Below are 576,716 nucleotides of genomic sequence, written 5' to 3' on the forward strand. Positions count from 1 at the left end.
AGGGCCGGACCGGAGCCGGACCGGAGCCGGGACCAGGAGCGGGACCGGAGCCGGGACCAGAGCCGGGACCAGGGCCGGGACCAGGGCCGGGATCAGAGCCGGGACCAGGGCCGGACCAGAGCCGGGACCAGAGGCGGGACCAGGGCCGGGACCAGGGCCGGGATCAGAGCCGGGACCAGAACCGGGACCAGGGCCGGACCAGAGCCGGGACCAGAGCCGGGACCAGAGCCGGGCCAGAGGCGGGCCAGGGCCGGACCCGAGGCGGGACCAGGGCCTGGACCAGAGGCGGGGAGCAGGGCGGGGCCGGGACCGGGGCCGGGGGGCGGGGCCGGGGCCGGGGGCGGGGAGGTCAGCGCTGGGCGGGCGGTCCGGGAATCCGGAGCTGCCCTGGCCGGGGGCAGCAGGGGCTGGCCCAGCAGCGGCAGCAACAGCAGCGGCGGCAGCGGCGGCGGCAGCGGCAGGACCCGGGCAGGAGCGGCGGCAGGACCGGCCGCAGGACCATCCCGGGAGCGCCGCGGCCGGACCCGCCGTCCATCCCGAGGTCCGTCCACCCCGAGGTCCGTGCATCCCTCCCGCCGGCGGCCGCTGCCTTTCCCATGCAACAAAGAGCGCCCTGAGCGTCGAGCGTGTTGGGCAGCGGGGCCTCCGCGGCGCCGGCCCGGGCCCAGGGCCCCACCGACCCACCGACCGACCGACGGACCGGCCGAGGACCAGCCATGGCGAGGAAGAGGGAGCCCCCCAGCCTCTACGGTGAGTCTGCCCCCTGCCCCCTCGGCACCCCCCCCCCCCTCGCCCCCCTCGCCCACCCGCCGGCCCGGGCCTGTCGAAGCGCGGCTGGGCCCGGGGGCCGCGGCACAGACACTTCGCTGCCTCGTTGCGCTCCCGGAGGACGGAGAAAGAGAGAGACCTTGTGACTGCTGCGACGCCCTCCCTCCCTCCTTCCCTCTCTCCCTCCTTTCGGCCGGGCCTCGGTGGGGCTGGGGACCTCGGACTCCCTGAGGGAGGAGCCCACCTGCACCCACCGAGCCCCTGCGGGGGGTCGCGGGGAGGACCCCTCCACCCCCACCCTTGTTCCTATCCCGGGGTCAAAGGGTCAGAGGGGGTGATCAGCCACCGGCTCCCCCACATACACACACCGGAATGAGCCATCCTTCCCTCGCCTCTTTCCCCCCCGTCCCCTCTCTCTCCTCCCGCAGCCTCTCTGGTCTCGCCTTCTTTCATTCGATCGTATTTGTTGAGCGCCTGGTGTGGGCAGAGCACTGTACTAAGCTCTTGGGGAAGTCCAAGACAGCCATAAAGAGAGACGATCTCTGCCCCCAAAGAGCTCTTCCCTCCCCTTTGTCCTCCCCCGGCCCTCCCAGCCTTTCTAGTCTCGCCTTCTCCCTTCTTTCATTCAATCGTATTTGTTGAGCGCTTACTGTGGGCAGAGCGCTGTACTAAGCGCTTGGGAAAGTCCAAGACAGCCATGAAGAGAGACAATCTGTCCCCAGAGAGCTCTTTCCTCCCCCCCCCCCCAACCCCGATCTCTCCTCCCCCTCTCCACCCGCCCCCCAGCCTTTCTAGTCTCGCCTTCTCCCTTCTTTCATTCAATCGTATTTCTTGAGCTCTTATTGATGATGATGATGGTATTTGTTAAGCGCTTACTATGTGCAAAGCACTGTTCTAAGCGCTGGGGGGGGTGGTCAAGGTGATCAGGTTGTCCCGCGTGGGGCTCACAGTCTTAATCCCCATTTTACAGATGAGAGAACTGAGGCACAGAGAAGTGAAGTGACTTGCCCAAAGTCACACAGCTGACAAGTGTCAATCTGTCCCAAAAGAGCTCTTTCCTCCCCTCCCATCTCTCCTCCCCCTCTCGCCCCCCGCCCCAAGCCTTTCTAGTCTCACCTTCTTTCTTGAGCTCTTACCGTGTGCAGAGCACTGTACTAAACGCGTGGGAAAGTCCAAGACGGCCATAAAGAGAGACAACCTCTGCCCACGACGAGGTCACAGTCTGGAGGGGCTCACGGTCTCCCCCCGAGGCCCGGAGACAGGACGATTTGAACTGGCTGCCGTTCGCCCCCGGCCTTGAGGAACAGGGTCGTGATCCCGGCCGAAGTCCCCCCGTCCCCCGGGGCAGCCGCGTTTGGCCTCCCTCCACCCCACCCCCCCTCCCCATCCTCGCCTTTCCAAAGTTCGGGGAGGGGGCGGGGGCGGGGGCGGGGGCAGGAACAGGTCCTTTCATTCAGTAGTATGTATTGAGCTCTTACTATGTGCAGAGCACTGTACTAAGCTCTTAAGCGTTTACTATGTGCCAAGCCCTGTCCTAAGCGCTGGGGGAGGGGGAGTACAAGGTGATCAGGTTGTCCCGCGTTCACAGTCTTCACCCCCATTTTCCAGATGAGGTAACTGAGGTCCAGAGAAGTGAAGTGACTTGCCCAGAGTCACCCAGCTGACAAGTGGTAGAGCGGGGATTAGAACCCATAACCTCTGACTCCCCAGCCCGGGCTCTTTCCACTGAGCCACGCTGCTTCCCTTTCACCCCCTCCTCCTCCTCCTCCTCTCCCTCCTCCTCCTCCCTCCTTCCTCCTCCTCCACCACCGCTCCTGCTGCTCCCGCCGCCTCCGTCTGCTGTGCGGTAGCCCACCCGGTTCAGCCGAGGCTCCTCCGAGGATCCACCCGGTTCAGCCGAGGCTCCTCCGTGGATCCACCGGGCTCAGCCGAGGCTCCTCGGAGGATTCCCCCCGGCTCAGCCGAGGCTACTCCGAGGATCCACCGGGCTGAGTCGAGGCTCCTCCGAGGATTCCCCCCCCCCCCCCCCCCCCACGGCTCAGCCGAGGCTCGTCCGAGGATTCCCCCGGGCTGAGCCGAGGCTCCCCCGGCCTCGTCCGGAGGGTCTCGGGCCGGAGAAGGAGGAGAGCGTTGGGCTGCAGCACTGCGGAGAGGCTCCGCCGGCCGGCCGGGCACCATGCGGGGTAAGGGAACAACGATGCCGGAGCCGGGAATGCCGGAGCCGGGAATGCCGGAGCCGGGAATGCCCGAGCCGGGAGGGGCTGCGGCCCGGGCCGGGGGGCGAGGGGGCCGGGGCGAGGGCGGGCATCTGCAACCTCTTGCCCTCCTCCCCAAGCTCCGCTTAGCTGCACTCCAAAGGTCACCGCGGGGCACGACTTGATCTTGAGGCTTCGGCGCTGCTTTTTAATCGCTCCCAATTTCTTGATGGGAAAGGGCTTTAGCTTGGCGCCTTCATCCTGTTGTAAGGGTTGTTTTGCTTTTTTTTTTAACCAAAGCAACGGGGATTTTGTTTCTGAAGTACAGCGAGTGTCTGACGTCTCCGCCGGGAAGTATTCGCTTTTTTTGTTGGTTTGTTTTTCAATTCTGCCGGGGTAAAAAAGAAGGGGCCCGGAAGATGATTAAAGACCCGCTTTACCTCCCGCACCGCAACTTGGTTTTGCGTGGGAGGTGATTTAAAAAAAATGCAAAGGAAAAAAACAGGCAAAGGTGTAACTTTAAGGCTTTTATTGCCTCCCAGGACCGAGAATTAGCCTAGATCCAGGTTAACAAGGTGCACTAGCTGGCGGCACTTTGGTTTGGAAAGAGGCTGCTTTTTTTTTCTTCTCTCTCTCTCTCTCTCTCTCTCTCCAAGGAACCATATGGCATGATGAGAAAAACAGAAAGATTGGTTTACAGCAATGCTGATGTGGCTACCCCCCTTGACCGCGACACATTCTTGCCCTCCCGGAACCACAGCGGTTAGAATGTTCAACCAGAGTGGAAGAAATCTGTTAGAACTTTAGGGGCTCGGTGGATGCCTGAGCCTTTACTCTCGGAAATTATTAATATTCAAGGAGAAAACAGTTAACTTGGAAAATACACTAGTGTGCTAGTTGGGGAGGGCAAGTGAAAAACGGGAAGGAGGCTTTTGTCGGGGGAGGCGTTTTAATGTGGAAATCCTTTCTTTGAAGTGTCAGTGAAATGGATCTTCGAAGAATTTGATTACGGGTTTGTCGTTTGAAGGTTAAATAATTCATCCGAACGAGTTACTACCATTCAAGAGTTAGAATGAAATGCATTTCACCGAGCTGCTGTCGCGGTACCTTTCAACCGACACTCTTTTAAGCTACCTGTCTTTCAAGTATTATTTAGCGCACATCAACCCGTGTTCCCTTCTAACCTCTGGCAGAGGCGAATGGTTGGATTTTTTCATCAGCCCCCTTAACTTTTCCAGAAGAATCCGCGTCCTCCGTCTCTCCTCGGATTCCCCACTCTGCCAGGGCAGAAGCGGGGTTCTGTGGTGTTTCGCGAAGGATAGACGCAAACTTCAGAAGTTTCAGCCCATTTGACTGCTTGCCTCGATGGAGCGCTTTAAAAGAGAGATGGCAAGTCATTTCTATGGCTGACAGCTCACTGCAGGCTCCTCGCCTGCTTCTCAGCTGACTCTGTCTCAACTGATGCTTCTGTTGACTAGTTACAAGATAGGAACTGGCTGGGGGAAGCTGCAGAGTGCCGAATGTTGCTTGGTTGTTTGTCTGAATGAGCCCAGCCGGATAAAGAGCTGGTCGGTTTAGCAATACGGCACGCTGTTTGGGTTAGCCTCTTATGTGAGCTGCATCTCTGCTTAGCTACACTGCACAAGGGGCGAGATCATTCGTCGGAGCCGGTGACAGGCAAGTTGCTCATTGGCTCCCTAAGTCCTAGCAATAGAAAGCACATATCTAGACTAGAAATTGGCGAAAGTGAGATGCAGCGTCTCAACCCCGACAGTAAAATAAGGGGAGTTGGCGGAATCGATCAGGGGAATAATAATATTAATTCAGGTCACCTCGTCGATAGTTTAACGTTCAGGGTTGCAAATTAAACGTCTATCGTTTCAGCGTTTACGGCGCCTTCATTTGAAAAGACCTTGGGTCCACGGACACGTTAAAAGACCGATAGTTCGGAGGTAGAAGACGTCAATAATTAAGGCTTTAATTTTCCAATGCCAGTAGCATAGTTAGTACTCAAGCAATTAACCTTATTTAAAGGATGAGTAGAATCCCATACTTTGATGCTCATCGAACCTGGCCCACTCGAAGCAAAAGGGGAACGGGAATCCAAGGACACCAACAATCCAGTCCCCTTATTGAAATTTCTTGATGGTTACACCCCGGACTCCCTAAGAGATGGGCTTTGGCACCCCTTCGATGTCGAGAACAATCGATCATCTATAATTAAGCACTTACTGCGTTCAGAGCACTGTATTAAGCTCTTAGAAGAGTGCAGTATAATAATAATAATAATGATATTGGTATTTGCGAAGTGCTTACTATGTGCCAAGCACTGTTCTAAGTGCTAAGTTCTAAGTATAGCGGAGCTATCGGTCCCGTTCCCCGCCGTCAACGGGCTGACAGTATAGAGAATTCATAAGGAGAGGACTCCTAATTGGGGAAGGAGAATTGTGTTGTAACCAGGAGCGTAAACATTCAGCATTCCAGATTGAGTGAAATCCTTCGCTTTTACGTGGTAGGGAATAAGTAACCGCAGGAGATTGTTGCAGTAGAGTTAATTCAAAGAGCTGACATCTGTGAGGGGAGGAGGTAGGTAGTTGACAGCTGGGGAAATGAACCCACATGGGCCTCACAGCTTATTGTAGACCTGTCTGTCAGCTGGGACAGAAAATGGGCTCTGTTGGAAGACTTTTCTCCCCGCCTGGCATTTGCGGTGAGGAACACGGGGAAGGAATACAAGGTATCTGGAGTGAATCAAAATGCGAATGCGATTACCCTCTTCCTCCAACTTTCCTCTGCTGGGATGGTGCAAAGCTACATTCCGTGGGAATACGGGCCATATCGGTGTTCTCTACCATCCTCCCCGTACCTCCTTTCTTGTTGCTTTCTCGGATTCCTCGTTACAGGGTTTAGTGGAGCTCAGAGCTCCCCGGAGAGATGTGTAACCAACTATGGGACCTGGATCTTAGTGATACCGTACCCACTGGATCTATGACATCAGGTTTTTCCATAAAAGTGACTCCTCATATGACAGGTCCCTAGAGGAATGGCACGGCAGGTGACTGATTTTCACCTGCTCAAATCTTTGCCTCAAGAAGTCCAGTTCTTAAAGAAAGTACAATAAGGTCAAATCAGAACTTAATCTGGCATATTAGCTCTGGTGATGGCTGGTTATAAGAAGCTCTTGGGCCTATGCCAGGATTTCCTTCCTAACCAGTATCCAGTCCGACTAAGGACGAGGGAGAGAGCCGGCCCACAGAAGCTTTGGGGGCGAGGTGGGGAATGGAGAGGGGCAGATCTGGACTCTCCCTGATATCTGCTACTCTCCAGTCATTTGTGGGGATTATCGATCTAGTACATTAAAACAGTCCGGAGATTCCAAACTGCACAAACAATGAAGACACAAATTCATATGCTGGTTGGGCCACATCAACTTCTTTGTAAATGTGAGGATACTGAGGCATAAAGAATGCCTATCAGCTAATCAATGGCATTTATTGAGGACCTGGGGGATACTAGGGACTGTACTAAGTGTTTGGGAGAGTACAACAGCAGTAAGATGCAGGTTTCCTGTCCTCAAGGGGTTTATAATAATAATAATAATAATAATCATTATTATGGTATCTGTTAAGTGCTTACTATGTGCCAAGCACTGTTCTAAGCTCTGGGGTAGATATAAGGTAGTCAGGTTGTCCCACGTGGGGCTCGCAGTTTCAACTCCCAATTTGCAAATGAGATAACTGAGGCACAGAGAAGTGAAGTGGCTTGCCCACTTATGGCCACACAGCAGACAAGTGGCAGACCGGGGTTAAAACCCATGTCCTTCTGACTCCCAGGCCCGGCTCTACCCACTGTGCCATCTGATGGAAGAAGCAGACAAAAATTATTTATAGACTACGGAAGCTGGAGGAAGAACAAATGTGAAGCAGGAAACAGTACAAACACATTAAGATGAAAGAGCTGCACAAACATTTGAATGTGCAGATAAATCTATGCATCATATATACATATCTATATACGTAGAGAGAGCAGAGGATAGAATTAAAGTAGCAATAATACCGCTAAAGTGCTTATTGTGTTCAAAGCACTATACTAAGTGGTGGGAGAGAGAGTACACGGGGGAGAATTAGAATGAGCCCCTCAAGGGGCTCACAGTTTAAGAATGAAAGGGGTTTTATGACAGACATCTAAAGAAAAAAATTATGACGAGAAGAACACACAATCAACATAAAAAAGAACGAGAGGACAAGGATAAAAACTGAAATGTAATGAAGGCCACCGGGTGCTGGGACTTGAAAAGTTGGGTTTTGGGCTTCTCGTGGCTCAGAATCTAATATTCACAGCCGCAGCCCCATTGCCACTGTGGTAGGGCCTTCCCATTGTTCTACATTTTGTGGTGATTACCTGCTGCTGCTGCTTCTGTCCTCCTCACTGGGTTGGTTCTCCTTGGCATAGAGATCCCAGGATGGCCCGGTGAGGTGGCACAAGTTACATTACCGGAGGAGTGGTTCATCTACCTGGAGGGTTCGGGGGCTATGATGGCATCAATCCATCAGTGGTATTTATCGAGCGGTCACTGGGTGCAGAGCACTGGACTAAGTGCTTGGGAGAGTACAATACAATAGAGAAGGGAGAGATGATCCCTGCCCACAAGGAATTTACAGATTAGGCGGTGAGGTGGACGTTAAAAGAAATTACAGATGGATATGCACCTAGATGGTGTGGGGCTGGGGGGAGAGGTGAATATCACAGAGCTTAAAGGGGAACAGTACCAAGCGCAGAGGTGACACAGAAGGGAGAGCTAAGGCAGAGAAGTGAGGTCTTAGTTGGGGAAGGCCTCTTGGAGGAGGGATGTTATTTTAGTAAGGCTTTAAAGGCGGAGGAGAGTGGTGGTCAGTCATATACGAAGGGGGAGGGAATTCCAGATCCGAGAGAGGATGTAATAATAATAATAATAGTGTTGGTATTTGTTAGGCGTTTACTATGTGCAGAGCACTGTTCTAAGCGCTGGGGTATACAGGGTAATCAGGTTGTCCCACATGAGGCTCACAGTCTTAATCCCCATTTTACAGATGAGGTAACTGAGGCACAGAGAAGTGAAATGACTTGCCCACAGTCACACAGCTGCCAAGTGGAAGAGCCGGGATTTGAACTCATGACCTCTGACTCCCAAGCCCGGGCTCTTTCCACTGAGCCACGCTGCTTCTCATGTAGACAGTGGATGTAGACAGTGGGTCGGCGTGAAGACAAACAAGATCGAGGCAGAGTGAGAAAGTTGGTGTTAGAAGTGCAAAGTGTATGGGTTGGGTTGTAGTAGGAGGTCAGCAAGGTGAGGTAGGAAGGGGAGAGCTGATGGAGTAGTAAGGAGTTTCTGTTTGATGCAGAGTTGGATGGGCAACCGCTGGAGGTTTTTGAGGAGAGAGGAGTTGTGGACTGAGCAGCTTTAGGGGAAATGATCCCGACAGCAGAGTGAAGAATGGCTGGGAGAGCGGAGAGGCAAGGAGGTCAGCTAGGAGGCCGATGCAGTAGTCAGGCCTGAGACTTGGATGATAACAGCTTGGATCGGCATGGCAGCAGGTAGGGTGGAGAGAAAAGGGCAGGTTTCAGGGATCCCGAGAGGTAGAGCTGACGGGCTTTGGGGACGGGCCGAGTATGCAGGTTGAATGAGAGAGGTGAGTTGAGGGTAATGCCATGGTAGTGGGCTTGTGAGATGGAGAATGTTGGTGTTGTCTAAGGTACTGGGAAAGTCTGGGAGGGGTCAGGGTTCGGGTTGGAAGATAAAGAGATGTGGTTTCAGACATGGTAGTTTGAGGTGATAGTGGGTCATCCTCATAGAGATTCCTGAAGGCAGGACAAAATGCAAGAAACGAATGGCTGCTGTTCTATCCTTCTGGCCAAGGGGACACAAATGCCAAGAACAGGTGTCGGCCCAATGTAATTTCTTATATGTTGTCATCTCCAACGCTATGGGTTGAACACATCACTCCCAGAACGCCCCTCCTCCACCTGCCCTCGTTCTGGTAGGTGTATCCGTCTGCTCGGCTCATCTTCCTGCAGAAACGCTCTGGGCATGTCACTCCCCTTCTTAAAAGCCTCCAGTGGTTGCCTATCAACTTCCGCTCAAAACAAAAACTCCTCACTCTAGGCTTCAAGGCTGTCCATCACCTCGCCTCTTCCCACCTCTCCCCCCTTCTCTCTTTCTACCGCCCACCCCGCACGCTCCACTCCTCTGCCGCCCACCTCCTCACCATCCCTCGGTCTCGCCTATCCCGCCGTCGACCCCTGGGCCACGCCCTCCCTCCTCACCTCAGACAATCTAATTCTCTTCCCCTCTTCAAATCCCTAATTAAAGCTCACCTCCTCCACGAGATCTTCCCAGACTGAGCTCCCCCCTTTTTTCCCTCTGCTCCCTCTACCCCTGCCTTCACCTCTCCGCAGCTAAACCCTCTTCTCCCTTTCCCTCTCCTCCTCCCCCTCCCCCATCCCACCCCCTCAGCACTGTAATTGCCCGCTCAACTGTATATATCTTCATCACCTTATTTATTTTGTTTAATGAGATGTACATCACCCAGATTCTATTTATTTGATATTGTTTTTATGAGATGTTCTTCCCCTTGACTCTATTTATTGCCATTGTTCTTGTCTGCCCGTCTCCCCCGATTAGACTGTAAGCCCGTCAAAGGGCAGGGACCGTGTCTATCTGTTGCCGATTTGTACATTCCAAGTGCTTAGTACAGTGCTCTGCACGTAGTAAGTGCTCAATAAATATTATTGAATGAATGAATAAAAATACAGAAGTGGTTTACCATTGCCTCCTTCTGTGCAGTAAACTTGAGTCTCCACCCTCGACTCTCTCCCGTGCCACTGTTGCCCAGCACAGATGAATTTTGACTTGTAGAAGGTTGCCTTCCACTCGCTAGCCACTGGCCAAATTACAAATGGAATGGGTATGCCTCTGCTTGACTCTCCCTCCCGTAGTCGAGACTGGGAGAGTACTGGAAACTCTCCAGGTGCGATCCTTAGAGAGGCCATCATAATTTAGCTGCTATAAATTAACTAGTCAAGGCCCCTGGAGGAGTGGGGGACTTTATTTATATTAATGTCTGTCTACCCCTCTAGACTCTAGGCTCGTTATGAGCAGGCAAATGTGTCTATAACAATGTTGTACTCTCCTAAGCACTCAGTACAGTGCTCTGCAAACAGTAAACACTCAATAAATACAATGGACTGCCTGACAAATTAGTTGAAGGGACAATACTAATAATACTACTACTAATCATAATAATAATGTTGATATTGTTAAGTGCTATGTGCAGAGCACTGTTCTAAGCGCTGGGGTAGATACTGGATAATCAGGTTGTCCCACATGAGGCTCACAGTTAATCCCCATTTTACAGATGAGGTAACTGAGGCACCGAGAAGTTAAGAGGCTTGCCCACAGTCACACAGCTGCCAAGTGGCAGAGGCGGGATTCGAACCCATGACCTCTGACTCCCAAGCTCGGGGGTCTTTCCAATGAGCCACGCTGCTTCTCTAAAAATCCTCTTAAGAGTGAGAAGAAAGGGAGAAGTTGGTGAAAGAATGGGTAAAAATGTGGAGAAATGTAAGGGAGTATCATTGCTGATACTCAAAATTGCTGCTGCTGTTTTCTATTGCTAAATTGACCTGTGGAAGAGATAAAGGTGACCAAAGCACTTAAGTACTCACCCCCAACCCCCACCCTCACTCTCCTGCACATATGAACACTAAGGTACATGTATTTATACTCAGTTGCCGCTTCTAATTTATTGTTACCAGATTCCTCCCCTAGACTGTAAGCCCCTTGAGGGCAGGGATAGTGTCTACTTACTCTACTTTACTCTCCCAAGCATCTGTAAGGTCCTTATGGACATCCATTCATTCAATCGTATTTATTGAGCGCTAACTATGTGCAGAGCACTGTATTTAAGCGCTTGGAAAGTACAATTCAGCAACAGAGAGAGACAATCCCTGCCCACAACGGGCTCACAGTCTAGAAAGGGCGAGGCAGACATCTAAACAAGTAAACAGCCATCAATAGCATCAATATAAATAAATGAATAGAATTAGATATTTATATATATAAAAATCAGAACAAGTAAAACAGGCATTTATAGATTTGTACAAGTGCTGTGGGGTGGGGAGAGAGGTAGAGCAAAGGGAACTTGTCGGGGCGAGGTTGGGGAGGAGCTGAGGAAAAGGGGGCTTATTTGGGGAAGGCCTCCTGGAGGAGGTGAACCTTCAGTAGGGCTTTGAAGAGGGGAAGTGTGATTGTTTGGTGGATGTGAGGAGGAGGGCATTCCAGGCCACAGGTAGGACGTGGGCCAGGGGTCGACGGCAGGGCAGGCGAGAACGAGGCACAGTGAGGAGGTCAGCGGCAGAGGTGTGGAGTTTATGCGGGCTGGGCTGTAGATGGAGAGAAGGGAGGTGAGGTAGGAGGGGGCCAGGTGATGGACAGCTTTGAAGCCAAGAGTGAGGAGTTTTTGCTTCATGCAAAGGTTAATAGGCAAACACTGGAGGTTTTTGAGAAGGGGAGTGACATGCTCAGAATGTTTCTGTAGAAAGAAACGCAGGGACCGTGCTTACTAATTCTCTTGTACTGTACTCTCCCAAGCTCTTAGTACAGCGCTCTGCACGTAGTAGGTGCTCAATAAATACTATCGATTGATTGATCACTCTGCACAGAGCACCCAACGAATGCTACTGATGGATTTAAATTGAGTGAACTGAGCCTCATGGGAAGGGGACATTGGGTTTCTGTGGTTATCCTCTAGACTCTAAGTTCCTTTTGGGCAGGGAACGTGTCTACCAACTCTCTTGTATTCCATTCGTTCATTCATTCAGTCGTATTTATTGAGTGCTTACTGTGTGCAGAGCACTATACTAAGCGCTTGGAAAGTACAATTTGGCAAAGATAGAGACAATCCCTGCACCATAATGGGCTCACAGGCTAGAAGGGGGAGACAGACGACAAAACAAAACAAGTAGACAGGCACCAATAGCACCAAAATAGATACAAAGAATTACGATTCACTCATTCAGTCGTATATATTGAGCACTTACTGTGTGCAAGGCACTGTACTAAACGCTTGGAAAGTACAATTTGGCAACAGATAGAAACAATCCCAAGTACAGTTCGGCAACAGATAGAGACAATCCCTACCCGACAACAGGCTCACAGAAGGAGAGACAGACAACAAAACAAAACAAGTAGGCAGGCATCAATGGCATCAAAATAAATAGAATCATAGGTATATATTCACATCATTAATAAAATAGAGTAATAAATATGTACAAATATATACAAGTGCTGTGGGGAGGGGAAGGGGGTAGAGCAGAGGGAGGGAGTCGGGGCAATGGGGAGGGGAGGAGGAGCCGAGGAAAAGAGGGGCTCAGTCTGAGAAGGCCTCGTGGAGGAGGTGAGCTCTCAGGAGGGCTTTAAAGGGGGGAAGAGAGCTAGTTTGGCGGATGTGAGGAGGGAGGGCAATCCAGGCCAGGGGTAGGACGTGGGCCAAAGGTCGACGGCAGGACAGATGAGAACGAAGCACGGTGAGGAGGTTAGCGGCAGAGGAGTGGAGTGTGTGGGCTGGACTGTAGAAGGAGAGAAGGGAGGTGAGGTAGGAGGGGACAAGGTAATGGAGCGCTTTGAAGCCAAGAGTGAGGGGTTTTTGCTTCATGTGAAGGTTGATAGGCAACCGCTGGAGAATTTTGAGGAGGGGGGTGACATGCCCAGAAGGTTTTTGTAGAAAGATAATCCAAGCAGCAGAATGAAATGTAGACTGAAATGGGGAGAGATAGGTTGAGAGGTTGAGAGATCAGAAAAGATGCCGATGCAGTCATCCAGTCGAGATATGATGAGAGATTGTACCAACAAGGTAGCAGTTTGGATGGAGAGGAAAGGACGGATCTTGGTGATGTTGTGAAGGTGAGACCGGCAGATTTTGGTGATTCATTCATTCATTCAATAGTATTTATTGAGCGCTGTCCTAAGCGCTTGGAATATATAATTCGGCACCAGTTAGAGACCATCCCTACCCAATGATGGGCTTACAGTCTAATCGCGGGAGATAGACGGACAAAAACAAGGCAACGTAATCACGATAAATAGAATCGAGGGGATGTACACCTCATTAATAAAATATAGAGAGTAATAAAAATCTATGAAAATGAGCACAGTGCTGAGGGGAGGGGAAGGGAGGGGGGAGGAGCAGAGGGAAAGGGGGTTTAGCTGAGGGGAGGTGAAGGGGGGAAGCTGTACCAGTACGATAGCCTTTTGGATGGAGAGGAAAGGGCGGATCTTGGCGATATTGTAAAGGTGAGACCGGCAGGCCTTGGTGACGGATTGGATATGTGGGGTGAATGAGAGAGCAGAGTCAAGGATGACACCAAGGTTGTGAGACGGGAAGGATGGTCATACCATCCACAGTGACAGGGAAGTCAGGAAGAGGACAGGGCTTGGGAGGGGATTGGATGTGTGGGGTGAATGAGAGAGCAGAGTCAGGATGACACCAAGGTTTTGAGCTTGTGAGACAGGAAGGATGGTAATGCCGTTCATAGTGATGGGAAAGTCAGGGAGGGGACAGGGTTTGGGACTTAGTACAGTGCTCCACACTGAGGGAGCACTCAATAAATACCAAGGATTGATCCCCACTTTTGGGTCCCCAAACTGAATGACATTGCTTTTAAAGATTTCTCCACTGTCCCTGGCTACTAGTGCCCAACTCTATTTTTCCCTGCTACATCCACAGCAGAACTACTCTTTTACTGCTTGAGCAGTTGAAGAATAATTTTTGGACACTACATCTATTTTCAAAACCAAAGTCACCACCAGAACTATTGCATAACTGTTTTGGACTCAGTAGTGAATGTGCAGGCTACTTCCTGATACATTTAGTGATGTTTCAAGTTTCATTTATTACAGCAGTTATTTCAGTGTGAATGAGTTTTCACTCTCCTCTCCACAGAGTTCCCTTCAGTTAGCTTAACTCCTTCACCTCCAAACCTGCTGTAGCTTTTGTTCGGATTCAAAAGAAAATCCTTTCCAAAACACTCTTTGGCCATGCCAGGAACCGTGATGATGCCAATCCATCATTTTGATTTCAGTGAAAGAGAACCAGATGGATATGAGGGAGGTAATCTATGCTTATAAAATGTCTTTGGAAAATTATTACATAGGGCCAGAAAAGTGACAGCCAAATGGAATGGACTAGATCCCAAGTTTTAAATGCATTCGAGAGTGTTTTCCCCTCTTAAGATCTCTTCAATTATGTGTTCTGTGTAGACGTCTCATAGTATTGTATAATGAATAGAGAAAATTTATTCACATTAAAACTTTGTCAACTTCTAGAGAAAAGCCAAAGGAAGGAAAATGAAGGGCGGCGATGGGAATCAAAGCAAGTGAACAGACATCAATATAAATAAATAGAATTGTAGCTATATACACATCATTAATAAAAACATATAGATATATACACAAGTGCTGTGGGGTGGGGGATACAGCAAAGGGAGCGAGTCGGGAGGATGACGGGGAGAGGGGGAGCAGAGGAAAAGGGGGCTTAGTCTGGGAAGGCCTCCTGGAGGAGGTGAGCTTTTAGTGGGCCTTTGAAGGGGGAAGCGTGATTGTTCGGCAGATGTGAGGAGGGAGGGCATTCCTGGCCAGGGTAGGACGTGGGCCAGGGGTCGATGGCAGGACAGGCGAGAAAGAGCCACAGTGAGGAGATTAGCGGCAGAGGAGCGGAGTGTGTGGGCTAGGCTGCAGAAGGAGAGAAGGGAGGTGAGGTAGGAGGGGTCAAGGTGATAGAGAGCTTTGAAGCCAAGAGTGAGGAGATTTTGCTTGATACTTGAGTTCTGTTAATTCTCATCTCCTAGCCACAGCTTGCAGCGGTAGAGTTGGTGGTTTTTTATCACTATAAATTTTGGTCTCCCTTCTAGGGAAATCAAAATTTTATGCTTTTAGGCATTTTAGAGCCACTTCTATTGTTTAGAGGAGTAAGTTTATTTTTCCATATGGCATTGCAGTCTGGTGGGAAAAATGTTATTAGGAAATCAGGTGACTAGGAATGTGTCCCGGGTGGATCTGTTAGGGAGAGGGGTGTTGAGCTTCAGAACTCAAGAAGCAGCATGGCCTAGTGGAGACAACACAGGCCTGGGAGACAGAAGGACCTGGATTCTAATCCCTATCCCTGCTCTGCTAATTGCTTACTGTGTGTCCTTGGGCAAGTCACTTAACTTCTCTGAGTCTCAGTGTCGCAAACTGTAAAATGGGGATTCCTGTAAAATGGGGATCCTCCTTAGACTGTGAGCCCCACGCGGTCCGACCTAATTGACTTGTACCTACCCCGACGCTTAGAACAGTGTTTGACACGTAGCAAGCACTTAACAAGTACAAGAACCAGCCTCCTGGGAACTCTTGAGCTCATGGATTGGAGGGTTAGAAATGGATTCACAGACTCAAGGGGCATGGATAATGGCAGTAGGTTTATTAAGATGATAGCACAAAGTACCTGCGATAGGTAGCCTTCAGGAGCAAAGCTATTCCTAGGCTACTAGGCAATAAGTACACCCGTTAGCAGGGTATCCCGCTTATAGCGGCTGGCAAAACTGGGAAGGAGACGCAGGTTGTTTCCTCGGGCTACCGCTCAAATCACCCCAAATGGGCTACCTCTCCAGCCGCCCCAATGGGCTTTCTTTCAAGTAACTCCAAATGGGCTACCTCTCAAACCGGCCCAAATAAACTTCCTTTCAAGGTCCAAGTTCCTAGAATACTCACTCCCCTCAGCTCCAGCGAGGAGGTCTGATCGGTCTCTCGGCTCCACACAAGGTCTAATAGAGTAGGCGTCCTCGACTCTGGGTAGAGACGACTAGCCACATTGGTGTGACAGAGTGCCAACCTATTACAGAGAGATTGTGGAGACTCCTTCTCAGATGTACCTTGCTACTTACTTCCCAGTGCCCAATTCCCTTCTTTTGGCCATATTTGGGGTAAAAAGGGATCGTGGGACGAGACCCATCACAGGTTTCTCATTCCGGGCCTAATTGTTTGGTCTTATTGCTCACTCAGCCCCTCCGGGTCAGTAGCGCTGGGAGCTATGGGAAGTGTTAACGCTTCCCATCACTCCCTGCCAGTCCCTTTGTTAACCTGGTCAAAGTATGACCTGCCACGACCCTAAAGAAATCGGTTCCTATTTTCCTTTCGACTTTCTGTGGACGGTCTCAAGCCTTGTCTGCCCTGAGGAGTCCTTGCCGGTGGAATTCTGTGGCGTTGGTACCGCGCCGAGTGCTGCTGGGAGGGTGGGAGCGGTTGGATGTCCGAGGCTTTGGCTGTCTTCTTGTTCCTGCTTGTCTCCAGTCCACCACCCTGCCGTTCATTAGGAGCAGCATGGCTTAATGGAAAGAGCCCGGGCTTGGGAGTCAGAGGTCATGGGGTCTACTCCCGGCTCTGCCACTTGTCAACTGTGTGACTTTGGGCAAGTCACTTGACTTTTCTGTGCCTCAATTACCTCATCTGTAAAATGGGGATTAAGATTGTAAGACCCATGAGGGACAACCTGATAACCTTGTATCTATCCCAGAGCATAGAACCGTGCCTGGCACATGGTAAATGCTTGACAAATACCATCAACATCCACACTAACAGGGTCAAGTGATGGGAAGAGGGACAGGAGTGGCATGGAAACAGGGGCAATGGCAGAGAATAATAATAATAATGTTGGTATTTGTTAAGCGCTTACTATGTGCAGAGCACTGTTCTAAGCGCTGGGGTAGACATAGGGGAATCAGGTTGTCCCACATGGGGCTCACAGTCTTAATCCCCATTTTACAGATGAGGTAACTGAGGCCCAGAGAAGTTAAGTGACTTGCCCACAGTCACACAGCTGATAAGTGGCAGAGCCGGGATTCGAACTCATGACCTCTGACTCCAAAGCCCGTGCTCTTTCCAAGAGAGAAGCAGCATGGCCTAGGGAAAGAGCATAGGCCTGAGAGTCAGAGGATCTGAGTTCTAATCCTGACTCCACCACTTGTCTACTGTGTGACCCTGGGCAAGTCACTTCTCTTTGCCTCAGTCACCTCATCTGGAAAAGGGGGCTTAAGAGTGTGAGCCCCATGAGGGACATGGGCTGTGTCCAATCTGATTGTCTGATTACCTACCCCAGTATTCAGTACAGCACTTCCATTTAAAAAACCAAACCACCACCACCAACAAAAACAACAGCTAGGCATAGATTGGGCATTTCTCGTGGTGGATACTAAATGGTGTAATAATGGCAACCTATCTCAGAGAGCTGTTGCAAAGAAGAATGAAGAAAATGTATTAAAGCACTGCGAGATAAACAAGTACTGCTTGAGTATAAAGTATTATTATTACTGTCTTTTAGTGATCACAAGTAGAGAAATTCTCAGTACAGTACGCTTTTCATTTTAGCGGCATTCCTGATTTTTCAGGAAATAAATAATCTGGATCTTTAGTCTAGGATGCTTGGGTAGAGTTTTATTTTTAAAATCTAAAATCAAGACAATTAGAAAATGATCCATTTTGGAAACACTGCCTTCATAGGGAATTTTGTATCTTTTACTCAGGACTCATTACTGGCCAGCGTACTAGAGGGTAGTTCAGCTGGGCCCTTATGGATAATTTTTCTGAATTTTGGCAGTTCTAATTCCCACTGCTTGGAATTATTCTTTAATAGCGGGATATCTTCCCTTTAAAATGAAAGCGGTACCTATTGCTTTCACATTCTAAGTGAGTTTTATGTGAATTTAAAAATACATTCAACAGAAACAGTAGCATTTCTGAAACACCGGGGATCATATTAAGGATGGTCAAATCCGATTCATTATTTCTTGTGCAGAGTTTGTAAATTACACTTAAAGCTTGGGGCTAAAAATTATCTCTCAAATGTCAATCTGGTTATTTTCTCTTATCCTTAAGCATTTTGGGTTTGATATTTGGATTTGTTTTAGGTGAAATGAGCTTGAATACTATCGATGAAAGCTTCCTTCCAAGAGCTCAAAGTACTTTACGAAAGTATGTCCTTAATCCTCACAATAAGAGGTGAGGAAGGGGAAGTGATTATTGTTCTCTATTCTTTACTTGAGGAAATGGAGTGGGGCCGGCCTGACTGAAATTGTACTCTGAAATCCTGGTTGGATGTCTAAGGACAAAGCATGGGGTGGTGTTTGTGGAGCAGAAACACTTCTACTAGAGGAGCAGTGTGGCTTAGTGGAAAGAGCATGGGAATCAGAGGTCCTGGATTCTAATTCTGGCTCCGTCACAGGCCTGCTCTGTGCCTTTTGGCAAGTCACAACTTTCCTGTGCCTCGTGGCTTCATATGTAAAATGGGGATTCAATCTAGTTAGATCTAGTTCAATCTCCCTTCTAGTTAGATTGTGAGCCAGTCAGTCAATTGTATTTGTGGAGCGCTTACGGTGTGCCGAGCACTGTATTGAGCATTTGGAAGAGTACTACAATAAACAGACACATTCCTTGCCCACCACGAGCTTACACTCTAGAGGTGGAGTGGGCCAGTACCATCCTGAGTTGGAGACATAGTTTACTGTTAGTCATGGTTTCTCAGATTAATTCGTTTGTGAGGTGGTCCTTGAGAATTGAGAAGTATTGAGAAGTATTTGAGTTTATTCCTTGTATTTAGAGATTCAGAATCCTGTGTGGGACAGGGGCTATGTCTAACTCATCATCTTGTAGTTTCCCCGGCACTCAGAACAGTGCTTGATATGTAGCAAGTGCTTAATAAATACCACAGTTATTATTGTTAATATTAGTATTCTACTTCCATCTACTGGCTCCATTCAGCTCCTCGCTCACTCAGAGTACATGCAAGCTCTTGGTTGCTTTCAGTTAGATGAGGCTGACGTGGACCACATGAGACCCCCATTTCGTTGGGATTTTCCAAGTTACCTAATGGGCCGGCACCATCCTGAGATGGAGGCAGAGTTTACTGTTTGTCATGGTTTCTCGGATTTATTTGTTTGTGAGGTGGCCTTGTGAGTTTATCCCTTGCATTTAGAGGTTCATAGATGGCATTCCATCCCTCCATTCAATCAATCATATTTATTGAGTGCTTACTGTGTGCAGAGCACTGTATTAAGAGCTTAGGAGAGTAGAGTATAACAGTCTTGGCAGACATATTCCCTGCCTACAAGGAGCTTACAGTCTAGAGGGCACTTGTCCAGAATTACCCAGTGGTTAATGGTGGAGCTAATAGTAGAACTCAGATCTTTGGAATCCTACTCCTGTACTCTGTTCATTAGGTTAGGTCATACCATATCTCACCACCATAATTAGCAAATGGTCACAATTTCCAGCTTGAAAAAGCCCGTTTTCCTTTCTTCCTTGTTTAGAGGGGCCCGGGGGTGGGTCATTTAGAAAGAGCAGAGAAGGAGAGTGATTGATGGGAAGGGTTTAGGGGAAAAAAGGGGATCAGTACTAAACCGGTGCTCAATAAATACCGTAATGATTACTAGTTTGCTACTCAGCTGTTCCCTACCCCAAATGAGTCACGAACCTGGTTCGTCAGACATAAGCGGAAGGCCTGTTGCACAACTGTCAGAGGCCCCTGTTGTCAGAATGTGCAGTACAACTGTTAGAGGCCCCTCCATTCCTTACGTGAGTCATCCCAAATAGGGTGCACCTCAACTATAAACTTAGTTAAAACTTATAAAACCTGTGGACAAGGAATGTGTGTTTTGCTCTGGTCATTCTTTCCTAAGTGCTCAGTACTGTGCCTTGTACTCATTAGGTGCTCAATAAACCATTACTAGGACTAATGCTATCGGACACACACTTGTCAGACTTTCAACCAAGGGTGAATATTCATTCATTCAATAGTATTTATTGAGAGCTTACTATGTGCAGAGCACTGTATTAAGCGCTTGGGATGAACAAGTCGGCAACAGATAGAGACAGTCCCTGCCCTTTGACGGGCTTACAGTCTAATCGGGGGAGAGGGACAGACAAGAACAATGGCAATAAATAGAGTCAAGGGGAAGAACATCTCGTAAAAAAAATGGCAACTAAATAGAATCGAGGCGATGTATATTTCATTAACAAAATAAATGGGGTAATGAAAATATATACAGTTGAGTGGACGAGTACAGTGCTGAGGGGATGGGAAGGGAGCGGGGGAGGAGCAGAGGGAGATGGGGGAAAAGAGGGTTAAGCTGTGGAGAGGTGAAGGGGGCGGTAGAGGGAGTAGAGGGAGAAGGGGAGCTCAGTCTGGGAAGGCCTCTTGGAGGAGGTGAGTTTTCAGTAGGGTTTTGAAGAGGGGAAGAGAATCAGTTTGGCGGAGGTGAGGAGGGAGGGCATTCCAGGACCGCGGGAGGACGTGGCCCGGGGGTCGACGGCGGGATAGGCGAGACCGAGGGACGGTGAGGAGGTGGGCGGCAGAGGAGCGGAGCGTGCGGGGTGGGCGGTAGAAAGAGAGAAGGGAGGAGTACAAGACAGATATGCTGGACCCCATAAACCTCTCTGCTGAAGTTTAAGAGAATAAATCAAAACTAAAATTGCTCGGTTCCCACTAGATATCATTGGCTTGCAGGTTGGCCTGTCTTATAGAGGTTGCCCTTCCCTCTCACTCCCCAATGCCCTCTTTGTTTCAGTGAGACAGTGCTCTGCACCCAAAAAGAGTTCAATAAGTGCCATTGATTAATCATTGACTGCAGAACCATTACCAGCCCACCGTTTTGTGTTTCCTGCTCAATCTCTCCCATTTGTCTAGCAGAGTTTTACCGATTGGCTATTGTGATAGGAAAGGTATTCTTAGGCTGATCCTCCCTACAGTACTTCTGCCCTCAGATGACCTCTCCAAATGTCATCCAGCCAGTCATTTATGGGTTTTTTTCATTGAGCATAGCTTCCTGGATTTCCACAATCTGCAACTGTGGTAATCGGGGACGTCTAGGTTTAGTGATCAAGTTGGGTAGCACTTGCTGACTGAAGCTCCCCGGGTTAAAGTGTGCAAAACGTATCTGATTCAATTCATGTTCCAAGGCAAAAAAAACCCCACCCAAATTTGCCTGCCATCGGATTGCTGTGTGACCTTGGGAGATCTACTGAACTTTGTCCCTCAGTATCCTCATCCTTAAAATAGGGATTCGGTACCTGTTCTCCTTCCTATTTTGACTGTGAGTATTCTGTGGGATAAGGAATTATGTCCAACCTGATTATCTTATATCTGCCCCAGCACTTAGAACAGTGCATGCCACATAGTAAGCCTTGAACAAACACCATAATTATTATTTTCATTTCAAAATGATAACCAGTTCTTGTGTGTCCCAGAAATGTGCAAAGAGCACTTGAATTGGTTATGTGTGGGCAGGGGAGCCAGTTAATAATAATAATGGTATATAATAATAATAATAATAATGGCATTTGTTAAGCACTTACTATGTGCCAAGTACTGTACTAAGCATGGGGGAGATATGACGTAATCAGGTTGTTCCACGTGAAGCTCACAGTCTTGATCCCCATTTTACAGATGAGGTAACTGAGGCACAGAGAAGTCAAGTGGCTTGCCCAAAGTCACACAGCAGATAAGCGGTGGAGCCGGGATTAGAACCCATGACCTCTGACTTGCAAGCCAGTGTTCTTTCCACTGAGCCACACTCCTCATTGGTAAACACTTACTAAGTGCTGGGGTGGATATAAGCGAATTGAGCTGGACACAGACCCTGTTCCATGTGGTGCTCAGTCTCAACCCCTATTTTACAGATGAGGTAACTGAGGTCCAGAAAAGTGAAGTGATTTGCCCAAGGCCACACAATAAACAAGTAGCAGAGCTGAGATTAGAACCCATGACCTTCTGACTCCCAGGCCCATGCTCCACCCATTACACTATGCCGGTTCTCTGGGGAGAGATGAAGCCAGGAGGGGTTCTGGTGTAGTCTGATTTCCCAGACATCAACTAATTATCAGTATTTCTACCAGATTCTTCACCTCTGTTGACAGTAATAGAGTAATGGTGCAAAGGATTAAGCATGGGCTTGGGAGTCAGAGGTCATGGGTTCTAATCCCGGCTCCGCCTCTTGTCTGCTGTGTGACTTTGGGCAAGTCACTTCACTTCTCTGTGCCTCAGTTACCTCAGCTGAAAAATGGGGATTGAGACTGTGAATCCCACATTGGACAGGGGAGTGTCCAACCCGATTTGCTGGTATCCACTCCAGTGCTTAGTACAGTGCCTGGAACAGAGTACGCATTTAACAAATACCATCATTATTATTCTAGTTATTATTATTATTATTATTATTATTATTAACAATAATGATAAAATGAATGGTGAAAGCTGTCTTACATTTGAATCGGATTTTGGTTGGTATTCCAAATATTTTTGCACTGATTGGCAAGGAAAATATGGTCTTATCCATATTGCCGGCTTAAGGGGTCCTAAGTACAGTGCTCTGCACACAGTAAGCGCTCAATAAACACGATTGAATGAATGAATGAATGAATGAATGTTAAGAAGGCCCTTATTAATGTCACCTTGGGGGGTCGATGCCGAGGGCTGGGTCACAAGGATCAACGTCAGTACTGACAACCTGGGAATCTAGAAGGAGCTCATCGAATTTTCAATGCTGCAGTAGGTTACTCACATTTTGGAAGATGGGAGTGAAATGCAGAGTGACCTGGACAGAAAATTGGGCCCCCACAAACAGGATGAAGGGCAACAGGGACAGAAAACAAACACAGCCTGGGGAAATTCTGGTTAAGCATAAGTACAGCAGAAGAGACTTGCTGAATAGCAGTTATTGACGCAGTGGCTGGTATGAAAAAAGCCAATGTGTTAGCAGGATGAATCAGCAGGAGAACAGCACCCAAGTGTTGAGAAGAATTCATTTTGCTCTCCACGACATTGATCTACCCGCTTTTAGAGGATTGAGTTCTGTTTCAGTTAATTGCACTTCAAAAATGATATGGAGAAATAAGAAAGGCAGTCAATTGTATTTATTCAGCGCTTACTGTGTGCGGAACACTGTACTAAGTGCTTGGGAGAGTACAATATAATAATAAACACATTCCTTGCCCTCCAGGAACTTACAGATATGTACATAAACGCAGTGGGACTGGATGAAGGAGATGAATAAAGGGAGCAAATCACCTTGATGAAGAAGGGAGTATGAAAAGCGGAAAGGAGGATTTAGTCAGGGAAGGCCTCTTGGAGGAGATGTACCTTCAATAAGGCTTTGAAGCGGGGGGGAGTCATTGTCGGATAAGAGACGGGCGGGCGTTCCAAAGCCAGAGGCAGGATGTGGGCGATAGGTTAGAGGTGAGATAGACAAAATCGAGGTACAGTGAAAAAGCTAGCATTAGAGGAGTGAAGTGCAGCTAAAATGGGGTGGAATATAGGTATCGCAAAGAAAGGTTAAAAGAATTGGGGTCATTTAGCCTGAGGGGAAGCCAGTAAACTGTCTGCAAGGATTTCGTGGATAGGACTCCGACCACTTATTTGCAACATCATCCACGGACCCAGTGACCAAGAGGAAATGGATTTTGGCTAGTCGAGATGTTTTTCCCTATGTCTATCATGATGCCAAAACCCAGAAACAAATTACTCAAGGAGACTGTGGCGTGACTCTCCTGGGAATCTTTAAAAAAAGAATGGACAGATGCATATACAAATATTGACTTCCTCCAGGAGGTTTGCCCTGATTAATGATTCCTCTTTCCAGGTCATAACCTGCCAATTACCATCTCAACATTTAAGCACACATCAACTTGCATATACCATACTTACGCACTTACATATCACATCTTTGTATTCACTTCTTCCTCCTTTTGGTAAATTATTTCGTGTCTTTCTCTTTAGGTTGTAAATTCACAGGCGGCAGAGATCTTCTAACAATTGTACTCTCTCAAGCACTTAGTACTGGGCTTTGCACAAAGAGGGTACTCACTAATAACAGATTATCAATTAATGCTAGTAATTAACACTAGAATATTCATATGATAGTAATATAAATATGTAATACAATAAAATTAGTGTAGTGCCATGTTTAATAATAACTGTCACGTGATACTTTCGACTGATTGATTCCTTGGTTTTGTCATTTCCCTTTCTGAGGGTGGGTGTGAGTAAGGCGATCTTTCGAGAAGTGTAGCTTGAGGATTCTTTGATTCTGTGACTAATAGCCAGGTTGGGTTACTACATTTTAAGATGCACTGAGGATGCCTGGTGTATTTAAAACTTCATCAATCAGGGTAGCAAATGATGATAATAAGATGAGAGGCAGCATGTCTTCCTGGAAGGAGCAAGGACCTGCGAGTCAGAGGACCCATTATTATTATTATTAATATTATTATTGTGGTATTTGTTAAGTGCTTTCTATGTTTCAGGCACTGTACTAAGCCCTGGGGTAGATACAAGCTAATCGGGTTGGACACAGTCCTTGTCCCACATAGGGCTCCCAGTCTTAATCCCCATTATACAGATGAGGCAACTGAGACACAGAGAAGTGAAGTGACTTGCCCAAAGTCACACAGCAGACATGGGTTCTAATCCCTGCTTCACCATGTGCCTGCTGTGTGACCTTGGACAGGTCAATTCACTTCCCTGTGTCTCAGTTTTCTCATCTGAAAAATGGGTGTTCAGTATCTGTTCTCCTTCCTCCTTAGATTGGGAGCCTTGTGCGGGATAGGGACTGTGTCTGAACTGATTATCTCCTATCTTCTCCAGTGCTTAGAATAGTGTTTGACACATAGTAAGCCCTTGACAAGTCACTTCAATGTTCTCATCTGTAGAATGGGGATTAATACTGTGAGTCCCATATGTGACATGGACTATGTCCAACTCACTTAGCTTCTATCTACCGCAGCAATTAATACAGTGCCTGGTACATAGTAAGCACTTTAAAAAAAAACAACCCTTATTATTATTCTATATGACTCTGGAAATCATTGTTAACTGTTTCCTAAAATCATTAGCTCGTATAGTGACAATCTACATGCTGGGCCTCTGTGCAAGGGGCTGGAAACAAAACAAAAAGCATAGTTTTGCCCCTATATAAAGCCATTCACTGGAATAGTGTGTGAAGTTTCAGAAATGATATAAAACTGAGTTATGAAAAGTATGTAGAAGGTCATAAAAAGTGTTTGGCATCTAAACGCTTAGTACAGTGCTCTGTACATAGTAAGCGCTCAATAAATACTATCGAATGAATATATAAGGGTAGAACAGATGGCGGGGGGTATTAGGAATCTTCAGTCTGGAAAGGTGAAGAATGAGAGGAGGCATGATTGAAGCCTATGAAATCATGAAAATGTTAGCGAAAATGCGGAACTGTTGTTCCACAAAATTCTCTGATGTCAAGATTAGGGAGGCTTAGTACTCATCAAAGCTTGGAGTTGGCATGTTCAAGATAACAAAATGAGAGTATTACTAGTAGAACTACTAGTAGTAATAGTAATAGTTTCAAGCATTTTCTGTGTGCAGAACACTGTGCTAAGTATTGGGAGAAAATGCGCAGGTGGGATTTAGACACCATCCCTTCCCCTTAAGGGGGGGTGGACGGGGGGTCGGAAACTAATAATAAAAAGGTGGAGAGGGGTTAGGTGAAGGATAGACAAAGAGGGATGAAACAAAAACTCAGTTCAGTAGGATACTGAGGCTAGAGGAGTAGAATTCCAGGCTCTTTGTGGTTTGGGGTCCACAGTTACAACTGTCACTACAGTGACCTCTACGACGGCAACTGCTACAGTCTTCTCGAGCTCTGACGACGGGGGTGGTGCCGGCCTGTGGCTGCTTTTCTCTGTCTCACAGGGTGGTGTGAAGGCGGGTCGGGATGGAGGTTCCTCGGAGACCTGGAGGAAAGCTGGTGCAGGGTGTCAGGGAGGCAGGGTGAAGGATAGCCCACTAGAGGAGAACTGAGGGCCTTGGGGGCGACAGGTACGGACGGGAGAAGTCACACAGCCGCCTGGTGTAGAGCGTTCCGCGTAACTGACAGTGCCCGATAATAATAATAATAATGGCAATTGTTAAGCACTTAATAATGTTGGTATTTGTTAAGCGCTTACTATGTGCCGAGCACTGTTCTAAGCGCTGGGGTAGATTCAGGGTAATCAGGTTGTCCCACGTGGGGCTCACAGTCTTAATCCCCATTTTACAGATGAGGTAACTGAGGCACAGAGAAGGTAAGTGACTTGCCCACAATCACAGACCTGACAAGTGGTGGAGCCGTGATTCGAACCCATTGCTTACTATGTGCAACGCACTGTACTATGCCCAAGCATCCTGGGAACAGAAAGTGGTGGTGTGGAGATGGTAGGCACCCAGAGGACTCATGTGTCGACTGGAAAATCTTGTGTACACCACAGGCGAAAAACATGGAATTCATTACGATGAAAAGTTGGGTATTGAATAGCAATGTCTTCAAGAAGGGTGTGAAGCTCCCTCCAGTCTATTGGAGGGGAAGTTGGTCGGCTGTGTGGCTTGGGCAAGTCACTTCACTTCTCTGAGTCTCAGTAACCTCACCTGTAAAATGGGGGTTGAGACTGTGAGCGCCATTTGGGACAGGGACAGTATCCAACCCAATTTGTTTGTTTCGACCCCAGCGCTCAGTACAGTGCCTGGAGCCTAGTAAGCGGTTATCAAATTTCGCAATTATTATTATTATGGTGCGATTCGATTAGCTCATATCTACCCCAGTGCTCATGACAGTGCCTGGCACATAGTAACAATAATAATAATAATAATAGAGGATTCAAAAATATTTAGGTAGGCACATGGATGATAGATCTATGATAAATGATTAGGGGGAAAACTCAGGGGTTAGAAGAAACAGTTCTAACCTTAATTAGCACTTAGAACAGTGCTTGACACATAGTAAGCGCTTGACAAATGCCATAGGCTCCACCTCCCCGCAGAGGAAAACAACAACCCCCTTCCTCCCTACTCCCCTCTGCCCCACCCTGCGACCCTTCTCACCCCAAAGACCAATGTCAAGCTGGGAAGTTGTTACACTCTCCAAAGTATCCTTTGGTGTTATTATCACAGATAAAATTCTGGCCTGGGCTGGTCACGGGGCTGACCTAGAAGGGAATTGTCCTGCTTTTTTTCCTCCCTTATATTCCTACCAAACAAAGATCATTTGGTGTGTGCCATTATTAGCTAATCTGAAGCTTCTACAGAATCTGGCTGGAAAAAAAAAATGATGAAAAATAGGAGGTTGGGTCAAGGGAAGGGAGAAAGTTAGGGAGTGAGGTTATGGAACTAAAGACTGGAATTCTAGGCTTTCTTGCCTTTCCCTCTCTGATTACTCAATTTAGATGTCATACATTTGGTAGAAGCCTTTAAAAATTACTTTTTGAAATAAAAACAAGAACCAAAGGGAAATAGATGAGAAATTACATACTGGCTAGAGTTTCTACTGTGAGCTGTTTGTTTATATATTAAGTCTATGTAATGTTGTTTAACATTGTTGCTCATAATGGGAAATCATTAAATGAATGTACTTGAAGTTTGGGTTAAATTACTACATTAATATCTAGGAATTTTAAAAAGTACACATCAGAGACTCTACAGATTTTATGACAACTCACCAGCCTTTAAGGTAAATACATATTGAGGGCCTTTTAGAGCTGAAAATAACTCTGAAAAAGGATCCTTTATGAATAGGTCTAGGACATAACAAAAGCTCTTTATTATGATCTTGTTGAATTGCATAATCATAGGAATGAAGAAAAGCTGACTATTTAGTACAATACTTGTGGCATAAGGTAGATCGTAACAAAGATGGCTTGAGTTGTAAAGAAACCCCAGGAATAGCTAACCTCCATTGTCCCTTTAGCATACATCAAGTTGAGTGCATTCACTCAATCGTATTTCTTGAGCGCTTACTGTGTATAGAGCGCTATACTAAGCGCTTGGAAACTACAATTCGGCAACAGAGACAATGGGCTCACAGTTTCAGCGTACCTAAACCGATCACTTAAAAGCAGTCCTCTTGCTTTAACTAGGAATGCATCAAAGTGGATCATTCTCTGTAACCTTCCTGAATAACAGTGGGATTTGTTTATGAAGAAATATCATTGACCCGAGTTTCACGTAGGAACTTCAATCAATCAATCGATCGTAGAGAGCACTTACTGTGAGCAGGGCGCTGTACTAAGCAATCGGGAGAGTTCGCCACAACACTAAAACAGACAAATTCCCTGCTCACAGAGAGCTCACAGTCTTGAAGGGCAGACGGACATTTATATAAATAAATAAATTACAGGTACGGACATAAATGCTGTGGGGCTGGGCAGGAGGGTGAATAAAGGGAGAAAGTCAAGGCGACCCAGAAGGGAGTTGGAAAAACTTTCAGCTCAAACTGTTTTTAGAGCAGAAGCAGCTACACTTGAAAATCTCCGACATCCCTGAATATATTGTCATACGTTCATTAAATCAATGCAAATGCCAAGCACAGTCAGTTGGTGTGATTCATTTATCATTTATGATTGGCCCCTCCAGAGGAGATACTCTATGATAAAAGCTATCTCCTTTCTTTATTACACTGTGATCTGGATTATTCTGGGATTAAACCAAAGCGTTTAAATATGAACTCGTTATATTTGGGGGTTTACGGATAATAATGCCTATGATTAGAAACATTTAGTGGAACAAAACAATTTGTTGAGGGAATTTAATCTTCACCGTGGTGAAGAAATGTGTTACCAAAAGTTTGAAAGCTTGATTGCTGTTGAGGAACAATATAACATTCAGAAATTAAGGAAGTGATTCCAGAAAGGGAAATTGATGACTGGATTTCCTAGTCTTGTCTAAATCCTTTAACGTGATCTGAGAGGCCAGAACAGAAATGACCAAATCTGCTATAAAATTTCCTTAGAAAACTATGAGAGGTAGCGCGCCTCCTCCTACTCTGTCTTCCCATTCAGGAAACCAGACATCTTCACATTTTTTCTTGAAGGTTTCTTGCAAGAGTCAGGGTCATTAGGCAACTTTCTCTCAGCAGCTGGATCCTTGGGTTTCCAGTTGGTTGTTTTAATGTCCATCTCCCCCACTCTAGACTGTAAGCTTGTTGTGGGCAGGGAATGTGTCTGTTTATTGTTATATTGTAATAATAATAATAATAATAATAATGGTATTTGTTAAGCGCTTACTAAGTGCCAAGCACTCTTCTAAGTGCTGAGGTAGATACAGGGTGATCAGGTTGTCCCACGTAGGGTTCACAGTCTAAACCCCCATTTTTATAGATGAGGTATCTGAGTCACAGAGAAGTTAAGTGACTTGCCCAAGGTCTCACAGCAGAGAAGTGGTGAAGCCAGGATTTGAACCCATGTCCTTTGACTCTCAAGACCGTGCTCTTTCCACTAAGCCAAGCTGCGTCATACTCTCCCAAGCACTTAATACAGTGCTCTGCACACAGTGAGCGCCCAATAAATACTATTGACTGACTGACTTTCCCTTGCCTATTAAAATTCTATAACCTAGAAAAATACTAGAAAGTTTTATTAGAGTTTGGAGTTTCATTTCCCAGCCACTTCAGCTACCTAAAGAGGATTTTCTTGGCTGAATTTGGCAAGGATTCATAAAAGAGGATCGATAGCCACAATCAGACTATCCAGACTTTGTTCTATATAAAAATTGGACTTATCAGCAGCGCTGCGTTGTGGTTAAGGATCAGTTAAATATATTGTTTTCAAACATTTCAGCAAGATTTATATCTTCATTTTTTTAAAATTGCATTAAACCAAAGATATGGCGAAAGTTGAAAGCTATGTGTGGCCAGATTCTAGTGACAGATGATGATTTCCCAATATGAAATACTATCCACTTTAGCGTGAGCTAGACTCAAGAACCTTCTTATTTCATTTCTTAGAATCAACGGGCGTTTTCTGCCTTCTAACTTAAGATTGGATTCCTCATTGCACACACTACCTGGGGCAGCCCTTGAAGGCACCTTAGAAAGGAAAGTGAAAACTCAATGTTTGGCTTGACTACGTAATGGGATTAGCCAGGGGAAAGAAATTATATTTTTGAGTCTGAGTTTGCCCTGGCTATCTTTTTCTTTCCAGGTGCAATTCAAGGTGTTAACTCTGATTTATTTCGCCCTTTATTATTAGCTGTCCCTCTCCCAATTTCACCTCATGTAAGATGAACCCAACTGAGACCGAGATGAGCTGAGACTCTTTTTGACAGCCCTGAGATTTACCATATTTGCTGATACATTGAATGCATCAATGCACAGAAAACATAATCACCTTCCCATAATTATTATACCTGAGCATAAGATTCAGCACATTTTCAACCTCAGCACTGGCTAAAGCTCCATTTTTTAAAAGTCTGTAAATGCAGTTGCTGGAAGTGGGGCAGGGAGAGTGTTTAACAACAAGATGTTTTGAGTTCAAAGCCTTAAATTCTGTGTCAGAACAGGATTTCTGCCTCCTTAAACTCCTGCATCACTTGCAATGTGATTTTGGCAGGTGTGGGATGTTGATGAAGAATATGCAGATGGCTGATGTTGAGTTCATACACCCTCCTTCTACACTCCTACACCATGGGTTGTGTGTGTGTTGTAGGGGGACATGGCAGGGCGGAGAGAAGAAGGGGGATTGCTGTGCAGGGAAGGGATTCTCTAGACTGTAAGCTCACTGCAAGCAGAGAACGTGTCTACCAAATACGTTGTACTTGCCCAAGCACTTAGTACAGTGCTCTGCACAGAATAAGTGCTCATTAAATACCACTGATTGATTAATTGAAGGGATTGAGAGATAGGAAGAGCAACGATGCTTTATAATAATAATAATTGGGGTACTTGTGAAGTGCCTATTGTGTGCCAGGCACTGTACTAAGTGTTGGGGTGGATACAAGGAAATCAGTTTGGACACAGTCCCTGTCCCACAGGGGACTCTCAGTCTTATAATTCCCATTGATGAGGTAACTGAGGCACAAAGAAGTGAAGTGACTTGCTCAAGGCCACACAGCAGACAAGTGGCAGAGCCGGGATTAGAATCTGTATCTTCTGACTCCCAGGCCTGTACCTTATCCATTACGCCATGCTGCTTCCCTCTCTCCTTGCCTTATCCCCACCTGTCGTGGACTACTGATGGTTCATGTAACTCTTGGTAATTCATGAGAGAGAGGACAGAGGTAAGGGAGAAGCAAGAAGTTAGGGGAAACAAATAAAGAAAAGGCGGGAGATTGGAAGGGGAGGGTGACAAGAAAGAGGTGTCCAGTCCTTGTGCTTGGGGACCTCTAGATAATATGGGAAGGAGGAAGTGGGCTCAACTCGGTGGCAGATTTCCCCGTAGACTCCAGTCAAGAGGAGAAAATCTGGGGGAAGGAAGAGGAGATGACAACTTCTGAAGGAAAAAAAACCCCAACTTTTAAATGAATAATACAAGATACATGCAGGTATTCAGGAAGCAGAATGTCCTAGAAGAAAGAGCATAGGCTTGGGAGTCGGAGGATCTCGGTTCTAAATCTGACTCCCTGGTTTGCCTTTTCAATCTGTAAAATGGGGATTGAATACCCATTCTCCCTCCTACTCAGACTGTGAGCCCCATTTGGGTAAGGGACCATGTCTGATTTGAATGTGTTGTTTCTACTGCAGCGCTTAGTATGGTGCTTGGCATATTCATTCATTCATTCAATTGCATTTATTGAGCACCTACTGTGCAGAGCACTCTACTAAGCACTTGGAAAGTACAATTCAGCAACAAATAAAGACAATTCCTACCCAACAACGGGCCCACAGTCTTGAAGATAAGAAGTGATTTACAAATGCCACAGTTATTATTATTAAATTTATTATTATTACGTGAAGCTTGGGCCCTGTGAACTGAGTTCATTTCCACATAAGAGGCAACATGCCGGGTATCTCGTAAGTATGACCATAGCAGATTGGACTTGAGTTTACTTCATGAACCTTGTGATCAGGTATGCAAGGAAACTTTTTTTTTTAAACAAAGCTGCTGTAATAATATTATTGTCTATGGGCAGCCCCAGTGACAAATCTATCCCTGGCTGAGCAGCAGCCTGGCTTGACACCTTCCCCAAGTTCTGTCCTCTTTGTTTCCTTTGAATCCTTTGGGCCACCAAAAGCCCATTTGTGGTGAAAGGAGGTACACGAGAAAGATGCACCTTGCCAAGGTGCAAAGGACTTCAAAATGATTGGACCTCTTGGATCATATTTTTCCAGTTATAAATATTTCTTTATGTATTTTTACGGGTCAGTTCCTCACATTCATTTCCCCAGACAGGATCTGACTGGGGAGGAAAGAAAATGGTGGTGATTGCCAGGAATTTAATGTTTCATAATTAAAAATGCCCTAGAATCCCCGAAGAAAATAAAACCAAGGTTTTCTTTTAAAATGTGCAAGTAAAACTTTTGGCCCAACTAGGTGCAGATTGGGAAAGTGGGTGAGGAAGGGGAGGCGGGAGCTCCCCCACCACTGTTTGGATTCACAGTTCACTCCCGGAGGCGGTCACGCCACTGCGGATGAAGGGTCAGAAATATTTGCTGAGAATTTAATATTTTGTAATTAAACGTGACCTAGAAACTCTGAAGAGAACAAAATCATGTTTTTGTTTTAAAACATGCAAAGAGAAAATTTTGCAGTTGAGGTGGGGAATGCAAGGTGGGGGTTCTCTAGCCCAGTTCGGATTCAGAGCTCGCTCCTGGAGGGTGACGTAGCCTTAGTTGCCAGGCAGAAGATGGAGCAGAGGAGAGGAGGCACGCTGACTTCGGGGAGGCAAGAAGGATGTCCTGGCCGCGCCTACTGCCGTGCCCCGCCCCATCTTTGCTAGTACAGGCAAAAGCGACGCTTAAGTAAAGGACTTGGCAAAGTGTTATAAATTGGCCTCATGACCACCAATCTCTGAGGGATTCGCCAAATAGCAGCATTGCCATCCATAAAGATGCAATTCCGGTCTCAGACTCCTTTGAAGGCTCCTCCTCTGTCTCCCATCCTCTAAATTCACTCATTCAATTGTATTTATTGAGCACTTACTGTGTACAGGGCACTGTACTAGAGAAGCAGCGAGGCTTAATGGTAAGAGCACTGGCTTGCAAGTCAGAGGACATGGGTTGTAATCCCGCCTCTGCCACTTGTCTCCTGTGTGACCTTGGGCAAGCCACTTCACTTCTCTGGGCCTCAGTTCCCTAATCTTTAAATGGGGATTCAGACTGTGAGGCCTATGGGGGACAACCTGATTAGTCTGTATCTACCCCAGTGCTTAGAACAGTGTTTGGCACATGGTAAGCACTTAACAAATACCATTACAAGAAGCAGCGTGGCTTAATGGAAAGAGCACGGGCTTAGGAGTCGGAGGTTGTGGGTTCTAATTCCAGCTTCACCACTTGTCAGCTGGGTGACTTTGGGCAAGTCACTTAGCTTCTCTGTGCCTCAGTTACCATATCTGTAAAATGGGTATTAAGACTGTGATCTCCACGTGGGACAACCCGATGACGTTGTATCTATCCCAGCACTTAGTGCTTGGCATATAATAAGCACTTAAAAATACCATCATTATTATTACTACACATTTGGGAGAGTACAATATAATAATAAAAGCATTCCCTGCCCACAACAAGCTTACAGTCAAGATGGGGAAACAGAGATTAATATAAATAAATGAATTACAGCTATGTACATTAGTGCTGTGGGGCTGGGAGGGGGGAATGAATAAAGGGAGTAAGTCAGACTGAAGCAGAAGGGAGTTGGAGAAGAGGAAAGGAGGGCTTAGGGAAGGCCTCTTGGAGGACACGTGCCTTTAATAAGGCTTTAAAAGGGAGGGTGTAATTGTCTGTGGGATTTGAGGAGGGAGGACATTCTAAGCCTGAGACAGGATGAGGATGAGGGGTGGGCGGTGAGATCGACGAGATGGAGGTACAGTGAGAAGGTTAGCATTATTCATTCATTCATTCAATTGTTTTTATTGAGCGCTTACTACATGCAAAGCACTGTACTAAGCACTTGGGAAAGTACAGTATAATAACAGACAGGCACATTCCCTGCTCACAGCAAACTCACAGTTTTAATGGCAAGACAGACATCAATATAAATATAATAAATGAATTGCAGATATATACATATGTGCTGTGGGGCTGGGAGGAAGGATAAATGAAGGGAGCAAGTCAGGGCGATGCAGAGGGAGTGGAAGAAGAGGAGAGGAGGGTTTAGTCAGGGAAGGCTTCTTGGAGGAGATGTGCCTTCAATAAAACTTTGAAAAGGGGGAAGGCAATTATCTGTCTGATATGAGAAGGGAGGACATTCCAGGCCAGAGACAGCATTAGAAGTGAGTAGGCTGTGGGAATACCTTAAGGTTCAGTTCTGTTTTCCTTTTTATTCTCCATCTACACCCACTCACTTCACTCATTCACTCCCATGGTTACACCTTCCACCTCTCTACCCAGATGATTCCCAAATCTGCTTCTCCAGCCTTTCCCTCACTCCTCCTCTGCTGCTCTGCATTTCTTCCTGCTTTCAGGACATCTCTACTTGGATGTGCCATCAGCACATTAAATATAACATGTTCAGTACGGAACTCTTCATCTTCCCGCCTGAACCTTCTCCTTCCACTGACTTTCCCATCACAGTAGATAACACCACCGGGATATCCTTCTCTTCTCAAAAGCCTCTTACCGTGGCATTATCCTCGACTCGTCGCTCTTCTTCAACCCACATATTCAGTCTGTCACCCAATCTTGTCAGTTCTACCTTCTCGACATTTCTAGACTTCACCCTTTCTCCTCCACCCAATCCACACCAAGTCAAACACTTGTCATATCCCGCCTGATCACCTCCTTGCTGACCTCCCTCCTTTTGTCTCTCCCCTCCCCAGTCCTTACTTCACTCAAATGCCTGGAACAAAAACTTAGAAGAGTTGACCATCTACCTCCACATCAAACGGAAACTCCTTATCATTGACTTGAAGACATTCAATCAGCTCTACCCCTCCTACCTTACCTGCTGATCTTCCACTATATTTCACTCTAACACCAACCCACTCACTGTACCTAGGTATCGCGCCACTGACCCCTTGCCCATATCCTCCCTCTGGCCTGGAACCCCCTCCCATTTCATATCAAACAGACCCTCACACTTCCTGCTTTCAAAGCTCTACTAAAATCATGTCCACCCAAAGAAGCCTTCTTTGACTAAGCCCTTGCTTCTCCCACTTTCTCTCTCTTCTGCAAAGTCTATGCACTTGGTTCTGTTCCCCCAAGTGTTTGACAGCCACCCCCACCCTTTAAGCACTTGATATTCACCCTTCCTTCAGCAATGCAGGATTTATGATCGTGTCCTTATAATCTGCTATTTTTCCTAGCTATAATTTATTCTTTCAGTAGTATTTATTGAGTGCTTACTATGTGCAGAGCACTGTACTAAGCGTTTGGAATGTACAATTTGGCAACAGATAGAGACAATCCCTGCCCACTGATGGGCTTACAGTCTAATCGGGGGAGACAGACGGACAAAAACAATAGCAATAACTAGTAATTTATTTTTAATGTCTGTCTCCCTCTCCAGACTGTAAACTCTTGGTGGACATCGATCGTGTCTGTCAGCTCCTTTGTATTGTGCTTTCCAAAGTGCTTAGTAGCGTGTTCTGCGCAAAGTAATTGTTCAGTAAGTACCATTTATTGATTACAATCCCCTAGATTGTAATCTCATTGAGGGAAGAGAATGTGTCTGCTTATTGTTATAACGTATTCTCCCAAGCACTTAGTACTCTTCCAAGCTCTGCACACAGTAAGCACTCAGTAAATATGATTGGCTGACTGATGATTCCTTCATGGAACCGTGAAAGGATCAGGGGCGGAGCCTAGAAAGCTTTTCTTGTAAAAAGAAGTGATGGTGTGTGCTGTGGCTCTGATGGGGGTCAGTTTATTATAGTTTTTTTTTTCTTTTTTTGTAGCTGTGCCCTGAAGGCGGCTGCAATGAGAGCAGTTTCTGAAAATTGAAAGTAATGAATAGAACTTCACTGATAACAAGGAGGGAGTGTGGTCTAATGGAAAGAGCATGGGTCTGGGAGATGGAAGACCTGGGTTCTGGGCCAAGCTCTCCCTCTGGCCTGCCTTGTGATCTCAGGCAAGACCCTTAACCTCTCGGGTCCTCTGTTTCCCTCTGCAAAATGCTTTCCTGTCTCTACCTCACAGGGGTGATGTAAGGTTAAAATGTGATCAATTATGTGAAAGCATTTTGGAAAAATAAAAGTATTCTACAAATTTAAGGTATGATTATTAAAACTTGAAGCATAAATAAGAGGGTCTTCAAGTGACTAAACTGTGCATTAGCATTTCTATTCGAAGGGATTCAGAGCTCTAGTCCTATCAGTTATTTTGTTGATTTCAGTAAGAAGGCAACTGCCTTGATGGAGAAAATGTACCCAATGGATTTTTTTTCCCCTTGTTGTCAGCTCCTAGGCATCATTCAATACATTAACATTATTAGCGGGAAGGGCACCCTACAGTGAACTCTGCATCCTAAACTGCAGGAGAAGACTCCGCTCATTACCTCAGCTATGACGGAACAGTGGCTTCGCATCAATAAGTTATGAGTCACTAAGATAGAGAAATTGTGTGATCACTAATGAGTTGATGAGATTTGATTCCTCCTCTTCCTTGGATCTCAGAATGGAATAAAATCTGTAGCGAAAACAGCAGTTTCAGAGATGGGCCCTGGCTCAAATCATCCTTTATCTTTTTTTTTCTTTTCTCGCATTTAAACCCACCTTAAATGATTTTTGGAAATCTGCTAGGTTATTAGAGCCAGACTGAGTCTCTGAGGCCCAGACAGAGTCTCTGAGGCCTTAAAACTCATCCCCCAGTGTTTCCCACAGTCGCCGACCACTTGCGGCCTTTTCAGTTAGCCACTGGCATATGTGGCATCACACTCTACTGGATCCCTGAAATTTTATTTGTCAGCAATCTGAAGACTCTCATTTACTGAAATCTGAACTCTGAAAATCCCTCATTTTCCCTCCCTGTTTTCTCATAAGATGGGAGTTGCCTGTCTCTCTAGGAACCTTTACTGTCTCCTTGGTGATGTTGAATGATAGACCTGTGTTGAAGGGGAAAGCTGGTTTTCCAAATGTTGGGTACATCTCTTCTGGACTGTAAGCTCGTTGTGAGCAGAGAATGTGTCTGTTTACTGTTATATCGTACTCTCCCAAGTGCTTAGTACAGTGCTCTGCACACAATAAGTGCTCAATAAATACAGCTGACATGTCAGAGAAGCAGCGTGGCTCAGTGGAAAGTGCGCGGTCTCGGGAGTCAGAGGTCATGGGTTCTAATTCAGGCTTCGCCGCTCGTCAACTGTGTGACCTTGGGCAAGTCACTTAACTTCTCTGTGCCTCAGTTACCTCATCTGTCAAATAGGGATTAAAACTACTGTGAGCCTCACATGGGACAACCTGATCACCTTGTATCCCCCAGCGCTTAGAACAGTGCTTTGCACATAGTAAGCGCTTAACAAATACCACAATTTATTTATTTTATTTATTTATGTGAACACAGGTGAAATCAGAAAATCAAGCCCAACTGGATAAAAGAACATAATGAGGGACTACCCATCCCAGATAGTCTTAGTCAACTTTGTTGTTCTCTGAATTAGCTGGACCAATTAGCTTTCTTTTCTGGAAAGACAAAACCCTCATAGGCAACTCACTAGTTTTAACTGAGTTCCAACTGTGTGCAGAGCATGGTACTAAGCACTTAGGAGAGCATGATAGAATTACTACACATGATCCTTATCGGATTCACATGTTTTGTGAGGCAGGGGCCACCTTGCTAAAATACATGGAGTGAGAAACTAAAAGAGCTCTTGGCCAATGCAGTTGAAAAGAGTGAAAGAGCTGTGGAATCTGACCAGAAGAAAAAGGGAAGTCTACCTGAGGCTTTATATGAAACTCTGATTACACATCTTGTCTCGTCTTATGCTGTCGGCTCTGACCCTCAGCGATACCGTGGACACATCTCTCCCAGACTGTCCCACTTCCATCTGCAATCATTCTGGTAGTGTAGCCATAGAGTTTTCTTGGTAAAAATTCAGAAGTGGTTTACCATTGCCTCCTTCCGTTCAATAAAAACTAGAGTCTCCACCCTCGACTCTCTCCCATGCCGCTGCTGCCCAGCACGGGTGAGTTTTGGCTTGTAGCAGATGGCCTGCCACTCGTTAGCCACTGGCCAAACTAGGAATGGAATGGGTAGGCCTCTGCTTGACTCTACCTCCTGTAGTCGAGACTGGTAGGGTCCTGGAAACTCTCCAAGTGCGACTCTGAGAGGGGGATTACATGGCAGCTAAGAAATAATATTTTAATCAGAGATACAATTGAAAATAATGCAAGAAAGCCCACTCAAATAGAGATTTAAAACCACAAACTAGATTTACACCAGAAAACTCCAAAAATAGATCATCAGCCCTTACTTCCCCCTGCCTACCTTCCCATCAGCTTAATTAGGGGATAGGGGCTTTTTACCTCATGTGGAGCCAGCTCTACAGAGCTGAATTAAGCCCTGGACTAGCATCAGGAGAAAAAAGAAAGGGATTTTTTTTCTCCCCCACCTCCCAGCAAGAGAACTCAAGGGTCATGACTCTGTCCAAGACAATCCTTTATTGTGGTGCAAAAAGGTCAGAAGGTTGCTCCTTTGTTTCCTGGAAATTGTAGTTTCTCCTTTCGTTTCCTGAAATGCTCTTGCTAACCTTCTACAGGATCTCTGGATGTTTTGATTACTTGCAACTGTCCTCTAAGATTGATTGAAATAATAATGATATTAATTGTTGTATTTGTTAAAATCTTAGTATGTGCCAAGCAATAAACAAAGCACTGGGGTAGATGATCAAGCTGAATATTGGTCTCTATCCCACAGAGGGGCTTGCAGTCAAAACAGGAGGGATCGTCTTTTTACAGATGAGGAAATCGGGGCCCAGAGAAGTTAAGTGACCTGCCCAAGATCACACAGCAGGTCTTCTGCCTCTCGGGCCTTCTGGCTTTTCACCAGACCATGTTGCCTTCAAGAACCTAAAACACTAGCAGCGGAGACAGACCCTAAAAGAAGGAAGAGGGAATATGTGCAGGAGCTAGTGTTTAAATACGAGTGGGAAAGAAAGATACTCAGGAAAGTACTATGGGAGGTTGTGAGTATTTAAGGGTTTAGGTAATGTAGATGAGCTGAAAAGGCAGTAGGGGGGGCTACAGACAGAAGATTAGAAATTATTTATGAAAGGCTTCCTGTTAGAGAGTGGAAGGGGACAGTCAAGGAAAGAAGAGTGAGCGCCAGTGTTTTTCGAAGGTGAGAAGGAAGGGGCTCAGGGGCTCAGGTGAAAAGCATAGATTTTGACAGTGTTAGGTTTTTTTAAATGGTATCTGTTAAGTGCTTACTATGTGCCAAGCACTGTTCTAAGTGCTGGGGTAGATACAAGGTTGTCCCACGTGGGCTCACAATCTTAGTTTCCATTTTACAGATGAGGTAACTGAGGCACAGAGAAGTGAAGTGACTTGCTCAAAGTCAGAGTTGACAAGTGGTAGATTCAAACACACGATAGTGTTGTCATTACTGTATTTGTTAAGCACTTGCCATCTGTCAAGCACTATTCTAAATCCTAGAGTAGATTGAAATTAATCAAGTTGGACACAATCCCTGTCCTGTGTGGGGCTCACAGTCTAAGTATGAGGGAGAACATGCACTGAATCCCCATTTTACAGATGAGGAAACTGACACTTGCCCAAGGTCACAGAGCAGGCAATTGGCAGAGCTGGGATTAGCATCTAGGTCTTCTGATTCCCAGGCCCACGCGCTTGCCACTAGACTACAAGTTCCTTAGTAGATGGAGCAGCAGTGTGGCTCAATGGAAAGAGCACGGGCTGGGGAGTCGGAGGTCATGGCTTCAACTCCCAGCTCTGCCACTTGTCAGCTGTGTGACTGTGGGCAAGTTACTTAACTTCTCTGGGCCTCAGTTGCCTCATCTATAAAATGGGGATTAAGACTGTGAGCCTCGCGTGAGACAATCTGATTACCCTGTATCTACCCCAGCGCTTAGAACAGTGCTCTGCACATAGTAAGTGCTTAACAAATGTTATTATTATTATTATTACTTGGTCCTGTTTTTTCCAGGCCTCTCTTTCCATATGAAGATTTGGCTCAGAGAGCCACTCTGTTCTTGACGATATAGCACCTTGCAATCTTGTTCTTAGCAGTCGACTCCCAGTTTTCAGTGAGGATTACCGTATTCTTGTCTGAGGCTTTGCTCTAGGATGACCTTAAACTATTTTCTTTGCCTTCCTTGCTTTCCCTTTCCCAGTTTCAGCTCTGCAAGCAGCAGCTGTTTGAGCATTTGGTTGTCGCACATTCTCTTCACATGACCCACCCATCGTAACTGTGTTAAGCTGAGCATGGCTGTGATGCTAAGAAACTATGTTCAAGAACGTACTTGTGAACTTATCTTCCCTTATAATAATAATAATAATGATAGTAATAATTTGGTGTTTGTTAAGCACTTACCATGTGCCAGGCACTGTACTAAGCACTGGGGTGGATACAAGCAAATCAGGTTGGACAGAGTCCCTGTTCCATGTAGTGCCCACAGTCTCAATCTCCATTTTACAGGTGAGGTAACTAAGCCACAGAAGTGACTGGTCCAAGGTCACACAACAGACAAGCGGAAGAGCCAGGATTAGAACCCATATCCTTCTGACTCCCAGGGCCGTGCTCTATCCACTAGACCACGCTGCTTCTCTATCTGATATCGAGTGTGGCTAATAAGTGTTCAATAAAACCACTGATGATGAGGATGATGATGTTGTGCTGGTGTTTGGCCTGGGTTTCAAAGCCGTAGAGAAAGTTGGTCAAACTACAGCTCTATAGGCTTTGAGTTTGGTCTGGAGCCCTATCCAACACTGTCACCATTCTCTGACCGCCTCCCATGGGATGTGCTGGTCCTCTTGCTTCTGTTTTCTATTTCCCTTTGTCTCACTGTATCATTGGTGTGGGTGCTGCCAACATAGCAGAATTTTGTCCCGATATAGGGCACAGTCTTCTGCATACTATAATTTTTGAATGACGGTTTCCAGGACTTTGGATGATACTCCAAGTCTGTGGAGATAATTTCCCAATGGTCTGGAAGCATAGTCTTTAACACCTGCATCTACATCTCTCGTTTCATCCTCCAGCCTGGATACATAGAGCAAGGTGAAACGACACTGGATCATTCATTCATTCAATTCAGCCAGTCGTATTCATTGAGCGCTTACTGTGTGCAGAGTATTGTTCTAAGAACTTGGAATGTACAGTTTGGCAACAAATAGAGACAATCCCTGCCCAACAATGGGCTCAGCCTAAAAGGGGGAGACAGACAGCAAAACAAAACAAGTAGTCAGGCATCAATACCATCAAGATAAATAGAATCATGATATATACACATCATTAATAAAATAGAGTAATAAATAATATATACAAATACACACAAGTGCTGTGGGGAGGGGAAGGGGGTAGAGCAGAGGGAGGGAGTAGGGGGAATGGGGAGGGGAGGATCAGAGGAAAAGGGGGGCTTAGTCTGGGAAGGCCACCTGGAGGAAGTGAGCTCTCAGTAGGGCTTTGAAGAGGGAAAGAGAGTTAGTTTGGTGGATGTGAGGAGGGAGAGCATTCCAGGTCAGAGGTAGGATGTGGGCCAAGGGTCAACGGCGGGACGGGCGAGAACGAGGTACCGTGAGGAGGTGAGTGGCAGAGGAGCGGAGTGTGTGGGCTGGGATAGGCTGTAGAAGAAGAGAAGGGAGGTGAGGTAGGAGGAGGCCAGGTGATGGAGAGCTTTGAAGCCAAGAGTGAGGAGTTTTTGTTTCATGCGAAGGTTGATAGGCAACCACTGGAAGTTTTTGAGGAGGGGAGTGACATGCCCAGAGTGTTTCTGTAGAAAAATGATCTGGGCAGTGGAATGAAGTGTAGACTGGAGTGGGGAGAGACAGGAGAATGGGAGATCAGAAAGGAGACTGATGTAATAATCCAGCCAGGATATTACGAGAGCTTGTACTAGCAAGATAGCAGTTTGGATGGAGAGAAAAGGGCGGATCTTGGCGATATTGTAAAGGTGAGACCGGCAGGTGTTGGTGGCGGATTGGATGTGTGGGGTGAATGAGAGAGCAAAGTCCACTAGACATCCCTGTTTATTTGTTTTAAATGGCATTTTTAAGCACTTACTATATGCCAAGCATTGTACTAAATGCTAGGGTAGATACAAGATAATCACATTGAACACATTAGGCTCACAGTCTTAATCCTCATTTTACAGATGACAAAACTAGGGCACAGAGAATAATAATAATAATGATAATTGTACTTGTTAAGTGGTTACTATGTGCCAAACACTGTTCTAAGCACTGGGGTAGATGCAAAATCGCTTGGACACAGTCGCTGTCCCACATAGGGCTCACATTTACTCTCCATTCTACAGATGAGGTAACTGAGTCCCAAAGAATTGAAGCGACTTGCCTAAGGTCACATAGCAGACATGTGGTGGAGCCTGGATTAGAACACATAACCTTCTGAATCCCAGACCCGTCACTATCCACTAAGGCACATTGCTTCTCCAAAGTGAAGTGACTTGGCCACAGTCACACAGCAGACAAATGGCAGATCAGGATTAGAACCCAGGTCCTTTTGACTCCCAGGCCCATGCTGAATCCATTAAGCAACACTGCTCCTCTATTCTATGGGGAATGGCTCAGACGGGGCACCCTTAGCTCTGACCTGGCTAGCCATAGTGTTGTCCTTTTCCAAGAAGTTAGCACAGTGCTTTGAACGTAGTAGGCACTAACTAAATACCACTGATTGATTGATTGATTGAAACAGTCACAGGATTGCCTAGTACTCTCCAGAGACGAGAGCTGCTCGTCGTATCAGAGGTTTAGAAAAGCTGTATTCATTCATTCAATCATATTTAATGAGCACTTACTATGTGCAGAGCACTGTACTAAGAGCTTGGAATGTACAATTCGGCAACACATAGAGACAATCCCTGCCAACAACAGGCTCACAGTATAGCAGTCCTGTATAGAAGTGGCGTGGCCTAGTAGATAGAGCACAGTCCTGGAAGTCAGAAAGATCTGGGTTCTAATCCTGGATTTGCCACTTGTCTGCTATGCGACTTTGGGCAAAGTCACTTAACTATTCTATGCCTCAGTTACCTCATTGGTAAAATGGGGATTACAGCCAAACGGAATCACTCAAAGTATTCAAAGTTCGTTCCCCAAATCCAATCAGGAAGAGGAAAGCACCGAAGGAATGTAAAGGATGGCGAAAAAGGAAGCAGGGACAAGGGCCTGAATTCTCAACTTCTCGACCCGATAAGGATAGAGGAAAGAGAGTTGAGGGGGTGGGAGATGGGGGGCTACTGGGCCATTCAACAAGTTATAGGATCTCAGTCCTACAAAGATCAGATTTCAAAAGAGCCCTGAACCTATTGTCAGACATAAATCCCATCACATATTCAATACCTTCTCTCCTTGGGACATCCAGTCCTAGAGCCATATCGATTTTACGATTCCACCATATATTTTTGTATATAATCCAGACCATAATTGCAGTTGCTACTAAAGTGACTTGTTATTTTCAATGCAATTTTGTGAGGTTAGGTGAGTCTTTCTGTTTCAGCAAGGGTCTGATTGTTCTCTCTAGACTTTCCTTAATCTCCTGCTGAGACATTAAACATTTTCAAGATGAACTAATCAGTGTTTTGCATGTTTTCAATAATATAAATGCTTCTGCACCATAATTTAGCACAAGCAAATATTCAGACAATTGGCTGGAAAAACTTCCTTACCATGACGTGCCAAAGTGGCCATCATGGAGATGAATGGAAAGGAATAATTTGTTTGAGTCCTTGTTGTTTATGGTTTATGGTAAAACTGGGAAATGGGGTCCAGAACTTCAGGTATTGTGGGTAGCAGCAGGAAAGCAAGCCCCTTGACTAGGAAAAACTAAGTGGAGGGAAGACCGTTTTTAATAAAATTGCCCTATTACCTCCCTATCCCTATCCCAAGTCAATCCATCAATCAAGTACTGGGTACAGACCACTTACTAACTGCTTGGGAAATTACAATATAATAGAATAGATAGACCTGATCCCTGCTCATAAAGGAGTTTCCAGTCTAGAGGGATGGACATTATTGAGGAATTCCCCTCTTACTTAGATTGTGAGCCTCACGTGAGACAGGGACTGTGTCCAACCTGTAAAAACTTGTATCTACCCCAGCATTTAGAACAGTGCTTGAAATGTAGTAAACACTTAACAAATATCATATAAAAATTCTCCTTCCATTTCCTGTCTCAAATTAGTCTTGGGCCAAGTGTCAACAATTCTTGAACCCAATGCCCTGGCATCGGCTATCCATTTCTGGGCCTACATGAAATGACAAGTTATTTGTTTTTTTCTTGGTAAGTGGATACCAGTATTACTGCCACTTGTGTCTGTTTTTGTTGCTGTAGATACAACTATTTGGTTTCTGATGAGATGAAGTTGATTAATTTATAGAGAACTCTAAATGAAATTCATAAACTCCCAACCCCAACTATTGCAGCTTGAAAACACTTTTTTTTAAAAGTGACTGGATTGCTCCAGCAAGAGTTCAGACTGATGAGTTTAAATTTCTCTTTCCTTGGAGGAGAAAGTCTCTTCTTCCTATAGGAGATGAATTGCTTGTTTGTCTTCGGGAGGTAAAGCTACAGGCTTAGGTCAGGATATTTTTCATAATAATAATGATGGCATTTATTAAGCAGTTACTTTGTGCAAAGCACTGTTCTAAGTGCTGGGGGGGATACAAGGTGACCAGGTTGTCCCACGTGAGGCTCACAGTTTTAATCCCCATTTTACAGATGAGGTAACTGAGGCACAGAGAAGTTAAGTGACTTGCCCAAAGTCACACAGCTGACAAGTGGTGGAGCCATAGAACCCATGACCTTTGACTCCCAAGTCCATGCTCTTTTCACTGAGCCATGCTGACGTGAGGGAATTATCATCATTATTATTAAATGATAATAATAACTATGGTATTTGTTAATTACTTACCATGTTACAGTCTTAGCATTGGGGTAGTTACAAGATAATCAGGTTGGACATAATCCCTGTCCCACATGGGACTCAGAGTCTAAATAGGCAGGAGAATAGGTACTGAATTCCCATATATAGATGAGGAAATGGAGGCACAGAGCAGTGAAGTGACTTACCTAAGGTCACACATCAGACAAGTGGCAGAACTGGAATTAGAATTCAAGTCCTCTAGCTTCCAGTCCCTTTCTCTTCCACAAGGCCATGCTACTCGCTACTCCCGTAATTCATTCCAAATTATTCAGAATTTTGACATATTGGAATGAAAGACCAGATTTAAATAGTGTCTTCTCATCTCTCAGGAAAGAGTCTTTCTTTGCTCCTAAATAACCATATGTGAATCCTTTAATCAATTAATAAATCATATTCATCGAGCACTTATTTTAACCAAACCGCTGTCCAAAGAGCTTGGGAGAGTGCAACAGAAGCAAAATACATGTATCCTGCACTCAGGGAGGTCATAGTATAATGGGGGAGGCAGATAAACATAATTTCCAAATAGTAGGAGCATGGGAAAGAACAAGGGTAGTAATACAACTCAGCTGTGCTGTCAGAGTCTTCTTTCAATCAATTGTATTTATTGAGCGTTTACTGTTTGCAGAGCACAGTACTAAATGCTTGGGAGAATACCATATAACAGAGGTGGTAGACAAGTTTCCTGCCCACAACGAGCTTCCAGTCTAGACATTCATAGAGGAATTGATTATAGTTCTAGTGTCTTGAGCACCACCACTCACCCACTCTGGCCACTGCAAAAACAGGTAAAGGGGAAAAGGTGCAATAAATTGCACAGCGTACACAAGTAAGTGCATATACAAAGAATTAAGGGTGGCCCTTCTTTTACAAATGCTCAGTTGGTAGGAGGTGAATTAGTAAATGACACCTAGCCACTCTGTTGTAGAAGATGGCCGAGAGGGAGTCATGGCCGTATAATAAATAACCATCACTATGATATTTGTTCATTCATTCATTCAGTCATATTTATTGAGCGCTTACTGTGTGCAGAGCACTGGTCCTAAGTGCTTGGAAAGTACAATTCGGCATCCCTATCCAACCATCCCTATCCAACAACGGGCTCACAGTCTAGAAGGGGGAGACAGACAACAAAACAAAGCAAGTAGACTGGCATCACTACCATCAAAATAGATAAATAAAACCATAGATAAATGCGCATAAAAATCATGAATAAAATAAATAGAGCATTAAATATGTACAAATATATACATGTGCTGTGGGGAGGGGAAGGGAGTAGAGCAGAGAGAGGGAGTCAGGGCGATGGGGAGGGGAGGAGGAGCAGAGGGAAAGGGAGTGTTCAGTCTGGGAAGGCCTCCCGGAGGAGGTGAGCTCTCAGTAGGGCTTTGAAGAGGGGAAGAGAGTTAGTTTGGCAGCGGTGAGGAGGGAGGGCGTTCCAGGCCAGGGGTAGGACGTGGGCCAGGGGTCGACGGAGGGACGGGGGGAACGAGGCACAGTGAAGAGGTTAGCAGCAGAGGAGCGGAGTGTGCAGGGCGGGCTGTAGACGGACAGAAGGGAGGTGAGGTAGGAGAGGGGGGTTAAGTGCTTACGATGTGCTAGGCACTGAACTAAGCACTGATGTATATACGAGTTAATTAGGTTGGTCACCGTCCTTTTAATAATGTTGGTATTTGTTAAGCGCTTACTATGTGCAGAGCACTGTTCTAAGCGCTGGGGTAGACCCAAGGGAATCAGCTTGTCCCACGTGGGACTCACAGTCTTAACCCCCATTTTACAGATGAGGTAACTGAGGCACAGAGAAGTGAAGTGACTTGCCCACAGTCACACAGCTGACAAGTGGTGGAGCCGGAATTCGAACCCATGACCTCTGACTCCAAAGCCCGTGCTCTTTCCACTGAACCACGCTGCTTCTCATCCTTTTGCCACATAAGGCTTACAGTCATTTCTCTGAGCCACAGAGAAGTTAAATGACTTGCCTAAGGTCACACAACAGACAAGTGGTGAAGCTGGGATTAGTACCCTGGTCCTTCTGATTTCCAGGCGTATGCTCAATCCACTCGGCCATACTACTTGGCCATTTATCCTATTTCATATGGACAATCTAGTTTTTGGCTGGTCTGTCTCCCGCATGGAACTCTGTTTTTTGCGGGGAGGGCAGCAAGGAATAGTCAGCAAGGGGTATTTGGGGTTCTTGGTGCTGTCAGTGAACACCCTAGTGTGGGGTATTTCTCAAGAGTGTTTCACTAAAATTGATAACTGGAACAAAAAAATCGGTTTTAATGCCATGAACAGATAAACATGAACTAGAAAAGCAGTTGGAGCTTTCATATTGAAATGAACCTAGTCAGGACAAAGCCATTCTTTCTCCTTCCATTCTGCTCTTGGGCTGCCCTCAGCCTTTTGGTGTAGAATTGGTGTAGGCCAGAGGCTGCAAGCGGACAATGCTCATTGCTTCAGGTCAAGAGATCCAAATTCTAATAGAGGTACTGAAAGATAGATTTTTTTTTCCCCCTCGCATGTGATTTCTTTTGTCAGTCTGGATGTTCTCCAATTTCCCTCTTGGAAGGCAGCGTGAACACTTTTGTAGGAAACAAAGGGTTTGTAGGCACACCTGTTTCAACTCTTCCTGTGCCATTCTAGTCTGACTTTTCTAAAAGCACCTTGAACACTTTATTCAGAAAGTGAAAATGTTTGTTTCTTATCTGCATTAGTACAGACGGAGGGATTTTGAAGACTAGCAATGTAAGATCTCTCTGTAAATACTCCCTTTGAAGAGCTTGTTTTATGTGATCAAATCAGTTTTCTCAGGTTCTTTTATTCCTCACATTTTTCTTATTTTCACTTACTATTGTACACTTTTCTATTAATTCCTAGATATTTTCCTCTTTGAAAACAAAACAGCAGTCAGATGCCATACAACTTTCTAGGTTTCCGTCTGAGACGGGTTCTGGGAGAAAGGAAAAAACCTAGACCTACTAATGGAATAGTTTTATGAATCTGTTTTTCCATGGTTTTTGAGAAGCAGTATGACCTGGTGGATAAAATGTGGACCTGGGAGTCAGAAGGTTCTGGGTTCTAGTCCCAGCTCTGCCACTTGTCTCCTATGTGACATTGGGTAAGTAAAAACTGAATAGCTTTTATCTACCCTGGTGCTTAGAACAGAGCCTGGCACATAGTAAGCACTTAACAAATACCACAGTTATTATTTGTAATAGCTTTCCAGACCCTTTAAATTTCCTCCTCCTTAGGATAGGCATCCCCTTCTATTTTCTCAGTTTTCTGTGTAATGAATGACACCACCCACCTCTCTCAGTTATTTTCTGTGCATTCCTACTCCTACTGCATGTTCCAGTTGAACAGATTCTGGTGTCATATTCACCCCAGTGCTCTAAACAGCTCAAAGAACACATTAAAGGAAAATGGTGTGAAGCTTTTCCAACTAAAATTAGGTACATTTCATTCTTTGGAATTGCCTCTATTTGAAGTTTGTTTTATTTTGGGTCTGTTGAATTTGCGAAACCATTTTTAATGCTTTCTGTGTGCTAGGTTTAGAAATCTTTCTACTTTCTGTGGGATGGGGCTAGGGCCAGAACTCTGGGGTGGAGAGGGGAAAGAGGCAAAAGGGAGAGACATAAAAGAAGGAAAGGGAAAGAGGGAAAAATGAGAAAAGGAGAAGTTGAGGAGAAAGGAGGAGAGGGAGAAGGGTAAATTGACCAGGGGCAGTATGGCCCAATGGCAAGACTGAGGGCCTGGGAATCAGAGGAACTGGTTTTAATCCTGACCCTGCCACTTGTCTGCCGGTGTGACCTTAAGCAATTCACTCATCTTCTCTGTGTCTCAGTTTCCTCATTTGTAAAACGGGTATTCAGTACCCGTTCTTCCTTGCACTTAAACTATGAGCCCCATGTGGGACAGAGACTGTGCCCAACCTGATTGTCTTGCATCTCTCCCAGTGCTTAGTTCAATGCTTGGCACAAAGTGAGCCGTTCTTCCTTGAACTTAGACTATGAGCCCCATGTGGGACAGGGACTGTGTCCAACCTGATTGTCTTGCATGTCTCCCAGCGCTTAGTTCAGTGCTTGGCACAAAGTGAGCACTAAACAAAAACCATCATCATTATTCATCTGTTGCTAACTCCACTCTACCCTCTTCCTCCTTCACTGCCTTTTCTTCCTCCTCTGATGTGCTTCTGTGGTGAAGATGCTACTTCAATCAATCAGTCAATAGAATATGATAATAATAGTGGTATTTATAAAGCTCTTACTGTGTGCCAAGCATTGTACTAAGTGCTGGGGTAGAGACAAGATAATCGGGTTGGACACAGCCGTGTCCCAGATGGAGCCCACAGTCTAAGTCGGAGGGAGAACGGGTATTCACTCATTCATTCATTCATCCGTTGTGGGCAGGGATTGTCTCTATTTGTTGCTGAATTGTACTCTCCCTGATGCTTAGTACAGTGCTCTGCACACAGTAAGCACTCAATAAATATGATCGAATGAGTATTTACTGGGTGCTTACTTCCTGAGGAGCACTATATTAAGTGTTTGGGAAAGAACCATAAACAATAAACAGTGACAGTCCCTGCCCACAACAGATTGAATCCCCATTTTACAGGTGAGGAAATTGAAGCACAGAGAAGTTCAGTGACTTGCTTAAGGTCACACAGCAGGCAAGCGGCGGAGCTGGGTTTAGAACTCGGGTTCCCTGACTCCCAGGCCATGATCCTTTTTTTTTCCCTGTTATTTGTTAAGCATTTACTATGTGTCGAACACTGTTCTAAATGCTGGGGAAGATACAAGTTCATTAGATTGGACACAGCCCCTGTCCTGCATGGGACTCTCAGGGAGAACAGGAGAACTGAGACACAGAGAAGACAAGTAGCTCGCCCGAGGTCACGCAAGAAGCAATCGGCAGAGCCGGGAGTAAAACCCAGGTCCTCTGCCTCCCAGGCCCGTGCAGGTCTATCCACTAGGTTCTGCTGCTTCTCTCTTCCCTAGATCACACTATACAGAGTACTGTAGCACGGGGGAGAGAGAACAATAGAGTTAGGAGACAGAATCCTCTTCCTCTTCTACCTCATCTTCCCCCCACTATCACCTTCTCTAATGCTCTCTCCTGGCAAAGACCCTGCCCAGGATGGGTGAATTTAGTCAGGGCCTTGCAGGTGCTTCTGCCTAGGTTCCGGAGCGAAGGTCGGGGTGGCCACACCTAGCAGATGGATCATGTCCTCTAAGGCCCCAGCTGTGATGTGGGTAACAGTGGCAGCCGGCCGCCACTCTGTCCATTTCTTCCCTTGTTGGGGCCAAAACTGAATGAATTTCCAGCGCGGAGGGAAATGGTAAGAGTCGTGGCCACCATGGTGGTGATGGGAGTGGCAGCAGAAGTAATTACTGCTCGCGTCATTATTGCTCAAGTCATTAGTGGGACGCAGCATGGCCTAGCGATAGAGCATGGGCCTGGGAGTCAGAAGGACATGGGTTCTAATCCTGGCTCTGCCACTTCTCTGCTGTGTGACCTTGGGCAAGTCACTTCATTTCTCTGGGCCTCTGTGACCTCATTTGTAAAATAGGGATTAAGAATGTGAGCCTTCTGGGGGACAGGGACCGTGTCCCACCTGACTACCTTGTATCTACCCCAGTGCTTAGAACAGTGTTTGGTATGTAATAAGGGGCTAAGAGCAGAGGGAGGGAGAAAGGGCGATGCGGAGGGAAGGAAGAGCAGAGGGAAAGGGAGGGTTCAGCCTGGAACAGTGTTTGGTACATAATAAGCACTTAACAAGTACCATAATAATTATTATTGTTATTTTTATTATCATATCTCACTGAGTTCCTACACAGCCTTGCCCCGACACTGTCCTCCCCTAGTGCCAGCTGTGCCTTGGATTTGTCTATCTTGCCACCAGCACCTTTCCCACTTCTTCCCTCTGGTCTGAAACTTCCTCCCCCTCCCTGTAATAATAACCGTAGTATTTGTTATGTGTTTACTGTCCGCCAGGCATTGTGCTAATCTCTGGGTGGGAAGACAAGCAAAGCGGGTTGGACACAATCTCTTGTCCCATCTCCTTCCGAGAGGCCTCCCTGACTAAGCCCTCATTTCCTCTTCTCCCACTCCCTTCTGCATCACCCTGACTTGCTTCCTTTTATTCGCCCCCTCTTTAGCCCCACAGCGCTTATGTACATATCTGTCATTTATTTATTTATATTAATGTCTGTCTCCCCCTCTAGATTGAAAGCTCTCTGTGGGCAGGGAATATGTCTGTTTATTGATAAACTGTACCAAATGCTTAGTACGGTGCTCTGCACACAATAAGTGCTCAATAAATCTGATTAAATGAATGAATGAGCCAACTGATTAGCTTGTATCTACCCTAGCACTTAGAACATTGCTTGATATTTAATAAGCACTTAATAAATACTATTTTTATTATTATTATTACCCTGGGGCTTAGCATAGTGTGCCGCACATAGCATAAGTGCTTAACAAATATCACATTTATTATTATTATATAGAGGTATTTCTGTGTGCCAAGCACTTACTAAGTTCTAGGATAGATTTAATGTAATAGGTCAGACATGTTACCTGCCCCAGATGAGGCTCACAGTCTGAGAGAAGACATTTTACAAATGAGGAAACTGAGGCCCAGAGAAATCAAGTGACTTGCCCAAGGTCACCCAGCAGGCAAGTAGCAGACCTAGGAGTAGACCCAACTTCTCTCACTCCCAGACCAGTTCAAGGGTAGATAACTTTTCTAGTTCCTTCATATGTAGACTAGGCAGATAACCTCTGCTCTGCCTTATTGTATTCTACATAATTCCAGTCTTGCCTTTATGACTGGAAAAAGGAATTCGATAAACATCAACATGGAGACGGTGCATTGTGAGACTCAGAAGAATGAAAGGCTCCAATTTTCTGGTGTTTTACAACAGGCAAATAACAGTTTGGGGAATTATAGGCCCTCTGTAGAAAGGATTTGGGCTAAGCGCGATCTATTGTAATATATCCAGATATATCCAGATATACTGTTTGTTGTCTTGTCCTATGCCGGTCCTAAATAATTAGCACAGTGCTACATTAGAAGAGTGACAGATGAGAGGTAGTTTTGCTGATCTTGGAAGGAAGTCGTTCTAATCGAATGTGCTTTTAACCTCATTAAAGATTTGAGGTCAAATGTAACGAGACAGCGATGAATCCATGTATCTTCTAACTTACTTTTCACTGAAGTGTTGTCAATTATCAACACTCCATTAAAAAGGCTGTCCGGTAGTTGTAGTAGTAGGTGCCTGCTTGAAGAGTTGAATTAGTTTATCCTGATTGACTTGGCTCTCTTTGGTTACTTATGACTCCAATCCTTAATTTTCATTTTATTCATTCAATGCATTCATTCAATAGTATTTATTGAGCGCTTACTATGTGCAGAGCACTGTACTAAGCACTTGGAATGAACAAGTCGGCAACAGATACAGTCCCTGCCGTTTGACGGGCTTACAGTCTAATCGGGGAGACGGACAGAGAAGAACAATGGCAATAAATAGAGTCAAGGGGAAGAACATCTCTTAAAAACAATGGCAACTAAATAGAATCAAGGCGATGTACAATTCATTAACAAAATAAATAGGGTAATGGAAATATATACACTTGAGCGGGCGAGTACAGTGCCGAGGGGATGGGAAGGGAGAGGGGGAGGAGCAGAGGGAAAGGGGGAAAAGAGGGTTTAGCTGCGGAGAGGTGAAGGGGGGGTGGTAGAGGGAGTAGAGGGAGAAGAGGAGCTCAGTCTGGGAAGGCCTCTTGGAGGAGGTGAGTTTTAAGTAGGGTTTTGAAGAGGGGAAGAGAATCAGTTTGGCGGAGGTGAGGAGGGAGGAGGTTCCAGGACCGCAGGAGGACGTGGCCCAGGGGTCGACGGCGGGATAGGCGAGACCGAGGGACGGCGAGGAGGTGGGCGGCGGAGGAGCGGAGCGTGCGGGATAGGCGGTAGAAAGAGAGAAGGGAGGAGAGGTAGGAAGGGGCAAGGTGATGTAGAGCCCTGAAGCCTAGATTGAGGAGTTTTTGTTTGGAGCGGAGGTCGATAGGCAACCACTGGAGTTGTTTAAGAAGGGGAGTGACATGCCCAGATCGTTTCTGCAGGAAGATGAGCCGGGCAGCGGAGTGAAGAATAGACCGGAGCGGGGCGAGAGAGGAGGAAGGGAGGTCAGAGAGAAGGCTGACACAGTAGTCTAGCCGGGATATAACGAGAGCCCGTAGCAGTAAGGTAGCCGTTTGGGTGGAGAGGAAATTGAGCACTTTCCACCTGGGCATTCAGTGTCCGATTCTGGAGGAAGCAAAGTAGATTGGTGAAGGTAAATTTGCGTAGTTTAACAGAGAAGCAGATGAGGCATAGCCCAGTGGAAAGAGCACGGTCCTGGGGGTTAGAGGTCGTGGATTCTAATCCCGGCTCTACCACTTGTCTGCGGTGTGACCTTGGCCTCAGTTACCTCATCTGTAAAAAAGAGATTGTGACTGTGAGCCCCATGTCGGACGGGGCTTTGTTCAACCTGATTACCTGGTATCTACCCCAGAGCTTAGTATAGTGCCTGGCACAAAGTGAGCACTTAAAAAATTCCATTCAAAAAAGTCAGAAAATTCTCTTCCCCTGAGCCGCTACTACTTTGGCCCCTGACAGGAGATACCCAGGGTATTTCTGGCTGCCACTGTGTCTTCTTCTTCTTGTAGGTTTGCCTCACCTCTTTCCCATTGCTGGCTACTGCCTCTTCCCCTCTGGCTAGTTCCATTTACTCATGGCATTCCCCCTCTGATGTGAGAGGGCTATTCCTGCTAGACTACAAGCTCTCTGTGGGCAGGAATCATGTCTTTTTCTATTGGACACTCCCAAATGCCTGGTGTAGTGCTTTGCACACACAGTGATAATAATAATAATAATAATAATAATGGTATTTGTTAAGCACTTACTATGTGCCAAGTACTGTTCAAAGTGCTGACAGTAGGCATTCAGTGAAGCAGCATGGCCTAGTGGTAAGACCATGGGCTTAGGAGTCAGAGGTCGTGAGTTCTAATCCCGGATCTGCCACCTGTCTGCTGTGTGACCTTGCACAAGTCACTTCACTTCTCTAAGCCTCAGTTATCTCATCTGTCAAAAGGAGATTGAGACTGTGAGCCCCATGTGTGACAGGGACTTTGTCCAACCTGATTACCTTGTAACTACCTTAGTGCTTGAACAGTGCTTGGTACATAGTAAGTGCTTAGCAAATACCATAGTTATTATTATTATTACTTTGCCCCTTCCCTTTATCGTGGGCCGGCGGGGATGGAACAGGGCTCTCCAGATTGTCTTTGTTCAGGCTCCAAACACAGCCAAGGCCAGCATGAACCTGGCTCAGTGGAAAGAGCACGGGCTTTGGAGTCAGGGCTCATGAGTTCGAATCCCAGCTCTGCCACTTGTCGGCTGTGTGACTGTGGGCAAGTCACTTAACTTCTCTGTGCCTCAGTTCCCTCATCTGTAAAATGGGGATGAAAACTGTGAGCCCCACGTGGGACAACCTGATTCCCCTATGTCTACCCCAGTGCTTAGAACAGTGCTCGGCACATAGTAAGCGCTTAACAAATACCAACATTATTATTATTATGAACCATTCCAAACTTGCTGATTCTGGCCTCATTGGAAGAATTCTACTGGTCAAATACTAAGGTCCTTTTTGACTTTTTGTACTTTACTTCTTTTGGCTGGAGAGTAACTGCAAGTGATATTTGCCTTACATGGCATTTGAGCGATAGGAGGAACTCTTGGGCACTGGAGAGACTTTTCTTTATCCCATCCTGTGCCTCTACGATCTTTCTGTGGCATGTGGGCTTTCTCAGCTGACCAGCCTACCTGCTCTCTGAGGCCAGCTTAGAAAGCTTCTAACTTGAGTTTAAATTTCCTCGGTGTTTATAAATTTTACATTTAAGCACGACCAAAGGTGTTGGAACTTTGCTCCTGAATTACTTCCACTAATTTATTGTAGTGCATTTGTATTTTTAAGCCAGGTTCTGTAGATTTCATGTAATCACAATAAATATTTTTTATTGAGCTACTCATCTGGCCCCTAAACCCACTCAGCGTGGCTCAGTGGAAAGAGCCTGGGCTTCGGAGTCAGAGGTCACGGGTTCGACTCCCGGCTCTGCCACTTAGCTGTGTGACTGTGGGCAAGTCACTTAACTTCTCTGTGCCTCAGTTACCTCATCTGTAAAATGGGGATTAACTGTGAGCCTCACATGGGACGACCTGATTACCCTGTATCTACCCCAGGGCTTAGAACAGTGCTCTGCACATAGTAAGCGCTTAACAAATATCACACTCACTATTAAGAACAGGCAGAATTTAATAGTAGGTTGAACATGAGTGTTACAGGATAATAAAGAGTTGAGGATGTCACTGAGGTTGTGAGCAACTGGTTCCGGGAGGATGATGGTGCAAATGACGAAGATGGGAATAATAATGTTGTTATTTGTTAAGTGCTTACTAGGTGCCCAGCACTGTTCTAAATGCTAGGGAAGATCCAAGAAAATCAGGTCAGACACACTCACTGTCCCACACAGGGCTCACAATCTATAAGTAGGAATAATAATAGCAATAATAATTATAATAGTCTTGGTTAAGCATTACCATGTGCAGGTGCAGGTGCTGCACTAAGCACTAGAGTTGGGTACAAGCAAATCGGGATGGACACAGTCCCTCCCCAGTGTGGGTCTCACAGTCTCGATCCCCATTTTACAGATGAGGCAACTGAGGCATAGGGAAGTGAAGTGACTTGCCCAAGGTCACACAGCAGACAAGTGTCAGAGCCGGGATTAGCACTGATGACTTCTGACTCCTAGGCCTGTGCTCTATTCACTATGCCACGCTGAGGACAGGTATTGAAGCCCCATTTTACAGATGAGGTAATTGAGGTACAGGGGAAGTTAAATGACTTTCTTCAGGTGTCACAGCAGTCATGTGGCAGAATTGGGATTAGAACCCAGGTCCTGTGACTTCCAGGCCCATACTCTTTCCACTAGGACCTGATGCTCCTCAAGGTTCTTCCTAGACAACATCTTCTTGGGCCACCCCTTTCTCTACCTAAACTGCTACGACCCTGCTCCAATTTAGTGCTTGTCATACTGTGGTTAGGCTATTGTGCCACAGCCTTCTCGCTTGTCTTTCTGCTTCCAACCTCTCCTTTTTCCACCCAACCTACACACTGCTGCACAGATCAGCTTTTTGAAGTGATACTCGGCTCACATCTCTCATCACCTCTACCCTCCCCTGGCTTCCTCTTCATTCGGCTCCAAGGCTCTCCATCAAAAATCCCCATCTGACATATCTCCTCTCTTCACCTGCTGTTACACACCTCGCTCTCTTTGTTCCTCCCAAGCTAACCTTTTGTCTGTACCTCAATCTCAACTGTCCTGCCCTATTCCCCTTTCTCATTCTGTTCCCCCAGTCTGGAGCTCTCTCCCTCCCCGAACCTTTCATATCTCAGTTCTTTCCAAAGACAATGCCCTCCTAAAATTCTGCCTCCTCCAACAAACCTGTTCCACTGGACCCTTAGCACTCCAAGCTGAACTACCCTCACCAGCCATTTTTAGCATGTGTGTATTTATACCCGCCCTAAGCACTCACTTTCTTTTTTCAATGGTATTTAAGTGCTTACAATGAGCCAGGGGCTGTGCTAAACAGTGGGGTCGATACAAGTTAATCAGGTTGGACACAGTCCATTTCCCATATGGGGCTCATAGTCTCAGACCCTATTTTACAGATGAGGTAACTGAGGCACAGAGAAGTGAAGCGACTTGCCCGAGGTCATATAGTAGGCACCTCAATGAGTGTATTCAATTGTACATTAATAGTTTATTATTTAATTTAATGACTCCAGTTGTAAACACTGTTACATCTGTCTCCCCAGCGAGAGTGTGAGCTGTACCATGACACTTCCTTATTTTCTACTTCCCAAGTGCATAGTATAGTGAGCTCTATGAAACCGATATGATTTTGTGGACAGCCTTCTTCACGTTTGGCAAATTCCCCAAGGATTGATCGTTTCAGAAGCGGCTTTACAAAACAATTATTCTCTTTCTCAAGGCTGTGGGGATCGATTTTGGCATTCCTAGTGAAGAGGTATGGGGCAGGGGCAAAAAGCAGGGGGCTAATCAGAGTCCTTTCTGGGTTGTTCCATGGGGATTCATGGGCAATCATTCAATCGGTCAGTAGTTTTTATAGAGTGCTTACTGTGTGCAGAGTACTGTACTTAGCACTTGGGAAAGTAGAATACAATAGAGTTGGTAGACACCATCCCCACCCATAGAAATCTTGCAGTTTAAGAGGATTTTACAGTCTATAGACAAGTACTATCACTTATCCAAGCACTTATCCTAACTTGCCTTAAAATTATGGCATTTGTTAAGTGCTTATTATGTGCTAGGCACTGTACTAAGCGCTGGGGTGGATATAAGCAAATTGGGTTGTAGACAGTCCCTGTTCCACGGGAGGCTCACAGTTTCAATCCCCATTTTACAGATGTGATAACTGAGGCACGGATGAAGTAACCGAGGTACAGAGAAGTTAAGGGACTTTCCCAAGGTCACACAACAGACAAGTGGCAGAGCCACTACCCACTCCTCAAAAGCTTCCAATCATTGCCCGTTCTTCTTCACATCAAGCAGTATCTCCCAGCAATTAGATTTAAGCTACTCGATCAGCTCTTTTTCCCTCCTACTTAATCACTCTCTTCCACCACAAGACCCCAGCTCATATTCTTTATTCTCTCAGGCTCAGCTACTCACTGTTTCTCCTTTTCATCTCTCTTGCCGCCGATATCTGGCTCATACTCTCCCCCCAGCTGAGAAGTCCCTCATAACATAACAAACATAACAAATGCCAATAAACCTTCAAATATCTTCCAAACTCTACACAGGTTACGTACACTTTTATTTAACCCTATCATCAAACATTGGTTGTAATTCCAAAAGGGCAACTCTAGTCCTCTTTTAATGAAAGTATATATCACACAATTTGCTTCTTTTCATTAAACTGTGCAAGTACATTGAAAGAATTCATGATTAGAATTCCATTTCCAGGATTATTCTGAATATTAGCTCTGGAAATATGGTAACATTGGCATAATTTTAAATCACTATCACTTTGACAGGAAGATGTAATAAACACCCCTAACTTGCAAATTTTCAGCATCAGTTTTGCGTAGTATGCACTTTCTCCTCCTGTCGGCTCTATGACATTCTTTCTCATACCTCCTTTCATTATGCCTCATTTTAAAAAACAAGAGTTGTCTTTTTCCTTTTTCTCAACATAAGTGACTCACATAAACATATTTGTTTAGAATTGATCAAACATTTTGCTGCTTTTTATTCTTGTATTACTTTTGCTATTTCAAACTAATTCAAAGTTATTTTACCAATTGCAGCAGGAGTACATTCATTTTCTAAATGCAGAACAACTTTGCAGTTGATGATTCGGATAGATTAAAGCGATTAAATAATGAGACAGCACCTTACCCTGCTAAGTTTAGGAATGCTGCAAACGTCTGAGGATCCACTTGCTTTAAAGGAATAAATCAAACTCTCGAGAAAACATTTCCAAATATGAACAGCATCCACTGTGAATTCAAAATGGTAACTTCTTAGCTGTTCCAAGTCTAACTAGGCATCTTTCTTCACTCAGTGATCTGTAGTCTGTCTTCAATTCCCTCCTGGACTTTGGCTTTGTTGCTTCTCTGATAGTTGAGCCAGGTACTGCAGATTTTCTAGAACAAATAGTTGTTTTCTGTGAGAAGACTGAAGCTGTTTTAAAGTCAGCTTCAGATTCAAGCCAGGAATGGGGAATGCTAGCTATGTGTCCCTTCTCTTGAGCTTTCCTTTGATCTGTCCAGCTCCATCTCCCTCATCTTGCTCCCACTCCCAGTCTCATACAGCAAGGATTTCTTGGGTGGAATTTTTGCCCCTCCAGGCTTATATCATAATTCCACTACTGTACTGAGTAAAAGACAGAAACAAAGTCCATGGGTTTGAACTGAATTTCCCAAGTACCCCAAAACCCCAAATTGAGTTTACAACATCAGTTTGGTACACCTCCTGAAGGTGAGCCTGGTTTTAGTGCCAAATTCAAGGAATGATTTCTCCTCTCCCTTCAAATGTGATGAATGTTTGTGGCTGTCCCCAGGGGAAAGCAGTCCTAAGAGAATGTGGGTACCAGTGCAATTGACCTTGTCTGAAATCCTTTTGGTTTGGAGTAGAGGGTGGGAGTTTTAAGGGTGGAAAATCTGCCTTTAACTATTCTCCCAGTATTCCTGTCCAGACCAACACTCCCTTGGTTGGTCCCTGTCCTTCCTGGCTGGTTGTCTGACAGGATAGACACCATGCTATAGAGACATGTGGAGAGTGAGAATCACTGATGCCATTTACTGCCACTGCCATTACTGCTCAGCCTGTTCATGGAATGACCAGATGGCTGTACTGAGCACTGTACTAATATAACAATTAACAGACAATATATTTCAATAGAACAACACACAGACACATTTCTTACCCACAGTGAGCTTGCAGCCTAGAGGAGGCCGGCCATTACCACCGACTCATATAATCCTCAGCTCTAAACAGAATGGTAAAATCAGTTGCTCTCCCCATCCTAATCAATCAGTCAATCAATTGTATTTATCAAGTGCCTACTGTCGGCAGAGCACTGTACTAAGCACTTGAGAGTACAGTGACTGGCACATAGTAAGTGCTTAACAAATACAATAATTACTATTACTACAATATAACAGATACAACACCTGCCCTCAGTGAGCTTTTACAGTCTAGAGGGGGAGATCGGCATTTATTTGTATTAATAAATTACAGACAGGAACATAAGTGCCATAGGGCTGAGGAGGGGAAGGATAAAGGAAGCAAGTCAGGACAATGCAGAAGGGAGTGGAAGAAGAGGGGGAAATGAGGGCTTTGTCAGGGAAGGCCTCTTGGAGGAGATTGCCTTAGATAAGGCTTTGAAGGTGGAGAGAGTAATTATCTGTTGGATATGAAGAGGGAGGGCGTTCCAGGCCAGAGGCAGGATGTGGGCGAGAGGATAGATGAGATCAAGGTCCATGTTTCTTCATGACAGCTTGGGATTTCTTTGGACATGATCAGGCTGTGAAAAAAGCAGCTGACTAACCCAAAACACAGCAATAATACAGTATTTATACTTAGGGTTTTTTTTTTCCCACTAGAATGATAAGTAGTTACTGGCCTGGCTGGTAACCGTCAAAGGGCAGTGAACTGGGCTTGCAGTCTGAATACCGCCTTCTGTTGAATCCCACACAATGTGATATCTGTGCTAGTTTCTCTGTCACTGGTAGAAATAGCAAGAAGATAATAACTGTTATGTCCCCATGGTCAACACACTTGATCTTTTGCAGTGTTTATCCCAGTTAGTAATTTGAAAATATGCGTTACATTTTTGGCAGATGATAGCGTTCTGGGATTGTTCTTTTTTTTATTTCTTAAGTGCAAACTTTCCACCGTACTTGTGGCGTTCCATCAATTCTAACGGGAATCACACTTACGCATCTGAGGGAAGAGATGCGGCTGAATCACATAAGGGATGTTGTGTTTGGCAAATGGAACCGTGTAGCACAATCCCTTTACAGGGGAATTCAATAAATTGAACTGATGAACCGAAAATATGATTTTCTAAATGAATGACAGAGATCCCAATTGACTAACAGTGGCCATAATAGTGCAAGATGGGTGAATAGACCATCCTTTAGATTGGGCATTCTTCTACTGGGAAACATTGGAGGCCCAAATATAAGTGCTTCTCAATTTTCCTCTCCATTATCCTCTCTTCACTACCCCTCTCAACCAATGCTCTGTCCTCTAGTCAGAAACCCCTATAGGAACCTTATTCTTTTATTCTTTTCAGAAAATGTCCTTTAGAGTCATTGAGTTTACCTCCTTGAAGGTAAGGAAATACTTGTCTTTATTCTACCTAGAATTCAGATGGGATGGGGCAGAGCCAAGTTGAAAAGCCTCCAGAGGGGATGGGATGAAAAGGCAGGAAATTCAGAAAACGTATAGCCTCCGAGGGGAAAAGAGAGACTGGCAAAAGAACAGAGATAAAAGAAGAGACAGAGAAGAGGGACAAAGATGATAACAGGGTTAGAGAAAGGTATCGCACACACAGAGAATGATTTGTTGCTTGAATAATGATATAGCCCTTGAATCTAAACATTTTCTTCTTAATGATATTTATTGATCACATACTGAGGAGAGCGCTGTACTAAACACTTGGGAAGAGTACATCATTCCACACTCAGTACATGCTCAGTCAGTCATATTTATTGAGTGCTCGCTGAGTCTTGAGCACTGTCCTAAGTGCTTTAGAGAGTGCAGTATAACTCAATAAATACCACTGATTGATTACAACACAGTAGAGTTGGAAGACACAGTCCTTGACCACAAGGAGCTTACAGTCTAGAGGGGGATAATCAATGATCAATCAGTGGTATTTATTGTGTGTTTACTGTATGCAGGACACTGTATTAAGTGCTTGGGAAAGTACAATACAACAGAGCTGGTATTATTATTATTATTATGGTATTTGGTAAGCACTTACTATGTGCCAAGCACTGTTCTAAGCGTAGATGCAAGGTAATCAAGTTGTCCTAATCACAGTCTTAATCCCCATTTTACAGATGAAGTAACTAAGGCACAGAGAAGTTAAGTGACTTGCCCAAGGACACACAGCAGAAAAGTGGCAGAGGTGGAATTAGAACCCACATCCTCTGATTCCCAAGTCCATTCTCTATGTGATCCCTTCCCTTAGGAGCATATATTCTTCAAGGGGAGACAGACATTATATTCATTCATTCAATCGTATTTATTGAGCGCTTACTGTGTGCAGAGCACTGTATTAAGCGCTTAGCACTGTACTAAGCACTTAGTACTGTACTCAGCGCTTAGCACTGTACATGAAAGTACAGAAAGGGGAATTGGTAGAGTGTCAGGATATATCCAAAAGTGCTGTGGAACGGATGGCAGGATGACTGTCAAGGGCTACTGAAGATTCACAACACTTCGTAAGCATCATCCTCATCATGTTCCTTTTGGGTGGTAATCCTTTTGGGAGAAGAAAATTAAGTCCAGAAAAGCCAACAGGATATGTCTGAGGTCATGCTGAGAAGGAGGTGTACGGAGGAAGTGGGGAAGGACATTCTTTCATTCATTCAATCAGTTGTATTTATTGAGCACTTACTGTGTCCAGAACACTGTACTGAGCACTTGGAAGACTACAATACTACAATAAGCAGATTCATTCCATGCCCACAGTGCGCTAATGTCAATGTCAAGGCCAATGTCAAGCTGCAAAGCTCTTTACCATGAAATCCCCAGGCCTTCCTGGCCTGGACATGAGGTTTAGGGGAAGTGACTAGGGAAGTCCTACAGCAAATGCAAGTTTTCCTGTCCCACCCTCATGCCTTTCAGACCATTTGACCTGCCATTCATGTGCTAGAGATGATGCATTTGGTTACATTTCTTTTTCGCAATAATGTCAATGTCTTAAATTGTATACTAATAAAATTGAAGGGAACAGGAAAATAAATTATCACTTTAAAATATGTTTATCTTCATAATATATTACCAGGGAGATTTGATAGGAGCTACAGATAAATAGTAAACAGATGCCTCTGCAAACCCAACAGCTACATAATGGAAACTCTTCTTCATTAGGTATCATGATTACAATCAGCATTAGAGAGCTTCTTCATTTTCTCAAAAACGAAAAGAAACTTAGATTGATTCTTGGATTGACAGTCATGACCATGACTTGCTGAACGGAACTTCTCTGGGAATTTGTAGACAGTGGGAGATTCCCAAGTGCTTTTCTCAAAGGGAAAATTGCTCATCAAGAAATGTGAGCTGCTCATTACTGGAATCTATTTTAGCTCCGAGTGTATATGATGGGGCAAAAAAGTGGTTGTCATTGTATTTAGCACTCCACCACCTTGCCCCCTTCTACCTCACCTCGCTTTTGTCTCTTTCGACAGCCCAGCGTACAACCCAGCTTCTCTCTTTCTACAACACTTCACTCCTCTGGTTTTAACCTTCTCACTGTGCCCCATCTCCCCTGTCTTGCCACCAATCCTAGCCCAAGCCCTGCCTCTGTCTTGGAACACCTTCCCTCCTAGAATCCGACAGTTACTCTACCCTTTTTCAAAGTCTTACTGAAGGCACATCTCCTCCAAGAGGCCTTCCCAGACTAAGCTCCCCCTCTCCTCATCTCTCACTCCCATCTGCGTTTCCCTCATTTGTTCCCTCTACCCATCTCTACAGCATTTATGTACATATCTGTTTATTTTATTTATCTGTATTCCTGTCAGTCTTCACCACTCTAGACTGTAAGCTCATTGTGGGCAGAGAATGTGTCTATTTATTGTTGTATTGTACTCTGCTGCACAGTAAGCGCCCAATAAATACCATTGATGATTGATAGATTGATGGATTGAGGAGTGAGACTCGAGTTAAGGAGGTAGCCTTGCTAATTGATACATGAGATGATGAGGACTGAATTTTAAGGGGATGGTAGTAAGAGTGGAGAAGAATGTGGATCTTTGGAATATTCCTGATGAAAATAGGTGGGATTTGTAGTTACATACTTTTTCTCCTCATCCAATATAACCAAAGTCTGGATTCCTCAGAATATTTGGGCCTAGTTATAATTGCTATATTAGTTGTTTAAATTAGTTTAAAACTCATTTGCTTTGTGGGAAATATGATTGAAAACAAGCATGAATCCTTCAATGTATAACTGCTTCAGAAATATTAGGATTCATACTGTCGTGAGATAAATAAGAGACAGATTTATTTAATTGGTCACCACACACAACAGAAATTTGGCTTGTTTGAAAAAGGTCAACACTTCTAAATTGACAAGAGAACTCCCCCTTCTCCACTTTCCCATTTCTTCTGCAAATCAACCAAGAATTAGAAGCATCGATGATAATAGCTGATCAATGATTTGGAGATGAAATTGGTTGAATATGCTACTGGGGAAAAATCGATTTGATGAGGAACTGTCCATCAGTAATATCTCTTGGACACTGACTACGCGGGAAGCATCGTGCCAAGGAATTGAAATAATTAAATCATTGACCTCTTTGGCAGAAAGATGCTGACCATTAGGAAAAATGGCTCAGGAATGAGCATTGTTTTGACTTCTTTCCATCTTCTACATCAAAATCTCGTTAAAGGGAAGTTGAGTCCTGAGCCAAAGGTAGATTTTGAAAAATAAAGTGAAAATAAAGTGTGAGTAGAAAACAGGGCTTATGTTAATCAACCCTTGGGGCCCTGGGGCTATGTTTTGAGGGGACCCTAGGTAAAATATGGACACATCTGTCACAGTGTATAGGATGACATTTGGAGCAATTTCCCTGGCTCCTCTGATGCAGATCCTTTGAGGGGGCTCTCTTCAGGGCGCACCCTGGCTCCCCTGCACCTCTCTCCAAGCCCAGGGAGGACCACCATGTATGCCCCAAGGCATCACTACCATTAACAATCACTAATCCCCTATGAATTAGCAAGTGTAAGCAAGCAATTAGCAATTAGTAAGCATTGCTAATTGATGGAGCTATTAGCTAGTGCTAATGGGGCTATTAGCTCTGTGGCTTCCAGGGTCAGGGTTAGGGCATTTTGGGGGCCAGAGGTGTTGCATCTCCACTCCTTTTGGCTCCTTTGAACCCAGAGGGGTGTTTGGGGTAGGGAAAAGGGAGGAGGGGGACAAGTGAGGGGGTGACCTTCTGTCCCTGTTTCTCCCCCTGCAGGTCTGGTGGCTCTATCCTCCCCTTCCTGATTTACCAGAGCCGAGCCAGGATCTGCTGAGCTGGGAGCTCTTAAATAATAATAACAGTGGTATTTATTAAGTGCTTACTATGTGCCAGACACTGTACTGAGCACTTGGGTGGATACAAACAATGTTGGACACAGTCCCTGTCCCACGTGAGGTTCACACTCTCAATCCACATTTTACAGATAAGGTAACTGAGGCCCAGAGAAGTGAAGTGACTTTTCCAAGGCCACTCAGTAGACAAGTGGTGGAGCCGGGATTAGAACCCATGACCTTCTGACTCCCAGGGTCATGCTCTATTCACTCTGCTGTGCTCTTCTAAGCAGGGTTGGGTGGGGCCTGTGTCCCTCCTCCATTCTGTTCTGAGCAGCAGGTCAGAGTTGCAGGGAGGAAAGAGGGTTCAGGCACTGGAGGGGTGTGGTTATAGCAATAGGGGTGCTTTGGCTTTGCTTGAGAATGGAGTTTGTATTAGGGATTACATTACAGGGTACGCTTCCTCCAAGGCCCCTCACTTGGTGGAGGCAGAGTGGGAATCCCAAATTGGGGACAGAGGTAACCGTATTCAGCTGCTGCAAGCCTTGACCTGCCACCCAGAAGGTCAGAGGCTTCGGGTATTTAGTACCTGTGCCCCAAGCCTGTTCCAGCTTCTGGCTTCAGCTTTTCCAATCTCCTCCCTTCCCCCTCCTTCATACCTTATTTGGTTGGCACTGGGGCAAGGGACACCCGTGGCCTGCGTTGCCAATCTAGTGGCTTTGCTTGCGGGGAATCGCCCGTGTTTCCGAGTTCTGTTTTTCTGGCTCGGACAGTCACGGGGTAGCGTTTGACCTTGAAGTGGTGGGTACCCCAGTTCACCTTGGGACAACAGACCTGTAATTTATTTGTTTCTATGAATGTCTGTCTCCCTCTCTAGACTGTAAGCTCATTGTGGGCAGGAAATGTGTCTGCGTATTGTTATATTGTACCCTCCCGAGTGTTTAGTGCAATGGTCTGCACAAAGTCAGCGTTCAATAAATACGATGGACTGACTGACTTGTTAATGAAGGCTTCCAGAGTTCCAGAGTGGAGTTCACCTTCTGCTCTCTGGAGCCACTACACCGGATTCTCCCTATCCAGTTAAGTAGTTTCCTCCCTTTACACGGGGTACTCACAACATTTTGAAAACCAGTGTCTCTCTTAGTTTCTGTCTTGGCAGTCCATCTGGTGTGAGGTTGAGGCTGGATCTTCTCTCCCACTCTATCTTGCTTTCTTCAAATCCCCCACATACTTAATGTCATATTTGAGCTGTAGTGAGCTGTGGTGCAAAATTTTTCTGCTCTTCACTTGGTGGGTGGATATTTTCCCTCCTGAGTTCCTGATTGGGTTGGGAAATCTCATGCTATGTCAGTGGCAGTTCACAGACTCAGGTACAGGCTAAGACGGCAGATCGGCACACATGCCCCCCTCCCCCCGAACCTCAACTCTTCAGCTGAAGTTGAGGTACACATGCAGTGGCATTGAGTAATTCCCACAGCCAGTTTATTCTGTTTATTCCTTCATAGTGTGATTGGGAGCATGATGCTTGCCAGATCACTCCAGGTAATTGGGAAACTGTGGTCGTGCTGCTTATACAGCCTGCCATCTGTGGGACTTTGTATTTTATATGAAAAAAAATTCCTGAGTGGCTGTGGTTGCTCAGGACAGTCAGGGAATGTCAGAAAATGACATGACATTAGTTACTACAGCACAAAAACAAAGAACAAGATAAGGATGGAAGAGCAAAGCCGAGGAATGCAAATATATTTTCAAAAGTGCAATTTGACTGGGTTAATACCTGTTCTGCCCTATTTATAATTAATTTTCCTGCAGAAGGGTATGAGAAGAATTCCAAGCATATATTTTCACAGGCTACAAATGAGATGTAGGTTAGAAAATAATTAAAATGGACTAAGTAAATCTGAGTGTCAGAATGTGTCAACCTTAAAAAGAGAATGCTGTGAGGGAGGATATTTGATTCTGTCAGTCAGCTTAATGAGTGAGGCCAAATATTTGGTTTCATGGGTCACTGGGATGACCCTTTTACAAATGAGGAAACTGAGGTAGTTTGCTTAGATTAAATAACTTGGCTGAGGTCACAAAGTTAATCAGTAGCTGAGTCGAAATCAGGTTTCCATGCACCGAGAGTACCTAAAGCACACCACGCCACATGGTCACAAATGTTTGGGGACATTCTCGAAACAATAAAAAGTGTCAGGTAAATGGTGACCTGTACTGGTTTCCAAAACAGAGGGATCTGTAATGAGGTTTGCCTGAAATCAAACATGCCCTAATGATACTGGTTCAGAATTTTCATTTTCAGTTGCTTCCCGGGGCTCGATACTCTTCTCCAGAAACTATTTATTTTCCCTCAAAATAAAAGGTGGATGATTATACCTGCTGATTAATGAGGAAAAACCAGCTTCTTAGAAGGCATTAAAACAAAAGTATTAAAAAAAGTGAAATAGCCTCTTGGGGAAAAGAAAAAATTGATAGTGCCTTTTACGTTTCACTCTCGCTTAGAAAACAACATACGTTACTTTCCAGAAAACATATAGAGAGCCTCTTTATTTTTTAGCAATCCAAAGTAGATGTCTTACTCTCTGTGGGGAAATTCTTATGTGCATTTCGTGTGCTTTTGTATGCATTTAGCAGGAAAGATTAGAAGGCACAGCATGGCCTAGTGGATAGACCACAGGCCTGGGAGTCAGAAGGACCTGGGTTCTAATCCCCCCTCTGCCACTTGTCTACTGTGTGACCTTGGGCAAGTCACTCCACTTCTCTGTGCTTCAGTTATCTCATCTGTAAAATGGGGATTAAGACTGAGTCACATATGGAACATGGACTGTGTCCAACCTGATTAGCTTGTATATAACTCTGCGCTTAATAAGCGCTAAACTAATGCCACTGGAAACAAAGAAAAAAAAAAACCCAGCAAAAAACAAAGTAGGGCACCATTTATCTTATTCCTCCAAACATACTGGTGCCATTTTCAGTGTCAGACCATTGGCCTGTATGGACTCGGTCTGACACGGTGATGATGTTTTCTGCATGCTTCATCTTTCTTTTTTTACGATATTTGTTAAGCACTTAATATGTGCCAGACACGGTAGTCAGCGCTCAAATAGATACAAGTAAATAGGGTTGGTCCCAGTCTACGTCCCACATGGGGTTCACAGTCTTCCCATTTTACAGCTGAGGTAATTGAGGTACAGAGAAGTTAAGTGTCTTGCCCAAGGTCACACAGTAGCCAGGTGATGGAGCTGGAATTAGAACCCAGGTCCTTCTGACTCCCAGGGTGTTTCCTTGGACTCAAGCAGGGAGAGGAGGGAGAGGAGAGAGAGGTTGGGTTGCCAATAGGATTCCTCTGGCACTATCCCAACACTATCTCAAAACCTGAAGAGACCCAGAACTTCCATATCCTTTGGAGATCCCATAAGTAGGGAGCTGCCAGACTTACGGAAAGAATAAAGGGCTGGCAGGGCCATTCGGTATTGAGTTGGGACATCTGTAAAACTTTTACTTTCTACTAAGTTTTGGAGAAGGACACTGAATCAGGCCACATCCCTGCCCAAAGAGATTCACATCTGAGAGACAATCCCGGCTCCACCACTCAACTGCTGCATGGGTTTGGGTGTCACTTCTCTTCTCGGTACTTCAGTTTCCTCATTGGTAAAATGGGAATGAAAAACTCTTTAGACTGTGAGCTCCATGTGAGAAAGGGGCTGCGTCCGATTCATTGCTATTGTTCTTGTCCGTCCGTCTCCCCCGATTAGACTGTAAGCCCGTCAAAGGGCGGGGACTGTCTCTATCTGTTACCGATTTGTACATTCCAAGCGCTTAGTACAGTGCTCTGCACATAGTAAGTGCTCAATAAATACTATTGAATGAATGAATGAATGAATGAATCTGCATGTCCTATATTCACCCTACTGCTTAGCACAATGCTCGCCACATAGTTAGTACTTAAACTAATAATAATAATAATAATAACTTAATAATAATTCTATATAATCATAAATTTCTCATTTATTTTTTTCTGTGTGTCCATCCTTCCACCTACTTCGATTCAGTCCCTTGGTGACATTTATTGTAATGAATAATATGAATGATATAATATTTATTATTTATTTAGAGAAGAAGCATGGCTTAGTGCCAACAACACAGGCTTGGGAGTCAGAGGATGTGGGTTCTAATCCCGGCTCCACCACTTGTCTGCTGTGTGATCTTGGGCAAGCCACTTCACTTCTCTGTGCCTCAGTTACCTCATCTGGAAAATGGAGATTAAGACTGTGAGCCCCACGTGGGACAACTTGATTACCTTGTATCTACCCCAGTGCTTAGAACAGTACTTGGCACATAGAAAGCACATAACAAATACCATAATAATAATAATGATAAATAATAGTTTATTTTATAACAATAATTCTAATAAATGTCACTGATGGACCGAATAAAGGTAGGTGGCAGGACAGACACATTGGGAAAGAATAAATGGGAAAATCTGGTGAAAACCAACACCTCCTGTGAGGGAAATGTTTTCAGATTTCCAGCTGTTTCAGAAAGGGCTGTGATGGGTCTAATCACTCTCAGCCCTCCCAACCATATGACTGCTGTTACTAGGGCTGGTGTCTGCTCAGTCCCAGCGGGACAAGGCTTGTTCCCACTGCTGGAGGTGAGGGAGTGTCAAGGACTCATAACCCCCTCTGCGGACCCTCATGCCAACCTGGGCCCGGTACGCACTCAGGGAATCATCCTGGGGGGGCGGTCACCAAAGACACTGCGGACTAAGGCCCTCCTGAACCCGGGAGCTTCAGTAGCCATGTCTGCGGAGTGACTTGCAAACACCCGTTTCACTTAGGCCGCTGCCAGGGATGCCGGGAATAAAAGCACCGGTGGGGCATTGAGCTGGAGCCTCGAGTATGCCCTTCGGCTTTTGGCATTTGGTGCGGAACTGGGACGAGCTAGCGTCAATGTAACAGATACGGTATCTGCAGAACCCGGACTTCAACAAAGCCACATCCGCACCCCACACAGCCACTGATTCAAAAAAAAAAATCCTTATTTGACATTGTCAGCACTGCGTTTATATTAGATAAAAAAAGAATGGCAAGATTTAGTCTTTAGAATACCTTCGGGCGTGCTAACAAGACTACTGGGCTTCAGTTATTCATTTTCCAGGAGCGATTAGATATTAGAAAAGGGAACTGGCAGAGCTAGAGGAATAATTAGGATTTTGAGACTAGATTGCGAAGATTCAACTGAAAGAAAAGGAAATAAGTATGGGAAGAAAAGCTAAATGGCATGGTCGCCTTGTGTTTGCCTGCCGTAAGCATTTGGATTGTAGAAATAGCAGTGAAATATTGATCTCAAAATTGTGACTTTATGAAATTACCCAAGTATTGAAAACAAAAGTCACAGGCATATAAGTGACCATCTTTGGAAGGGGTCATTATTAAAAACTATATTCAACTGAGGCATGTGCTTCTCTTTGAAACCCTCATTCCTCATTTTCAGAGAAGCAGTGTGGCCTAGTGGAAAGAGCATGGGCCTGGGAGTCAGAGAACTTGGGTGCTGATCCGGGCCCCACCGCTAACCTGCTGTGGGACCTTGGGCATGTCACTTCACTTCTCTGTGTCTCGGTTTCCTCAACTGTAAGGTATTGAATTCCAATACATTTTCTCCCTCTTACTCCCTCTAACTGTGAGCCCCACGTGGGGCAGAGACTATGTCCAACCTAATTTGTGTCTACCTCAGAATTTGGATTAGCGCTTGACGAATAGCAAGTGTTTAACAAATACCACCCCCCTCCCTAAAAAAAAAAAGGAACTGAGTTCTAATCGCAGCTCTGCACTCGCCTGCTGTGTGACCTTGGGTAAGTCACTAAACTTCTCTGTACCTCAGTTACCTCTTATGTAAAATGGAGATTTAGACCATGAGCCCTATGTGGGTTAGGGATTGTGCCCAACCTGATGATCCCTAGTAACCTCACAGTCAGTTTTCAGTCAAATGTATTTATTGAGTGCTTACTGTGTGTAGATCATTGTACTAAGAGCTTGGGAGAGTACAAGCAGCATGGTTGAGTGGAAAGAGCACGGGCTTGGGAGTCAGAGGTCTTGAGTTCTAATCCTGGCTCCACCACTTGTCTGCTGTGCGATTTTGGGTAAGTCACTTCACTTCTCTGTGCCTCAGTTACCTCCTCGGTAAAATGGGGATTAAGACTGTGAGCCTCACGTGGGGCAACATGATTACCTTGTATCTACTCCAGTGCTTGGCACAAAGTAAGCTTTTAACAAATACCATCATCATTATTATAATTGTTATTACAATATAACAGACACATTCCTGGTCCACAACGATCTTATAGTGTAGAGCCCTTTCCTGGCACATAGTGAACATGTAATGAATACCAATAAAAATTCCACAATGAATGATGACTCAAATCTAACCTAGAATAATGCTGTAAAGGAGCAGAAATTATGCTGGGAGGGGACCAGAGACAATGACAGTCTCAGTTAAATCAATCAATCAGTGTTATTTATCGAGCGCTTACTGTGTGCAACCTCTCTCAGGGTCACACCTGGAAAGTTCCCAGTCCTCTACCAGTCTTGACTACAGGAGGGAGAGTCAGGCAGAGACCAACCCATTCCATTCCTAGCTGGGGCAGTGACTAAGGAGTGGAAGGTAATCTGGTATAAATCAAAACTCACCTGGGCTGGGCAGCAGCGACTTGGGAGAGAATCAAGGGCAAAGACTCAAATTTACTGTGTGGAAGGAGGCAGTGGAAAACCACTTCCACATTTTCATCAAGAAAATTCTACAGATCCACTACCAGAACAATTGTAGAGGGAGGTGGGGCATTCTGGGAGAGATGTGTCCATGACGTTGCTATGGGTCGAAGATGACTCAACGACATAAGACAAGACTGTGTGCAGAGCACGGTAATAATAATAATAATAATTATGGCTTTAGTTAAGCACTTAGTATGTGCCAATCACTGTTCTAAGTGCTGGGGCAGATACAAGGTCATCAGGAGGTCCCAAGTGGGGCTCACAGTCTTAATCTCCCTTTTACAATGAGGAAACTGAGGCACAATGAAGTTAATAATGTTAATAATAATGTTGGTATTTGTTAAGCGCTTACTATGTGCCGAGCACTGTTCTAAGCGCTGGGGTAGACACAGGGGAATCAGGTTGTCCCACGTGGGGGTCACAGTCTTAATCCCCATTTTACAGATGAGGTAACTGAGGCACCGAGAAGTTAAGTGACTTGCCCACAGTCACAAAGCTGACAAGTGGCTGAGCCGGGATTCGAACCCATGACCTCTGAGTCCAAAGCCCGTGCTCTTTCCACTGAGCCACGCTGCTTCTCAAGTTAAGTGACTTGCCCAAGGTCACACAGCTAAGTGGCAGAGCCAGGATTAGAACCCTCGACCTCTGCCTCCCAAGCCTGTGCTCTTTACACAAAGCCATGCTGCTTCTCATACTAAGGGTTTGGGAGAGGACAAAACAAAAGAGTTGGTAGATTCAATTCCTACCTAAAAGAATCTTACAGTCTACGGAGGCAGGAGGCAGACATTTAAATAAATTACAGATAATGGAAATAGAGTATAAGGATGTGCTGTGGAGTTGAAATGAGCATCGGATTGCTTAAGGAGTATAAAACCAAGAATGTATTGATGCTGAGGGGAGGGGAAAAAGGGAAAATGAGGACTTAGGGAAGAGCTCTTGGAGGCAGTGTGATTTTAAGAGAATTTATGCATCAGATGGTATCCAGAAAGGGATGGAATAGTTCTAGCAACTAACATAAGGTGCATCTGCTCTAAAGTAACGGCAAACTCAATCTATTCACTAGCCTTAGTTTTGTAATACAGTTTTTAACTAAATGTGGGAAATGATTTCTATTAGTTCAGTTACTCATGATGATTGAAACTCATGATGCTTTAAGTTTCCTTTCCAGAATTATTGACAGTAAAGAGATAAGGTACTATATTAGTTCTCAACTCCTTAATGTTTATCCCAAGGCAGACCTGTTATTTTTAGGCTGACTTTCATTTGGTCACTCTGAGTTCTGTGGGATTTGGCCACTTAAAAGTGCATATTGAAAATGCATTTTAAAAATGGTGGCTACTCATTAGCTCTTATTTGTTACAAACCTTTCCATTTCCTGGAGTTTTCTTCACACTGAGCCCAATATTCGTAGTGTATTACTACTCCCACACACTGTGAGAATCACTAAATTGCAATTATGTCATCCCACAATATTCACGTAGTTCAGTGCAAAAAGTACCGAATAGTGGCAGCATAAAGCCCACGCTTAGATGTCTGTGAATGGAAGAAAGAAAAGACAATCACACACAAAAAAAAATCTGGAGTTCTATCTAGTTGGAATTTTTAGCAATGGGAAATTTTGGTCCTTTCAATTCCATCTAACTCTAATTTCTACCTCTGTGAATTGAGAATCGTATGTGTTTTCGCCTTGTTTTTGTGCACAGGTTTTTTTTTTTTTTGGTTCTCTTTCTTGAAGGTGGATTCCACTTACTGCTTCCTGTTGTCTTTTTCGATTTTTATCTTAGAAAACCTTTCCCTTTTAAGGATTGTCTCTCTGATTACTGCTCACTCGGGAAGACAATATGACCAAGTGGAAAGATCTTGGGACTTAGAGTTCAGGACACCTGGGTTTTAGCTCCAGCCCTGCCACTGGCCCTAATGTGTGACCTTGGGTGAGTCACTTAATCTCACTGGACTTCAGCTTTCCCTTCTGTAAAATGGTAATAAGATAGATTGTGAGCCCTTATGGGATAGGGACTGTGTCCAAAGTGGTAGAATTACACGTTCCAACAACTAGCATATGTGAAGTGCTTTTTTATGGTATTTACTAAGCGCTTCTTATGTGTCAAGCACTGTTTTTTGTTGGTATTTGTTAAGCGCTTACTATGTGCCGAGTAATGTTCTAAGCACTGGAGTAGATACAAGTTAGTCACGCCAGACAAAGTCCCTGTCCCACACGGGGCTCACAGTCAAGTAGGAAGTAAAACAGATAGTGAACCACAATTTGCAGTTGAGGAAACAGAGGCACAGAGAAGTTAAGTGAATTGGTCAAGGTCTCACCCAGAAGGCAACTGGTTGAACTGGGATTCACAGCAGGCAAATGGTGGAGCTGGGATTAGAACTCATGTCCTCTGTCTCCCAGGCCCAGGCCTTAACCACTAAGCCAAGCTGCTTCTCATACTTAATGCATGTCATTTTTAATTATTTCTCTGAGGTAAAATCTCATTAAACTCAGAAAAGAAAACCTGCATTTTTTTCAGAGGCCAAGCCCAAGGAGAAAAGGCCATCTCATCTTAGAACTCAGGAAGGGCTCAGAACATAAAAAACAAACAAACAAAAAACAAACAAAAAACTACTTCTGAGCTTTCCCAAGTCTAGTGGGAAACAGTGTGGCCTAGTGGAAAGAGCACGGGCCTACAAGTCAGAGGACCCTAAGCGGCGTGGCTCAGTGGAAAGAGCCTGGGCTTGGGAGTCAGAGGTCATGGGTTTGAATCCCTCCTCTGCCACTTGTCAGCTGTGTGACTGTGGGCAAGTCACTTCACTTCTCTGTGCCTCAGTTCCCTCATCTGTAAAATGGGTAAGACTGTGAGCCTCACGTGGGACAACCTGATTACCCTGTATCTACCCCAGCGCTTAGAACAGTGCTCTGCACATAGTAAGCGCTTAACAAATACCAACATTATTATTATTATTAATCCCAGCTCCACCCATTGCCTGCTGTGTGAGACCTTGAGCTTGTCACTTATCTTCTTTGTGTTCGGTATCCTCATCTGTAAAATGGGGATTAAATGCATTCTCCTTCTACTTCTGCTGTGAGCCCCATGTGGGACAGGGGCTATGTCTGACTGATGAGATTGTCTTCTAACTGCCCCAGGGCAAGTACAGAGCTTGGCACATACCAATCACTTAACAAGGACAACAATATAATTGATTAAACGAACGAATTATCATTATTATCATCTTCTTAATAGGGTTTTTCAGCATTTCAGTATTACGGTGTGACAAACATTGCACTTTCCTCCCCCTGGTGGCCACCCTGGGAAATATTACCAGAATCTCATGTTTCCATGCAGGGAGAAGCTGCTCCTGACCTATTTTTCCCGTCTAGTGATGTCAAGAGGAAGGAAGAGCTCCCAGTGATGTTGCCAAGGGAAGCACTTGTCCAGAATAGACTTCAGTCTAAACTTCAGTCAGCTGCCCGGATTATCTTTCTATAGAAACGTTCTGGGCATGTCACCCCCTTCCTCAAAAATCTCCAGTGGTTGCCCATCAACCTTTGTATCAAGCAAAAACTCCTCACCGTCGGCTTCATAGCTTTCCATCACCTTGCCTCCTCCTACCTCACCTCCATTTTCTCCTTCTACAGACCAGCCCGCACACTCAGCTCCTCCGCCGCTAACCTCCTTACTGTGCCTCGTTCTCGCCTGTCCCGCCGTCGACCCCTGGCCCACGTCCTACCTCTGTCCTGGAATGCCCTCCCTCCTCATATCCACCAAACTAGCTCTCTTTCCCCCTTTAAAGCCCTACTGACAGCTCACCTCCTCCAGGAGGCCTTCCTAGTACGAACCCCTCTTTTCCTCTGCTCCTCCTCCCCTTCCCATTGCCCCTACTCCCTCCCTCTGCTCTATCCACCTCCCCGCCCCACAGCACTTGTGTATATATGTACATATTTATTATTCTATTCATTTTATTAATGATGTGTATATATCTATAATTCTATTTATTTTAATGCTATTGATGCCTCTCTCCTTATTTTGTTTTGTGGTCTGTCTCCCCCCTTCTAGATCTGTCTCCCCCCTTCTAGACTGTGAGCCCGTTATTGGGTAAGAATTGTCTCTATCTGTTGGCAAATTGTACTTTCCAAGTGCTTAGTACAGTGCTCTGCACACAGCGTTCAATGAATATGATTGAATATATCCAGTGCTAGGGTAGGAAAAGCATTCTTTGCCACAGTTTATTCATGAGATAATGTGTTGAGTACTCTAGTTAGCAATCCTATGATTTTATTTTCCCTCAGTATGTATCTAAACTTTTAGAGGGGGGTCCTAAACTGTGGGTGGAACCTGGAGTTTCCATTAAATGAGTCCATTTGAAGCCTGGAAAAAGAACTTGAATGAGTACTGGGGCTAAGCTTCTTGCAGTCCAACAGTTTTTGACACAGATAAATGAATCAGGACCTAAAGTTCCGGTGATTATATACTCAGAGTTAAAGGTTAAAGAAAAAAACAGCTTAATGAAACTTGCTTTGAAATCCCAAGAATTAGAAAACTGGAGGGAGTGACTTGGCAAACCAAAAATGGGTCAAGCTGGTTTAATTCCAAGGGTGGTGCTACTTACGTCTGAAACTACAAATCCAGTTCCGCCCAAGCTGATGGAAGAGTTTGCTTGCGTAAATATTTGCATCAGGGATAGTGCGTCTTGTTTTCCGCATGTGTTCCACTTTGCTGCACTTGGATGCTGGTTTGCGTATCTGTGTGTGTGTGTGGAGGTGGGGGTGGTGGCGGGAGCAGCTTTCCAGTCTCTTTTCCTTCCTATAGGTAATTTATCTTGGTTATCTCACTCATTAGATGAATAACTGTGGGATTAGTTAAATGCTTACTACATGACAAGCACTGGGATAGATACATAACAATCAGATCAGACCCAATTCCTGTCTCACATGGGGCTCACAGTCTAAGAAGGAGAGAGGTTGTGCAGATGTATATATTAACGGCTCTGCATAATCCGCATTAGACCCCACTGATGGTGACATTCACCTGCGATCAATCGATCAGTGGTATTTATTGAGTTCTTACTGTGTCCAGGACACTTACTTATATTAACATCTGTCTCCCCCTCTAGACTGTAAGCTTGCTATGGGCAGGGAACATGTCTGTTAACTCTTGTATTGTACTTTCACAAGCTCTTAATACGGTGCTCTGTACATAGTACGCACTCAATAAATGCCATTGATTGATTAACTAGGTACTTGGGAGAGTATAATAGAGTTGGCAGACATGATCCCTGCCCACAGTGAGCTTACAGTCTTCGGGGAAGGCCCAAACATTAAAATAGATTAGAGAGAGAGTGTGTTTGTGTGTGTGTGTGTGTGTGTGTGTGTGTGTGAATGTGTTTGTGTATGTGGCTGAAAAGGCCAATGAAGGATAACATGGTCCCAACCATATCGTGTGTACAAAAAGATCATTCCTTATTGTGTTGTTAGGCTGAATGTGTGCTTTGCTTGGAGCCTTTTTTCTTTGTCCCCCTTGTCTCTCATTCCTTATGAAGGTTTTCCTTGAACAGACCTCCTCCTTTCTTGATAGGTTAGATTACGCTTAGTACACTGCTTCGTGCATAGTAGACCCCCCTCTCCCCGGCCCCAGTCACTGATCGATTGTAGTCCTGGTTCTGATTCTGATTCCTCAGTTGGGTGATCCTGGAGCCAGGGTCAGAATGAGGGAGAGAAGAGTGCTGAATAGAACGGGGGGTGTTTGCTGCTCCTATGAACAACCCCTTAACCTCCCCCGCTGATGTGTGTGGCTGTTCCTATGAGTGGTGGGGCATGGGAGCAGCCTTTCTGCTAGTCACTAGGTAGAGCAGTCCGTGCGGCTCCAGGAGCAAGCTGGCCTTTTGTCTCCCTACCAGGCAAAATTGTTGAGATGTCAGGCTGCTTTCAGAGGAAAGTAGTCATGGGATGCTTGAAGTTGCTGTAGATGGTGAAGGCAATGGGAGAAAGGCATCCGTGAAGAACAGGTAATGAATCCACTGAGACGGGACCATGTTCAGATCATGTGCGATTCTGATGACGCGAACTGAATATGACATTAGTGTTTCAAAACTCAGAGAGGAACATGCCTGTAAGAGGCAAAGTGAGATGGCTTTCAATTCTGCTTGTGGAGCTGCTTCCCCAGTCAAAGCTATTCTCCGCTAAATTCCAGGAACAAAGGCAATAAGGATGATAAATCAGGTCCAAGACAGGGGCATCTCAGCTCTAGTGAGCCCAGCATTACGGAGTGTGATGTACAGCAGTCATTATTAGGAAAGGCAACACAAATGTTTTAGACATTGGGGAACACTTCATGTAATGAGCAATACGCCGGGATTTTTTGAGAAACTTGCCTAAAGAAAAGAAAATATAGTGCAAGAAGTTTGGAAGATAGCCTCTGGGAGCTTGATTTGGATCCATAGAATTGACATTGAACCAATGGTATTGTACTGTATTGATTGTTACTTCCTGTCTGTCTCCCCCTCTAGACTATAAGTGCGTTATGGGTATGGAACGTGTCTACCGACTCCAATGTACCCTCCCAAACTCTTAGTACAGTTCTCTGCACACAGTAAGTGCTCAGTAAATACCATTGTTCAATTGATTTGACTGTCTACTGCTTGGGGGTAGTGAAAGGGATACCAAAAAAAGTCAATTGGCTATTTTTTTAACTGACATTCAAGCCTAATAAAAAGAAAGATGCTGACCTCCTCTGTCGTTCTTGTTCTACACTCTAAAGCACGTACAGGACCCTTAAAACTCTTGCCGGTATTTTTCTCTCTATCAAATGCCCAAATCAATAATAAAACTGCCTTCAGTCACGATCAATTTGATTAAAATAAAAACCCAATAGCATGACACACGGGTTCAAAAAGGGCTCATTTTAACAGGGGCTTGGGAAAGGCATGGAAAAAGCTAACAGTCAAGAAAAGACAGAAGACCAATAGAGCTGTTTGAAGGATGAGTGGCAGAGTGTGGCAACAACGTGTTATCAAATGTCCAGCCAAAACTGAAGATGTAAAAAGCTGAAATAAGCACTATGGTAAAATTAGCATTTAAGGAGCACATACTGAGTGCAAGTACGAGAGATTCACAAGGCACATTCCCTGCCAACAAGGAGTTTATACTCTAATGGTTGCAAGATGGGGTCAGAAATGCACAAGGGGTTTCTCAAGCTGTTACTTAAATCTTCCGCTGGAGATGGGGGATGGTTCTATAGAATCTGTAAAAATAAGCACACCCAGCCCTCCTATAATATAAGGATTGCACTCTTGCCAAACCCCGCCCTGGGAAAAAAATGCACATTAATACTTCCCTGTTGTGATTGGAGAGCGTGTGAACTGTATCACCCTTCTACTTGGTGATAGAAGGTCACCTTTTATTCACCCCTCCCTTAGCCCCACAGCCCTTATGTACATATCCGTAATAAATTTTCTTATGTTAATGTTGGTATTTATTAAGCGCTTACTATGTGCAGAACACTGTTCTAAGCACTGGGGTATACAGGGTAATTAGGTTGTCCCACATGAGGCTCACAGTCTTAATCCCCATTTTACAGATGAGGGAACTGAGGCACAGAGAAGTTAAGTGACTTGCCCACAGTCACACAGCTGACAAGTGGCAGAGTGCGGATTCGAACCCATGACCGCTGACTCCCAAGCCCGTGCTCTTTCCACTAAGCTATGCTGCTTCTCTAATGTGCTTAAAACTAAAGCGCTTAAAACTAAAGTCCTTAAACTAAGCACTTAGTTAATGTCCGTTTCTCCTTCTAGACTATAAGCTTATTTAGGACAGGGGACGTGTTTACCAACTCTGTTCTAGTGTGCTCTCCCAATAGAAGCAGCGTGATTTAGTGGAAAGAGCATGGGTTTAGGAGTCAGAGGTCATGGGTTCTAATCCGGGCTCCGCCACTTGTCAGCTGAGTGACTTTGGTCAAGTCACTTAACTTCTCGGTGCCTCAGTTACCTCATCTGAAAAATGGGGATTAAGACTGTGAACCCCACCTGGGACAACCTGATTCCCCTGTATCTACCTCAGCACTTAGAACAGTCCTCGGCACATAGTAAGCGCTTAACAAATACCAAAATTATTATTATTATTATTAAGCACTTAGTACAGTGTTCTGCACACAATAAGCGCTCAGTAAGTATGGTTGATTTGTTGGTTGATTGATGTGGCCAAGCCATTTCGGTTGCTATCACTACGATTGGCCGAAACCAACCAGACTTGCTCTGTTATATGAAAGTTCCCTAAGAGCTCATCCTCTAGATTGTAAACTCATTGTGGGCAGAGAATGTGTCTTCTAACTCTGTTATATTGTACTCTCCCGAGCACTTAGTACAGGGCCCTGCACAGAGTAAACCCTCAATAAATGTGACTGATTGACATCCACGGGCAAAACGTGAGGTTAAAACAGGGTTTGGTAGAGCTGAGTGGGGTTGAACTATTAAAACTGTTACCCAACCCTGGCTGAGAAGGGATCCCTCCTCTTCCTGAACAGCATCCTCTCCCTCGATCCACTCGGCTGCTCTGAGCACATTGTCTCCCATGCTGACCTGCTAGTGACCCCGGAATTTCAGCTCTCACTTTGTTTGGGTCATGAGGGTAGTTGTGGTCAGACACTTCACTCCCGAGTGGAGTGGAGAAGCAGCATGGCGTAGTGGAAAGAGCATGGGTCTGGCAGTCAAAGAGGACCTGGGTTCTAATCCCGGCTCTGCCGCTTGTCTGCTGTGTGACCTTGGGCAAATTATTTTACTTCTTTATGCCTCAGTTACCTCATCTGGAAAATGGGGATTAAGCCGTGAGCCCCATGTGAGAAAGGGACTCTGCCTAACATGATTCTCTTGAATCTACCCCAGTGCTTAGTACAGCGCTTATAATAAGCGCCTAATAAGTACCATTATCATTAGGCGCTTTAACTTTTCTGCAGTTCGGCCATGACCCTGCTTCACGTGATTTCTTCAGGGGATTCATTTCCCAGTCTGCCTTGGAAAGAGGCAGAGCACAGTCTTCCAGGGAATGGACTCAGAATAACCCTCTCCCTTGCTCAGTGAACAAGGACAAATAGGTCTCTCCGCTTTGGCAGTGCACTATAGTCTTTAAGAGATGCCTCGGAGAAACCCAAAGAACATTACAGAGAAAGATGTTTATCGTTCTCGTGGTTATGCCCAGAGGAACACTGCTTCCGCTCCAGCTCTGTCATGGGTGGAGTGACAGACTGACTCTTGGCATCTCTGTGAACTGTACGTTGCACAGGGAGGAAGGAGATCTGGATTCCCTCATACCTCTCCTCTCTTCTCTCTTTCTACTGTCCACCCTGCACGCTCCGCTCCTCTGCCGCCCACCTCCTCACCGTCCCCTGTTCTCGCCTATCCCGCCGTTGACCCTTGGGCCATGTCCTCCTGCGGTCCTGGATTGCCCTCTCTCCTCACCTCCACCAAACTAATTCTCTTCCCCTCTTCAAAACCCTACTTAAAACTCACCTCCTCCAAGAGGCCTTCCCAGACTGAGCTCCCCCTTTTCCCTCTGCTCCCTCTGCTCCCCCTCTACCCCCCCTTCACCTCTCCTCAGCTAAGCCTTCTTTTCCCCCCTTTCCCTCTGCTCCTCCCCCTCTCCCTCCTCCTCCCCTCAGCACTGTACTCGTCCGCTCAACTGTATGTATTTTCATTACCCTATTTATTTTGTTAATGAGATGTACATCACCTTGATTGTATTTATTTGCTATTGTTTTAATGAGATGTTCATCCCCTCGATTCTATTTATTGCTATTGTTCTTGGCTGTCCGTCTCACCCGATTAGACTGTAAGCCCGTCAAAGAGCAGGGACTGTCTCTATCTGTTACCGATTTGTACATTCCAAGCGCTTAGTACAGTGCTCTGCACATAGTAAGCGCTCAATAAATACTATTGAATGAATGAATGAATGATTCCTTTCCCAGTCCTTCCCCTGGATTATGGGATCACTGTAAACAGGTTGCTTGACTAATGGGCCTTCAGTTTCCTCACCTTTCAGATCCTGACTCCCCTATCATGCCTTGGATTAGGACACCTATGGAAATACACTTAGTTCTGCCATAAAGTGTGTTTTCCCTACACAGTTTGACTAGAATGCTGTGCGGGATTTGTGGGAAAGTTCTTCTGACAGTGTGAGCTTGGTTTGAATCCAGTGCTCTGTGGGAGGAGATGACCTAGTGGAAAGAGTGTGAGACTGGCGTTAAGGAGAGCCGAACTTGTGCCCCTGACCTGCTGCGTGACCTTGGGCAAATCACTTCACCTTTCTGGACCTCGGTTTCCTCATCTGTAAAATGGGGCTTGGTTCTTGCCCTCCCTACCTTTTAGACTGTGAACCTTATGTGAGACAGAGATTGCGTCCAATTTGATTATCCTGTACTCACCCACATGCTTTGGTACTAAGCACTTAATAAATACTATAATAATGATAGCAGCTATTGCATATGAGTGCCGTGCATATATAATTATGGTACTTGTTAAGTGCCTCCTATGTTCCAGTCACTGTACGAGGCGCTGCACACTGATATAACCTCAGAGAGATGGAAACCACGATGCGAGACTTCCATAGTGCAGAATTTTATAAGAATATAACCCCCAAGTTACAGGTAAGGAGGTGGTAACTGTTACCACTGATTTCCCTTTCAAAGGACAGCATCAATCAATCAATCGTATTTCCTGAGTACCTACCATGTGCAGAGCACTGTACTAAGCACCTGGGGAGTACAATAGGACAGGTTTGGTTGACGTGTTCCCCAGCCACAGAGAGCTTACGGTCTAGGGTGACAGCATGTCACTCTTTGCTAAGAAGGTAAATCCTTCCATAGATAATAATAATAATAATTATGGTCCTTGTTAAGTGCTTACTATGTGCCAAGCACTGTTTTAAGCGCAGGAAGCAGCGTGACCTAGTGGTAACAGCACCGGCCTGGGAGTCAGAGAATCTGGGTTGTAACACAGCTTTACCACTTGATTCGGAGAAGCAGCGTGGCTCAGTGGAAAGAGCATGGGCTTTGGAGTCAGGGCTCATGAGTTCGAATCCCAGCTCTGCCACTTGTCGGCTGTGTGACTGTGGGCAAGTCACTTAACTTCTCTTTGCCTCAGTTCCCTCATCTGTAAAATGGGGATCAAGACTGTGAGCCCCACATGGGACAACCTGATTCCCCTATGTCTACCCCAGCGCTTAGAACAGTGCTCGGCACATAGTAAGCGCTTAACAAATACCAACATTATTATTATTAACTTGTCTGCTTTGTAATCTTGGGCAAGTCACTTAACTTCTCTGTGCCTCATTTATGTCATCTGGAAAATAGGGGTGGACTACCGGTTCTCCCCCCTTGTCCTTTGAGCCCCAGATGGGATAGGCACCATTTCCAACCTGATTATCGTGTATCTACCCCAGTACTTAGTACAGTGCCTGGCACATAGTAAGTGCTTAACAAATATCATAGAAACAAAAAGTGCAGAGCCTGGAAATTTGGATGGGTTGTTGAGTTATGAGAGAAAAGTCAGTTAAAATCAACACTATTTGGAGGCTAACACCAACCTCAACTCAACTTCTTGGCAGCTAGCCAGTCCGGGGGCCCTCTTCTCATGCAGCATTGTTTTCTGGGCTTTAAATACACAGTGGTCCAGGGGCCGGTCTCCTCTGTGAGCCAGTTGTACATGTCTCTTTTTTCAATCAAATGCCCATTCCATGCCTAAGGCAGTGACATCATCCAACTCCATCAAATCACTTTTTAATTTTGAGCTCGTGAGAGAAATCGGCCTTTTTCTTCTCAATAAGGCCCAGATTTATTTACAGTTAAGGAAGGGTCTCTCGTTCCTTATTTAATGTCAAGTAGCTTGCTGGGGCCTGACCTTAAGTTAATGAATGACTTTCTTTGTAGCTTTTGAGGCCCAAATTCCCCTCAGCCTAAACCATTGTTCAAGCTCCCATTGTTTCCACATGTTCCTTTTGCTCCCAGTTTTCCTTGGAAGTTTTTACCCAAAGAATTTTAGACCAAAATTCCAACTAAATTTTTGGAGAATAGTGAAAAACTCAGGAGATTCTTAACTCTGTTCGTGCTACCACACACACCCCCTTAATATCTGGATAATTCAGTCCTCAAGACAAATGTTGGCATTTTAGGTTTAAAGGTGTTTATGGTTGAGATTATCCGGACCGAAGTGAATATTTGCCTTTAATCATCTGGATACTTAGCATGTGCAGATCCCATTTTTTTATGCATGGTATTTGTTAAGTGCTTATTCTGGTCAAGCTGCCTAGAGAGTTGGAGGGAAAGCTTACATTGTGAGGTGTCGGGATGGTCTTTGCAAAGAGACGGAGCACACGTCAAATAAAGGCATGGATCGGTGGGCACTAAAGGAATTTGAATATTTTTTTCTTTTTAGTGGTATTTGTTAAGTGTTTACTATGTGCTAGGAACTATACTAAGCCCTGGGGGAGATATCAAGTTGGACACAGTCCACGTCCCACGTGCGCTCATAGTCTATGGCACAGTGGATAGAGCATGGGGCTGGGAGTCAGAAAGATGTTGGTTTTAATCCCGGTTCCACCACTTGTCTGCTGTGTGACCTTGGACAAGTCACTTCACTTCTCTGGGCCTCAGTGACCTCACCTGCAAAATGGGGATTGGACTGTGAGCCCCACGTGGGACAGAGACTGTGTCCAACATGATTTGCTTGCATCCACCTAAGCGGTTAGTACAGTGCCTGGCACATAGCGCTTAATAAATGCTACAATTATTATAATTATTATTAGGGAGGGGGATTTAATCCCCATTTTACAGATGAGGTAACCGAGGCTCAGAGGTAACTGAGGCTCAGAGAAGTGAAGTGACTTGCCTAAGGTCACACAACAGACAACTGGTGGAGCTGGGATTAGAACCCAAGCCTGGGCTTTTCCCACTAGGCCACGCTGCTTCTCCACTAACTTTTCACCTAACTCAGTGACAGAAAACAGTAATTTGTTGGTGGTGCTGCCCCGTTTCCCTGCTGCACCCTCTAATAATAATGTTGGTATTTGTTAAGCGCTTACTATGTGCCAAGCACTGTTCTAAGCGCCGGGGTAGATAAAGGTAATCAAGTTGTCCCTCTAAGTGGAAGAAGTTGAGATGGCTCTCCCCCACCAGGAAAAACTCCAATTTCTGCTACCCCTGGCCCAGGAAAGAACCAGCCCTGTGATTGGCCAGTGGCAGCAGCAGAGGTAGGTAAACCTAATGAAGCAGTGTGGCTCAGTGGAAAGAGCCCTGACTTGGGAGTCAGAGGTCATGGGTTAGAATCCCAGCTCCTCCACTTGTCAGCTGGGTGACTTTGGGCAAGTCACTTCACTTCTCTGGGCCTCAGTTACCCCATCTGTAAAATGGAGATGAAGCCCGTGAGTCCCACATGGGACAATCTGATCACCTTGTATCCCGCCAGCACTTAGAACAGTGCTTTGCACATAGTAAGCGCTTAACAAATACCATCATTATTATTATTAATGAGGGTTCACAGGGAAGCAGCATGGTGTAGTAGATAGAACGTGGACCTAGGAGTCAGGAGGTCATGGGTTCTACTTGGGTCTGCCACTTCTCTGCTCTGTGACCTTAGGCAAGTTACTTCACATCTCTGTGCCTCAGTTACCTCATCTGTAAAATGGGGATTGAAACCGTGAGTCCCACATGGGACAGGAACTGTGTTTAAACCAATTTGTTTGTATCCACCCCAGCGCTTAGTATGGTGTCTGGCACATATTAAGCACTTAACTAATACCATAATTATTTATAATTACTATGTAGTGAAAGAGTGCTAGTCCGGAAGCTGGAATACACGGGCTTTAGGTTGAGCCATGTGACCTTGGGCAAGTCACCTAATGGCTCTAGGCTTTAGTTTCCTAAGCTTTGAAATGGGGATCAATCATTCAGTCAATCAATGGTATTTATTGAGCACATATTATGTGCAGAGCACTGTATAAGCACTTGGGAGAGTGCAAGACAACAAAATTGGCGGACATGTTCCCTGCCCATAACGAGCTTACAGTTTAGAGGAGGAGACAGACATTCATATGGCTAAATATGTAATTTATATTATATGATTGAAAGATAAGTCCGTAAATGCTGTGGGGTTGGGGTGGAGCAAATATCAGCTGTCTAAAGGTCACAGATCCAAGTGCATAGATGACGGGAGGAGAGTTAGCCAGAGAAAAGAGGACTTGGTGGTGAGCCGACGACAAGCTGCCTTATTACTGACTGTTTGTGATCCCGCAAGCAACACCAAGGAAGAGACTGGCGAAAGCACTGATGGGTTCTACTTGAGGACAGGTGGTTGCCGGCCTGTGGGGGCAGAGGGTGGAGGGAAGCGTGGCCTCCTCTCCCTGTTCTACCTGGTAACTGGCCTGGACCAATCAGTGGCTGCCACAGAGAGCCACAGTTGTGATGCCAAAGGCAGATAAAAGGCCCATCACGGGGAAGCTTGCAAAGGAGGGTCAAGCTCCTGGAGAGGAAGTATGCAGAGACAAGCACTGAGGAAGAAGCAAGGCAGGAGAGCAGCAGAAGTAAAGCACGCAGAGAGAAGGAAGAAGAAGCATGAGCACGCAGAGGCAAGCTTTTGAGGGAGAAGCACATGGAGAGAGCAGCACACAAAGGAAACCGGAGAGGCAGCAGAAGGCAGCAGTACTTGGAGACAGAGAGGAAGCAGCGTTTGGGGGAAGCGGCGTGCAGAGGAGGCTTGCAGCATCAGTGTCTGTATTGCCAGGAACTTCTCCCGACCTTCTGCCATGGGATTGACAAAATGGACAGACCGGGCTCCCCTGAGCAGCAGACTGGTATTGGACTCTTGGTGGAGGGGAACAACTGAGGGTGTGTATGGGTCACTCCCTTGCATCTTGGTGAAACAAAGTAAAAAAAACTTCCACAGTAACCTTGGTGGTTTGGTTTGACTCTCTATGTATCCCTGAGGCTAACCGGATCCAAAAAAGTCCTGTTGGTATTAGGTGGGGGCTTGTAGTGATAATAATAATAATATTAATATTGGTATTTAAGTGCTTACTATGTGCAGAGCACTAAGCCCTTGGGGAGATACAGGGTAATCAGGTTGTCCCACGTGAGGCTCACAGTCTTAATCCCCATTTTACAGATGTGGTAACTGAGGCACAGAGAAGTGAAGTGACTTGCCCACAGTCACACAGCTGACAAGTGGCAGATCTGGGATTCGAACTCATGACCAGACTTTAGCAGACTTAATCAAGGAAGTCCTCTTGGAGGAGCTTTTACCCTAATAATGATGCCATTTGTTAAGTGCTTACTATGTGCCAAGCACTGTTCTAAGCACTGGGAGAGACATAAGGTAATCAGGTTGTCCCTTGTGGGGCTCATAGTCTCAGTCCTTATTTTACAGATGAGGTAATTGAGGCACAGAGAAGTGATGTGACTTGCCCAAGGCCACACAGCAGACAAGTGGTGGAGCCTGGATTAGAATTCATGACCTTATGACACTTAGGCCTGTGCTCTATCCACTAAGCTATGCTACTTCCCACATGCAAGGTGATTGGATTGAACACAGTTCCTGTGCCACATGGGGCTCACAGTCTTAATCCCAATTTTACAGATGAGGTATTGAAGCACAGAGAAGTGAAGTGACTTCCCCAAGGTCACCCAGCAGACAAGTGGTGGAGTCGGGTTTAGAATCCAGGTCCTTCAGATTCCAAGGCCCGTGCTCTGTCCACTAAGCCACAGGGTTGTTGTGAGAGGAAAAATGAGATGAGTAATCTGAGAGTGCTTTTGGAATAGGAAAATTGAGGTATTTTCTTGTAGGAGGGATAATTGAAACCAGAGGACTGTCATCCTGGTTGTCTCCACCATGCTCCCTACAGGCCCTAGCCCTAACTTGGCATTGCTGGCACAAAATGGCAAAAGAAACACTTGAGGGCAACCGGAAAGAGCTATCCCTGGAGAGGATGAGGCCACAGGCTTCCAAATACCATCCCTTTTCTCCCACCCACTACACACCAAAGTAGAGAAGCAGCGTGGCTCAGTGGAAAGAGCCCAGGCTTGGGAGTCAGAGGTAATGGGTTTGAATCCCGGCTCTGCCACTTGTCAGCTGGGTGACTGTGGGTAAGTCACTTAACTTCTCTGTGCCTCAGTTCCCTCATCTGTAAAATGGGGATTGACTGTGAGCCTCACATGGGACAACCTGATTACCTTGTATCTACCCCAACGCTTAGAACAGTGCTCTGCACATAGTAAGCGCTTAACAAATACCAACATTATTATTATTATTATGAGGTTGGGGAGCAGAAGAGGAGATCGTGGTTATCTGCTATGGGGCACAGGGAAAGGGAAAGAAGTTTCCTGAAGTCCCCATACTAAACTCCCCAGGCCCCTCTTCTTCTTCTCTGAGGTTTCTGATTGATAGCTCAGCACAGTCATGAAACCAAACATGCTGTGACCATCCTAGTCCTCTGTGCAAGTCAGAGTTCAATTTCTCCACTGGCCAGGCTTGCAGTGTCATTGCACTAAAAGTACCTTTGTGGGAAGCACCTGTGCCTCTCCAGAGCCAACCTCACAGCGGTTTTCTGTCTCAGGGGCCCTGTTCTAAAGACAGCAACTGCTCAGTAAATACTATTGGTTGATATTTGTGTGAATATTTAATTGTTTCCACTGTTTATAAAGTTTCCTGTGCCTACCTTCTACATATGTGTAATCTTTCTGCAGGCAGTGAATGTCTTGCACTTCTGTTGTACCTCTCCGAGTGCTTAGTTCAGCATGTTGTCCTCAGTAAGGAGCATCAATCAATGAATGGTATTTTTTGAGTGCTTACTGGGTACAGAGCACTGTACTCAGCACTTGGGAGAATATAGTACAATAGAGCTAGTAGACACGCTCCCTCCCCACAGGGAGCTTACAGTCTAGAGGGGGAAACATCTCTTAGTCCTCAAGTTGTGGCAATTTGTTGTGTCCAGTAACAGTGGCCCCTGATGCGGGCCATCCGCTACACCACTGTCTCCAGTTCCTCTCCTCCAACTCTCACCTCTACCCCATCCGATCTGGCTGCCGTCCCCTTAACTCCACAGAAACTGTCCTCTTAAAGGTCACAGATGACCTCCTTCTTGTCTTAATCCAACGGCCTCTACTCTAACCGAGTCCTCCTCGACCGCTCAGCTGCCTTCGACACTGTCAAAACTCCCCTTCTCCTGGAAACGTTATCCACCCCTTGGTTTCACTGTCACTGCCCTCTCCTGGTTCTCCTCCTGTCTGGCTGGCTGCTCATTCTGTCTCTTTCTCAGGCTCCTCTTCTGCCTCCCACCCTCTAACTGTGGGGGTCCCCTCAAGGTTAAGTTCTGGGTCCCAGTCTATTCTCCGCCTACAACCACTCTCTTGGAGAACTCATTCACTCCCATGGCTTCAACTACCATCTCTGAGCAGCTGATTCCCAAATCCACATCTCCAGCCCTGATCTCTCTCCTTCTCCGCAGTCTTGTATTTCCTTCTGCCTTGATGAAACCTCTATTCGGATATCCCTCTTACACCTCAAACTTAACGTGTCCAAAATCGGACTCCTTATTTTCCCACCTCAACACTGCTCTCCCCGTGACTTTCCCATCACTGTAGATGGCACCACCATCCTTCCTGCCTCATGAGCCTGTAATATTGGTGTTATTCTCAACTCATCTCTCATTCAACCTACATATTCAGTTTGTCACCAAGTCCTGTCAGTTCAATCTTCAGAACTTCACTAAAATCTACCCATTCCTCTCCATCCAAATTGCTAACATGTTTATCCTAGCACTTACCATATCCCACATTGATTACTGTATCGGCTTCCTTGTTGACCTCCCTGCCTTCTGTCTCTCCCCACTCCAGTTCATACTTTGCTGCTCAGATCATTTTTCTACAAAACTGTTCAGTCCATGTTTCCCCACTCTTCAAGAATTGTCAATGGTTGCCCATCTACCTCCACATCAAACAGACACTCCTAACCATTGGCTTCAAAGCACTCAATCACCTCGGCCCTTCCTACCTTACCTCGCTGCTTCCCTACTAGAAAAGCAGGATGGCTCAGTGGAAAGAGCCCGGGTTTGGGAGTCAGAGGTCATGGGTTCGAATCCCTGCTCTGCCACTTGGCAGCTGTGTGACTGTGGGCAAGTCACTTAACTTCTCTGTGCCTCAGTTACCTCATCTGTAAAATGGGGATTAAGACTGTGTGCCCCACATGGGACAACCTGATTACCCTGTATCTCCCCCAGCGCTTAGAACAGTGCTCTGCACATAGTAAGCACTTAACGAATACCAACATTATTATTATTACTACTACAACTCAATCCTCACACTTCCTCTAATGCCAACCTGTTCACTATAGCTCAATATCATCTATCTTGCCGCCGACCTCTTGTCCAAGTCCTGCCTCTGGCCTGGAATGTGCTCCCTCATCATATCCGACAGACAATCATTCTCCCCACCTTCAAAGCATTAGTAAAGTCTCATTCCCTCCAAGAGGCCTTCCCTGCCTAAGCCCTCATTTCCTTTTCTCCCACTCCCCCTACTGTCACCCTTTCACTTGGATTTGCTCCTTTTATTCCTCCTTCCCTCAGTCCCATAGCACTTATGTGCATATCCCTAATTTTGCATCAGCTTCTCTTCTGACCTCCCAACCTCCTGTCTCTCCCACTCCAGTCCATATTTCACTCCAATGCCCAGATTATCTTTCTACAGAAACGTTCAGGGCATGTCAACCCCCTCCTCAAAAATCTTCAGTGATTGTCTATCCACTCCCATAGCAATAAAAACTCCTCACTGTCACTGTCCCCTCCTACCTCACCTCCCTTCTCTCCTTCTACAATCCAACCTACACACTTCGTTCTTCTGGTGCTAACCTTCTTACTGTGCCTCAATCTCACTTGTCTCGCTGCTGACCCCTGGCCCATGTCCTACCTCTCGCCTGGAATGCCCTCCCTCCTCAAATCCCCCAGACATTTACTCCCCCCCCAATTTCAAAGACTTACTGAAGGCACATCTCATCCAAGAGGCCTTCCCAGACTAAGCCCCACTTTTACTTCATTCATTCATTCATTCAATAGTATTTATTGAGCGCTTACTATGTGCAGAGCACTGTACTAAGCGCTTGGAATGAACAAGTCGGCAACAGATAGAGACAGTCCCTGCCGTTTGACGGGCTTACGGTCTAATCGGGGGAGGCAGAAAGACAAGAACAATGGCAATAAATAGACTCAAGGGGAAGAACATCTCGTAAAAACAATGGCAACTAAATAGAATCAAGGCGATGTACATTTCATTAACGAAATAAATAGGGTAATGAAAATATATACAGTTGAGCAGATGAGTACAGTGCTGAAGGGATGGGAAAGGAGAGGGGGAGGAGCAGAGGGAAATGGGGGGAAAAGAGGGTTAAGCTGCGGAGAGGTGAGGGGGGCGGTAGAGGGAGTAGAGGGAGAAGGGGAGCTCAGTCTGGGAAGGCCTCTTGGAGGAGGTGAGTTTTAAGTAGGGTTTTGAAGAGGGGAAGAGAATCAGTTTGGCGGAGGTGAGGAGGGAGGGCATTCCAGGACCGCAGGAGGACGTGGCCCAGGGGTCGATGGCGGGATAGGTGAGACCGAGGGATGGTGAGGAGGTGGGGGGCAGAGGAGCGGAGTGTACGGGGTGGGCGGTAGAAAGAGAGAAGGGAGGAGAGGTAGGAAGGGGCAAGGTATTGGAGAGCCTTGAAGCCTAGAGTGAGGAGTTTTTGTTTGGAGCGGAGGTTGATAGGCAACCACTGGAGGTGTTTAAGAAGGGGAGTGACATGCCCAGATTGTTTCTGCAGGAAGATGAGCCGGGCAGTGGAGTGAAGAATAGACTGGAGTGGGGCGAGAGAGAAGGAAGGGAGATCAGAGAGAAGGCTGACACAGTAGTCCAGCCGGGATATAACGAGAGCCCGTAGCAGTAAGATAGCCGTTAGGGTAGAGAGGAAAGGGCGGATCTTGGCGATATTGTAAAGGTGAGACCGGCAGGTCTCGGTAACGGATAGGATGTGTGGGGTGAATGAGAGAGACGAGTCAAAGATGACACCAAGATTGCGGCCCCGAGAGACGGGAAGGATGGTCGTGCCATCCATGGTGATAGGGAAGTTTGGGAGAGGACCGGGCTTGGGAGGGAAGATGAGGAGCTCAGTCTTGCTCATGTTGAGTTTTAGGTGGCGGGCCGACATCCAGGTAGAGACATCCTGGAGGCAGGAGGAGATGTGAGCCCGAAGGGAAGGGGAGAGGACGGGGCAGAGATGTAGATCTGCGTGTCATCTGCGTAGAGATGGTAGTCAAAGCCGTGAGAGCGGATGAGTTCACCAAGGGAGTGAGTGTAAATGGAGAACAGAAGAGGGCCAAGAACTGACCCTTGAGGAACTCCAACAGTTAAAGGATGGGAGGGGGAGGAGGCGCCTGCGAAGGAGACCGAGAATGACCGGCCAGAGAGATAAGAGGAGAACCAGGAGAGGACAGAGTCTGTGCAGAGGACGGAGTCTGTGAAGCCAAGGTGAGATAAGGTATGGAGGAGGAGGGGACGGTCGACAGTGTCAAAGGCAGCAGAGAGGTCAAGGAGGATTAGAATGGAGAAGGAGCCATTGGATTTGGCAAGAAGGAGGTCATGGGTGACCTTAGAGAGAGCAGTCTCGGTAGAGTGGAGGGAACAGAAGCCAGGGGACTTCATCTCCCACTCGCTTCCATGATATCCTGATTCACTCCCTTTGCTCTGCCCCCCCACAGCAATTATGTATATACCTGTAATTTTATTTATCTAATATTGAAGTCTGTTTACTTATGTCTCTCTCCCCCCTCCCAGACTGTGAGCTTGTTGTGGGCAGGTATTGTTTCTCTTTATTGCTGTATTATACTTCCCAAGCACTTAATACAGTGCTTTACACACAGTAAGCACTCAATAAATATGATTGAATAACTTATTTATATGAATGTCTGTCTCCCCCTTTAGAGTCTAAGCTTATTGCAGGAAGGAAACATGTCTACCAAATCTGTTATACTGTACCCTCCCAAGCGCTTAGGACAGTGATCTGCACATGGTAAAAGCTCAATAAATTTCATCAATTGATTGATTAATTGGACATTGCTGACATTATCTTCAGGCCCTGCAGGGGCCACAGGGTGTAGAGGCAAATGCTACAGGACTAACAGTTCGGACTCCAAAATCCTGAAATACCACCAGGAGTCTCAAAACTGTTTCCATTTTTACCCAATTTTAGCACAAAATGTTTGTCCAGGAAAGCAATGACAAATTAGACTGGAAGTAGATTTTTTTTTGAGTTGGTGTTAGTAACAAAGCCAATTAAAAAAGAAATTTAAATAGGATTTTCAAGATGACAGCATTACCCAGATCTTGTTACTTTAGGCTTAAATGAGAGTTCTTCAGTTCACTTGTTATTCATTTCTGTGACTGAAAGAAAATCTTTATTGGGTTTCTTAAAGTACACTGAGGATTTAGTTGCATTAACATCTTAATTCTGCTGAGTGCCTATGAATACTATTCCTTATCTTCAAAGTCCTGTTAGAAAATTACCTAAAGGATAATTTGTTTCTTTGCAAGCATTTAGGAATTATATCAGCAGTTTATATTTCCAGAAGCAAAGACAAAGTAATTATATATTGTCACAACAGTCACATTTTCGAAAGTACTGAATTTACCAAGGTTATAATCTAACATACTTGGATTTGGCTGATGAGAGTATAAAGATTATATATAAAAATGAAGGCAATGACAGATATTTACAAATGCAGATATTTATAAAGGCAAAGATTATTGCAATTATTCCTCCACTTTAAAAATGACACAGCTCATCAAGACCCATCTGTTCACTAGTGGATTTTAGATTTTAATTTTTGGGTTATATATAGCTGTCCTTTGAATTCAAAGAAGACACTGCTGATGGTAAATTCTGCTATGAGTGTGTGTGTGTGTGTGTGTGTGTGTGTATGAGTGAGTGTGTTGGGAACAGGAATCTCAGTCCTGGCCATGTTGTATGCACAGAAAGATTGTCCCTGTTGTGCTGTCACATCTAACTTTGCTCTTTTGCCTCCTTGTCTCTTATTTCATTAAGTAATTATAAGTAGTATCTATTAAGGGCTCACTGTGTGCAGAGCACCGTACTATGTGCTTGGGAGAGTACAGTATAACAATATAACAGAGTTGGTAGACACATTCCCTGCCCACGATTTGTACTTTAAAAGCGTTTCTCATTTCTTGGCATAGCCTCTGCGATTCACTCCCCATTTGATTTCTACCATGCAGAGGAAAAATGTAGCACTTTGGCCCACAAAGTGTTAATCCTGAAATGGATTTAGAACATTTGGAGCCTCTTTTCCATCTATTTATGTTTGCCATCCTGATGGCAGAAAGCCTATTTTAGCTTTATGCCCACATGGCCACCCACTGCTGGTAAGTAGTGGGCATGGTGGGCAACTCATTCTTGTGATGGACAGATGGACAGGCCTGCTGTCGTTATTGGCCACAGGAACGATCCCTCCCTCCCACCCCCCGCCCCCTCCAGCCCCCGCCAATACCGCTGCTTGGAAATGGGATGCTTATGGGTGCAGGAAATGTGCCTTATGTAAGGAGGTCCCCAACTCCACCCTTTGTCTTTCCACTGAACAACAACACCTCCGATTGTGAGGTTAAATGCCATCTTGCCGAGAATGGCAGCAGCAGCCGGTCTAGACCTGGAAGCAGCGTGGCTCAGTGCAAAGAGCCCGGGCTTGGGAGTCGGGGTCATGAGTTCGAATCCCAGCTCTGCCACTTGTCAGCTGTGTGACTGTGGGCAAGTCACTTAACTTCTCTGTGCCTCAGTTCCCTCATCTGTAAAATGGGGATTAAGACTGTGAGCCTCGTGTGGGACGATGTGATTACCTTGTATCTACCCCAGCACTTAGAACAGTGCTCTGCACATAGTAAGCACTTAACAAATACCAACATTATTACTATTATTAGACTATAAGCTTGTTGTGGGCCAGGAATGTGTCTGTTTATTGTTGTATTGTACTCTCCCAAGGACTTAGAACAGTGCTCTGCACACAGATTGACTGACTGACTAAATGTCATTGCCCTGGGAGTGGCAGCAGCAGCCGCTGCCGGCACGGGAGAGGAAGGAGCTGGAGAAAAAAGAAGGGGTCAACCTAACCCAAAGAAAGTGAGTGATGAGGAAATAAAAGAAAAATCTTGATAATGATCATAGTTATGGTACTTAATATGTGCCAAGCACTGTTTAAGGTGGTGGGGTAGATACAAATTAATCAGGTTGGACACAGTCCCTGTTCCACATGGGGCTCACACTCTTATCCTCATTTTAGAGATGAGAGGCCCATAGAAATGAAGTGACTTACCCAACGTTACACAGCAGACATGTGGCAGAGCCAGAATTAGAACCCGGGTCTTTCTGACTCCCAAGCCCCTGCTCCAGCCACTAAGCCGCGTGGTTTCTCCATGCAAAGATATATTCAAATTGGATTAAAAAAACCTTGAAAATATTCCCTTCCTCCCATCGGCCCCCTACGCCAGCCCGGGAAGCCCTCGAAAGGCTTCGGGCAGTGGCATGAGGCCGTCTCGGTTAAGGCCCGGGGAGCAGAACCCCGTCGTACCCACAGCTGTAACTTGTGGAATTAATACTGGTCTGAGCCTCCAGGAGCCCAGAATCCTACCGCTCCTTTCATCTTCGTCTTGGATTTTTTGTCATCTTTTCCTTCTGTGCATGTGGCCAAACCCTCCCCAACCTAAGTATTAGATGGTGAGCCCACCCAGGGTATTTCTTCCCCGACGCTTAGCACAGTGCACATAGTAACTGGGCTTCCTAAATCCTGCTATCACTAGTATTGCCATCATTACTTCTTCCTTTCTCCACTCCAGAGTAAACAGTTCAAGGTAGAAGTAAAGGACTCATTACTCAGAGTTAGGACTTCAGAGTTACTCAAAGAAGCTGCAGGGGTTGTAGAGGCTGAAAGTTAGGTAGGCCAAATGTACATAGAGAGCAGGACAGCTCAGGCAACTGCTTGGGTACCTGAAAACCCAGTGACGCTTGCTGCGATGTGGCGGGAATCATGCCGAACACAATGTGCTTCCTGAGTGAGGTAAATCCTGCCCTTTCTCGTCCCCTCTGGCATCACCCTCTGCACTCTTCTGAGTCACCCGTGACTTATTTTTCAATTCAATCATATTTATTGACCGCTTCCTGGGTGCAGAGCTTAAGTCTGTGTGCAGATTTATTTGCTTCTTCACCGGGCGGTGCGAGTGCTCCTCCCTTCCCTGGTTCCCGCTGTCTTTCTCAGTCCTTCCTCTTGGCTTGGCTGGCTCAGCACCTCCTAATGGTAGTAATAAAAAGAAGAAGAATTATGGTATTTGTTAAGCGCTTACTGTGTGCCAGGTAAGTGAGGGGGTGGAAACAAGCAAATTGGGTTGAATACAGTCCCTGTCCTATATTAACAATGATGGCATTTGTTAAGCGTTTACTATGTGCCAAGCACTGTTCTAAGCGCTGGGGTAGATATAAGGTCATCAGGTTGGACACAGTCTCTGTCCCTTTTGGGGTTCACAGTCTTAATCCCCATTTTCCAGATGAGGCAACTGAGGCACAGAGGAGTTAAGTGACTTGCCCAAAGTCTAACAGCTGACAAGTGATGGAGCCAGAATTAGAACCCATGACCTCTGACTCCCAAGCCCATGCTCTTTCTACTAAGTCACACTGCTTCTCTGTGTGCCAGGCACTCTACTAAGTGGTGCGGTAGATACAAGGCTGGACACTGTCCATGTCCCATGGGAGGCTCACATTCCAGCGCTTAGAACAGTGCTCGGCACATAGTAAGCGCTTAATAAATACCATTCTTAATCCCCATTTTACAGAAGAGGTATCTGAGGCACAGAGAAGTTAAGCGACTTGCCCAGGGTCACATAGCAGACAAGCGGTGGAGCTGGGATTAGGACCCAGGTCCTTGTGACTTCCAGGTCCGTGCTCTATCCACTAGCTAGGCCATGCTGCTTCTAACTGTGAGATCTGCCCGAGAACTCACAGGGCTGCCCCTGTTCACACCTCCCAGACTAGACCTGGCCAAGCTCGAGGCTTTCCATCTCCAACTAATTCCATCAGGACATTCCTCACCCTTCTGTGATCTGGACTCCTCCACCCTGCCCAGCAGCTGAATCTGGCAGCCAGAGGCAGCCTTGTATGGGCTGGAGTCCAAGGCCTCAGATGTGTGCACATAGTGGAAATGTGAGAATATGACCCCTCTCTGAATGGAGGGGATCAAAGCAGGGAGTCTCCAGTGTCCAACCAGAGGAGGAATTAAAAAGGAATCCAGAGCCCTGACCCATCCCTCTAGACTGCAAACTCATTTATGGGCAGGGGATGTGTCTATTTATCGTTATTTTGTTGTCTCCCAAGTGCTTAGTACAGTGCTCTGCAACCTGTAAGTGCTCGATAAATACAACTGACTGACTGACCCTGGGAGCCTGCAGCCGTGGCTTGCTGTCGGCCAAGACCGGGATGTGCAAGGGGTAGGAAAGGGGAAGTGTTAAGTGGCAATGTCCTCCAGAAGGTCCTGGTTCCAGGATGGGGAATGGCAGCATAGTCCACTGGAAAGAGCACGGGTGTGGGGCTCAGAGGACATTCATTCATTCAGCTGCATTTATTGAGTGCTTACTGTGTGCAGAAGACGGTACTAAGCGCTTAGGAAGTACAATTCAGCAACAAATAGAGACAATCCCTGCCCACAATGGGCTCATAGTCTAGAATAGGGGAGACAGACATCAAAACAAGTAAACAGGCATCAGTAGCATCATTATAAATAGAATTATAGATATATACACATCATTAATAAAAATAAATAGAATTATAATTATAAAATGTACACATGTACACAATTGCTATGGGGAGGGGTAGAGCAAAGGGAGTGAGTCGGGGTGATGGGGAGGGGAGGGGGAGCTGAGGAAAAGGGGAGCTTAGTCTAGGACACCACTTTCCTGTGTGTGACCTTGGGCAAGTCATTAAACTTCTCTGTGCTTCAGTTTCCTCAACTGTAAAATAGGGATTCTGTTCTCTCCCTCCTACTTAGACTGTGAGCCCCATGTGGGGCAGAACCTGTCTCTGACCTTATTAATTTGCATCTACCTAGTGTTTAGAGCAGTGCTCGACGCATAGTATACTGTTAACAAATACCATTAAGGAAAACAAAAATGGAGAGAAGGTCTGGACCCTGGGCTGAAGTTGTCTTAGTTCTTGCTCTGTGTCCCTGCTGGTCCGGGGGCTTTTGGGTCAGTGCAGTTTGGTTGCCCTGAGAGGCATGAGGAGCTGTGAGCCCCTCTCCACTTGCCCCCCACAATACGTGAGAAGGATTGTGAGCCCCAAATGGGAGAAGGATTGTGAGCCTCATATGGGAGAGGGCCTGGGTCTGACTTGATTAACTTAGAATGTGCTTGAGAAATATAATAATAATAATAATAATAATAAAGTACAACAGGAATCTTTAGCCTCATCTTTCCATAAATCTTGTGCGCTAATGGTACAGTGAATTGCACCCTGTGGGCCCTAAATAAATGCTATTACTACCACTACTGTGGACAATCCCTTTCGATGGCAGAGAAGAAGATATTCTTTTCTTTACTCTAAGGTTTCCTATTTCCTTATAGATGCCACTTGAGCTAATGACCCTCAGAAATTGCCAGCTGACTTCCTGGAAAGAGCTAATCCAACCAAAGTAATATCTGAATGCATGATTTTAAAGTGAAAGACTCCATCTAGTTCACTGAATCACAAAGTTTACCTTAAGAGTATAAAGCTATTCTCTCCTTATTTGAAGTGGATTAGAGTGTCTCTTCATGCAAAAATAGTGTTTGCGCATTAAATGATTCACACCTATTCACTTGTAAAATTGTGAGTGGCAGAGTTTTGCTTCCTTTTTCTTTTGATTCCAGGTAGTTTCTCACCCCAGCACTTATGTACATAAGAAAGAGTACGGGCTTGGGAGTCAGAGGTCATGGGTTCTAATGATGACTTGGACACTTGTCAGCTGTGTGACCTTGGGCAAGTCACTTAGCTTCTCTGTGCCTGTTACCTCACCTGTTAAATGGGGATTAAGACTGTGAGCCCCTTGTGGGACAACTTGATTACCTTGTATCTACCCGAGAGCTTAGAAGATGCTTGGCACATAGTAAGCACTTAACAGATACCATTATTATTATTGTTGTTATTATTATTATTATGTCCATCTATGTCTGTTTCCCTCTCTAGTCTGTCAGCTCCTTGTGGGCAGGTTTTGTGTCTGCCATCTCTATTGTAGTGTGCTCTCCTAAGTGCTTAGTACAGTACCCTGCACTTGTTAGGCATTAAATAAATATGATAGATAAACTGGGCTGTGTGAAGCTCTAACTTAGCAGAGAAAAATGTTTTTCCCTATTTTCTTTAAGGAAACTTCTTGTTAGGCATTTTTTGGTTTGCCATTTTGGGGTACTGATTACACTCACAGTCACTATAGGAAAAGTTCAAAACTTGTGTAGATTTTGATTGTGATATGGACAAAGGTCAACAATGCAACTGCATAGACTAATTTATTCTGTCATAGCATCCAAGGGCCATTTATGCAGTTCTTCATATCAGGATGAGCTTATCCCTCTTGCAGGATAATAAACACATGGTTAAGTTGACTTTTTTCTGTAACTTCTAACATCAGTAATCAACCAGTTGATGGTATTTCCTGAGTCTACTGTGTGCAGAGCACTGTTCTAAGAGTTTGGGAAAAGTACAGTGGGGTTAGTAGACATTATGACTATCCTCCAGGAACTCACAGCCTGGTGGAGAAGGCAGTCCTAAAATAATTAATAGATAGAAAAAAGAAGTAGAGTGGAAGTGGCCTGGCACAATATTCGTGTCTGTGAACAGCCATAGAATGAATCTTTATTTATTCCAAGGATCCTTTAGAATTCCTATTTAATTAGCTTAGAATTTTTACTGTGATTAAGAAATTAGTCGTTCAAAGACAGCATTCAAAACAAATAATATTGGAGAAATTCTTGGGAACTCAAGTCGTGAGAGATCTAGCATATTTATATTTATGGCATAAAGGTAAGAAGTCAGGTGGCCTAATGGACAGAACACTGGCTAGGGGGTCAGAAGGATCTGGGTTTTAATCTTGGCTCTGTATTTTGCCTGCTGTATGACCTTGAGTAAGTCACTCAACTTTTCTCAGTTGCCTCATCTGTGAAATGGAGATTAAGATTGTGATCCCCGTTTAGGATATGAACTGTGTCCAACCTGAGTATCTCGTATCTACCCCAATACTTAGTATAGTGCCTGACATGTAGTAAGCACTCAACAAATACCATTAAAAAAGTACAAGGGTGATTAGATTACCAAATACACTATATTCTACAGGACATATAAAAGACATTCTTCCTCCCTTCATAAAAGTCACAAAAAATTGGAATAATAGTTCTAAACAAAATAATTAAAGTTCACAGCACCCTTGTGAGATGTGTCAGTGAATATTATTACTTCCATTAAACAGATGGGGAAACTAAAGTAGAAGTGCTAAGGGTCATTTTCAGCAAATTGCTGTTCCGCTTTTGGGCCTGCAAAGTAGTGTATCGAACAATAAGAGCACATGTGAAATATGCTGACAAGAGGATACAAATCTGGAGTATAAAGTCCCCAGACGCAAGCAATTTTCCTCTCCATAAAAGATATAAATGCTCAATGTTATCCTATATTCAGTTGTTATTATTCACAGGATAGGTTAGTAGTCCTTAGGTTGCCCCAACTTGTAGATGGGGAAACTGAGGCAAAGAGTGATTTGACCACCTTGCAAGCAATATGTATGCTAGAGCTCTCTAATTCACCAACTAGCAATTGATGGAGTTTATTTGCCCAGAAAATGAACTTCACAATAAGATGCTTATTTTATTTGTTTATCCATTTTTATTAAAGTCCCTCTCTTGATTCTGAGCTCATCGTGGGTAGGAATGTGTCTGTTGTTTTATTTTGCTCTCCCAAGAACTTAGTATAATGCTTTGCATACAGTAAGCGCTCAAAAATACTATTGAATAAATGAATGAATGAAAAGATGTCTAGCCCTAAGTAGAGATTGTGCTTGATCTAATTATCTTGTATTTACCAGAGTGCTTAGCCTATTGTAAGTGCTTCATAAATACCATTACAATTAGAGTATCAGATTAGGTATACAACAGCGAGGAGGAGCACAAGCCATTAGCAAACTGATATGAGGAGAGGGAGATAAGAGAGTTTGAAAAGACTTAATATTAATAATAATCACATTATTTACAAAGTGCTTAAAGTGTGAAAGGAACTGTTTTTTCAAATGTGGGGTGATTACATAAAAATTATGCTAAAAGTCCCTGGCTAGTGAGGGTCTTGTTGCCCTTTGAACTTGAAAAAGATGTTTTAAAGTAACAATCCTTGGTGAGCAGTGGCACCAACCTTCCTGACGTTCTAGACTTTGGACAAATCGGGGCATCCTGATGTCCAACCCAATTATCTTGAATCTACTCCAGTGCTCAGTACAGTTCCTGGCACATAGTAAGTGTTTAACAAATACCTATATATTATTATTATTATTACCTGCCTGAATATTACTCCTGCTCTTGCTCCCATGGTATCAGGTAGGAGGAGCAAGGGGTTCTCTGTGCCTAATAATAGGAAAAATTGTGGTATTTGCAAAATGCTCACTATGTGCCAAGCACTGGGATAGATGCAAGATCACCAGGTTGAACAAAGAGCCAGTCCCACTTGAGGCTCACGGGCTATCGTGACTGCCTTGATTTATTTTTTAATCTTGCTGGTTCAAAAGGCTATTAACTAGATAATAGTAAAGGTATTTATTGAACACCAGTTGGGTGTAAGACACTGTACTATGTGCTTCGAAAAGTGCAATAGAAGACACAAGGCACATTCCCTGGTCACAAGAACCTTGCTCTAGAAATTCACTTTGTCAAGGGCTGTTGTTCTGCTATGGAATCCCACTTCCTTCAAAGTGGAACCCAGAGAGGTCCTTCTGTCAGAATGCATCTTTATTCCTTTTGGAGCCTAATGTTGTAGTTGGATGTCCACTGTCTGCACCCAATCACCTAGTTGTGTTAAGCCATCTCTTCGAGGCATGGGCCCAGTGTGCTAGAGTTGCTTTTTTTTTCCCTCACTTAGACAGCAGATCCCCCGCTCAGGGTTACACCTGGAGAGTTTCCAGGACTCTACCAGTCTAGACTATGGGAGGGAGAGTCAAACAGAGGCCTACCCAATCCATTCCTAGCTTGGGCAGTGACTAGCGAGTGGAAGGCGATCTGCTACAAGTCAAATCAAAACTCACCTGTGCTGGGCAGTAACGGCATGGGAGAGAGTCGAGGGCGGAGACTCAAGTTGATTACCCGGAAGGCGTCAATGATAAACCACTTATGTATTTTTACCAAGAAAACTCTATGGCTACAATACCAGAACAATTGCAGATGGAGGTGGGGCCTTTTGGGAGAGATGTGTCCATGGCATCCCTAAGGGTCGGAGATGACTCAACAGCATAAGACATGAAAAGGAGCAGATGCCCCCATTCCAAATGTCTTGAGCCTCACTGCCTCGCCATTCAAATGGCAGATCTTCCTGGGACCCCACTTAGGAATTTGCAACCTGCTCAATATTACCTTCAATTTTACTATTGATTGAATAGAAAGAGCCCAGCTTTGGTAAAGGAATATCTGCTGGGGGTTGGTCACTGATGGTGAAGCACTGTGGCCTAGTGGAGAATGCAATGACCTGGGATTCATAAGGTCCTGGGTTCTAATCCTGCCCCTGCCAGTTGCTTGCTGTGTGACCTTAGGTCAGTCACTAAATATGTCTGTGCCTCAGTTCCTCAACTGTATAATGGAGATACCTGTTCTCCCTTCTATTTAGACTGTGACCTCCATGTGGGACAGGGACTGTGTTTGACCTACTTAATTTTTACTTACCCCAGGGCTTAGAAGAGTGTTTGACACATAATAATAATAATGGTGGTATTTGTTAAGTGCTTACTATGTGCAGATCACTGTTCTAAGCGCTGGGGTAGATACAGGGTAATCAGGTTGTCCCATGGGAGGTTCACAGTTAATTCCCATTTTCCAGATGAGGGAACTGAGGCACAGAGAAGTTAAGTGATTTGCCCGCATAGTAAGTGCTTAACAAATACCATAAAAATATGGTGAAGGTTTGGGAATGAGGACCTACCTTGGGCACTCCATGATGTGGACAGGCCCAGCAGAAATCCTTCAGAATAGCTGGCTTAGGTGGACGGTGAAGACTACATTGACTTTTAGCTTGCTGCCGGGTCACGGCTCTACACAACAGGGTTGGCACTGCCATGGTCACTTTAGGCTTCGAAGGGTCTTGACTGCAAAAACCTTCATGTTCACAATGTGTTGTGCCTTTGACTGCCAACTCTTTTGTCGCAACCCATGCCCTTATGGATACCCAACCGGCAGGGGCAAATGAGTAAGATTGGCGCTGCACAACTGACTCATTACTCTCCCCCTTGTCAAAGCCTTATTGAAGGCAAATCTCCTCCAACAGACCTTCACTGACTAAGCCCTTATTTCTTCTTCTCCCACTCCCTTTTATATCACCCTGACTTGTTCCTTTTATTCACCACCCCTGCCCCCAGTCCCATTCATTTGGTCATCTTTATTAAGTGCTTACTGCATGCAGAGCACTATACTAAGCACTTGGGAAAGTACAATATAACAAGAAACAGTGACATTCCCTCCCCACAACAAGCTCACAGTCAGCCCTTATGTACATATCTGGAATTTATTTATTCATTTATATTAATGTCTCTCTCCCCTTCTAGACTGTAAGCTCGTTGTGGGCAGGGAATATATTATATTGTACTCTCCCAAGCACTTAGAACAGTGTTCTTCACACAGTAAGCATTCAATAAATATGTTTAACAGACTGACTCATGACAATCAGTTTCTTGGTGCGGGTTCTCGCCTCTAGAGTCTCAGGCCTGGGGCTTAGCCATTGTTCTCTATCGGATACTCCATCATCATCATCATCATCCTACCTCACCTCGCTACTCTCCTACTGCAACCAAGCATGAACGTTTTGCCCTTCTAATGCCAACTTTCTCACTGTGCCTCCATCTTGACTATATTTCCTCCACCTGATAGGCCATATTCTGCCTCTGGCCTGGAACATCCTCCTGCCTCTGGCCTAGAACCTCATCCCTCCTCAAATCCTGCAGACAATTACTCTCCCCCATTTCAAAGCCTGATAGAAGGCACATCTCCTCCAAGAAGCCTTCCCAGACTAAGCCCCCCCCCCCCCATTTCCCACTCCCTTATGCATTGCCCTGACTTGCTCCCTTTGTTCTTCACCTGTCCCAGCCCCACGGCATTTATGTACATATCTGTAATTTATTTATTTCTAGTGATGTCTGTCTCCCCGTTTCTAGATTGCAAGCTTGTTGTGGGCAGGGAATCTGTTTATTGTTGTATTGTACTCTCCCAAGTGCTTAGTACAGTGCCCTACAGACAGTAAGCACTCAATAAATATAATTGAATGAGTGAATCACCATTACGCTCATCACATCTCTTTCCAGGTGCCCACCTTTCCTCAAACTGCATGGGAATTTCAGGTGTCTGTGCTTAGCCCACAGCTAGGTGGGCACTTGTCTTACCCTACCCCCGAAGGCTAAATTCCCCATTTTCTTTGGTGCTCTCCTTGGCCTTGCTCTTGCCAGCCCTTAGTTCCATCACTGGCCTAGTCTGACTCCCACAAGACCCCATGTGGCTCAGTCTATCATAACTATTCATGATTGCATAGCTCCATAGCCCAGCAATCTATCATTGTAGGTATTCCACTGCATATTTGTTCCTTAAATCTAGGAGACCCCTGACAGTCATAAATTGTTCCTTAGATTTGCGGCTCTGTGGTCTGGAAGTGTCATATTACAGAGACAAAAAGCCATCAGAGTGGCTAAATGACTTTCTAAGGGCTGTACGGTAACTTGGTGGCCAAGTCGATAGAGCACGGGCCTGGGAGTTAGAAGGTTGTGGGTTCTGATTCCGTCTCCTCCACTTGTCTGCTGTGTGTCCTTGGGCAAGTCACTTCACTTCTCTGTGCCTCAGTTTCCTCATTTGTAAAAGGGGGATTGAGACTGTGAGTCCCACATGGGACAGGGACTGTGTCCAACCTCGTTTGCTTATATCCACCCCAGTGCTTAGCACAGTGCCTGGCATATAGTAAGCACTTAACAAATATCAGAATTATTATTATTATTATTATCATCATCCTGGGTCTTGAAACCACACTGCTTCTCCTTTTTGAGAGAGGAGGGTTTCAGAGTAGGCTGCTGCTCCTCATCACCTCCTTTCTCACCATGATTCATTCCCCCTCCCCAAGATTCAGTGGTTTCTGAAGTAGCATGGCCTAGTGAATAGAGCACAAGCCAGGGAGTAGTGTTCTCTCCTAAGTGCTTAGTATAGTGCTCTGCGCACAGTAAGTGCTCAATAAATATGATTCTCTCTGACCTCCCTTCCTTGTCTCTGACCTCCCTTCCTTCTCTCTGACCTCCCTTCCTCCTCTCTCGCCCCGCTCCGGTCTATTCTTCACTCCGCTGCCCGGCTCATCTTCCTGCAGAAACGATCTGGGCATGTCACTCCCCTTCTTAAACAACTCCAGTGGTTGCCTATCGACCTCCGCTCCAAACAAAAACTCCTCACTCTAGGCTTCAAGGCTCTCCATCACCTTGCCCCTTCCTACCTCTCCTCCCTTCTCTCTTTCTACCGCCCACCCCGCACGCTCCGCTCCTCTGCCGCCCACCTCCTCACCGTCCCTCGGTCTCGCCTATCCCGCCGTCGACCCCCGGGTCACGTCCTCCCGCGGTCCTGGAACGCCCTCCCTCCTCACCTCCGCCAAACTGATTCTCTTTCCCTCTTCAAAAACCCTACTTAAAAATCACCTCCTCCAAGAGGCATTCCCAGACTGAGCTCCTCTTCCCCCTCTACTCCCTCTGCCATCCCCCCTTTACCTCTCCGCAGCTAAAGCCTCACTTTCCCCTTTTCCCTCTGCTCCTCCACCTCTCCCTTCCCATCCCCACAGCACTGTACTCGTCCGCTCAACTGTTTATATTTTCGTTACCCTATTTATTTTGTTAATGAATTGTACATCGCCTCGATTCTATTTAGTTGCCATTGTTTTTACGAGATGTTCTTCCCCTTGACGCTGTTTATTGCCATTGTTCTTGTCTGTCCGTCTCCCCCGATTAGACTGTAAGCCCGTCAAATGGCAGGGACTGTCTCTATCTGTTGCTGACTTGTTCATCCCAAGCGCTTAGTACAGTGCTCTGCACATAGTAAGCGCTCAATAAATACTATTGAATGAATGAATGAATGAATGATGTAATCAGAAAGAAGAATGGGGGAAGCAGACAATGTGGGAAATCTCTGACTCTTTTAAGAAGACAATAGGAAAAGGGGCAAGGAAGTAGGGGAGAAGTGAAGGGGCAGAAAGGGGAGTGGATGGAATGGGAGCCTAGTGGATAGAACAAGGACCTGGGAGTCAGAAGGTCATGGGTTTTAATCCTGGCTCTGCCAGTTGTCTGCTGGGGGACCTTGGGTAAGTCACTTCACTTCTCTGTGCCTCACTTCCCTCATCTGTAAAATGGGGATTAAGACTGTGAGCCCTGGGTGGGATAGGGACTGTGTCTAAACGGATTACCCTGTATCTACAGTGGTGCCTGGCAAATACTAAGCCCTTAACAAATACCATAATGATTATTATAAACTCAATGGAACCTGTGAATTTCACTCCCTCGGCTTTTTCTATCTGTGGGGCAAATTAGGGTCCTCCTGGAGACAGTGGGAATCAAGGAGGAAGGTCTAGTGTGAGCTGTTGATCTGTGTGTTTTCTACCCTACACCTCACTGGGGATGGTAGCAAGGAGTAGTAGTTGTATTTGAGTGCCCACTGAGTGCAACACACTGAACAAAACACTTGGGCAAGTACAGTCATCATCATCATCAATGGTGTTTATTGAGTGCTTACTTTATGCAGGCCTAAAAAAGCCTTGAAACTCTAATGGAAGGGTCAGACATTCAAACCATTTACAAATAATGGGAGCAATAGGACGAAGAATCAGCTAGAGAGCCGAACAAATGTACCAGGATGAAATAGAATAAATCAGGGTAAATAGGTGGAGGAAAGATGTCAGCTTGGCTCAGAGATAGGAAAATAAAAATATTCAAGTCTGATATTTGAAGAATTCTCTGTATGAGGTAATGGGAACCTTTAGATTTCAAATTCATCATGTAGGGACAGGATTGGATTCCCATCCCAACTCTGACACTGGGATTTCTGAGAAACCATGGGTAAGTCACTTAACCTCACTGGGCCTCAGCTTTTTAACTGTGAAGTGCAGATAGCACCTGCCTCTCCTACCTCATAAGGACTTTGTGAGAAGCAGCGTGGCCCAGTGGATAGCACACGGGCCTGGGAGTCAGAAGGACCTGGATTCTAATAATAATAATGTTGGTGTTTGTTAAGCGCTTACTATGTGCAGAGCACTGTTCTAAGCACTGGGGTAGATACAGGGTCATCAGGTTGTCCCACATGAGGCTCACAGTCTTAATCCCCATTTTACAGATGAGGTAACTGAGGCACAGAGAAGTTAAGTGACTTGCCCACAGTCACACAGCTGACAAATGGCAGAGCCGGGATTCAAACCCATGAACTCTGACTCCCAAGCCCGGGCTCTTTCCACTGAGCCATGCTGCTTCTCATCCTGGCTCGGCCTCATGTCTGCGGTGTGACTGTGGGCAAATCACTTCACTTCTCAGTTCCTTCATCTGCATAATGGAGAATCTGTTCTCCCTTCTACTTAGCCTATCTCTTTTTAGATGGGACCTGATTTTCTTGTATTTACCCCAGAGCTTAGTACAGAGCCTGGCAAATAATAAGCATTAGGAAATACTATTATTATTGTTATGAAAGAAAATAATTGATGACACCTAAAACCAAAAGTGTGCTGTGCAAATTCAAGATATCACTCATTTTATAGTTTTTGTCAAGAGGTTGTTTCCTCTTGCATGTCTTTCAAAGTGTTGCCAGCTTAAGCTCGCAACTCTGGAATGTTCTTGAAATGTTTTAATTTCTAATGCAGTCACCATCCCCAGATGTTTGGGGAGGGGAGTAACAGTGATACTGTGCCCTTGCTTTTTTTTTCTTATAAATTCTTGGGTAAAATTGTGAAATATCAAACTCCTTGGGAAAAATTAATAAAATAAAAATAATAAAATTTTTTTAAAAATAAAGTAAAATAAAAGCAAAATAAAAATTAAAAAATGGCACCAGCAGAGTTGGAGGGAAAAGCGTTCAAAGCCAAATGAATATGTTCCCCGAGGACATGCTAGCCTACAGAAATCAATACATCAGGATTAAAAAAGGCCATATAAGTGAACTAAAAAGTGCAAAAAGTTATTAAGGGCACAAAAAGCACATAATGTATGTCACATCCAGAAGAAAATCTGAGAAATTATGGAATGAAGTTCCCAGTGTAAAAATGACAGGAAGAGCAAAGGTGGAGAATGACAAAAAATCACTCGTAAGATGAAGTTTAAAATGCTGTAATATTACAAGTACATGAGGCACAAAAGGTCAGTGAACACCCGAGAAAGGTCTCTAATGGATAGCCAGGGTAATTTACTGACTGAAGGGGTCCTGTGGACATTGATTTAAAAAAAATTCCTTTGCCATCATACTCACAAAAGGGGTAGGAAATCTAGAAAGAGAAATCACCTTCAAAGGGATGAAGAAAAGCTGTTCAAAGAGGTTATACCGCAACTTCTATCTAGCTCCATCTCAATCTCCCTCTATCTCAATCTTTTTTTCCCTCAATCTTCCTCTATTTCAATCTTTTTTTCTCTCTTTCTCTGTAATCCACATATTTGTTCTCCATTTCTGAAGAAGTCACAGTTGAAGGCCAGAGCCCATCACTGTGTGTAAGGACAGGTGGAGGCCTCCCTACTCTCAGCAGGACCTGAGAGTGGTTAGGTTTGCTCGGCGGTCTCTCCATTTTCTCATCCAGCTGCCCATGATGAGCACTAGCATAGAGGCAAACAGCCAGGGGATGGTTTGTGGCCGAGGAACATAGTATCCCCGTGAGCCATTTTCTCTTCGTACACTCCTCCTGTTGGCCTTAAAACACTCCCGTCGGAGGAATCGTTGGAACAGGGTGGATTTCACTGTCCACATGGTAGTGATTCCGTCATTCTACAAAAGATGGCCATTCTATTGGTGGCAGAAAAAATGGAAGTTGCAGAATTGGGGAAAGAAGCCTTTCCTCTTGCACTCAGATACCTGAGACTGTAATTTATTTATGTTAATGGATGCTTCCCCCTCTAAACTGTAAGCTCGCTGTGTGCACAGAATGTGTTTGTTTACTGTTGTACTCTCCCAAGTGCTTAGTGAAGTGCTTTGCACACAGTAAGCACTCAATAAGTACGATTGAAAGAATGAATGAATGACTGCCCTCTTTGAGGCAATGGTTTACTGGCAGAGATTCTTGAGAAGAAAGTTTATGTTTAGAAATAATCTGCAAAGAGCTGTTGATCCCAAACCCCTCCCCGACACTTGTCTGGAGCCTAACTTCTTCATGCTTTTCTTGATCTTTCCCCACATTCCCTTGCCCTTCCCTCTTTCCCTTCCCTCTCCATCTTTCTTGCTTTGGCCCTCCCTGTAATAAAGGAATACAAGAGGAGTCACTAGGAATCCTTGCCCATCTCTAGACTAGTCTAATAATTCACTTCTAGAGTCCTGAAATTGCTTGTTTGGCTCTATTTGTTTGTGTAAAAGTCATAGAAGGATAAATGATTCACCATGGCTTCCCTGCTAGTCCTGCTAAGTCAGGCTGGAAAGCAAGCACATAAAATTTACCAGCCCTCAAACTTTCCTTTCTTTAAACCAGCCCACCCTGTCAGCCGGGAGCTATAACTAAACAGCCTAGCATTCATCTTGCCAGCCAGCAAGAAAAAAATAAACAATGTATCATCATGCTATTTCCCTTGATTGAATGGAGATTAGTTGAGAAGCAGCTTGGCATAGTGGAAAGAGATCAGTCTTGAGAGTCAAGGGACCTGTATTCTAAACCCAACTCCACTATTTGCCTGCTGTGTGACTTTGGGGAAGTCATCTAACTTCTCTGGGCTTCAGTTTCTTTGTCTGCAAAATGGGAATTAAATGACTATTCTGTTATCTATGTTCAATCTGATTTTTCATTATCTAACAATCAGTGGTGACAGCCCTCTTCTGCTTTTCTTCAACTCCCTTCTGCCTCACCCTGACTTGCTCCCTTTATTCATCCTCACTCCCAGTCCCACAGCATGTACATATATGTAATTTATTTATTTATAGTAATGTCTGTCGGCCCCTCTAGACTGTAGGCTCATTGTGGGCATGAAATGTCTGGTTTTTTTTGTTATGGTGTACTCTCCCAAGTGCTTAGTACACTGCTTTGCACACAGTAAGTGCTCAATAAATAGAATTGATTGACTGTGTGCAGAGCACCATACTAAGTGTTCCCGGCCAATGGCAGGTGAAAAACTGGAGAGGAAGGAAGGCAGAGAAGGAAGAGGGCACCAGGAGGTGAAGCAGCTGGTGAAGTAGCGTGGTCTAGTGGCTAGAGCACGGGCCTGGGAGTCAGAAGGGCTTGTGGTCTAATCCCGGATATGCCACTCGTCTGCTGTATGACCTTGGCAAGTCCCAATACTTCTCTTTGCCTGTTACCTCATCTTTAAAATGGGGATTAAGGCTGTGAGCCCAGTGTGGGACGTGAACTTGTGTCTAACCCAATTAGTTTCTATCTACTCCAGTGCTTAATAAAGTGCCTGGCACACAGTAAGCACTTAAAAAATACCATTAAAAAAGGAGTCGGAAGAAAGAAATGGGTAGGAGAGTCTGTCCTGGGCTGCGGCCCTCTGAGGGGTCAAATGTTCTCTGAAATCTTGGATCTTTTGAAGGAAGACAGGGAGCTGCCTTCAGGGTGGGGAATGGGAGTTGACTTGTCCCAAGTTGTTAATAATAATAATAATAATAATAATAAAATTGAGGTATTAAGCACTGTGTCAAGCACTCTTCTAAATGCTGGCATAGATACTCATTCAGTTATATTTATTGACTATAAATATACTATTTACATTAGTATATAGTATATAGTGTCTGACTGTGGGCAAGTCACTTAACTTCTCTGTGCCTCAGTTACCTTATCTGTAAAATGGGGATTAACTGTGAGCCTCACGTGGGACAACCTGATTACCCTGTATCTACCCCAGCGCTTAGAACAGTGCTCTGCACATAGTAAGCACTTTACAAATACCAACATTATTAGTATATAAATATAGTAAATATACTATTAAGTATAATGCTTACCATGTGCAGAGCACTATACTAAGGGCTTGGGAGAGTACAATATAACAATAAACAGACACATTCCCTACCTACATCAAGCTTATAGTCTAGAGATAAGATCATCAGGTCCTACCTACAAGGGGCTCACGTTGTAAGTAGGAAGGAGAACAGGTATTGAACCCCCATTTTACAGGTAAGGGAACTAAGGCACAGAGAAGTGATTTGCCCAAGGTCACACATCAGATAAGTGGCAGAGGTGGGATTAGAAGCCAGGTCCTCTGGCTCTCCCAGGCCTATACTCTTTCCAATAGCCCACAGTGCTTCTCCAACTCATTCCTGGGGATAGATTGCTTTTGCAGAATCTGCTCTTTACCAAAAGCTACAAATGAGAAGCCTTTGTAAATTTAACAACTTAATGTATAATCCTTAAATAGAACAAAGGGAAGGATATGGATGAAGAGAACTCACTCATTTTCTTGCTCCTACTGAGTTAGTGGTCAGAACATCCGTGGGGACAAGCATGGTACTCCAGGATATATGGGGTAGAAATAAGCTAGAAGGGGAGAGTTGTGCACACACAGAGAGAGGGATGGAGAGGCTAAGAAAGAGAGAGAGAGAGACAGAGAAGGATAAAGAGACAGAATCAGAAACATGGGCAGATCCCCCACCGCACACATTCCTATTCACTCACTTTGATGATGCTCTTCTTAGATTTCTGGCTGCTGGAAGAAAAACTCCTCACTATTGGCTTCAAAGCTCTCCATCACTTTGCCCCCTCCTACCTCACCTCTCTTCTCTCCTTCTACAGCCCAGCTGGCACATTCCGCTCCTCTGCCGCTAACCTCCTCACTGTGCTTCGTTCTCTCCTGTCCCGCCATAGGCCCCTGGCCCACATCCTACCTCTTGCCTGGAATGCCCTCCCTCCTCAAATCTGCCAAACAATCACACGTCTCCACTTAAAAGTCCTACCTCCTCCAGGAGGCCTTCCCAGACGAAGCCCCCCTTTTTCTCAGCTTCCCCTACCCTTGCTATCTCCCTGACTTGCTCCCTTTGCTCTACCTCCCCTCCCCGCAGCACTTGTGTATATATGTACATATCTATAATTCTATTTGTATTAATGCCTGTTTACTTGTTCTGATGTGTATATATATCTCTAATTCTATTTATTTATATTGATGCTATTGATGCCTGTCTACTTGTTTTGATGTCTGTCTGTCTCCTTCTAGACTATGAGCCCATTGCGGGTAGGGATTGTCCCTCTTTGTTGCTGAATTGTACTTTCCAACGTTTAGTACTATGCTCTGCACACAGTAAGTGCTCAATAAATACGACTGAATGAATGAATAAGGTGAGAGAGGAAGAGAGAGAGTTGAGGTTCCTTTTCACCCGCCTTGGCCAGCAGACCATTTCCTCCTCGCCATCTTCCTCTTGCTCTAGGCTGGAAGGGGCGCTACCTCCACTGCATGTGTTGGAGGGGCTGCGGCCAGTGCCGCACGTGCTGACTGTTCATCTCCCAGGTTCCATCATGAGAAAACTGCAATGCAGGGGTGATCAATGCAAGTCTCAAATCTCCAGAAAGTAGCCCCCCAGGAGTGGCAGCGGTCCCTTTAGATTGGATTCAGGCTGGCAGCAGAGGTAGGAGAGGTGCAGCCCTAGTAGAGTCTCCTTTTCTTTGTCTCTCTCTGCATTCCTGCTATAGCTGTCTTCTGCAGGGCACAGTCAGCACTAGGTAGAGAGGGGAAGTCACTCTGAAGGAAGGAGGGAGCAAGTCCTTATGGGAACCCCAAAAGGCTGTCATCGTCATTATTGACGGCATTTGTCATGGGCAGAGCAGTAAATTCCCTGCTTGGGAGAGTACCAAAGAGTTAAGGAGACGTGATCCCTGCCCCCTAGGAACTTTCATTGAAACAGGATAAACAAGACACTTAATTATGATAATAATGTTGGTATTTGTTAAGTGCTTACTATGTGCCAAACACTGTTCTAAGCTCTGGGGTAGATACAAGGTAAGCAGGTTGTCCCACGTGGGGCTCACAGTCTTCATCCCCATTTTCTAGATGAGGTAACTGAGGCAAAGAGCAGCTAAGTGACTTGCCTAAGGTCGCACAGCTGACTAGCGGCGGAGCCAGGATTAGAACCCATGACCTTTGACTCCCAAGCCCATGCTCTTTCCACTAAGACTGCAGAGTTCCCTAAACTCTAACCAGGGATAATGAAGTAGGTTTCCTTTTTATAGATATCAGGCCAAAATTAGAACCCGCTTTAACAATGAGGATCCTTGGGGAGCATCTCAGGACCTGGCTCCAGTTCAATGTGACAGAGCCCAGGTCTGTTTGCAGAGGAAGAAGCACCAGACTCAGGCCTCTGTCCATCTGGCATGGCGTAGTAGATAGAACACCGGCCTGGGTGTCAGAAGGTCATGGGTTCTAATCTCGGCTCTGCCACTTGTCTGCTGTGACCTGGGGCAAGTCACTTCACGTCTCTGGGCCTCAATTATCTCATCTGTAAAATGGGGATCGAGACTGTGAGCCCCATGTGGAACAGGGACTGTGTCCAACCCGATCTGCTTGTATTCACCCCAACGCTTGGGGTGTCTGGCAGCTAGTTGAGGACTGAACTGTAATAATAATAATGATAATAAATAGTAATCTGGATGAATCGTCTCACAGGACAGTGACCACCAGGCTGCATTTCCAGATGGGACAGGCTGGAATCTTCCTGGAATGAGAAAAAAGGGTCCATCATATACCAGGTGATTCTGGGTGGAGGGTGGATAATTAGTGCCTCAGTGCTTAGAACAGCGTGCCTCAGCACTTAGTATGGTGCCTGGGACATAGTCAGTGCTTAACAAATAGCATCATTATTATTTTTTGTCTGTTTTTATAGCTGGTTTTCAGCTGGTCTTTCCAAGGCCGATATGGCTATAGCAGTGGGTGCCTTTACATTTGATATATTTATTTGCAGTGCCCAGCATTTCCATTGCCAAGTCCTGGTTTGGGAGCAGCACCCGCGTTTCCAGGGACCTGGAGAGGAAACAGGATGTCTCTGGAGCAAAGTGGGAGAAGGGAGGGTGGGGTCAGGGGTCGTGTGGAGAAACTCACTAGGTTCAGGTAGGTTTGGTTGGACTTTGCTTAAAATGTTGTGACAGCTTTATTTTACTTTGCACATCCAGCCTAAGTCTCATAACGTCATAGGCAGTGTAGGTGACTGGTAGTGGATAGAGACTGGCCTGGGAGTCAGAAGATCATGCGTTCTAATCCCAGCTCTGCCGCTTGTCTGCCTTGTGGACAAATCACTTCACTTCTCTGGGCTTCAGTTACCTCATCTGTAAAATGGGGATTAAGTCTGTGAGCCCCATGCCGGATAGGGACTGCGTCTAAACAGATTTGCTTGTATCCACCCCAGCGCTTAGTACCGTGCCTGGCACATAGCTAATGCTTAACAAATACCACGCTTACTATTATTATTATGGTATCTGCAGGTGCTGTCCTGGGTTGGCTGCAGAAGGGAAAGGTGCAAGGAGAACCTTAGCCTGGGGCCAACTTGGGGAATGTCCCTAACCCCCAGCCAACCTGAGGGACCCCTCACCCACTGTCTGCCTTGTGATCAGCCAGGTGGGGTAATGGATGGCTGCCTTTTTTTTTGCTTTATGGTATTTGTTAAATGCTTACCACGTTCTAGGCACTGTACTCAATGCTGGGTAGATAAAAGCTTATCGTTTTGGTCACAGTCCCTGTCCCACTTGGGCCTCACAGTCTTAATCCCCATTTTACAGGGGGCGTAACTGAGGCACAGAGATTTGCCCAAGGTCACAAAGAAGACAAGTGGCAGAGGTGGATTAGGACCCAAGTCCTTCTGACTCTCAGGTCCATGCTCTATCCACTAAGGCCACATTGCTGCTGCATTTATAGGTAACTCACACCTGTTGCCTTAGAAGTGAAAAGTAGGACTGGCAAAAGCCAGACAGACAGAATCTCAAGGGCCTACTAGATTCTGCAATTGTGTGGCCTGCCTTCAAAGAGTATATCTGTGTTTTCTTCATCCTGGAGATTTGTGAGGGACTTTGTGTATGGTGAAGGGGAAGAGTATGTTCATTTATAAGGATTAACATTAGTGGACAAGTCCTCATTACCTAAGGTACCCAAATTCAATTTTAAGGGTATTTTTTGAGGAAACAAACCAATAAATTAAACAAAAAACCCTCCAGATTTTCCTCCCCTCTGAATCAGGGTAAATCACAATCTTCAGATTTTTTTTTTCCTTCACAATCCATAAACATCCTCAATCTAAAGTCTAAGGTGATCCTACCAGTTTATGGGGACATAAATTTAAGACGATTTTTATTTTTCATTCAAATACTTTCTTTAAAGCTCATTTTTCAAGTCAATCTTTAGTTTAAAATGCAAACCTCCTCAAATTGTCAGACCATAAAGTGTAGAAGGAAAAGGATGAAAAGGCAGTCATTCTCCCCGGACTTCGGGTTTCTCTGAAATGTAAAAGTCTGTCCCCTCCCCATCTCCTCCCTCATTCTTAGATCAGTACTGTTCACATAAATGCATCAATTTTAAATTTACAGTCGTTTTCCCAGTAATGGGGTGGTTGGATATTATTGTCAGCTGCTCCTGCTCTGAAAGCTCGACCCTGGGAGATATCTGCTGAGTCATAATTTGCAGGAGCCCTTAGCGTTTCAGTCAAAGCAATCTCAGATATGCAGCCGCCTGGTCTTGAATAGAATCCGTTAGGAGATTTTAAAACGTTAGAGGTATTTGAGAAACTGTTAATGCCGGAAATGTCTCCCCCTTCGCACCCCCACCTTTTTTTGGTTATGGGGTGCCGATCTCTGTTCAGAAGCTCCTTGGCCGTGATTCTGCCAGGCAGCCTCATGGCTTCGTAGCTGTTCCTCATTTGTAAGCGTATCATTCATCCGAGATCCAAATTTGCTTCCATCAAACAGACCTCCTGGGGCTTATCCCCATCCACCCAGGGCCTTAGAAGCCAGGCTTGTTAAGCGAAAGGTAAACAATAAAATCCATCTGAGCGGGTTCAAGAATCGAATTTCACGGCCATTGCTGTTTTAGGGGTGATAGCTTCAATGTCTGACCATGAGTTTTTCTCCAACTCAAAAACATCATCATGATCGTTGCCATTTCCTTTAATCCAAGCTTCCATGGTAACCAGACTCCAGTCACAGGTGAAGAAGATCATTTGAAAATTAGTCAATTAACTTGATCACCGTCGACAGCCCAACCAGATTATTCAGGCCAATATACTCTCTTTGGGGTTTGAATGATCTGTTTTGGCTGCCTACAGCGATCAAATTAGCCAGATATCTGTCACAAAATCATTTCAATTGATTCCAGGGAGGTGCAGCTGGCTCTCAACAAATCTCTTAAAGTAAGAGAGAACACAAAGATGTCCTTGCTGTCTCCTGTACTGTCCTTGCTGCCCTTTGTTCCTCAATAAAGAGGGTGACCAGAAGAATTTGTAGTTTCAGCCCACCTACAAGTAAGTAGTAATAATGTTTATAGTGGATCTACAAGGTGCAGTGCATTGCACTAAGCACTTGGGAAAATACAGGATACTTAAAGTATGTTCTCTGTCCACCAGAAACTTGAATTCTAATGGGGGAGAAAGAAATATTTACAGAGCAAGCAATCAGAATAGACTGTACAATCGACTATAAGCTCGTTGCCGGCAGGGATCATTTCAGCAACTGTATTATATTGCACTTTCCCAGGTGCGTGTTTCCGTGCTCTGCAGGCAGTAAGGGTTCAATAAATCCTATTGGTTGATTAATTGATCAAAAACACTTTTATACACAAGTGCAGCTGAAGAAGGGTTTAAATAAATATTGTGGACCTGCTGCCCTTCCCCCGTGGGGTGATGGGGAGAGGGACCCCAACCTGAGTTATGCCGAAGTCCCATATAGCGTCATTCTGAGTTTCTCTGAACACCCCTGACATTTGTGATATGGAGAAGAAATTTGAGGCAGTCACAGTGTGGTTTGCAAACTCAAAGATTCCTTTCTCGGAGAGAGGTTGCCAACTTCCCACATTTCCAACAGGCTCTGTCTTTCAGCAGTCACCAAGTGAATAAAAAGAGATGGCAGTGGGACAAGTCATCGAAGACCATAGACAGAGACGTGATTGCAGGGAAAGGAAAGGAGGAGGAACGGTTGGTAGAAGAAATGAGAGGAAAATGGGTAGGAAGTAAGAGAAAATGAATTGTTCCATTAAATTAAAATAATACTTAGTTAAGCACTTACTATGTGCCAAGCACTGTACTAAGCTTGGGGGTAGATACAAGATATTCAGACTGGCATTTGGGGCACCCAGTCTAAGAAGGAGGAAGAACAGATATTGAACCCCCATTTTACAGATGAGGAAAGTGAGGCACAGAGAAGTTAAGTGACTTGCTCAAGGTCACAGAGCAGGCTTGAAAACCCCAGGCATTTCTAGAATGTTGCACTGTATCTGGTTGCTTTCCTTGGGGATATTTTGGGTGATTGAGACCTTACCTATACTGGGAGTGAGGTTCAGTTTTCTATGGTTAGAAAACCCATTCAATAAGGAAGATTCAGTGAATTTGGGTCATATTCTTGGTACTAACGCAGATCAGTCTGTTCTACTTTTTAGGGTTTATGAGGAATGCTGTTGTTTTCATGGGTCAGAGCACCATACTGAGAAGCAGAATGGCTGGTGGAAAGAGCATGGTCCCGGGAGTCAGAGGACCTGGGTTCTAATCCCAGCTATGCCACAGACCTGCTATGGAACCATGAACAAATCCCTTAACTTCTCTGTGTCTCAGTTCCCTCATCTGAAAAATGGGAATTCAATACCTGTTCTCTCTCCTACTATGAGCCTCATGTGGGACTTGATCTTGTATCTTTTCCTGCAGAATCTGGGGCTTAGGGGAAGCCAGAGATGTCATTTAGAGTAGTGGCTGTAGCTGCACCTGTTGCCTCTTACCAGGGTATCTTGGAAATTTGGAGAATGTGATGATCGTGAACTTCACTCTGCAATTAGCATATGATATTGTGGCTCCAGAGAGCCCCCTCCCACCCCACCCTTCCCCACCAATGGTCTGGATGCTTGTATCCACTGGATACGACGGTTCCCTCCATGCATTGATGCTGCTGGGGGTGGGACGATGGAGCAGAGAAGGAGAGAGAGATATTTCTTTAAAATAGAAGAGCTCATTGAAATGGCTAGGAGCATGTTGAAAGACTGAGTTCTTGGTTTTAGATTCTCCCTGATATTTTAATTTTCTAATCCTTGATTCAGCTTGCTTTTGTATAGTTTTTTAAATTTTCTTCTAGCCTCTTGCATTTGCCCTGTATTGAACTTCCTCCCTTCTCCCGAGGTAATTTGATTCTCCTTCAGGCCCGAGCACATTGTCTCCCCCGCTGAGGGCCGAGTTATGCCAACAAAGGGCGTTCTTGTTTGTGTCTCTGGGTTTTCCTCCTGCCCTCGGCTGCTGCATTCTCCTCCTCTCTCATTTATACTTGTCATACCCAGTTTTGTCCCCTATTTTTTCATCTGACGATTTGCTTTCTGTCCCATTCGTCCTGGGTCACAGGGATCATGTTCTCACACCGGGGTCATGTGGTTAGTCCATTTCTTCTTTCTGAAGGGATTCTGAATTCTCCCTTCTAATGACCTCTCCCTACTTTCTCTTCTGCACTCCTTGCGATTTTCCCTGGCCACTTTACTACACCCTTCATTCTGTGCCTGGGGACCCCTGAAATTCCTGCTTCTCATTGCAATGAAAGGTGAGTGGACTGGTAGAGTGGGGAGAGGTAGGAGGGAAAGGAAGAGCAGTTGTTGAAGAAGCAACAGCCACAGCAGCTCTAGATAAAAATTAATTTAACGGGCTCTATTACCCAATTGAAAATCAAGAGTCTTTTGTTTGACAATCTGCTTCTGAGCAACATTTCAACATTTGTGATCCTTAAAATTTCATCTCATTTTGGCTTGGAAGAGCCTGATGTCAAATCCCTAATCTGACTAAATTCTGGGAGTCACAGGACCTGAGTTCTAATCCTGTCTCTGCCACTTGACTAAACTTGACAGTGGGCAAGTCATTTAATTTTCCTGTGCCTCTATTTCGTTATCTGTGAAGTGGGGATTCCTTCCCTCCACTTTAGACTGTGAGCTCTAGGTAGGTCAGAGTCAGACTATTTCTGATTATTTTGTTTCTACCCCATTGTTTAGTACAGTCTTTGGCACACAGAACTTGCACCTTAATTCGACTGTACAGCGAGGGGATCATTTCGGACCACTAGGTTTCCACTTCATACTTTGTATGTAATTTTCATTCATCCTTTTGGATGGCAAGAACCATGACACTAATCACAGTCCAGCTCCAGCACTATCCCTTCTCAGATATTCCTCCATCCCAAATCCTTCTCTTCTCCCCCTGCAGCCACCCTATGTTCCACCTCTGCCCCCTCCCAGCATGTTTTGGTCCGCTACTTTTGTGGGCTGTCCATGGCTTACCTAGTTCCAACCTTTACCTCATGGGCTTTCCTCCCCTAGGCCCTTGAAATCTTGCTTCACCCTCCTCACCCTGAAACGGGGCTCGCTTCTGGATAGCGGCACTACTCTATAACAAAGCCTCAGGGAAGAGTCCAGTCAGCTCGGGTGATTGATTCCATTACATGGATGGATGATGGTATGACTCATGGCACTCGCTGCATTTCGGGTCTCTAGACATGAGGCGGCTGATCTGAAATCACTGGGGAGGCACCGAGGATACACATGACATTGTTCTAATAGCACCCCTTGCCTTATGGTAATAGTGTTGTTTTTCACTTTTTATTAGTTCTATCCTTCCTTTTTATTGTTGCCAGCCTCTGTTCTTACATTGTTTGGGGGCCAAGGGTCATGGTTAATTCTCAGACTTGCATTTTTTCCCAGCTTTGTTCACAGTAGACACACCAAAAATAATCTTGAAAGAATGGAGGTTGGTGCTTTCATTTAGCCCTTGGACTTTTATGTTACTTACCTCATTTTACCCCTGAGAGAGAGAGGTAGGTAATAGTATTATCCTCATTTTATAGACAAGGAAACAGAGACACAGAGAGCTGTGACTTGAACAAGGTCACACATAGTAGGCAAGAGGCAGAATTGGGGCTAGAACCCAGATCTACCGATCGCTGACCTACTCTGCATTTTCCAATAGACTGTACTGACTCCCACATAATTCTTTGCCAACTCCTGAGCATTATTTCAACCCATTCATATCTGTGGAAATTGAGGTCAGAGTCACTGGATGACTTGTTCAGGGTCAAACTGAAATCAGTCAAGTACTGTATTAAGTTTTCGCGATAGTACAATATTATAGAGTCGCAGACAACATTCCCTGCCCACAAGGAATTTACAGTTTAGAGGAAAGTCACTGAAAGTCACCGAGGGACCCAGTCACAAAACCCAGGGCCTCCATTGAATGGGAAGTGTTTGCTGCTTAAATATGTGTTTGTTTTCCCTGTTATTAGCCACGAGTATTCCCAAGAGAAGCATTTTATGGTTTGAGTAAACAATTTGGTTTGAGGTAATATCATCGTTTGGATCCACTGTCAACAAACCCATGTGGGGTTACATTGGCATTTAATAGTCCCAAATGACCCGGAAGATTTTTCTGGCTCTCTCCTTGTAGATCAGTGCATCTTATTTGGCCTTGAATTAATTACATGGAAACAATTAGTCTTTATTCATAATCAGAAATTTAAATCAAAAGTCTGTTGTTCCCCTTGCACAGGCAGAAACCAACTGCTTAGTTATTGCAATCAGTATGTTTTCTGCTGATGGGTGAGCGTTGGAAAATACTAATTACCTAATTAGGTACCGTAAAAATGATCCCGCTTGAAATCAAGATCATGTTGGGAGAGGAGGGAGTTAACATGATTATCTCAGATTAGAGGGGAGAGAGGCTCTGAGCGAGAGGGGCAGAGATTTCAGAGTGCCTTGTTTTTCTCTTATTTGGAAGCTGTGCACAGATATTCCTTTTGGCACATGTTAAATATCTAAGCTTTTCCTATGGCAGCTGCACTGACGCAGACCGAAATATAACACATCCACCGAGATTGTTGTCACCCTCTAAATCTTGGTGTGACAGGCAGCTGCTGTCTGGAAGGCAAGCATGTAAAAAGCTTAATCTGCCCCCAAGAGGATGGAGGTCACTTCCTAGACAGCTCAGGGATAATACGCCATGCCCTGAAGAAGTCTGACTGTAGACCGTCAGTCCTGAAGGTGTGGAAATGAAAAAAACTACTTCAGAACAGGGAAATCCCCTCATTCACTTTCCTCTATCTATTAATGTGTGTCATTTGCATTGAAAGAACATTGGTTTCTTTCTGAAATATCTTACTGTCTTGTCTTTCTGGACTTTAAAATGAGCAGAAATCTCCAGAAAATCTAAAGATTTTCTAGATAGGGAACATCTTCCTTGGAAATCAGCTGACCACCTAGTACGAAAGATGCAAAAGTCGCTTTTCAGACCCTCCTTTTTTTATTGGCTTGTGAGTAATTCCAAACCTCTACCTGTAGTAGGGGACTTTGGTAAATGCCATTTAACGATAAGCAAGATTGACACAATATTGCTGAAATTTAGATTGCTGCTTTGCTGTTGGCAAGAAAGTTTATGTTGTACAGATTATCAGATCAAATGTAATAGCACTTTTTATTATTATTAAGTATTTATTAAGTACTTACTGTCTAAAGAGCACTGTATTAAGCTTTGGAAAAGAGGATGCAGGTGAAAATTAGGCACGGACCTTGTCCCTCCAAGGGAAATGACTTAGATTTATATTGAGCCCAGTTGTCCCAGCCCTAAATATACAATCAGTAGTAAATTAGACATGTTGTAAGGGACATTAACTCTATTAGACCTCTGGGGACCATTTAGGTAACACCATTTCTGCTATACCAAGTGTTTTCATTGCACAATTTGGATAGATCATGATGGAAGAATTAGGGAAAGATCTTCCTAACCACAAATCTGCCCTGATGCAAGTAGATTGGTGCAGGAAGGAATAGCTACATTTATTTGACCAAGTTGGTCATGGTGTTCTCCAGTCTGAGCCATAGGTTTCTCTATGAGTTTGCATCTTTACAGATACATCTTTACCATGCTGAAATGACATTTTTCTTATGGTATTTAAGTGTTTACTCTGTACCAGACACTGTTCTGGTTCATTCATTCATTCAATAGTATTTATTGAGCGCTTACTATGTACAGAGTACTGTACTAAGTGCTTGGAATATACAATTCAGCAACAGATAGACACAATCCCTGCCCATTGACGGGCTTACAGTCTAACTGGGGGAGACAAACGGACAAAAACAAGACAACTTAACTGGACATAGTTTATGTCCCAAGAGGCCTCACAGTCATAATCGCCATTTTACAGGTGAGATGATTGAGACACAGAGATGTGAAGTGACTTGCCTAAGGTCCCACAGCAGACAAGTGGCAGAGCTGGGACTATAATCCAGATCCTTCTGATTTTTAGGCCTGGGTTCAATCCACTATGCCGTGAGGATGCAAAGTATTTTGGGCATAGCATTAATCCGGTTGTCCCCAAATCTTAACCTATTTGTTCTCACTGAATCATTGGTTACTATAATATGATTTTCCCATGAGATAAAGTTCTTCAAGAATACAATCTTCATATGAAATGAGAGTGTCTGGTAGTGAGTCTTTGTGTAAACTTCTACTTCAGCAATGAACTGTAGAACCGCATCCCTTAATGGTCTGACAGAGTTAATACTCCTCCCAAAGTGTCTCTAGGAGGCTTTAAGAGAATTGGATTCTATTTGTTTACTCTGCCTTTTCCTTCCCGGATGCTGAAATAAATAATTTCACATTTATTTCATACATTTATATAAATTCATACTTCGCTTAATGAGTTTGTTGAAATTCAGGATCTTCTCTTTTTAATGATTTTAATGATATTTATGAACATCCTATGCTGTCATAATGTGCAAAAAAATGGAGTTCATCATAAGCAGCAGCATTTATTGAGTGCCTACAGGTCAATACAAGCGAAAGACATGGATGCCGATCTCAGTGAACTTACAATCTAGTGGGGGAAATGAATAATTCAGTGGGAGAGCGTGAACACTTATTTGGGAACTTGGCCAGAGAGATCATACAATCTGGATAATTCAGGTGGAATTTTTTGCTTTAAATTATTTTGGAGTCTTTTTTGTGATTCTATTTGATTAACTTTAAGAAAAAAGTCTCTAAATCATAAGACATTATTCTCTGTAAAAGACTAGATCAAGGAAATCAAGAAACAATATTTTCAATATAGAGCACAACAAAGAGGAAGAACAATTTATCCTCTCTCTGCTTTATCCCCTTTCCGCATCATATTTTGTTAAATCTCTCCCTTCACTCCCAGATACTAGATATGAGAAGCTAATGAAATTTCACCCAATTTAAGCCACAATCTTTTTGAAATAACTAAGCTTCTAATTTATTATAGTGTGCTATCTTTATCGTTCTCAGTATCATCAACGATAGCCATTAAGTGCCTATTTTGTGCAAAGCATTATGTGGCAAAAGCATTATTTTGAATGAGTTAACATACTCTTCAGGGTGCAGCAAAACAATAACTGGTCTGTGCTATTTGGTGGTGTTGTTTACCTCCTCCAGAAAGCCTTCCCTGATTAACTCCCACCACACAAGCCTTACCAACCCAACAGCTTGTTAGCATTTTTATATTTCTATCCATCCTCCTCATGTAGATCAGTGGCATACATATCCATCTACTGAGGCTACTTATTATTTCATCTATTTCAGCCAACCATACTAATGCTGTATTCTTGTTCTCTTCCTGTTCCTTCTATTTGAAAACAAATTTGGTGGGGATTCTGTCTCTTGTTTCTTTTGTGCTCTCCCCAGTGTTCAGCATTGTGCTCTGTATAGTATAGGTACTCAATACATTTGATTCATTGAGCAAACAGATTAGCACTCATTATAAAATTACATTGTCAAAGCAATGGCATGAAGATGACTATGATTAAAGCACAAAATTGTTTTCTTCCAATTCAAAATAAATTGCATGGATATAACTGACTTTCAACCCCATCCTATTGCTCTGTTAATGCTTTCACTGTCTTTACTCTCATTACTGCCTCTACCACATAATTGTCTCACTCTGATTTTTGAGGAAGAAAGTTTTTTTTTTTTGTGCCTTGAAATTGTAGGCAGTGATAGCTGTGAGTTAGGGGAAGAGAAGGGGCAGGAGGGTGAGTATTATTATTATTATTATTGTATTTGTTAGATACTTACTAGGTGTCTAGCACTCTCCTGAGCTCTGGAGTAGTTACATGAGGCTTACCGTCTAAGTAGGAGAGAGAACAGGTTTTGAATTTCCATTTAACAGGTAAGGAAACCGAGGTGCAGAGGAATTAAGTAATTTGGCCAAGGTCACACTGTAAACAAGTGGCAGAGATGGGACTAGAACTTAGGTCCTCTGACTCCCAGGCACACTCTCTAGACCTCATATTTATTACAACACTTAATAATTGTGGCATTTGTTAAGCACTTGCTATGTTCCAAAGCACTTTTCCAAGTCCTAGAGTAGATACAAGGCAATCTGGTTGGACACCATCCCTGTCCCACATAGGGCTCACAGTCTTAATCCCCATTTTACAGAGAAATGAAGTGTCTTTCCCCAGGTCACCACAGCAGACACGTGGTGGATTTGGAATTAGAACCCACATCCCCTGATTCCCAGGCTCTTGCTCTTTCCAGTATGTCTACTGTCAGCAGTGACAAGTTCTCATGGAGGTGGTTGGGGGGATCCTAGGCCAAGGAATGGAATCAACTGGAGAGATGGGAATATAAACACCACAGCTTGGATGGGAGGAAGCTGAATGTCTGGTATATACAGGACTTAGGAAAGTGCAATAGAGTAAAAGATGCAGTCTCAAGTGTCTGTTTACCTTCCGCTCCTCCCCTCCTTTCTTCTTCATTTTTTCCTCTCTTTTTTCTTTTACCTTTTTACTAAACTTAATTACCTACATAATAGACTTCCCTCATTTTAGGGTTGTAAAAATTATGTAAAAAAGTGGGACAGTTTTATCAATACCTTTGGCATTTAGATTTGCTTTGACATTAGGAGAGTCAAATATGTGCAGCAAAACCCCTAAAATGAACAAAATGATTAAAAAAAAATTCCATGACTTTCCATCACTCTCTGCCCATGAAAGAATGGCAGACTACACCCAGTAGCCCCTGCTTCAAAATGGATCCAGGTTTTGTCTTTAATGCTTAGTGGGAAGGGATTTTAGTGCTTGTTATTGAACTGTAGTAATCTTGGGTTGTAAATAAATCTTTAGTGTATGTTTAAAGAGTCCTTTTTCCTCCCTAACATTCAATGCAGCTGTAATTTCTTCTTTAAAAAAACACACACACACAGGCAGGGGATGACTTGTCATGATTCTTTAAAGGAGGATTACATTTTCTGAGTGAAAAATTTCTTATCTATGTGCTTATGTTTTCAGCTTGAGCTTTGCTTATTTGTAGGAGCACATGTGTTTATTTATGGGAGCTGTAGGTAGGATAGCAATGGAGCCCAGTGTAGTAACCCCAAATTTTGAAGTTGACTGTTGACCGTAAAGTAGACTGTAAATTCCTTGAGGGCAGCAATCATGTCTACTAACTCTATTGTACTCTCCCAAGTGCTTAGTACAGTGATCTACATACATAGGGCTTCATGAATACTTTTGATTGATTGGTGAATCCTATAACTTCTATAAATCTATAACTTCTCTGTGGCCTTGGGAAAGTCACTTGAGCCTTGCTAAATACTAGTTTATAGGGATTCAAATGTTTATTATCCTTCTGCACCACTATGCACCACTCTTCAAAAACTATGGGTTTGGGGAATTCATGAGAGGAGGGGCTTGATTTGCTTTTGGCTTAGTGCTCTACACATAGAAGGCACTCAGTAAATACTGAGATTGATTGCTGATGACAGGAATAAAGTGCATAAGTACCGTAAGGAGCTGTTGGATTGAGGTAAGTAGGGTGTCGTTGGAATAGCACTACTGAATTTCAAGGTTGACATCCTTTACAGAACTCTCTTACACTGTCATAATGCCACAAAGTTCCCCTTGGTTTAAGCACCTCACTTCCACTCTTTAATGTTGGTATTTGTTAAGCACTTACTCTGTGCAGAGCACTGTTCTAGTAACTCCACTCCCTTCTCAGACATCCAAGGAATGGAAATAGATCAATTGAGATTAAGAGATTTTAAAATATTTTATTTATTCTTAATAAAAGATTATTGTTTTTGAAAGACATTAACTCCTTAGGGCTGGTTTCCACTTAGTGCCCGGAAGAGGGAATTTCTTAACTCTGCTCTGCCAGCCTCATTAGGGTGGGAGCTACTTGTGGGCAGGGAATGTGTCAATTGATTGTTTTGCACTTCCTTAGGATTTAATTCAGTGCACTGGACCCAGGGGATGCCTAATAAGTGTTATTGCTGTTACTCTTCATTGAATTTCCTAAATTGGAGTAAATGCTTCTTACCCACAGATTCAGGCCTCTAAACTCTAAATGCCTTGACCAGAGTAGATTCCGTTAACTGTAGTATAATGAGTAGTGCCTAAAGGATGCTAAGTACTGTACTAAGCATTTGGGAGAGTACATCAGAGGTAAGATATATATTCCCTGACCTTGAGGCATTTCCAACATAATGGGGGAGACTGAACAATAAAAATTACCTACAAATAGTGGGGACAAGGAAAAGAACAAAGTTGTAACAGGTAAAGCTACGGTGCAGAATAATAACTGCATGAAAATAATTGAACATACAGATATGTTAGTGGCAAGAACCCAGGCTTGGGAGTCAGAGGTCATGGGTTCTAATCCCTGCTCTACCACTTGTCTGCTTTGTGACCTTGGGCAAGTCACTTAACTTCTCTGGGCCTCAGTTACCTCATCTGTAAAATGGGGATTAAGACAGTGAGCCATATGTGGGACAACCTGCTTACCTTGTATCTTCCCCAGCATTTAGAACAGTGCTTGGCACGTAGTAAGCACTTAACAAATACGGTAATTATTAATTATCATATGTGTACATAATTGCCACAGTCCACTACTATCTACATCCTTAAAGCCCTCTGAAAATCATATCTCTTCCTAGAGGTCTTTCTTCATTAAGCCCCCTTTTCCCCTACTCCCTCTCCTTTCTGTATCACCTATACAGTTGGATTTGTATCCCACCCTCACAACTACAGACCTTATTCATATTCTAATTTATTTTAATGATCATCCACCCTCTAGACTATAAACTCCTTATGGGCAGGGAACATAACTGCCAAAGCTCGTTGTCGGCAGGGAACATGTCTGCCAACTCTGTTGTGCTCTCCCAGCTGCCTAGTACAGTGTTCTGCATGTAGAAAAATCTCAATAAATGTCATTGATGTTGATGATAATGTATTGTAGTATGCTCTCCCAAGTGCTTAGCTCAGTGGTCTGCACACAGTAACCACTCAATAAATAGCTTCAATTAATTGCTGATGATAGTAATAAAATATATAACTACTATGTATTAGTAGCATGGACTAGTGGAAAGAGCATGAGTCTGGGCGTCAGAGGACCTGGGTTCTATTCCCGGCTATGCCAGTTGCTCTGCCACTTACTAGCTGTGTGACCTTGGGCAAATCACGACTTCTCTATTCTTCCGTTTCCTCAACTGTAAAATGGGAATTCAATACCTGTCCTCCCTCCCACTTAAAACTGTGAGCCTATGTGGGACAGGGATTGTGTCTGACCTAATTGGCTTTTACCTACCCGTGCTCAGAACAGTGTTTGTCACATAATAAGCATTTAACAAGTACCATCAAACAAACTATAAGGGTGTTGTTGGACTAGCACTATGAATTTCAAAGTTAATATCCTTTACAGCACTCTCATGTTGACGTAATGCTGCAAAGTTTTCCTTGGTTAGAGGACCTCCTTTCCTCTCTCTCTTTAAGAACTCCACTCCCTCCTCAGACATCCAAGGAATTGGAATCAACCAGTCAATCCCGGCTCTGCCACTTGTCAGCTGTGTGACTGTGGGCAAGTCACTTAACTTCTTTGTGCCTCAGTTCCCTCATCTGGAAAATGGGGATTAAAACTGTAAGCCCCACATGGGACAACCTGATTACCTTGTATTCCTCCCAGAGCTTAGAACAGTGCATTGCACATAGTAAGCGCTTAACAAATACCAACATTATGATGATGATTATTATTATTATGTGCAGTAAGACTACAAGATAGTTGGTAGACATGCTCCCTGCCCAGAATGAGCTTACAGTCTAGAGGACTTCAAATAAGCATAATTCCAGCCTGCAGTTATACTAAGGATCGACATATGATTCTAAAATTCCTGAGAGTTTCCCCAAGTCAATCAACTGATGGTATTTACTGAGCACATACTGTGTGCAGAGCACTGTACTGAGCACTTGGGAGAGAACAATAGGAGTTGGTAGATGTGGTCCCTGCTATCCGGGAGATTGTATTCCATTTGTAGTTCCAAGTAATAGAAATTGTTGGGCATCCACTGGATACTATCCATCACACCAAGTTCTTGGGAAGAACAGACATGCTGCCTACCCACAAGAAGTTTAGATTCCAGCGTGAGATGGACATAAGCACATTTACAAATTGCATACATACAGTAACTCATTTTATCCTCACAATATCCTCTTAAGGTCAGTACTGTTAGCCCAATTTTACAAATGGGGAAACTGAGACTCAGAGCATTACACAATTTACCCAAGGTCATATACAGCAGGGCAGTGACAAAGTTGAGTGTAGCTTAGGTCTTGTGACTTCCAGATCCCATGCTTTTTTCACAAAACCACACTGCCTATACACTGACCTTTGACCATCTGTCAGTCTCTCACAAATGTTTCCAATTTACATCACGCTGGCTAGCCACTTTTTCCCCGTGACCTTAAAAGAGCTGCAATAGCACTAAGGAGGGAGGGAAGAGGCTGCAAGGTGAGGAGGAGATATGGACTTCCCATCCAGCAGAAAATAAGAGCATTCGCTATTCTGCTGCATCCCCCGAACATTTTGCCGGATTACGCCTCTCTGAAACGGAACTCCTTCCGGTTAATAAGGTCCCAGGACTAGAGTTGGAAGGGACCACACGATGTGATATTTGATAAGTGCTACGTTCCAAGCATTATACTAAGCACTGGGATGGATACAATTTATGCAACTGATATCTATCTACTTGTTTTGTTTTGTTGTGTCTCCCCCTTCTAGACTGTGAGCCCGTTGTTAGGTAGAAATTGTGTCTATCTGTTGCTGAATTGTACTTTCTAAGCACTTAGTCCAATGCTCTGCACACATCGCAATAAATACGTTTGAATGAATGAATGAATGGTAATCAGGTTGGGCATAGTCCCTGTCCCAGATTGGGCTCACAGTCTAAGTAAGAAGGTGTAGGATTTAATTCCCCTTCTGCAGGTGAGGAAACTGAGGCACTGAGAAATCAAGTGAATTGCCAAGGTTGCACAGTAGACAACTGGTGAAATGGGATTAGAACCCAGATCCCCTGATTCCCAGGCCCAAGCTCTTTTCCACTAGGCTGCGCTGTTCCTGGTCTTTCTAGAGATTTCTCCTCAGCAAAATGTACCGCTCATAGAAATTCAAAGTAACACTAATGGAGTAAGAAAATATTTTCAAATAACAACTTGGCAAGTCTTTTGATCAGAAAACTCCTTTACATAGCCAATGAGATTACCTTGGAAGTTATATATGAAGGTTAACTTTTATATCCATGTATGATATTCACCAAACAAGGGATTTGCACACAGACATCTGCACGTTTGGTTTGAGAGTTATACTTGAAATTTCAACTCAGTGGTTCTTTGCTCCAGGGTGATTATTTTTGTTTAAATGTATTGAAGTATATTTTCTTTGACACTACAGTTAGAGAAGCAAACCACTGCTGACATTTAGAAATGTGTGGGTTAGGAAGAAAGATCTGCTTTGGATATTCTGAAATGGACTATCCTGTCAAGAAGATCTCAACTGTGGTACAGAATCATCTGGGAAAAATTGGACACCAAAGCTTGAGTGCTTTTTTCTTTTTTTCATGAACCAAGTTAGACAGCTACCCTATCAAAGCCCTTCTGAAATCACACCTCCTCCAGGAAGCCTTTTCTGATAAATTTATAATCTCTTCATTTAATAATTGGTTGGGAACTCCCTCCCCTTCTGTAAACTCCAGACCACCACTCTCCCCACCTTCAAAACATCATTAAGGTCACATCTCTCCAAGAGGCCTTCCGGATTAAGCCCTATTTTCTCCGGTTCCCTCTCCTGTGTGACTTTTGGGTATTGGGTATTCGGTCTCTCCTCAGATCTACAGCACTTATGAACATATTTATAAATTATATGTTATAAATTATTTATTTTATATTAATGTCTGTCTCCCCTTCTAGACTGCAAGCTTGTTGTGGGCAGGGAACATATCTACCAACTCTGTTGTATTCTCCCAAACTCAGTACACTGCTCTGCACACAGTAAGCACTCAGTAAATACTACTGCTTGATTAGACAGATTCTTACTTAAGGGTTTTATAAAAATGAAAACCTTTTTGCAGACTGAAAATCTGATCTTATTTGAGGATCACAGATCATTCTATGAATCTTTGAGGTCAATGAGCTCTGATGTTAATCCAGTGGAAAGAGCCCTGTTCTGGGAATCAGGAAACCTGGATTCTTAATCTTGCTTTGGCCACTAACAGGCTAAGATAAGGGAAGGTTGCATGTGCACTTTGCAGTGGGGAATGCTCTTGCTGCCTTCTCACTCATTGCACCCTATACCTTAGTGGAAACCTAACATAGAGGGACAAATGCTCCAAGTGGTTAGCACAGTGCTTTGCACATAATAATCCCTCAATAAATATGGTTGAATGAAGTGGCGTGGACCAAACCACTAGCACCTTAGTCAATTTGACTGTGCAGATCTAGAAGCGTCAGGTTTGAGACTCGTCCCTTGTCATCATCAGTGGTATTTGTTGAGCACTTCCTGTGTGCAGAGCACTGTGTTAAGTGCTTGAGAGAGTAAATATAACAGGCTTTCCCTGCCTACAACAAGCTTACAGTCTGGAGGATAACACAGACTCCTTCAAAGGTCAATTGATAACCACAACAGTGCAATGACCGAAATTAATTTTATAGGTGAAGAGATATGCTTTTGTCTCCATGTAACAGGTGTTTGTTTCATTAAAACATCAACACCGGCAAGTCCGGAGTTTGTTTTCTTAAATGTTCTAGTTAACACCACCCCGATTAAAATTAGGTCACTCAGGAACTGAACTCTTTTAGGTTAATAATATTCCAGAATTAGAATTGGAAGGGTCCACGAGAAGTTATCTGGTCTTTCTAGTGATTTCTCATACGTTTCTCCTCAACCATTCCTCCTCCCAGATTGCCACATGGTAGGCCATGCGCCTTCCGGAGATGGTCCAGATTGCCCTAAAGGAATAGTCAGCGCTCTGGTGAATCTAAGTCAGTGAATTCTAAATCAGCACAACCTAAGCCACCAGAAAACAGTAATGCACATCTTATAGATGGGAATACCTGGATTGTTTATTACAGGCATCACATTAGGCTATGTAATGCCTGCAACCTTGACATTATCCTAGACTCATGGCTCTCATTCAACCCGCATATTAGTCTGTCACTAAATCCTGGTGATTTTACAATCCACCCTTTCTTCTCCCTCCAAATTGCTGCCACTCTGATCCAAACACCTATGCTATCATTCATTCATTCATTCAGTTGTATTTATTGAGTGCTTAATGTGTGCGGAGCACTGTACTCAGCTCACGGGAGAGTACCTGCTTTGACTACTGCATCAACCTCCTTGCTGACCTCCCTGTGTCCTGTCTTTCCCCATTCCAGTCCACATTTCTATCCATACTTTTCTCAGCTGCTGCGCTCATTTTCCTAAAAAAGTTCAGTCCAGATCTCCCCACTCCTCAAAGACCTCCAGTGGCTATCAACTCCCCTCTCCCCATAGAACAGAAACTTCTTACAGTTGGCTTTGAAGCACTCAATCAGCTTGCCCCCTCCAACATACCTCACTAATATCCCCCTACAACCCAACTGACACATCACCCCTTTAATCCCCACCTACTCACTGTGACTCAATCTTGCCTATCTCATCGCCAGCTCCATTTCCTACGCCCTCCCTCTCGCCTGGATGTAGTGGATAGAGCATGGGCCTGGGAGTCAGAAGGTCATAGGTTCTAATCCTAGCTCCCTTACTTGTCTTCTGAGTGACCTTGGGCAAGTCATTTCTCTTCTCTGCCCCTCAGTTACCTCATCTGTAAAATGGGGATTGAGACTGTGAGCTCCATGTTGGGTCAAGGGACTGTATCCAACCCAATTTGCTTGTACTGCCCCCTGCTCTTAAGACGATGCCTGGCACATAGTAAGAGCTTAACAAGTTCCATTATTATTATTATTATTATATCCTTCAGCCAACATCTCTCCCCACCTTCAAAAACCTGTCAAAATCACACCTTCTCCTAGAGACCTTCCGTGAGTAGGCCCTCATTTCCCCCATTTGCACTCCCTTAAATGTTACCTATCAATCAATGGTATTTACTAAGCATTTACTGTATCTAGAACACTGTACTAAGTGCTTGGAAGAGTAAAATAGAGATGATAGACACTTTCCCTGACCACAAGGAGTTTACAGTCTAGAAGGGGAAACAGACATTAAAATAAATTATGGATATGTTCATATGCACCTGCGTCTGTAACTCTGAAGAGCTTGATAATCACTTCACCCCCAGCCCCACAGCACTCAAGTATATAACTTAACTATATACTTATATAACTATACTCTTCCATTCTACTAAGCCCTGGGATAGGTACAAGATAATCAGTTAATCAGTTTGATCAGAGTCCCTGTCCCACATGGAGCTCACAGTTTAGGAAGGAGGGACTAGGATTTAGTTCTCATTTTACAGATGAGGAAATGAGGCATAGAGAAGCTAAGTGACATGTCCAAGGTCTCACACACACATAGCAGTAAAGGTGTGAAGCTGAAATTAGAACCCAAGTCCTCTGACTCCGAGGTCTATGTTTCCAGCAGACCATGCTGTTTCTATATCCTATATCCTTAGGCACATACTTGTATAGAGTAGAAGAAAGGTTTTTCTTGAAAAATAGGAGTTATCTCATTTTTCCCCACAGTGTAATTTTTGTTAAGTATTCTATGTAACATTTTTTCTTGGCATCTGTCATTTCTCTAAGACAGGGACCTCTGATTTAGATACAAATTCACCAGAGAAAGCAAAATTATTCAACACAGGTCCGATGCTGAGAAATATTTGTTGCATATTGTTTCCATGGGGGATTGTAATAATGTAACAGCTTCTTGGTGACAAAACAAGGTCAAGGCCACTTCCTGTCTGATGCCTGGATTCAGAGTTGTGATGTTGGGAATTTTCTAACTGGATACACCTGGTTTTCCTAGAATTATTATTATTATTACTGTGATGGTATTTGTTAAGTACTTACTATGTGCCAAGCACTGTTCTAAGTGCTGGGGTAGATACAAAGTAATCAGGTTGTCCCACATGGGGCTCACAGTCTTAATCCCCATTTTAGGGATGAGGTAACTGAGGCTCAGAGAAGTTAAGTGACTTGCCCAAGGTCACACAGCAGACAAATGGTGGATCCAGGATTAGAACCCACATCCTCTGACTCCCAAACCTGTGCTCTTTCCAATAAGCCACGCTGCTTCTCTAACATAAATTCAAACGTTACGTTCTTATGGAACCCGCACTGAGAAAATCCATTGCTGTGGTCCTCAGCCATACAAGTATAGCAGCAGTTCCTTAAATAATGTGACAACCAGAGCCCAAATAGCTTTTGGTTTTAGGAAGAATGTGTCTAATTGCATTCTAGCCAAAATGCTCATGCACTATGACAGACTGTATATCTCCGTCAATTAGTTATTTCTTCACTAACAGTGCTTTTGAAAAAGATAAGCTGCTGTTCTCAACTCTTCCACCTTCTGACCCTTTGCTCACATTCACTAACCGGGCAATCCATTTAATTGATTGACTTATTGATTGATTAATTGATGAGGTCTGGAGTGGGGGAGTAAGAATTTAAGTGGTGTAGCACTGCAGATTTGGTATTTGTTTTGGGTAGGGTTAGAGAGAAAGGAATGGGCAGGCCTCCTTAGTGGGCAGGGAAAAAGCCTGTGATTCCAATCTTGCTATGGACATTTATGCCTTAAAGATGTGGCAGAATAGGGAGGCTTAGGGAGGAGCAGAAACCTCAAGTGAAAAGGGTATAATGAAATCCAGCTTCCATTGATTGATGACCACATTGTTAAGATATGCTTCAAAGACTTACTCTCCTCTTCTACTCATCTCCTGTGTTTACTGATTTATCATTCCACTGGCCAGATGATCATGTCATGGCTCTAAATCTGATATGGCATTACTCAAACTAATTATTGGCAAGGGGCAGAAGGAGAAGGCCTAAGAGAAATCAGAATAGAGGATTGCCAGGGAACTGGTCCATTTTGGACTGTTTCCTGATGGGAATAGAGTGAATATGTGTCAGGAAGGATGAAGGGAAGATTCCTACCTTCTTGCCCCATGCCTGTACGTAGCAAGGGCAGTAATGGTACTTGCAGATACAATTCACCCAGGCACATGTGACATTGCGTGTAGGCCGGGCGCATGGTATAACGTAATGATTTCACAAGCACCATTCTGTAGAAGTCCGCATGAACCCAGGAAATTTCTCTGGGGGTCTCTTGCTCTCCCCCTTGTTCCAAAGACTTGTAACTTCCTCCAGAAAGGAATGAACATCGACAGGGCTTCCGAGCCACAAATCTTGGCAGCTGGAATTGACCAGGAGGGAGACTGAGCACTGAAAGGGAAAATATTGGATTTAAGGGTATCTGTTTTTGCAGCCTTACCTGTCAGCTAACAGACCAGCTGAAAACTGGACTGTCTGGTGTGAAACTAGATCAACTTGGAACAATTCCACGTCATTATGGTTACTGAAAAACAAAACCCCTGGGAAGAAAAGTTGAGAACTGGAGAGATAATCTGCAGCAATCATCTTGGCTATAAAATCTCTCCAAAATAAATTAGGACCCCAACATCGTGGATCAGGGTACCCTTATGTAAAATGAACTTTTTCTTTCCTCTCTTCATTGGACTTGCTCCTCGTATTCCAAATGCTAGTGGGAACAAAGTTGGAAGGAATGAGACACTGTGAGTGAGATTGCGCTAACTGCCACCACTATAATCAATCCCTCCTTGGAAGTTCTTGGTTCTGAAGTCTCTGGACTGAGGTAAGCCGTCGCTTTGGACTCAGAGCAAAAAACTGGGAGTCAGGAGACCGGGCTCTGGTCCCAGTTCTGCCACTGGCCTGTTATGCGTGTGACCTTGGGTGAGAAGCTTAACCTCTCTGGTCCTCAGTTTCCTCATCCGTACAATAGGCATAAGGCGTCTGCTCTGTCCTTCTTAGATCTAGTGTTCAGGTGGGAAAAAGATCGTCTGATCTGATTGTCTTCTGTCTACCCCAGTACTTAGCACCTAGGAAGGACTTAATATATGCCATTATTCTAATTTTTTGACAGTGGATGTGTTCCATTTTAAACTGCATCAATCAATCAATCAATTAGTGAGTGCTTACTGTGTGCCTAGCACAGTACTAAGTGCTTGGGAGAGAGCTCGATAAATACAGTTGGATTATTGACTGATACGAAACAGCAGAGTTGGTAAACACATTCCCTGCCTACAAGGAGCTTCAAGTCCACAGTCAAGAGGGATAGAAAAAACCCTCTCAACTGAAATCTCCCTCTAGCCTTTCCTCTCCAAACTCCTCCCTACTACTACAACCCGGCCCACATGTTTCATTCTCTACTGCCAACCTACTCACTGTACCTCAATCTCATCTATCTCACTGCGGATCCCTCATCCATGTCCTATCCCTGGTCTGGAACACCCTCCCTCTTCATATCAGAAAGATACTTACCCTCCCTGCCTTCAAAGCCTTATTGAAGACAGACCTCCTCCAAGAGGCCTTCCCTGACTAGGCCTTCATTTCCTCTTCTCCCACTCCCTTCTATATTGCCCTTACACTTGGATTTACAACCTTAATTCACCCTCAGCCTCACAGCACTTATTTACATATTCATACAGGTCTGTTTCCCCATAAGACTGTAAACTCACTATAGGTAGGGAATGTGCCTATCAACTATGTAATATTGTACTCTTCCAAGCTCTTAGTACAGTACTCTGTTCATAGTAAGCACTCAATAAATAGGATTGATTGACTGAGTTAATTTCACCTGCTGTCTCAACTTCCTCTCCTCGATCCACTCCAATCTGATTTCCGTCCCCTTCACTTCAGTGAAGCTGCCTTTTCTTCTTGCCAAATCCGATAACCTCTACTCCATCCTAATCCTTCTAGACCTCTCAGCTGCCTTCGACATTGTGGGGCACCCCCTTCCTTCTTCTTGAAACATTATCCAAACTTGACTTCACTGCCACTATCCTCTCCTGGTTTTTCTATCTCACTGACCACTGCTTCTCAGTGTCTTGCAGGCTCATCTTCTGTCTTCCACTCCCTGACAGCGGGGGTGCTTCAAGGTTCACTTCTCCATCCCCTTCTATTCTCCATCTGCACCTATTCCCTTGGTGTACTCATTCGCTCTCTTGGCTTCAACAACCATCTTTGTGAAGATGATTCCCCAGTTTACCTCCCCACTTCTGACCTCACGTCTTCTCCGCAATCTCACATTTCCTCCTTCCTTCAAGACATCTCTGTCCAGATGTCCCGCTGACACTTCAAACTAAATGTGTATAAAACAGGATGCCTTATCTTCCCACCCAAACCATGTTCTCCCCATCTTTTTCATCACTATAGACAATACCACTATCCACACTGTCATTTCTTAAGTGCTTACTATATGTCAAGCCCTGTTCTAAGCATGGGCATACATACAAGTTAATTAGGTTAGACACAGTTCCTCTCCCTCATAGAGCTCATATCGGGCTCACAATCTAAGTAGAAAGGAGAACAGGTATTTAATCCCCACTTTACAGATAAGGAAACTGAGCCCACAAGCCTGTAATCTTGGCATTAGCCTTGACTCATCTCTCTCATACAACCCACACATTCGATTTGTCACCAAATCCTGTCATGTCTGCTTTCACCGTGTCGCTAAAATCTGCCCTTTCTTCTCATTCATTCCTTTATTCAGTAGTATTTATTGAGTGCTTACTATGTGCAGAGCACTGTACTAAGCGCTTGGAATGGACAAGTCGGCAACAGATAGAGACGGTCCCTGCCCTCTGACGGGCTTACAGTCGAATCGGGGGAGAGGACAGACAAGAACAATAGCAATAAATAGAATCGAGGGGATGAACATCTCATTAAAACAACCGAAACCACTACTACCACTCTGATCCAACCACTTAATCCTAACATGCATCGACCTCTTTGTTGACTTCCCCACTTCCTCTCTCTCCCCACTCCAGTTCCTACTTCACTCTGCGGCTGGGTCATTTGCCTAAAAAACAGTTGATTTCACGTCTCCCCACGCCTCAAGATCCTCCATTGGTTACCCATCCACCTCCACATCCCACAGAAATTTCATATCATTGGCTTTAAAACACTCAAACAGCTTGTCTAATCCTACCATATGTCACTGATCTCCTACCTCACCTCACTACAACCCAGCCCACACACTTCATTCCTCCGATGCTAACCTTCTCACTGTACCTTGATCTCATCTACCTCAGCGCCGACCTCTCGCCCACATCATATCACTGGCCTGGAATGCTCTCCCTCCTCATATCAGACAAATAATTGCTCTCCCCCACTTCAGAGCCTTATTGAAGGCGGGGCCCAGAGAGCCTAGGTAGAAGGGAATTTGAAGAGATATGGAAGGGTTGGGGGCTAACTTCTCCCCACCCGTCTAACGCAAAATGACCTGCCCAGTACCACCCAGCAGACAGGTGGCAGAGCCGAGATGTAAACTCAGGTTCTTCCGACTCCCAGGCCCACCCTATATCCACCAGGCCACACTGCTTCCCTTTGCTTACTATGCGTCAACTGCTGTAATAATGTTGGTATTTGTTAAGCGCTTACTATGTGCAGAGCACTGTTCTAAGCGCTGGGGTAGACACAGGGGAATCAGGCTGTCCCACGTGGGGCTCACAGTCTTAATCCCCATTTTACAGATGAGGTAACTGAGGCACAGAGAAGTTAAGTGACTTGCCACAGTCACACAGCTGACAAGTGGCAAAACCGGGAGCATTGAGTTGATACACTGTAAGCTCATTGGACACAATCCCTGTCCCACGTGGGACCTTTTCTTCCCCTTTGGACTCACCACTTTTCCCGCCAGCTGACCAGTGCAGTTTGCACCTTGCCTAAGCAGCACGTTAAACTTAATGCCCTTGGGCATATTACTTCCTGTAACTGCAGCCAGCCAGACAGATGTGCTCCAAGCAATGACCAAAAGATAGTACATATTGTTTTATTCCTTGCATTTGGCTATTGATTCACTTAACACTCTGCTGTTTGCCTCTATGTAAGGGATGTCAGGCTTGTAGCCCCCATCGGGCTACTCACAGCCAGGAAGTGATCCAGGGCCATGCTCCTGCTGAGGTCGAGGTGCAAAAACTCCTCATTATTGGCTTCAAAGCTCTCCATCATCTTGCCTCTTTGTACCTCACCTCCCTTCTCTCCTTCCACATCCCAGCCCGCACTCTCCACTTCTCTGGTACAAACCTCCTCACTGTGCCTCGTTCTCGCCTGTCCCATCATCAACTCCTGGCCCACATCCTACCTCTGGCCTGGAATGCCCTCCCTCCTCAAATCTGCCAAACTAGCACACTTCCCTCCTTCAAAGCCCTACTGAAAGCTCACCTCCTGCAACAGGCCTTCCCAGACTAAGACCTCCTGTTCCTCTGTTTCCCCTCCTCCTCCAATGCCCCGACCCACTCCCTTTGCTCTACTCCCCCGCCCCACAGCACTTGTAAATATTTATAATTATAATTCTATATATTTTTATTAATGATGTTTATATATCTATAGTTCTATTTAATTATAATGATGCTATGAATGCCTGTTAACTTGTTTCAATGTCTGTCTCTCCCCTTCTAGACTGTGAGCCCACTGTGGGTAGGGATTGTTTCTATTTGTTGCTGAATTGTATTTCCCAAGCGCTTAGTACAGTGTTCTGCGCACAGTAAGCGCTCAATAAATCCAATTGAATGAATGAATGAATGCATGAAGGCTTCCCTGACCGAGCCCTCCTCTCCTCTTCTCCTCTCCCACTCCCTTCTGTGCCTCATACTTGCTCCTTCATTCATCCTCTCTCCCTTACCCACAGCACAAATGTATATATCTGTAATTTATTTATTTATTCATTCAGTATTTAGAAGAGTGCTTGGCACATAGTAAGCACTTAACAAATACCATTATTATTATTGCTTATTTATTTAAAAAAACAGGGACTGATGTGTTTATATATATGCCTATGTGTATATATATATATATATATTTACAAATGACAATTTCATCTCTTTCATAAATTCCCTTCATTTAAAAGGGAAAGGAGCTTTCAGGGAACAGGATGAAAAATGTTTCTTCTGCAATAGCAACTCTTTCAGAAATTCACCCCAACAAAGTTCAAGCTTAAGGAAAGCCAACCCAAGTGTCAAGTCTATAGTAATCAACTATTACTAACAGCTCACTTGTAGTCACTTCACTGAACAGCTTGGACTTTTTTTTTACTTGTTAAGCACTATGTCAGGCACTGTTCTAAGTACTGGGGTAGGTTCAAGCTAATCAGTCCCTATACCATGTAGGGCTCACAGTCTTAATCCCCATTTTACAGATGAGGTAACGGAGGCCCAGAGAAGTGAAGTGACTTTCTAAGGTCACCCAGCAGACAAGTTGCAGAGTTGGGATTAGAACCCAGGTTCTTCAGACTCCCAGGCCCGTGTTCTACCCAGTAGACAATGCTGCTTTGCTTGCTTTGCTTTTCACTAGTGTTGCACCATTAGTCTATTGCTTTCATTACTTCATTTTCCCCTTCACATCAGGGGCAAAAATTTTGAAGGAAAAGAAACAAAACTGTTCCTACCCCCATCTACAAATTAGTGGTAACTATGGTCACACGTGGTAACAACAGTAGAGCAGGATCTTACATACCAAATCATATTAATGCAACGGAATCTCCTACCACTTATGTCCATCCTCAACATTTGCATATACCTGTATATTCAATTGTATATTGTTATTCATTCTGGTGTATTTGAATATTTCACCCCAACTTAATTATTCTACTACTTACCTGAGGTTCTTCTCACTCTCAATTTATTTTTTGAATGTACTTTTATTTCTGTCTCTCTCAATAGATTCTGACCTCCTTTGGGGAAAAAAGCATATCTTTTGCTTCTTTTGCAGTTTCCTAATCACTTAGTACAGAGCATCCTACTCAAGATTTGCTCAAACAACATCATTCTTGCTAATATCTGCAGAACATGCGGTACAGGAGACAGGAGCCACGTGAAGTTTGCTGGCAGGCACCAAATGCAGGGTTGATCTTCTAGTCATTGCAGAAATCTGAGTGTGAACAATAACTCTGATAGAAAGATTGCAATAACTGTGGTACTTGTTAAGCACTTACTATGTGCCAAGCACTGTTTTAAGTGCTGGGGGACATAAAGTCAATCAGATTAGACACAGTGCCTGTTCCACATGAGGCTCACAGACTAAGTGTGAGGGAGTAGGATTTAATTCTCATTTTACAAATGAGGTAATTGAGGCACAGGGAAGTTAAGTGACATGCCCAATATCACACAGAACCCCTCCTCAACTCCGCCAAACTAACTCTCTTCCCCTCTTCAAAGCCCTACTGAAAGCGCACCTCCTCCAAGAGGCCTTCCCAGACTGAGCTTCCCCTTTTCCCTCTGCTCCCTCTGCTGCCTCTCTGCCCCCCCTTTACCTCCCCTCAGCTAAGCCCCCTTTCCCTCTTCTCCTCCCCCTCTCCCTTCCCCTCTCCTCGGCACTGTGCTCATCTGCTCATTTGTATATCTTTTTATTACCCTATTTATTTAGTTAATGAGATGTACATCCCCTTGATTCTATTTATTGCTATTGCTTTTGTCTGTCTTCCCCGATTAGACTGTAAGCCCGTCAGTGGGCAGGGATTGTCTCTCTCTGTTGCCAAATTGTACATTCCAAGCGCTTAGTACAGTGCTCTGCACATAGTAAGCGCTCAATAAATACTATTGAATTGAATGAACAGCAGACTCAAGGCAGAGCTGGGAATAGTATCCACTGCTCTAACTCCCAGGCCCATGCTCTTTTGACTAGGCTACACCACTTCTGTATCTCAGTGATTCCCTTTTCCAGTTGACTAGAGAAGATAAATAAATGGATATCTAGAAACGTCGGTGGGGCTGGTATCAAATACATGATTCCTAATTCACCATCCCATACACAGACTCCCCCGGTCAATGGTATTTGCTGATCAATTATTGTGGGCTGTATATTAAATGCTTGGGAAAGGAAATGGTATTTGCTGATCAATTATTGTGGGCTGTATATTAAATGCTTGGGAAAGGATAATAGCTTTAGAAGATATGATCCCAGACCATGAGGAACTCACAGCCTAATGAGGGACCTACATAAAACAATTTAGAGATAAGTAAGTGTTAAACTAGTAAGTCTATTCTTCCATCCATCAATCAATGGTATTTATTGAGCACTTATAATAATCATTTTTTTGGTATTTGTTAAATGCTTTCTGTGTGCTCAGTACTGTTCTAATGGAAAGAGCACAGACCTGGAAGTCAGAGGATATGGTTTCTAATCATGGCTCTGTTGTGTGACCTTGGGCAAGTCACTTCACTTCTCTGTGCTTCAGTTACCTCATCTGTGAAATGAGGATTAAGACTGCAAGCCCCATGTGGGACAGGGACTGTATCCAACCTGATTACCTTGTATCTACCCCATCACTTAGAACAGTGCTTGGCACATAATAAGCACTTAACAAGTGCTATTATTATTTTTATTATTGCTAAACTGTACTAATGGGGTAGATACAAGGTAATCAGGTCAGATACAGTTCCAGTCCTATATGGAGCTCATAGTTTAAATAAGAACAGGTATTGAAACCCCGTTTTACAGCTGAGAAAAATGAGGCACAGAAAAATTAAGTGACTTGGTCTAGGTCACACAGCAGGTAGGTGGCAAAGCTGGGATTTGAATGCAGGTCTTCCAGCTTCCATGCTTGTGTTCTTTCTATTAGGTCACACTGCTTTCTTTAGTATACTGTGCTAAGCACTTGGGAGAGTACAGAAGAGTAGGTTTTCAAAATCCCTGCTCTCAAGGAGCTTACAATCTAGTGGGGGAGACAGACATTAAAAAAATTACAGGGAGGGTGAAGCAACAGAGTATAAGGATATTTCCATAAACACTTATTACAGTGCTCTGCACATAGTAAATCGTGCAATAAATACCACTGAATGACTGATAAGAGTTTATAAATCTGTATATACAAAAGTGATGGTAGCCTCAGGATTTTGAATGTTCAGATGCTAGCAATGGACTAGTTTAACCTCTCACTTCTTGCATAAAGAATATCTTGCTTTGTTTCCATAGATACAGGCAGGGAAGGCAATTGTTATAATTAGCCTGCTGCAGACACAGTTGTTTCTCCAGGAAAAAAAAAAAGGAACTTCATAAGGAGAGCTAGATTGAAAGCTAGACACAAACAAAGATTGAAACCATTTTTTTCCAAAATCTGGAAGGCTTGCCAAAAATGGCTTAGGCCAAGCATTTGGGAAAGCATCAAACAAATGAGATAGTCTACTGCCTGACTTCAGCTGTTTGCTGAACTTGATAGAGGAAAAATCATTTTGCTGTTTGGTGGGCTAACCTTCCAAAGAAAGCTTTTTTCTCTGTCCTTATTTCTCTGTTCTAAACTCTTTCTGGCAGGAATTAACCCTCTTTGGGGCCTTATTCTTCAGAAACAGAGCATTTAAAATTCTGCAATACTGAATTATATTTATAGAACCATCTGCATTGACTATGATGCTACATGCTTTCAGAATGCAAAGATTAACTCATGCTATTGAAGTTTCAGTCTTTCAATTGATCTATGAGGGTTGACTGAGTGCTTACCATATGAGGAGCACTGTATTATGTTCTTGGGCCAGGACAATACAGTAGAGTTGGTAGACATGTCCCACAACCTTAGTGGGAGAGACAGATGTTTAAATTAAACTACAGCTGGGGGAAGCAGCAAGAATATATGGATATGTACAGAAATGCTTTGGGGCAGGAAGTGGGGTGAGTGTCAAAGTCAAAGTCAGGGTTACAGATGCAAGAAGCAGCGTGGCTCAGTGGAAAGAGCATGGGCTTTGGAGTCAGAGGTCATGGATTCAAATCCCGGCTCGGCCACTTGTCACCTGTGTGACTTTGGGCAAGTCACTTAACTTCTCGGTGCCTCAGTTACCTCATCTGTAAAATGGGGATTAAGACTGTGAGCCCCATGTGGGACACCCTGATTCCCCTGTGTCTACCCCAGCGCTTAGAACTGTGCTCGGCACATAGTAAGTGCTTAACAAATACCAACATTATTATTATTATTATTACGAAGAGAGATAAAGCAGAAGGGTAAAGAAATGAGAGGTTAGTCAGGGAAGGCTTCTTGGAGGATATGTGATTTTAGGAGGGCTTTGAAGATGGAGTGAGTACTGGCCTGTCAGATATGAAATGGGAGGGGATTCTAGGCCAGATAATAATAATAATAATGTTGGTACTTGTTAAGCGATTACTATGTACAGAGCACTGTTCTAAGCGCTGGGGTAGATACAGGGAAATCAGTTTGTCCCATGTGGGGCTCACAGTTTTAATCCCCATTTTACAGATGAGGAAACTGAGGCACAAAGAAGTTAAGTGACTTGCCCACAGTCACACAGCTGACAAGTGGCAGAGCTGGGATTCGATCCCGTGACCTCTGACTCCCAAGCCCGGGCTCTTTCCACTGAGCCACGCTGCTTCTCTAAAATGAAGCAGATGAAGGCCAGATGAAGGGCGTAGGCAAGGGGTTGACAGCGAGAGAGATGAGATCGAGGTATGGTGAAAAAGTGGGGCTCGAGAAGTGAAGTGTGCGGGCTGGGTTGGAATGGTTATCTCCAAGAAGTGATACTAAGTAGGAGAGGGAGAGCAGATGCAAAATAGAATTTTACAAATTGTCCTACTCTATAATCCAGATGAGTTGATAATGAAACTGGAATTGGGAGAGGTTTGCCCACCAATAGCATAGTCTAGTGGAAAAAGCACGGGCCTGGAGGACCTGGGTTCTTGTTCAGGGTCCACCACTTGTCTGCTGTGTGACCTTAAGGAAGTCATTTCACTCTCTGGACCTCAGTTACCTTCTCTGTAAAATGGGGATTAAGACTGTGAGCCCAAGTGAGACTGGGACTGTGTCCAACCTGATTATCTTCTATCTACCCCAGTGCTTAGAGCAGTACCTGGCATATAGTAAGTGCTTAACAAATGCCCTTAATAAAAAAATTCCCCTCAGTGGAAAAGAGAGACAATTTCTACCTTTACGTGGCTAGGCCCAAAGCTAAAGGATTTGTTCTGTGCAGGTAACCAGAAAAATGAAACCTAACCAACAGACAAATGAAGATTTAGAACCTCAAAGAGTCATCCTGTTAGACTCAATCCTCTCCTGTCCCTGTCCTGCTTTAGTTGGCAAGGGGGCGGGTCGCCACCCAAAGCCAGACACCCAAGGGGAAGAGCGTGGCCAAAGTGATGGTTGTTGTGGCTGCCAGTAAGATTTCAATTTGAGTTACACAAAAGAACAGCAATATTGTACAATGTTCTTCAGTTGGAAGTGAGCAAGGAGACTTCATTCATTCATTCAATAGTATTTATTGAGCGCTTACTATGTGCAGAGCACTGTACTAAGCGCTTGGGATGAACAAGTCGGCAACAGATAGAGACATTCCCTGCCGTTTGACGGGCTTACAGTCTAATCGGGGGAGACGGACAGATAAGAACAATGGCACTAAACAGCGTCAAGGGGAAGAACATCTCGTAAAAACAATGGCAAGTAAATAGAATCAAGGCGATGTACAATTCATTAACAAAATAAATAGGGTAACGAAAATATATACAGTTGAGCAGACAAGTACAGTGCTGTGGGGATGGGAAGGGAGAGGTGGAGGAGCAGAGGGAAAAGGGGAAAATGAGGCTTTAGCTGCGGAGACGTAAAGGGGGGATGGCAGAGGGAGTAGAGGGGGAAGAGGAGCTCAGTCTGGGAACGCCTCTTGGAGGAGGTGATTTTTAAGTAAGACAACCAGAGACATGGCGGGGTGGTTTTGGGGTACGAGGGACGGGACAAGAAATAGAGGGGTGGGGGAATGAGGTGAGAGAGGAGGGGAAAGGTAGGGAGTTGACTACCTTTGGCAGCTGGATATAACCTCAGGACTAGTTGTTCCTGAGTTCTAATCCCGGCTCCGCCACTTGTCTGCTGTGTGACCTTGGGCAAGTCACTTCACTTCTCTGGAACTCAGTTACCTCATCTGTAAAATGGGGATGAAGATTGTGAGTTCTGTGTGGGACAGGTACTGTGTCCATCCTGATTATCTTGTGTCTACTTCAGTGCTTAGAACAGTGCCTGGCACATAGTAAGCACTCAACAAATATCATAATTATTATTAATCATAATTATTTTTACCTCATCTGTAAAATGGGATTTAAGACTGTGAGCCCCATGTGTGCAATCTGATTACCTCTATGTCTACCCCAGCACATAGAACAGTGCTTGACACATAGTAAGCACTTAATATTATTATTATTTTTCTCTGTGCTGTGGTAATCCGGCAGTGTAGGTCAGTATCCCAGCACTGAGGGACAGTCATTAAGCCAGGGTGCACTCAGTTCTGAAATTTAAAATTGTTTTTTGGTTCAGTCCTCTTTGGGCAGTAGCCACACATGGTGTAAGAAATCCACTCCCTGTAGGCAACAAATACGGGTCTTGTTGTTCCCTGATAAGAAGTCTCATTTTATTGTTTCAGCCTGCCAGGTGAAGCCACTTTCACTTCATTTTACATTTACTGGGATTCAGAAACATGAAGACTGGAGAGTGACCTTTCAAAAGATTCACATGAAACACATTCCAAAGGAAATAATTGGGTTGGCCCACCTTCCTCCTTGCAGTGTGTTGAAATGTGATCCTTTGGGGCTGAGGCAAGAGAGCAACAAGCAGCTCAAAACCTTATCCAAGGAGAAATATATAGAGGCCTATGACATTCTGGCATCCATTCAAGGGTACCATGCACATGATATTAAGAAAGCCAAAGGTTTTTTCAGAATTATATTCAAGACTAAATTAGAAAAACAAATTTCATCTTCCAGGTGAGCCCAAGCTCAAAAAATAAAATAAAAATCTAAAAAAATCCCACTAAAATACAAGATAATGTTGGTTGAAAGCACAATTTTCCTTTAATGTCAGGAATATAACTGAAACTGAGGTCCTTTGTCCCAAGGCAGAAACATATGTTCCCCCCAGATTCTGCATTTAACTGGAAAATGGTTTCAAGATTATGCAGAGTTGGGATGTGGTTTGGGGTTCCCAAAAAAACTCATTAAAATAATGTGTATCACAGAACAGATTGAACCCAGTTGGTATCACAGTTGGTGCGTTTTCTGTTGTGAATTGGGGAGGATTTCAAGAAAGGAGACTCAGTAACAAAAAGTCAGAAATTCCTTGATAACTCTTTGCCACTGGAATGTCTTCAATATATTGAGAGTGTCTTCAAGGGATGGAGCTTCAAAGGTCAAGAATTTTTCCAGGAATGGACAAAATATGCCTCCAAGTCAGGCTCTGACCTTTGTTTTGATCAGTTTGTTGCAATTGAGAAATTCTGCAGAATCAATAATCATACAAATGCAAAGCTGATATCATTATCATCATAATCAATGGTATTCATTGATCGATTGATAAATTCATTCATTCGATGGTATTTATTGAGCACTTACTGTGTGCAGAGCACTATACTAACTGCTTGGTAGAGTACAATATAACAAGAAAAATGGAGATTAAGACTGTGAGACCCACATGGGACAACCCGAATACCTTGTATCTACCCCAGTGCTTAGAATAGTGCTTGGCACATAGTAAGCATTTAACAAATACCTTCATCATCCTCAATAAACAGACATTCCCTGCCCACAATGAGCTTACAGTTTAGAGGAGGAGACAGACATTGATATAAATAAATAAATGACAGATATGCACATAAGTGTTATGGGACTGGGACGGGGGATGAATAAGAAGAACAAGTCAGGGCGACGCAGAAGGGAGTAGGAGAAGAGGAAAGAAGGGCTCAGTCAGGGAAGGCCCCTTGGAGGAGATGCGCCTTCGATAAGGCTTATAGCAGGGGAGAGTAATTGTCAGATATGAAGACGGAGGCTTTTCCAGTTTAAAGGCACAACATATATATATAAATAATATATATATTTTTTCATTTGTATATATTTTTATTATCCTATTTATTTTGTTAATGAGATGTACATCACCTTGATTCTATTTATTGCTATTGTTTTAATGAGATGTACATCCCCTTCATTCTATTTATTGCTATTGTTTTTGTCTGTCTGTCTCCCCCGATTAGACTGTAAGACCATCAGTGGGCAGGGACTGTCTCTATCTCTTGCCGATTTGTACATTCCAAGCACTTAGTACAATGCTCTGCACATAGTAAGCGCTCAATAAATACTATTGAATGAATGAATGAATGACATGGGCGAATGGTCGGTGGTGAAATATATGACATCAAGGCAGTGAGAAGGTTAGCATTAGAGGAGTAAAGTGTGAGGGTAGGGTTGTCATAGGAGAGTAGCGAGGTGAGGTAGGAGGGGGCAAGGTGATTGAATGCTCCAAAGTGCTTACTATGTGCCGAGCATTGTACTAAGCACCTGGGAAAGTACAACAGAATTAGCAGACATGCTTACTGCCCCTAATGAGCTTATAGTCTCTAGGTCATCATCATCACATCATCATCTGTGCTAATCATCACTAGATTGGTCATTTTATTTATTTATATTGATGTCTGTTTATTTGTATTGTTGTCTGTCTCTCCCCCTCTGACTGTGAGCTCATTGTGGGCAGCGGTTGTCTCACTTTATTGCTGTATTGTACTTTCCCTAGTGCTTAGTAGAGTGCTCTGCACACAGTAAGCACTCAATAAATACCAATGAATGAATAAATGAATGAATGAATCATCATCAACAACAGCATCAGTATTATGAGACAATCTGCTCTCCCTGCCTCTTAGATTGTGTGTCAAGCTGTCAATCAATGCAGAGTAATCTACTAAGTGCTTGGGAGGGTACCCTACAAGTCCCAAGTGAGACAGGGACTATATAATCTAATTATTCATTAATAATAATGATAATAATAATAATAATAATTGTGGTATTTGTTTAGTGCTTCCTGTGTGCCAGCTACTGTACTAAGTGTTGGTATGGATAGAAAGCAAATCAGGTTAGACACAGTGCATGTCCCTTTTGGGGCTCCCGGTCTTGATTCCCATTTTACGGATGAGGTAACTGAGATACAGAGAAGTGAAGTGGTTTGCCTAAGGTCACACAGCAGACAAGTGGCAGAGGCAGGATTATGTATTTGCCTCAGCACTTAGTCCAGTGCTTTGACACATGGCAAGAACTTAATAAATACCATATTTAACAATAATAACAATAATAGCAATAATAGGTCTTTAATGATATTTGTGAAACACTATGTGCCAAGCCCTGTACTAACCACTGGGGTAGATACAAGGTTGGAAACAGGCCATCTCCCACATGGGGATCACAGTCTTAATCTCCATTTTCCTCAGTTTCCTCCTTTGTAGAATGAGGATTCAGTACTTGTTTTCCCTCTCATCTAAACTGTGAGTCTCACTTGGGACCGGGACTGTGTCTAACCTGATTACCTTGTATCTACATTCTAGGCAGTAAACTCACAATGGGTGGGGAACGTGTTGGCTAATTCTATTCTATCGCATTCTCCCAAGCACTCAGTAGAGTGTTCTGCACATAGTAAGCACTTAATAAATATCATTTATTGATCTACCCCATGCTTAGTATGGTGCTTAGCACATAGTATGTACTTAAGAAAAGCAGCATAGCCTAGTGGGCAGAGCACAGGCCTGGGAGTCAGGCCCTGGGTTCTAATCCTGGTTCCTCTACTTGTCTGCTTGGTGACCTTGGGCAAGTCACTTAACTTCTCTGTGCCTCAGTTACCTCATCTGTAAAATGGGAATTAAGACTGTGAGGCCTTCATGGGACAGGGACTGTGTCCAACCCGATTATCTTGTATCTACCCCAGTACTCCAGGCACATAGTAAGTGCTTAATAAATACCATTAATTATAACTGAAAATGAAAACATAAGCAGGTTCAGCCCCTGTCTTTGTTGTCACCATCACAACACTAGACCAGAGTAACACATTCAGGTCTTCTAGATCTAATTTCTTTAGTGTGTGACTACATCATCCTCATCCTCATCATCCTCAACAACAGTATTTACTGAGCACCAATTGTGTTTAGAAACTAGGGAACCCTTACAGAAGAAATAAAAGCTGTGATCCCTGCTTTCTAGAACTTGACAATCTAATGGATCAGAAGATCTCATCCATATTAAACAGATGAAGGAATTACTCTTAGAACCTTTAGGGCAATCAGTCAATAGATAGCATTTATTGAACACTTACTGTGTGCAGAGCGCTTAAAGTGCTTGGGAGAATACAATACAACAGAGTTGGAAGACATTCCCTGCCCACAATGACCGTACAGTCCAAGAGGATATGACAGTCTTTGAAGGGACCCTTCCACCTGGCTTGAGAAGCAGTGTGGCTTAGTGGTGAGAGCATGGCCCTGGGAGTCAGAAGGACCTGGGTTCTAATCCCAGCTCCTCCACACATCTGCTGTGTGACCTCAGTCAAGTCACTTAACTTCTCTGGACCTCAGTTATCTCCATCTGTAAAATGGAGATTAAAAGTGTGAGCCCTCTGTGGGACAGGGACAGTCTCCTGACTGATTAACTTGTATCTACCCTAGTGTTTAGAAGAGTGCTTGGCACATAGTAAGTACTTAACAAGTACCTTAATTATATTGTTATTATTATTGAGACGCCATTAGCTCCTGGTCATTGAGCTGCCCTGTCCCCAGTCCATCTGCCTTCACTCTCAGGTAAAAACCTACTTGTTAATGAAGTTTGGCCAGAAGTTTGGTCCTGGTTGGTCTCCAGCAGTCAGGACATATGTTCTTTGAAAGAGAAGAGCCGGGATTCTTGTTCCTCATTCTTCTTGGACTCCCTCCTGGGGTGGCTTTTTTTTTCCCTGGTGTTTGTTAAGTGCCAGAGTCTCTACTAAGCACTGGGATAAATGATGGCATCTGAATACAAGCTAATCAGGTTGGACACAGTCCATGTCCCACAGTAGGCTCACAATCTCAATCCCCATTTTACAGATGAGGTAACCGAGGCACAGAGAAGTGAAATGACTTGCCCGAAGTCACACAGCAGGCATGAGATAAGGCAGCATGGCAGAGTGGAAAAAACACGGGTCTGGGAGTCAGAAGGCCATAGGTCCTATTTCCGGCTCCTCCACATGACTGCTGTGTGACCTTGGGCAAGTCACTTCACGTCTCTGGGCCTCAGTGACCTCATCTGTAAAATGGGGAGTGAGATGTGAGCCCCACGTGGGGGAGGGACTGTGCCCAACCTGATTTGCTTGCATCCACCCCAGCACTTAGTACAGCACCTGGTACACAGTAAGCGCTTAACAAATACTACAATTATTATTATTTGTTTTCCATCAAGGAAGGCGTGGATATCTTCAAGCAAAAGCTTGGTAAGAAGTAGCAGGCAGAGGTAAAAGAGAAAAAACAGCACTGGGTTAGTACAGACAGGCCTTTTCACTGTGCCTTGATCTCACCTGTCTTGCTGCCAAGCCATCGCCCACATCCTGCCTCTGGCCTGGAATGCCCTCCCTCCTCAAATCCGGCAGACAACTACTCTCCCCATTTTCAAAGCCTTATTGAAGGCACATCTCCTCCAAGAGGCCTTTCCAGACTAAGCACCTCTTTTTCTTTTCTCCCACTCCCTTCAGCATCTCCCTGACTTGCTCCTTTTGCTCTTCCCCCCACCCCCAGCACATATGTACATATCTGTAATTTTATTTATTTGTATTGATTTCTGTCTCCCCTCTCCCCCATCCCCCATACTGTAAGCTCTTTGTGGGCAGGGAATGGCACCCTTTATGGTTGTATTCTTCTTTTCCAAACAGTACAGTGCTCTGCACACAACAAGCACTCAGTAAATACAATTGAATTGAATGAATAAATGAACACACACATGAAACATGACAACACAATGGAGGGAGACCATTTTATCTACACAATGTGGCCAGGACTGTGGCTCTTACGATGGCTTGTTCAGCCACTGACACACTCAGGGAAGAAGCTCACCATCAGTAGCGTCTTCTTTGACTCTGAAAGATAATTATACCCATCCGTTTCATCTTTCACTGGCAAAAATCTCAGTGTGTGTGTGTGTGTGTGTGTGTGTGTCTGAATTCCCTTTCCTCCATGGGTGCGGTGGCTCTTAGAAACTGTTCTCATTAAGAAAGCGCTGCAGATGTGTTCTTGTAATTCCCACTGCCTGGGAGAAGGCTGGAAACCCTGTCAGTGGTTGAACAAAACCACAAAGGAATCTCTCTCTTGCAGTGAGACTGACAAAAGGAAAGCTGCAGGACCAAGCTCTAGCCCCTCGGGCAGGCTATGCTTTTTAGAAAGATGAGCCAAGAATTGAGCCTGTCTACCATACAGATGTTTCTGCTCATCTACAGAGGGGACCATTCTCAGAATTTTGGCTCTTGTGATAGGAATCTTTGGCTTCTGGTGCCAGACATACACAGTCATTGACTTGAAATTGCATGCGTTACCCTTATTACCCTCTAGTTCGCATCTTCTAGGCCGCGCATTGGAGATTTTCATAGCTTTATTCTATAGAAGGTCTATATTATAGGCAGAGGAGAGCTTTCATTTAGACAATATCTGGTCTCAGTGTTTCTGAAGTGGGATCTGTAAGTCTTTCCGAAATCCTCCAAACCTCAGAAAGTCACTGTCACATCTCCTGATTCGCTCCTTCGGCTGTTTCCTCAGTTCTATTGTGTTTTGCAGTTCATTCTTTCTGTTACAGCCCATAAAGTTGTCCTTCAGTGAAGTGCACAATCATGGTCTAGTAGGGGATTTTCCAGCTCCTTAAATTCGACTTTCATCTTGATTTAACCGTAGATTTATTGCTTTTTTACTACCATCCATTGCAGGAAGCATTTATGGACCCTTAACTCTTACATACATCTTCCTGTGTAAAGCAATCACAAATTACAGAAGTTAGATCTTGAAGACCTGAATGTAAGTTCTCTTCCTGTGTCACTCTGTGGTTTAGTGTTGTTTTGGCGACAGCACATACAGCGGCTGAGCCTATTGGTTCATTTCAGGCTAACTTTCGCAAAAGGCACGTTTCAGAAGGGATTAGCTGGTGTTGGAAATTATCCCACTTTGCACAACTTAAGGTCAGTTTCCAACTTCCAGCTTTGTTGTCCTCACTGAAGAATAGAGGAAACAACAGAGGAGTGAAAGCAAACCACCATGAAGCTAGGTTTGAGGGACCATTTCTCAATAATTCCAATTTAATTGTTCTCCTCTGAGGTATCAAGAAGCAGGTTTGGTGAAACGTTTCTTCCATGTGAAATGTACCTCTCCCAAGTTGGATTTCTGAGGATTCAGTGCTCCACTCAGGGTTGTTAGATTTCTGAGGAGTCAGTGCTCCAATCAGGATTATCAAAACTGAACCAGGCTGTGATTTTTAGAGTGAAATTGGCTTGCAGGTGTAATTTGGTAATCTATCCTGAAAAACAGACAGCTGGTGAGACCCAGACAAAAGCATAGATCACTTTCACATGGAGATTTAAGATGCTCTTGACTGGAATGATAAATTCCAGCAGTGTTGGTGGGATCGGCTGAGTCAGATTCGTCTGTTAACAGGATACCCAAATCCTTAACCTAGAGTTTAGCATTATATGTCGTGTTTGTTGCTATTGGTAAAATGGATTTGAGATATCTAATAAGAACTCCTATGTATCTGTAATGGTGGATGTATGCTTGCATGGGAATTCCATAACTTAAGGCTTAAATTTACCACAAGGACAAAAGTAAACTGCCTTACGGGATTGAAGGGTCCTCGTGGACCGGGATGGTGTCTACCAAGTCTGTTGTACTGTGCTCTCCCAAGTGCTTAGTATAGTGCTCTGCACAGAGTATGTACTCTGTAAATTCCATTGATTGAGTCCAGATTTACAACTTAAGAAGAAATCAGTATCGACTTTACAATGCCTATGTCAGGACCTTCAGGACATGGGCAGTGGATGGGGTGGGGCAGGGGAGCCATGGGGAAATAAGGAACAATTTTAAAAACTGGAAGGAGGGGAGAAAAAAGGGAGAAATTTTAAAGAGGAAAAAGATGGTGGAGGGGAGAGGCCAGGGACCCCTCTAGACTGGAAGCTCCTTTTGGGCAGGGAACATATTTACCAACTCTCTTGTACTGTACTCTTCCAAGTGCTTAATAATAATAATGTTAACATTTGTTAAGTGCTTACTGTATGCAAAGCGCTGTTCTAAGCGCTGGAGAGGATACAACGTGATCATGTTGTCCCTTGTGGGGCTTACACTCTTAATGCCCATTTTACAGATGAGGTAACTGAGGCTCAGAAAAGTTAAGTGACTTACCCAAAGTCACACAACTGACAAGTGGCGGAGTCAGGATTTGAACCCATGATCTCTGGCTCCCCAGCCCGTGCTCTTTCCACTGAGCTACACTGTCTGCACACAGTGAGTGGATCAATAAATGTGATGGATTGATTGGTTGATTGAGGGACCTGGGTTAGGAGGTGGTTAATTGGTGACCAAGTGGAATCACCAGGGAGGATCAACGAGGACATTTTACTTCCTTCCGATAAAGCAAAATTTGCTTAACCTATTGTGGAACCACTCTGACTCAACAAAAATGCAAGAATGTCCCTGAATTACTCATATATAACTGATCGAGTACACAATTCTGGGTAATTTTAATACATATTTTGTCAAGAGGAAATTTCCCATTTATAAAATTATGCCTGTGAGAGAATTGGTTCCAATTTAAGGCTCAGTTTTGAGATTTCGGCAGTTGTAAGAACGAGGATTTTCTGTATGTATCTATCCCAATTGATTGGAAGGGAGACTAGTTCAGATAATTAAACAGTACATTTATATGTACATGAATAAAAATATTTAATTTGGATTCATTGAACAGGAACACATTATTAGATATTTTAAAATCCAACCTCAACTCAGGTAACTAGTCAGTTCCGATAAACAACTTTTGCATAAACTCAGTATTCAAGTATGTGTGTTTATGATGTATTATTTTGACTTTTGGTGACTTTTCCTATGTGTTGTTGACAGCTTTGTTTCCTGTGCTTGATTTCTTACTGGCAGATGCATATTTTGCCTTAGTAAATCACAAGTACACCAGGCCACAATCCTGAGGCCCAGCATCTTGCAAAACAAGATGTCTGACCTGATTTGCTGATTGATCTGACTTGACCTGGCCTACTTTAAGGTGGTCCTGGTCTGAGTCCAGTGAACATTGCACCTTTGCTATTTCAGACTCAAATTATCTTTTGAATTAGCCCATGCCAGGCCCGCCTCTTTAACCACCTGCTGGGTGAATGGGGGTTGCTGCTCCCTGGGCTCGGACTTTATATCCCTGAATGCCGATGATCTGCCAGTGTCATTCACCTGTCAGTGGCGAGACCCTAGCAGAAATCCAGGAGAGAGTATGTAGAATAATATTAAACAAAGACATGGTCAGAGAATCTTTCCTAGACAGGTTGGGTATCATCTCAAATCAGTAACAGATAGAGTGAGCAGAGCTTGTTCAGTTTCTTATATCTATATGATGTAGTTGTAATAGAAATAGGGGAATGCCTGCTGTGGCTTTGTCATCTGTGGAGGAGGGTCCTGACCAAATAACTAGCCAAGGCATCTGATCAGGAATCCTGAAAATAGTTGGCTAATATAAGACTGCAGAAGTGGTGAGGTGGTTACCCTGGCAACCATCTGCAGCCTCTCGGTGCTACGGCAAAGCATTGGCATTTGCGTTTTGGTAAATGGATTTTGTATGTACAATTCTTGCAACGGACCGCAATCCTCCTTGTCCCAGCTCCGCCACTTGTCTGCTGTGTGACCTTGGGCAAATCACTTCATTTCTCTGGGCCTCAGTTACCTCATCTGTAAAATGGGGATTAAGACTGTGTGAACACCATGTGGCCCGGGGACGGTGTCCAGCCTGATTAGTTTATATTTACTACAGTGTTTCGTGCAATGCCTAATACATAGTAAGCGCTTAACAAATACCCTAAAAAATTCCCACAAGCCCAAACCAGAAAAATCAAGGGAAGTGCTTCCAGAATAAGGGAGTGGTCCAAAGTGTCAAAGGCAACTGAGAGGTCAAGGGGGATAAAGGAGAGTAGAATTTGTTAGATTTGATGTGGAGGAGCACACTGGGGAATTTAGGGAGTTGTCTCAGTGGAGGGAAGAAGGTGAAAGCCAGATTATAGAAGGTCAAAGAGGCAGTTGGAGTAGAGGAAGGGGAGACAGCGAGTGTAACCCCTGTTGTCCCCCCTAGGCCCAGCAGGAATATTATTGGCAGAGAAAAAAGAGAGCAAGTCCTACTGCAGAAACCACAAATCCGATAACCAATCCCTTGGCAAAAGTTCTCGGCTCTCAAGTCTTTTTGTCTGGGTTGGGGTTCTTCCAGCGTCTGTGACAGGACACTGCATCATCATCAGTAACAATGGGCAAAGATTTCTTAATAATTTAAGTAAAATATCACAGATGTTATCATGACTGACAGAAAAAATCTTTAGGTCATATAATTCCTATAGGTAGACTCTCAAAGACAGCAAAGCAATATATCATGCAAATCCTATATTGTTAACATACCACAGGTGTTTCAGCAAACTGTAAAATGATATATCACAGATTTAATAGGTAAAATGTCACTGATAGTATAATGAAAATAAGACAATATATTATACAGACTCAGTAATAGGACTGTGTTGGAAGGCCTGACAGGTCTCGCAGTTGTAGTTTAGATAGAGGAGACACCATTTTTCCTTCATAGTAGAGCTCTCTCGATCTAATAATAATAATAATGATTATGGTATTTATTAAGCACTTGCTATGTGCCAAGCACTATTCTAAGCCCTGGGGTACTTACAGGGTAATCAAATTGTTGCATGTGGGTCTCACACTTTTATTCCCTGTTTTACAGATGAGGTAACTGAGGCTCAGAGAAGTTAAGTGACTTCCCAAGTTCACACAGCAGATAAGTGGTGGAGCCGGGAATAGTACCCACATCCTCTGACTCCCAAGCCCGTGGTTTTTCCACCGTGAGCTCTTTGTGGGCAGGAAACATGTCCACCAACTCTTATGTTGTACTCTTCCAACCACTTTGTACATGCTCTTCACACAATAAGCACTCAAATACAATTGATTGGTTGATCTCTTTTCTCTCCTTCACTCTCCCTCTCTCTCCTGCCCCCCCCCCCCACCACTTATTCCTGTATACTTCATCAATTTTACCCCCCAAATAGACTAGCCATGACCCTGTTTTCATCCCATAAAAATGCTTACCTTTTCTATGTGTCAACCTAAAGTAATACCTTTTTACATAAATTGTAGGTAATTACCAGTTATTATTATTATTCCTGGAGAGGGACCACAAAAATGGAAGAGCGTTTTGTTTTCGTAATTACTGGACTTGCTCTGAAAACTTTCTGTGAAAGCTGTTTTTTCTGGGATTAAGACTTGAGGTGGAAGGAAAGAGTGGAAACAGCACTGGGAGTCAGGAGACCTGGGTTCAAATCCCCGCTCAGCCACCTACCTTCTTTTGACACCAGGCAGAAGTCATTTAACTTCTCTTTGCCTCAGTTTCCTCATTTGTGAAGGTGATATCTATTTTCTCTCACTCCTTCACTGTGAGTCTCATATGAGCCAGGAACTGTGTCTGATCTGATTATCCCGTATCTACCGCAGGGTGTAGCACGGTGTCTGGCACATAGTAAGGGCTTAATAATCACTATCATTAAGGAGTAGCAGCTCATTTACCGCCAGTTGCTCTGGTTAGCTTCACTGCCTTACAGGGTAGATGAGGACCAGATAGGTCACACTGGATACCCAGAATTCCACTGAACCAGTCATAATAATAGTAATGCTAAAAGCTAAAAGCAGTGTTTGTAGTTAGCACTGCAGTGTCATTATTATGATGGATTTTGTTAGGCGGTTACTATATGTCAAGTGCTATTCTAAGTTCTGGAATAGATTCAAGTTAATCATGTTGGACACATTCCCTGTGCCACATGGGGCTAATAATCTATGTAGGAGGGAGAGCAGGTATTGAATCCCCATTTTCTGAATAAGGAAACTGAGGCTCAGAGAAGTTAAGTCACTTGCCTGAGGTCACACAGGAGGCAACTAGCATAGTTGAGAACAGAACCCACGTCTTCTGACTCCCATGCTCGTGCTCTTCCCACTAGGCCATGTTGCTTCTCTGACATAACATAGCTCTTCCACAACATTGACGTTTTAAGATCGTCTTTGTCATTCACTTCTGTACTCATTCAGTCATTCATTCAATCGTATTGGACACTTACTGTGTGCGGAGCACTGTACTAAATGGTTGGAATGTACAGTTCGGCAACAGAGAGATCTTACGGAGGTTGAGGACATTGTAGAAGCAAGTGATCAGCTTTACAACTTAATGGACTCAGTGGCCTGCTATTTTCTCTCAAACCTTTAGCAATCAATCAAATCAATCAATGATATTTATTGAACACTTGGGATATAAAGAACACTATACTAAGCACTTGGGAGAGTACAGTAGAGATGGTAGATGTGTAGATGGTAGATATATACCCTACCCACAAGGAGCTTCAATTCACAGTTCAATTCACAAGGAGCGGCTCTGCCACTTGTCAGCTGTGTGACTGTGGGCAAGTCACTTAACATATCTGTGCCTCAGTTACCTCATCTGCAAAATGGGGATGAAGACTGTGAGCCTCACGTGGGACAACCTGATGACCTTGTATCTACCCCAGAGCTTAGAATAGTGCTCTGCCCATAGTAAGCGCTTAACAAATACCAACATTATTATTCAATTTAGAGTGGGGAGCCAGACATTAAAATAAGTTATGGCTATAGTAATGATATTTGATAGGGGCATCTTAAGTGTTAAGCACTGGGCTAAGCGTTGGGGTAGATGCAAGTTAATCACATTGGTCACAGGCCCTGTCCCATATGGGGTACCGAGGTGCTTTAAGGCTGAGGGTGGGGTGAATATCTAGTGATTAAAGGGTACATTTCCAAGTGCTTAGCCGATGTAGTAGGAAGAGGGAGTAGGGGAAATAGCTTAGTGGAGGAAGGTCTATTGGAGGAGATATGATTTTAATAAGGCTTTGAAGGTAGGGAAAAGGGGTCGTCTGTCTTATATGAAAGGGGTCGAAGTTCCAGACCAGAGGGAGGACGTAGGCAAGGGGTCGGAGTAGAAATAGATGAGGTGGGTGTTAGAGGGGAGTGAAGCTTGCAGGCTGGATTACAGAAGGAAAACAATGAGGTAAGATGAGAGGGGGCCAGCTGATTGAGTGTTTTAAAGCCCATGATAAAGCCTGTGGTAGAGAGAGACTAATCAGATCAGACACATTCCCCGTCCCACAAGAGGACCATAGTCTCAGTGGTAGGGTGAGCTTTATCTTATCTTCATTATTTAGCTGAAAAAACAGGGACCTAGAGAGGTTAGTGACTTGTGACGGTCATACAGTAAGTCAGTGGTAGATCTAATAATAATTATAATTGTGGTATTTGTTAAACACTTACTTTGTGCCAGGCACCGTACTAAGTGCTGGGTTAGAGCAGCGTGGCACAGTAGAAAGAGCACGGGCTTGGGAGTCAGAGGTAGTGGGTTCTAATCCCAGCTCCACCACTTGTCAGATGTGTGACAAGTCACTTAGCTTCTCTGTGCCTCAGTTACCTCATCTGTAAAATGGGGATGAAGACTGTAAGCCCCACATGGGACAATGTGATGACCTTGTATCTACCCCAGCGCTTAGAACAGTGCCTGGCACATAGTAAGCACTTAACAAATACCAACATTATTACATAAGCAAATCAGATTGGAAACAGCTCGTGTCCTTCATGGGGCTCACAGTCTTAATCCTCATTTTCCAGATGAGGTAACTGAGGCACAGAGAAGTCAAGTGATTTACCCAAGGTCACACAGCAGACAAGTGGGATTAGAACCCAGGTCCTTCTGATTCCCAGGCCCATGCTCTATACACTAGGCCATTTTGGAGTAGAACCTGAGTGTTTTGACCTCCATTCCTGAGACCCCCCCCCAACCCCCCTGTTCTTTCCATTAAGCCCCCAGATATGATTAACAGTTATATTAGAAACCCATGGTGATAGCAGACTCATTACTTAGTACAGTGCTTCGCACATAGTTAATTCTTAACAACTACTGCAATTACAAATAAGGTGAATGTGGGAATGGAGGTATGGTTAATGTTTGTATATACCTAAATGTAGTTTTCAGAGAAGCAGAGTGGTTTCATGGAAAGAACACAGGCTTGGTAATCAGAGGTTGTGGGTTCTAATTCCCGCTCCACCACTTGTCTGCTGTGTGACCTTGGGAAAGTCACTTAACTTCTCTGTGCCTCACTTACCTCATCTGTAAAAAAGGGATTAAAAAAAAGTGAGCCCCACGTGGGACAATCTGATTACCCTGTATCTATCCCAGCACTTAACAAATACCATAATAATAATAATTATTATTATCCTTCATTTTTAAAAATGGCTCTACTGCCAGTGAGAGCCCATCCATGTTTGCAAGTATGGTTTAAAAAGACTGTTGGAGGGCTAACAGCTCTGTTTCAAGCCTGGTTGTTCTTTTAGAGAAGGCCAGCCAGGGCAGAGAAAAGGTAAGAGTAGGGAATGAATGTGCGACTATACATTGATCAATCAGTGATATTTACTGAGTGCCTATTGTGTGCTAAGTACGGTGCTCTGCACATGGTAAATGCTCAATTAATACCATTGATTGATTGAATGATCGCAGAGCACTATAATAAGCACTTGGAACTAATGGAACTAGGAACCCAACGTTCTGCTGTGAACATGTACCAAAAAAACAAAGCCTTATACACAATGCTGCATCCCGGCTGAAAACTAGAGGTCAGTGATAATAATAATAATAATAATGTTGGTATTTGTTAAGCGCTTACTATGTGCCGAGCACTGTTCTAAGCGCTGGGGTAGACACAGGGGAATCAGGTTGTCCCACATGGGGCTCACAGTCTTAATCTCCATTTTACAGATGAGGTAACTGAGGCACCGAGAAGTTAAGTGACTTGCCCAAAGTCACACAGCTGACATGTGGCCGAGCAGGCATTTGAACCCATGACCTCTGACTCCAAAGCCCGTGCTCTTTCCACTGAGCCACGCTGCTTCTCAAGGCTAGACAGGAATGGCAGACAGCCATGAGGGAAGGATCGGCTCTTTTTGAACAAAGCTCCGTGGGGAATCTGAGACCAGGGGCAGGAATGAAAACAATGCCAGGCATTGCAAACAAGAAACGTGCCCACAGAAACAAAGGATATTCTTTTCATGCAATAATATGCCTTGAGACTCTTGGTCTCACTCACACTCATGTGAATTTCACTGTTAATGGTGTCTTCAAATACAGGAGTCAGAGAAGCAGCGTGGCTCAGTGGAAAGAGCCCGGGCTTGGGAGCCAGAGGTCATGGGTTTGAATCCTGGCTCTGCCACCTGTCAGCTGTGTGACTGTGGGCAGGTCACTTTACTTCTCTGTGCCTCAGTTCCCTCATCTGTAAAATGGGGATGAAGACTGTGAGCCCTAAGTGGGACAACCTAATCACCCTGTATCTACCCCAGCGCTTAGAACAGTGCTCTGCACATAGTAAGCACTTAACCAATACCAACATTATTATTATTATAGAAGACCAGTGAATTGGTGCTTCTAGGAAATTATGTCCACCATAACTGCCTATAGAAAGAAGATGTAATCATTGCCAGCAGGGAGCTTGACTACCAACTCTGTTATATTGAACACTTTCAATAATAATAATAATGATAGCACTTGTTAAGCATTTACTATGTGTTAAGCCCTGTTCTAAGCACTGAGATAGATATAAATTAATGCGGTTGGACACAGTCCCTGTCCCACAGGGGGCTCATAGTCTTCATCCCCATTTTACAGATGAGGTAACTGTGGCACAGAGTAGTCAAATGACTTGCCCAAGGTCACACAGTAGACATGTGGTTGAGCTGGGTTTAAAACCCAGGTCCTTCTGATTCCCAGGTCCTTGCTCTAGTAATAATAATAATTATGGTATTTGTTCAGCGCTTACTATGAGCCAAGCACTGTTCTAAGCGCTGGGGTAAACACAAGGTAATCAGGTTGTCCCACATAGGGCTCACAGTCTCAATCCTCATTTTACAGATGAGGTAACTGAGGCACAGAAGTTAAGTGACCTGCCCAAGGTCACATAGCAGACAAGTGGCAGAGCTGGGATTAGAACCCACGACCTCTGACTCCCAAGCCCATGCTCTTGTCACTAGGCCATGCTGTCTATCCATTAAACCATTCTGCTTCTCTTAATATAGTGCTCAGTAAATACCACTGATTGATTATCAGAAGTGGTACAATGATGATAAATAGGAAAAGAAATAAACAACTTGCAATAAGGCAAGAAATGAGTCAACAGCATCTGGCATTTCCTCATGATTGTAACCAAAAGAAGCCTCCAGATTTTGCAGAGTAGTTCTAAAGAAGTAAGCTTGGCACAGAGTAAACACTGGGTTAACTACAAAATAATCAGGTCATATATGTTCCCTGTGAGACATGGGTCTCACAGTCTAAGAAGGAGGGAGAGTAGATATTGAATGCCCATTTTACAGATGAGGAAATTTAGGTATATAGATGCAAAGAAGGATGAGCAAACACTGCTGGGATGCCTAAGATAAAGATGTGTGGTCAACCACAAAACAATGGGAAGCAGTGTGGCCTAATGGATAGAGCACAGGCTTGGGAATCAGGGGACCTGGATTCTAATCCCAGCTCTGACACATGTCTACTGTATGACCTTGGGTAAGTCACTTAACTTCTCAGTGCCTCAGGTACCTAGGGATCAAGACCGTGACCCCCACATGGGGCCTGGATTTTGTCTAACCTGATCAGCTTGTATCTGCCCCAGTGGTTAGATCAGTTCTGAGTCCCCTTCTCTTATCCAGTTGCAAACACTTCCTTGGAGAGCTCATTCTGTCCCTCAGCTTCAGTGACCATTTCTACATGGACGATTCCTAATCTCCAGTTCCATTATCTCCCTCTGTCTACAATCTTGTATTTCCTCCTGCCTTCAGAACAATTCAACTTATCCAAAAGTGAATTTACCATCTTCCAACCCAAACTCTGCTCCCCTCAACTTCCCCAAAACCGTGGATATCACCACCATCTTCCGTAGCTCACAAGCTCACAACTTTGGCAGTATTCTTGATTCATCTTTCTCCTTCATCCCTAAATCAGCCACTAAACCTTGTTGATTCTTTGTCCATGATATCTACAGATTTGGCTCCTATCTCTCCATCCAGACTAATTCAAGGACTTGTCATATCCCACCTCAACTGTTCCATCATCCTCCTTTCTGACCTCCTTGCCTCCTGTCTCTCCCCTCTTCATTCTGCTGCCCAGATCATTTTTCTTAAATATTATTCTTTGCATAACTCCCCACTCCTCAAGTACTTTCAATGGTTGCCCATCCATCTTCGCATCAAGCAGAAATTCCTTACTATCGGATTCAAGGCATTTAGTCAGCTCTTTCTCCATTTATCCTTGCTCCTTTCCCACCGTAATCCCAGCCCACATTCTTCTTTCCTCTAAACTAACCTACTTATTTCACTCACTCCATCTCTCCCTCTGTCAACCCCTTGCTCATACCCTTTCACCTTCCTGGAGCTCCCTCCCCCTACATATCTGACAGAAGAGCAGGCTTCCCATCTTCAAAGCCTATAATATCTTATCTCTTTCAGAGAGCTCTCCCTACAGTCTCATCTGGGCATGTAGTCCCAGGCCCTAAACATCTATGTCATCATCCCTCCCAACCCCTGCCACATACTCATATATACAATCCTTATACTCAGTTGCTCCCTTTACCTCTAAGTTATTTTAATGTCCGTCTCCCCTTTTTCTGGGAATCAGAGCCTTAGGGTGGCAGGAGAGTTTGCATACATCAATGAAGTTATGCCATTCATAGATATCCTCTCATCAGGGTTCCCATAACGGAAAGGTTTAAACCGAAGTGTAGAACAAAATTGATTCACCTGTGCTAGGCAGCAGAGGCATGGGAAAGAGTCAAAGGCAGATGAAAAAGCAATCAAAATGTTGGTCAAAGACAATGGCAGAGACTTAAGTTTTTATTTTGCAGAAGAAGGAACCAGTGAACCACTTCTGTATTTTTTACCAAGAGAACTACATGGATAAAAATCCATAAAGTTGCTATGCGTCAGAAATGACTCGACAGTATTTGATCATCATCATCTCCCTGCTTAGGCTAAGTCCTTGAGGGAAGGGATCCTGTCTTGTGTTACATTCAACACAGGATTGTGTTGCTTTTTCCCAATTGTGTTGCGTTCTCCCAAACATTTAGTACAGTCCTCTGTATGAACTAAATAAATCCACTAAATTCCTTTGATTGATAGGTCAATTACCTATTACTGTTACTACGTCTTCCATCACTGAGGAAAGTTATTAGCCCAAATAGGAAGTCATGGCCTTAGCTCCAACTTTTGAGAAAGTTGTTTCCTCAGTTAAAACTATGAAAATTTAAAGCATCCGCATCTTATGGCATTCTGGTCAAAAACTGAATCCAGAAGACCAACGCGTCTTTTGGGAGCCCATCAGGCAGGCTGGGAGAAGTTCTGTCTTCTAGTATATCAGTCTCCTAGCACTGAAGCTCTGACCACCTTAACAGAGCTCTGCTGGGTGGCATGTGTGAGGAGAATGAGCTACAGCGGGGTACTTAAACAGCTGCTGTAGAGAAAGCTGAAATTGTGGAAGTGAAAGCTTAAGTGGGTGTTGTATCCAGCTGAAAACTGGGAGTCAGTTGCTGAGACCAGATCTGCAATGGTGTACTCCTATCAATATGTGAGTAGCTCTTTTTCAGAAAAAGTGACTTAAGGAAGAGATAAAGGAACAGAAAACAGTGCCAGGTACTGCTGACATTTAACATCAAACAAGAGCCTGCCTTTTTGTGTGCATAATCGCTGGGATTGTGGGGCTTTCAGTGGCCTTTCCTATCACACCCGCTCAGGTAAATTTCAAGCTCGGTGGTGTCTTCTTTCAGTAGGAAGGATCTAACTATTTCTCTGTATACACACATTCTGTACTAAGTACTTGGGAAAGTACAATAGCATTTGTAGACATGATCCCTACCCTCAAGGAGTTTCATTAATTTGCTTTAATACTTTCTCTTTAGTATTTGTATACAGTTTACAATTTTTTTATTTAGTTCTGCTTTCAATGTCTGAGTTTTAGAATGCTCATTTGAAATTAAACACCCTTAAGGGGAGTTTGATGTTTAACAATTTGTTTAATGTTGTTCCTCCACCTAAAATTACATATGGGTTATTACATAATGAAAGCCATTAAAAAATTAATCTTCCTGATTTAGTTGCTTAAAGTGATTTGCTACCTTAATAGATGTGTACCTTTTCTACATCAGAGGCTAAAGTCATTGGTTATCCAATGTTCCTCCTTGAATTTTGAAGTCTCTATACTGCATCAGTTCTTTTTAGAGTATGGTGTTACTTCATCTCAGACCTGTTAGTAATGATATTTTTATTGCTTTTTGTGTCCTTTATATCAGGAAATCAAATATATTCTAAGAAGCAGCGTGGCTCAGTGGAAAGAGCCCGGGCTTGGGAGTCAGAGGTCGTGGGTTTGAATTCCGACTCTGCCACTTGTCTGCTGTGTGACTGTGGGCAAGTCACTTAACTTCTCTGTGCCTCAGTTATCTCATCTGTAAAATGGGAATTAGCTGTGAGCCTCACATGGGACAACCTGATTACCCTGTATCTACCCCAGTGCTTGGAACAGTGCTCTGCACATAGTAAGCACTTAACAAATACCAAATACCAATATATTTGCTTTTACACTCCCTTCAACTCACCAGAATGGTGATTGGAACACCCGGAATCCACTGCTGTGGTTCAGTCTCGCTCCATTTTAAGCTTTCATCCACTAGCTCAGAAATTCCCTGTTGCATTTCCAAGTTATTTACTAAAGCCATATCCCACTCTGTCCCTAGGAAAGAAATAACCACAACCCATCATTCTGAAACCCCACAGCTACTTTCAGGAAGACTAGATTTACACAGCAGATATGAAAGGAGTTGGGTTGAGACAGATGTCTTAGCTTGACTGTTTACAGAAGATTGACTAAGTCTAGAACAATGTATTCTTTGAATCTAAATGAACAGTTGTCACTGCATAAACTCACCAGATAAGAATGAACATCAATCAATCATACTTACTCTGCACAGCATTGTATTAAGCATGTAGGAGCAACAATTTGAGTTGGGATACGTGTTCCCTGCCCACAGTTAACTTATAGTCTAGAGGGGGAGACAGACATTGATGTAAATACATTATGGATGTGTACGTAAGTGCTAAGGGGCTGTGGGAGGGGTGAATAAAGGGAGCAAATCCAAGTGCAAGGGTGACTCAGAAGGGAGTGGGAGAAGAGGAAATGAGGGCTTAGTTAGAAAAAGCTTCTTGGAGATGTGCCTTCTATAAGACTTTGAAAGTGGGGAGAGTGATTGCCTGTCAGTCATGAAGAGGGAGGGCGCCCAGGCCAGATACGGGACACGGGCGAGACGTTGGTGACAAGATAGGCGAGATTGAGATATGTGTGTGGGCTGAGGTGTAGTAGGAGAGCAGTGAGGTAAGGGAGGGATGGACGAGATGATGGAGTGTTTTAAAACCAATGGTAAGCAGTTTCCATTTGATGTGGAGGTGGATGGGCAACCACTGAAGGTTCTTGAGGAGTGGGGAAACATGAACTGAATGTTTTTGTAGAAAAATGATCCAGGCAACAGAATTAGAATTAGAGAAGCAGCGTGGCTCAGTGGAAAGAGCCCGGGCTTGGGAGTCAGAGGTCATGGGTTCGAATCCCTGGTCTGCCACTTGGCAGCTGTGTGACTGTGGGCAAGTCACTTCACTTCTCTGTGCCTCAGTTACCTCATCTGTAAAATGGGGATCAACTGTGAGCCTCATGTGGGACAACCTGATTACCCTGTATCTACCCCAGCGCTTAGAACAGTGCTCTGCACATAGTAAGCACTTAGCAAATACCAACAATATTATTATTATTATTATTATTATTAATTAGGTATGGACTGAAGTGGGGAAAGACAGGAGGCATTCATTCATTTGTAAGTACTGAGAGCTTTACTGTGTGCAGAGCACTGTACTAAGCGCTTGGGAGTCAGAGGTCATAGGTTCTAATCCCAGCTTCTCCCTGTCAGCTGTGTGACTTTGGGCAACTTAACTTCACATTAAGTTCCATTTAACTTAATGGAATTTAACTTCTCTGTGCCTCATTTACCTCATCTGTAAAATGGGGATTAAGACTGTGAACCCCATGTAGGATAACCTTGTATCTATCCCAGTGCTTAGAACTGGGCACATAGTAAGTGCTTAACAAGTGCTTAGAGAGGAAGTAAGTGCTTAGAGAAGCAGCATGGCTCAGTGGAAAGAGCACCGGCTTGGGAGTCAGAGATCATGGGTTCTAATCCGAGCTCTGCTGCTTGTCAGCTGTGACTTTGGGCTTGGGAGTCAGAGGTCATGAGTTTGAATCCCAGTTCTGCCACTTGTCAGCTGTGTGACTGTGGGCAAGTCACTTAACTTCTCTGTGCCTCAGTTCCCTCATCTATAATATGGGGATTAAGACCGTGAGCCTCACGTGGGACAACCTGATTACCTTGTATCTACCCCAGTGCTTAGAACAGTGCTCTGCACATAGTAAGCGCTTAAATGCCAACATTATTACTAACTTCTCTGGACCTCAGTTACCTCATCTGTAAAATGGGGATGAAGACTGTGAGCCCCATGTGGGACAACCTGATCACCTTAAATCCCCCAGCTCTTAGAACAGTGCTTTGCACATAGTAAGTGCTTACAAACACTATCATTATTGTTATTATTAACAAATATGATTATTATTATTACAATTCAGCATTTAAAAGAGACAATCCCTGCCCACAATGGGCTTAAAGTTTGGAAGGCAGGTAAGTCAATATGGAGGCTGATAAAGTAATCAATTTGGGATAGGAAAAGTGCTTGGATTATTGTAGTAACAGTTTAGTCGGAGAGGAAAGGGAAGATTTTAGCAATGTTAGAAGGTTAAACTGAGTGGAGTTGCTGACATTGAGAAGCAGCGTGGCTCAGTGGAAAGAGCACGGGCTTTGGAGTCAGGGCTCATGAGTTCGAATCCCAGCTCTGCCACTTGTCGGCTGTGTGACTGTGGGCAAGTCACTTAACTTCTCTGTGCCTCAGTTCCCTCATCTGTAAAATGGGGATGAAAACTGTGAGCCCCACGTGGGACAACCTGATTCCCCTATGTCTACCCCAGCGCTTAGAACAGTGCTCGGCACATAGTAAGCGCTTAACAAATACCAACATTATTATTATTATTACATTGAATACGTGGGTCAAATAAGAATGGTGATTCAAGAATAACCCCAAAGTTACCGGCTTGTGAGATAAGGATGGTGGTGCTGTCTACAGTGATGGGAAAGTCAAGGCGAGGATAGGGTTTTGGTGGAAGGATAAAGAGTTTTCTTTTGGATTTGGTAAATTTTAGGTGTCTGTAGGACATTAAAATGGAGATGTCTTTAAGGCAAAAGGAAATGTGAGGCCAGAGAAGGAGACTGTAAGCTTGTTGTGGGCAGGGAGCATGGTCTGTTTATTGTTACACTGTACTCTCCCTTGCACTTAATATAGTGCTTTGCACACAGTAAGCACTCAATACAATTGAATGTATAAATGGATGAATGAGAGATTTGGGAGCTTCTGTCTTTCAGTCGGGTACCTCTAGCCTCAAGGAGAACTGTTCTGGGCTCATGTAAAAGAAACACCTTCAAGGCTTTTTGAAACTTCCTAAATCGTTTGATGTGCACACTCATTTAGATAGATTGCTCTTTTTAGTCATCTCTCTACATTTGGACTATCAGAGATATTCAGTGGTATGCAGGATTTCCCCTAAAGGAAATCAGAGCAGTCACTGGTGTGGGGTCTGAATAATTGCAGGCTGGGGTCAAAGGGAGAAATGAAAGACAGAAGTTCAGTCCTTACACTGCTATTTTAATACTGCCAAAATAACGAATCTTTTCTCCCAAAAGAAGGAAAGCATTTTACTGTGCTCTGTCACCCAAGATTTTAATGAATAGTAATGACTGTGGTCTGGGAAGTGTGGAAGCATGAAAATCTACAGTGAGGTTTTTCAACTGTCTTACCCTGATTGACCCTTGGAACTGCCTCAGTTCAGCAGAAACTTGCTCAACCTATTACTTTGCTGCAGTTGTGGAGATCTGGATAGAAGGGAACAAATGGATGTTAAAGAATTTTTTTTTATTTTGTTTTTAGGCTGTCATTTCTAAATCAGCTTCATTTAGAAATATATTCTAACATTCAGGGAATATTGCATTTATAATGAGACATCAACTGCTTATCATAATTGAATCAATTTGGCACTTGGGTTTAAGATTTCCAAGAGGGAATTCTGAATTAGCAATTGCTAACCTTACTGTGATTGCTAGACAGTGGGGAAAAAAATATATTTTTTTTGGTTGCAGTTTTGACATTTGACTTAGTTCCACAATTTAATTAAAAATTTGACCCCATTTCTTCTTGGAGAAATTATACCTTTGAATTATTATTCGAAGCATTTGCTAATGCTTAGTTTACTGTTGCAACATTTTTCTGAGCAGAGTTGCAAGACACATGATATGTGCTTTTGAAATTCAAGTTACTCTGGTTAAATATTTTAACAAGTTTATGGCCCCTCTTCTTCTGAAGCAAAGCATTAAGACCAGTTGATTTTGAGACGTGTCTGAATTGTTAATGAGAGAACTTGGGACTTCATAAAATTTCAGGGATAGAACTGAATCTCTAACTACCAGAGTACTGATTACTTCACACCAGAGTGTCTGTAGTTACAGAGTAGCTTGGGACCTTGAGTCTCCAAACTGCTTTGGGCCAAGAGTGATCCAGAGTTAAAAATCCATTTAATTTGGGGATGCTACCTAGAGGTAGAAGAGAGAGTTATCCTTTTAGAGTATAAACTTCTTGTGGCTGAGAACCTATCATATTTTTGCTGAAATTTCCCGAGTATTTATTATACTGAATTGCACTTTATTGAAGCTCAAAAAATATCATTCCTAATGGTGCTGGTATTTGATGATGATGATGGTATTTAAGCTCTTACTATGTGCCAAGCACTTTTCTAAGCACCGGGGTAGATACAAGGTAATCAGGTTGTCCCATGTGGGGCTCACAGTCTTAATCCCCATTTTACAGAGGAGGTAACTAGACACAGAAAAGTTAAGTGACTTGCCCAAAGTCACACAGCTGATAAGTGGCGGAGCTGGGATTAGAACCCACGACCTGTATTTGTCAAGTACTTATAATATGCCAAGCACTAGGAGCCTGGGAATCAGGACTTGGTTTCTAATCCCGACCAGCATTTTTCTGATGTATGACTTCTGGTAAGTCACTTAACTTCTCTGTGCCTCAGTTACTTCATCTGTGGAATGGGGATTAAGAGTGTGAGCCCTATGTGGGACAACCTGATTATCTTGTATCTACCCCTTAGTGCTTAGTATAGTGCCTGGCACATAATAAGTGCTTAACAAATATCATAAAAAATCAGCTTTGACATAATTCCTGTTTCATATAGGGCTCACAGTCTAAGCAGGAGGAAGAGCAGCTAATGAATTTGCATTTTACAGCTGGGCAAATGGAGGTAAAATCAATCAATAGTATTGATTTGAGCACTAGGGAGAGGTCAACAGAATTAGCAGGCACTTTCCCTGCACATAAGGCTCACAGTCTAGAGGCCCTGAGAAGTTAAGCGATCTGCGAAGGATCACACAGCAGGCAGGTGATAGAGCAGGGATTTGAACCCAACTGTCCTTTTTTTTTTTTTAACCAGACTAGTTCTCTTTCCACTAGGCCAAGCTTTTTCTATTATTACTACTATTACTTTGAGAACTTGGGATAAATGTGTCTATTTTTCACCTTTGTATCTACAGTGGGAAAGCTCCAGCCCCCTGGAATGAACATCAGATATCACAGAGTTCAAGAGCCCATAGCACAACTAAGTACCCAGAATCAGTGTGGTTTAATGGAAAGAACCTGGGCTTGGGAGCTAGAGGACATGGGTTCTAATCCCGCCTCCAACACTTGTCTGCTGTGTGGTCTTGGGCAAGCCACTTAACTTCTCTGAGCTTGTTACCTCATCTCTAAAATGTAGATTGACTGTGAACCCCAAGAAGGACAACCTGATTACCTAGTATTTACAACAGTGCTTGGCACATAGTAAGCGCTTAAATACCATCATTATTATTGCAGCAACTCATGCTGTATGTATAAGTTCCACTGAACAATTAATTTTATTTACTCCATTGCCTCTGATTGTGAATACCTCTACCCCTGTCTCTTCCATTAGAGTTTAAGCTCTCTATGGGCAAGAAGCACGTCTCATACTGTCCCTCAGCTCCCACTCCTTTCTGCGTCACCCTGACTTGCTTCCTCGGCTTTTCTCCCCAACTTGCAGCCCCACAGCATTTATGTACATATCTAACTTTATTTGTGTTGATGTCTGTCTCCCCGTCTCTAGACTGCAAGCTCGTTGTGGGCAGGAAACGTCATTGTTTATTGTTGTACTTTCCCAAGCCCTTAATACAGTGCTCTGCACTCAAGTGCTCAATAAATATGATTTAATGAATGTTAGTCTTCCCAAGTGCACAATATAGTGTACTGCATTCCATATGCTTTAAATAAATACTTTTACTAATACTAGTACCGTGCCTTCCAGCCCCAGCGAGCCCTTAGAATTTGAGCACGACCCAGCCATTGCTTTGTAAGCAAAATTCAGTGACTAGCTAACTTCCGTGGGGTGCCCTGGGTAACAGAAAAAAAGTGGATCATTAAGCCCTGCTTGAGGTTATTATTGAAGCAATACAATATCAAGGACAGTAGCACTCAGAACAGAAAATAACCTCTTGTGACACTTAAAAATCATCATCTTTTCCCAAATGACTATTCTGCTCGAAAGCCAGAAACTACTTCCTTCAAGGCTAGCCCATTTTGCTTTCATATTACAGTATATTACCTCCTCCTGAAAGCTTAAATGGTAAAAAAGCAGAGCATGGACTTCTTCCAAGCCAACTGGGGTCATGTTTACCAGTCCCTTTTCTCTGGAGCGAACCGCCCACTCCCCTCCCCCCAGAAACAAAAAACTATTCCCCAAATCAGAGACGGAGTGAATTCCTGTCTGATTTAGGCTCTACTTTCCCCTCCATTAAAGCAAACAAACAAATGAAAAATCTTTTGGGCACAGCTGAGCTTGATTGGCTGATCACAGCTGGGAAATAATAGCTAATTCTTATCTAATGCAAGAACAGATGCTTCAGATTTCATCAGATTCGTTTACTCAGCAGACTTTGGTGTGCTTTTCCATCATTCTTTGGGCCATACCATTGTTGGGAGAGATCACACAGCCAAGAACTCAAGCATAGCAGTAAAACACACAGGGTTATGGTAAAAGAATAATAATAATATGATATTATGAGGCACTGTAATAAGCAGTAGGGTGGATAGAAGCAAATTGGGTTGGACACAGTCCCTTTCCCATGTGGGGTTCACAGTCTCAATTCTCATTTTACAGATGAGGAAACTGAGGCACAGTGAAGTGACTTGCTTAAGGTAACAGCAGACAAGTGGCAGAGGCGGGATTAGAACCCAGGACCCTCTGACTCCCAGGCCCATGCTGCTCCTGGCTGGCAGCTTAGAAAATTCCCGTTAGAACTTGGAGTTGTAGAACATCTTCTGTGTTCAGAGCACTGTGCTGGGCACTTGGGAGAATCCAGTGCAGTAGAGGTGGTAGGCATGATCACCACCGATGAAGAACTTGCAGTCTAGAGAGACAGGTAGACATTCAAATAGAATACAGAAGCAGCATGGCCTAATGATAGAGCATGGGCCTTGCCCTCAAATGGACCTGGGTTCTAATTCCGACTTGCCACTTGTCTGCTGTGTGACCTTGAGCAAATCACTTAACTTCTCTGTACCTAAGTTCCCTCATCTGTAAAATGGGAATTAAGACTGTGAGCCATATGTGGGATGGGGGACTGTGTCCAACCTGATTATTGTATATCTACCCCAGCTCTTAGAATAGTATCTGGCACATAGTGCTTAACAAATGCCATTATTATTATTTTTAATAGTATTTATTGAGCACCCATTGGATGTATTATGTATGGTCCATGTTTGGTACAACTCATGTAGAATCTCATGCAACTCAGAGAGCAACAGGTTTTTTTTTTCCTGCCTCAATGTGGAAAATGACTGAGAAGCAACATGACCTAATGGAAAGAGCACAGGCCTGGGAGTCAGAAAATCTGGATTTTAATCTTGGCTCTACCACTTGCCTGCTGGGTGACCCTAGGCAAGTCAATTCATTTCTCAATGCCTCAGTTTGCCCCATCTGCAAAATGGGGATTAATAAGAATAATGATGATGGTATTTGTTAAGCATTTACTATGTGCCAAGCATTGTTCTAAGCACAAGGATAGATAGAAGGTAATCGGGTTGTGCTACATAGGGCTCACAGTCTCATTCCCCATTTTACAGATGAGACAACTGAAGCACAGAGGAGTTAAGTGACTTGCCTAAGGTCACATAGCAGACAAGTGGCAGAGGTGGGATTAGAAACCATGTCTTCTGACTCCCAAGCCTATGCTCTTTCCTCTAAGCCACATTGCTTAAGGAGTCTAAGATTAAGACTGTGAGTCCCTCGTGGGACAGGGACTATGACCAACCCAATTTGCTTGTATACACCCCAGCGCTTAGTACAGTCCCTGGCATATAGAAAGCATTTAGAGAAGCAGCGTGTCTCAGTGGAAAGAGCCTGGGCTTCGGAGTCAGAGGTCATGGGTTCGACTCCCGGCTCTGCCACTTGTCAGCTGTGTGACTGTGGGCAAGTCACTTGACTTCTCTGTGCCTCAGTTACCTCATCTGTAAAATGGGGATTAACTGTGAGCCTCACGTGGGACAACCTGATGATCTACCCCAGTGCTTAAAACAGTGCTCTGCACATAGTAAGTGCTTAACAAATACCAATATTATTGAAAAAATACCATTAATAATAAAAGGGCACTGTTGGCATAGACAGCCATGAATGTTTATCCCCTGAAGAAGAACCAAGGTCTATTTCCCTCTTTTCCTGGTCTTCATCTGTTCTCTCCAAGCTTTTCATTCATTCATTCAATCATATTTATTGAGTGCTTACAGTGTGCAGAGCACTGTACTAATTATTGGAAAGTACAATTCAGCAATAAAGAGACAATCCCTGCCCACAATGGGTTTACAGCCTGGAAGAGGGGAGACAGACATCAAAACAAGTAAACAGGCATCAATAGTAACAATATAAATAAATAGAATTATAGATGTATACACATCAAAACAAGTAAACAGGCATTAGTCTAAATAAATAGAATTATAGATATGTACATATCCTCCAGTACCCACCAGCTAGTCAGTTACTTCCCCTAGCTTGCTTCTGGATCCCATTTTTAACTCCTCACCTTAGGTTTTAAAGCACTCAGTCAGCTCTTCCCTCTCTACTTCTCCCCCTGATTTCCTACTACAGCCCAGACTGTACACCTCACTCCTCTAACATCAATGTCCTGACTGTGCCCTGATCTCTTCTATCTCTCCCCCCTTCCTCCCACTTCATATCTAAGGGACAATTGCTCTCCCCACCTTCAAAGCCTTATTAAAGCCACATTACCCCCAAAAGGCCTTCCCCAACTAAGCCCTCAACTCCTCTGCTCCCTTTCCCTTCTGCTGCCTTTACAGTTGGATCTGTACTCTTTAAACACTTGATATCCACCCCCACCCTCAATCCCACAGGATTTATGTTCTTCTCTGTAGTTTATTTTAAAGTCTGTCTTTGTTTAGAAAGCTCCTTGTGGGCAGGGAACGTGTCTACTAATTTTGTTGTATTTGTACTCTTTCAAGCAAAAGTCAATCATATTTACTGAGCACTTAGCATGTGTATAAGACTATACTAAGTGCTATACACATGCTAAGTGCTCAATAAATATGATTGACTTTTCAGCTGAAAATTTCAGAGTATTTCTGCATATGTCATTTATCCTGAGATTTGTTTTTGTAAACTTTTTCTAGGCTGCCTCTTTTCTCCTCACGCCACCAATTTGTGATAGCCCATTTTATTAAGAGAGTAAATACTAATGGATTAGAGAGGGAGTGCGGTCTAATGAAAAGGGCACCAATTTGGCCGGCAATCTGGGTTCTAGTCCCAGACAAGTCACTGAACCTCTCTGCACCTCAATCCTTCATCTGTACAATCAGGAGAGTTACAACTACCTGTCTCTGCCTTTTAGGGATGTTATGACCATGAAAACCAGAGAAGTAATGTGAAAGTGCCACTTGTCTGCTGTTTGATCTTGAGCAAGTTACTTAACTTCACTGTGCTTCAATTAACTCATCTGTAAAATGAGGATTCAGACTTTGAGCCCCATGTGGGACATGGACTCAGTTCAACCTGATTTGCTTGTATCTTACCAGTACTTACTACAGTGCCTAGCATACAGTGCTTAACCAAAAATAGTGCTATCAGAAAATAACCATCTAATATAGATTCAAGATATTGTTAAAGCACAAAAAGGTGATTCATCAAAATCAGCCCAGCTGGTTATTGGAGGAGTTTCAATAAAACCTGGGAAAGGATTATTGCAGTTTCCATTCATTCACACAGCTGTTCCTTCCTCCCAGCCCATAGAAATCTGGTGGAATTTGGCCCACTGAAAATGAGAGGCCAGTACACTGTAATTTGGATTAAACGTTTTATGTCTCTAACCTACTTCTGCCTTGCATCAGCTTCCTCCCTGATCACCCTGCCTCTAGTCTCCTCTTGGCCTTCCAGTTTGTAAGCTACATACATCATTTGTCTAAAGAAGTATTCCATATCTGTCTCCCACTCCTCAAAAACCTCCAGGGATTGCCATTTCCCCTTCTCACCAAGCAGAATCAATCAATCAATCAATCAATGATATTTACTTAGTGCTTTCTGTGTGCCGGGCACCGAACTAAACCCTTGGGAAAGTCTGCATGGAGCGGCCCGAGCTGACGGTCGGAGGCCCCGGCGGCTGACAGAATCCAGTCTTCCAAACTGGGAGAAAATGGTGAAGGTCCTGAAAGGAGTGTTTATTGAATGGCTCGCATCTCCTCCTGCCTCCGGGACGTCTCCACCTGGATGTCGGCCCGCCACCTAAAACTCAACATGAGCAAGACTGAGCTCCTCATCTTCCCTCCCAAGCCCGGTCCGCTCCCAGACTTCTCCATCACCGTGGATGGCACGACCATCCTTCCCGTCCCGCAGGCCCGCAATCTCAGTGTCATCCTTGACTCGTCCCTCTCGTTCACCCCATACATCCTATCCGTTACCAAGACCTGCCGGTTTCACCTCTACAATATCGCCAAGATCCGCCCTTTCCTCTCCACCCAAACGGCTACCTTACTATTACGGGCTCTCGTTATATCCCGGCTAGACTACTGTGTCAGCCTTCTCTCTGACCTCCCTTCCTCCTCTCTCGCCCCGCTCCGGTCTATTCTTCACTCCGCTGCCCGGCTCATCTTCCTGCAGAAACGATCTGGGCATGTCACTCCCCTTCTTAAACAACTCCAGTGGTTGCCTATCGACCTCCGCTCCAAACAAAAACTCCTCACTCTAGGCTTATTCTCTTTCCCTCTTCAAAACCTTACTTAAAAATCACCTCCTCCTAGAGGCGTTCCCAGACTGAGCTCCTCTTCCCCCTCTACTCCCTCTGCCATCCCCCCTTTACCTCTCCGCAGCTAAAGCCTCATTTTCCCCTTTTCCCTCTGCTCCTCCACCTCTCCCTTCCCATCCCCACAGCACTGTACTCGTCCGCTCAACTGTATATATTTTCGTTAGCCTATTTATTTTGTTAATGAATTGTACATCTCCTTGATTCTATTTATTTGCCATTGTTTTTACGAGATGTTCTTCCCCTTGACGCTGTTTAGTGCCATTGTTCTTGTCTGTCCGTCTCCCCCGATTAGACTGTAAGCCCGTCAAACGGCAGGGACTGTCTCTATCTGTTGCCGACTTGTTCATCCCAAGCGCTTAGTACAGTGCTCTGCACATAGTAAGCGCTCAATAAATACTATTGAATGAATGAATGAATACCACGAGAGTTGGTAGATGTGTTTTCCATATATGAGGATCTTACAGTCTAGAGGTCAAGAGGCCAGAAAGGAAAGTAAATTATGGATATGTGCGTAAATGCTGTAGAACTGAAGGTGGGGTGAATATCAAGTGCTTAAAAGGTGCAAATTCAAGTCCAAGGGAGAGGGAGAAGAGACAATGAGGACTTAGTTGGGAAAGGCCTATTGGAGGAGGGTGAGGGGTTGGGATGGATGAGATTAAGCTTCAGTCAGTAAGCATTAGAGGAGCAAAGTGTGTGGGCTGGGTTGTAGTAGGAAATCAGCAAGGAAAGATAGGAGGGGGCAAGGTGATTGCCATTTAAAGACAATGGTAAAGAGTTTCTATTTGCAGAGGTGGATGGGCAACCACTGGAGGTTCTTGAGGAGTGGGGAGACATGGACTAAATGCTTTTTTTTTTTTCCCAGAAAAATGATCTGGGTGATCAATAGAGTGAACTATGGACTGGAATGGGAAGAGACGGGCGGCAGGGAGGTCAGCAAGGAGAATGAAGCTGTAGTCAGGTGGGATACAAGTGCCTGGATCAGTGTAGTAGCAATTTGGACTCATTCATTCATTCAATATGAGAAGCAGCATGGCTCAGTGGAAAGAGCACGGGCTTTGGAGTCAGAGGTCATGGGTTTGAAATCCGGCTCTGCCACCTGTCAGCTGTGTGACTGAGGGCAAGTCACTTAACTTTTCTGTGCCTCAGTTACCTCATCTGTAAAATGGGGATTAAAACTGTGAGCCCCACGTGGGACAACTTGTTTCCCTTGTGTCTACCTCAACGCTTAGAACAGTGCTCTGCACTTAGTAAGTGCTTAACAAATACTAACATTATTATTTGAGCGCTTACTATGTGCAGAGCACTGTACTAGGCACTTGGAATGTACAATTCGGTAACAGATAGAGACAATCCCTGTCTATTGATGGGCTTACAGTCTAATCGGGGGAGTGAAGATGAAAGGGTGGATTTTAGCAGAGTCTTGAAGGTAGAACCAACAGGATATGGGAACAAATTGAACATGTGGTTTGAGAGAGATGAGTCAAAGAAAATGCCAAGGTTATGGGCTTGTGAGAGAGACAGGGAGGAAGGTTGTGTTGTCTACAGAGATAGGAAAGTCAAGGGTTGGGCAAGGTTTGGGTGGGAAAATGAGGAATTCTGTTTTTTTAAGGGACTCAATCCACTCTCCTCTCCCACTACACTTCAGTTTACACACTTTGTATCTGTCAAAGGTAAACTACTTACTATGCTTCATTCTCATTCCTCCCACGGCTGACATCTTGCTCATGCCTTCCAAATGCTCAGTATAATATAGTGCTCTGCTCACAGTAGGCCTGCAGCAAATCCTATTGATTCATCTTAGAATTTGTTTTCACTTTCAAATTTCCCAAAGGGAGAACAGGGAATTTGATGTTTTTTAGTGATTTTTCTATGTTGGCCTAAATCTTTGGAGGAGTTTACCAAACCAATTCTCTACTTTCCACCCAACTCATGGAATAAAACTGCTAGTATTGAGGTTATTTTTCTTTATGGAAGCTTCCCTCACAAACGACATTTAGAGGACATAGCAACAGAGGACTTATTGGCCACTCTCTTCATTTAATTTCTTGCTGAGGTGTGAATATATCAGAGGTGAGGCATAAAATTGTCATTATTGATGTTATTTTGTCTTTATGAGGGTTTCCTTCACAAATGACATACAGAGGACATGCAGATATATGACATAGTTTATTGGTGAGGTGTTAATAATTCAAGGATGATACACAGTCATTTTCCTTTTGATCTCCTGGTGATTTAATGTGGTAAATTGAACTGTGTAGATTTCTAATTGCGATAGAAGGATACTGAATTTTTTTTTAACAGATTACTGACCCAGTTGTGGGTAATCAGCATTACTGGTTTTCTAAGAGGCTGTTTATGAGGCTATAAAGCAATATTTATATGAATGGTCCAGGGAACTGAACCTCCAAGGAATGTTTGCCTGAGGGGGAGGCTAGTTTGCCTGAGGGGGAGGCTGGATTAATGTGGGGATCACGGGGGCTGAAACCCAATCTCTGGGTGGGCCTCCCTCCCAGAGGGCTCTGGGAACTGTAATGCCCAGTCAAGTGGGAACCGCAGCCATAGTTAACTTAGCTCAGAAGTCCCTGACTTAGTTTTGGTAAGTTGGGAAAGGTGAAGGTCTTTTGTGGATATTGTATTGAGCACTTGCTGTATGCAGAGCACTGTACTAAGTGCTTGGGGGAGTCAAATACAACAATATAGCAGACACAGTCCTTGCCCACAATGACTTTAGAGACGAGATCACCCTCTTCACTGTCCTGTCCGCTCCCTCATCTATCTCCCCCTCCACCACCAGCCCTTGGCTTTGAAGGGAGATCTGGGTGAAATCACACCAGCTGCTGCTACAGGAAAGTGCCTGTCTCATGGGTTGAGCAGGCCTATGAACCAGTCAATTGATAGGGATAAGGAAATTGCCATATTCATTCATTGAATCATTTATTCAGTGCTTACTGTGTGCAAATCACTGTATTAAGTTCCTGGGAGAGTACAATATAACAATAAACAGACACATTCCCCGCCCACAATGAGCTTATAGTCAAGAAGGGATATATTCATTCAGTCCCCACTGGGCTGGGAAAGTGGCATGTGAGAGAAGGGTGTATATGGGAGTGGTTTCCTCACTGGGTGATAATTATTTAAGTTGCTGAGATGGTTGTTATATGCAGTGTGACCTAATGACATCACATGTCATGAAGGGACCCTGCAAAATCCATTAGCCTAGGGCCCATAAGTGGATTAATGTGGCCCTGACTGAGGAAAATGAGATAGTATTCCATCTAAAGATTGCTAAAGGCTTTCTACAGTCTCTTATTAAAATATTCTCCACAATCAGGAACTAAATGTCAATTTAAATTGGTGGAATTAGAGAGGTAAATATCTTTTCCATTAGACCAGATCTCCTTTCTGAATATCTTTTACATACCAGTGTCAGAGACTTCCAGTAAGAGAAAAGGTTGAGTCAGTGCAATAAGGGCTAAAGGATGAGATCATCAGTGTGAAATTGTGATCAGAATTCAAAGTATCATTAGTATTAAAGTATTAAAGGAACAAATTTATATATGTGCTACATATTAGCCTATACAATGAGAGTTACCTCACACCTTGGCAGCTATGTGCATCTCGCAAAACATCACAATTGACAAGACTGGGGTTTATCTTCCAGTTATGATGGGGATTCCTTTTTATCATTAATATTTATTGATCAGTCAGTGATATTTATTGAGCACTAACTGTATGGCACTGTATGCAGAGCAAGTAAATGCTTGGGAGAGTACAACATAACATAGTTGGAAGCAGGGTGGTATAGTAGTGAGAGACAGAGAACCCTTATTATAGTCCTGACTTTAGCACTTTTGTTACTGTGTGCAGAGCACTGTACTCAACTCTGGGAAGAGTACAGTATAAGAGAGTTGGAAGACAGATTCTCTGCCCACAATAAGTTTACAGTCTAGAGGGGGAGACAGACATTAACATAAATTACAGATGTATATAAGTGCTGTGGGGCTTAGGGAGGGGTGAATAAAGGGAGCAAATCCAAGTGCAAGAGTGATGCAGAAGAGAATGGGAGAAGAAGAAATGAGGACATGTGCCTTCGATAAGGCTTGGAAGTGGGGGAGAGAGTAATTGTCTGTTGTATGTGAGGAGGGAGAGCCCTCAAGGCCAGAGGCAAGAGGTAAGCAGCAAGGTAAATGAGATCGGAATAAAGTAGGTTGACATTAGAGGAGTGATGTGTTTGGGCTGGGTTGTAGTAGAAAAGCAGCGAGGTAAGATAGGAGGGGAGCAGTGATTCAGTGGTTTAAAGCCTATAGTAAGCAATTTCTGCTTGATGCGGAGGTGGATGGACAACCCCTGGAGGAGTTGGGAAACATAGCTGAATATTTTCCCATATTTCTGCAGATGTCTCTCTTATCCAGAGATTTGTTTTTGTAAACTTTTTCTAGGCTGCCTCATTTCTCCTCACACCACCAATTTGTGATAGCCCATTTTATTAAGAGAGTAAATACTAATGGATTAGAGAGGGAGTGCGGTCTAATGAAAAGGGCACCAATTTGGCTGGCAGTCTGGGTTCTAGTCTCAGACAAGTCACTGAACCTCTCTGCACCTCAATTTCTTCATCTGTACAATCGGAATAGTTACAACTACCTCTCCCTGCATTATAGGGATGTTATGACCGTGAAAACCAGATAAGCAATGTGAAAGTGCCACTTGAAAGTGCTGTGTGATCTTGGATGGGATTAGAACCCATGTCCTCTAACTCCACTAAACCACTTGGCTTAAGCAGTCTAAGATTAAGACTGTGACCCCCATGTTGGAAAGGGACTGTGACCAACCCAATTTGCTTGTATACACCCCAGCGCTTAGTACAGTGCCTAGCATATAGAAAGAATTTAAAAAATACCATTAATAATAAAATGGCACTGTTGGCATAGGCAGCCATGAATGTTTATCCCCTGAAGAGGAACCAAGGTATATTTCCCTCTTGGGAGGAGCCTACGAAAGAGACTGAGAATGAGCAGAGAGGAGAACTAGGAGAGGACAGTGTCCCTGAAGCCAAGGTAGGATAATCTTTTCAGAAAGGAGTGGTCGACAGTCTCAAAGGCAGCTGAGAGGTCGAGGAGGATTAGAAGGGAGTTACAGGCCACTGTATATGGTAAAGTTATGAAAGAAATCTATAGTTAAAGGGTAGACATTGTCCCCGATCAGGGGTAGAGGGACAGGAGTCAATGCTGACATCTGGGTTTTGTGTTGAAGCTGCATGGCTTAATGGAAAGACCATGGACATGGGAATCAGAGGACCTGGGTTCTAATCCTAGCTACTTTGTGATCTCAGGCAGGTCACTTCTCTGTGACTCAGTCTGTAAAATGGGGATTCAATACCCGTCCTCTTCCTATCTTGCAAGCCTCAGGTGGGTCAGGGACTGTGTCTGACCTGATGATCTGGTGTCTATCCCAGCACTTACCTCTGTGCTTGCCACATAGTAAGCATTAGCAAATACCACAATAATAATAATATTATTAATTATAATTCTTAATATTATTGAGTTGTTAAGAAATGAAGGATTGGGAGTCAGGAAGCATGGTCATCAAAGGAAGAAACTAATCTCGAGTTTTAGTACTTGGGATGGTGGAAATAAGAGTCAGAAAGACTCACATCAAGGTTAGAAATACTAGATACATACACTCCTCACCAGGAAAGTTGGATTGCCTCTTTAGTTTCTTCCTCTTTTGCCTCTTCGGGAAGGTGTCAGCATATTTCCTTTGCAGCAGAGATTGCTTTTAGGACAGGTTCAGAAAACTTCATCCAATTTTTAAATTTTGAATGGCATCGAAGGGCTATTTTCTTCAGATTTATGCAAAATTCTGTTCTCTTTGGACACCGCCCCCCCGTCCCCACCCCCCCGCCAACTCCCTGGTTGTGCTAGAAAAGGCTTGTGGGTAATTTTCACATGGAATAAAAAGACATCCAGTTGAATGGTAAATGGTCATTCAATCAAAGAGTTCCGATGGCATTCTCAAGCTGAAAAGTACAGTTTGAATGCATTATGAATAGCACCACATTGCCGTCATTGAATTACAGCCCTTATTTCCACAGGAAGACTTGGAATACTAGATACATAAAACAATTTTATAGCCAGTTACCTTTTGAGGTTGAGGAAAATGAAAATTTATCAAGCCAAAGGAGATCTTTAATGCATACCACAGAGCAGTTTTACAGTATGTGTGAAAAGAAGACAGCTTGCTTTTCGTTAGTCTTGTGTGGACAAGATTTGTTTACATGTGACACCAGGAGAGTGAAGAGGATTAGAGGACATATACCAGAGGGAAAGATTACAGTGCATGTGACCAAAAGATCCAGTTGACCAGGGACATAAGTGATAAATTCTCACATAAATTTCCAACATGCGTTATTCACGAGAATCCTATTGAGATCAGCTTTCCACAAGGGAACATTATCTTAACAAAACATTAAGATTTTAGCAGTTAGATGAGAAACTTGTATCTGACTAGATAAGCTGAACCAAGTACTGTCTGAAATAGCTCACAGTCATATGATACCCTCAGGGGGTTTTTATCTGATATCCCAGCTTAATTTTTTTTTAAATGCCCTTCATGTTGACTGTCAAAGTTACTTTAATTTTGACCACAAAACAATTATTTATGGAAAACAGAACTGGAAAAATTCACTCTAGGGAAGAAGATGAAAATCTGTTTCTTTAGAAGGTGGGTAGAGTTGGACAAACCTTATTAGCTTCTGTTCAAAAATACATATTTTATATATATATATGATATACATATCTACCTCTATATGGCTGTTTTCATTTCACTCCTGAATAATGTGTTCATATATATATATATATGTACTTTCATAAAAATCTACCTCCATATTGCTGGTTTCACTCCTGAAGCTGGAGACTGTAAATATGTAGCCTGAGGGAGGAAGATGAGGAAAGGGTTTAGGATCTTTGATCATGTTGAGCCATCAATTGTAGTAATTAAAGGCTATTTGGATGCTCTGTCTGACAGTGAGGATGATGAGGGGACAGGAAGACAGAGTGGGGAAAGGGAGAGGAATGGGCAATTCTCAATATTATTTACTGGATCCATTCATGAAGGGAGAAATGGTCACAGATTTTTTAAATGTCAGGATTCTGGGATTTTAGTCAGTGTTTGTTTTTTTTAAAGAGGGATCAGAAAAAAAAGTTGTATTTCATTTTTAATAACCAGAAACCCTCTCTCAGGTGTCTCGTTGAAAATATAGAGGATCAAGAACATTATGCAATTTTGTCTAAAGCCAAAAATAGAGGTGGAGGTGCTTTGCACCTATTCAAGAGCTCATGTACAAAGACAGTCTTATTTATGAAGCCACATGAGAATTTGTTTAAATTTGTGCTCTCAGTTTGAGACAACTGTTTATTTGTGTTTCCAAATGGGGGAAAGAAAAAAAAAACCTTAAAAACTTTGAGATGGTAAAGTAAGTCTTTCAGTAAGTAGAAAATAACTCTGAAAGGATTCCTTTTGCCCAGGACTCTGTGTTCATAAAAATTTTATTTTATTGAGCAGATGTTTAAAACCCCAGAAGCTGCATTTACATTTGGTGAATATATTCACTGTCTTAATCATACAGAGTTTCTGTTAATGTTAGGCTAGAACATGCATCTTCTCAGTGATTTTTCTCTCTGCTCAGTGCTAACTGAAATTAAAGCAGTGTCCTTTAATAATGCTGCCTTTTAAAATACTACTTTCCATTTGTGTACTGTGGCAAACTACATGGATGACTAGTTCCACAGTTCGAGAAACCATTCAGACCTTGTGCTCTACTGTTCATTCCACTCAGATGGAGAGCACTGTGCAGAACTATAGTTTCAGTGGGACTGATTCATGCAGTTTATGCTCTGTGTATATATAGTGGTTAATTTTAATATAGTTGCTCTTCCTTTAAAGAACATCTGTTAAAGGAACAGTCCAGTTATTAAACCAATCCTCCCAGGAATGATTGATCATATATTATCTGGAAGGTTTTCCATTTTCAAGGCTAATACCTACAAGTATTCTGTTATAATTCAGTAATTGTTTAATGTTTACTTAACCCTTCAAAGTTCTAGTGGCGATATTTAGACGTCCAAAATGGGGCCCTTGTTTTCTGCATTCCGGCCATTCTGAATGATTTGGTGGATATGAAAAGATGGATGTGGAAATAGTATATGTGTATATTGAGCTCTCATCAGGTGTGGTGCACTATACTAAGCAGAAAGTACAACAGACAAACACCCAAAAGAGGTTTATACTCTAGCAGGGTAGACAGGCATGTCTTTGACTATGTCAACCACCCTCTTCTTCTGGAAACATTATCCAACCTTGGCTTCATTGACACCGTTCTCTCCTGGTTTTTTCTTTCAGGCTCATTCTCAGTCTTTTTCACTGGCTCCACCTCTGCTTCCCACCCACTAACTCTGGGAGTCTCTCGGGGTTTAGTTCTGGATCCCCTTCTAATCTCCATCTACACCCACTCCCTTGGAGAACTCATTTGTTCCCACGACTTCTACTATCATCTTTATACAGATGATTCCCAAATCTACATTTCCAGCCCCGATCACTCTCCATCTCTGCAGTTTTACATTTCCTCCTGCCTTCAGGACATCTCTACTTGGATGTCCCGCTGAAACTTCAAAATTAACATATCCAACCTCCCCTTGACTTTTTCATTACTGAAGACAGCAGAAGACACCACCACCCTCTCTGTCACATAAGCCTGAAACCTTGGTGTTATCCTTGACTCATCTTTCAACCCCCATATTCAGTCGTATTTACTGAGCACTTACTGTGCACCAAGCTCTGTACTAAGCACTTGGGAGAGTACAGTATAACAGACAGACACATTCCTGCCCACAGTGAGCTCAGTCTAGGGGAGAGACAGACATTAATATAAATAAGTGGGTAGATAGATTACAGGTATATACTTATGAGCTATGGAGATGGAAATAGTGGCCCAGAGGGGAGTGAGAGGAAGGCTTAGTCAGGGAAGCCTTCTTGGGGGGAGATATGCCTTCAATAATAATGATGGCATTTGTTAAGTGTTTACTATGTGCCAAGCACAGTTTTAAGCACTGGGGCAGATAGAAGGTAAACAGGTTGTCCCACGTGGGGCTTATAGTCTTAATCCCCATTTTACAGATGAGGGAACTGAAGCACAGAGGAAGGGAAGTGACTTGCCCAAGGTCACACAGCAGATAAGTGGTGAATCTGGGATTAGAAGCCACAATGCCTGACTCCCCAACCTGTGCTCTTTCCACTAACCCACATTCTCTTAACACTTCAATAAGGCTTTGAAGTGGGAGAGAGAAATTATCTGTCTGATAACCCCCAAATTCAATCTAACAAATCCTGTCAGTTCAACCTTCATAACATTAGTAAAATCCACCCTTCTCTCTCCATCCAAACCGCTACCCCATTAATCCCAAGCACCTTCCTTGATTGCTGCATCTCTCTCCTTGCCAACCTCCCTAGATCCTATCTCTCCTCACTCCAGTCGATATTTCACTCTTCTGTCTGGATTGTTTTTCTAAAGAAGTTCAGTACACGTTTTCCAACTCCTCAAGAGCCTCCAGGAGTTGACCATTCAACTCTGCATCCAACAGAAACTCCTTATTGTAAGCTTTAAAGCATTCAATCGATTTCCCCCTCTCCAACCATACCGCCCTGATTTTTGTCTACAATCCAGCCTGCACACTTCACCCCTCAAATGCCAACCTATTCACTGTAATTCCATCTCATCTATCTCACTGCCAACCTCTCATGCAAGTCCTGTCTCTGGCCTGGCAGGCCCTCCTTCTTCATATCTGACAAACGATCACTCTCCCCACCTTCAAAGCCTTATTGAAAAATCACATCTTCTCCAAAAAGCTTTCCCAAATAAACCCTCATTTTTTCTTCTCTCACTCCCTTCTATGTTATTCTTGCTGGTAGATTTGCACCCTTTATTCACCCTTCCCTCAGCCCTTCAGCACATATGTACAAATCTGTAATATATTGATTATCTTAATGTCTGAATTTCCCCTAGACCATAAGTTCATTGTGGGCAGGGAATGTGTCTACCAACTGTATTATATTGTACTCCCCCAAGTGTTTAGCACAGTGCTCTTTACACAGTAAATGCTCAATAGTTATGATTGATCAAACAGTAATATTCATTAAGCATTTAGTGTGTGAGAGCACTGTACTTAGCAGATAATACACAATAGGCATTCAGTGAGTAGCTTTATTAAGCACTTGGGAGAGTACAAAAGTTAATAGACTTTTAGCCATGCCCTGCCCTGCCCACAGTGAGTTTATATTCTAGAGAAGTGAAGTGATTTGCCCAAGATCAACAGCAGATAACTGGCAGAGCTGGGATCAGAATGCCAGTCCTCTGACTCCCAGGACTGCACTCTTTCTGCTAGGCCAAAGCCACTTCATAATTTAACACAGAACATCAACATTCAGTGTTTGCAAATGGGTGGGTCACTGCAATTTCATATTTGGATTGGGAGTGGAGCTTTCAGCTTCAGAAAGCTCTGGGAGTTTAGCTCTCACTTTGCCCCAGAAATGTGCCCAGAGAGCCTGAAAGGAGCCACTTGGAGTAGAAATACGACTGCTACTTCATCTTTAGGCCTTCATCCTCCTCCCCACCTTCTCCCTAACTCCCTGCCTCTATAATGCCAGCTGGGGGGAATTTCTATGACTGGCAGCCCCAGAGCTCAGCAACAAAGTTACTTTTGAACTCTTTACGCCAAATCTCAAATGATTGGCCAGTCAATCAATCCACAGCATTTATTGAGCTCTCATTGTGTGCAGCACACTGTACTAACCACTTGGGAGAGTAAACCAGAATTGGCAGACATGTTTTCTGCCCACAAAGTGTTTGCAGTCTAGAGAAGGAGAGAGACATTAAAGCAAGTTATGAATGTGTACATAAGTGCTCTGGGGCCGAGGATGGGAGAATAAAGGGAACACATACAAGTACACAGAGGATGCAGAAGGGAGTAAATGAGGTCATAGTTGGGGAAGGCCTCTTGGAGGAGATTTATTCTTTCAATCATATTGAGCGCTTACCGTGTGCAAAGCACTGTACTATGCGCTTGGGAGAGTACAATACAACTGGAAGGAGATGTGATTTGAATAAGAACTTGAGGGTGGGGAGAGTGGTGGTCTGATGGATATGAAAGAGGAAGAGAGCTCCAGGCCAGAGGATGGAAGTGGGAGAGGGATCAGTGACAAAAAGGACAAGACTGAGGTACAGTGAGTAGGTTGGCATTAGAGGAACTAAGGTTGAGGACTGAATTGTAGTAGGAAATCAGCAAGTTATAGTAGGGAGTGAGCTGATTGAATGCTTTAAAATAACCAAAATATTAAATGAACTAAAATTTCTTGAAATCTTCAGGTATATTGAACTCACGGTTTTTAAATTTTGAAATCTCTCCAATTGCCTTTTTTCAAATGTGGATCCAGATTTTCAAATGAGTGTAAACTAGTTTCTAGGGGTAAGTTGAACCCCAGGCGAAGTAGCTTACCTTTCAAGGTCAGAAGGGGCTAAGGCAGTTAATGGAGCACCCCATTATTTTTTAAAGGCATCTGTTAATTGCTTATTATTATGTGCCAGGCACTATATTAAATGGTAGGGTAGATACAAGATAATGAGGTTAGATCCAGTCACTGTCCCACATGGGGCTCACAGTTTTAATCCCCATTTTACAAATGAGGTAACAGAGGCACAGAGAAGTTAAGTGACTTGCCCAAGGTCACACAACAGACAAGTGGTGGAGTCAGGATTAGATCCTGGGCCCTTTGACTCCCAGGCCTCGGCTTTTTCCATTAAGCCACACTGCTTCCCACCAAGAAGTAGTTTTAGACACTGGAAACTCGGCTCAGAAATTGTTTATCATCTTGCATTTTCCCAAATTCTCAGAAAAGATATTCTCCTCATGTTGTTGCTATTTTTAGTATTTTCAAATTTTCCCTGCATTGAAACTTTACTGGGTATTTTTTTTCACTTATATTGTCATGTAGTCACTACTTTTAGTTATCCTCTCTTTCCCTCCCCTCCAAAAAGGGAAAAAAGCAATTTCTGTTGAGAAATTATCTTGAGAAGGAAGTCTGTCGAAATAAATGAACATTAGAGCAAAATTATAACCACTTTCATTTCATAAAGGGACATGAGGCAAGGAGGAGTTTAAAGCATGTGGAAAGGTAGTAGGTTTGAAAATCATGTGGTTGATTGACAGATATTGTCTTTCAATCGTATTTATTGAGCATTTACTTTGTGCAGAGCACTGTACTAAGCACCTGGAAAGTACAATTCAGCAATACAGTCCCTGCCCACTCTGAGCTTACAGTCTAGAAGGGGGAAGACAGACATCAAAATAAGCAAACAGGCATCAATATAAATAAATAGAATTATAGATACATACATATACACATAAGTGCTCTGGGGTTGGGGGGAGGGAAGAACAAAGGGAGCGAATTGAGGTGACAGGGGAGGGAGGGGGAGCTGAGGAATAGAGGGGCTTAGTTTTGGTCCTTAATACCTAAATTTTATTTACAGTAGATTTTTATATCTTCTGAGTATATTATAGATTAAAATCCACAAAACTATAAACTTTAATATTATTTAGTGCTTTTACTCCCAAAACATTTCCAGTGTTTATCTCAATTTTGTCTACACAAGACCCCTGTATGGTAGGTAGAGGCTGACATTATTATCCCCACTTGACAGTTGGAGAAACTGGGGCACAGAGAGATTGTGATTCTTTGCTCAAGATCGCACAGTGGTCTTGGAGGAACCAAGCAGCAGACCATAGATCCTCCAATTTCTAGAACCTTCTCTTTCCTCTACATGTCACTGCCGCCCCAGTTTTGGAGCTGTGTACTTATATTCCTGGGTAAAGATGTCTGGATTTCTGTCTGTTTTGGGCAGGGAATGTGAGTGTGTATTGTTGTATCGTGCTCTCCCAAGCATTTAGAACAGTATTCTGCATACAGTAAGTGCTCAATAAATACGATTGACTGATTAAGGAAGGATTAATCTAAAACCTACAGGTTTTGATTTTAAGGGACTCTGTGGTCCAAACCTAAAATCTGCAACAATTTCAAGGGGTTTCCAAGCACTGACAGAATCCCTGGTGAAAGCCTTTACTGAGCTCCGAATGAAGATCCATGGCAGAGAGGTGATGATGTTCTGAGGTAGAAAGAGACTTCAGTAATCGGTCACAAAAGACGGTTGTAATTGTGACACTTAGAGAAGTTGTGAAACCTAAAATAGAAGCTCTCTCAAACAGAAGACACTGCATTGCTAAGACTTAAATTCATCACGCTGACTTTTAATGGGCTGTCACCCTATTTGAGCTACCAAGGTGATAAATTGTTACGTGGATAATTAGCTGATTTCATTGGAGCCGAGATGGGTATGTTGAATTTTTCTTTTAACACATTTACTATTTTAGTGTGATAGACAGGATTTTGCAATTTGGAAATATATGAAATCTCAATGCCTTGTTCAAGAATAAGCTTATAAAATATATTGCGTCTCCATTGATGTTATTGAGATTGGTGCATGATTAACAGGCAGTGAATAAATCATAGGAACATCACTCATTTTTTTTTAACCTGATTGAACTTAGGAAGTTTACAGTTCTCCAGTTTTAAAAAAAACCTTGCTATATTAGTTTGACTGACATTGACTCAGTTCATATCAAGTTTTGGTTGATTTAATTTAGGTGCATCTGAATGCAAAATGCTATCACAAGAACCTCCCTGGGAAAAGTGCTGAATAATTTTAGTGAGCTCTTTGATTTTGAGTTGTAATATGTGGAATGAAAAAACATTTTCTCTTGGATTTAGTCCTCAAAGTTGGGGGGAAAGAATAAGGCAGAATTTGGACTTGGGAGTTTCCAGTACTCTACCATTTTCAGCTATGGGAGGGAGAGTCAATCAGAGGAATATCCATTCCATTCCTAGCTTGGGCAGTGGCTAGCGAGTGGAAGGCCATCTGCTATGAGTCAAAGCTCACCTGTGCTGGGCAGCAGTGGCACGGGAAAGAATCGAGAGTGGAGACTCAATTTCCTGCGTGGAAGGAGGCAATGGTAAGCCAGTTCCGTATTTTTACCAAGAAAACTCTATGGATCCACTGCCAGAACAATTGCAAATGAAGCTGGGGTGTTCTGGGAGAGATACATCCATGGTGTTGCTATGGGTCGGAGACGACTCGACAGCTTAAGACCAGACCTACCTCTATATACTTGAACCAATAAATACTGTGTGTGGAACAATGCATTAAATGCTTAGGCGAGTACATTAGTAAACAAGATCTTTGTCCTCAAGGAGCTTACTGGTAAAATAACTTTTACTTTTTTCTTAGACTGTGGGCTCCCCAAAAGAAAAGAGGCCATATCTAATTCTCACCTGTGGATTCTCTCCCAGCACATAATACAGTGCTCTCCTCACAGTAAACATTTAACAAATACTATTGCTAACACTATTTTCTGCCCCTTATAATCTTTTAAACACTCTTTTTGTAATGTATTTTTGTCTGTAATCCCTTTTTGATTATGAGTACTTTTTGCGGGTGGGGTGCATGTTGCTTCTTTTGGACTCCTTCGGGTGCTTAATATAGTGTTCTGTAATCAGTAGGTGTTCAATAAATAACCCCGATTGATTGATTGTGCTTCCTTTGGTAGTCCACTGTTCACCCAGCTGAGACATTTGGGGCTGCCTCATGGTATTTGCTTTGAGGTAGGGTTTTCCAAAATTCTCAGGTGACAAGAACTATGTAAATCAAACAATCAAATATTCTTTGGTGGGGTGCGGGAAACAGTATCCAGGACCCATGAAACAGATTTGCAAACAATTCTTAGCAGTAAACCAGTAGCACAGGAATGTTACCTCTAAAGCAGGACATTTTTTATCCATCATTTCTTTGGGCAGAACTCCTTAGGACTCAGTTGGTGATCATGTGGAACCATCATGATGTCAGGCTCTGATGTATAATGGTACATGCCACATTATTTTTTATTTCCTCTGGGAGAACAAGGAATAATCCTTGGGTTCTTGAATAATAACATAGGAGTGATTTGCAGACTCTAATGTCATTCTTGAAGGGGAAAAAAAACAGTGATGATAGCCCATCTTCACTTATATTTTTGTGCTTGTTTTTGATCTATGTCTTTTGCTGACTGTTTCCTGCTGTGAGCCATACGATGAATTTGTTGCAAAATATGTGCAGTAGAGATAGTATCATCATCGGATGCAATGAATAGGGTTTATGGTGAACAATCTCACTTCCATTCAATTTGTTTGCAAGTGCTTTTGCTGCCATGGTATTGCTTAATAGAGATTCATTTTAGGAGCTGGCACCAATCAGCCTGGGAAATGTGTTTCTGAGAAGGTCTAGAGCAATTGAAGAGAGATCAATGTTGACAAGAAAACTTAACCTTGATGTAGTATGGTATGCAAATTACTTGCTAAGATGAAGTTGGGAAGATCCTGTATTTTATCATTGAATTGAACTGCCACTACATTCAAATTTCCCCAATAATAATTGAATTCAATGTATAGACAGAGACAGCAATCCTGTTCCTATTGTTGCCTTGAATTAGACAGACATTCACATGTCCTCAAAACTTATGGAGTACAGTGTAAAGCTAAGAACAGAATGGGAAAAAAAATACTAAAAAGATCCCTGATGTGAATCAACTTCAAAAAAAAAATCACAAGAAAGACTGAGAAATGTCTTCCAGAATACTAGGAAGCAAACAACCTATTCTTTGGAACATTCATTTGAAATATGCCTTTTCATCTAAAGAACTGGCCTGTTCAGCACCTTCCCTTCAGATGACTCTTTTTATTGTATTTTTTCTCTACATCAACAAAAATCTTGTATTTCTCTCATTGGGCATGAATTAATAATGCTTTACCTGTAACATAGAGGACTACTAAAGCCATAAAAAGACAATGAAGGTATTTCAGTTCCTTATTAAAAAATAAAAACAACTCCTTATTCTTTTCCAGACGAGTGCTTTTGACCATTTGAGTGCTGAAAAATCTATACTCTGCTTGTGTGTGTGTGTGTGTGTGTGTTGTGTGGGTTACAAGGCTTACAGTACAAATAAGTTAATTAAACCATACAGTATGGCCCGAAACAAATCTGAAAAGGTTCCAATTAATTTTTAAACAATATTGAAATTATAACTGCTTATCACATTCTGTTTTAAATATGTCTGTCCTAAACTGCATTGCACAGTAGGCTGTTAATGAATGTTGATTTGCTAACGGTTAGGAAAGAAGTTCACAGCTCTGGATATGAACGATTATGGCATGGAATAATATTATGGCAGTGCTTTGAAGATAACATTTTAGTAAGAAAATCTGTTTTCAGCCCACATCTCAGGGGGCAAGCTTAATGCTCAAGGTAGTGTAAGCAGGGATTGGGCCATGTAGACAAGAAACAGCATTTTTTTTTGGTTTTTTAAAGTGAATCCCAAGTCCTCGATCTTGATGTCAACTCAGCTACATTCCGGGGGCTGACGGCTTCCCCAAGGCATTAGCTGTCAATCAAAATATCTTCTAAGCCAATTAGGAAGACGCATTCTGACAGCAAAAATGCCCTGTCTTCATGAGTCCAAACTATTGTTTTTCAGCCCTGCAAAGCTACAGTGTGACAGAACATACACTTGGTTGTCCTGTAACACAAGGGTGGACATTCTTGACAGACCTTGCTCTGAAGAAAACTCATGTTCTAGAATAAGCTCCAGGACCAGTACCGTAAGAAAGGCGCACAACCATTTATTCTGATACGGCAGTCACATTCGATCCAGATGGTTGTACTCTTACTGTTTCTTAATGAAACCTCCGATCTTTTGACCCCATCCAGTTTTCTCAAGTCATCATGCCCCATTTAACCTCTATGCCCAAACTCCCTTCCCTTGATGACCAAATGGGCATCCTCAACACCACCGTCTCAACTGAACTCAACTCCCTCGCTCCCTACGTGCCACTAATAGACAGTCCTGAATCAACTCCCCAGCATCTTTCCATTTCTCTGCCGCTATTCCTTGCTTCTTGTAGAAATGGAGTGAGGGTTTGCAAAACCTGGTAAGGGTTTGGAAATATCTACCTGCCAAGCCATCAGTATTGCCTAGTAAATAATGATGATATTTGTTATGCACTGTTCTAAGCACTGGGGTAGGTAGAAGGTAATCTGATTGTCCCACGTGGGGCTCACAGTCATAATCCCCATTTTACAGATGAGGTAACTGAGGCACAGAGAAGTTAAGTGACTTGCCAAAAATCACACAGCAGGCAAGTGGTGGAGCTGGGATTAGAATCCATGACATCTGACTCCCAAGCCCATGCTCTTTCCAATAAGCCATGCTGCTTCTACTTCTGCTTACCTTTTCTTCTTCCCTCTTGCACTGTGAGCCCTATGTGGGACAGGGACTTTTTCTGATCTGTTTCTTCCTCTTATCTGTAATTTATTTAAATATCTATCCTTCCTGCTAGATTGTAAGCAGCCTGGAGCCAGGGAATATGTACAGTATTCCTATTATGCTCTTCCACATGCTTAATATACTTGGTACTGTGCTGTGTACCTAGTCAGTGGTTAATAAATTATCTTGATTGATTGATGGTTTAAAACTCACACTGGGCTTTTCAAATTAACTGCCATTTATTCTCCCTAAACGAATTTATTCTAATTAGTATCCCTTGAGGAAATGCCCTGAATTCTCCTATAATGTGGGGGTTTCATTCTTGAACATCATAGTATGTGATAGTACCATATCATAATATGTGATGGCACAATGTCATAATTAGTTGTAGTACATGGAAAACTGTTCCTTCCAACACCGCATCATGATCTTTTTGGTTAGAAGGTCATTGCTAGAAAAATGTTTCTTAATTCCCTAATAGCATTCATTTCAGAAGGCATGGAGAAAGCGTGCACGATCAAAAGAACTGTGTGAACTGTTCTCAAACATCAAATGTTTCAACTCAGAAAGAAATCAATAGATTTCAGGTTACTACTCTTCATTATATAAAAAAAAAACTTTAAAGGATATTTTACCCATAGGATATGGTATTATCTGTATGATCTTGAATACTCAATAAGCGGAGGAAAAAGAATCGGCAAATACAATGGTGAAACATCAGTCAGTGGTATTTGTGTGTCCATTTATGGTTGTACTCTCCCAAGTGTTTAGTACAGTGCTCTGCACGCAGTGAGTGCTCAATAAATACGATTGAATGAATTTACTGAGTGCTTATGGATGTAGAGCACTGAACTAAGTGCTTGGGAGAGTACAATATAGTAATTATCATGGTATTTGTTAAGCACTTACTAGGAGCTAAGCACTGTTCTAAGCACTGGGGTAGATACAAGTTAATCAGGTTGGACACAGTCCCTGCCCCACATGGGGTTTACAGTCTTAATCTCCATTTTACAGATGAGGTAACTGAGGCCTGGGGAAGTGAAGTGACTTGTCCAAGGTCACATAGCAGACAAGTGGCAGAGCTGGGATTAGAACTCAGGTCCTTCTGACTTCCAAGCCCATACCCTAACCACTAAGCCAAGTGGACAGCAGGGTAGATAGACACAATCCCTGCCCAAAAGGAGTTTTAAATCTAGTGGGATGAGACTTTACAATAAATTACAGATAGGGGAAGCTGCAGAGAATAAGAATATGGACATGAGTACCGTGGGGCTGGAAGTGATTAAGTACTACAGACCTAAGTGTACAGGCTTCATAGAAGTGAGAGTGAATCGGTGGGTAAATTTGTCTTTGCACTAGATCAGAAACCAAAAGGTGTCTTGGGGAACGGAATTTTTTAGAGATCATTAACAGAAGTAGTATTGTTTTTCTTCTGATAGTCTCAGAAAATTTTGCTTCTAGAAGAATATCCATAAGAAACCAACACCTACAAAATTTCGGGCTACAGACTTCCTCATATCTCAAAGGAGTTTTTACAAAGCGGACCTCCGTTAAGAAGGAAATGTATGCTTCCTTGGAAACACTTGATATTTTTAGAACATGCAGGACAAAATATGCACACACACACTCAGTCATGTGGAGAGCACATAACTAAGCCCTTGAGAGAGGACAGTATAACAGATTTAGTAGGCATGTTCCCTGACCACACTGAGCTTACATTCTCTCTCACGTTCCTTCCCCTCACTTCATCAAGAGAAATTACCCTCACCTGGACCAGATGCCACTGTTTGTCCCTGTAAACTTGGAGCAATAACCAAGTCGCCTCGTTCATGCTTGGATTCTCTCCTTGGAGCGACCAACCCTTGGCAAGGCTTTAGGTGACAGACATTGCTTCTAGTTCACTTATCACGTCCTTGTTCTCTATCTCACTCACCCAAATTCTCCTACTCATAAATCATTTTGGTCCCTAATTCCCTGAAAGATTCCCAGCCAAAGTGGATGGCATTCTGGGAGTGGAGTTTGCAGGGAGGACAGTAGGAGCTAACTGGAGGATTGTTCTGGTCTGTGACAGGGCTGGGAAGACATAGGAAGCCCAGAGGCCCGAGTTGGTGTAGGTTGATGCAGTCTGTCCCAGGTCAGATTCTGGACTGGAACCAGGTTTCCCGTCTCCCAGTCAGATCTTCAGGACCCAGTGGGGCCAGTTGTTTTTATCTGTGTGCAAAAAGACTGAAATTGACAAATCACATAAAATCTACACCCTAATGTTGTTCCTTTAAAACCCAGCGCCTCTGCAGTGCTCTCATACTTTAATATGATTTGTTTTGCCCTTCTCGGATTCCATTTATTCCACTTTATATTGTCTTTTCCTGTTTCAGATTGTGAAGTAGATGCTTGGTTATTTAGAAACAATCCTTATTTTCAACAAGTCTTAATCATTTTGTGCATGGTATCTGATAGTTTAGGATGTTTAAATTCACTTCTGTAGCTTCTCCACTTGTAACCGAACAGTGTTTCTTATTTGGCATGAAAGAAAAATAGTCCTTAATCTTCTGGAAGAGAAGCACAAATGTGCTAAGGAAGTTAACTGAAAGGAAAGTATGTAAGTAAAAGTGCCTGCTGGCATAAGTAGGTGTCTGGTATTAATTGATAAATTCATTCAGTATTTATTTGGATTCATCTTGGTTTCCAGCAGAGTTGTCTTTTATGTTACTTACCATCTGCATGAGTTAATGGGGACCTTTATTCTATATATCCTTCCTTTTGCATATTCACTGGGGATACCTAGCTGCAATAGTCCTCCATGACTGAACTGTATCCTCTACAAATTCAGTTGCAGAGAACTGAATTCTTCTACTTTAAAACTCAGATGAGAAGATAATTTCCCCCAAGATTTTTTAGGATTTTCTCTTTCTGGTTAACCAGAAAAACCCCAAAATGGTATTTTTAATGTGGTTGCATTTCCACAGTCAATCATTACTCAAAAATGCACCTAAAATACACTGATTCTCTTCACACATCGGTAAGTTCTTGATGATTGCCATGTTAAGAAAAATTTGTGCTGTGGTATGTGTACCTTGATGTGCCCCATATATAAACACTTGTCAGCTGTGTGACTGTGGGCAAGTCACTTAACTTCTCTGTGCCCCAGTTACCTCATCTGTAAAATGGGGATTAACTGTGAGCCTCATGTGGGACAACCTGATTACCCTGTATCTACCCCAGTGCTTAGAACAGTGCTTTGCACATAGTAAGCGCTTAACAAATACCAACATTATTATAAACACACGTACATGCCTCCTGTTTGTTTTTTGTTCTATCTGTACAGCAGCGTGTGTAAAAAGAAAGTTCCCCAAGACCCTAATAACATTATACCCAAAATGTATAATAAAAACACAAATTATCAGAGAACTGAGCACATTTTAAAAAATGTGGGTAAAATATACTTCCAAAAATTATTAAAATATGGAGCAGTGTTTAATCCATTATCTAACATTTGGACACATATATTGTCTGTCTCCCCATCTGTATCTAAGCTCATTGTGGGCAGGGAACATGTCTGCTAATTCTATTATACTGTGCTCATCCAAGCTCTTAGTACAGTACTCTACACATAGTAAGTGGTCAATAAGTACAATTGATTGACTGATTGGACCATAAGCTCGTTGTGGGCACAGAATGTGAATGTGTCTGTTGTACTCTCCCAAGAGCTTAGCATAGTGCTCTGCACACAGTAAGTGCTCAATCAGTACAATTGAATGAATATTTGTTGAGCAATTGTATATTTCAGTTTTGGGAATACTGATCTTTCACAAAGAAATTCTCCTTGGTCTTCTAAGTAAAGAGAGATTCTCTGTAGCATTGGGGACAGACTTATGGGGAAGGAAGGACAAAATCAGGAATAGAATAGTGCTGGAGAAGCCGTATGGTGTAGTGGATAGAGCCCGGGTCTGGGAGGCAGAAGGTCATGGGTTCTAATCCCCACTCCACCACTTGTCTGCTGTGTGACCTTGGGCAAGTAACTTCACTTATCTGTGTCTGTTACCTCACCTGTAAAATGGAGATTAAGACTGTGAGCTTCACATGGGACAACCTAATTACATTGTATCTACCCCAGTGCTTAGAACAGTGTTTGGCACATAGAAAGCGCTTAACAAATACCATCATTATTATTATTACAAAATGTAGTCAAGGAGATGGTCATAAATGTTTGGTATTATTTTATTTTATCCAGATGCACAGGACCCCACACTTAACATTAATGTCAAGAAGGTAGGCTCTTTATTCTCCAAAGATAGGGTGATTCTCCAAAGGAAACTTACCAGTTAGTGATATCTTTGCAGTTCTAACCTTTAGAAACTGATGGTGTTTCAAATGGGAAGGAAGGGTGCCTTACGATTAGCTAATAGGTGGCTGTCCGAATTTCAAGTGTATCTCTGTGTGCTCAGCAAGGCCTCTCCTAAGCTTTCTAATAATTCCACGCGGCACGCTAAATTTACTTTGACAGCTGGTAAACAGATGAACGTGCCATGGCAGCCATGAGTGTAGAACTTGCAGCATTATTTAAATAGGGTAGGGCAAACAGAAGGCAGGTCCATGTTAGTTCTGCAAAAATTGCCTTTACTGCTTCCATGTTTTTTAGCCAAATGACATGACTGCAGAGAATGTTGTGGGTTCATGTCCCATAACATTGGCTTCTAGGGAGTAGGTGAGAGTTTAGAGAAGAGAGAATTTTAAAACGGATGGTTTTTACAAATTACGGTGTTCTTGGGTGACATTAGATCAAAACTTTTATTGCATATCACAGATAAATGTTTAATGGTTTCAAATAATATGCAGACTGAAGCTAATTCAATTCATCCAGCCATGGTGAATATCACATAGAGTGCACTGTTTGCTCGTCATTGTTTACCGCAGATGGTTGACCTTACTAAACAGGCTACTAGGTTTATTGCTCTGGGTGTTTTATGGCCCTTCTATGTGGAATTATTTTGAGAATGACACTATGAAATGGGGCATTCTCACTCCAAAACCAACCCAAGCAGTGTAAACTCACCTCAGGGAAAGTTCAGGTAAAAAGCAGCATGACTTAGGGAAAAGAGCATAGACCTGGGATCCAGGGGACCTGAGTTCTAATTCCAGATCTTCTACTTGCCTGCTGGATGACTTAACTTTTCTGTGCCTCAGCTCTCTCATCTGCAAAATGGGGATTCAATATCAGTTGTCCCTCCTACTTAGATGGTGAACCCCCTGTGGAAATCAATTATTCTGTATAATAATAATTATGGTATTTAAGTGCTTACTACATGCCAGGCACTGTACTAAGCACTGGATCTACTCTAGCACTTACTACAGTGCTTAATTATGGTTTTTTGTAAAGTGTTTACTATGTGCCAGGCACTGTACTAGGCTCTGGGGTGGATACAAGTAAATACAAATACTGTTATTATTATTATTTTTAAGCTGTCAGCCCTTCAAGAGATATCTCCCCCATTAGAGCATAAGCTCCTTGTGAACAAAAACCCTGTCACTTCTCTGTTTTGTATTTCATAAGCACATAGGATAGTTCATTATATCAAATTTTCGATAAATACTATTGCTACTTGGTGCAAGGATGTGAAGGCAGGAAATGGCATGAAAGAGTTGAAACTGGAGATTGGCTTCAACTAGAATTGGATCTTAAAAGGTCACCCACAAGCTCATTAGAAAAAGGTACTTAGTGCTCTGAATGTCATAGAAATGGAACAAGTGGAAGTATAATTGTTCAGCTTGTTTATGAAGACCCTGTTTTGGGGTAGAATTTTACCGAGACTCTTAAGATCCAGAGTGATTGCACTTGGTCTTAAGCCTGATATAAATAAAGGATCAAATTGGGTCATCAGAGTAGATGACACATTAAGTGCCAAAATGAATGCTTTTAATCATATGATGATGTAATCCACCCTCAAATGATCATGGTTAATGTGACTAGATTTTCTCATTCAGAATTGGATTGCAGGTGGAGCTTCCAGTGGGGATAAGTAGAGCTTTCAGATTCCAAAAATGTGTAGAGATAGAGAAAGGCAGAGGAGGCAGATGTTAAAGTGGGAGAGATAAACTGATGCAGAGACAAACACAGAGGGGGTGTGTGTGTGTGTGAGAGAGAGAGAGAGAGAGATGGACAAACATAGGCTTGGATGAAAGATACACAATTCAGGCAGGTCAACAAAACTTAGAAACCTGCAGTTGGAAGTGACTGATTATCAAGTGGACTCATTAGGTACACATGACCCTAACGGCAGTAGTCACAGACAGCTAAACCAAGGGGAGATTCACCCAGTAGGGAGGTAGACACACATTTACAAAGGCAATTATACTCAGTAAGAAGAAAGAGGAAACAGTAGCAGAGAAATGAGGCAGCTACCTCTTGTGGCTCCTAGAATTTCCAGTGATGTTGTCAGGTGGGAAGATGGTAGGGTGACCTTCTCTGGGAACAGCAAATGCTGAAAAGAGTATTGGGAATTCCAGGGATCCAGCAGCCAAGGAGCCGTGTTCATTGGTAATAATATTACTGTAACTTACCTGCTCCTGCAGTCTTGCTCAGCTCCAGATTTCCTCTGGTACCTTTGCAGAGAGAAGTGAATGAATCAATCGATGGTATTGATTGAGTCCTTACTGGGTGCAGAGCACTGCACTAAACACGTGGGAGAGTTCGAAGACCTGATCCCTGCCCTCAAGGAGCTTACAGTCTCCTGGGGGAACAGTCATAAAAGGAAATTACAGAGAGGGGAAATAGAAGAGTATAAGGATAGGTGCGTTAGTGCTGTGGGCCTGGGGCGAGAATCAAATGCTTAAGCAGTGCACAGCAATAATCAGGCTGAATGCTAGGACCAAGTGGAGTTGTATGTCAGCGCTTAGACCAGTGCTTGGCACATAGTAAGTGCTTAACAATTACCATCATTATTATCATTACCTGTGCAAATGAAAGTGAAAGCTATGGTCTCGTTTTCCTTGGGGATTTAGAAATTATAATAGCAATAGTTTAGAGCAAACTGTTGGGGGTGGTTGCACTGCAGGCTTTCGGATCAGTGGGGCCCAAGTGGGTAACAGATTGTGAGCCAAAGGGGACAGGATTGAAGAGTACAAAGGCAAAAATAGCTGGAGATTGTCCCCATGAACAGGAAATACGGCAGGAAGGGGTAAAAATAGCTGGAGATTGTCTTAAAGGGCAGCAGAAAAAGATTATCTTCAGAAACAGGACAGAAACACCAGATTGTTAAGAGTGACAAGAAAGAAGCAAGCAAATAGGGTGAGGAAAGAGTGGTATAAAGGGGGTTCCTGGACATGAAAGGGGGCCATAAAGGCAATAATGAATAAAATGAATGAATAATACTAAAACTACTAATAATAATTGTGGTATTTGTTAAAAGCTTACTATGGGCTAGGCACTGTACTCAGCACTGGGCACACACCAGCCTCAAAGTCTCCCAAGCACTTAGTACAGTGCTCTGCAAACAGTAAGTACTCAGTAAATACGATTGAATGAGTAAAAGAATCTGTATGTGACCAAAAAATCCCCAAACCCCAGGAGATGTCAGAGGTGAGGAGAACAATCCTGGAGGAAGAAGGGAATTACCAGGTTGTTAGAGGGGAGAGAGAGGCTTGTACTAATGTGACTTTAGCTCCACTGTGGTCGTTGGACCCATGTGGGATGGCCAAGTACATCTGTATTCAGCAAACTGCCTGGCTTTGACCTCCTGGAGTGTTGGTTCATTCTCTTGGTAACTAGATTGGGGTGCTGGACCGGTGTGGGTTCTCTTTCAGGGGCCTGTGTGGGGGAATAGTGTCGGTGGAGGGCAGTTTTCAACACGGATACGTGTTGCCTCAGAGAAGCCTTTGTGAGAGTCTATGTGGCCATCAGCACAGCCAGCTGCAGAGGGGAAACAAGGGCTAGACACAACTTGATGGACATGCCCCCACCTCTGATAACTTGACTCCTGGCAGTAGATTACAGTTGCTGCCTCCGGCTAGTTGGGTGGAACTCCATCATCAGGGGGTCGGGGCGGAGGGACACTCTGCAGGGCCCATGCCCAGAACCGGGGAGATGGATGGCAGCTGGCCAGCCCCTTCTGCCTTGAGTGTGGAGCTGTCCTGAGCCTCCACCTGCTACTGTTTATATTAATGTCTGTCTCCCTCCCTAGACTGTGAGCTCACCGTGGGCAGGGAATGTGTCTGTTTATTGCTATATTGTTCTCTCCCAAGCATTTAGTACAGCTCTGCTACTTACCTGTTGCGTGACTTTGGATAAATCACTTAAGTTATCACTCAATAACTATGATTAAATGAATGAATACTGTTGTCATCTGCGGGGAAAATCATCAGAAAGCATGTTAGAACCTCAAGAACCTCCAGGGGTTGCCCATCCACCTCCACATCAAAGAGAAACTCCTCAGCATTGGCTTTAAAACACTCAGTCACCTTGCTCCCTCCTATTATACCTCAGTGATTTCCTGCTATAACACAGTACAATGACTTTGCTCCTCTAACACCAGCCTCTGTACCTCAATCTCATCTATATTTTTTTTTATGGTATTTGTTAGATGTTTAAACTGTGCCAAACACTGTACCAAGTGCTGGGGTAGATACAAGCTAAACGGGTTGGACACGGATTATGTCCCACAAAAAAAAATGTTGGCATTTAAGCGCTTACTATATGCAAAGCACTGTTCTAAGTGCTGGGGAGATGCAAGCTGATCAAATTGTCCTACGTGGGACTCACAGTTTTAATCCCCATTTTACAGATAGGAAACTGAGGCCAAGAGAAGTAGAGTGACTTGCCCAAAATCACACAGCTGACAAGGGGCAGAGCCGGGATTAGAACCCATGACCTATGATTCCTAAACCCGGGCTCTTTCCACTAAGCCACACTGCTTCTCACAAGGGGTGCACAGTATTAATCCGTGTTTTACAGATGAGGGAATTGAAGCACAGATAATTTAAGTGATTTATCCAAGGTCATGCAGCAGGTAAGTGGTAGAGCTGGGATTAGAATCCAGGTCCTTTTGACTCCCAGGGTTATGTTCTATCCTCTAGGCTATGCTCCTTCTTGCTTCTGACCCTTAGACCATATTCTGCCTCTGGCCTGGAACTCTCTCCCCCTTCATAACCAACAGACAATAACTCTCCCCAGCTTCAGAAGCTTCTTAAAATTACATCTCCTCCAAGAGGTCTTCCCTGACTAAGCCTTCATTTCTCCTATTTCCTCTCACTTGCAGCAACATCACTGCACTTGAATTAATCTCCTTTATTCATTCTAATCTCAGATCCACAACACATAAATATATGTTTGCCCTACCCGTCATTTATTTAAATGTCTGCCTCTACCTCTGGAGTGTTAGCTTCTTGTGGGCAAGGGAACATGTCTACCAACTCTGTTATGTTGTACTCTCCCAAGCACTTAGTACAGTGCTCTGCACACACTAAGCACCCAATAAATACAATTTATTGATGGATTGGTCTGTAAACATGTACATATACAAATGAATCCAATCCACGGGAAGGGATTTATAGCATCTTGTCTTAAGATCTTTATTATTTGGTTTAACTAAAGTAAGGATAGCTCCTTCTCTTTCCTAATAATCCATCTACACAGAAGTTGAGATTGGAATGAAGATAGAAAGCTTGTTCAATTGGCTCAGAAAGATAATATTTCAAATCCAGCTCCAGTGTTACCGGGAACAGGTAGTTACATGAAAATAGATAAACAATAGCAAATTTGTGTAGGGCAGCTCATTTAAAACTGCATCCGTTATCATTTGTACATTTTAAATGTGTCATGTCCTAAAAAAATACACAGTATTTTGATGAATGATTTTGAGAGAAAAACATGTCATTTTTTTCTCATCTACATTTCATATTAGTCTCAGAGGGAGCCATGACTTTAGATATTGGGCAAACTAGTATTTGTTATTTTCCTTCTATCTTTTTGCAGAAATGATTCTACAGTCTATATCAACCGCAGTTTTGTATATGAAAGCTTTAGAAAAGGGAGGCTCAGAACCTCAGTGTTCTGTGAAATGATATTTCGAGGGGAGTGAGAGTGATGCATGAAAGGATGCATTGAAAAAATAATTTTAACCTTGGACAACTGTGAATTATGAATACCATTTTTCTGGCAGACTGTCCATTATAACTGCTGAAACAGTTATTTTTGCAATTTTTTTAACTCTTCAAGTTGCTAATCATTTAGTTTTCCATTTTACCAGGTTGAGATTTCGGTGTACTAAGATGAGCCTAAACCATCTAGATTTTCCTCAGAGTATATCAGGCTAGTGTTCCTGGGTATTCTACAAAGTTAAGTTGGGATATTCAGACCTCCACTTCACCGACATTATTATGTTTTCTCTTAGGAAGTGTAATGTCTGAAAAAAAAATTAGATCTGGACATATTATAAGAAAATTGCTGAAAAACAAAATTAGATCTGGACATATTATAAGCAAATTGGAATGTTTTGCAAGTTTATTCGTGTGTGGACCCATTAATGGTGTCTAACTCACAGTCCTTGGTGGTTAAGCTTTGGGGACAACCTCAAAACTCAAGGTCAACTTGGACCACATCAAATTTCCACTTTTTTTAATAGTATATGTAAAACACTATAAATCAATCTGTCATTGGTATTTATTGAGCACTTACTATGTTCAGAAGACTGTACTAAGCAATTGAGGTAATACAATACAACAATTAGTGGACACATTTCTATGTGCCAGGCACTGTACTAAGCAGTGGGGTAGATGCAAGATCATCAGGTTGGACACAGCACCTGTCCCACGTGGGGCTTACAGTCTCAGTACCCATTTTATATATGAGGTAACTGAGGCCCAGAGAAGCAAAGTGACCATGGTCACCCAGCAGACAAGTAGTGGATCTGGGATTAGAACCCAGGACCTGTGACTCCCAGTCCTGTGCTCTTTCCACTAGACCAAGTTGCTTCTCAAAGTGGGGTGACCAGCTTTCACACCTCAGCTGGGAGTATTTTGCCAAGCAGTTTTGCATTTTCCATAGATAGTAAAAAGAGTGCTTTTGTGTTCATTTTAATTCCAAGAACATAGTCTCATTTAAATATCAGTTGCATAAAATGTGCAGTAACACAAGAAAGGATGTCTTTACACCCTGACATCTTAATTTAAAGTGAGAAATCTCTGATGATCCACTATTCCGTTGGTTTAAACAGGGCTATGTTTGCATAGGCTTGCTTCACCGAAGTAGTAGAACTAAATATTTCATGTTAATATTGGGCCATTTTAGTTGAAAAGACTTTATATAGTGCACCGTATTTTATGTTAATCAATATGGCTTGGAAAATAAGAACTTGTATTATTGGATGCATGAATTTAGTGGATGCACAATGTGTCAGGCTTTCTTAAGCGACATTACCAAGTTGCCTCAAGGATTCTTTGGGTGAAAAGGGCTTAATTTTAATTTCAACTCCAAAGATATGACCCTCATGGACAAGGTAGTCATCAAAGAGGAACTCCTTACCATTAGCTTTAAAGCACTCAATCAGCACCTAACCTCACTTTCCTTCTATCCTCGCTCATCTCCTACTACAACCTAAATCACAGATTCTACTCATCTAACACCAATCTACTCTCTGTACCTCAATCTCATCTATCCCATCACTGACCTCTTGGGCACATTGTGATGATGTTGGTATTTGTTAGTATTTGTTAAGCGCTTACTATGTGCCGAGCACTGTTCTAAGCGCTGGGGGAGATACAAGGTAATTAGGTTGTCCCACGTGAGGCTCACAGTCTTCATCCCCATTTTACAGATGAGGGAACTGAGGCCCAGAGAAGTCAAGTGACTTGCCCACGGTCACACAGCTGACAATTGGTAGAGCGGGGATTCGAACCCATGACCTCTGACTCCAAAGCCCGTGTTCTTTCCACTGAGCCATGTTACTTTTCCCTCCTGCTTCATATAAGGCAATCCACCACTCTCCCCACCTTCAAAAACCCTCCTAAAATCTCATCTCCACCAAAAGGCCCTCCCAGACTAATCCCCTTATTTCCTCTATCCACCCTCCCCTCTGCGTCGACTGTACACTTAGCTGGGTACCCCTTAAGCACTTTGATACTCACCCCAGCCCCACAGTGCTTATGTAAACAATCTCATACTTTGCTATCAATAACCAGTATCTATTGAGAGCTTACTGTGGGCAGAGCCCTGTACGAAGAGTTTGGGAGGGTACAGTACAACAGAGTTGATAGACATGTTTCCTGCCCACAACAAATTTACCATCAGGAGGTTTTAGTCTTGAGCTTACAGTCTAGAGGATACATTCAAGCACTTCATACAGTGATCTGCATATAGTAAGTGCTCAGTAAATACAATTGAATGAATTCTAGAGTTTACAGTGTGCAGTCTAGCTTTCAGTCTACAGCCTGCTATTTCCTGTAGCCCTAATCTATTTTAATGTGTACCGCCCACCTAAGACTGTAAACTCCCTGGGGGGGGGGGGGGTGGGGATCATGTCTACCAACTCTGTAAATGCTCAGTAAATACCATCGTTTGGATTTGATAGCCTGTAGGACATCTGCACTTAGATGTCTCACTGGCATGTCAAATGCAACATATATTAAAGTTAGCTACTCATCTTCCCCTGTAAACTCACTCCTCCTCCTAACTTTCACATCTCTGCTGATAACACCACCATCTACTACCAATCCCAACTGTCCTTCTAATGTGATTTTATTCCCAATACTGCATCTTCTCAGTTATACTGATGGTCAAGTTGTATCAATCCAAGTGAGACAAATATTCTCATCCATTAACAGACGACTGTGCAGTTAAAACAATATTTGAAGTAACCATTTATCTTATTTTTAAACTTAACATGACCCTGTGATTTTTGTCTCACTAGTTTTTAGAAAGGAGGAGGATTTCTTTTTCTCTTTTTTTTGGTTGCCAGAAGGTTTATTTGATGTGGAAGGTGGATCTAATTATTTTCTATCTGTTTGGTACCACTTATAGAGACTAATGTTTATATTTAGAAAGCTGACTGTAAGATATGTAATTCTAGGGAAAATGAACCTTAATGATTTATCTTTCAGCAAGGCACTTGAGGCACTGTACAATTACACACTCTCATCCTGGTGGAAAAAAATGAGAGATTAAAAACATATATCATGGGAATCCCTCTGCAATGTACTGTCCCTGTAAATCTTGCACAATCTTGTACTTTAAGCATCAAAGAATTATACATCTGGGCCTGATCCCCAGTCTGAGATTTAACCTTTCTTATCTACATGATTTAACAGATAAATTAGGAGTTTATTATGCACGTGTGCTCTGTCCAGTGCTCTCCTTTCCTTTATAAGATCCCATAAGTATATTTTCTACAATTTCTGGATAAATCTCCCCGCTGAACATACTGGCATTAATCTGAAGTATGTCGTTTTTTGCTCGGAATTTATTGAGCCGTCACAGTTTGTTAGATTCAGATTGTGATGAAATTCACAAGTAGTGACTTTTATAGGACCAAACATTGCAGTTTCCTTGCCATTATGAAGATTGCCAAGAGATTAAAGTAAGGAAGGAGCTGTGAGACTTTGTTGCTCTAATATAGATGACTTCCAGCGTTTGTAAATGAAGTCCTGCTCTGCAGTGTGGCTAAGAAAGGTTTAAACTAGGTAAGTGCCATTTAGAAATGTTCCAAATTCTGCTTTGAATAGTCATCAGAATGAATTATTTCGCTGTCTGAGAGAAGTAGAAAGCCAGTCTGAGAGGATGGGGATGATCAGTTCACAATCAGAATTAGCAGGAGCAGCAGTGACTCCTGTACTTTAGGTATGTCTCGCACCTTTAGCTCACACAAAATAATATTCTAGTGAATGGACAGACCAGCTTGCTGCTTACACATTGAACTCATAGTAGCTAAGAAATGTCACTCCGTGACTGTGGACACTGTAAGCTCTCAAATAGCTCTTTAATCTAGCCAATTGGTCATATTTATTGAACTCTTATTGGGTGCAGAGTATTATACTAAGTTCTTAGAATACAATGCAATAGAGTTGATAGACATGATTCTTGCCCACAAGAGACTTACACTCTAGAAAGGATATTTTATATATCTGCTGTTGTGTGCAAAAGCACTACTGCTGCTGGTTACATATACATGATGAAGTGCAACAGGGCTTTTGAACACAAAATCAGTAGCTAAAGTGGATATTTGAGGACCTAATCAGAATGGCTAGCCTTATGTGTGGCCTCAAAAGATAAAGCTATCAATGGTGAAATTTTAATTGGTGTTCATCGGCGGGACTGACAGGAGTGATGTGTGCCCAGTAATCTTTTAATCATTATGTGATAGACTTCCATTTGCTACACTAAGTCCAGTGTCCAGGGCCATTTTTGTTTTTCTTCTTGTTCATTCATTGTCATATTTATTAAGCACTTATGGTGTGGGGGGAACTTTACTAAGCACTTGGAATCACGGTCTTCTGCAGTTTTCTGTACCAAGACATTTAAGTATTTAGTAAAGTGCTCTGCACATAGTAAGAGTGCAATAGGATTGAATGAATGAATATGACTGATTCACCTACTTTAATGGAGTGCTGTGCATTACACTGAACTATCAATCAATTAGTATTTATTGAGCACTTACTGTGTGCAGAACACTGTACTAATTTCTTCAGTGAGTACAGTAGATTTAACAGGCATAATAATAATAATAATAATAATTATGGTATTTAAGTGCTTACTAAGTGCCAAGAACTGTTCTAAGAGCTGGGGTAAGGTAATCGGGTTGTCCCACATGAGTCTCACACCATTTGTCTGCTGTGTGACCTTGGGCAAGTCACTTAACTTCGCTGGGCCTCAGTTACCTCACCTGTAAAATGGGGATTAAGACTGTGAGCCCCATGTGGAACAACCTGATTACCCTGTATCTACCCCAGCACTTAGAACAGTGCTTGGCACATAGTAAGTGCTTAACAAATACCATTATTATTATCATTAATCTCTATTTTACACATGAGGTAACTGAGGCACAGAAAAGTTAAGTGGCTTGCCCAAGGTCACACAGCTGACAAGTGGCAGAGGCAGGATTAGAACCCACATCACCTGACTCCCAAGCCTGTGCTCTTGCCTCCAAGCCATGCCGCATCTGTACTTTCAAATATTTTAATATCTACTAGGGGAGCCAATATGTAAATAATTTGCAGATAGTAGAAGGAAAAAGGAATATATATGAGCATATGCTTAAGAAATAGGCTATGTAAGATGTTCACAGGAATGCTACAGGGGATTTTGAGGATGTAAGGATTGAGTTGGCAGAGAAGAGCTGAAGTTGTAGTAGAGGGAAGTATCTGGAGAGGTTAGCAACATTACTTCAAAACTGGAGAATTGACTGTGTTCTGAATCTCATTATGTTTGATCCTACCTATGCTGATATATCAATCAATCAATGGTATTTATTGATAATAATAATAATAATGTTGGTATTTGTTAAGCGCTTACTATGTGCCGAGCACTGTTCTAAGCGCTGGGGTAGACATAGGGGAATCAGGTTGTCCCACGTGGGGCTCACAGTCTTAATCCCCATTTTACAGATGAGGGAACTGAGGCCCAGAGAAGTTAAGTGACTTGCCCACAGTCACACAGCCGACAAGTGGCAGAGCTGGGATTCGAACTCATGAGCCCTGACTCCAAAGCCCGTGCTCTTTCCACTGAGCCACGCTGTATTGAGCATTTACAGTACTAAGTGTTTGGGAGAATACAACATACAACACAGTGGGTAGACATATTCCCTGCCTGCAGTGAGTTTATAGTCCAGTGTGGGAGACAGACAATATAAATAAACAAATTATGGATATGTACAAAAATGCTGTGGGGCTGAGTGTGGGTGAATATCAAGTGTTTAAAGGAGAAAGCTCCAAGGCATAGACAACACAGAAAGGAGAAGGAATGAGGGAAAAATGGGTTTAATTGGTGAAGGTCTCTTCTTCATCCTTAATGGCATTTGTTGAGTACTTGGAGGAGTTGTGATTTTAATAAGGCCCTGAAGGCTTTGAGTCAGAGGCTGTGGGTTCTAATCCCAGCTCCTCCAATTATCTGCTGTGTGATCTTGAGCAAGTCACTTAATTCTCTGTGCCACAGTTTCCTCATCTGTAAAATGGAGATTCAGATTTGTAAAACTTGGGACATGGACTGTGTCCAACCTTGTATCTACCCCAGCGCTTATTACATTGTCTTGCATGTAATAAATGCTTAACAAATGCCATTAAAGAAAAAAAGTGTAGGAAGAGTGGTGTTCTGGTATATATGGAGGGTGAGGGAGTTTCAGGCCAGAGAGAGCAAGAGGGAAGGGAGCTGGTGGCGAGATAGATGAGATCAAGGCAGAGGGAGCAAACTCATGCTGGAGGAAAAAAGTGTGTGTAACGGACATGTCTACACAGGACGTGTACTGTATAGGAGATCAGTGAGGTAAGGTAGGAGGGAGCAAACTGATGAATTATTTTAAAAACAACGGTAAGAGTTTCTGTTTGTTGTGAAGGTGGATGAGCAACCACTGGAGGTTCTTAAGGAGTGGGAAAATGTGTACTGAATGATGTTTTAGGAAATGATCTGGGCAGCAGAGTGAAATATGAACTGGAGTGGGGAGAATCAGGAAGCAAGAAGGCCAGCAAGGAGGCTGATGCAATAGTCAAGGTGGAATAGGATCAGTGTAGAAGCAGTTTGAATGGAGGGGAAAGGGCAGGTTTTAGCGATGTTGTGAAGGTAAAACCAACAGTGTTTGGTGATGGATTGAATATATGGATTATACCAGAGAGATGAGTGGAGTATAATGCCAAATTATGGGCTAGTGAGACAAGGAGGGTAGTGAAATTTTCTCCAGTGAAAGGAAAGACAAAGGGAGGAAAGGTGGGAAGATGTATAAAAACAAATATAGAGTGTAGACATATAAATAGGATATATTTATACCCTACCCTACTTAAAACTCACCTCCTCCAAGAGGCCTTCCCAGACTGAGCTCCCCTTCTCCCTCTACTCCCTCTACCACCCCCCCTTCACCTCTCCGCAGCTTAACCCTCTTTTCCCCTCATCTCCCTCTTCTCCTCCCCCTCTCCCTTCCCATCCCCTCAGCACTGTACTCGTCTGCTCAACTGTATATATTTGCATTACCCTATTTATTTTGTTAATGAAATGTACATCGCCTTGACTTTATTTAGTTGCCATTGTTTTTATGAGATGTTCTTCCCCTTGACTCTATTTATTGCCATTGTTCTTGTCTGTCCGTCTCCCCCGATTAGACTGTAAGCCCATCAAACAGCAGGGACTGTCTCTATCTGTTGCCGACTTGTTCATTCCAAGCGCTTAGTACAGTGCTCTGCACATAGTAAGTGCTAAATAAATACTATTGAATGAATGAATATTTATATTTATAAATATTTAGGTTCATATATGCATATGAACATATATGTATCTTTACACAAATATTTATATATGAATGTAAATATACAGTGTAGACACATGTTCCATTTTAAATGTCTAGTGCTTACAGCAGATGCTGTCTTCATACAGATCTTTGGGTTGCTTGATGTTGTGCACTGAAGCAAGGATTAGAGTGATATATTAGAAGAAATGTTTTCCTTTTAATTGTGTTCATAAATCTGCTGGCAGATTTGTACAAATACAATTTTTTAAACAAACTGCTTTATGTATTTATGTACTGCAATTGCTACCATTAATTTTATGAGCATTTATTGGTATCAAACCCATTTTAGATACGACCCAAAACGCACAATGATTTGAAATTCCTGTCTATATTATAACAATATTAATGTGAACTTAGTTCTATTTGGGAAATATGCTGTTTTTCTGCATTTTGTGGGGGTGATTCACCAAAACGATGGAGTCTTCAAGCCTGCTGCAAAATGCTACTTCATCCCACTTTGATAATTCTATCTTTGTTGATCTCAACTTCTGGCCACTGCCCCCTTCATATTTATGTATCTGTATTCCTTTGATAATCAATAATAAAGGAACTAGTTACCAAATAATATGACAAAGATTAAAGTTAGGAAGACTTGCTATGACGAGCCCGGAAAAAGTCACGAAATGTGCTGATGTAACAATTGCCACAAAAATACCATTTCTCAACTCTGGTGTTTCCAGTAACAAATATGGATCCAAAAGCTGGACATTGAAAAAGCAGGGTAGAAAGAACATAGATTCTTTTGAAATGTGTTGGAGAAGGCTTTTGTGAGTACCATGGACTGCCTGAAAGACAAACAAATGGATTTTGGAGCAAATTAAATCAAAGCGGTCTTTGGAAGGCCCAGTGACTCGATTTAGATTAGCATATTTTGGGCACCTAATCAGGAGGATTAATTCTCTGGAGAAGACACTAGTACTAGGAAAAGTCCAAGGAAAATGTGGAAGAGGCAGGCTGGCAGCTAGATGGATAAAGACCATAATAAGGATAACGGAAGAAGTATTAGAAAGGTTGCGGATTATGACAGAGGACAGGACGTTCTAGAGAAAGCATATATGTAGAATTGCTATGAATCAGAAACGACTCGATGGCACTGAATAATAATAATTTCTGTCATGGGGTTTTAAGGTAATTTCGTAGTTTTGACACACAATTTTGCTAACTTTGTTTTCCCAGTTTTGTAATTGGGATAACTTGGGCTCAAAAAAGTCCTCTTTTTTTTTATTGGCCCTGTCCATGCAGAAGCGTAGGGACAGAAGTGCTGCTTTTGCTGGTGGTGGTAAGAGTAATAGTAGTGTTTTCTTATGCTGCTGAGTCATCTCCGACCCATAGCGATACCATGGATACATCTCCCCCAGAATGACCCACCTCAACTTACAATCGTTCCGTAGCGTATCCAAAGAGTTTTCTTGGTAAAAAAAAATATGGAAGTGGTTTACCATCGCCTCCTTCCACGCAATAAACTTGAGTCTTTGCCCTCTACTCTCTCCTGTGCTACTGCTGCCCGGCAAGGGTGGATTTTGACTTGTAGCAGATTCCCTTCCACTTGCTAGCCACTGCCCAAGCTAGGAATGGAATGGATAGGCCTCTGCTTGACTCTCCCTCCAATAGTTGAGACTCGTAGAGAACTGGAAACTCTCCAGGTGTGACTCTGAGAGGGAAGTAGTAGTGTTTATTAAGTGCTTACTGTGTGCAAAGCACTAGATGTTGGGAAAAAGGACATTAATTAAAAGCAGAGAAAATCCCTGGCCCTAAATGGGCTCACAGTCTTAAAAGAAGAGTATTGGGGGTGGGGCGGGGGGTTGTAAACATCAAAGAAGATCAGAAAATAACATGAGAAGGCAAAGACAAGAATAAATATACTAGTTGAAAAATAACAGGGATAACCTCTGGGAGTCAGAAACATAGGGCTCATCAAGAATTGCGACTTGCAAGTGAATGAAATCCTAGCCTAGGAGCAGTGTTTAATTTGCAATGAAAGAAATGCCTGGGCTCCAGCCATATATGCCATTTTATATTTTGAACATGTAGTGACTTCGAATATGCAGCAGGATTATTGCCATTATTGTCAATGACAATAATATTGCCACGCAGTCATAGCCAGTTAATTGAAAGAGCAACTTGCTAGAACACTGCTGCATGATGCCTACAAATCTAAAAGAGAGATTGCATTTTTGCCTTCGTTAATTGAAATGGCACAGCCCAAGGTTCGGAACTATGGATTCCTACCCGGCTCCCGATGCCCACCCGGGGTGGACCCCTAACCCCATGGCTAGACTTGTTAAAACCTAAATGCTGGGTATGATTCAGGAAATTTTGGTTGGATTCTAGATTGACTCACTCTGTATGTAGCACTTGGAAGTCTCAGTCATCTTATTTCCCTTTGCCTGAGTAATTTTAGAAAATTGGAGGATAATTCACGTCTGCCTATTGCTGCACTGTGAATGGGTCAGGACTAGGAAACTTTTGGAAAGTGAGGCTATGGATAGTCACACAAATTATTCTGTAAGGATGAAATGGAATTATTATTCTCCCCCTCTCATGTCCCCAAATCCTCCTGAAATTGAGAGATGAAAGACAAAACGTGGAAGTTTACTCAAATAGGCAGAGACTTTTTTTTCAGGACAGTTCAATGAACATAGAAACCCTTTCACCACTTTTTCAGGCTTAAATCTTATTTTAGGACTCCAAACCATTTGTAAATGGAGTTCTGTACCAGTCCTCTATCATCAGTTGCTTTTCAATCCAAAGAAGATGTTTTCTGGTTAGAAGCTGAAAATAGCAAATCCCTGAGAGACCTGGGGTTATTTATTGGGATGCAAGATTATTTTCTTACAAAATACAGTGTTTTTCTGTAGTAAAGGAATTTGAGTAATCTAATAAAATATGGTCCTGTTTTTAAAATATCGCACCATTGGGTAAAAACGGTCTCCTCCTAAAATCTGAACTGATTTTTATCTTCCATGCGTTTTAAATCTTTGAAGCTCCAGACCCAACACTATATCCCCTTCGATATAGTGCATATATTTTTCAAGAATCAAATCAGAAAAATGAAAACATGACCTTTATGAATTTTGGAGAGTGATCAGGTAGTTCTGAAAGATTACTAAGGTAAAGTTTGTAAACTCCTCATAGGCAGGGATAGGGTATACCAACTCTTGTATGGTAGTAATAACAATAATAATAATTATGGCATTTAAGTGCTTGCTATGTGCCAGGCACTGTACTAAGTGCTGGGGTGGTAAAAGCAAATCGGATTGGACACCGTCCCTGTCCCACATGGGGCTCACAGTCTCAATCCCCATTTTGCAGATGAGGTGACTGGGGCACAGAGAAGTGCAGAGACTTGGCCAAGGTCACGCAGCAGGCAAGTGGCGGAGCTAGGATCAGAACACATGACTGTCTGACTCCCAGGCCCCATGCTCTATCCACTACGTCATGGTACTCTTCCAAGTGTTTAGTAGCATGCTCTGCACACAGGAAGCACTCAATAAATACCATGGATTGATTCACTGAGACTCGAAATATCCCCAGTGGTTCTATCTAGTTCATAACACCTTGGGTCCATCTAGTCCTCTATATCATCTCTGATTGCAATTCCACTGAACTTCCTATAGGAAAATCCTGGATAAAAATAGTGAAGTGGCCCTCACTGATGCACACCTTCGCTGAATGGAGTATGTGAAGTGGTTAGAGGGTGAGTCAAGCATCTGATTTAGGGGAGGTAACTAATAATAATAATTATTATTATGAAACTCGTAAGCACTTACTATGTGCCAAGCACTGTTCTAAGCGCTGGGGTAGATATGTTATATTGGATGCAGTCCCTGTCACACATCAAGCTCAAAGTCTTAATCCCTATTTTACAGATGAAATAACTGAGGCCTGGAGAAGTGAAGTGACTTGCCCAAGGTCACACAGCAGACAAGTGGTGGAGCCAGGATTAGAACCCAGGTCCTTCTGACTCCCAGACTCGTGCTCTATCCACTAAACCATACTGTTTCTAAAACAGAATCTGAAAGCAATAAGGCAGGAGAGAGATTTTAACAAAAATGCCAAACACAGCCTTAGGAGATGGAGCACAGATGAGAACTATGCCGGACAGTCTAGCAGATTCTGATCATAAACGTAGGGTCTCTTTTACAGCTAACGTATTAGGAGGATTACAGTAAGAGGCAGTGGAAAGAACACAGGACAGACATCAAGAGATCTGGCTTCTAGTCCTGGCTGTGCTGTTTGCCTGCTATGTATCCTGGGGGAAATCACTTAATTTATCTGGGCCTCAGGTCCTCTGAAAAATAGGGACAAAATATCTGCTCTCCCTCTCTCTTAGACTGTGATCCCCGTGTGAAAAAAGATCGTGTCTGATCTGATTGCACTGTAGCTGCCCCAGTGCATAGTAGGGTGGTTGGCACAAACAAAGTGCTTAACAAAATCACAATTATTCTTATTGTTTTTAATATCATTATTATTCAGCTCCCCTTTTCCATCTCCCAGGGTCATTGCTGACCTTACTACTAAACAGTAATATACTCAGTAGATAAATTCCCTGTCAGCAGTTTCATTTTTAGATATGAAGGTTAATTGAATGTACACATTTATTTATATAATCAATTAAAACGTATGCTTTAGATCCCTCCCACCCCCAACCCCGCATAGTAAGAACTGCATTGTCCAGGGCCTTGAGAGACTTTAGGAATCTCTTGAAGGTGTCTAACATTCTAGAAGTTACTTTTTTATTTTTAATTTTGTGTGGTATCTATTATATAAGCAACCTTCATTATCATGATACTACCCTACTAGCAGAAAGTGAAGAAAATTTGAAGGGCTTATTATTAAAAGTTAAAGAACAGAGCAAAAAGATGGGCCTCTATTTGAATATTAAGAAAACAAAGATCACAACACCTGGAAGTTTTAACACATTGGTAGTGCATGGAGAGAAGATTGAAATAGTTGACAATTTTTCTCTTCTGGGATCAATAATCAATAATAAAGTAGTCAAGAAATACCCCAAAGATTAATGTTAGGAAGGCTTGCTATGAAGAGCCTGGAAAAAGTCATGAAATGTGCTGATATAACAATTGCCTACAAAAATACAAATTGTCAAGTTGCTTCCAGTGACAGTGTACGGATCTGAAATCTGAATGGTGAATAAACAGGATAGAAAGAGCATGGATTCTTTTGAAATGTGGTGTTAGAGAAGGCTTTTCCAAATACCATGGACTGCCTGAAAAAGAAACAAATGGATTTTGGAGCAAAAAAAGCCTAAGTGGCCTTTGGAAGGCCAAATGACTCGATTTAGATTAGCATATTTTAGGCACCTAATCAGGAGGACCGATTCTCTGGAGAAGACACTAATGCTAGGAAAAGTCCAGGGAAAATGTGAAGGAGGCAGACAGGCAGCTAGATGGATAGAGACCATAACAATGAAAACGGAAGAACCGTTAGAAAGGTTATAGATTATGATAGAAGACAGGACGTTCTGGAGAAAATATATCCATAGAATCGCTATCAATAGGAAATGACTCAACAGCACTTGATAATAATGGTATCCATTAAGCACTTACTATGTGTCAAGTACTATACTAAGCACTGGGGTAGATACAAGATGATCAGGTTGGACACCATCCCTGACCCACATAGGGCTCAGAGTCTTTAGTAGGTGGGAGTAGGATTTAGTTCCCATTTTATCGATGAGGAAACAGGCAGAGAAGTGAATTAACGTGCCCAAGGTCACACAGTAGACAAGTGACGGAGCTGGAATTAGAACCCAGGTCCTCTGACTCTCAAGCCCATGCTCTTTCCACTAGGCCATACTGCTTCTCCATAAACTTAGAAATGTGGACAATTTAAATCACTAGAAACTAAAGCAAGCTTCTGGCAGCAATATACTCAAAGTATCAGTGTAGCATCACATCTGATCTGTGGTGCTAAGTGTTTTGTTTTGTTTTACCAGCCTACCATCTAAACTTGGGAATCCCTTTTTATGGTGCCATGACTCACAGATATGCTCAGTGATCCTCATTAGAAAATTGTCCTGAAACTCATTCAAGTGCAGGAGACTTTGGGAAGACCTCGATAGCATTTGCATCAAAATTGTGAGAAATTTGCTGAAGTCGATGCTTTTAAGTGTTTATTTTTCCTTTCTCACAAAACTAAAAAGACTTTGTGGAGACGAGCATTAAGAGATGTCTAGAAACAGACATAAGGATGGAGGGATGTTTAAGTCAGTAGGGAGAATTTAAGTGAGTATAACGGGGAGGATGGGTTACATTGAAGTCTGAGAAGAGGAGGATGGGTAACAATGAGAGGTAAACCTATGGAATGTGTTAGAACTGGAAGTGAACAGGCAAATACAACAACCCGTATTCCAGGAGGGTTTGGGTTAATTCATGTATAAGAAGTTTAGATTATGTTCCTAAAAAAAAAGTGTGTAGTGGAAATATTTAGTGTTGTTCGATCCTAATCTAATCATTAGGATGGCTGTCAAGACAGGTAAACGTTCTATCACTCCTCTAAACATTACACTGACTTGAATTATCTCTGTTTTACTGAACATCTGCCCATTTCATTCTAACTCCTGAAGTCGGTTTCTAGACATCTTAATATTCTAGTATATTCATGCATTCTCGCCTCTTTGAGAAACACCATTACTAAGAGCCAAAATGGACTATTGGTCTGACCTGGTCAAAGAGACTTAGGGGCTAAATAACAGTTCTGGAGACCTCACAATAGGGGAAGATAACTTCGCCAAGATCCGCCCTTTCCTCTCCATCCTAACCGCTACCACGTTAGTACAGTCACTCATCATAACCTGACTGGATGACTGCATCAGCCTCTTTTCTGACCTCCCAAACTCCTCTCTCTCCCACTTCAGTCTATACTTCACTCTGCTGCCTGGATTATCTTTCTACAGAAACATTCTAGGCATGTCACCCCCAGCCTCAAAAATCTCCAGGGGTTGCCTATCAACCTCCGTGTCAAGCGGAAACTCCTCACTATTGGCTTCAAAGCTCTCCATCACCTTGCCCCTTCTCACCTCACCTCCCTTCTCTCCTTCTATATCCCAGCCCACACACTCCGCTCCTCTGGTGCTAACCTTCTCACTGTGCCTTGTTCTTGCCTGTCCTGCCGTCGACCCCTGGCCCACATCCTACCTCTGCCCTGGAATGCCCTCCCTCCTCAAATCTGCCAAACTAGCACTCTGTCCCCCTTCAAAGCCCTACTGAAAGCTCACCTCTTCCAGGAGACCCTCCCAGACTAAGCCCCCTTTTTCCTCGGCTCCGCCTCCCCGCCCCACAGCACCAGTCTATGTATGTATGTATTTATAATTATAATTCTATTTATTTTTATTAATGATGTGTATATATCTATAATTCTACTTATAGTGATGCTACTGATGCCTGTTTACTTGTCTCCCCCGCTTCTAGATTGTGAGCCCGTTGTGGGCAGGGATTGTCTCTATTTGTTACTGAATGGTACTTCTCAAGCTCTTAGTGCAGAGCACAGTATAGAGCACAGAGTACGGTCCTCTGCACACATCAGCACTTAGAACAGTGCTTGGCACATAGTAAGCGCTTAAATACCATCATCATAAGTAAGCGTTCAATAAATACAATTGAATGAATGAATATCATGGTTCTGATTCTACTCTGTAGTAGAACAGATGTGTTATTGCATTGAAAAAATGGTACATTTTTATTTACTACAGACTTTAGTGAGGGAACTTTAGTGGAATTAATTATTCACAGTAAGCTGTATACCAACTCTTTCGACTCTCTTCGAGTCTGATGAAGATATCCTAAAAGCCACATATCAAATGAAATTGTCATTTTCTGCATGCAATTTTCGACTCAGGGTATGGGCCCTGCTGAAGTAACAATTGTATTTTGGCACATATTCCAAAATCCCTAGCAACCAAAAAGGCATCATTATGGAATGGCAGCTGCTCCAGAATAAAAATAGAAATATATTCTTGAAAAAAAATACATGTCCTATTAAGAGAATATATCTTGCTCTTCCTAACTCTCCCTGGCTCACCCTCCCCTTACTTAGTCTCACTGTCTCTCCAGATCACTCTGTTTTTATTTACCTCCCTTAGTATTTCCCTTCTTTCCTCCTCTTTCAACCAGTGGTCCTCATTGTCTTATATTATGATTTTGGGTTTTTTTTGCCTTTTTCCCTTTTCCAGATTACTCTTGAGAGAGAGAGAGAAAAGAACAAGATTCGTTTGCTCTTTTGATGGTGCCCTCATGGGTTTCTCATCATTCTTGATTTTTGCATCTTATTTGTCTCCGGATTGTCCTCCCTTATCAAACTTACTTTTCTTCTGTCGGGGCAATTATTCCTCTAGCCTTCTTTGGAGTATTCTGTAGTTTGGTGGTGGGCTGGACATAGGGCACTGCAGCAACCCATTGCATTCTTCTGATGGTCCACTGGAGAAGCCGAGCAGCTGTTTGTGTTGCTTTGTCTGTTTGACTCTCAAACGGCTGAAGGAGCCTTTCTTGACCTTGCCTGGGAGAGGGGAAAGGGGGAGGAAACCAGCTTCTCACAAAAAAACTCCTATTGCCAGTGCTGATGTCCTGAGAAACTTCACCTGATTTCTTCAATTTTCAATGGCCATCTATTTTTCTTCATTATTATTATGATTAATAATAATGATGATACTTGTTAAGTGCCTACTTTGTCCCAAGCACCATTCTAAGTACTAGCAAAGATACAAGTTAATCATGTTGGACACAGTGCTTGTCCCACAAGGGGCTCACATTTTTAATCCCCATTATACAGTTGAGCTAACTGAGGCCCAGAGAAGTTAAGTGACTTGGCAAGGTCACAGAGAAGACATGTGGTAGATCTGGGATTAGAACTCAGTGTCTTCTGACTCCCAGGCCCATTCTGTATCCATTAAGCCATATTGCTTCTTTTCATTCTTTTCAAAACTAGGAGTGTTTACCAAAGTCAAGATGGCCTACACACAGCTCATTAGCTCCTACTCCCGGGAGTGATGGAGTGAGCTCTTTAGCTGGGGCCCTCTGCTAGTGAGCTCTTAAAATAAATTTAAATTAGGAAGTCATTAAAGAGAAAGTTCGATGTTACTAACTAAAAGGTATATGTGGTGTGTGAATGCACTTATGCTATCCTTTTAAAGCATTGACACCCGTGTTTTCATCACGCAACTTCCTGGAGGATACTAGGATCCACCCTCCCCATTAGTCCACCGTCCTCTTTCCAAAAGCACAGTAACAAACAAACAGCATCTCTGCCTGCTTGCTGAGGTGGGACTGGAAGTGAGAGATGGAAGGTAATATTCCCCTTTCCCCTGTGCTTTCTAGTTGTGAAGAACCCTGCTCCCACTCCATGCCCTTCCATTGCCTCCCTTTCCCTTTTGTGTTGCTTCTCGGGCAGCAGCATCCTCAGAGCACCTTGGTGGGTTGAGAGAAACGAAGTTAAGATAGTGGGATCTGGGCCCCATATATTCAAAAGTCCACCTTCCTCCCCTGGACCTCCTTTCTCCCTTCTCCCTGTCTTCTGTTCCATTGCATCGGCACAGGGGCATCCCACCTGAGAAGGTCGCAAGAAACCTTGTGGCAGTTTTGACCATCCCCCCGAAGACGTCTCACCTCTAAAAGCCCCTCCACATGCCCCCAAAGCTCCCAGGGGTAGGGGAGGTTAAATTCCTACTCAAAAACTGTAATTAAGGCCTCCCCGTTAAGCCCACCCTCCTCAAAAAGGACAGAAAGTCTTTAATTGTGGTGGAATTCCTTGTTCCAGTAACACTCTTCATTTTTCTTTTCCTCTCATAATATGTAAAATCAGTGTTAATTTGGGATCCATTTATTCCTTGCCAGGAGAGCCAGACCCGCCGGGTTTGAAGGAAGAGGGTGGGGCAGTGGGTGATATCATTTTTCTATTAGTAGACAGCTCTGTCGTTCATCAGATTCCACTCCTACTGGAGAAGGCCATGCTCCTCAAACAGTTTATTTTTAAACCCAGATAAATGGTGGCTGGAAGTGGCTTGTACATCTGCTGGGGAGATGGTAGTTCTTGCATGAGAAGCTCCAGTTATTTCCTATAGAACTATTTTTTTCTAATGTGCTGGAAACTGTAATATGGCGAAGCAAGAAGAAAACAGCAAGAGGAAACCTGGTAATTTACTGACCTGCTTTAGTTCTTAGTTTTTATTTTTAAAGTTAGACTTTCGCTTGACAAACTTAATCTCCTCAGTTATTGAAAGAGTTATTTGTTTTATGATGCACTGAAAATAAGAGCTGTGTTTAATTGGAAATGTGAAATTGGGGGAAAAGTCTGAGTTTATATTGGACAAACAATAATTTAACTGTTCACTAAACTTATTTTTATGAAATTAAGAATGGCAGGGCTAATTTTATACACTTTATTCAGTCTCTGACTTGAAATGTTTTTCCTAATGATGTGGTACTATAAAGTGCAAATAAAAGATCTTATTATGACGATTCTATGGAATGGATTTCTCTCTCTTCATATAACAGTTTTCATCTCAATTTTTAATCATAGCAAGGCAATAGATCAGTAATTATTTGACACCTGTTTCTCTATACCTTATGGACTTTAATCATTCTCAAAATTAAATGCTTTTAACATTTGAAAAAAGTTCTGATATGACCCAAGTATTCTGTGTTACAAAAATCTCTTGAGTTTAAACAGTTGAAGAGAGAACTACATTTTAGTTGGTCTTTCTTTAAGCTGCTGCAGGTTGGAAAATATTTGAAATCAAATTTAAAATTTGAAAGGGGAAAGTGGGCAGCACACCGATATTAAACTATTCCCTGAAACCATAACACAGTCAAAGGCATATTTCTGCAAAGGAAATTTCCAGGGGTACTGTAACTTACTTTTGTCAATGCATTCTAATGTGTGCTTGACTCAGAATATGTTTGGTGTTTCTTATGTAAACCACTCTGTTCTGTAATAGATTTGTGGTAGGGCTTGGAAGCAGTGTTAGGCAGGATTGCTGCATGCCTTTAAAAACAGAGTTTTACCTTTGGCATTAAATATTTCTTAAGAAGAATTTTCATAAATGGTTTGCTGCTGCAATAAATTCCAGCTCTTCAAATCCAAATGTACTTATTTTCTTTGTAACTGAATGAGAACTGATTTTGTTGTTGTTCTATAGGATTTACTTTTTAAAATTATTTCAGAAATACTTAGTATTTTAGAATTCAGCTGATTTTACCCAAGCCAAACCTTTTATGGAAAAGTTTACAGCTGACACTCCTGGCAATGATGGTTACTATGCCTTTTTAGTTGGGCTGCTCTCATTAACTTTTCTGAAAAACAGTTTTTTTTGTCCCTTTAGCTGCCCTGTCGACTTATCCTGATGAAAGTGGATTTCACGATAATACCGATATTTCCCCCAGTAAATGGCTTGGCCATGTGATTCATGTTAAATAAATAAGGGCAAAAATCAATCTTGGCCAACAACTGGTAAAACTCCTGAAATTCTTAGCTAAATGTAAGTTTCCAAGAGGTCGAAGAGGTCTTAAAAGACAGATGTTGGAAACCTTAAAGGTGATTTTTCATGGTATTTGTTAGGTGCTTACTTGGTGCCAAGTACCATCATGTTAGAAAATCATGTTAAAATACATATCTAAATGCACATCTCTGTTAATGTCACTATTGGTTAAATTAAACTCTTGGTACAGTGATTTCATTTGGCTGACATGCTATGTCATAAGACTGTTTTTTTTTTCCCATTTGCCATATTATAAAATAGGATTTTCCTTATGTGAATAAATGCTACATGGAATGAATGGTTTTCATGTTGGCTACATAGCTCATGCTGAAATTAACTGAGAGAAACTTTATTGTCAGATGTATGTTGGCATTTTCTGTGGTCACCCTACAAATTATTTTCATTGTTTTAATAATAATAATGATGTTGGCATTTGTTAAGCACTTACTATGTGCAGAGCACTGTTCTAAGCGCTGGGGGAGATACAGGGTAATCAGGTTGTCCCACGTGAGGCTCAGAGTTAATCCCCATTTTGCAGATGAGGTAACTGAGGCACAGAGAAGTTAAGTGACTTGCCCACAGTCACACAGCTGACAGGTGGCAGAGCTGGGATTTGAACCCATGACCTCTGACTCCGAAGCCTGGGCTCTTTCCACTGAGCCATGCTGCTTCTCTTGTCATCCTCATTTACCACCTATAATGTACATGTATGAAGTCCTGTACCCAGATCTCATTTTTTAAACATGCAATCAAAAAGAAGCACAGATTCTAAAATAGAAAAATGCAACAAAAAAAATTTTTTTAGGGGAGATTTTGTGACTTTTAAAAAAAATATGCATTCATCTCTTCTACGATACATCTATTCACATGTAATCAGGTATGCATGTACACATAATCAAGGCCAGGTTTGAGGTTGGTGTGGAGTCTGGGTGATTAGACTGTGAGCCCGTCATTAGGCAGGGATTGTCTCTATCAATTCCTGAACTGTACATTACAAGCGCTTAGTACAGTGCTCTGCACATAGTAAGCGCTCAATAAATACTGTTGAATGAATGAATGAATGAATAGGTGGGTTGTTGCTACCAGATCTCCCTCCCTCCCCACTTTTATATTCCTTGTCCAATCAGTTAATCTATCAGTCAAGCAGTCTAAAAATGCCTGGAACAGTGTGATAGCCATCTGGACGGGGAGGAAAGGGTGGATCCTGGAAATGTTTTGGATGAAAAAATCCACAGGATTTGCTGACAGACTTAATATGCGGGTTGAAATAGAGGGAGCAGTCAAGGACAGTACTGGCAAGATTACGGGCTTGAGAGATGGGGAAGATGGTGATAGTAGCTGCAATGGAAAGTTAGATGAAACCAATCAGTCTTTCAGTTGTGTTTATTGAGCACTTACTGTGGGCAGAGCACTCTACTAAGCATGTGGGAGAATAAAGTAGAGCAGAGTTGGTAGACAGTTGAAGGAGAACAGTTTGGGGTATATTAAGCTTCAGAGGAGAGCAAAATATCAATCAGTAGTGGATTGTATGTAATAATGGATCAGTAGTATTAATTGAGCACCTCCAACAGAATTAGTAGATGTCATCCCTACCCTCTGGAAGTTTACAAGGAGCTCAAGATAGGGGAAAGGAAATAGAATGTAAAGGAATGTACATAAGTGCTAAGGGGTGGGGAGGAAGTGCATGAGTACTTAAGAGTTTGGGTTATGTGGAATGCAAAATTGACAATAGCAGGGGATATACCTGGGGAGATGAGAGAAGACTTCCTGAAGAAGATATTGATTGTAGTAGGGCAATGGAGACGAAGAAAGTGGTGGTCAGGTGAATGTGAAAGGGGAGGGACTTCGAAGCAGAAGGAAAGGGTGAGTGCAAGAGGTCATTCATTCACTGTCAGATTTATGAGCACTTACTGTGTGCAGAGCAATATACTAAGAGCTTGGGAAGTACACTTCATTGGTGGAGAGACAAGAACAAAGTGGGAAGCGGCATGACCTGGTGGAAAGAACACAGGCCTGGGAATCAGAGGGCCTGGGTTCTAATCTTAATACTGCCATTTTTCTGCCGGGTGACCTCGGGAAAGTCACTTAACTTCTCTGTGACTCAGTTACCTCATCTGTAAAAGGGGGATCAAATCCTCCTCCTTTCTAGTGGGACAAGTACTGTGTCCAACCTGATCAATTTGTATCTACCCCCAGCACTTAGTTCAGTGCCTGGTACATAGTAAGCGTTTAACAAGTATCATTGAAAATAACAACCAAAAAAGAAAAGCACAGCGACTAAGTTGGCTTGCAAAGAGTGAAGCAGACAATCCATGTAGAGCTGTCCTGAAGGCAGGAGGGGAAAGTGAGATTGTAGGAGAGGAGAGAGATTGGAGCTAATGATGTAGATATAGGACTCATCTGCATGAAGGTGGGCTTAAGTTGAAGCTGTGGGAACCTAGAACCTGTATTGAAATACCCCACATTCAGGGTGACCAAAGAGGAGGCCAAAAAGATGGCTGTGATGACCAGGCAACGATCAATGACCTGGTAATGATGGCATGGGCCCCGCTTGCTATTTCAGCTTCCCCAAGGGCACTTTGTCAGGTGAGGATCAATCAATCACTGCTATTTATTGAGCAATTCCTGAGTGCAAAGGACTGTACCAAGCACTTGGAAGAGTATGATGTAGCAGAATTGGTAGACACGTTCCCTGTCCCCATGAGCTTCCAGTCTAGAGGGAAGGGCAAAGGGAGAGGGAAGAGAGCTGTAGTAGTCATCCACCTAAAGAAACGATAGCTTCCTTGTCCTTACCGGCCTGGGCCTCCCCTTGCTAGTCTCCCCACCCCTGGGACCACCACATTCCCACCCTTAAGGTGTCGCTGAACACCAAACCGAGGTATCGGTTTCTAGAATGTCCTAGAAAACACCATGTAGGAGGCACTCCAGCCAGAACAGCTACAGTAGAGAAGTTGTGTTTTTGAAAAACTTCCACTGACCCAAATCAACTATTGTTTCTACCTTATCTCTATGTAGGCTATTGAAACAATAGTTGACAGTTTTGTTTGTCAAGTAGGGGATTTCAAGCCGTTCTTGACTCTCCATCCCTGAATTTTCGGGCATTATCAACAGACGTTCAGAGCTAACAATACCAAAGCCTCAGTACAGTGCCCTGAACACAGCAAGCGCTCAGTAAATATGATTGATTGCTTTATTTATTGAGTGCCCTCTGTGTGCAGAACACCATTTCTTGGGAGACTGCAGTGAAAGTAATAGATACAGACTCTTATGTCAGAGAACTTACAATCTGCTGAAGGGCACGTTGTGGGCAGGGAATGTCTCTCTTTATTGCTGTATTGTCCTTTCCCAGCGCTCAGTACAGCGCTCTGCCCACAGTAAGCACTCAATAAATACAATTGAATGAACGAAGATACAAAATAATTTACGGATAGGACCAAGAGGAGAATGGAAAATGGGTAGATAAATGATTGCTCAAATAGAGTATGTAAAATAATGGGTAGAGACATAACTGTAGACTGCAAGTTCCTTGTGTGAAGGGATCAGGTCTGCCGACTCTCTTGTATTGTACTCTCCCAAGCCCTGGTACAGTGCTCTGCCCACAGGAGAGCTCAATAAATACCACTGATTATGGCTGTGGGTGCATAAGTGCTGAAATGGAAATGCTGAAGAGGAAATGCTAAAGTGCTGAAGAGGATATGATCAGGGGAAAAGAAAAATTATTCCGGGAAAGCATCTTGGAATTGGGATTTCAGGAACACTTAGCAGATGGGGAGAGCTGTGGTCTGGTGGATTTGAAGAGGGATGGTATTCTAGGCAGGAGTGGGTTGGGAATGAGGCACAGGGCGTAGAGAAATGAAGAGTGCTAGTTGGTGGGGGATGGGGGGGAGAGGGAGAATAGAATAGAGAAGTAGAAGGTAGGAAGCTGATGTGTGGGCAGGAGGCTCTACTTGATGCAGAATGAAATGGGCAACAATTGGAGGTTTTAGAGGAGTGAAGCGGTAAGTGCAGAACAGTATTTTAGAATAATGATGCGAGCAACAGAGTTCGCATGGACTGAAGAGGGGAGAGACTAGGAAAAGAGAGGCAATTCTCTGAAACAGAGATGCTGATTGACAATTGGAGGTGATGGATAAGGGGAGGGACCAGAAAGGATCCCTATTATGTGTTCCCTCGACCAATCCCATAACTAGAAAAGTAAAGGCAAAGGAGGAGGGAAGAAACTCTAAGCCCAGGATTTATCCCAGGTGCTTTGAGGATGTGATCTTTTTTTCTTTGAAGGGGAGGGAACAGCTCTGGTTGTAGTTCAACCAATCAGGCAGTAATATTTTTGAGTCCCTATGATGTCAGAGTGCTGTACCAAGCACTTGAGAGTACAACCTTCTCACTGTGCTAACTTTCTCACTGTGCCTCTATTTTGCCTGTTTCGCTGTCGACCCCAGGCCGAAGTCCTACCTCTGGCCTGGAACACTCTCCCTCAAATCTGCCAGACAATTACTCTCCCCTACTTCAAAGTCTTATTGAAGGCACATCTCCTCCAAGAGGCCTTCCCAGACTAAGCCCCATTTTTCCTCATCTCCCACTCCCTTCTGTGTCGCCCTGTCTTGCTCCCTTTGTTCTTTCCCCCTCCCCAGCCCCACAGCACTTATGTGTATATCTGTAATTTTATTTATTTGTATTAATGTCTGTTTATTTGTACTGCTGTCCGTCTCCCCACCTCTAGACTGTGAGTCACTGTGGGCAGGGATTGTCACTCTCTATTGTTGTACTGCACTTTCCACAGCACTTAATACAGTGCTCTGCAACACAGTAAGCACTTAATAAATATGAATGAATGAATATAATAGAGTTGATAAACACAAACTCTACCCTTAAAGAGCTTAAAGTCTAATGGGGAAGACAGATGCTAAAATAAGTTATGGATAGGAGAGGGATATATTTGTGAGTTTGCACTTGAATAATAGGATATGTAAGATGTATACAGAAGTGCTTTGGGAGTTTGTAAGTACTTAAGTGATTGTTTCCTGCAGCACTGTCTCACTTTCAGGAGAAATCATTTTATGTTTAGTAGAAATTGGGTCAAAGTGCCAGATTATTTTTTGTAACAGCTCTTGGTTAGCAGGTTAGAGTAGGAGCATGGCCTAGTGGAAAGAGCATGGGCAGGGAAGTTAGAAGACCTGGCTACTAATCCCAATATACCAGTTGCCTGCTGTGTGACCTTGGGCAGATTGCTTAACTTCTCAATGTTTGTTTCCTCATCTGTAAAATGGGAATTCAGTGCATGTTTTCCTTCCTAGTTACTGTCCTGTGATAGGGACGGGACTGTGTCCAACCTGATTAACTTGTATCTTCTCCAGCGCTTAGGACAGTCCTTCACAAATAAATGCTTTAAAATATAATTATAACAACAATATTCAGTAAGCAGCATGGTCTAATGGATAAAGCACAGACCTGAGTTCTAATCCTGGCTACTTCACTTGCCTGCTGTGGGACCTTGGGCAAGTCATTTAATTTCTCTGTGCCCCAGTTTCTTCAACTGCAAAATGGAGATTCATTGCCTGTTCTCCCTCCTATTTTGACTGCCAGCCTCATATGGAACAGGGACTGTCTCTAGACTGATAAACTTGTATCTCTCCAAGCACTTAGAGCAGTACTTGACACATAGCTTAAAAAATAGCATTAAAAAACAAAACAAAACAAATTCACACATGGAAAAGATATAGCGCCAGATCTTTACTTAGAATTGATAAAACTGGTTGGCTTCATTCAGGATAGGCAATTTATCATCATCGATGGTATTTATAGAGTGCATATTATGTGCTTGACCTTTTTTTCTGCTGGGACTCTTTGGAAGAGGAATTGGACAGACAAATATTCGCTGCTGAGCATTTGTTGATTTGTTTGATACCTTAGCCCCCAAATCTTCCCTCCAGCATCATGTGTTGAGAATTGGGTAAATTAATAGGAAAGTCCTATTTCTCTGTTTATTCCACGTCAGGCTCCATCGTGCTCTCTCTACCCCTGCAAGGTAAGGATGAAGCAGCCACATAGACCTTCTGAACTTTGAAAGCAGTGGGATTGGGGGTGTTTGCGTTAGGGACTGTTGTGAATATTGGATTCTGAACACCCCTGCCTAGGAGGTGAGGAGCATGAAACAATTTCCTGCACCCTAGATTGTTCCTGAGTTCCTTTGGTATTAATCCTTGTCCATGTCTTTTTCTGAGGTTTTGCTGCTTTCAGTTGTTTCACTTATCCTTATGTCTCCATCTTCTCCCCCTTAATTTTTGATTGTGAATCTCCTGGGAGCAGGGAACCATTTCTAATTCTCATCTCTGGATTTTTTTTTTGCAGTGCTGATTATACTTGTTTATGCAGAGTAGATGTTTAATAAATAATATTACTATGGCTATTAGTACTTCTAAATCTCGTAGTACCTATTCCCATCTAGTGGTGAATGAAAGCTCCAAATAAAGGAACTGAAAGCAGACACCATGTCTACCCTCAGGAGGGACTGGGTTAACCAAGGAATGAAGAGAACTATGCTCCTAGTCTTGTCCCAAATAAGCATCCGCCATTCTGTCAAGTAGTACTATTTATTGAGCACCTACTGTGTATACAGCACTGTCCTTACCACTAAGAAATACTAAGTGTAGCCTAGAGAATGGAGCACAGGCCTGGGAGTCGAAGGACCTGGGTTCTAATCCTGGCTCCACCACCTTTCTGCACCACTCGTCTATGTGACCTTGGGCAAGTCATTTAACTGCTCTGCACCTCAGTTACCTCATCTGTAAAATGGGGATTAAGACTCTGAGCCCCATGTGGAACAGGGACTGTGTCCAACCTGATTAGCTTGTATCTACCCCAGTGCTTAGTACAATGCCTTGCACATAGTAAGTGCTTAACAAATGCCATTAGAAAAACCCAATACAATTAGTAATAATAATGATTATTATAGTAATTCATTCATTCAATTCAATAGTATTTATTGAGCACTTACTATCTGCAGAGCACTGTACTAAGCGCTTGGAATGAACAAGTCGGCAACAGATAGAGACAGTCCCTGCCATTTGACGGGTTTACAGTCTAATCCGGGGAGACAGACAGACAAGACAGTAATTATGGATAGTAGACATGATCCCCACTCTCAATGAGCTTATCTTCAAGGGAAGATAGACTCTATAATAAATTGCTGTAAGGAAAAGCATAACAAGTGACATGGGGAATTGTTAGTATTAATGTCCTATGTGGGGAGATTAGAACTCAATCAAGAAAACCTCCTTGGAGGAGATAGACTTTCGAAGATGGGGAGATCCGGACTCTGCTGGATGGGAGTCTGCTGAATGTAAAGGGGCAGGGATTGACAGACAAGAGAGAGGGTGGTTTATACTTGAGGTTTGGGGCTTAAAACAGCTTTTGTAATCTTCTTTGTAGATAAGTGATATGTGTGGCTTTCTCAGAGTTTTATGGTTATAAAAAAAAAAAAAGAAGAAAATTGCTGTCCCTGGAAAAGAACTGGTAACAAATTCTAACTTGAACACATTTTATTGGTGCATTAAAGACCCTACAGATGCGCAGGCTGGGTAGAGAGACAGCTTCACTCCTAACGGCCCTGACATTAGTGGGAGGCGCACTGATAGGAACATTACTGACGCAACCCTAATGAACCTTAAGTGCTGTGGAAGTATATAATATGTTTCCAATTTATCTTTATTATTTACCTTTAGAAGGGAAGTTGGAAGTCCAAGGTTTTGAAATGTAAATGCAGTTCAGTTTTTCAGTAGGTGTAATTTGTTTTTGGAGAGTGAGAAGTCAATAAGCACAAATGTATTTGGGAATAAACAAAGAAGGGCGAGAGTGAAGAATGGCCCTCTGATCTCCAAAGTGTGAACAACAGCTCTAAATATGCATTTTTTCTTCCCAGAGACTAAAATGATATCAAGAGTGAGATGGAGCCTGTATTGGGAGTTAGTTTCCCAGTTTTGCTCATGGTAGCAGACAACCTATCTTCATGAAAATCTACTTCATGAAAACCTTCTAACTGGCAAGATTCACTTGAAGATTTATTTTCATGGTCTGTGGCAATATAGCCCCTCATCTTATTATAATGGATACCTGCCTTAATCATATTTATTGAGCGCTTACTATGTGCAGAGCACTGTACTGAGCAGTTGGAAGAGTGCAGTACAACAGAATTAGCAGATGCGTTCCCTGTCCGTAACGAGCTTACAGTCTAGACCGGGAGAAAGACATTACTATGAATAAATAATTTATAATATATAACCAAGGATACTCTGTGGCTTGTTACAACATTGCCTGAAGTGATGTTCTCAGAAGTAATGCTTTCCAGGAGGTGGTAGAGATAAACAATAAAGTCCATTTGAAGTGTTCGTTTGCAGGAACCATGGGGCATTATGGTTGGAAGATGCCAACCAAAGTAAGAATCCTTACTGCGGTTTTGAGCAGAGAAGTGGGGGACATTTCCAGAAGTCTTCAATCTAAATCTCTTTCAGGGATGGCAAAAGGCAAAAGTGATAAGGTGGTTTAATTTAGCTCTCATCAGTAACTTGTAGGAGATATGAGAGAGCTGGAAAGATCCTATCAGTGGTTCCAGGAACGATTTCTGCACTAGTGATAAGAGGGCAAATCCTTGGGGTTTTTTTTTTAGTGGTTTTAATGCTTAAGTGCAACTGATAGACTTTTTACTCAAATGCACTTTTACAACTTGCTTTCTCAAAAAAGATAATGATATTTATTTAACTAGCAAGCACCTTCATTCTCCTACCTACCACAATTTCTTTTTAGTTACTGCCAATTTACTCTAGATGGAGAAGTCTTTGTTTATGTTTAACTTGAATGAATCTGCTGTTCACTTACTGGTTGTATTTGTGCTGTTTTCTCATTCTTTGAAAGATTTGCCTCAGTCAGAGATAAATATAATAGTAGACAACCAGAGAAATAGCCAAAATCTAGTGGAAGGACAATGTGCTTCCTGTTTTAATTAAAAGCTATCTCAGTAATTTCTCTGTGAATGCACTATATAGAGCTATAAAACAAGGAAATCAATGTGAGAAGTAGATTAGAAAACCAGTACTTGTCATCTCCAACTATCATTTCATATAGTCATTTCTCTTTTATTTCTCTAACACTTTATTTCCTCTATAGGAGACATGCAGATATTGATTCTAAATCCAGTAAAAAGTAGTAGTAACTGAGAGGCAATCCATGCTTTTTTCTGCTGTAAAGTTTATTTTCTCTGTGACACAAAGGATTGCTGTGAATATAGATGTCAGTAACAGTCATATCTTCACTCAAATATTTTAAAAATTAAAATTTTATGAAAATTATAATATTAAATCCTTTGCTTTGGGCTTAGATAACAACTTCAGAGAAAATTTTCAAACTATAACAAAGAATAATCTAATGCCAGGAATATCTGAGAATTTATCCCCATGAAAGGAACAGGTCAGGTTAGAACCGTAAGTGTCAATTTCACATTTTTTAATGGTACTTGTTAAGTGCTTACTATGTGCCAGGCACTGTTGTAAGCACTGAGGTGGCTATAAAGTAATCAGGTTGGTCACAGTCCCTGTTCCTCATGAGGCTCATAGTCTTAATCCCCATTTTACAAATGAGGTAACTGAGGCATAGAGAAGCTAACCGAGTTGCCCAAGGTCACACAGCAGTTAAGTGGCGGAGTCATATTAGAACCCACGTCCTTCTGACTCCCAGGCCTCTGCTCTATCCACTTATCCATGCTGCTCCTCATTTTGAGTCACTGAGGGGGGGTAAGATGAGAGGTTAGGGTAGAAGAAGAGGTTTTTGGCGGGACTGTGGGGTGAGTCTAATATGGGACCAATGTGTCTGATCTGATTGTAAGCTATCTGAGAACAGGGATCCTGTTAATCTTCTCTGCAGTCAAGCAGTGGTATTCATTGAGTAGTTACTGTATGTGGAACACTGTACTAAACCCTTGGTAGAATTACAACAACAGAGTTGGTAGACCAGGACAATCTAGTGGGAGAGACAGATATTAAAATAAATTACAGATAAGAGAAGGGGCAGAGTAGAGGGTTACATATGGAAGTGCATAAGTGTCTGCACAGGAGACATGCAAGGCAAATAAGGTGGGAAATGAGCGAAAGGAACAGTTCTTGGAGATGTGATTTTAGGAGGGTTTTGAAGATGAGAAGAGTGACAGTCTCTGAGACATGAAGCGAGGGAATGATGGAATTCCAGGCCAGCGAGAAGGTGTGAGGAGGGAGTTGAAGGCTAGAGATACAAGGTCCAAGTTCAGTAAATAGGCTGGCGTTAAAGGAATAAAGCGTGAAGTTTGTGTAGCAAAAAGGGAGAAGAACAGTCCGAGTAGGAGGGGGAGAGCTGTTGGAGCTTTTTGGCGTGTACTAGTTCATAGTAGCTCCTCTCCCTTTTTGTTTGCCTGTCAACACATCAAATATCTTCATATTAGGAAAAAAATGTAATATTCCTGAATGAATGAATTAAAGATTATATAGGTCCCTGTGGTTGACCAATAATGTTTATGCTGTCATCACACAGTAAAAAAGAAAGAAATCCATTCAGTCATATTTATTGAGTGCTGACTGTGTGCAGAGCACTGTACTAAGCCCTTGGGAAGTACTTTTCAGCAACAGAGACAGTCCCTGCCCATGACGGGCTCACAGTCTAGAAGGGGGGAGACAGACATCAAAACAAGAAGTGGTTTTCAAAACCCTGAGATTCTGTTCCCAAGTTTGACTGCCGCATCACACCTTCTGTTTAGCAATGTTCCTTAGACACCTCCCATGAAAGACATGAATTAAAGGCCAATGCAACTGTAAGATCTCTTGACTTTATTAAGTCAGATCTTTGGAATAGTGTGCAGGATTGCTTCAGCAATGTGGGAATTGTTTATGTACGGAATCAGCCAGGTGCTTTAGGATGACATGTTTGCAGGGTTCTGTATTTTGGGTGTTACCTGCCTAATCCCGTCTCTTTAAACAGATCATCCCATTAGCCATCCTTAGTGTAGGGTCGGCTTGAGACTGGTCAGGGAGCGAGGCAGCTTTCTCTGGGCACCCATAAGAGAAGTGGTTGGGGACGGCTCTGCGGCACCATGTTGAAAGTTTCCCTCAGGAGTCAGAAGAGGCATCTGTGTTAACAGAGAGCTAGCAAGGCAGCACAATGGATCTGGAGCAAGGGGGGGTGGGGGGCGAGGCGGAAGGGGGTGATTGGGGGAAATTGGGGTGAAAGTCGGAGTAGAGTTGACCCAGAAAACCATTTGAGGTTTGGTGGTCAGTGCCAGTGCTGAGGTTAAAAAAAAAATAATTTCATCTGAAACACTAGCGGCCCACAGTGCCCAGGAGTGAGTGGACTTTCTCAGGGAGGTGGGCGGGTGGACAGCGGTGACAGCTATGGTGGTGAAGGATTGGACTTCCTAGGGTGGAGGGAGGGAGCAACCAGTCACTGAAGGAGACAGTGAATGTACATACCAGAGCTTTGGGGCAGTGTAAAATAAGAGAGGCAGGGCTGTGGCTTCTAGCCACCTAAAAGACTGCAGAGAATGAATGAGGTTGGGGGTGGTGCGGGCCCTCCTGACTGACCCCACCACCACCATCACATCTGCCCACTCATCCCACCTCACAGAACACCCAATCTGGGACTTTGTCTTTCACCAGATAATAGCAACAACAATAATAACAATCAGTGTGGTATTTGTTGAGCACTTCCTATCTGTCAGGTACTGTATTAAGCGCTGGGGTAGATACAAGCAAATTAGGTTAGACGCAGTCCCTGTCCCACGTGATGCTCCCATGCTGAATACCCATTTTACAGATGAGGTAACTGAGGCACAGAGAAGGTAAGTCCTTTTCAATAGTATTTATTGAGTGGTTACTATGTGCAGAGCACTGTACTAAGCGCTTGGACTATACAAATCGGTAACAGATACAGTCCCTGCCCTTCGACGGGCTTACAGTCTAATGGGGGGAGACGGACAGACAAGAACAACAGCAATAAATAGAATCAAGGGGATGAGCATCTCATTAAAAAAATAGCAAATAAATAGAATCAAGGCGATGTACATCTCATTAACAAAATAAGTAAGTGACTTGACCAAAGTCACACAGTAGATAAGTGGTGGAGCTGGAATTAGAACCCAGGTCCTTCTGACTCCCAGGCGCATGCTTTATCCATTAGACCATGCTGCCTCTCTTTAGAGAAGCAGCGTGGCTCAGTGGAAAGAGCACGGGCTTTGGAGTCAGGACTCATGAGTTCGAATCCCAGCTCTGCCACTTGTCGGCTGTGTGACTGTGGGCAAGTCACTTAACTTCTCTGTGCCTCAGTTCCCTCATCTGTAAAATGGGGATTAAGACTGTGAGCCCCACGTGGGACAACCTGATTTCCCTATGTCTACCCCAGCGCTTAGAACAGTGCTCGGCACATAGTAAGCGCTTAACAAATACCAACATTATTATTATTATTAGTTGTGGCCAGTTCCTGTTTAGTTTGGGCAGACTTCTATATGAAATCTTCCTGCTTCACTGCAAACATCTGCAGCGTAATGTAATAATGACGTATGGTACAGTAGAGGTAGCCAGATGTATCTATCAATCAGTGGTATTTATTGAGCACTTATTATATGCAGAACACTCTACTAAGTGCTTGGGAGAGTACAGAACAGCAGAATAAAGCTGCCCCTGGCTCAGCATCTATGTGTATGTTGGTGTATTTGTTTCATTTGTTTATTTATTACTTTTATTAGTTGTAATCTATTAATCGATTGTGTTTATTGAGATTAATATGTGCAGAACACTGTATTAAGTCCTTTGGAGAGCACAGTACCAGAAAATCAGCATTAGTTCCCTGCTTATAGTCTTACAGTCATAGCTTACAGTCTAGAGGAGGAGACAGATGTTAATATGAAGAAAGTTGTCTCTGATTTCCCTTTCATTTCATTCATTCATTCATTCATTCATTCAAAAGTATTTATTGAGCGCTTACTATGTGCAGAGCACTGGACTAAATGCTTGGAATGTACAATTCGGCAATAGATAGAAACAATCCCTGCCCAATGACGGGCTTACAGTGTAACTGGGGGAGACAGATGGACAAAAACCAGACAACATAATCACAATAAATAGAATCAAGGGGATGTACACCTCATTAGCAAAATAAATAGGGTAATAAAAATATATACAAATGAGCACAGTGCTGGGGCTAGGGGAAGGGAGAGGGGGAGGAGCAGAGGGAAAGGGTGCTTAGCTGAGGGGAGGTGAAGGGGGAAGGGGGAGGAGCTGAAGGCAGAGCAGAGGGAGCAAAGGGAAAAGAGGAAGCTCCATCTGGGAAGGCCTCCTGGAGGAGGTGAGCTCTCAGTAGGGCTTTGAAGAGGGGAAGGGAGTTAATTTGGTGGAGGTGAGGAGGGAGGGCGTTCCAGGACAGCAGGAGGACATAGGCCGGGTTCGATGGCGGGATAGACGAGAATGGGTGATGGTGAGGAGGTGAGCGTTAGAAGAGTGGAGTGTATGGGTTGGGCAGTAGAAAGAGAGAAGGGAGGTGAGGTAGGAGGAGGCAAGGTGATGGAGAGCCTTGAAGCCCAGAGTGAGGAGTTTTTGTTCCGTATGGAGGTTGATAGGCAACTGTACTATCCACTGTACTATTTCACTGTACGTATGTTGTTGGTGCCTGCCAGGATCCCCCCGCCCCCTCCCTGCCCTGCCAGATTGTAAACCTCTTGCAGGCAGGAGCCCTCTTAATATGGTACTTATTATTGTAGTCATATTAAAGTCCTTTCTCTGTGCCAAGCACTGTTCTAATTAAAGGCAAGATAATTAGGTAGAACCCAGTCCCTATCCCACATGGTAGAGAAGCAGCGTGACGTAGTGGCAAGGGCCCAGGCTTGGGAGTCAGAGGTCGTGGGTTCTAATCCTGGATCTGCCACTTGTCAGCTGTGTGACTTTGGGTGAGTCACTTAATTTCTCTGTGCCTCAGTTCTCTCATCTGTAAAATGGGGATTAAGACTGTGAGCCCCACCTGGTACAACCTGTTAACCCTGTATCTCCCCTGGCACTTAGAACAGAGCTTGGCACATAGTAAGTGCTTAACAAATACCATCATCCTCATAATTGGGCTCACAGTCTAAGTGGGAGTGAGAACAAGAAATAAATTTCCATTTTAAAGATGAGGAACCTGAGGAACAGAGAAGTTAAGTGACTTACTCAAGGTGACACAGGAGGCAAGTGGGAGGATTAGAGCTCTTGTCCTGTGATTCCCAGGCCCATACTTTTTCCATTAGACCACATTGCTCTCAAGCTCCTAGGGAAGTGCTCTGCTCACAAAAGATGCTCAATAAATACCATTGATGATGATGATGATGTTTACCTGAAATATAGATTTTTTGATGGCTATTGCCATAAGCACATAAAAATGTCTAAAGGTAAGTGAATAAATATAAGGATTAGAGTCTATTAATTTAATTAGGGGTCCCAATGTAATCCCAAAAAGAATCTCATTAAAATGGAAATTTCCACACAATTTTGGGAGGTTTTTTTTTTTCCCTATAAATAAGAAAAGTGTACAGTGCCTATCTAGTTAGACTAGTTGACATAAAGAAGGGTGGATTTTTTTTTAGGTAGATGGTTCCAGTAGAGAGCCAATTAAAACATGCTAGTGCCCCTGGTAAACTCTGCTTTCTATTGATTTTCAGGGAATAAAAAAAATTTGCATTACAATACAAATGCTTTCTGCATAGTGGAATAAAAGTGGGGGGAAATATTACTTTCCAGCTGTCATCACTATATGGAACCAACTAAATTTTATTTTTTGACTGTGGTTTCAGGATATTTTGGAATGAAAAATAAGGCAGTCAGGATTGAAAATCAGACAACGTCAACTTGTCAGGGAGATCAGACAATGACATTCATTTAAGCTCCTCCTGGGTTTCACTAGGACAGAAGCAGAAAGCGTGTCAAAATTGGGAGCTGGGGTACCAAATGCTTTTACAATATTATGATTTAGTTGTGAAGGAAATGGTTGAAATAAATTTTGCATCATTCTCTAGCTGTGAAAAAAGCTCTGACATGGATTGTGTTTGAAATGAATTTGATCCTTGATTTATAGGAAGAGCATTCTCTCCTCTGTGTGTACTCCCCACCCCCATCCCTTCTCCACACCATCTTTCTCCTTCTCAAATCTCCAAGATTCTGGCAGAACTGATCCTCCTGCCTTGGCCCAGAAACTCAGTTTAGCATCACAGCCCAGCCGAGCAGCGATGCCTAAGGTTCTGGTAGAACTGATTGTCATGTCTTGGCCCAGGTCCTCAGTTTACCATCACGAGCAGAGGTTCCCAAGGTTCAGAGTGATGTGTTCAAGAGCTTGAACTGGGATGTGAGTGAGGGCATGACTGGGGACGAGGGCAGTGCCACGATTTTTTTCTGGGTAGGGGCCCCAAAAGGCCAGGAAAGACAGAAAGAAAGAGTACCAGAGTTGTACGGGGACTGAGAGGGGAAGGGAATGAAGAAGAAAGAGACAGGTAGGAGGAATGGGCAGTGGCCAAGACGGGGGGCAATAGAGGGTGGATGGACAAAGGGAAAAGAGGGGCAGTGATGACTATTATCTCTCAGAAACATACACACACACAAAAATCATAAGCGCTCACACATGCAGGCACATGGAAACGTAAGCACACACCCTCATAAACGTTTGGATATGTACAAACACCCATGTGCAAGAAACACAGAAACTTATCAACTCACACAGACACACAGAAGCAGAGACATATGGAGAAACAGAAACATACCAGTGTGCGTGCGCACACACACATATATAAATATTACAGAAGCAGCACGGCATAGTGGATAGAGCATGGGCCTGGAAGTCAGAAGGTCATGGGTTCTAATCCTAGCTCTGCCACTTGTCTGCTGTGTGTTCTTGGGCAAGGCACTTCACTTCTCTGTGCCTCAGTTTCCTTATCTGTAAAACGGGGGACAATGTCCAACCCGATTTCTATGTGTCCACAGCAGCGCTCAGTAGAGTATCTGGCACATACTAAGCCCTTAACAAATACCATAATTATTATCATTATTAATTATTATTGCGTAAGGTGCCCCTGAGGCTATGGGACACGGCCCATAAAAACTGGAAACTATAGAGATATTTCCTGTTCTTAATTTCCTCTCTTTCCCACTCAACTCTTCCCATCACTGTCCTTCCTCTCCTTCCTTCTGAATCGTCAGCACCTTCTGTGCCATATTGGCATTGACTCAAAGAGCCAAGGCTGTTCATGAGCCTTGGACCCTCTGAGGAGCAAGGGATATGTACTGCCCATCCCACAAATGTTTAAACTGTTCTCTGTTCCATTTTGATGGCCCAGTCTCCAGCACCAGAGGGCCCTGGAGGTGAGCTAGTGAGATCGTTAAGCATCAAGTTGGAATCCTGTTGATGTAAAATAATAAAAGTTTACCTGTTCACAATCCAGATGCAACTTCAGTTGTAAGGAGTAGTCATAATTTGGGGGCAAGGGGGTGAAAGCACATTTTTAGATTAGATGGAATTCAAATAGGTGGGCCCTCCATTGGTTCGGTTCCAAAACCTCCTCTCCCATTTTCTGAAATACAGTTCATGTTTTGGTTCTGTGAGTGAAGAAGGGGCCATTACTGTTCTCATGTCTCTTCCATCTTCAGTAATGTGTGAATCTAGAGAGAAGAGTGTGAGATGCAGCTAGGCAATGGGAAAATCCAAATGTGATTTAAAGGATGATTTAGTCACATAGAGCCCAACTGGGAAAACATGCCATGGTTACACTTCCCCTCTTAAAGTTGTAGTATAGGTGTCTCCTTACCCACATTTAATGAAGCCCTTAAAATTCAGGTGATCAAAGCAACCTAGGCTGAGAACATGGAATTGGCTATACAAGTACATTGTGTTAACTGAGGATTTAATTTAAGTGGGCTGCTATAACATTGGTGACACCGGCAATTTATGCCTAGTAGAAGTGAGCCTAAGTAAAAAGAATATATATATAATTTTGTGTTCCATAATGGAGCAAAGTTCTAGGGAATGTGTCACTGTCCTTTAGTTGGGATTTGGTCTGAATGATTTTTTTTCTATTATTCCATGTTTGCCTATTTTATAATTGGTATAATTGTTTAACAAGGCTTTTATTTTAAATACAGGTGAACCAAGGAAATTTGATCCGAAGTTCAGAGGTCCTATTCACAACAGGTAAGCCTTTCGGTTTTCAGTAGCATATTTCTTTGGATCTCTGCATGCTTTTAAATCATTTACTATGAATGGCATATTATGGCCTCTGCTATTGGAAAAATGATGAAAATTTCTGCCCAAATGTCACCGTATTTACATAAAAAAAGCACAGAGGATAATTCTTTGGGAGTTCCAGGAATGCTCTCCCCTGTTCAGGAAATTACCTTCCCCAAGTTAATAGGGGGTAGAGTTATTATTTCAGGCCAACAAGGAATCCAGAAAAAACATGCTTTAACCACTTGGTGAGCCGAAAAACAAGTTACAGTAGTTGTTTTATGCACCTGTTTACTCAGTGACTCACTATTGCAAATGCATAGTCTCCATGACAACTTCTGTAACACTGGTTTTTTATGCTACTCCACTTCGAAAAAGCAGAGCATTTTCTTAAAGAGGCCTATTCACCATTGAATCACAGAAGGGTCAGTACATTTAGTAATGCTCTGGGGAAATAGGCATTCTTCTCAACTGCATTTTTGTCAGAGGTTTTTCAGCATTAAAACTTATTCAAGTATTTCTCATTTTGTCTCCATCTCCGAGCTCGACGTTCTTCAAAAGGGGAGGGAGGAAGAAGGAAAGCTGATTTCTTGGGTAGTTATTTTTCTGGTGTGGGATTGCTTTCTGGTCGTTCTAGACAGCACTAAGCCGAAATGTGAAATAATGATTGGCTTCCTCGATATATTTGCCAAACTGCCAGTGTGTGTATTTTGCATTTAGTACTAATTCTCCTCTTCCCTTCTTGGCGATGATGGGAGGGTGTCCCTGGGCTAAATACCTGTTTGTTGTTTTTTATAATAATTAATTAAAGGATATGAATCATTTATATCAGGAGGGGCAGACTGGCTGTGTTGTTGCTTTTTTCTGGAGTCGGGGTAAATTAATTTTCTCTCTTTGATGGAGCCTAACATATTTTGTCTCTGATACAGACCACTTCTCTCAATATGGACCATCAGTGCACCTTAGTGTCTTTATATATGATGGTTGCCCTCTTGCCCCACAGCTACCACAGCCAATCCAGGGTGAAGATAGGTGATAGAAGTGTAGTTTTCACCATCCTTTGAAGGTCCGCCGAGATGAACTCCGTTTATCCCGAAAAGTAACAGAGAAATTCTCAGCCAGGGGCCACTGAGATTCTAATCATGGGATCCAGTGGCCGAGATATGCTGAACCAACTGTGAAAAGTACAGAGAGAAAGGCCATTTATTTTTACCAAGTCCCTTTCACTGTGACCTCATCCCTGAAATACCTTTAAAAGATGAAATATTCATTGTGTAGGCAGCAGGGGCACCCTTATCTGAGGCTGAATAGGGCATCTGTGGAAAAGCACTGTCTCATGTCCCCTAACGGGTTCAAGGCAGGATGGAAAGATGGCTGGGGTGGACATGTGAGAGTCATGACAGCTGGAAGAGAGAATGGAAAGATAGTCATTTCCCAGATTGTCTGTGTGCCGGCCACTGGGACTAGGCTGTTCTTCCTGGGAAAATGGCCATTGGATTTTTTTTTTTTAGTGAGTCCTTTTTCTCCCACCCTTATCTCCCCTTTGTGGCACAACACGGCCTTGCCAAGGGAGAACAGAGAGCAAGCACCCATCAGACCCTTCACTGGTTTTTCCAATGTCCAAACTGTTCTCCGGGTGTAAGTGGTCCCCTGCGATGACTGTCATGAACCAAACCCCAGTCTGACGTTACACAGGCCAGGGCTGAACTTCAGGACCTCAGCCTGTCACCCCATAAAGGACCAGTGGGCTCGGAGTGGCAGAATGGCCACGTTGGCTGTGGCGACGGGAAGGGCAGTGGTATAGAGCCAGCTACGGCAGCACGGCCAGGCTGTGAAGCAGAGAAAGAGGGAGGTGACCGGATCCTTCCTCTCTGCTTCTGCTTCATTAGCCTCCTTGTCACCTCTCTGCTCTGGGATGCCATTTTGGCAGCTGGAGTCCCCTCACTGGGGGGCTTCCAGTCTAGGAGAAGTGGGCATGGGGACATTTTATGCTGGAAGGTTTGGGGAAAGTGGATGAATGGTGGCCCCTTCAGAGAAGAGCCAAGTGACCTACAACAGTGAGGAGAGAAGCAGCCTAGTCTAGTGGTTAGAGCATGGTCCTGGGAGTCAGAAGGACCTGGGTTCTAATTCTGGATCTGCCACATAATAATAATAATTTGGTATTTAAGTGCTTACTACATGCCAAGCATTGTTCTAAGTAGATACAAGCATTGTTGCTAGGTAGATACAAGGTAATCAGGTAGTCCCAAGTGGGGCTCACAGTTTTAATCCCCATTTTCCAGATGAGATAATAATAATAAGAATAATTTTATTTGTTAAGCGCTTACTATATGCAGAGCACTGTTCTAAGCGCTGGGGTAGATACAGGGTAATCAGGTTGTCCCATGTGAGGCTCACAGTCTTAATCCCCATTTTACAGATGAGGTAATTGAGGCCCAGAGAAGTTAAGTGATTTGCCCAAAGTCACAGAGCTGACAAGTGGTGGAGTTGGGATTAGAAGCCACGACCTCTGACTCCCAAGCCCGTGCTCTTTCCACTGAGCCACGCTGCTGACATTGGACAGTCACTTAACTTCTCTGGGCCTCAGTGACTCAGTTAACTCAATGTAAAATAGGGATTAAGAGTATGAGCCCCATGTGGGACAGGGACTGGGTTCAACCTGATTAGCTTGTATCTACCCCAGAGCTTAGAACCGTGCCTGGCTGAAATATCATTTTTTTTAAAATAAGGAGGCAGGGCGAGAGAGGGGCCCATTTGCTCCTTCCCAGATTCTGCATGTGAAGGGAAGAGTCATCAAGGTGTGTCCTCTGGGTTTGTATGTGTGGGAATGTAGACTCTGGGTGTTTGTTTGAACATATGTGTGTGAGTATGCATAATAATAACTGTCATATTTGTTAAGCACTTACTAAAGGTCAAGAACTGTAGAACTGGGGTAGAAACAATATAAGCAGATTGGACATAGTCCCTGTCCTACAAGAAGAGCCTCACAGAGAAGTTAAGTGACTGGCCCAAGGTCACACAACAGCTAAGTGATGGAGCTGGGTTTAGAAGTCAGGTCCTCTAGCTTCCAGACAAGCAATACCTCTTTCCTCTAGACCAAGCTGCTTTTCATGCATGTGACTGAAGAGTTTGTGTTCAGGTGTCTATTCTCTCATTAAACTGAGAGTATTGAGACCTAATGTGTGCAGAGTACTATACTGAGCACTTGGGACAGTGTAATAAAAGTGATAGTTGTGATCCCGACCCTCATAGAGTTTAAAATCTGGTGGAAGATTTTACAATTTCCATAATTCTGTATTCTTCCCCCAGTCTTGGACCACTTCCCTTCTTCCAAGGAAATATCCCCCAAGGAAGCCACATTCCCTCTCCTACCTTGAGCCAGAGAAAATAGGGATACACTGTTTCTTCTGACTTCCAGGCTTTGTTATTATCCCAAAGAAAAAAAAATTGCTCTATTTCATCTAGGAAATACTCTACCCAGTGTGAGGCTATAGCTCAGCATCTCGTTGTGTTGTACAACTGGCCTGAAGGGTTAGATAAATGAGAAAAGGATTATCATTCTCCTTTTATGGATGATGGGATGAGATGGAGAGACTAGAAAGGATATGATATTTGCCTAAAGCTACTTAGATAGAAGTATTCACTGAGCGCTGCTGTATGCTGTATTTTCAGAGAAAAAAAAACAAAACCTTGGTCCTGTCTTCAAGGGAGTTTATAATCTAATGGGAGGAAGGATGAACACTTCAGGTGCTCCAGTGCTGCCCCAGGGCTCAGTACAGTACTTGGCATACAGAAAGCTCTTACCAAATGCTTCTATTACTATTATTAGTAGTAAAATATTACTACTACTGTTAATAATAATAATTAATAGGAAGCACTTGACAGTGGCCACAATTATTATTAACGATGATAAGGGCCCTAAAGGAAAGGTGCTTAGGAAGATATCATGGAGGAGCTGAATCAGTTGAGCCTCAAGGTAGGAAAGGGATATTGATTAGCAAAGAGGTAAATACATCGAAAGACAGCTGTATTTCTGCTCCTTACTGGGTTGGAGGCAGTGTGTTGGATGGTGATAATGGTCGTTGTTAAGCACTACTATGTGCCATGCACTGTACTAAGTGCTGGGATAGATACACAGTAATCAGGTTGGACACAGTCCCTGTTCCACATGGGGCTCACAGTAGAGAAGCAGCGTGGCTCAGTGGAAAGAGCACGGGCTTTGGAGTCAGGGCTCATGAGTTCGAATCCCGGCTCTGCCACTTGTCGGCTGTGTGACTGTGGGCAAGTCACTTAACTTCTCTGTGCCTCAGTTCCCTCATCTGTAAAATGGGGATTAAGACTGTGAGCCCCACGTGGGACAACCCGATTCCCCTATGTCTACCCCAGCGCTTAGAACAGTGCTCGGCACATAGTAAGCGCTTAACAAATACCAACATTATTATTATTAAAGTTGCACAATGTGCTTTTTCAAAAATCTCTTTCGGACCTAACGTATTATACTGTGAGTCCAATCCCAAGTATTTAATATAATGCTCTGCACACAGTTAACACTTAGAGAAGCAGTGTGTGGCTTAGTGGATAGCATACGAGCCTGGGAATCAGAAGGACCTGGGTTCAGAGAAACAGCGTGGCTCGGTGGAAAGAGCCCGGGCTTGGGAGTCAGAAGATGTGGGTTCTAATCCCACCTCTGCCACTTGTCTGCTGTGTAACCTTGGGCAAGTCATTTAACTTCTCTGTGCCTCAGTTACCTTATTTGTAAAATGGGGATGAAGACTGTGAGCCCTACGTGGGACAACCTGATTACCTTGTATCTACCCCAGTGCTTCGAACAATGCTTGGCACATAGTAAGCGCTTAACAAATATCAACATTATTATTATTCTAATTCAGACTCCACCACTTGTCTGCTCTATGACCTTGGGCAAGTTTTTTATATATTTGTTTATGGTGTTTGTTAAGCGCTTACTATATGCCAGGCACTTTACTAAGCACTGGGCGATACAAGCTAATCAAGTTTCTATATATCGAGATCAAGTTTGTATCTCTATATTCCGACTCCCCCACTTGACTGTATGTGTGCCCTTGGGCAGGTCAATTAACTTCTCTGAGCCTCAGTTACCTTCTCTGTAAAATGGAGTTTAAGACTCTGACCCCCATGTGGGACATGGGCTGTGATTAGTTTGCATTTATCCCATTACTGAGTGCAGTGCCTGGCATATAGTAAGCACTTAACAAATACCATTAAAACAATAAATAGATGCCATTGATTGATTAAATGAGGGACAGAGATTAAAACGGCCCTTGCCAATTTTATTAGTCTTTAAAATGGAAATATATATATATTTTTTACAGTAGCGGAACAGATGGAATTGTAGAGCCAGAAATAAGATTAATAAATAGTCTCTCCTACCCCCTTGCTCAACCATTGAAGAAAAGTGGTCATCCATATGTTTATCTAAAAGGTTTTTTAGAGTTTGCGTTTGCATCAGACTCCTGTGTTTAACCACTTTGATCATCAGTACCATTTTTCTGGGTGTTCCACATTTGCTCTGTATCTTTTGGGAACCAAAATGTCATAATAAAGGCCTGACTAGTGCAGGCTGCCCGAAAGTCTGGAGATTTGGGTTCTAATAATTAATCAATTGTATTGATTGAGCATCTATTGTGTGCCGGGTAGTAGTAAGCACTTGGGAGAGTACAGTGCCACAGAGTTGGTAAATACATTCCCTGCCCACAACGAGCTCCCAGTCAAGCAAGGGGAGACAGGCATTAATACAAGTAAATAAATTACTGATAGGTACTGAAGTTTTGTGCGGCTGAATGTGGAGTGTCTATCAAGCATTTAAAGGGTACAGATCCAAGTACATGGATGATGCAGAAGGGGGAGGAAATCGGGAAAATGAGGGATTAATCGGGGATGGCCTTTTGGAAAGAGATGTGACCTTCATAAGGCTTTGAAGATAAGGAGAGTGGTGGTTTGGCGTATTTGAAGGGGGTGGGAATTCCAGGCTAGAAGGACATGGGACATGGGATGCCATGGGAAAGAGGTTGGCGGCAAAGTAGATGAGATCAAGGTACAGTGAGCTTGCTGACTCTAGGGGAGTGAGGTGTGTGTGCTGGGCTGTAGTAGGAGATAAGCGAGGAAAGATAGGAAGAAGAAAACTGATTGAGTGCTTTAAAGTCGATGGTAAGGAGTTTCTGCTTGATTTACTAGAGGTTCTTGAGAAGTGGAAAGACATGGACTGATTGGTTTTGTAGAAAAATGATCCATGCAGCAGAGTGAAGTATGCACTGGAGTTGGGAGAGACAGGAGGCAGGGAGGTCAGCGAGGAGGCTGATGCGGTAATCAAGGTGGGCCAGAAGAAGTGTTTGGATGGGCATAGTAGCAGTTTGGATAGAGAGGAAAGGAAGATTTGATCATGTTGTGAAGGTAGAACCCACAGGATTTTGGACAGATTGAATGTGTGGATCATATGAGAGAGATGTTGCAGGTAAGATTATGGGCTTGTGAGACAGGAAGGGTAATGGTAACATCTGCAGTGTTGGGAAAAGGCAAAGGAATGACAGGGTTTTGGTGAGAAAACAAGGTGTTCTGTTTAGATATGAGTTAAGGTTAGGTTCAAATATAGGGTTAGTACCAGCTCTATCACTTGACTGCTCTGTGGTTTGGGACAAGGCATTTAATGTCTCTGTGCCTCCATTCCTTACCTGTAAAATAGGGATTAAATCCCCCTTAGATTTTGAGCCACATATTCATTCATTCATTCATTCATTCATTCATTCAATAGTATTTATTGAGCGCTTACTAAGTGCACAGCACTGTACTAAGCGCTTGGAATGAACAAGTCGGCAACAGATAGAGACAATCCCTGTCCATTGACGGGCTTACAGTCTAATCAGGGGAGACAGATGGACAAAAACAAGACAACTTAATCACAATAAATATAATCAAGGGGATGTACGCCTCATTAACAAAATAAATAGGGAAATAAAATAAATAGGGTAATATATACCAATGAGCACAGTGCTGGGAGGAGGGGAAGGGAGAGGGGGAGGAGAGGGGAAAGGGGGGCTTAGCTGAGGGGAGGTGAAGGGGGGGCAGAGAGGAAGCAGAGGAAGCAGAGGGAAAAAGGGAAGCACAGTCTGGGAAGGCCTCTTGGAGGAGGTGAGCTCTCAGTAGGGCTTTGAAGAGGGGAAGAGAGTTAGTTTGGGAGAGGTGCGGAGGGAGGGCATTCCAGGACAGCGGTAGGACGTGGGCCAGGGGTTGACGGCAGGATAGGCGTGAACGGGGGAACATATGAGACAGACCATTTTGATCTGCTTATATTGCATCTATTCCAGTGCTTAGCATGTGGTATGCTTAAAAATACCATAATTATTATTTTATTCCCTCATATTACATGATATCATTTTGTGATTCTATCCCAGTACCTGATGAATTTTTTTTATCAATTTGACCCTGCATCACGAACTAAATTCAGCATTTCATTAACTCTGAACCCCTGGGTCTTTTTCTGCTGTATTTTTTGCCAAGCCAGTATAACAGAAGTTCAAGCCGTTTTGAGCTTAATATTCTCTTTAGTTTAGAAATAATGTCTAGGAAGAATGTGGTGTAAATTCTGAACTGTAGCAGGAATGGCCCAGCTAATTCTGAAAGGGAATCTGGGATTCATTTGCATATTCATCACTTTCAAGCTGCTGCCTCATAATGTGTTTTTCTAACTAGACAATCTAAAGGGGCATCTGGAAGGAGATGAGGATTCTTTGGAACCCGAGGTTCGTCCTGTAGGCTAAGCCAGTAATAATTCAGGAATTGGGGCAGTGAAACTGGAAACAGGGAAAGGGCTTTTAGGAGAGAACAAAGAGAAACAGTACCATCCATTGGAAAGAGCATGGGCCTGGGAGTCAGAGGACCTGGGTTCTAATCCTGCCCTGATCAAATGCTTGCTGTGTGACCTTGGGCGAGTAATTTAACTTCTCTGTGCCTCAGTTCTCCTGTTTTCCCTCCCACTTAGACTGGGAACTTTATGCGGAACAGGGACTGTGTCCAACAACTTGTATCTACCTCAGTGCTTAGAACAGTGTTTGTTTATCTTTTAATGGTATTTGTTCAGCATTTACTAGATGTCAAAGACAAGAAGAAGTTGGAACCCTTGCCAAGAACAGGATGTTGGTGCCCTTTTGTCAGACAAGCTGGGGAAGAAGCTGTGGCGTGAGGAAAGCATGTGACTGCAGAGGAGGGACACCCAGCAGAGCTCATAGGCTGTACCAACTGAAACTTTTATTAAGAACATAGATCATAGCTCAGGAAGCAGTCTAGGACAAGGGAAAGGTTTGCATTTTATGACCGGCTTTTATTCTCTTTTGACCCAGTACTGGTGTTATTCCATTAGTGGTATTTATTGAGCATTTACTGAGACCACAACAGTGTCCTAGACCTCTGAGAGGAAAAATAATTATGGTATTTGTTGAGCGCTTACTATGTGCCAGGCACCGTATTAAGAGCTGGTGTAGATACAAGCTAATCAGGTTGGACACAGTCTCTGTCCCACATGGGGTTCATATTCTTAATCCCCATTTTACAGATGAGGTAACGAAATCACAGAGAAGTGAAGTGACTTATCCAAGGTTACACAGCAGAAAAGTGGCAGAGTCAGAATTATTCATTCAGTAATATTTATTGAGAGCTTACTGTGTACTTACACTGTATTAAATGCTTGGAATGTACAATTCAGTAACAGCTAGAGACAATCCCTGCCCAATAACGGGTTCACAGTCTAAGTGGGGGAGACAGCAAACCCAGGTCTTTCTGAGTCCCAGGCCTGTGATCTATTCATAAGGCCATGTTGCCTAGTGGAAGCAACCAGAAACAGAAAGACATTTCCTGCCCATGAGAAGCTTACATTCTAAAGCTAATTCCTGAATAAATTCAAAGTTGGGGGTGGGAGGCCAAACTGAAAGTCATTAAATGGTGCCATTGTTGGGTCATGTAGCAAAAAGTTGTGAAACGTTAAATGACAGCAGTCGTAAAACGGGCCTGGGAGTCCAAAGGACCTGCCTCTGCCGCATGTCTGCCTTGTGACCTTGGGCAAGTCACTTCACTTCTCTCTACCTCTTTTACCTCATCTGTAAAATGAGGATTGAGACTGTGAGCCCTATGTGGGACAGAGACTGTGTCCAACCTGTATTACTTGTTTGTATTCACCCTAGCACTTAGTACAGTGCCTGGCACATAGTAAGCACTTAAAGACCATAATTATTATTATTAGTAGTAATAGTAGTAATATCAGCAATGATATTTACATTAAGTTCCTCCTGAGCTCAGTGCACTTGGAAGATGTAACAGAAGCCCAAGTCATATACCCCTGCTTATGAGGAGCTTACAGTTTAAAGGAGGTGATACACTTGAAACTCTTTTCCATTTACCCATTTAGATAAAGGGAATATGCATATATTCTCAAGCACTAAGGCCTCCCATAAAAATACATTAGTGAAAATGAAGGATTGATAAAAATCAAGTGTTGATAATGAGTTGGGCAGTCAATCAATCAGTGATATTTATTGAATGCTTGCCGTGGGCATGGCACTTGGGGAAGTTTGGTACAATAAGGTTGGTAGACGTGATGCCTGCCCACAAGAAGTTTACAGCCTAGAGGGCAATGCTTTCTTGGGGAGGTCAGATTTTAGGGTGGCTCTGAAGGTGGGGAGGATGGATGTCTGGCAGTTAGGTGGGGGTAAGTGAGTTTCTGACACTAATGACAACATAAATAAGGGATCCACCGCCGGAAAGACGGGAGCAGGGAACAACTAAGAGGGCTAAGGACTTCAGGATTACAAACCATTCATTGATTCATTCATTCAATAGTATTTATTGAGCGCTTACTATGTGCAGAGCACTGTACTAAGCACTTGGAATGTACAAATTGGTAACAGAGACAATCCCTGCCCTTTGACGGGTTTATAATCTAATCGGGGGAGACGGACAGACAAAACAATAGCAATAAATAGAATCAAGGGGATGAACATCTTATTAAAACAATAGCAAATAAATAGAATCAAGGTGATGTACATCTCATTAACAAAATAAATAGGGTAATGAAAACCACCAGAAGATAAAAATTAGGAAACATTTTGCTGATATTTGGCCCAAGTTAAGATTTCTAGTAATGATATCTAAGCACTTACTGATTCTCACCTGTGTCTAGTTCCCACCTGTGTATTCTTTCTCACTGCTTAATACGGTGCTCTGCACACACCAAGTACTTAGTAAATACTATTATCAATCAATGGTAATTTATTGAGTGCCTACTATGTGCGGAACACTATATTAAACGCTTGGGAGAGTACAACAGAATTAGCAGGCATGTACCCTGCTGCTGAATGCACTGTACTGAATGCACTCTTGGGCAGTGCAGCAGAAACACAAGACAGTTTCCTTGCCCATAAAGAGTTTACAGATGTTTAAGCTTTTTAGCTAAGAAAATTACCAAGGTCTAGCCCAATCAGATATAGCCAGTTTTCCCTATCTTTAAAAACGTATTTGTTTTTCATCCTTAAATATGTGGCCTTGTACTGGTTTTATTACATTTTTGTCCTATTTTATTTCCCCAGTTTATTTCCCCAGTTTATTTAGGTCACTTTCAAGCTATACCTGACTTCCAAAATGTTAAGTCCCACCCAATTTCACATGAGCTGAAAATTGGATGAGCTTTCTCACAATTCCTTTGACCAGGTCATCAATAAGGATATTGACTACTATCAGGCCCAGGATTGATCTCTATGGGTCATCATTCGATATATCCCTCCCCAGGTTGCCACTATGATCATTATTGAGCTTTTATTTCTTAATGTCCCTAGGCTGAAGAGAAAGATTGCTTCTGACTAAAGAGATGAAGTCATAAAGCCTGTGCAAAACTGATATCCTATTAAGCAATTCATTCTAGTTCTGCAGTGATATTATCAAGGAGGCCTTCCTAATTGTTGGGATGAAACAGCATGGTCTAAATTTATTCAGTATTCACTTTGCTTCAATTGAGGTTGCTGGAATACTTTGGGCCTCTAGGATCCATGATCACCAGAAGAACAGGAGGAAAAAATAAAATAAAGGGAAACAAGCCCTGATTTGACTTTTCTCCTTTAAAGGGAAATCACGTTTCATGTGTCCAACCCTAATGTGTTTAATGGATGGGGACCTTCAGCCATAGTCTTTTTTGATCAAATTTATGGATTCAAAGGGTGGAAGACAATAAAGGGAAGGAAGAGAGGTGCTTGTGTTGAACTGCTAATTCTTCAGAATTTTAATGAAAGTTGAGACTGTTCTTTATAATAGAAGCAACATGGCCTAGTGGAAAGAGTATGGGAGTCAGAGGATCTGGGTTCTAATGCTGGCTCTGCCACTTGTCTGCTGTGTGACTTTGGCCAAGTCACTTAACTTCTTTGTGCCTCAGTTTCCTCAGCTACAAAATGGGGATCCAATATCTAATCTACCTCCTACTGTGAGCCCTATGTGGGACCTGATTATCTTGTATCTACCCCAGGCTTAGAACAGTGCTCGGCACTTAATAAGTGCTTAAATGCCGTAATCATTATTATATCTACCCCAGCACTTTATACAGTGCTTGACATGTAGTAAGAGCTTAAGAAATACCACGTTTATTTTCATGACCATTTTCTCCCTTTTCTCTAAAAATACCCACAGGCAAAGCCTTTTCCATTATTGATCAATCTAACTCTTCTCTACAAAAGTTTGTTAGAAAGGGTAGGAGTATATCATATTGGACAGTCTGTCAATCTACCCTTTGAAAAAACACTATCTGTTTCCTTTATATGAACTTATGTTTGACATTTACTTTTCAAAAGTTTGATAAAGGGTGGAATCCAAAAAATGATTGCAGTTAATATTTCAAACTTCTGTACCATCTTTCGTTCTGAGGATTTATCTAAGATATGATGAAGATATCTTACCTGTTAAGTATGTACTATGTTGAGTATGTCTTAAAATGCTACTGGGAGATTGGTCAGTACTGCCCTGACTGACAAATCTGAGATGTTAATGAATACACTGGGAGTATAAATGTCCTTCCCAATAACCTTATTTGTCATTAATGGCGGCTCAAACCAGGCTGTCAATTCCAGGTATTCTGTCACTTCCAAACCTTTGAGGAACACATTCAGTGAAGCTGATCTCGTGGATTTTTTATTTAAGCAGAAAAAATTGGCAGAAAGAGTCACGTGTTCTCTACAGCTTAGATATAGATGACGTGTTTCATAAAGTCGTGTTTGTTTAACTCTTATTTGAAAATCAAAATGTTAAAGTAAAAGTTCAGGAAGCTTGATGTGAAAGCTCACCTTCCACTGTACTCTATGATGCTCCATTATTCTCTTTCTACTCTCAAGTGTTGATTAAAGTTCTGCCTTCTTTGTATTATCATCTCTCTTTCTGGGGGTAGCCAAGCCCCTGCTATTTCTAAAACAGGAGTTGGAGCAAGAATAATCTTTTTATAGGGTGTATTCTGAGAAGGAGCAGTGGAAAGTACTTTAGATGAAATGGTTCCAATTAGAGTAGTAAGGAATGAGTTGATTCCAAATCCCTAGAAGCCATAAAAGTCATGTCCTCATCAATACCAGTAGGAAACTAGGTTTATGAAGTGGAACGCTCCTATTATAAGGGAGAGAGCAGAGGGGCAGCAGGCCTAGTGGAAAGAGCATGGGCCTAGGAGTCAAAGGACCATCGTTCTAATCATGGTTCTGGCACTTGTCTGTTATGTGATGGTAGGCAAGTCATTTAACTTTTCCCTACCTCAGTTTCCTCCTCTGTAAAGTGAGGATTCAGTACATGTTCTTCCTCCTATATAGACTGTGAGCCACATGTGGAACAGGGAATGTCTGGCCTGATTAATTAACTTGTATCTACCCCAGTGCTTAGAAAATACTTGACATGTGTAAGCATTAATCATATAATGCATATAAGTGCTTAATAAACACCACTATTATTATTAGTAATAATAATAATAATGACAATAATAATAGTGCCAAGGTCTCACTGGCTCATCAGGAAAATTTAAGGAAGCCAGAGTGGGGTGTGGAGTGAGTTTGTCCTTTTGCCTCCCCCAACATTATTTTTTAATGGTATTTCTCAAGTGCATACTCTGTGTCAAGCATTATTCTAAGGGCCAGGGATAGATGCAAGTTATCAGGCTAGAAACAGTCCCAATCCCTCATGGGGTTCACCATCTAAGTAGGATGGAGAATTTGTACTGAATCTCCACTTTATAGATGTTTATATTACTGTCTGTCTCTCCCCACTCTGCCGCACTCCAGACTGCAAACTCACTGTGGGCAGGGAATGCATCTGTTTATTGTTGTATTGTACTCTCCCAAGTGCTAAGTACAGTTCTCTACACACAGTAAATGCTCAATAAATACGATTGAATGTATGAATGAATGAATGAATGAACATGAGGCCAAGGAAAGCTAAATCATCCGCCCCTTATAACAGTGAGCAGTATTTTTGCATCTGTGACTTTCATATCATACCTACTGTAGTGTCACCTCTTTAAACATTGAAGTTTCAGCTGATCTTGAGACAAGGAGCAAAATTCTACCAACTCTGTTGTATTAAGCAATTGATTGTATTTATTGAGTGCTTACTGTGTACAGTCCCTCTCAGGATTGCACACGGAGAGTATCCGGTACTCCACCAGTCTCGGCAATGGGAGAGTCAAGCAGAGGCATACCCATTCCATTCCTAGCTTGGGCAGTGGCTAGCAAATAGAAGGCAATCTGCTGCAAGTCAAAACTCCCCTGTGCTGGGCAGCAGCAACATGGGAGAGAGTTGAGGGCAGAGACTCAAGTTTACAACATGGAAGAAGGCAACGGTAAACCACTTCTGCATTTTTACCAAGAAAACTCTGTGGATACACTACCAGAATGCTTGCAGATTGAGGTGGGGGATTCTGGGAGAGAGGTGTCCATGGAGTCACTAGGGATTGGAGGTGATTCGACGGCATAAGACAAGACAAGATTGTGTATAGCATACTGTATTAAATGGTTGGAAGAGTACAACGTAACAATATAACAGACACATTCCCTGTCCACAATGAGCTTACAGTCTAGAGGGGGAAACAATACATAAGTGCTGTGGGACAGGGGTTGGGGGTGGTGGTGAATAAAGGGAGTAAATAGGAGAGACTCAGAAGTGAGTGGAAGAAAAGGAAATGAGGGCTTAGTCAGAGAAAACTGTGCAGGTTGCATTATGGACCAGAGTGGGGAGAGAGAGGAGGCAGGGAGGTCAGCAAGGAGGCTGATACAGTAATCATGGCAAGATAGGATAAGTGCTTGGATTAACATGGTAGCCGTTTGGATGGAGAGGAAAGGGTGGATTTTAGCCATGTTGTGAAGGTTGAACTGACAGGATTTAGTGATTGATTGAATATGTGTCTTGAATGAGAGAGAAGAGTCAAAGATAATGCAAAGGTAATGGACTTCTGAGACAGGAAGGATGGTGGTGCTGTCTATGGTAATGGGAAAGTCCTGGGGAGGTCAGAGTTTGAGTGGAAAGATAAGGAGTCTGGTTTGGACATGTTAAGTTTGAGGAAATGGCAGGATATCTAAGTAGAAATGTCTTGAAGGCAGGAGGAAATGTGAGACTGCAGAGAGGGGGAGAGATTAGGCCTAGAGATGTAGATTTGGGATTCATCCGCATAGAGGTGGTCGTTGAAGCCATGTGATCGAATGAGTTCTTCAAGAGAGAGGGTGTATGTGGAGAATAGAAGGGGAACCAGAACAGAACCTTGTGGGCCTCCCACAGTTAGGGGAGGGAAGGCAGAGGAGGAGCCATGGGGGAGACTGAGAATGATTATCGTACTCTTCCAAGCACTTAGTACAGGGCTCTTCACATAGTAAAAACTCAATTACCACTGATGATGAAAGACTGCAAACATCAAGCGTAGCAGCACAGAAAGAGTCAAACTTTATGTATGCATAGTGAAGTCATATTTGTAGATCCATCTTTGGCCTTTGAAGCCACCTGCAGTAATGTCTTTGAGCTGCCTCCTCACAAAGAGATATTAGTGGCCGGAGGTGGGATGACTATGAATCGGGAGAGAGAAACCAGGTGAGATTTGCCAGGGAACAAGGCAAAAGAAAGGGAACTTTGGAGCTCACAAGGAGAGATGAGCTCAGTGCTTCTCATATCCTTCTGTAAGCTTGGTGGGAGCAGGGAACTTGTCTACCAACTCTGTTATGTCATATTCTCCCAAGCATTTAGTACACTACTCTGCACAGGGTAAGCACACAATAAATAAGAATAATTGCCTGAATTCATGCTCCAGAATCCATCTTTTAGCCCGTGTTTCTTGTTGATAAGCTGCTTTTGCCTGAAATTAAAATGTAAGGGACGATACAATTATGATACACACCCCCATTGCTGTAAAAAAAAAAAAGCATCATAGAAGATAGATATATATTCAAATTCCCACATAAGGAGAAAATGACCTTATCCCACTTACATAGGATATGACTAAGAAAAAATTCTAATAACCTAACCCAACTTGGGACCTGATTTAGTTTTTCTCATCAGAAACAGAAAACAGCCATAAGTGTGAACGTATACCTATTGCTTGGTTTTTTCAGCCTAGTCGATGATATCTGCATATAGTATGTCACATTTACCAAGATGTATCACCTCATTACTCCTAAAATTTCATGATTGGATCAGTCAGGCAGAGCCTGCCACTTTAGCATCACGGATGTGGTTTGTCGGGAGATTAGGTTGTAGCATTTGTACTTTTTTACTCCTTTGGATTGCAGTCTCTGATACCATCATCTGTGAAGCACAGAATGCAAATGTTTGAGGGATAATATTTTGGTTTTGTCCATGTCATGGAGCCTGTTGATCTGGATTATCCATCATTAAACTTGTATTTTTCTATACTGTGTTTTGGAGATAATTTACAGTCTCATCTTCAAATGACCTCATTACATCTTTCAGAATGCTGTGTTCATATCACAACTAATCAGGAAATTCAAAGGGTTTGGTGTGTGTTAGGGAAAGCAGATATTTGCTATTTAAAGTACAATAGGTACCTACTACTACTTTTTACAGTCTAAAACCATTCCTATCTACTAAATAAAAATATTGCCTTCAAGTTTGGTTTGCTCTCTTACAATGAAGACGTCTCTGCCAGGCTTAGAAAAAAAAAGTATAGGCTACAGCTCTGTATAACTTTGCACTTTGCTCAGCAGGAAACTTGGATAAGTCATTCAGCAAGAAATTTCACCTAGCCTAATGCGAACAGTGGAACAGCATTGGCAATTTTTTTTTCCACTGGATGTGCTTATGAATTCTAGACTGCTGAATTAAGTCATGGTCATTTTACACCCCAAATACACTCTATTTTAAAAAATATATATGATATTTCTTCAGTGCATACTATGTGCTGGGCACTTTTCTAAGTTATGAGGCAGATATACTGCCTTAATCCCCATTTAATAGACAAGGTAACTGAGGCACAGAGGAGTTAAGTGACTTACCCAAGGTCACCCAGCAGATAAGTGACAGAGTCAGCATTAGAACCCAAGTCCTTCTGACTCCCAGATCCATGTTCTATCCAGTAGGCCACACTGCTTCTCACTTGCTATATTATGTGGGCCCATTTTGGAAAAGGTGGTGGGAAGATTGTAAGTAACCTCTGTCTTCAACACCACCATCCTTCCTGTCCCAAAAGCTCAGAACTTTAGTACTATCTTTGACCTCACATATTTGCAATAGTAATTCGGTGCTTACTGCAGGCAGAGCCCCTCCAACAACCTCTAAATTCTACCAGTCCTTCCTCTGAGACTTTAAATGGATCTTCCCCTTCCTGTCTATTGTCGACTACTGCCATGATTAAACCCAAATCACCCCCAGCTGCATTTAAAATGGCCTCCTTATGATGCTCATGCTTCAAGCCCCTCTTACATACAGTCTGTGTTATCTGTGTAAGAGAGCAACATGGCCTAATGGAAAGAGTATGGGCCTGGGAGTCAGAAGACCTGAGTTCTAATCCTGGCTCTGCTACTTTTCTGTTTTGTGATCTTGAGTAAGTCATTTGGTTCTCTGTGCCTAAGTTTCCTCATTTGTAAAATGGGAATTCAGTACCTGTTTTGTTCTTCCTCCTACTTACACCATGAGCCCCATGTGGGACAGGGACTGGGTCCCTCGTGATTAACTTTGATTTTTCCCAGCACATAGAACAATGCTTGACAAGTGCACTAATGAGTGCCCAGATCATTTTTCTACAAAAATGTTCAGGACATATCACTCCACTCCTCAAAAAAACTCCAGTGGTTACCCATCCACCTCTGCATCAAACAAAAACTCCTCACCATTGGCTTTAAAGTAGTCAATCACCTTGCCCCCTCCTACCCCACCTCACTTCTCTCCTTCTACACCTCAGCCCACAAACTTTGCTCCTCTGGTGCTAACCTTCTCACTGTGCCTCGATCTCACCTGACTCACCGCCGACTCCTGGCCCATGTCCTGCCTCTGGCCTGGAACATCCTCCCTCCTCAAATCCTACAGATAATTACTCTTCCCCCCTCAAAGCCTTATTGAAGGCACATCTCCTCCAAGGGCCCTTCGCAGACTAAGCCCCACTTTTCCTCATCTGCCACTCCCTTCTGCATCACCCTGACTTTCTCCCTTTGCTCTCCCCTACTTCCCAGCCCCACAGCATGTATGTACATATCTGTAATTTTATTTATTTGTATTGATGTCTGTCTCCCCACTTATAGACTCTAAGCTTGCTACGGGCAGAGAATGTGACTGTTTGTTGTTGTACAGTACTCTCCTAAGCACTTAGTACAGTGCTCTGCACACAGTAAGTGCTCAAAAATATGATTGAATGAAGTGATAACAAATACCATGATAATGATAATAACTTTAATGACACCCCATTTCTTCTCACAAAAAATCACAAACTTCTCCATAAGTTGGCTTTACTACTGCCAACTTGCACTCTTTACTCTTCTCAAATTAACAACCAAATCTCTCATCTCTAACTCTTTGCTCATACCTCTTCCCGTGCTTGGAGCTTTCTCGTTCTTACTATCTGGAAAACCATGCCCCTCCTCAACTTTATAGCCTCCCTGAAAAGGCTGCTCCTCCAAAGGGCATTTTATTGCTAACTACCCACGTTTCTGGGCCTGATGTCTGTTAGTTTTAGAGTTTACATGAGTTTATGAAGCAGCACGGCCCAATGGAGAAAACATGGGCCTGAGAGTCAGAAGGACTTGGGTTCTAATCCCGGATCTGGCACTCGTTTGCTGTGTGACCTTGAGCAAGTGACTTAACTTCTCTGGGCCTCGGTTATCTCATCTGTAAAATGGGGATTAAGACTGTGAGCCCCCCAATTTGCTTCTATCCACCCTGGTGCTTAATACAGTGCCTGGCACATTATAAGTGTTTAACAAATACCTCTAGTATTATTTTGTTTTGTCCTCACTGTTATCCAAATCTTATACTTCCACTTACTGTGAATTAGCCACTTATGCCTGATTCCCTTCACTCTTGATTTTAAGCTTGATGAGGAAAGGGGGTGTCTTCTACTTCTCCTCTGTGATTCCAGTGCTCTGCACCTGATAAAGGATACTGATGGTCAAGTCTATCAACTCTATTGTATTTTTCTTTCCCAAATGCCTAGTACAGTGCTTTGCATCCAGTAAAAACCCAGTAGATGCCTTCAACCGCATCCCTTCGCACCTTAACAAAACATTTGCCCCCTCCTTTCTTCCCTCTCTGATATTCATCTTCAACTCTTTGCTATCCAATGGCTTCTTGGCCACTATTTTCAAATACGTTCATGTTTCCCCTATCCTAAAAAAAGTCCTCAGGGCTCCTTCCACTTATCACCCCATCTTCCTCCAAACATTCCTCTCTAAACTCCTTGGGTGATTATTCTACACCTACTGCCTCCACGTCCTCTCCTTAAATTCTTTTCTTGACCCCCTCCCAACTGGATTTCATCCTTTTCACTCTCTGGAACGTGCCCACTCTAAGGTCACCAGTGATCTCCTTCTTGCCAAATATGGTGGCCTCTATTGGAAACATTATCTAACCTTGACTTCACTGACACTGTTCTCTCTTGGTTCTCCCATCTCTCTGGATACTCATTTGCATTCCCTTTCACGGCTCCTCGTCCGTCTCCAATATCCTATCTTTAGGAGTCCCTAAAGGCTCAGATCAGATTCCCCTTTTCTTCTCCGTTTACATCTACTCCCTTGGAGAACTCAATCACTCCTGTGGCTTCAACTACCACCTCTCTCTGATGATTCCCAAATCTACTTCTCAATCCCTGATCTTTTTCCTTCTCTGCAGTTTCATATTTCCTTCTGCCTTTAGGACATCTATACTTGGATGTCTTGACAACACCTCAAACACACAACAGTAAACAGTGTCATTCCCTGCTCACAACAACCTTACAGTCTAGAGGACTCTATATGCAGGGTACTGTACTAAACACTCCAAGAGAGGACAATATAACAGAGTTGGTAGAAACATTCCCTGCCCACAGTGAGCTTATGGTCTAAAGGGGGAGGTCTCGTTCTGTCTTTGGCCTTGCTCTAAAGTCTAGTAAAAATCAGAGGACTTAGAAAATCACTGCTGACCATTTGCCCACTTCCTCCCATTGGCCTGGAACTCCTTCCCCCTTGATATCTGAAAGATCACCACCCTTCTCACCTTCAAAGTTCTACTAAAATCACATTACCTCTAAGAAACCTTCTGTGACTTAAATCGTCATTTCCCCTATGTATCTTCTCTTCTGCATCATTTGTGCACTTGATCTTTATTTCCAAGCACTTGCTATTCACCCCACCATCAGCACCACAGCACTTATGTATGTATTTTATACATGCCATTTTCCCTAACTGTAACTTAACACCTGTCTCTCCCTCTAGACTACAAGCTCTTCATGGGCGGTGATCAGGTTTGCCAACTCCTCTCTATTGTACTTTCCCAAATACTTAGTACAGTGCTGTGCACAGGGTCAGTGCTCAAAAAATTCCATTGATTGATGGATTGATTAACTGCAACTGTCATCAGAGTAAAGTCCTGTGAACAGCGAGATACCCAAAGACTGCCTTTTTTGAACATTATTTAACTTGTGTATTTTACATGTGATTTTTCATGTGTGTGTTTAACTTGGTTGTTAGCACATCATATCCCAGAAGCAGCGTGGCTCAATGGAAACAGCGTGGATTTAGGAGTCAGAGGTCATGGGTCCTAATCCTGGGTCCACCACCTGTCAGCTGTGTAACTTTGGGCAAGTCACTTAACTTTTCAGTGCCTCAGTTCCCTCATCTGTAAAATGGGGATTAAGGCTGTGAGCCTCACGTGGGACAACGTGATTATCTTGCAGCACTTAGAACAGTACTCGGCACATAGTAAACACTTAACAAATACCTACATTATTATTATTATATTTAAGTGCTTAGTATGTGCCAGTCACTGTATTAAGCACTGGGGTAGATACAAGGTAATCAGGTTGGACACATTTCATGTCTCACCTGGGGCTCACAGTCTTAATCCCATTTTAGACATGAAGTAACTAAGGTACAGGGAAGTAAAGTGACTTGCCCAGTGTCATACAGCAGACAAGTGGCAGAGCCAGAATTAGAACGCAGGTCCTCTGACTCCCAGGCCCCTTCTCTTTCCACTAGACCACATTGCTTCCCCCCCTGCTTCTTCATTCATTCATTCATTCATTCATTCATTCATTCATTCATTCATTCGTATTTATTAAGCACTTACTGTGTGTGGAGCACTGACTAAGCACTTGGGAAAGTACAGTACAACAATAAACAATGACAATCCCTGCCCACAACGAGCTCACAGTCTAGAGGGGGAGGAGATAGACACCAATACAAATGAACAGACATCAATATAAAAATTAAAATTTCAGATATGTACATAAGTGCTGTGGGGTTGGGAGAGGGAGGAAGAGCAAAGGAAGCAAATCAGGGTGACTGCTTTGTGTCTTCTCCTATTTTGATTGTGAGCCCTTTATGGTCTGGGGACTGACCATGTTGTAATTGACTTTCTTGAGTTTCTACCCAATTTTTAGCTTTGGGAGTGCTGTGTACATACATCCACTTAGTTAATAATATTAATAATAATTTTCATCTTTTGTATTTTTATATGTTTTGGAGGGTTCTGAATGATATTACATTCTTGATGGAAATAGAGACCATAATCATGCAGTACTCTAGGAGCTTCTGAAATGTTGATGGCTGAACTCGGGTGCAGTAAAATTTGGTAACCTCTATTTTAAATACTGAAGAAAAGTCAGTTTTCAACTCCATCTCGATAAGCACCTTGGAGGGAAGACAACACAGAGAAAAGAGAAATACATTCAATGTCTATATGTCTGCTGTTTTTTTTTCCTGTTACTTGGTCAGTTGGTTTGATTTTTGACAAGCATATTGAGGATTTTTGAATTCAGGTGACATTATGTATGGATAAGTATAATTGTATTCCAAAAGGATAACTATCTTCATATGCCAAAATTATTAGTGTGATTGTTATTTATTAAATGAACTCCTTATTTATTTCCTGAATTAGTGTGGAAATTGGCCTAGTGAAATGAAGTCCAGTCTCACTTAGAACACATTTGTAATTTTAAGTGGCTGGGCCATATATCACTAGCTTATTAAGGCAATTTCAACTGTTAGCTAGAAGTCTCTAAAGGGATTCCAAGTGAAATCGTTCAGTGCATCTGAGGGGAAAAACGGTCTTTAAATTCAAAGTACCTTAAGATGAAATTTTGTGGCGGTCATATGCCTATCAAATCTTAGAAAATGAAGAAAAAGAAATAGAATAGAAATATTTTTGTTGTTGAATATTTTAATTTAGAAAATGACCTTCTAGGTTCATTATTGTGAATGTACTGCAAATTGGAGTTGAGCCTGGAAGGTCCAACTTCTTTCCTTCAAGCCACAGTAGAAATCTGCTTTGATTTCCCTCCACTTTCAAGATCCAGAACAAAACATTTATATCTCCATCTTTTCTTTTTTGAATATAAAATTTTGATATTTCTTTTTGTTCAGATTTTGATTATGGCATAGTAAGAAAGAATCTCTAAAGACTTATCACGTAATTCTGATATTGCTACAGGGCACAATAATTATAAAATCTTACTTTTGAAATATCTTTGATTTCCTAGGTTTTTATGTGAAGAATCCCCTTGCCTTTTGTTGTTCATTTTCCTTTTATGAAGGTCTTTGATTTCTCTTATGGCTTTTTACTTCCTGGTTAGATATAGCTTACTAGAGTTCTCTCATCTTTTCAAGGACCTCTTTCTCTTTGAGGTGGTTGGTAGCTCTTACACTAAATTTAAGAAGGAAATTTAAATTTAAACCCTATACCTCTATTTGAAGATTAAGTGGAAGAATTTTTTGGCTTTTCAGAATATTTAACATTGTAATGTGTTTGCTATTCACAAACCTATTTTCCTCTTTGTATGAATAATTCAATGCCAAAATACTCAAAGAGCCTGAAAACTTCAAAAGGATCAGGGTCTAGATGGGAAGAAAATGGGATTTTTTTAGTCTAGATGCAGAGGGGGAAAATGAGTGGATGGATTTATTGTCAGAAAAAAAAACCACCTGCCATTGATGTCATATCATGCAAAATCGTTTCCAGAAGACTTGCTATGAAAAAATTGTGTGCCAGTCACCTAAGTTCACTGAAATTGATCTCAGTACAAAGAGGAAATGTGACCGTCCATGATAAAGAGGATGAAATGTTCTGTGAGGAATTAGAATACGTAATGAGAAAAATATAATTCCACACATGCAATTATTCTGGGTGATTTAAATATAAAAATAGGAAAAAGGAAAGAAGAAAAACAGTTTTTCAGTCCATTTGGAACAGGAGCAGGGAATGAAAGGGGGTGACAGATTTGTATCATTTGCAAATGCAGAAAAAATATTCATAATGAGACTTCTTATTTTAAGTTGTCAGAATGAAAGATGGACATCTTGGCCAAATGAAAACATGAAAACGCAATTAATTGCATCCTTTGAGATGTGAGGAATAGCACACATGGTGTAACCTTGTGATTGGAGAGGCCATTTTCCATGACCATCACTTTTTCTGATCACTCATGATAATTGATGTAGTCTAGGAAAAAATAATTAAGCAGCATGAAGAAATCAAAATTCAGGGCCAATATTGAGATATCCCCATCTGTAGAAACCTGGAGGAAGGAACAATGGCTATGAACAGAGCTTATGTAAGGATGTTAAAACTGTTGGAAGAGTCTAAAAAGATGACTTTGTAAGCACACAAAAGAAACCTGTCTAATGGGGTGGTGTCTAATGGGAGATGTAATGAAACTTCTGAGACAACAAAAAAGAAGATTAGAAGAAGAAAAAAAAAACAAGATTTGTGGACATCGACAAGGAAGTAGAAAGAATTCTGGTAAATTGTACCAACTGTAGAAAAGAAAAGATAAGGAAAAAACTTGAGACAAGGTAAGAGGAAGACAGTACAAAAACATCTTTGATACAGTAGATGCAGCGTGGCTCAGTGGGAGAAGCAACATGGCTCAGTGGAATGATCATGGGCTTGGGAGTCAGAGGTCACAGGTTCTAATCCTGGATCTGCCACTCATCAGCTGTGTGACTTTGGGCAAGTCACTTAACTTCTCTGTGCCTGTTACCACATCTGTAAAATGGGGATTAAGACTGTGAGCCCCTCGTGGGACAACGTGATTACCTTGTATCTCCCCCAGAGCTTAGAACAGTGCTTGGCACATAGTAAGCACTTAACAAATACCATCATTATTATTATTATTATTTATGGACAGAACTGGAATAAGGAGATAAACTAAGTATGGCAACAGTTATAGAATGGTCAGGTGGAAGAACCAAACATGTAGAAGGATTGCCCGATGTAATCAATCAATAGCATTTATTGAGCACTTACTATGTACAGAACACTGTTATTAAGCACTTGGGAGAGTTCCATACAACAGAATTGGTAGATACGTTCCCTGTTCACAGCAAACTTACCATCTAGAGGGCGGAGACCGGTATTAATGGCCTAAGAAGTGTAATTCACCATGCAAAAAATGAAAAATGACCTAGCCTGAATGTTACCAGGGCAAAATAATTGGAGGGAGGCTGGTCAACTCTAAATCCATATTATACATTAGATACTAAACAGGGAAATGATGATGATGATGATGGTATTAAGTGCTTACTATGTGCAAAGCACTGTTCTAAGCTCTAGGGGGTATATATATGGTGATTAGGTTGTCCCACATGGGGCTCACAGACAATCCCCATTTTACAGATGAGGTAACTGAGGCACAGAGAAGTTAGGTGCTTTGCCCAAAGTCACACAGCTGACAAATGGCAGAGCGGGGATTAGAACCCACGACTGACTCCCAAGCCATGCTCTTTCCACTGAGCCATACTGCTTCTAAAATCCCTAAAACTTGGAAATGATCGAAACCACTGTGGTCGCAAAGATAGGGGGCTTCCATTGAACAGCTGTTCAGATTCTGACTTCTACCCCCCACATCCACCCCAGTTAAATTGTGAGGTTGACATGATTCATTTAATTCTTTGTATTTTCCCCGGTGCTCAGAACAGGGCTCTGCATGCAGCAGACATTCAATAAATTATATTAATTGGATTGAGTCATATCAGTGTCTTCAAGGGGTAGTTACTGTGCTGTCACTGAGGAAGCAAGTTGTTTTCTGAAGGTTTATTGGGTCTTTGTATGGCCTGGCAAATATTTAAAGTAACTGGAAAGTGGAACAATATAGAAATCATGAATCCCTAGACTAGTGCAATAAACAAATCTCTAGGACTCTCACTTACATCTACCTAGCTTTTGGAGGCAAAGATTGGAGGCTCTGTTGGAAAGTTTTATTGGAAAGAGCATGGGCTTGGGAGTCAGAGGTCAATAGCGTGGCTCAGTGGAAAGAGCACGGGCTTTGGAGTCAGAGGTCATGAGTTCGAATCCCTGCTCCTCCACTTGTCAGCTGTGTGACTGTGGGCGTCACTTAACTTCTCTGTGCCTCAGTTACCTCATCTGTAAAATGGGGATTAAGACTGTGAGCCCCACGTGGGACAACCTGATTCCCTTGTGTCTACCCCAGTGCTTAGAACAGTGCTCGGCACATAGTAAGTGCTTAACAAATACCAACATTATTATTATTATTTATCCTGGCTCTGCCACTTGTCAGCTGTGTGACTGTAGGCAAGTCACTTAACTTCTCTGTGCCTCAGTTACCTCATCTATAAAATGGGGATTAAAACTGTGAGCCCCACATAGGACAACCTGATCACCCTGTATCTGCCCCAGCGCTTAGAGCAGTGCTCTGCACATAGTAAGCGCTTAACAAATACCAACATTATTATTATTAATTAGGGTCTGGTGCATGGAAGTTCTTATCTTAACGCAGTGGACCCTTGCTGGCCTGAGCCACAATAACAGGAATTTAGAAATAGTCTCTAAAGCAACAAAGGAAAAGATCTTCAGTTTTTCTAGATATTTGAGTTTTGCTTCACAGCAACCTCAAAGATAGCTGAAGCATACCTAGAACTGGAGTGGATTTGGAAATATGGTGACAGGGGAAAAGAGGATGTGGAGCAACATTGACTTTATCTCTGAACTTTGGCTCTCTGTAAAACTATCATCTCTTCCAGAAGCTGGAATTATTTATAATATGAATAGAATAAAAGCTGTAAAATTCAGCTGTAACTTCAGGAGAAATGAATTCTCTTATAGCTCATGTCCTAATTTACTCAGATCCTTCCTTCCATCTTTCAATTTCTCATTCTTTCTGGTGTATGCATGGCTCTTACGCTTCTGTTTTGCATGATCTGTCCCAGATTTTCCTTCAGGTCCCCTTCAATCCGCTGAGATTCCCTCATTTTTTTTGACACATTCAGTTACGTTCATTTTCCTTCTTTTCCACTTTACAGTTCTTCTTTCCTTTCTTCTTTCTATGCTTCCCTTTATTTCCTCTTTCCTATGTTCCCTTACTTTTCTCAGCTTTCTATGTATTTCATCTTACTCTCATTCAGAGTTTTTGTCTGACCTTTTTGTCTGACCCCTTTGCCTCTCATTTCAGCACTTATTTTCTTCTGTGGCAGACAGTATCTCTTGACCCTCTAGCTCAGCATCCTTCATTTCTTCTGTTGGGCCCTCTCTTCACTGAAGTTAGCCCTTCACTTTTTGAACTTCTTCCACTCCCTTTTCCTTTACCCACTAGCAGTCATCTGGGAGAGGCCAGGAATAAAGTGGTTCAACTAGCGTGTAGCTGTGTGTATTTTCCTCAATGAACAGCCTGCATATTTGCCTAATTCCAGGCAAACAAACATTACTTCTTTTTCTGTCGGGGGTGCAGTGGGTAGCCGCTAGAGGGTGGCAGCCATCTGTGTCATTCACATGCCATTTGTCGAGCAGCGCTGAAATTTTCAAAGATAGCACATCATTTATTCTCCCAAAATCCTTTTAATCTTGGTGTTTTGTTTTTTTGTGATATGTGTCAAATCTCCTTCTAAGATAAGTTAATCATGTGGGACACAGTCTCTGTCCCTCTTGGGGCTCAAAGTAGAAGAGAGGACAGGTAATGAATCCCCATTTTACAGTTGAGGAAACTGAGGCACGGAGAAGTTAAGTGAATTGCCCAGGGACACACAGCAAGTAATTGGCCAAGCTGGGATTAGAAGCCAGGTCCTCAGATTCCCTGGCCCGTGCTCTTTCCACTAAGCCATGCTGCTTCTCTGTTGTTCTTAGTGCTTATTTAGGGATGAGGAAGATGCAGCCCCCAATTCAGCAGCACTTTAGCCAAGTGATTCGAGAGCAGGACTGGGATTAGCGCCAAATTCTAGTCATTCATTCATTCATTCATTCATTCATTCAATCGAATTTACTGTTGTGAGTAAGCTTCAAGCCAATGCTCTGCCCATTAGACTTCACTATTCTGTCTTCGATCACTTCAATCAATCAGTAGCATTTTATCAAGCACCTTCTATGTACCAGGCACCAGGACTAAGAGCTTGAAAGAATCGATCAATGGTATGTATTTGGCGCTTAAAGTATGCAGAACATTATACTAAACTCTTTGGAGAATTCAATAGAGTAGAGCTGGTAGTCATGATCCCTGCTTGCTCATTCGTTCAATCATATTTCTTGAGCACTTACAGTGTGCAAAGCACTGTACTAAGCACTTAAGCGCTTAAGTGCTCAGAGCTTTATAGTTAAGGACTCAGTCCAGAGTTATTTTAATAGATGAGAAACCTAAAAGTAAACTTGCTTCTCAAGGTCCAGTGAGGGTATGGGGAAGGAGGCGTTGTCTCATGACTCACTGTGATGCTGTCCAACTGTACTGAGGAAATTTGATCCCTGTGTTTGCCTTTCCCTGTAGTTAGAAAACTAAGACCGTAGTTTGGTGCATAAAAACTTGATGACTGGCATATTAATGGATGATCAGGCATTCTGAGTGTCTTATGTGTGTTGAAAGAGGCTTGCTGATATATTCTGGGATACATTTTGTAGCTAATGCTAAAGGAAAAATTTTATATTTCAAAATTAAGCTTATATAAACTGCGGCACCAGAGTTTAATATTTCTGGATTTAAATTGCAAATACCTTTCTACTGAACACTAATGTCAAGAATTGTTTAACCATCTGAATGTGAAGAATGTAATTACCCAGAGATAAAATCTAACAACTTTCTATTTTGGAGGAATTGTTATCAGCTTAGCCCCAGACTCTGCTGGGAAATGAATTGCAGGTGCACTTGAATTTCACTGGATTTATACAAAATTCAGATTTCCTTGGTTGATCTTGTTTAATAAATAAAGTAAAAGATGTTTAATATTTTACCTTGGTATTTGCTTAGAAAAAGTGGGTGACTTTGGTTTAATCCATTAATATTGACCTGTGATTAAAAGGGAAGGAAATGTAAACTGTGGGAAAAGTAAAATTTGTTTGGTGATTGAGAATAATCACTGTGATCACAGCCATCAGCATTTCTAGAGTGCCTGTTCTCTGCCTGTATGTATCCATTCTTGATTTTTGAGAAAATTCAGTGGAAGCCTGCTCCCTGCCCTCAGGGAGACTGTGGTATAAACTGACAGAAATCACAGTCATAGAATAGGTACAAGAGTCAGAGTATGGGACCAAAGATAAAAGCAAAAGAGAGTAACTAAGTAAAACATAGGCAGACACACATATGAGTGCTAAGGGGGTCTAATGGGATGACATGATCAGGGAGGTGAGATTAATCAGGGACTGCTTCTTGGAGGAGATGGCTTTTTAAAAGATGGTGGGGAGGGATGTGATTTAGTAGATTTGCTTGGGGAAGGAGTTAGACTGTAATAATAATGCTGGTATTTGTTAAGCAATTACTATGTGCCAGACACTGTACTAAGCGTTGGAGTGGATACACGCAAATCAGGTTGGACACAGTCCCTTGTCCCACATGGGGCTCACAGTTTTGATTCCCATTTTGTAGATGAGGTAACTGAGGCACAGAGAAGTTAAGGGACTTGCCAAAGGTCACACAGCAGACAAGTATCAGAGGTGGGATTAGAACCCAAGACCTTCTGACTTCCAGGCCTGTGTTCTGTCCACTACACCATCTCCTTATCTACGCCATGCTACTTCTCTAAGCTCATTGTGGGAAGGAATAATATCTACCAACTATGTTTTAGTGTTCTCTCCAAACAATAAGTACAGTGCTCTGCATTCAGAAAAGTGCTCAATAAATACGATTGATAGAGAGAAAAACAGTGAACTTTTGCATGGGCCTGTCATCTCTACTTCCTTGGATTTCAAATTGAGTTATCCATGAATTGAGTTTAATGATCTCAAACCAGTGTGTCTCCAGGGAATATTTAGCACATCATAAAATCTCCACATGCTTTGACACACCGCTGAAATGTGTGGAATATGTGCTCAGTAAAGATTTGTTATTGGAATAACTAGTGTGGAAATTCTTCACTGAAGTCCTTAGTCCTGAGCAGCGGGGAGAAGGAGTACATATCGCATAAACCTATGCCTTGAAAGTGTTCTGCTTTCCTGAGCAGTAAAAAGCCCTTCATGCAAAACTGAAGGAGTATGTTGAAAACATTCGGGTCCTTAGTGCTAAAAGAGCTGTTTGTAAGTGGAGAAGATAGGAGAAATTCACTAATTTGAACTTTACTAAACCACAAATCATTTTGGTTTCAAAGGAGGTATCATTACCGAACTTGTCAGTATAGATTGAATGACCAAGAAGCTGTAAGACCGGACAGAGCAAAAAGCAAATATTCATTTGTGGATCTGAAAATCTTGAATGAATGTAATTTCTATTGGAGTAAAATAGATTTGTTTTCCTATTGCTTTAAATTTCTAATATTCATACTCTATTTCTTCTAGTCTAGCATGCATCAATTTGAAAGCAAAATGAAATAAGTTAAAATGCTCTGTCCCTACAAACACATCTGAACTATTAGATTTTTATAAGGAGCTTTTGATTGAAGTGGGTGGATGGGTGGACTGATTTCAACTATCATATATTAATCTTACTTTCCCAAAAAGCTTTGATGAGTTCTGGAAATTCCTGAACCCGAATCAGTATGAAACTAATTAACAGTATCAGCAGAGCTAAGGAACTTTGTGCTGTCCATGTAATAAAGACAAGTGTCACAGAGAGGTAGCAGCATTGGTTTTGCTGTTAAGATTTGGGGGTGTACCCTGTAGCTCTAAAGGAGTTGACCTACATAGGAAAAGAAACATAAAATCAAATTAGCATAAAGACTTGATTAATGAAGGCTTAAAGGGCAAGACTGTCAAGATATTATACCGTGTGCTTCAAGCAAGAACCACGAATCTTTGTCTCATAAAACCACTGAGACTATAATGTACATGATTGGTAAATTAGTTTGTTTTTTTTTTAAAGCATGACATCAGGCAATTATAAATGATTATTCCATCTTAATTTCCTGCTAGTAAAATGTTTGAGTAATAGCAAAGATGAACTGAAAATGTTTTTCCTACCTCTGGGTTTAGTTATCTTGAATTTTTACCTATTTAGTATTTGAAATTTGAAGTGACTTGGAAAATGTGTGGAAAATGTATTCCCCTTCTGATCAAGAAATATGCCTGATAGCACAATGCCTATTTTAAAATTTCATTTAGCTAAGGAGTATTCTGGGGACTTGCTCCAACTCAGCAAGCTTAAAACTGTGAACTCTGTCCTGAAGTTCACCCAAGCACTCAACAGAGTCTTGAATCCCATTATATACATATGAAATTAGATGGATGAAGTCAGTCAGATGTCTGGATTTCCACCATCGGTGCTCTGCAGCTGAAGCACAAGAAGAGAGGAAGTGTATTGTGGAGTTGATCCAGGGTGGTCATTTAGCTCAATTTATATAATTGAGGGATGGAATGATCCAATGTTTTTTTTTTCAGTGGATATTTATAAATATATATATTTAACAGAGGGCTTAACTGGGGAAGGTGTCTTGTTAAGTCCCTTTAACAAAGGGAGGACTGTTGGTTGACTAGCTTTGGTAGGACACACAGAAAGGAAAGGGAAGAAATCAATTCATCATTCTACCAATCGGTGGTATTTACTGAACACCTTCTGTGTGCAGAGAGCCCTGTACTAAGTGCTTGGAAGAATGCAATGCAGTGTTCACTGCCCACAAAGAGCTTTCAGTCTAGAGAAGGACAAATAGAGGAGAGTAGCACAGAAATACTCCTACCCTCCAATAGCATGTATGTGCACATTTTACAATGTCAATCAGTGGTATTTCTAGAGCACTTACTATTTGCAGATAACAACACTAAGCCCTTGGGAGAGTAAAATGTAGCAGAGTTGGTAGACATATTTCCTGCCCACAAGGAGCTTACAGTCTAGAGAAGCTTGCAGTCTGTTTACTGTCTTCCTACTTTGTGTATTTTAATTGATTGTGTGTGTCCTCCCACTAGACAGTGGGCTCTTTATGGGCAGGGATCATGTCTATCAACTGTATAGTACTCTCTCAAAAGCTTAATACAGTGCTCTACACTGAAAAAAAAAATTGAATCATTTCATCCCTCAATTGTATAAATTAAGCTAAGTGACCACCCTGGATCACCTCCACAATACACTTCCTCCATTCTTGTGCTTGAGCTGCAGAGCACTGCTGATGACACTCCAAACGCTAGACTAACCTCATCCATCAAACTTCATCCTCACCTGCTTTAATTCGGACATCTCTTCCACCTGACAACAAAACCTCTCCATCCTTATTGACTCCCATACCCACTGCCCATAGCAACTGTTCAGATGTTTAACTCCCTCCTCAAACCCCTGTTCCTTGTCCCCTCCCCTTGTCTATTCCCTAATAACCTAGTCACATAATTTATTAATAAAATTGAAACGTCAGGCATGATCTCCCTAAAACCTTCCCTGCTCCTCTACAAGCCCTTCTTCCTCCTGCCCTTTTCAACTCTCCCACCTTCTGCAGCAATATTTACATGAGGAAATGTCCTGCCTTTTCTTGAAACCTATTTCCTCCACCTGCACCTCTGACCATATCCCTTCAGATCTTATCAAAACACTTGCCCCCCTCCTTTCGTCCCCCTGACCACCATCTTCAGTTGTTCACTCCACAACCTCCACTTCCTCTCCTCCAATTCTCTCCTTGACTCTCTTCAATCTGGCTTCCATCCCTTTTCACTCCACAGAAACTGCCCTCACTAAGGTTGCCAATGAGCTCCTTTTTGCCAAATCAGGCAAATAAAAACTCCTTCTCATCAACTTCAAGGTACTCAATCAGCTTGTCCTCTCCTACTCACTGACTTCCTACTTCAACCCAGTCCCCACACTTTGTTCTTGTAATGCCAGTCTTGATCTTGTCTAGCTTATCGCCGACCCCTTTCCCATGTCCTCTGACCTGAAACTCCCTCCTCCTCCATATTTGACACACCACTACTCTCCCCACTTTCAAAGCCTTATTAAGGTCACATCTGCTCCAAGACACCTTCCCCAGTTAAGCCCTCTTTTTCCTGACTCCCTCCAACTTCTGCATCATGGAACTGTACCCTTTTAGCTCTGGATATTCACCCCATCCTCAGCCCCATAGTACTTATTAACGTGCATTATTTATTTATATTAATGTCTGTCTCCCCCTCTGAATTGAAAACTCCCTTTGTGCAGAGAATGTGTCTGCCAATTATTACTCATTCATTCATTCAATAGTATTTATTGAGTGCTTACTATGTACAGAGCACTGTACTAAGCGCTTGGAATGAACAAGTCAGCCACAGATAGAGACAGTCCCTGCCATTTGACGGGCTTACGGTCTAATCGGGGGAGGCAGACAGACAAGAACAATGTCAATAAATAGACTCAAGGGGAAGAACATCTCGTAAAAACAATGGCAACTAAATAGAATCAGGGTGATGTACATCTCATTAAACAAAATAAGATATATAGGGTGATAAAGATATCTACGGTTGAGCAGATGAGTATAGTGCTGAGGGGGTGGGACGGGAAAGGGGGAGGAGGAGAGGGAAAGGGGGGAGAAGGTTTAGCTGCGGAGAGGTGAAGGGGCTGTAGAGGGAGCAGAGGGAAAAAGGGGGGAGCTCAGTCTGGGAAGGCCTCTTGGAGGAGGTGAGTTTTAAGTAGGGCTTTGAAGAGGGGAAAAGAATTAGATTGTCTGAGGTGAGGAGGGAGGGCATTCCAGGCCCGTGGGAGGACGTGGCCCAGGGGTTGACGGCGGGATAGGTGAGACCGAGGGACGGTGAGGAGGTGGGCAGTGGAGGAGCGGAGCGTGCGGGGTGGACAGTAGAAAGAGAGAAGGGAGGAGAGGTGGGAAGGGGCAAGGTGGTGTAGAGCCTTGAAGCCTAGAGTGAGGAGTTTTTCTTTGGAGCGGAGGTTGATAGGCAACCACTGGAGGTGTTTAAGAAGGGGAGTTACATGCCCAGAGCGTTTCTGCAGGAAGATGAGCCGGGCAGCGGAGTGAAGAATAGACCGGAGCGGGACGAGAGAGGAGGAAGGGAGATCAGAGAGAAGGCTGACAAAGTAGTCTAGCCGGGATATAACAAGAGCCCGTAGCAGTAAGGTAGTCGTTTGGGTGGAGAGGAAAGGGCGGATCTTGGCGATATTGTAAAGGTGAGACCGGCAGGTCTCGGTAATGGATAGGATGTGTGGGGTGAACGAGAGAGACGAGTCAAAGATGACACCGAGATTGCGGGCCTGAGAGACGGGAAGGATGGTCTACCATCCACGGTGATAGGGAAGTCTGGGAGAGGACCGGGCTTGGGAGGGAAGATGAGGAGCTCAGTCTTGCTGATGTTGAGTTTTAGGTGGCGGGCTGACATCCAGGTGGAGACATCCTATTGCAGTCTCCCAAGCACTTAGTACAGTGTTCTTCCCAGAGTAAGTGGTCAATAAACACCATTGATTAATCAATTGAGTGCTTACTGTGTGCAGAGCACTGTACTAAGTGCTTGGGAGAGAATCAATCATATTTATTGAGCACTTACTGTGTGCAGAGAACTGTACTAAGTGTTTGGGAGAGTAAAACAGAGTTGATAGTCATGATTCCTTCCCACAGTGAGTTTACCATCTAGAGGGGGAGAGAGAAGATATTTATATACACGTGTATATGCATGTATATATATATACATGCTGCAGGGCTGAGGGAGAAGTGAATAAAAGGAGAAAATCCAAGTGTAAGGATGACACAGAAAGGAATGTGATAAAAGGAATTGAGGGCTTAGTTAGGGAAGGCTTCTTGGAGGAGATGTGCCTTCAATAAAGCTTTGAATTGGGGGAGAGTGATTGTTGGATATGAACAGGGAGGGCATTCCAGGTCAGAGGCATGAATGAAGGATGAAGGGTTGAAGGTGAGATAGACGAGATCAAGGTACAATGAGTACGTTGGCATTAGGGGAGTGAAGTGTGAGGGCTGGATTGTAATAGGAGAGTAGGGAGATGTAATAGGAAGACGCAGCAAGGGTGTTGAGTGTTTTAAAGCCAATGGTAAGGAGTTTCTGTTTGATGTGGAGGTGGGTGAGCAACCACTGGAGGTTCTTGAAGAGTGGGGAAATGTGAACTGAACGTGTTTGTAGAAAAATGATCTGGGCAAGCAGAGTGGAGTATGGACTGGAATGGGGAGAGACAGCAGGCAGGGAGGTCAGCAAGGAGGCTGATACAGTAATCAAGGTGGGATAGGGTAAATTCTTGGATTAAAGTGGTAGCAGTTTGGAATGAGAAGAAAGCAGTTTTGCATCAATCCAGCCCTCTTTTTACTACTTAACACTTGCCTCTTTACTTTCAAAGACCCAAGGTCTTGCTTACAATTCAGCAATTTACTCAGGGAACCACCAGATAAAGCAGTTATTGCCACTGATAACTTCACCTACAACCCTTAAACTTCTCTGACCTCCGCATGTCCCCTCAATCCTCCACTCCCTCCAATCAGTCTTTCCCTGTCCTCCCTCCCCAGCATCCCCACCCCTCTATGATGATGGCATTTGTTAAGTGCTTACTATCTGCCAAGCACTGTCCTAAGCGCTGGGGGAGATACAACGTAATGAGGTTGTCCCTCGTGGGGCTCACATTCTTAACCCCCATTTTACAGATTAGGTAACTGAGGCACAGAGAAGTTTCATGACTTGCCCAAAGTCACACAGCTGGCAAGTGCCGGAGCCGGGATTAGAACCCAGGACCTCTGATTCCCAAGCCCGTGCTCTTTCCACTAAGCCATGCTGCTTCCATCCAACCCCTTCCCAATGCTTGTGCCACCCCTACCCTCCTATTTTATCCCATCCCTCTTATCCTGTCCCAGCACCACCCTTAATCCCTCTCCCCCACCCCTTGTCCCCTTCAAATCACTAACATCCTACCCCTCCCCATCCCTTGTGTCATTCCCCCCCATCCCCTCCGAATGCCTTCCCAGTCCATGACCTCAGCCAAGTGTGGCCTGTGGAAGCACACTCCATTACTCCATTATGGGAAAGCTTCCCTTCATCCCTGGCCTATTCCTGACCCAATCATTCCTCTGCTTCACTGAAACCTGGAGGTAGACGCATTCCCAGACCACAAGGAACTTATGATCTAGAGGGGGAGACTTATGGTCTAGAGGGGGAGACACATTAAAATAAATAATGGGTATGTACGGAAGTGCTATGAGGATGAGAGTGGGGTGACTATCAGGTGCTTAAAGAGAACAGATCCGAGTGCATAGGCAACGAAGTAACAGTACGGGAAATGAGAGCTTCATCGGGGAAGACCTCTTGGAGGAGATGTGATTTTAATAATCTTCTAAGGTACAGAGAGTGGTGGTGTGCCACCTATAAATGGGGAGGGAGATCCAGGCTATAAGGAGAATGTGGACAAGGTGTTGGTAATGAGATAGATGAGATCAGTGAATAATGAGAAAGTGGTCATTGGAGGAGCGAAGAACCCGGTTTGAGTGGTAGTAGGAAAAACAGCAAGATAGGTAAAGGGGCAAGCGGGTTGAGTGCTTTAAAGCACTTTTAAGGAGTTTCTGTTTGATGCTGTGGTGGATGAGCAATCATTGGAGGTTTTGGAAGAGGGGAGAGATGTGGACTGAGTTTTTTTAAGAAAAGTGATCCTGACAGCAGAGTGAGGTATGGACTGGAGAGAGGAGAGACAAGAGGCAGGAAGGTCAAGGAAGAGGCTGATGCAAGGCAAGATTTGACAAGTGCTTGGATCAGCATAGTGGCTGTTTGAATGGAAAGGAAAGAGTGGACTTTAGTGATGCTGTGAAGGTAGAACCGAAAAGATTTGGTGACAGATTGAATATGTTGGTTGAGTGAGAAAGATGAGTCAAAGATAATGCCAACACTGTGGGCTTGTGAAAAAGGGAGGATGTGGTATTGTCTACAGTGATGGGAAAGATGAGGGAAGACAGATTTTGGGTGGGAAGATGAGTTTGTTTTGAACATGTTTAGTTTGAGGTGTTGTTGGGACATAATAATTATGGTATTTGTTAAGTGCTTACTATGTGCAAAGCACTGTTCTAAGCACTGGGAGGGATACAAGGTGATCAGGTTGTCCCACGTGGGGCTCACAGTATTATTCCCCATTTTACAGATGAGGTAACTGAGGCACAGAGAAGTTAGTGACTTGCTCAAAGTCACACAGCCGACAAGTGGCAGAGCTGGGATTAGAACCCATGACCTCTGACTCCCAAGCCTGGGCTCTTTCCACTGAACCTTGCTGCTGACATCCAGGTAGATCTGTCCTGAAGGCAAAAGTAAATAAAGGACTGCAAAGAAGGAGAAAGAATAGAGCTGGAGATGTAGAATTGGGAATCATTCACATAGAGATGGTAGTTGAAGCCATGGGAGTGAATGAGTTCTCCAAGGGACTGGGTGTAGATAAAGAATAGAAGGGGACCTAGACTGAATCTTGAGGGACTCTCACAGTTAAGGGGTGGGTGAAGAGGGGGCATGACAGAGCCTGAGAATGAGCAGTAATAAAGATACAAGGAGAACCGGGAGAGGACATTGTCAGTGAATCCAATGTTGGATAATGTTTCCCAGTGAAGGGGGTGGTCCTCCGGGTTGAGGATGAAGAGGATTAGGATGGAGTAAAGGCTGATGGATTTGGCAAGAAGGAGATCATTGGAGACCTTAGAGAAGGCAGTTTCCGTGGAGTGAAGGGGTCAGAATCCAGATTGGAGGGGGCCAAGGAGAGAATTGGCAGAGAGGAAGTGAAGGCAGCAGGTGTAAACAACTCACCCAAGTAATTTGGAGAGGAATGGTAGGAGGGATATGAAGTGATAACTGGAGGAAGGCATGGGGTCAAGGGTGGGGTTTTTTAGGATAGGGGAAACATAAGCATGTTTGAAAACAATGAGGATTAAGCCATTGGAAATTGAATGGTTGAAGTTGGGAATCAGAGATAATAATAATAATTGTGGTATTTATTACATAGTCCCTGTCCCTGTCCTACATGGGCTTCACAGTCTAAGGGTGAGCAAGAACAGGAATTGCCCATTTTACTGATGAAGAAATTGAACAAAAGAGAAGTAAAGTGACTTGTCCAGGGTTACACAACAGACAAGTGATGGGGCCAGGATTAGAACTCAGGACTTGTGTCTTCCAGTTCCATATACTTTACCCTGAGTCACACCACGTTCATATTCTTGTTCATTTTCAGCTTCCTAGTGATTCTCCATTTTGTAAAACATAGGTTCGGCCAAAGTGGGAGGTCTCAAGTGAAGCCGTGTTTAGGGAATTGTTCTTCAAATCTATTCAAATGCCGCTTGTGAGAAGATCTGAAAGGGGCTCTGGCCTCTAATCAATCCTCTGGGAAATGAAGCAAGCGCCCTTCTGACTAGGATATAGCTTGATCGTGCAAATTCAAGAGCTAATGGATTACTTCAAGAACACATTTCAGCTGCCTACAGAATCACTGAACTGTGATAGTTCCAAGATTAAAGATGTAAATATCATAGCGGAACTGTGGACAGATGGAGATTGGGAACATCCTGATTTCTGGAATTAGATATGGAGCTGAGCACTCAAATGGTATCACTGGAAGCAGGGAGCCGCCACGCTAAGTCAGCAGAATCACCAGTCGAGCAATGGTATTGATTAAACATTGGGGAGAGTATGGTACAATCGAGTTGGTAGACATGAGCCCTGACAACAAGGAGCTTACAATCTAGTACAGGAGATCAGCTTAACAACAAATTACAGGTAGGGGAAGCAGCAGAGCATAAGGATATGTACATAAGTATTGTAGGGTTGGGGGTGGGTTGAGTGTCAAAATAATTCTGTTGTCTTGTCCTCTCCCAGGTGTTTAGTACAGTCCTCCACATAGTAAGCACTCAATAAATACCATTGATTGATTTATACAGACCCAAGTGCGCGGGTGACACAGAAAGGTGTTGACGGGGTGGGATGGGGGGGGCAAATAGAGTGTAAACTGTAAGCCCATCATTGGGCAAGGATTGTCTCTCTCTGTTGCCAAATTTTACATTCCAAGTGCTTAGTACAGTGCTCTGCACATAGTGCTCAGTAAATACTACTGAATGAATGAATGAGTGAGTGCATAACTGAGAACTTAGAGACAGCCTCGTAAAGGAGATATAATTTTAGTGGGACTTTGAAGATGGGAAGAATGGTTGTTTGTCAGATATGAAGGGGAAGGGAGTTCCAGGCCAGAGACATGGGTGTATTATCAGTGGCAAGACAGAGGAGGTTGTGGTACAGTGAGAAATTTGGTAATAGAGGAGAAAAGTGTGTGGGTTGGGTTGTAATAGGCGATCATCAAGGTAAGGTAAGAGAGGGAGAGCCGATCGAGTACCTTAAAGCCAGTGCTAAATTGTGTGTTTGATGTGGAGATGGATGGGCAAACACTGGAGGATTTTGAAGAGAAGGGAGGCATGGACTGAACTATTTTTAGAAAAATGTTATGGACAGCAGAGTGGAGTAAAGACTGAAGAGGGCAGAGATAGTGGACAGGGAGGTCAGTGATGAGTCTGATGCAGTACGCAAGGTGGGAGATAAGTGCTTGGATCAGCATCATAGCAGTTTGGATGGAGAGAAAAGGGCAGATTCTAGAGATGCCGTGAAGGTAGAACCGATGGGATTTGGTGACAGACTGAAGATGCAGGTTGAATGAGAGAGATGAGTTGAGGATAAAGTCAAGGTTATGGGCTTGTGAGACAGGGAGGGTGGTGCTGCTACCTACGGTGATGGGAAAGTTTGGGGCATGACAGGGTTTGGGTGGGAAGGCTCTGTGGAGAGCTCCCAATTCATGGTCTGTATAATGAGCAGAAGAGAAAGCCCCACACAGAGTCAGTGACATTACCAGAAGCCCATAACCTCCACCTAGATTCATTGTCATTAATGGATGGTCTGGGACAGATGTGATGGCTTTGGGATTTTCCCTTCTCATCTTAAATCCCAATATTACTAACTTTCCAGTTGTTTTTCTCTCACTGGATTTCACCCTGCCGTACAGGAAGGAAACCAGTGAGCTAATCTATCTCTGATAGAAGGTAGAAAGCTGTCCTGGAAACTCAGCACGGTGACAGCAGCGGACAATACAAACCATCTTGGGAGTTTCAGATGCGCACTTATCGAATGAAGCTCTGTTGTTACTTCACTAGGCAGAGCTGAATCTAATGGTTTAATCGGTGATTCGTCTTGATGGAAACAGCAGTGTTCAGGTGGAACGGTTAAGCGTGACAACAAATTGAGTCTCTGAGAATCACATTTGCTACAGTAAAAAAAAAAAATAGGAAAGTACCACATGCTGTACGACACAGAGATTTTCACCAGGGTGAATATATGGGTTTTGCACTATGATGATTAGAGATCCCTTCCTCTACACTATTGTTATTGTTTTCTATATATTGCCCATAAGGGAGGGTGCCTCTTTTTGCAATAGTGGTGGAATTATTTACTACTTTTCATTGCATCCTTAATCAACTCCTGTGGGATGGAGATTGGAAAGCGGAAAGATACTCTAAAGTTTTCATTTTAATTTTCAATTCTAAGTTTATGTTATTTGGAGGAGGAGAAGTCTATAATATTGCTATTGCATCAAAATTGCATTGAGATTTTGGGGGTCAGTTAAGGGCAGAAAATAGGTCAATTTAAAATCAGAATTTAAAAGTTCTGGCTTTCAAAGACTTTATCTTCTGTCATCCCTCTGGCTTTAAATAATGATAATGATGGTATTTTTGTAGTGTTCAGTATCTGCCAAGCACTGTATTACGCACTGGGGTTGATACAAAATAATCAGAATTATTACAGTCCCCATTCCATAGGGAGCTCACAGACCAAGAGGGAAGGATAATCTTATCCTATTTTATAGATTATGATATTGCAGCACAGAGCGGATAAGTGACTTGCTTGAGGTCATACAGTAAGGAAGTGGTGGAGCTGAGATTAATTATAATTGTGGTATTTGTTAAGCTCTTATTATGTGTCAGGCATTGTTCTAAGCTCTGGGATAGATGCAAGATAATTGGGTTAGATACAGTCCCTGTCCCACACAGGGCTCACAGTCTCAAAATCCCCATTTTACAGATGAGGGAACTGAGGTCCAGAGAAGTGAAGTGATTTGCCCAAGTCACCCAGAAGACAAGTGGCGGAGCCGGGATTAGAATTTATGACCTTCTGACTCCCAGTCCCGTGCTCTTTCCATTACACCAGGCTCCTTCTCCAGATGCTTCTCTCTGGATTAAAACCCAGGTCTCCTGATTCCCAATCCTATGCTCTTTCTACGTGGCCACTGTTCCACTTTCCAAGGTTTGAGATTTCCTCTAGATTCTAAGGTCTTTGAGGTCAGGAATCATGTCTTCTAGCTCTATTGGATTGTACTCTCTCCCATATGCTTAGTACAGACCAGTGCTCTGCACATGGTAAGCATTCAATAGATACCATTGATTGATGATTGATTCCCCTCCAACCAGTTTATCTGTACCAGAGAGACCAGAGTCCCATGGCCCAGAGAGGAGTGGAACTGTGATATTGGAACTACCTACCTCTACAACAGGTCCAGTTCACTCTCTAACTGCCTCTTTCCCTGGACTGAGCCCAGAAGGCCCAGTCTGAACAGCACTGGTTTCAGGATACAATACTGCTTTGGGTTTGAGAGCAGTTTAAGAAACAAGAACTAGGGAAGCGTCTGGCCCAGTGGAAAGAGCATGGGCCCGGGAGTCAGAGGACCTGGATTCTAATCCTGGCTCTGGTAGTTCTCTGCTGCATGACCTTGGACTTGACTTCTCTGAGCCTGAGTTCCTTCAACTGCAAAAATGGTATTCAATACCTGTTTTCTCTCTAACTTAAACTGTGAGTCCTATGTGGGACAACCTGATTAATTTGTATCTTCCTTCAGAGCTTTTTTTTTCCAAAAAAAATGGTATTTGGCACAAAGTAAGTGTTCAACACTGTTCTAAACACTGGGATAGATACAAGTTGTTCAGGTTGGATACAATCCCTGTCTCACATGGGGCTCATAGTCTTAATCCCCATTTTATAGATGAGAGAACTGAGGCATAGAGAAGTGAAATGACTTGTCCAAAGTCACGACAGACGAGTGGCAGAGATGAGATTAGATCCCAGTTTCTTCTGACTCCTAGGCCCGAGTTCTATCCCCTAGGCCAAGCTACTTCCCCAGTAAGCCAAGCTGCCTCTATAATATAATAAGATGATATAAAATATATAATAATATAGTGTTCTCTAAGTTCTTGTTATGTGCCAAGCACTGTACTAAGTGTTGAGCTAGGGAAATTAATGACTTGCCCAAGTCACACAGCAGAGAAGTGGCAGAGCTGAAATTAGAACCCAGGTCCTGTGACTCCTAGGCTTATGCTTTAACCATTTGGCCATGCTGCTTCTCAGGACATGCTGAGTGCTCCTTTGTGACCCTCCTGAACTCTGTACTCTCAGCCGGAGCTAAAGGTGCTTTGGGGAACAACTGGAGCAGGTTCTGTGGATTCCTAACCTGGGTGAGGAATCCCATGCGTTTTGAGTTTGCGTGCATCTGTGGTGGCAAGATTGCTGTCAGGGAGGCTCGGTTTCCAGGTTGGAGGTGGTGGAAGCTATCAAAAATCCTTCTGTTTTTTTAGCAGTAGTAAAATGAGTCATCTTTCATGCCAGTCGGTGTTTGACTGGCAACGGGAGATGACTCCTGCCCTCAGTAGTTTTGGAGTTGTCAAATTTCTGTCCTGGATCCAAATTTAGCAGAATTTAGCAAATTTAGCTCTAAGGGTATTTTGGTATGGAAAGGTGAATTATTGTAATATTAGGGATTTCATGGTTTTAAAGCCCATGTAAGGTATCAGCTCTCTCTCCTCTTGAGTCAGCTGGGGTTCTTTCTTTCCTGGTTCTTCTCCACGTCCCCTGCTGGCCCCCAAAATAGAATAAAAGAATAAAAGAAATCACAGGCCCTGGCAGGTTCTGCCCAATTTAGGCCAATGCAACAAATTAATCTCTTCATTTACCAGAGAAAAAGAGATGAGAAACACCAAAGAAAGCACATACTTTATGTTCTACTTTTCAATTCTCTACTTTGTTTCATTTTAAGTGCTAGGAAAAAATCTACATAAGGATGAAAAGAAAGTGGCAAACGGACAAAGAAAGATAGGGAATCAGGGAGTTTGAGAGAAAATGGAGCTTTGGGGCTACATTGTAAAAATTAGTCTCTTATGGGGAAATATGTTAATAAAAACACTTGGCCTAAATGTCTTAATGGAAATTTTGTTTTGGTTTGATAGAAAAGAGAATTCAGAAATTGTAAATGGCAATAATAAATGATTAAGTTGGGGGAAACCTTCCAAAATCCTATAATTTTGCAATCACTGTTCATAATTTTCAAGATGTTCAACATTACTTTGTGGTTAAATTCTAATTATCCAGACTAACCGTAGATTGTGCTTTGGTCTTTTTCAGTAGCAGTCGACCTGAAACAAAAATGGTCTTGAAAGCTTAATCCTCCCTGGCCACAGATCTTTGGCTAAAACATAATGAACTATTCAAGTCAGAAATTTTGCTGTCATGGTAGATAGCAATGGAAGTGGTAATGTTGATTTAGTGGTTATATCCGGTGGTTTAAAACCTCTTCTACACTTGCAAGGATCCCTAAAAACACAATGTGGTGCGCCATTAAAGTATTGAAAATAGAACTGAGGCCCATTCATCATTTTTGTGTGACAAAGAGGATCAGATTTTTGAAAAACACTCAATCCTCCCTATTCTTTGTTCAAAGCTCTATGCCTTTAAATGCCTGTCATGATAATCTCTCCTATATGATCATCTCCATATGTACCCTTTATTCCATTACAAATATACAGTATGGAAGGACTGGCCTCTTGGTTTGTATATGCACAGAGGCTTTGACAACTTGAAGATTTATAATTAAAGAAGTGCAGTACTCTAGTTTTCTTTCTTTTAGTCTTTTTACCTGAAGGCATCTTTTATTAAGACTGCACCAATTTAACAACTGCTCTGACAGGATGAAAAACTGATCCTGAGTAAGATGTGTCAAAATTAGTGAAACAGATGTTAACCTTTCACGTATGCAGGCTTTACGCTTAAATGAACACTAAGCAAGGGAACCTGCTCTTATCTAGTACTATTATTATTATTATCCTCTAGACTTAGCTCATCCTCTAGACTGTGAGTTCACTGTGGGCAGGGAATATGTACTCTTCCAAGTGCTTAGTACAGTGTTTGAAAACAGTAAGCGCTCAGTAAATAGGATTGATTATTACTGTTTGTATCCGCATTTCTTGGCTCCAAATTAAATCTAAATCTTAATGCTGGTAAATCCAGTAGCGTGCTTATTAGGTTGGCCATGATATAAGGGTACTCGTTCATGCTAGAAGCAGTGTTGCCTAGTGGAAAGAGCACGGGGTGGGAGTCAGAGGATCTATGTTCTAATCCTGGCTCTGCCACTTGCTGGCTGTGGTGACCTCAGTCAAGTCACTTAACTTTTCTGGGCCTCAGTTTCCTCATTTATGGGGGATCAGTACCTATTCTCCCTCCCCATTATTCATTCAATCATATTTATTAAGTGCTTTCTGTGTGCAGAGCAGTGTACTAGGCACTTAGGAGAGTACAATAAGACAATAAGCAACACATTCCCTGTCCACAACGAGCTTACAGTCTAGAGGGTAATAAATAAATTACAGATATGTATGTAGGTGCTGTGGGGCTGGGAGGGTGGCTGAATAAAGGGAGCAAGTCAGGGTGGTACAAATGGGAGTGGGAGAAGAGGAAAGGAAGGCTTAGGGAAGACCCCCTTGGAAGCGATGTGCGTTGAATAAAGGCTTTTTAGAGGAGAGAGTAATTGTCTGTCAGATATAATAATAATAATAATGTTGGTATTTGTTAAGCGCTTACTATGTGCCGAGCACTGTTCTAAGCGCTGGGGTAGACATAGGGGAATCAGGTTGTCCCACGTGGGGCTCACAGTCTTAATCCCCATTTTACAGATGAGGGAACTGAGGCACAGAGAAGTTAAGTGACTTGCCCACAGTCACACAGCTGACAAGTGGCAGAGCTGGGATTCGAACTCATGAACCCTGACTCCAAAGCCCGCGCTCTTTCCACTGAGCCACGCTGCTTCTCAGATATGAGGAGGGAGGGTAGTCCAGACCAGAGGCAGAATGTGGGTGAGGGGTCAGCGGCAAGATAGATGAGCTTGGGGTGGGGGGGTGCACATCAACTTAGTATGCCAGAGACAATGATCCCCTTATGGGACAGGGACTGTGTCTGACTTGATTATATTGCATCCACCACAGTGCTTAGTATATTGACACAAAATAAGCACTTTGCAAGTACCACAATTATCATTAGGTGTCATTAGGTGTACAAGCAGCTAAGGAAAAATGGAGGGAAAAAACTGTTCAAACGTTCAGTTCTCTTGTGGGATTAAAAGTTCTCCATTGAAATGTCACCTATGCCTAGTCCTGGACTAAGATGGATGCATGGACTACTTTAAAAACCATTTTTTGTCCCCATCATCACTTCCCCTTTTTTCCAATTGTTCTTTGGAACAGCTGTCAGCCAGTCGACTGTTGATGCTCCTAGTGCTGGAAAGTGAAGGATAGCAAGAGGAGGGAGGGAAAGTTACCTCCTAGTTTTACTCATGACGTACTTGTGGGCAAAACTTTTAAAATCAGGTCATTAAGTACCTAAACTAATGCCATTTCAAGCAAAAACTGATATTGATGCCTCCAATTTAGAACAAATAAGTAGTTCAGGACTGCTTCTATATCTCTTAGGAAATGCACATTGATTGCTATTGATGTCTTGAGATTACAGAAACGTGAAGGGGTGCCATGAACCCTACCCATGAGGTATGGAAAAAATTGGAGGTCACTGGTAAAAGTGAACCACATTTTTAAAGTTTGTATTGTACTCTCCCAAGCATTCCAGACCAAAGTAAGCACAAAATAAGCACTCAGTAAAGAGCATTGATTTACTGATCCTAACATTCTTCCAAAATGGTATTTAAAATGGTTAGAGTTAGTGATGGCATATATTAAGCACTTACCCTGTGCCAAGCACTGGGGTGGATTCAAGATAATTAGATCAGACACCTCTCTGTGTCAGATAAGGCTCATATTCTGAGAGGTCTTTTACTGTAAATGAATTCAATATGTCCTTCTAATTTTCAAACATTTCCTTTTGTTTTAGGCATTGTACAGATGTTCTCTGCTGTATAATCTTCATAGTGGTCATTCTTGGCTACATCGTATTAGGAATTGTGGGTAAGTAGCTACAGGTATTGTTGAGATATCTCATCTGCTATGAGAGAACTAAGTCCATGTCATATTTTTTATTTTAAATGTCTAATGTGCTTAAATCCATCTTTAAGTGCCTTTTAATTAGTGATGATTGTCTTTGAAGAAACAAATGAGCATCATCAGTGTGCATTAGTGGACCATGAAGCATGAAGAATGTCTACTGACAGAAAACCCAAAGAGTAATATTATAAGAAAACCTATTCATGAAAGAAAAGTTTGACTTTTACACTATTTTGTTTTCTTGGATTAACTTATTCTATCATTTATGTTTTTATTAGCCCCCTAAAATGACATAATATGGCTAGACTTTATTTTTAGAAGATATTTCACAGACATAAACCATGAATGATGATTTCAGAAGAAAAGATTAATTTCACTATGATGCATGTCATTCTTGTGCATGTGATGGAGTTGCTTTTTGAAGGCTTATTTTTCAGGTTGAAGAATGATTTGAAAGGGTCAATGAAATGCAAAGGACAAATACCACTGACCTGGGAAATGTAATAAATCTTTGCTTCTAAAAAAAATTCATTTCTCAAGCAAGGGCCCTACAGATAATATCAGCCAATTTTGAATTATTTTCCCAAAGGCAATGTGGTGAGGCCTATTAGACTTCTTATTAACTTATCTGAAATTATCGTTTTCTGCAAAGTGAAAATAGGGAAATGAAATCCCTTAGCAATACTCAATTCTGATTTCACATGGTTAATATGGAAAAAGGTGATAGTATTAGAAAATATGCCCCCTTCTTGGACTTGGCAGGATATAATGAAAGCAAGGCATCACATAAGTAATATAAATTAATTTATAATTTCCTATAAGAAAATTGCTCACAAATAAAATGAACACTTTTGGGGGACATCAAAAAGATGATATGCAGAAAGCAGGAATAATAACCTCAGTGGTAAATTTTAGTAGACTTTTTAGAAGACTTGCATATCACAATAAGAGCTAAATGCATAAAATGCATGTGGTCTCCTTCTCCTTGTTTGTCTTGAGATCATTCACCAAGGGTTTTTCCTGGCAGCCCATGTGACAGCTCATCACCCAGAGATCGAGACTGTCTGTGGTGACCAGGGCTGCCTTCTGACTTCTGGCTGCCCGAGGCAGGGAAAAATTTGTCACCCTCTCCCGTTCCGGTTTCATCATCCTCTTACACGTGAGCGAGCAGCATTCTGCGTGATGTCAGTGTGTGGGCCGTGGGCCCCTCCTGGGTGATGGGATGATGTAATGGTGAAACGCTTTCACCTCCTCGAACTTAGAGCATTTCTCTGGGGGGGTGGTTCTCCTGCTCCGCCCCATTCTCCAGAGCTATCGAATCCCCTCAGGTCCCAGTTGACAAAGGAGTCGATCCCGCCTCTGCCACTTGTCTGCTGTGTGACCTGGGCAAGCCACTTCACTTCTCTGTGCCTCATTTACCTCACCTGTAAAATGGGGATTAGAAGTGTGAGCCCCCCCGAGACAACCTGATGACCTTGTATGTACCCCAGCGCTTAGGACAGTGCTTGACGCATAGTAAGTGCTTAACAAATACCATAATTATTATTACTTGGGCTGGGTGCCTTGAAATGAATAACCACTGTGATTCCCCCACCTCCATCCCTGCCCTGCCTGACACTGAGCCTCTGGTGCTGCCCTTACTGCATTAGACCTCCCATTCTTCTGCCAGTAGGTACTGAGACAGATGCTTACCTTGTGGATCATCTGAAGCAGCATGGCCTAGTGGATAGAGCATGGGCCTGGCAGTCAGAAGGACCTGGGTTCTAATCCTGACCCTGCCACTTGTCTGCTTGTTGTGTGACCTTGGACAAGTCACTTAACTTCTCTGGGCCTCATTTACCTCATCGGTAAGTGAGAATTAAGACTTTGAGCCTCATGCGGGACAGGGACTGTGTCAAACCTGATTAGTTTGTATCAACCCCAGTGCTTAGAACAGTGCTTGACACACAGTAAGCGCTTAAGAAATATTATCATCATCATCATTATTTGAAGCCAGTCCTGGATCTGACCCATTTACATGGCAGCACCTGGGATAGTATCCACTCCTTTGTAATTATAATATTGATGTATGTGGTGCTTGTTAAGTGCTTACTCTGTGCCATGCACTGAACCAAGTACTGGGGAGATACAAGATAATCTGGTCCCACATGGGGTTCACAGGAGGAGGGAGAACTGGCATTAAATTCACCTTTTGCTCTTGAGGAAACTGAGGCACAGAGAAATAGGAGGAAGCAGCGTAGCCTAGTGGACAGAGTACAGGCTTATGAGTCAGAAGGACCTGGGTTCTAATCCTGACTCGGCCATTTGTCTGCTGTGTGACCTTGGGCACAGTTCTCAGTGCCTCAGTTACCCTATCTGTAAAAATGGAATTAAGACTGTAAGGTTTATGTGGAACAGGGACTGTGACCAATCTGATTATCTTCTCTCTACCCCAGCACTTAGAACAGTGCCTGGCACATTGTAAATGCTTAACAAATACCATAATTATTATCATCATTATTATAAGTTAAATGACTTGCCCAAGGTCACAGAGCAAGTGAGGTAGTAATTTTTCCATAAGTCCAGGGGGATGCTGGAAGACAAAATCTCCAGCCCAATTCTGATCGCTGCTGTGAGATGTCATTTCAATCAGCCATGATCTGTCGGAGATCCCTGGGGTTGAGCTGCCTGAGGTCAACAGGCTGAGCCTTCAAAAGCCCTTAAGGAAAATAATTCGTCATAAAGACACCTAAATTTGAGTGTTGCAGGTCCCGTTTACAAAGTGCCTCAGGATGATTACCACATGGTACTGAATCTAGTGAGTGACTCACTGCACTAGCTATATATATGAAATGCTCTCATCCCAGAAGTGTGATGCAAATGGCCTTTCTAGCCTGCTTCTAAAATAAAACTCAACAGTTCAGCTATGTCTAATCTTGGAAGCAAAGAAATGTGAAGGGAAAAAAATGAGTACGGATATTATGAATCCCCCAGTGTGAAATAATTAATGAAAAAGAAATAGGATTGTAAATCAAGTTTTCCAGTCTGAGTTATAAGAGTTTTAAGGAATCTTTTGTTCTTCCCATTGGATTAGGTAGGGCTTGGGAATTTATATACTTTGGCTGTGCCAGTACTCATTTCTCAAAAGTGAACCATTAAATTTATTTTGGGGTTTTCCCCGGGTGGCAATATTCCTCACACTCTACCTATATCTTGGTAGATTAGAGAAGGGTTAAACCCAGTGAATGCAGTTACTATTGTGGGATGAAAAGCTCTGTCTCTGTTTCAAGAGGACTAAAGTGGAATCTAGGTAGAAAATAATCAAAGCCACTTGAAAGAGCAAACTCAACGATTTATGATAAATAACCCTCATCCTACTTCACCAGTGGTTGCTGTTGAAATATTGTGCTGCTAGAAAGAGAAAAGAAATATTTATTGCAGAAGGTATTCCTTGATATCATTATGATAACATTGTAGATAAAATAAAAGTGCTAATTTACAATTCAATAAAGTTTTATATTCTTTTTAAGTTGCATTGTCTATTAAGCTAGCTGTTCATCGTCACACTCATTTGTAAAACTCTTGGCCTTTTAGGCAAAGACTTGTTTCTTAAATCTCATCCTAGAAATTTGTTTCCTAATTGGGTCTTGCTGTGATTATGCAAAATGCAAAGAAAATATATTATAGGAGGAGCTAAGAAGACAACAAATTGTTCAAAAAGAACCCAAATGCTTCAAGGGCTTGAGTAATTCTCAGGACCCACTTTAGGTATTAGGCTTCCTTCAGCTAAATCAGCATCACTGGCTCCTTAGATTGTAGTTTATTGGGAACTTCATTTTGGTTAAAATGAAAAAGGGCCATTTAAGCTACCTTGAATGAAGGGCAAAAGTCTTAAACATCAGAATATCAATTTAATACCAGAAATAAAGAATTCATAAACTTCCCTTATATTGAGGACAGAGTTCTTGTTTGAAGATTCTTCTTTATAATTAACCAGCTCTTGAGTAAACTGTCTGTTACACTCAACAAGAGTTAGAAGTCTGAAAGATCCACTCTTGGGCTGGGCCCTTCTTTTCTGTTTTCTGAGCTAGCAAAGGATCATAGGTTCTTTCTCCTCTTTGCTCTTCACTGGATTCTCCAGCATTTATGTGGCCCATGAGAAGACATTTGGAATGTTCTTAGCACATAGGATGGCTCATTTACGTTCAAGGACATAGCGGGGGACTCTCTGTTGAGTTGAGCAGGCCACCTGTGAAGTGGTAAACAACATTTTCCTCATCCAGGCAACTAGAAGCTGGAAGCCACTCTGCTTCCAAAGAATGTTTACACAGCAGCAGTGTCATCCACATAGATTTACACATTCAGTATCATGTGTCCTATTATCTGCTTCATTGCATTTGTAAATTGCTTATGTTAAAAAGCCATAAGCACAATTTGGCAGGCCTGTTCCTCACATATTAAAACAGTTAAGATATACCTTTAAGGGATTAAAAATAATGATCCAAAAGCCAGCATTTCCTACTTGCATGTGTTTAGGCGATGCCTTAGAAGCCCCAAAGAGATTTGCCAGCAATTTTGAAGTGTCAGTGCAAACAGTTGATCTCATTAAATTTCCTCCTTGACAGAGCTTTCTATCACTGCACTTTCTGACTCAACTCTAAAGCACTAGAGGAACTGGCAAGTGTTTGAAAATGACCAATACCCGAACTGCTTTAATGGGTCCTGGGATGATATTAATAAAAGAACAATTTCCCAACTGCAAGCACCCCCAAATCTAGGTGGATGACATGTCCTCTGCCAGGTTTTAGCTCATAGGGGCCAATTTTTCTTTTTGAGGGCAGGGTTTGTGAAATGAGGGCTGGGCTTTTGCAGGGAAAGCAAGTGGGATGGAAGTTGGAGACTCCTCTTAAGTCAGTAGGCATTTAGCCGTGTACCCCTTAATCAATCAATCAATCAATGGGTGGTTTTTTTTTGAGCATTTACTCTGTGCAGAGCCCTGTACTAAGTCCTTGAGAGAGTGTCATAAAACACAGTCGGTAGACACATTCCCTGCCTACAACATGAAACAATTTGATACTCATCCCAACCCCCCAGAGGACTTATGTACATGTCTTTATACTCTACTATTTACCCCATCTAAAATTTATTTTAATATCTGTCTCCCCCTGTAGATTCTAACCTCCTTGAGGACAGGTATTGTGGCTCCAGCTTTATTGTACAGTATATTCCCTAGTGTTTACTCCAGTGCTCTGCACAGAGTAAGTGCTCAGTAAATAATAATGTTAGTATTTGTTAAGTGTTTACTACATGCAGAGCACTGTTCTAAGCGCTGGGGTAGATACAGGTTAAAATAACATTGACTAATTGATTAGAGTGACCAACAGGCTCCAAAAAACAAACATCATAAAGACTAAGCTCGTCTCTGGACTGTAAGCTCACTGTGGGCAGAGTATGTGTCTGTTTATTGTTATATTGTACTCTCCTAAGTGCTTAATACACTGCTGTGCACACAGTAAGCACTCAATAAATACAAATGAATGAATGAATGCAAGACCTGATTTTTGGGTTTTTCCACTCCCCTTGTATAATCCTAGATCTTGCTGGGACCTGAAATAAACTAGGACATCACCCCAAAAGACTAGAAGTGAAAGTAAGTGCTCAATAAATATGATTGATTGATTCAAAGCAGTGGGTTAACACACACAGCCAGAAGACCCAGAGGCAAAGCCTCCCATTACCGTCATTTTACGGTTAAATTGATTCTCAGTAGCCCAGCTCTCAGGGCTAAAAGAATGAAAGCTCCTTGAAGGTAGGGATTGTGATTATCCAATGTATGCAGACTTGGAACACGCAAGTAAATTTCAAACACGTCTAGAGATAATTATGGTAATGATAATCTGTGGATTTGGAATCTCTGTCTAAAATAGTCTCTGATCTGGCTTCTATACCAGGATAAGGATTACTGTTCTTTTAAGGCTATTAATGTTCCTTTCATTGACTTTAAGCAGATCAATTTTAGAAGCATAGGCTAGAGAGACTAGGAGAGAATTATTTATCACAAAGATTTATGTCCATTGTTCCGATGACACTTCTTTGGCTACAAGCTTTGCAGAGAGTATAGGTGATCGTGTAAGCTTATTCAGGTCGTACTGGTGGAAAATTTGATCTAAATATCATGCTCAGTAAGGCACAGGGCACATTTGGTCAAATACCTCTTTCTCTGAACTTGTTAAAGATGGGATCTGAGTACAGTTTTCTTCCTCACCAGCCTGACCTGTGGACTGTCCAGCCCAGGAGTCTGAAATCATTAGTAGCACCTGAAGAGTGAAATTATTTTCCTCCTTGGAGTCCTCTTCATGGTTCAAGATGTATTTTATAACACCTCTTATGACCCATTTTGAACCTAATCTTCCATGAATTTATTGAACCTCCTTTTAAGTGCATGTTTTAAAATTTTTATTTTATTTTATTATGGAATTTGTTAAGTACTTGCTTTGCATCAAAGCACTGTTCTAAGTGCTGGGGTAGATACAAGGTATCCAGCTCAGACACAGTCCCTGTCCCACTTGGGACTCACAGTCTAAGGAGGAGGGAGACCAGGTTTTGAATCCCCATTTTATAGTAGAAGAAACTGAGGCCAAGGAAATTAAGTGACTTGTCCACCGTCACACAGCAGGCAACTGTCAGAGCTGGGATTAGAACCCAGGTCCTCTACTCTTCTCTCTAGGCCATGATGCTTCCCCTTGTTTCTGTTTCCGCGGGTGACAAACTTTACACCCGTTAGACTATGGTTCTCCCTGTTGAAAGCCCTCCTGAAATCCCACCTCCTTTATCAAGCTTTTCCCGATTAATTTCCCAACACCCTGAGCCCTATCAGTCCCACAATCAATTCTACCACTTTTGAACTTACCTTCTTAGTACATATGTGGGTGTGCATTTGATTTTTTTGACCCCCTCTCACTGTAAATATTTTGTGATAGTTACCACACTTGAAATAACTATCTCCTTTTACTCACCTTGAACCACCCATTTTCAAGCTTTAGCAGATTTCTCCTGGTTGTTTCATTCATTCATTCAATTGAGAGCTTACTGTGTGCAAACCACTCTACTAAGCACTTGGGAGAGTGCACTGTAACAGCAGATACATTCCTACCCACAAAGAGCTCACAGTCTAGAGGGGAAGACAAACATTAATATAAATAAATAAATGACTAAATTAAAGATTTCTGGTATTGGGATCAGTAACCAACAGTCCACGTTCCCCCTGCCGACATCAATCATGACCTTTTGGGCAACTTTCTGGAATGGGAAGTTTCAGGACAGATCAGCATTTTTGACTTGAATTTATCTATAACATATGGCACCTTGGACCTATAGTGATATAAAAACTAAGAGTGCAGAGTAGTAGGTGATGCTGGGGGTTGTGTAGAGCAATCTCTTTAAAGCCATTTAGATTGCTTTATTGTGGTTATTATTTATTTTGGTAATCACTGAGCATTCATTAAAGAGAAGGACAAAGATAAAAGTATGGCTGTAGAGAGCAGCAATATGTCATGATTATTGCAGTGGAAGATTAGTTGGGCTGGGCCTGTAAAGCGCAGAAGAAGACTCACAAATGTGTGGCTTTTCTAGACACATACTGACAGGAAAGGATTGGTTGAATGGAAAAGGCCAGTTGGGAAGATGCCTTCTCAACAACATGTTTCTTAACAGAAGTTAGGTGGGGGCTGAATATGCATCTTATCAGTCCCACAGACCATCTGTGAGTGGAGCTGGATGATTGTCTTGCAGTTTAGGAGCAAAATCTGAAATCTCCAATGTGGATAAAAAGAGGTGGAGGATAAATCAATTGACTGTGCTCTGCTGGAGCACAGACCAAGTATTGGGTATGTGTGTGTGTGTTTTATGGTGTGCATATTTGCTGAGTTACAAGACAGGGGACCTCCATTCGACTATACAAGGTAGGGTTTGGTCTACCCTGGAAACACAAATAGCTGCAACACTGCAACATACTCCCACCCCCAACACTCATTAGACAACAGTTCTCCCCATTGAAAGCCTTCCTGAAATCCCATCTCCCTTATCAAGTCTGCCCCGATTAATTTCCCAACAAACTGAGCCATATCAGTCCTATAGCCATCTTTTGAACTTATTTACACCCTCTTTAGTATGTGTGTGTGTGTACTTATGTACTTATCGTTAATGTATTCATTTATTTAATGTCAGTCTTCGTCTTTAGACAATAAGCTTGTTGTGGGCAAGGAGTGTGTCTGCTTATTGTTACATTGTATTCTCCCAAACATTTAGTACACACAGTAAGCACTCAATAAATACAAATGAATGAAATATTAATAATAATAATAGTAAGAGCTTACTAGGTGCCAAGTACTGTTCTAAGCACCAGGGTAGATACAAGGTAATCGAGTTGTCCCACGTAGGACTCACATCTTAATCCCCATTTTGCAGATGAAGTAACTGAGGCAGAGAGAAGTTCAGCAGCTTGCCCAAGGTCACACGGTGACAAGTGGTGGAGCCAGGATTAGAACCCACGTCCTCTGACTCCCAAATCTGTGCTCTTTTCACTAAGCCACACTGAATGTGTTTGTGTGTGTGTGTATGAACTCAATTTTTTTTGACCCCTTCTAGATGTAAATATTTTTATGTTCGTCTATCCATTTAGAGTGTAAGTATTCTGTGGACTAGGAATATGTCATATCTTTATTCTCTTTTTTCCAAACACACAGTAGAGTGCACTGTACCAAGTGGGCTTTCAGTAAATATTGCTACGACTACAGTTTCCATGTGAGGTCCATTTCCCGCCAGGATGGACCCCCTTTCGGGGAGCCTTTGGTATCTGGTTTGGGGAGTTCCCAGTATTTGGAATTTAATCTCTCAGGAATCCCCCATCAAGAGAGAGATGCCCAGCTTGCAACTACAGGTTTATGAAACTTCCATAAAATCCTCATCCCTTCCTGAGAAGGTCCCAAAAGGCCTTTGGGAATTAGGGATTGGGGACTTGATGGCCTGCAGTGAAATCTCAGCCATTGGATGACTCTGTTTCTGGTGATCCCGGTTTGTGGTTTATCCATTGCTCAACCCTGATCCCCTGCAAGTTGTGAAATTTATCTGTGATGCAGATTTACAACCTCTAAGACAGGGCATACTTAACGCGGAGCTCCCTGAGGGCATACTGTGGGGAACAGGAGGCTAGAGGGCCAGGTCTTCACCTAATTTTCAGACAGTTATGAATGAGAAGACTCAAGTGTTGATACAGCGCTTAAGGTATATTGGCCAAATGCAGCTTATTACAAGATGCTCCTAATGGTCTTGGGCTCAGAGTTGGTAGTTTTCCACAAAACACACGGTGTGCGGTCCCAGCATATTTCTGGTATGCATGGCGTCATTCAATTGCTAATATTTGTCAGTGTGCTGGAAAATGAAAATTCAGAAGTGTAATCAAATACAGTTATTCATTATATTTGCATTCTTAAATTTATTTCCTGAGTTCCCATTTCAGCAGAACAGAACTCCATGATGTAACATTATTTGCTTTACATTTATCAGCTATGCTGTGAAGTCATTTGGTTTAGTGCCATGGAAGAGTGGCTTCCAGCCAACAAAGCTTTTGCCATGCCATCGCGTTCTATTTTTTTTTAATAAATGTCATTTCCTAAGTGCATTACCTCATCATTTGGCTGTGATCCAGATGAATCAGGAAGGAATAAGAAAAATGTTGTCTTTTCTGACCGATCCATCCATATTTTATTTCATTTTTCATTAAGAAACCCACTGTTTAAAGAAATCGATAATACCCCATCATTATGAGGAGGAGGTTAAAGGGGTCCATTCCAGGAGGTGCATCGTAATTGCTGGAAGAATCCACGTTTTCATCTGGCGGCTGAGAAGTGTCACCAAGATATAGTTTTAAATCGTTCTTCTCTTGTTGTCCCTGCAGCCTGGATCCATGGTGACCCCAGAAAAGTGGCTTACCCAACCGACAGCTATGGACAGTTCTGTGGCCAGAAAGAAACTCCAAATGAGTGAGTGTAATGGGACACGTATGCCTTGATGGGAGGTTGGGGAATAGGGGAATTTGTTGATTCTTTTGAACTTGGTTGGGGAGGTGGAACGGTGAACATTGTAATCCCCTAATCTCCATTCCCTAAATGCTTTGACAGTTTGAAAGTCACTGAGACATTTGGCCTGCACCAAGTCAAGGTCATAAAGTTGGTGGTTTAATGCAGCATTTTGTAGATCACATCAAAACCCTTCTTAGTAAAATGCAATTATAATAGATGGACTGTACCAACGATCCTGTCACAGACCATATTTTAAAATGTCCTATGTAATGGACCTTTGAAAGGGAGACATCAGATTGCCTGATGAAGCTTATACAACGGAAGTTGGAATTGTGTTTTGGCCAACCTATATGTTGATATATCATTCCACTTGTCAGAGGGAGGAAAAAACACCCTGACAAACTAAAGTCCACATGCCCTTGCTCTCTTGCAAATTGTTTATGAACAACAGAAATCGAGTAGAACTCTTTATCAGTTTTGTTTGCCATTCCAGGAAAATGACAATTACGGTTCAGTTTCTGGAACAAGCCTGAGTGAACCTTCACTCTGCTTTCAAAAAAATAAAGCTCAGCGGCCATGGTTGCATGGTTTTTGAAGAGAATTTTGTCTTTGGAAAAATAGATGTCGGGGTCTGAATTTGTCGGGGATTATAGAATAGTTAAAATTGAATTTGAAATAAAAGACAAAGTATAAAGTATGCAGAAGAGTGCTCATACTAATCACATACCTGAAGCTAAAGAGAATAAAACAGTGTGGATCAGAGGAACTTTTTGGGACTCACGTTCTGTTGCCCTGACCCTGAGCCTGCTGTGATTCACCACAGCTCCCTGATTGACGAAGTATTGCTGACTTTCCATCCCCTTCTCCATCTCCGGGATCTCGTCTCACCGCTGCCCTAATGGCCTTGGTCCATAGACCCTAGTTGGCTGACAGCGAGGGATGGCAAGGGAGAAGTGGGGAGTCCAGAATTGCCATCACCTCTGGGTAGCGGCTTTTGACTGGGTGGAAGTCCCGGCCAATCAGAGGCAGTGTGAGGCTGCAAAACCACTGAAAAAAATGCTACATCTTTGCCAGCACAACTCAGTGGATTTTAGTCCTTCTGTATTGAATTGTGACAAAAGTACTAATAGCAAATCACCCTATCACTAGCTGGCTGACAAATAAATCGTTAGAGCTATTAAGGTGCAGGCAGAATCCTTGACACTTTTTGACCTACTATTAGATGTGCCCCAGGCAGACCTGGCCATCGTTTAGAAACATTCCCTTTGTTCTCACCAATCGGCTCGCCTTTTCTGTGGAAACAGATGGCTGGGTTGGATGAAGAGGGTGCCTTCATAGAATGGGGAAAAATAAAAATGTCTCCCGCTGCCATGGACATCCAGATCCCACAAAGAATCATCACTGTTGAGGTTATCTTTGAGAGGACAAAAAAAAAGCATCAGGGAGGAGAAGATAATTTCATATAAAGGGCAGAACTTCATACCTTTTTCTTATGAAACTTTTCCTGAAAGGAGGAACAAAATGGCATCTTACTCATTACAGGAGATCTGAGCTGGTCTCAGTCTACTTTTCCTGGTGAAGCATGCTCATTCATGGCAGGTGGAATGATGCTACAAAACATCAGGGTCAGCTACCCAACCTGAATTTGCTGTCTTGGGTTTCTGTAGAGCATCTCTCCTATCCCACATTTCCCCTGGCTTAGGAATCATGATAGTCAGCGGTGTCAGCACTAGCCCATCAAGAGGCTCCAGAATCTTGTAATGTCAGGAGACAGAGGCACAAGATTCCTCTTAGTTTGGCCCCTTTCATTAACTCCGCACATGACGTATGTAGATTACATATATGACCTTCAACATATATACACAGGCATGCTCACCTTAATGCAACTATACTGGGATGGACATGGGAGGCGAATTAGCGACAGCAGGATATCCAAAGGGCTGTGGTATGGAGAGCTGAAATTTGGAACCTGAAAGCAAGGAGGGCAGAGGAAGAGGCTTTTGAAGTACCCATTTAAATAAAGACTCAGATCGTACTGTATCCCAGCTAAAAATTAGGGGTCAGTTGCTGAGGGTAGACCAGCATAGTGCACTGCCATCAAGAAGGAAGTGTCTCTCTTTGAGCAAGAAGAGAGACAAGGAGGCCAAAGAGAAAACAGCACCAGGCACTATGAACATTAAGTGCGGCCCAAGGAACAACTCTTCTGTATGCCCTAAGTGGCTGGGACTAGATCCTGCATTGACCAATTCAGCCGCGCACACACGCGTAGATGAATTCGACAGTCAGTGGTGTCTTCTTTGAATACAAAGGTCAACTTTATATGGACATATACCCAAACATATACATGCCCTTCTGATGATGGCATTCTACCTATGCCAGCCATACGAATTGTCCATACAAGACTAACGATCCTTTTCACCCAGGGTGTGCTCACCACACCCCCAGCTGCGATAGGAAGTCGGTGTGGCTGCAGATTGGATTGTAGATTGCTATCGATAGAGTGTGAGTGCTAATGAGGGCAACCAATGCAAATGCTAAAAATAGCAAAGAGATTGATTAGGAAATTGCTTCCATCACATAAATATTCAGGAAGCTACAAGTTTACACACCTGTTCCTATAGGAATCCTTTATTTTCACTTTGCTAGAAGCCATAATAATATTTCCCACCAATTTCCAGCCAAATTTCATTGCTAATGAAAATTTTGATTGCATATTGGAAGCTAAATGCATTTTGAAATTTGGCTCAGAAGGCCTGTCGTACGATTGAATCGCATGATTCATACCCACCCTTAGCACTCATGTGTTTTATGTTTGAAAATGTATGTGAATGTGTACGATTGAATGTATAAATACTGAATTGTGCATTTAAGTATTCTCAGAGTCATATAGCTCATCCTGGCCTAGTCATTCAATTCTTTATCTGATCCCTGTTCCTCCTCCTGCCCTCACTATTTTGATGATGACCTCAGAGATGAAGGTTTTTCTGTATGTGAATGTGTACGATTGAATGTATAAATACTGAATTGTGCATTTAAGTATTCTCAGAGTCATATAGCTCATCCTGGCCTAGTCATTCAATTCTTTATCTGATCCCTGTTCCTCCTCCTGCCCTCACTATTTTGATGATGACCTCAGAGATGAAGGTTTTTCTGTAAGTCTGACACATCTTACTGGCTGCCTCTCGATTAGTCAGGGAATCGGTCGGAAGCTTTGACAGCTTTGCACTTCCACGTTCAGTCCTGTGCTCCATGTCTGGAATTGGGGATCGCCCTCTGCCTCTGGGAAACAGGGTGAGGGAGAAGTATGGAAAGAAGGAGAGTGAAAAAGCGGATGTGATAGGGAATAAGGGCTTGGCAAGGAAGGGAAGTCATGCTAGGAGGTTGGGAATTCCTCAAGGATATCTTATCAGGTAGACAAACAGAACTGGATCCAGTTTAGCTGGTTGGACTAGTGAACGAGTTTCCCATCACTGCAGGGATACTGTCCAAGTGATCAGCAGGGAGTGCAAAGTGGGATGCTGCCCAGAGCCCATGACTGGCTAATGGCTAGTGAATCTATGACCCCTCCAATGAATGATAGACTTCCAGGCAACATATCGTTTGTTCATTCATTCAATCATATATATTGAGGGCTTACTGTGTGCAAAGCACTGTACTAAGTGCTCGGGAGAGTACACTCTAATAATGAACAGACATATTCCCTGCCCACAACAAGCTTACAATCTAGAGGGGAGACAGACATAATATAAATGCATAAATAACAGATATATACATAAGTTCTTTGGGGCTGGGAGGGGGCTGAATAAAGGGAGCAAGTCAAGACAAAACAGAAAGGTGCAGGTTAAGAGGAAAGTAGGGGTTAGGGAAGACCTCTTGGAGGAGATGTGCCTTCAAGTAGCACAGTGCTCTGCAAACAGTAAGCACTCAATAAATACAATTGAATGAATGAATGAATAAGACTTTGAAGGGGGTATTGGGAGAATAATTGTCTGATTTGAGGAGGGAGGGCGTTCCAGGCCAGAGGCAGGATATTGGCCAGGGGTCGGCAGTGAGATAGGTGAGATGGAGGCACAATGAGACGGAACTGATATTGGTTCCTGCTTTTGTGCCATATGCACTTCCATAATAACATCCAATTCCAGCTGTTGGGATTAGACTGTAAGCTCCTTGTGGACAGGGAACGTGTTTCCCAACTCTGTGATATTATACTCTCCCAAGCGCTTAGTACAGTGCTCTGCACCCAGCAGCCACTCAGTAAATCTCATTGACGGATCGACCATCGATCGATCTCGATTTGAAAAGTCATTGTCACTAGTGAATGACATGCACATTTACAGTCACTGTAAAATTAGGGCCATTGTTAATGTTTTCCCTATTTATTAAAAGACTGCATTCAAAAGACCAAAATTGGACATTTTTTTTCCTGCTCTGTGTATGGGCTTAGAAAAAAGGCAGGCACCTCCTCGTCCAGAGCCAGGGGAAGGATTCACCGTGATTCCATTCAGATCTTTATCGGTTTACTTGCATGGAGCCAGGTGTGGGCCGATTGGCTGTGCTTCTTTAGCTGTTCAGACAGACCCAAGTCAGAACGTGAAGACAGTTTGTTGCCTGATGTGTATTCGGTGGCTTTTCAGCTTCTGAGCTGTTGAAAGGGCTTCACTAAGATGATTGAAAAGGTAATGAATGATCAGGGGAGTCCGCTTGTCGGACCGTTCTGTGTGTTCCGCAAACTGGTGCTCTGCTGAAATGATCTTAGGGAAGGCGTCCTGACCTTCTCAAATGTCAAGTCAGATGAAACAAAGTCAATTTTCAAAGAGAGCAACAGAGAGCACCGTAGATTTATACTGTTATTGTTTATAACCTTCTCTCTGTCTGCTATTTGGGTTTCTGTGAATTGCTTTCCGCGGCTTTTCTTGGGGTTTTCACCTCTGAGCAAAGTCTCGGTTGGTTCTGGTGCCCCCTGCTGGCTCATGGGAAAACTTCAGCTGGGAGAGGCTGCTGAAGGGGAAAACAGGTGATGACTGCAGTGACTCCTTTTTTAACTCGCAGGGGGTCACTTGGCTATCAAAAACTCCAGGACGACGGGCAGGAATCCCTGGATAACCAGAACCTAGCTACAGGGGGGTCAGGAAGCTAGCCGGTCCAGAGATGATCTGGGGAGAAACGGCAAGGAGGATGGTCACTAATTAGATGACCAGATCTTTTCCCCAACCTTCCCGCCTTTCATCCCCAACCTTCCTATGGCAGTGATCTCCTAGGCTCCTAATGTTAACTCAGTTCCACAGCCCCTGGCCCTGCCAACTCTTACTCGTCAAGCAGTAAGAGTGCAGCAAAGGCCAAGACCTGGGGTGGTGAAGAGCCTTCCCTCCAGGGACACTAGTTTTCCCGTCTTTAGGATGAATGAAGCAAGTTTGGCCTCCAGCTCAGTGTCCCAGAAAACACCTCCCAAATCCACTGTCCTCTGCACAATTCAATGTGACAAAATACACACCCACATTTAGGAACACAACTTCTTATTTGCTTTTGCTGTCCAGTTTGTTTTTTATTTTAGGTTTTTTGCTTTTTTGCCAGGGGTGGATTGGGGAGGGTCTATATAAGGTGTAGTAAATGCCAATCATTATCGGGTATAACTCTCTTCTTTTCAATGTTCTGCTATCTTTTCCATTCCCTTCTAAAAATTCTATATCCTGCACCCTTCCCGAAGCCCTTCTGCATCTTCCACGACCTCTCTTCTTCAAGTGGAGAATTGCTCTCTGGGCAGCTTATGTTATCTGCTGCTCTCTCCCCATGGGCTCCTTAAACTCTGGGGAGGAATTTTTCAGGAAAGTGGAGCAGTAGCAATGCAGAGGCAGTGGAGTACCTGACAAAGCATACTCTCGCTCTCCCTCCTCTCTTCCCACACTTCCCTGGCTCCCAGGAAACCAGGGAGCATTATGGCCCTTCAGATGTTTGCCTGTTCAAGCAAGTGCCCAGGGAAATGGGAAATAAGAAATGCATATTCCCCACCATCAAAAGCCCCAGTAGGTGCCCTATGTGAATTTAAGAAAGGCTGACCTTTCTTTATGAGGTATCCATTGAATGCTACAGGGAAGCAAGAGATCTTCCCAGACTAAGCCCCTCCTTTCTTCTTCTCCCACTTCCTCCTGCTTTGCCCTGATTTGCTCCCTTTGTTCTTCCCCCCTCCCAGCCCTACAGCATTTATGTACATATCTGTCATTTATTTGTTTGCATTCACGTGTCTCCGCCCCTCTGGACCCAAAGCTGTTGTGGGGAGGGAATGTGTCAGTTTGTTGTTGGGGGTGTACTCTCCCAAGCACTTAGTACAGTGTTCTGCACACAGTAAATGCTCAATACATAGGATTAAATAAACGAATGAATGAATGAAGTGGTTATTGCAGAAATACCGTAGGAGTCCCAGGATTATATCCACCACACGCAGAGTTATTCTTTATCCAGTAAGAAGGACCTGAGTTCTAGTCCCAGCTCTGCCACTTATCTGCTGTGTGACCTTGGGCAAACCACCTCCCTTCTCTGGGCCTCAGTTATCTCATCTGTAAAATGGGGATTAAGATTGTGTACCCCATGTGAGATTAGGACTATGCCCAACCTGATTAGGTTGTATCCTCCCCAGGGCTTTGTACAGTGCCTGACACTTAAGCACTTAACAAATACTATATATTTTACAGTGTTTTAAACAGTAGTTTGCCTAAATTAAACATCAATGTTCATCCTATGCGCTGTGAATAGTGTCAGGAAATGTGTTCCCCCCAATTTTTTAACCCAGGGTGTTCTCTTTGGTTCATATAGAAGAAAATGAAAAGAAATACTTTATTTTTTGCTGGCTTTCTTTACAGGAACAAGACCATTTTATTTTATTTTAACATTCTGAAATGTGCCAGTCCCATAGTGCTAATAAACCTACAGTGCCCTACCACACAGGTGAGTGAAATCTTGAAATCCCAAATATGTGTCTGGTGCTCTGTGACTGTCTTTGCAGTTAAATGCTTCAGGTCTTGGGGGTTTAGTAAAGAGATATTGCAGAGGGCGGGTTGAGGATGTTCTTGGCTTTATTCTATTCCCCATCCCTGTGACATTCGCATTTGCAAATGGCTTGACCCCTATAAACTGGGATGGGGAGGGATGGGGAAATGGGAGGGAAATGGGAGAGTGATTTGAAAATTCTTGGCAAAGGCTTTCTGGGGCTCCAAGAGGGTCCACTAATTGAGGACAAATCATCTTAAAAGAGCTAATTTTACAGCTTTTTCAGGTGCCTGAGGTGCCAAGCTTCATGCAGGGAAGCAGTTCAGATTTGGTTGATTCAAACCAGGTCTGGGAGAACAAAGCACATTACCTTATTCACTGTCCACTGTGGTCAGGCTTGGGACCCAAGCGGTTGTGGACTTGACAGTGATCATCACATACCCCTTCCTCAAAGTGGCATTTTGTTATTAGCTTCCTAAGTGTTGATTGCTGGCCAATCAATGCCATATTTAAAGTGAACATATCAGGCTGGTGGTGGAAAGAGAAGAGAACATATGCTGGGCTGTTTTTATCTGCTCAATTGAGCAACAGCACTAGATTTGATGTGATTCTCAAAGTCCTCTGCCATTTTAAATCATTTTTATTTATCCATTTTTCATACAGTGCTCCTTTTTAGAGATTCCTCGGTGTCTCGAAATGCTCAAACTCCCACTGTTCCCATTGCATAAAAATAGAAATATTGGAATTAAAGTATGTTTCCTGACATATTTCTGTGCAAGGCATTAAAAGGAATAAAACCTGGCCTCTCCCAATCAATTGTATTTATTGAGCGCTTACTATCTCCCCTCAGGCTTTGTAGATTAAGTTCTAAAAGTACAGAGAAGCAGCATGGCTTAATGGAAAGAGCACAGGCCTGGGAGTTAAAAGACCTCGGTTCTAATCCCAGTTCTGCCTTTTGTCTGCTGTGTGACCTTGAGCAAGTCACCTAACTTCTCCGTACTTCAATTTTCTCATCTCTAAAATGGAAATTAAATACCTGCTCTTCCTTATTCTTGAAATCTTAAACCCTATGTAGGACAGAGACTGTTCCTACCTAATTATCTACCCCAATGCTTAATATGGTGCTTGGCACCTAGTAAACAATTAATACTTGAGAAGCAGCATGATTTAGTTGAAAGAGCATGGGCCTGGGAGACAGAGGACCTGGTTTCTAATCCCAGCTCTGCCATCTGTCAACTGAGTGTGACCTTGGGCAGCCACTTCACTCTCCTGGGCCTCAGTTATCTCATCTGTAAAATAGGGATTAAGTCTTGGAGCCTAATATGGGACAGGGACTGTGTCCAACCTGATTAGGTCGTATCTTCCCCAGAGCATAGTACAGTGTCTGGCACTTAGTAAGCGCTTAACAAATACCATTAAAAAAAAGAACTACATCTTGCAGGATGGAGTGTCAGTGGGTAGTGAATGCTGGGGAGACAGAATGTAGGCTTAAATTTGAAAGTGCAGGTTAAATATTCTGCATGTCGTATACACCCAGGAAATACTATTGCCTGGCTGCGCGTGGAGGGAGTGGACAAGTGGCTCTTAACGGTTGGGGAACGGAGAAGAAATCAGTAGGAAAGGAGAGAAGAAGATGGGCTGAAAGGGGGCCATGGGTTCCGGTAGGTGGAAAGGGTCTTAGGGATAGGCATCGAGAAGCAGTGTGGCTTACTGGAAAGAGCATGGGCTTGGGAGTCAGAGGTCGTGGGTTCTAATCCCAGCCCCGCCACTTGTCAGCTGTGTGACTGGGCAAGTCACTTAACTTCTCTGTGCCTCACTTCCCTCATCTGTAAAATGGTGATTAAGACTGTGAGCCCCAAGCGGTACAACCTGATTACCTTGTGTCTACCCCAGTGCTTAGAACTGTGCCTGGCACATAGTAAGCACCTAAATACCATTATTATTATTATTATTATTATTACTATTTACCCATGTTGCCAAATTGGCATTCCCCTTCTCTCCAAGTGGGTTTAGGGTGAGCCTGTGCTCTGAAGGACTGAATGAATGTTAGCATCTCTCTGTTTGGTGCTAACAGAGGAACCTCAGACAAATTGACAGTTCACAGTCCTGGGTCAGAGAGTCTTGGAACAGCACAACTTCTGCTCTTTCAACTGCCCCCTCCCGGCACTGAGCCCAGAGCTGCATTGACCCCTGGACCAAGGCTTCCTGGCCCGATCCGTGGTGGGGTCGTTGGGGGAATAAACTTCTGGAGCAGCCAATCGTTCCTGGACTGAAAGGGTCTGCTTTCCCTCCCACCCACCCTCAGCCAGGGCAGCAAAAAGCAGTTTCCCTTTGGTCCCCGAATGCCAGTGCTGGCCTTACCCTAGGCTATTATTATGTTGATGGTGTTTATTAGTGCTCACTCTGTGCAAAGCACGATTCTAAGTGCTGGGAAAGGATACACGGGTGAGAACTAGCATGGCATAATGAAAAGGGGCATGGCGTAGTGGATAGAGCATGGACCTGGGAGTCAGAAGGTTTTAATCCCAGCTCCGCCACTTGTCTGCTGGTTGACCTTGCACAAGTCACTTACTTCTCCATGCCTCAGTTACCTCATCTGTAAAATGGGGATCGAAACTGTGAACTCCACATGGGACAGGGACTATGTCCAACTCGATTTGATTTTATCTATCCCAATGCTTAGTACAGTGCCTGGCACATAGTGTGTAAACATTACCATAATAATAATAATAATAATAATTATTATTATTATTATTATTATTATTAACAACTAGACAGGGCCCTGAGTGGGCTCACAATCTAAGAATATGGCTATGCACCGGCCCCAAGTCACAGGCCAGAAAGAAAGATGCCCCACAGGCAGCAGGGTTTTTGGTTTATAGTGGCTCAAGGTGTGAGTGTTTGGAAGCAAGGAGTGCAGGGAGGAAAAAAGAATCCAATGCCAAGACCCGGGATTTTGTAGTGAGAAAGGAGCAAGTAATGACAGGGTGGATGAGACAACACAATTCATTCATTCATTAATTCATTCATTCATTCAGTCAGTCGTATTTATTGAGCACTTACGTGTGCTGAGCACTGTACTAAGCACTTGTAGGAAAGTACATCTTCATTCAAGTCATTTAACTTCTCTCTGGCTCATTAATCTCGTTTGTAAAATGAGGATTTTACAACCTGATTAACTTATATCTGCCCCAGCACTTAATACAGTGCCTAGTTCATAATAAGTGCTTAACACATGTTTTTTTAAAAGCTCTTTTTGCATTTTCTCACACAGAAAGTCAGGGCAGAGTTTTGATTTCAGAATATTCAAACAGCTACACCCAAATCCTCCAGTTCTTTCACATTATGTTTCTCTCAACTGAATGTGATTGTTCTTTGGATTAGTCCGGCGAAACAGCTTGGGACTGATAGTCCCTCAAACTTCATTCGGGAACAGTAATTGCATAAGTGACCTCTGTTCATGTCTCATTGACATTAGTGAAGGACTGCGTTAGAGATAGATTGCAGTAATGCTTTTAATTTTGTTCGTTTCTGATGATGATAAAAATCCAATTATGTTTTTCACATTGTTGTTGAAAATGGATTGACACTGGTAATCATAGAAGACCTAAATGATCAATATTAGAGTATTTCATTGTTGGGGTTTTTGGGTTTTTTGCCATTTTACCCATTCTAGAGATTCAAGGCCAGAGTCCCACTTGTTTGCATATAAGGGCAGACATTATTCCAAATCTCCAGCCTCATGTTCTGAGCCTGAAATTCACAAGAAAGTGCATTGTGGAAAATCCAGCATTGCACTATACCTGTTTTTGTGGGGCTGCTGCATTAGAAATCACTGGAATGTTGTCTTCCATATGAAGATCCCAAGAATAATTTCGAAAGTCTGTGGGGAAAGCGCAGCATCCATTCATGTTCATTTGAACAATCTGATATTTTAATCGAAATTGGGTTGGGGTTTTGCTTGCACAGGTTTCTGGTTTCCAGCTTAGTTCATGCCATCATGCTTTTCTTTTTTCTTGCAGCTCTGTGTCTCCAAGTGCCCAGACAGGTTTGCAACCTACATAGACATGCAAGCTTCGTACAGATACAATAAAAGCTACTGGGAATACTACAGGCAGTTCTGCAAGCCTGGTTTTAATAAGCCTTGGAAGGTCTGTGCACATAAGCATGAAACTACAGAAGGGTTTAAGTTCTCATTTTCATTCCTAAGTGTAACATAAGTATTTCATCTTTGGTTTTGTCAAGATTCGAGTCTCCGGAGTTGGACAAACTCCCAAGAGATTACTGAGGATGCCATTGAATGGAAAACATTTCCAGTTTCTCATCATGTGGATTTGAGAGTTGTGACAGTCAGTTTTGCCAGCAAGCTGGGGATGAGAGCCCAGAATGGCATCGACAGAGCCCCTTTCTTGGGAACGTGTCTGCATCTGCATTTTGAATGTCATTAGATCCATATATTTAATTCTTTTTGGCATTCTGATTACTTTCCTATGATATTATTTTGCTCCTCAACACACTTTATTTACCTTTATTTATAAAACCCCAAACTTCAGATTTCAGGTCAAACCTCCACTATTGGAAATAAATATTGTTGTCTCTAGTGCCAAAGTTCTTTATACTTGCATGAAAATTCTGGGAAGCATGGATCCAGATAGGATATATGGATTCAGAGTCAGATGCAATACTAAGCAGGTCTCCAGGAACAATTTTCAGAGTGCTCAGTTTTGATCTCTACTGATTTTTCTGAATTGCAACTAGGAATATTTTTCCTAGATGATTCTCATGTACAGTTGAAGAAGCTACTCAAGATAAGGGACCCATTTGGAAGCTTATTTAATTTCTACAAGGGAATGGATTTTCTTTTTCTTTGCTTCAAAATAATTTTACTCTCAAATCATTCAAGGGCTTTCTCCTAGCCTATGAAGTACTAATGATCTCCCTCTTCCCTTTCCAGTCTGTTGCACAAGTTCTCCGGGACGAAGATTGCCCATCGATGATCATTCCAAGCAGGCCTTGTGAGTCGTCATTATTTTAACTTAGTACACCTTGGAAACCCAGCAAGGATTTTCTCAAATCCAAACTCTCCCAATAGACCATTCAAGGGTATCACATATATTCTGGATGTGTTTTAAATAGGCTTTGAAAAACATTGCTATAGACGTGTTTTTAAAATATTTTTGAACTTGGGAAGATTTGGCCCGAGTTGTGGCTGAATGAAACCAAGAGCGGCTGTCCTATAAAATCTGGAACGGTGCAAAGGATTAGTGTAGGCCCCAAGAAAGACCCATGTTGCTCTATGTTAGAACCTCTCTTCTGTTGGCGTCTCGGAAGTGTGAAGCCAAATCTCACTTTACCTAGTTTTCTTCATCACTCTGGACATGTCACCTGGGCCTCATTTAACCTTTTGCATAAAACAAAGATGTGGGAATTCATTCACTCAGTCGTAATTATTGAGCACTTACTGTGTTCAGAGCACTGTAGTAAGCACTTGAGAGAGTACAATACAGCAATAGACACATTCCCTGCCCACAGTGAGTTTACATAGCTCTCTTGTGGAAGTATTGGTGGGAGGCTACATGAACCTATCATCTGGCTTTCTGGAGGATTGATCGTCAGGCACACTGCAACTATGGATTGCTTTGGACCAGCTTAAATTGACTGCTGGAATGACCTTTACGAGGCCAAGTCCCTACATCTTCCCTCCTATTTTTGTGGTATTACTTTGTCTCCTCCTAATCATTCCTATTAGCAAAAACATGGCAGTCGTGAGGGCATAGCCAGCTTTAATAATACTAATAATAATAATAATAATAATTGTGATATGGGATTAACACTTACTATGTGCTGACAATTACTCATCCCCCATTCAAAACGTTATTGAAGGCATATCTTCTCCAAGAGGCTTTCCCTGACTAAGCCCTCCTTTCCTCTTCTCCCACTCCCTTCTGCATTGCCCTGACTTACTCCCTTTATTCACCACCCCTCTGCCCCATAGCACTTATGGGAATCAGCGTGGCTTAATGGTTAGAGCATTGGCTTGGAAGTAAGAAGGACCTGGGTTCTACTCCCAGCTCCACATGTCTGCTGTGTGACTTTGGTCAAGTCACTTCACTTCTCTGTTGCCTCAGTTGCCTCATCTGGAAAATGGGGATGAGTGTGAGCCCCATGTGGGAGCAGGACTGTGTCTGACCTGATTCACTTGTGTCTATCTCTCACTTAGAACAGTTCTTGGCGCATAATAAGCACTTAACATGTACCATAATGATCATAATTATTATTATCACCATGTACCTATCTCCCTTTCTAGACTTTAAATGCATTGTGGGCAGGGAATGTCTCTGTTTATTGTTAAATTGTGTTCTCCCAAGCACTTAATACAGTGCTCTGCATGCAGTAAGTGCTCAATAAATATGACTGATTAACTTCTGTGCCAAGCACTCTTCTACGCACCAGGGTAGATACAAGAAAATTAGATTGGACACAGTCCCTGTCCCACATTTACAGATGAAGTAACTGAGGCACAGAGAAGTTAAGTCAGTTGCCCACGGTCACACAGCTGACAAGTGGCAGAGCGGGATTCGAACCCATGACCTCTGACGCCCAAGCCCAGGCTCTTTCCACTGAGCCACACTGCTTCTCTGCTTCCTGCGTTGCTTAATTTGGAGTGTCACATACACTCAATGAGGAGAATCGCTCAAATCCAGTCTCTAGACCCAAATCCAATATCCCACCCCCTCTTAGTCCCACCTGCCTCTTGTTCTGCTCCCAATATCTCTACAACACAAATATCTGTCTAAAGTCAAATACAACTTCACTTGCAAGCATATATTCCAGTGAAACACATTCCAAGTTAATGGCAAAGACAGAAAGTCATGCATTTTTCGAAAGTCCAAAGTCCACAGCCTCATTGGCAAGTATTTAATCGGCTTATAGGGGGGTTAGAGAGAGGAAAGAGCCCTTCAGTCCTGGTTCTGTCTTCTGGTAGCTGATGAACGTGGACAGAGCCTGCATAAGCACCTCACAATGTGCTGCACCCCTGACTGCCTATTTCCTTATTCCACTCTATGCCCCGGTGGGAAGAAGATGGCAGGGATGAGCGTCCACTGGGGCTGCCCAAGCCACTAACAGAAGAATCAGTTCCTTCACATGGTTTCTCAGTCCTGGAGTCTCAGAATGCAGGCTCACCTGCCATTCCTGATGGAATCTCCCATCATAATGATAATTGCGGTATCGGTTAAGTGCTTACTATGTGTCAGGCATTAGGCTAAGCGCCAGGGTGGATACAAGCAAATCGTGTTGGACACAGCCCCTGTGGGGCTCACAGTCTTAATCCCCATTTTACAGATGAGGTAATTAAGGCACAGCAAAGATAAGTGACTGGCCCAAAGTCACACAGAGGGTAAATAGCAGAGTTGGTATTATAACTCTGGTCTTTCCGTCTCCCAGGCCATGCTCTATCCACAAGGCCATACTGCTAAGAATGTTGAGAAGCAGCGTGGCTCAGTGGAAAGAGCGCGGGCTTAGAGTCAGAGTTCACGGGTTCTAATCCCGGCTCTGCCGCTAGTCAGCTGTGTGACCTTGGGCAAGTCACTTAACTTCTCTGAGCCTCAGTTACCTCATCTGTCAAATGGGGATTAAAACTGTGAGCCCCACGTGGGACAAACTGATCACCTTGTATCCCCCAGCACTTAGAACAGTGCTTTGCACATAGTAAGCACTTAACAAATGCCACAGTTTATTTATTTAGTTACTGCTACATCATCATCAGTTAACATGTGTGCACATTTCATTTACATGCTAGGATTCATGAATAATGGCCACTTAGAAGAGACCAAGAAAATGAACCCATTTTCTTTGTGTAAATGTTGAGGTTAGCAATTCTTAAAAAAAAGAAAAAAGCAAGATAATTCAGTGAGACAGAGCAAACTTGTGAAGGCCTTAAAATTATAATTGGTTAGAACCTTTTGGGCTCTGATTCTACCATCTCAGAATTGTTTGAGCATGAAAATTGTGAGCCTCTCGCTACTTTCACATCTGACCTCGGGAAGCCCATAACAGTGAAAGTAAACCCCAAGAAATAGACATGAAAGTTACCTTTCAGAAAGAATGTTCCTGTTCTATCATGAGCCACCATTTTTAATTCGTTTGTATTTCTTCACTTTCCTCAATTTTCAAGATTTTATGGAGCCAGGATCTGAGATTTTTATTTTTATAGAAGAGCTGATCTGAAGCAGAGCTGCAGCTAAACTATGGGCTTTAAAAAAATCCTTTTACAATTGATGGTGTGCCCTCTATCAGTTTTTACAAAGATACAATACTAGGAATTTGATTTTGGCCATTCACCTTGTAAAAGAGAACAACCATTAACTTACCAAGCAGATTCAGGGTGTGATTATATTTACCTTTCTTTCCAATGGCATTGTGCACAGAAAGACTTCCAGTCTCCAAGGAATATGCAGTTTGCTACTTTCTGAAGCTATTTACAAATTTTTTGATGAAATTTGGGTAATCAAAGCTTTCCAAGTGCAAAAAAGTTTCCAAAAAAAATAAGAAATCTCTCTAGGGGGTGATTATATGATTTATGTTGACAGAGGACATTTTTTCAACTTTACCTTCATTTTTATTTATGTTTTTACAGTTCTAAAAAGATGTTTCCCTGACTTCTCGACAAAAAATGGTGTTTTAACAGTAGCAAATCGAACAACATTCAAAGATGGAAAGGGAAAGACAAGGAATGTCACAGATCTCAGGGAAGCCGCTAAGTATGTTTTATCGACCTGTTCACCGTTTTGATACTTGTCAAAACTGCGGTTATAAAGTACAGTGTATTTCACTGGAAATACCCCAGATTTCTCAGGAACCTGCAAGTCCTTCTAAATGGAGAAATGAGTACTTACTGAGGGCAAAGAGGGAAACTAGAATATTCTGGAATAAATTGATAGCAATAATAAACCCCGAAGACCTATATTACTACCTGTCCTTATGTCCCAAAGGGTAGCATTGGCTTGAGAACTTTCCAAAGTGATTATGTTGTCGGATTGTATGATTAGAAAAGAGCAAAATCTACAGTATGTCAAAGACGCTCAGGGAAAAACCTAACTGTTTTCCAGAGAAGCTAGTAGAAGACCCAGAAATGTGGACTGTAAAGTTTGTTAATGTACTTAAAGCTGTCATAAAGCACACCCAAGAAAGAGAAATAAGCCATTCCATTCTCTTCCAAAGATAGAGATTTGAGTTAATACAGGGAAAGGGAAATTGAAGAGCAAATCCCAAATTCATTCCTTTCATCATTCTTTCCCAATGCGGTATCATCAGAAGATTACCCCAATGGCTATTAAAAATGTACTGCATTGGGGTGAATTTTAAATGTTGTTTACTGTTGAATGCTTGGGTTTAACAGAGTTAAAAGAAGATCGTATCATCATAAGAATTCATTTCCTATGGTGCAGTTTCCGTAAATTTTAAGGCACGCTGAACTGTTAGAGTGGCACTGACTTCACATCCCTTGAAGTGCTGCTCTGCTATGAAGCCTCCCAGGGTTTGCAGAGTTGCTGTGAAGACGACATTTCGTAGAACCTTTTGCTAGAAAAATAAACAGTGCAAATAGGAGGTTCCTGAAAAAAGCTTTTAACTTCAGCTTTACGAATTTCTTTTACTGGGATACAGAGAACTAATCGTTTCTTCCTCCTTTGTGTGAAGTGGTATCAATAACGTCCTTGATGCGAGGTCGGTTGGAATGAAAATTTTCGAAGATTATGCGAGTTCTTGGCATTGGATTTTAATGTAAGTGATTAAGTCTTTTTCCTCCATTTCATTCTCTGGGTGGCACTGAGTTTTCATCCAGTTTCAGGCCTTTCTTCAAGACTTATTTAAATTATTTCTCCAATTTTTTTTTGTCCTCATCATGACATTTTAATATACACATTGTGGACGCGATGTACCAAGCTTGAGTCATGTGGAGTGAAAGGTCTTAGCACTTAGAACTTTTCCTTTTATTTTCAAGGCCCATATTTCATTTTATAGGTGTGGGTAGAAGGTTCTGGGACTGGATCTTGGGTTGGTGGATTTCAGATATTTAAGCCTAATCCCAAAGTGCTATTGTGAACCCTGAGATCTGGGTTCTAAATCTGAGTTACTACTTTGCTTTGTGACCTTGGGCAAATCACTTCACTTCTCTGTCTCAGGTACCTGATCTGTAAAATGGGTATTAAGACTATGATCCCCACATTGGAGAGGGATTGTGTCCAACCTGATTAACTTGTATCTACCCCAGCGCTTTTACTGTGCCTGGAACATAGCAAGTTCTTAACCAATACCACAAAAAAACCAGTTTCCCATTCATTCTGGTTCACATCTCTTGCCTGTGATTAAGATGAGGTAGATATTCTTTACTCATGGGGGTCCTCAAAGTTATCCAGTTTAGCTGGATTAGTAATACCAGCAAAACATTTTACATTATTAAACCTGTGTCCCCAAATAACAAGGCTATGTTGAGAAGTGAATTTCCCCACATAATAACGCAAATGGTGATTGATGCTTCTTGTTGGGGACTTGAAAAGAGACTTGTGCAGGCTTTCTCAGAAGCAGGAGGTTAAAAGTCTTTGACTTAGCTGTTTGGCTCAGTGAGTGTCCCCCAGTTTGGATTTTTATCCTGGAAAGGTTGGGGGGAGAGAGACTTCATCTCTGTGATCTCTCTGTGCTTGAGATTGATAGGTGATGCACCACCAGCTCGAAGAGGCTGTCTGTAGTCAATCAATCAATTGTATTCACTGAGCACTTCCTTTGTGCAGAGCAAAGAACTAAGTGCTTGGGCGAGTGCAGCATTACAGAGTTGGAGGACACATTCCCTGCCCACATTGAGCTTGAAGTCTAGAGGGGGAAACAGACATTAATTATAAATAAACAAATTACAGATATAGTTATTCAACATGAGAATATCAGAAGAAGTCATACCAAAATACAAATTGATTAAATCTCCAAATTCAGCTGTGTAGCTTGATTTCTAAATAGAAGAAGCTTATTGACCAGTATTGTTCGATCTGTGGAGAAAAATCTGAGGTTCCAACCTGGTTTGGTATTTTATGCTGCAAAGGACAGTGATGATTTTTATAGAGCTCTATAATCAATCCTTGATGAATGTGAAGGACTTCATTATTCTGAGAAGGGAAGAAGAATTAGAATGTACTTTTAGCTTTTAATAGATCCAGTTAATGACTTGTGCACCAGGCTCTGAATGTTAGTGTCCTTGGGTTGCTCCAGGCCCCAAGTACCTGGTTTTTTTTTTTTTTTTTAATTTTTTAAGCACTTACTATGTGCCAAACACTGTTCTAAGCACTGGGATCGATACAAGGTAGTCAGATTGAACACAGTCCCTGTCCCAAATAGGGCTCACTTTCTTAATCCCCATTTTATAGGTGAGGGAACTGAGGCACAGAGAAGTTAAGTGACTTGCCCAAAGTCACACAAACTCCCAGGGTTCACTTGGAGGAAATAGCAACACAAAGATTCTTTCTGTCCTGACCTGGTGCCCTGCGGTGCAGAGGGGACACTATATCAGGCAATCATATTTATTAAGCACTAACTGTGTGCAGAGCACTGTGTTAAGCACTTGGGAGAGTATAATATAACAGACTCATTCCCTGCCCACAGTGAGCTTATAGCCTAGGGATGAATTTTAGTCCTATTCCAGCTCTTTAGAGTTAGAAAGATATCCAGACAAGATGAAATATAAGTTAAATACTCACCTTACATTTTGGTTGATACGCTGGATAGATGTGGTAAAAATTCAAATTGTGACCCCCAGGCTGACCCCTTATGTCAAATTCTGCCCCCCCCCCACACACACCCTGGGGTTTTTTTTGGCTCAGCAAAGATTTCTGGTGGCTGTAACCAGTCTTTCTGTGCTTTTCCCCTCTCAGTTCTTGACTTTTAGGGAGATAGTTGGATGGTTATAGTGATGGTGAGAAAAAAATAGAGAATTAAAAAAATAATAATTGGGAGTAGAAATCAAATGGTTTCCCTAAAATGCCTAATGACTCTTCCAATCAATCAGTCAATCAGTAGTATTTATTGAATGCCACAATCCCTGCCCTCAAGATGTTTATAATCTAGTGGGGAATATAGACACTAAAATGTTACATTAAAATGAACCAGAATACCCGAAGCTGTAAAGATATGGATTATGGCAGACGGCAGGAAGTTCTGGAGAAAATATATCCATAGAGTCGCTATGAATCGGAAACGACTCTTGCCACTTGATGATAATAGAAACGTGCCTATCGTACAGCTAATGTAAAAATGTACAATAGTGATAAAAAATAATAATAAATAAATGATATTTATTAAACAATATACTAAACTTTGGGGTAAAGATAATGATATTGGATGCAATTCCTGTTCCACTTGGGGTTTACAGTTTCAGTGGTAGGGAGAACAGGTCTTTTACCCCCATTTCAAAGATGAGGAAACTGAGGCTCAGAAAAGTTAAGTAACTTGTCCAAATCATGCAGCTGGCAAGTGGTGAAGTTGGAACTGGAACCCTGATTTCCTGACATCCCATAATGTGCTCTTTCTACTAGGCCACAAAACCACTTATATCCTCTTCTTTCACTCACTTGGATATGGTGGCCTACAGTGAAGAACTCTGCTTAAAACTATGAGAATTTTAAAAAGTTCATTTTTTTTAAAGTCTCTCATTTTTTTCCCTTGTGACATTAATTAGATCAAGCTGTCTGTGTTGCACTGACAGCCTTCTATTTTGAGCTCTGTTTTCCCCTAATGCCAGGAATGTTAGTTCTGGAGCTTGGATGGGAGAGAGGCCTCCCTCTCAGTCTCTCACCCAGATTCTTCTTCTTTTGCCAAGGCGCTCCCAGAGAGCTGTGTCTGTCTGCAGAGCTCTGGGTAGGCATAGTTTCCTGTCACGATGCAGGTTTCTGGGGCCTTGGGGGACTTCCAGAGCTGCAGGAGGGGACAAGGACCAAATGAACTGCCAGAGACATGCCAGGCTGGCTCCATCTCCTCCTGTAGGAAATCCCCAGTCAGAGAAACCACACACAGAACCATCTTTACATCCTGTGTGTGGATGAGAGCCCCCAGCTCTTGCCCTTCTCCCAGCATTCATGCCACCCAAACTCGGGCACTCTGTTCCAGCCTCCACCCCCTTTAATAATAATCATCTTATCTGGGAAGCACTTATTACGTGCCAAGCACTGTTTTAACCTCTGAGATAGATCACAAGGTAACCAGGTTGGACACCATCCCTGTTCCACATGGGGTTTACAGTCTTAATCCCCATTTTACAGATGAGGTAACTGAGGCGTAGAGAAGTGAAGTGACTTGCCCAAGGTTACACAGAAGACAAATAGTGGACCCAGGATTAGAACCCACATCCTCTGACTCCCAAGCACGTGCTCTTGCCCCTATGCCACGCTGCTTTCCTGAGGGACTTGTGGGAATTGAGTTACTCATGCATTAAAAGAGGTCAGGAGATAGACTGTGTAGATGTTTTCTCTATTTTCTCCTAAACATTGTTAACTCGTATATGTGTGTTTTCCAGAGGCCTGTTTATTGCCATGATTGTTAGTTTGCTGTTCCTCGTCCTTTTGAGGTTCACGGCTGGTGTGCTTTTCTGGATCTTCATCTTTGGTGTGATTGGAATCATAGGATATGGTAGGTTTCTGTCCTGAAAGGAAAATAATGATCTGAGTTATTTTTTCTCCTTCGCTGGATTTGTCTGCTAGCATACATTTATTAGGGGATAATGTTTAATAGCTACTGATTAAATTCCTCTTCACAAATATTTTGAGATATTTTGTCCTTAAAATCATTCACTCTAAACAGAACTCCTTATCTTCCCACCTAAACCCTGTCCTCCCCCTCACTTTCCCATCCATGTAGATGGCACCACCATCCTTCCTGTCTCATAAGCCCATAACCTTAGCATTATCCCTGACTCCTCTCTCTCATTCAACCCACATATTCAATCCATCACTAAATCCTGTCCCACAGTCTCAATCCCCATTTTACAGATGAGGTAAGTGAAGCACAGAGAAGTGAAGTGACTTGCCCAAGGTTATACAGAAGACGGGTGGCAGAACAGAGATTAGAACCCAGGTCTCTCTGGGAATACGGGGGTCCAAATAAGAATATGTTCTAATCCAAATTTTGAGAACCACCAAGTTTAATCACCAAGAGGGAATTTCCATGCAATTGTTTCATGGTGACAGTGCAAGCCCCAAATAAGGGGAATTACCAGCTCTAAAGTGGTCACTGCTGCAGCGATAATAATTTGTTGTGTTGTACTTTCCCAAACACTTAGTACAGTGCTCTGCAGACAGTAAACACTCAATAAATACAATTGATGGATTGAATAGCTGATATGCCCAGAATGGGCATCCTGTGTCTTTGGTACTGTGCCGATGCCTCTCGTGTCTCAGACATGGAGTCTCTACCCCCTCACTGTTTCTCACATTCTCACAGAGAGCTGATCAGCTTACGTGGTAACCATTACCAGCCCCTTGCAAATGATTCTCAGATCTTCACCAACAGTCCTGACCTCCCACATAATAACAACAATAATTAATAATAATAATTATGACATTTGTTAAGCACTTACTACGTGCCAGACACTGTACTAAGCACTGGGATGGGTACACGCATATCAGGTTGGACACATTTTCTGTACCACATAAGGCTTAAAGTCTTAATCTCCATTTGACAGATGTGGTAACTGAGGCACAGAGAAGTGAAGTGACTTGCCCAAAGCCACACAGTAGACAAGAGGTGGAGCCAAAATTAGAACCCATGACCACATTTCCTCCTGCCTTCTCTCCCAAGTGCTTAGTACAGTGGTCTGCACACAGTAAGCACTCCCAGAAAGCTGTGAGAAGTAGTGTCGCTACTGGATAGAGCACGGGCCTGGTAGTGAGAAAGATTCGGGTTCTAATCCTGGCTCTGCGACCTTGGAAAAGTCACTTCACTTCTCTGTGTCTCAGTTACCTCATCTGCAAAATGGGAATGAAAGACTGGAACCTATGTGTGACATGAACTGTGACCAACCTGATTATCTTATATCTACCTCAATGCTTAGTCTATAAGTCTATTTATTTATATGATGCTAATGATGCCTGTCTACTTGTTTTGTTGTCTTTCTCCCCGCTTTGAGACTGTGAACCCCTTGTTGGGTAGGGATTGTCTCTGTATGTTGCCAAATTGTACTTTCCAAGTGCTTAGTACAGTGCTGTGCACACAGTAAGTGCTCGATAAATATGGTTGAATGAATAGTACAGTGTCTGGCTTAACAAGAAGGGAGGAAGGGAGGAAGGTTAGTTAGCTGAGACCTGACCACTTTAATGTCCTGTCCCCACCTCAAGCTTAGCATGCTCATAATTGAACTCCTCATCTTCCTTCCTCGGTCCTCCCCGCTCCTGGACTTTCTCAGCAATAGCCATTATCCTTCCCACCCCTCCATGCTCATAAATTGCCCATCTTGGCTTCCTTTCTCTACCTTGCCTCTCACTTCCAATCCGCCTCTTCAGCCTACTGATTCTCCTGCAACAGCCCCAGGGTAATTCAGATTTGACCTGAGTTTCCTGACTCTTGTCATGTTTAATCCCTATCTTAAACCAGAGTTCCTTTCCAGATGGACTTGTCTGTTAAACACCCTTGGTTCAATCTCTATAACGTTGAGCATTCCTGTTAATGGTCACAGCCCATTTGTAGAACAGATATAGCCCACGATCTTGTATTTCCTCTCTCACTCATTTCATCTCAGACCAGGTATGCAATTAATGTGGAATGGAGTGAATAACCCAGTGCAGTAGAATATGCTTCTTTCATGGAAACTAACATTTGGTTGAAAAGAAGATGCAGATATTTCCACTCAAGAGCCATATGTTCTAATCCCACTCTGTTACTTGCTTTCTGTGTGGCCTTGGGGAAGTCACAACTTCTTTATGCCTCAATTTTTATCTGTTAAATGTGTATTTTCTTTTTTGTTAAGCGCTTCCTGTATACCAGGCGCTGTACTAATCACTGGGGTGGTTACAAGCAAATCAGGTTGGGCACGACCCCTGTCCCACATGGGGCTCACAATCTTAATCCCCATTTTGTAGGTAAGGAAACTGAGGCACAGAGAAGTGAAGTGACTTGCCCAAGGTCATACAGCAGACAGGTGGTGGATCTGGGATTAGAAGCCACAACCTTCTGACTCCTAGGCTCGTGCTCTATCCACTTTGCCATGCTACTTCCCATACATGCTGCTTCCCAGGATTAAGTACATGTTCTTACTCCCCTTTAGGGTGTGAGCCCCATGTGGGACAGGAACTGTGTCTGATCTGATTATCTTGCGACTACCCCAGGACTTTGTACAGTGCCTGGCAGAAGCAGCATGGCTCACTGGAAAGAGGCGGGCTTGGGAGTCAGAGGTCGTGGGTTCTAATCCCGGCTCCGGCACTTGTCTGCTACGTGACCTTGGGCAAGTCACTTAACTTCTCTGTGCCTCAGTTACCTCATCTGTAAAAATGGGGATTAAAAAAATGTGAGCCCCATGTGGGACAATCTGATTACCCTCTATCTACCCCAGCACTTAGAACAGTGCTCTGCACATAGTAAGTGCTTAACTAATACCATAATTATTATAAGTACTTCACAGTTACCACAATTATTATTAGGGGTTTCCCTTTCTGAGGTCCATCTCACCTTGTGATTCTGCAATTCTCTATTGAAAAAATCAAGTTGGACAAATAGAACATTTGCTGCAGCTCCAGTGACGTTGGAAGAGATTGAAACTCCAAAACAGTTTCATTGAAAATACAGTGAAGCAGAATTAGGCCCACAGAAAAAATGAATTGGGAGCAAAAATAAAATTTATTTTCAAAAGAACATTTGTCTGAGAAGATGTGGTGATCTCCTGTTTTATAGAGATATTTAATGAGGATACTGTCCCTGATTATTTTGCTTCTGACACTGTGTTTTTCTTCTTTTTTTTTAATAAAGGAATCTGGCATTGTTACTGGGAGTACAACCACCTTTGGGGAAAACCTGGATCTGACCTCACAATCTATGACATTGGATTTCAGACCGATTTCAGAGTCTACCTTCAACTGAGGCAAACATGGCTAGGATTTAGTAAGTGACTTTAAAAATCTGCTTTGCTAAGAACGTAGGAATGAAAAGCCATCTTTTTTTTTTTTTGCAGGAAAGATAGAATTGTGTATTCTGACAAGTACTTTTGTCTGTTAAAGCTATTAAATACAAATAAATCTGCAATTACAGTTAGTACAATAAATGGAAAAGTCATTGAAGGGAACTTGATGTATAATGGAAGAAAATGCTGTATTTGCGATGATTTCAAGCTGTTTGCTCACAACTTCAAAATGGTTTGAATGCGGAAGTTTCATAGTAATTAACCTATGTATGTGCAGGGATTTTTAATGAGTTAGATGTTAGAATTTTCTCACTTGCTGGAAAAAAAACTAAGACTTCACAAGCGGTTTATTTTTTCATGGTGGACACCCCTAGTTATACACTGAAGTCCAGATGACCTTAGTACTGCACTTTACCTATTTACACATTAAAATGATTAGTTAGTAAAGGACAGAAATGCTGGATTTTTTGAACAGTTAATATAAAGCTTTAAATACCTAGAGGATTCTTTCTCAACTATGTCTGCCAACTAACATTTCTTATCCTTTTTTAAAGGGCTCATTACAAAGAGATGCAGTATTTTTCACTTAAACCAAATCACACTTCCTCCATTTAGGAGGCTGGAAAAATTTGGAGAATTCCAAGTCACTGGGCAGAGCTACAGGGCTGAGAATTCTGGGAATTGGTGACATTCTTCATGATATCAATGGAGGGTATTGATAAATTATATGTAATAAATTATTTATATTGATTTCTGTCTCCCCCTCTAGAGGTAAACTCACTGTGAACAGGGAATCTGTCTACCAAGTCTGTTGTGTGGTATTCTCCAAATACTTAGTAGAGCGCTCTGAATACCATAAGTTCTCAGTACATACAACTGATGCCGATGATGGTGGTGTGGTTAGGGGCTGGTCAGAGGTGCATTCCTTCTAATGAACTTAGCCCATTTGCAAAAGAGATATGGCTCTTTCGCCCATTTCATCTCAGACCAGCTAGGCAATTAATATGGAATGGAGCTAATAGCCCAGTGTGATTAAATACACTTCCTTCATGGAAACCCAGCCTGTGGTTGATAAGAAGGTGTAAATGTTGCTGCAAGGTTCAGTACTTTCTCCATCTTCTTCCTCGTCTTCCTTCTTCTTCCTCTTTTCCTCCTGGAAAAGAGCGAAAAGTGCAGTTACCCACAAGCCACCTGATACCCAGATTTCCCGTAGTGTAGTCCAACCCTGCATGAAAGGATTCCTTTGATCAGGCATGACAATATCCTCCTCAGCTTCATACTATTTAGCATTATGTCAATTCTCTACACCGTTCTACTTCAAAAATAACAACCTAAGAAATTTCAATTTGGCAGGCCCTCAGTAAAAGGATACCAGATCAGTATCCTTGAACGAATCTAGTAGGAGTGACCTCCACTGAGGGGTAAATGCTGAATTGAAAGCAACAACCATTTGCGGTCAGCTGACCAAATTTACCATTTGTAAGATTTTCAATTGACTGGTATTGACTGGGATGAAGATTATTTGTGCATGGTGAATGCTGTGGTGTGAATTTTGCTTAATGTAGAATTTGGTAAGAAAGCAGCCAGATTGTTCTTACCCATGAAAATATTTGTCAAAAAATCACTGGAGCCCATAGCCATTTCATTCAGCGTAATGGAATTCCACCTCACTGATGAATCTAACAACCTTGGAATATAGTACCAGAACTTGAGGATACACTTTAGGTGCAAAACCTCAAATTTTCATTAAATTGCTTCCCCATAATTCCCACTTTTCTCAGTTTCTCCTCTTATAGGTTCTGCTGGGTTTATTTCACTTATTGACAAGTGAACCTTTGCAACAGCAAGAAAACATAAGCTCACCCACAGGACTCCCCCGATTAGACTGTAAGCCCATCAAACGGCAGGGACTGTCTCTATCTGTTGCCGACTTGTTCATTCCAAGCGCTTAGTACAGTGCTGTGCACATAGTAAGCGCTCAATAAATACTATTGAATGAATGAATGAATGAAATGGGAGAGAATGTGTGGAGAAAGTTTTCATAGGAGATGCAGAAATGGCAACTGGTTTATTTTAAAGAGGAATGGCATAATGAGAAGTGATTCAAAACATCATTTATCATCTGTTATAGTAACCTTTTTTTAAAAAAAGAGAGAGAAATCATCAAGCGGGAGCTGTTCACACTCCATTATTGCATTTTACAAGATGTCCTTTCTTTCTGAATAGCACTTCGAGATTAGCATATGCAGAGAGAAGGCCTGTTTGTTTTAACAGATTGAAGCCTCAGAATTTGGAAGCAGAATTATGGTCTGCGGCACCAGCTTTGCTCCAGAATTCTCACTTTGGCAGTTTTTTTCTGTCAACTCTTTTTCTCCAGTGATATTACTTTGCATCGTTGAAGTCATCATCATCCTGATGCTCATCTTCCTGAGAAATCGCATCCGGATTGCCATTGCATTGCTGAAGGAGGGGAGTAGGTAAGACACTTGACTGCCAAAGGGAGTATTGTCCTCATTTGGGAATATTTCAGGATGGGAATATAGTCGAAGATCCATGGAAATACTTTGACAGGTGTGAATTTATCCTGGGAACTCAAGTGAACAGCATCAGGCAGGGTTAGTGGGATCTGCTCCACATACCGGAGCTGGCCAGGCCTCTGCAGAAACCAGGAATCCCCCTCCTCACTCACCCTAGGGTCGGGTCTCTGTAGGCTAAGGGAGTAAGGATTTCTACAACCCTCTTCACAATTCTGGGTTGCAGGTTGATGAGCCCTGTCTTCCCTAGATTTGTATTTGGGCTCTCCTGCTTCCACACCTGGCATTGCCTTACTCTTTAGGGGCTTTGAGCTGGGATTTCATCTGAGAAATTGGAATTTGGCAGAAATAATCACCTCATTTTCACCTCAACTCAACGTAACTTAATAAAATGCTTAGTATAGTGCTCTGCACACAGTAGGAGCTCAATCAATTCGACTGTCAACCTGAATAAAGACTGGAATCACCATAAACTTCAGGAGGGGCTCCCGGGATCTTCCTCCCTCTTTTTATGTTCAAATATTGGGCAGAACAGTTCCCGGTTCATGATCTTTTCCAAGTCCATCCAACTCTAGCCCAAGGACTGTGCCTTATAACAGTAACAATTGTGGTATCTATTAAACAGTGTGACATAGTGGAAAAAGCACGGTACTGGGAGTCAAAAAGCCGGCCTAGTTCTGTTCTGACCTGCCGTGTGATTCTGGGCAAGTCATATAATCCCTCTAGGCCTCAGTTTCCATATCTGTAAAATGGGGATAAATTAGATTGTTAACCCCATATCAGACAGGAACTTAGTTTATTCTGAAAGCCTTATATCTACTCCAGTGTTTAGCACAGTAAGTTAATAAATGCCATAATTATTGATCCTAACATCGTAATAAGAGAACATTTCCTGGAAATCAGGCACACTATGGTGTCATAATCCACTAACTTGCCATATTCTTTCCTTACAAATCCAGGATTTAGCTAATAGGCAGAGTTGTAACTGATTCGAGTAGCACCAACCTATATTTCTGTATCTCTGACTTATAATTCAGAAACACTCTACACCCTGAGACATTTTATTCAAAAATGCTACAGGTAAATTCTTTGGATTGTTCATAAACTTCATACTGGGAGATAATGACATTTACATTTCTTGAACTACACCGAAAGGTCACTTAAGGGCAGACCTCTTAGAATTTTGCATAATGCATGAGGCACAATGTACTAAGTAATTATTGCAAACCCTTCAGACCATGCTCTGTATTCAGAATGAGGGAAACTAAGTTCTTAATGGCTAGAACGCAAATTATTTTTTAACCCACCTTGAGGATACTTTGAACAAAATTACCATTCGTAATAAGAATAATGCCACTTGAAAACACTTGTTTGAATAGCTAAAAATATAATTTTTTTTAGCTTAACTGTCTTTTGCTGCTATGTTAACTAAAAGCCTTAACATTAACTGCTGAAACTACTGATTTGGATGTGTTTATTTCTTAAATAAACTGAGATTGCGGTGTTAACTGTAAATGGACACACTTGCTGTTCCCTTAGAAATAGATGCGACCAGCTGGAAAAATAGTTCTAGAATCTTCCTAGTAACCTTTGAAGGCACCACGGACTTCACCGCCTTATTAGGGTTTCACTGAATGTACTGACAATGACCCTCAGAACAACAACCTGTAACCACGTGTATGAGATAGAATACTGGTTGAGATTTGTTGAAAGCAGAGAGGAACAGTCACGTAGCATTTTGATGGCATTGGTAAAGGTCGTAGGAAAGATGCTTTAAGGTAGGGATGTGGGAGGGAGTAGAGGAGAAGGTGGAGAAAGGGACAGTGGATCATTAAATGGATTGATGGTGGTGGGAAGGAAGGCAGTGATGGGGAGAGAGACTAGGACAGAATTCAGAGGAAAAGATAATGAGGAGAGAAGAATCATGGGTGTAGAATATGCATGATCATTGTTATGGGGGAGAGAGGGAGAGAGACTGAGGAAGAAAGAGACAGAGAAGGAGAGGGGGAAGGGAGGGAAGCAGAGATGACATGGGAGAGAGACAAAGAAAGAAAGGAAAAGAAAGAGATGGAGAGAGAAAAGTAGTTAGGGAAAGAGAGCTGGATAGGGAAGTAAGCATTGGGGGTGAGATTTGCATACGAGGTGCTTGATTGTATTATGGATATGCCTGGACACCCCTGTCTGATTTTCCTCCATCTAGTTGAAGGGCTTGATTTATGACTCACTAATGAGCCTTGTCTCCTGTGATTTACATATGGTACAATCTAAAGTGGCCAAGGTCTGCTCCCCAGGTCGTAGTGCTAATTGGTTCCACTCCTTCACAGAATCAGAAAGGGAGAGAAAGAGAGACAGAGAGGGAGAGACAGGGAGAAAGACATACAGAGACAGACAGAGAAAGAGAGGGAGACAGAGGAAAAGAGGGAGGAAGAGGAGAAAGAAAGAGAAAGAGTGCATTGCAGGCTGCTCAGGAGGAAGGATGAAGACACTAGATGGGTACATGATGCAAGTGCAAATTGTCCAAGCTACATTTGATTGAATTATAGCCATCCCTGGACACCCATATCTGATCATCCTCCACCCAGGTGAAGGGGTGGATTTATGGCATGCTCACAATTAGTTCCTGCAGACAGAATCTGATTGATTAGAAGATCTGCTGATCGTCTGAAGCTGTAAAATCATAGTGGGACACTGACACCAAGAGAGAAATATAGAGAATGCTTCCAACAAATCAAAATTAGTATCCTTCCCCCGTAGAGGAAAAGATTCCTCCCCAAACCACATACACACACAAACCCACACAAGATTCACAGAGTTGCATATTGGCTCCTCATTGATTCATTCAATTCAATTCTATTTATTGAGCACTTACTGTGTGCAGAACACTGTACCAAGCACTTGGAAAGTACAATTCAGCAATAAATAGAGGCAGTCCCTGCCCAACAATGGGCTCACAATCTAGAAGTGGGGAGACAGACATCTAAACAAGTAAACAGGCATCAATAGCATCAATGTAAATAAATAGAATTATAGATATATACACATCATGAATAAAATAAATGTAAATATGTCCATATATCCTCACAAGTGCTGTGGGGCAGGGAGGGGGGTAGAGCAGAGAGAGGGAGAGAGGGTGATGGGAAGGGTGGGATGGAAAGGAAAAGGGAGGCTTAGTCCAGGAAGGCCTCCTGGAGGAGCTGAGCTTTTAGTAGGGCTTTGAAGGGGGGAAGTGTTCTAGTTTGGCGGATTTGAGGAGGGAGAGCATTCCAGGCCAGAGGTAGGACGTGGGCCAGGGGCCAAAGGTGGACAGGCGAGAATGAGGCACAGTGAGAAGGTCAGCACCAGAGGAGCGGAGTGTGTGGGCTGGGCTGTAGAAGGTGACAAGGGAGGCGAGGTAGGAGGGGGCAAGGAGAAGGGAGAGCTGAGGAGGAAAAATCAAGGCAGCTCTGTCCCCCCTCCTAAAGAGATGTTATACTCATCTGGAAAATTATCCTCCAAAATCCCCAGTCCCATGGTTGACACTCGTATATAGGAGAGAGAGAAGGTTGTGAGGAGCTCCAGGAGGGGTGGTGTTGGTGGACGGGGACAGAGAGGCCTCTCCGGAATGGATAGAAGATGGGTTCACCAGAATGTCCCACCTTCCTCTTCCCCAGTTCTGGCCCTTTGTTGTTAGATTGGCAACTAATGTAATTCAAACAAGTTAGACAATGGATGAGGCGACAAGATACTGAATCAGCTTATGTGCTCATCTTGGAAGACTTTGCCAAATAAAAAGGTTTATAATTCAAAATCCTTTGTGGAACCTCCACTTTTCCTAAAAGAGCTTCTGACTCAGTCTCAAATATCTCTCATGCTTGGGTGTGGTCTTTATCCTTAATAGTAACAGGCTGAGAAAGAAAACAGAGGCCATCTACTCTGAGGTATAATAATAGTACTGGTTAAGCTCTGTGTGCCGAGCACTGTACTAAGCAATGGGAAAGAATATACAAATGGGAGTTAGGTGGGGCAATATAGACAGGAAATCCTGAGGGTCAGGGTTTTTGTGCTGTACTTAAGAATAAAATAATTGTGGTATTTGTTAAGCGCTTACTATGTGCCAGACATTGAACTAAGCCCTGGGGTGACTACAAGCAAGGGAGCCTCTGTTAGTGCAGGTGGAACAGCCGTGGCTCAGTGGAAAAAGCATGGGCTTTGGAGTCAGAGGTCATGGGTTCAAATCCCCGCTCGGCCACTTGTCAGCTGTGTGACTTTGGGCAAGTCACTTAACTTCTCGGTGCCCCAGTTACCTCATCTGCAAAATGGGGATTAAGACTGTGAGCCCCACGTGGGACAACCTGATTCCCCTGTGTCTACCCCAGCGCTTAGAACAGTGCTCGGCACATAGTAAGCGCTTAACAAATACCAACATTATTATTATTAAGAGAAGTAGGCCTGACAAGTGATGGTAGTGAAAGTTGTAATGATGATAATATTTATTGAACACTTACTGAGTAAATGGAAATATATTAAGCACCTGGGAAGATACAACAGAAGCACGAGACACGTTTTCTGTCCACAAGGAGCTTACATTCTAGTGAAGAAGCTTACATTCTAGTAGGCGTGTAGACTGGAGATAGGTTTGCAGGTGAGAACAGAAGCGTGTTGGTTTGAGTCACGAATGGGGCCTTTGGGGGTGGGAGACCCCTGGAAAATTCTCACTAAAAGGTGAGAATTATACCTAACTTATCTTTGACGGGGGCCTCCAGACTTGGAGTGTTGGGAATTTCTGCTGGCCAGGGATTTCTCTCTTTAAAGCAGACAACCAGCCCAAAATGGAATGGAGGAAGTCTTCTGGTATAAACCCTTAGGAGTAAGAAGAAACAGTTTGCCAAAGAATGGAATAATAATTCTGGCCATTCTGAGTTGTGAACTGTTCGAATAAAAGGTTTCAGCCACCAGTTATAATAATGTAGGGCTAATTTTGCAACATTTTAAATTCCACACCTGTTTTTGTTTTGTTTCAGGGCCATTGGATACATCATGACTGCGTTATTCTATCCAATTATTACTTTCATTCTCATTGCAATCTGCATCTCCTACTGGGCAGTGACGGCGGTGTATCCTTTTGTGTCAGCCACCTCTGCAGGTCTCTGTTCCAGAACCAAATGAAACCCCATAACTCTACCGGGGAGGGTGCCTGCACAATGTTCCAGAGCTGGCAGAACTTGGCCAGAAGAACTGGCTGAAACCAGTAATCTATCTGCATTTTATTTCAAAGCTTGGGGAAGGATCAATCTGCCCTACTTTACTCTCACCACAAACAATATCTGGAGGTATTGCAAATTGGCAGAATATCAGTCCAACCATAAGTTAAGGAATATGGTGTGTTCTCTGCAATTGTGTTTCAAAGGGTCACTTGTCAATCTTTCAGTGGTATTTACTGAGTGCTTATTGTGTTAATCACTGGGGCAAATACATTGCAACAGAATTGACTGACAGGTTCCCTGCCCACAGTGAGCTTATAGTCGATATGGAGAGACAGACATTAAATAAATTATGGGTATGTACATAAGTGCGGAAGGGGAGGGGAATAAAGGGTACATATCCAATGCAAGGGTGATGCAGAAGGGAGAGGGAGTAGGGGAATTGAGGTGTTAGTCAGGGAAGGTCTCTTGGGATGTAATTTGAATAAGGCATTGAAGGTGGGGAGCGTGGTGGTCCATAGGATATGAAGGGAAAATGTTTTCAGGCCAGAGAAAGGACACGGCCAAAGGTTTGGTAGTGAAATAGTCAAGATCAAAGTACAGTGAAGAGGTTGGCCTTAGAGGAATGAAGTAAGCATGCTGGGTCGTAGTAGGAAAACAGTGAGGTAAGATAGGACAAGACAAGGTGATTGAGTACTTTAAAGCCAATGGTAAGGAGTTTGTTGGATACAGAGTTGGAAGGGCAACCACTGGAGGTTCTTGACAAGTGGAGAAACATGGCCTAACTTTTTTTTAGAAAAATGAGGAGCCAAAGAGGTAAAAGGAAAACAGGAGAGGACAGTGTCAGTGAACCCAAGGATAGATAACGTTTCCAGGAGAAGGGGTTGGTCCACAGTGTCAATGGCGGCTAAGAGAGGAAATATATGAAACTCCAGAAAATTGCTCTCCTGAACACATTCGTTTTCTGTGTCGAGGCCTTCCTTTCCCCTAACTCTGCACCTTTCAGCCTTTTTAGAAGGCTAGATGCTTTTTTTTTTCTGCAAACCAGTTTCTCCTTAATGCAATCTTCATTCAGTTTCTTGGCTACATCAGGAGAACCTGTATATAAAGTCATGGCCAATCAGTGCAAATACGCAAATCTGACCTGCAATCCTGAGGTGGGTCATGGGAATATTCTCTTCTCAAATGGGCCATGAAACATAGTAACTGTGGTTTGTTCACTTATTGTTCAATTGTGGCTCTTCGGGCATAATTCTGTTCTCAAATCACTCTTGAAAGTCAGCACCAGCTGAGAACTCAAACAGTGTAGAAACCACGTTCTCCACCTTAAAATGTTTATTTTCTTAGGTGATTTAATTTGTAACACAATGCAGAATGAATGACAAAAGCAGATTTGGGGATCGGCCATTCATTCGTCCTGAACTACCTTTTATAGAGGATTGAAGTGGGCTTGACCACTTATAGGGGATGCCAGATGACAGGAAAAAGAATGTGGTTCCTGTGGCAAGGCCAAACCACCTCCCCTTGGGGGCACATTCATTGGGTACAACAGCGGGCAACCCCACCACCCAGCAAAAGCAGCGTGGTTCAGTGGAAAGAGCCCGGGTTAGGGTCAGAGGTCATGGGTTCGAATGCCGGCTCTGACCGCTTGTCAGCTGTGTGACTCTGGGCAAGTCACTTCACTTCTCTGTGCCCCAGTTACCTCATCTGTAAAATGGGGATGAAACCTGTGAGCCCCACGTGGGACAACCTGATCACCTTGTATCTCCTCCCAGTGCTTAGAACAGTGCTTTGCACATGGTAATCGCTTTACAAATACCACCATTATTATAAATGCCAGTTGAAGCCTCCAGGCTGTGGATCCTCACTCTCACCCTCCCAACCTGAATTCCCTGAGGTTGAAGTGACTTCCATTCCCCAAGACACCCGAATCAGTGTTAGGGGCTCATAAGCCTTAGCTGCTTCCTCAGGAATCCTCCAAACTTTGAGACCTAAACCAGATCTTCTCTTCTCGCCCTTCTTCTCCAGAAGTGGATCCAGATAATAATAAATAATAATAATTGTGATATATGTCAAGTGCTTATTTATGTGCCAAGCATTGTTCTAAAGGACCTGAGTTCTATTCCTGGCTCCACTTGTCTCCTGTGTGACCTTGGGCAAATCACTTTACTTCTCTGTGCCTCAGTTACCTCATCTGTAAAATGGGGATTAAGACTGTGAGCCCCATGTGGGACAGGGACTGCGTCCAACCCGATTTGCTTGTATCCACCCCAGAGTTTAGTAGGTGCCTGGCACATAGTAAGCACTTAACAAATACCGCAATTATTAGTATTATTATTGCTAAATACTGGGATAGAGCGATCAATCAATCTTCTTTATTGAGTGCTTAGTGTGTGCAGAACACTGTACTAAGCACTTGGAAGAAGTACAATATGAGAGTTGATAGATGCTTTCCCTGCCCATAATGAGCTTACGGTCAAGATAATTAGGTCAGACATAGCCCCTGTCCCACATGAGGCTCACATTTAGGTGGAGGTGGAAGACAGGTATTTACTCTCCATTTTAAAGTGAGGAAACGCTGAGGCATAGGGAAAATGACGTGCCCAAGGCCACACTGCAGAAAGCGATGGAGCTGGGATTAGGAAACTAGTCTCCCCAAACTCCCAATATTATGTTCTTTCCAGTAGGACACACTCCTTTTCAAGTCATGTAAGCACAGACATCTCCGGCTCCTTCCAGTCGGAACCCCGGAGAGTTATTTTGAACTCCAGGAGGTGTGGGCCAAAATGCTAGACGGTTATAGAACTGATCCCCACACAAAACTAGCAATTCCCAGGCAACCTCAAAGCTAACAGATAGGTAAATCACGAATGCACAGTGGAAAAGTAGAGCAGATGTAGAGTGGTGGGGGAAGGCCGAGGAAGCCGGTGGATTCTGGGAATTTATCAAATGACCACAGAAGCGTGAGGAACATCAGAGGCAACAGAGAAGGAGCGGGTGGATGGAAGAAAGAAGGAAGAGGAGGAGGAGGAGATAAGGAAGTGGAGGGTGGGGTGTGTTAATAACTACGGGCTGTGTTTTTTCTCTCTCCCTGTGCAGACTTTTAATACAACAAACGTGACGAAACTCTGTGCAGGAGCTCAATGTACTTTTGCTTTCTACGGGGGAGAAAGCCTGTATCATAGATACATTTTCATCTTCCAACTCTGCAATGCATTTGTCTTTCTGTGGCTGGTGAACTTCGCAATTGCATTGGGTCAGTGTACCCTTGCTGGTGCCTTTGCTTCTTATTATTGGGCCTTTAAAAAGCCCGTTGACATGCCACCGTGTCCACTCTTTTCTTCATTTGGACGAGCCATACGGTAAGATCAGCTGTCTGAACGATCCCTGCTTCCCAGGGGGACGTTAGATGTACATGTAGCTCCTCTTCACGGACGTTGGTCAGTCAGTAAAATAGCGAGTAGTCGAGGAGAAAGAGCCGTCAACAGTTTTTTCCCAGTTAATGATAGTCATTTGCTGCCTAATCTCATTATATCTTTTACTAGCTATCATACAGGTTCCCTAGCATTTGGATCTTTAATTCTTGCAATCGTTCAAATGATTAGAGTTGTCCTGGAGTACTTGGACCATAAACTTAAAGGTAAGATATCAGACTTTTTCTTCCCACCCTAATGCCCTTTAATGGTGATTACTTGCTTTTCTTGTAAAGAAGTAAAAGATTGAAAAACAGCTTAAGTTTAATTTCACAATTTAGAAATGGATTCATTATCTGCTGTAAGTCATTCTTTCCTTTTTCCTTAGGTTATTTTTGTGTATGTGTGTGTGTGTGTGTGTGTGATTTAATTTATATGGTGTATTACTTCCAAGCATCTCAATGTACTTCAAAAATATTATTTCATTTATTCTCATAAAGCTCCATGAGGGTGGATGTTGTAATCCCATTTCACAGGTGGGTAAACAATAGAAGCAGCATGGTGTAGTGGACAGAGCACGGGCCTGGGAGTCAGAAGGTCATAGGTTCTAAGCCTGGATCCGCCACTTGCTGCTGTGTGACATTGGGCAAGTCACTTCATTTCTCTGTGCTTCAGTTTCCTCCTCTGTAAAATGGGGATTGAGACTGTGAGCCCATTTGGGAAAGGGACTGTGTCCAATCCAATTTGCTTGTATCCACCCCAGCGCTTAGAGCAGTGCCTGACACTTAAGTGCTTAACAAATATCCGTAATTACTATCATTATTATGTGGCTTGCTCAAGTTCCCACAGTTGGTTTTTGATGGGACCACATTTTCCAGAACCCTTCGCTCTCCATACAAATGGCCAACTCTTTGATCTAGGTGCTTGTCACGTCCCATCCAATTAGACGTCTGCATCAGCCTTTCACTGGACTCCATGCCTCCAGACTTCCCCTCTTGCCCTTCACCTAGTCTGGTGTTCACTCTGCCGTCCAGGTAGTTTGCTTCACCCTGTTGCCCAGATCATTTTTCTACAAAAACATTCGGGCCATGTTTCCCCACTTCTCAAGAACCTCCAGTGGTTGCCCATCTACCTCCGCATCAGACAGAAACTCCTCATCATTGTCTTCAAAGCACTCAGTCAACTTGCCCCCTCCTACCTCACCTCGCTGCTCTCCTAGTATAGCCCAGCCCGCACACTTTGCTCCTCTAATACTAACCTTTTCATTGTTTCATGATCTTGTCTATCTTGCCACCAACTCTCTTCCACATCCGGCCTCTGGCCTGAAACGCCCTCCTTCCTCATTTCCAAAAGACAATTGCTCTTTCCCTCTTCAAACCCTTATTAAAGACACATTTCTTCCAAGAGGCCTTCCCTGACTAAGCTCTCTTTTCCTTTTCTTCAACTCCCTTCTACGTCACCCGACTCGCTCCCTTTATTTTTCCCCCCCAGCCCCCCAGCACTTAAGTACATATCTGTCATTCATTTTATTTATTATGAATGTCTGTCTCCTCCTCTAGGCTGTAAGCTCAATGTGGGCAGGAAATGTGTCTGTTCTATGGTTAAATTGTCCTCTCCCAAGCACTAGTACAGTGCTCTGCGCACAGTAAGTGCTCAATAAATATAACTGACTGACTGAATCATAATTGGGCCCGTCTCCCCACTCCTCAGAAACCTTCGAAAATTCCCCATTCTTCTCCGCATCAAGCAGACTCTCCTGTCCAATGGCTTTAAGTCACCCAGTAAGCTCTCTCCCTCCTTCCTACCTGTCCATTCTCATCTCCCACTATACCCCAGCTTGTACTCTTTGCTCCTCTGCTGCTAACCTAATCACTGTTCTTCTTTCCCCAACCTCCGATCCCTTGCTCACACTCTTCCTCCTGCCTGAAACTTGTATAACGCACCCTATCTTCAAAGCCTTTCTGAAATGCCACCTCCTCCAGGAGCCTCCCCTGATTAATTTTTCCTCTCCCCAAGCCATATCCTCCTAACTACCCCCTAAATCTTCCTAAGCACTTATGCTCTCAAAACCATCTGTAGCACTTCTGTACATATTGAATTCATATAATGTACTGTTTAAGCACATATTCATACATATGTCTACCTTTCATCTTTCGTGAGGTAAGCTGTTGGGTCTGATTGGCTCTTTGTGGATGGTGCACATCATATATTGTGCATTTTTTAAACTATGTACTGAACACTGTGTTAATGGTTGGTATTAAGCTCTTATTGTGTGCAGAGCACTGAACTAAGTGCTTGAGCGAGGACAATACCACAGAAAAGTGAAAACAGAAATACAACAGAGTTGGTAGGCATGTTCTCTGCCCACAGTGAGATAAGGAAGTCTAATCACTGGGTAGATACAAATTAGTCAGGCTTGACAGTCTCTGTGTGAGCTCACTTTGGGCAGAGAATGTGTCTGTTGTTGCCTTGTACTCTCCCAAGCATTTAGTACCGTGCTTTGCACACACTAAGCGCTCAATAAATGCAATTGAGTGAATGAATGAATGAATGATTGAATGAATGAATGAGGCTCACAGTCTAAGACAGAGAGGAACAGGTATCAGAGCCCAGACTAGGACTTGGAGCTCTTGATTTTGAGATCTATGGCCTTTCCATTGAGCTATTATTTATTTTGGGTTTTTCTTCCTTGCTGGAGTATAAATTCCTTGAGGACTGGGAGTGTGTCTTATTTATGGTCTTTGTAAAGCACTATATACTGTTCTACGTGTTATCTTCTAACTCCATTGTACTCTCCTAAGCACCTCAAAGTAGTAACAGCATTTATAAGCATTTACTATGTGCAGAGCACTGTACTGAGTGCTGGGATTGTCTGTTTTTACTGCCGAATTGTACTTTCCAAGTGCTTAGTACAGTGCTCTGCACACAGAAAGCGTTCAATGAATATGACTGAATGAATGAATGAAAGAGTACACAGTAGGAAATTAGACATTGATCCTGTTCCTCAAGGGGCTCACAATAGACAGTGCTCTGCTTTCGATAAGTGGCTCAATCAATACTATTAATTGACTAGAATTGAATTCCGGTATCCTGAAGCCAAGGCTTAGATCCTAAACAGGTGCCTGGATGAATCAGGGCAAGTCTGCTCTGTGATCTTGGGCAAGTCACTTCACTTTTCTGTGCCCCAGTTACCTCATCTGTAAAATGGGGTTTAAAACTGGGAATCCCATGAGGGGCATGGATAGTGTCCAACCTGATTAGCTTGTATCTATCCCAGCACTTAGAACAGTGCCTGTCACGTAGTAAGCTTAACAAATACCATAAAAATAGGGAGAGGCCTAGAGTCAGAAAATTCCAACATCCCGCTTAAACTGTGTGACTTAACCTGTTTGCCTCATTTTTCACTATTAGGAAATGCTGAGATTATCCCTATTTTTCTGAGAAAAAGTAACACACATAATACTGGTCCAGTCTGCTTTTTTTATAACGTTATTCTCAGGAACCCATGCTGTTGGAGTTGAATAAAATTAAATGTGGATATTTTCAGAAATTGTAAAGCCTTGATACTGCTATTAATATAATAATTACCCAGATGATGAGGCATTTTTTGTCTGTAAAGCCAAACAGTGTGCTTCCCAAAGTAGAATATGAGGGTAGTGTAGCTCTCTTTTATTTTGTTTTGCTTTCTTTAAATAATTTTGGGCACATAAGCAATTTGGCTCTCAGACTTCAGTCAACAATTCAGAAACTGCTCATCTTTCTCCTTTCTTCAGGTACCCAGAATTCCTTCACTAAGTTCCTGCTGTGCTGCCTCAAATGCTGTTTCTGGTGTTTGGAAAGGTTCATAAAGTTTATAAACAGAAACGCTTATATCATGGTGCGTAGTCCTATACTGATGTTGAGCAAACATGCCATTGGCAACCTCAAAACTCATACCGAAACTAACATTTCTAGCATTAGGTGGCACAGTTCTTAGGATTCTGTCTGTGCATGGGAGTAATGCAGAACGTGCCATGAAATTATGAGTTTTGATTTAGAGATCATGACAGATATTTCCTAATGAAGGCATGAGAAATTTATCCTGATTCCATAGTATTTCCCATATAACTTTTCTGGAGGGCAGAGAGAGGAGGGTCTGCTTTATTGGAGGTTTTCATTTTTTATACATTGAAAGTAGATATGTTTTGGGGGCCCCTGTGGGAATAAGTGCTGATGGTAAAGAAAAGTGTGTACATCTGCGTAGATGAGAATGAACTTAGTTATTTACTATTTACTATCCTTGTAGCATTTTTTCTGACTTTAGACCTGGGTTTCTCTTACAGATTGCTATATATGGTAAAAACTTCTGCACCTCAGCAAAGGATGCTTTCTTTCTCTTGATGAGGAATGTCGTGAGGTAAGCTGTTTGGTCTAATTGGGCTCTTTGTGGATGGTGCATATTTTGTTGAATGCCTTGGTGTTGCTTTCTGATTTATAGCCCATCACTAATACTCCATCAAGTAATGGGTATTAGTAACCCACAGAAAGTTCATCAATGGGTTCATCTGTGCAACTGCCTTCATTTTCCTCAACAACTTGATTTATGTTATAGGTGATTTATGATGATGATGATGGTATTTTTTAAGTGCTTACTATGTGCAAAGCACTGTTCTAAGTGCTGGGGGGATACAAGGTGATCAGATTGTCCCACGTGGGGCTCACAATCCTGATCCCCATTTTACAGATGAGGGAACTGAGGCCCAGAGAAGTGAAGTGACTTGCCCAAAGTCACACAGCTGACAAGCGGCGGAGTCGGGATTAGAATCTATGACCTCTGACTCCCAAGCCTTTCCACTGAGCCAGGCTGCTTCTCATAATTTATGTCCCTTCCTTACTCAAACATCAACTTTTCGCCTTGCTTAGGAATGTCGTCCCTGTTCCTTTGCACCAGCTCCTCTAGGACAACCAACCTGACCCCTGTCAGAGTCTAGTAATGTCTATCAGTCTCCTCTCTCTGCCGTATTCCACCCCTTCTACCTCCCCAGTGACTTTAACATCAACCTGGAATCCAGGTTGATAGCCAGTGTGCCACTTAACCCTCCCTTTGACTTAAGCTATACCCTACTGTTCCCTGTCATGTCGACTCCCTGGTCCCCGGGGTGGGCAGTTGACCACTCTAGCCTCGAGGGACCCAGGATTGTAGTTGGCAGGCCCAGCCTCAGTCCCAGGTGCTAGTTCCTGTCAAGGGAACAAGCAGGGCAGTTTTGAGAGAACAAAACTGAGTTTGTCACTTTAGTTCTCCTGTTTCCTCCTGAGGACAGCAGCTATTCACCTTCTTACTCCCTCCTTATTAAAAATAAGGAAGGTGGTTGTGAAGGGATAAATAAAAAAAAATGAAAGACTGACACAGCAGACAGCTTTTGACGGTTCTACACATTGCCAATCTTGGAGGGACAGGCAGGCTACAGAATAAGCAGAGAAATAAGAATATGTTCAAATGGCCCTCTTAAGCCATCCTCTGTTTTTCAACTATAAAGATTAGCTGAATTCTCAAAACAAAATTTGTTCTCTGCATAAGCAAGTGTGGCACTTGGCAGATATTACTTTCCAAATAAAATTTCATACAAGGAACATGGAGCCAATTTCACAAGCAGTTCCCCCTTGATTTCCATCCAGTAAAAATGAAATTCCAATAAGAGTCATGCTTTCTGTCTCCCGCTGATCAGAGTTGCCGTGCTGGACAAAGTTACTGACTTCTTGTTATTCCTGGGGAAGATTCTTGTTGCTGGTGGTGTAGGTAAGTCACTTAGACATCTCAGAATTTAAGACTAATAAAGACATTTTAGAAGGCATGCTAGCAAGCTGCTGTCTATGAAAGCATTAAATCTGCCCAGAATGAATAATGTTCAGTATTCTGCATTTTTTATAGGTGTCCTAGCCTTCTTCTTCTTCACACGTAGAATACCATTATTCACACAAGAAGCACCGTCATTAAATTATTACTGGGTACCTCTGCTAGTAAGTAAATTATTTACTGTATAGTTACTGCTTAGCAGTGTGTGAAAGGTCTTATCTCATCTGTGTTCTCAACTCAGAGCCAGATTAGCTTCAGTGGGGACCAGTGGATGAAATGCCATGCCAATCTGGTAGGCAGTTGTCAGAACGTTTCTGACTTCCTTCTACAGCCACAGTAGCAGTCATTCAATCGATTGTATTGATCAATCAATTAATTAATGGTATTTGTTGAGTGCTTATTATGTGCAGAGCACTGTGCTAAGTGCTTGGGAGAGTACAATATGGCAAAGTTGGAAGACATGTTCCCTGCGCAGAGGGAGCTTAAGTCAAAGAAGTGTTACAGTTTAGAGACACTTATTGTGTGTAAACACTTATTGTGTGTAACAAATACTGTACTAAGTGCTCGGCAGAGCACAGAATAATTTGTATACATGATTTCTATCTTCAAGGAGCTTCTAGAAGGGAAGAAAAACACTAAAAAGAGGAGCTAATTTTGAAACATAGAAGGGCAATAAAGGGGCTTGAGTACCTAAGTGCTCAGGTGATATGGACATATAGAAATAGTTGGGGGGAGTTTAAGGTGAAGAGATGAGCACTTAATCAGGGAAGGCCTCCTGGAGAAGATGTGATTTCAGGAAGGCTTTGAAGATGGAGAGAGAAGTAGTCTGTCAGATGTGAATCAAGCAGTGGTTTTTATTGAGTGCTTACTGTGTGCAGAGCACTGCACTAAGCACTTGTGAAAGTACAATACCACAGACATTACCTGCTCGCAAGAAGCTTAGAGCCTAGATAGGGAGACATAAATAAATAAATTACAGCTATGTATATAAGTGCCTTGGGGCTGAAGTTGGGGTGACTGTCAAGTGCTCAAAGGGTACAGATCCAAGTACATAATAATAATAATAATTACGATATTTGTTAAGTGCTTAGTACATGCCAATGACTTTTCTAATCGCTGGGATAGATATGAGGTAATCAGGTTGTCTCATGTGGGGCTCTTAGTCTTATCCCCATTTTAAAGATGAGGTAACTGAGGTAACAGCTTGCCCAAGGTGACACAGCAGACAAGTGGAAGAGCTGGGATTAGAACCCATGTCCTCTGACTCTCAAGCCCGTGCTCTTTCCACTAAGCCTTGCTGCTTCTGTACGCTAATAGTAGATGAAGGCTAATCAAGTTAGACACAGTCCACATCCCACATGGGGCTCACAGTCTTAATCCCATTGTACAGATGAGGTAACTGAGTCCCAGAGAAGTTAAGTAACTTGTTCAAGGTCACACAGCAGACAAGTGGCAGAGCTGGGTTTAACAGAATCCTCTGATTTCCAAATCCATGTTCTTTCCATTAAACCACACAGTTTCTCATAGGCATAGCAGAAGAAAGAAGGAGTTCAGGAAAGTGAGCTTAATTAAAAAAGGCTCCTTAGAGGATATGTGATCTTAATAAGGCCTAAAAGGTGGGGAGTGTGAAGGTCTGGCATATATGGTTGGGTAGGGAGTTCCAGGACAGAGGGAGATTGTGGTGGTGAGATAGACGATATAGAGGCATAGTGAGCAAGCTGGCACTAGAAGAGTAAAGTGTGAGGGCTGGGCTGTAGTAGGAGATCAGTGAGGTAAGGTAGAGGGGGGCAAGCTGATTGAGTGCTTTATAGCTGTTGTTTCTGTTTATGTGAAGGTGGGTGGGTAACCACTAGAGGTTCTCAAGGAGTGGGGAGACATGGACTGAATGTTTTTTTAGAAAAATGATCTGGACAGCAGAGTGAACTATGGACTGGATTTGGAAGAGACAGGAGGTAAGGAGGTTAGCGAGGAGGCAGAAGTAGTAGTCAAGGTGGGATACGGTAAGTGCTTGGATCAGTACAGTAGCAGTTTGGATGGAGAGGAAAGGGTGGAGTTGAGCGATATGGTGGTAGACCGACAAGATTTGGTGACAGGTTGACTAGGTGAGTGGAATAAGAGAGATAAGTCGAGGATAATGCCAAGGATATGGACTTGTGAGATAGGAAGGAGTGAAGAGAGAAGGAGTTCCAGGTAGGAGGGAGGGTATGACCAAGAGGATAGTGATGAGGAAGACATGAATGAAGCACAGTGAGTAGGATAACTTAAGAGCGAGTAGGTTATCATCTGGGCTAAGAACCAAAGATCCTTCAACTTGCCAGTTTTCCTGATTGGCTCCCTTTGCAGCTAATTTTTACGGTAGCTACAAAATTTCCTTAGATTGCAATTTAGTAGAAGGCAGAAATTGTGCCTCCAGACTTTATTATAATAATGATAATATTTGTAGTATTTGTTAAGTGATTACTGTGTGTCAAGCGCTGGGGTAGATTTGAGGTAATCAGGTCCCACGTGGGGCTCACAGTACAAGTAGGAGGGAGAACAGGTATTGAATTCCCATTTTGCAAATGAGGGAACTGAAGCAAAGAGAAGTTAAGTGACCTGCCCAAGGACATGCAGCAGACAAGTCGTAGAGCCCAGATTAAAACCCATTATCTTCTGACTTCCAGGCCACTTAGTCCAGTGCTCTGCCCAAACCAAGCTCTCAATAAATGCCACTCGTTGTTCATATTGTGACAATGGTTGGTTGAAAAAGGTGCTGATTCTTAATAGCCAATAATTTGGCTAAGTGTTCTACTCCTGAACTTTCTGGCAATGATTGGGCAGTCGGAGAAAGACTTTGGCTCCTGCTTCAACAGTCTGCTTTGATTCCCTGGAACATTTTATAGTGCCGACCTTCGATCTGATAGTCTTCGCTTCTTCATTGGAAATATTAGTCCAAATGTTTAGGTTAATATGAGATATTGCCTCCCAAGGAGGCTCTCCACAGAGGTCCTCACTATTTTGCAGTTGGTTCTGCATGGTGCTAGTTGGCAATTGCTGAGGCACCAGAGATGGATGTGCCAAGCCATGTGGATACTCTTGGGCATCAGTAATAACTGGGCGGTACTGCCCGCTGATCCAGTCTCTTCCCAGCCTTTGGGCCTAGGGGAACAATGGATCTCCCCCAGATTCACCATGTCCTGGGTTTGAAGCCAGCTGGGGTTGTGTCTAAGTGGAAACTGAAGAATTAGAGCTTCTAAAACACACAGAGCCTTTCCTCCTCTCAAGCCAAAATATTCGCTGTGCCACATTTTCATCTCTCCCACTGCTGACCCTTTCCTCACAGCCTCCCTTCTGTCTGAAATTCCCTGGCCCTTCACATCCAGCAGACCACTGCTCACCCCATCTTCAAAGCCCTCCTAAATTCGTATCTTCTCCAAGAGACCTTCGCAGATTAATCTCTCATCTTTCAGGGTTATCGCCCCCTCTATTGCCACTTCAGCACTTTTGCATCACTTACGTCTTGGATCTTTATACTTTATACTCTTTGAAAGCTCCTCGAGGTCAGGGATCAAATTTATTAATTTTATAGTATTCTTTCAAATGCTTAATGTAGTGCTCAGCACATAGTATGTTCTCAATAAATACCATTGATTAATATACCTGCTGTTCCTGCTAAGTATCAACACCCCACTGTCCCAACTGGAGCTATAACTCAGATCTCTAGTGCTAAATTCATTCATTCAATTGTATTTATTGAGCACTTACTATGTGCAGAGCACTGTACTAAGCGCTTGGAAAGTACAATGAGCTGTCTCTTCCATGGCTTGTCCCCTTCTCCTTCTTCACCATAAATTGCAACTTAAAAACAATGACATAATTCTGAGCTAATTCCATCATCTTATGCTCTGATGACAGACCTGACCCCTCTGAAATAAATGAAGTCCATGAAATGATTCCCAGGAATTTGAACCAATGGCTATTTTTTAAAATGGCTTTTGTTAAGCACTTACTATGTGCTAGGCACTGCATTAAGCACTGGGAAAGATACAAGGTCATCAGGTTGGATACAGTCCCTGTCCCACTTGGGGCTCAGAGTCCTAATCCCTATTTTACAGATGAGGCCCCTAAAGCACAGAGAAGTCAAGTGACATTGCCCAAGGTCACCCAGCAGAAAAGTAGTGGAGCCGGAATTAGAACCCAGGTCCCCGACTCTCTGGCCCCTACTCTTTCCACGAGGCCGTGTTGCTTCTGCTGTTGGGTAGAATAGGTAAGAATTGACCTAAAGCACAAAGTATATGCAGATTTTTAGTTGGCATGTGACAAGAGTGTGGAAAGAGAGTTAAGGCATTTATTAAGCATTTACATTGTGCCAGACACGGAGGCTAAGCACTGGACTAAATACAAGATTGTCAGATCAGACCTTGTCCCTGTCTCAAATGGGGCTCATAAACTATGTTCACTCTCACTGGACTTGGGAAAAGAGGAATCCAGTGCTTTTTGTTTCCCAGCTTAGGGCAAAGACAAGCAAAGAAACAATGAGTCTTTGAATCTCTACCTCCTCTTGTAGTATCATTCTAACACTTCCAGTCAAATCATGTCAAAGTGAAAGATATTGTTGTTCACTGCAGTGACCTCTACCCCATCCTTATCCTCCTTGACCTCTCAGCTACCTTCAAGGCTGTGAACCACCCCCGTCTGCTGGAAATACTCTATAACTTAGGCTTTACTGAAACTGTCCTCTCCTGGTTCTCTTCCTAGCTCTCTAACTGCTCCTTCCCAATGTCTTTTGCCAGCTCTTCCTCTACCTTCCACATCCTAACTGTGGGAGTCCCTCAAGGTTCAGTTCTGGAACCTTTTCTATCTCCCATCTACACCCACTTCCTTGGAAAACTCATTTTCTCCCACAGATTCAACTACCATCTCTACGTTTCCCAAATCCACCTCTGTCCTTATCTGCAGCTTCACATTTCCTTCTGTCTTCATGACCTCTCTACTTGAATGTTTGCTGAAACCTCAAACTTGCCTTGTCTAAAATAGAACTCTTCATGTTCCCACCCAAACCCTGTCCTCCCCTAGAGCGTCCCGTAACTGTAGACAATACGACTATTCTCCCTTCTCACAAACCCATAGCCTTTGTGTTATCCTCCGCTCATCTCTCTCATTCAGTATGCGTATCCAATCTGCCACCAAATCCTGTGGTTTCTACCTTCACAGCAGCTCTAGAATCTGTCCCTTACTCTGCACCTAAATTGCTACCACGCTTATCCAAGCACTTATCATATCCTGCCTAAATTACTGCATCAACCTCTTTGCTGACCTCTCTACCTTCTGTCTCTCCCCTCTCCAGTCCATAAAAAACACTGTCTACATCTCTCCGATCCTCAAAAATCTCCAATGGTTGCCACCCATCACTGCAACGAACAGAAACTCCCTACCATCGCTTTAAGGCACTCGATTAGCTCTCCCCCTCCTACCTCACCTCAGTGATCTCAACCCTCCTCCACCTTCAAAGCCTTATTGAAGATACATCTCCTTCAAGAGGCCTTCCCAGACTAAGCCCCACTTTTCCTCATGTCCCACTCCCTTCTGTGTTGCCCTAACTCGCTACCTTTGCTCTTCCCTCCTCACAGCCCCACAGTACATAAGTACCTGTAATTTTAATTTTAATTTCATCTGTAATTTTATTTATTAGTATTGATGTCCGTCTCTCCTACTCTAGACTGTAAGCCTGCTGTGGGTGGGGAATGTGACTATTTATTGCTGTATTGTACTCTCCCAAGCACTTAGTACAATGCTCTGTACACAGTAAATGGTCAATAAGTATGATTGAATGAATGAACCCACACACTTCACTCCTCTAACACCAACCTTCTCACTGTACCGCCATCTCATCTGTCTCACCGTTGACTCCTTGCCCATTTCTTGCCATTGACTCCTTACCCACGTCCTCCCTCAGGCCTCGAACATCTTCCACCTTTATATATATCCAACGGAACACCACACTCCCCATCTTCAAAACCCTTCTTATCATTTATCCTCTGTGAGGCTTCCCCTATTCACCCCCATCTGTGTCGCCTAAGCCCGGGTCTGTTCCCTTTAAGTACGTTGATATTTCACCCCTTCCCCAACCCTATGTCCTTATATACACTTCCATCTGTAATTTTAAGGTGTGTCTCTTCATCTAGTTTGTAAACTCCTTGTGGACAGGGATTGTGTCTACCTATGCTATTGTATTTTACTCTCCCAGGAACTTAGTACAGTGCTCTGAACATAGTAAGCACTTAATAAATACTATCGATGGACTGATTCACCTGTGTCCTCTAAATTAATTGTTTGTTCTGTTTTTAATCATTTACAGACAGTCATTATTGGATCTTACCTAGTTGCACATGGGTTCTTCAGCGTCTATGCAATGTGTGTTGATACCCTTTTCCTCTGTTTCTGTAAGTATTGGGCAACTGTGTGTTTCCTTCATGGCATTCGCCTAATGTTGAGGTAAAGTCCAGGGTCCATTGTTTGCTTTACGAATGTTGTGAATGGGCTGAAGTTCCAAACCGCATATGTCTAGGAGGAATCTGGACGAGATGGTCGACAAGGGAAAGAAAGTTTCCTTCATTTTTGAACAAAACAGGGAGTTTGGCAAAGCACAATAGTCCAAGTTGGTTTCTGCTCTTGCTTCAGTATATTATCCCAGCCAGATGTTTCCTTTTTAATTTGATTGGCAACTGAGTACCTGGATTTTCCAATTACTTCCGTGCGAGAGCCATAATTATTGAAGCCACCAATACAGATATAAAGAAACTAAAGGTGTGACTCACTGCTTACATAACACCACCCAAGAGTGATTTCCCAGGGGATGACTAGACCTACTGGTGGCCCCCATCTCAGTCTCACAATGATCAATTCACTGGAAATTTATTCTTTAACAATCCCAGAGCATCTGCCCAGAACAGTAATAATTGACTCAAGAAATGGGAATTCAGATGTATCCAGATTCAAATCATGGATAAAATTCTCTTTTTTTCCTTTATGGTTTATGCTATGTACCAGCCACTGTAATGATAACAAATATTTGTTAAGCATTTACTATGTGCCAAGCACTGTTCTAAACACTGGGGAGATACAAGGTAATCAGGTTATCCCACATGGGGCTCACATTCTTAATCCCCATTTTTACAGATGAAGGAACTGAGATCCAGATAAGTGAAGTAGCTTGCCCAAGGTCACACAGCAGTTAAGCGGAGGAGCTGGGATTAGAACCCATGTCCTCTGACTCCCAAGCCTGGGCTCTTTCCACAAAACCATGCTGCTTCTCTACTGAGGGTTTGAGTAGATATAAGATAATCGGGTTGGATACAACCCCTATCCCTGATAGGGCTCAAAATCTTAATCCCCATTTTACAGATGTGGTAACTGAGGCCCAGAGAAGTTAAGAGGTGCCCAGAGAAGTCAAGTGACTTGCCCAAGGTCACAGCAGGCAAGTGACAGAGCTGAGATTAGAATCCAAGTCTTCTGACTCCCAGGCCCATGCTCTTGCCACTAGGCCACGCTGCTTCTTATTTACCTTGTTGTGGAAGAACCCCACAACAGCAAGCAGTGAACCTAGTCAGAGTTGTCCTGTGAGGACAGGGTAGGAGAAGCCTGGTCTTGGTTGGTAGGGTACTTCCTCACAGGGTTCCACTTCTGGTCCCTAGAATAGATCATTGTATTTGGCCAGGGGCTTCTCATAGTAGTGACTTCGGTAGGGAATCATTGAGCTGGCAGATGGCCTATCTGGCGAGAGACAAATTACTCCACAGGGACCTGTGATGAAGGAATACATAGGGGTAGAAGGGTAGGTGGTCCCAGGGTAGTGCAAACAGATGCTGGGGAATGCCACCCTGCCCATCTTCCCTTTGATGCAGTTATAAATTATCCAGTAGTAGTAATAGACATTATGAAACACTTAATAAAGTTCTTAAGTAGAGCACTGAACTAAGCTCTGGGAAAAAATACACAGGTGGGACACAGTGCTTAGCCCTCCACTGTCGCATAATCTAAAATTGTGGTGGGGAGGAATTTGTTGATAGACACAGTAGGAAAGAGGAAACAATGTAAATATAAGCAACATAAAATACACAGCCCAAGTCCAGTGATTAAGGGAAAATAAGATAGTCTGTGGACTGGTGTTTCACCAGCCTGGATTTCACTGTTGGTTTTTCTAGGGACCAATTTGGAGACAATGGACTGTTGTCCAGGTCCCAACACTGCAGCTCTCAGGAAGGCGGGCGGAGGAGTAGCAGAAACACAGTTCCTGGATGGATCCCCAAATCCTCACTGGCCCCATTAGAGAGGAAGGGGCTCATCCAGTCTGCCCAGCCATCTAAATGGGATTTTACTGGACACTTTTTGCAGACAGTCTCACATGTGCATCAGAGTTGTCACCAAGAGATACTAAAGTATCTTGCCACTTTGATCCTTGGGGCAGCCTTTGGCCATGACTTCTGATTTGGACAAGGCAAACTGCTCCCCATTGCACTATATTAGTCCAATGGCAACACCATAGGAAAACAGGGGTAACTGTAGCTTTATTCAACTCGATGTCCTGCACATAATTTCCCTTCAGAGCTCATTTTTTTTTATAATAAAAAACAAAAAAGAAAATAGAGAAATTGAATGTTATTTCCTCTTCCCAGCACTTTCTTTTGGCAACATTTTACTGGGGAATAATTCTACTTAAACTATTGACCAAGCCACATTCTCAGTGTCTAGGAAGATGTCATTTTAAATTTTTCTTTTCCCTAATGCCAGCCAAAAAATGATACTTTAAAATAATCTAGATATTATAAACCCATACTTTTCTCTGGTTTCTCTCTCCTTCTAACTGTAAGCTTTTTGTGGGCAGGGAACATATCTACCAACTCTATTGTATTGTACCCTCCCAAGCACTTAGTTCAGTCCTCTGTCCACAAGTAAGTGCTCAATAAATACCATTGTTTGATTAATTTTACCATTTTTTCCTAAGGTAATAGGTGCAGTTTCACCAAAGGTTTTGAATCTTGGAGAGAATAAGCATCAGGAACAACAATGAAAACCAAACCTGTGGTTTGGGTGAATCACTTAAGACCAATAAATAAGAAAAAAATAATTGCATTGTAATGGCAAAAGAGGAAACCTTGTCAAAGACTCAGTCAAAGACCTCAGTTTGGACTCACTGCATAGGAGAGAGATGTAGCCAATATTCTGACATCTAACTTGAATTAATCTTTCAACCTAGGAAGCTAACCACTCCCTAAAACCAAGGAAAAAGAATAGCAAGTAATAATAACGATTGCAGTATCTGTTAAGCACCAGACACTATACTAAGTGCTGGGGTAGTTAGAAGATAATCGGATTGGACATAGTCCTTGTCCCACATAGGGTTCCCGGTTTTAATCCCCGTTTCACAGATGAATTGAGGCCCAGAGAAGTTAAGTGACTTACCCAAGGTCACACAGCAGACAAGTGGCAGAGCCGGGACTAGAACTCAGGTCCTCTGACTCCCAGGCCCGTGCTCTTACCACTAGGCCATGCTGGTTCTCAAGTCTACTGACTATTTGGATATTGATGAAAATAAGGTTCTAGATCTATTGTGTATCTGGATTTATTATTTTATGGGTCTGTAGTTATTCCATATAATCTTGTATCCTTCCATTCATATCTCTGGTCATAGATTTATCATACATGTGTAATGCTAAAGCCAGTGCTTTCTCTGACACTGAACATGTGAGTACATTGAACCTGCAGAAGATGGATACTAAGTGCAAGCCCAAGATCTGTCTCTCACTCCCACAACAGTCGTGGAGGCTCTGCAGCCCTACACTTATGCTGCTGCTGCTCTTCAATCGAGAAATTTAAAGCGATGTATTGAGTATCTGCTATGGCGGATCACTGTACTAAGCACTGTCACCTTCCTTGACAGTGCCAGGGTTCAAAGAGAGCAGGCCTAGTGGATAGACCGCAGGGTTGAGAGACAGAAGGACCTCGATTCTAATCCCAGTTACACCACTTGTTCGCTGTGTGACCCTGGGCAAATCACTTCACTTCTCTGTGCCTCAGTTACCTCATCTGTAAGATGGGGATTAAGACTGTGAGCCAGGGACTGTGTCCAACCCGATTTACTTGTATTCTCTTCCCCCGCCGTCCACCCGGTGCTCAATAGAGTGCCTGGCACATAGTAAGCCCTTAACAAGTACCATAAATATTATTATTAAGGTAGGAAGAAGATGGTGGGGAGAGAGATAGAGGGAGTAGCGGTTCATGACTGCTGAGTTGTGGCAGCTGCTGACCCAGTGAGTGACTGCAGGCTCCTGGCAGAAAGGGCCAGTGACCGTGAATCACAGGCCAGAGCAGAGAGTCACAGAGTTAGAGAAAGTGACTAAGACTAGAAGAGATCGACAATGAGATTACTGCAAGAAATTCTACTTCTGGTTTAGACCTGAAGGAGGTGACTTAATGCTAATAAGGACTGCATTAAGGAAGTGCTTACTAAAGTGCACTGCACACAGTAGGTGCTCAATAAGTGCCAATGATTGATTGACTACCAGTGAATTGCATGAGAATTAGTATTTCTAGAGGCTCATTTGCTTAGTCCCATGTCGAGGCCTGTCCTGTGGACAGGTGGCATTTCAAATGCTGTAAAATGTCAGCTCCTTATGGGCAGTGAACTTGTCCACCAAATCTGTCATATTGTGCTCCGCCAAGCCCTTAGTATGATGCTCTGCACAGGGTAAGTACTCAATAAATACCATTGATTAATTGATTGATTTACCACCCCCCAGCCCGCTGGAGCTTCTGGACAGGCTGGTGGAGGGGTCAGGTGCTTTCCTGGGTCAAGCAGTGTCCACACAAGGAAACAACCTTATGGAGAAATCACCCTGCCTTCAGTCTCGGGCTATTGCTCTTGAGACCTCCCCGGCCAAATCGGGACAAAGATTTCTGTTATTCCGCCCTGAAATCAGCCAGTTAGCAGGTAGGCTAGCACTAGAACTATCAAAAGGCAAGCAGATCTTCATAAACCTTTCTATGTGCTGCTAGGTTGACCCTTCTCTCGCTGGCCGAAACAACGTCAGAGGTTTCTGATTCCTATTTTTCATAAGATTCATTTTATAATCCTCTGGGTTGTTCCTAAATCTCTTTTCATCCATTTTCCTTACTTCGGTGGTTTATTTTTATAAAGACCTTGGTAGATTTCCTCTGGAAAACTCAGATTCGATTTTGCTTTATTTAACGAGTGTTAAATAAAGAAGCTTATCCGCTGAGGAAGGAAGCTCTTAATCTTCTGCTTGGTCTCTTCGGTGGTTTCCGATTTCATAAGCGCACACTCCCGCTACACTCTGGGTCAGAGGCAATGCTTTCGATGGCAAGCAGACGGCTAAGCATGGAGCCGGCAAATCAAGGACAGGCCATCCTTCCCTGAGCTCACTGGAGGGCTGTGGTCATCCCACGTAAACATCCCCCACGTATAAAATGGATCCCCCAAAATGTTTATCATCTAAAGCATGTCATCACTAGTCCCAGCGCTTAGAACAGTGCTTGGCACATAGCGCTTAACAAATACCATCAGTATTATTATTATTTTGAAATGACTTTACCTTGGTGGCCAATCGTGGTCATTTCTGCTAGAACATAGTAATTGCTTTCTGGAAGAACCTCATGTTACTGGAAAATCTTGTAATAGTTATCCTTGAGTGGAAATTAATGAGTTAGGGGGTAAGAAATTTTATACAAATTCCTATTTTACAGTATTATCCCATCACCAAAATTACGCCTTTTTCACACCTTGTTATTCTAGTGTGTTAAATACTATAATCTTGCAAAATCATAAAGAAACTCATAGTTTTGTGAAGTAAAATATAGTTAAGCTGAGGCAGAGACTGGAAAGATAGCATTTTCCTTGACCCATGCCACACATATGCATACTACTGCATCTTCCTACACCAGATCTACTTGTGTCAGCTTGTGGATCATGATCACATTATTTAAATTATTCAATCCCTTCTCCCGCCTGCTTAGACTGTGAGCCCCATGTGGGATAGGGACCGTATCTGACATGATTAATTTATATTTTCTCCAGCGCTTTAAACAGTGCCTGACATGTAGTAAGAGTTTAACAAATATCATTATTATTGTTGTTATTATTATATTATTATACCCAAACTGGACTCTTAATTTGAGAAGTAGACTCCAAATTCCTTCCATTGTATGCTGACTAAATTGTGTAATAATTCACTGTACCCCAGCCTTACAGCACTTTTGTTCATACCCATTTCCCCTATCTAATTTATTCGAATGAAAGTCTCAAGAAACTCCTTTAGGGCAGGGGATAGCATCTACCACATCAGTTGATTTGCTGTATAAAGGCAGTTTTGCACTCCATCCTCAGTACAGTAAGCAGTGTGAAGATTTGGTAAAATATCACATCTTACCACGGAGTACTTTAGTAATGCCTGGTCATGTTTTCCAACAGCCACTCAATAGGATTGATGTCAACTTCCTTTGCCTTGCCCATTTAGAAAACTCTTTTTTTGTGTGATGGATCTCTGGGGTGATCCCATAATTGTGAGCATTTTAATCAGCAAATGTGTTATTCAGAATATATTATAAATGTGGGCAAGCAAACACATTTGTAAAATCTTGCTTCAGAAGGAGACATTTATCATTCTCGGGCCAGTTCCAGTGAGATAAGTGTGCTGTTCTGCCTCAAAAGGCCATGACCTCAGAAGCCTGAGTAAGCAAGTATTAAAAGGGGCAGGGTGATCATGATAACTGAGGTACATGTTAAGCTCTTGCTATGTGGCAAGCACTGTACTGATCACTTAAGTAGATAGCAAATCAGTTCAGACTCAGTCCCTGTCCCACATGGGACTCACAATCTGAGAACAAATACTGAATCCCCATTTTGCAGAAGAGGAAACTGAGGGGCAGAGAAATGAAGTGACTTGCCCAAGCTCACACAGCAGGCAAGAGGATTAGAACCCAGGTCTCTTGATTTCTCAGCTCTGTACTCTTTCCACTAGGCTATGTTGCTTTTCCAAAAACTTGAGCTTCTTCCAGTTTGGGAGTCTGGGACTCCTGGGGAGGGATTTTTGTGTGTTTTCAAAAAAGGACAACAGGTGCCCCTGTTCTGGCGGCCATTAGGGACAACGGCCTGTATGTGAACACACAACTCCAGTATGGCAGTGTCACAGATAACGAGGTGGTGCACTCCACAGAGGCCCTCAGGGGTCCCAGCAGGAGTTCTGGGAGAGGGGCCTACCCAGCCCAGATCCTCCTGTCTTCCTCCAATCTGGTCCAAGCCTACTTACAGGCCCAGTCCTCTGGGATCTGAGAAAATTACTTGGGTGAAGAGAATAGATACTTTCCCTAAGTCCCTTTAGGTGGAGATGATGGAAAGGTGGTGTGTGCAATTCCTAAACCCTCTCGGCGCAGGGCAGAGACAACCGCTTCACACTTGGTTCAGCATCGGTGACTTAACTGCAACTAAATGGTCTTGTACTTGACTTTCTAACGGTGGTTTTTCTGATTTTTCCTGTTTGATTCTCCTATTTTTTTTTAATTGCTTATGGTTGCTGCTTGCTGCTTTGGGCTGCTTTGGCTGCTGCATAATCAGGTGAAGATCTGGAAAGGAATGATGGATCTGCAGCCAAACCCTACTTCATGTCCCCTAATCTGCACCGAATTCTGGGCAAGAAGGATCTGAGCCCCAAGAAGGCAATTGGATAAACTAGAAAAACTTCCAACAGTGTCACGTTTAAAGTAGGACTTTTGTAAGCTAGGCCAACTAAACTTTGTAAATGATGCTTCTAATTCATGGGCAGCGTTTTGGCTTGTTTTTCCTCACCAGTGGGTGACGCCAACCAAGTAGACAATAATTCGATGCCAGGAGCAGTTGTAAGGGGAAGTTCCTTTTTGAGGGGGTGGTCCCTCTGGAAGAGCAAGATGTAAATGTGAAGCATTTTTTTTAATCTATAGCTGATAGTGTTTTAATAACTTTTATAACTCCGTTCGCTGTTTCCCATTACAGCACTTTTGATAACATTTCTTTTTATAAATGTATATTTGTAAAGGATATTCAGGCAATTTTTGAAAGCACTGCAAATGTATAACCACTTAGCCATAAAAAGATTGATTTATAGTGAACCAGCAGATGGTACTAAATTTGTAAATATGGTGCTATGGTTGTATTTATACTGTACAAGCTGACTGACAGCTCTTTAAACTGTGATTAAACATGTATTAATGGTTCCCTAGGAAATACCTTTCAATATCCAAATAAGTTACCCATCTCCATTCTAAACATGTACACTTCAGATGCAGGTTCCCAAAGTGCAAAATCAGAGATTCAGGATACATTAGAACCTGCTCAGAGCAAATCCCTGCTCAGAGAAACCCCATTTATAACAAAGCAAAAAGGGAGGCCTCATTTGTGGTCCTTGTGTCTCAAACCTCTGCTCCGAGAGTTGGGGTGCGGACGAAAAGGAATCGAACGCTTCTGCGGGAGAGTTTCCCTGGGCGTAAAAACCCCAGAATCCAATCTGAATCATCACCAACACAGTTTTCCTTACTCCACCTGGTGGAAGGCATCATGTTTATCTCTTCCCAGGAGACCCAAGGTGTTTTCTCATTAGCACATCTGATTTCTTCGATGCGATAGTTCTGTAGTTCTGTCCTGCGTTGTACTGAGATGGATTTCAAATCTAAGCTTGAGAAAGAGAAGCAGAAAATGAAATGTTTGGCCTTCCTCTTCTTCTCACTCCTGACCACCTTCCCTACACTCCCCTCCCACTACCTCCCAAGACTACGGACCATTGGCTCTGAATCAGGTCTGCACTCTCCCCTTTTATCCTTTCCCTCCTTGCCGTAAGATTTGCTCTTGGGAAATGTCCCCTCCTTCGAGAACCCTCTGGGACTTGGGGCTTGGGGGCGAGAAACCACACCTGAGTCTTTTGCATGGCAGTGCAAAGCATGGATTGGAGTCCACCAGTCTAACCCCATCCATTTTCTTTTGTGTGTGTGTGTATTGCGGGGAGGAGGTTTTTTGGGGGGGGTGGGGACCGGGCGGGAGGGGCATGGCTGTCCATGCAAACGTGGAATCTAACTAGCAGTGTTAAGCTCATTAGCATTCTCTTTATTGTTTCACTAAACTTATTGATGTGAGTATTGCAGATGTCAACAAAAAAGGTATACGGTATTCTGGATGTTAGGGAATGGTTCTATTTCTCAGGCAAAGCTTCTTCCAGGAAGATAACCGGAATTGCATTGTTTTGGTAGTGTAATGGCCAATTTAGGGGTTGCCGGAGGGCAGTGGGGCATGAAGCCTCTTCCTCCAGGCAAACGGGGCCTTAAAGGCTAGACCATCCTGGTTTCCTAAATGGTTGTGCTTTCTCATTTCTCCAGACAGTGAATGTTGAATTGGGCAATCTGTAGCCATTCCTCTCTGGGAGCCTCATCTCCATCTTCGGCTGCCGTTTACCTGGCACTTGGGGTTTGAGATCAGGATGGGTGAACTTCAGGCTACTTCCAATAGTTTCTTCCTGGACAGTCAGCTCTTTACTGGTGGTTTCTCTCATGGTTATGAAGCGCTCCCTTTCCCTTTTTCCATCAGGTTGAGAGGTAGAGAGGTAATATCTCGTCACTCCATGTCTGACTAGGAGATTATACTGTTCAGTAACACTGGGGTGAACCTATCTGAGTCCCTTCCCTTAGAAGCGGTATGGTCGAATGGAAAGAGCGTGGGAGTCAGAGGACCTGGCTTCTAATCCTGGCTCTCCCAGTTGTCAGCTGCGAGACCTTGGACCAGTCACTCAGCTTCTCTGTGCCTCAGTTTCCTCATCTGTAAAATGGGAATTCAATACCTGGTCTCCTTCCTACTTAGAACGTGAGCCTCATGTGGGATAGGGACTGTGTCCAACCAGATTAACTTGCGTCTACCCCGGCACTTAAAACAGCGCTTCACAAATAGCAAATGCTTAACAAATACCACTGTTTTATCATTATTATTATTGTTATCATTCTCTCTCTTGGCCCGGAGTAATTATGAGGAAGCAGCCTCAAGTAAGTTGGGAGAGAATCCTGAGCACAGGGTGAAGTTGAAATGAGGAGATGAGAACCAACTTCGGCAACTTGTAAAGTGGAAGTGGCCAAGACAAAGCTGATTTTGGAGCCTTTGCTGGCCACTGAGTTTGCCCTTCCTTCATGCCTCATGGAAGGCTCTTGTGGCCCAAATAACTGCTAGTGAGATTGACACCTGAGGGAGTAAAAAATAAGAAATCTGAAAAGTTCCAAATTTTTCTGATGTAGAGAAGGGCATTCTTCAGGTGTCTGAGACAGTCAGGCTTCAGGACTGAGTAACAGTAATAGTGGCATTTGTCAAGTGCTTACCCTGTGCCAAGCACTGTACTAAGCTCTGGAGTAGGTACAAGGAAATCAGGTCGGACACAGTCTCTGTCCCACATAGGACTCACAGACTTAAGAAGGTGGCAGAGCAGTTAATTTAGTCCCCATTTTAAAGATGAGAAAACTAAACTGAGGCACAGAGAAGTTGTGACATGCCTAAGGTCACAGAGCAGGCAAGTGGCAAAGCTGGGATCAGAACCCAGGTCCCCCGAATCCCAGACCCGTACTCTTTCTACTAGGCCTCACTGCTTCTCTGCAACCCTGGAATTTAGTAGGAATCGAAAATCCTAGAAATAGTGTCCCAACCTGTGTTTCGGAGGCATCTTTGTAACCAACCTATGCACTCGCTCAAAGAATTGTGGGTGGTTTCTATATTTTCAAAAAGAAATCCTCCTTTGCCCAATCTACTTTGTGAGATAAAATGTGAGCTATGATTGAGCCTTGTTTCTGAGAAGAAAGTTTAGAAGCCATTTTCTTAATGAAGCAATTGAGTTAATAACTGTGAAAACACAAAGCAATATTACCTAAAACCTGCAGGTAGTAAGGAGCCAAAATAACACTGAATTTTAAATTACTTCAAATCTCTTTCAAAGAATTCTGGACTACCGAAATCGTTCAAGGAAAACAAATTTGATTTTGAGGCAGTTCGACAAAGGAATCCGGACAGCCACCCATATACAATCAGAGCACTGTATTATTTTTCGGGAACGTTTATTTTCAGATTCACTGAAAGACTCCTAAGAAAAAAAAATCCTTTGGGTTTGCAAATTAATGATTTGATTTCCACATTAACGAGGAAGTCGAACTAAGGTCCTCAAAGACATATTGGCAGAAGATGGCCTGCTAGGAGAATGAGTCGTGGGTATGTAGAAAGTGGGTCTGAAACAATGACAAAGGGCTGATTTATCGTCGCAGAATTGTTGTTTACAGTCAATGCTTCCCAAGAGTTTGAGGGTTACGGCTGTGTATCTGTAAAACAGCAGATGGCAGTCTGACTTCTCGGAATGTTTTGCTTTGATAATTTATTCTGTGCCGTTCTTCCTCCTAGTGGAAGATTTAGAAAGACACGATGGCTCTGCAGAAAGACCCTTTTACATGAGTAAATCTCTGAGGAAGATTTTGAACAAGCAAAATGTACAAACTAAGAAGCAGTAGAAATACAAACTGTAGTAACCACTCAGTAACGTGTGATTTTTCTTCTCCTTGCTATGTATGTGTGAAACACTTCACTGAGCGCATTGTGATGTTCTCAACACTGTAGATCACTTGTTGGCTTTATTTGCATGTTTTATACCAAAGCTTATAATATGTGAAGCCATCAGAAGCCGGACGGGAATCGTTAAAAGCAAATGGGAACATTTTTTATACTAAGATCTTTCGTTGATTTGTAATTAGCTTTTAATTCTAGTGGCTTGGATGTTTCGAATCTAACGGTGAAGATGCTAGTACTTTTAAATAGTAGCAAAAAAAATGACATTTACGGCATTTATAAGTACCGATTGATAAAAATGAAAAAATCACTTTCCGCAGGAAGACTATTAGGTTTAATTAAAAAAAAAATCTCCACCAACTACCCCACCCACCCCCCGCCCAAGCAAATTCTACTCTGTGTGCTTCTTCCTGTTGATATACAGAAAATTTCCTTTTAAACAGTTGCTAATCATCCAGCCTTTCCTCCTGTGCTCTCTCTCTCTCTCTGACAAAGTGCCTTACTGGCTGTTTAATATGACCCAGCTTTTACGGGCAAGTTTACAAAACATTGTGAAAACCCAAAACTGGAATGTTTAGGTATGAAAACAAGTCTTCTTCCATTTGTTTTAGAATCATTGGTGGAAATTTAGTTGTCTTTTCAAATACTGTATTTTCAATGTCACTATATACAATACATTATTATGTGGCATATTACCAGTCCAATTTCCCTTGCACTTAATGTACAATCATGAATATGTACTATATGCAAGAAAGAAAGCCTAAAAAGATACTTGTTTTGTTAAATATACAGAATTATTGGATTTTCAGTTGGAAATGTTGAAAGATATGATGGGTGTAATATGGAATTCAATATCATCATTAAATAGAAAGAAAAGGAAACTAGTAGGATATCTTTTATCAGTGGAAAGTATGAACACAAATGTCATGTATTGTAGATGCTTCATTTTAAAATTCATTTACTGTCATAAAATAGTGTTTTATATACAACCTTTCATTTTCTAACTTTTGATACAAAATACCTTGTTCACTTGTAATAAGGTGTTACTTTTTACTACGCTAGTGCAACCAGGACCATAATTTCTTCTTCAAATACAAGTAATCTTACTAGTATTACTAACATTAAGGAAGTGAGTTTGGTGTGTTATTTCATGTTATCAAAATGGTCCATAGAACGTTCATCCTGAATAAACACTTGTAAATCTCATAACTGTAATTTATTAAAGTTTGGAAAATGAGTACGTTTCACCTATTATCCCATTTATGTTTAAATGTAATTGGAGAATATTCTCATGCCAAAAACAAATTCACATGAGCACATGAAAGTCTGAGCTCTATAATCTGTGTGCTTCTGCTGTGCAGAAATATTAGGAATATATTGTCTAAATATCTTTGATAACTAAAACGTTTAATATTTAATGAAATTTGTTGTTACTCATTGTTTTAAAGCTATTTGGGTTTTTTCTTCTAATAAAGATTTAGATAAGAAAGAAGTGTCTGCTCATTTTCCTGCACCAAATTTGAAAGCCTGAAAATCCTTTGTTGTTGGGGGGGTATTGTCTCTATTTGTTGCTGAATTGTACTTTCCAAGTGCTTAGTATAGTGCTCTGCACACAGTAAGCGCTCAATAAATATGATCGAATGAATAAAAATGCTTTGGGAAATGTTAACCCACAGGTTCACTCCTGTGGACAGAAAGTGGATTTTTTTTTTTCCCTAAATGACTTAGTTTGGTAATCAATCAATCAAAGTATTTATGGAGCACTTACTATGTGCAGAGCACTGTACCAAGCACTTGGGAGAGTAAAACACAACAGAGTTAACAGGTATTGTTCCCTGCCGATAACAAGCTTAGTTTCTGGAGGAAGCAGCCAGGGAGAGGTTGAGAGGGCTAATCCATCACGAGCTCGGTAAGGGATATGGTAAAGGTTGCTGTTGACACTATCAAGTGTTCACCCAAGAACTGTTCATCTTCCAGTAGCCTTGGCCAAGGCAAACACGTTCGAGAGGTGGAGGTTTGGTGTATGTATCACTCTCGCCTCAGTCTAGGCGAAACAGTAGAAGTTTCTTTGGTCAGTTTGGTGTCAAAGCATGAAGTTGCAGCCATCACGGTCAACAAATTTGTCTTTGTCCCCACAGAACTCCACGAAGGAGGGAGGCCAATTTGTAGAAGATCTTTTTCATTCATCAATATCCGGTAGAGCCAGGTGGGCCCCAATCCCTCACAAGCCAATCAGCAGTCACAGGCAGTCATTTCCAGTGACACCACCATTAGAAATCAATCAATCAATTAACGGTATTTATTGAGCTCCTGTTATGTGCAGAACATTGTGCTAAACTCTTGGGAGAGTACAATACAAGAGAGTTGTCAGACACATTCCTTGCCCATAGTGAACTTACAGTCGAGAGACAGATATTAATATAAATAAATGATTTATAGAAAAGTATTGCAGAATTGATGGTGGGGTGAATATCAAGTGACTACTGATCACAGATCCAAGTGCAAGCATTAGAAATCCCTAATTTGGCAAAAATCTAACTGAAACATTTAAAGGTGGGCTTTTAGTTTCTCACTGGAGAAAAATCATTTTTAGAAAATTATTTGGAGAAGCATTCATTTATAGAAATGTTTTAAAAAACTGAAACAGTTTAGAATACTTCCAAGGTATATTTTCTAAACTCTAGGGCTTTACAGTAAAAATAACCAAAAAAAAAATTGGAAAAAAAAAGTAGAAGGAAAAGAATTGCTCTAAATGTAACGCAAAGCAATCTGAACATAGTCAATAGTGCTGGTCGCATTTATAGTTCACACCTGACTAGTTTTTTCAAGCAAATGAAAATTCTGCTTTCAAACGCTAATAGTGATTATGTCTGTGGAGAACTACACAGGGTGCAGCAGTGAACGGATTTCAGTAGGGGCAGGGAAATGCTGTATAATGATGATGGGTTGGTCTTTTCGTTCTGAGACCGAATCTCCGAAGGACAACAGTTTCGACAACTCTACTGTGGATCTTTGGAGTTTGGTTCCATTACCGTGAAACTATAAAAAGATCCCGTCAGTTCTATGTGGATAATGCTATTATTTTTACCATGTGAATATTAAAAGCCAGGCATCACACCACATTCTTCTTTTCCCTAGGATGGTGTGGGCCAGCATTGGTTCCAGTGTATGTTCTTTCACTTTTACAAGTGGTGCCTCAGGAAATTGCTTTTAAACTCTAACCAGGCAGAGTAATTATCTACAGTCCTATCTGGTTCTGAACTTGGAAACATGCTTTATAAATCAGTCTTTGTTGGCGTGAGATATGTGGAGGGAGAACTTGAACTGAAATCATTATTGCAGACCGTGGTCTTTACATGTTTTTTCCAGGTTCTGACAGCTATAATCCTTGAATTATTCACAAACATTTGATTTTCAAATTTGGCCTTTTGCTCATCAAGGAAGAGTGGTTGTAATAACGCAGAAGGAAATCAGAGGTGACAACGTAGTTTTTCAGTCCTATTGATACTTGCAGATGGGTATCATCTCCTAAGCACTTTTCGTAAGCCTTGCTTCCTGCCTTGAGTTCATGAATGTGTGTGTGTGTGTGTGTACGTAAGACTCCACTCTCTGGGAAATTGACCTACGGGGCCTCCTACTTAGATGGCGAGTCCCATAAGGGACAGTGACTTAATAATTATAATTATCTCATATAATATTATTATATAATAAATAATTATAATTGTAGTATTTATTAGGCATTTACTATGTTCCAACTGCTGGGATAGATTTAAGATAATCAGGTCTTACATGGAGCTCACAATCTAAGGAGGAGGGAGAACAAGTATTGACTTTCCATTTTGCAGGTGAGGAAACTGAGGCATATGAAAAGTTAAGTGACTTATCCAAGGTCACACAGCAGGCAAGTGGCAGACCTGGGATTAGAACCCCAAGACCGGGCTCTTTCCCCTAGGTGATGCTGCCTCTCGGGCACTATGTCCAGCCTGCTTATCTTGTATCTACCCCAGGGCTTATCACAGTAATTGGCACATCCTAAGCACCTCACAAGGATTGTAGTTATTATTATTATTGCTATTATAATTATTATTATTATCATTGAAAACACCAATGAGGGACACACAGTTCTGGCCAAATTTTGTACTTAGAAAATTGTGTACAATCTTTTTGGACTGAAATGTTTATTTGCTGCACTTGGTCCTGTTTTCCCCCTCCTGCCCTTATCTGTCGGTCCTTAAAAAGCATCTACTCAAAAAAAAGTCGTTCTCTCTTGATTGTCGGTCGCAGTGTTGTTCTATTGATTCCAAGTTTTCAGCTGGGATGTGATGCCTTGATTTGAAAGTGGATGTTAATTGCTCTTTCCTGGTTTTAGGAGCAGTCAGTGTATTTATGTATCAATTTATCACTTAGTGATTTATGTCACCGTAAACTCCTGCAGCAAGCAGGTACCACTGGAATTGTGGTAGTACAGAATTGCTTTATCTTGAGGGAAAGCTTGGCATAAATCTGAAAGTCCTAGGTGCCTGGTGTAGTGGATAGACCACAGACCTTGGACTCAAGGGGTTATGGGTTCTAATCCTGGCTCTGCTATGTGTTGTGTGATCTTGGGTAAGTCACTTCATTTCTCTGTGCCTCAATGACCTCATCTGTAAAATGGGGATTAAGACTGTGAGCCCCACAGGGGTCAGGGACTTTGTCCAGCCCAATTTGCTTGTATCCACCCCAGTGCTTAGTACCATGAGTACCACTTATTAAGCACTGAAGAAATATAATAATGATTATTATCTTCCCTACTAAGGATCCCTCTGGGTTGGCTCAAGAGAGAAAAAAAAAACTAGGTCCTGGAGTTGCTCAGGAAAACTTAAACCAATATCTCTTGCTTTCATACTGGCTTTTGCAGGCTTCAGTTTGTCCAAATGACTGAACCTCTGCTTTAAGGCACTCAGTCAACTTTCTCTTCGCTCAGTGGAAAGAGCCCGGGCTTGGAAGTCAGAGGTCATGGGTTCGAATCCTGGCTCCGCCACTTGTCAGCTGTGTGACTGTGGGCAAGTCACTTCACTTCTCTGTGCCTCAGTTCCCTTATCTGTAAAATGGGGATTAAGACTGTGAGCCTCACGTGGGACAACCTGACTACCCTGTATCTACCCCAGCGCTTAGAACAGTGCTCTGCACATAGTAAGCACTTACCAAATACCAACATTATTATTACTCACCTCCCTAACTCCTCTCCCACTCCAACCAGCCAGTACACTCTAACACCATCCTATTTTCCGTGCCTCGATCTTGTCTCTCTCGCTGCTTGCTCCTTTTGCACTCCTTCCTACCTGGAACTCCCTCCCTGTCCATAACTGACAGACCATCACTTTCCCCACCTTAAACCTCTCCTAAAATCATGTATTCTCCAAGAAACCTTCCCTAAGTCACCTCTCATCTCCCCATCTTATTTTCCTTCCCTTCTGCGCTGGCACATTGGGGTCCCTATTCCTTAAGCAGTTTGATATTCATCCCACCCCCACTCCAACAGCACTTCAGCAGATATCCTCATATTCTATTGCTTCCCTTACTTCCAACTTATTTTCATTTGTCTCCCCAGCTAGCATGTAAGCTCCTTGAGGGCAGGGCTCACATCTACTTATTCTATTGAACTCTCCCAAACACGTGGTACAGTGCTCTGCACACCTAAAGTGCCCAATGACTTCCTTCGATTGGTTGGTTGAATCTCCTCTCCAGAAGTCCCTCCTCCTTCATAGCTGCCAGAACACAGCTCTCCCCATCTTCTGAAATCACATCTCCCTCAGAAGATTAATTTCTCCACTCCCTCTGTTTGATCCCACCAACTACCATACCAGCACGTGGTACCCAACACCCCCACTTTAGTAATAATAATAATAATAATAATGTTGGTATTTGTTAAGCGCTTACTATGTGCAGAGCACTGTTCTAAGCGCTGGGGTAAACACAGGGGAATCAGGTTGTCCCACGTGGGGCTCACAGTCTTAATCCCCATTTTACAGATGAGGGAACTGAGGCACAGAGAAGTTAAGTGACTTGCCCACAGTCACACAGCTGACAAGTGGCAGAGCTGGGATTCGAACTCATGAGCTCTGACTCCAAAGCCCGTGCTCTTTGCACTGCGCCACGTTGTACTTACCCTTTTACTTAAGTATTTTACCTACTGAGCAGCATCAGGGCATAGTGGCTAGAGCACGGGCCTGGGAGTCAGAAGATCATGGGTTCTAATCCCAGCTCTGCCACTTGTCTGCTGTGTGACCTTGGGTGAGTTACTTAACTTCTCTTGCCTCAGTTACCTCATCTCTAAAATGGGGATTGGGACCGTGAGCCCCACGTGGAACAAGGGACTATGTCCAACCTGATTTGCTTGTATCCACCCTAGTACGGTGGGTGGATACCCGTGTAGTAATATTCCGCTTAGTACAGTGCCTGGAGCATGGTAAGTGCTTAACAAATGCCATTGTTATTATTATTACTTAAATATCCATTTTCCTCTTTCCTGTTTGTAAAACTACACATGGTATTACCAATTAGATTGGCATATGCGGGCTGCTGCAGGAAGCTTTTGGGTAGAAAGTGTCTCTCTGCTGCCTGGGAAATAATGAGCATCTTCCTTGTGCAGGCTTTTAAGAAGATGAGAAAGGCATACAATAGGGGAAACAAAAAAAAACACAACCCTCTTGTCCAATCATATAATTAAGAAATCATTCGTATGTATTGAGTGCTTACTGTGAGTGCAGAACACTGCACTAAACTATTGGGGGAGAATAAGAAAGTTTTATCAAATGTTTTGAGGAAACACTGCTGGTAGTGGGATTGTTTCCATGGGTTGATCTGAACTTGTTTTTTAGATTGAGCTAGAAGCTGCTCAGTATTCCCTTCAGGATTAGTTTTAACACCACTGAAGCGTAGCCAGGGGCTGAGAGGGAGGGAGGGCATGGGTGGAGCAAGAAAGAATTGTGGGAAGATTCAGAGTGGCTAACTGCAGGAATGTCACTAGGGATTCTGGAAAATGCATGAAAAAGGCCAGTATAGGTGCTGAAAACACCAAAAGCTGTGTATCTTCTCTGTGTACTTTGGAGACTACAAGAAATACAAACTCAACAGTAAATCAAAAACCAGTAGGTAAGACTGAGTAACATATCCAAGAGAAGCAGTTGGCAAAAAAGAGATGCGTCAAGATGATTTATGATTGAGTAATGAATCAAAAATGTCTGCCCCTCCTTTTCCTCTCTAGTGCGTGTCCAAGATACTTCTCGCCTGTTCCCCCTCCCTCCCTCCAGGCTTATATCTCCTCCTGCCTTCAGGACAATGCCACCTGGATGTCCTCCTGCCACCTAAAACTCAACATGCTCAAGACTGAGCTCCTTATCTTCCTCCCAAGCCCTGTCCTCTCCCTGACTTTCCGGTCACTGTGGACGGCACTAACATCCTTCCCATCTCACAAGCCCGCAACCTTGGTATCATCCTTGACTCTGCTCTTACATTTCACCCCACACATCCAATCTGTCACCAAAACCTGCTAGTCTCACCTTCCTAACAACGCCAAGATCTGCCCTTTCTTCTCCACCCAAACTACTACCTTGCTGGTACTATCCCTCATAATATCCCGACTGGATTGTTGCATCAGCCTCCTTTCTGATCTCCTATCTTCCTATCTCTCCTTGCTTCAGTTTATACTTCACTCCACTGCCCAGATTATCTTGTACAGAAATGCTCCGGGCATGTCACTCCCCTCCTCAAAAATCTCTAGTGGGTTGCTTATCAACCTTCACGTGAAGCCAAAACTACTCACTATTGGCTTCAAAGCTCTCCATCACCTTGTCCCCTCCTACCTCTCCTCCCTTCTCTCCATCTACAGCCCAGCCTGCACACTCCACTCCTCTGCTGCTAACCTCCTCACTGTGCCTCATTCCCGCCTGTCTCGCCATCGACCCCTGGCCCACATCCTACCTCTGACCTGGAATGCCCTCCCTCCTCATATCTGCCAAACTAACTCTCTTCCCCTCTTCAAAGGCCTACTGAGAGTTCACCTCCTTCAGGAGGCCTTCCCAGACTGAGCCCTCCCTTTCCCTCTGCTCCTCCTCCCCTCCCCATCACCCTTACTCCCTCCGTCGGCTCTACTCCCTTCCCCTTCCCACAGCACTTGTATATATTTGTACATATTTATTGCTCTATTTTATTAATGATGTGTATTTATCTATGATTCTATTTATTTTGGTGGTAGAGATGCCTGTCTACTTGTTTTGTTTTGTTGTCTGTCTTCTAGACTGTGAGCCTGTTGTTGGGTGGGCATTGTCTCTATCTGTTGCCGAATTGTACTTTCCAAGCGGTTAGTACAGTGCTCTGCACACAGTAAGTGCTCAATAAATACGATTGAATGAATGAATGTTCATTCACAGTGCATTTCTTCCTAAGTCAGTCTATCAGTCAATGGCATTTATTGAGTGCTTACTATATACAGAACACGATACTAAACATTAGGGAGAGTACAATACAACAGGGTAGGTAGATATGTTCACCATGAGGAGCTTACAGTCTAGAGGAGGAGGCAGAAATTCAAATACATTATAATTATATAATGTTGGTATTAAGTGCTTTCTATTTGCAGAGCACTGTTCTAAACCCTGGGGTAGATACAGGGTAATTAGATTGTCCCACATGAGGCTCGCAGTCTTAATCAGATGAGATAACTGAGGCACAGAATTTAAGTGACTTGCCCACAGTCACACAGCTGACAAGTGGCAGAGCTGGGATGTACTTATGTACATAAGTACTGTGGAGCTAAGGATGAAGTGGATATCATTTGCTTAAAGAATATAGATCCAAGCACATAGGTTATGCAGCAGGGAGAAAGAGAGAGGACCTAAGAGAAATTAACTTTCAGTCAAGGAAGGCCTCTTAGAGGAGATGTGATCTTTGAATTTTGGGAGAGAAGTGGTCTGGCAAATATGATGGAGGAGGGAGTTCCAGCCCAGAAGGAGAATATAGGCAAAGGGTTGATCCCCTTGATTCTATTTATTGCTATTGTTTTTGTCTGTCTCCCCCGATTAGACTGTAAGCCCATCAACGGGCAGGGACTGTTTCTATCTGTTACCAATTTGTACATTCCAAGCTCTTAGTACAGTGCTCTGCACATAGTAAGCGCTGAATAAATGCTATTGAATGAATGGTGAGATAGATAAGATCAAGGTACAGTGAGTTAAGTTGGTATTAGAGGAATAGCGTGTGCATGTTGGGCTGTGGTAGATCAGCAATGTAAGGCAAGAGGGGGAAAGTGATTGAGGGCCAGTAGAAGTTTCTGTTTGATGTGGAGATGGTGTAGAAACCACTGGACGTTCTTGAGGAGTGGGGAAATAAGGACTGAACTGTTTTGTAGAAAATGGTTTTGATCCAGACAGGAAGCTGAAGTATGAACTGGAGTGGGGAGCGACAGGAGGCAGGGAGGTCAACGAGGAGGCTGATGCAATAGTTAAGATGGGATATGGTAAGTGGGATATGAATCAGTGTAGTAATAGTATGGATGGAGAGGAAAGGGTGGATTTTGGTGGTGCTGTGAAGGTAGAACCTATAGGATTTTGTGACAGATTGAATATGTGGTTTGAATGAAAATTGAATATGTGGTTTGAATGAAACATGAATTCAGGATAATGCTAAGGTTTTGGGCTTGTGAAGCAGGGAAGATGGTGGCATATTTTACCGAGATGGGAAAGACAGAGAGGATGGGGTTTGGGTGGGAAAATAAGTTTTGTTTTGGACATGTTAAATTTGAGGAATCAGTGGGACACCTGAATTGCGATGTCCTGAAGGCAGGAGAAAATGGAAGATTGTAAACCGTTGTCAGGGAGTGTGTCTACCAACTCCATTATATTGTATTCTCCCAAATGCTTAGGTCAGTTCTCTGTACACACTAAGTGCTCAATAAATATGATTGATCGATTGAAAGAGAGAGGTCAGGGCTGGAGATGTAGATTTGGAAATCATCTGCATAGAGATGGTTGCTGAAGTTGTGGGAGAGAATGAGGTCTCTCGGGGAGTGGCTGTAGATGGAGTATAGAAAGGGATCCAGAACAGAACCTTGGGGGCACCCACAGCTACAGCATGGGAGGCAGAGGGGGAGCTTGCAGAAGAGACTTAGAAGACTATAGAGATAGAAGATAGGAAACAAGAGAGGCCACTTGTCACTGAAGCCAATTTTGGATTAAGTTTTCCAGAAGAACGGGGTGGTCGACAACGTCGAAGACAGGTCAAGGAGGGTTAGGATGGAGTAGAGGCCGTGGGATTTGTCAAGAAAGAGGTCACTGGTGAACTTAGAGAGGGTTGTCTATTCCTATCTCTGATCTTTCCAAGTAATATTGCTTCTTTTGCTTCTACAATAATAATAATAATAAAATGTTGGTATTTGTTAAGCGTTTACTATGTGCCAAGCACTGTTCTAAGCACTGGGGTAGATACGAGGTAATCAGATTGTCCCACGTGTGGCTCACAGTCTTAATCCCCATTTTACAAATGAGATAACTGAGGACCAGTTGCCCAAGGTCACACAACTGACAAGCAGCGGAGCGGGAATTAGAACCCATGACCTCTGACTCCCAAACCCGTGCTCTTTCCAGTGAGCCATGCTGCGAACAATACTTTCCCAATTGTTGCAACTGGGGGCACTGAATAAATTCTGTGACTACTTATACTATGCCTTGTTCTTCCTCCTGCTCCCTGTATTTCTAAAACCTTTCTTATCAATCTCCCCTATTAGAGTCAAATTCTCTGAGGACTGGGAAATTGTATCTTCTGCAGTACTCTCTGAAGTGCTTAGTATAGTGCCTAGCACTCAATGGGCCCTGAATAAATACTACTGGTTAATTGTTCTCTCGCTCTCCTTCACTCTCCCCACCTTTAAAACCTTATTAAAAGCTCATCTCCACCAAGAGCCTTCCCCAACTAAGCCCTCATTTCCTCTTATCCCAAACCCTTCTGTGTTGCTCTAGCCCTTGGATTTGCACCATTTATTCACCCCTCCCTAGCCCCACAGCACTTATGTACACACCTGTTATTTATTTATATTAACGTCCATACCCCCCCTTTAGACTTTAAGTTCATTTTGGGCAGGAAATGTGTCTACCAACTCACTTTCATTGTACTCTTCCAAGTGCTCTGCACACAGTAAGCACTCAATAAATACGACTGATTGACTGAGTGTGGGTAGCTCTCATTCCTTCCTGATATTTCATGCCTGTTCCCACATGAAATTTCCTATTCTAGACATATCTTTATCCCCAAGTCTAGTATGAGTGACACCAGACCACCATTCTCCTGGCCGAGAGGGATTTCAACAATGTCCTTCCCTCCACCCCCTCTCAGTGTCCAGGAGGTTTTCCTCCTTGGATTTACATTCCAGACTTTAACCAGGCTTGCAAACATATTTTGGTGACATTTGATTTCTATTTTAGAGACAGGGAAATAGCAGGATCTGCTGCTTTCTCGGACCCTTGTACCTACTAACTAAATAATAATAATTTTGGTATTTGTTAAGTGCTTACTATGTGCCAAGTACTGTTCTAAGTGCTGAGAGAGATACAGGGTAATCAGGTTGTCCCACATAGGGCTCATACTTTTAATCCCCATTTTATGCAGCGTGGTCTACTGGATAAAGCCCAGATCTAGGAGTCAGAGGACCTGGGTTCGGCTCTTCCACTTGTCCATTGTGTCAACTTGGGCAAATCACTTAATTTATCTGTGCCTCAGTCTCTTCAACTGCAAAATGGGGATTCAATACCTGTTCTTCCTCCTACTTAGACCGTGAACCCCATGTGGGACATGGATTGTATCTGGCCTGATTAATTTGTATCTACTCCAGCACTTGATAGTGCTTGACACATAGGAAGCGCTTAACAAATATCATTAAAATGATGACGTCTATTCCATTTGAATCTAATGTAGCATAATTGCTTAATTGAAGGTCATAGATATTCTTTTAACGATGAGTCTCTTTCCTCATTTCTCACTCGGTGAAGTTCAGTAGGTCAGAGGACATAGCAGCCTCTCTGTGTCTCTCTGTGTCTTGTGTCAGAATTAAAGAGCCAGAAAACAGTGGCTCATTTTGAGGGACCATACTCCACCTTCTTCTTCACAAGATTTAGTCATATACCTTACGTTGCATCAAAAGATTATTGTTGCCATGTTTCCTCAGTCAACCACACTTCAACTTTCCTCTTGGAAAGAAAGGCCTAAGAAGTCTGGTGGCGGGGAAAGGAGGCATAAGGCTTGGAAAGAATGAGTGGTTGTGCAAGACAGAAGTACAAAAATAGTTTACTGGGACTTCTTTTAAGTGTTGTATCATTGAAGAAGCTTCAGTATCCTTACTACTGTGAAATTAAATGTTACTTTAAACAAAATACCACATCCTATTTCTTATCACTGTAAAAGATCTATAGGAAAATTAATCTACCTTTGGATTTTCCTGCAGATTTAAATGTTTGGATTTCACCATGGGAAAATCACTGTTGAGCCCTATTCTTCTATTGTCTAGAGTTACCCTTTAGTAATATGAGAGACACTTTGTAGGAAACATTACAGCTTTCAGATCACTGGGGATTGTAGGATTTGGTGCCCTTCGAGGGAAATGAAGTAATTCATGCTTCCCATCCGATACAGCGCTTACTTGATTACCAGGGAGAAAGATATGATTGTGATGATCTTTCAGTCATTCACATACCTGGTGCATTACATTGTAAGTAACATCTTCCTCAAATATGAAGATCTAAGCAAATAGGAGTGCGTGGTGTGCTTATGTGGTTGTATATGTGTGTGACAGTATACATTTAGATATATGTGTGTAACTGTATAAACGTAGATATATATGTTTGAGGATATATATCTACACACACACACACAAATGTACTAGCTGTTTGCAGAGCACTGTACTAAGCACTGGGGAGAGTACAACAGAACAGACACATTCCCTGCCCACAGTGAGTTACAGTAGGAGCCTGATATCTTATATCTGCCCCAGAACTTAATCCAATGCTTGGCACATAAGAAGCACTTAACTAATACTGAAATTAATATGAAGAATGTGATTCTGTAAAGACTGAGGCCAATTCTCCAAGTGGCCTGTGGTCAGTTGCTGACATAAATAAGTATAGATACATAACATATATGCTATGTAACATAATATTATATTCCAGGGAGAGTTAAACCCACTATTTACAGGAATCACACCTTTCTGTAGTTTTTTCTTTCTTAGCAAACTCCATACTTTTCATATAATTTACTACCTCCTACTACCTCCTACTTTATCATACTATGTTAATCCAGGCTTTGCCACTTGTCTGCTGTGTGACCTTGGGCAAGTCACTTCACTTCTCTGTGCCTCGGTTACCTCATCTGTAAAATGGGGATTGAGACTGTGAGTCCCATGTAGGACAGGGACTGTGTCCAACCTGATTTGCTTGAATCCACCCCAGGGCTTGAGACAGTGCCTGGCACATAGTAAGCACTTAACATGCACACAGTAAGTGCTCAATAAATATGATTAAATGAATGAACAGATACCATAACTGTTTTGTCATTGTTCTTCCTCCTGCTCCCACTAGATGAAAATAATTTTTCCCTGTCTCCAACTAAATTATAGGTCTCTTGAGGCCAGGGAACATACATATGCCTTGCTTCTTTTGCACTGTCTCAAGTGCTTAGTATAATGCTTAGCCCTCAGGTAATACCATTCATCAATCAATTGATTATTTTTTTTAAAGCACTGAGGTGCATTTTCCTAATGTTGATTTACTTTATAGGACAATTCGGAGAGGAAATCAGAGTTGGGCCAGAAAGCATTTTTCCTTGACCATCTCTTTTGGCAGAGTCACACATAGGCTGACACAGGGAATGTGATATTTTCAATGTGATGATGTGTAGCAGTCCTGCAGAATGACAGCTTCAGCACTCTCTCTCTCTCTTTTTCCACCTCCAATTTCCAACGGTTGGGAAATAACCAGAGCTTTGCTCTTCATGCTGCCATTTAGCAGTTGTCGATCTTGGGCACTTGCTGATCTTCTGGAGTTAGTGCTGCCAATCGTGAGTCAGTATCAAATGTTCACTTAAAATGGCACTGTGGGGGTTTAAAAAAGCAGTAAATAAGAGCCAGACTAGATGGATTCTTGCTCTAGCTGGATTGCCGTGATGTTGGCGGAAAAAGTGAATGCAAGGATGACTTGTCTGGAGGTTTTTCAGGAGGTTTATTTGATACGTTTGCACAAATCACCGTTAACAGAGATGTAAAGGTGAAGTGAGATCATTCACACGTATGGTCTCTTTCCTGGAATCGTAAACAGACCCAGCCTGGAGGGCTTTGGAACCAAAAGCCATCTGGGAGAAGAGCTCCATCGGTGGCATCTGCAGAAGTAAGATTCACAGCTTCAGCTGGCGTGCCGTTCCCAGACAGCTTAACTGACAGGTCCATTACCCTCGAGATGCCCTCTGGGGCTCTCTCTCATCTGCAAAGAACTGGGCCGGGCAATGATGACAGACTCAGCCGAGAACGATGGCCAAGAGATAGTCTTGAACATTCAGGTCGAGACCCTGCACAGGGGAATTGGTTAGTGTGCTAGTGATTTGTATGACATTGCTCACATGGTCTCATCCAGTTGACTTACACTGATGGAGTGCAACAAGCATGTAGCTAGACAGGTGTGCAGCTCTCTGACTTCATCACTACCCCAGGAGGACCAAAACAATGGCAAATGAAGTGGCCAGGGAGGAGAGACCACCTTTTATTTGAATAGTCAGACAATGATGGAAATGTTGAGAGCCATCAGATTTCCTTAAGGGGACACTTTTCTGTTCTCAGTGTCCCTAGAGGTGAATTGCTTATCCTGTTCCAGTCTGTAATGCCCCACCTGTGCCCATTTTAATACTGAGTTTGACCTGGCACTGTGCACTAGGCTGATTGAATCCTGCCGTAGACACACCTGTGGTACTTTGAGCATTATTAATTGGACTGTAGAGTGACCAGAGGCACACTTATTGTATGCCAGGTGCTCTACTAAATGCCGGGGTAGATACAAGCTTAACAGGTTGGACAGAGTCCAAGCCCCACATGGGGGTCACAGTGTTAAATCCTCATTTTACAGATGAGGTAACTGAGGCCCGGAGTCATGTGAAGTGACTTGCCCAAGCAGACAAGTGGCAGGACCGAGATTAGAATCCTCGACTTCATGACTTCCAAACCTTTGCTCTATCCACTAGGCCATGTTGCTTCGATTGAATGGCATCCGATCCGCTGGGAGCAGTGTGAAGGTGGGAGACCAATAGCTCCCTCTCCTCCTCTACAGAGCTGTGCTGGGGCTCTGGCCCTGGCATCTGCTACAGGCTCGGGCAACGAAGCCATACTCCCACCCTGTGGCCTCAAGCGGTCGACAAAGGGCATAGTGCCTGAGGCAGTAATAGAAAAGCAGCATGAGAAACAGCATGGCAGAGTGGATAGAGCAGGGACCTGGGATTCATGAGATTGGTCAAGTCACTTCACCTCTCTGTGCCTCAGTTACCTCATCTATAAAATGGAGATTGAGACATGAGCCCCACTTGGGATAGGGACCGTGTCCTATCCAATTTGCTTTTATCCACTCCAGCACTTAGTGTAGTGCCTGTTACATAGTAAGCATAAAAATACCATTATTATTATTATTATTACATTTACTCAGGGCTTGTGGTGAGCAGAACACTGTAATTAAGTGTTGGGGAAAATACACAGGTGAAAGTTAGACACAGTCCCTGGCATTCTGAAGACTGCCTAACAAAGAATAAGGTAGGAAGGGGCTAAGCAACAGACACTATTATTATTATTATTGTTATTATTAAGTGCTAGCGAGTCATTTCTGACTCATAGCGAATCCATGGATATACTTTCTCCAGGATGTTCTGTCCTCTGCCATAATCCAAAACTTTCTAATGGTTCTTCTGTTATCATTTTTATGGTCTCTATCCATCTAGCTGCCGGCCTGCCTCTTCCACATTTTCCCTGGACTTTTCCTAGCATTAGTGTCTTCTCCAGAGAATTAGTCCTCCTGATTAGGTGCCCAAAATACGCTCATCTAAGTGGAGTCGTTTGGTCTTCAAAAGACCACTTTGGTTTAATTTGCTCTAAAATGCATTTGTTTGTTTTTCATGCAGCCGATGGTATTCACAGAAGTCTTCACCAACACCACACTTCAAAAGAATCAATGTTCCTTCTATCCTGTGTTTTCACTGTCCAGCTTTCAGATGCTTACACCGCCACTGAAAACACCATAGAGTTGACAATTTGTATTTTTGTGGCAATTCTTACATCAGCAGATTTCATGACGTTTTCCAGGCTCTTCATAACAAGTCTTCCTAAAATTAATCTTTGGCGTATTTCTTGGCTACTAGTTCCTTTATTATTGATCCCAGAAGAGAAAAATTGTCAACTATTTACAGACACCATAGGAAAGGTGAAATGAGAGAAATCCAAATCAGCATAAAAGGCATTTAGAGTCTAATGAGTTGGGTGGTAAAGACCTGAGGACTGCGTCAGAGTGTTGCCGCCTGGGTGTTGGAGAGTCCAGTCACATCCAGTGGGACCTACTGGATAGAGTATGGGCCTGGGAATCAGAAGGACCAGGTTTCTGATCCCAGCTCTGCAACCTGTCTTTGAGACCTTGGGCAAGTCACCTCATTTCTCTAGGCCTCGGTTACCTCAAAGGTAAAAAGGAGATTAAGACTGTGAGCCCCAAGTGGGACAGGGACTCTGTCCAACCCGATTTGCTTGTAACCATCCCAGCACTTAGTACAGTGCCGGACACATAGTAAGCTCTAAAGACATACCACAATTATTTTGCAAACTTCCCAGAGTTCTAAAATGTGTAGAGGCTGCCTCCTGCCATTGCTTAGATCCCCGTGGCCTATAGGCCCAGGGCATGTCCATATGGAAGCTTGGGTGTCGTAGTAGGGACGTGGTATGGTTTCCCCCTAGTTTCTCTCAGTGGTCTGGTGAGAAAAGGTGTGTGTGTGGTGGGAAAGTGCTGCTGCAGCTGAAATCCTCGCCGCCCCAGCTTCTCTTCATGATCTTCTGCCTTGATCTGAGCAGCAGCGAGAAACAAATTGGCAGGGATGACCATAGTCAGCGAGTGGCACAGGTACCAAACCCTCCCGACAGCCCCATGTGTCCCCATCAGGGGACCCCCATCACACATATCATGGGGGGAAAATCCATTCACGGTACCCTCTGCTAGTGCTCTAAGCAGAGACTTGCACTAGGGGAATAAAGCCTTTGAAACAGCTGTGTCTAGGAGCTGTAGCTACTTGGAAGGCCATTCTGCAGGATAGTTCCTTGCCAGTTGGCGTCTGTAACTGAACAGAAAAAATGAAATCTTTGATGGGTTGCAGTCAGCCCGCTGCCTGGAAAATAATGAAAGCACAGGTTGTTGGCATTTTTAAAAGCTATTTTTAACCCAGATACAATTGAAATTTAAGTCTCCAAAAAATAATTCCAAAACTTCTTGAAATGAGTGTCCTCCCTAGTCCCATTTTACAGACTGAGTGACTGAAAGGAGAAACCGAATTTGTTCCAGGCTTCAGAGAGAATCAGTGTCAGACTAGGATTGAAGCAAAAGGAATTCTTCGCACCCCCTGGGAGAAGAGATGAGACGGAATCTGTTCGAAAAGGTTGGAAGAGGACAAGGCCGAGCTGAGGCTTTAGGCAATGCAGAAATGACTCATTCTCTTGGTATGTGCTGGGCCTTCCCTCAGACTTCATTTCCCATCCTCTACATCAAAAATGTCATATTCACGCTGGATGCAAATCAAATTAGATTCCTGTGGGCTTTTGCTTAGTATCTCTGGCTGTGGAAGATGCCTGACAGTTTTGAAAATTGAAGACACGGAGAAGCACCTTTTTAGAAGAAAACATATGAAGATGTCAATTGGCAGATTGAGTGGCTTCCCATTTCCCTCTTAATCAAGCAAAAACTCCTGTCCACTGGCTTGAAACCTCTCCCCCAGCAATCCCAGTCTTGTAGATCTGTTCTATTTGCTCACCACTCCTTTCTTGAACTCTTCATACCACCAACCTCAGCTTCTAACTCTACCTCACTGCTGAATTTCTCACCATGGACCGCCCTCCCCAGCTCCACGGGTTCACTCTCTTTCCAAGCTTGGAAATCCTTCCTCCTCTCAAGTCCACAGGTCTCCCCTTCTCCAAATGGCCTCCTAAATTCACACCTCCTCCAGTAAGCCTTCCCATCACCATTAACACTTATGAATTGCACGCTTGCTCTCCACAGTACTTTAGCAGATATGCATATTCAGTTGTTTATTCAATTATCCGTCCGACTCTTTAAACCTGAGGTATTCATGCTATTCTTCTATTCTCTTCCTTTCTCCCCCTCCTCAATTTGACAGTTTTTTGGGCAGTTTATGTTTCTGTCTCCCCCTTTAAATTACAAACTCCGTGAGGGTAGGGAATGCTTCTGGCATATTCTTCTAAGCGCTTAACACAGCGCTTTGCATTCGGGAGGCTTTCGACAAATGAGATCGATTGATTGAATATGTGTAATTTTAGCCTGAGTCAGATGGGGAGGTTGTGTCATTTCTTTATATTGGAGTTTCTTTGTCTTTTTTCAAATAGGGGGGCCTTGGTGTGACACATCAGAAAAGGCCAAAACCTTCACTTGATCTTCATTTCATCTGTTGAATCAGATCAAGCCCACTGCAAATGTCACTTCTGAAATGTTGAACACAGGTCATCGCACGGACCATTTTGCTTTCAGAGTTAGCCTACGGAGTTTCCCTATCATTCTTTTCACATTTGATCTGGAATTGGCTCGGGGCCAGAGAAACTTTCATCCACATCCCGATCAGTCGGGAAACGCTTTCTTGCCGATTGTCTTTCGGTTTCGGCTAATGACCCTCTTATTGCTGAACTTGGCTCCTTGATCATGTTTCTGCAGCGGCAAAGGAATTGCTTCTGTAGCTTTCCAAGGATGAGGGCTTCTTTTGCGAGATCTTTGGTGCTGGGATTTTGGTTCAATGGCATTCCATTTGCTGAGGGAGGGAGGGAAAGAAGCGGGGATCAGGGTTCACAGCTGTGGGTCGCTTTCATTGTCCCGATTGGAACGTTTCTTGAATGCCACCTGTGCTGTCTCTGGACCGTCGCTTAAGGAAACGTGCCTCAGATGTGTTTCCCTTGCAGAGAGTTGGCACTGCTCCTCTGAAGTAAATCCACACAGCTGTAGATAACTTGGTTTGAAGGCGGGAGCGGAGGGAGGGATCGCTTTATACATATCTTCATTAATGTCGTTTTGGGTTGCCTTGATTTTCCACACGTCTGACCAAGTCAATTTCCTGTCTTGGATCCATTTCCATTTTGTGAAATCTGAAGTTCTCTTCTCCGCTCTCTTGGCCTTGCCTTGCGGGTGATCTATTTTAATTTTTCTGCTTGAAACACACCAAGTATTTGCCATTTGGAAAAGACTCTGAAGTGGTGTCAGGGGAAGGCCCAGAGTTTAATTTTCTCCAAATGATAAAGTTGAGAGTCGTCCTTCTCCCTTCCTTTCTTTTTTCTCTTTTGCTCGGTTGACTTTTTAACTCGCTCCAACTCCCTGAGCAAAATATTGAGTAAACACACCAAGGCTTCAAACACATAACTGAACTACTATTAGCGCAGAGCTCTGTTATGAGTTTCCCTTTCTCCAAATGAGTTATGTTAGTCATTATGACATCTTAAACATTGTAATGCTATGTTTATCTTTTAGAGGAACTACTAGTGCCTAAATATATAGAAATAAATGGGTAAGATTAATGTTTGGCAAAGGTCTAATTCAATTGATTTTACTAACTAGGCTTTGGAATTACTTTATTGCACCTTCAGGGGTCTGATGGTTTAATGATAACTGCATTGCAAAATAATGATTTTATTATTTCATGCATGTGTTTATATGGAGATAAGACTGAATCAGGAGTGAAAAATATTCTCTAGACTAACCACTTATCCTTGGAAAATGTAACAATACTCAATGACACTTCAGTGTCATTCCCTCCCCACACATACACAAACAATAGTATTTGTCATGGGGATAGGACAAGAACCTTAAGGACAAACTCTATAAAACTGTAGATTTGATATTTCAGTTATGAAGAGGAAGCAATTTATGTAATTCAACAAGGTGAGACAGGAAGGAGATGGTTAAATTGCCCCAGGGGAGTTTGGGAGAGTGTGAATAGTTCAGGCAAAAAAAATTCTACCTGATTATCTGCTTCAGCTGAGGCCATCTGAGGGGGTAAATGCTTGAAGAAAAAGCTTGGCTCTTCTTCCAGTAGTTCTCAATATTACTGAGAATTATCTGAAGTCAGATTATTTAGAAAATACTGTTAAGCTCTTCCACATCAATTACATTGACCATTTCAACTGATTACCTTTGTAGGAAAGGGTGTCTGTTGCTAAATTACTAAACTTGGATAGGTTTTCCTCTCTAACCTTCTTGTTTGAGGAACAAAGCACTTAAAACAGTATTTGGCACATAGTAAGTGCTTAACAAATGCCATCATTAGATACACAAACACCATGGTCTAGTGGGAAGAGCACGGGACTGGCAGTCAGGAGATCTGGGTTCTGATCCTGGTTCTGTCACTTGTCTGTTGACTGACCTTGGGCAAGTCACTTAATTTCTCTGTGGCTCAACTTCATCTATGAAAGGATTAAATGGTTATCTCCCTCCCCCTTAGACAGTGAACCCCAAGTGGGTCGAGGGGTTCTCATCTGATTGTCTCATCTGATTGTATTGAATCTACCCCAGTGCTTGGCACAAGGTAAGTGCTTAAGAAATCGAGCAATCATTGTGTGGGTGTAACTGCGGTGGTTTCCGGGCTCAGGCTCCCAGGTTGAACAAAAATCCCCTGAGGACCGGGTGAGGGCAAACCGGATCACGACAACCGGGTGGATCTGCTGCTTGTTGGGAGGGTCAAGTCCTGGGACTGATGGAGGAAAGGTGAGCTGGCCTTGTTTCTTTCATAAATCCCAAAGGTGGCACTGTGGTTTGTTGGTGGAGGGTGGGGAGGGGTGGTTTGGGTTTATGCACCTGATTGTGACTTCAAAAGCCCCCAGGGTGGCGGGATCATCCGCCCCCACCTCATTTACTCCAAGACCCTTCTGCTTGTCCAGCACTCCACTGATCCGGGCGGGAGCTCAACGGTCATGGGGAGCAGCAGGCTGGCCTAGACCTGCACAGAAGTGGTGCCAGGGACCAGGCCAAGAGGGATTAGAATCTCAGTACAGATGCTCCTTCCCCATTTTTTTCCAGGGTCAACTCTCCTCCTCCTTCTCCTCCTCTTCCTACTGCTTCAATGCAGTGGGGCTCTGGTCCTGTCATTTTTTCCTTCTTTTTCCCCACCTGAATAGGAAGCAGACAAGAAGGTCTGCTTCCACTGACCACTGCCTAGTGCTTCCACGAGCTGTGATATAATGCAGGCCAAAGCAGCTTGCTTCTCACTGAAGCCCATGAAGTGGAGAATGGCTTTTTTTGCCCTAGTCCACCTCCTCTCCATGCTGAAATGGAATGAACAGAGAAGCAGCATGGCTCAGTGGAAAGAGCCCGGGCTTGGGAGTCAGAGGTCATGGGTTCGAATCCTATGCTGCCACTTGTCAGCTGGGTGACTGTGGGCAAGTCACTTAACTTCTCTGGGCCTCAGTTACCTCATCTGTAAAATGGGGGTTAACTGTGAGCCTCACGTGGGACTACCTGATTACCCTGTATCTACCCCAGCTCTTAGAACAGTGCTCTGCACATAGTAAGTGCTTAACAAATACCAACATTATTACTATTATTATGAACCTGGGCACTAACCTAGACTGTAAGATCCCCTCAAGGTTGTAAGCTTCCTGTGGTTAGGGAACATGTCTATCACCTGCTTTTTCTTGTTTTGGTGTGAGTTTTTTTAAACGGTATTTGTTAAGCCCTTAGTGTGTGCCCTGCACTGTTCTAAGCACTGGGGTGAATACAAAGCAATCAGGATGGACACAGTCTGTGTCCCACCTGAGGTTCACAGTCTCAATCTCCATTTTACAGATGAGGTAACTGAAGCACAGAGGAAGTTAAGGCAAGTAAGTGATTTGTCCAAGCAAACAAATGACTGAGCCAGGATTGGAACCCAGGTCCCTCTGACTATCGTGCCTGTGCTCTACTCACTAGGCCGTGCTGCTCTTTAAGAGTCTCCTCTCAAAACTCCAAATTGAATAAACATCTCTTGCTATAGTGCTTACTCTTTGCAAAGCACTGTTCTAAGTGCTGGAATAGATACAAATTAATCAAATTAAACACAATCCCTGTTCCACATGGGGCTCATATTCTTAATCCCCATTTTACAGATGAGGCAACTGAGGCCTAGGAAATTAAATGACTTGCCCTAGGTCACACAACAAGCAGAAAAATGGCAGAGCTGGGGTTTCAACCCAAGTCCTTCTGACCTCCAGACCTGTGCCCTACCCACTAAGCCACACTGCTTCTTGGATGTTAATAATAATAGTAATAATAATAATAATGGCATTGGTTAAGCACTTAATAATAATAATAATAATGTTGGTATTTGTTAAGCGCTTACTATGTGCCGAGCACTGTTCTAAGCGCTGGGGTAGACACAGGGGAATCAGGTTGTCCCACGTAGGGCTCACAGTCTTAATCCCCATTTTACAGATGAGGGAACTGAGGCACAGAGAAGTTAAGTGACTTGCCCACAGTCACACAGCTGACAAGTGGCAGAGCTGGGATTCGAACTCATGAGCCCTGACTCCAAAGCCCGTGCTCTTTCCACTGCGCCACGCTGCTTCAAAAATTACTTAGCAGAGGATGGTTGCCAAGTGCTGTTCTAAGCACTGGGGGAAGGAATACAAGGTAATCAGGTTGTCCCACGTGGGGCTCACAGTCTTAATCCCCATTTTACAGATGAGGTAACTGAGGCTCAGAGAAGTTAAATGACTTGCCCAAAGTCACACAACTGACAAGTGGCGGACTCAGGATTAGAACCCATGACCTCTGACTCCCAAGCCTGGGCTCTTTCCACTGAGCCACACTGCTTCTAATAATAATGACTGGGGTATTGGTTAAGTGTTTATTGTGTACTAAGCTCTGTACTAATTGCTGGGGTAAATACAAGGTAATGAAGGAGCGTGGCTCAGTGGAAAGAGCTCGGGCTTGGGAGTCAGAGGTCATGGGTTCAAATCCCAGCTCTGCCACTTTTCAGCTGTGTGACCATGGGCAAGTCACTTAACTTCTCTGTGCCTCAGTTACCTCATCTGGAAAATGGGGATTAACTGTGAGCCTTACGTGGGACAACCTGATTACCCTGTATCTACCCCAGCGCTTAGAACAGTGCTCTGCACATAGTAAGTGCTTAACAAATACCAACATTATTATTGTTATTATGAGATCAGACACAAACCCTGTGCCACTTGGGGCTCACAGCCTAAGTAGAAGGGAGAACAAATCCCCGAATAAGCCCTCTTTTTCCCAGCTTCCTCTTCCTTCTGAATCATCTGTGACCTTTGGGCATTTGATATTAGCCCTACCCTCAAGCCCACCGCACTTATGTATATCTCTTTAAAATTATAAATTATTTATTCATAATAATGCCAGTCTCCTGCCCAGACTGTAAACTAGCTGTGGGCAGAGAAAGTGTTTGCTAACTTTGTGGTATTGTTCTTTCCCAAATGCTTAGTATGGTGCTCTGCACATAGTTAAGTGCTTACTAAATATGATGGACTGATCAATTAATAGGCCAGCATCATCAAAAATAAGTAGAATGAGGTCTTTTGGCAATATCTTTTCAATACTACCATATGACAACTATATGAGTAAGGAGAAACCAAGATCTTAGCAAGAGCCTGCAATGTAACCTGATGGATGAGTTCAATCATTTAATTTTCAGAACTGAATTATATAAACCCCACATCAACACAATGCTTTCCACCTTAAAAATCTTAACATAACATGTGTCACTCTTGGGAACAAAATGGCATTTACTTACATTGCAGAATTTCAGTTTGCTATGCTACACTTGAAGCTTATTGTATATACAATGTATGCAGCACCTAGGGAGCTGCTGAATCAACAGGATGACTGCTGCCCATGTCTCCTGAACTTTGATTCCTGCATGCTGTTTGAATTACATTTCTAATGATATTTTATAAGTTAATGGTTTTCTTGGCTGACCTAGTAACTTGCATTCAGATCGTGAAACCATTTTCTTTGCCATTTTGATGGTAAACCCTGTTTCAGAAAGGAATGGTTGGACAAAAAAAAAAAACAAAAACAAAACTGAACAAGAAAGTAATCATTTTCTTGTTTATTTGTTGGAATCTCATTCTTTCCTACTTTAGAAAGAAGAAGCGTGCTTATGTTTTGATAATGCATTTATCCATCAGCCGATTTGGGCAGTGGCCAGCTGTTTCCCATAAGGTTGTGCCGGGAAATAACCCTGGTGCTCTCTCTGATGGCAGATGCTATTTGATACCGTTTCTAGGGGGTAGTTCCTGTTGAAATGCTGTAGGAGGATTTTCTATGGAACAGACCGAGATGTCAAGATTGGTTAGAGCTGACACATGCCAATGTGGATGCCAAATAAGGAGGGAGGGAAATTAAACTCTGCGAAGAAGGAAGAAAAGGTTCAGGGGAGGTTAGCAACATGAGCTTTTAGCAAAGAGTTTGTAGGGAAGAAGAAATAACTTTGCAATAACTGAGAGACAATCGATCAATCCATCAGTCATATTTATTGAGCATTTACTGTGTGCAGAGCACTGTACTAAGCATTTGGGAGAGTACAAGATAGAGTAGGTTGACCTGTTCCCTGACTGAAATGAGTTTACAGTCTAGAGGGGGAGACATACATTAATATAAATAAATAAATTACAGATATATATGTAAGTGCTCTGGAGTTGAGGGTGGGCTAATCAAAGGGTTCAAATCCAAATATAAAGGTGACACAGAAGGGAGTGGGTGAAGAAGACATGTTGGCTTAGTTGGGGATCCTGGAGGAGATGTGCTTTTAATAAGGTTTTGAAGGTGGGGAGGGTGATCGTCTGTTGCGTATGATGGGGAGGGATTTCCAGGCCAGAGACAGGATGTGGACAAGGGGTCAGTGGTGAGATAGATGAGATTGAGACACTGTGAGTACGTTGGCCTCAGAGGAGCGAAGTAGGCGGGCCGGGTTGTAGTAGGAAATCAGTGAGGTAACGTAGGTGGGGACAAGGTGATTGAATGCTTTGAATCCATGGTAAAGAGTTTCTGTATGATGCGGAAGTGGATAGGCAACCACTGGAGGTTCTTAAAGAGTGAGGAGACGTGATTTTGTAAAAAAATGATCCTGGCAGCAGAGTGAAGAATGGACTTATGTGGGGAGAGACAAGAGGCATGGAAGTCGGCAAAGAGGCTGATGCAGTAATCAAGGTGAGATAAAATAATTGTTCTCATTAACATGGGACCAGATTGGATGGAGGGGGAAGGGTGGATTTTAGTGATGTGAAGGTTGAACTGGCAGGATTTGTGATAGATACTCATCTCTCTTATCCCACACAGTCAAAGGTAATGCAAAGATTATGGGTCTCACCTTGCTACTCTCCTACTACAACACAGCCCACACACTTCCATCCTCTAATGCTAACCTTCTCACTGTGCCTCCATCTCATCTATCTCACTGTCCACCTCTTGCTCAGGTCCTGCTTCTGGCCTGGAATGCCCTCCCTCCTCGTATCTGACAGAATTACTCTCCCTTCCTTCAAAGCCTCATTGAAGACACATCTCCTCCAAAAGGTCTTCCTTAACTAAGCCTTCCCCGCCTCTTCTCCCACTCCCTTCTGCGTCGCCTTGACTCACTCCCTTTATTCATTCCCCTTCCCAACCCCACAGTACTTATGTACATAGCAGTAATTTTATTTTTTATATTGTTGTGTGTCCCTCCCTCTAGAATGAAGTTCGCTGTGAGCAGGGAATGTATCCGTTACATTGTTATACTGAACTCTCCTAAGAGCTTAACAGAGTACTAGTAAGCACATAGTAATTTCGATTGACTGACTGACTGACTGAATGTTTTCTTTGCTCTTTTCCACCTCTCCCTCTATTTCAACTCATCTGTGGCCACCACATAGTGGCTGTCCAGATCATTACAGAACGAGGAGTAGGGAAATGCGTCAGAGCATCTGAGCTCTGTGATTGATTCTCTGACTGAGTCTGCCCTTGGCAAAATCACAGGTCAGTTTGAAGAAGATACATCCTGCTCTTCTGTTTCCTAGTGGCTGAAACATGGGTCCCATGATAAGTCTTTACCCAGGGACATGTCTTGTCTTTAAATTATATATCACATCCTTAAACTATGTATTATAAATTACTTCTTTATTCATATTAATGTATGTTTCCCCTTCTAGACTATAAGCTCATTATGGGCAAGGAACATGTTCACTAATTCTGTTGACTGTATTCTCCCAAGCACTTAATTCAGTGCTCTGCACATAGTAAATGTTCAATAAATACCAATAATTGATTGATTGATCGATTGATCGATTCAATGGATGCCAGCCCTGCATGGAGGTCAAAGTGGTGAGGGGTGAGGAAAGTTGGGGGGATGACACCTATATTTTGGGGGCTTTGATCAGTGGGCGAAGGGAATAATTTTACTGGGAGAAATTGCTACTTTGCCCTTCTTGACTTCTACAAAACCCACTCCAGCCAGTGTTCTTACCCTCAAATTCTCCTGACACCAGGGACTGATCTTCAGTGGGTTGCTAACCCCAGGGAACCATCTGCCATGAAACTGAAATGTTTGCAGGAACATTTTCAAAGCAACCAACTAGGGATTTGTGATGGCAGTTTGCTAGCTGTGTAAGTGGATTGGGTGAGAGCTGTTCATTTGAGACCAAACAATCAGAAATTCTTTTTCTCCTGCCCCTCCTCCTCCCCCCCACTGGGAGATTTTATCCTTTGGCTTGCCTTCTTGAATGGCCTAGGAATCTGGCATAACTAAATTGGTTTCAGGAGAAGTGGTTTATGACTGATAGCTCCTAAATACCAAGTAGTGGTAGAGTTGTCTTTCGGTACATAGAGGATACTTCCAACACTGAAGCTTCATCTGGGATGGTGAGCTAAATACAAATGGCAGGAGAGAGTTCATAGAGAAGAGCTACCAATCTTGCAGTAAGTGTGCTTCTTAAACCACCCCCTTCTCAGATTGAGCCCGGAGACGTTGGTTCCTGGCTCCGGATTTGTTTCAGGGATGGAGAGGTCAATGACTGTATGGGCCACCCTTAATCCTCGGCTACTCTCCACAAGTCTGAAGCTGTCAAAGGCAGGTTGGCACATGGAGTCAGTCAGTGGAGAGAGGAAGGAAGATCAATCAATCAGTCAATCAATCATTTATTGAGTGATTACTATGTGCAGAGCTCTGTACTGAGCGCTGGGGAGAGTACGATGTAGCAATATAACAGAAATATTCCCTGCCCACAATGAGATCCTCTCAGAGAAGAGAGGAAAGGAGATCCTCTCAGGGGATTTTGTCACTCACAGAGAGGAAAAGGACTTAGAAAGGGTGACCTCCTCAAATTGGTGGGGTGTCCACCACCTGCCCCTTAAAATGAGTTCTGGGGTCGACTAGAGTAGGAAGATTTAAAAATGCCCAAAGGATGATTTAGGCAGATCGTCAGGAAAGTTTTTCTTTAAAAAAAATTGTTTTAGACCTCAAAATACCCTGTTAAGGGAAATGGTGTGAGTTTCATTCCGGGAGCAGTGGAAAGATGAAACAAGAAATAAGGAAAAAATCCTGTGCTGGCAGAGAAATTGGCTACTTTGTCCAGCAGGTCTCTTCTCATTTGTAGCATGGCAAGCACCTACGGCTTTAAAAAAATAAATAAATAAAGTTAGTTTAAAAACAAATTGAAAAGACAACCCTGAACAGTGGCGACAATCAAAATATACCCATTAGCATTTGAAATCTGCTGTTAGTTTGAACAATGGTTATTAGGTCCAGACTTACTGGAGTGAATAATCTGTGAATGATATTCAAGTAATAAAGGCTCGTTTTAAAATTCCATGGCTAATGCCTCCATAGAGCTCCAAGAACCGTTCCAAAGGTCTGTGATCTGCAGTAGAGTTTACATGCTACAAAGTCATGAAATTAGATTGTAAAACTCTATTTGATGGATAAGGACATTAAAATTAAATTATGACATCATTTTAAGACGGGAATTTTTGTACTTGAAAAGATGAAAGATGGAAAGCTTTGGCAAGAGCAAAGGAGCCAGACAAGCAGCTGCTGTAAAAACCTCTTTGCTCGCCTACTAGAACATCCGAACAACTGCCAATCCAGAATCATTTCACTAAGCAATAGGAAGGAAACTTTGGACCAAATTGAAGGTTGGTTTTGCAGTGTGGACACGGCAAACTGTGCAGTAAACTGCAGAGCTAAACTCTTGAACTCATCTTGAGCATTCTGACTGAGGTAACTTATCATTTCCTCTTCGGTAGTGAAAGATGGTGGGGGAGCCTGCGGGGGCTTTCTTGAAACTGTGAATAAGATTATTCCTAAATTCTGTCTTTTCTGGCTACACAAAAATTACATTAACCTTGGAAGAGCCTTTCTTTTGTTAAATGTGTGCCTAATGACCTAAATCTAATATGCTAAGAAGTGATGGGTGGAAAGGTGGTTTTTTTTCTCCATTCAATTTTTTAGGTATCCCATGAAAATAGCCACTAGGGAATTTCTTTCAAAAATATCTCCGTGTGTATTATAGAGCATACGGGTGCAGTTTTGCCTACAATTTGGTACTCTTTCATAGAATTACCATTTTTCAGTGTACATTCAGTTCTCTAATAAGAGGTTATGTTCTCTAATCCTGAGTGAAGAAAATTCACACTGTAAATTGATCTTCTAGACAATAAGCTCATTGTGGGCAGAGAATGTGTCTACCAGCTATGTTGGATTTTACTCTCCCAAGCACTTAGTATAGGGATCAGCCCACAGTAAGCTCTCAATAAATTCCATTTTTTGATTGATTGTAGTGTATGTGAGATGTGTACTACTGCACAATAATGTCTTCCACCATCTCATCGTGTTCTACCCAGACACGTGCACGATAATGGAAGAAGATTCCTTAATGCTGTAGCAGAACTCTATACAAAACCATATTGAAAGAACATGATATGGAAAGCCTGAACGAATTACATTTCGCTCATTTAGCATAATGGCCACTTGGCCACTTGTCCAATGGTTAACAGGTCTAGATGTCCAAGTCTGAGTTGAGAGGGGAGATGTAAGAGCTATCATTAGTCTTCCCAAGCATCAGATGTCAATCAGGAATGCTCCTTGACCGTGCTCCTTGTTGCAGAATCAGGAATAATAATAATAATGGCATTTGTTAAGCACTTTCTATATGTCAAGCTCTGTTCTAAGTGCTGGGCCACATACAAATGAATCAGGTCTCACAAAGGGCTCACTGTCTTAGGAAGGAGAAGAGGTATTGAATCCCCATTTTGCAGATGAGGTAACTGAGGCATAGAAAGCAAAGTGACTTGGCCAAGGTCACAGAGCAGACAAGTGGTTGAACCAGGATTAGAACCCAGGTCCTTCTGAGTCCCAGGCCTGTGCTAACTGTGTCAAGGAAAACCAGGATGGGTGGTGAAAAAGATTTTCATTTACCTCTTTCTGATTCTTTGGAATGAAACTGAGACCCCACTGTGCATATTTTTAATCATCAGATAGAATCAGACAGACTGTTCACATGCTCTTTTCTCTATTTTGTACTATGCATACCACAAGGCAGGGTTGTACAATGCCAGCTTTCATGAAAGTGGAGTTTAAGACCCACCGTGGCTTTGTGGAAAGAGCACGGACTGGAGAATCGGAGGTCGTGGGTTCTAATCCCGACTCTGCCACTTGTCTGCTCTGTGACCTTGGGCAAGTCACTTCACCTTTCTGTGCCTCAGTTACCTCATCTGTAAAATGGGGATTAAGACTGTGTGCCCCACGTGGGACAAACCGATTACCTAGCATCTATCCCAGTGCTTAGAACAGTGCTTGGTGCATAGTAAGTGCTTAACAAATATGATAATTATCATTATTATTATTACTATAATGACAAGGTTAACGGTAATGAAAAACTCTTAGGTGGGCATCAGTATCTCTCCTAAAGAAAAAGGGAGGCTGAAAGAGATTGAGAGAGAGGAAAGAGAACGAGCGAGGGAATGTACCGATTTGTACATTCCAAGCGCTTAGTACAGTGCTCTGCACATAGTAAGCACTCAATAAATACTATTGAATGAATGAATGAAAAGAGAGTAAGAGTGAGAAAGGGAAGAGAGTGAGAGCTGGGAGAGTGAAAGAGATGAAAGGAAGATTAGGAAAGGACAAGGAGAGAGAGAACATTATGAAAGAGAAGGCAGGGAGAGCAAATGGGTTAAGTGACTATAAGGCTTTCAGTGGATTAGCCAGAAAGGTCATGCAAAGCATTGTGCTAAATGCTTGAAAGAGTACAATAGAGTTAGTTGACACAATCTCTGCCCTCCAAGAGTTTGTAATCTAGAAGTAGAGACTGACACTTAAATCATAATTAGGGGAAAGCAAAAGAGTTTGAAAATACAAATGCAAGTACTACCAAGCAAGGAAGATGAGTACCCAAGTATTTAGTTGATGCAAAATTGTTCTATTTGATTCCTTTTAGGGATTGCTACAGATATCAACCCTTCACTCAGGTTTTTCTACACCATGATCCAGTTGCAAGACCCAGAAGTGGGTCTAGCACTCTAGTGAAGACCTGGTCCAAACTCTGTAGAGAAAGAACCATTTTACAAGTCTGAGGCTCAAAAGGATGGAGATACATTTTCCTACATTTTTCATTTTTTGAAGAAAGATTAGAATGGAGAATTTTGGTGAAACACCTTTATCTAAAAAATGCTAATATATTAATAAATATGCCTCGGGTTCACCTTCCCTACCTGAATGACAAAGCAAATATGATCAAATCTCTCCAGCCAAAGCAAAGTGGATGATTGTGTAACCTCCTTGTGAATTCAAGGTAGATCGTTTGGAGGAAAAGCCAATTTCAACTGCCCCAAATTTCCTGGGTAACTGAGCAACCTTCTGTTTACAATCTGGCTGCTAAAAATAAGCTCATTACTCAGTACTTACCTCTTTTCCTCAATAGTTTTATTTTATATAATTTTTGGTGCTGGGTAGGATTTAAAGGATGAAATAATAGTTATATTTTGAGACCTTCAAGTGATATATAACTAGCATATTTAAACAGTATCTAGCCTAATGCAAACTACTGCGAGGATAAATTCCAAGTAAAGACTCATAGCGGTAGATTCACTGAAAACCCTGTCTGAGTATTATCAAAGAAGGCATGGATTGCTGTATTTGATGATAGGTAGTGATGGATATCTATTGAAAAAGGCAAATATTAAAATGGCAGAATATGAAGTCATTTCTTGGGGTCCTCCCCAGGTGAAAAATAAAACTGGATTGGAAATGACAAAGGAGTGTGAAAATAGAATGAATGTGGTTTCTTTGGGATACTGCCATAGTCCTCCTGCAGCATTGAAGAAGAGCTCAGTCTTGTAGTTATCCTCTTCTTCCTCTCTTCTCCTCCCTACCTTCTCCCTCTAATTCAGTGGCTTTGCCTAAGGTATAGTGGGTGATTGACCCAGTGTGGCTGTTTGCCCTATTAGAAGGGGCCATAAAGAGAGTACGGGTCTGGGCCAGATAGATCTGCTAAGGTCTCCTGCTGCCCCTAGCATTGTGGGGACTTTGGGGCCCTGAGAGCTTTTCCAAACATTCTTCAGAGAGGGCTGTGTGCTATTGGTGGGAAGACGGGGGGAGTGTTATTGAAAGAACCATGCCTTGGTTTTCCAAACCCACAGTGGCCTATTCTCCAGGATTGTGAGCTCGATTTTCCCAACGCTGTGAGCCTCAGAAGAAAATGATTGTTTATCTTTAGTCAGTTTGGATCAGATCTATATTATAGGGCTAGACCCTCTGAGATACCTTGAGACTGTAATATTCTTGTGGGCAGGGAACAGGTCAATGTGGTCTGTTGTATAAAACACGGGTCTGGGAGCCAGAAGGACCTGGATTCGAATCCCAGTGTTGCCACTTGTCTGCATTGTGACCTTGGGTAAACTAATTAACTTCTCTGGGATTCAGTTACCTCATTTGTAAAATGGGGATTAAGATCAGTACTCCCGTGTGGGACATGGACTGCGTCCCTCCTATTTAGCTGGCATCTACCTTAGTGCTTAGTACAGTGACTGGCATATAGTAAGCATTTCACAAATGCCATGAAAAAACCAATAGCAAAACTGTTATATTGTACTCTCTCAAGTGCTTAGTACAGTGTTCTGCATACAGTAAGCACTCAGTAAAAATGCTTGTTTGATTTATTTCTGGATCTTGCAACTTGATCATGGCACTGGGAGACCTGAGAGAAGTCTGAAAGCCTGTCACAGAAATAACTGGAGACCGGGGAAGTTGGGAGAAACCTCAGAGGAGTTGGGGTATTTAGCAGCAAGAAGAGAAGACCAAGAAGAGGTGAAATAGCAGCATTAGAAGATTTTTTTTTTGACTGACAGGGAAAGTCTTTTTCCATTCCATTTCCAGTGAAGCCCCAACTTCAGGAAATAAGCAAATAGACAACAGGAAGATTTTGATTCAATAACAAGAAAATTAGGAAGAATTTCGTCACTAAAAGAGTGGGAGACCCATGCAAGGCTCTCAAGGAAAACTCCGGATTCTCCTTCCCTGGTAACTCTTATAAAAAACAGATGGCCAGCCTGCAGATTAGGTGGGGCAAATGGCTATATTTGTCTCAAAGAAAGACAATTCTGGTCTGGAAATAGTACACCTATTTCTTGTGTATTGTGCTGCAAAATGTGCAATAAGGGAGGCTCATGTTGTAGTACCTACCTGTTCCATCGCCACGTGTGTTTGTGTCTTCTAAAACCACAGTGTTCCGCATCCAAACACACTTGTGTTTTCAGATGAACATTCCCTAATTCCCTAAGAACGTTCCAGACAAAATGTGCAATGGAAAGATGCATTATGGGAAAACCGAGTGAACTGAAGATTGGCACTAAGGAAGTCTCCATGGGCCCACTGAGTGCCGAAAAGGAGGGAAGGAAATTGGAAAAGAGGTGGACTCTTACAGCTCAGGAGAGCAAATCGAGGCGGTAACTTGAAGGAAATGGGAATTAAGATGGCAAGGTATGTCAAGCTCCTGAGAAAGATTAATTCAATACCTTGGACCTCCTGGCTGTCTATACTACGAAGACTAAACTTATGAAAAAGTTTTGAATAGGTCAAAGTTTGTAGCCCAGGAGATAGAAAGCATGAGTGTGTGATGCTGCCCTTTGCTCTCAGCTGGCCTCAGCTCAGGGAAAAGCAGGTTTTCTTCTCTTCCCTTCAGATATAAGCCTAAATCTCCTCTGCTAGCTGGGCTCTGCACCTTAAAGATTTTTCTCTTCTCCCCAACCTGAGCCCACCTCTTTGCTTTCCAGCCTCACTGCTTTCCCATCCAAAGCTTAAAGGCCTTTCCAAACCCAGGGAGCAATGTTGCTCCTGAGTGAGGCCCCTGTCTTTTGATCCTTTCTTCCTGGCTGTTCTATCATAAGTTTAAAGTGTTCTGCTGGAGAGGAATTTGTCTAGCAATAGGCTAAGCACCAAGCTTCCCACTGTAACTAAAGTTGAAAACCCCATGGCCATCAGCTCTTCCAACTCAGACTTATCTCAGCCAAAGGGAAAGAGTCTTCAAACAAACTGGCTGTGGTCACTAGAGATAAAAATTTCACATTTGCATTTTTTTTAAATAGGCTGTATAGCAACTGCTTCAGTGGTTAACAATGGCATAGACAGTTTCCTGCTTAGAGAATAAATTACTCCTACCATAAAATAAGAAAGTATTGTATCCCCCCTTCTTTAACTCTATCATTCCTTCTCACAAAAGTAATTGCTATGATGTGACTTCCACATAAACTAGCCTTAGAATTCACCACTTACCTTTTTTATGGTATTTGTTAAGCATTTACCTTGTGTCAAGCCCTGTTCTAAGAGCTGGGATAGATACAAGATCAGATACAGTTCCTATTGCACATGGGGGTCACTGTCTAAGTAAGAGGTTAAATGGGTATTTAATCCCCATTTAGCAGTTGAGGAAAGTAAGCCACAGAGTAGGTAAATGGAAGATCTGGGATTATAACTTAGGTCCTCTAGCTCCCAGGCCTATGCTTTATGGCCTCATGCTGCTTTTCCTAGTAACTTTGGCAAGTAACTCCTTAGACGGGACAACTGACTTCAGACTGTTACTTTTACACATGAGCCTCCTTGGAGGGCAAGAAGGAATGACTAATTTTTTTGTGGTGAATTGTTAGTACTTAATGAAAGGCATATTTAAAAGATACTTAAATGTGGCTGTCACAATAAGTGACCAAGCTGAGAAACTCTCCAGTGCTCCATCTCTAAGTCCCCTCAGCCCTAACAAAAAAAGTCTCACCCATATTCATAAGGCTAGTATGGTAATTTATACACATATTTTACTGAGTAGAGAAATACTACAGGTATCAATTTTCAAATGCATGGAACAATTTTTAGAAGTATGAACTGAGATTCTATCTAGCAATGTTTATCATCTGATATTCAAAACAGATGTACATGTAATTTTCAGTTAGATGGAATTGCAGGAATGAGATTTCTACATGCAAAATTACTGCTAAATACCTTAATGCTGCCCTCCCTTCTGGCAGGAAAAAAATGAGTATAGATTTCTAACATCAGAAGAAAATCCAGTGAACTGAAAAGTCAGCACAAGAACCTTATGGAATTCTTGGTTTGAATACAGTATTGTACCAGGTGAAAGTAACTTTAAAATTAACACCTTTATTAACTTCTAGAAAATGTAAGAAAACTCTTAATATCTGGTCTTTTAATATCTGATCAAGCTTTGTGTTTATTTCTGTAAAATTAGGGTCTCATTGCATCTACTATTAAGCCTAGTAACTTCTCCATGCCAACTTCAATCATATTCAGTGCTTACTATGTGCAGACCACTGTACTTAGAACTTGTCTCAGAGTAGGTAAACATGTTCTACCAACTACCGAATGTTAATAGCATCAACTCATTCTTCCTTCTTAGGACAATACTGTCTTCTAACAATAGTTCAAAGGTCTAACTCTCATGATTTGAAAGGGCTGGAAGTATTTTCTTGTGTGACTGTGATATGATCTTCTTACTCTGCTGGGTAGATTTTATTCAAAGGCAAAAATCATATCAGGTAGAAGGAGCTCATCAAATGGCTAGAGCTGAGAACCCGTGCCATTCTGACATGGCAAAAGGTAGAGATGTGTGAGTTTTATGGCTAAGACACAGAATCCTTAGCAGCCTAATTCAGATGACTGCTTCTTACAAATGGGGATAGGGGAGTTGCTGACGAAGAGTTACCTATTAAGAGGGTCAAAACAAGAGGAACAGAGCTTTCAGCCAGGTAAACTTATCTTAATAATAATAATTGCAATATTTGTTAAGCATTTACTACATACCAGTAACTGCACTAAGCACTGAGGTGGATTCAAGCAAATCGGATTGGACACAGTCCCTGTATCACTTGGGGCTCACAGTCTCACCCCCCCATTTTACAGATGAGGTACCTGAGATCCTGGGAAGTGAGGTGAGTTGCCCAAGCTCACAGCTCACAGGTGGAGTCTGGATTAGAACCCATGACCTTCTGACTCCCAGGCCCATGATCTATCCCCTTCACTGTGCTGCTTCCCTCCCTGTAGTAATCCTTATTAGTTTCCCCTGACTTGGAATGAAAATAAGGGTCTTTGTGTCCTTGTGACTACTTTCCTGGTTGCATTTATGATTACTAGCATAGAATTACAAATACCATTCTATTACTATCATTCCTCAACCAGATGTCAATCCTGCACTTTAAGCTTCCTCTACCTTTCATTATAGAGTATATGTAGGGAAAGCTGAGCTCCCCCACTATTTCCAACATGACTTTTCAATACCTGTTAATGTTTTCCCCTTCCTGGGCATGATTAACAAGGCTAAAGGTTGCTTATCTTGCAAAGTTGCTTCTGCAGGCAGATGAATCATTGACAGCATTCTCAAAGTGTTCAAGCCAAATGATGACTCCAGATTGGGCTGGGAAAGACTAGGTACACAACAGTTCCCAAAAAGATGAATATTTCACTTTGAAATAAAGCAACCAGAAGCAGAGATCCCTGAAATTGTGAAATTGTGTCATCTTAAGGAATCATTCCAGTTCTCGGAGGCCTAGTTTCTGCTATCTTTCCTCCTCTACTTGTTGGAACTAATTCATTCATATTGCCCAGTTTTCCATTTGGGATATGCTTATTCCAAAAGAGATCATTTTTGTGAAAAGATCCCAGCTTCACCACTGAGCAAGACAGTGCCACTTTAAGACTGATCATTAACTAGTTTGGATCTTGCTCCGCCTTTATTCTTTCTTCCATTGATATTTTAGATACAGATCTGGATCTTTTGATTTTAAGTGCACTGTGGGCAGGGAACATGTCTTTCACCTCTGTTGTATTGGACTCTCCCCACTGCTTAGTGCAGTGCTCTGCACACTAAGTACTCAATAACTACCAATGACTGAATGATGCTCCCAGAGATATGAATTGTCCAATTACCTGAATTATAATAAAAAAGTTAAGAAATGGATATGTCCTTTCTCTTAAAGTTGGTTTGTAAAGTTTGAATTTACTAACAATTTTACAAAAGACAAGTTAAACTATCACAAGAAAGGAAAACTTTAATGAACTTAAAGAATGATAGGATAGTTAATTCTGGTGCTATTTACAGATACTAGTAACAACCATGAACACAATAACGTGTTATCTTGGCATGCTACAACAGAAGCTTTATTCAGGTCATTCAGAAAACATTTGCAACTGAAATGTATTTTGCCTATTCACAGATACAAGCGTCAAAGAATAGGTTGCATATAACAAAAAAAAAATACAGGTAATATTTTATACCAATAACTTACAGATACAAACTAATGATAAACTACAATTTCACAAAGAATTGTAAACAATTTGCACACTTGTCAGTCCTTTCTTTTATGCAAAGTGCTCTTTTGATGACAAATAAATTAACAGATACACAACTAGCATGAACTACTTCCAGACAATACAAAAGGGGTTCTTTTTCAATAAGTCTTGTAAACATAATTTTTCTCTTTAATGAAGAATTAAAGAAAGTGTCTTGCAGGCCAACTATACATCCATACCTGGGAGCAAGTGATCTTGAAAATGCTTTGTGTGTTAAATAAAAAAATTAACATTAATATCTTTTTTGATATTTAATACACAATAAATGACTTAAGATTACATCCTTAATAGTTTATATCCCTGAAAAAAAAAAAAGAGGGAATTAGGTGTGGCTTATTGGCAGCTGTGTCATCGAATGGGGTAGCAAGGGCTGGAGTCCAAGAGCTGTTGGTGAATGAGCTACAAAATAGAAAGATAGTTATTGGTTAGCATTGTCGGGCAGGTAAAACATTAGGAACTAGTAAATAGAGGAAAGAAAAGAAGAAACACACAAAAATGCACTGTTATCGTAGCTGAGGGAATCAGTAAGTTACACACTGACCTCAGCAAGCGTTCTCATTTCTCCAGCCCAGAAAATATAGATTAAGTCAGATTGGAGTGATGTTGTTCACCCCAACTCTTCAGTCTGGCCACAAGCTTTAACCACTTTAATGCCATCTCCATCCAACCCCATTGGCTGCACTTTACCTTGCAGCTGGGAAGACAAGCAGATTCAGTCTGCAGTGGTGTTCCTAGTTTTACCACTAGAGTTTGAACTATACCCTTCAATGCATCAAATGTGATGTTAGTGTGAATGCACCAAAAATTCAAAAAAAAAAAAAGCCTTAATCGTGAACCGAATATTATTTTTCTTGAACATATTTTAATTTGAATAATTTTATTTCCATCTCAATTAACTAAAAAAAGGAACAGTAATTATATCTTAAAAATAAACAGCAAATCAAGTATTTAGGGTAATTTCTCATTACCAGTGCTCATGTTACAAATAGAGCAAATTACACAGTGATTTTTAAACCTATACCAGAATCAAGAAAGTTGACTTAGTTTCACTCCCACTCAAGTGCACCAAGGTAAATATCACTATACTTTGAAATAAGAAACCTGAAAAATGGGAAAGTTGAATTTTGTTAACCTATTTCTAGAATGGCATTCTGGTCAATTTTCCCAACTTGAAAATATTGTCATACCTACCATCCATATAACTATGTAGCGCAGTTAACATTGTCCCATCTTGGGGTACATATGCAGAATAGGTCATTTCTTCTAACATAGGGGGAGATAATCTTGAAGGCTGAACTGCTGTAACTGGAGCAGTGGATGAATGGTTAGGACTAACGTGTTTCTTGTGCCGGGCCCTACAATTTTGAAACCAAACCTGTAAAGAGGATTTTTGGGGAGGTGAGGGAGTGGATAGGGAGGAGAGAAAGCATGTATCAGTGTGAAGAGTCAACTCTAGAATACTTTAAATAAGACATTAAGCAAAATCAATATCCAATGAAATGAAACTGTAGTGTGTAGAAGAATAGGCTACAATCCTAATTCAAATACTGAAGCTGTTGTGGACACTAATTTCTGTTCTCAAAACTTAGAGGGCTGGGGTAGGAGAGCAGGAAATATGGTTCCATATAAACAAGTGTGATAATATATTTGGTATTATGGAATGGAGAAGTAACTCTTTGGGAAAACAGTGCAATATTTAAGAATTTACAAATAATATTGGAACCAACAAATATTGTAGAAGACGCAGAGTTTCACGTATCACTTGAAAATTTGGAGCCTACAACAATTTCAGCAACTTTTAAGACTGTCTGTCCTAGGAATATTATGGAACTTTAAGTCTTTTATCATTAAAAATCTTAATACCTTTTAAAATCTAGAGAAGAAAACAATCATTTTCTGATGCTTCTAAAAATGGGACAACCGCCGTTTTAACCTGCTTAATCCTAGCCTCTGAGGGTTATGAGCTACTCTCTGGAAATAAATTTGGTAAGTTTTCTACAGGCAAATTACATCATTTTCCTGAAGCATCACTCAGCCCACTTCTCGCCTCTCTTAAAAGCCCTCAACTGGCTCCCTGTGTCTTTCTGAAAGAAACAAACTCCCCATATTCAGTTCCAAAGCTCTCATCATTTGGCTACCCATAACCTATCTGCTCTGTTCACCCACACTTCTCCAACTTGCTGTCCTCCTTCCTCCCAAGCCAATTTTCTATCCGAACTCACTCTCAACTCTCCCACCTCCATTCCCTCACTCACTCACTCTGCTTTGTTTGCCATTCCCTCCTTCTCCACATTCAAACCCCTCCTAAAATCCCATAAACTATCCCTGATATATTCTCTAACACCCTGGACCCTATCTTCCCTACAACCATCACTTATGAATTTGTTTAACCCCAGAGCACCCATGAGTTCTGAATTATTTTGATCTCTCTAGTTGTAAATGTTTCTCTCCTCCATTAGCTTGTGAGAACCTTTTGGACAGGGAACATATCACTTCTTTATTCTCTACTTCCCAAATGCCTAGTTCAGTGCATTGTACCAATCGGGCCCCTAATAATTGCTACAGTTCCTACAACACTAATTTAATTGATTTACCATATTTACTCACATAATTGCCTCATTTTTTGGCAACCCAAGAATAGAGTAGGGGCTATGAAGTGGGGATAGAGAGCAATAACCACATCTAATCACCCACTGTGTATTTCCCAGAGCTTAATATAGTCCTCTGTATACAAGTGCTTAAATACTATTACAGTAAGGAGAGCATGAGGTAAAAAGAGGAGGAGGAGGAAAAAAGAGACAGAGCTAGAGAGAGCACTTGGGATTGTCTTTTCTGTTGCACTTACCCCAGTAGACACTCAATGAATCAAAACTATTTCCACACCCTTCTCTTTTGATCAAAGCTCTTTTCAACTAAGAAAATTTTCTCCCCTCTCATATCCCCCCCAAGCCCCTATCTGTGGCCCTAGTTCATCTGACCCTTCTCTGCTTCCTAGACTAGTCAGTGCCTAGAATTAGAAAAAGCCCTTTCAAGACTTTCGGGAGCTGAATTTACTTTCTACCTCCAAGATATTTAGTAGTAATAATTGTAGTGTTTGTTACTAAATGACTGCTTTGAGACAATTATGCAGCATCCAGAAGCACCAGTCTCCCAGCTCTCCAGATAAGATCTTACACACCTGGAGAAATATTTTCATTAGGAGGTTCAAGTTAAGTATGCAAGTGTCAAATTGGATTGTGGGCCTTTGCAGTGAGTAGGCAGGATCCAATGTACAGACCAGAATTTAAGAGGAGTCAACTTTGGGGAAGTGGGGCCATGCCACAGTGCTCTGCACAAGTGCTCAATATATACAATTGAATGAACATCTTTAACTGTGGACTTGGTTCCTGATATATCAGCAACCACTACTCAAAAAGGATTTATCAGAGGTATATGAAGTCCCAGTGAACATAAAAGGTCACTTGCAAGGGGGATGACCATGCCACCTGCCTCCAAATGCCGCCCTCCTCGGCCACCCCCCCCAAAAAAAAACAAGCTATTTCCACTTTCATAGCCTAAGAGAACCGGGATTACCCTTATGCTTCTCATCCCCTTTTCTAAAATGGCAAGATCTTTGTACCTAAATGTCCTTTATCAATAATAATGATAATAGTAGCATTTATTAAGCACTTACTAAGTGCCAAGCACTGTACGAAGCGCCGGGGTAGATACAAGCAAATTAGGTTGGACACCATCCCCTGTCCCGCATAGGGCTCCCTATTTTACAGATGAGGTAACTGAGGCTCATAGAAGTAAAGTGACTTGCCCAAGGCCTCAGAGCAGACAAGTGGTGGAAATTCAATCAAATCATTAATCAATGATTTGAGCACTAAGTGCAGCACACTGTACTAAGCACTTGGAACAGTATAGGCAGCAGCATGGCTTAGTAGATAGAGTACGGGCCTGGGAGTCAAAGGACCTGGGTTCTAATTCCAGCTCCACCATATGTCTGCTATGTGACTATGTAAAATGGGGATCAGAGTGTGAGCCCCATATGGAACAGGGACTGTGTCAGATCTGATTAATTTTTACCTACCCCAATGCTTAAAATAGTACTTGGCACATAGTAAAGACTTAACAAGTACCATTATTATCATCTGCAATACAACAGAGTTGGTAGACATTCTTTATGCCTAAGAAGCTCATTTCTTAATCGGCCTATGCTTTGAGAGTAATATTGACTCTCAAGCACTGTCAGAATTGATCATAATTATGCACTAGTATGAGAAAAAATGGAGGGAAGCTGTTGACTCTACCTTCCACAACACATCTACAATCCAACCTTTCCCCTCCAAACTGCTACCATGACAGTCATTTCTAGTACTGCACCAGGCTCTTCAGTCACCTTCCTCCCTCTAGCCTCTCCCCAATTCCAGTCCATAATTCACCCTGCTGTCAATCATTCTTTTCTACAAACTCATTCTACACATTTCCCCACTCCTCCAAAACTTCCAGTGGTTACTCATCCACTTCCCAAACGTTCTTTACCATTGACTTTAAAGCACTCAATCAGCTTTTTCCCTCCTATCTAATCTGACATCTCCCAACCCAAAACACTTCACTCCTTTAACATCATCCTACTCAGTTTATCTTGATCTCCTCTCTCTTGCTGTTGACCCCTAGCTCACATCCCTCCTCCTGCCTGGAAATCCTTCCCTCTTCATATCCAACATATCACCACATGCTCCATTTTCAGAGTCCAACTAAAATCATATCTTCCTTGACTCACTTCATTTCCCACCACCCTAATCACTCTCCTTTCTGTGTTGCCTAAACACTGGGACTGTACGCCTTAAACACTTCAATATACACTCCAGAAGATTTATGGATATATCCTGTACTCTTCAGATTTCCTCTCTCTGTCATTTATTTTAATGTCTCCTACATTCGATTTTTAGATCCTTGAGGGTGGAGATTGTGTCTACCAACTGCATTGTATTTTACTTTCCCAAGTGTTTAGTACAATTTTCAACACACAGTAAGTGTTCAATACCTCTAGAAGCCTTCAACTAAATTTTCTGTAAGTAGAAAAATATTAAGGTGAGGCTTCCTACCAGAGCACACTAAACTAGTTGTAGATTAGAAGGGTGTTATGTCGTTGTCTATTTTCCTAATATTGAAGGAGGTGAAGGGGGGAAAAGTATTATGCTCAGACTTTTAAGGACATACTGATACTGAGGCAAACCCTTTCAAGTTGTCAGATACAAAATTTTAAAAAGGCCTTATTGCCGCTTTCCTTACAAAAGAAATTCAGATTCGTCATTTCTCTCTGGCCTTTCATTTAATGCACATAAGGTTATTTTCTTCATCAAAATGAAGTCCTGAACTCACGCTTGGAAATGCAAATGACAAACAGCTGCCCAAATAATTTAAGCAAAGAGAAACAAATAACTCTGTGATTAAATGTCCTCCCTGCTTATCCAACAATCTGGTTACTTTTATTTGATCCAGTATGGCTATTTGCTCAGTTTCCATACCTGCTATTGGAAGACATACTTTGGCTGTGCTGGCTATCAAAGAACGGCTACTGTTGGTAACTACTGCTGACAGGGTTCTGAGTCCAGTGGAAGGGGTGAAGAAGACTATAAGCCCCTTTGAGCAGGGAACAGGTCTACCAACTGTTATGTTGTACTTTCCTAAAGTACAGTATCCCACCCATAGTAAGCACTAAATAAATACCACTTATTAATGCTATCATAGCAAAGTTAAGTTGTGAGGTTGAGTGGCCTTTGGGGGTGTCCTGCTGCAAAATTGATCTTATGATTCCTCAGCAGTCACCTGCTTTATTTAGTCATCCTATTACTCTTCTGAATTCTGGTGGTGCCCTAATCAGTGTCAAGAGCAGGGATTTCCAGCAATAATCATAACTGCTTTCAGCAACAGAACAAAGGGATTGGCCTGAAATAGATCCAAGTGGAAGGTGCTCAATGAAATCTCTTTGCTGAAGAGGATTTATCCCAGGATAAAGCCCTCAGCCAATTAGGAAGTCCTGGCAGTCCCACTGTCAAGTTTAGTGAAGTCACCTGTATCACACGTCTGCTCAAACCCGTCCTTTCTGCAAGTTTCTGGAGGGTTTGTGCATCTGGATTGTTGTCCTGAGCAAACTGTGCTTGCATAACCTGAAAGAGCAGAAAGGAACCCTTTAAATCAGAGCAATAAAGTGTTGCGAAATGGAGTCATCTTCCACACAAAAGAATCATGAAACCCATCGAAGAAAACACAGAGAAAATATACCTCCTCCTTGGATTTAGACCAGGCCCCTTTCTTCTGAAGAAAAACAAGCACTTTCACATCCATTCACCTCAGGTCTGCCCTTGTAACACTGAGAAGCAATGCAAATCAACCCCAGGAAGAAGAGCTATGCACCTTCCTGCTGCCACTCATTCTCTAACTGCAGATGAGTTCTGTGGCATCAGCTGGGGGAATCGCTCAACTGCCACTTGAAGCTGGGCTCTCCCTTCTCTAGAATTCAGGGAGACATGAAGTCCTGTCCTTTCTGGGAACTTCCAGATTTGAAGGCAGGAAATCCTGCTCCAGAAAGCTCACATTTAGGGAGGCCGCATTTTCCTCCAAACCAAGCACATCTTCAAATAGGGTTATCCACTCCTGATAGTGTTTCCAAATAGAGCTGCTTTAATTTTCCACCCTTGGCAAAGCTAGGGAAGACACATAAGAGTCTCTGATGGTAGAAGGGAAGAATAATGAAAAAAAAGAGGGCCCACTCTAACAAGTGTCAGTACTGTAAGGATATTATTAACCTGTAGGGTATGCATTATATCTTAGATGGAGAAACTGATTCCAGAAATATAAAGTGACTTGTCCAAGATCCAGAGGCCCAGAACTAGAATACCGACTTCCAAACAACCAGCTCAGTCACCTTTCTTCTAGAAAGTGTAATTATGAGGTGATGCATAAAGAAAAAACTCACAAGTCTACAGATCTTGCCATCTTTATTCCAAAAAGTCTCGCTTCTAGAGGTCAGATGTTGGGGGGACAAGATGTCCCAGACAAGAACAACCCACTCTCAACCCCCACACAGTGAAATATTACAGGCAATGAGAATGCCCAGTTTTGGATTATTTATAACCACATTTGACATGGTTACTAGGTTGGTATTATGCTTCAGGTTATGAATGAAGCTCATATCATAAAAATATCTACGCTCTTCTGCCCAAGTGGCTCCTTAGATCCTGAAGTGATCCAATCCCAAGAAGTAATTATACTTGCTTATTCAGCAGATAGCACTACTCCTTTAAGTGATTAAATGCACAAATCCCCAAAGTAGGAAACCCATGAGTGGCCATCCTTGTAGAAGTAGCATGGGTGACATGAGAGATGTCTCTTTAGTCCCAAATTCTTTATTTAAAAAAAGTTGATTTTAGGATCAAATTTTCTTAACACATTTAAGCAGAGCTATATAATTATTCCTTTAGATTAAAAATCATTATCTCATAATAGAAGAGCAGTAGCTTCTAACATCCATTTATGAAAACCAGTTGAGGTCAGTGGAAATTAACCTATTTTCAGCTGTGTGTCCCAAATGAACAAGTTATTTATTCATTGGCATCACATAATATGCATCTCTTGGATTACAGCCTCAGGTAATCTAAAAAACTAGCAATATTTTGCATTTAAAGAATTTTGTACAAAGCTGCAGGAGAGTTTTTAAGGTCAATCTACAAGGTTAATAATCTTGTAATGTTTTTAGCAATGCTCCACTGCTGATTCATCACAGTGAAACAGAATAAAAAGTGCATACATTGACATAAAATGCTCAGATAATAGTAGCAGCCTTTAACAATTCCATCCATCTTTGGGCCATCAACTTAGAGAAACATCAACAGCTTGGAATCATATAGACTTTACTATAAACTTGAGAATTGTCTTGCTTCACCTCCCAACCCTTCTTTGCTTTGTTAAAAAAAAAAATCAATAGTTTATTAGTTTCATATTTCATCTGAAATTGAGGCACAAATGAGTCAAAAAGTATTTCCTACCTTCAAAGTGAATAATTGGACAAACTATGACACTGTTTCAGAGCTGAAATATACTTATATTTATGGTTTTGATTCAACATGCATCTTTTCTAATGCAGAAAAGGTCCTCTTCCTACCATGTTAATTTTAATGCTATTTCCCAAAATGAATTTTTTTTCCTTCTACATCGTCCTTCCTCTATGCCGTCAAATAGAAACTGAAAATTTATATACTAATATTTCACACATCTCTATACACATACACACACAGTCTTGATGTTGAAAAATACTAAAACATCCCAATATCTCATTTTTATAGCTTTCAAATTTCACACAACAAAAGTAGCTTATGCTCAAAACTTATTTTATGTACATCTGACTTGTCAGTTCTACAAAATGAAACCACATTTACCTCAGAGCTTTGTACACTGAACTGGATTTGTTTTGTTAAAAGAAAAAAAGTATTTAATCCCAGATCAATCCATATTAATTTTAAGTCTGATTTCAAGATACAGAGAATTTAAGTGCATCAAAGATTATCTATTCTTAAAACATGGGTAAAAGCAGGTAGTAATTTTATCAGTAGATTTTCTTACAAAACTATTGTTAAACCTATTACAGTTGTCGATCTATTTAAATATACCAAAGAAAATAAATCCTTCCTTCTCCAAAGACCTAATCAACCTTCAGCCCAGAGTGATGGAGTTACCCTCACTCTTTTTCAAATAGAAAATGTCCGTTTGATTGAAGTCAACCTGTGAGTTCCTCTTTATGCTGATGTGAATATAATACTTTCCAACCATGAAAACATACAATCTTTATGGTTATTATAAGGCTGATTGTGGTGTGTTACCAGGAAATCTAAAACTCCAGCACATTAGTGTCCTGAAAAGCTTTATGCAGTACATCTCTTCCTATTACATAACTCTCAAAATATTGTGTCTTCTATTATAATTACACATAGTGATGTAAAGTCTGGATTAAGCCAATTTCACCAGGCATTCAGAACAGATCAACATTTTGTTTCCACTTTGAAGAACACCATCAGTTACCTCCAGGGAAATAAAAGCTTGAAGAGCGACTATTTCATAATAGAGGGCGAACCACATTTTCCAGGAACATGTTGCGTCAATTTTTTTTTTTTAGATGTTTGGGGACAATCTAAGTGTATTCATTCATATATCATTAATTGTCACAAACATTTCAGTGCACAAATATTCATTTTACTGTAATTTAAATGAAAAATTCTTGGGAAAATTTCAACATTTACAATTCTCTACCTGGAGTTGATCTGCCGTAAAGCTGGTCCGAGCTCTTTTTGCTGGTTTTGGATGATTAACATCTTGTTCTGTTAGTAATGCTCCTTCGACACTGATCCCGTTCCCTGAATTTTTAAAATATTGATATACGTGAGCTGATATGTGCGACATTAACCATGCTGGAACGGGTATTTACCATTCTTTGTCTAGTCAGAATAAAAATGTCATATTCTGGGTCCCTTGAGTTAATATTTTAAGTTTGCTTAAAATTCAAAATACAATATAACAAGCTTTCCACCTATAAGTTTGTAGATTTAGTCAAAATCAAGACATGCATATACTAGAGTCATTTTCAGGAAATACTTGTCCAATCATATATGCAGAAAGTACTCCAGTGAATTATACAGAAAGTCATTTATTAAGATGGCCTCTTCAAGAAGCAAAATGAGAAGACTTTTTTGAAAGCATTTTTAAAGCACCCCTCCCCAGGACTAAAGCTATATAATGCATTACCGTTTTCAACTTCTCTTTTTAAATTGTCCAACATGCAGTCGTAATGTACTCTACAGAGGACTTTCTCTTCCACCAAAGCAAATTCTTCTCCTGTGGAAAGCTGTCTTTTGCAGGAGAAGCAGGCAAAGCACGCCAAGTGATATACATTTCCTTTGGCCCTTCGGACCCAATCAGTAGAATGGATGTGTCTGCCACAACGAGAACAGCGAGTTCCATACCGTCTACAATAAAAGGAAGAAAAAAAAAATGTATCAGAATTCAAAACCTTGCTAGAATACACAAGCAATATTAATGTTCAGGAGATTTTTATTCCCTTTTGCCAAAGTAGGTGTAGTTTAAAAACCAATAGAATTGGAAATATCTAATGGTTTTTAAGGCACAAAGGTTAATTCAGGCAGTTCTGCTAAGGGCAAAATCTACTCATTACTATACCGCTTAAGAAGCAACTGAAAGAAATGAAGGATAAAGTGGAAAAAATTGGAGTTAGGCTAGACTAAAAATGTCACCATTCTAGTGAATATGCATTACATCCATGTGAAATCCTTTAAATTTAAGATTCCCAATATGTTAAGAGCAAAGGTAAGAATGCCATGCTTCCTAAAAGTAAAATTCAGTTTCATAACTATGAAATAAAAGCTTCACCAAATTAAAAATGATGATCAATATTTTTTTAGTAGTCATTAAATTTTGGATGTGGGGAAAAGAATGCATTATAAAAGGGTGAAATAAGGTTAAAAAAAATTCAGGACAGTTTTCCCCGAAGTCACAAGGTAACATGATGTTATCCACAGAAATAATTTTTACAGATCTCATCTGACAGTTTCTGGAGTGTAACACGGACATAAAGATCCAAGTTGGCTTTGAAAATCCCCAAATAGACATAAATCTTCCTTTCTTTTAAAGCAGGAAGTGGCTTGATGCCATTTGTCAACTATTGTAAAAGGAGAGAAGATGCAAGGGAGAGAAGATGCCTATTTTTATATGCCAACAGTACCGTAAGCTGATCAATTAGATACTTGAAAATTCCAATCATTTTTCCCTTAGTAAATTGTTTAGTAAACTAAACTGAACTAGTTTATTTGGCTATTTTTAAAATAATTAAAAGTCAAAAAAGTTTGATTTTGAATCTGTACAGATGAGAAGCTGTTCCATTTTATAAAGCAATTGTACATGTTAATCATTAGTTATATGGCAGTGGTACAAGTTCTAAATAACCACACAACTTATTTCAAAATGTAACATAAGGAACAAGGGGCAGACCTACAGATGTAGAAAATGAGTGTGCACTGTCGCTTAAATTCAGAGAAGAAGATGGTGTTTGGAGAGGAGCGTTAGCAATAACTGGGTTCCAAAACTGAGATAATCATGAACCAAGTATAGATTTTTGCTCTGTGTAAATTTCTATAAAATTTGCTTTGAAATAAATATAAAAGCCTCGTCTCTATAAAGAACTCTAAAAATGGCAACTACCAAAGCCCTGAGACTATTTAAAATTCCACTAATAATGTCTCAATAGTGCTCCCATTCACCATTATAAAATTCATCATACATTTGGTTTTAAGGAAAACCAAATAAGTTGCTTAACTCATTCTTAGTTTTTATAGTTATTTTGTGTTTTTCTAATGGACTTTGTATTCTACTGCTAATTGCATCTAACAGTCTTTCCTCTGCTTCCTTGTACCAAAACTATGAAGAGTTTATAAAGGACCTTGCATTTTCTCTCAAATTAAAAAAAAAAATGAATCGGTAACATGAACATTCTCTCCATACAACCCACTATAAGGCACAGTAGAACTAATAATTTCAAATGTACACTAGAAGAATCTTTACATGTCCCTAAGGACACTGGATTCAAAGTGCTAAACATTTTTATTTCATCATTTTTAGACCCTCATATAAAAAACTTGAAATAATGCTCTAAATCAATGATAAATACTGATCTTTTATAAATGACTCCAAGAGGAAAACACTAAATGCAGTTAATTCTTCCAACAAAATAGGAGCTACACACACACACACACACTGCTGTTTTAAGAATTAGAGTTACTTGTTGTCTTGTCATTAAGGGGAGTCAAGAACTTCTATATATGAAATACCTGAAGTAATCAAGCTTGCAGAAAATGTCTTTATCTTTTATATAGCAACTGGTATGTCTTCCTAGGGAAGTTCTACAGACACTGCAGGAGAGACAACGCACATGCCAGCACAGATCGTTCACCTGTGTAAAAAAACAAACAAATAAAAGGAAATGGGTGGGGAAAAAGCTATTTCAATATAATAATAAAGAATTCACATTAAAATAGTAAGTACTATTTTTACACATAGGGGGTCCAAGCCTTAAATATTTTGCATATGTGAGTCTATTGAGTTTAAAGTGAAATGTTGCAAGTCAATGTAAATGTGAATCTGGAGATGTCCCTAATTCTTTCCATCTTCCTTCCTAAACTCCCACAAAACCTTAGTGCTTTGTTTCAGGATAAAAAAAGGTTTACTCTGTTTATGATTAACAAAGTTCTTCAAAAACTAGGAAGTTTTTTAAAAATTGGAAAATCTTCAATTTGTAAATGTCCCAAATTCAGGTTCCTAAAAATAATGGCATGCTTCCATTCCCAAATTCTTTACATGCTGTGATCTTTAAAGGCGAGCAAACCACACACCCCACTGAATTTCAGGCATCTCCGAGTAATAAAGGGAACAGACTTATAGCACTGCCCTAAATATGTGGGCTAATAGAGAGATGGCTTGGATGAAAATGCCCAGTCTCAAACGAATCATGTGATCTATTTCTTTACGGAGCTCATAATAACAAGGTTATATTACCAAGACAACTAGATTTCAACATTGGGTTTATTAGTAATGTTACTCTTACTGTTCAAGGATGTAGGAGCTGCTGGGAAAACAAATGATATAATTAAGCTTTCCAAAGGTAACTGTAATTTTTGAAGAGTTGCTGAAAATTGGCAAGTGGTTTCAAACACCCAAGCTTAAGGACTTAGTTTAAAACTTGACTGAAGTGTTGAGACTACTCATGTTAAAAGATAAACTACTTCATCCTACATTACTTTCTAAAGCAGAAAGAAATCCAAAATACTATTAAACCCATAAGCAAGGAGTACCTAAAAATGTTCACTTCAAAAGGAATTAGTTCCAAAAAGTGCAATAATCATCCTGAAAGCACTACAGGTTTTAATGCTGATGGGAATGGAAATATATAGTAGACCAAAGTTAACATTTAAATCTTAAAAACTGGTTTCGTTTAAATGGATATATAGTAGATTTTTGATAATTTAAGAATTGTGAAAAAATGATGCAAGGAACAAAAAGGAAATTGGTACCCTTAAGTGCAATTTATGATATCAATCTGTACAAAACCACTTGGTAATATTGTGACCCAGACCTTTCCTGCAGCCCAAAAGTTCCTGCACTTTTCTGGCACAATAATTTTGTCAAAATTACTATCCACTTAAACAATCTTTCTTTACAAACACCTTGTTGGCCAAAGTTTAAGACACACAGAGGGGAAGGGCAATAGCTCAGAAGGGAGAAAATAAATTATTCCAACCTGATTAATTTGTATTCCTCCCAGCAGTCAGTACAGTGCCTGCTAGCCTGCTACATAATAAGTACTTAAAATACCATAATTATTATTATCACAACTAAGAGTCCACAGATACCTTATCTAGGTCAGCTTCACACAGCACTCACTATTTCTCTGAAAGCACCACTGAGAAAGAAGCTTATAAAGAGGTAAATTGTCTGTTGGAAGGTAAAACTCAGTAACAGCTGTGGTTTATCGAAGTCATGAAGCAGAAGTCTTTACACAGTACTGTGGTAGTACAGGTCTGGCAGAACCGACCATTCAAAGTGCAGAGCCCCGGGTAAGAGCCTGTCAATAAGACCCAAAAATGGAAAGGAGGGGACCTAACCTGCTAAATTTTCCGGCCCCCTCACCACACCCCCACCATCCAACCCTTGGGCAAAGTCCCTCTCAGGGCTGTCACATAATTAACAGAAAAGGAGTTGGAGCACTCCTAGGGTCACTTCCTTACTAGGAGGCCCACAGCACCAGAATCTATTAAATTCCACCACAAGGGAAAATCGTCTTCTCTCAAAATAGATTTACTAATTGTTTACATGGTCAAAGAACTTGCAAATAGCAATATCTTTTGCAGGTGGGGATCAGAGAGAAATATTCCTAGGCATTTTAAAAAGTTCACAAACATGATTGAGAAACCCAAAGCATCTGGAGCTATGCTGCATAAGTTTAGCCCCATAGCTCTGTGACCAGGCCACGAGAAGAACCTACATCATCCAGTTGTCTAATCTTGACCTTATATTTAGATTAGGAAAAGGTATTTGGGGATAAGGGCTAACATGCCCCATCTATATTAAGTGCACAATTTTTTTTTGTTTGTGACCCATGCTGAATTTAAACCTAGACTTCACAAGTCAGTCATTTTTCCTAAAAGGCCTTCATGCCGATCATAATCCACATATAATTTTAAATAAATATGGCTCACAGTTTTCAGAGGTCAGTAGTGATGTGCAGATATTATCTAACTATAGCCAAATGTTACATTAACTGCTTTGACTTTGTAAAATGGATAATTTAATGAACTAAGATTGAGCATTTATGTATTTAAATTATAAATTGAATTGCTTTCTAACCTATAGTTACAGTATGCTGTACACAAGTCAGCGCTGAAACTAGAAGGGTAACTAGGTGGTAGGATGGAGTTATAAAGGCCATTTGTAAACTTTGTTATTTATAAAAGTCAGCCTAACCCACAGAATAACTTCATTAATAATATGTCTGATGAAGATACAGTTTCCATTTCAATTCAAATGCCTGCTGTAGTGCTATGCACACAGTAGACAATCATACTGAGAGTGATTTAGTCATTTAAGAAACATTTCAATTTAAATCCTTATTTAAATAAAAATATCAGGCTATCAAAACCATTTTAGCGGACAGAATCTGTGGTGTAAAGTTCAGAAACATGTAGATTTCAGATACATTTTAAAAGGCTTTGGAATGAGTATCTTGAATGATTAAGTATTAGCAAAATTCCAATCGAATTGTACTTTCCAAGCACTTATTACAGCGCTCTGCACTCACCAAGCGCTCAATAAATACGATTGAATGGATGAATTTTAATAAAAATGGCTAATCGGTGATATTCCACATGCTTCACCCCAGCCCTGAAGAATATAAAAATGCAGTAGTGTTCCCACTAGGAAGTTGCTGAAGGGTCGTTTTATATTCGTTTAGAATACAAAGGGATCATTAAAGCTTAGGAGCAGAACGCTGAAAAAAACAAAACACAAGGAAGGGAGTAGAAGAGTTTAGAGCTCTACTGAAAGCATAAAATATTGACATCGAGTACCATATCTTGGAGTGTCTTAATTCCGTGCACTTCACATGGAAAAGTTATTAATCTTGCCCCAGGGCTGGGCCTGCCAAGCTTCCCCAACCGGAAAGCTCGAAGACAGGCCGAGGCTTTGAAATGACCCCCACCGTGCACGTGTTTCTCGGAGACCCCCCTCCGCCCCCCGAAATCTTCCCAAGGGGACCCAATCCTGACCGGACTCCTGGGCCCAGCGCCGCAGCCTGAACCGGTGGCCAAGGGGGCTACCTGAAATCCTAAACCGCGGTGACCTCGGAAAAAGCCGTCGTCTTAGATAAGTTCTCTGCGGACAAGCCGACGGTGTGACCAGGCCCGGACACCCGGGGAGGCCGTGGAGATGCCCGGAGCCGGTGCGGGGGTCTTTCAATCATTCAATCGTATTTATTGAGCGCTTACTGTGTGCAGAGCACTGTACTAAGCGCTTGGAAGAATATAATTCGGCAAAAAATCGAAGTCCCTGCCCAACGAACTGCCAGTCCAGAACGGGGGAGACAGTCAACAAAACAAGTGGACGGGCATTAATGTCAATAAATAGAATTAGGGTGCGGGGGCTTGAGAAGTACAATTCGGCAACAAATCGAGGCAATCCCTACCCAACGGGCTCATAGTCCAGAAGGGGGGAGACAGGCAACAAGTGGGCAGGCATCAATATAAATAAATAGAATTAGAGTGCGGGGACCGGGAAAGTACAGTTAGGCAAGTCGAAGCAATCCCTAGCCAACGGGCTCCCAGTCCAGAAGTGGGGAGGACAGACAACAGAACAAGTGGAGTGGCATTAATATCAATAAATAGGATTAGGGTGCGAGGGCTGGGAAAGTACAATTCGGCAACAAATGGAGGCAATCCCTCCCCAACGGACTCAAAGTCCAGAAGGGGGGAGACAGACAGCAAGTGGATAGGCATCAATAAGTAGAATTGGGGTGCGGGGGGCCTCTCTGCTTCTCCACGGGCCCTGCCCCAGGGACCATCCGGCGGGCATCCCGACTGGGCCCCTGCCCACCTCCCGCTCCGGCCTCTCCCCACGTGGCCGCGGCCCGCCCGCTCGCCCTCTGTCCCGCACCTTGAGAAGATACTTGTCGACGATCTCCAGCCCGCAACTGCTGCACACGCACTTGGCCGGGGGGCCGCCGGGGCCCGAGGCCATGGACCGGGGCGAGGACGACGGCGACAGCGGGGCGGAGGAGGAGCAGGAGTCCTCATCCCCCGCGCCCTCGGGGCTCACCTGCGGGGGGACGACACGGCCCCGCCTTCAGGACTCCCCCTCCCAGCCTTCCCGCCCCTTCCCCCACCCGGGACCTGACCCTCGACCCCCCCCAGGACCGACCCACAGCTGGTCCTCGTCCTCTTCCCGCGCTCCCGCCAAGGATGGACAGGACCGGACCTCATCCCTCCTCTCCCCATCACCCCCCATTCCTCCTCCTGGTTCCCCTCCGGCCCAGTCCCGGGTGGAGGGCAGCCCCCCATGCCCCCCCCCACTTACCAGGCCTCCTTCCCCGGCTCCTTTCCGGGATCTGCCCGCTGCCAGGGCAGCCGCACTCCTCCCGCACTCCTCAGACATGAGCCCCGGGAACTGCAGGAAAGGACCGGGGGTGGGTAGGGGTGAGGGGCACGGGGCAGGGCACAGGCGGGGGGAGGGGGAGAAGAGAGACAGAGACACGGGGCAGAAATTAATTAGCACGCCCACGGGCGCCGGCCTAATGAACCACCTGGAGCCGGGGCGGAGCGCCAGGCCCGCAGGGAGGCTCCCTCCGCCTCGGGGGCGCACGGGGGGTGGGCAAGGGAAGTGGCACAGCTGGGGCAGGGAGGTGGAGGAGGAAGAGGGAGGGAGCCTGACCTCCCTCCGCCCAGAGACCCTCACTCTCACCAGGACTCACCCACCGCCCACTCAGCCCTTGGTTGGTGAGCAAGGGAAGGGGCACGGCTGGGGCAGGGAAGAGGAGGGAGGAAACCGAAGTTCCCTCCGCTCAGAGATCCCCCCACTCTCACCAGGACTCACCTTGCCACCCACCACCACCAGGACCACCCCCTACCTCCCACCTCGCCCTCTCCACCTCCCCTCGGGGGACAACAAGTGGCCAACAACCGCCTTTCGGACCCAGCATCTTCTCTGCGCACGTCAATCACCGCCCAGCTGGGATCGCCCGGCCGAGGGTGGGGTGGGGGGAGTAAAAGTGAATTTCAGAGGGCAGGGGGCGGGGAAGAGAAACTTGATTTCTTTAATAACCTCAATTAAAAGAGCAAGACGCGAACGTATATACATATTATAGACGATCTATATACATATATTATAGAGAGTTATCATTATAAAAGGGGGGCTTTTTGAAGGGGATAACCCGAAAGGTGAAGAGGTTTAATAGGATACTTGAAGCTAATTACAGCGGGATTTAAGGAGCCTGGTGTTTGTTCCGATGACAATTTGAATGGAAAGGCTTCAGATTAAACGGAGCCAGCAGCTCTTTCGTAAACTTGCAGCAATTAGAGCTGTGAGTGATTTACACTCGTTTCTTTAAGGTGTAAATTGCCACTTAAAGCGCAATAAAAGTCAACATTCGAGCTGCTCGAGGATTATTTTTAACCAGCGCCAAAAAAAAAAAAAAGCGGGGCGAATAATGGAAAATATCCAGCTGAATTTAATTTGAGCCATTAAGAAAAAAAAAACCCCTCATCCAACCGCAGGTCAACGCTTTTAAAGCGACACAATCGACACCTATTACACCATCCCTCCGAGGCTCCTGTGCGGACAACGATCCGGTCCTCCCCGCGCAGTTTGTGTGTTCTTTCTCCAAACCTCGGGTTGGGCATTTAGGAGGCCGGTGGCCTTGGCCGTCCGTGCTCGCTTGCCCTCCTCGGCCGGGCAGAGTTCCTGTCCTTTAGAAGAGGGACCATGCGGTGCAGCTGGAGACTTGGCTCGCCTCCGAAAACCAGTTTGCAGCGAGGTTGGTGGCCGGAGAGATAGCGCTCCCTGCACGAATAGATACATCTGCGGCCGTGATCCTCCCATCATTCCATCTCTAGGTGTATATTATCAATAAAGATAATAGTTATGGCATTTTTTAAGCGCTTACTAGGTGTCAAGCACCGTTCTAGGCGCTGGATATATCCATCTCTAACGCGCACATGGGGGACGAGGAGTGTGTCCGACCCGATAATCTTGTATCTGCCTCCAGCAGCTTGGCACCTAGAAAGCGCTTAACAAATACCGCCGCGATTATTATAATTTATTATTACTGATAGCGGTATGAACCCCTTAAAGAAATGCGGTAGCACTGCTCTGCGGTCACAGAGCAGACAATCTCTGTTTGCTCTGAGCGAAGCCGGGTGCAACGTGGGGCAAACAGTGGAAGGGGTTTTTCGGTCTCTGCTGTAATAATAATAATAGCAATTAAGGTATTTGTTACGCGGTTACTATGTACCAGGCACTGCACCAAGCGCTGGGACGAATACCAGCAAACCGGGATAGACACAGTCTGTGAGCCACGTGGGGCTCACAGTCTCAAACCCCATTTTACAGATGAGGGAACTGAGGCCCAGTGAAGTGAGTTGGCCGAGGGGAATATCCCCACCCAAGACCGCTCGGGCAGGGCCCAGCTTTCGGGCCGTGTCGGAGCGTTTAGGAGGCTTTAGGAAAGGTTTCCCCGATTGGCCCGTCTCCCTCCCTGGGCTCGGAAATCCATCTGGCCGTTCCCGCAACTCCCGGATCGATTGGCCGGGGGTGCGGTAGCCCTCCCGCACCTTGGCGCATCCTCCCGCTCCTTTGCATCCGTTCATCCATTCATTCAATCGTGCTCATTGAGCGCTTACCGTGTGCAGAGCACTGTACTAAGCGCTTGGAGTGTACAATTGGGCAAAAGATAGAGACAACCCCTGCCCAAGAACGGGCTCAACCGTTCGCGTTTCGCGCAGCAACTGGCTTCTTCCTCCGAATCGCAGCCCGCGCCTCGGGGCTGAACAAATTCGAGTGGAGAAAGAGAGAGCGGATTAGGGAGCGGGAAGCCAGAAGTTGCGGGGGTCTAAGAGGCTCGACGGACCTCGCTCACCTTCTCCGAGGAAACATCCAGCTCGGGCACGTCCTTGTCTTCCAGTTTACACACAAACATCTGGTCGCTCTTCCAATACATGGCACTGCTAGGGCCGCTTATCACATTCCAACTCCACCAACGGCCAGGACTGGCTCGATCGCTCTCACTCACGCATAAACCAAACGCGCTTTCAAACGCTGCAAAAGGAAGGGATGGAAAGGGGGGAGGGGAAATGGGGAAGGGAAGGGGGGGAGAAAGGAAAAAAAGGAAAAAAAATCGTCCAAGAGAGGCCTGTGGAGGCTGCGATCGGTTGGCGATAGACTGTTCTTAAGCCTCAGGTCCCCACTTCACTGATGTCAGCCTCTTCAGAAAAAAAGTTTTGTTTTCAAGGGGGTGGAACCTTACATAAAGGGAGGGAAGAGGAAAAAAAGCGAGAGAAGTCTTTTCCTGGTTGACTAGCCTCACCTCCTTATGTAAAACCCGCCTTCTGTGCATGTTCAGATCTTTATCAGGGCAAGCCAACTCACTCAGGTTTTGTTCTTCAAAAACACGCGCACACACACATACACACACAGAGACCAAAGGGAAGGGCCTGTTAACTTTTGACTTTTTTCAAAAATCTGTCTTCCTCGTTTTTCCTCTCTTTCTATCGCCTGTTCCCTCCTATTCCGAACCCCAAAGCTAAACGAGAATCAGGTTACATCTCTTTCTGCAAGAGCCGAGAAGACACGCTGAAGGGGAAGCGATGAGCCCTGTACATTTTAGCCATTTTCCCAGCTCCGAGAGCCCTTTTTTTCTTAGCCCGTAGCAGGCTAATAGAAACCCAGCCTGCCCAGTGAATTCGAAGTCTCCGTCTCCCCTCCTCTCAGAGTTTTCTCGAGTAAGATAAAAGAAGGGACATCTGAACGGCGTTAAAAATAATGTTGCGATTAATTTTGAAATCAAGTCTACAAGGGGAAAAAAAAGCATGGGGCTAATTAGTCCTCCTCATCTCGCCCTAGACCCAGAGCCCGAACCCTAGAAGTTTTCGTCCCCTGGTTAAAGCGGTGGGGCGGAGGTGTTAGGTAGGACCGGCCTTTAATTAGGAAATTGAGGGGGCTAAAGGGGGGGCCCATTTCAGCCTCTTCCCCTTTTTGTTTGTTTTCGTTGAGGGAATCTGGTGAAGAAGAAAAAATAAAATATTGTTTCTGGATTATTTTCACACCAGGAGGAACTCCTTTCAATTGCAGGTGAAGGCAAATTTTTGGGTGCCTCTCGTTCGGTAAAGGTATTTACCTAAATCATATGCATGTGTTTTTTATTAGCCTCTGCCCTTCCATTTTTCCATCTCTCCCTCTCTCTCTGTCCCTTCCCTTTGGTTTTAGGTCGGTCTAAAGGTAAATTTAGTTTCTGGCGCGACTAAACCCCGATGGTCCTAGCTGGGGAATGTTCCACGGAGGCGGAGCGGGACTTATTTACATAGTCGACTCCGTAGCGCTGGCGAAATTGCAGAAAATCCGGTGAGTCGCCAGTCCTCGGAGAGAGCAAACGCCCGGAAACGTCATCTGTTTTCTCAAAATGCGTGTGTTTTTCTCCAGTGCGCGCATAGTTCCCTAGCCAATGCGCCGTCTTTCCCAGAGCCCTGTACCCCACACCGCTCTTTTCTTTACTTTCTTTCTATTCTCACCATCTTTCAAAAAAAACGAAAAAACTCCAAAAAGCCCTAACAGACCAGATCCTCAATCACGGTTCATGTTCATCTTAGAAATCCTCCGGGCACGACTATCTGATCGGATCTTACTTGAATTCAGGGGACCAGCAAATGGGAGAGAACTGTAATTATGTAAATTGTGCCTCTGTCCTCTTATTATATTAAGGGGGTAAAGAGGGTGGGCTTGACCAGTCAGTCGGCTGGGAAGGCGAACTGGAAGCGGAGAACCGAGGGACTTGTGTTTTTCATCAACTGTAAAAATCTGCATTTAGGTGGGGTAAGGGGGAGGGGGGCGAAATCCGCATAATGCATTTTCCATGATCTAGCATCTGTTTCGGGATGGCGCGTATGAACGGAAAGACAGAGACGTGCGGAGTGTCGGATCTATCAGCCCGGTTATAAAGTCCCGGGGTCAAGCATGGACTCAAACCTAACCGTGCACTCCGGGAGCCAGGACGGCAAACGTTTGGTGTTTGTTTTTTTTTTTTCCTCTGCGCAACGTTTTGAGAGTGAACCTCACGAGGGCCCCTGTCCGAGCGGGACCCCTTGGGTGGGGGAGGAGGGGAGGCTGAAAAGCAGTGGGTTGATGAGCCCATCCCACCCTCCCCAAGCCTCCCTCGGCCTGCCCCTTGCCATCAGGGTTTCGACATCGCCCCCATCCCCAGGCCGACTGCTCCAGAGGCCAGGAATTCGTTTCCTACCGACCCTGGACTTGTCTATTGATGGAGAGATGGGACGGAGCTCCTTCCATCAAAATCGCGCGCAACCGATTTCGCTTTGGATTGCCCCGAAGGTGGGCCTGGTTCCAGGTGCCACCCCGGGAGCTCCGTCTCTCTGCAGAAAAACGATCTGAGGGTCTCAGGTGCCGACCGAGCTCCTTTTCTGTCCGCGTTTACTCCAGCGCGGGTTTAGCCTGGCCTCCCCGAATCTAGTCTGTGAACCCGATGTCGGGTAGAGACAGTCTCTACTTGTTGCCCAATTGTACTCTCCCAAGCGCTTAGTACAGTGGTCTGCACACAGCAAGCGCTCAATAAATACGATTGAATGAATGGCCGGTCCTCCAGCCTGCAAGGCCATTCCCCTCCTTTGGCTCCAGAAAAGGTCCTCGCTGTGCGGCTGGTGGCCCAGGCCCAGAAATCAGGGGACTTTAGGGGGGCCAGTGGAAACCCGACGGGGTGGGGGGGCGTGGGGTAAGGGCATCCCTACATGCAGACGGACAGGGTGATTTGGGGGAGACCAGTTGCTCCGGGATGGAGGAAGCGCGTCCAAGCATCCGTCCGGTCGGGTTTCCGAGTGGCCGTCGCGGCTTTCCCCTTCCCGTCTGGGCCCGCACTGGGCCGAGCCGAGCGCACCGGGATGCGGGTGGGAATCTGGGATGGGTGGGCTGCCCGGCCTTGGATGGCGACCTCGGCCGGGAGACGGGCCCCTCCGAGCCGCCGGGGCTCAGGCGTGGGGCGAACGAACGAGCCAGCCAGCCAGCCAGCCAGCGACCTAATTGAGCCGTCTGCAGCTGTGCAATCTACAATCGTCTAATAAGCCAGCCACCTCGGTAATTCTTATCAAAAGGCACAAAACGGATATTTTCACCCTCGGCTCGCACCGCGGGCGCCGTGTATAAACATCCTTCATCAGTGGGATGAAATTAAGCCTGCATTGAGAGAGTCCCCTGAAACTTGATATTTAAAAGCCATAGATCCGAATTAGCAAATTATTCCTGAAGTAGGGCAGGGCGCCGCCAGGTTGGCTTGTTGAGCCCCTTTTGCCTCTACTCCTCGCCGCGAATAACCACAGGTTTGTTCTCGAGGAGAACGAATTGAACCCGGAGGTTCATTCAGCTGCACCAGCTCCCGTCTGAGCAATCGTCCCAGCTCCTTTCCTGCTCCTTGGGCCACGGTGCCCCGCACCCACGTCCCGCTTCCTTCCCTCGGGTCTTCCCAGACCCCCTCGCTTGGGCAGAGACTGGAAATCGGGTCTTTCCCTTGCCCTGCCGTGAACTGGGAAGTGACCCCTGAAGACTCCTAACTCCGTTCTTCGAGGTGGCCTTTAGGGAGCCAAGAAATCCCACAGCGGGGTTTAGCGGGACGCCCTGCTCCGTTCTTCAGCCCTTCTCCATCTTTTTTTTTTTTTTTTTTTGCAGAAAGGGCGTGCGGAAGGGGTGCCCGCCCCAGTCCAGCAGGGCACGATGTCCTCTTGCAAGGGATGCCCCCGAGCCTACGTCCCCGGGCTCAGGGGGACGCAGGGCCGAGAGGGCTACTGACCGGTGCGGTCAGGCCAGCTCAGTCTCAAAGATCTCATCCCGAGGGAAAAGCTGTGGGTGTAGGCACCAACCCAGGCGGCCCCAGTAGACGTCTAACTTAATGACCAGGCGATGCTGAAGGAGGTGACCATTCATTCAATCGTATTCATTGAGCGCTTACTGTGTGCAGGGCACTGTCCTAAACGCTTGGGCAGCACAATTCAACAACAGAGACAATCCCTGGACAGTTTATGGCTTCTCTCCCCCGACCCCCACCTCCTCGCGGTCCCAGCCTGTTGACTCCCTTGCCAAGAAGGGGGCTCGATTCCCTTCCGACCCCTCAGATTGCTAGATGGGAGCGCTACGGAATAATTAGCTTTTCCTTAATTAGTGTGTCCGGGAAGGGCATCGTTAGTCACTCCAGACTGACTGCCCTACAGATAATGATTTCAAGCAGTGCTCTTTCGAGTTTTATCTCCCCCTCCATGCACACACACACGCACACACCCCTAGTTTTATTTGCACCCCGACGGTCCGAGAGCCACGGCCTCGGGGGGCGTAGAAATGATCCCACCTTCTCCGGCTGGTTGTCTCTAATTGGCACCCCCCGCAGCCGCTCGCCCTCAGGCCGGCTCGGGCCACACTCTGTGCCCGGGGCGAGGGCAGTGCCCGGCCTGAAATCCGGTAGGTTCCCCGCCAAGGCACCGCCTTCTTTCCCCGGATTTCTCCCGGGTTTCCACTCCGAGTTTCCGTCCGGTGCCAAGGCCGGTGAGAGAGGACACCGCTCGTTGGGTGGGGTGGCACCGATGCCTCCCACCGGCACTGGCCCCAAGACAAACTCTGGGATGCGGTCAGAACCACGACCTCTAACTCTTAGTTCAGGATCTCCCTGCCCGCTCCAGTACTCTAAATTCAGCTAAACAGGTGACCAGCAAACAACCCTCCCCATCCCCGCAGCCCTCCCCCCACCTCCACTGCACGGGCCCTCCTGCTGATCCTTGAGTCTTCCTGGGGACCCTCCCAGGGCCACCCCTAAATCCCCCCGAGAGCCCCAGACGCCCCCCGAGGACCAGGGCCTTGATCGGCTGCCCCAGCGCCCAGCACGGCCAGGGCAGGGCACAGCGCTTCTCGTCGCGGTTGTGGGGAAAGCATCCTGCGTGAAGGCGCCCGGCCCAGCCCCGGCCTGGAGGAGTCTGCAGGGACGGTCCTGAGCGCGCAGTCAGCTCCTTGAGGGCAGGGACGGTCACTCTTTATTGTTTTATTGCACTTTCCCAAGCGCTTACTACAGTGCTCTGCACACAGTAAGCGCTCAATAAATACGATTGAATGAAGGAATGTACTCTCCCAAGCGCTTAGTACAGTCCTCTGCGCACAGTAAGCGCTCGATAAGTACGATTGAAGGAAGAAATGCACTCTCCCAAGCGCTTAGTGCGGTCTTCTGCGCACAGTAAGCGCTCCATAAATACAACTGAATGAAGGAATGTGCTCTCCCAAGCGCTTAGTACAGTGCTCTGCACACAGTAAGCGCTTAATAAATGCGATTGAATATAGGCATGTACTCTCCCAAGCTCATAGTACAGTGCTCTGAACACATTAAGCGCTCAATAAATACGACTGAATGAAGGAATGTACTCTCCCAAACGCTTAGTACAGTGCTCTGCACACAGTAAGCGTTTAATAAATACGATTGATATAGGAGTGTAGTCTCCTAAGCTGTTAGTACAGTGATCTGCACACAGTAAGCGCTCAACAAATGCGATTGATTGAATGAATGAATGAGAGGAAAGGGCGTTAAGCGGCGTGGGATGGGATCAGGCTGCCCGAAGGTCTCCCACCCAAAAAGTCATTTTTGTGCAGACACCTTTTTCTCAGGAACGCTTTCCCTTTCTCTCCAGCTATTTATGCTCCGCTTCTTGTAAACTGATGCTAAACAATAATGATGGCATTTGTTGAGCGCTAAACTGACACGTCCGCTGGGTTCATCATGAACTATGCCCGTTTTCTGTTTTCTTTTTTAATTGAAATAACCTTTCAGTCTCCTCTCTGATCTCCCTCGGCATCGGGACCGGCCTGTTCAGGTCGGAGTAGAGGGTGCTGGGGTGCAGAGGATATGGGTACCCATGCCTTTCTCGCTTTTCGACCGACTGAGAGGGTCCAGATTTCCCCCGCCGACCCCCACGAATTCCCCAGGGAAGAAGAGGGGTTGTATGAGTCGGGGGGGTCCCTGTGCCCTACCCGGCTCGCCAGGCCGGGCTCGGGGCCTCCTGGACCGCCCCGGACATCTTCCGGGAGTGGTGGCCCAGAGAAAAAAGACGCTTGCCACCCGGTGCCAAGCCTCAGCCCCGGGACGGTCGAAAGCCAACACAGCCCCCGCCCCCCACCTCTTTCCGTGGGGCTCGCACGATGCTTATCACCGACGCTTCCCCCTCTCTCGCATTTGGGGAACTCGCATTTCCGAGTCCTTTGCTTCCCCCTCTCTCGCATTTGGGGAACTCGGTTGGCTTCTGAGTCCTTTGCCCACTTGGGGACGTTGGGGAATTGGCTTCCGAAGGGACCGTTGGGGAGATTGAAGAATAGATCCGAAAAGAGAGAGCTAAGAAATCGAATGGATCCAGCGGAGCCCTCCTCCTCTTTCCTTCCCTTCGAGGAAGCCCGGAGTGCCAGCGCCGGGGACGGGGTCCACAGGGCCCGCCCGGAGGTCCGGGCCTGTCTGGTCCGGTCCGGAACCCCACGCCCGGCCCGGGACCCGCCCTCCGGACCGCCTTATACACGGGTCGGGGTCGCCACTCGGGCCCCGCTGGCTGCAAATTGGACCTAGGCATCCTAGCTCGACGGGACCCCGATTTTAAATAGCTTTGAAATGAGAAGCAGCCCGGCTCAGTGGAAAGAGCACGGGCTGCGGAGTCAGAGGTCGTGGGTTCTCTGCCACTTAACTGCGTGACTTTGGGCAAGTCACTTAACTTCTCTGTGCTTCAGTTCCCTCATCTGTAAAATGGGGATTAAGACTGTGGGACCACCTGATTACCTTGTATCTACTCAGCGCTTAGAACAGTGCTTGGCACGTAGTAAGCGCTTAACAAATGCCAAAATTAGTATTATTATTAAAAAGCGTGGAAGAGGTCTCAAGGGCTCGGAGAAGGGACAGGCCGAGGCTCCTTTAGAAAGGGTCCGGAAGGATTTTCGCCCATTTCCATACCCATATCCGCAAGATCCGAAACCGGCACGGATTTATTCATGCCTCGCCCTTCGGGGGATCAGCCTTTCCTGAGGGTTGGGGATGGGAGAGCACCGGACCGTCTCAAAGGGGGCATCCCGGGACAACCTCCACTCAGGGGATCGACTTCCCCCTCCCCCTCAAAAACGCGGTGTGCTGATGAGTCTGAATACCCCAGGGGGCCGGGGAGGATCGCCCAGTCCTTTAAGGGCGGGTTGTGGGGGGTAGAGGGGGCGAGGGGGGAGTCGTCTCCCTTTCCAAGGGGGAGGGACCGAGGTTTGCCAGTCAAACCTGCAGGATCCTGGGTCCCCTCCCCCCTCCACGCTAAGCGGACCCGCGGGTCTGGACCACCCAGCCCCCGCAGAGAAGAGGAAGGCCGCAGAGACAGGCGGCAGTCCTTTTCCCCGGGCCCATCCCACCCCCGGCAGGGAAGTCCAGGCTAGGCCGCCCCCTAGCAAGGACTTTCTCTCCCCACCTCCCCCTCTGATCCCTAGATCCCTCTGATCCTTTCTTCCTTCCCTCTCTTCATCCCTTTCTGCAAATGCCCTGGACCCGTGCTCTCCTATGAAGCCTGCGGCTGGGTCTGCGCCGGGGGGCATCATCAACCCCTCTGTTGGCTCTCCTCTCCTCCGACCCCCTCCCCCCACTTCACTCAGGAGATGCTGGAAATCTCTCTCCAGCCCCAATCTTTCTTCTCTTTCCTCTTCCCCCATCCCCTCTGAGCCTCTCTTCAGCAGACCTCTTTCCCTCTTCCTCTGCTTTCTCGCTCCCCGAACCTCTCAGATGCATCGACAACCGTTGCCTTCCTTCTGCAAGGAACAGCTCCCGTCTGAGAGGCCACGGCCTACGCTCCCTAAATTCGACTCGAGGAGAGACCCCCCAGGTCTCCCGAGGCCGAGTGCCCGAGAAATGCCCAGACCCCCGAATCCAACACTCCTAGAATTGCCAGGTCCAAGTCCCACTCCGAGGCCTCCCCTCCTAGTCCGAATCCCAGAGAAATAATAGTAATGATGATGGTGTTTGTTAAGTGCTTAATAATAATAATGTTGGTATTTGTTAAGCCCTTCCTATAGCAGAGCACTGTTCTAAGCGCTGGGGTAGATACGGGGTAATCAAGTTGTCCCACGAGGGGCTCACAGTCTTCATCCCGATTTTACAGATGAGGTAACTGAGGCATAGAGAAGTTAAGTGACTTGCCCACAGTCACACAGCTGTCAGGTGGCAGAGCCGGGATTCGAACCCATAACCTCTGACTCCCAAGCCCGGGCTCTTTCCACAGAGCCACACTTACTCTGTGCCAAGCTCTGTTCTAAGCGCTGGGAGGAGATACAAGGTAATGAGGTTGCCCCACGTGGGGCTCAGAGTCTTATTCCTCATTCTACAGATGAGGTAACTGGGGCACAGAGAAGTGAAGTGACTTGCCCACAGTCACGCAGCTGACAAAGGGCAGAGTCGGGTTTGGAATCCACGACCCCTGACTCTCAAGCCCTTGCTCCTTCCATTGAGTCACGCTGCTTCTGACTCCCCGAGAGAAGCCCAGCGCCCCGCACAAGGTTGTCTCCCATCCAGATCCCCGAGTCCGACTCCCCGAGCCCGATTTGGGGAGCGCTCTCCAGGATCCCCGCGATCCACAGCTCCGGGCCTCGAAGGCTCCGAGCCTCCGTCAGCCCCTCGCCCCCACCCCCGCCTCACCCCCCCCCCCCACCTGCCAACATCTGAAAGCCTAAGTTTTTCCAATCAAACGGGAAACCTCCCTTCAGATTTCCAGGAGAAATGATCTAACTGGAGATCATCACTTTTCCAGCTCCCAGTCGTTTTGCATTTCTGAGGCTGCTTTTAAGGTCTGCAGGTTAGACAGCGCAGGAGGCTGTCTGGATAACGAATACACATGTACGGGACCCTATAAAATGCCTCAGTCCTTATAGATATCCTCTCTGCAAGGTGAGGTAGGGGATGGTATTTAAATCAGATGGTCAGGGGAGCGGAAAACGTACGAAAAGTTCAGACAGACAGTCCTGAAATATGATTTCGATTATCCCAGAAGAAGACAGGGTCTCTCTCTCCTCTCTCTCTCCCCCACCCCCCAACACGCTAGCCATCAAAAAGAAAATAAAAGCCATCGCGGGGAAGCTTGAAAGCCCGCCTGCCGGACCTTCAAAGGGCCTTATCTGTCCTCTCCCCGATGACTATCTTACGGATAAAAGCAGTAGACGCTGACGGAGAGAAGGGAGCTGTTGGGACAGAGAGGACTGGCAGGGTCAGTCGAAGTGTGTGTCCAGCCGGGAGTCCCTCTCTCCCTAAGGCCTCTTCTGGGTGGCCACATGATCGGGAGGGTCTGCGAAATGGGCCTTCAGTGGGTTGTCGCCTTTTCTCACAAGATGAAGGAAACACGGCCCCTCTTTTCTTCTTTTAACTAGAAAGATCCAGATCTTTGGAAATAAGATGGTTTGAAATCCGAGAGACTGGTGATGCAAACCCCCAAACTTTGCAAAATCCCCTTGCTCCTGAGAACACGGATGGATGGATTCCTCTGGGATTCGCGTCTGGGAGGGCTAAGGGTGAATTCGCACCCAGGGCCACGTTCAGGCGTGTGGGACCGAGCCATTGCAGGGATTGTCTCTCTTCATTGCTGCATTGTGCTTTCCAAGTGCTTAGTACAGTGCTCTGCACACAGTAAGTGCTTAAGAAATAGGATTAAATGTATGAAGCCTCTTCACTGGCCTGTTCTCTGGTGAGGTCTACACGGTCACAATTACTGAGGAAAATTTACTACTAAAATCCGGCTCCACCCTGCTTTCGGCATCTGTTAGCCCTGGGATTGCCGCTCTTTGCACTTGGTTTAGATATGCTACCTGAGAGAGACCGCACTGGTTCTCAACGATCTGGGAAGTTTAGTCACCTCTCCTCTCCTCTCTTTCCCCAAAGCATCCCATTATTGAGAAGAAAGAGGAGGACAGGGGTGGGCTTTGGCCTGCAACTGTGCGTCTGTTATTGGGCAGGGACCGTCTCTATCTGTTACTGAATTGTACATTCCAAGTGCTTAGTACAGTGATCTGCACATAGTAAGTGCTCAGTAAGTATTGAATGAATGAATGCAACGTTGAGACATGACCGTGGTTGGTCAGGGTATAAATTTGGGGCCTGAATGGAAGGGGGAGTTTGCTGATATAGACTCAGCCAGAAGAAAGAAACTGTCAGGAGCAGAATGGAGTGGGCTTGACTTTCCTCAGAGGCATTTGCCTGCTCGGCCCTTAGTACAGCGCGCCATACAAAGTAGGCGCTCCACAAATTCTGTTTGATTGGTTTGCCTCCTCTACCAACGAATTTGTGTGCTGCTGCAAGTGCAGTTCTCTGCTCGCCCAGGGACCTGCCAAGTGCTTAGTACAGTGCTCTGCACACAGTTAGCACTCAATAAATACGATTGAATGAATGGTATTTGTTAAGCGCTTACTATATGCTAAGCACTGTTCTAAGTGCTGGGATAGATACAGTATAATCAGGTTGTCCCACGTGGGGCTCACACTTTTAATCCCCATTTTCCAGATGAGGCAACAGAGAAGTGAAGTGAATTGCCCAAGGTCACACCGCAGCAAGTGACAGAGACAGGATTAGAACCCACATCCTCTGACTCCCAAGCATGGGCTCTTTCCACTAAGCCACTCTGAGGGATGATGCTTCCCTCTGAATTTCCCGTTTTCTTTTCTGGCCCACCCCTGTCCCCCGAGCTCCATCTTCCTCCTCCTTTGAGTCGGGGGTCCTCGGCCTGCCCAACTCACAAAATATGCAACACAAAACACAAAACTCTGCCCAGCCAGGCAGATCTGGGGTGCGGGGGAGGCGATGGAGCTCCACTCAGGCCTCCAGACTCCGGGACGGGCAGAGTTCTGGGGGAGAAGATGTCTTTGCCTGAGACCAAAGGCCACTTACACCCGGGATGGGGCGACTTATAAAGGGTGTGGGGGTGTGTGTGTGTCAGGGGACGAGGAGGGGTAGAGGAGTGCTACTGATGTCTATAATAATAATAATAATGTTGGTATTTAAGTGTTTAATAATAATAATAATGTTGGTATTTGTTAAGCGCTTACTATGTGCCGAGCACTGTTCTAAGCGCTGGGGTAAACATAGGGGAATCAGGTTGTCCCATGTGGAGCTCACAGTCTTAATCCCCATTTTACAGATGAGGGAACTGAGGCACAGAGAAGTTAAGTGACTTGCCCACAGTCACACAGCCAAGTGGGAGAGCTGGGATTCGAACTCATGAGCCCTGACTCCAAAGCCCGTGCTCTTTCCACTGAGCCACGCTGCTTCAAGCCAAGCACTGTTCTAAACACTGGGGTAGATAAAAGATCATCAGGTTGTCCCAAGTAGGGCTTCGTCCCTTGGTCACACGCTGACAAGCGGCGGAGTCGGAATTAGAACTCGTGACCTCTGACTCCCAAGCCTGGGTCCTTTCCACTAAGCCATGCCAGCTACTATGCTACTGATGCCTGTCTACTTCTTTTGTTTAGTTGCCCACTCCCACTTCCAGACTGTGAGCCCGTTGTTGGGTAGGGATTGTTGGGTAGAGACATTCTCTATCTGTTGCTGAATTGTACTTTCCGAAAGCTTAGTACAGTACTCTGCACACAGTAAGCGCTCAATAAGTATGACTGAATGAATGGAGGGACAGGGAAGCTGAAACCGACTTCAGGAACTCTCCAGAAAGAAGAAACATTAATTGCCACGCGGGTGGGGTTCCACCCTCCCCCCGACTCATGCCAGTGATAAATAGAACCAGCCTGCACCAGTTGGGCATCTTTCCCTCTGCCGCTGCGGCGTTGGGGCACCCATCCCTCGGCCACTGCCCTGCAGCGGTTGGGCACCCTTTCCTAGGCCGCTTGTAGTAGGGGGTCACCGTTCCCTCTGCCCCTACAGCACTGGGTCCCCCTTTCCTCGGCCGCTGCAGAGCCGATCACCCTTTTGGCTGGTCCTGAAGGGGCTCCTTCGTTCATTCAGTCGTATTTATTTAGCGCTCACTAGTGTTCAGAGCACTATACTGAGCGCTTCGGTGAAGGAGAAGGCGGCAATTGCAACTCCCCTCGCGCCAACGCCCCCGTCCCTCACCCGCCCCCTCATCTCCTCCAGCCGGTTGCCCCTTCCTTCCCGCCCAGCCTGGGCCCGGCCTGCAGTCTGGCCAAGGAGCCTGGCACCACCCTGGTGTCCTGCCTGCGCGGGGCCCAGGCCCTGCCTGCCTGATCCTCCTCATTCCCTCTCCTCCCCATTCCCTCTCCTTCCCCCTCCCCATTTGGAGACCCCACGGGGTGGGGGGGGGGGGCGGGCGGGGCTTGAATTCCCTTTGAGGCCGAGCCCCCCGCCTTCCCTTCCTCCATCTCCCCCCACCCCCGCCACCCCCATGGGGCAGATGAGACCTCTTCCACCCAGACTCACAGGAGGAACCAATAGGAAAATTTGAAGAGGAGGAAAAATAAATTCCAATTACATTTTCCTTTTCTTGGGGTGGGTCTGTGTCTGACTCTGATTCTTTTTGGTTTCAGCTAAACTTGGCTGAGGCTCTCGGACCAAATGATGCTGGAAGTGAAGGGAGGCTCCCCTCTGAGGTGAGGGGTATCCTCTAGCCCAGAGCCCCAGTTCCCACCGAAAATCGGACTAAATCGTACTGAGGAGGGACCCAGGCCTAACCTGGCCATACCGTGTGAGTGTGTGTGTGTGTGTAGATGTATGTGTGTTATGTGTTTGTGTATTGTGTGCAAATTGTGTGTATATATGAGCTTGTCTTTTGGGTATATCAGAGTGTGCGTGTATAGAGGAGCAGCGTGGCTCAGTGGAAAGAGCCCGAGCTTGGGAGTCAGAGGTCGTGGGTTCTAATGTCGACTGTGGCACTTGTCAACTGTGTGACTTTGGGCAAGTCATTTCCCTTCTCTGGCTTCAGTTACCTCATTTGTAAAATGGGGATTGAGACTGTGAGCCCCATGTGGGACAGGGACTGTGTCCAACCCAGTCTGCTGGTATCGACCCCAGCGCTTAGTACAGTTCTGGCACATAGTTAAGCGCTTAACAAATACCATTATTATTATTGTTACATGCTTGTGTTGAAGCTGTCTGTGTATTGTGTACATGTGTGTATATATGAGCTTGTCTTATGTGTATAGCAGAGTGTGTGTGTAGGTGTATGTATGTACGTGTTTGTGCTCAAGCTGCCTGTGTATTGCATACATGTTGTGTGTATATATGAGCTTGCCTTATGTGTATTTTGGAGTGTGTATGTGTGTTGTAGGTATATGTTTGTTACATGTTTGTGTGCAAGCTGCCTGTGTATTGCATGCATGTTGTATGTATATATGAGCCTGTCTTATGTGTATATCGGAGTGTTTATGTGTGTGTGTTTGTGTGTGTAGTCTGCGCCAACCTCTTCTGGAGGGATTAGGGGCCCTGGTTTTGGGAAGAAAGGGACAGCAGGAAAGAAACCCTTTTTCTGCCAGCCAGGATGTGCTGTTTTCCAATTTGCCTAATTTCAGGTGGCAGAGCACACACACCCCTACACATGCTTGGCTCTTAGAGAGCTTCTAATAACTGCAGGGCTAAGAAAAATATTCGTAACTGATGGGTTGTGTGTATACACATCGGCTCATAAAAAAAGGGGAATGTTGCATCTGGGCAACAACAGCAGTGATGATGAGAGTGTATCCAAATTGCATAAATTTTATCTTCATTCACCTTTCCCCCATCTTCTTAATTAAGCCAGAGATTTATTTTCCTTTAATACAATTACATTTTCCCTATGGTGAATTTCTTCTGAAAATATGGTCTTTATTTTGGCCACCATGCTAGCAGCTCGATAATAGCACATAAAGGAAAATGTTTGTATGCGAACCTCGGTCTGGAAAACTATCAGTAGCATTTCATATTTGACAAGGAAATGCATTTGTTCTGTCAAGAATTTTTCATTTTTTTCTTTTGGCAAGGGCAGCATTTTCTAATGTACATCCCATGTTTATTGTTTCTGTTGTTTCTTTGGTCATTTTGAACACATCTGTTTCTGATACTTTCTCTGTGTTAAGCACACACTATTGCGTTAGCAAGGTTTTACACCCATCTGGTTAAGAAAATTCTTGCCAATGCTATTTGATGCCCAGTTGAACTTTAGCCAAACGCCTTCATTTTTATGCTGTTCTCTCATAGCAGAGTATGTATAATAAACTTTAATGAAATTATACGTTTATACTTGCTGACAGACATCAGAAACACATTTGCACAGGTCAACAGCCATTGAGCTGTGTGCTTACTGGGAGGAAGCTGTATTAAAATAGCAACCATTTTGGAAAAGAAAAAAAAATATTTGGAAACAGGATTAATTAAAATTTAATGGTCACTCACTCAAGCAAAAACTTGCTCTGAAAAGCTGCAACCTTGAATAGCCCAAACACATTAGCATAAAGATCCTCAGATGTGCACACTTTTCCATTAAACTTTTCTTTTATGGTGTTTTTTTAAGCACTTACTGTGTATGTGCCAGGCACTGTTCTAAGTACTGGGGTAGATACAAACTCATCGGGTTGGACACAGCCATGTCCAACACGGGGCTCGCAGTCTGAATCCTCATTTTAAAGATGAGGTAACTGAGGCACAAAGAAGTCAAGTGAGTTGCCTAAGGTTTATACAAGTAGACGCGCGGCAAAGGAGGGGTATTGAGTTTTACTTAGTTTACTAAAATATTTTACTGAAACATGCATTTGCTTTACTTAATATTAATACAACTTAAGTTATTCTAGAATAGATTTTAAACTCCTTTTAAACTACTGCTAAGGAAGACAAACCTAAAAGTATTGAGTCACTACTCCCTGTAAAATGATGTCACCTCCAGATCAAGAGGTCCACATTTTAGTGGACAGATATTATTAAAATCAGCATAAATGTAAGGATTTATAAAGAAAAACAATGAACTGTTATGTCCAACATTTCAATCATTCGATTGGAAAGCTCTTGTTGGTAAACTATCCCAGTCAGCATTTTACCTCAAATCTCTGGGTCCCAGGGTGACTCTTAGGAGAATGACAACTTTTCATCACATTTTAATTACTAGTCTATGACTGCCAATATAGTAGCTCCCAACAAACCTTTACCTCTTGAGTTAAGGCATTTCTGACATTTTGGTCTCTGAATTCACGCTCTTACTCTAACAATCAGGTCTCCTTCTCTAACTTAACTGAAGATAATTAGTCATATTCTTTTGGTTGCTAACTCTGCTTTTGTTGCTGAGAAAAGGTGTGTCCATATTAACAACAGCTGTTCAGAGGTAGGATCATTCCTTCTTCCCTCCTCAGAGGGAATCCAGTTTTTCCTGAGCATTCTGTTTCAACGTAAGAGCTTGTCTGTGAACAAAAACAAACAGTGGACATTACTTAGTACAAGATTCTATTCAACATAGGTCAGTGGGAAAGCAAATTGCATTTTCTCAGAAAATTAGCTAAAAAACTGTCTCCTGAAATACAACCAGCTAAGCTGGTTTTGAATATCTAATGATGTTAGTGAGAAGAAAAACCTTGGGAATCCTCATATGTCTGGTTCCAATTAATCTGCTTTGAGTAACTAATGGATAAAATAACAAACCTGATTTAGTCCGTCTGGTGCTCTACCTGTAACTTTCTAACTGCCTGCCTCTCCCAAGGTCAGAACTCCTTTGCCCTTTTTCATTTAACAGATCCTGCTACCTTCTAGTTCAATCTCAGGAATAAAAGAATAATTCCTTTCTCTGGGTCCCACTTCTTCCTCTCAAGGAAGAAACCCCACCATAATGTTTGAGGGGGATTCCTAATGAAAAAGCATTACCCAGGAAATCAATCTATCAAAGGTATTTATTGCACTGTGTGTGGGAATGTGTCTACCAACTCTCTTGTATTCTCTCAAGTGCTTAGTGCAGTGCTCAGCATATGGTGTATGCTCACAAAATACCACTGACTAATCGATTGATGGGGACAATACAATACAGTGGAGTTAGTAGACACGTTCCCTGCCCATAATAAGCTAATAGTCTATAGGGGGAGACAAATGTCAATATGAATAAATCAATTATGGATATGTACAAATGCTGTGGGAGTTGAGGGTAGGGTCGAATATCAAGCACTTAGAGGATACAGATCTAATGCATAGATGACACAGAAGGGAGATGGCATAGAGGAAAAGAAGGTTTCACTGGGGAAGCAGCATGGCCTAGTGGAAAGAGTGCAGGCCTGGGAGTTAGTGGACGTGAGTTCTAATTCCCAGTCCACCACTTGTTTGCTGTGTGACCTTGGGCAAATCACTTAATTTACCTGTGTCTCAGTTTTCTCATCTGTAAAATGGGGATTCAATGCCTGTTCTCACTCATACCTCGACTGAGTCCCATGAGGGACAGGGACTGAAACTGGACTGATTATTTTGTATTGATCCTGGCGCTTAATACAGTGCTTGGCTTATAGAAAGCGTTTCTAGACTGTAAGATTTGTCTGGGCAGGGAACGTGTCTACCACCTCTATTATATTGTAACCCTCCTAAGCCCTTAGTAGTGGTAATAATAATGATAATAATAATAATTACGGTACTCGTTAAGTGCTTACTATGTGCCAAGCACTGTTCTAAGCACTGGGGTAGATACGAGTTAAGCAGGTTGGACTCAGTCCCTGTCTCACATGGGGCTCGCAGTCTTAATCCCCATTTTACAGATGAGGTAACTGAGGCCCAGAGAAGTTAAGTGATTTGCCCAAGGTCACACAGGAGACGTGGTAAAGCCAGGATTAGAACTCAGGTGCTTTTGACTCCCAGGCCCATGTTCCAGGCTCTTAATAAATATGATTGATTGACACATGCCAAAATGATGATGATGACAATAATGGAAGACCTCTTCTAGGAAATGTGATCTTAATAAGATTTTGAAGGAGGGGTGAGTGGTTGTCCGGCATATATGGAGGGGGAGGGAGTTTCAGGCTAAAGGGGTCAGCTGCGAGATAGATAAGATTAAGGTACAGTGAGCAAACTAGCAGTAGAGGAGTGAATTATCCTGGGCAGAAGTAGAAGATCAGTGAGGTAAGGGAGGAGGGGGAAGGATGATTGAGTGCTTCAAAACCATTGGTAAGTAGTTTCTGTTTGCTGTGGAAGCGAATGGGCAATCACTGAAGGTTCTTGAAGCGGGGGCAGACATGGACCAAAAAATTTCTTTAGAAAAAGGATTTGTACAGCAGAATGAAGTATGGTCTGGAGCAGGGACAGAAGGCAGGGAAGTCAGGGAGGGGACAGATGCAGCAGTCAAGGCAGAATAGGATAAATGCTTAGATCAGCATAGTGGTAGTTTGTATGGAAAAAAGAATGGGAAAATTAGAATAGGGGCAGAGATTGGTGTTCTCAGGTTAAGGAGACAGTTATTGTTGCTACTGTTGATGGCATGCAACACTATGGGTGGCTTGAATGCAAATTAAAGAGCTACCTACAAGTATAGTAACCCTATGACCCAAACTCTGCTCCCTAGCAGGTCTAGATAACATTACTAGGAACCTTTCTCTGAGTCTTTGCTCACTGCAAACTTGGATGGCAAAAGGGAGGAGTTCTAAACTTTTTCCCAGGACAAAATAGTATTACACACATTTAGAGCATATAGTATTGATTAACAACAAGACAATCTTCCCTTCCCAGAGACATCAGAGGATCTTGGTTGTAGTGCATTTTACATTTTGGCTCTCTTTGGAAGAGAAAGTTAGATAATGTTCCATGGGTTGGTGTAGAATACTTACTATTTATGAACTTACTCAAACTTATCCTTGTCTCCTTCTTCCTCCTATTTGAAAATTATGTCAGTGTTGGTTTCCCTCACTAGACTGAAAGATCCTTGAATGCAGTGACTGTGTTTACTATTCTATTGTAGTCTCTCCCAAGTGCTTAGTATAGTGCAATGCATACAGCAGGTGTTCAATAAAAAATAATAATAATAATGATGTCATTTATTAAGTGCTTACTTTATTCCAGAGCACTGTGCTAGGCCCAAGGTAATTAAGTCAGATACAGTCCCTGTCACAGTCTAGGAAAATGGGCAAGTCACTTAACTTCTCTGTGCCTCAGTTACCTCATCTGTAAAATGGGGATTAAGACTGTGAGCCTCACGTGGGACAAGCTGATCACTCTGTATCTACCCCAGCGCTTAGAATAGTGCTCTGCACATAATAAGCGCTTAACACATACCCACATTATTATTATTATTAAAACACTCGAAGGGCAATGAAATAAATGTCCCTGTGGCTAGAGAGCAGTGATGGAGTGATTGGTTTGTTTTGCAGAGGGATACAAGCGAAGTTCAATTTTGTTATCCTCATCTTATTTTTGCTGTGGATAGATTGGCCTACGCTGTTTTGCCTCCTTTCTCAGACCCCTACAGAAAGATGAGAAAAGGAAGAAAGAATGTTTCGAAGGACACTGAGTGCTTACAGTGTGTACTAAGTGGTTGGGAGAGTACCAAACAACAGAGGTGGTATTCACGTGCCCTGCCTCCAAGAAGCTCTCAGTCTAGAAAGCATCCTAATAATAATAATAATAATCTTGGTATTTGTTAAGCGCTTACTATGTGCCAAGCAATGTTCTAAGTGCTGGGGTAGAGACAAGATAATCGGGTTGTCCCACGTAGGGCTCACAGTCTTCATCCTCATTTTACAGATGAGGGAACTGAGGCACAGAGAAGTTGTGACTTGCCTAAGGTCACACAGCTGACAAGTGGCGGAGCCGGGATTCGAACCCCTGACCTCTGACTCCCAAGCCCTTGCTCTTTCCACTCTGCCACGCTGCTTCAATCCTACAATCCAACTACTACTCAAAACTTCGGCAAAATCTCAGCCCTCCTCTTTCCTCTGGCAGATGAATGAATTGGTTAAGCTGGCCAAGGCAGTAGCTTCTGTGGTAGAATCACTGTTGTTGACTGGCTGCCACTAACCGTGTAGTCTAGCGGATAGAACACGGGCCTGGGAGTCAGAAGGATCTGGTTCTAATCCCGACTCTGCCACGTGCCCGCTCTGTGACCTTCGGCAAATCATTTAACTTCTCTGGGCCTCAATTACCTCATTTATAAATGGAGATTAAGATTGTGAGCCCTATGTAGTACAGGGACTGTGTCCAACTGATTTGCTTCTATCCACCCCAGTGCTTAGAACAGTGCCTGGCACATAGTAAGTGCTTAATAAATACCACAGATATTATTATTATTGATTCTATTTATTGCTACTGTTTTTGTCTGTCTCCCCCGATTAGACTGTAAGCCCATCAAAGGGTAGGGACTGTCTCTACCTGGTACCGATTTGTACATTCCAAACGTTTAGTACAGTGCTCTGCACATAGTAAGCGCTCAATAAATACTATTGAATGAATGAATGTCTATCTGGTTCCACATCATCAAAAAGGATCAAAAGTACTGAGTCTGGGGAGGGAAAGGGGCTGTCCATGTGCTTCTAGGGTAGCCCCCATGTTGCCTTGAAACTCAGATCCTGGATGAGGCCACCTACTTCCCTTGGTTATCAGTGTTTAGCCATAAATATTTGACATTTCACTCTCCTCAGGCCCTCAACACCATAATAATAATAATAACAATTATGGTACTTGTGAAGCACTTACTATGTGCCAGGCACTGTACTAACCACTGGGGCGGATACAAGCAAATCAGGATGGACAGAGTTCCCCTCCCACGTGGGGCTCACAGTATCAATCCTCATTTTACAGATGAGGTAACTGAGGTCCAGAGAAGTGAAGCAACTTGCCCAAGGTCACACAGTACAAGTGGCATATCCGGAATTATAACCCCTCATCTTCTGACTCTCAGGCCCATGCTCTATCCCCTAGGCCATGCTGCTTCTCAATAATACCTTAATTTTATATAATCCTTTTATTCCCAAATCACTTCCACATGACTCACCTCAGTTTTGCCCCTCGCAACAGCCATCTGAAGTAGGGAGAGTTAGGTTGCATCACCCCTATTTTACAGATGAGAAAACTGAGTTATAGAGAGGTAAAGTGACTTTCCCAAGGCCAGTGGCAGAACTAGGGCCAGTAGGATCTCACAATTCCCCAACCCTTTCTCTCTGCACTTCACCACACTGCCTAAGACTCTTGGATCGACTGCCTTCATAGATTCAAAGCTACTCTTCCTTCTACTTAGAATGTGAGCTCTACACTGGAACGGTCCTTGGAAAGTTTACAATCTAGTGAGAAATGTCTGAGGAAGACAGACATGAAAATATTTACAAAAACAGAGTAATCGGAATAAAGCAGTGAATGCTTAATTGGGTAAGTATATATAGAAAAAAGTGTCGAGGATACGTTCAAATAAATGCTAGAGATGGTTGATAGGTTTATATGACGTGGGGTGCTAATTATCTTGTATCTATCTCAGCACTTCACACGGTGTTTGGCACTTGGGATACCTCAATAAATACAATTAAAGGAGTCAAATAAATACAATTAAAGGTGAAGTGAACAGGATTCAACCCACCTTTCTTTCACATAAGTTTGTAAATCCTTAAACAATAGCAAGAAATAATAAGCACCTGGACCCTTCTGCTTGGCAGAAGTTATTGCATGGGATGTCAAGAGGCTATTCATTTTAGAATTTGCTCTTGGATAGAAAAACTAAATCTTGGGAATGACCCTTGCGTGCTCATACATTTACTTTTTCTCTTTTAGCCAGAGGTGAAACATTTACTGGAAAATAGTAAAATGATGCAAAACAATTAAGAGTAACATTTGAGAGAAAGTGTATTTATAGTCTGCACTTAAATTTAAGCAAACTGGAGAAGAAACGCTTATCTTTCTGAGATGAAAAGCACGCATTTCTCCAAATGACCAGTGTACAGGATTTGCCAATCACTGACTTTTTCCATCTTCCCGTGATCCTCTGAGTTCTGATTTTCCCTATCAAACTGCCTAAATCCCAGTGACCTGATGATTTCTTGGCCTACCGAAACAATTCGTCCCTCTGTTTCCTCACATCTGAACATTGCCTTCAAGAAAATCTAAGCACTTTACACAGATTGATATCAAAATGTTCTTTGCATTGATCTATTTTCTACTGGTACATATAAATTGAAGACACTACCTCTATGCTGTTACCAGTGTCACTGGCTAAGGGTTGACACAAAGGGATACACAGCTATTGTCTCTCCTTGGGGAGCAGCTATGGCTTTGCAGCTGAGTTCTCACTTGTGACTGTAAATTGTTGTTCTCTGTTGTTCTGGCAACTCTGTATCTGTGTTTAAAGTGAACCACCCTTCTCTGATTGCAGCTCACCAGGGGGTTCGGCCAGCTTAAAGCAGCCAAGCTATGTCTCTATAATAAGTAGTGTGTCATTGTAACCTTGAAACATTTCCCCCAACTTGTTTACACTGTCCAACAAAACAGGTGCTTAAGTGCTCTGCAGTCATTTGTCCCTTGGGCAAATTGAGCAGGGCCCCTTTGGAGGGAGCGAATTGTTGAAATGGTTACTTTTCGGGACCCTGCTAGAATAGCCAGATCTGTATGGGTTAAAGGTGTTTTTAGCCTGAAGTAGGACAGGGAAAGGTTTTGATTAGCCTATATTAATATCTTTGGATTGTTCCAGTGTTTGTGAAGTCACTGCCATCCAAATCACTCTAAACCCCTATCATCCGAACACCCACTTAGTTGACAGAAAGGTTTTCTATTCCCCCAGACCTGTCTACCATGGTGACATGGTGACTCTCCTGTTTCCTTGAGTTTATGTTTTAAGTTTCATGAGCAGTCAGCAGTCAACCATATTTACGTAACTCGGTGGGATATTTCATTTAGTTATTGAAGTAATCTGAAGTAACAAATGTCTTAGTTGTCAATTAGAAATTTAACCAGATTTTGGATTCCCATTTCTCCATACAAGGTCTGATTTGAGCAGATGTTGGCAAAATTTTTACCGTTTTCAATATCCTATTCTGAGCAATTAGATTAGCATATTTTGGACAGGAGGACTAATCCCTGGAGTAGACGCTAGGAGGACTAGGAGGAGGACTAATTCCCTGGAGAAGACACTAATGCTAGGAAAAGTCCAGGGAAAACATGGAAGAGAGAGACCAGTAGCTAGATGGATAGAGACCATAACAATGATAACGGAAGAACCATTAGAAAGTTTGCGGATTATGGCAAAGGACAGGACGTTCTGGAGAAAGTATTTCCACAGAGTGGCTATGATTCGGAAATGACTCGATGGCACTTAATAATAATAAAAATTTTGAGCGAGGTGGATACTTGTAAGTATGGAGATTTTAGTTTAGGAATTTAGCCCAAAGGGGTGAGTGAGAGAAAAACCAGAGGACTCCGATCTTCCTGTTCCTAAATCCATTCAAAGTTCCTCCCTTTTCCCTCTTTTGGTCCCTTTTTCTGTCATTCCTCTCTGACATTTTCCTCTCTGCTTATCTTTTTTACCCCCTTTCTGGCTCTGCCCCTTTTCCCATTTTCAGCTCCTGAAGTTATGGTCTACTGTCACCTTGCTCAAGTGGTCCCTTAAAGGCATCAATATGGTGAAGCATCAAAATGTCATATCAAAGAGAAGCAGCTTGGCCTAGTGGATAGAGTATGGGCCTGGGAGTCAGAAGGACCTAAATTCTAATCCTGGCTCTGCCACTTGTCTTCTGTGGGATCTTGGACAAGTCACTCAATTTCTCTGTGCCTCAGTTTCCTCATCTGGCAAATGAGGATTAAGACCGTGAATCCCCTGTGGGACATAGACTGTGTCTTCACAAATACCATCATTATTATTATTATTATTGTTATATTGGTATTTGTAAAGTGCTTACTATGTGTCAAGCACTGTTCTAAGCGCTGGGGGAGATACCAGGTAATCAGGTTGTCCCACATAGCGCTCACGGCCTTCATCCCCATTTTACAGATGAGATAACTGAGGCACAGAGAAGTTAAGTGATTTGCCCAAAGTCACACAGTTGACAAGCAGCAGAGCCGGGATTAGAACTCATGACCTCTGACTCCCAAGCCCGTGTTCTTTCCATCGAGCCACGCTCCTTCTCCTGTATCTACCCCAGCAGACAGTATCCCAGTGCTTAGTACAGTGCCTGGCACATAGTAAGAGCTTAACAAATACCAGAAAAAAGAAAGAACAATAATAAAAACAAAATACGAACAAAATTTTTTCCCCCCAAAATTCCCCTCATTGAGGTGGTTGCTGAAGGAAAAGCAATTTAAGATGTTAATCTTCCCTGAGAATCCAACATTATAAATGATTAGATTTTGGTTAGAATGTAGCTCATCAGCTCAGAGCAGCTGACATAGAGGAATAAATTTCCATTTTTTTAAGAGAACCTGCCTCCTAAACTGTTATGCCTAACTTTCTATTTTGGGATTCTGAAAAATGCACTGGCATTAGGAAGCTAAAAAGTATTCATGATGCATTCATGGTGAAGGTTAAATGCTATTATATACCTAGGACGAATACTGCTTAGTTGTTGGATTCCTGCTAAAAATGGGCATTGGAATGGTCTTCCAAACAAATTACTGGTCTTTATCCCTCTTTTACAAATGGAGAAACTGAGGCCCAGAGAGATTTGATTTACCCAAGTGATTTGCCCAAGGTCACACAGCAGGCCAGGGGCAGAGGTTGGATTAGAACATCACTAAATCCTGTCGATCCCACGTTCACAGCATCGCTAAACTCTGCCCCTTTCTCTCCATCCAAACTGCTACTAAGTTAATACAATTACTCATCCTATCCCGCCTGGATTACTGCGTCAGCATCCTTGCTGACCTCCCAGCCTCTTGCCTCTCCCCACTCCAGTCCATACTTCACCCTGTTGCCTGCATCATTTTTCTACAAAAACCTTCAGGTCATGTCACCCTCCTCAAGAAACTCCAGCGGTTGCTCATCCACCTCTGCATCAAACAAAAACTCCTCACCATTGGCTTTAAAAGAACAGAAGCAGCGTGGCTCAGTGGAAAGAGCCCAGGGTTGGGAGTCAAAGGTCACAGGTTCTAATCCCGGATCTGCCACTTGTCAACTGTGTGACTTTGGGCAAGTCACTTAACTTCTCTGTGCCTCGGTGACCTCCTCTGTAAAATGGGGATTAAGACTGTGAGCTCCACTTGGGACAACCTGGTCACCTTGTATCACCCCAGTGCTTAGAACACTGCTTTGCACGTAGTAAGCACTTACCGAATACCAGCATTATTATTATTATTCTTTAAAGCAGTCCATCACCTTGCCACCTACCTCACCTCGCTACCCTTCCACTACAACTCAGTCCGCACGTTTCGCTCCTCTAATGCTCACCTTCTCACTGTGCCTCAATCTCACCTATTTTGCTGTTGACCCCTCACCCACATCCTGCCTCTGGCCTGGAACACCCTCCCTCCTCAAATCCCACAGACAGTTATTCTCCCCACCTTTCAAGGCCTTATTGAAGGCACATCTCCTCCAGGAGGCCTTCCCTGACTAAGCCCTGCCTTTCCTCTTCTCCCATTCCCTTCTGCATCACCCTGACTTGCTCCCTTTGTTCTCCCCGCTCCCAACCCCAAAGCACTTATGTGCATATTGGTATTTTTATTTTGCATTAATGACTATCTCTCCCCCTCTAGACTGTAACTCATTATGAGCAGGAAATGTGTCTGTTTATTGTTCTATTGTACTCTTTCAAGGACATAGTACACTGCTCCGCAGACAGTAAGTGCTCAGTACATATTGTTGAATGAATGAATGAATGAAGACCACGCCTTTCCTGACTCAGTTTTGAATTTTTTCCCACTAGTTTTGACTTTCAGTTTTGCACTTTTTCCACTAGTTCATGCTACCTTTTAAGCATCCACTACAATATTCTGCATCCAGTAGGTGCTCAGTTAATGCCATTGATGATAAAGTTGATATGAATTAAAATTTACTTTTGTTAATTAAAATCCAGACAATAGAAATATTTACATTTTTAAATGTGAATTTCAAATTTTGGTAGCAATTATATTACGAATGTCTTATATGAGAACCAAAGCAAATAGAACAGAAGTTCGAATATCATATAATCGTCAGCTGTGTGACTGTGGGCAAGTCACTTCACTTCTCTGTGCCTCAGTTCTCTCATCTGTAAAATGGGAATGAAGACTGTGAGCCTCACGTGGGACAACCTCATTCCCCTGTATCTACCCCAGCGCTTAGAACAGTGCTCTGCACTTAGTAAGTGCTTAACAAATACCAACATTATTATATAAAATTAAAAAAATGAAACTAATTCTTTTTAGAAAAGACTATTAAGAAAGAGGACATTGGATCAAGCTTCAAAAGAGTCACAACACAGAAACTATATTTCTTTAGTTTCTTTTGTTTGCATTCAGAATAATACTAGTTATATTTCCATGTTTACAGCTTGAAATCCTGAGTAATATTTAGGCAAAATAAAAATAAATTCAGAAATAGAAGCTCTGCTTGAATTTTCTTAAATGACTTCCACCTGATTCATCTAAGGCCCAAGCCAATACTTTTTAAGGTATTCAGCTGATCAGACATATGCTCTTTCATTGAATTAGGGTCCACTTATTTTAGGTTTAATTTTCTTTTGCATTGATAGAAGTACATCATCATTCTCATCATTATTAATAACAAGATAGTAATTTTAAGAATACTTATTATATATACGCAAAATATCATTGTATAATAATAGAGAATCAGCAGGACATAGTGGATATACTACGGGCCTGAGAGTCAGAAGATCATGGGTTTTAATCTCAGAACCTCCACTTGTCTGCTGTGTGACCTTGGGCAAGTTGTTTCACTTCTCTATGCCTCAGTAACCTCATCTGTAAAATGGGGATTGAGTCTGTGAGCCCCATGTGGGACAGGGGCTGTGCTCAACCCTATTTGCTTGTGTCCACCCCAGCACTTAGTATAGTTCCTGGCACATAGTAAGCACTTAACAAATACCATAATTGTCTTGCTTTTTGTACAGTGCCTTCATTTTCTCATACAGTGCTTTCATTTTCCCAAAGTGCTTTCACATCGATTATTTCATTTCGGGTTCCCAACATCTCTGTGAGGTAGTGGGAAAGAGGCAGATATTGGTATTGACATTTTACAACTGAGAAAGCCAAGGCCCAGTGGAGTTAAGTGACTTGTCCAAAGTCACACAGCAGGCCAAGCAGTCGGACTCAAAGACAGGTCTCCTGGCTAACAAGCCTATGTTTTTCCAATAGATCAGGCAGCCTTCCTGACAGGAAAATCAATCAATCAGTGGTATTTATTGAGTGCTGACTGTGTAGAGCCCTGCATTAAGCTTTGAATATTTCAGAAGTGTAGGGTCGTTAGAAATTTCCCTGCCCACAAGGAGTTTACAAGCAGTGTGGCCCAGTGGAAAGAACCTGGACCTGAGTGTCAGGAGACTTGGGTTCTAATCCCAATGCTACCACATGCTTGCTTCTACCACTTGCTTACTTGGTGATGTAGGGTAAGTCACTTAGTTCTTGGTGCCTCAGTTTCCCCATTTGTAAAAATGGGAAAAAAAATCACCTGTTCTTTAGATGGTGAGCCCCACGAGGGACGGGGATGTTGCCTGACTTTCTATTATTGTATCTACTCTAGTGTTTGACACAGAATAAACACTTGAGTAATAACATTATCAGTAGTTTAGAGGTCCTTAAAGGTGGCAGAATACTCAGAACTCTTTCATTCACAACAGCCGATGTGCTAGAGAAGCAGCGTGGCTCAGTGGAAAGAGCACGGGCTTAGGAGTCAGAGGTCATGGGTTCGAATCCCAACTCCGCCGCTTGTCAGCTGTGTGACTGGGCAAGTCACTTAACTTCTCTGTGCCTCAGTTACCTCATCTGTAAAATGGGGATCAAGACTGTGAGCCTCATGTGGGACAACCTGATTACCCTGTGTCCACCCCAGCGCTTAGAACAGTGCTCTGCACATAGTAAGCGCTTAACAAATACCAACATCATCATCAAAACTGAAGGTGTTACCACCTGCATCATCTGTTCCAAGTACTCCAGTTGATTTGTGGTGGACCAGGTGGTGATTATTTGGCTACCAAGGACAATAAGACTGAATACCTTCCTTCCCCTATGGCTGTTCCCGTTGTGGCTCCTAAGGAACCAGATGGGTTAAATCCTAAGGGGAATAAGAACTAGTTAGTCTCTGACCTTCCATCTCCCAACTGTCCCTGAGTAGCAGGAACAATGGGGCCTAATGGAAAAAATATGGTCCTGGGAGTCAGAAGACTGGGGTTCTAATCCTGGTTCTGCCAGTTGCTGCCGTGTGGCCTTGGGTAAGTCATTTTACTTCCTCTGTGCCTCACTTTCCTCAGTTCTAGAACGGGGACTAGACACCGGTCTCCTTCCTACTTAGACGGAGAACGTAAGCCCATATGGGCTAGAGGCTGTGTGATATGTGTGTCTGTGCCTGACCTGATAAATTTGTATCTACCCCAACCCTTAGAAAAGTTCCTGATATAGCAAGTGATTAACAAATGTAATAATAATAAGAATGGAATGGGTGGGACCTAGTGGAAAGTACATGGACCTGAGAGTCAGAGGATGTGGGTTATAATCACAGCTCTGCCACTTGTCTTCGTCGGGACCTTGGTCAAACCCCTTAACTTCTCCATGCCTTTGTTAATTCATCTGTAAAATGGGGATTAAATCCTATTCCCAAGTGGGACAGCAGCTGTGTCCAACCTCTTTCTCTTGCACCTCCCCTAGTACTTACACCAGTGCTTGGCAGATAGAGCTTAAAAAGTACCCCTGCAAAGAATTAAGAAGGCCTTTGTCATAGCTGAATACATAGAACACCCACAGGATGGCAAAACACAACCCAGACACAGACACTTTGTGCTCCCAAGACTGATATACTGACAAACATTCTTGGCACGGGTTGGAACGGCAGCGGGGGAAGGTAAGCGAAATGGTAGCCAGATGCTACTGCCCCCATCCCTTGGATGACCAGAATTCTCAGCAAAATCCCATTGGCTAGTGGCTCTCATTTCAGGCAGCTCCTTCACTTAGTGTCAGCTGCTCAGCTCCGTGTCAAGGATTGTTTTCTTAGCTAGCTATGGTATTTATTTTCGCCGGCTTGCCACATGCCTTCTGTGTGAGCTTGGGCGAGTCACGTAGTTTTGCAGAGGCTCAGTTTTCTCATCTGGAAAATGGGGATTCAATACCTGATCTCCCTCTTATTTAGACTGTGAGCCCTGTGTGGGACAGGGACTGTGTCCGAACTCATCATCTGGTCTCTACCCCAGGGATTAGTACCATGCTTGGCTACATATTAAGTGCTTACTGAATGCCATCATAATGATTATTATTATTATTACTATTATCATTCATTCGCTTTGTGCCAAGTATTGGGGTAGATCAAAAATAATCAGATCAGACCCAGCTCCTGTCCCGTGCCTTACAATCTAAGAGGGAGGGAGAACAAGCATTTTATCACTGTTTTACAAAGAAATGGAGGCACAGAGCTTAAGTGACTTGCCCAAGATCACCTTCAGCAGGCTAATGGCAGACCTGGCATTAGAACTCTGGTTTCCTCTCACTCTATTGCTCTATTTTTCATGCAACCACATGTTGGTCTGTGTGACAGTGTGTGAAACACCGAGCGTGACGTGTGTCTGCACATGGGTAGGGGTGGGGAGAACGTGCACCTATCTCTTCCTCTTCTACTCGACTTCTCTTACACCTGACTGCACAATGCATGGGTTTTTCTATTGGTTTTATACATTTCCTTTGAGCTGGGAAATATTTGATTTTCAAATTACATGAAATACTGGGTTTGATTCAAAATCTTATTAGAGCTAAGGATTACATCCACACTGACTAAATCATCTCTTTATTTCAACAATAACAGTAATTATCTGAACAATTTGGTCTGATCTACATAAACATGCATCTGGATGTATCATTTGCAATAGGTTCTCCTGGAAGTGGTATTCTTACAGCTGAATTTTCCTGTAGGAATTTCAGTTTAGTTACAATTTTTATACAAGGCAACCTGAGACAATGCTTAACACTTCATTCATTCATTCAATCATATTGATTGAATGTTTACTTTGTGCAGAACATTGTACTAAGCCCTTGGGAGAGTACACTACAATAATAAAAAAATATTCCCTGCCTACTGACATTGGGCAATTGGATCAATCTATCAATCATATTTATTGAGGACTTACTATATGCAGAACACTGTATTAAGTGTGTGGGAGAGTACAGTGTAACAACATCATAGAGTTGGTAGACAAGTTTCCTGCCCAAGCTGAGTTTTCAGTCTAGAGGGGGAGATAGACATTAATATAAATAAATCAATTTTGGAAAGGTATGGAAGTGCTGTGGGTCTGAGGGAGGATCAGATAAAGGGAGCACGTCGGGGGACACAGAACAGAGTGGGAGAAGAAATGAAGTGTAGCCAGGGAAGGTCTCTTGGAGGAGATGTGTGCCTTCAGTAAGACCTGGAAGGTGGGGAGAGTAATTGTCTGTCTGATACAACGAGGGAGGACATTCCAGGCCAGAGGTAGGATGTGGACAAGAGTTCGGTGGTGAGATAGACAAGATTGAGGTGCAGTGACTAGGTTGGCTTTAGAGGAGTGAAGTGTGTGGGCTGGGTTATCATAGGAGAGCAGTGAGGTAAAGTGGGAGAGGGCAAGGAGACTGAGTGCTTTAAGTCAATCAATCAATAAGTCAATCAAGGGTATTTATTAAGCACTTACTATGTGCAGAGCACTTGGGAGAGTACAATAACACAGAACTAGCAGTCATGTTCCCTTCTCATAGTGAGGTGGAGTTTCTGTTCGATGCAGAGGCGGATGGGTGACCACCAGAGGTTCTCCAGAAGTGAGAAAACATTGACTGAACATTTATGTAGAAAACTGGTTGGGGCATCAGACTAAAATATCGATTGGAGGGGGAGAGACAGGAGTAAAGGAGGTCAACAAGGAGGCTGACACCATAATCAAGGCAGGATAGGGTAAACGCTTGGATTAATGAGGTAGGTTGGATAGAGAGGAAAGGGCAGATTTTAGTGATGTGAGGCTTGCACGGACAGGATTTAGTGACACTGAAAATGTGGGTTGAATTAGAGAGATGAGTCTAGGATAATGCCAAGTTTAGGGGCTTGCGAGACAGGGAGGATGGTGGTACTCTCTACAGTGATGGGAAAATCATGGGGAGGTCAGGGTTTGGGTGGGAAGATAAGGAGTTATCTTTTGGACATGTTAAGTTTGAGGTATTGGCAAGGCATCCAAGTAGAGATGTCTTTAAGGCCGAAGGAAATTCGAGAGTATGGAGAGGGAGACAGATTAGGGTTTGAAATGTAGATTTGGGAATCATCCGCACAGAGGCGGTAATTGGAGCCATGGGAGCGAATGAGTCCTCCAAGGAAATTGGTGTAAGATGGACAATAGAAGGGGACCCGGAACTGAACCTTGAGAAACTCCCACAGTTAGGGGTGAGAGTCAGAGGAGAAGCCCACAAAAGATACGGAGAAAGAGCAGGCAGAGAGAAGGTGGTTTCAGTGAAGCCAAGGTTGGATAATGATTGGGGAAGCAGCGTGGCTCAGTGGAAAGAGTCTGGGCTTCGGAGTCAGAGGTCATGGGTTCGACTCCTGGCTCTGCCGCTTGTCAGCTGGGTGACCGTGGGCAAGTCACTTCACTTCTCTGGGCCTCAGTTACCTCGTATGTAAAATGGGGATTAAAACTGTGAGCCTCACGTGGGACAACCTGATGACCCTGTATCTACCCCAGCGCTTAGAACAGTGCTCTGCACATAGTAAGCGCTTAACAAATACCAACATTATTATTATTATTATTCCAGAAAAAGGGGGTGATCCTATTTATTTTGTTAATGAATTGTACATTGCCTTAATTCTATTTAGTTGCCATTGTTTTTACGAGATGTTCTTCTCCTCGACTCTATTTATTGCCATTGTTCTCGTCTGTCCGTCTCCCCCGATTAGACCGTAAGCCCGTCAAACGGCAGGGACCGTCTCTATCTGTTGCCGACTTGTTCATTCCAAGCGCTTAGTACAGTGCTCTGCACATAGTAAGCGCTCAATAAATACTATTGAATGAATGAATGAACAGTGTTGAAGGCTGCTGAGTCGTCAAGGAGGATTATGATGGAGTAGAGCTCACCTGCTCCAGGAGGCCTTCCCAGACTGAGCTCCCCCTTTCCCTCTGCTCCTCCTCCCCTCCCCTCCCCACCCCCCACCTCGCCCTCTGCTCTTCCCCCTTCCCCTCCCCTCAGCACTGTGCTTATTTGTATATATTATTACCCTATTTATTTGTTAACGAGGTGTATATCTCCATGATTCTATTTATCTTGATGATGTTGTCTTGTCTTGTTTTGTCCTCTTTTGCTTTGCCGCCTGTCTCTCCGGTTTAGCCTGTGAGCCCGTTACTGGGCAGGGATTGTCTCTATCTGTTGCCGAATTGTGCATTCCAAGTGCTTAGTACAGTGCTCTGCACATAGTAAGCGCTCAATAAATACTATTGAATGAATGAAAGTAGCGACTGTTGGAATTAGCAAGAAGGAGAGCGCTTGGACCTTTGAGAGGGTGGATTCTGTGGAGTGAAGGGAACAGAAGCCAGATTGGAGTGAGTTAAGCAGCGAATTGGAGAAGAGGAAGCGGAATCAGCGGGTGTAGACAACTCGCTCAAGGAGTTTGGAGAGGAATGATAGGACAGATATGGGGTGATCGCTGGAGGGAGCCATGGAATTATGGGAGGGTTATTTTAGGGTAGGGGATTCATGAGCATGTTTGAAAGTAGTGGGGAGGAGGCCAATAGAGAGTGAACAGTTGAAGATGGCAGAGAGGGAATGAGGAAGGGGGCAAGTGCTTTGATACGGTGCAAAGGGATGAGGGTCAGAGGTTCAGGAGGAAGGGGTGGATTTTGAGAGGAGGCAGGAGATCTTCTCTAGAAGAACTGCTGGGAAAGATAGGACAGCTGAAGAAGAGGCAGGAGGAGGGAGGGACTGGAGAGGAGCAGGTGAGATTTTAGGGAGATCCCACATCAGGGTTTCAATTCTCCAATAAAGAATATTACATGCCACTAACCCCACCTCTGAACCTGTTCCAAGAACTCTGTTGTCACCATGTCACCCTGATTGATTGATGAAGCATTTTGGGCAGTTCGCCTTTTCAACCCTCTCTCCCAATCCCATTATTCTGCCTCAATGCAGTTCCCAGAGTAAAAGTAGACTGTGGGCATGATGAAGTAGGGAGCAAGGTGGGAAGACAATTGCCAGCATCTAATTCCTGGTTCCTATCAGGAAGGAGACAAATGGATTGTAAACTCCCCCTTAGACTGTAAACTACTCGAGGGCAGGGATCTTGTCTACTAAGTGTACTGCATTGTTTTTCCCTCAGAGCTTAGTAAAAAGTAATTGCTAAACAAACACCATTGGTTGATTGAACAGTTTCCTTGCCTCCAGGATCCCAGCTTGGCATTTGCAAGGTGAAAGAAGATCAGTGGTGTGCTCCTTTAGGGCAGGGATTGTGTGTACTATTTTATTCTACCCACCCAAGTGCTTAGTATGGTGCTCCGCACATAATAAGTGCTCACTACATCGCATTGATTGACTTTCAGCTAAACCCTTTGGTTGAGTTCATTCATTCAATATTCATTCAATAGTATTTATTGAGCGCTTACTATGTGCAGAGCACTGTACTAAGCGCTTGGGATGAACAAGTCGGCAACAGATAGAGACAGTCCCTGCCGTTTGACGGGTTTACAGTCTAATCGGGGGAGACGGACAGACAAGAACAATGGCACTAAACAGCGTCAAGGGGAAGAACATCTCGTAAAAACAATGGCAACTAAATAGAATCGAGGCAATGTACAATTCACTAACAAAATAAATAGGGTAACGAAAATATATACAGTTGAGCGGACGAGTACAGTGCTGTGGGGATGGGAAGGGAGAGGTGGAGGAGCAGAGGGAAAAGGGGAAAATGAGGCTTTAGCTGCGGAGAGGTAAAGGGGGGATGGGAGAGGGAGTAGAGGGGGAAGAGGAGCTCAGTCTGGGAACGCCTCTTGGAGGAGGTGATTTTTAAGTAAGGTTTTGAAGAGGGAAAGAGAATCAGTTTGGCGGAGGTGAGGAGGGAGGGCGTTCCAGGACCGCGGGAGGACGTGACCCAGGGGTCGACGGCGGGATAGGCGAGACCGAGGGACGGCGAGGAGGTGGGCGGCGGAGGAGTGGAGCGTGCGGGGTGGGCGGTAGAAAGAGAGAAGGGAGGAGAGGTAGGAGGGGCAAGGTGATGGAGAGCCTTGAAGCCTAGAGTGAGGAGTTTTTGTTTGGAGCGGAGGTCGATAGGCAACCACTGGAGTTGTTTAAGAAGGGGAGTGACATGCCCAGATCGTTTCTGCAGGAAGATGAGCCGGGCAGCGGAGTGAAGAATAGACCGGAGCGGGGCGAGAGAGGAGGAAGGGAGGTCAGAGAGAAGGCTGACATAGTAGTCTAGCCGGGATATAATGAGAGCCCGTAATAGTAAGGTAGCCGTTTGGGTGGAGAGGAAAGGGCGGATCTTGGCGATATTGTAGAGGTGAAACCGGCAGGTCTTGCTAACGGATAGGATGTGTGGGGTGAACGAGAGGGACGAGTCAAAGATGACACCGAGATTGCGGGCCTGCGGGACGGGAAGGATGGTCGTGCCATCCACAGTGATAGAGAAGTCTGGGAGCGGACCGGGTTTGGGAGGGAAGATGAGGAGCTCAGTCTCGCTCATGTTGAGTTTTAGGTGGCGGGCCGACATCCAGGTGGAGACGTCCCGGAGGCGGGAGGAGATGCGAGCCTGAAGGGAGGGGGAGAGGACAGGGGCGGAGATGTAGATCTGCGTGTCATCTGCGTAGAGATGGTAGTCAAAGCCGTGAGAGCGGATGAGTTCACCGAGGGAGTGAGTGTAAATGGAGAACAGAAGAGGGCCAAGAACTGACCCTTGAGGAACTCCAACAGTTAAAGGATGGGAGGGGGAGGAGGCTCCAGCGTAGGAGACCGAGAATGATCGGCCAGAGAGGTAAGAGGAGAACCAGGAGAGGACAGAGTCCGTGAAGCCAAGGTGAGATAAGGTATGGAGGAGGAGGGGATGGTCGACAGTGTCAAAGGCAGCAGAGAGGTCAAGGAGGATCAGAATGGAGTAGGAGCCATTGGATTTGGCAAGAAGGAGGTCATGGGTGACCTTAGAGAGAGCAGTCTCGGTAGAGTGGAGGGGACGGAAGCCAGATTGGAGGGGGTCTAGGAGAGAATGGGAGTTAAGGAATTCTAGGCATCGATTGTAGACGACTCGTTCTAGGATTTTGGAAAGGAAGGGTAGTAGGGAGATAGGACGATAACTGGAGGGGGAAGTGGGGTCAAGAGCGGGTTTTTTTAGGATGGGGGAGACGTGGGCATGTTTGAAGGCAGAGGGGAAGGAGCCCTTGGAGATTGAGTGGTTAAAAATAGAAGTTAAGGAAGGGAGAAGGGCAGGGGCGATGGTTTTAAGAAGGTGAGAGGGAATAGGGTCCGAGGCGCAGGTGGAGGGGGTGGCACTTGCGAGGAGGGAGGAGATCTCCTCTGAGGATACTGCAGGGAAGGATGGGAAAGTAGGGGAGGGGGTTGCTGGGGGGGAGGGGAGAGGCGGAGGGGTGACTTTGGGGAGCTCAGACCTGATCGTGTTGATTTTCGTGAGGAAATAGGTGGCCAGATCATTGGGGGTGAGAGATGGGGGAGGGGGAGGAACAGGGGGCCTTAGGAGAGAGTTAAAGGTCCGGAACAATCGGCGGGGGTGACGGGCATGGGTGTCGATGAGGGAGGAGAAGAAGCTTTGCCTGGCGGAGGAGAGGGCAGAGTTAAGGCAGGAAAGGATAAATTTGAAGTGTGTGAGGTCGGCTTGGTGCTTGGACTTTCGCCAGCGGCGCTCGGCAGCTCGAGCATAGGAGCGTAGGAGGCAGACGGAGGAGGTGATCCAGGGCTGTGGGTTAGTGGAGCGAGAGCGGCGGAGGGAAAGGGGGGCGAGAGAGTCGAGATGAGTAGAGAGGGTGGAGTTGAGAGCGGAGACGCGCTCGTCGAGAGTGGGAAGAGAGGACAGGGCGGCAAGGTGAGGAGAGATGCTATTGGAAAGACGGATGGGATCGAGAGAGCGGAGGTCTCTGTGGGGCAGTAGCGAAGATTTTCAGGGGGAGGGAGTGTGAGAGATGAGGCAGGTGAGAAGGTTATGGTCAGAGAGAGGGATTTCAGAGTCGGTGAGGGAGGAGATAGTGCAGCGGTAGGAGATGACGAGATCGAGGGTGTGACCGAGTCGGTGAGTGGGCGCGGTACGGTGGAGGAGGAGGTCAGCAGAGTCGAGGAGGGATAGCAGGCGGGCGGCAGAGGAGACGTCGGGTACATCCGTATGGATGTTGAAGTCTCCGAGGATCAGAGTGGGCAGAGAGAAGGAGAGAAGGAAGGTGAGAAAGGGGTCAAGGTGGTTGAAGAAGTCGGAGGTGGGACCGGGAGGGCGGTAGATGACGGCGACAAGTAACTGGAGTGGGTGGTAGAGGCGAATGATATGGGCTTCGAAGGAGGGGAAGGAGAGGGAGGGGGGAGGAGGGATAGTGCGGAAGCGGCAACGGGGCGAGAGGAGGAAGCCGACGCCTCCTCCCTTACCGGTGAGTCTGGGGGAGTGGGAGAAGGAGAGGCCTCCACCGGAGAGGGCGGCGGCGGAGACCGTGTCTTCGGGAGAGAGCCACGTTTCCGAAAGGGCGAGGAGGAGGAGAGAGCGGGAGAGGAAAAGGTCATGGATGAAAGGTAGCTTGCCTGTAATAGAGCGGGGGTTCCAGAGGCCACACTTGAAAGTAGCTGTGGGTGCAAGGGGGGGAGGGGGAGAAGGGCGGGGGGAGGGGAGGGTTTGGATGGGAAGGAGGTGGCGGGGCCCTGGACGGGGAGAGGGGGATGAGGGGTGGCGGTGGGACAAGAGGACTGGGATGGGGCGTGGGTGGAGAAGAGAGAAGGGGGGAGGGGGTGAAGAGGGGGTTTGGTGGGGGGAAGAGTAGGGGGAGGGGGAAGAGGGGTAGCACTGGTAAAGTGGGGTTCTAGGGCGGGAGAGGGGAGGGGGGGAGGAGACAGAGGAGAGAGCGGGAAAGAGCTGAGTGAGAGAGGGGAAGGGGAAGGGGAGGATAGGAAGGGGCGGGGGGGGGGGGAGGAGGGACATGGCGAGGCCAGAGAGGTGGGTGGCAGCACTGACAACAATAAACAGTAATAAACGAAATCGGGAATATAGCAACACGATACAGTATGATACAATACAGTAGTGCTAATATAGCAACATGATACAGTATGATACAATATAGTCGTGTTAATAAAAGGGGTGATGATCAGGGTCGGGGGTAGACTCGATTAAGGGGCGACCTGATCAGATTCAAAGTCTGACGACAATAAACAATGACAAGCGAGATCGCTAATATAGCAACATGCTACAGTAAGGCACACTACAATAGTGTTAATAAGCAGGCGATGACCAGGGTCGGGGGACGAGCCGACCCTACCCGATCAGACTCAAAGTCAAGCGGCCAGCGGCCGAGAGAATCCCAGAGCTCATGACCAAATAACCCTGTGGCGGCGGGGGGGCCCTGAGGTTGTCCGGGGTGGGTGGCGGCCGTGGGCGGCGGCTAAGGTAAGGTAACATGGTGAGAACAAGGACGTCGTCGCCCGGGGCGGGGGCGGGAGGGATGAATCACCTCAAGAGGGATGAGGGAGTGAGGCCTTCTCAAAATGGCCGCCTCAGGCAGAGTGGGGGAGCGGTTGGGGAGCACAATGTCCCTGGGCCCGAGCAGGGGGACACAATGTCCCCTGAGGACACAATGTCCTTGGGGCCGAGAAGGGGAGCACAATGTCCCCAGGATCGAGAAGGGGAGCGCAATGTCCCCGGGCCCGAGCGGCGGGGGGCGGGTGGACTGGAAGCTGGTGGCTGGGGGTCTGTGGGGGCGAAGATCCGTAGTGTCGGAGTTCCCGAGCGGGGGTGTGGAGGTCCAGGTTGCGAAAGGCTGAGGTGGGCGCGGGTCCGGACGGTCCGAGGCTCAGCTCCCCGGTGGAGGGGGAGGAAGCGCAGATAAGGCTAGTCCAGCAGGGGTTGTGATTTCTCTTTTGATTTTTGAATTGCCAGGGGAGTTAACAGGATATGTGTTAGAAAGATATTCCACCACTTGTCTGCTGTGTGATCTTGGGCAAGTCGCTTAAGTTATCTGGACCTCAGTTTTGTCATCTGTAAAATGGGGAGGAAATGCTTGTTCTCCTTCCCTCTTAGACTATGAGTCCCTTGTGGGACAGGGGCTGTGTCTGATCTGATTGTGTTGTATTTACCCAACTGCTTGGCTTCTAGTTAGCCCTTTACAAATACCACAATATTACCATTATCATTATTATTATTGCTTATAATAATATAATACTATTTTGGTCTCAGTTTTCTCATCTGAAAAGTAGGAATAAAGTTCTTGTTCTCTCTCTCCCTGGGATTATGAGCCCCTTTGGGGACAGGAACCCTGTATGATTTGCTTATATCGTATCTACTCAGTGCTTAGTGAAGATGCTGGCACATGGGAAGGACTTAACAAATATCATAACTGTAGTAATTGAATCTAGGGAAAGAGTTTGTCTACATAGTAAAGCAAAGCAGAGGGGGAATTTGAGTGGGGAAAAAAACCCAACTGGCTAATTCTAGTAGAACTGTCTTGGATTACACACCGATATGTAATCATGACTTCACTTTCTCTGTGAAGACCTGGCTTCAAGATGCTGAAAAGCATTTTCCTTTGGAAATGATGAAGAGGAAGATTTCAAAAATGTTTAAAGGATTGTCCAGTTTATTATTATAACATTTAAGTGTTTACTATAGGCTGAGAGCTGGGTTAAGTTCTGGAGTAGAAACAAGATCATCAAGTCAGACACAGTCCCTGTTTCCATCCCACATGGGGTTCACAGTCTAAGAGATAAGGAAAGTGAGAATCTTATTCCCATTTTTCAGCTATTTCAATCATTTATAATTCTATTTATATTGATGCCACTGATGCCTGTCTACTTGTTTTGTTGTCTGTCTCCTCTCTTCTAGACTGTGAGCCCGCTGTAGGGTAGGGATTGTCTCTGTTGCCGAATTGTACTTTCCAAATCCTTAGTACAGTGCTCTGCATTCATTTATTGAGTGAATGAATGAATGAATATAGTACAGCGTATTACATCAAGTGGGAACTCAATTCTGCTACTGCTGCTAGATGAGGAAGTTGAGGCCAAGGGAAGCAGGGAGGACTGGTGGAAAGGAGCACACAGTACACTCCTCTGCACACAGTAAGTGCTCAGTAATAGTAGTAAGGGAAGTTGGGCTCAGGTTCCAGCTCTGCCACTGGCCTATTGGGTAGTCTCAGTTTCCTCATCTGTAAAATGGATATGCGATAGATTATAAACCTCAAATGGGAGAAGGGATTATGTCCAATCTCATAACCTTGAATCTATCCCAGAGCATAACACGTAGTAAGTGCTTAATCAGGGACGTTATTCCGGAAGAACTTGCCCAACTGCACATAGCAGACCCACTTCAAGACTGGGATCATGCCTTCTAACTCTTAGTACACTCCCAACCCTTAGTAATAATGTTGGTATTTGTTAAGCGCTTACTATGTGCCAAGCACTGTTCTAAGTGCTGGGGTAGACACAGGGGAATCAGGTTGTCCCACGTGGGGCTCACAGTCTTAATCCCCATTTTACAGATGAGGTAACAGAGGCACAGAGAAGTTAAGTGACTTGCCCAAAGTCACACAGCTGACAAGTGGCCGAGCCGGGGTTCGAGCCCATGAACTCTGACTCCAAAGCCCGTGCTCTTTCCACTGAGCCACGCTGCCTCTTAGTACCGTGCTCTGCAGAGAGTAAGAACACAATAAATACTATTGATTGATGAATTAATAGTGACAGAGCTGGAAATAAAAACCCAGGTCTTCTGACTCTCACGCCCATGCCCTTTCCACTAGATCACGCTGTTTTCCTAAATTATCCAGTTTACACACTCAATCACTTTTTCCCTCCTACCTATGGGAAGCAGCATGACATAGTGGATTGAGCACAGGCCTGGGAGGTAGAAGGTTGTGAGTTCTAATCTTGGCTCTGCCACTTGTCTGCTGTGAGACCTTGGGCAAGTGACTTTACTTCTCTGTGCCTCAGTTTCCTTATCGGCAAAATTGGGTTTGAGACTGTGATCCCCATGTGGGAGAGGGACTGGGTCCAACCCGATTTGTTTGTACCCATCCCACGGCTTAGAACTGTGCCTGGCACACAGTAAGTGCTTGACAGATACCATAATTATTATTATTATTATTAGGCCTTCCCTCCCAGCTTTCACACTTTGTTCTTCTAAGGCCAACCTACTCACTGGACCTTGATCTTATCTATCTCACTGCCGGTCTCTCACCCACATCCTGCTTCTAACTTGGGACACTCTCCCTCTTCATATCTGACAGATGATCACTCTCCCCATCCTCAAAATAAAATCATGTCTCCTTCAAGAGGCTTTCTCCAACTAAGCCCTCATTTCCTCTTCTCCAACTCTATTCTGTGTCAATCTTGCACTTGGATTTGCACCCTTTTGATTGATTTATTCACCTCTACCTCAACCTCATAGTACCAATGTACACATCCACAATTTATTATATTAATGTCTAGTGGCCTAGTGGCAAGAGCAGGGATGTGGGAGTCAGAGGACATGGGTTCTAATCCCAGCTCTACCACTTGTCTGTTGTCTGTCCTTGGGCAAGTGACTTCACTTCTCTGTGCCTCAGTGACTTCATCTGTAAAATTGGGATTAAGACTGTGAGCCCCGCGTGGAACAGTCTGATTACCTTGTATCCACCCCAGCGCTTAGAACAGCACTTGGCATATAGTAAGAGCTTAACAAATACCGTGATGATGATTATTATTATTATATCCCCCTTTAGACTGTAAACTCATTATGGGCAGGAACACATCTACCAACTCTATTGTACTGTACTCTTCCAAGTGTTTAGTTCAGCACTTTGCACACAGTAAACACTCAGTAAATTTGATTGATTTTATGCAACCATTTTTATTGCTGCCACAAGATTTTAGAAGCCAATCAGTCAATTGTATTTATTGAGCACTCACTGTGTGCAGAACACTGTACTATGCACTTGGGAGAGTACAATATAACAGTATGACAGTCACATTCTCTGCTCACAGTGAGCTGACAGTCTTGAGAGTGAAACATATTTTAAGATAAAAAAGTTACAGATATGTACATAAATGCTGTGGGGCTGTGAGAGGGGATGAATAAAGGGAGCAAGTCAGGGTGACCCAGAAGGGAGCGAAAAGAGGAGAGAAAGGGAGGACTTAATCAGGGAAGGTCTCTTGGAGGAAAGGATATGAATAAGGATTTGAAGTGGGGGAGAGTAATTGCCTGTTGGCTATGAGGAAGGAGGATGCTCCAGGCCAGAGGCAGGATGTGGGTGAGAGGTCGGCAGCAAGATGGACGAGATAATGTTGACTTCACTGAAGATGTCTAAAAAGCTTTTCCAAGCAGCTCAACAAGCTGTAATTATCCAGGGTATTTTTCTACCTTGACTACTATGCTTTGGAAATGCCTGTATGAGAATAATAATAATAATGTTGGTATTTGTTAAGCGCTTACTATGTGCCGAGCACTGTTCTAAGCGCTGGGGTAGACACAGGGGAATTGGATTGTCCCACGTAGGGCTCACAGTCTTAATCCCCATTTTACAGATGAGGGAACTGAGGCACCGAGAAATTAAGTGACTTGCCCGAAGTCACACAGCTGACAAGTGGCAGAGCCGGGGTTCGAACCCACGACCTGAAAGAAAGGTTAGCTATCACGGACTGTTTTACAGAATACTAAAGTAATTCCAACTCAAACCAGGGCAACCACAATTAGCTAGTCAAAGCTTTTCATTGGCAGTAGTGGACAGATAATTGTCACTGACTTTTGCTCCGGAATAACCCATCCAAGAATTGTTGGCTTTAATGGATCCTATTTTTTTTAATGGTATTTGTTGAGTGCTTACTATGTGCCAGGCTCTGTGCTAAGCAACAAGTAGGTACAAGATAATCAGGTTGAGCACAGTTGTCCCACATGGGGCTCACAGTCAATCCCCAGTTTACAGATGAGGTGAGACCAAGAGAAGTGAAGTGAATTGCCCCAGGAACTCTTTTAAGAGGCATTGAGAAGTAGTGGCCTACAGAAAAGAGCAGAGGGCTTGGAGTCAGAGGACCTGGGTTCTAATCCCAGCTCTGCCGCTTGTCTGCTGTGGGTAAGTCACTTCATTTCTTTGTGCCTCAGTTTCCTCATCTATAAAATGAGGATTAAATCCCATTCCCCCCTATCTAGACTGTGAGCCTCATGCGGGACAGGAGCTATGTCCAAACTGATGACCTTTTATCTACCCCAGCACTTAGAAAGTGCTTAATTAATACCACAAAAAGGGTCACACAACAGATAAGTGATGGAGTGGAATTAGAACCCAGCTCCTCTGACTTCAGGCCCATGTTCCTCCCACTAGGCCATGTTGTTTCTTAAAGCTCTAGATTGTAAGATCATTGTGGTCAGGGAAAGTATCTGTTATATATTGTTATACTGTGCTCTCCCAAGTGCTTAGTACAGTGCTCTACACACAGTAAGCGCTCAATAAATACGATTGACAAGGCCGCGCTGCTTCGCGATGCTTCTCAGTAGAGTATTCAATAGAACTCTCTATTGTTCTCCATTATTGTTTTTCAAGGACTTAGTACAGTGATATAATAATGATGGTATTTGTTAAGCGCTTACCATGTGCCAGGCACTGTTCTAAGCGCTTGCAGACAGTAAGCCCTCAGTAAATGCCACTGATTGATTGAAGAATGGCACTGTTGGGAAGCATCTCAAAAGTCCCCCAGCACCTTAATTAGTCATACAATCCCACCAGCCACCTCCCGTCCGCCATTGGACTATAAGCTCCTTGTAGACAAGGAACATCTCACTTCTCTGTTCTCATTATAGTGATTTGAATCCAGAGGATGCTCAATAAATATTCATTCATTCATTCAATTGTATTTATTGAGTGCTTTGTGCAGAGCACTGTACTAAGTGCTTATGCTGTTACCTCTATGTTTCAGGCCAATTAAATGGATAAGAATGATGCTCACAAATAACCTTTTCTCCACTTGCTTACAACCCTACTCCTCTGGGTTGAAAATAATGATGAATAAATAATAATAATATAATAATAGTGTTTGTTGATCAGTTACTGTATGCCAAGCACTGTGCTAGGCACCCATGTAAATACAATAATGATAATGACGGTGGTATTTGCTAAGTGCTTACTATGTGCTAAGCACTGGGCACTGGGTCATATTTACTGAGAGTTTACCATGTCCAGTGCACTGTACTAAGTGCTTGGGCGAGAAAAATAGAATTGGAAGACGTGATGATGGCGGTATTTATTAAGTGCTTACTATGTGCCAAGCACTGCTCTAAGTGCAGTGGAAGTTACAAGGTAATCAGATTGTCCCATGTGGGGCCCACAGTATTAATCCCCATTTTACAGATGAGGCAACTGAAGTAAAGTGACTTGCCCAAAGTCACCCAGCTGACAAGTGGTAGAGCTGGGAGTAGAAGTCACAATCTCTGACTCCCAAGCCCGTGCTCTTTCCACCCAGCTACGCTGCCTGCCTACAAGGAGACTACAATCTAGTGGAGGAGATAGTCTCCTGTGCACCCAGCCGCCCACCACATACTATTAAATACTGTAGCAGAGCAACCAGACAACAGCAGTCAACAGAAAACCCAGGCAAAGATGGTCAAGCTCTTTTTACTAACTGCTTTGTGTGGGCCACGTGGCAAGGGGCACCTTCTAAATAGCAACAGAATCTGTGGCATGTTGGGAGACTAGTAGAAAGAGCACAGGCCTGGGTTCTAATCCTGTCCTCCTGTCAGCTGCGGAGTGTTGGACATGTCATTTCATTTCTCTGTGCTTCATTTTCCTCATTTGTAAAATAGGGATTCAATAACAAGAATAATAATAATGCTGTTGGTATTTGTTAAGCCCTTACTATGTGCCGAGCACTGTTCTAAGCGCTGGGGTAGACACAGGGGAACCAGGTTGTCCCATGTGTGGCTCACAGTCTTAATCCCCATTTTACAGATGAGGTAACTGAGGCACCGAGAAGTGAAGTGACTTGCCCAAAGTCACACAGCTGACAAGTGGCCGAGCCGGGATTCGAACCCATGACCTCTGACTCCAAAGCCCGTGCTCTTTCCACTGAGTCACGCTGCTTCTCTGCTCTTCCTCCTACTTAGACTTTGATCTGCATGTGGGACAGGGACTGTGTCCAACCTGATTATCTTGTATCTACCCCAGCACTTAGTGGAATGCTTGGCACATAGGAAGGAAGCATTTAACAAATATAATAATCAAGAACATTGTTTACGTGATTGTGGAGGAATCAGGAGGACAGCAGGTCATTCAGAGTTCTTTTCAACTTTACCTGCAGTCTTCTTATCACATATTAAGGACTAACACACATATATATATATATATATATATGTTTATATGCATATATATATAAATACAATCTCCATAAACGCACATATAGTTGTCTCTAAATTAATAATTTAATGATTTTCAACATGTGACTGAAATAAACTTTCATTTTTCAAAGGCAATCTAATGAAGGAAACTGGAAATCCCAAGTCATAAGTATGAAGTATTTTAAGTCATAAATACGAAGTATCGATTAGACTGTAAGCCCGTCAAAGGGCAGGGAGTGTCTCTATCTGTTGCCGATTTGTACATTCAAAGCGCTTAGTACAGTGCTCTGCAAATAGTAAGCACTCAATAAATACTATTGAACGAAGTATTATGTATTCAAACCATTTTAAATTAACAGTACAAACCTGGCATTAAACATAAGGTTTGAGTCCTCAGATTAGAGGAGTTGAGTTTTCCAGTCTACATGCCTCGAAATCGAAACCGTTGGAATATATGCATGTGCTTCAGTCAAGGCGGGGGAAGAAATTACAAGTATGGTTTCTTGTCCATCAGCAGATAACGTCTGCTCTCAGAAGCATAGGGTAAGCTGCGCAAGCTCCTTAATTACTCCTGCAGAGTGGCCTTCCAGAAACGCATATTCATTCTCCACTCTCTTCTCTTTAAAAGAAAGACTCCTTTCCTTTCCGAAAGCCAGATCGATTCCCACTGTGAGATGATGTAGGACTTTATGAATGTAAAAATATTAGCAGGGCATTAGAGTCAAATCTGGTACTCTCTGTCCCGGTCGGCTTTTGCTACAACCAGCTCAGTTGTCAAGAGATATCAAAAACCAAAATACAAAACTTCCACCCTGCCTTCCCTCCCTTCACCCTCCCCCACCCCCCAACAAGTAAACAACCCAACACAAAGACCATCCCCCGCCTTGCCCACATGACGTTTCCCTTGAGGCCTTAATCGGTTTAGTCTGTAGGATTTCCTTTTTCGGTGACATTATCAGAAGAAATTACCCTGTACCATTACCTATGGTCAATGAGGTCTGACAGGCCTCCCTGCTCTCTCCTCTGGGTCAGGGTGGGGGTTGCCGGCAACTCCCCGAGACAGGAAGGTGTCGTCTAGACGAGACCCTTTGAAGTTCCTTTGACCTCCATCTTGCAGCTCACTGAGATTTCATTTCTGTGCCCCTCAGCTCCAAACATTCAGAATCCGTTGAAGCGGTCGGGTTTATTCTAACCATTTACTGTATTAGCCTGAGCTGAGGGCAACGCCAGGCTGGCTGGCTGCGGAATTTGCCTGGAATTCATTCTGTGTCAGCCTTGGGTGGCTTGGCCTGTGGCTTCCGACCGGTGGCTTCCGGCCAGGCAGGGAGGAGAGGAGGGATTGGGATGGGGACTCTGCCGCTGGAAAGGCCCATGGGTGACAGGCACGGTCCTTGAAGGAGCTGTTCTTGCCATGAGAATCAATCCCAAATCTGTATCAGATTGCCAAAACTCCACCCAAAACCAAACCCTAAAAAGATGGGATTTTTTTTTTAACATAGCACTTATTAAGAATTTATGGAAAGAGCCTGGGTTTGGGAGTCAGAGGACGTGGGATCTAATCCCAGCTCCGCCACTGTCTGTTGTGTGACCCTGGCCAAGCCGCTTAACTTTTCTGTGTCTCGGTTACCTGTAAAATAGGGATTAAGACTGTGAGCCCCAAGTCGGACAAACTGATAACCTCGTGTCTACTCCACTGCTTAGAAAAGTGCTTAGCACATAGTAAACGCTTAACAAATTCCACTGTATGCCAGGCACTGTAATAATAATAATAATAATGATACTAATGTTGGTATTTCTCAAGTGCTTACTTCATTTCTCTGTGCTTCAGTTTCCTCATCTGTAAAATAGGGATTCAATAATAATAATAATAATGATGATGGTATTTGCTAAGCGCTTACTATGTGCCAATCACTGTTCTAAGCGCTGGGATAGATACAGGGTAATCAGGTTGTCCCACGTGAAGCTCACAGTTAATCCCCATTTTACAGATGAGGTAACTGAGGCACAGAGAAGTGAAGTGACTTGCCCACAGTCACACAGCTGACGAGTGGCAGAGGCGGGATTCGAACCCATGATCTCTGACTCCCAAGCCCGGGCTCTTTCCACTGAGCCACACTGCTTCTCACGCTGCTTCTGCTTCTCTGTACTAAGCATTGGAGTAGCTACAAACTAATCAGGTTGGAAACAGTCTCTGTTCCACACCAGAGTCTTAATCCCCCATTTTACAGATGAGATAAATGAGGTCCAGAGAGATGACTTGCCTAAGGTCACATAGCAGGCAAGTGGTGGAGGGATTAGAACCCAGATTCTTCTGACTGCCACGAGTGTGCTCTAACTACTAGGCCACACTGCTTCTTAGTTGCTTCTCACCCCCTCTTTTGTTTCTTTCAGACCTCTTTAAGGGGTAGCAGCTTGAACTCGCCTCTTAAAGAGCCATTATATGACCTCTGCCTAATTCCACATTGAAACTAATGTACTAATAACCTAATAAAACAAATTGATAGTTGAAATCAGTTGAAATTCCTGGGAACTTTCACCTATATGAAAACAAAATTTTTTCCAGTATTCCCGTAGCAAATTCAGGAAATTCAGTCATTCATCTTTCCTGAGCCTGAGCGGTAAAATATACATCAGCAACATCTCTTTATATGTCTCTTCTTTATAGAAATTCTTCTGTGACCCTACTTCTAGATAAGACAGGACTCAGACATATCTCTTTCTCCCCCATTTGTCTTTCTAAGCTGGAAGAGTGAGAATCCAGAAACCTAAATGGAATTAAAAAGTGCTAATTCTTAAAAAAAAAAAAAAAAAAGGTTGAAATACCCCCCAGTTCATAATTAAGCTTGGAGCAAATCTCATTTTCAAACAGAATCCAAATATGTCTTCTTTCCAAATACTTCTGTATATCCAGGAGGAACATTAATTACAAGTCAGTTTTTTTTCAATTACTTAAAACTGAATTGCAGTGAATATACATACCTTTCTGAGCATTTTATAGAGTTTATGAAAGTTCTTTTTGTGTAAGGGCTAATTCCAAAATAATTTGTTCAATTTGGTAGATCCCCAAGCATTTTTAGACTTGTAAATAGGATCCTGCCAGTCCTTACAAATGTTCCCATAAAATCTGACAGCATTTATATTTAGGGAGGGGCTTCCCCAACTGTTTAGCAGAACTGGTTCTGTTATTAAGTCTTCCCTTTTTATCTGACTTTGTCTTTGGAAAACATTCCTAAACCTGTAAGTTATGCTCCACTTTGGAAATTTTAGTTTCTGTACGATTAGTTGCAGATAATTTTCTTTGTTTAAGTTTCAGTTGGCTTTAATTTTTATTGTTTAGCTATATATACAAAACTACTTTTTTAAGGCAGATGTTATGCGTCTTAGCGGGGTTTCCATTTCCATCATTTTTTAATTCTGTGTATCCCATAAAATTATTACACCTAAGCTTTTAAACATCCACAATTGATAGAGTTGATGAAAAGAAGCACTGAGACCTTAAAAAGCTTTATCATTTACAGTTAAAAATATTATTCATCCGGAGACCAATTCAAATGCTGAAAGACAGTTTTCCATAACAATCTTTGTTCAATAGCCTTATACCCAGCCACACTTAGGGTTTTTTGGGTGGTTTTTTTTTTTTTGGTATTTCTGGAGTACTTCATTAAACTCATTCTCTAATTTCTGACTTGAAAATCAGTGGGAATCTTACCAAGTGAATGATCATTTTCCACAACCTGAAGAATGCTATGTAAAAATAGATCTCATTGTAATTCTGAATCCCTTCAGTAATTTTATTGGGTCTTGAAGTGTTCTGTGGCTGGAGGAAACATTCTGTGTAAAACTCATAGCTTCATCTGGTAGTGATTTGTCAGTTACCATGTTTTGGGCTTGGAGCCAGATCAGCTGCTGCCAAACAAAGGCAGACAAGGGAATAAAATGATTATCAGGAAAATACTAGGAAATCGAGTGAATGAAGCAAACGGAGAAGAACTCAAAACAAAAACGAGGAGTGGAAGAGGTTCCCAGAAGGGCAGAGAGAAGGGGACATGATCTCTCTGGAGTACTTTCCTTTGGCCCTCGAAACCTGCAAGTACAGTTTTCAAAATGTATTTAATAAATTGGACATCCAGGAAAGATTTTCCCACAGCAGAATCTCAGGCCTAGGACTGGTGTCTGCCCCGCGCAGATGCGTCTGTCCTACGTGAGTTGCCGAGTTGTGGATAAAAACTTAAAAATCGAAGTGATTGCCTCCTCTTCTCCTGACACTGTGAAGATTTACAACTTGGTTTTCAGAATAACCCTCCAGGGCTTGGCAACTGGTATTTCTCATCTCAGCTGAGTGGACCCATCCTGAGATTTCTTATTTCGGTTGTGGCAGGGGGCCTGAGCACCTGCCCATGGAATTGTTTTGTGTCGTGGGCCTTCTGACTGTCCAGACACATGCTTAATATCTGACTCCCTGGCCTCTCTATCCCATCACCGCTGCTGGATGGGCCCTGAACGTTTTTACCAGGAAAGGGCAGGAGGAATGCTTGATGGTAGGGGAGTGGAGGAGAGTTTGAGGAGCAAGGATTCCCCTACATCCATCTGTGGTGCCGCTCGCACTAGCTCAATGTGGATCCCTGCTTGCTCTGAAGTCCGACTAAGAAGGCTGCTGGTTGGAGCCAGATGTGACCACTCAAGTCCCATGCTGGCCCACCCAGGGATCACTCTGGGGAGATTTTCCTGACTTCCCTGGGAGGCAGTGTGGTTAGTGGAAAGAGGATGGGATTTGGAGTGAGGAGTCCTGGCTTAATAATAAAAATGAGAATAAGAATGGTGGTATTTGTTAAGTGCTTTTTATATGCCAGGCACTGACTGTTCTAAGCTCTGGGGTAGATGAAAGATGATCAGGTTGGACACAGTCCCTGTCCCACATGGGGCTCACGGTCTTAATCCTCATTTTGCAGATGAGGGAACTGAGGAATAGAGCAAGTGAAGTGACTTGCCCAAGGTCACACAGCAGACCACACTGCTGTACTCCTTCCGCTAAACTGTGCTTGTTCTAGTCCCAACTCTGCCACTTGTCTTCTGTGTAACTTTGAGGTAAGTCACTTAACCTCACTGGGCCTCAGCTTCCTGACCTGGAAATTGGTGATAAAATCGACTGGGAGATGGACTGTGTCCAATCTGCTAACTGGTATCCATGCCAGTGCTTAGCACATAGTAAGTGCTTAGTAAATGCCATAATTATAATAATGCCGTCTCATGGGGCCAATCTGGCTCGGCTTGTCACCAGCCCGGATGGAGGAGTGACGCTCCATAGGCCTTGTCGGCAGGATAGAGGAGTGCTCTCGCACAACCAGGTGGACTTGCTGGGATAGACTCAGAGGGAGGGAAGAGTGCCCTGAAAGCTTGATCTGAGTTTACATCGGGCTTCCACCGTGAGTGTTTGCTTGGCCTGCCTCTAGTAGAAACGAGGAATAAAGAAATATGTTGGCTGACCCATCAGGTCCTGGGAAGGCAAGAGCAAGCAGTCTTCAGTGAAGTCATAGTCATCATCAGGGCCAGTTTGAGCCCCCGCTGGGCCTCTTTCCACCCTACGAACACTTCCCTTTTCTCGCTGGCGCTGCCAGGCTCCGGTTCAAACCAAGCTGAAGCCTGCAGGAGGCAAACACTTCTATTTGCCTATACAAGGATGTGGTGGCCCAGTGGGTGGGAGCGTTGGCTCTGGGGCAAATTCATTCATTCAATCGTATTTATTGAGGGCTTACTATTTGCAGAGCACCGTACTAAGCGCTTGGAATGTACAATTCGGCAACAGAGACAATCCCTGCCCAACAACGGGCTCACAGTCTAAAAAGGGGAGACAGAGAGCCAAACAAAACAAGTAGTCAGGCGTCAATGCCATCAAGATAAATAGAATCATAGATATATGCACGTCATTAATAAAATAGAGTAATAAATAATATATACAAAATGCACAAGTGTTGTGGGGAGGGGAAGGGGGAAGAGCAGAGGGAAGGAGTAGGGGGAATGGGGAGAAGAGGAGGGGCAGAGGGAAAGGGAGGGCTCAGTCTGGGCAGGCCTCCTGGGGGACGTGACCTCTCAGTAGGGCGTGAGCTCTCAGCAGGGCGGCTTGTCAGTGATTACAGCAGCCCAGAAAAGGTGAGAGGCAGAAACTACAACACAAGAACACCACAAGTTGACTCAAAGACGAACTTAGGACCCTGTGGTTTTTGGAATCTGGGAAAAGCACGGTAGACCACTCGTTTATCATTCGACAATGCTATTTTTACGAGAAGAAGCTCAGGCACTTCATGGAACTATGAAGCCAATAATTCAATCTAAGAGGTCTTTGGCATTCACAAGAACACAGTTTAGTCAAATCCTCCATAGAGGAACATTCATTAACCGTTCTACCCTAGCAAATTAGTGGGAGGTTTTGGGCCACGATTTGGTTAATTCTAAGAAATAAACTCTGTCATATCTCTTTATTTCAGGCAAAGGCTTTTTGGGTATCATCATTTCACTTTGCTAGTGTGAACTGGCCACTGCTAAAGTTGATGAATTTCTACCCACAAGGCATCCACCCCGTACCCGAAAACCCCGAATACCTAATCCTCCCTTAGTCTAGGAGGGAGAGGCAGCCTGAGTCTGTATGAGCCTGACATTCTTGTACAGAGACCATTTCCAGAAAATCTCTATTTTGGCTTTAAATCTGCGTGGGCCAAAAAACTAATAATAATTATGGCATTTGTTACTTACTACACGCCAAGAAATATAATATAATCAGGTCTGACACAGTCCCTATCCCACATGGAGCTCACAATATAAGGAAAAAAAAACTACCCAAATCCCCGTTGTCAAATAAATGACAAATAAACACTATTAATCCATCCGGGAGCCCACCAACACCTGCTGTGTCTGGTTGGATTGCCTGCTTCTCCACTTGCTCCCAGTTCTGCTTCCTCTACTTTTCCTCTGGAAAACTTAACCCAGAAATTCAGGCCATCACCTGATTTTAACTGAGCGAGGAATGACCCAGGAGTAAATAGAGGCAAGTGAAAGCAGAGGAGTTAATAGACTCTCCATTTTTCTTTCTGCTTCAGATGGGGCTGTTGCTAAAACTCTTCCCTTTATTCATTCCCCTACCCAGCCCCACATCACATCAAATCACATAGCTGTAATTTATTTATATTAGCATTTGTCTCCCCCTCTAGACTGTAAGCTTGTTGTCAAGGGCAGGGAATGTGTCTGTTAATTGTTGCATTGTACTCTCCCAAGCGCTTAGTACAGTGCTCTGCACACAGTAAGTTCTCAATAAATACGATCAACTTGATTGACTGACTGACTAAAATGAACACAACTAATGGATAGGAAGAATTTTGTTGATAGGTCATGAGAGGAGAGTAGGGTTTTTTACATAGTAGTGTCAATCACTTAAGCAAGGAGCCAGTCAGGAACCAAGCCTGGATTTTTCCAGTATTTCATGTAAACTGGCTTGAAAGATTCCAAAGAAACATCTTCCAGTAGACCCACATACACGTGCCTCCAAAAATTGCCGGGAACAATCCTGTGAACATTTTTTGCCAATAAGAAGCTTGTAGTTTCGGGAATTTGCTTCAAATAGTCATTTGTTTGTCCTGTGAAGAGCAAATCCATAACCTAATTTGTGGAGTTGGCTAACGTATCCAATAATTAAATTATTTGTTTCTCCTCCCTCCCCTGCAACTTCTCTCCTAGATTCTGTTTTTGGCCTCAAATGTCAAGACAATTGACTCAACTAATAACATTTATTAAGTGCTAACTAATAACAATTTTGGTATTTATTAAGTGCTTACTATGTGCCAGGCACTATGCTAAGCAATGGGGTGGATACAGTCCTTGTCCCACATGGGGCTCACAACCTTAATCCCCATTTTGCAGATGAGGTTGCTGAGGCACAGAGAAGTGAAGTTACTTGCCCAAGGTCACCCAGGAGACAAGTGGTGGAGCCTGTATAAAAACCCATGTACTTCTGACTCCCAGGCCCGTGCTCTATCCACTAGGCCGTGCTGCTTCTCAACTATAAGCCAAACACTGTGAACTGTCCAAAATGCGGGAGTAGATAGAAGACAGTCAGATCAGACACCTTCTCTGTCTCAAACTGAGCTCACAATCTAAGAGGAAGGGAGAACAGGAATTACCTCTACAGATGAGGAACTTTAGGCACAGACAGTTTAAGTGACTTGCCTAAGTTGCAGTTGACTCACATGTTTGAAATGTACAGAGAAAACAGATGAGGATCTGCAATGGAGTATCTCCTAAATTAGAGATTTATTTTAGTTGTGGAACTCTGTAAATTTTAGAATGACGCTCTGCATGCAATAGGTGCTCAGTAAATACCACTGATGTATAAAATGCCAGATTCATATTATGCTGTACATCTTATGCTATGAATGAATACAATATTCTATTTTACTCATAATCTTTTAACAAAAGATCTCTAAGTGTCCACAAACGCAAATCAAATTATCATCGCAATCCTCATCAACAGGGAGAAGTTTCATTTTCCCTGAAATGGAGCCAAACTGGCCTTGGGGTAAAACACGATTTGGGGGATTAACAATACGACTGGGAGATGAGGAAATCCCATATGAGAATGGACAGGAGAGGTTAGGATCCTCCAAGCTGGGAAGACCAAGGCTGAGAGGGAACCTGATTAAAGGCTACAAAAACCACTAAAGTGTGGATGAGGCAAACACAGAACTGCTGTTCACTGAAACCCGCGATAAGATGCTAGACTGTAAGCTCATCCTCTAGACTGTCAGCTCGTTGTGGACAGGGAATGTGCCCGGTTATTTTTTTATTGAACTCTACCAAGCACTTAGTACAGTGTTCTGCACACAGTAAGTGCTCAATAAATATAATTGAATGAAAGGATGCTGTGGGCACATAATTGGAGGCTTGAATGGGGTAGTTCAAAACGCAGCAGAAGGGAAAGACCTTTTAAACATCCTTGGGGTTTATTAGCACAAGAAGTTGTGCAGACTGAAATTATCGGTAGGTTCCAAGGAAGGTTGTGAAAATAGTAATGATATTTACTGTGTGTGTAGGTAGACATATGTATATCTATATCCGTATTATTGTATATTATATATATTTATAGATGTACATATGTCTACACATACATGCACACATATTTGTATATATCTATATATGCATATATATGCACACATGTATGTATATGTATTCCTGTTTTACAGATGAGAAAACAAAGGCACCGACAAGTTACCTGATCTGCCCAAGGTACCCAGCAGGTGAGAGAGCCAGTACTAGAACATGCATCTCCAGACTCCTAATTCTGTGCTCTTTCCTCTAGGCCATTTTGCTTCCCCAAACTGTGCAAATCCACACCAATTACCAGAAAAAAAAAGGGCTGCAGAGGGGAAATTTGGGGATTTTAGATTTTAGTGGCAAGAGCACAAGCCTGGACGTCAGAGGCCCTGGATTCTAATCCTGGCTCTGCCACACATCGGCAAGTAACTTAAATGATCTGTGCCTCCGTTTCCTCATCTGTAAAACAGGGATTAAATGATACTGACTCCGACTGAGACTGTGACTCCAATTGAGAGCGTCCAATCTGAATATGATGAGGATGGTGATGATGGTATTTGTTAAGCGCTTACTATGTGCAAAGCACTGTTCTAAGTGCTGGGGGGGATACAAGGTTGTCCCACATAGGTCTCACACTTTTAATCCCCATTTTACAGCTGAGGTAACTGACTTTGTCCAAAGTCAAACAGCTGACAATCGGCGGAGTCGGGATTAATAATAATAATGATAATAATAATGTTGGTATTTGTTAAGCGCTTACTATGTGCCGAGCACTGTTCTAAGCGCTGGGGGAGATACAGGGTAATCAGGTTGTCCCACGTGAGGCTCACAGTTAATCCCCATTTTACAGATGAGGTAACTGAGGCACAGAGAAGTTAAGTGACTTGTCCACAGTCACACAGCTGACAAGTGGCAGAGCCGGGAGTCGAACCCATGACCTCTGACTCCGAAGCCCAGGCTCTTTCCACTAAGCCACGCTGCTTCCCAACCCACGACCGCTGATTCCCAACCCCGGGCTCTTTCCACTGAGCCACGCTGCCTCTCTAATCTGTATCTATCATAGTGCTTAGTAGAGTGCTTGAAAAAACTCCATAATTAATAAGTTAATTAGGTCAATTCCTTAACCTTGGGTGGATGTGCAGGAGGGCAATCATCCCACAGTTCCCTCAAGTGTCTTGTTGACTGTCAACAATAGAATTCATCATCATCATCTTTCTACTAGACTCTAAGAGGGCAGGGATTGTATCTACATACTATGTTGAACTGGTTGAATGATCAATTGAAAGAAAACTCAACCACTAACTAAACAACTGAGTTGTTCTGACTCAGTGATGGCCTTTCCTGGGTTTTCAAATTCTAGTTACCAACTCACAGCAACATCTCAAGTTCTGTCAAGGGGTGCATGGCAACTTAGAGGTTTGCAACAGAAAGACCCCTTATAAATTCATTCAATCAATCACATTTATTGAGTGCTTACTGGGTGCAGAGCACTGTACTAAGCACTTATAAATGAAAGGCCTTTAGTTTCCTTGTGTTATTTGGATGCTGAAACCAAACACTGAAATGATCGCATGGCAGTCAATTAGCCCAACACAGTGATTACTTTCAAGAAAGCCGGCACACTTGATGAGATCTATGGTTAGACAACGATTCCTGCTGTCAGGGAGCTTACAGTCTAATGGGGGAGACAGACACGAAATGATTTACAGAAGAAAGGGAAGGAATAAATTGGATATTTAGATGAGTAAGGACAAACCCAATTAGAAGGGTATGTACGCCACTGTGGACAGAAGTGTCAACGAGTGCTTAAATGAAAAATTGGAGCTGGAGTTCTGAGTGGTAGAAAGGGGGTATGATTTGGGGAGAAGACAGTTTGAAAGTGGGAATAAATGACACACATTTATTCTCAGTTCTTTCTTAGTGAGTGTTTTCAATCCATCAATCAGTGATATTTACTGTGCGCTTATTTTGTGTAGAACACTAGTTCATGCCTGGGAGAATAAAATACATCAGAGTTGGTAGACACTTTCCAGTCTAGAAGAGAAGATGGTCATTTAAATAAGTTATTGACATACACACAAGTCCTGTGGGACTGAGCGTGGGATTGATATAACGTGCTTAAAGGATACAAATTCAAGTGCATAAGTGACACAGAAAGGAGAGGAGTAGGAGAAATAAGAGTTTAGTCAGGGAAATACACTTGCCGGAGATGTGCTTTAAATAAGGCTTCGAAGATGGTAAGACTGGGGGTCGGCCGTATATGAAGGGGGTGGGACAGACCAGAAGGAGGCTGGGGGCATGGGTCAGCGGTAAGATGGCTAAGATAGAGAAGCATTGAGAAGGTTGGCATTGGAGGGGAGGTGTATGTTGCTGGATTGTAATAGGAAATCAGCGATGTAAGAGAGGAGTGCTTGAGCTGATTGAGTGTTTTAAATTTGTCACCAATGGTGACAATTGGTGAGGAGTTTCTGTTTGATGCGAAGGTAGATGGACAATCACTGGAGTTCTTGAGGAGTGGAGAGATATAGACTGAGCAGTTATTTTAGGAAAATTATCTGCGTAGCAGAGTGAAGTAAGAAATGGAGTGGAGAGAGACATGAGGTAGGGAGGTCAACAAGGAGGCTGATGCAATAGTCAATTGCAGATTTTTGTGATGTTGGGTAAGTCAAATCGGTCAATCAGTGGTATTTATTCAGGCTCAAACCCATCCTTCCCTAAATTTTTTTGTCAATTGTTTAGCTATTTAGGCAAAAATGAGCTTGGGGGAAGCTGAAATACTGGGAAACTTGAAGACAAGTTGATTTTTGACCTGATTTTTCTGGATAATTTGGGAGAGTGCATTGACCTCAGAGAGAAGAGTCCACTAAATCACCTAGATCATTCCTGTGGCTTACCTTTTATGTTTAATTGGTAAAAAATTGATAGGATAAAAAAAATCTGTTCAGAGTGGGACTGTTCATGTCCTATTCCATTTTATCTCCTGCCTATTTACTCAAACTTCAGTTTGACATATTGCTGTAATCTATTTTTCAAGTGTGTTTTGTAAGAACTTTCAAGTTTGTGAGAATAATTTTTTTGAGAAACAGATTTGTGGGATTTAGTACACTAAGTGTTTGGGTTATTTGGACTGAGTTCAGCTTTCTGCCAAACTTTCCTAGTGAATACTTAGAATTGTTCCAAATGGGGTCAAATGGAGAGAGAAATATACATGTGTCATCCAAACACTGGGAAAAATATGTTAGTTCTGATTTGGTGACATTAGTAAGACTGCCAAAGTGTTTGCATGCAAATAAATATTGGCTCCGGGGTTAGAACCCATTAAAAATCTTAGTCTTCAGCTAGATTGCTAATCTTTTAGAGGCTCTTACTTCATTCATTCAATTCAATAGTATTTATTGAGTGCTTACTATGTGCAGAGTACTGTACTAAGCGTTTGGAATGTACAATACAGCAACAGATAGAGACAATCCCTCCCCAATGACGGGCTCACAGTCTTATCGGGGGAGAAATAAAGTATCTAGATTGATGTAGGTCCTGGGGAGACTCGAACTCACAACCCCTGGTTTACAAGACAAGTGCTCTAACCCCTGAGCTACAGAGCCTTGAGCTCACCCATTGAATTCCCTGCTAGGAATTTAATTGGGTTACACTCAAATCATAAATCATAAAGGAGGTAGAATACTATCTAATCAATCAACCAAAATTATTGATCTTGCACCTACTGTCCTACCGTGTGAGACGCTGTACTAAGCACTTGGGAGATTTCAACAGAGATACTCTGTTGAGAAGCAGCATGGCTCAGTGGAACGATCACGGGTTTAGGAGTCAGGGGTAATGGGTTCTAATCCCAAATCCACCACCTGTCAACTGTGTGACTTTGGGCAAGTCACTTAACTTCTCGGTGCCTCAGTTCCCTCGTCTGTAAAATGGGATTGAAGACTGTGAGCCTCACGTGTGACAACCTGATTACCCAGTATCTACCCCAGTGCTTAGAACAGTGCTTGGCACATAGCAAGCGCTTAACAAATACCATCTTTTTTTTTTTTTTTATACTCATCCCATTTCCACAGCACTTACGTAAATATCCTTGGAGTCTACTATTTTCCCTATCTGTAATTTATTTTACTGTCTTCCCCTATAGATGGTAAACTCCTTGGATTGAATGAAGTGAATGAATGATTGAATAATGTATTGTACTCTCCTAAGCACTTAGAACAGTGATCTGCATACAAAAAGCACCCAGATACCATAGATGGATTGGAGGTAGATCCCACCATTCAAGGAGTTTAAAGTGTAAAGAGGGAGACAAGGAAACATAAACCACTTTCAATCAACTCAGTCACATTTACTGAGCACTTAATGTGAATAGAGTAGCACAGGGCCCTTTCCTCTTCTCCCTCATCCCTTCTGCCTCACCCTGACTCATTCCCTTTATTCATCCCCACCTTCCAGCCCCACAACACTTATGCACATATTTGTAATTTATTTATTTATATTAATGCCTGTCTCCCCCTCTAGACCGTAAACTCATTTTGGGTAAGGAATATGCCTGTTTCACTGTTGCATGTACTCTCCCAAGCATTTAGTATAGTGCTCTGCTCACAGTAAGTGCTCGATAAATGCGAATGACTGACTATAAAGTCAAAGCCATTTACAATCAGGAGGAAAACATATTACATCTGGTTGTAGAAGAGGAGGGAAAGATGGTTAAGTGAATCAGTGAGTGAGCACGGTTAATAGAGTATGTGGATTGATAGGTACATATGCTCTCGTGGCTATAAATACGCCTGCTGAGATAATAAAAGGGATGCCACAGCCTGGCGGAGAGGAAATGCCTGGAGGAAATAAGATGTTTGGAAGGCTTTGAAGATGAGGAGAACCGTGGTCTGACGGATTTGGAGTTGTGGACAGCAGGGTGTGAGCTGGTGGGAGAGGCACAGTGAAGTATGCATAGTAAGAAGTTGGATTTGGGAGGAGCAGAGAGTATGAGCTGGGGTGTAGTGGTTGAAGAGAGCAGATACACAAAAGGGAGGGCGAGAACTCTTTTTGAAACCAGTGGTCAGAAGGGTTTTTTTGAGTCGGCATACAGGATAATCGGGTCCCACGTGGGGTTCACAAAATAAGTAGGAGGGAGAACTGGAATTGAATTCCCATGTTGCAGATGAGTGAAGTGAGACTTAGAGAAGTTAAGCGACTTGCCCAAGATCACACAGCAAGTGAGTAGCAGAGGTGTGACTAGAACCAAGGTCCTCTGACTCCCAGACCTTTCCACTAGGCCACACTGCTTCTCCATGCTGTTCTCTTGGCTAGAACTTAGAACTTCTCGGTACTCAGTTGTACAGTGTCCTGCGTGGTTTAATGAATACCGCTACTACTATTCCTACAAAGTTTCCTCACTTGTAAGAGGTTGGCAAAATATTTGGTCTTTCTCCCTTTAGACTATGAGATAGAGATGGAATCTGATAATAATATTATTAATAATAATAATTGTGGTACTACTCTTCAGCCCCACTTAACAGAGACGTTAAGCACATTGCCTAAGGTCATATCTGATCTGATTACCCTGTATCTACCCCAGAGTTTAGCAGAGTTCTTGGAACATAGTAAGCATTTAACAAATATTCTTCTTCTCCTTCTCTGTCTTCTCCTCCTTTTTCCTCTTCTTCTCCTCCTTCTTCTTTCTCTTCCTTATCTTCCTCTTCCTCCTCATTCTCCTCATCTTCCTCCTCCTCCTCCTCTTTCTCCTCATTCTCCTCGTCTTCCTGCTCCTCCTCCTCCTTCTTCTATCCTCTCTTCTTCCTCTCCTCCTCCTCCTATTTTTCTTCTCCTCCTTCTTTCTCTCCTTTTTCTTCTTCTTCTTCCTCTCCTTTTCTTTTTTCTCCATTTCCTTTCTCTTTCTCCTTCTCCTTCCTCTTCTCTAGGAACAAGGTTTGGACGCTGTAGTTACACAGTGCTGTTGGACTCATTATAGAGAAGCAAAAGTTTTCTTGAGAAAGTTAGCGACACCTGCGTAACAAACTGTTTTTTCGATTATTTATTTGGCATATCAAAAATTCATGGCACATGACTCAGGCCTTTTCATTTACTATACTCAAAACAGGTCATATTAAAAACCCACTATATTAGGATACTAAGGGAATAGTCTTCAAGAGTCTACCATAAGATAAGTATGCTCATCTTAGCTACATTGAGTGGGACATGTGAGGAGAATGAGTGACAGCAGATTGGAGAGCTGAAATTGGTAAACTTAAAGCAAAAAGGGTAGAGAAAACATTTTAAGGACCCGGTAAGATAAAAACGTAGTCAGTGCTGCATCCCAGCTGAAAACTGGGAGTTACTTGTTGAGGATAGACCAGCATAGCACACTGCCATCAAGTAGGGTGTGGCTTTTTTTGAGCAAAGCCTTTGCCCAGAAGGAGAGACAAGGTTGTGGGTTCGAATCCCAGATCTGCTGCTTGGCAACTGTGTGACTGTGGGTAAGTCACTTCACTTCTCTGTGCCTCAGTTACCCCATCTGTCAAATGGGGATGAAGACTGTGAGCCTCACATGGGACAACCTGATTACCCTGTATCTATCCCAGCGCTTAGAACAGTGCTCTGCACATAGTAAGCCCTTAACAAATGCCAACATTATTATTATTATTACAAAAAGCAAAAAAACAAAAAAAAAACCAAACCAAAAAAAAGCAACCCCAAAACTCAGGACATGAGCCCTTCCAGGGTCAGGATCTGAATCTAATTCCCACCTATATACTCTTTCCTCATGCTTAGTACAGTGCTCTGCATAAAGTAAGTGTTTAATAATACTTTTACTACTAATATTATTAAGTACAACATCGCAACAAGAGACAACCTTTTTGTGTGCCCAAAGTGGCCAGGATTATGCATCCCGCACTGGCTTTTCCTGCCTCAAAAGCGCTCACAGGGGAACTTCAAGAACCAAGGACAACTGGGCAGGTGCTTCCTGCAGTACTACAATTTTTCAATCAACCCAGCAATCTCTTCCCCTCGCCAATCATTTGTTCAAACTTCCCTCTTGCCCGGATCTCCCTCCCTCTTCGTATTTGACAGATCACATCTCTCTCAGACTTCAAAGCCGTACCTGATGATAATGATAATTATAATGCTTTTTGTTAATTGCTTACTATGTGCCAGGCACTAAGTGCTGGAGTGGATATGGCAAATAGCATTGAACACACTCCCTGTCCCACATGGGGCTCAAGTCTCAGTCCCCATTTTACAAATGAGGTAACTGAGGCACAGAGAAGCAAAATGACTTGCTCGTGGTCACACAGCAGACAAGTGGTAGACTGGGATTAGAACCCATGACCTTTTGACTCCCAGGCCCCTGCTGTATCCACTATGTCATGCTGTTTCTCCAGATGTGATAAGATCATATCTCCTCCAGACTTAATTTCTTATCTCTCCACCTTATCTCCCTCAACTGCAGCTTTAGCCCTTCTCTACCAACTAAATAATTAAATACTCACAAACCCCAGAGAACTTGGCAGTAATAGTGGTAATAATAATAGTAGTAGCATTTATTAAGGATTTACTATGTGTAGAACATTGTATTAAGACCTGGGAAAGAATACAGAGGTAGGAATTAGAAACAATTTCCCTGCCCTCAAGGAGCTCACAACCTAAGAATTTAATGAGGAGAAGCAGCGTGGCTCAGTGGAAAGAGCCCGGGCTTGGGAGTCAGAGGTCATGAGTTCAAATCCCAGCTCTGCCACTTGTTAACTGTGTGACTGTGGGCAAGTCACTTAACTTCTCTGTGCCTCAGTTACCTCATCTGTAAAAAGGGGATTAAGACTGTGAGACTCACGTGGGACAACCTGATTACTCTAAACCTACCCCAGCGCTTAGAACAGTGCTCTGCACATAGTAAACATTTAACAAATACCAACATTAATGAGGAAAAGGACCTGATGCCAGGCACATAAGGAGAAATGATGATAATGGTATCTGTTAAACGTGTACTATGTGCCAAGCACTGTTCTAAGTACTGATTGAGAGAGTTAAACAGTAAAGCAATTTTTTTAAACAAGGACAACTACATAGAATAAAAATAAAAATCAATAAGGTTAGAGACGAGTTTTGAGCTCCTTGAGGCTCAAAGTCCAAGGCACACCCATAACTACAGCAAAATGAATCGATCAATTAATCATATTTTTGAGCAATGATTGTGCACAGAGCACCGTACTAAGCTCTTGGAAGAGTATAAAAAACTGAGTTGGTAGACACTTTCCCAGCTCAACGGACTTTTACAGTCTAGATGAGGAGACAGACAGTAATATAGATAAATTGCAGTTATGTTCCTAAGTGCTATGGGGCTGAAGGAGGGGTGAACAGTGGGTGCAAATCCTAGTGTAAGGGGAACACAGAAGGAAGTAGAAGAGGAGGAAATGAGGACTTAGTCAGGGAAGGCCTCTTGAAGGAGATGTGCTTTTAATAAGGCTTTGAAGGTGGAGACAATAAAGGTCCCTCAGTTGGGAAGACAGAGGGATTTCCAGACCAAAGGCAGGATATGGATGAGAGGTTGACAGCTAGAGAGATGAGATCAAGGTACATTGAGTACGATGGCATTAGAAGCAGCGTGGCGCAGTGGAAAGAGCACGGGCTTTGGAGTCAGGGCTCATGAGTTTGAATCCCAGCTCTGCCACTTGTCAGCTGTGTGACTGTGGGCAAGTCACTTAACTTCTCTGTGCCTCAGTTCCCTCCTCTGTAAAATGGGGATTAAGACTGTGAGCCCCACGTGGGACAACCTGATTCCCCTATGTCTACCCCAGCGCTTAGAACAGTGCTCGGCACATAGTAAGCGCTTAACAAATACCAACATTAATTAGAAGAGTGGACTGTGTGGACTGGGTTGTAGTAGGAAATCAGGGAGGCCCAGGCCCGTGCTCTATCCGCTAGGCTATGCTGTTTGATGTGTAGGTGAATGGATATCCACTGGAAGATGCTGAGGAATGAGTAAATGTGGACTGAACATTTTTTAGAAAAATGATCTGGAGAGCAGAGAGAAGTTTGGACTGAACTGGGGAGAGACGGGGGGAAGGGAGGTCAGTGAGGAGGTTGAAGCAGTAATCAATATGAGATAGGATACATGCTTGGATTAATGTGGTAGCAATTTGAATAGAGAGGAAAGGGCAGATTTTAGTGATGTTGTAAAGGTTGAACTGACGGGATTTGTTGACAGATGTGGGTTGAATGAGAGAGAAGAGAAAGAATAACGCCAAGGTTACAGACTTGTGAGAAAGGGAGGATGGTGGTGCTGTCTACAATGATGGGAAAGTCACAGGGCAGATAGGGTTTGGGTGGGAAATCCAAGCAGGACATCCAAGCAGGACATCCAAGCAGAGAGATCCTGGAGGCAGGAAGAGGTAGGAGATTGGAGAGGAAAGAGATCACGGCTGGAGATGTACATCTGGGAATCATCTGGAGATGGTAGTTGAAGCCATGAGAGAAAATGAGGTCTCCAAGAGGGTGGGTGGTGATGGAGAATAGAAGTGGACCCAGAATTGAGGCTTGAGAGACTCCCAATTTAAAATGTAGGAGACAGAGGAGGAGACCACGGAAGAGATTGGATAATGTTTCCAGAAGAAGGGGACGGTCCACTGCGTTGAGGCAGCTGAGAGGTTGAGGAAGATTAGGTTGGAGTAGAGGCTATTGGATTAGGAAAGAAGATCACTGGTTATCTTTGAGAGGCCAGTTTCCATAGAGTGAAGGGGTTAGAAGCCTGGTCGCAGGGGATCACAGAGAGAATTGGAAGAGAGAAAGTGGAGGCAGTGGGTGTAGACAAATGACTAAAAGAGTTTGGAGAGGAATGAGAGGCGGGAGATGGAGTGATAATTGGAAGGAATCATGGGGTCATGGGAGGTTTTTTTTAGGACAAGGGAGACATGAGCACGTTTGAAATCAGTGGGAAAGAAGCCATTGGAGAGTAAACAGTTGAAGATGGCGGTCAGAGCGGGAAGGAGGGAGGGGGCAAGTGCTTTGATAAGGGGCAAAGGGATTAGGAGGCCCAAGTGAAGAAGGTGGATTTTGAAAAGAGCCGGGAGATTTCCTCTCGAGATACTGCTGGGAAAGATGCGAGAGTTGTAGGAGCAGCAGGAGGAGGGAGGGACAGGAGAGGAAAAGGGGAGATTTTATGGCGATCGCACCTGATGGTTTCAATTTTCTCAGTAAAGTACATGGTCAGGTAATTAGGGGCAAGAGATAGGGGGTGGGGAAAAGGGGGTTTGAGGAGGGAGTTAAATGTCTGAAAGAACTGGTGAGGGCAGTGTGCGTGTATCTGACAGGCCACCACCCTCTGCACTTTCAAAGCCCTAATAATATCTTAACTTCTCCAGGAGGCCTTTCCATACTAATCCCTTATTTCCCCTACTCATTCTCCCTTCTGTGTTGCCTATGCATTCAGATCTGAACTCTTTAGGCTCCTACTATTTACTCCACCCCCAACCCCACAGCACTCATGTCCATATCCTTCTAACTCTCCCCTTTCTCTTATCTCTAATTTATTTTAACGTGTCTCCCTCTCTAGACTGTAAGCTCCTTGAGGGCTGGGAACATGTCTACCAACTTTGTTATACTGAACTCTTCAGGGTGCTTAGTACAATGCTCTGCACACAGTAAGTGCTCAATAAATACAATTGATTGATTGACTTCTACAGCAGCCAACAGTCTGCCAGGTTAAGTTCTGTGTAGACCTCGTGCTGCCAGTGTTTTTCTCTTTCCCTCCAAGATGGTGGAAGGCAGGACTGGATGGAGTCTCCTCGATGGTGTAGGGGAGGAGATACATCGGTTCCCAGGAAGCAGCAAAACCGGGTGAGTGATGGGGGGCAGGGTGAGCTGCACCTTAAATTCCCAGGTTGTATCTAGCACAGAGCGTGTTGGGAGCAAGGATCCCCAATGACCCCGAAGGGCAGTGGTAGTTATCGTTCACTTCATTTGGCCACGGTGGACAGGGGCCGTTGGCACACAGCCTCACTTTTAATCCCATGGCACGGGGTGTATGGACCATATTGGGCCTTAGGTACAAAGCTTATATATGATTTGTGTATATATTGTATATATTTTGCTACTTATTAATCAATCAATGGTATTTTTTGAGTGCTTTCTGAATGCAGAGCACTGTACTAAACACTTGAGATAATTTTATACAACTGAGGTTGTGGACATGTTCCTGAAGCAGCATGGTATAGTGGATAGAGCACGGGCCGGGAGTCTGAAGGTCATGGATTCTAATCCCGGCTCCGTCACTTGTCTGCTGTGTGACCTTGGGCAAGTCACTTCACTTCTCTGTGCCTCAGTTAGCTCATCTGTAAAATGGGGATTGAGAGTGGGAGAAGCAGTGTGGCTCAGTGGAAAAAGTCTGGGCTTGGGAGTCAGAGGTCATGGGTTCTAATCCCAGCTCTGCCTCTTGTCATCTGTGTGACTTTGGGCAAGTCACTTAACATCTCTGTGCCTCAGTTACCTCATCTGTAAAATGGGGATTAAGAATGTGAGCCCCCTGAGGCACAACCTGGTACCCTCATATCTACCCCAGCACTTAAAACAGTGCTTGGCACATAGTAAATGCTTAACAAATGCCATCATTATTATTATTATCATCATCATTATTATTATTAACAAGTTTATGGTCTAGAGAGGGAGATGGACATTAGGATGGATAAATGAATTATGGATATGTACATAAGTGTTGTGGGGCTGAATGTGGTGTGAATATCAAGTGCTTAAAGGATACTAATCCAAATGGATAGGGGACACAGCAGGGAACTTATCTATTAGCTTTATTGTAGTGTACTCTCTAAACTGCTTAGTTCAGTGCTCTGAGCACAGTAAGCATGCAATAAATATGACTGATTGAGTGGGAGTCTCTAGACTATAAGAGCGCTTTGGGCAGGGATCGTGTTTACTGACTCTGCTATTCTCTCCCAAGTGCTTAATAGAGGGCTCTGCTCACAGTAAGTGTTCACTAAATACGATTGATTGATTGAGCCGGGGAAAAGAAATGTATGTAATTTATTGAAGTGCCTGTCTCCTCCACTACGCTGTAAGCTCGTTGTGGGCAGGAACTGTGACTGTTTATTGCTGTATTGTACTCTCCCAAGCACTTAGTATGGTGAAGATCACACAGTAAGCTCTCAAAAAATAAGATCGAATGAATGAACCAAATTATATGCTCTCTGAGAACAGTGTTCATGCATAGTAATTATATTGAATTTTCCCAACCAGTGTTACAGTGCTTTATACACAGCGATTGCTCAATAAATGCTACTGATTGATAACTGGGAAGTTCTTGGAGACGTGGCTTTGCTCTTTGTTCTGCTCTGTCATTTATCTGCTGTGTGACCTTGCAAAAATTACTTAACTTCTCTAGGTCTCAGTTTCCTCATCTCTAAAATGGTGATTCAAAACTTGTCCTCCCTCCTTCTTAGATTGAGAACCCCATGTGGGACAGGGACTATGATCCACAGTATTTTCTTTTATCTAGTGCTCAGTACAGTGCTTGGCACATAGTAAGTGCATTACAAATGCCATTACTATTATCATTATTTTATTGTTTGCTGATATTTATGACATGGAGCATTACCCTGCTTCTTTGTGTTTATTGACTGTATGCCAGAGGAAACAATTGTATACAGTAAATGTTGGGAGACCGGGATGCAAAATCAGCTCCCCTAGGGCTGCCGAAAACCTTGTGTGGGGGGCAGACCTTCAGAAACTACTTGCAGCCTGATTTATTGAGTGGAAAATAATGAGGAGCACATGCAACCACAGTTACAACATGGATGTGTACGGAGAAAATGTGCTCCCTTGGGTCTTAAAAAAATCACATGATGAGAGGGAGATTTCCTGAATTCTTGTGCTTTTTGTCTTCCTCTAGGCACACAAAGCAAAAATAAGTGCAGAGAAACACTGTTCTCAATAACTCTCCCCAAAATGAAGACATTTATTTACATTACACTTTAAAAGGGAAATTATTATGACAGTAAAATCCACAAGATGGTGATAGTTTTATTTGTCTGATGGATAGGCATGCTTTACTTTCAGAGGTACCATAGATTATTAAAAGACTTTTCTTTCCTGGTCTCAGCAGAGTAAACCAGAGGGGAGAGTCAGGGTTTATAAGAAAGTAAAAAGAAATTCGCTAAAATGTACATATGCCTGCAAGACTCTGCTTAGATGCCAAAAGGCTGATGCCGAGATGATTTCTAATTTGGGGGAATGGACTTGGAGAGAAGGATGTGACTGTAAAAGAAAAACAAAACAGAAACAAATTTCTGCACACACTTGTGGGAGAATCGAGGGAAGACCGTGCCAAGATCTGGAAGACTCATTGCATCTCACAAGTGAGGGTTTTAACTGTATTAGCTAAGCAAATGGATTGTGTTTAAAGCAGCCTGCATGTGATTCAGGCTACATTTTCTCCCGAGATTGGTAACCCAAGCATCCCCTCTCACAACTCGATTAGCCAGTTTATAAAGTTTTTGGACCGGTTCAGTGATTCAAACACAGTTTCTTCTGGCTCATTACTATTCAAATTGGTTCAAATTATACTTACTAGAAGCTGTGGGCAGCTTGCAGTGACAAAGTTTACGGTTCTACTCTGGTACCCCCTACACTTGTTTTCCAATCAATCCATCAAATGTATTTATTGAATGCTTACAAGCGCTTGGTAGAGTGCAATATAACAGAGCTGGTAGATACGCTCTGCTTACAGCCTAGAGAACGGAACTGCTAAACATCTAGTTCAGATTATTCATCTTTTTCCAATTTCAGTTTCAATGACTTTATTAGATCAGTAGAGTTCCACGTCTCCATCGCACAAATTCTGCACACTCTGGGTCCTGGAGTCTGACACCGTTCTTGAGCAGATGCACAGATGTCTTGAGTGGGTCACTGGGAAGAGAGGTATTTCTAAAGAGCGAGACCTCAGAATACTCTCTTCATTCTCTAGCCACTCTCTATCAATGAATCAGGAGTATTTATTGATCATATCTTGTTTGCAGAGCCCTGTACTGAGCACTTGGGAGAATGTAGTAGAATTGGAAGACATGATCTCTCCCCTCGGCAAGTTTACAATTTAGCAGAGGAAACAGACACTAATGTAAATTACAGGCAGGAGGAAGTAATAGAATATATAAACTATGTGCGCTCACAGAAGTGGAGATGGATGGACAATTATTGGAGGCCTTTGAGAAGTAGGGAGATGTAGACTGAAAGATTTTTCAGAAAAATCATCTGAGAAGACCGAAGTATGGACTGGAAATGGGAGAGACAGGAGGCAGAAAAGCCAACGAGGAGACTGACGCAATAGTCAAGGTGGAATATGGTAAGTGCTTCGGTCATCATGGTAGAAGTTTGGATGGCGAGGAAAGGGCAGATTCTAGTGATGTTGTGACAGTAGAATGGACAGGATTTTGTGGCAGATTGAATGTGTGCTATGAATGAGACAGATGAGTCTAAGATAATGCCAAAGTTATGGGCTTGTGAGACAGTGAAGGGGGTGATGTTGTCTACAGTGATGGGAGAGACAGGGGGAGGAGAGGATTTAGGTGAGAAGATGAGGAGTTCTGTTTTGGACATGTTAAGTTTGAGGTGCTGGCGGGACATCAAAGTAGAGATGTCCTGAAGGCAGGAGGAAGTTCTAGACTTCAGAGACGAGAAGTTAGGGCTGGAGAGGTAGATTTGGGAATCATATGTGTAGAGATGGTAGTTGAAGCCGTGGGTGTGAAAGAGTTCTCTAAAGGAGTGGGTTCTTTAAAGGAGTGGGAGTAGATGGAAAATGAAAGGGGACCCGGAACTGAAGCAGCATGGCCTAGTGGAAGAGCACGGGCTTGAGAGTCAGAGGTCATGGGTTCTAATCCCGGCTCTGCCACTTGATGCTGTGTGACCTTGGGCAAGTCACTTAACTTCTCTGGGCCTCAGTTACCTCATCTGTAAAATGGGGATTGAGACTGTGAGCCCCACGTGGGACAACCTGATTACCTTGTAATCAGAAAAGTGCTTGGCACATAGTAAGCACTTAACAAATACCATCGTTATAATTATTATTGTTAACTGAACCTTGAGGGCCCCCCACCCCGTTAGAGCGTGGGGCCAGAGGAGAAGGCCGAGAAAAAGATTGAGAATGAGTTGCCAGAGAGACGGGAGGAGAACCAGAAGAGGGCAGTGTCAGTGAAGCCAAAGTTGGGTAATTTTCCAGCAGTAGAAAAGCTGAGGAGGACTGGGATGGAGTAGGGGGACATTGCATTTGGCGAGTAAAAAGTCCCTGCTGACCTAAGGGAGTGAAGGGGGGAGGAAGCCAACTGCAAGGGGTGGAGGAAAGAGTTGGAAGAGAGCAAGCGGAGGCTGTACTAAGTGCTGTAGGGGTGTGAGATGGGAGATACGAGGTGGGTCTGTTAGAATTTAATTGGGGAAAGTCTCCTGGAGGAGATGAGATTTCAGAAAGGCTTTGAAGGTGGAGAGACTATGGTCTGTTGGAAATAAAGGGGGAGGCAGTTCTATGTAGGAGGGAGGGCATGAGCAAGAGATTGGCTGTCAGAGAGACAAGAAGACGACTTCATTTGTTCCATCTTATTTATTGAGTGCTTACTGTGTGCAAAGCACTGTACTAAATGCTTGGGAGAGTACGGTATAATAACAAACACGTTCCTGCCCACAAGGACCTTACAGTCTAGAGGGGAATCAGACATTAATATAAATAAATACCTAAATTACAGATTTATACACACGTGCTGTGGAGATGGGAGGTAGGATGAATGAAGGAGCAAGTAAGAACAGCATAGAAGGAAGAGGGAGAAAAGGAGAGGAGGGCTTAGTGAAGGTTTCTTGGAGCAGATTTGCCTTCAGAAAGGTTTTGAAGTGGGGGAGAGCACATCTCTCTGATATGAGGATGGAGGGTGTTCCAGGCCAGAGAAGAATGTGGGCGAGAGGTCGGTGGCGAGATAGATGAGATCGAGGTACATTGGTCCTAATCCTAGCTCAGTCACTTGCCTGCTGTGTGATCTTGGCCAAGTCACTTCACTTCTACCTGGATGTTGAGAGAGTGAGGGGAGCCAGTGAGTTCATTCAGTAGAGAGGGTGGTGTTGAGAGAGTCAATATGATCATCAAGGGAAGGTAGTTTGGGTATGGAGGCTACATGGCATGATGACTTGAGAAAATTGGATGGGGTCAAAAGACCTAATGTGTGGGTTAGCTTGAGCAGAATGAAGAGTATGGGAGATGGAGGAGGAGGAGAGGGTGGGCAAGTGGGAGGGAGAGAGGTGATCGAGTGCCTTAAACCAACTATAAGGAGTTCCTGGTTGATGTAGAGAGGAGAGCACAGCTATTGGAGCAGCATGGGCAAGTGGCAAGAGCACGGGCTTGGGAGTCAGAGGACATGGATTCTAATCCTGGCTCCGCCACTTGTCTGCTGTGTGATCTTGGGCAAGTCACTTCACTTCTCTGTGCCTCAGTATCCTCATCTGTAAAGTGTGGACTATGACTGTGAGGCCCACGTGGGACAACCCGATTACCTTGATTCTACCTCAGCACTAGTGCTTGGCACATAGTAAGCACTTAACAAATACCAACATTATTATTATCATTATTATTAATTAAATGGCATTGATTAATTGAGGTTGAAAGACAGGGAGAAGTTAAAGACAGTTACAAAGACTTGGTTTCAAGGAAGGGGAGGTCGGCGGCGTTGTCGACTTTAGTGAGAAAGTTAAGTGGAGGAGAGGATTTGGGAAATGACGAGTTTGGTTTTGGTCAAGTTAAACTTGAGTTGCTGGTGGAACATCCAGCTAGAGATATGCTGGAGGAAGGATGGACATGTTAGATTGCGGGGAAGAAAAGAGGTCAGGACTAATGAAGATCTAAAGGGAGTCAGGGCGGGGTGTGGGTGTGTGCTTAGAAACAGGGAGAGAAAGAGAAAAGGAGGGAGAAAGAAAGAGAGGGAGGGAGAGAAAGGGGGAGAGAAAGAAAAAGGAAGGGGACAGCAGTTGGAGCAAAGTGGGAGAAAAGGGCCCAAGGGGAGAGGTAGGGGGAAATGGGGAGAGAACGTACTACGTTCTCCTTTGCCTGTGCTGGTGCTTTCACTGTGAGCTACTGTCAGTGACAGCATAGACCTGGAAACTTTGCAGGCAGCAGGGAGTAGATGGGAACTGTGGTCCTCAGCCTCACCCAAACTGACCCACTTGGGCCATGAATAGCAGTTTTGGGTGATGCGGAGTCCGGCTGTGCCAGTGATTCTCATGTGTGGCTTGGATGGGTCAATTCAATTTCCCTGACTATGCCCTAATTTTCCCTATCCACCCGCCCACTGAGTTGACTATGCACTTGACAGGTGAGACCGAGGCACAGTGAGAAGGTTAGAACATTAGAGGAGCAAAGTGTGCGGGCTGGTCTGTAGAAGGAGAGGAGCGAGGTGAGGTAGGGAAGGGCAAGGCTGCAAGATGATTGATTGTTTGACCAGAGGATCTGGGTCAGCTGGCCACACATTGGATGTCCAACACTACTACTGACTATCATCGTTGAGAAGCAGCGCAGCTTAGTGGAAAGAGCCCGGGCTTGGGAGTCAGAGGAAGTGGGTTCTTATCCTGGCTCTGCTGCTTGTCCGCTGTGTGACCTTGGGCAAGCCACTTAACTTCTCTGTACCTCACCTACCTCATCTGGAAAATGGGGATTAAGAGTGCGAACCCCAAGAGGGACAGCCTGATTACCTTGAATCTACCCCAGTGTTTAGAACAGTGCTTGGCACATAGTAAGCGCTTAACAATTGCCATTAATATTATCAACATAAGAACATGAGCAATATCACAGAGGGGCAAACCAGTGGTTCATCTGATCCAGGGCTCCATCTATGGCAGTGGCAAGAGAGGATCCTTGCGATGAGCACTGTGATGATTTGCCTTCTTAAGATCCATCCTCATGCAGTGTGCCTTTTAAAATCTCCTTCACTATTTTTACACTATTTGTTAAGTGCTTACCATTTGCCAGACACTGCCCTAAGTGCTGGGGTACATACAAGGTAATCCGATCGATCACAGTCCACATCCCACATGGGGCTCACAGTCTTAATCTCCAGTTTACAGGTGAGGTAACTGAGGCACAGAGAAATGAAGTGACCTCTCCAAGGTCACATAGTGGTGGAATCGGGATTAGAACTCAGTTTCTTCAGATTTTCAGCCTGTGAGGTCACAATAAGTCACACTGCTTCCCCTTTCCACCCTCAAAATCAGAAGGAGACTGTCAAGTGAGGTGCCTTTCGCTTTGACGAATATGCTTCCTGCTGAGTGAGGGCTGAGATCAGAGAAAAACTTTACTTTTCGGGGATCCATCTTTGACCTTTCCTACGTACAGGTTCTTTATGAAATGGACAGAGAAACCCAACTATGAAATTTCCTGATCAGTGAATTAGTCAATCAATCCGGGGCATTTATTGATTACTTACTGTGTGCAGAGCACTGTAGCATTTGCTTGGGAGAGGACAGTAGAGTAGGTAGACACAATCCCTGCCCTCGAGGAGCTTAAAATCTAGCAGATGATAATGTAGTATTTGTTAAGCGATTATTATGTCCCAAGGACTGTATCAAAAAGCTGGGCTAGATTCAAGATAATCAGGCGAAACACAGTCCCTGTCCCATGTAGGGCTCACAGGTTAAGGGGGAAAACAGATATTTAAGTCTGCATTTTATAGATGAGGAAACTAAGGCACAGAGTAGTTAAGTGAGTTGCAGAAGTTGACACAGTAGCAATTGGATTGGAACTCAGATCTCCTGTCTCCTAGTCTTTTGTTTTTCCCGCTAAGTGAACGCACGAATGTAACACTCTATGTCTAATCTGGGAAGCAAAGAGTAGAGAATTTCTAATGTTGGCCAAGAAATTATACGAAAGAAAAAGCGGGTATTTGGCCCAAGCTATCCAGATTGTTAAGGCAGACCAATCATGGCTGTCTCCATAGGAGAAATTCATCAGATATTGCTCAATTCTCCACTTCCCTTGTGTAGACACATGGAAACAAAGAGGCCTCCCCCAACACTGTCCCATTCTGAAATCAAATCTCTTGGCTTCTGGACAACTGACTTATTTCTCTCTCATCTCCTCTAAAGGCAAAGGTTTCCAAGAGGCCCAGCTGCAATTTGTCCTCCATGTATGTACTAGGCAAGTCGCTGCAGGCTTAATGGAGGATCCCACAGCCAGGGTTTGGGCAGATTGCTCGGTAACAGAGAAGCAACGTGGCTAAGTGGAAAGAGCATGGGCCAGAGAGTCAAAGGAACTGGGTTCTAATATGAGCTCCCCCACTTGTCTGCTGGGTGACCTTGGGGCAGGGACCGTGTCTGACCTAAATGGCTTGTATCTGCCCCCCGCTTAAAACAGTGCTTGACACATAGTAAGTGCTTACCAAATACTATTATTATTCTTGCTTGTCCTATGCTTTCGAGTCGTCTCCGACCCATAGCGACTCCATGAACACGTATCTCCCAGAATGCCCCACTTCCATCAGCAATTGTTCTGGGAGTGTATCCAGAGTTTTCTTGGTAAAAATAGGGAAGTGGTTTACTATTGCCTCCTTCCTTACAGTAAACCTGAGTCTTCCCATCTACTTTCTCCTGAGCCACTGCTGCCCAGAAGAGGTGAGTTTTGACTTTTGGCAGATTGCCTTCCACTCGCTAGCCACTGCCCAAGCTAGGAATGGAATGGGTAGGCCTCTGCTTGACTCTCCCTCTGGTATTTGAGACTGGTAGAGTACTGGAAACTCTACAGGTACAACCCTGAGAGGGGTTATTATTATTATTAGACTATTCCACTAATACCTATCTAAACACTATTTAAATAGTTTCCTCTGATCCATCTCCCAAGGTTTGCCCAAATAATAATAATGATGACATTTTTAAGCGCTTACTATGTGCAAAGCATTGTTCTAAGCTCTGGAACACTGTTCTAAGTGCTTGAACACTGTTCCCAAATTCATTTCCAAGAACACAGATGCCAAGCTTATGTTCTTTATAGAAACTTTTCCAGTCAGGAAGTTCATAATGTCTAAGAATCTAAGCATAGGGCATTCTAGAATGGTGTTTAATAATGGTGTTTATTAATAATAATAATGATGCACTGCTTCACTTTACTCACCTGATTTCATGGCGACCCGATTTGGCTGTGGAGGTGCCAGCAAAAACCGGGAAATGGGACAACAATGTTGAGGTTATTTGAAACTAGTAACCATCAGCAAGGTATGATTTCCCTCAGTGTCCTGAAAATGCAGAAAACGTGAATTGCAACAGGAGGGGCTTAGGTTAGAACACAAGAAAAGCCTCCCAACTACATTTGTTGCAAAGAAAGAGAAGGCGAAGAAGGGTTCTTGAGGAGATTAAAGTGTTAATTAGAAAATATTTATTAAGTGCTTACCGTGTGCAGAGTACTGTACTAAGCGCTGGGAGAGAATTCACAGGTGGGAATTACACATGGTCCCTGTTCTTCAGATGGCTCACAAGCTAAGAAGAAAAAACATATCAGTTGCCCTGCCCAGAAAAAGGGGAATAGCCTAGATGGTTCGTCAAGGAGTCTTTGGTGTCTGATAGATCCAGAAAATTATATTACTAGCAAGTCTATAATAATTATAAAAATAATTAGAGTACTTGTTAAGTGATGATGGATGCAGAGGATTATATTTCTAGCACAAAGAAGAAAAATAATGGTACATGTTAAGTGCTTACTCTGTCCCAAACACCGTCCTAAGCCCTGGGGTTGGTACATGAGGATCTGGCTGAACACAGTCCCTCTCCCACAAGGGGCTCACAGCCTATTCCACTAACAATAATAATAATAATGATGGTATTTGTTAAGTGCTTACTATGTGCCACGCACTGTTCTAACCACTGGGGTAGATACAAGGTAATCAGGTTGTCCCATGTGGGGGTCACAGTCTCAATCCCCATTCTCGGTGACTTGCCCAAAGTCACACAGCAGACAAGTGGCAGATCTGGGATTAGAACCCAAGACCTCTGATTCCCAAGCCTGTGCTCTTTCCACTAAGCCACGCTGCTGCTTCTCTGCTTAATTAATACCAATCTAAACACTATTTAAATAGTTTCCTCTGATCCATCTCCCAAGGTTTGCCCAAATTCGTTTCCAAGAACACAGATGCCAAGCTTATGCACTTTATGGAAGCTTTTCCAGTCAGGAAGTTTATAATATCTAGAAATCTAAGCGCAGTGCATTCTGGAATGGTGTTTATCATACTGTCTCCACTGACCATTATACTATTTATTATTCTCCACTTTATTTAGAATGCTTTAACCTGCATATAGCTCAACTGTATTCTTTGTTTGGATAGTAACTGTAGATTTTCTTCTGTTTACAGAGATTAAAAATGAGATGAAAAAAGTTAAAAGTTTAAAATACCAAATTCTTTTATTGCTTGACTGGTAAACAGGTTAGTGGAAAATTTATCTAAAAATTGGCATGTTGTTTATTCTCTCCTCAGGGATTCATTATACCCTAAATTCAGTTTTGCGAAACCCTTAAATGCTTACTGTCAGTATATGTACATTCTGGGAGAAGAGTTGAGTTGAGTCTGAAATAGAAATCAGCACACCGTCAACCAGAGCAGGGAAGAATGTGTCTCTAAAAGGAGCAGTGCGAAACAGGTTAAAAACGTCTCGGAGAGGACGCTTCGTGTTTTTTCTAATCTTTTTACTTTCAGTTCCAAGTACAAATTTCTCTTTTGTAGAGTTTTCGCTGCTGGTAACAGTTGCTAAGGGTACAAAGAGTTGACAAATATGAGTCTGTTACTTCCCCATGTATTAAAAAGCAAGGTGAGTGATTCACACAAGGCCACGCCGCTTCATGGCCTGAACGCTTCAAACAAGCAGCATGGCCTTGTGGAAAGAGCAGCTGACTGACGGTCAGGAGGCCTGGGTTATAATACCGGTTCTGCCGCAAGTCTGCTGTGTCACTTGCATCAAGTTACTTCGTTTCTCTGTGCCTCAGTTTCCTCATCTGCAAAATGGGAGATTAAATACCTGTTCTCCTGTCTTTCTTAGACTATGAGCCCAATGTGGGAGAGGAACTGTATCTGCTCTGATCAGATTGTTTGCACCCCGGGACTTAGAATAGTGCTTGCCAAATAGTATGCACTTAACAGATACCACAATGACTATTCTTATTCACTTCTGGCTCCAGAGGTCAGGACAGAGTCACGTTGCATTTTAAATCCCTGAAGTCGCTGTTCAATCAATCAATGTCATATTTATTGAGAGCGCTCTGTGTGCGGAGCACTACGCTAAGCACTTGGGAGAGTACAGTATAACGGAGTTGGTAGACATGTTCTGTGCCCACAGTGAGTTTACAGTCTGGGGGGGGGGGGAGACAGAATTATATAAATAAATGAATTACGGATATGTATATAAGCGCTGTGAGGGAGGGGTGAAAAAAAGGAGCATATCCAAGTGCTTCCTGTTAACCCCATCATGGACCTGGGGTCATCTTCTTTCCTCTACCCTCTGCAGTCAGTCCCAAACCTAGACCCAGTTCCTCCTCTATGGGTCTTGCTTTCCTAGGTGGGATTTCAGGACTTTCCTAAGATACACAATAAAGATGTGCTTTTGCTCAACTATGAATGATTGAGAATGAATGAGAAACAGTGTAGCCTAGTGGAAAGAGCATGGGCCTTGGAGTCAGAATCTGGGTACTAATCCTGGCTCTGTCACTTGCCTGCTGTGTGACTTCGGGTTACTCACTAACTTCTCTGTGCCTCAGTTTCCTCAAATGTGAAATGGGGATTCAATACCTGTTCTCCCTCCTACTTAGACTGTGAGCCCCATGTGAGACAAGGGACTGTGTCTGACCTGATTGATTTGCATCTTTCCCGGCACTTAGAACGGTGCTTGACACATAGTAAGCTTTTAACAAATACCATAAAAATGAAAAAAAAAAAAGATCGATTCCTAAGCATTCACAGGAGAACTTCTTCAGTAGTAGTTTGCCAGTTGAAACGTTTGCCCTATGGCAAGCTCACAGGCTCTGATTGGTTTCTGCAGACAGGCTATTCATTCATATTTATTGAGCACTCACTGTGTGCAAAGCACTGTATAAAGCGCTTGGGAGAGTACAGTGTAATAACAAACACATTCCTGCTCCCAACAAGCTCATAGGAACTCACAGGCTATAACCGTTTGGAACATCTGCCAATCTTCTGATGCAGATTTATTGTTGGGGGAGGGGCATTTGGGCCCAGATCTGATACAGATAAAGGATGGGGGGCAGATCTCAGGATGTCACAGACAGAAAGAGAAGAACCTACCTCTTGTCTTCCAGGTCAGGGTTGGGGAAGAACTCTGCAGTGCCTCATTGATGCTAACATCCAAGTCGTGAAAGAAACCAGCTGGGTACAAAGGGAAGATGATAGTAGTGGATTTAATGACCAAAGAGTGTTAACAGTCACAGAGCAGCTGTGGTGAAGAAGGATGGCCAGGAGGACTCCGGACCGAGAGAAACTCTCAAAACAGAGGGAGCTAGAGCCCAGGTCAACCACCTATCTCTGGGCCTCGCTAGCAAGGGATTGCTGGGTGGATGGGCGTTCCCTGGGAGAGCGTAAAGATGTCGATCAGGTATTGTTCAACTTTTATGTGGGGGAAACTGGAAGAAGAAAATTATGGTTGTGCTTGTAAACGCAAGCTGAAGGTAAGATGGAGGCCCCAAATGACTTCCTTTTTCTTCTTAGATGCTGTCGAGTTATTTCGGATTCATAGGGCCGCAACGGCTCTTTTTCCATAGAGTTTTCTTGGTTAAAAAATACAGAAGTGGTTTACCATTGCCTTCTTCTGTGCATTAAACACTTAAGTCTCTGCCATTGTTTTTGAACAACATTTTGATCACTTGATCAACCGCCTTTGACTTTTCGTGGTGCCACTGCTGCCCATCACAGGTGATTCAGCTTTGATGCTTCAGTTTAGACCTGTCCATTATAGGTAACCCCGACGAGAGTATCTCTCGGTGACATAGGTCTGAGCTTCATTAGCAGACACAAATTCTCTTGACCAGATAAGGCGTTGATTCTAAATTGCTTTAGAGGAAAAAATGGATTTTTTTTTTTGTCCCAATTGACTGGAGTTCCATGATTTGAATTCACCAAACAATCATTTAACTCCTCACTTACCCTGGCTGGTGAATGTGGGTATCACCAGAATTGGTTTCTCCTTTTCTCCCATTTCTGACCAGCCCTCTGCTGCCCCCACTCCCCACTCCCACCTGCTTCTGGGTGCAGAATGTTAGGGAGACTTCAGAGAGTCAATCAATCGTATTTCGTATTTATTAAGCACTGACTGCATGCAGAGCACTGTACTAAGCGCTTGGAAGAGTACAACCTAACAATAAACAGATACTTTCCCTGCCCACACAGAGCTTACAGGCTGCTTCATCATGGTTGGGGATGGAATCAGGACATGTGTCAGAGGACCAGGAAGAGCAGAGAGAATACAGTTGGGCCAAAGAATAGAGAGAATAGGGCAAGAAGGAAAATCACAAGATTGGGGGACTTTGGAGGAGGAAGAGAAAAGCAGGGAGGCAAGCAGGTCAAAAAACAGAGGAGGACAGGCCCTCAGAGAGAAAAAAGGCTTACGACAGCATGGAAAGGTGAAAGAGTTCCACTGAGTGGTGGAGAATGAGCGGGGAAATGAGGAGACATACCGGGAGGGGACTCGAAGACAGAGAGAATAGGTGGTGGAAATAGAAGATGAACAAATTCAGAGACAGTTAAACGGGAGAGGGGCCAACAGGGTTCAGGAACAAAGGAGGAGGAGGTGGAGGAGGAGGGATGGGGCAGGGGGAAAGGAAGAACGTGACAGAGGCACTTTACAGGAAGCAGGAAAGGAAGCGGGAGAGGGAGGAGGAGTGTCACGTCGGCTCTAACCTGGTTGAAGCTTGGATATTTCTGCTTGGGTCTAATATGCACTTAAGTCATGTAAACAAGGTGGACATGTAGCTTTCTGAGCCACGGAATGCCAGCAGTTAAAATTCATTCTAGTAGCCGGGCATGAATTGACTTTTACACATTAGCTTCACTTGGTATTTAAGTAAAGAAAAGAGATCCAATTTTAAAAATGACCATAAAATATAGATTAGCTGTGGGGCTTTGTTCAGCCTTCTTCCAGTCGCCTGAAATCTATGGAATTAGTTGCTCACGAGACAAAAAGCTGACTTTATTTAGAAAACTAAACAAAAGATTTTTCCCTCCTCCCCCCTACCCATTACATTATGCCTCTATGTCGTCAAGTTGAATTCCATCAATAATGCTTTATTCCCCCAGACCCCACCGAACATTAAAATGAACACGTAAAAGCAAGGAACAAAAAGAGGGAAGATTATAATGCAGATAAGGCTAAGGGTTAGTTTTTGTTTTGAATGTAAATGCCTCTACAGCTTGCAGAATCACCCCCCTACATAAGGCCCCCTAATTATTTCATCATGCAGCAGGAAACCCTGGTAGGTCATATATATAAACAGCCCGAGGCTGGGACCTCTTCCTCAGATAGAGCATGACATCTGACATCTGGGTAAGCCTGCCGCTGGCATGCCACAAAATTAACTAGGGAGCTCAGACTTTAACGAATGCAGAAGCAACTGGGAGTTCAGGATAATGGGGAAAGGCAAAGGTCTCACCTAATCCAATAAATTCTGGCCAAGATGAAAAAAGGGGCAAGGTAAGTGACCAGTAATGGTTCGCTGGGCTGCTTTCCTTGGCAGAGCATAAAGATGCTACAACCCAGAAAGGACTCGGTCCCCTATCTTGATTCTAGGTGTGTGGGATTTTCAATGAGTTTGGTTAGGGCTTCAGTGACTTGGTAAACTGCAGTCCCCTTGCCATCCCCTTTAGTGAGAGGCTTAGGTGACAAATGCAACCTGTTAGAATAACGGTATCTAAGCACCTAGAAGGTGCACTTGGCCTTAGTACAACAGAAGCTTGAGAAAGTTGTTACCTGACTACAATCAGCTTACACATTAATGGGAGAAACAGCCACAAAAAAAAAATCTACAAATTGAGCAACCAGAATAAAAAGATCTTTGCGGGCAGGGAACCCATCTTGTGTTTCTAGTGCATTTTTCCAAGTGTCTAGTGAGTGCATCCGTGGGGCCTCAGTAAGTATCATTGCTATTAAATTCATTTATCAGGCTCTCCTTTAATGCTCTTACAGATTTCTTCCCCACTATGCTAATTGTAGGTGACAATCTTAACTGTGCATAAGTTGGTTTGTATGAGTTCCCCAAATCTTTACTCTCAGATCCTCTTTGAAGATGGAGAATCCCTCTCTTAATTTTCACCTGACTTTGAAAGAGGGCTGGTAGGGCCATGGGATTTAACCACTTTCCTTTTACTCCTTTCTTCCTCCCTTGGATCTCCCTTCCTCTTTCTTCTGTTCCCTTTGGGAGCCATTGGAAACTGGAAAGCAAAGGGCATCTTATCCAAATCATTCATTCATTCATTTGATCGTATTTATTGAGTGTTTACTGTGGGCAGAACACTGTAGTAAGCGCTTGGGTGAGTACAGTGCAACAATAAACAGACACATTTCCTGTCCACAGTGAGCTTACAGTCTAGAATGGGGAAACGGACATTAATGTAATTAAATAAATTATGGTTGTGTACATAAATGCTATAGGGTTGGGAAGGAGGATGAACAAAGGGGGCAAGTCAGGGTGATGCAGAAGGGAGTGTGAGAAGTGGAAAGGGGGGCTTAGTCAGGGATGGCGCATCTTTTGTGGGATTAGGTTATCTTCCCTTTTAGGTCCAGGACTCCGGTCAACTTTTTAAACATTCCCACCCTTTGGCTAGACTGCGTCCTTAGAAGCTCATGCCTTGATGGTGCTTCTAAGGCCTGCATTTGTCCACAATAATGGACTAGAGGGTCTTAATAGGGTAATTTGAATAGGAGAAGTAGGGTCTGGGAGACACATATGGTCAATTGCGAATTGCTTTTTGGGGAACAAAAAGAAAACAAACACATAAAACCCCCAGCCAAAACCCAACAATCTGGTAATGAGAGTCTGCAGGATTCTGAGCAGACATGATGTATTAATTATTATTATTCATACTGTAGTGCCACAAGTGTACACAGTGCTGTATAAATGGTTGACAGAGCCAGAGAAAGAATAATATCCCTGTCCTGGAGCGCTTACAATTTGTGTAAACACATCCATTTATTTTGTTTTTCCAATCAGTATCTCAAACCTGTGATTCTGCTTGTTTTACTTACATTCATATTTCATCTCTGAAATTTATACAAACAAAAAGGCAAGTTATTTTAGGAGGCACACATTTTCCAAAATGAAAGACGACAAAGTAGTTGGAGGGAGGGGCAGGGTGTCGTTTTTCGGGGACCCTGGGCCTGTCACAAAGCCGCCTTTGGATTCGGGCTCCTCATCTTCAAAGAGAGGGAAATTAATTTTCAGTTCGAATGTGTGCCATAAAAATGATGCACGGTTAAGGCAGCACTTTGAGATCCCAGAGAAGGTCGGGTGACCGGGAGTTGTTATGCTTTAAAGGGAAAGTGCTTTCAGCAGCGTGGCACAGTGAAAAGAGCCCGGGCTTGGGAGTCAGAGTTCATGGGTTCGAATCCCAGCTCTGCTGCTTGCCAGCTGTGTGACTTTGGGCGAGTCACTTAACTTCTCTGGGCCTCAGTTACCTATCTGTAAAATGGGGATTAAAACTGTGAGCCCCACGTGGGACACCCTGATCTCCTTGTATCCACCAGCGCTTAGAACAGTGCTTTGCACATAGTAAGCGCTTAACAAATACCACCATTTATTTATTTTACTGAACACCCCCAAATCATTAAGAAGATTTGGTGTCCACTTTTGCTTTTCCGCTTCAGTAAAACATTGCTCTTAGATTCCGTGTTGGTTCAGCCTTCCTACCATAACAACCTTGCACTGGCCTAAAGTTTCTTCTGCAGAATCCTCTGATGTTCCTAGGTTGCTTCTTTTTCACCTTTCCCAAATGAGTAGACTCCTGGTTTGACTCTTGTTTATTGAAGTGGGTGTTTCAAGAATGTCCTGGATGGAATCAGTGGATGTCAGGAAAGCCAATGGAGTATTAAAGTGAATTCAATCAAACAATCATCGGCACTTATGGTATTGATTGATTAATATCATCACATTACAGGGAGAGTACAATACAACAATGAACAGGCACATTCCTTGTCCATAGGGAGCTTACAGTCCAGAGGGGGGAAAGGGACATTAATATAAATAAATTAATTATGGATGTGTACATAAGTGTTGTAGGGTTGGGAAGGGGGATGAACAAAGGGAGCGAGTCAGGGCGATGCAGAAGGGAGTGTGAGAAGTGGAAAGGGGGTGCTTAGGGAAGGCGCATCTTTCACGAGATTGTTATCTTCCCTTTCAGGTCCAGGACTAGTCAGTTGAATTCGGCAATGAATCTATAGGAAAAAGGTGACTTGGTTTTTAAAATTGCAGTGAGCCACATAGTGTGCTGCCTAAACTTTGGCTTGCCTATTTCAAAGGATTTGAAAGAATAAACTGTAAGCCTTGAAGCTCCCCTGTCATGGATAAGGAGCTATATAGGTAAATAAATTGAAGCACAAGGCAGGGGGAGTCTTTTCTCCCAAGGTTACCTAGAAAATAAGTGATGGAACAAAGACTGTTGGACTGTTAGCTCTTAGAATGAGAGCTCCCTGTGTGACAGGGACTATATTCAACCTGACTACCTTGTATGGGAGAGCTTAGTGCTTCCACATATTGGAACGATCAATCAAAGGAATTCGTTGAGTACCTACCTCATATAGAGCACTGCTCACAAGTGCTTGTGAGAATACAATAAAGTTGGTTAAATGCTTAACCAATACCGTTATTATTATTATTATTGATAATAACAAGAGTAATAATTTTAATAAGATTAATAATTATAACAACAAGAATAATAATGATAACAATAAAATAGGAATAGTGAATTTGAAGATCTCTCAGAACAGGCATCCTTTCCTGCTCTCCTTGCTTTCTAGAGGCATGAACTAACCTCTGCTGTCAGGATAAACACCTTAAAGGAACAGCCATCCCCTGTCTAAAAGTAAGAATGAGGGTACTCTAAATGCTTCATGAAGGATTAAACGTCATCTTCTCAAGCTCATCTGTTAGACTGTAAGCTCATTATGGGCAGGGAACGCGTCTATCAACTCTGTTATAGTGAACTCTCCCAAGGGCTTAGTACAGTGTTCTGCGCACAGCAAGTGCTCAGTGAATCCAACTGACTAATTATCGCTTTCCTTAATGATCCCGATCAACACTGTTATTACAATCCGGGGTAGAACAGAACAGTCACAGGGTTTCAGAAACTGTGTAAATAATGAAACGTGGTTTATCTGTAGCCACATAAGCCGCCCGACAAGCAGTGGTGATTGCCGCTTTGCCGATCTTCAGAAATGGCTCGGCTTCTTGGTGTGAAGGAAATTGCTCCATTGCCGATAAACGTGTTCGTTGCTTGGCCAAGGCCTACCTGTATTCAGCTTTATCACACATAGCCTGGAACTCCCTCTTCTAGTCAGAATATCTGGACCCATCTGGAGTTAAAACCAACTAAGTGAGGAAGGAATTTGAGTCTGTCAAGTCAAATGTCTCTAATACGCTACCTGTTTCAGAGAACAGGGTCAGCATTGTATATGGGATTTTTTTTTTTTTAAAGAGACTTCTGATCTCTTACCTTTAGAAGTCTGGTCAGTGTAAAAAGGAATTGAAATTACGGACTGTTCAGTGTTGTTTTCTGTTGGATCGAGTGTTTAGTGTTCTGCATTGTTTTATCAACTGGGTGGATGACTTTCATTACCTTGTGATCTGCTTGAGAAACAAGCCATACTTGAGAGAAAATAATTCTGCGGTCCAAATAAACATACTTCAGCTGGAAAATTTTGTGTGTTATGTCTTTGCTACTGAAGTTGTAAGGATCGGCAACAGGGGCCATGACTGTTTTGTGACACTGTAGTAGTGTTATCTTGATCTGTTGAATTTGCAATTTATTAATACTTACGGTTCTTGTTAGGTGCTTACTAGCAGGCTGTAAACTTGCTGTGGGCAGGGAATATGCCTACTAACTCTATTGAACTGTATTCTCCCAAGATCTAACTACTCACCAGCGCTCAATAAACATCATTAATTGATGGATTACTATGTTCATTCAATTGTATGTATTGGGTGCTTACTGTGCGCACAGCACTGTACTAAGTGTTTGGAATGTACAATTTGGCAACAGATACGGGCTCACAGTCTAAAAGGGGGAGACAGCAAAACAAAACAAGTAGACAGGCATCGACACCATCAAAAGAGATAAATAGAACCCTAGATAGATATATACATATCATTAATAAAATAGAGTGATAAATGATATGTACAAATATACACAAGTGCTGTGGGGAGGGGAAGGGGGTAGAGCAGAGGGAGGGAGTAGGGACAATTTGGAAAGCAGTATACTAAGTGCCGCGGTAGCTGTCAGGTAAACAGTCATTCATTCTTTCAGTCATATTTATTGAGCCCTTACTGTGTGCAGAGCACTGTACTAAGCTCTTGGAATGTACAATTCGGCAACAGGTAGAGACAATCCCTGCCCAATCACGGGCTCACAGTCTATACCGGGGCGACAGCAAAACAAAACAAGTAGTCAGGTATCAATACCATCAGGATAAGTAAAATCATAGGATAGATGCACATCATTAATCAAATAAATAGAGTAATAAATAATATAGGTCTGACACAGTCCCTGAACCATTTGGGATTCACAGTGTAACTGGCCGAATGAATGTCTAGGCAGAAGGGTGCTCTCTCTACAAGAAGCCCCGTAATTAGCTACTAAGAACCCCTTCCTCCCACCTGATTCCCAAAGATCCTTGTAAGTCTCTCTGCCTCCCTTTAGTGGTCGTGAGGATTTCCACTGGCTCCAAGCCACGTACAGCATGCCTGTGAGTGGACATGGAGCTTCCATGGGTCTCATTCATTCATACATTCATTCGTTCGTTCGTTCGTTCATTCATTCGTATTTATTGAGCACTTGCACTTACTGTGTGCAGAGCAGTGGCCTAAGCGCTTGGAAAGTACAATTCAGCAACAGACAGAGACAATCCCTACCCAGCAACGGGCTCACAGTCTGAAAGGGGGAGATAGACAACAAAACAAAACAAGTAGACAGTCATCAATACCTTTAAAATACATAAACAGAATCATAGATAGAGACACATCATTAATAAAATAGAGAAATAATATATACAAATATACACAAGTGCTGTGGGGAGGGGAAGGGGGTAGAACAGAGGGAGGGAGTAGGGGCGATGGGGAGGGAAGGGGAGGCAGAGGGAAAGGGAGGGCTCAGTCTGGGAAGGCCTCCAGACCAGGTACCCAGTACGGGAGCGATTTGTTATTATACCACCCCTTCGATAATATAACAGTCATTTGGAGAAAACAGACCTTTTCATTCACTTTACCATCTGTCTCCCCTACTAGATTGTAGGTAGGAAAAATATGCCAAATGGGGCAAGCTGTCATCAGGGGGATCACCAGTGGCGGATAGACCCAGGAGGTCTGAGATGACCCGGACATTCTCCTATCCAACTGACTGCTCTTCCCAGTCACTGATTGTGGGGACCATAGTGTGAGCCCAGGACTGTCTCCAAGGTCCCCGAACTGCCTTGATTTACTTGGAGTAATAACAATAATAATAATGTTGGTATTTGTAAGCGCTTACTATGTGCAGAGCGCTGTTCTAAGTGCTGGGGTAGATACAGGGTAATCAGGTTGTCCCACGTGAGGCTCACAGTTAATCCCCATTTTACAGATGAGGTAACTGAGACACAGAGAAGTTAAGTGACTTGCACACAGTCACACAGCTGATAAGTGGCAGAGGGCCTGGGAGTCGAGAGGGCATTTATTCAATTATATTTATTGAGTGCTTACTGTATGCAGAGCACTGTACTACTACTACTAATAATGTTGGTATTTGTTAAGCGCTTACTATGTGCAGAGCACTGTTCTAAGCGCTGGGGGAGATACAGGGTCATCAGGTTGTCCCACGTGAGGCTCACGGTTTTCGTCCCCATTTTACAGATGAGGTAACTAGACACAGAGAAGTGAAGTGACTTGTCCACAGTCACACAGCTGACAAGTGGCAGAGCCGGGATTAGAACCCATGACCTTCTAAATCCCAGGCCCTTACTCCATCCACTATGCCATGCTGCTTCTCTTACATCCTCAAATATCAGGAACATCCCAATATGAACCTTTTCCTCCCCTAAAACTCAGCCCCTCGCTGAGGACTCCAGATGCCTGGGAAAGGGATCGGGTGCCCCACGGCAATCTGGTAAGGTCGGTGTGCGGTGGATGATGGCATACGGATGATGGGGGATGATGCAGTATGGCGTAGAGTAATAATAATGATAATTATAAAAATAATAACGGTATTTGTTAAGCACTTACTGTGTGTCAAACACTGGGTGAATTCAAGATAATCAGGCCGGACACAGTGCCTGGCCCACTAGGGGCTCTCAGTCTTAATCCTAATTTTACAGAAGAGATAACTGAGGGACAGAGAAGTGAAGTGACTTGCTCAAGGTCACACACTTTGTGTGTGGCTTATAATTCCGGCTCCGCTGTGTGACCTTGAGCAAATCACTTCACTTCTCTGTGCCTCAGTTATCTCATCTGTAAAATGAGGAGGAAAACTGAGTCCCGCGTGGGACGAGGACTGTGTCCAATTTATCTTGCATTCACCTGAATCCTGCAGTTTGCACACTGCTAAACACCGTGTTAAGTTTAATGCTCTTTGGCATGTCGCTTCCTATGATTACAGGTGGGCCGGACCTACCGGCTTCAAGGGAAGACCTAAATGCTGACACACCCGCAAGTGTCCAGTTGAGATGTCTTCTAAGAGCAGAAGGCAACGGGATCGTAATTGGTAGATTAGGGCCATTTATGTGGAAAAAGCTGGATGTGAAGGTCAACAAGCATAGTATAAAGGCTGAGGGGCAGTGTCTGTTGCTGCTGCTGCTCGCTGTTATCCAAAAGGATGACAGAGACAGCCCAGACAGAGGGGACAATCCGAGGGGATGTCCGCACTGGTCTCAGCCCGGACTTGGCTACCCACTGTCCTCCGAAGGGCGTGCAGGGACAGCCTGGGTTGTGGGAGCTCTTGGCCGGGGGCCACTTGTGCCGCTCCGACCCATTAAGGCCCTGAACACTGAAAGCGATTCATCATCCCGCAGTAGGAAATTCTCAATGCCCTGGGCTGAGGGCTTAAATAGTGTCAGAGATCTCACTGACCCAGGCTTCGGGCTTAACAGAAGCAGGATCTGTTGCGTTTGATGTTTTTCTGTATGCTAATACATGTTTTCTTTCCATGATACTGATTATCGTGGTTTGTTCTGTCCGTCGAGCTGAGTCACCAACGCCCTTGTCCCTAATCGACTCTATCGTAACACCACCCCAGCGTTTAGTACGGTGCCTGGCCCTTAGTAAGTGCTTAATAGATACCATTAAAAAAAGGTCCCGATGACTTTCTGCATCCTGAGGAGCTCAGTGATAAATTGGATCCCTCTCAGTGTGGGACAGGAACAGGGTCCGATCTGAAAGTAGTATATCTGTGTCAGAATTTAACAGTGTTTGACACTAGGTAAGCACTTAACAAACACTGTAATTATTACTATCATTATTATTATAGGGGAAGCAGCGTGGCTCAGTGCAAAGAGCCTGGGCTTCGGAGTCAGAGGTCATGGGTTCGACTCCCGGCTCTGCCATTTGTCAGCTGTGTGATTGTGGGCAAGTCACTTCACTTCTCTGGGCCTCAGGTACCTCATCTGTAAAATGGGGATTAAAACTGTGAGCCCCACATGGGACAATCTGATGACCCTGAATCCCCCCAGTGCTTAGAACAGTGCTTTGCACATAGTAAGCGCTTAACAAATACCACCATTATTATTATTATTATGACCTTCAGACTCCTCCTGCTGTAGTCTGCGAGGCTGTTCAAGGGACATTTTACCAGTTCCGGAACAAAGTAACCTACTTCCTTCATTCGTAGGTCAGTTTGGAAGAGTCAAGAGGATTAACTAGATCTTGCAGTGGCTCTAGGCTTCTGGACGTGTCCCATAATTGTTCTTTAAATCTGATCAGCGGCAGCTCCCAGTGATTGAGATTTTTGGCCGGAGAAGCTTTTGGCCTCTCAATGAAGTGCAACCTGCCACTTAAACTCCTTCTGGCTCTGTTGTTCTGTCAACCGACTGCCCAACCCAAGCCTGATTTCATGCTTGGTACGGGAGTCCAAAAACTCGAGGGGTGAGGGAGAGACTTGTTCCTCTTTGTTCTTTCTGCAGTGGAAAGGGTTGGATTACCTGGAGAGCATTTGTTCAAGGTCCAGGCCTAAGGCCGGCTCCCAGGGGTAAAGCGAGTGAGGTAGCTGCCTCTGGACACTGTCTGGACGGTGGTCTGAAAATCTGAAAGCGCCCGCCTCTCTCTGCCCAAATTGGAAGAGGTTCTTGGGAAAATAGAGATAGGGGAGGGGAAGACAAGCCTCGAGTGGGACAGAGACTGTTTCGGACCTGATTATCTTGAATCTAAATTCACTGTGGGCAGGGAACTTGTCTATCAAATCTGTTACACTCTATTATTCCCAACTGCTCAGTTCATTCATTCACTCATTCAACAGTATTTATTGAGCACTTACTATGTGCAGAGCACTGTACTAAGTGCTTGGAATGTACAATTCAGCAACAGATAGAGACAATCCCTGCCCAGTGACGGGCACACAGTCTAATCGGGGGAGATAGACGGCAGAGCAAAACAGAACGAAACAAAAACAAGGCAACATTATCACGATAAGTAGAATCAGGAGATGTACACCTCATTAACAAAATAAATAGGATAATAAATAATATATACAAATGAGCACAGCGCTGAGGGGAGGGGAAAGGGGGAGGGGGAGAGGGAGCAGAGGGAAAGGGGGCTCAGCTGAGGGCAGGTGAAGGGGGAAGGGAGAAGGGGGAGGAGCAGAGGGTAGAGGGGGAGCAGAGGGAAAAGCGGGGAGCTCAGTCTAGGAAGGCCTCTTGAAGGAGGTGAGCTCTCAGTTGAGTGCTCTGCTCACCATAAGGGCTCAATAAATAAGATGGGATTGATTGATTGATCGATTGATTTATCTATCCGAGTGCTTAATACAGTGCTGGACATATAATAAGCACTTAACAAATTCCACCATAAGACAGTGACTTTGGAGCAAAGGTGATGATGATGATAATGACGGCGGTACTTGTTACAATAATGATGGTATCTGTTAAGTGCTTACTATGTGGCAAGCGTTGTTCTAAGCACTGAGGTAGATAAAAGGTAATCAGGTTGTCCCACGTGGAGTCAGGAGTAGAATCTAGGTCCTTCTGACCCCCAGACCTATGCTCTATCCATAGGCCATGCTACAATATAAGCAGATACGGCAGTCCTTGTCCCACATGGAGAGGCACCGTGGCCTAGTGGATATAGAGCATGGGCCTGGGAGTCAGTAGGACATGGGTTCTGATCCTGGTTCCGCCACTTGTCTGCTCTGTGACCTTGGGAAAGTCACTTCTTTGTGACTCGGTTCCCTCATCCGTAAAATGGGGATTAAAACTGTGACCCTTATGTGGGACAGGGATCGCGTCCAACCCGATTCGCTTGTATCTACCCCTGCACCTAGAACAGTGCCTGGCACATAGTAATAGCTTAACAAATACCATAATTAAAATTAATCTCACCATCTAAGGGGGAGGGAGAGAAGGTAGTTAATTCCCATTTTAAAGATGAGGAAGCAAAGAAGTTAAGTGATTTGCCCAAGGTCATTCATCAGACAAGTGATAGAGCTGGGATAGAGCCAGGAGCAAAGAAGCCACCTGATCTAGTGGACAGAGCATGGGCCTAGGAGTCAGAGGAACTGAGTTCTAATCTTGACTCAGCCACATACCTGCTGTGTGACCTTGGGCAAATCACTCAACTTTTCTGGGCCTCAGTTCCCTCACCTGCAAAATGGGGATTTAATACCTGTTCTTCCTTCTTAGACTGTGAGCCCCATGTGGGACCAAATGAGCTTGTATCTACCCCAGGTCTTAGTACCGTGCTTGGCTCATAGTAAGCATTTAACAAACACCACAACCATTATTATTATTAAAACCCAGTCTCTGACTCTCAGGCTAGTGCCATTTGATCACATTTCAGGCCAACCTTTGTGTGTTGTCATTACAATGCAGCAGGTGTAATCATGCAGCAAACTTTTCCCTGCCTCTGGACAATTGATATCTATGACCCTGCCCGAGGCAGCAGTTTGCCTTTCTTCCCCTCTCCCTGTCCCCTTCCACTAGACTTCTGAGATTAGTAATAATAATGATGATGGTATTTGTTAAGCACTTACTATGTGCCAAGCACTGTTCTAAGCGCTGGGGTAGATAAAGGTAATCAAGTTGGACGTAGTCCCTGTCCCAAGTGGGGCTCACAGTCTTAATCCCCATTTTACAGATGAGGTAACTGAGGCACAGGGAAGTGAAGTGACTCAGTCAAAGTCACAGAGCAGACGAGTGATGGAGCTGGGATTAGAATCCAGAACTTTCTGGCGCCTAGGCCCACGCTCTACTACACTTTGCTGCTTTTCTCTCCTCCATTCAGTGGCCTGGCCTAGAAGGGATTGGTGTGACCCACTTGGAACAGCTAGTTTGACCTTGACTCCAAACCACAAGTCTTTCACTTGGTCCGGTCAAGTCTAGGGACCAGGCGGCTCAGTAAGTGAGGAGGTGGCAAGGTTGGAGAGCTAAGCAGACGTAATCCAGAAGAAGATTCTTACACATCTCTGAAAAAACCCACAAAACTGTAGAAAACTGTCTAAGGCACTATAGATGCCATTGATGCTCCACTCTCCCCTGCACCACCCCGCCTATCATCTCTCCCTAGCTATCAATTTAATAATAATATGATGAGAATTATGGTGTCTGTTAAGCGCTTACTATGTATCAGACAACATACTAAGTGCTGGGCTGGTTAAGAGCAAATCAGGTTAGACATAGTTCCTGTCCTATGTGGGGCTCACAGTTTCGATCTTCATTTTACAGATGAGGTAACTGAGGGCTAGGGAAGCAATGTGACTTGCCCAGCAGACAAGTGACAGAGCCAGAATTGGAACCCATCCACCCATGCTCTATCCACTATGTCCCTCTCAGCATCAAAGTGTCTGCTTTCATCAAGCTCTCCCTGCTCCCCATATGATAGCAGGAGTAGTAATATAAATAGTGTTTATTAAGCAATTGCTTTAAGATGTGGGCTAGAAAGGTGTCTTCCAGCTTTGTCATATTATTGTCTCCCAAGCACTTAGTACAGAGGTCTGCACACAGTAAACATTCAATAAATGTGATTGATTACCGAGTGCAGACCCCTGTACAGAGCTGGGAGAGAATATGCTGGTGGGAATTAGATATGGTCCCTGTCCCTCTGGTAGCTCAAAATCTGAAATACACATGACCCATCTTAAACGTATATGAAGATGATGAAGCAGAGCACGTATTACATCTGGGTGGGCAAAATAAAGAGGAGGTTAGTCAATTATCTAATCAATTTGATCAGTGTAGTCACCTGAAAAATCAGACTCCCTCTCACAGCAACTTTCTTCTCTTGCTTCATTTTGCCCGTGTGTGTTCGGCTATTTATTTCCTACCCTGCAGCACATCTGAAAATAGTTATCAGTTCCATACATCATCCTTATAATGACCTCCTTAACTCTCCCACTGAAAAGTCAGGGGGTTTTAGACACCTGTGTTCTCAAACATAAATAAAACATCTTTGGGGAATTGAACCAATTGGTTGAACTAGTTAAGTTTTAAAAATAACTTTAAAATCAAATACTTTCATGGTTGAATTTCAAATGTAAATGCTCCCTGTTCCGTAATAAATTTAAAAAAATAGCATCGCATATCGTCACCGTCGCCTGCGTGTAGCACAGTGTGCTGTTAAAAGCGAGCTAACCAGAGACAGCCTGTGGCCGCTGAGAGTTTACAATCTAAAAGAAACACCCCTCATGCAAGCTACCATTCAAGTCTATACCGAGGCACTCTTACTTCACTGGGCTCTTCTAAGATGCCTTTTGTTTTTTCAAGCAGCTGGGCCTTTTGAAAATAGTAATATTGATAATAGGGGTATTTGTTAAATGCTTACTATGTGGCAGCCACTATATTAAGTGCTGGGGTGGATGCAAGCCAAGTTGGGTGGACACAGTCCCTGTCCCCTTGGGGCTGACAGACTCAATCCCCGTCTTACAGATGAGGTAACTGAGGCACAGAGAAGTGAAGTGACTTGCCCAAGACCACACAACAGACAAGTGGCGGAACTGGGAGTAGAATCCATGACCTTCTGACTCCCAGGCCACTTCTCTATCCACTATACCATGCTGCTTCCCCATAAACTGATTAACTGAAGCAAATAAGCACTGACCTAATTTCAGTGAAACAAGTATTTTTACTTCATGCGAGCAAAGAGCAAAGACTTTTTTGAGAAGGATGAAAAGAGAAGGAGCCCAGGAGTTGCTTGTCTGGACAGATAGAAATCATCACCTCTTTTCCAGCTATGTGAGGAAGAATTTCATCTCCCACCTCAGAGAATGATGTAAATAAGTCAATATTACATTTCGCAGGGATAGAGTAAATGAGACAATTATTTTTGAAACTTTAATTGTTCCATTAAAAATATACTAACTCTAATCATTTCATGAGCTTAATTTCTGTAAATAGGTGGCCTAAAAACAATGGAAAGTATTAGTCTACATCTTAATAATGATTATGGTATTCGTCAAACGTTTTCTCTGTGCCAGATACTGTACTAAGTACTGCGGTACATAAAAGCAAATTGGATTTTAGAGTTCCTGTCTCACATGAGACTCACAGTCTTAATCCCCATTTTACAGATGAGGAACTGAGGCCCAGAGAAGCAAAGTGATGTCACACAGCAGACAAGTGGTGGAGTCTGGATTAGAACCCATGGCCTTCTGACTCCCAAGCCCATGCTCTATCCACTACACCATGCTGCTTCTCCTTAATTACTTGTTCCAACGGCATCTTTAGCATAATAAAATGACATCTTGAAAATGATTTTGTTTGCCCCAATTAGACTGCAAGCTCCTATGGGGCAGGAATCTATCTTTTTGCTTCTACAGATGTTCGACCACTATTAGATGGATGAATTAATCAGCCGTAGAAAGAATTCAATTGCCCTAAATGGCAGTCAGTAGTCAATTAATCCCTGTTTCCACTGCCTATATTCCCTGGAGTAAATTTTCATTATAAACAGTGTTGTTTAATTTGCACCTTTTGCAGTTTGCATACACTCTCCGTAATTGGATCAGCTCAGTGGAATAAGATAAATATTCTTTCGTCTTGGACTCCAAATTTGAGTCTTGACCTTAGCCTTTGCACTTGCTCCTGTCTTGCTCCCTGACTCTTTGACTCGCTCCCTGACTTGCTTCCTGACTCCTTGACTTGTTCTCTTCATTCATCCTGTCTCCGTTTCCCACAACACATATGTATTTGTCTGAAATGTATTTATTTATAATAATAACAATAATGCTATTTGTTAAGTGCTTACTATGTGCCAGGCACTATACTAAGTGCTGGGGTGGATAGAAGCAAATCAGATTGGACAGAATCCCTTGTCCCACATGGGGCTCACAGACTCAAATCCCATTTTACAGATGAGGTAAGTGAGGTACAGAGAAGCGAAGTGACTTGTCCAAAGTCACAAGAGGAGGAGCTGGGATTAGAACCCACGACCTTCTGACTCTCAGGCCAGTGCTCTTTCCACTACGCCATGCTGCTTCTCACAGTGTGCTTCTTATTTATGTATATTAATGTTTGTCTCCCCCTCTAGACTGTGAACTCATTGACAGGGAATGTGTTTATTCACTGTTGGTATTTTACTCTCCCAAGTGCTTAGTACAGTACTCTGCAGACAGTAAGCGCTCAATAAATATGATTGAACTAATGAATGAACAACTGAATGAAAGTTTTCCCAAAGACTTGGGTATTGTTGAGAGGGCTTGTGTCCACTTGAACACCCCTTTCAGGTAACACGTGGCTCAGTGGAAAGAGCACGGGCTTTGGAGTCAGAAGTCATGAGTTCGAATTCCGGCTCTGCCACTTAGCTGTGTGACTGTGGGCAAGTCACTTCACTTCTCTGTGCCTCAGTTACCTCATCTGTCAAATGGGGATTAAGACTGTGAGCCCCACGTGGGTCAACCTGATTCCCCTGTGTCTACCCCAGTGCTTAGAACAGTGCTCTGCACATAGTAAGCGCTTAACAAATGCCAACATTATTAACAGACTGGGCCCTGACCTCATCCTAAGGTGAGCCAGGGTTTTGTCCCTTCCAGTTTCAAACTTCATATTGAGGAAGGTCCGATTATTTGTGGGGAAAACGTGGAGGCCATCTCCTCTGAGCTTGAGCTGTCATTCATGCAGATCTCTAGGCCAATCCAGAGCAAGTGGGAGGTACTTAATACCATGGCCCTCCTGCTTTGTTTCCCTAAAAAACAACCTGTCGACTTCAAGCAGAACTGGGCTCAATTACAATCTTAAAACTAGTTTTCATCTCCATTTTGGTGAATGGAAAGCAAGGTGGGGGTTGCAACTGGTACAGGCTCTCATAATATCCCGGCTGGATTATTGTGTCAGCCTTCTCTCTGATCTCCCTTCCTCCTGTCTCTCCCCGCTCCAGTCTATTCTTCATTCCGCTGTCCGGATCATCTTCCCGCAGAAACGCTCTGGGCATGTCACTCCCCTCCTTAAAAACCTCCAGTGGTTGCCTATCAACCTCCGCACGAAACAAAAACTTCTCACTCTAGGCTTCAAGGCTCTCCGTCACCTTGACCCCCTCCTACCTCTCCTCCCTTCTCTCTTTCTACCGCCCACCCCGCACGCTCCGCTCCTCTGCCGCCCACCTCCTCACCGTCCCCCGTTCTCGCCTATCCCACCGTCGACCCCTGGCCCACGTCCTCCTGCTGTCCTGGAACGCCCTCCCTCCTCACCTCCACCAAACTAACTCTCTTCCCCTCTTCCAAGCCCTACTGAGAGCTCACCTCCTTCAGGAGACCTTCCCAGACTGAGCCCCCCCCTTTCCCTCTGCTGCCTTTCTGCCTCCCCCCTTCACCTCCCCTCAGCTAAGCCCCCATTTCCCCCCTTTCCCTCTTCTCCTTCCCCTCCCCTCAGCACTGTGCTCGTCCGCTCATTTGTATATATTTTCATTACCCTATTTATTTTGTTAATGAGATGTACATCACCTCGATTCTATTTATTGCTATTGTTTTTGTCTGTCTCCACCGATTAGACTGTCAGCCCATCAGTGGGCAGGGATTGTCTCTATCTGTTGCTGAATTGTACATTTCAAGCGCTTAGTACAGTGCTCTGCACATAGTAAGCACTCAATAAATGCTATTGAATGAATCTTCTCTGTCTGGCTCACTGTGGCTTGGCTCGCTGTACAGTTAACCTGTCATGAGCATGATGTGACCTATCATGACCTATCATGTCATGAGAAGCAGCGTGGCTCAGTGGAAAGAGCCCGGGCTTTGGAGTAAGAGGTCATGGGTTCGAATCCCGGCTCGGCCGCTTGTCAGCTGTGTGACTTTGGGCGAGTCACTTAACTTCTCGGTGCCTCAGTTACCTCAACTGTAAAATGAGGATTAAGACTGTGAGCCCCTCATGGGACAACCTGATTCCCCTGTGTCTACCCCAGTGCTTAGAACAGTGCTCGGCACATAGTAGGTGCTTAACAAATACCAACATTATTACCTATCTCAATCACCATTCATTCATCTATTCATTTGTATTTATTGAGCATTTACTGTGTGCAAAGCACTGAACTAATCATCTGGGATAGTGTAATATAATAAACAGATGCATTTCCTAACCCCAATGGGCTCTGCCACCTATTTTGGCTTGAGTCCTCTGGATTGTCATCATCAGTGGTATTCATTCATTCATTCATTCATTCATTCATTCATTCATTCATTCATTCATTCATTCATTCAATAGTATTCATTGAGCACTTACTATGTGCAGAGCACTGTACTAAGCGCTTGGAATGTACAAATCGGTAACATAGAGACAGTCCCTGCCCTTTGATGGGCTTACGGTCTAATTGGGGGAGACAGACAAAAACGATAGCAATAAATAGAATCAAGGGGATGAACATCTCATTAAAACAATAGCAAATAAACAGAATCAGGGTGATGTATATCTCATTACCAAAATAATCGAATCAAGGTGATGTACATCTCATTAACAAAATAAATAGGGTATTGAAAATATATACAGTTGATCGGACGAGTAAAGTGCTGAGGGGAGGGGAAGGGAGAGTGGCGAGGAGCAGAGGCAAAGGGGGGAAAAGAGGGCTTAGCGGAGGGGCGGTGAAGGAGGGGAGCCCTTACTATGTGCAGAGCACTGTACTTTACTTTATCGAGACCTTACTGTGTGCAGAGCACTGTACTAAGCGCTTGGGGGACTATGATACAAAGGAATTAGTAGACACGTTCTCTGCACACAAGGAGCTTACAGACTGGATAATTACCCAACTCCCCGCTTGACTTTGTGTGTGTAGGTACAACCAGAATGAGAATCTGTGAAATCTGTAAAGTACAGGAAATACGGGTATTTGCCATTGACTTCTTGCCTCTTCCTCCTTTCTTCCATCTTTCACCTGGCTTTTGTGAAACTGACAACTGGATCAGAACACCACACCCAGCAAGAGGACAAGACACATTCCTCACTGCTTGGAGGATCATGGGCCGTGAACCTCATCCCCTATAGCTTTTTCTTCAGCGATGGGAATGTGGAAAATGCACCGAAACCACAAAAAGGTCTGTTGGATTCTCTCAGTTTTCCAGATAAGACCGGACTTGCTCATAAAAATTCAGCTTTCCAGAACCCCAAATAGATCTCTCCACTGGCTCGCTTCAATGGGAAACGTTTCCCTGAGTAGCTAAACTGACGCATGACCCTTGGATAAAACACACCCTGACTTAGTGGGACCTGACGAGGCTTTGTAAAATCCTGGACGTGGAAAAGTTCAGACTAAAAATTAATGGTTGGAACATACGGTCTTATAACGGGAGAAAATGTACAGAGCCAACATACTGAAGCATTTTCTATTATTTATACTAAACAGTTGTAGAAATTATATAGACGTAGCATATAATGAGTTTAAATTGCATACCCTCTATAATCGTCTTATTCTCTAATCTTTATCCCAACTATGAATAGATCCTTTTGGAGGAAAAAATAAATGTAGCAATCTCTTCAGTGCTGCTGAGTAGGCAGAGATGAGTTTGGCTTACTGTGCCGTTTTGCCTCTATTTGAGGAATGATGTGAATTTTGCTTTAAAAAGATGCTAAGGAAGACTCAGACCACCCACTTTCTACTCTGTAAATACTGGCTCAACCCGGTATTGCGGCTTCCACTTCTAGTTCTGGGAAACAAAGGGCTTTCTTATATGATCTCTTTTGGGATTGACTGTGTAGCGGATGGATTCATTCTTGGAATACTGGTGATAGTAGCAGCATTTTTTGAGCACTCGGTGCAATGCACTGTCTTTGGGAAGTCCAGAGTAAGAGAGACACACGTTCCCCGTCTCCAAGGAGCTCACACCCTAAGGGAGGAGAGCAGACTCTCGAAGGCCTCCTCCTGTCTCTGCCTCTTCCCTCTCGGAACCTCCTCAATTCTCTTAGGTGCGAGTCTCGCAGGGCCAGAAGTTAGCACGTGCCAGAGAAGCAGCCTGGCCTAGTGGAAAGAGCATGGGCCTGGGAGTCAAAGAACCTGGATTCTAATCCTGGCTCTGCCAGTTGCTCTGCCAGTTGTTTGCTGTGTGACCTTGGGCAAGCCACTTCTCTGTGCCTCAGTTGCCTCAACTGTAAAATGGAGGTTAAGTACCTGCTCGCCGTCCTACCTAGACTGTGAGCCCATGAGAGACAGGGACTGTGACCAACCTAATTAACTTGTACCTACCCCAGTGTTTATAACTGTGTTTGACAAATAGTAAGCACTGAATAAATACCATAAAAAAAACTCCTCCAAGAGGCCATCCCTAAATCCTCATTTCCTCTTCTCCTATTTCCTTCCGTGTTGCCGATGCACTTAGATTTGCACCCTTTATTCATCCTTCTCTTATACAAAGCACACAGCACCACACTGCTTAGGCATATATCTATAATTTATTTATTTGTACTAATGGATTTCTCCCCCTCTAGACTGTAAGTTCGCCGTGGGCAGGGAACGTATTTATCAATTCTGTTACACTGTACTCTCCTAAGCACTCAGTATGGTGGTCTGCACACAGTAAGTGCTCAATAAATACAATTGATTGATTGATATGAGCCCCAGTCTTTTGATATGTATATATCTATAATTCTATTTATATTGATGCCTCATTACTTGTTTTGGAGTCTGTCGCCCCTCTTCTAGACTGTGAGCATGGTGTGGGCAGGGCTTGTGTCTTCTTACAGTGGCTCAGTGGAAAGAGCACGGGCTTTGGAGTCAGAGGTCATGGGTTCAAATTCCGGCTCGGCCATTTGTCAGCTGTGTGGCTTTGGGCAAGTCACTTCACTTCTCGGTGCCTCAGTTACCTCATCTGTAAAATGGGGATGAAGACCTTGAGCCCCACGTGGGACCACCTGATTCCCTTGTGTCTACCCCAGCGCTTAGAACAGTGCTTGGCACATAGTAAGCGCTTAACAAATACCAACATTATTATTATTATTCTTATTGCTTAATTGTACTTTCCAAGCACTTAGTACAGTGCTGTGCACACAGTAAATGCTCAATAAATACGATCAAATGAAAGAATGAATGAGTGATGGGGTGGGCATGTCTTACATGAAATAATGACCTATCAATCAATCAATCAATCACATTTATTGAGAGCTTACTGTGTGCACAGCACTGTACTAAGTGCTTGGGAGAGTACAACAGAACAATATAACAGACACATTCCCTGCCCATCTTACAGTCTCAAGGTTTCAGTTGAGAGTCTGAAACCCAACGAACATTACCGTTGCAAACATGCAGGATGAGAGCAGTTCTCCATTCAAAGACCAGGTGAAAACTAGTCCTGAATCCTCTGTTTTTAGTTTTTAGAACAATATCGTATTCCAGTGTCCTCAGCGTGTGGAGTGCATAAGTAACTGGATGGTGGAAATTGCTAGGGATAATAATAATAATTAAGGTGTTTGTTAAGCGCTTACTATGTGCCAAGCAGTGTTCTAAACACTGGGGTAGATACAGGGTAATCAGGTTGTCCCACAGTCTTAATCCCCATTTTACAGAGAAGTTAAGTGACTTGCCCCAAATCACACAGCAGACAAGTGGTGGAGTTGGGATTAGAACCCACGACCTCTGACCCCCAAGCCTGCACTCTAGGGATCCCATTGATTAGGGCGGGGTGGGGTCTAGATGAAGTATTAAATCAATCAGACAAATACTGGACAGATCAAGGGTCTTCCCTGTAGATGTAGTCACTCAGGAAGAAGCAAACAGCCTTTGGCAATTGATTGATCTGTTGCGTTTATCGACTGCCTACTGTGTGCAGAGCACTGCGCTAAGTGCTTGGGAGAGGACAATAGAGGCAGAAGTCATGATCCCTGCCTTCAAGGAATTTGCAATCTCATGAAGTAGACCAACTCAGAATAATTTACAGAGAGGAGGATAGAGAGAATGTCAATCAATCACTCAATTTATCAATGGTATTGATGAAGTGTTTCCTATATACAGAGCACTGTACTTAGTCCTTGGGAGAATACAACCTAAGAGCTTTAGATAGGTTTAGATAGGGAAGTGAGGGTTTAGTCAGGGAAGGCCTCTTGGAGGAGATATGATTTTAGTAGGGCTTCAAAGTTGGGGAGAGGAGTGGACTGTGACATTTGAAGGGGAAGGGGTTTCCAGACCAGAGGGAGGATGTGGGGAAGAGGTTGGTGGCGAGAAACGTGAGATTGAAGTCCATTGAATAGGCTGACTACAGGAGTGAATTGTAAGAACTGGATTAAAATGGTACTTCAGAGAGGTAAGGTAGGAGGGGGCAAGTTGATTGAGTGTCTCAAAGTCAACAGTAAGGTGATTCTTTGATGTGGAGATGGATAGGCAACCACAGTTAGAATAATAATATGAGCCTCTCTCTGCCGCTATACTCTAGGCATCATTTTCTGTCTTGGCCCTGAGCTCAGGCACCTGCCCATGATACAGCTCCAAGATTAAGGGCATCTCCCTGCTGTGGCTTCCGATCAGACATTGTTTTATCGTGGCATGTAATAATAATAATTATGGTATCTGTTAAGCACTTACTGTGTGCCAGGCACTGTGCTAAGAGTGGACATTTCTGGCCTTCCCCCTGCTCCCAACCACTGCTTTGGACCAACAAGGGCCCCACTCTCCTGGTTCTAGACCTCCAGACTTCCCGTGCCATAATTTGGGATTGGTGGCCTCTCTGCCGCTGGCTCATAGTCTGGGTACATCTTTCTGCCTGAAACCCAAACCTGATTGCGTGTCCCTGCTAAAACCTTAAACCTGCAAGGCTCATATTAAACATATTATTTTTATTGAGCTTTTATGAAGAGGCAAGCACTGGAATAGATGATCAGATCAGAGATAGTCCCTGTCCCACGTGGGGCTCTAGTCTGAGGTCAATCAATCAGTTGTATTTTAAGCACTTACTGTGTGCAGAGCATTGTACTGAGCAACGTGGTAGAGTAATCAATCAATCATATTTATCAAGGGTTTCCTGTGCGCAGAGTACTCTACATGCTGGGAAGAGTACAATATAAAAATATAACACAGTTCATAGACAGGTTTCCAGCCCACAATGAACTTACAGTCTAGAGTGGGAGAAAGGCATTTCTATAAATTGATATGATAAATTATGAATATGTACATAAGTGCTACGGGGCTAAGGGAGGGGTAAATAAAGGAAGTAAATTCAAGTGCAAAGGTGATGCAAAAGGGAGTGGGAGAAGAGGAAATGAGGGCTTAGTCAGAGAAGGTCCCTTGGAGAAGATGTGCCTTCTATAAGGCTTTGATGGTGAGGAGAGTAATTGTCGGATATGAAGAGGGCGTGTGTTCCAGAGGCAGGACATAGGCAAGAGGTCAGTGGCAAAGTACAGCAAGTAGGTTGGCATTAGAGGAGTGAGGTGTGTGATCTGGGTTATAGTAGGAGAGCAGAGGGGTAAGGTAAGAGGGGTCAAGGTGATTGAATGCTTTAAAGTGAATGGTAAGGAGTTTCTGTTTGATGTGGAGGTGGATGACAACCACTGGAGGTTATTGAGGACTGGGAATTCATGGGCTGCATGTTTTTGTAGAGCAACATCCTGGCAGCAGAGTGAAGTATGGACTGGATTTGGGAGAGACAGGTGGCAGGGAGGTCAGCAAGGAGGCTGATAGAGTAATCAAAGTGGGATAGGATAAATGCTTGGATTAACTGGTTGCAGTTGGGATGGAGAGGAAAGAATGGATATTAGCGATGCTGTGAAGGTTGAACTCACAGGATTTGGTGACAGATTGAATATGTGGGTTGAATGAGAGAGATGAGTCAAGGATAACACCAAGGTTATGGGCTTGTGGGAGAGGAAGGCTGGTGGCATGGTCTATAATGACTGTCTATAAGCAGGAGAACAGAGTTTGAGAGGGAAGGTAAAGAGTTCTGTTTTGGACATGTTAAGTTTAAGGTGTCGGCAGGACATCCGAGTAGAGATGTCTTGAAGGCAGGAGGAAATGTGAGGCTGCCAAGAGGGAGAGAGATCAGGGCTGGTGATGTAGATTTAGGAATCATCAGCGTAATTGTAGTCGTTGAAGGCATGGGAATGAGTGAGTTCTCCAAAGGAGTGGGTGTAGGTGGAGAATAGAGGGGCATCCAGAACAGAACCTTGAGGGACACCCACAGTCGGGGTGGGAGGCAGAGGAGGAGCCCACAAAATATTGAGAATGAGCAACCAGAGATGTAAGAGGAGAACCAGGAGAGGACAAAGTCAGTGAAGCCAAGGTTGGATAATATTTCATTCATTCAATAGTATTTTATTCAATAGTATTTATTGAGCGCTTACTAATATGTGCAGAGTACTGTAGTAAGCTCTTGGAATGTACAAATCGGTAACAGATAGAGACAGTCCCTGCCCTTTGACGGGCTTACAGTCTAATCGGGGAAGACAGACAAGAACAACAGCAATAAATAGAATCAAGAATTTCCAGGAGAAGGGGATGGTCAGCTGTTTCAAAGGCAGCTGAGAGGTTGAGGAGGATTAGGGTGGATTCGGGGGCATTGGATTTGGCAAGAAGGAGATCATCGGTGACTTTTGAGAGGGCAGTTTCTATGGCGTGAAGGGGAGGGAAGCCAGATTGGAGGGGGTCAAAGGGAGAATTGGAGGAGCGGAAGTGGAGGCAGCGAGTGTAGGTAACACCCTCAAGGAGTCTGGAGAGGTTTGGTAGGTGGGAGATGGAGTGATAACTAGAGGGAGCTGTAGGGGTCAAGGGAGGGGTTTTTTTAGAATAAGGGAGACATGAGCATGTTTGAAAGGAATGGTTAAAAAGCCACCGGAGAGCAAATAATTAAAGGTGGCCATCAGGGAGGGAAGAAGGGAGGGAGCAAATGCTTCGATAAGACGCAGAGGGGTGAGGTTGGAGGTGCAGGTGTAGAGCATGGATTTTGAGAGCAGGCAGGAGATTGCCTCTTGAGATTCTGCTGGGAAAGATGGAAGAGTTGAAGAAGGGGAAGGAGGGAGAGACTGGAGAGAAGCAGGGGAGATTTTAGGGAGATTCCACCTGATGGTTTCAATTTTCTCAGTAAAGTAGGAGTGCCAGGTCATTAGGGACAAGAGATGGGGGAAACAGGGGGACAAGGGGTTTGAGGAGGGAGTAAATGTCTGGAACAACTGGCAAGGGTGATAGGCAAGGGAGTCAATAAGTATGGAGAAGTAATTTTGCTGGGCAGAGGAGAGGGCAGAGTTAAAGCACACAAAAATGAACTTGAGAGGGCGATGTCAGCCTGATATCTAGATTGCCTCCAGCAGCTGTGTATGGCTCATGCACAGGAGCTAAGGAAGTGGACTGTGGGAGTGATCCAGAGTTGTGGGTTAGTGGTTCCAGATCAGTGAAGATCGAGGAGATAAGATTACAATACAAGAGAGTTGGTAGACACGTTCCCTGCCAACAAGGAGTTCACAGTCTAGAACAGCTATCTCATTTCTGTTCTACACTTGAGGAAACAAAGGCACAGAGAGGTTAATTTGCTTACTCAAGGTCACGCAGCATACACGGGACAGAGCTGAGACTAGAACACAAGTCTCCTAACTCTGAGACCCGTGCTTCTTCCACTAGGCTTTGTTGGTCCAGGTTTGCCCTAGAAAAGATAAGGTGGAGCGTCGTGTGAGAGAGTAAGCATTAAGGAGTAGAAATCAGAGAAACTGATGCCTGTGAGATGTTTTCTGACTAAACCCTCATTTTCCCTCCCTTCTCCCTCTCCCTTCTGCGTCACCCTTGCACTTGAATCTGTAGCCTTTATTCACCTCACCCTCAGCCTCAGTGCACGTTTATACACATCTATAACATTTTAACGTCTGTCTTCCCCGCCAGACTGTAAGCTCCTAGTAGGCTGGGAATATGTCTAACAAATGTGTTATATTGTATTCTCCCAAGCACTTAATACAGCGCTCTGCCTACAGTAAGTGCTCAATAAGTACAGCTGATTGGCTGACTGTGAGATGACTGAGCTGTCACCAAGGGATACGATGCTAGCAAGGGACTGGATGTTAAGGAATGTAAGAGAGGATAGGAGACTGGAAGGGGGGGATGGGGATGGGAGAGGAGAGAGAGATAAACGCTCCCTTGTGAAGTCCTGGCACCCTGAAAATCATCGGGAAGCAGCGTGGCGTAGCGGATAGAGCACACACCAGGGAGTCAAAAAGTCGAGTTCTAATCCCGCCTCTGCCACTTGTCTGCTGTGTAAGCTTGGGTAGGTCACTTCACTTCTCTGTGCCTCAGTTCCCTCATCTGTAAAATGGGGATTGAGACTGTGAGCCCCACATGGTACAGGGACTGTGTCCAACCCGATTTGCTTGGATGCATCCCAGCACTTAGTACAGTACCTGACACATAGTAAGTGCTTAACAAATGCCATTATTATTATTATCATCTGGCCTGACCTCATGAGGAGGTGTGACCTCATGAGGAGGTGTGATGGAGGTAGTTCTCCATCTACACTCACTCCCTTAGTGAACTCATTTGCTCCCATGGCTTCAACTATCATCTGTTTGCAGATGACACAAATCTACAACTCCACCCCTGTCCTCTCTCCCTCCCTTCAGGCTCGTAACTCCTCCTGCTTCCAGGACGTCTCCACCTGGATGTCTGCCGCCACCTAAAACTTAGCATGTCAAAAACTGAGCTCCTCATCTTCCCTCCCAAGCCCCGTCCTCTTCCTGACTTCCCTGTCACTGTGGATGGTATGGCCATCCTTCCTGGCTCTCAAGTCCGCAACCTTGGTGTCATCCTTGACTTAGCTCTCTCATTCACCCCACACATCCAATCTGTCACCAAGGCCTGCCAGTCTCGCCTTTATAATATCACCAAGATCCTCCCTTTCCTCTCCATCCAAACGGCTATCTTACTGGTACAGGCTCTCATAATATCCCGGCTAGATTATTGTGTCAGCCTTCTCTCCGATCTCCCTTCCTTTTGCCTCTCCCCGCTCCAGTCTATTCTTCATTCTGCTGCCCAGATCATCTTCCTGCAGAAACGCTCTGGGCATGTCACTCCCCTCTTTAAAAACCTCCAGTGGTTGCCTATCAACCTCTGCACGAAACAAACACTTCTCACTCTAGGCTTCAAGGTTCTCCATCCCCTTGCCCCCTCCTACCTCACCTCCCTTCTCTCTTTCTACTGCCCAACCCGCACGCTCCGCTCCTCTGCCACCCACCTCCTCACCTTCCCCCGTTCTCGCCTATCCCACTGTCGACCCCTGGGCCACGTCCTCCTGCTGTCCTGGAATGCCCTCCTTCCTCACCTCCGCCAAACTAACTCTCTTCCCCTCTTCAGAGCCCTACTGAGAGCTCACCTCCTCCAAGAGGCCTTCCCAGACTGAGCTTCCCCTTTTCCCTCTGCTCCCTCGCTGCCTCTCTGAACCCCCCCTTCACCTCCCTCCTGCTAAGCCCCCTTTCCCTCCTTTCCCTCTGCTCCTCCCCCTCTCCCTTCCCCTCCCCTGACCACTTTGCTCATCTGCTCATTTGTATATATTTTCATTACCTTATTTATTTTGTTAATGAGGTGTACATCCCCTTGGTTCTATTTATTGCTATTGTTTTTGTCTGTCTATCTCCCCCGACTAGACGGTAAGCCCGTCAGTGAGCAGGGAATGTCTCTATCTGTTGCCGAATTGTACATTCCAAGCACTTAGTACAGTGCTCTGCACAAAGTAAGCACTCAATAAATACTATTGAATGAATGAATGACCCTGTAGTCGACTCAGTTGAACAATCAGTTGATCAGTGGTGTTTTATTGAGCACGTAGTATGTGCTTGGGCAGAGGAAACAGTAATAATAATAATAATGATAGTAATTATGGTATTTGTTGAGCACTTACTATGTGCCAGGCACTGTTCTGAGGGCTGGTGTCGATAAAGATAATCATGTTGGACAGAGTCCCTGACCCACACAGTCTTAATCCCCACTTTATAGATGAGGGAACTGAGGCCAAGAGAAATGAAGTGACTTGCCCCAGGTCACACAGCAGACAAGTGGCAGAGGCAGGATTAGAACCCATGACCTTCTGACTGGGGAAGGCAGACAAAAATTATAGCTAGTGAAATCCTGAGGAAGAAGAAGAATTAGGCAGGAAGCTGTATGAACGCATCAAAGTAGTATAATTCAATCTTAAAGAAGTTCCAGTAGGTGGTGATTCTCCTATCTACCCACCAGTCAGTCCAGCAAAGTGGCAGTAAGCTTTGTCCCATTTCCACTGAATCGTGGAGCTTTATGGAGAAAATATAACTCAAAAGTGTTGAACCAGAATCTATCGTTCAATCAGTCGTATTTATTGAGCGCTTACTGTGAGCACAGTGCTTGGGACAGTACAATACAACAGAATTAGCAGACTCATTTCCTGCCCGTAAAGAGCCTGTAGTCTAGATGCCCTTACCTGTTCCATATGAAACATCTGGGGGCAAAATAAAAGTATTCTTGGTTCGGCTCAATTCCATGAAAGAATTGCAAGCATGTTTTTACTCAGCACATATAATCATCAAGGCAGCCTGGCGCTCTTGAGATAGGTATCTCAGAGATCAAACACTGTAGTGTTACAATCTCCATTCCCCATTTGCGTCCAGGCCCTTTAAATTGGAGGATTCTGCTCCTTATTATTTTGGTCTTAAAACGTAAGAACGATTTGTAGCAAACTGTGATACAATATCGTTTTACATCACAGTCATCACTTAAAATTGCATCTTATATTGAATGCAAAGTGTATTCACTCCCTGCTGTGAGCATGTGCCATGTAACCGAACACCGTGAAACAAACCGAAGACAACACTCATCACCGACGCCAGCAAAATGACAAATTCAACTCGTATGTCATTCACAGTCAATATTTACTTAACGTCATCCGCCAACCCCCCCCCCCGCCCCCCCAGAAAACTGTGGGCCAAGTGACTGAAGAAAGAAAAAATTCGGAGCGGAGATAAACGTGCTGTACACAGATTGTAACAGGAAATTGGCAAACTGTCTAGTTTTAGCAAAATAAATACCCAGACCGATGTGTAAGCGTGGAAAGCTTCGCCCAGTCTAATCCCAGTGGGAGGCAGCCGGGAGAGCGGTGCCTTTAAAAGAGATGCCGTCACTGCGTGGGCTCCATCTGTGTTAGGTGACATCGGGGATAAAGATGTCCGACCACTCTCCCCACCTTCAAAGCATTATTCAAATCGCATCTCCTCCAAGGGACCTTCCCCGACTGAGCCCTAATGTCCCCTCCTCCCTCTCCCTCCTGCGGACCCTTAAAGCACTTGATATTCACCCCACTCTCAGCCCCGGTGCGCTTATTATGTGCATAGCTGTAATCGACTTTAATGTCTGTCTCCCCCCCATAGATTGTGAACTCCTGGGTGGGCAGGGAACAGTGTGGCCTTGCGGATAGAGCACGGATCCGGGAGTCAGAAAGACCTGGGTTCTAATCCCTGGTCCGCCACCTGTCAGCTGGGTGACCTTGGGCAAATCGCTTCACTTCTCTGTGCCTCTGTTACTTCATCTGCAAAAGGGCGATTAACACTCCGAGCCCCACGTTGGACAGGGACTGTGTCCAACCTGATTAGCTTGTCTCTACTTAGAACAGTGCTTGACACATAGTAAGCACTCACCAAATACCATTTTTATTATCATTGTACTCTCCCAAGCACTTAGGTCAGTACTCTGTACACAGCAAGCTCTCAATAAATAGCTTTGATTGATTGATTGACTGATTGGGTAATACCATGGCCACACCTGAGCTGATGTACATTCTCTGCTGCACTAGAAGTGGAAAGGTATTTCATCTTCGGGGTGTCACCATTTGTCTCCGAGGGAATAAGAGCCCAGGGAATCAAAGCTCAAGACTGGGAATCCGGAGACCTATAAACCTATCAAAAGAACATTCCCTCTACCACCGCCTTCACCTCCCCTCAGCTAAGCCCTCTTTTCCCCCCTTTCCCTCTGCTCCTCCCCCTCTCCCTTCCCCTCCCCTCAGCACTGTGCTCGTTCGCTCAATTGTATATATTTTCATTACCCTCTTTATTTTGTTAATAAGATGTACATCACCTCGATTCTACTTATTGCTGTTGTTTTAATGAGATGTTCATCCCCTTGATTATATTTATCGCTATTGTTTTTGTCTGTCTGTCTCCCCCGATTAGACTGTAAGCCCGTCAATGGGCAGGGACTCTATCGGTTGCCGATTTGTACATTCCAAGTGCTTAGTACAGTGCTCTGCACATAGTAAGCGCTCAGTAAATACTATTGAATGAACATTTAACTGATATAAAAATTAATAATGACTATGGTATTTCTTAAGTGCTTACTATGTGCCAGGCATTGTTCCAAGTGCTGGGGTGGACTCAAGGTTATCAGATTGGACATAATTCTTGTCCTCCTTGGGTCTCACAATTAGGAGGGATTGAGATTTAATCCCCATTTTACAGATGAGGTAACTGAGGCGTGGAGAATGTAAGTGATTGTCCAAGGTCACACAGCAGGGAGTGGTGTAGCTAGGGTTAGAACCCTGGTCCTCTGGCTCTTTCCATTAGGCCATGCTGCTTTCCTTAGCAAAGGTGTAAAACGGCTGCTTCTGTAGATGAAGGCAAATGAGGTGGAATTGAAGGAATTCTTTGGATAATTCTGACCATAAAACTATTTCAGCAGAAAGAGAGTTTTGTATGTTAGAATTTTCTTTTCCTCGTAATGGTATTGGTTAAGCGCCTGATATGTGCCAGGGACGGTTCTACGAGTTGGGATTATTCAGATTGAACGTATATATCAATTCCATTTGCCGCTACTTGTTTGACTCCGCATTTTCGGCGCCTCCGTGGCAACGGTCCATAGGTAAAAATGAATATTGGTCAGTCCAGTTTAAGATAGGTGATATATTTCTAACAATTTATGGAACTGGAAGGCTTTTCAGAGCTTTTTTTTTTTTTAATGGTATCTGTTAAGCCTTACTATTTGCCAGGTACTGTACTAAGCACTGTGATAGATACAAGATAATCAAGCTGGACACAGTCCCCATCCCACATGGGGCTCTCAATCCTAATCCCCATTATACAGTTGAGGTAACTGAGGCACAGAGAAGTGAAGTGGTTTGCCTCAGGTCACACAGCAGACAAGTGGCAGAATCAGAATTAGAACCCAGGTCCTTTGGATTCTTGAGCCCGTGTTCTAGCCACTAAGCTACGCTCCTTCTCATGCTTCTCAATACCACAAAATTGATTGATTGATTGTGCTTGTTATACTTTCCCAAGGAACTACCACGATCACCACTCTGTTACTACTATGACCCACCCTATCCTCCCTCCTGCATCATCGATGTACCCTTTAGTACTTGGTATTCCTCCACCCCCAGCACTTATATACATATCCCCATATTTTAATAATGATGGTATTTGTTAAGTGCTTACTATGTGCCAAGCACTATTCCAAGTGCTGGGGTAGATACAGGGTAATCAGGTTATCCCACGTGAAGCTCACAATCTTAGTCTCCATTTTACAGATGAGGTAGCTGAAGCACAGAGAAATTCACTGACTTGCCCAAAGTCACACAGCTGACAAGGGCAGAGCGGGGTTAGAACCCATAACCTCTGAATCCCGAACCCATGCTCTTTCCATTAAGCCACTATTTTCCCATTTGGCCTCTGAATGCAGTAAGTGCTCAATAAATACCACTGATTGGTTATGAGATCAGCATGGAGGAGACAGTTGAGAGAGAGAGGGCTCAATGTGCATGTTTTTAGGGTTTGCTGGGGAAAATAAGGGGCCGCTGAATTGGAGATGTGGGGTGAAGCAGGTGGTCAGTTCAATAAAACATTGCTTTTCGGTGCTGTATTTATGACTCGCTCATTGCCGTCTCAGGATCCCTGAGCAGAAAGACAAACCAGGACCACACTGCAGACCTGGGAAAACATCCTCAGCTTGGCTCAGTTAAATGAGAAATGATTCTCAAAGCAGGGTCCTGTCTTTGGGAAGACTGTGCTCTCCACCCAGCCTAGAGGTCACCAGAAAACCACCCGGCCCTGGCAAGAGACACGCGATCCGCCGTGTGTGTCGGTACTCAACGTTACCGATGTCTCTGTTTTACAGCCCGGTTGTGGGCCAGTATCCACGGGGCAGCAGGGGGGTGTAAATAGCTAGATGTGTTATGGTAACCGGCAGGCCAGCTTGCCTTAGTGTGAGCGGCAGTGGGTGCTCAGCCCGATTTTTTTTTTTCCCAGCATCGGTGGAGCAGCAGAGAACAGTCTTTCTCATTCTGAACAGCTTCTTCCTTGGGCAGTCCCCAGATTTAAACATCATGGCTGGAATGGCCAGGATCTTGGATTCCCCCCCGTGTCCAACTCTCCAAATAAGATGGCAAAATATGCATAAGTAAAGCAGAGATTTGGCATTCTGAGCAACCGCCTCCAGACAGCTCTGCAGATTCATGTTCTCATCAAAATGTTGAGACGTGGATCTTTCCTTTTTATTTCTCCTAGGATAATTCCAGAATTCCCAAGTTGCACTGAATATGCTATAAATATCAATATCATCATGAATCATCCTCATACCCAATAAACTCTGAAATCCAACCTTGCAATCTTGTAGTCATGGGTCTAATGCTAGTGGTTTTTTTTTTTTAAATGACAGTATCCATGCACACAAATACTGCGAGTAAGTTCTCTCAAGAGGGTGAAATAATCCTGCACAATATACGTGGTTTCTCGTAACAGTAGAAGTAGCCAAAAAAGTTTATTTTTTACAGTACCTGATTTTTTTTTTTTTGCAAAAGTGTGACTTCATGAACTCTTTGGTGATCAAATGAACCAAGATAAGCAGAGTCCAAGAAGTGTTTATTCTGTAAATTAAAATTCTTTACTGAATTCACCGAGGTGCCGCTGGGAGAGCATGAAGACCAGATGTGCTGACTAGCCAAGGTCTCCGAGAGGTCCTCAGAGATCCTAGCCCATCGTCCTCCTGAGGAATGCAAATGAAGCGCTCTAGCAAATGCGCTCAAAATGTTCTGGAGAACCCCCTTTGGATCCTGGCCAAACCCCATGCAGTGGGATGATTGGGGAAGATCAAGCATTAGTTTGTCAAAATCCGTGGTATTTATTGAGCGCTTGCTGTGTGCAGAACACTGTAGTGAGTACAGTATGACAGATTTGGTGGATAAATTCCCTGCCCACAAGGGAGACTTAATTGTCAGGCAGGAAATGTAGGAGGGGCTTGCTTTCCTCCAAACTAAATTGAAGTGGAAGAAGAAAGTAAACAAAAGCCTGGTGGAAGAAAGGGGCTCATTTGTAATAAACAGGAAAAGGTGCAGCGATTTACAAAAAGCCCATCAGGACACAGGCATTTTCCACGACGGTCCAGACACCTGTAATCCCTTCTTAGTATCGAAGAAGAGAAGAGTGATAGTGAAGGTCACCTGTGAGGATGTGCTTTCTTGTCCCTCACTCCTGAAAATTTTGCATGGAAACAGCCACTTCTTTCTTGATGTCAGTTTAAGCTCTTTGTGGGCAGGGAATGTGTCTGTTTATTGTTCTGTCATACTCTCCCAGTACAGTGCTTTGCACACAGTAAGTGCTCAATAAATACATCTGACTGACTAAGTCTGTTGTATTCTCCCAAATGTTTAGTACAGAGCTCCGGATTCAGTAAGTGCTCAAGAAAATATCATCGATTGATCGATTGCCGTGCTGGACTGTCAATCAGTGATCAATCAATCAATCGATGGTATTCATCGAGTGGTTCCTGTGTCGCAGATCGCTGTGCAAAGCAGTTGGAGAGAACAATACGAAAGAGTCGATCGACAAGTTCCCTGCCCACAAAGAGCTCACGGTCTAGAAGCGGAGGCAGATAGTCATATAAATGAAGAAATTACAGATATACCCTTGTCAACTGACTCGCGGTGTTCAGCATACATGCTTCGAGGTGATAGACCTCTCAGAGAATGACTATTGGAGTCACCCATCATGAACAGCGAGGCCTCGGGGCCAAGAATCGTCACAGAGGAGTTGATCTATCCACTAAGCCCTGCTGCTTCTCTACCCCCAACCCAAGCCCCATTGAGGTATTTATTAAGCGCTTACTATGTGACAGACACGGTACTAAGTGCTGGGGCAGATACAAGTGAAGCAGCATGGCTTAATGGAGAGAGCATGGGTTTGGGAGGGAGAGGACGTGTGCTCTAATCCCGCCAATGCCATTTGTCTGCTGTGTGACCCTGGGCAAGCCACGTAACTTCTCTACGGGGAGAACCGGAAATAGAACCTAGGCATCTTGATTCCCAAGGCGGTGCTATACTCACGGGACCCACAGCAGGGCTGCCTCTTGACGGTGTAAGGGAGTTTTCCTAGAAAGCCATACAAACTTTCTTCCCATTTGCTGACAGCCCTCATGTGTTCTTAGGCAAAGAGCAGCGTGGCCTAGTGGATGGAGTATGGCCCTGGGAGTCAGAAGGACCTGGGTCTTAATCCCAGCTCCGCCACTTGTCTGCTGTGTGACCTTGGGGAAGTCATTTAACTTGTCCATGCCTCAGTTACCTCATCTGTAAAATGGGGATTAAAACTGAGCCCCACGTGGGGCAACCCAGACCACACAGTCCATTCCTCCAGCTCCATCTTACTCTCTGTACCCCAATGTCATCTAACTCACCAATGACCCCTTTCCCACCTTCTCCCCTTAGCCTGGAACTCCCTCCCCCTCCACATATGCCAGACCACCACCCTGTCCAACCTTCAAAGCATTATTAAGGTCACATCTCCTCCAAGACGCCTTCCCAATTAAGCCCTCTCTTCACCTCCTTGCTCTCCATTCTGTGTCATCTATGCACTTGGATCTGTGACCTTTGGACATTTGACATTCTCCCCACCCCCAACCCCACCCCACTAATGTACATATCTTAAAAATTATATATTTTAAACTACTTATTCATATTAATGTCCATCTCCCCCTCTACACTGGCTCCACCATTTGCCTGCCGGTGATGTCACTTCACTTCTCTGTGCCTCAGTTTCCTCATCTGTAAAATGGGGTTAGAGACTGTGAGCCCCACGTGGGACAGACACTGTGTCCAACCCAATTTGCTTGAATCCATCTCAGCGCTTAGTACAGTGCCTGGCACATAGGAAGCATTTAACAAATACCATTAAGAAAAAAATCATTAACAGGCATCCTTTGCTTCCTTCATTGTTGCACAAATTGAGCAGTGCTGAACCAAAATGATGAAATTAGGGGAACTGCTGAATTGGAATTCAGAATTTGCAGAGAAGATATGGATACACATACAGGAACGACCTTATGACAGAAGATTGGATGTTCTGAAGAGGATGTGTTTATGGAGTCGCTATGGGTCAGAAGCAACTCGATGCATTTGAAGAAGAAGAACACAAGGCTGTATTTCAAAAATGCTACGGCAGAATTCAACTCTCCTCAGGGCAGAAGGATGCCATGTGAAACTCTGCTTTTGGTGATCTACAAAGGTAACTCATCTAATCAGCTGGGACATCGTACCCTGCCTCCCAAAATTACATAGAATTTAGATAAGTTGTCCCCGATGTCCAAATTGCTGTTGGCAGACTTAAGCTCCTCCCTCTTGAGCACTGGAAAATCAAGAAGGAGCAGAAAGACCGGACTATAAACTTGTTGTGGGCAGAGAACGTATCTACCAACTCTGTTGGATTGTACTCTCCCAAGCACTTAGTACAGAGTTCTGCACATAGTAAGCACTCATTAAGTATGATTGATTGCTTGAAGGATCACAGACTTGGGAGTCAGAGGAGCTGAGTTCATTCAAGAGTATTTATTCAATAGTATTTATTGAGCACTTACTATGTGCAGAGCACTGTACTAAGCGCTTGGAATGAACAAGTCGGCAACAGATAGAGACAGTCCCTGCCGTTTGACGGGCTTACAGTCTAATCGGGGGAGACAGGCAGACAAGAACAATGGCAATAAATAGAGTCAAGAGGAAGAACATCTCGTAAAAACAATGGCAACTAAATAGAATCAAGGCGATGGACATTTCATTAACAAAATAAATGTTCTAATCGTGGCTCCACCTCCTGCCTCCAATGTGACCTTGGGCAAGTTACTCAACTTCTCTGTGTCTCAGGTTCCTCAACTGTGAAATGGGAATTCAATACCTGTTCTCCCTTCTACTAAGAGAATGAGTTCCACATTCTAACTCAGAGCTTAGAACAGTTAACTTGCATTTTTCCCAGCGCTTAGAACTGTACATAACACAGAGTAAGCACTTAAGTACCGTAATAATAACAATAATAGTGGTGAATAATAGTGATTATCTTTAGTCTTTGATCATTAATCTTTAGTTATTGTTCTTTAGTCAGGGACCTGTAAATGCCAACCAAGTGCCATGTCAAACACCAGATTACACCAAGTGTTCTCACTCTTGGCTTCAAAGCTCTCCATCCCCTTGCCCCCGCCTACCTCACCTCCCTTCTCTCTTTCTACTGCCCACCCCCTACACGCCACTCCTCTGCCGCTCACCTCCTCGCCGTCCCCGTTCATGCCTATCCCGCCATCGACCCCTGGCCCACGTCCTCCCGCTGTCCTGGAACGCCCTCCCTCCTCACCTCCACCAAACTCTCTTCCCCTCTTCCAAGCCCTACTGAGAGCTCACCTCCTTCAGGAGGCCTTCCCAGACTGAGCCCCCCCTTTCCTTCTGCTCCCCCTCCTCCTCCCCTCCCCCCCACCCTCTGCTCTTCCCCCTTTCCCTCCCCTCAGCACGGTGCTCATTTGTCTATATTATTTATTACCCTATTTATTTTGTTAATGAAGTATACATCGCCTTGATTCTATTTATCTTGATGATGTTGTCTTGTTTTTGTTTGGTCTGTTTTACTCTGCTATCTTCCACTTTTAGACTGTGAGCCCGTTGTTGGGCAGGGATTGTCTCTATCTGTTGCCGAATGTACATTCCAAGCGCTTAGTACGGTGCTCTGCGCATAAGTAAGTGTTCAATAAATACTACTGAATGAATGAATGAGAAGAGCTTCCAATTAACAGACCTCTATTCCCTGTTAAGATAGAAGCTGTTTGGTCTGGTAAGGAAACACTGGCTTAGTGGGATTACGGGTCTGAGAGTCAGGAGAGTGGGGTTCTATTCCAAGTCTGTCACTTGTCTGCTGTGTGATCCTGAGTAACCTTACTTCCTCTGTGCCTCAGTTGTCTCATCTATAATATGGGGATTAATACTGTGAGCCCCCTGTGGGACCTGGACTGTGTCCAACATGATTAGTTTCTATCCACCCCAGTGCTTAGAACAGTGCCTGAACACAGTAAGCACTCAATAAATACAATTGAATGAATGAACAAATGCCATTAAAAATCAAATTTAAAAACTTACTATGTGCCAGGCACTATACTGAGCACTAGGGTAGAAACAAGACAGGTTGGACACAGTCCATGTCCCACATGGGGCTCACAGTCTTTACCCCCATTTTACAGATGAGGTAACTGAGACACCTAGAAATTAAAAGACTCGCCCAAGGTCACACAGCAGATGAGTGATGGAGCTGAGATTAGAACCAGGTCATCCGACTCAGACTCAAGCTCTTGTCACTAGGCCACATCGCTTTTCATCCCTACTCATGCCTTTCATCCCACACCACCTAGGGGAGCTTAGCTAATATAGTACACAGTACAGAGTAGACGCTCGGTAAATTCCACTGATTGATTGACTGACTGATTACTGCCTTTATCCCTGTGAGCAAGCAGGTGAGAAAGGCGAGAAAGAACGATCCTTTCTGGGGAGATTGCTTCTGCTCTGCAGGTCACTGGTCCATCCTGATCTGAGGCCAGAGAAAATCATTCATTCATTCATTCAATCGCATTTTTTTAGTACTTACTGTGTGCAGCGCACTGTACCAAGCGCTCGGAAAATACAGTTCAGCAACGAAGAGAGACAATCTCTGCCCACAATGGGCTCACAGTCTAAAAATCACGGCGGTGCCCACTGAAGCACGCAGTTTGCAACTTGCGTAAATGCCCTGTTAAACTTAATGCCCTTCAGCATACCGCTTCCTGTAATGGCAGGTGAGTCAGACCGATTGGCTCCAAGCGGAGACCTAAATGTTGACCCGCTTCGCAGGAGTCCGGGCGAGATGTCTTCTAAGAGCAGAAGGCAATGCGAGCGGTAGATTAGGGCCATTTATGTGGAAGAAGCTGGATGAAAGGTCAGCAAGCGTAGTATAAAGGCTGGGGGAAACGCCTGTCGCCGCTGCTCGCTGTCGTTATCCGAAAGGACGACCGAGACAGCCCGGGTAGGAGAGACTTTCTTCTCGGCCCGTACTTGGCTGCTCACCGTTCTCCGAAGGGAGGGCAGAGACAGCCTGGGTTGTGGGACCTCTTGGCCGGGAGCCACCCGTGCCGCTCTGGCCCAATAAAGGCCCTGAACCCCAAATCAGCCTATCATCCTGTGGTAGGAAATTCTCAATGCCCCTGGGTTGAGGGCTTCAATAATATCAGAGATCTCATCATCCCTGGGTTGAGGGCTTAACTGAAGGAGGACCTTTACTATTAATGTTTTTCTGTATGCTAATGAATGTTTTCTTACTGTAATACCGAAGGTCATGGTCTAGTCCATTGGTAAAACTGAGTCACAAACCGCCTTGTCCCTAATTGACTCTATTGGAACATAGCACCCACTCTAATAGTAATAATTATTATTATAATATGCACTGTTTGCCGAGCACTGTTTTAAGCCCTGGGGTAGATACAGGTTAATCAGGTTGGACGCTGTCCCTGTCCCACGCGGGGCTCACACTCTTAATCCGCCTTTTTACAGATGAGGGAACTGAGGCCCAGAGAGGTTAAGTAACTTGCCCAAGGTCACACAGCAGACAAGTGGCAGAGCCGGGATTAGAACCCAGGTCCTTCTGACGCCCAAACCCGCGCTTTATGCACTAAGCCACGCTGCTTCTCACTTTGTCCCTCTTACCCAGAGGCCTGGGAGCTGCAGCTGGGAATTTACAAAGGGAGAACTACCCCATTTGAAAAGAGTTGGCATGCTCTTGGCTCGCTGAGAAAGCCTCTTATCCACTACCCAATCACTACCAAAATGAATGTTTGTCCAGACATAATTATAGGTGATTAAAACAAGTCCCCTCAATCCCTGCACCACATGGCCTGAAATATTCTCTGTCAAATCAAGTCCAGAGTGGGAAATTCATTGATCCCAGATGGATAGAATGACTTATTTAACATATTAAAAAACTCTACAACCGGATTCCTAGAGACATCGGAAAAAAACACACTGAGACTTTGGTATTGTGGTCCCCGACTGTAATTACTAAAGAAATGTTTATGGTGAGAGATGATATGTGAAACATCAATTTTTATTATTTGTTATGGGCTTTAGAAAGCATCTGTGATGTTAACCCTCCTCTTTGCTCTTCTCAATATGTTGGCCTGGGTCACCCAGGCCTGGTAAAACCCCCAGAACTGGTCTCCTGACTCTATTCTCGGCATATAAAATGTATGATATAGCCCAGTGCTTGTCTTTGAAACAGTCTCCTAGAGTGTTTCGAAAATTACATGATGTCAGATTTCATTTGGGAATCCTACTCTTTTTTTTTAATGTTATTTGTTAAGTGTTTATTACGAGCCAAGCACTGTCCTAAGCAGTGGTGGAGATACAAGATAATCCGGTGGGACACAGTCTGTGCCCCACATGGGGTTCACAGTCCTTATCCCCATTTTCCAGATGAGGTAACTGAGACACGGAGAAGTTAGGTGAGTTGGCCAAGGTCACACAACAGACAAGCGGCGGAGCCGGGACTAGGACCCAGGTCCTTCTTATTCCCAGGCGTGTGCTCTGTCTGTTAGGCCATAATAATAATGTTGGTATTTTTTAAGTGTCTGCTATGTGCCGAGCACTGTTCTAAGCGCTGGGTTAGATACAAGGTAATGAGGTTGTCCCACGTGGGGCTCACAGTCTTAATCCCCATTTTACAGAGGAGGTCACTGAGGCCCAGAGAAGTTAAGTGACTTGCCCAAAGTCACACAGCCGACAGGTGGCGGAGCCGGGATTAGAACCCATGACCTCTGACTCCTGAACCCGGGCTCTTTCCACTGAGCCACGCTGCTTCTCAGTACTGTATTTGGCCCTTCTATCTCTACTGGGGACCAAACATTCTAAGAGATGTAATATCAGCGAGTTAAATTATTCTGTGGCGACATTTAGTGGTCAGTGCACAATGCTGTTGTAGGTATTAATAGTAGTAGTAGTAATATTTCATAAGCACTGTGTGGGGAACACTGTGCTAAGCATGGGGAAGGAATACAAAGAATACAAATACTAAGCCCTCATTTCCTCTTCTCCTACTCCCTTCAGTATTGCCTTTGTACTTGGATTTGCTCCCTTTTCTCACCGTTCCTTCAGAACGACAGCACTTATGTACACATCCATAATTTATTTATTCATAATAGTGTCTTTCTCACCCTCTAGACTATAAGCTCACTGTGGGCAGGGAATGTGTCTTCCGACTCTGTTACACTGTACTCCCCCCGGAACTTAGTACGGTGCTCTGCACATAGTAAATGCTCCACAGATATGTGGATTAATAGATCGATTGATTGATAGGTGGGAGTTAGATATGATCCCCATCCCTCGGGGGGCATCCAATCTTAAAAAGGAGTTCCGGAGCCAGGGTTTTATTTCTGAGTTCAGCGGAAACATGCCGTCCAAGTCTGGCAGGGACAGAGCATATTTTTGGAACCAATTTTTTGGGGGAAAATTTTGGTTTCTGGTCCACATCTGTATGCGTACGTCTAACCCCGGGGTGGTATTGTTTGGGGAGCCTACCCTGGCACCTGAAGTTAACGTGTGCACCGGACGGATAGGTAGCAGTTACGGCTTTCCCATCCCCGGATCCTGCCCTCTTTCCCTCTGTGTCCTCCGAACCCCCGCCGCTATTCTGAGAAGGCCAACTGGCCCCTGGCCAGTGGGCTGAGAGGAGCAGCACAGAGTTCCTGGTATTCCCCGACAGCGTGGCCAGTTGGCTGATGTTCAGGCCAATCAGAAGGCCTGGCTGGGGCCCACGAGCTCTCAGCCAAAAAATCCACTTCTATTTGGGCTCATCCAAATGGCTTCAGCCGTGTAATAAAATGAACTTTTGAGAATAGGACAGAGCTCCCCCTCTAGACTCTAAGCTCCTTGTGGGCAGAGATCGCATCTGCCACTTCTGCTATATTGTACCAAGAGCTTAGTACGGTGCTCTGCACACAGTAAGTGCTCAGTACATTGTGGGCAGGGAATGTGCCTCTTAGATTATTACACCGTACTCTCCCAGACGTTTAGTACAGTGCTCCACATACAGTAAGCGCTCAATACCATCGGCCCCCTGACTGATTGAGAGGTAATAGAGTCCATTGCTTTGGCTGTGGATGGAGGGAGTCAGAGGACCCGGGATCCCGTGCTACCCCACTGACCTGCTGTGTGACCTTGGGCAAGTCACTTAACTTCTCTGTGGCTCAGTTTCCTCATATGGAAATGGAGATTCAATACCTGTCTTCCCTCCCCGCTAGACTGTGAGCCCCACGTGAAACAGGGATCGTGCCAGAGTTGATCATCATACATTCATTCTTTTGATTCATTCAGTCGTATTTATCGAGCGCTTACTGTTCGCAGAACACTGTACTGAGTGCTTGGAAAGTACAAATCAGGAACAAATAGAGACAATCCCTACCCAAAAACAGGCTCACAGTCTAGAAGGGGGAAGACAGACAACAAAACAAAATAAAACAAGTAGACAGGCATCAATAGCATTCCTCAGTCCTTGGCACATAGCAAGTGCCTAACGAGTTCAGTGATTATTATTGTGAATGACAAACCCATCTATTATTTCCTCAAAGACCCGCAGGAAGCAGCCTCCTCAGTCTTCGCCAGGAGCCCGGGCCAGTGGTTATAATAATGATAATAACTGTAGTATCTGTTAAATGCTTACTATGTGCCAGGCAATCTACTGAACTCAGGGCTGGATACAGGCAAATCAGGTTGCACACGATCCCTCTCCCATATGAGGCGCACGCTCTCAATCCCCAATTTACAGATGAGGTAACTGAGGCCCAGAGAAGTGAAGTGTCTTGCCCAAGGTCACACAGCAGAAAAGCGGCAGAGGCAGGATTAGAACCCATGACCTTCGGACTCCCAGGCCAGTGCTCAATCCACTATGCCATGCTGCTTTTCTGCTGGCCTTCCCTGCTTGTCCATCCTCTGTAGGCTGAAGGGGAAGAAAGCTGAAAGAGTTTGTTCCCTTAAGGAAAAAACATGGATTATGTTTTCTCTTTCGAAAAACAGAAATTGAATTTTCCCAAGTAGACTTGTCCAGTGACACCGTGACCCTAGGCAAGCCCTGTAGAGTGCCTTCCCGCTTCAGTTCCACTGTGAAATGGTCCATAATGTCCGGATTGCCTATTTTTCATGGGGATCATTTAAGGAGTAAAGATATTCTTTGAAATCTTTTCGAAACTCTTCCAAGCGCTTTGTAGAGTGCTTTGCGTACAGCGAGCGCTCAATAAATACAATCGCATGAGAAATGGCAAGGTCGATTGGAAAGGAACGGCTTCCGGTTTGTATATCCCTGGGGTGGGGGTTCCTCTCTTCTGTCTTCCTCCTAATTGGCAGCTGTTCTTTAACTTCCTAAACACGGCCGAAGCCAGCAGCAGGTGCTGCATTCTTAGAAAGAGGAGACGGAAGGGAGCATTTTAGGAAGAGCTTGGGAGAGTACACTGTAAGAGTTGGTAGACGTGTTCCCTGCCCACAATGAGTTTACAGTCTAGAGGGGCAGATGGACATTAAAATAAACAAATCAGGGATATATATGTAAGCGCTGTGAGACTGATACGATTCCCCAGTTTTTAATTTCTCCAGGTATATCTCCCCTCCTGACATCTTTCGGGCATCCATTATTGTAGGAGCCGATGCCTTAGAGTCTGCAACTAATATCCTCTAGACTGTAAGCTGGTTGTGGGCAGGGAATGTGTCTGTCTGTTGTTATATTGTAATAATAATAATAGTATTCCTTAAGCGCTTACTATGTGCCAAGCACTGTTCTAAGCACTGGGGTAGATACAAGGTAATCAGGTTGTCCCACGTAGGGCTCACAGTCTTCATCCCCATTTTACAGGTGAGGGAACAGAGAAGTAAAGTGACTTGTACAAGGTCACACAGATGACAAGTGGTGGAGCCTGGATTAGAACCCATGACCTCGGACTCCCAAGCCCGGGCTCCTTCCACTAAGCCTCGCTGCTTCTCGTACGATCGACTGACCGGCTGACTTACATGGCACACAGGACTCCAGCAAATGGCTGAGTCGCACCTCTTGTTGGTCATCATGCTTTTAAAGGAGGATCCTCACTGCCAAAGAGGTGAAGAGGTTGAACAATTAGTGCATTTAGGTAGATGAGACTGCAGTTTCTTATCATTCCAGATTTTCCTATCTAATAAAGATAATTATTTGCAATTTTTAATTAGTTAAGCATTATGGGCCACTCCCCCGATTAGACCGTAAGCCCATCAGTGGGCAGGGACCGTCTCTATCTGTTGCCGATTTGTACATTCCAAGCGCTTAGTACAGTGCTCTGCACATAGTAAGTGCTCAATAAATACTACTGAATGAACCATTGTACTAAACGCTGCAGTAGTTGCAGGGATTATCACCTTTTATTGCTGTAGAGAAGTGCTCTTTATTGCTCTGGAGAAACAGTGTGGTTCAGTGCAAAGAGCCCGGGCTTGGGAGTCAGTCATGGGTTCGAATCCCGGCTCTGCCATTTGTCTGCTGTGTGACTTTGGGCAAGTCACTTCACTTCTCTGTGCCTCAGTTCCCTCATCTGTAAAATGGGGATGAAGAGTGTGAGCCCCACGTGGGACAACTTGATCATCTTGTATCCCCCCAAGCGCTTAGAAAAGTATTTGGCACATGGTAAGCACTTGAGAAATATCATCATCATCATCATCATCATCATCATCATTATCGTTGTTATTGCTGAATTGTACTTTCCAAGCTCTTAGTACAGTGTTCTGCACAGAGTAAGCGCTCAATAAATACAATTGAAAGAATGATAATCAGGCCAGATGCAGTCCCCATCCCACAAGGAGCTCAGAGACCAAGTAGGAAGGAGAATAGGTATTTCATTCCCATTTTACAGATGAGGAAACTGAAGCATTGAGAAGTGACTTGCCCGAGGTCGCACAGCAGACAAATGGCAGAACTGGAATTATAACCCAGGTCTTCAGAGTGGAATAGTGGAAAGAGCCCGGACTTGGGAGTCAGAGGTCGTAGGTTCTAAATCCCGGCTCCGCCACTGATCAGCTGTGTGACTTTGGGTAAGTCATTTGACTTCTCTGTGCCTCAGCTACCTCATCTGTAAAATGGTGATTAACAACCTGATTACCTTGTGTTTTCCCCAGTGCTTAGAACAGTGCTCGGCACATAGTAAGTGCTTAACAAATGCCATTATTATTATTATTATTCTACTTCCTGGACCCGTGCTCATTCCTCCAGGCCATGCTGCTTCTACACTATGTACCCTAACAGGCATTTCCACATAACTGGTCAATCAATCAACTATATTTACTGAACAGGCACTGTGTACAGAGGACTGCTCTGCTTGGGAGAGTACAAAACAAAATAATTGGTAGAAACGTTCCCTGCCACGACGCTCCTCCAGGTAGAAGTAATAATATTTTTTGAGCACCCGCTGCCTTAAGCACCTCGATTGGTGCAATTCAGAAGATTGGTGGGTTCCCTGCTTACGCCCTAAGGGGGTGCGTGTACTGGGAGGGGGGGACAGACACAAAAATGTCTACAACGAAGTGGAATCGAAAAGTTAACTGAATGTACAGTTGATCAGGCAAATATTCTCAAGTGCTTAGGCTGGGTGTAACTAAATATATGTGTGAGGCTGTGGGAGGCGGCATTATGTAAGGGAAGACTGCCAGTTTCGGAGCTGCGTACTCCAGTTTTGAGTCCGAACTCTATCACCAGCCTGTGACCTTGGGCAAGTCATTTAACCTCTCTGCACTTCAGTTTCCTCAACTGCGAAAAGGGAATAATAATACCTGCCTTTCTACCTACCTCACAGGACTGTTCTAAGGGCAGAACTGAGATAAGTAATGCGAGATAACTTTGGGAATGATAGCATGATTCAAAATAGAGGTATTTATTATTAGACCGTAGACTCTATAGACTGTAAGCTTATTATGGGCCGAGAATGTCTCTGCTAATTGTCTTGTATTGTGCTCCCCAAGTTTTTAGAACAGTGCTCTGCATATAAGTGCTCAATAATTCCATTGATGGATTGATTGACTACTTAGTAATGATTATCATCAACAATTGTTGTAAATTATTATTATTATCAAAAACCTGGTCAGAATGATTACTTTGAATTCTGACAGTGGTTTATTCCAGTTATGCCTAAGTTTGTGTGTGTGTGTGTGTGTAGTTGTCTTTCAAAGTTGAAGGAGAGGGAACTGATGATGTACCAGTAATTAGTCTCTGAAGGGAATGAGAAAATAACTTGGAATGTGGTTGAGTTTTCCACTGGGAATTCCAGGTGTGTTTTATCAGCAGAAGAAGGGAGAGGGTTAGTTTATAATACACGACAAACACTTGCAAAAAAAGTAGCACGGCATATTGTCTGCCAATTGTGTCTGCATCAAGTTAATTCTCTTGGAGGTCCGTGTGCGATCAGGACAGTCTGATCTGATTATTTTTTATGTACCCTAGCACCCAGCACCTAATAAGCTCTTAGGAAATTCCATAATTAATTGATTAATTAATTATGCCCCCACTGTTACCCAACAAAATGTGGTAGACTCTGTGGTTCCCCAGAAGAAACTTATTCCAGATCTCTCTGTGTGCCTGACTGTTTCGTTGATGTTTGGAACAACCTAGTTCTTTCCCCGTCAACAATTTTTCCCAAAACTTCAGAATTCAAGGTCTGTATGTCTGCGGGACAATCAGTGTTGTGATGTGACAGGTCTCTCATACATTTCAATAAGATGAAGTTTTTTGGTGGACTGAAGTTTGGGGCCTGCAAAAACATTCTCTTCTTGGTGTGGGAAATACTTGCATATTCTGAAATTTCCAGTTTGATTGGAGAGTTGGTTTTTTTTTATGGTATTTGTTAAGCACTTACTATGGTCCAGGTGCTATACTAAGCACTTGGGGTTGATCCAAGGTAATCAGGATGGACATAGTTTGTGTCCCACAGAGGGCTCATTTTACAGATGGGCTAACTGAGGCACAGGGAAGTGAAGCGGCTTGCCCAAGGCCACGCAGCAGACGAGCGGCAGAGTCGGAATTAAAACCGAGGTCCTTCTGGCTCCAAGGCCCATGCTCTATCCACTGAAATAAGCTTTGCACAAAGCCTTGTGAAGATCTGAGGGAATGATAGCGCCTTTAAATTGAGGTTTGTTGTGTTCAGTGGGTGTCCTTCACTCTTTGCTCCTGTCCACTGCAGTGTTTAGTTCAGTGCTTTGCACATGGTAAGCGCTCAACAGATACGATTGAATGAATGAATTGAGGCTAGATCGTAAAGTCTCGGAGGGCCAGAATTCTGTCTACTAATTCTATCATACTCTCCCAAGCATTGAGTAGAATTCTCTGCACACAGTAGATGCTCAATAATAATGATATTTGTTAAGCTCTTACTATGTGCCAAGCCACTGTTCTAAGCGCTGGGGTAGATCCCGGGTAATCAGGTTGTCCCACATGGAGCTCACAGTCTTAATCTCTGTTTTACAGATGGGGAAACTGAGGCACAGAGAAGTTAAGGGACTTACCCAAAGTCACACAGCTGATAAGTGGCAGAGCTGGGGTAGAACCCACGACCTCTGACTCCCAAGCCCGGGCTCCTTCCACTAAGCCACGCTCAATAAATCTATTTCACGGAGTGGCTGGATAATGAACTCTGATGACATTTTAGCAAGGTTAGTAGGGTGGCTGTGAGTCGGGGCTGGATGAATTCAGCTGCATTTGGCATTCCCTAAACATCTCAAATGATTTTTCAAATGTTTTGGGCTCAGTGAAATCCAAAACAGGTTTCCCGAGTGTTTTTACTCGTAGGTTTGAAGCATGTGTAATTTAAAGGAAATTTAATCCACATGTTTCTGATTCGTTTACACTTAAATAGTCAAAATATTATTTTTAATAGCAATTGATGCCCAAGTAGCCTTTTTAACCTTTATAATAAGTTTTCAGAAACCTTCTTTTCTCATTAAAACAGGAAGTCTTGGGTAAACTTTTTTATCTGTTTGAAGATTTGGGTTGACTTGAAAATAGCCATGAACCATAATTTTTGAACAATTTCTAAACTTGGCCAAGTGATTGCCTTAAAATGAATATCAGTGGGCCTCAAAGCTTCCAGTTATAAATTTTTATTTATTTAATTTTTAGCAGCTGTGGTCATAATGGCATTTAGTGAAGGCCCCATGAGATGATTGCACTTTAGTAAGTGTTTGGGAAAATGCAACAGAGGTTTGAAGCCTCTGACAGCAGAAATAATAATGATACTTGTTAAGCACTTACTATGTGCCAAGCACTGTTCCAAGCACTGGGGTAGATCCAAGGTAATCAGGTTGTCCCATGTGGGGCTCACAGTCTTAATCCCCATTTTACAGGTGAGGTAACCGAGACACAGAGAAGTTAAGTGGCTTGCCCAAGATCACACAGCAGACAAGTGGCGGAGCCGGGATTGGAACCCACGACCTCTGACTCCCAAGCCCATGCTCTTTCCACTAAGCCAACACTGCTTCTGGGAGATGAGGAGGTATTATATACTTAAATCAATCAGTCGGTCTTATTTATTGAGCACGTACTGTGTGCAGAGCGTATTTTGTGCTTGGGAAAATACAGTGCAGTGGTAGACATGAGCCCTGCAAAGACAGATATTGTTGCATCATCACCATCACCATCAACATCTCCTGACTGTACCAGTTCATTCGATCGTATTGATTGAGTGCTCACCATGTGCAAAGCACTGTAATAAACACTTGGGAGAGTACACTAGAAAAATAAATCGACACATTCCCTGCCCACAGTGGGCTTATACTGTAGAAGGGGAGACAGACATTAATATAAATCAATAAATAATTTGGGACTCGATCGATCAATTAATCATATCTATTGAGCTCTTTATTGAGAAGCAGCATGGCATAGTGGATAGAGCATGGGTCTGGGAGGAGGCAGGTCATGGATCCTAAACCCAGCTCTGCCACGTGTCTGCTGTGTGACCTTGGCCAAGTCACTTCACTTCTCTGGGCCTGAGTTACCTCATCTTTTAAATGGGGGTTGAGGCCGTGAGCCTCACGTGGGACAGGGACTGTGTCTAACCCGATTTGCTTCTATCTACCCCAGCGCTTTGTTCAGTGACTGGTACATAGTAAGTGCTTAACAAATACCAGAATTATTATTAGTTCTCACTGTCTGCAGAACACTGTATCAAGCACTTGGGAGCGGACCATAGAGTTGGTAGACACAGTCCCTGCCCTTTAGTCGTTTGCAAATGTGGAATTGTCTCTTCTTTTTCCTCTGTAACCTTGTGGAAATTCGCATAGAGCTTTATTCATCAACTCCTTGTCTTCTACAGCCGCGAGACCCACACCTATCTCACAGCTCCGCACACGGTAGTTGTTCAGGAAACGTGGTTGAGGATGGTGAAGATCGACCGTAATTTTCAGTGGAAAGAATGAGTTCTGGATGACTCACATTTTGGTTCAAAGAGACAACTCCATTGAGAAGGGAACACATCTGGAATTTACTGTAAATTATGGTCTGGAGCAGTGAGTCAGAACATGTTTTGTGCTGTAGAAGATAAGGAGGTCAGAGTGCACAATAAATAGTGTTGATCTGCTAACTAGACAACATAATTGCATTCAATCAATCACTGGTATTTATTGAGCTCTTCGAGTGAGTAGAGAGTGGCCTGGTGGATAAATCCAAGGCCTGGAAGTCAGAAGGACCTGGATTCTAATTCCAAATATGCCACTTGTCTGCTCTGTCACTTCGCCTCTCTATGCCTCAGTACTTCATCTGTAAAATGGAGATTAAGACCATGAACCCTATACAGGACAGGGACTGTGTCCAAGCTAATTAACTTGTATCTAACCCAGGGCTTAGAACAGTCTTTGACACATGGTAGGCGCTTAACAAATACCATTAAAAATTAAACTCTTGGGAGAATATGATACAATTGAATTGGTAGACATGATCCCTACCTTCATATCTCATTTTTTTATATCTGTGGGGGCGTTGATTCTATCCCCTTGATTCTATTTATTGCGATTAAGTTGTCTTGTTTTTGTCCGTCCGTCTCCCCCGATTAGACTGTATGCCCGTCAATGGGCAGGGATTATCTCTATCTGTTGCCGAATTGCACATTCCAAGCACTTAGTACACTGCTGTGCACATAGTAAGCGCTCAATAAATACTATTGAATGAGTATTGAATGAATGAGCTTTCTGCTGCAGATTTAAAATCTTGCCCGTTGAAACCTTGCCTTCTTTCTAACTTGCTACCATGTTGATATAGCTGCTGTCCACAACTGTGGTTTTTTCCAGATTCTAGAGAAAGCCCAGTGTCATCTGGTCCACAGATTCCAATTCTGTGTTGGCCAGAGCCAGCTTCTCTCAATTTGTCTTTATCTGATAGACCTTATTACCTGCTTCACCTTTGCCAGGAGAACTGAAATTGACCATGTGCTCTCTCGCTGTAAAATGATTCATGGCCAAAGATCTTTGCCTCTTTTTAATAATAAAAATAATAATTATGGTACTTGTTAAGCGCTTAACTATGTGCCAGGCACTGTACTAAGCCCTAGGGTGGATACCAGATGATCCGGTTGGACACAGTTCCTGTCCCACATGGGGCTCACAGTCTAAATCCCCATTTTACAGATGAGGCCCAGAGAAGTTAAGTGACTTGCCCGAAGTCACACAGCTGACAAGTGGCCGAGTCGGAATTAGACCCATGACCTCTGACTCCCTAGCCCGGGCTCTTTCCACTGAACCACACTGCTTCTCTGCTTTGTTTTCTAAGTAGGTTTTCTAGTAGGTTTTCTAAGTAAGCTCTATGGTTCTAACAATAAAAACCAAAATGACACTAACAATAACATTAATAATTTACAACTAACAAGAGCCTAGATTTTTAGGGCCTTTCTTCCTTAGGAAGTCGAAATCCCATCACAATATATCACACCGTGGCTCAGTGGGAAGAGCATGGGCTTTGGAGTCAGAGGTCGTGGGTTCGAATCCCAGCTCTGCCACTTGTCAGCTGTGTGACTTTGGGCAAGTCACTTAACTCCTCGGTGCCTCAGTTACCTCATCTGTAAAATGGGGATTAAGACTGTGAGCCCCACGTGGGACAACCTGATTCCCGTGTGTCTACCCCAGGGCTTAGAACAGTGCTTGGTACATAGTAAGCGCTTAACAAATACCAACATCATTATTATTATTATTATCATTCCATCCTCATGGTAGAGGAGAGGGCAGGTGTTAGTTTCTTCATTAAAAAGATGGGGATCCTGAGGTGCTGAAAGGTTAAGTAAATAGCCCAGGTTGTACTGCTAGCCTGGTGGAGAGAGGAGGTAGGTTGTGTGGACGGTTTGGGGTCATGGAGCTCAGAAGGAGGAGAAGCACTGAAATGGAGTGTTCAAAACATTGCAAGGAGGACAGGATAGATGGGAAACTGAGGGAGGATGGAGCAGGGACAGGGGAACAGTGGGGATTGTCAGGGAGCATGTCAATCGACTCGTGCATTGTACGCTCTCAAGCCTTTAGTACAGTGCTCTGCACACGGTAAGTGGTCAATAGATACCATTGATTGGCTGATTAAGGGGCGGGATGACAGCATGAAACAAAATGTGATAAACCTGGGTGCTCTGTCAGAGGGAAAATGGACCATGTTGTTGGGAACGTTATTATTGTTGCCATTATGTCTGCCGTGTGACCTTGGGTATGTCACTTTACTTCTCTGGGCCTCAGTTACCTCATCTGTAAAATGGGGATTGAGACTGTGAGCCCCCGTGGGACGGGGAGGACTGCGTCCAACCTGATTTGCTTGCAACCACCCCAGTGTTTAGTACAGTACCTGGCACATAGTAGGAGCTTAACTATTATTATTAATAATGGAAATGATCAGTCACTGTGTAATATTATTATTATTATCATTATTAATGATGGAATGTATTCGTGGCTGATTATACACCAAGCACTATGCTAAGTGCTCGGGTAGATGCAAGATAATCAAATCTGACACAGTCCCTTTTTATCTTCAGGGCTCGTAGTCTAAGAGGGAGGGAGAACAGGTATTCCCATTTTACCGATGAGGAAATTGTAAATTAAATGACTTGTCCGATGTCACTCAGAACATTGGAACTAGATCTGCGGTCTGCTAAATCCCAATCCTGTGCTCTTTCAGCTGGGCTAAGCCAAGTCCAGTGATTCACCGCTTGGCGTTCTTTCCGCCAAGTCAAAAGACATTTCAATCCTGAATTTCAGAGAGCGACTTCACCGTGATTCAGTTCAGCCACAGCAGCAAGCACTGGCCCAGGGTCCTGGAAGCAGGGTAGGTCTAAGGCAGGGGGTCCAGAGAAGATTAGGCAGTGGAAGTGTGTAGAACTGGAAGGCATTTAATATCAACTTATTTTTACTTGCTTTGGGAAGATCCAACTCTTGAGAAAATAGGAATGGATTCGCTGCCGTGGAAGCTTATGCTTTTCTAGTCTATGTTACGTAGAAGGATGTGGGTTGGTTTGAAAGAAGGGAAAATGGCATGCTTAACGGTAGGGCCTTGGGAATCCAAATAACGTTTCTGTGAGTAGAATCATTTTTGAGAACAAATGGCAAAGTTGCTAGAATGTATTGCTGAGTTTAAGATTATCTGATATACTGAAATCGGACGGACAGCCCCTTTTGACTGAATGATACTAGCGGTAATAATAATAATAATAATATGGTCTTTGCTAAGCATGTGCTATGTGCCAAGCACTGTACTGGGCGCTACTGATCATCCCCCAGATTGGGCTTGCTCTGCATAATTTGGGAATCAATTTGACCAGATACAGGAGTGGGATTCAGAAGACTTGAGTTCTAATCCTGCCTCCACTCCTTACTGTCATTGCTGCCTGCTGCATCAGTTTGGGCAAGTCACTTCATCTCTCCATGCCCCTTTCCTCACCTGTGAAAAGGGGATAAGGTCTCTAATCTCCTTCTCTATTAGACTGTGATCTCCATACAGAACAGGAACCATGTTTGATCTGATTATCCTTAACCTACCCAGATGCTTGGCACTTAGTAAATGTTTCAAAAGCACCATTATTATTATTACTTTTATTATCGTCAATCTTCAGTAGATGTGTGATAGTCTTTTTGCTGGGGGATTTGGTGACTAGAATCCTGGTCCATATTTCTCCCTGTCCCCACCCATCTTGGTTTTGTAGACTCCAACCTGTCATATCTCAGCCTTTGCCTTTCAGCTCGAAGAGGCTTAATTCTTTTTAACTGTCCCCAGCTGTAAACTCTTTATCACCATCAGGTTGTCCTCCACCTCTCTCCCAACCAGATGCCTGTGTTACTCCTCTGGGAACTGGCCACCTTCATCCCCTCCTTCCATATCCCCCATCCCCCAGGGCCGCTCTCCTTCATGGGAACAGAGAGGAGCTCTAGAAGGGGCTGCATGGGTGGAAGGGGACGTGGGCTTCTTTACTTTCCTCTGGGATTGACTGGGGAGAGGACCAGGAGATGGGCGTCAGGATGGCGTCTGATTGCAGCAGGACGTGGGAGTCAGAGGAGTTGGGTCTAATCCCGCTCTGCCGCTTGCCTGCTGTGTGCCCTTGGGTAGGTCACTTAAATTCTCTGTGCCTCAGTTACCTCATCTGTAAAATGGGGATTAAAAATGTGAGCCCCATGTGGGACTACCTGTTTACCCTATATCTACCCCAGTGCTTAGAACAATCCTTGGCACATAGTGAGGGCTAAACGAATACCATAATTATTATTATTAAAACCCCTTCTACTAGGGATTGGTAGAGTGATAGGATGCCCAGACACAGCTGTTATCCAAACACCTCATGCAAATTTCACCCCCAGTGCCTTCTCTATCTCAGTGTTCAGTGCAATGCTTGACACACAGTAAATGCTTAACAAATACTTTTATTATCATTTTTATTATTATTGTTCTCTTAAATCTTCCACAGTGCTTGGCACATATATAGTAGGTTCTTAGTAAATATTATTATTATTATTATTGTCATTATTATCATTAGGACTTAAGGAAACTGATGCCCTCTTTTTCTCTTTTATTCCTCTCCAATTTTTGAGTTTCTCTGCCTCTGTTTCTCTTTCTGACTCTATCTGAGTCTGTGTTTTTCTCACTTGCCCGTGATTTCTTTGTCTTGGGCCAAAGAGCATAGTTTTTATTGACATTCGTTAAACAATTTGTCTTGTTTAAATTCATTAAGCACTATTCCATTTCAGACCGAATGTGGTGAGATCTAATGAGGAAAGAGGACTGGGATCAGATAGGGGTGCAGACTACAGATTGACCTCAGAGCTGTTTACACTCTCATGAAATATCCCAGTATCCCTCTTTCCTTCCATGCTTCTCAGCATCCCCTCACTGTGACTCCTGGCTGCTCGGCTTCCAGCTTGGCATCTCCCCCACCACTGCAATAAAGGGGGGATTTGCACAGTGCTTATCTGACCTGTTTGGTTATGATGGATTGAAAAAATCTATCCAAGGTTGCGCTGTCGCCCCAGTCATTCCATCCTGCGGTTTAAAGAGAACTCTGCAATTTTTCACTATGCTCTCCGTGGGACCAGGCCGAGGATTTAGGAACAGCCTAATCAGAAGTGTTGCAAGACAAAGAGCAGACTTAGAAAGGCTTTTGGCCTACCAAAAGAGCATGGGCCTGGGAGTGAGAGGATCTGGGTTCTAATCCCATCTCTGCCACTTACCTGTTATGCACCCTTGGGCCAGTCGCTTAATTTCTCTGTCCCTCAGCTCCCTCCCCTGCAAAATGGGTTTTAAATACTAATAATGGTATTTTTTAAGCATTTACTATGTGGCAGGCATTGAGGGACACCCACCGTTACGGGATGGAAGGCAGAAGAGGAGCCCGTGAAAGAGACTGAGAATGAACAGCCAGAGAGATAGAAGGAAAACCAGAGCATGGTCCTGGGAGTCAGAAGGACCTGGGCTCTAATCCCAGATCAACCACTTTTCTGCTGTGTGACTTTGGGCAAGTCACTTAACTTTATGTCTCAGTTACCTCATCTGTTACTGTGAGCCCCATGTGGGCAGGGAGTGTGTCCAGCCTGATTAGTTTGTATCCACCCCACTGCTTAGAACAGTGCTTGACACAAAGTGCTTAACAAATACCATTACAATTATTTGTGAAGGTAAAGTTAGGGAGAGGATAGGGTTTGTTTAGGAGGCTGAGAAGTTCTGTTTTTGACATGTTAAATTTGAGCTATTAGTGGGAGACACAAGTAGAGATACCCTGAAGGCAGGAGGAAATTGCAAGATTGCAGAGAAGAAGGAAGATCAGGGCTGGAGATGTAGAAGCCATGGGAGTGAATGAGTTCTCCAGGGGAGTCAGCGTAGATGGAGAATAGAAAGGAACACACAACTGAAGGTTGAGGGACTCCCGCTGTTAGAGGGTGGGAGGCAGAGGAGGAGCCTGTGAAGGGGACTGAGAAGGAGTGGTGAGAGGGAACCGGTGTTCTCAGTGTCGGTAAAGCTAGGTTTAGGTGGTATTTCCAGGAGAAAGCGATAGGCCACGCCATTGAAGTCAGCAGAAAGGTTGAAGAGGATTAGGTTGCAGTAGTGGCCATTGGATTTAAGGCCATCGTTGACCTTAAAGAGAGACAGGGGGTGTAAACCAGAGTGCAGGGGGTCAAGGAGTTAAAGGAGGGGAAATGGAGGTAGCGAGTGAGGAAATGGAGGCAGTGACTGTTGTTTCCTCAGTTTTTTACACTAGGCCACACTGCTTCTCTTTGCTGGCTCGGGTCCCCTGCAGCCATATGGGGCCAAGAGTCAAATGACTGGCACAGTTGATGAAGACTGCACAATAGGACTCACTCTTCCCATAGACCATAGCACAGTACAAGAAAGGAACTTGGCATTTTCTCTGAGAAGCTAGCAGTGAATGAGATCGGGGCTGCCTCAACCCGTTTGGCATGCAGATGACATAAGATAGCCCCAAGAGCAAATAAGCAGCATAAAACAACACTGATTGGCAGAGGCTCAGGAAAGGTTCCACTTTTTTTCCACAGTACCTGAAAACTGAACCTGTCACAGCTTTAGAATTTCCTTTCACCTTTGGTTCTCGTATCTACTGACAAACAAGGATTTATTAATCCATATATCCAACCCTGGGAGTGTTGAGATGTCTCCGGTGCTTAGAACAGTGCCCAGCGCTTAGAACAGTGCTTGGCACATAGTAAGCGCTTAACAGATACCATCATTATTATTATTTATCTCTCTCATTTTCTCCTCCACCACTCCCTCACTCCTTTTCTCTTTTCCGCTAGCTATAATTGTCCTTCACATTAGGATATGAAGGTAAAAGATTCTTATGGCTGGGGATGTGATGGACAAAAAGATTGCAGTGCAGTGGATAAATTGCTTCCACATCATGTGCTTTATAACTTTGTCCCTTGACATTCTATTACATGAATTATCCACAATGCCTCATCCTTTCTTCCCCTTATGTCCTCTTCTCTGGAATCCTCTGTTTGAAGACAGTCATTCCATTTCCGGTTTTCCATACCTGCCTAACTTGTCTCCACTGCTGCCTCTGAAATGTCCACTGTTACCCATCGTTGTTTGGTGGTAATAATAGCATTGGCATTTGTTAAGTGCCTACTATGTGCCAAGCACTGTTCTAAGGGCTGGGGTAGATACAAAGTAATCAGGTTGTCCCACATGGGGCTCACAGTCTTAATCCCCATTTTACAGATGAGGTAACTGAGGCACGGAGAAGTTAAGTGGCTTGCCTCAGGTCACGCAACACATGAGTGGCAGAGGCAGGATTAGAACCCATGTCCTCTGACTCCCAAGCTCATGCTCTTTCCACTAAGCCTCGCTGCTTCTCAATAATGATTGGTATGGTAATTTTTAAGCACTCACTACGTGCTAAGCACTGGGGTGGATACAAGAAAATTGGGTTGGATACAGTCCCTGTCCCATATGGGGATCACAGTCTCAATCCCACTTTACAGATGAGGTAACTGTGGCCCAGAGAAATGAAGTGATGTGCCTAAGGTCACACAGCAGACAAGTGGCAGAGCTGGGATTAGAACCCATGACCTTCTGACTCTCAGGCCTGTGCTGTATTGTGGCCTAGTGGTTAGAGCCTGGGCTTGGGAATCGGAGGTCATGGGTCAGCTGTTTGACTTTGGGCAAGTCACTTAACTTCTCTGGGACTCAGTTCCCTGATCTGTAAAATGGGGATTAAGACTAAGCCCCACGTGGGACAGCCTGATTATCTTGTACCTATCCTAGGGCTTAGAACAACGCTTGGTACATAGTAAGGGCTTAACAAATACCATTATTATTGTTAATATAATGTTTTACTTCATTCTGCTTTAAAGCATTTCTTGTCCAACTGCTTAGAGTTACTCCATTGTAGTTTACCAAAAATAATAATTATGGCATTTGTTAATCATGTCCCAAGCACTCTGTTAAGTGCTGGGGCAGATACAATGCAGTTTGATCAGATATAGTCCCTGTCCCAGGTGGATATAATAGAGTAGTAAACTGGTATATTCTGTGCTTTCTCCTAAGACTGTAAAAGTCCATCTAGACTGTAAGCTCATTATGGGCAGGGAATGTGTCTACCACCTCTGTTGTATTGCACTCTTCCAAGCATTTCATACAGTAGTTTGCTCTGAATAAGCTCAAACGATCAGTCAATCAACAGTATTTATTGAGCACATCACTAACTGATTGATTGATTGAATAATTGACTGTGTTTCTTCACTTCCCATCCAGAGAAGATGTGCCATGATGGCCTGGGTGAATCATTTCCGGGGACCTGACTGTATTCCAGACCTTTCTGGATTGTGACCTCGTCTTCCCACTTGATGCTAAAAGTTATACCATGAGGATGGTGCTTATAGACCTGCTTAAGAATTTGAATTGGAAGTGCTTATTAAAATCAACCAGATGCTGTAGTTGAACTGTTTGCTTGAAGAAGATGAATGTTGGGAACTAATAGGCCCTGATCTAGAGAAAAACAAGTTTAGGGAAGTGAGGTGACAGTGAGCCGGCGAGCGACATTTCATTAGATGTGTACATGAAGTTGAAAACCGTGATCACATTATATCTAACTAATTTCACTTTTCTGTTTAAATGACGAGTCTTTGGTCTGACCGGAAGTCCACTTGTATTTCTGGATCATACGCAGGGTGCGTATCACTATGATAGGAGAAGTAGTGACACTCCTCTTTAATTCAGAGAACTCTTAACCTAGTAAAGGAGGCAAGAGAGCAAACGTGTAATCATCACAAACTGATCTGGGCCTTCCTCTCATCTTGTATTTACCCCTGCATTTAGTACAATGAATGGCATGAAGAGCCTGGAAAGAGTCATGAAATCTGCTGATGTAACAGTAGCCACAAAAATACAAATTGTCAACTCTATGTTGTTTCCAGTGACAAAGTATGGATCGGAAAGCTGGACAGTGAAAAATCAGGATAGAAAGAACATTGATTCTTTCGAAATGTGGTGTTGGAGTAGGCTTTAGTGGATACCATGGACTGCCCGAAAGACAAACAAATAGATTTTGGAGCAAATTAAACTAAAGTGGCCTTTGGAAGGCCAGATGACCACTTAGATTAGCATATTTTGGGTGCCTTATCAGGAGGACTAATTCTCTGGAGAAGACACTAATGCTAGGAAGAGTCCGGGGAAAATGTGGAAGAGGCAGATCGGCAGCTAGATGGATAGAGACCATAACAACCATAACGGAATAACCATTGGAAAGGTTGTGGATTATGGTAGAGGACAGGACGTTCTGGAGAAAGTATATCCATGGAGTCGCTATGAATTGGAAACCACTGGATGGTTCTTAATAATAATAATAATAATTATGATAATTAATAATGGCATGTAGTAGGTGCTTAGCCAATACCATTATTATTATTACAAATTAATACAGTGATACTACAATGAATGGGTTTAACACTGTAATCCATGTGCTTAAAACACTGCTCGGCACACAATAAATACTCAGTAAATGTCATTAATTGGGTGGGAGGTGAGAAGCGGTTGAATGGTGATGGCTGATGAAGGAGTCTCCCACTCAATATTACAGACAACCCCCTGTTGAATCACAGAGACCTTGAGACCGAGAACGAGGATGAAAGAATTTAATGGTAATGGTTTCCCGGGTTTGTACTGAGCCACTAGCATTCTCCTGCCCTTGAGTACAACAAGGAAGTAGGCAATTAATCAGTCATTCATTCATTTAATTCATTCAATCGTATTTATTGAGCGCTTACTGTGTGCGGAGCACTGTACTAAGTGCTTGGAAAGTACAATTCGGCAACAGATAGAAACAATCCCTGCCCAACAGCGGGCTCACAGTCTAGAAGGGGCAGATAGACAACAAAACAAGTAGACAGGCATCACTAGCATCAAAATAGATAAATAGAATTATAGATATATACACATCAATAAAATAAATAGAAAAATATGTACAAATATACACAAGTGCTGTGGGGCGGGGAAGGGGCTAGAGCTGAGGGAGGGAGTAGGAACACTGGGGAAGGGAGGAGGAGCAGAGGAAAAGGGGGGCTCGATCTGGGAAGACCTCCTGGAGGAGGTGAGCTCTCAGTAGGGTTTGAAGAGGGGAAGTGCGATTATTTGGCAGAGTGAGGAGGGAGGGCATTGCAGGCCAGGTGTTGGGCGCGGGCCAGGCGTTGATGGTGGGACAGGTGGGAACAAGGCCCACTGAGGAGGTTAGCGGCAGAGGAGTGGAGTGTGCGGGCTGGGCCGTAGAAGGAGAGAAGGGAGGTGAGGTAGGAGTGGGCAAGGTGATACCAATCCACAGTATTTATGAGGCACTTGGGTGCAGATCACTGTACTAAGTGCTTCAGAGAGTACACTAGAATATGGTTGGTTGACATTCTCTTAGATTATAGGCTCATTGTGAGCAGGGAATGTGTCTGTTTATCCTTTTAATATACTCTCCCATGCACTTAGTACAGTCCTCTACACGCAGTAAGTGCTCAATAAATGCAATTGACTGCCTGCCCCAAATTTTAAGGTAAAATCTTTTGTGGCCAAAGCAACTGCCCTGTAGTCACTGTGCTGAGGCTCGGAAATGATTGGCAGAGAAGCGACCTAAGTCTGTAGGTTTGAGGTTTTCCCGGGAGGCTTATGGCCAAGGGTGTTTCAAAGATTATATTTTATTTGAGAAACAATATGGCCTAGTGGATGAAGCATGGGCCTGGGAGTCAGAGGACATGGGTTCTAGTACCAGCTCTGCCACATGTCTGCTATGAGACCTAGGGTAAGTCATTTTACTTCTCTATGCCTAAGTTTCCTAACTTGTAAAATGGGGATTAAGACTCTGAGCCCCACATTGGATGGTGTCCAACCCGATTAGCTTCTTTCTATCCCGGTGCTTAGCACAGTGCCTGTCATATAGTAAGCACTCAATAAATACCATTTATTGACTGATTAACAAATACCATTAAAAAAAATAAACTTGGACTGTGAACCCCACGTGGGATGGGTACTGTATCCAACCTGATCCTCTGTATCTACCCCAGTGCTTAGTATAGTGTTTGGCATGTGGTAAGCATTTAACAAATACCACAATTATCATTAGATTACAGTGTAAGCCGTCAATGGGCAGGGACTGTCTCTATCTGTTGCCGATTTGTACATTCCAAGTGCTCAGTACAGTGTTCTGCACATAGTAAGCACTCAATAAATGCTATTTAATGAATGAATGAATTAATGATAATAATAATCAGCTGTTTTTTAAGGTATTTGTTAACCACATGCTATGTACTAAGCACTGGGGTAGGTATAAGATAATCAGGTAGGACACAGTTCATGTCCACATTGGGGGTCACAGTCTTTATCCCCATTTGATAGATGAGGGAATCGAGGAACAAAGAAGTGAATTGACGTACCCAAGGTCATACGGCAGACAAGTGGAAGAGCTGAGATTAGAACCTAAGGTCTTCTGACTACTAGGCCCAAGCTCTATCCATTAGGCCGCGTTCCTTCTCACTAGGCCACGTGCTTCTCTGCTGTTAGTGCCGTAGACTAGCCGGCAGTTGCCAAGCACACTGCCTCAGTAGCCTCTTTTGGATTTTATCATCCACTGAGATCTTTGCCACCGGGTCATAAACGTTCACCTCAAATGGCATAGCTCCAGTATTTTCTCTTAACCCTAACTATTTTATCTCTTCGCCATGGTAAGGGGTGGTTCAGACCCTCCTGGAGTGGCCAGTTGGCCAAGTGGCCCAGGGGAGGTGGGTGTGGAGGGACAATTTAAAGAAGAGGAGAAACGTGGTTGGGGGATCTGGCGTTTAAATGGAAAGAATGTGTCTATGAAATTCATACTTCAAACATGTGGAGAACTTTCAATCCTTCCACGGTGGGGAGAAATTTGGGGGACAAATGATCTCTTACAGAAAACACTTGAAAATGAACGAATAAAAACAGAACATCCACTCTCCTCTTTTGTACAGGAAAAGCTCAATTATCCAGAATGCCCAGGATTGAAGCTAATTGGGATATCCTGAATAATGAGATAATGGAGTTGGAGAAAGTACAGAAATGAGCAGCTGTGATTATCAGGGATCTGGAATAGCTTCTGTATATGATGAGATTGAAAAGGTTAGGACGTTTCGGCTTGGAAAGACCAAGGCCCAAGAAGAGGCGTAATCAAAGTATTCAGAATTGTTATTCACCCATATCCCACAGTGCCAGGATGCCTGGGCACCCCAAGAGGCCCGGAGGTGGGTAGCTTTAAAACAAACAAAAGAAGGAGGTTTTTCTCCCAGCGGGAGGTAAGCGTATGGAATTAATTACCACAGGAAGCCGTGCAGGCGGAAAGTATGAATAGATTCAATATGGGGTTGGGTAAATGCATGGATGACAAAGCGGTCTTAATACTTTATTTGTAGGAAAAGTTAGGGGTGTCAGATAGTACATCCCCAACCGTGCGGACGAATAAACAAAGAGAAAACATCACACTATTTACTGGAGCAGTCTGTTACTGTGGAAGACTGGTTTCTGAACTGGACGGACCACTGATCTGACTGAAGGTAGTATTGCTTATATTTGTTCAACATTCCTACCGGATATTCCGTTACATTTCAATCAGTCAAGGTATTTATTGAGACCCTCCGGAGAGCAATTTACCTATCAGTTGTCTTTCGCCCCCTCTAGATTGTGAGCTTCTTGCAGGCAGGGAACGTGTCTACAGATTCTATTATATTGTACTTTCTCAAGCTCTTAGTATAGTACTTTGCACACGGTAAGTGCTCAGCAAATATCACCGATTGATCGAAGAGATCAATTGAATCCAATGGGGGAAAAGAGACAGAAATTAATTTCAAGCAGTGGGAGCGGGAAGAACAAGATTTAACAGGTAACGGTATGAGTATGTCAAGATGATAGGAGAAAATGTCGTCGAATGGATATATATACAAAACGCTGAAGGTACAAGTAAACTAGTAAGGATGGCTTTTGGGATGATGCCAGTTGGCGTGATGTGGACACTTCCCCCTTTCAAAGCCCTACTGAAGCTCACCTCCTCCAGGAGGCCTTCTCAGACTAAGCCCCCCTTTTCCTCAGGTTCCTCTCCCCTCCCCATTGCCCTGACTCACTCCCTTTGCTCTACCCCCTCCCCCTCCCCACAGCACTTGTGTGTATGTGTATATTTATATATATATATTTATAATTATATTTATATTAATGCCCATTTACTTGTTTTGATGTCTATCTCCCCCGTTCTAGACTATGGGCCCATGGTGGGTAGGGATTGTCTTGTTGTTGCTGAATTGTACTTTCCAAGTGCTTAGTACAGTGCTCTGCACACAGTAAGTGCACAATAAATACAACTGAATGAATGAATCTCTCCAAGAAGTTTTCCTGGAGGAGGTTATGGGAAAGCTTTGAAGATGGGCAGAGCTCTGTCGTCTGGCAGAATTGATAGGGAGGAAATTCCAGCCTTGGGAAGCATTGTGAGTAAAGCATCAAAGGCAGGGGAACCGAGAGCGTGGCACAGTTAGGAGGTGAGCTTGGGGAAGGTGAAGAGCGTGAGCTGGGGAGAAGTGGGTGAAGAGAGCCCATTTATAAGATGGGGAAAGTGATGAAGTGTGTTGAAACTTTTCATTGCATCTCCTGCAAACAAGATGATGGCCTGCAATTTCATTCCTTGTCAACTTGCTTTATTTGAAAAATAATTATTTACTATATGACAAGCACTGTTTAGGCACTGGGGTAGATGCAAGTTAATCAGGTCATACAGAGTCCCTGTCCCATATGGGGTTCACAGTCTAAGTAGGAAACAGAATAGGTATGGAATTCCCATTTTACAGATGAGGAAACAGGCACAGAGAAGTTAAGTGATTTGCCCAAGGTCACACAGCAGTCAGGTCGCAGAACCAGGATTAGAACTCAGGACTTCTGACTCCACTAAGCCACTTGGCCTCAAACGGAAGAGCTCTACATAATGTGGTGGGATCACTGGGTTTGGCTAGCAGAACACTTCTCCCCGCTTTATTTTCCCCTTTAGCTACTGCTTTGCTTATCTACAACAGTACCTAATGTTTCCATGCTTTTTAAAAAGGAATGTATTTGTATGCAGAAGTCCTTTGCAAAATCTTAGGTTTACTGGATAAGCCTTCCTCAGAACCTCCAATTGGTTGTCCATTCCTCTCCTCATCAGAAAGAAATGTCTGAATGCTGACTTTGTTATGCAGTAAGCTCTCTTCCCACTATCTAGTTTTGAAAGCAAGGAGGGCAGAGGAAGCCTTTCAAGGACACAGGAAGATGAATACTCAGGCAATCCTTAATCCCATCTGAAGACTGAATTAACTATTCCAGACAGGCCTATGTAGCACACTGCTATCAAGAAACATGTGACTCTCTTAGAGTAAAAGCTTCACTTGGAGATACAAGGAGGCAAATGAGAAAACATTACCAGGTATTGTAAATACCGAATGAAACAATGTAATAAAGGACAATCTTTTGGAGTGCTTAGTGTGGCCGGGACTGTGGATTCTCCATTAGCCTTTTCAGCTGCACTTCATCCTCTGCGGTTTCTTCTAATAGAAAGGGCAACTCTCTCTCTCTCTATATATATACGTCCATATATATGTTCTCACTCTTCTCCCACTATACCTCAGCTCCTGTACCTCATGAGCCGTGGTCCTCTCAAGCCCACCTACTCACTGTACCTCATTCTCATCTGTCTCCCTACTGAACTCTGGCTCTCTCCTTCCACTTTCACACCCGGCCGGCCACTACTCTCCCCCTTGTCAAGGAAATCACATCTTTTCTGGGGATCACGTATACTAACTCTATTGTACTTCTCCAAACACTTAGTACAGACCTCTGCCCCGAGTGAGCAGTCAATAAATATCAATGATTGATTGATTGACCCCATTAATCAGTCTCGATAAGAACATTTTTCACTGTACAAAGGATGAGTGCCTTTCCCAGTGACTTCGTTTGAAGTTAGATCCCTTTGTCGGCTGCATTGCTCAATCAGGGACCCAGCTGAGTCTCCGCTTTAGTAAGTTGCTAAATATGGCAGAAACGCAGGAACCTGCAAAATGCTCTCGGGTGGCAAGACTGAGCTCATGGCCTTTCCAAGGATCCCTACCCTTGATGTAATGTGGACATTGGAAGCCACAGTGACAGGAATCATCTTCCCCCAACTCTGGGTCTGCTCACATAGCTCCCGATAATAGTAATGATAATTAGGGTATTTGTTAAACACTTACTACGTGCCAGGCACTGTACTAAGCACTGGGGTGGATCCTGGCAAATCAGATTGGATATGGTCCCTGTCCCAGGTGGGGCTCACACTCTCAATCCCCATTTTACAGATGAGTTGACTGAGGCACAGAGAAGTTAAGTGATTTAATGAATTATGGTATTTTTAAGTGCTTACTATGTGCCAACCACTGTTCCAAGCACTGGGGTAGATAGAAGGTAATCAGGTTGTCCCACGTGGGGCTCACGGTCTTAATCCCCATTTGTTCAGACGAGGTAACTGAGGCACAGAGAAGTTAAGCGGCTTGCCTAAGGTCACTCAGCAGGTAAACTCAAGGTCACACAGCAGACAAGCAGTGGAGTCGGGATTAGAACCCATGACCTTCTGACTCCCAGGCCTGGGCTCAACCCACTTCGCCGTGCTGCTTCCTAATCAATCAGTGGTATTTGTCGAGTCCTTACTGTGTGCAGAGCAAATCGAAACCCTTTAACAGTAAACTTTAATAATAATAATGTTGTTATTTGTTAAGCACTTACTATGTGCAGAGCACTGTTCTTAGTGCTGGGGTAGATACAGGGGAATCAGGTTGTCCCACGTGAGCCTCACAGTCTTCATCCCCATTTTACAGATGAGGTAACTGAGGCCCAGAGAAATTAAGTGACTTGCCCACAGTCACACAGCTGACAAGTGGCAGAGCGGGGATTCGAACCCATGACCTCTGACTCCCAAGCCCGGGCTCTTTCCACTGAGCCACGCTGCTTCTTTTTAAGACTTTTTGCTGACTGTCTCCCTTCTCTGCCTACCCATCCTTTTCTCCTGCTTCCACCTGCTCTCATTCTCTATTTCAGCGAAGTTTTTTACCGTCCTTTTGATGAGGCAGTTATGCCTCTGAGGAATTGCACAGGCTGTTCTCTGGTCAGGAATGTTGTTGCCCCCTCTTCACTAAACGGCACCCCTACACTCCTTTCAAGCTCTTTTGAAAACCTATCTTCATCATGAAGACTTTCCAGATTAACCTCATCTGACCTTGATTTCTCCAATTACCACTGTACTGTACTAGCTGATCACTACTTGTAATGCTAAACATTTATGTTTTATATTGTGTCAATCAATATTATTTATTGAGCACTTACTGTGTATGGAGCACTATGCTAAATGCTTGGTTGAGGTCAGTAGTGGTAAGAGACTTAACTCCTGACCTCCTGGTGTTTACATTCTAGTGGGGAGACAGACAAAATTATGTACTGATAGAAGGAGAAGAAAAATAGCAATAGGGTTAGGGAATAAATGTTTAAATGATGTAGTATGGGACATTTTTCCTCCCGCTCCATTCTTAGACTGTTCGCTGTGTGTGGGCCAGAGAACAAGTTAAGTGTATTCTCCTTTTTTTTTTTTTTTATGGTATTGGTTAAGCGTTTACTGTGTGCCAGGCATTGTACAAAGGGGTAGATATACGCTAATCAAGTATACGCCGATCAGTCTCTGTCCCACATGGGGCTCACAGTCTTAATCCCCATTTTACAGATGAGGTAACTGAGTCCCAGAGAAGTTAATTATCTTGCCCAGGGTCGCACAGAAGACAAGTGGCAGAGCTGGGATCACCACCCCTTTTAATTGCGGGGAAGCAGAATGGCCCACTGGAAAAGTCAGAGGACCTGGAACCTGTCATCCCTCCTATTCAGACTGTGAGCCACCCCCTTGGGGGATGAGGACTTCTAACCCACCTAATTAACTTGCACCAACCACAGTGTTTAGAACAGGATTTGATAGAGAAGCAGTGTGGCTCAGTGGAAAGAGCCGGGGCTTGGAAGTCAGAGGTCATGGGTTCGAATCCCCGCTCTGCCACTTGTCAGCTGTGTGACTGTAGGCAAGTCGTTTAACTTCTCTGTGCCTCAGTTACCTCATCTGTAAAATGGGGATTAAGACTGTGAGCCTCACGTGGGACAACCTGATTACCCTGTACCTATCCCAGTGCTTAGAACAGTGCTCTGCACATAGTGAGCACTTAACAATTACCAACATTATTATTATTTATTATTATTAAGCATTGAACGATTACCATAAAAGAACTCAACCCCGGGGTTTAGCTCTGTACTTGGTAGGTGCCCAGGAAGTCTAATAAAGGAAAAAAAGAACAGATTAACCAGTCAATCAATGGCATTTATTGAGCACTTACTATGTGCAGAGCACTGTACTAAGCACTAGGAAGAGTACATTACAAGTATACAGTACAGTCAGAGTACACTACAGGAGAGTCTTCTAGACTGTAAGCCTAGTGTGGGCAGGGATTGTTTCTCTTTATTGCTGAATTATACTTTCCACATTCCTAGTAGAGTGCTCTGCCCACAGTAAGCGCTCAGTAAATAGGGTTAAATGAATTACAAAAGAATTAACTGACACATTCACTGTCCATCCCAAGCTTACTGTCTAGAGATGTACGGTTATAAATCTTTTATACTGTAGGTTTACCTACACGTTTGAACGCTTGTGTTTGACTTGTCTTCTAGAATGTGAGCTCTTCAAGGGCAGAGGTCATGTTTTAGTTTTCGTTTTTAGCATCCCCAAACAGCCTTGGAGACCACCGTCCACCCACCGATCTCTGGGCAGTCGATTGTTGTGTCTTCCTGGGGCAGTCAAAACCCTTTCTTTTCAGGAAGAAAAATTCCCGAGATTATTCATTTCTTAGTAGTGTGAATGCTTCTCCTTTGCTTTCAAATATAGCAAAGGGAGATCTGGGCAGCAGCGGCACTGGAGTGAATCGAGGGCGGAGACTCGACTCGAGTTTACCGTGTGGAAGTCGGCATTGTAGAGCCACTTGCATATTTGTACCAAGACACTGTATCGATAAATTACCAGAACGATTTCAGATGGAGGTGGGACGGTCTGGGGGAGAGGTGTCCGTGGTGTCGCTATGCGTCGGAAACAATTCAACGGCATAAGACAAGACAAAGGGAGATAGGTTCCCTCAATCGATCAATCACTTCCCTATTCACTTTGTTGTAAAACTTTAATCAGAACAATCATCCTTGTAATAGTAATATATGTCAAGCACTGCACTAAAGCACAAAGGTAGATAGAAGATCATCATCTCAGACCTAGTTCCCGTCTCACATGGAGTCCATGGTTTAAATAGGAGTTTGTACAGGTATTTAATCCTCATTTTACAGTTGAGGAAACTGAGGCACAGAGAAGCAAAGTGACTCACCCAAGGTAACACAACAGGCGATAATAATAATGATGGTATTTGTTAAGTGCTTACTATGAGCCAAGCACTGTTCTGAGCGATAGGATAGATACAAGGTAATGAGGATGTCCCACATGGAGCTTACAGACTTCATCCCCATTTTACAGCAGAGGTAACTGAGGCATAGAGAAGTTGTGACTTGCCCAAAGTCACACGTCTGACAAGTGGCAAAGCCGGGATTAGAACCCATCACCTCTGACTCCCAAGCCCGTTGCTCTATCCACTAAGACATGGAGAGCCAAAATTACTGTGTGACCTTGGGGAAGTCACTTCACTTCTCTGTGCCTCAGTGACCTCATCAGTAAAATAGGGATTATGACTATGATCCTCGTGTGGGACGGGGACTGTGGCCAACCTGATTAGCTTGTATCTACCCCAGTGCTTAGAACAGTGCCTGGCACATAATAAGCACTTAGCAAATACCATTAAAAAGAAAAAGGATCTTCTGACTCCCTGGCTAGTGCTTTTTCCACTAGGCCACATTGCTTCCCTAGTTAGTTGGGGCTTGGCTGAAGGCCATTACTGGAGCCCATAGAGAGAAGGATTTTGGCAGTGAGATTGAGCCCGATGATGCTGAGACTCCTGTTTCCTCTCTCACAGCCTGCTGCCAGCCTTCCAGGCCTGGGTCTATCGTAAAGTTCCCCGAGGAAGTAGGCAGTGCTCAGTACAGTGCCTGGCAAACAGTAAGCACTTTACAAATATCACAGTTATTAATATTTATTGGGAACCGGACTTGAGGATAGAAAATTCTTGGGTGGAGAATGGTTCTCGGAAGACCCCAGACTCTCCAGGCCACCTGGCTCCCACGTCCCTCCCGACAGCCAGAGAGCAAATGCTAAAAGACCCATTTAACAGATGGAGTCACTGAGACTCAGAGAGGTTCTTGGATTATGAGTGAAAATGAGGGATTACCTCCTTAACTGCCAATGAGGTAAACAGCATTTCAGGCCCAATATTCTTCTCCTTTCCCTGCTGAAATTCTTCCACGAGGGTCAGAAGGGGTCAAGTATCAAAGCACCTTTGGCTTCAGCTGCCTGGGTTGTATCAGGCTTGTTTGGGCTTAGCTGGCCCGTTCCGGATCTGCAGAGCCCTGGCTGCCCTCTCGGCACCATGTTCTCCATCCGGAGGGTACCTCTGCAGTCATCCTGACCAACTCTCCCCTTTACTTTCCCTGAGGTCGCCGCATCAGGTTAAAAATAACTCACGGTGCTCAGGGGGAGGAGACGCGAGGGGCACAATGTCGAGAGGCTGAGACGCACGCGTTCCCAGAGAGGAATGAACTGACTCTGTTCTGCGCTGGGGCCATCGAGCTTCTTCCGATCCTCGATCCTCGGTGCCACAGTCTGGCCGTACTCGGCGGACGTATCTGTTGGGTGGATTTTCCTTTTCAGGCCATCCGAAGGTCCAGGATGATGACCGTTCAGAACGGCGTGATTTATTTGGTGTGATTGGTCTGAATTTGTGGGTAAAATGAAGGAGCAAAAATTCAAAAAATACATGACTTCTTCCTCCGATGACAAGCTTGCCCCTCCTGCTTCCAAATTCATAATCAATCTAATTGTGGCTGGGGTTGTTGAGTCTCATATAGGGTTACACTTTCATGGATGTCTTCCAGAACCCTGTTCATGAGAGACTTATGGAAAGGTCAGTCTGGGATTTTTAAGTAACTTTCTGGGAGAGAGGACATAATTACTCCTTCCAGGAAACTGGAATTCATCAACGTGGGTTTACTTTTTATGTTCTGTCTGATGAACATCAGTGGACTTAAGGGAATGTAGATGGTCCTTCAGTCTTACCCATTTATCTCTCTTTTTTCTTTTTCTTCCTGCCATCCGTGACTCTTCTTTGAATTGCCTTTTATACATCATTAATAGCTCCTTCCTTCTTTAGATTGATCGGGTGCATAACAACCAGTAATAGGACTTGGAGCGAAACAAAATGACACCTGAGAAAAAGCAGCACTGTTAGAAATATTGGGACTTGTGAGATACCAGTTGCTTTGACACTCTTAACACTTCTTCCTACTGAATAAAGCCTTGCAGTTAGAGATCCTTCCAGAAAGTTAAGAACTTGCTTTTTGGGGCTCTTTTATCATTTTTTGTATATACATGTATGTATTTATCTCTATATAAATTTAAATATACATATACTATGTAACATCTATAAAATATAAATAATACACCGTATAAACATATATATTTCCAATAATTAATGAGCTATATATAATAATTTTTAAAATAAAGTATATACATATATAATGGCATTTGTTAAGTGCTTAACATGTGTCAAGCCCTGTTCTAGGCGCTGGGGTCGCTAAAGTTTGTCAGGTTGGCACAGTCCCCTAATCCATGTGGCCTCACAGTCTAAAATAGAGAGAGGAGGATTTAACCCCCGTTTTACAGATGAAGTAACTGAGGCAGAGAGGAGTTAGGCAATTTGCTCAAGGTCACGGAACAAGCAGTTGGCAGAGCCAGAATTAGAATCCAGGTCCTCTGACTCCCAGTCCCATGTTCTTTCCACAAGGTCTGGCTCCTTCTCTCTTCCCTGTCTGCCGCATGACCTATTTATCCCTTTTAGTTTGGGATAAATTGCTTGAAGTGTATATATGAAGGTTGGGAGTGTCTTTTTTCTTTTTTCTTTGTTTTTTTTTTTTTTACTTATGTAGTGGTTACTGTGTCTAACATAGAGGGGCACACATCTGGGAGCGTCTGAACTACTTTGTGACGCCTTGACTAGGGAATTCAATTTTCAAGCACCAGATCAGGATGCCAGCTAGCGGAATAACATGTTTCTTGTTCATTCTCACAGCCCGACACAACTGGAGTTAGAAGTATGTGAAGAGGAAGGCCAAAATAATGAATTATTTATTTTCCATTTTACCCTTTATATGGCACCTGACAGTCTCAAGGACCTTTAGAGGCATTAAGTCCCATAGTACCCTGGGAGGGAGGGATTGTTATACCCTTTGCAAATGGACCAAGGCAGCCCCACATTTTAATAACCTAGAAGGAAATGAGAGAAGCTTTATAGATGGGGAAATGAAGGCGCACAATTTACTCAGGAGTCCTGACTTTAATTCGAGGCCCTTTCTTTAATCACCAGTTCTCCCTGCCCCTCCATCCCCTACCACTCAGAACAACCCTAATAATTCCATCTTTGTGGAGCCAGCTTCCTCTCTCTCTCTTTGGGAGTGAGAGGAACAGTGCCAGCCACTTTTTTTGGATGCACTCATCAAGTCTGCCTAAGCCTGCCAAAAAGGGGTCTGCCGAGACAGGTATCAGTTTTCTAACTTTCTAGGAAAGAGGATCAAGGAAATGAGGAAAATCTGTGCCCCAATCCCACCACCATGGGATAATATGGTACAATTCTTTGATAAATAATAATAATAACTGTGGCATGTGTTAAGTGCTTACCGTGTGCCAGGCACAATACTACGCACTGGGGCAGATACGGCAAATCGGGTTAGACACAGTCCCTGTCCCACATGGGGCTCATAGTCTCAATCCCTATTTTAGGGATGAGGTAACTGAGGCACAGAGAGGGAGGCAGATTCAGTAGATAATCATATTTACGGAGTGCTTACTGCGTGCAGAGCACTGTAGTAAGCACTTTGGAGAGTACAATATAACAGTTAGAAGACAGATTACTTGACCAAAATGAACTTACAGTTTAGAAAGGGAGACATGCATAAATATAAAGTTACGGAGTTGTTCGTAGGGCGGTGGGGCTGAGGGAGAAGTGAATAAAGGGGGCAAATTCAAATGCAAGGGTGATGTAGAAGGGAGTGGGAGAAGGAAGAGGGAGTCAGGGACTAGTCAGGGAAGGCCTCTTGGAGGAGATGTACCTTCAAAGAGGTTTTGAAGGTGGGGAGAGTGATCGTCTGTCCAACAAGAAGAGGGATGTCCTTCTAGGCCAGAGGCAGGATGTGGGCGAAAGGTCAGCGGCGTTATAGATGAGATTGAGATACAGTGAGTAGGTTGACATTAGAAAAGCCAAATGGGTTGGCAGGATTGTAATAGGAAATCAAGGAGGTAAAGTAAGAAGGGGCAAGGTGATTTTAAAACCAACAGTAAGGAGTTTCTGTTCGATGAAGAGGTGGATGGGCAACTGTCGGAGGTTCTTGAGGAGTGGGGAAACATGGACTGAATGGTTTTGTCATTCAATCCATCTATCAATTAATTGTATTTATTGAGTGCTTACTTTGCGCAGGGCACTGTACTAAGCACTTGGGAGAGTAAAACACAGCAATATAGGACACATACGCTGCCCATATTGAGCTAAGAAAATGATCTGGGCAGCAGAGTGAAGTATGGACTCAAGAAGGAAGAGACAGGAGGCAGGGAGGTCAGCACAGAGGCTGATTCAGTAGTCAAGGCGAAATATAGATTGGGAGCCCATTGTGGGCAAGGATTGCCTCTCTCTGTTGCTGAATTTTCCAAGCGCTTAATACAGTGCTTCCCACACAGTAAGCACTCAATAAATGCAATTGAATGAATGAATATGGATTAACATAGTAGCCATTTGGATGGAGAGGAAAGGTCGGATTTTAGTGATGTTGTGAAGGTTGAACCGACAGGATTTGGTGACAGATTGAATATGTGGGTCGAATGAGAGAAATGAGTCAAGGATATCGCCAAAGTTCCTGGCTTGTGAAACAGGGAGGAGGGTGGTGTTGTTTACCTTGACATTCATTCATTCAATAGTATTTATTGAGCGCTTACTATGTGCAGAGCACTGTACTAAGCGCTTGGGATGAACAAGTCGGCAACAGATAGAGACGGTCCCTGCCGTTTGACGGGTTTACAGTCTAATCGGGGGAGACGGACAGACAAGAACAATGGCGCTAAACAGCGTCAAGGGGAAGAACGTCTCGTAAAAACAATGGCAACTAAATAGAATCAAGGTGATGTACAATTCATTAACAAAATAAATAGGGTAACGAAAATATATACAGTTGAGCGGACAAGTACAGTGCTGTGGGGATGGGAAGGGAGAGGTGGAGGAGCAGAGGGAAAAGGGGAAAATGAGGCTTTAGCTGCGGAGAGGTAAAGGGGGGATGGCAGAGGGAGTAGAGGGGGACGAGGAGCTCAGTCTGGGAACGCCTCTTGGAGGAGGTGATTTTTAAGTAGGGTTTTGAAGAGGGAAAGAGAATCAGTTTGGCGGAGGTGAGGAGGGAGGGCGTTTCGGGACCGCGGGAGGACGTGACCCGGGGGTCGACGGCGGGATAGGCGAGACCGAGGGACGGTGAGGAGGTGGGCGGCAGAGGAGCGGAGCGTGTGGGGTGGGCGGTAGAAAGAGAGAAGGGAGGAGAGGTAGGAAGGGGCAAGGTGATGGAGAGCCTTGAAGCCTAGAGTGAGGAGTTTTTGTTTGGAGCGGAGGTCGATAGGCAACCACTGGAGTTGTTTAAGAATAATAATAATAATGTTGGTATTTGTTAAGCGCTTACTATGTGCCGAGCACTGTTCTAAGCGCTGGGGTAGACACAGGGGAATCAGGTTGTCCCACGTGGAGTGACAGGCCCAGATCGTTTCTGCGGGAAGATGAGCTGGGCAGCGGAGTGAAGAATAGACCGGAGCGGGGCGAGAGAGGAGGAAGGGAGGCCAGAGAGAAGGCTGACACAGTAGTCTAGCCGGGATATAACGAGAGCCCGTAATAGTAAGGTAGCCGTTTGGGTGGAGAGGAAAGGGCGGATCTTGGCGATATTGTAGAGGTGAAACTGGCAGGTCTCAGTAACGGATAGGATGCGTGGGGTGAACGAGAGGGACGAGTCAAGGATGACACCGAGATTGCGGGCCTGCGGGACGGGAAGGATGGTCGTGCCATCCGCGGTAATAGAGAAGTCTGGGAGAGGACCGGGTTTGGGAGGGAAGATGAGGAGCTCAGTCTTGCTCATGTTGAGTTTTAGGTGGCGGGCCGACATCCAGGTGGAGACGTCCCGGAGGCGGGAGGAGATGCGAGCCTGAAGGGAGGGGGAGAGGACAGGAGCGGAGATGTAGATCTGCGTGTCATCTGCGTAGAGATGGTAGTCAAAGCCGTGAGAGCGGATGAGTTCACCGAGGGAGTGAGTGTAAATGGAGAACAGAAGAGGGCCGAGAACTGACCCTTGAGGAACTCCAACAGTTAAAGGATGGGAGGGGGAGGAGGCTCCAGCGTAGGAGACCGAGAATGATCGGCCAGAGAGGTAAGAGGAGAACCAGGAGAGGACAGAGTCCGTGAAGCCAAGGTGAGATAAGGTATGGAGGAGGAGGGGATGGTCGACAGTGTCAAAGGCAGCAGAGAGGTCAAGGAGGATCAGAATGGAGTAGGAGCCATTGGATTTGGCAAGAAGGAGGTCACGGGTGACCTTAGAGAGAGCAGTCTCGGTAGAGTGGAGGGGACGGAAGCCAGATCGGAGGGGGTCTAGGAGAGAATGGGAGTTAAGGAATTCTAGGCATCGATTGTAGACGACTCGTTCTAGGATTTTGGAAAGGAAGGGTAGTAGGGAGATAGGACGATAACTGGAGGGGGAAGTGGGGTCAAGAGTGGGTTTTTTTAGGATGGGGGAGACGTGGGCATGTTTGAAGGCAGAGGGGAAGGAGCCCTTGGAGATTGAGTGGTTAAAAATAGAAGTTAAGGAAGGGAGGAGGGCAGGGGCGATGGTTTTAAGAAGGTGAGAGGGAGGGGGGCAGGAAAGTCAAGGGGAAGATGAGGTTTGGGCAGGAAGATAACTATGATGTGTTGACATTAAGGGGAGGGATATTCATCTGGAAATTATGTCATTTTTTTTTGCGTGCACGTGTTTCTAATACAGGACATTCATTGGCTATGTATGGACATCAAACTCATTTCTCTCCTGTGCTCTCTCCACATTTGCTTTCATTTTTCTTCCAATTTATGTCCACTGGGCCATTGGGGTGTTGATATTGTGGGTGTTTCGATCACTTGATTAGAAAGGGGACAAATTATTAAGCCACTTAATTTCGGTGGCTACTCTTTACTTCCCTAAACCTATTCATTTTGGTGGCAAGGGTTTGGCTTGCCACTAGCCGGATAACCGACATGGCCGACATGGGTAAATGGCAGAAAACCATACGGGATTTTTCTCCAGTCACTCATGTATCTGTTGTTGTATCCTAGATGGCAGTGCTGATGTCGTGTACTGGTCATTGCTCAAAAATGATCTTGTGATCAAAATACTAATGTTTCACAGAGGAGAAGCAGATGGCCCCATGGAAAGGGCATTGGATTGGGAATCAGAAGACCTGCCTCTTCTATTTGCCAGATTTGTGACTTAGAGTAAGTCACTTAACTCCTCTGAGCCTCAATTTCCTCATCTATAAATTGGGGATAAAAATCAATCAGTGGTCTTTATTGAGCACTTATTTTTTTATGGTATTTCTTAAATGCTTAGTATGTATCAAACACCACTCTACTATGTGCAGGGCACTGTAGTGAAAATAATAATAATAATGATAATAATAATGGTACTTGTTAAGCTGTTATTATGTTCCGGGCACTCGTGGCTCAGTGGAAAGAGCATGGGCTTTGGAGTCAAAGGTCATGGGTTCAAATCCCGGCTCGGCCATTTGTCAGCTGTGTGACTTTGGGCAAGTCACTGAGTCTCGGTGCCTCAGTTACCTCATCTGTAAAATGGGGATTAAGACTGTGAGCCCCACGTGGGACAACCTGATTCCCCTGTGTCTACCCCAGCACTTAGAACAGTGCTCGGCACATAGTAAGCGCTTAACAAATGCCAACATTTATTTTACAAATTTATCAAGTTGGACAGAGTCCCTGTCCCACGCTGGGCTCACAGGCTTTTACAGATCAAATAACTGAGGCACAGAGAAGTGAACTGACTTGCCCAAGGTCACACAGCAGACAAGTGGTGGAGCCGGGAATAGAACCTAGGGCCATCTGACGCCCAGGCCTGTGCTTTATCCCCTGAGCCACACCGCTTGGGAAACCACAATACAACAGAGTTGGTAGACATGATCCCTGCCCTCCAGGAACTTACATTTGGTGCTTCTCCCTTGGCTTAATTTGAATGCCTGCTTATAGGTTGGACCGAGCCAGGTCTTCAGGAGCCTTCTGTTCTTCTTGGAACAGATCTTTTGTTGATCCTGCTGCTGGATCCATGCTGCTGGAAAAGCAGCATGAAATAGTGGATAGACCACGGGCCTGGGAGTCAGAAAATCCATGGTTCTGATCCCGGCTCCACCACTTGTCTACTGTGTGACCTTGGCCAAGTCACTTAATAATAATAATGTTGGTATTTGTTAAGCGTTTACTATGTGCAGAGCACTGTTCTAAGTGCTGGGGTAGATACAGGGTAATCAGGTTGTCCCACATGAAGCTCACAGTTAATCCCCATTTTACAGATGAGGGAACTGAGGCACAGAGAAGTGAAGTGACTTGCCCACAGTCACACAGCTGACAAGTGGCAGAGCTGGGGATTTGAACCCATGACCTCTGGCTCCAAAGCCCGGGTTCTTTCCACTGAGCCACGCAGCTTCTGCGTGAGCCACTTAACTTCTCTGGCCTCAGTTAAGCCACTTAAGCTAAGTTAAGTTAAGCCACTTAACTTCTCTGGGCCTCAGTTATCTCATCTGTAAAATGGAGATTAAGATTGTGAGCCCCACATGGACAACCTGATTATCTTGTATCTATCCCAGGGCTAAGAGCAGTGCTTGGTACATAGTAAGTGCTTAAGAAGCAGCGCGGCTCAGTGGCAAGAGCATGGGCTTGGGAGTCAGAGATCATGGGTTCTAATCCTGCCTCCACCACTTGTCAGCTGTGTGACTTTGGGCAAGTCACTTCACTTCTCTGGGCCTCAGTTACCTCATCTGGAAAATGGGGATTAAGACTGTGAGCTCCACCAGGGACAACCTGATAACTTGGTATCAAGAGACCAGGGTTGTATTTCTGTTTTTGCCCCTGGCTGGCATGCATGGGCAAAGATGGCACCCACACACTCTAGAGTGTGCTGTATCTCTGCCTACCACTTTCTCTTTGCACCTCTGTTTCCCAGGGGAAAGTGACTGACAAGGACAAGAGTGTGGCAATAGCCTTGTTTCAAGGCATTCACACAATAATCAATGCAAAGTAATTGTCCTATTTTTTCAGTGCTTACTATGTGCCAAACACTGTACTAAATGCTGGTGTAGGTGCAAGATAATTAGGTCTGAGTCAGTCTCTATTCTACTTGGGGTAACTGGTCTAAGATGGAGGGAGAATAGGTATTTAATCCCTATTTTACAAATGAGGAAACTGAGGTAAAGAAAAGTTAAGAGACTTGCTCAGGGTCACACCGCAGCCAAGTGACAGAATCTGAATTAGAAGCTGGATCCCCTGACTCCCAGTCCCATGCACTTTCCACTAGGCAACATTGCTCCTCTGTTCTTCTACACCAGCTTCTCACTTCCGGAACTGAGGATAATTTGTCATTCTGGTTGGTAAATGCCACCAGCCTCATGGTCTTCTCAGAGTTTCGCTTTGATGAAATTTAAGGATTGTCGTGGAAAATGCCAGTTTTCTCCAGATTGCAGTCAGGTTCTTAATCCTGAAGTGACCAAGGCCATCCGGCATTCCTGATGGGAGATTATATCGTCGCCCTATTGGAAAAAAATTTCCTAGGAAATTCACTGACGCCATTCAATTCAATATCTCTGTGGGTTCTCCTGGCTACCACTCCCAGAGAAGAGTAGCGTAGAGAAATCAGGGATAACCTGTCTCTCCAAGTCAGACGTTTTTCATCCCATTCCTTCCCGGGAGGTCTCAATAAATGGCCACCAGTCCAGGTACTGAGCACAGGCCGCTTATACATGTAAGGTTTTAACACAACTGTCTATTTACATAAGCCCGCCCCTACCTGACATAGTTAAGCTCTCCTTGTCCCTCCTGGAGATGGTTCCGCCAGCTCGAACAGCCAAGAGTCCCCGGACCCTCAGTCAGATTCTCTGACTTCATTAGCGGTTAATCAGGAAGTTGGAACCCCTCAGTCTCCAGTGGTACCCGTTTATCACTCTTGGTCCCTCCACCACCGTTTCTGCTGGTGTGCCAACTCCACAGGACCATCTTGGTGACCTCAAAACCTTCTTGACCTCCACCTTGTGCCTGGTTCCACCATCTTGGAACCATGTGGCCCAGAAGTTGGGGGGGAAGTCCCCCTGCCCCCACTACCAAGGTGTGGTGGAAAGATGGGGCACGAGACCCCAGGTTTTAATGGGGAGGGGGCTGGAGCTGCTTGTGGTGGCAGGAGCTTCAGGAGATGCTGAGGAGCTGCATTTTGGGGCGGAGGCGGGGGGATGGATCATGGCAACTTGGTGTTGGGGGTGTGTGTCTGTTGTGAGAAGGGGACGGTTGCTCCGGGCTGCTGGTGTCAGTCTGACAGCAGAGCTGGATGCAAGATACGGGCTCGTGACGGAGATGCTCCATACTGGCAGCAGATGTACGAGTGAACCCTCAGGGTGTTCTGTGATTGAAGGGGGCTGAGGGGTGGGGTGTATTGGCTCCAAGATGGAAACAGTTCAGAACCCCTTTTCCGCACTGCGGAGCTCACCTCGAGCCACAGACAAAGAGCGGGTGGGAGGGGAGAAGAGAGGCAGCGAGGAGGATTGCTGCAGCAGCCTGGGGGTGTCATGTGCGAGAAGATGTTCTACATTTGGGGTCCTGCAACCCCTGGGGGAGGAGGAGGAGGAAGGGGGTGTGTGTGTGTATATAGGGGGCTGGCACCAGCTCCATTATTGAAGTAGATCGGAGTGCCTCTCTGTTTCTCGGAAGTTCACGCTGAGCTGTGGGGATGAAGTGGGGAAGAAGAGAGGGAAAGAGGAGGATTGTCACAGCAGCCTAGGAGGAGGGCCTTTTGGCAGGAGAAGTTCCATGTGTGATGTCCTGTCGCACCAATGACGGGGAGGGCGAGTGGGGGTAAATGGGATCGACATTGACTCCGTGGTGCAAGCGTTTTGTGACTCCCGTGTTTTATGGTATTTGTGGTATTGGTTAAATGCTTACTTATGTGCCAGATACTGTGCTAAGCGCTGGGGTGGACGCTGGCAAGTCGGGTTTGGATACAGTCCCTGTTTTACAGGGCTCACAGTCTTACTCACAGTCTTACAGTCTCACAGTCTTAATCCTCATTTTACAGATGAGAGAACTGAGGCACAGAGTAGGAACACTAATAATAATTGTAGTATTTGTTAAGCACTTACTGTGCGCCAGGCACTATTCTAAGCACTGGAGTGGATACAAGCAAATTGGGTTGGACACAGTCCCTGTCCCACGTTGGGCTCACAGTCTCAATTTCCATTTTACAGATGAGGTAAGTGAAGCACAGAGAAGTGAAGGAAGTTTCCCAAGGTCACACAGCAGACAGGTGGCAGAGCCGGGAGTAGAACACACAGTCTTCTGAATCCCAGGCCCGTGCTCTATCCACTATATCATGCTGCTTCTCACATCTCTACCACAGATCACGAGCCTGGGGAAGGCATGGGGAAAACTAGCTTGGAATCAATGTTATTGGGAAGAGCAGGGCTCACTGAGCCTCTAGGGCAGGGAAAGTTGACAGTAATCAAGTGAATTTGGGCTGGATATCAGATAATTAGAATTGATCAGGATCCACTGAACACATTTTGTAATTCAGTGGATATGTTGGAGGTTCTCAAATAGCTGTTTTAAATTCCTTGGAAAATGGCAGGGAAAGTGTCTCCAAACTCTGTTGTATTGTACCTCCCTAAGTGCTGAGGACAATGCTCTACACTTAGAAGCTTTTAATTAAAACCATTGATTGATGAATTGATGGACTGAAAATTCCTTGTTTCACTTTGAGCTGGGAAGATCTGACTGAAGCCAACGGATTTTCTGACTCAGCCCTTCTGTTTGCTCTCCACCATCATAAACATCTCTCTATATGCTCTGACACCCTCCCACTCAACTTCTTTTCTTATTTTAATTGAATGGCTGATCTTTCTGTACTCTTAGGATTTTGAAAAAAAATAGTCAATTTAGGATTCAGTGTTGGACAAAGGATACAGTGCAAACCTCAAAAAAATAAATGAACCAGTACAGATGAATTCTTGGCTGTAAGAGTTACTGCTTTGGTTCAAATATTTTAGAATTACCAAACATTTCTGAACTCCATAATACCGGACTTCAAAGTAGTGATTACTTTTGCACCTAATTTTCCCAGGGCTTGAAGGTATTGCCTGTAGTAAGGTAGGCTCTTTAAAAGGTGCATTCACCTTTCAGACCTGTAGGAATGGTTTGGTTATTGAGGTGTGATGCACTTCAATCAATCAATCAATCAATCAATCAATCAACAGTATGTACTGAGGGCTTATGAATAGCAGAGCATTAGGAGAGTACAGTGCAACAGAATTAGCAGACTAGTCTGGTAATATACATTAAACATCCAGTGTCAATTATTTTTCATTTCCCCACTCTGGGAAATGAAGATCGTTGGTGGAAGCTCAGAAAATCCCACCCCAGCCTAACAGTGTAGCTCTGAGGAGCAAACTCTGGATGACCAATATTGAAATTGTTGCCTGTGACATCCAATTTGCATCGTAAGGGCTGGGGGAAGCTGGAACACTGCCAAATTTCTTCAGTATGCTAATTCAGCCAATTCCTTCCGAGCTAGTTTAGGAGGATGAGTTCAAGATTCCTTTTCTTCTGAATCTCAGTTTTTGCTGACTATCATATTTGCTTTTAAGAGGTGGCTGCGGGAAAGAAGGGGAAGAAGCGGAATGATTTTGGATTGACACAAAATATTTCTTGGAGGCCAAACTTGAACCGACGTTCATTTGAGAAAACTGATGCTCCCTGCTAAAAAAGCCCACAAAGAAGCTTAACGGTTTGGGGGATACAGCTCAGATGCCTTGGAATCTAGGGGAATCTGATGCATCGTTCAGACCCTGCACCTCCCCAAACTCATTGACTTGTGTTGAGGAAGGGTCAAGGGACTCACATGGAAATTACACACATACGGAAGTGGAAATTGGCCATCTCCTGAATTTGGAGATTAAGATAGAGATTAAGAATTAAAATTAAGATTAAGACCCACACCAGAAGAGGCAGGAAAAGAGATTTTCACATATAAAGTTTGAAAGTTGTTTAAGCCAGAGAACATATCAGGTTTTTTTTTTGTTGTTGGTGTGTGTGTGTATGTGTTTTTTCTTTCTTTCTTTTTTTTTGTTAGCTCTATAAATAGCTCCTGGCAGGCAGAAACAACCTTGATTGCACGAGATGAAGTAGAACAACCAGCAGGCTCTACTGCCGAATCAATGGCCCGGTGCCAGCAGCTTCATCAAATGAATAATAGCTTCCACTTGACAATCAGTAAAGTGCCTCTTCTCCTGCGGATTTAGTTTTTAATGATGATTAGAGAGGATGGGCCCCTAAAATTTCTCTGGTAGAAATGACCTCCTATTAATTTCTGTTCCTTGAAATGCTGAATTTCAAAGCTATTTTACAGCTGCAAAACCAAAGGCACTGACATAAAGGAACTATTATCTGCGTAATTGTAGCAACAAGTACTAAATTTGTCATTGATTAACAGAGACTTTTTAACTTCACCATCCCTTTGTTGCTTGGGTTCCCCATATAGAGCACTGCTGATTTACTTTGAAAGTCAAATGTAGTATTTAAAATTTTACATTATAAGAAGTCTCTTTAATAATGCTCTTTGTGTTTTAATTTAGAATGTGCTTCCTTATAACATTCTGTATCAACTATTAAACTGTGAAGGATTGGGATCCTGTTACATCCTAGTACGTATTGTAGCCCTTCCGAACCTCAGACGAAAATTGATCTGGGAGATTCTTAAGCCTAGTGTGCTTACCTTCCCAGTCTGTTACCCAAGGAGATTCACTAGAAAACTCCAACTCAAAACCCTTTCATAAACTTCAACACATTAAACAAATTAGGACTGAACTCAAACAAGCACTACAGGTATTGTAGCTCAACAAAGTTTTATAAGAAAAAGTCCGGATCAGCAGACTTCGGCATCTGATAGTTGGTTTCAGTCCCTCACTGTCAGGCGTAAATGATAGAGAAGAGATGGCGTCAAGTTTAATAATATCATTGAATTTTGGAAAAATTGAGGAGTATTTTTTCTGATGTCATTTGTAGGATTTACTCTGTCTCTGTCTCTGGGATGGATTTAAGGAAACTTCTCATCCCCCTTCTCCTGCTACCTACATTCAGTGGGTGCCCAATAGATGCTATTTTTACTGCTATGACTATCTCTAGACTGTAAGCTTGTTGTGGACAGGAAACGTGTCTACCAATTCTGTGTTGTACTTTCCCAAATGCTTAGTACCGTGTTCTGTATACGGTAAGTGCTCAGGAAAAACAATTGACTGACTGATTGATTCTTCTAGCCCATCCCCTCCCCAAGTCCAACTCAGGGTCAGAAATAGGATCTAAGGGTTACCTTGCTCCCTTTCAGTCAATCGCTCAATAAATGGTATTTATTGAGTGCTTACTATATGCAGAAATCAAGGAAACTGTATGATAATTGTCTCATTTAGTCATATCTCCTTTCTTCAGTATTGGAACATAAACTGATCTTTTCCAGTCAGATGGACATTGAGTGGTTCACCATACCTGTTGACATAATTTGGTAAGGACTTTTAACCGATTCCTCTCCAGCTGCCTGAAACATCTCAATAGGATGCCTATCAAAACCGCGTGCCTTATTTTTGGCAAGACAGTGTAAAACTGATCTAACTTCACTTTCCATGATGAATGGCTCAAATTCAAAAGGAACTCTTCAAATATCTCATGTATACTGCTGTCTTTCTGGTACGGTTCCTGTGTGTATTTCTTACATCTCTGTTTGATTCCACTGGCATCATTTATCATCAGTCCATCTTTGCTTTTGACAAAGCCAACCTGAAGATAAAATGTTCCCTTAATTTCCTTAATCTTTTGAAATAGTGATCTTGTCTGCCCACATTTGTTATTGACTTCCATTTCTTTACATATTCTGTTATAATATTCCATTTTCTTGATCTAACACAGCAGCAAGGTTTTACTAAAAGTTAAACAGCATGGAATGGAGACCTATATGCAATGTGAATTGCCCCATGTTCAAGCAGGATTCCGGAAAGGATGAGGGACGTGAGATATTATTGCTGATGTCCGTTGGATAATTGAAAGGACAAGAGACTATCAAAAGGAAGTCAGCATGTGCTTTATTAATTACAGTGATGTCTTTGACTTCACGGATCACGAGAAACTCTGGAGCACATTAAGGAAAATGGGCATCCCAGACCATTTAATTGCATTAATACGGAACCTGTGTGCTAAACAGGAGGCTACAATAAGAATGAAATATGGAGAAAAAGATTGGTTTCCCATCAGTAAGACAAAGAAGTATCTTATTGCCTCATCTATTCATTCTTTTTACCGAATACATGATGAGAGAAGCCGGATTGGATGAAGACGAACGGGGAGTAAAGATTGGAGGAAGGAATATAAACAACCTTTGTTATGCTGATGATACTACCGTACTGGCGGAAAGTGAAGAAGATTTGAAGGGCTTATAATAAGAGTTACGGAACAGAGCAAAAAGATGAGCCTACATTTGAACGTCAAGAAAACAAAGATCATGACAACTAGAAGTTTTAACACCTTTGCAGTGGATGGAGAGAAGATTGAAATTAACGACACTTTTTCTCTCCTGGGATCGATACTCAGTAATAAGGGAACTAGTAGTCAAGAAATACACCGAAGATTAACGTTAGCAAGACTTGCTATGAAGAGCCATGAAAAAGTCATGAAATGTGCCGATGTAACAATTGCCACAAAAATACAAATTGTCAATTCTATGGTGTTTCCAGTGACAATGTATGCACCCGAAAGCTGGACAGTGAATAAACAGGATATTCTTTTGAAATGTGGTGTTTTGTGAACACCATGCATGGACTGACCGAAAAACAAACAAATGGATTTTGGAGCAAATTAAGCCAAAGTGATCTTTGGAAAGCCAAATGACTCGACTTAGATTAGCATATTTTGGACACATAATCAGGAGGACTAATTCTCTGGAGAAGACAATAATGATATGAAAAGTCCAGGGAAAACGTGGAAGAGGTAGACCAGCAGCTAGAGGGATAGAGACCATAGCAATGATAACGGAAGAACCCCTGGAAAGGTTGCGGGTTATGACAGAGGACAGGATGTCCTGGAGAAAGTATATCATAGAGTTGCTATGATTCAGAAACAACTCGATGACACTTGATAATAATAATACAATGTGCAGAGCATAGTATTAAGCACTTGGGAGAGTACAAAGCACTAGGATTAGCAGGCACATTCCCTGTCCATAATGAGTTTACAGTTTAACACTTAATAATAATAATAATAATAACAATAGCATTTGTTAAGTGCTTACTATGTGCAAAGCACTGTTCTAAGTGCTGGGGGGATACAAGGTGATGAGATTGTCCCACGTGGGACTCACAGTCTTAATCCCCATTTTACAGATGAGGTAACTGAGGCTCAGAGCAGTGAAGTGACTTGCCCAAAGTCACACAGCTGACAAGCAGTGGAGCTGGGATTAGAACCAATGACCTCTGACTTCCAAGCCTGTGCTCTTTCCACTGACCCATGGTGCTTCTCTGCTTCTCACGTTGCTTCTTCCTGCCTGCAAAACGCAGACACGCACACACTCTCTCTCTGTGTCTCTGTGTCTCTGTCTAATACACACAAACACACACAATCAGAGTTTTGGCAAAACCAGTTATGACAGTGAGTTCGGGCAGTTTCTTGCCGTCTGGGACCATTGTTATCATCGGGTAGACTCAGTTTCTCTCCTGGCCTCCTTCCCACCTCCCCAGTGCCAAGCCCAGAGTAGGAGTCTATGCTGTGTACCCTGGAGTTCCCAGCCTCCCACTCTCTTTTTCCACCCCCACCTCTTTGGGACTTGAATCCCTGGCCCTGATCCATGATCCGATGACCCATGGTTCCTTGATTCTCCTTCCTTCTCCCCTCTTGCCCTCTGCCAAAATGGGTAGAGATTACTCAGCCATAACAAATAATGATTAACATCTAAAACTAGTTAAAAATAGTTTATTATAACTGAAAAGCCTGCTGGAAATATTTAGAATGATTCATAATTTCGCTATATTTATAAAGAATTGAGATTTGTGGCTCTTCACAGATTTCCAGTGATCCCATAATAAAGCAATGTAAAATCCATAATAAGCAGCTGCTTTTATACCGGCGTTCTTAGAGACGTTGGCTTCTTTCCACTGATGCTATAAATCTAACAATTCATTGAAAATTGACTAAGACCTTCAGTCTTTTAAAAAAAATAGAAAAAGGAAAAACACACTTGCATCGCACTTGTTTTCTGAAAAAAAGCAGAGAGTTCAGGAGTATGACTAAAGTCCTGGTCTCTAGAGAGGAAGTTTGAATGGATTATTTTCCTTAAAGATGGAGAGAGTCCAAGAGATAATACCCTGTTACTTTCCTATGGAATTTCACAGAATGACAAATGGCTTAATAAAGGAATATGAATATCAGTTTATATTGCCTGCCATTCTGCACTGAGACCTTTTCTCCTGAGCATATATATCTTTTTAGCTTTATGTGTAGTCAAGTCTCCAAGGGCTGTGCTAGTGGAGGAAAGCAATGGCTTGGTTATTATTATTATTACTACTACTGTGAATAATCATATTTGTTATTATTATTATTCTTGTGGTGGTAGTTAAATATTTACTGTGTGTCAAGCATTCTACTAAGCACTGAGGTTGACACAGTGGCCTTCTAGACTGCGAGCCCTTTGTTGGCAGGGATTGTCTCTGTTTGTTGCTGAATTGTACTTTCCAAGTGGCTTAGTACAGTGCTCTGCACACAGTAAGAGCTCAATAAATACGATTGATTGGACAGAGTTCCTGGCCCCCTTGAGGTTTGCAGTCTAAGTAGGAGGAGAAGGTCCTCAATTCGCCCAGTAGGAGAATGGCAGAACTAGGATGAGTCCCCAGTTCCTCTGAGTTCTAGGCTCGTGCTTTTTACACTAGTCCAAGCTGTATGATCATTGCTGGGGTAGATACAGTAAAGTCAGATCAGACACAGGCCCTGTCCCACATGGGGCTCACGGTCAAGGATTCATCCATTCATTCAGTCGCATTTATTGAGCACTTAACTGAGTGCGGAGCTCTCTACTGAAGCGCTTGGAATGATGAGAGACGATCCCTACCCACGCCGGGTTTACAGTGGGCCAGGTGTGTGCTGGGGGTGGGAGGCAGTGAAGCGGTATGGATTTAATCCCCATTTTGCAGGTGAAGACAGTGAAGCATGCAGAAATTAAGTGATTCGCCAAGGTCACATGGCAGTCAAATGGCAGGACCGTGAGCCTCCTGTGAAGAGTGATAGCCAAACCTCGGTCCACTCACGGGCCCTTCAGGACCAGAAGGCGCCTCGGGGAATTGCTTAGAGTGTTAGGTGTTTGCGCAGTGCTCTTTGCAGTCTTCTGGCCCCGACAGTCACATTCCCACTTGGCCACAGAGAGCACTGAGTGAGTAGGCTGGCAGGGCTGTGGCACATTCATTCATTCAATCACATTTATTGAGTGCTTACTATGTGCAGAGCAGTGTACTAAGCACTTCGAATGTACAATTCGGCAACAGATAGTCCCTGCCCAACAATGGGCTCACGGTCTAAACGGGAGAGACAGGAAGCAGAACATTATGTATCAAACCTATTTATGACCTTGCTTCTTCTTCATTCTTTCTCCCTCCCCTCACAACGGCACATATGTATATACCTGTATATATCTGTAATTTACTCCTCTACTCCCTCTACTCCCTCTACTCTACCGCCCTCCTTCATCTTTCCGCAGCTTAACCCTCTTTTCCCCCCATTTCCCTCTGCTCCTCCCCCCTCCCTTCCCATCCCCTCAGCACTGTACTCGTCTGCTCAACTGTATATTTCTTTTTCCATTACCCTATTTATATATTTTGTTAATGAAATATCATCGCCTTGATTCTATTTATTTGCTATTGTTTTAATGAGATGTTCATCCCGTTTATTGCTATTGTTCTTGTCTGTCCGTCTGCCCCGATTAGACTGTAAGTCCATCAAAGGGCAGGGACTGTCTCTGTTACCGATTTGTACATTCCAAGCCCTTAGTACAGTGCTCTGCACATAGTAAGCGTTCAATAAATACTATTGAATGAATGAATGAATTTATGTTTTTGTTTATATCATTATCTGTCTTCTCCTCGGGACTGTGAGCTCGGCGTGGGCAAGAATGTATCTGTTGTTCTGCTCTACTCTCCCAAGTGCTTAGAACTATGCTTTGCACACAGTAGGCGCTCAATAAATATGATTAATTGGAGGGCCACAGAGTATCAGGCAACTGCAAGGGGACCTCCTAGGTGATACTGCAGTCTTCGCTGTCCTTCTTAGCTATTTTGCAAGATTTCTAGTGAGCCAGACCAGCATGCAAGGATGATGTAGGGGGTTTTCTGGTCAGAAACCTCCACTGCTGATCAGTCAGTTGATGGTATTTATTGAGTGCTATTTATTGAGTGCCTACTGTGAGCAAGCACTGTACTAAGTACCTGAGAGAGTAGAATATAACAGAGTTGGCAGACACATTCCCTACCCGTTCCAAAATCCTAGAACGGGTCGTCTACAATCGATGCTTAGAATTCCTCAACTCCCATTCTCTCCTAGACCCCTTCCAATCTGGCTTCCGTCCCCTCCACTCTACCGAGACTGCTCTCTCTAAGGTCACCCGTGACCTCCTTCTTGCCAAATCCGATGGCTCCTACTCCATTCTGATCCTCCTTGACCTCTCTGCTGCCTTTGACACTGTCGACCATCCCCTTCTCCTCCGCACCTTATCTCACCTTGGCTTCACAGACTCCGTCCTCTCCTGCTTCTCCTCTTACCTCTCTGGCCGGTCATTCTCGGTCTCCTTCGCTGGCGCCTCCTCCCCCTCCCATCCTTTAACTGTTGGAGTTCCTCAAGGGTCAGTTCTTGGCCCTCTTCTGTTCTCCATTTACACTCACTCCCTTGGTGAACTCATTCGCTCTCACGGCTTTGACTACCATCTCTACACAGATGACACGCAGATCTACATCTCTGCCCTGTCCTCTCCCCCTCCCTTCAGGCTCGCATCTCCTCCCGCCTCCGGGACGTCTCCACCTGGATGTCGGCCCGCCACCTAAAACTCAACATGAGCAAGACTGAGCTCCTCATCTTCCCTCCCAAACCCGATCCTCTCCCAGACTTCTCTATCACCGTGGATGGCACGACCATCCTTCCCGTCTCTCGGGGCCGCGATCTCGGTGTCATCCTTGACTCGTCTCTCTCGTTCACCCCACACATCCTATCCGTTACCGAGACCTGCCGGTTTCACCTTTACGATATCGCCAAGATCCGCCCTTTCCTCTCCACCCAAACGGCTACCTTACTGCTACGGGCTCTCGTTATATCCCAGCTAGACTACTGTGTCGGCCTTCTCTCTGACCTCCCTTCCTCCTCTCTCGCCCCACTCCGGTCTATTCTTCACTCTGCTGCCCGGCTCATCTTCCCGCAGAAACGATCTGGGCATGTCACTCCCCTTCTTAAACAACTCCAGTGGTTGCCTATCGACCTCCGCTCCAAACAAAAACTCCTCACTCTAGGCTTCGAGGCTCTCCATCACCTTGCCCCTTCCTACCTCTCCTCCCTTCTCTCTTTCTACCGCCCACCCTGCACGCTCCGCTCCTCTGCCGCCCACCTCCTCACTGTCCCTCGGTCTCACCTATCCCGCCGTCGACCCCTGGGCCATGTCCTCCCGCGGTCCTGGAACGCCCTCCCTCCTCACCTCTGCCAAACTGATTCTCTTCCCCTCTTCAAATCCCTACTTAAAAATCACCTCCTCCAAGAGGCGTTCCCAGACTGAGCTCCTCGTCCCCCTCTACTCCCTCTGCCATCCCCCCTTTACCTCTCCGCAGCTAAAGCCTCATTTTCCCCTTTTCCCTCTGCTCCTCCACCTCTCCCTTCCCATCCCCACAGCACTGTACTTGTCCGCTCAACTGTATATATTTTCGTTACCCTATTTATTTTGTTAATGAATTGTACATCGCCTTGATTCTATTTAGTTGCCATTGTTTTTACGAGACGTTCTTCCCCTTGACGCTGTTTAGTGCCATTGTTCTTGTCTGTCCGTCTCCCCCGATTAGACCATAAGCCCGTCAAACGGCAGGGACTGTCTCTATCTGTTGCCGACTTGTTCATTCCAAGCACTTAGTACAGTGCTCTGCACATAGTAAGCGCTCAATAAATACTATTGAATGAATGAACAAGCTGGTGGTATAATCCCAACAGTCATTCCCTGCTTCTAGCTGGTTAATCCAATCAATCAGTTAATCTATCGATTGTATTTATTGCGTTTATTTTCTACAGAGCTCTGTACTAAACACTTGGGAGAGAAAGAATAGTAATTATTGAGGTATTTATTAAACACTTACTACAGGCCAGATGCTGTTCTCTGCAGGAGGGTGGGTACAAGAAAATCAAGGCGGTCACAGTCCCGCACATAAGGCTCACAGTCTTAATCACTATTTTACGCCTGAGGTAACTGAGGCAAAGAGAAGTGGAGTGACTTACCCAAGGTCACACAGCAGGCATGGCGTGGAGCCAGGATTGGAACCCAGACCCTTCTGACTCCCAGGCCCATGCTCTATCCACTAGGCCACACTGCTTCTAACTACATTATAGCAGAGTTGGTAGACATATTCCCTGTCTGCAGCAAGCTGATGGTAATAATAATAACGATGGTATTTGTTAAGCACTTACTATGTGCAAAGCACTGTTCTAAGCACTGGGGGGATACAAGGTGATCAGGTTGTCCCACATGGGGCTCACAGTCTTCATCCCCATTTTCCAGATGAGGGAACTGAGGCACAGAGAAGTCAAGTGACTTACCAAAAGTCACACAGTTGACAAGTGGCGGAGCTGGGATTAGAACCCGTGACCTCTAACTACCAAGCCTGGGCTCTTTCCACTGAGCCACATTGCTTCTCTAACCTCCAAAAGACATTCTCTCTACTTCCAGCTGGTTCACCCAATCATTCAGTCAATCCATCAATTATAATGTGGCTTAGTCGACAGAGCCTGGGCCTGAGAGTCAGAAGGACCCGGGCTCTAATTCCAGCTCTGTCACATGTCTGCTGTGTGACCTTGGGCAAGTCACTTACTTCTCTGCGTCTCAGTTACATCATCTCTAAAATGGTATTAAGAGTGTCAGCCTCATGTGGGACAGGGACTGTATCTAACCTGATTAACTTCTACTTACCTCAGTGCTTAGAACAGTGCTTGGCACAAGTAAGCACTTAACAAGTACTTTTATTATTATTGTTCACTGCTTAGGAGAGGACAATAGTTAGCAGACAAGGTTCCTGCCTGAATAGAGTTTACAGTCTAGTAGGGGAGACAGACTTTGCCTAGTGGAAGGAGCATGAGCTTGAGAATCAGAGGGTTCAAATCCTGGATCTGCCATTTTGCCT

The 576,716-nt window shown here is 43.6% G+C and overlaps 2 protein-coding genes and 1 non-coding gene across 6 annotated transcripts; 1 reads left to right on the forward strand and 2 right to left on the reverse strand.

Moving 5' to 3' along the window:
• Positions 1–477: 477 nt before the first annotated feature.
• On the forward strand, positions 478–355,629 carry SLC44A5 (solute carrier family 44 member 5). 3 transcript variants are annotated; one of them, XM_029062743.1, is made up of 22 exons: positions 478–750; positions 240,019–240,067; positions 285,281–285,354; positions 295,325–295,409; positions 302,303–302,387; positions 306,452–306,580; positions 307,384–307,444; positions 311,068–311,191; positions 312,129–312,212; positions 315,985–316,097; positions 319,425–319,556; positions 321,953–322,052; positions 327,110–327,202; positions 328,365–328,446; positions 330,389–330,651; positions 330,835–330,929; positions 334,476–334,579; positions 335,025–335,098; positions 336,408–336,478; positions 336,611–336,699; positions 342,873–342,957; positions 350,145–350,779. In XM_029062743.1, exons 1-22 carry the CDS (start codon positions 717–719, stop codon positions 350,255–350,257), a joined length of 2,139 nt encoding a protein of 712 aa, XP_028918576.1. In that variant the 5' UTR covers positions 478–716; the 3' UTR covers positions 350,258–350,779. The 3 variants fall into 3 exon arrangements, with proteins under 3 accessions (XP_028918576.1, XP_028918577.1, XP_028918575.1); XM_029062744.2 differs by lacking the exons at positions 478–750; positions 350,145–350,779 and adding exons at positions 221,369–221,511; positions 353,979–355,629; XM_029062742.1 differs by lacking the exon at positions 478–750 and adding an exon at positions 221,369–221,511.
• A 35,426-nt stretch (positions 355,630–391,055) lies between these two features.
• Positions 391,056–410,731, reverse strand: LHX8 (LIM homeobox 8). 2 transcript variants are annotated; one of them, XM_029062205.2, is made up of 9 exons: positions 410,497–410,730; positions 407,940–408,029; positions 407,520–407,681; positions 403,148–403,269; positions 401,052–401,272; positions 400,560–400,663; positions 397,328–397,423; positions 392,457–392,640; positions 391,056–391,664 (listed from the first exon to the last, which is right to left on the reverse strand). In XM_029062205.2, the coding sequence occupies exons 1-9, from the start codon at positions 410,575–410,577 to the stop codon at positions 391,588–391,590; spliced, it is 1,137 nt and encodes a 378-aa protein (XP_028918038.1). In that variant the 5' UTR covers positions 410,578–410,730; the 3' UTR covers positions 391,056–391,587. The 2 variants fall into 2 exon arrangements, with proteins under 2 accessions (XP_028918038.1, XP_028918040.1); XM_029062207.2 differs by lacking the exon at positions 397,328–397,423 and having other exon boundaries at positions 410,497–410,731.
• A 72,124-nt stretch (positions 410,732–482,855) lies between these two features.
• Positions 482,856–482,993, reverse strand: LOC114811522. The gene has a single exon (XR_003759219.1). It is a non-coding gene; the product is annotated as a small nucleolar RNA SNORA7 (small nucleolar RNA).
• Positions 482,994–576,716: the final 93,723 nt, after the last annotated feature.

This window comes from Ornithorhynchus anatinus, chromosome 4, assembly GCF_004115215.2.
Source record: "Ornithorhynchus anatinus isolate Pmale09 chromosome 4, mOrnAna1.pri.v4, whole genome shotgun sequence".
Taxonomy (NCBI): domain Eukaryota; kingdom Metazoa; phylum Chordata; class Mammalia; order Monotremata; family Ornithorhynchidae; genus Ornithorhynchus; species Ornithorhynchus anatinus.

Coding starts and splice junctions, on each gene's coding strand:
- SLC44A5 (XM_029062742.1), top strand. CDS start 221,475: ATGGCGAAGCAAGAAGAAAACAGCAAGAGGAAACCTG. Junction 312,213..315,984: donor TCTTGGCATTGGATTTTAAT/GTAAGTGATTAA, acceptor TGTGTTTTCCAG/AGGCCTGTTTATTGCCATGA. Junction 336,700..342,872: donor ATTACTGGGTACCTCTGCTA/GTAAGTAAATTA, acceptor AATCATTTACAG/ACAGTCATTATTGGATCTTA.
- LHX8 (XM_029062205.2), bottom strand. CDS start 410,577: ATGTATTGGAAGAGCGACCAGATGTTTGTGTGTAAACTGGAAGACAAG. Junction 401,273..403,147: donor TGCAAGCTTGATTACTTCAG/GTATTTCATATA, acceptor CTTTTATTGTAG/ACGGTATGGAACTCGCTGTT. Junction 397,424..400,559: donor TTACGGCAGATCAACTCCAG/GTAGAGAATTGT, acceptor CTGCTCTTTCAG/GTTATGCAAGCACAGTTTGC.